At 38.0% G+C, this 525,266-nt stretch overlaps 10 protein-coding genes across 13 annotated transcripts; 7 read left to right on the top strand and 3 right to left on the bottom strand.

Moving 5' to 3' along the window:
* Positions 1–73,622: 73,622 nt before the first annotated feature.
* On the top strand, positions 73,623–106,076 carry LOC145986759 (uncharacterized). The gene is made up of 9 exons (XM_083121188.1): positions 73,623–73,800; positions 86,167–86,337; positions 89,442–89,649; positions 90,923–91,099; positions 92,500–92,629; positions 96,466–96,622; positions 98,526–98,699; positions 102,364–102,445; positions 105,953–106,076. Exons 2-9 carry the CDS (start codon positions 86,206–86,208, stop codon positions 106,033–106,035), a joined length of 1,143 nt encoding a protein of 380 aa, XP_082977314.1. The 5' UTR covers positions 73,623–73,800; positions 86,167–86,205; the 3' UTR covers positions 106,036–106,076.
* Positions 106,077–107,757: 1,681 nt separating this feature from the next.
* On the top strand, positions 107,758–124,238 carry LOC145986698 (luciferin 4-monooxygenase-like). The gene is made up of 4 exons (XM_083121054.1): positions 107,758–107,879; positions 115,149–115,274; positions 122,845–123,010; positions 124,033–124,238. The coding sequence occupies exons 1-4, from the start codon at positions 107,853–107,855 to the stop codon at positions 124,161–124,163; spliced, it is 450 nt and encodes a 149-aa protein (XP_082977180.1). The 5' UTR covers positions 107,758–107,852; the 3' UTR covers positions 124,164–124,238.
* A 6,146-nt stretch (positions 124,239–130,384) lies between these two features.
* LOC145997237 (uncharacterized) lies at positions 130,385–158,731 on the bottom strand. Its single transcript, XM_083134099.1, has 12 exons — positions 158,669–158,731; positions 156,754–156,961; positions 155,610–155,786; positions 153,544–153,676; positions 150,764–150,920; positions 148,483–148,656; positions 147,738–147,813; positions 143,831–143,880; positions 136,356–136,457; positions 135,496–135,618; positions 132,195–132,360; positions 130,385–130,500 (listed from the first exon to the last, which is right to left on the bottom strand). The coding sequence occupies exons 1-12, from the start codon at positions 158,729–158,731 to the stop codon at positions 130,385–130,387; spliced, it is 1,545 nt and encodes a 514-aa protein (XP_082990225.1).
* Positions 158,732–187,821: 29,090 nt separating this feature from the next.
* Positions 187,822–195,231, top strand: LOC145986637 (uncharacterized). Its single transcript, XM_083120933.1, has 2 exons — positions 187,822–187,913; positions 193,758–195,231. Exons 1-2 carry the CDS (start codon positions 187,860–187,862, stop codon positions 195,033–195,035), a joined length of 1,332 nt encoding a protein of 443 aa, XP_082977059.1. The 5' UTR covers positions 187,822–187,859; the 3' UTR covers positions 195,036–195,231.
* A 3,858-nt stretch (positions 195,232–199,089) lies between these two features.
* LOC145986501 (luciferin 4-monooxygenase-like) lies at positions 199,090–219,642 on the top strand. 3 transcript variants are annotated; one of them, XM_083120710.1, is made up of 13 exons: positions 199,090–199,125; positions 201,027–201,168; positions 202,893–203,100; positions 205,280–205,456; positions 209,096–209,222; positions 212,009–212,168; positions 213,480–213,650; positions 215,073–215,196; positions 215,970–216,019; positions 217,512–217,613; positions 218,105–218,230; positions 218,523–218,688; positions 219,407–219,642. In XM_083120710.1, the coding sequence occupies exons 2-13, from the start codon at positions 201,037–201,039 to the stop codon at positions 219,526–219,528; spliced, it is 1,665 nt and encodes a 554-aa protein (XP_082976836.1). In that variant the 5' UTR covers positions 199,090–199,125; positions 201,027–201,036; the 3' UTR covers positions 219,529–219,642. The 3 variants fall into 3 exon arrangements, with proteins under 3 accessions (XP_082976836.1, XP_082976924.1, XP_082976750.1); XM_083120798.1 differs by lacking the exon at positions 199,090–199,125 and adding an exon at positions 199,490–199,558; XM_083120624.1 differs by lacking the exon at positions 199,090–199,125 and adding an exon at positions 199,679–199,792.
* Positions 219,643–232,744: 13,102 nt separating this feature from the next.
* Positions 232,745–268,801, top strand: LOC145997191 (uncharacterized). Its single transcript, XM_083133961.1, has 13 exons — positions 232,745–232,831; positions 246,777–246,911; positions 247,661–247,868; positions 248,353–248,529; positions 251,305–251,437; positions 251,949–252,105; positions 254,055–254,225; positions 258,503–258,602; positions 259,472–259,521; positions 260,543–260,644; positions 262,156–262,281; positions 264,576–264,741; positions 267,629–268,801. The coding sequence occupies exons 1-13, from the start codon at positions 232,745–232,747 to the stop codon at positions 267,748–267,750; spliced, it is 1,734 nt and encodes a 577-aa protein (XP_082990087.1). The 3' UTR covers positions 267,751–268,801.
* An 8,781-nt stretch (positions 268,802–277,582) lies between these two features.
* On the bottom strand, positions 277,583–435,529 carry LOC145986438 (uncharacterized). The gene is made up of 6 exons (XM_083120494.1): positions 434,987–435,529; positions 339,280–339,405; positions 329,841–329,882; positions 297,757–297,824; positions 283,117–283,320; positions 277,583–278,804 (listed from the first exon to the last, which is right to left on the bottom strand). Exons 1-6 carry the CDS (start codon positions 435,429–435,431, stop codon positions 278,715–278,717), a joined length of 975 nt encoding a protein of 324 aa, XP_082976620.1. The 5' UTR covers positions 435,432–435,529; the 3' UTR covers positions 277,583–278,714.
* A 366-nt stretch (positions 435,530–435,895) lies between these two features.
* Positions 435,896–463,101, top strand: CSN5 (COP9 signalosome subunit 5). Of its 2 annotated transcripts, none has more exons than XM_083129451.1 (6): positions 435,896–435,987; positions 436,292–436,458; positions 444,052–444,286; positions 458,266–458,460; positions 461,489–461,686; positions 462,839–463,101. In XM_083129451.1, exons 2-6 carry the CDS (start codon positions 436,301–436,303, stop codon positions 463,076–463,078), a joined length of 1,026 nt encoding a protein of 341 aa, XP_082985577.1. In that variant the 5' UTR covers positions 435,896–435,987; positions 436,292–436,300; the 3' UTR covers positions 463,079–463,101. The 2 variants fall into 2 exon arrangements, with proteins under 2 accessions (XP_082985577.1, XP_082985576.1); XM_083129450.1 differs by having other exon boundaries at positions 435,919–436,049.
* Positions 463,102–468,825: 5,724 nt separating this feature from the next.
* Positions 468,826–491,324, bottom strand: LOC145993558 (dynein axonemal assembly factor 4-like). Its single transcript, XM_083129449.1, has 8 exons — positions 491,010–491,324; positions 489,279–489,510; positions 486,471–486,629; positions 485,012–485,259; positions 479,080–479,180; positions 470,682–470,835; positions 469,012–469,263; positions 468,826–468,979 (listed from the first exon to the last, which is right to left on the bottom strand). The coding sequence occupies exons 1-7, from the start codon at positions 491,130–491,132 to the stop codon at positions 469,021–469,023; spliced, it is 1,260 nt and encodes a 419-aa protein (XP_082985575.1). The 5' UTR covers positions 491,133–491,324; the 3' UTR covers positions 468,826–468,979; positions 469,012–469,020.
* A 795-nt stretch (positions 491,325–492,119) lies between these two features.
* On the top strand, positions 492,120–523,242 carry Uba2 (Ubiquitin-like activating enzyme 2). The gene is made up of 14 exons (XM_083129448.1): positions 492,120–492,297; positions 500,289–500,443; positions 502,187–502,340; positions 505,893–506,026; positions 506,315–506,382; positions 507,437–507,655; positions 510,287–510,405; positions 512,712–512,844; positions 513,789–513,901; positions 516,230–516,334; positions 517,176–517,340; positions 519,179–519,261; positions 520,596–520,717; positions 522,128–523,242. The coding sequence occupies exons 1-14, from the start codon at positions 492,166–492,168 to the stop codon at positions 522,313–522,315; spliced, it is 1,890 nt and encodes a 629-aa protein (XP_082985574.1). The 5' UTR covers positions 492,120–492,165; the 3' UTR covers positions 522,316–523,242.
* Positions 523,243–525,266: the final 2,024 nt, after the last annotated feature.

Genomic DNA, 525,266 nt, shown 5'->3' with positions numbered 1-525,266 from the left:
ACATCGAAGGCTACTTATAGAGCAGATCAATCCGACGACTCTTCTTTGAAAATAGTTATATGATGCTGGGATCCCGGGTTCGAAACCTGGCTTGTACATGAACGTTTGTGATGTCTATTTATCAATTTCATCATATCATCACTCATCCCCATCTTCGCAAATTAGCCAAAAGTGGCTCAAGCGAAGCAAAATCAATCAAATCAAATCAAAAAAAGTTCTATGATGCTGTCATAAAGTGAAGTTTTTCATTTGAATTTGAATTTTTGGGTGCGTCATGGTCATGATCCATGTTATCCACACCTGAATTCCACACGTTTTTTTTAACCCGAAAATAGAGTACATATCCAACAAAACAGTTTCGACAACTGCGCACATCCACATAACCATGGATAGTCGTTATACCACGAAACATTGAAATGTCGGTCATATCCAGCAGACGACTTGGTTTTTAAATCTTTCAAAATAGGCTTTGGCCTCCCTTTCGCCACAATTTCGCTTTTTTCTGCAAAAAAACGAACCGAAAGATTGCTTCAAAATATCTTCTATCGCACGATTACACACACTGTTCAGATAGGATGAACCCGCCATCTCGGAACTCGGAGCAAGTTCCATTAATTAATTGACAATGCCCGAAAACAACATAAAGACGAAAGACACCACTCACAAAACTCGCACTGCACAGTCCCTCCCGCAAACCGTTGTTTACTTTTGTAACACGTGAAACACCCTCCTTGCCCCCTCCCCTCTCAGCATCGGCCCTTCCCCAATATTTCCTTCGGAACCTGCAAGAAGTCCAGTTCTACTACTGTTGCCATCTTAGTTCTTTTGAAACCAGATTTGCCCAAATCGCGCAACTTTTCGTTTCAAATAAGACGTATGTAGAGTAGATGAAGACTTCATCTGTTTCCTAACTACTCCCACTCCCATGTTTCGTTAAATCCACTGAAATTTCATTTCTGACACCACTACTATTTCGTATATTTTACGTCCCTTGCTACCTTTAAGGTTTTCGCTTTATAGGATAATCGTGACGATGAGGACGCATGGTGAATTATTGACATAAAATTATTATTTCTTTGTGTATGTAATTATTAATTTTTATAATTATTTAAGTAAAATAATAACAACAAACATTGAAATAACCATTTCTTGCTGAGGATTCGAACCTGCGACACCTGAAAGTCCAGAGCGTGCTAAGATAACAATCGGGAAATTATGCTTGTAAGTAATGTTTTCACCCAAAAACAGTTCTACCACCTCAAAAACATTGCTTCAATCCGAAATTATGGCATTCCTGCAACAACGTATGTCAATCTCAATCGGCCCTTTCAACAATTATCACAAATTCCTGTAACTGAAATAATATTATATGTGTGAAATATAGAATTTTAGGTTGACATTTTTAGAAGGATGGCGGACTCCTTGACCATACCCATCCCTCTCCTCTCCTTCTCGCCCATGATGTCGAAGAAGGACAAAGAGGATTTTCGTAATCGCTGATATTTAGATTAAATACAAAATATCACTTGGTAGTTTGCTTTTCCCCCAGTGTGATTTGATTTTTTAAATTTTGATTTGGCGATTTAAGTCCACTTCATGCACAGTAATGCTAATCGGGACAGTTTAAAGTGGGATCCGAACCACTTGTGCCTCCACCGGGTATCGAACCCGAGATCCCTTGATTACAAGGGGCGACGCTACCACTGCGCCATCGTTCCCCAGTGTAACTGGACACTTTCAGAGTAAGATAGATCCGATTAGGCGACTTAGCTCTTTTCTGTCAATTGGATATGGCAACACTGATCTGTATCCTGTAAGGATCACCGGCAACTACGGCGGCTAAACAGTCATGGCAATAACCCGCCTCCTCCTCCCGCCGTAGCAGTCTTTGCCGCTACGCGAATCTTCCTTGCGGTGGCTCAGGGCCCTTTCCTCATGTTGCCTGAGGGCAGTCCGCTTCTTCGCTTTTGCAGCTTTACTTCGTTTTTTCTGTCACTTTGGCTAATCGCGAAGAGGTGGATGAGTTATGTGGTGCAATCATAAAAGGACACTCGTAAAGAATACTTATGTCCAGGACTAGACTCGAACGTGGGACCCCAGGTGTCTTAGCGCGCGGTTCTAATCACTACGCCACAGAGGCAGGCGACTCTCGGGTCTTGTTGGAGATTGATAAGCCACAACTTGTTTGTGAACAGGAACGGTTGCAAGAGAAAAAAATATTAAAATCGTAACCATTTATTACACATCTGAAAGTAATATATTAACATTTTCGTGACGACCAAAAAATCCGTGAAAAAGAACAGCATAGGCGTTTTTCGGATCTCTCTTATTGCACAATACTTGAGCAAACTTGTGTTCTGACGTCAGGCGAGGATTCCTTACGTGGTTATGTTAGGCCTGTTAGGTTTGGTTCTATTAGCATAAACACACTGAAAATATGTGATATTATTCCATTAAATAATGGCTTAAGAAAAATACAATGTTGACGCACCCAAAATTTTAAATTCAAATCAAATCAAAATCAAAGAAAAATACAACCTGTGATCAATAAATACGGTGAAAGATTCAATGATTGATTTCATGATTTATTTTCAGGAAATGCAGTACATGTATACAGGAATACAGCTTATTGTCCTTCAAAATGAAAATGCACTTCTGAGAACGAGTGTAGACGTCTCGCATACTTTGGGCGAAGGCAGCCTCTGTGATGCGGTTGAGTTCAGCGTTCACATTCACTTCTGTTCACAAAAAGTGGCACACTCGTTTGAGTTGGTCCAGCTTCGTGGCCGGAAGTACAGCCGAAGTAAATGTTCGGAAAGCAGCAGTGTTGCTTACTATCAATCAATTTAACCATATGCAGGGAATTTTGTGTCTCTCAGACTCAAAGAAAAGGGCTAACGGAAATATTGCAGCGTAAATATTAATTAACTGGTTTTTCCACGATTACAATCAAAGTAATGTAAATGTGAAATATTCCTGAAATTTATTTTAAAAAGAAACGCGTTTTTTATGTTCGTGACGAAGTAGTTATCACAATTCGTCAGAATTCAAGGGGCCCGGGTTCAAATTTGGCCTGAGCTTGGGTGTTCATCGTCGCGAGTAGCCGAAAATGGAAGAAAAACAACACTAAATAACGAAAAGGAAATAAACCGCAATAAGAATAGGCGAGACAGAAATATTGCTGTTGCAATTCCTGAAAATGCATGCAGAAAAAATCTTTCGGAAATAGTGTTATACTAGTCCAGGAGAAGGCGTGAAGAATAAATAAACCCCTTCTCCATACACTTTGGCAAACAGAATCGCAAAGTTGGCACTGAATATGCGATGGAAAAATAATAGAAATCCTAAAGGAAGAAGAGTTGATGTCACAACCAGGGGGCACATGAGAGGAGGTACCCCCCCCCCTCCCACACACATCAGTCATCCAGGTTATTAAAAATATGTCAATGTTTGTCATCTCATTTAACTTTAACAGTAAATGGAATTTTTGTAAAATAAAAATTGTCGGGCTTTACTTGTTTTACACGCGCACGTTGGTTTCGTAATGGAGCACAAAAATAGAATTGTGACTCTCGTAAAATTCTTACCGAATGAATGAATGTCTACGTAGATTCCAGAATAATGACTCTTCATTTTGAAATACATAGTTTAAAATAAAAAAAATTATGTGCCGTTGGTTAATAAAATTCGTCGTCACATAGCAGAATCCGCTATATTGACGGAAACTAGAGAACGGTTATCATTTAGGGTTGCAAACACTAACCTTCCACAAAAGCACGATTTCCCAAAGTCTTCATTAATTTTCATGCACAAGCTTCACTTGTATTTTGTCAGCAATGTGTACAGCATATGAACCATATCTGATGAAGCGTATTGCTTTCAATTTTATGTAATTAGCGAGAAGCGACATCAACAGTTTCGAGCTAGACAGAAGGGGCGGCGCGTGCGTTTCCAGGCAGGCAGGGCATAATCTCTAAGAAGAGTTCCTTGACATAGAGTAAGTAAATTGTTCAAACAATGGGTCACTATTTGGAATGAAATGTAACAAATTCCGATCTAATATCAATAACTAACTAGGAAGATGGTGCACCGTTAAGTTCAGTTACAACACTTTTCATTGTCCATGTACCCCCAAAAAGTTCGTTTATACTTACGAAGATAATCTGCATGTCAAGTTGTCTGGAACACAGACACAACCACACAAATAAATACACACGTACAGTAACTATGTATAAACTATTTCACTCGCGGAAAAGAAAACTAATTATTTCATAAGCGACCAATACGCACACAGATGGAACGTAACGCAAACTCGCACACTAACTCAAATCCAAATCCGTATACAATGGAAATGAAGGAGGATCTTTTTGAAAACACCGAGGGACTAGTTTGGGCAATAAAAAGTGTTGTCAACTTTTCAGGTCGCCGGAACAAGCGCGAAGAAAAGCATTCGAGGGATTTTTTTCTAGCTTATTGCTGCATCTTACTGAGGAAGGTGAAAGTACGAAGGCTGGAAGAACGAATGAAGTGCCTGCCAAGAGTTGGAAACACTGAACGGTGAATGAGGCAAACATAAATGGGCAGGGCACCTCGTTCACTGCCCAGAGACGGCTACGAATTTTGCGCTTTTCCATTGTGAGGGGGTACCGTCCCTTGCCTATGCTGTAAAGCTTTGGATCAGTCAGTGACGTCACGTCTCAGGGCAGAGCTGAGATCTGACTCTCTCCAACAGGACGCAGAACTATATTAGCCTCGCACAGGGTGCACACCCTGTACGTCTGGTTGCAGCAACGTAGGAGTGGAGGGGAAAAAATAGTTATATACCGATCGTCTCTTCAGATGAACTTTTTATGTTAAAATTGTTGTGGGGCAGTGCCCTAGTTAGTTGCCCTTCATCTAGCATCGCCACTGCTAGACAGGAAAAGATGCAATCTTATGGATAAATTACTTGAATAGCTTGGTTTCTTCACCGTGTCTTGTGGCCATGTCTGTTAAAGGCTAGCTTTGTAAGCTGAAATCCTAGGTTCGAGTCCTCGTATCTCCAAAAATATTTTTTCTTACCAAATGGGTGCTACATAATGTATTTTATTCTCGTCACACCCATTGCAGTCTGAAACTTTGTTATTGTTTGCGTGCCAATAAGAAAATATGTATTGAAACTATTACTCATTCAGAGAACGTGACTGTTACTCGAGACTACTTGAAATTGAGTTTTTTTAGTTGCTGCTAAGCCTTGATATTTAAAACAAGTGCTAAAATTGAAAATTGTTGTGTGATTAAACACACCGTTAATATTCTCAACAAGAAAACCACTGAAGTTAAATGAGTAAGTTGTGAGGAACATCAGCAGATGTATTTTAAGATGTTCCATCATTCACGTGTCACTCTCCTCGTTTTATACATAGATAGATATTTACAAGTGACCCACCCGATGAATGCTCGCACCTTAAGAGTAATTTTCAGATGTGAAAGAAAGAAAGAAAGCCTGGTCCAAATTGTAAAGTCAAGACGTGCGCTTATTGTAGATGTTATTATCAGGAACAAACAGAATTAATCAGTAACTACAATCATTTACCTAAACATAACTCGTATGGCACTTAGAATAGAGCTGTAAAATATGTATTTTGGATGATTAGCTGTTTGAGTTATTTCATAGTGCACGGGTAAGTGTTTGGATCAACCCTCTCTTCTAAATCTGTAATTTTGTAGAAGTCAAGGAATATCATTTGATCCGGTTGCAGGAGTTATTACTAAGAATTAGAAAACTACTTTTAACTAAAATTATCGACCAAAATTGCTTTCTAGTAGTGCTTGTTTAAAAGGAAAGCACTTTTTTCGGCGACTATATAATTCATAAGTCCTCCTCCGTAGTCGAGCGGGTTAAGGCGTTCACTCGTCTTGATATCGTTCGCTGCGGGACGGCGTAGGTTCGAATCCGGCTCTGGTCGGAATTCATTCGGCCTACGTATAGGGCCGGTGGCAACCCACCATCGTGAGGAAATTGGGAAGCTCCGAGTGAGTGAGCGTAACCCGGTCAAGAAGACCTACAACAACGGCTGGGGGTTCGTCGGGCTGATCACCCGTCAGCCCAATACTGGTCTAAGACCTCCACGCTATAACAGGTGACGGAGGAACAGTGTGGGAGGGAGACCAGCAGTCGGTAGGTAAGCCAAGGCCCTACAAAGGGCTGTAGCGCTGTGGGTTTAGTTTAGTTTATATAATTCATAAACATGATGGAAAGTTTGTCTCTCTTTTACTAGAAATGTGGATTATTTGATTTTTATGTTGTTGCAAAATGATTAATTTAATTTATTTTTGTTTGGAGAGTTAATTTTATAGCTCTCTATCTTAATATTGAGCTAAATTAGAAATTGATAAATTTTGTGACATAAGAGAGAGGCTTTTGTATATTGTGTTGTCAATTAGTCCCCTTGTAATAGAGTGGCTCTGGGTTCGATAGCAGGTGGCAGGCACACAGTGGTTCAGTTCTCCACTTGTAACTGTGAGTCCCGTCCCGTGTATAATTGAAGTGTGAGTGTGACTTATCCACAGACTTTCGACACGTTTTGAAAAAAATCACTTTGCCACGTGCCGCTGTGAAAATCAAGAGATATTTGAAATGAATGTATAATTTTTCCTTCTCTATGTAACCTCTAAAAGCGCAGAAATATAGATTTCCCGTTCGCACCATATGTTTTCGAAATTACATATTATACATCGATGGCCAAAATAAACCGAAATATCAAAATCTACTTTCGAATCGTGCTACACTTTACTGTTTACCGCGTAAATAAAGAGAAGAAAAACTTCTGATCCTGACAGGGTTCGAACTCGCGACCCTTGCAGTTTGTTAATTTATACCAAAGCAAGATGCTTTTTTCTGCTTCTCGGTCGCAGAGAAGAAACAGCTGGATTGACAGGTTCACTTGACTACGTCACTGGTGCTTACCTTACTTGAACACGGCGAATACTTGACCTTGACAGTCTAAAGCAGCTCCCGCGAAAGCCAACAGACAAGAGGAAGCTTTTATTCAGATAGTTTGTAAGAAGGAAACAAACATTCCATGGAATGTAGGGGAAAGTGGGGGAATTGCGACCACCTAAGGGAGATTTTAAAAATCTGTACGCAGTAAAACAAAAAGAAAATGTGGGCCTGAAAAAGCAATGTTTGTAGTACATCTCTGCGTATTACTTTCCTCCCTGTCGCTAATAGTTATATCTGTAAACGTCAAAAAGTAACAATGTGCGTGTGAGCGCAATTGCCCTATTGGTAGGGTAATAGCACTCAGTATTCATCCTAACAGTAAATCAATGCCATTTTTGTATTATACAGAAACTATATCTTTAAGTACTTATATTTATTAATATGCAGATACAAATTAAATTGAGCACAATTTTGCACAAAAATGCACACATGGGACGCTTATTATGAGAAACGTGTTTGCACCCTTCATGTTCCCATCACAAACAGCGTGAGCGTCATTACCTGATAGGCGTCATATTATGTTATTTGTTTGTCGTCTCATGAAGAACCTCAAATGTTTACTTTATAATAATTAAGAAATAAACAGGAGATACTATTATTATATGTGAAAAATTTTCAAGACTCTAGCTTAAACGTTCCGTCTACTTACCTTGCACTTTTTCCTTCCCAATTTTATAAGAAAATATGACGAATTCGTTTTTCGCACCCTGCTTCTTAAAAGTCAACTCCACATGTGCCGCCTTTTGCTTGGTGCCTCGTAGTACTGGGTTCTATATGTCAGCACAGGTTACTTTTCAATAACACCCTCCGTAACGACTACAGAGGGGTGAGCGCCATTGCCCGCTGAGCGCCATTCCCCCACCTTCCCCTAACGCCGAATTGACTTAAAACCAATGGACATTTCCACTCAATTTTTTTTACAACAATTTTAAAAACTACACCTTGGAAAAATGACCAATGCAAGTTCTCGCGTTTCTCTGCGTCCAGTTTAAGGCAGAAACGAGACTTCCAAAGTTGCGAGGCTAGCGTTGCGCTGAAAACACGCCGCCGCCATGTTACTACGTCACTCCTTAGGGAGAGCTCGTTTGTCGTCTGCTTCGAGCGTCCAGTTCCGGATGGGTAGCCCACGGTGAGCGAACACGTGCAGCAGTTTTACAAATTTGTACCTATTTAAATAATGGAAGAAGGAGCGATAGGAGAAAGGAAAGCTATGCTTTGTAATGATCATTCTTCTATGAAATATCCGTTTTTTGCGAAGAGCTGGACTCTTCCACCGTCTGTAAGGAGGTTTTTAGTTTGTTCTGACTTTTTAATGTGTGGTGTTTGTCTCGTGCAGTCTCTTTACAACCTTGCACTTTTAGTTTTTCCCAAGGGGCTATCTACACCCCTTTTTTAAATCTCAGTCAGAATTTTAGATAAGGGGACATTTCCCCGTATACACAGAAGGGTGCGAAATGGCCTTAAGTGCCGACGCACCCATAAATTTTAACTCAATCAATCAATTCTATGAAATATCCGTGCTGCTCACGTGCAAGATAAATGAAAGGGTTCAGCTGCGTGTGTATTCTCAGGCCATGCGAAAAATATTGCTTATAAACTGAGTGCTGACCAGACACTCAAAAATATTTTCTAAACTTATATTTATCGATATTTACCGTAACCTATGTAGTGCAAAATAGGAATTTTCACATTCTTCACTTTATTTATAAAGCCTATTTAACTTTATTTTCCATAAAGCAATTTCAGTTTGTGTTCCATTTCTGTTGCGCAAATTATGATCAAATATTTTTGTGCAGATAAGAGAAAATACACGGAGAAGATTACATTCGTTGCACAGTACATATCTATACTTAGTTTATGTATAATTATTACAAGGAAATAATGTGTATAACCATGGGCGTATTTAAGGGGGATTCAACGGGTCCAACCCCCCTCTTTTTTTGGTTCACTAAAATTACCAGTTTCCTTGTTCTATCCGCTTGTTCATAAAAAATTCCTTCGGACTTATTTCATTCTCTTAAATTAGAGACGTATAGGACGGGATACGGATGGGAAGGAAATTTTGTAATTCCACACACCAGATGGGACTGCAGACCAATATCTGGAATTTTCTGATAGTTTCGGAATTTCTGCGATAAGAAACTGCATTGAGACTGTCAAATCAGTTATTTTTTCCCCCTCGAATCATATTAAAGAAATTTGGTTCTTAAAAACGTAGTGACACAAGATGAACAGAAAAGTATCAATACTAAGTAGCGTGACTTCCTGACTACAAACACACAACTTTGTCGGGTCCAACATCCCCTCCCCCCATGCTCCCCAACAAGCTTCCGGCCAGCAGTGTCCTGGATTTTCACTTACGAAATAAATCAACCCTAATCATACCAAAAGTTGATCCATCCCTCCCCCCGTGAACTATATATACGTCCATGTGTATAACAATATCCCATACTGACATGGTACGATATAATTATTTTGAATTTTGTACTGCGAAAAAAGCCGCCTCATCTCGTTACTCCGAACTCATTAATTGGTTGGTTCACAACTTCACCACTAAGGATCTTATCGAGACGAGACATGCAGCCTTGGTCTCGTTCTCGTTGAGAGTGGTAAATGTCTGTCTCGTGTTTATTTGTAAATGTCTCATTGACAGTCTCGTCTCAATTTATAAACATCCGTCTCGGTTTGGGAGGGCAATTCTCGTTCTCGTCTCAAGTCTACAAAAATATAGAATTAACAACGTATGCAAAGGCTTATCATTATAAATACAAGAAAAACCTTTTTTTTTGGACTCCTCCTATCGACGGTACAGCCCTCGAAAACTAAATATTATCCTGCTTATATATGCAAATCAAACTGCAGATTCAGAATTACCAGGAATGAACTGGTGTTGTAATTATTATACACAAAATTCATGATTTATCTGAGGAAGTCGCATGTTCCAGGTTTGACTTTCGACCTGGGCATGACTGTAGTAGTTATGTACCCCCGTTGAGTCCGATAAATCAATTGATTGGAAAAGATCGATCAAACATCAATTGATGACGCAGCAGTTTTTTTTATGACGTCATAAAAGGGGCGGGGCTTATTTTGTAAGGATGATTTTGATTGGTTGTGACGTCATAAATGGGCGGGGCTTATCTTGTAAGGAGGATTCTGATTGGTTGGAGGAATTCGGGTTTTTCCCGCGGTAGTTTCCGGTGTCTGAAAACAGATGGCGTTGATGAGTCAGATTGGTTGGAGGAATTCGGGGATTTCCCGATCTGGTTGTTGGGGAGGAGGGGAAGTATTCGGGGTTTTCCCGATGACATTTGGTCGGGAGTGTCCGGTGTCTGAAAACAGATGGCGTTGATGAGTCAGAAATTCGGGAGTTTCCGGCGTCTGAAAACAGATGGCGTTGATGAGTCAGCAATTCTGGGGATTTGAGTACGTGTTTCTTTTGTTTGAAGAGAGATGGCGTTGATGAATCATTCCGGGGAGGATGTGTTTTTTCGCGGGTGTTGATGAGTTTGAAATTCTAGGAGTCATGTGACTGTTTGTGACGTCACAAAATGGAAGTCACGTGACCAGATTATATTATTAAAGTATTACTAATTTAAATATTATTATTATTATTATTATGAATTGTTTTAAGTTCTGTGACGCCATTTTGTTTTTGGTACGTTAGTTTTGGTGTGTGACGTCATATATAAATTGGAGAACGTGTTTCCGGTGTTGGAAAACAGATGGCGTTGATGAGTCTGAAATTCTCGGATAATTATTATTATGAATTGTTTTAATTTCTGTGACGCCATTTTGTTTTTGTTATGTTATTTTGGTGTGTGACGTCATATATAAATTGGAGTACGTGTTTCCGGTGTTTGAAAACAGATGGCGTTGATGAGTCTGAAATTCTCGGATTATTATTATTAGTATTATTATTATGAAATGTTTTAATTTGTGACGCCATTTTGGTTTTGTTACGCTATTTTGGCGTGTGACGTCATATATAAATTGGAGTACGTGTTTCCGGTGTTTGAAAACAGATGGCGTTGATGAGTCTGAAATTCTCGGAAGTGGGTACGTGTATCCGGTGTTTGAGGAGAGATGGCGTTGATGAGTCATTCTGGGAAATTCCCCAGTTTTCGTCCTGTAGTCAAAATGTAAGAATTAAAACGCTTTTCAGGCTCTGAAAAGTATAATAATTCAACATTTTCCTGCAGATCATCCCTGGTTTGCTTTGGGGAGAAAATGAGTTTCAAAAGAGTAGTAGCAGTGAACGCGAATTTTTCGAAAAACCCTGTTTTCGTCCTATAGTCAAAATGTAAGAATTAAAACGCTTTTCAGGCTCTGAAAAGCTTAATAATTCAACATTTTCCTGCAGATCATCCCTGGTTTGCTTTGGGGAGAAAATGAGTCTGAAAAGAGTATTAGCATTGAACGCGATTTTTTCGAAAAAAACAGTTTTCGTCCTATAGTCGAAATGTAAGAATTAAAACGCGAAGCCGCTTTTGGAGTTCTTATTTCGTCGAATCAAATGTAGCATAATACTGATGGACCCCCTGTACATGATGTTTATAAAATGAAAATAACTATTGGTAGTATGAATTGTAAATGAAGTAAAATGTGTAAAATGTTCTGAATTTTCAAGCTCTTATTTCGCCGAATAAAATACAGCATAATACTTATAGAGCCCACTGTACATGGTGTTCTTAAAATGAGAACAAATATGGGTAGTATGTATTGTAAATTGATTAAAATGAGTAAGTTTTTCTGAATTTTGAAGCTCTTATTTCGTCGAAGAAAATACAGCAAAATACTTATGGAGCCCCCTGTACATGGTGTTCTTAAAATGAAAACAAATATGGTGGTATGTATTGTAAATACAGTAAAATGTGTAAGTCTTGTCCAAGTAATAAATAGAGCGGTGTTTACATACAAAAGTAATATTATTATTGCGTTGCACTATACTATGAATAGTGTAAGAAATAATGCTGATTTAGAAGCCGCTTTTAATTTTGAAGCTCTTATTTCGTCGAATAAAATACAGCATAATACTTACGGAGCCCACTGTACATGATGTTCTTAAAATGAAAACAAATATTGGTAGTATGTATTGTAAATAGAGTAAAATGTGTAAGTCGTGTCCAAGTAATAAATACAGTGGTGTGTACATACAAAAGTAATGTTATTATTATTGCGTTGCACTATACTATGAATATTGTAAGAAAGAATGCTGATTTAGAAGCCGCTTTTAATTTTGAGGTTCTTATTTCGTCGAATAAAATGCAGCATAATACTGATGGACCCCACTGTACATGGTGTTTTTAAAATGAAAATAACTATTGGTAGTATGAATTGTAAACGATGATGATTCTGGTAACTTCACAATTCGCTAATCCTTTATATACCACCCTTCCGATCTACGTCATCGATACACATTTATCGCATCCGTTCCCGCAAAGCGTCCAACGCCCACGTGCCTCTCCTATCTTCTTCCTGTCCTGGTACACTATACACAGTCACGTCTTCCGCGAAACCTACTATTTTTGCTCTCTTTAGTTTCTTTACATCTAGATTCTCCGACTTCTTTTTCTCTTTTTGCTTTTCTTCCCCCATTATATGCTAGCAGACTTTTATTCTCCTTTTCTTTAACAGTATGATGATGTCATAACCTCTTCTTTATCACCAGACACATTACCGTTCCACCCATCCCAACAAACACGCCACACATATCACTCACCAATTCCGAGAATTGTAGCTATACACTCACACACCATCTGCTCTCATCCATTAACACCCGGGAAAACCTATCACCACACGGACAAAGACATCACACCAAAGCCGTTCGTAACAAACACCATTTGTTCTTGTCCATTAACAGTCTGCAACCTTGGCTCCATTCCAAGGTCAAGGGTCAAGAAGTATATATTACATACGTATATATTTATTTATAGAACATACTTTTTTCCGCAAAGTATATAACCGATATTATAATATGCACCCTTATTAGTGGAGAATTCAGTGCATAAAACGGATTTTCAACATGAGTTCAATCCGGCACCCGGTAGATCGGACACTTTATACCATGCCCTCGTACATTTCTGTACAGATCAGTTTCGGTGCATAAAACGGATTTCGAATACCAGTTGAACCCGATTGAGTAAAATGTGTAAAATGTTCTGAATTTTCAAGCTCTTATTTCGCCGAATAAAATACAGCAAAATGCTTATGGAGTCCACTGTACATGGTGCTCTTAAAATGAAAACAAATATTGGTAGCATGTATTGTAAAGTAAGGAAAATGTGTAAGTGTTTCTGAATTTTGAAGTTCTTATTCCGTCGAAGAAAATACAGCACAATATTTATGAAGCCTATTGTACATGGTGTTCTTAAAATGAAAACAGATATGGGTAATATGTATTGTAAACTGAGCAGAATGTGTAAGTTTTTCAGAATTTTGAAGTTCTTATTTCGTCGAATAAAATACAGCAAAATACTTATGGAGCCGCTGTACATGGTGCTCTTAAAATGAAAACAAATATTGGTAGCATGTATTGTAAATTAAGTAAAATGTGTAAGTGTTTCTGAATTTTGAAGTTCTTATTCCGTCGAAGAAAATACAGCAAAATATTTATGAAACCTACTGTACATGGTGTTCTTAAAATGAAAACAGATATGGGTAATATGTATTGTAAATTGAGCAAAATGTGTAAGTTTTTCAGAATTTTGAAGTTCTTATTTCGTCGAATAAAATACAGCAAAATACTTATGGAGCCCACTGTACATGGTGCTCTTAAAAATGAAAACAAATATTGGTAGCATGAATTGTAACTTAAGTAAAATGTGTAAGTGTTTCTGAATTTTAAAGTTCTTATTTCGTCGAAGAAAATACAGCAAAATATTTATGAAGCCCACTGTACATGGTGTTCCTAAAAAGAAAACAAATATGGGTAATACGTATTGTAAATTGAGCAGAATGTGTAAGTTTTTCAGAATTTTGAAGTTCTTATTTCGTCGAATAAAATACAGCAAAATACTTATGGAGCCCACTGTACATGGTGCTCTTAAAATGAAAACAAATATTGGTAGCATGTATTGTAAATTAAGTAAAATGTGTAAGTGTTTCTGAATTTTGAAGTTCTTATTCCGTCGAAGAAAATACAGCAAAATATTTATGAAACCCACTGTACATGGTGTTCTTAAATAGAAAACAAATATGGGTAATATGTATTGTAAATTGAGCAGAATGTGTAAGTTTTTCAGAATTTTGAAGTTCTTATTTCGTCGAATAAAATACAGCAAAGTACTTATGGAGCCCGCTGTACATGGTGCTCTTAAAATGAAAACAAATATTGGTAGTATGTATTGCAAATAGAGTTAAATGTGTAAGTCGGGTCCAAGTAATAAATAGAGCGGTGTTTACAGACAAAAGTAATGTTATTATTATTATTGCGTTGCACTATACTATGAATATTGTAAGAAAGAATGCTGATATAGAAGCCACTTTTAATTTTGGGGTTCTTATTTCGTCGAATAAAATGTAGCATAATACTGATAGACCCACTGTACATGGTGTTTTTAAAATGAAAATAACTATTGGTAGTATGAATTGTAAACGATGATGATTCTGGTAACTTCACAATTCGCTAATTCTTTATATACCACCCTTCCGATCTACGTCATCGATACACATTGCTCGCATCCATTCCCGCAAAGCGTCCAACGCCCACGTGTCTCTCCTATCTTCTTCCTGCCCTGGTACACTATACACAGTCACGTCTTCCGCGAAACCTACTCTTTTTGCTCTGTTTATTTTCTTTACATCTAGACTCTGCGACTCCTTTTTCTCTTTTGCTGTTCTCCCTCCATTATATGCTAGCAGACTTTTATTTTCCTTTTCTTTAACAGTATGATGATGTCATAACCGCTTCTTAATCATCAGACATTATTACCATACCACCCATCCCAACAAACACGCCACACATATCACTCACTAATTCCGAGATTTGTAGCTATACAAGTGACGGATTGAACCGATATTGCAAATCTGTTTTATGCACTACGGCTAATCGAAACATAAATATATGAGGGCGTGGTAGAAAATGTGGTATTTTCTTGAAGGTCCGATCGAATGACAGATTGAACGGATGTTTCAAATTTGTTTTATGCACAGAGACTAATCGGAACAGAAATATAGGAGGGCATTGTGAAAATTGATAGTTTTGAGGGGCCGACCGAATAACGGATTGAACTGTTGTTTCAAATCCGTTTTACACACCGAGGCTAAATGTAACAGAAATATACGAGGACATGGTAGAAAATGTGGTACCTTCTAGAGTTATTTTGACCGTAGGCCCGTTCCATATACTCTATAGAAAGGTCTTGATGTGAAGATTCCGAATCTACAATCGCCTTCGCGCTAGTTCAATTAGGGCCGGCTGGACAGCCCTTTAAAGTTTTCCCGACAGGTTTTGCAACTTTTCAAATTTACCTACAACAACGAGCTGACAATAAACATCACCCACGATTACTAAGTAATATTATACAATTAATTGTCATCTCAGCTCGTTATGGCAATGGGGGCCGCCATCTTGGTTTTTGTTATTTTTACCATAGACCACCGTCCATATACTCTATGGAAAGGTCTTGACGTACAGATTCCGAATCTACAATTGCCTTTCACTGTAGTTCAATTAGGGCCGGCTGGAGAGCCCTCTAAAATTTTCCGGACAGGTTTTTCAACTTTTCAAATTTACCTATCTTATGCCTCTCAAAACACTGCTTCGATAAAAGTTGGAAACAACCGCCTACGCACCTAAAACATTCGCTTTCTCTTATCGCCTCGAACGCGTTTCGAGAGGCCTGAGATACAAGCTATTAGCGCTGTTGGGTGTCACCATCGGGTATCGAAGAAGGGACCACCTTGATCATAACGTGACGAAAGTAACATTACCTATACTTATGTTCTTACCACTTTTGGCCTCCCCGATTGCGTAGTGGCAACAGCTTCGTCGTCTTGTAATAAAAGGGTCCCGGTTTCGATACCCGGTGGAAGCACATAGTGGTTCGGATCCCAGTTTAAACTGTAAGGCCAGTCCCAATTAGCCTTACTGTGCATAAAGTGGACTTAAAACACCAAGGCAATCAATCTTTACCACTATTCCTTTACCTTCGCGATAATATAAAAGTGGTAAAACATAGATCACATGACATCACAAACTATACCTTATCTAAAAATTCATATGCGTCCTTTTGCAATTTCTTTCCCAGTATGGCGTGCCGATACTCCATATTTCACCAAATATCACTTAAGTGATAACAAATCCGTCTTGACACATTTTTCAATTACCAATCATCCGATTTGTAACAATATATCACATGACGTGTAGAAACTGTTCAATTTCCAAAAACATAATTCGCCCTGGAACATTTTCGGATAATAATTCATGCTCAATATTATAAAAAGTTTGTTCTCCGATCAAATTCAACACACGCCCATTTCTTACGTCCATTCATTCCCAACTGTTTTCCCTATTCACTATTAAGTCCTCCACATTGTTCCATCGGTTTTTCATATCAAGGTACGAAAAATACATATAAGGGGAATATAAGGTGTCCGTAGGCGAATGTCATCGAGTATCGAACCAGGGATCCCTTTAATATTTTCAAACTTGTAGTCAAAAGTCAGTTTACTGTTCAGTTTTCTGCTAATCAAAGGTTTTGTGTTGTGTTCAATCGCTTTATCGCAGATGTGGCAACAGCTTCGTCGTCTTGTAATAAAAGGGTCCCGGTTTCGATAAACGGTGGAAGCACATAGTGGTTCGGATCCCACTTTAAACTGTAGGTCCAGTCCCAATTAGCCTTACTGTGCATAAAGTGGACTTAAAACACCAAGGCAATCAATCTTTACCACTATTCCTTTACTTTCGCGATAATATAAAAGTGGTAAAACATAGATCACATGACATCACAAACTATACCTTATCTAAAAATTCATATGCGTCCTTTTGCAATTTCTTTCCCAGTATGGCGTGCCAATACTCCATATTTCACCAAATATCACTTAAGTGATAACAAATCTGTCTTGACACATTTTTCAATTACCAATCATCCGATTTGTAACAATATATCACATGACGTGTAGAAACTGTTCAATTTCCAAAAACATAATTCGCCCTGGAACATTTTCGGATAATAATTCATGCTCAATATTATAAAAAGTTTGTTCTCTGATCAAATTCAACACACGCCCATTTCTTACGTCCATTCATTCCCAACTGTTTTCCCTATTCACTATTAAGTCCTCCACATTGTTCCATCGGTTTTTCATATCAAGGTACTAAAAATACATATAAGGGGAATATAAGGTGTCCGTAGGCGAATGTCATCGAGTATCGAACCAGGGATCCCTTTAATATTTTCAAACTTGTAGTCAAAAGTCAGTTTACTGTTCAGTTTTCTGCTAATCAAAGGTTTTGTGTTGTGTTCAATCGCTTTATCGCAGATCTGTGTGAATCGAATGGAAAAGAAAACGCAAAAGTTCAGTAAAAAATATAATCTATTTCATTCTCAACATTTTCCCACTACCACCATTGGCACGTACCTTCACATTTTAATCTGATAGCACATTCCTTACACAATATAAACATTTAAAAGTTTGATGAAATTGATGAATGGACATTCACAAACAACCATGCCCGACCGGGATTCGAACCCTGGACCCTTGACGTCGCAGCGCGATGTGCTAACCACTCGGCCAGCCTCAGTGCATAAAGTTAATTCACTTTCTTTATTTACTATACAAAATACACACATTCACACATCGAACACTCCATATTTACGGCATGCAGTTTCCAGTTCGGTGGAACGAATTATTTTGTCTATCAGATCCTCTACTTTTCTATTATGTTCGCGCCATGAATCACCCCAACGGTACCTACCAGGGAAGCGACTTTCTTCCAGAAAATCCAACTCGTCGTTAAGCATGGGGCTAAAATTAGCAAAGTCTGCAATCTCCTTCACTCTGCACCCATACGTGGCATGAGTGTAATCGCCCACCACTATCTGCACAGCAGTTTTCAATATTTTATTAAATGCTACTAAGGGTATAATATTGTGCAGGGGAACCATGGATAAAATCCGCACCCAGATTTCCAATGGTACCTTCTCCATTTATTAGGCTGCAAGTGTTCAATTTTCTGATGCCTGTGCATCTGTAGCAGGATGTGACAAGGAACATAGTGTGAACCAACTTATGTTTTTTATGGAGACTCTGAGAGGAAGTCTTGCTATCTCAGGCATGCAGACCCAACAAGAAAGTTGCATCTGTTCCGTTAATGACTCAACCCTACACGTATCTAATATGTGCATATGTTCCGACCATCACTGCAGAGTTTTTATTCTTCTGTAATGTCTTTATCAGTACAATACACTGCAAAGATGGAGGGAAAGAATTTGCTAAGTATAGTGCAACGCAATAATAATAACATTACTTTTGTCTGTAAACACCGCTATATTTATTACTTGGACCCGACTTACACATTTAACTCTATTTGGAATACATACTACCAATATTTGTTTTCAATTTTAAGAGCACCATGTACAGCGGGCTCCATAAGTATTTTGCTGTATTTTATTCGACGAAATAAGAACTTCAAAATTCTGAAAAACTTACACATTCTGCTCAATTTACAATACATATTACCCATATCTGTTTTCTTTTTAAGAACACCATGTACAGTGGGATTCATAAATATTTTGCTGTATTTTCTTCGACGGAATAAGAACTTCAAAATTCAGAAACAGTTACACATTTTACTTAATTTATAATACATGCTACCAATATTTGTTTTCATTTTAAGAGCACCATGTACAGTGGGCTCCATAAGTATTTTGCTGTATTTTATTCGACGAAATAAGAACTTCAAAATTCTGAAAAACTTACACATTCTGCTCAATTTACAATACATATTACCCATATTTGTTTTCTTTTTAGGAACACCATGTACAGTAGGCTTCATAAATATTTTGCTGTATTTTCTTCGACGAAATAAGAACTTTAAAATTCAGAAACACTTACACATTTTACTTAAGTTACAATTCATACTACCAATATTTGTTTTCATTTTTAAGAGCACCATGTACAGTGGGCTCCATAAGTATTTTGCTGTATTTTATTCGACGAAATAAGAACTTCAAAATTCTGAAAAACTTACACATTTTGCTCAGTTTACAATACATATTACCCATATCTGTTTTCATTTTAAGAACACCCTGTACAGTAGTTTTCATAAATATTTTGCTGTATTTTCTTCGACGGAATAAGAACTTTAAAATTTCAGAAACACTTACACATTTTACTTAATTTACAATACATGCTACCCATATTTGTTTTCATTTTAAGAGCACCATGTACAGTGGGCTCCATAAGTATTTTGCTGTATTTTATTCGACGAAATAAGAACTTCAAAATTCTGAAAAACTTACACATTCTGCTCAATATACAATACATATTACCCATATTTGTTTTCTTTTTAAGAGCACCATGTACAGCGGGCTCCATAAGTATTTTGCTGTATTTTATTCGACGAAATAAGAACTTCAAAATTCTGAAAAACTTACACATTCTGCTCAATTTACAATACATATTACCCATATCTGTTTTCTTTTTAAGAACACCATGTACAGTGGGCTTCATAAATATTTTGCTGTATTTTCTTCGACGGAATAAGAACTTCAAAATTCAGAAACACTTACACATTTTACTTAATTTATAATACATATTACCCATATTTGTTTTCTTTTTAGGAACACCATGTACAGTAGGCTTCATAAATATTTTGCTGTATTTTCTTCGACGAAATAAGAACTTTAAAATTCAGAAACACTTACACATTTTACTTAAGTTACAATTCATACTACCAATATTTGTTTTCATTTTTAAGAGCACCATGTACAGTGGGCTCCATAAGTATTTTGCTGTATTTTATTCGACGAAATAAGAACTTCAAAATTCTGAAAAACTTACACATTCTGCTCAATTTCAATACATATTACCCATATTTGTTTTCTTTTTAGGAACACCATGTACAGTAGGCTTCATAAATATTTTGCTGTATTTTCTTCGACGAAATAAGAACTTTAAAATTCAGAAACACTTACACATTTTACTTAAGTTACAATTCATACTACCAATATTTGTTTTCATTTTTAAGAGCACCATGTACAGTGGGCTCCATAAGTATTTTGCTGTATTTTATTCGACGAAATAAGAACTTCAAAATTCTGAAAAACTTACACATTTTGCTCAGTTTACAATACATATTACCCATATCTGTTTTCATTTTAAGAACACCCTGTACAGTAGTTTTCATAAATATTTTGCTGTATTTTCTTCGACGGAATAAGAACTTTAAAATTTCAGAAACACTTACACATTTTACTTAATTTACAATACATGCTACCAATATTTGTTTTCATTTTAAGAGCACCATGTACAGTGGGCTCCATAAGTATTTTGCTGTATTTTATTCGACGAAATAAGAACTTCAAAATTCTGAAAAACTTACACATTCTGATCAATATACAATACATATTACCCATATTTGTTTTCTTTTTAAGAGCACAATGTACAGTGGGATTCATAAATATTTTGCTGTATTTTATTCGACGAAATAAGAACTTCAAAATTCAGAAATACTTGCACATTTTGCTCAATTTACAATACATATTACCCATATTTGTTTTCATTTTAAGAACACCATGTACAGTGGGCTTCATAAATATTGTGCTGTATTTTCTTCGACGAAATAAGAACTTCAAAATTCAGTAACACTTACACATTTTACTTAATTTACAATACATGCTACCCATGTTTGTTTTCATTTTAAGAGCACCATGTACAGTGGGCTCCATAAGTATTTTGCTGTATTTTATTCGACGAAATAAGAACTTCAAAATTCTGAAAAACTTACACATTCTGCTCAATATACAATACATATTACCCATATTTGTTTTCTTTTTAAGAGCACCATGTACAGTGGGATTCATAAATGTTTTGCTGTATTTTATTCGACGAAATAAGAACTTCAAAATTCAGAAACACTTGTACATTTTGTTCAATTTACAATACATATTACCCATATTTGTTTTCATTTTAAGAACACCATGTACAGTGGGCTTCATAAATATTGTGCTGTATTTTCTTCGACGAAATAAGAACCTCAAAATTCAGTAACACTTACACATTTTACTTAATTTACAATACATGCTACCCATATTTGTTTTCATTTTAAGAGCACCATGTACAGTGGGCTCCATAAGTATTTTGCTGTATTTTATTCGACGAAATAAGAACTTCAAAATTCTGAAAAACTTACACATTCTGCTCAATATACAATACATATTACCCATATTTGTTTTCTTTTTAAGAGCACCATGTACAGTGGGATTCATAAATATTTTGCTGTATTTTATTCGACGAAATAAGAACTTCAAAATTCAGAAACACTTGCACATTTTGCTCAATTTACAATACATATTACCCATATTTGTTTTCATTTTAAGAACACCATGTACAGTGGGCTTCATAAATATTGTGCTGTATTTTCTTCGACGAAATAAGAACTTTAAAATTCAGAAACACTTACACATTTTACTTAATTTACAATACATGCTACCAATATTTGTTTTCATTTTAAGAGCACCATGTACAGTGGGCTCCATAAGTATTTTGCTGTATTTTATTTGACGAAATAAGAACTTCAAAATTCTGAAAAACTTACACATTCTGCTCAATTTACAATACATATTACCCATATTTGTTTTCTTTTTAGGAACACCATGTACAGTGGGCTTCATAAATATTTTGCTGTATTTTCTTCGACGAAATAAGAACTTTAAAATTCAGAAACACTTACACATTTTACTTAAGTTACAATTCATGCTACCAATATTTGTTTTCATTTTTAAGAGCACCATGTACAGTGGGCTCCATAAGTCTTTTGCTGTATTTTATTCGACGAAATAAGAACTTCAAAATTCTGAAAAACTTACACATTCTGCTCAATTTACAATACATATTACCCATATTTGTTTTCTTTTTAGGAACACCATGTACAGTGGGCTTCATAAATATTTTGCTGTATTTTCTTCGACGAAATAAGAACTTTAAAATTCAGAAACACTTACACATTTTACTTAAGTTACAATTCATACTACCAATATTTGTTTTCATTTTTAAGAGCACCATGAGTAGTGGGTTTGGTGATATTATAAACTCAAGAAAGGAAGAGCTCCCCCCAAGCAGAATTGTCTACACTTAAACCTAGCTCAACATGCCCATATGAGCTTTTTGCTCAAGTGTGGAACCCCCTCTAATCCAAGATTTTTGTAAAAAAGCCCTCATGGATTCCATGAGAAAGGAAGAGCCCCTCAGATTGATGTGACTATACTTACAAAAAGGCACTTCTGTGAGATTGTTGTCCATAAACTTGTCAAAAATATGCCCCTCTTGATGGCCACACTTAAAACTAGGCCAAGACACACACACATACACACTCATACACACACATATTTACTTCTGGTTTAAGTTCAATTGGATACCAGCTTCAATTTGTTTATCTAGTATTAAGATAATGTATTTCTTCTAGAATTGCTCCGTGACTCTCTCATTTCTCACATCATAAACATATGATTTTTCTCCTATGAGAATAACACTACATATGGTGTCATCAGGTAAAGCCTCATGGAATTCACAGACAATTTTAATATTTGTTCTGTCATTCACCACAACTTGTTTCCTTTTTGAAGCATTGATTACAAACATGGGTCTCTGTGCTTTGAATTCATCTGGTGTGTAATACATGTCAGTATTGCCAATTGTAGAAAACAGTAAACAAAATTTGCTTGTTTTAGAGATATTCCAATATTTGATAAGCAACAACAACAGGGGCCACCTATGAGCAAATGTCTGAACTCGGTGAACACTTGGGAACAATCCAACTTTTTTCAATACTACATTATTTTTAACTCTTTTTGTTAGTAATAGGGAATGGTAGTAAGCATTAGACAAAGTACTTTGGAGCCGAATATGCCTTTCTTAAGACGTCGTATATTACTAAAATATCTTTAATTCACATATTTCTCATACCGCCGTATCTTGTTCTATTAGGCCTCTTCAAGAAAATTGCCAATTAGTGAAAATTAATTGAGTACAACAGCAAAGGAGGTACTAATAGGGCAAGCATACAATGATATGGGGATATGTGAATTGTTGGTTTCTTCGATTCAGATAAATGGATCGAATTGAAACTGGGATATTTTGCATTTTTTTGTAATCTATTCATATTTAGAGTCAGGCTTATATCTGTCCAAGTTGTTAAAATCAATACACATGGCATTAGGTCAGTGCCTTCTGGGACATGCATGTTCGTGCTAGGTCAGTGCCTCTGAAGGTTGCTGCTTTCTTCTCAAGACCCGGTTCTCAACCGGCCTGGGAATCAATATATTGATTTGTTCTATTGCCTTCAGCAATTCCATTAGCAGCTCCTCCAGTCTCATTAGTAGTTTTATTGCCAGTTGGAGGAGCAGTTCCTTAAATTCCCGCATGGCGCTGTGAGCATCGGATTGCTGTGAGCATTGGATCAATACATTAGTACCTCGGATTCCCGAGGTATGGGTATGTAGGGGTGGAGGCAGCCTTGATGGATTAGTTCCTGCAAGCGCCAGGGCACGGCGCTGCTGTACTGATTGCATGTACACCCAGCAGAAAAATGGGAGGTACGCACAGGAGAAAATACTCCAGCCATGCAGAGTCCCCCACAAGTGGGGGATAGAACCTGAACAGGCTCCACCAAAGTATAGGAGAATTGAAGCATATAATTTGGCGGAATAACCCAAGTAAGGTCATAGAAACAATATACACTAATACAATAGAAGCCAAATTTTTGGCAGGGGGGCCAAAGTGGTTCCTAAATACAATATCTCAAGAACTAATTGACATAGAGCTATGCAGTTTTTTTGTCTGCACTGAACCCAACTGATCCAGTATAGAGATTAGATTTAAAACCCAGGAAATTTTATATAAATACCAAAGCAAGAAATATTAACACACATATATACACACACACACACACACAGCACAGTGTTGAACCCAACTGATCCAGCATAGAATTTTGAATTGAAACCCAGGAAATATATATAATAAACAAACAACAAAAATGCCGAATCAAAAATATTGTAATCAATGCAATAAGAATATATTTAGCTCTAATTGGGCTAGACACCAAAAGATTTGTAACCCAGACAAATGCAGAGCTCCCACAAAAATTTGCCCCAAATGCCATAGAAAATATAACATGCAATACTTCAAATATACACATAAAAATACTTGTTCTGCACAGTCATCAACATTGCCCCCACAACCATCCACATCTGGTCTGAAAAGAAAGCATGAAGTACCTCTTAATGCCAGAGTAGCAAAGCAGCCATGCTTTGCACCTATCCATAGCAGTTTTAATGCCCAACTTAGGGATTACCGGTTTGTATCAGAGCCAAGATGTGGCATTGAGAATTTCTTGAACAGTGTAAAACCTGATGTACAGGCAATTCTAAATGCACAAAATGGCTCTTATAAGCTCTCCCTCAAATTGTATACTCAATATAAGAAACCAAATGGCACAAAATTTACACAGCCCCACATAACAGAAACTGTACCGGTATATTCAAATGTAAATTCAGATACAATAATAAGCAGTTTGATAGCTCAATTAAATATTGAACACTCTGAATTTGAGGCAAGAGAGTCTGGATGGAGCCTATGCGGCTTTCCGCACAAGTTATATGTTAATATTTCTGAATTCAGCCCATTACAAGGATCTACATATCTGCCATTACCTGATAATATTAAAAACAGAAGAGCCGTGGTTAATATAGAAAATAATGATAATAAATGCTTTTTGTGGTGTATATTAGCTGCTTTGTATCCAGTTTTAAGAAATCCTCAGAGAATAAGTTATTACAAACAACATGAACATCTTTTTGACGATGCAATGAAGGGCTTAGAATATCCAATGTCTGTTCAGAATATTGATAAATTTGAAAAAAGAGCCAGGGATATGAATGGCAAACAATTATCTATTAATGTATATATTTATTCCACTGGCAATTGGCCGATAGCACCTCTCAGAATCAGTACATTTGTTGATGATTCTGCTATTCGAATTGATCTGCTATTAATTGAAGGGGATGACACACACCATTACACTCTGATACATAATCTTCTAGCTTTAGTGAGAACACAACTAGACAAATCTAATAGAATATTCAAGTTGTGCGGAAGATGTTTAACTGTACTTGATGGCAGGAAAATGGTGAATGGGGTTCGGGAAGAGAATACAGAAATTGCTAAGAACAAATTAATTGAGCATCTCAAATACTGTGGGAACCATAAACCTGTTCATATGGTGATGCCCAATCCAAGTGAAAATTGCAAATTTAAAACGTTTGAAGCCTTGTTGGAACACCCAGCATATATTGTCTATGATTTTGAATCGAACCTCAAATCTCTTGCATCCTGCAATCCAGATCCTGAAGAATCCTCAATTACACCATACCAGCTACATGAACCTTCCAGTTTTTGTTATGTGGTTGTACAGGATGGTGTTGTTACTAAAGAATATTCATACATGGGGCCAGATGCCATCAAAATATTTGCACATAGAATAGAAAATGAGTGCCGTGACATAGCATTTAATATATTATTAAAATCAAAACCCATGTTGCCTTTAACAGAGAAACAGATTGAGGATTTCAACAATGCAGAAAAATGCCCACTATGTGATTGTGAATTTTCAGATACAAATATCAAGGTGCATCACCATTCTCATACAGATGGTCGATATAAACAGGCCCTGTGTAATAGCTGTAATATTAAGATCCAGAGACCAAGATTTGTCCCCATATTTTGCCATGGAGCATCCAATTATGATTTCCATCATCTAATCAGGTACGAGGGGTTTGAGAAGCAGAATTTAAATATTTTAGCTGAAAATGATGAGAAATATATATCTATTAGCAAAACAATTAAAGTTAATGGATCTCCTATTCACATGAGATTTCTTGATTCTTGCAGATTTTTACCTGCTAGCCTGGCTACACTGGCCACTCAATTACCTGATGATGAATTCAAAATCACACGTGCAGTGTTTCCAAATCAGAACCTGAAATTAATTAGGCGGAAGGGTGTATATCCATATGATTATGTTACAGATTTTTCTAAATTTGATGAATGTTCCCTGCCTCCACAACATGAGTTTTACAGCAAAATCAGAGGATCTGGAATCACTGATGAGGATTATCACCATGCCCAATTGGTGTGGAACAATTTAGAATGCCAGACATTTGGTGATTATCACATGGCATATTTGAAACTTGATGTGACCATCTTAGCGGATATAATGCAGACATTCAGAAAATCATCAATGCAAAATTATGGACTGGACCCAATATATTTTTACAGTGCCCCGGGCCTAGCATGGTCTGCAATGTTTTTGAACACCAAAAAGCAATTGGATCTGATCCAAGATCAAGATATGTATCTGTTTATGGAGCAAGGTATAAGAGGGGGGATGGTGCAATGTTCTCAGAGATATGCCAGAGCAAATAACAAATATATTCCTGGTTATGATCCAGCACGGCCATCAAATTATATAGTGTATGTAGATGCCAACAGCCTCTATGGTCATGCCATGACACAAAAACTGCCATATGCAGGGCTTGAATGGGTCGAAGATTTCAATATTGAGGATCTTCAGAACTATGATGACAGTAATTATGGCTTATTCTTAGAGGTTGATTTGACAATTCCAGATGATTTGCACAATAAATTTTCTGATCTGCCCCCAATTCCTGAGGTTCAGTGCTCACCTGGCTCTAAACAGAAGAAGCTCATGATGACACTGGAGGCAAAACAGGGTTGTGTCATATATTACAAGAACCTCCAGTTCCTGATGAAACATGGTGTTCAAGTGACCAAACTTAGAAAAGTTTTGAGGTTCAGGCACTCAGAATGGTTGAAACCATATATTAATACAAACACGGAGCTTCGAACATCTGCAAAGAGCGAATTTGATAAGACCTTGTTTAAATTGATGGTAAATTCTGTATATGGCAAAACAATTGAAAATGTCAGAAAACATACCGATGTTAAAATAATTACTGACCCCAGCCTGAGCAAAAAATTGGTTGCAAAGCCTAATTTCAATTACAGAAGAATTTATGATGAGCATATGGCACTTTTCAACATGAAAAAAACAAGGATTAAGTTTGATAAACCTATTTATGTAGGGGCTGCAATATTAGAATTGTCCAAATTACATATGTTAACATTGTATTATGATGTGCTGAAACCTTTTTATGGTGATAATGTAAAATTGATGTACATGGACACGGATAGTTTTATTCTTGATATTAAAACAGAAGATGTTTATCAAGATATTTCCCAGCCTGAATTGTTTCAATACTTTGATACCAGTGAACATAAAGAGATTCAACACCACCACAACAAAAAAGTGCCTGGCAAGTTAAAAGATGAGACACTTGGTGATGTTATTGTGGAATTTGCTGGGTTAAGTGCCAAGATGTATAGTTTTAAAACATGTAATGCTGTTGTCAAAAAAGCCAAGGGCATTGGCAGAGTAGCTGTGGAAAAAGAGCTCCAATTTGAAGATTATAAAAATTGCATCAAATCCCAGAGTTTAATCAGAACATCAGAATCCAGAATTCAGAGTGTGGATCACTTATTGACTTCAAATGTTGTAAGAAAAGTGGCTCTGGACCCACGTGATGATAAGAGATGCATTTTATCATGTGGCATACATACTCTACCATGGGGGCATTGTGATTTGAAAAATGGCAATCAATGCCCAATTACAGAGCATGATTTGAAATAAATAAACATGCCTATGAACTTATTTGGGTTCAAAAAACGGACTGTTATGGACCTGCCAACACCACAACCCTCTCCTGATATACAGTCTAAACTGAGTGGCTTGTTAATTATTCATCTGAACAGCATACTTACAGATGTTGATGATGAAACAGGCAAAATATTGTACATATTTAACAATAATTTAAATTATTACCAATTACCTGTAGGTGGGCAATTGCAATTTATTACAACCCCTGAGGGTGATGTTAAAATTTCAGTAGGGAGAAATATTTACAGAATTAAGTACTCAAACATGGTTTCTGGCACTGTTTATACTGTTTCTGCTGGTGACTGCTTATATATTGAGGTCCCTGGATCATATGACAAGCTTATACCCTTTTTTATAGAATTAAGAATCAGATACTCAATAATAAATAACTACTAAACAAAATGCCTAATGATATTTTTGGGCATACAAGACATGAAGATCACAGTGATGAGATTCTGATGCTTGATGTCAGAGTCAAGAAATTGAGAAGTGATTTACAAGCTTTACAAACTACACTCAATGCCAGTCTTCAATTAGAAATTACAAATTTGCAATCACAATGCATGGACCCTCTTCTTAAAATTGATTCTGAACTTAAATTATTGCTTCAGAAATATACTGACCTGGCGACATTAGATAATTTTCAAAGTTTAGAAGAAGCTGTTGCAGCTCTTCAAGCCAAATTTAAGACCCAGGCTAACAACTCTGAGCAATTGAAACAGCAATTGGAAGAACAAATAAATAATGTCCAGTCACAGCTCCAAACAATTGTCAAAAGCATAAAATCACAAGAAGATTTTGATCTAGTGATTTCCACTCTAAAAGAACAGATTCAGTCACTCCAAATACCTAATCTGGATCCTCTGAACAATGCCATAGCCGAGGTTAAAGAAAAAATTGAGACACTTGAAAATTTTATGAACAATTTGCCATCTTCTGATGCTTTAAATGCAATAACTCGGAGTGTAGCAAATATTAAGCTGCAACTTGAAACATATGAAGATTTTGGAAAAATTCAAAGTTCCATAACTCATCTTGAAGGTACAATAGCAGCAGTGCAAAGTGATTTGGCAAATGTACTAGAATCCAGATTGCCTGGGATTGTAGATACCCTTGTCAGTGTCCAGCAACAAATCACAAAGCTTGAAAACCTCAACACTGAATCTGAACTATCTCATTTTCATCATTTGATCGATGATATCCAAACAAAACTTGAAATTTTACAGCAATCAACACCCTCTCAGGCAGATATAGCCCTGCTCCAAAATGCTATGCAAAATGTGGCTGATGCTTCTGAATTACACAATGTGAAATTGGCACTTGAATCTTTGCAAAATACAGTCTCAAATTTGCCTACATCACAGGAACTTAAAAATATTAAGAGGGCAGTGAATCGCATATTGAAATCAGAAGATATCAAGAATATCCAGGCAGAGATCAAACATCTCACCCAGACAGTGGCCACTCTTCCAACCAATCAACATATTAATGAACTGCATGCCCTGTTTGAGGATATCAGAAGACAGGTCCATGATCTTACAGCTCAAAATTCAAAATTGGCAATTGTTGAAAATTTGCAACAAATTGTAGCTAATATCAAGCAACAGCTAGGGACCATGGAATCCAATCAAGCAAATGCTCTGTCTGTTTTTGCCACCCAGCTTCAAGAAATTGTGCAACAATACAAGAGACTTGCTGTGGACATAAAAATAAAGCCAGGCCATGATGATGTTGTTAGGACTATCAATGAGCACCTTGAATCTGTAACAAGCAGATTGCTCACAGCAGAAAAAGAAATAACAGGCATAATCGAGAATCCAAAACATACAGTAATTCTTGAATTGTACAGCATCCCCAACAAAGAATATGATTCTCCATTTACACCAGGTGGCAAAATATATATGCTGTCCCCTGCACAATTTTATTATCAATTTTTTGTTGGGGGCACATTGAGACCAATCAAGATCAAATATTGGCTACAGCCACAGGCACACCACTACCCTACCTTATCAATAACAAATGCTGATAACAAAGTGAAAATCACCAGTGTAGAATTGGAGGATTTTACAGATCCCAATACATTAGAAACAGCCTATACTGAAGATGATGGCACTTTGGAATTTAAAATACAGATAGGGGACAAATTATATTTAGAAAATCCTGCAGTCTCAGCTGCTGAACACCCCATAGTTGCAATATTCTTGTTTACATATTATGTCTAGACAAATTATTGTTGATGAATTACACAGACAGGCCAGACATAATTTTAAGAGACTCCCAGTAGTCACAAAAGGCATAGATGATTTATGGCAGTGCGACTTGGTTGAGTTAGCAAGTGGACAGTTGAAAAACTTAGACAAAATCAACAAGGGCTACAAATATCTACTCACTGTAATAGACACATTTTCAAAATTTGCCTGGGCCGTGCCACTCAAATCCAAGACTGGAAAATGTGTTACAGAAGCTTTTAGAACAATCATCAATCAGAGTGGAAGATCCCCGCGCTATTTGCAAACAGATAATGGCAAAGAATTTTATAATTCAGTGTTTCAACAATTTATTAAAAGCCAGTCAATAAAACATTATTCGAGTTACAGTGACCTCAAGGCCTCAATTGTAGAGAGATTCAACAGAACCCTAAAAAATCTTATGTATAAACAATTCACACTTCAAGGTAATTATAAATGGATTAATATTCTTCCAGAACTTCTACATAAATATAACAACTCGGTCCATTCCACAATCAACATGAAACCCTCTGAAGTAACGAGCTCATCTGATGAGCAAAAATTGATCAGCACTGTTTATTATCCTAAATATCAGCCAACAATAAGAAAGGCCAAATACAAGGTGGGGGATCAAGTAAGAATCAGTAAATATAAGCACTTATTCAAGAGAGGCTTTACAAGAAACTGGAGCACAGAATTATTTACAGTGGTTCAGGTTAAACCCGGGACCCTTAACACATATATAATAAAAGATCACAGAGGAGAAATTCTCAAAGGCAGGTTCTATGAACAAGAGCTCAGCAAAAATAAACAGCCTGACACATATCTCATAGAAAAAATCATCCGCAGAAAAGGCAACAAGTTATTTGTCAAATGGCTGGGTCATCCGGAAAACAGCTGGATCGATGCAAACAAAATGATAATATGAACACCTGGGATGTTATAAAAAGGCTGCCAGAACCTGAACAGCAGATTAAGAGAAATGGGAAGTTGCTACCTGATAATATTAGGTGTCTTATTGTTGGGCCATCAGCTTGTGGTAAAACTACACTAATGGTTGATAATTTTTTATTGGCACCCAACTGGTTAGACTGGAAAAACAGGCACTTGTATGTCTTCTCTAAGAGTTTGGAACAATTAAAATATCAACAGCTGATGAAGCTTTATGATGGATTGGATATAGCCACTTTTGAACCAGATGTTAAGCCACTTCATGACTGTCTTGATAATTCTGTTGTTGTGTTTGATGACATTATACTGGATAATCAAAACAAGGTTAGAAACTTCTTTACACAGGGCCGGCACAAAAACATTGATTGCTTCTACCTGGCACAGACTTTTTCAAAAATACCCAAGCAGCTGATCCGGGACAATAGCAATTTTATATGTATATTTCATCAAGACCATACCAACCTCAAACACATACATGATGAATATGTAGGTGGGGACCTGAGCTACAATGATTTTTCTAAATTTTGCAGCAAGTGCTGGAACCAGGACAGTTATGGGTTTGTCACAATTGATATGACAAGAACACCCAATACTGGCAAATACAGAAATAAAATCAACAATTTTCTAGACGTAGAGACGTATATAAATAAACATGAAAAGGCCAATCATTGATGATCTTAAGTTAAGAGATTATCTTGTAAAAAGATTTAAGGGATGGAAATCAGAGAACCGAGGAATTTATGAAAAACACAAACAAACAGAACAGCCTGTAATTGATGCTATTAATAATTTAGGTAAGAATATCAAAACTGTTACAGAGCAAAATCAAAATTTGCTCACAGAGCTTGTACCTGTAGCTGCAAGAAACATATTAGATTATCCATTCACTCCACTTTCAAGTATTCATACACCTAGTCCTGTTGCTCCTAGAAGAATTGAGGCTAGTCAGGATCCTATTGAATTGGGTCTTCTTGCTCAAAAATATTTAACAACACCTAAAGACAATAAAGATGAGGTTTTTGGCTTATATGCTGACACAGAGCTTGATGGCAGCATCATTCATAGAATTGGCAATTTCAGAGTAACATTTATGGGAGATGATATAATTGTATATTCAGAATCTCGACTTGGAGAAAAAGGTGTTTTTGTTAAGTACACCGGAACACCTGGATTGTGGGAATTGATGACCAGGAAGAGACCTGGCAGCTATACAGATCAAGATTATGAGGATTACAAAGAAATATTAATAAAATCAGATGCTCTATACCAGAACAATGATCCCACACAAAAAAGAGTCAAGTCTAGCAGTGGGGCAAAATACAACAATTTAATCAAGCCCATATGGTCTCAGATCAAGACTGGCAGTGGAATCAAACAATACAACACCCTGCCTAAAGAATTTGTGTGGGTTGATGATGTCAGGAAACTTGTAGATAGGTTATTGGTGATAGCTGGGGAGGAAAATGCTGGGAACAACAATTTTTACAATGAAAAGGTTGGAATTATGGACATGATAAGCACCAAATTGTCTAATTTTATAGTGAATGACACTAAGGGGATTGGATATCTTATAAAAATTATTAATACTCTACCCCCTAAATTTTGGAATATTTCTGAGGGTCGGGGCCTTGTTAATGACATTATAAACAAGCTGCCATTTGAACTACACATTCCAGGCTATCAGTATTGTGGTCCAGGCACAAAATTGGACCATAGATTAAACAGAGGTGATCCTGGTGTTAATCCCCTAGATGCTGCTTGTAGAGACCATGATATTGCATACAACACACATTCTGATCTTGACAAGAGACATGTTGCAGACAAGAAATTAGAAGAGGCTGCATTTGGCAGATTTGTAAGCAAAGATGCTTCTTTGAGTGAAAAAATAGCAGCATTGGGGACCACCATAGCCATGAGCACCAAACAAAAATTGGGGTGGGGGTTGTGAATATGTATATAATAAACCTACAATGAAGGCCAAGGGTGTTATGTATCAAATACCTTATGCAGGTCTCAAATCTCTTAAAACTATTGACAGTCTTTTGACCAAAAAGCAGCGCAAGAAAAAAAATTCTTGTCTTGCAAAGGGGCATGGTATGAAATTGTTACTTAGTACCCCCCAATTAAAAAAATTACAGCAATCAAGAAAAAAATCACATGTGGGGGGATTTATATTTACCATCCCTGCCATCTTAGCTGCCCTCGGGGCTGTTGGGAGCTTGGCTGGGGGATCAGCCTCCATAGCAAAAACAGTAATAGATGCCAAGAAAAATAGGGCAGAATTAGATGAGCAGAGGCGCCACAACCTGGCAATGGAGAAAAAAGGCAAGGGTGTTAAGAGAGCCATGAATAAGTTAAAAAAAAACAAGAAGCACTTACAAACCAAGATATTGAAACTTTAATCAGGCCCCTGGGCATCAAACATTTTAGAGGTGTGTACATGTCTGATTCTTTACCAGAACAACCACTCAACAAAGAGTGTGGCATTGTTAATTTGGATGAGTACAAAAATCAGGGCACTCACTGGATTTGTTATCTTAAATATTTAAAAGATGAGGCATTTGTGTTTGATTCATTTGGAGGTGTTCCACCTGAAAATTTAATAAAATATTTAAATTCAGCTAATCTTTATTACAATAATGCCCGTGTTCAAAACTTCAAAGATGTTAATTGTGGACATTTGTGTTTATCTGTTCTTAGATACATGTCTCAAATAAATAAACCATCAATTGAAGATTTTCAAAAAGCCTTGTGGTATTTAAAACATCATGGGGGTATTCCATCTCACCAGCCAAAATTCAATATTGAAACTCAAATTACACGATGACATAGTGTATCCCAAAACAATAGCTCTCAGAGCATTTTATGGCATGTACTTGATCCCTAATATTACACACCACAACAATACAATTGCAGTAGGGGATGAAAAAATTGTCATCACTCCAGGGCAATATAATCTATCCACTCTAAATGCTCAATTACCCAGAGGTATAGTATTAAGTCAAAATTCTGTCACTCACAGAGTAGAGATTGTATCTGCTACAGAAACAGTGAATCTGGGTACCATAGGAGAGCTGTTGGGCTTTGAGAACAACACAAAACTTGAACCAGGCATCAAACACACTGCTATGAATATACCTAAATTCTTAGCCATAGAGACTCTGAATATTCACTGTAATGTAGCTGAGGGTATGATCACCAAATCAAATGGCATAGGCTCTCACAAACAAACAGGCATCATTGCAACATTCAAACCTAATTCTGAATTTATGGAGCCCATCATCTACAATCCATCACCAACATTATATTTTCCTGTGTGTCATAACAGAATAGATTATATTGAATTGATGGTCACTAATGAAAAAGAAGAATTAGTTGATTTTGCTGGAGCCACAACAACTGCAATCATAGAGATTAACATTTAAATAAAAATACATACAATGGAAAATATTGAGAGTTATGAGCTACAATCATTCCCCCCAAACAGGAGGACATTTGCAAATTTAAATCAACCCAACACAGAAATTGAGGTTGATCTTGATGTAGGGGATGGATTTATACACCCTCACAGAGCAGATTTATACATCAAATTTGATGTTGTAAAGCTCGATGGTACAGATTATCCGGCAAATTCAAATATAAGATTGGTAGACAATTTTGTGCCACATCTATTCTCTGAAATTGAGATCAGAAAGCATGGCGTTGTTATAAACAGAGTGGATTATCCCGGCATTACCTCCACAGCTTTGGCCACATTAAAATTATCCAAAACCGAGGCTTCTTACTACAGAATAGGAGGATTCGAGGCTGGTGATAAGATATTATCTAAGAACCACACTGTGCTGTTCCCGATGCGCCTGTTGCCAGGATTCTTCTCAGATTACAAAGATATTATGTGGAAGGGTGGGTTAAGAATCACATTTAGAAGAGCTGCAAATGATAACAATGCTTTGATGAGGTACAGTTCAATAAACCCCACAGGGGAAGCTCTGCCCAATACCCTACCAGATGCAGGCAAATGCATTATTCAGACTATGGAGTTAAGAATCCCTGTTGTTGAATACGAGGCCAGTTATGGTCTTAAATACAAAGCAGATATTCTAAAAAATCCACAGATTCCTCTGCAATTTTATACATATCAATGCGTACAGAAGCCCGCAACTGGTACATATTATGAGTTTGATGCTACAAATTCATTCTCCAGCATACAATTTGACATGCCTGATTTTGTGGTGGTATTGTTTCAGACTGGAAGACACAATAATCAGGAAAAAAATTCAAGTAAATTTGATAGCTGCAACATCAAGAACATATATCTTAAAAATGGCAGAAATGAGGTATTTCCTAGAGAAAATTATAATTTAGACATGTCCAAGGATGATTTCCTTAAATTATATGAAGCATTTACATCCTTCAAAAGAGTCACTACTGGCAATACTGACATGTATTACACACCAGATGAATTCAAAGCACAGAGACCCATGTTTGTAATCAATGCTTCAAAAAGGAAACAAGTTGTGGTGAATGACAGAACAAATATTAAAATTGTCTGTGAATTCCATGAGGCTTTACCTGATGACACCATATGTAGTGTTATTCTCATAGGAGAAAAATCATATGTTTATGATGTGAGAAATGAGAGAGTCACGGAGCAATTCTAGAAGAAATACATTATCTTAATACTAGATAAACAAATTGAAGCTGGTATCCAATTGAACTTAAACCAGAAGTAAATATGTGTGTGTATGAGTGTGTATGTGTGTGTGTCTTGGCCTAGTTTTAAGTGTGGCCATCAAGAGGGGCATATTTTTGACAAGTTTATGGACAACAATCTCACAGAAGTGCCTTTTTGTAAGTATAGTCACATCAATCTGAGGGGCTCTTCCTTTCTCATGGAATCCATGAGGGCTTTTTTACAAAAATCTTGGATTAGAGGGGGTTCCACACTTGAGCAAAAAGCTCATATGGGCATGTTGAGCTAGGTTTAAGTGTAGACAATTCTGCTTGGGGGGAGCTCTTCCTTTCTTGAGTTTATAATATCACCAATTACACTACTACCATGTACAGTGGGCTCCATAAGTCTTTTGCTGTATTTTATTCGACGAAATAAGAACTTCAAATTCTGAAAAACTTACACATTTTGCTCAGTTTACAATACATATTACCCATATCTGTTTTCATTTTAAGAACACCATGTACAGTGGGCTTCATAAATATTTTGCTGTATTTTCTTCGACGAAAACCATACTCTCGTATATTTCTATATCTGTCAGCTTTGGTGCATTAACAGGTTCATCCTCGGTGCATAAACCTGGTTTCAAACATCAGTTCAACCCGTCACTCAATCAATACATAGGACAACTTATACCATGCCCTCGTATATTTCTGTACCGATTACCCTAGGTGCATAAACGGTTTTCAGACATCAGTTCAATCCGTTGGACATTTCACATTTTACGTTATATTCATTTAAGACGTATCACTCGTTCCTCGTTGAAGAACTTGAGTCGACACGGAACAAGGAAGTCCTGTGACATTCATCAAGGAACTTCTGCAAAAACCCATCACGGAACTGTTGTGCCTCACACAAAAACGCTGCGATCTCATATCCAGACTTTTAAAGTACGTCGCAAAAATGATTCCAGATGTGCGTCTCTATAAGGAAGTGGATATATGCCTTTCGCACCATTCTTCCTCCCAGTTCATCTCCTCTTCATCTCCACATCGTAATGGACAGAGCTCGAGAATTCTTCCGTATTGTAAGTACCTTTTTGCATTTTACTCTGTAACCTATGTCTTCTGACTGATTTGTAAAAATGGAATAAGTGCTAAATAGACATTCAAATCCAAACCTCTCCGATGGGTGCAGTGGTAGTGTAGTAGTCTTGTAATCAAGGACCCCGGGTTCGATACCCTATGGAGATATAAGCGGTTACGATTCTATTTTAAAGTGTAGGTTCTGTCCCAATTAGCCTTACTGTGCATAAAGTCAGGATGGTATTTGTAGAGCATGGGGGCCTTTGGGTACTGGTACCCCCTACTTTCAAAATTCGTGGTATTTTTCATTAAATTTTAGGGTTTGTATCCTGTGTCTTTGGCATTCTGATACATTATTATTTATATACAAAAACAACATCGTTCTGGACAAAATCTTTTATTAATACACCGAAATTCTATAGAAACATTACACGTTTTCTACATATACAAACAGCTGTTTTATTTCAGCTCACAGGTTATATTTTACACACTTTTGTTACATTTCATGATTTATATCTTCTACAGAAACATCACAGGTTTCATTTTACAACAACGGTTACATACAGATGTCCGTTTATCAACACAGTGAACATCTGTAGAATTATTACAAGATGTAAGGGTCCCGGGTTCGATACCTGATGGAGGCACAAGTGGTCCGGATCCTACTTTAAACTGTAGGTTCAGTCCCGATTAACCTTACTGTGCATAAAATGGATTTAATACACCTAATCAATCAATTGTCACGAGATGTTTTTACATAAATGTCCGCAATATGTCCTACATAAATTTCTATAGATATAACATATTAGTCAGTGTTAGATATTAGTGTATTAGTATGCGTTAGTTACTCGTTAAGTTTCCTTTTCTTCAACATTTCCATCATTCTTTCATGCATATCTTCCTCTGTTTCTCCCATCTTCTTATTTTCACCCTTCTGATTTCTCACACCTTTAAACACCTCCATTAATTCAAAACATATTCTTAACGTAAGATGGGAAGGTACATATTGCGCTTTCTGTACATTTTCTATAAAATCGCCAAACACTGGCGCATCTCGTTTTTTGTCAACAATGTAAGTAAATATTTTGACCAAACAGTCCAGTGATACCTCGATATCTTTACATGTCTCTTCTAATTTAGTCATTAACTCTTCCGCCAGTCCGTTTTCTTCACAGAAATTCACATAATTGCTGATGTGTTTTTCAACCTGTCTTGCATGTGTTTTGCTCCATAAGTTCCTTCGTTCTGTCGGATTTGCTGTCGTCTCCTTGACATCGCCGTACACCAAACTGAATCCCAGGGGAAGTGTCGACATCTGAAAATATATACAGGTTATGTTAGATTTATATTCCACGCACACCGTGATTACAGTTATACATTTTATTTCAGAACCGGAGCCTCGACTTGTACGAGGGGTACGTCAATTATATGGCGAGTTCGGGCATGCAGCAGGAATGTCAGGACCTGCACGCAGCATTCCAGCGCTTTCACCAGACGACTGCGAGGACACGCACCGAGCATGTGACCGCCAACGACCGCATGATGGCTGAGCTTACGGATCGGATGAATGATATGATCCATAGTCTCTTCACGGAGCATAATGAATTTGTCACTCGACAATTTCAAGCGGAACAGGATCTTGTCGCAGAGGTCACCGCAATCATGGAGAGGTGATTATTTTTTCTCGATTTTATCTATTCTGTACTAATTTTGTTGTTTTTCAGATATGTACCATCTATGAAAACCTTTGTACTAATTCCTTTATTTTCAGTCTAATTATATATATATATATACCTATACTATATTATTTTTTCTACATTGTTTTGCAGGTTCCGGCGTGCCTATGACGCCCATACGGCCAATTTTCTGAGGGTGCTGCCGGAACCCCTCCTTACAGCGGTGAGGGAAGGGCGTGTCACACTCTTCCCTCCGGTTCCTGTTCCGCCGACTCCTGCTGCTACACCTCAGCCAGGACCTGCTGCTCCGCCGACCCCTGCTTCCGCAGGCCCTGCCACTCCCCCTGGTACCGCTGCCTCGTCGACTTCTGCTGCCCCTGCTGCCACCGTTCCACCGCCCCCTCCTGTTTCACCTCCCGTCATCGATATCGAGGCGGAAGCCGCTGCTTTGGTTGCAGCTTTTTCACCGGTTCCCGTCATCGATATCGCTGACGAGGAGGAAATAGTAATTGCATAAACACATCATTTAACATCTAAATACAGGTAATATTTTTCTTTTCTCACCTTTTACTCTGCTTCTGACGTATCTGTTTCGGCAAGTATTTGAGGAAACTCCCTGTGGGGACTCCGACTCTCGAATTGGTCCTCTAGCTTACCAATACCTGAAAGAAACAAATATTTCTGTCTGAGTTCCGGATGGCATGAGGGATGGTCGGAAAATTCCTCTATCTCTTTCACATCTAATGCAGAACCTTTTATGTCTAGTGTCTCACCCAATTTATCATACAATCTTATATCGCACCTGAACCACTGTATGATTTCGGTCATCTTCAGCACTGATTCCGTATATGTTTTACGGAATTCGTGCATCAGTGCCGCCACGTCATTGCTTCCGACAACCATATATTTTTTGTGACACCCTACCCGGTACAACTCGGGAATTTCCACGTCCAACAGCTCGTCAAGGTTCTCATATAATAGCAATTCTAAATTCCTTGTGTCCATGCGGTGCCTCTCGTCTGCCATCATAATATACTTTTTAGCCAGACAGTATGGAGACGCATGCAGATGCGTCACATCTACATGTTCGGAATTTAATTCCGATTCCGTCTCCATACACAGACATTCCAGTGGTGCGATTCCCGACGCTACAATGAAAGGTCCTGCACGATATCCGTCTACAGCTATATTACCTGCTACCCTGTTACTCCAAGCACGAAAAGGTAGATGACCGTAAACAGGTGCCCTCTCAAACCGGAAACGTGTCTCGCATAATCCGCTTTTCCGATCGTTGATGCAGTACACGTCGATCGGAAACCCTTGATCATTGCACTGCATCGCACACTCATCAGGCATATTTCTATTATAAAACGTAACCAAAAGGGATTCCCTGTATCTCACAGGGATATCGAATATCAACAATTTAGAATTTATACTCGTCGAAATTCTTTTTTTGTGATCTATTGGTTTTTTCAATGCGGAAATTGTTGCCGGATATGCAAGACACGTTGTCGGGCCGGGAAAGCGCTCCGTATACTTGTACAAAGGATTAATGTCAACTCTGCGTTGCCGTTTCCTCGCACCGCCACCGATATTGTCTATCCCACCATCTTTAATCTCTTCATATTGATGCTTTTCATAGTTTTTAGCTCCCCACCTTGCCCGAACTTGCTGTTCCGTCAGATATTCCGGAACGTTTAGATTCGTTTTACCTTCTCGCGTCTCCTCAGGCGATCCTGACAATATCGGTGATTGCGGAGGTGTCGGTAACGGGCGTCGGTAACTAACTGCTGGCTCCATCTGCGGTGGCTGATCGGAGGACTTCCTACAGATCACGACACTCACCAGTTTCGTCAGCCACGATACCACACCCATACTCACCTTTCAGTTGCTTCACTCGATACCTGCTCGGACAGAAGTGACAGTCTTCTGCGTCGGTACGAATTGCTGCTAGTCTCGATGCAAGGTAAGTCTGCAAACAACGAAGTTCTCTCTTCCAGGTGACAGAAAGGACTGCTGCTTCGACAACTGTGATGATGATTCTGGTAACTTCGCAACTAACTAATCCTTTATATACTTCCCTTCCGATCTACGTCATCGATACACATTGCTCGCATCCGTTCCCGCAAAACATTCAACGCCCACATGTCTCTCCTATCTTCTTCCTGCCCTGGTACACTATACACAGTCACGTCTTCCGCGAAACCTACTCTTTTTGCTCTGTTTATTTTCTTTACATCTAGACTCTGCGACTCCTTTTTCTCTTTTTGCTGTTCTTCCTCCATTATATGCTAGCAGATTTTTATTCTTCTTTTCTTTAACAGCATGATGATATCATAACCTCTTCTTAATCACCAGACACATTACAGTTCCCCACCCCATCCCAACAAACAAACTACACATATCACTCAACAGTTCCAAGAATTCTATAACACTCACACACCATCTGCTCTCATCCATTAACAACCCGGAAATCGTATCACCATCCCCCAGGACGGCATCAAAACCTTTCGGAACAGACAAACACCAGCTGTTCTCGACCGTTAACCGTCTGCAACCTTTGGCTCCTTTCCAACAGACACGCCATATTCTTAATTCCACGAACTCGAAAACAATCTCATCAACGCCATCTGTTTTCCAACAAAGGAAACACGTACTCCAATTTATATATGACGTCACACACCAAACTAACATAACAAAAACAAAATGGCGTCACAGAAATTAAAACAATTCATAATAATAATAATAATAATAATAATAATCCGAGAATTTCAGACTCATGAACGCCATCTGTTTTCATACACCGGAAACACGTACTCCAATTTATATATGACGTCACACACCAAAATAACATAACAAATACAAAATGACGTCACAGAAATTAAAACAATTCATAATAATAATAATAATAATCCGAGAATTTCAGACTCATCAACGCAATCTGTTTTCAAACACCGGAAACACGTACTCCAATTTATATATGACGTCACACACCATTAAAACAATTCATAATAATAATAATAATATTTTAATTAATAATAATTTAATAATATAATCTGGTCACGTGACTTCCATTTTGTGACGTCACAAACAGTCACATGACTCCTAGAATTTCAAACTCATCAACACCCGCGAAAAAACACATCCTCCCCGGAATGATTCATCAACGCCATCTCTCTTCAAACAAAAGAAACACGTACTCAAATTCCTAGAATTTCTGACTCATCAACGCCATCTGTTTTCAGACACCGGAAACTCCCGACCAAATGTCATCGGGAAAACCCCGAATACTTCCCCTCCTCCCCAACAACCAGATCGGGAAAACCCCGAATTCCTCCAACCAATCAGAATCCTCCTTACAAAATAAGCCCCGCCCATTTATGACGTCACAACCAATCAAAATCATCCTTACAAAATAAGCCCCGCCCCTTTTATGACGTCACCCACAAAAAAAAACTGCTGCGTCATCAATTGATCTTTGATCGATCTTTTCCAATCAATTGATTTATCGGACTCAACGGGGGTACATAACTACTACTGTTTCCTTGTGAGTGACATTTCATTGAACTGGAAATTGTTACATCGGAGGATGTTTGCTCGAGACTTTGGGGACAGCTAGGGGGATGCTTCTATTGTTAATGTTAGTGTTGCTCACGAGACGAGGCATGTTCCGTCTCGTCTCATAAAAGGAGATGGGACAAGTGAATGTTTTCGAAATGAGATGGGACACAAGAAAAAGTTCGTCTCCTATCATGGCAGCTTGGGTGATACTTAGATTGTGCAGTTGGTGGTAGTGTGTGTGTGGGGTGGGTGTACTCCAGCACCCCGACTTCGAATACTGCTTGTAGTTATTCATCTTCATTGTAGCGATTAGCCAAAAAATAAATTAACCATGCGTTCTCATCGTTGCGGTTAAACAAAGTGAACGGAAAAGCGACGTAAAAGTAGGTTAAATACAAAAGTTTGCAATATATATATATATATATATATATATATATTAACTGAAGAAAACTGTCATTTACTGCAGGAAATTTAAAAACTCACCGTACCTTTTTATACCGTATCACCTCTTATATTGCAGAAATTGGCGTGTAAACCAGTGTGTAAGTATTAAGTATTATCTTAAAATTTGTGAAGAAAATATTATGACGAAAATAATTGTAATTCCAGAAAAGAGCATTCCTATAACATTAAGTTCTTGCCAGTCAGAACTAACCTATGTATTCGCAATGAACAAGGCTGTTCACGTGTTCAGCCATTGACTGTTACAAGGTTTGCTTTGTCACCCTAATGGGAAAACTCTCTACCGAGTGGCTGAATTATGGTAAATACTACTATACTGCTAGGGCATAATTCATCTCCAAGAAATGGAGCACAGATTTTTGCACTGGAAGTTGTAAGATACTTGTTTTACACAGTAACAAGTGAATTTGCTGTCGATTCCGCGACTCATGCTATGTTGACGGGACGAGCAGAAGCCCCGCCTACACGCATTTCTAATTGATGACGTCAGAGAGCCTCCTGTCTGTGGAGAGGACGTTTTCAAATCCGTGACGTAGTAGGTGAATTTCAGCGGTGTTTGAAGGCGTGTTTCTCGAGAACCGAAACAAATATCGCCGAGATATTTTGCACGTCTCATGTTTGTGTCATTATCTGTAAAATGATTGGATTAAAAACGTTTTTCATGTCAAAGTGGAAATGTCCATTCATACCTCAGACGTTACCTGCGAAGTATAATGTGAATGGAAACGACATATTTGTCCGTTTCATCTCTCTATACTGCAATGGTTGTATTGCTATTAATATTAGATTGCAGTCCAGATTCAGCTGTTTCGCTCAAATTGCACCTCGACAAATTTACAATTCATGATGGGTTATAACAAGGAGATGCATTATCTCCAATGCTCTTTAATTTTGCCTTAGAATATGCTGTTAGGAAGGTAAAAGAAACTAACGAAGGACTAAAATTAAATGGTATGACTCAGTTGTTAGCATATGCAGATGATGTAGACTTATTAGGGGTTGATATAAATACAATTAAAAATAATGCTAAAATATTTTTCAAAACTGCTAAAGAGATAGGTTTGGAAGTTAACAAAGAGAAAACTAAATACATGCTTACAGGCCGAAACCAAGTGTTAGGTAAAAATAAAAATCTAATTATTGATAACAACTCGTTTGAACTAGTTTCCAAATTCAAATACTTAGGAGTAATATTAACAAATGAAAATTATATTAAAGAGGAAATAAAAAGTAGGCTTAATTCAGGAAATGCATATTACTTCTCTCTTCATAAACTTTTGTAAACGAAGATGGAGAGACAACGTTGAGATGGACCTAAAGGAAATCGGTAGAGATGGAAAAGAGTATATAGATCTTGCTCAAGATAGGGACAGATGGAAGGCCTGTGTTGCTGCAGCCATGAACCTTCGGGTTTAAGAAGGCTAGAGAGTTAGTTAGTTAGTTAGAAGTAAACATCCTGGAGTCTAGAGTATACAGTACAAAGGTGGGATGTGCAGTGGGTCACTTGCCACCCACCTCAGAAAATGGAAGGTTACTTACTTCATCACTTTTTGGCTCTGTCCGAAAGGTACAAAGTACAGACTTGAAGTATGGTCTTGACGGAAGTGACGTCACCTAGTACAATTCGCAAGCGCCAAGAACAGCATAACGCAAGTGCACAGCTCGCAGTACAGATGGATGCTGACTAGGTCACGTGATTTTCGCACTCGCTCATTTGTTTAAAATCACGGAGGTAGAAATCCAGCAACACAGGTTAAATATACGTTATATTAAAGTTACATTTCCACACATTAACAGAACTTTATGTGTAAGAACATTTGAAAACGCTATGTGATATCTATTTTGAAAAACAAATATTTAAAACGCGGGGAAAACAACGAGTACTCAGTTTTATCCACTGATCCTATTTGGCGCTGCAGTCGAAGTGCAGTTCGAAAGACTTTCATTTCCGGTCCACGTCTTAAAGTCCGCACTCCACCAAGACCATACTCGGAGGATGCTCGCTTCAAGTACGGTCTTGCAACTTTGGGACACGGCCTACGTAATGTATCGCTTGTCGGTCTGAAAGCTCCCTAAGCGACACGGACATGTTTTCACTGCAGAGCATAAGCTAAGATGGACGATTGGGATGGTTTCCCCGAACAGGCAACAGGGCGTCGGATGAGTAAAAAAAAAAAGTCTAAAAGAGTTTTGAAAACAAAAAACGTTAAGAAAAAATATCTGAAATACTTGTTCGGAGCTTTGATGGTTAATTGATTGATTGAGTAAAAAAAAAGTCCGCTTCGGCACGTATGACCATTTTGTACCCTTCTAAGTAGACGAGCAAAAATACTCTTACCTAAAACCCTTACCTTAAAATTAAGAAAGGGTTGTAACCCTTGAGAAAGGTTACAAGTGCACGCTTGTAAGGCAACTGCACAGGACATACATGACACGTTAAAAAAGGCAACGATAGTCGAAACACTTCCTCAGAATCAGTGTAAAAGACCCGCACTTCTCAAAAAGCTAAAAACTTTTGCTAAAATTCTGAGAAAAGTAATTATATACACGGTCCAGCGGATGCTTATGAATGAAAGTATACGAGACAAAATATTCTTAGTATTAATAATGTCACTTATGAAATGCTTCTTTGTGGTGTTATATTATAGTCAAAAGGTGCATCATTATTTATACTATATTTTTCTAGTAAAAATACTGTATTGGCCTAACCATTTTATGTATGGCGTAATCACTAGCGTACATAGGCTTTTTCTTCGTAGTTATCATTTTTTTTATCTCTGTTTTGTCCCGTGTTCTTTAATTTTAGTTTTTTATTCTCTCAAAATTTCGGAGAGGGTTGTAGCCCACCCCCTCTACCCGTGCACGCTTTTTGCCATAATAATTAAACCCAATATATTTATTATGTAAGTATTGTAAATTATCCAATCGATAGTCTGGCAGCCAAGAGGAGGCATCTAAAAATATGACGTAATTTTTGAGGATTTTGAATTGATCAAGGTAGTACTCAATAAGTTATTTTTCCATATTTGGAAGAAAGTAACAACTTTAAGTAATTTTCTTTGAAAGCAGTGTTTTAATCTTAACAAACAATTTTACAATATTGCTTTGTTGAGTAAATATTTTAGTAAGAACCAGCAACTAGCATAACTTCTAGTTTTAAAATTATAAGTTCTGAAAGTGAATGAATCTTTCTTGGAAATCTCTCTCTCTTAGCCGACGATCAAAACGAAGAAGGTGCATACTCAGTCCTGTGACCAACGTTTATGGTTCCTCCTCCCCCTTCGCTGAAGCTTGAGATATGAACGAATTTCCTTTCCTTGGCCAGTTCAGTGGACGCCTCAGTGCTCAGCTCCAACACCAGTTCGTACTTGGGAGGCAAAGTGACCATGTGCAGGAGACTATCGTTCCGTTGGGAACTGGTGAGTTTAGGATCTTGCACGCTGAGGTCTATCTGAATAGAAGCACCGTTGCATTCGTGACTAATCGGTCGACACGTGTGCTTAAAGTTGAACAAGACGCTACCGGCAAAGCGCTGGTCCTTAAAAGGGACGTCGAACGTTTTGCAGTTCTTCCCCATGCGTTCGCGCAGGTAGCATCTGTTCTGGAAAAAGGTCATGTGGATGAACAGCTTGTAGATGTCCTTCAGAAATTCTGCTGGTTTCACTGATTTCAGTTCAAGATGAGTGTCCCAGTGCAGCACCAAAGCCCTGAGTTGGAATGTCGCCGTGATGTGGCACGAATCCTTCTCCAGGTATGAAATGGTGGAGCTCTTGACGAAGACATTGCAGTTCAACACCTCCACTATATCTCCGACTATGTTACGACGTCGAACTCTTGCCACAAACCTCTCGAAGGCCTCGCCGAATCGTCGGTTCAAGTCGAACAGATAATCCAAAAACATATCCGCGCACCCCTTCCTCTCAGCTATGGATTTGAGGATGTAATAGAACTGATCCAGAATGTCCCAGGCGAAGAAATGACAGATTCCTCTCCTGATGTACCTCCAGCATATCGCCCTAAGGATCTTGTACTCGGACTGGAGAATTTCCAGCAAGATGGATAGTTTAGCCTTCAGTTCTTCAGAGAACCCCGTTTCCGAATGCTGCTGCTTCCTCAAGACTTTAATCTCACGGTCAATGGAGATCTGCAACTGGTTGAAACTGGAATTTAACAAACTGTTGCTAGCTTCTCGGAATCTCTTGCACACGAGACGGCACCTGGAGATTTCCAGGAAAGGAAGATACTGGAAGGAACGTGCTAGAATCTTATTCGGTAAAATCAAAATGTTGGGTTTGACCTCCATTTTGTTCCTACAAGCCTTTCTGCTCTTTAAACTGTTCGAGTTAATCGTCTTCAAGTTTCGTAGCGCATCTAACTACTTCTTATATGCAAACAACTCTTTATGTTTTCGTTACTATGGCAATTTTGAAAAAGAACATTAATGACGCAACAAAATAGACAATTGAAAGTCGTTGAAGAACGTTCGTATAGCAAATCTTGAAACATTTGAACTTGCACACATACAATTTGAGATCAACAAAAAAATATTATAATAAAATAAATTAAATCAATCAACAAAATATATTTTAGGCTTCTTTGTCGAATACGATTTATTATCACACCAAATGCTGTAAAAATACATATTATTCTTTGTTGTATAATTGCGATTAAATAAATACAGACAATGTTCCACTGATCCTCCTTTCTTTTCCCCTGTGTGTTTACTACACTTTCCGCGTCGTCTTCTCTTCCTCTGTACTTTTTTGTTTGATAATGATTTCAATAGCATGTTTTCTGACAGGTCGACAAAACGCTTTATTTAGCATCGTTGCTAATTTGAAATTTTTAGAGTTCAACCACGTGAAGAAACACGACGTGTGCTCTGACGTCACTTCCTTTGTGTGTGGAATTAAATGTGTTGTTCGTGTACCATTTCATCGCGTACGGATAGCTTTAGGACAGTATTCATACAATTGGCTGTCACACACGACGAAGTTTTGTCATTGCTCATTTAGGGAGCTTTAACACCGAAGCGACACCACCCACTGTGCAAATATACCTCTGCGAGATCGAACCCAGGACTCTTGATTACAAGGCGAGAGCGTTACCACTACGCCATCTGTAAGGCCCGAAGAACAACACAGTGAAAGAGATTTACGTAAATTTACATTGATGGAAACGAAGCGGAAACATTTTACAAGGTCATATCTTTCTGATGAAGTAACAATTCTGCTTGAAGAAGTGAATTCTCAAGGTTGCTTCCTCTCTTTAAAAAAACAAACGTGTTAACAGGTAAGAATGTGTAGTATTTCTCGCAAGTTTTATTGGAGTATTAGGAAGTGTTTTAGAATAGCGGGAACCATTGTGTGAAAGTAAGTTTGAAGCTTGGAGAAACCATTTAGCACAGTTAAACGCTTCGGCAAGTGTTATTTACCGGATAATATTTGTTCAGTCGTTCTTGATTCACGGTTCTCACATTCGGATTTTCGCGCGAGGCTCGAAAGGGGTTTCGTGCTCGAGACCGGATCGTACGTGGCGCTGTAAGCATTTGGAGACGCTATTTTAATGCTAAGAGCCCCAAACCTGGCCAGCCTATCCTAACAACGAAAACATTTATATTTAGGGACGTAATGCCCCTTCGCTCCTCACGTCACGTGACGCAGCAGCGGCGATGCCAACCCTAGCAAAATGATGCTAAACCTAGCACAATTTGAACTTCGTTGGCGCCTAGCACCCTGTGTTTCCATAATGGAAAAAATCGACCATAATTTGCAAACTTGCTTCTTTGGGAGGGAGAAATTCACTTCAAAGGAAGATATTTTGAGAAATTAAAAATAAAATTATATCCAAATCTTACTTCCTGTCCAGGGACATGCCTTTCCAACCACACCCTCTTATTTTCATCTTTCCTTTATTCTTCCTAATTTACCTCGCGAGGAGGTAAAGAAGGAGATTGACAAGAAGTCGGTAGAAAGTGGTGGGCGAGAAATAAAACAAATGTTCCACTTTGATGTCAAAGAATCACTTCAAACTTTGTTAAATTCATCTCGGAAAGTAGATGCATAACTTTTTAAATTACAATCATCCCAAAAATAATTACACTAATAAAATTACTTTCATTATCAAAAATAGTAATAATTCATTATTATTTTATTCTCGTAGATCCTAGTACATACAATTTATCTCCATTTAGCTAGCTCTAGTTCTTCCCATTTTTGATTACCGTGACATTGTTTACGGTGTTAATTTAACAAAAAAGAATGCTAAAATTGCACAAAAAGTACAGAATTCTTGAATAAGTTTTGCATTTAGCTTGAAACGAAGGGATCACACACTGCCTTACTTAAATGAAGTTAATTGGCTGAATATGACACGACGCAGAAAACTACATCTGGCCTGCACAATATTAAAAATTCTGCAAACAAAAACACCGACATACTTATACGACAGAATCCAATTTAGACACGACATACACAACAACATGACTCGACACTCTAAGAAACTTCATCTGGACAGATTCTCAAAATCCAAAAAATGCTGCTTCTGCATATTGTTGGAATGCGCTGCCACCAGATGCTACCTCGTGTGCGACATACAACAGCTTTAAAAGGGCAGTAACAAAAGTACTTCTACATGAGCAAGGATAGAGCCTCAGTACACATGACTAGATTCAGCATTCTTACGTAGAAATCAAAACAAAAAATTAGCAGATTCGAACCCAAGATGAACATTTTAATGTGTATGAATGAGTAAAATTGAATGCATAATATAATTCATTCATTATAATTTATAATTACTTTGATGTGTGAGAATGAGTAAAATTGTCTTTATCTTTCTAGAGTGTTAATTACTGAATGCATAATTATAATTCATTCATTTTAATTCTTAATTATTTTGATGTGTGTGAATGAGTAAAATTGTTTTTATCTTTTTAGTGTGTTAATTACTGAAATATTTAGAAGTGAAAATGTAATGAAATTCTTATGTTATAGTAGTAATTGTATTTTGTTTGTTTTATTGTACTAGATTTTGCGTGTTAAGTCGTAGAGCAGCCACAGGCTGAACTTCGCCCATGAATAAAGAGTCGTATCAATCCCTAGGATTGTATGTTTATTTTATTAAGTCTCTCTGAACGCTTCATGTTGACCAGGGCATTCACTTGTTTTTCTCAGCTGTCTCAAGCCTCTTAGGCATGTTTACAATGCATTGTGTTGTGCCATGCAAACCTCCTGAGCATTCAGGAAACAGGTAATACTTCTGGGTTTGGTGTCAGCGGTTTGCATGGTAGCAATTATGATAAACACACGATTCGGCATCGAGGAAGAGCTCGATGGCCAGGGAATATAGAGGTGAGACAAGCTGGGAAGGCACTGGACTTTGGGAATTGAGTTGCTAGAGAGAGGTGGTCAGCAAGGCAGGAGGTCGATAGTGGAAGCACGCTTTGGTCAGCATTAGAGAGAAGCTTACAGAGGACTTCGCTATTTTCATTCATCTAAAGACTTCAGATAGACAGGTAATTATCCTACACCCAGCCATGATACAGGTTCAACGGTTCACAAAATCCAACGAGTGACCATTGTCTTTTCAGTAGTTTAATTCCTTTGTGTAATTTGTACCTTTCGCATGCCAAGCAATAACTCGTCATGTCAATGACGAGTGGTCTCATCAAGAGGATGAATGATGAGTAGTTTACATCACCCCATCAATTAACTGGTTCAGATCCCTTCATTCTATAGAATGACACGTGGTGGAGTGCTTGAGGCCTTTTCATTTTTTCGGAAATGAAAAGAGTTGCAGTTAATTTTTAACCAGTTTAAATTCAACCCCACCCCAAATTTTGACACGTGGTCGAGGTGCTGGGATTTTCATTTATTTTTTCATGAACTAAATGAAAATTGAAAGATTAGTTTTTGTAACCAATTTAGAAATATTTCCCACCCCAAATATTGACACATGGTCAAATCCCACCCCAAAATTTTGCTCATTTATTTAGTTTCTTTAGTATGTCCTTGCCATATTTTATTTTTGAAAATACATAGGGCTTAAAGGTTTTAAAATTAATGGGGGGAGAAGAATTTACTTGTGCCATGATAGATGTTTAGTCTAACATGAGGATGAATTTGATTAAATTTATCGACCTCAAGTCTGGGTCGGTAATCAGCGAAATGTAAGAATGCGGAGGAACTGCGCCCTAGCTCCGTCGCGGTTACCCACGTCCGGCTGGCGCTATGGTATCAGGAGCGTCCGGCATTCCGCGTGGCGGAAGGTTCGATGTCGGATTTTAGGGAGGCCCATTTCATCAAAAATGTGGCCGGCCCAGGGACGTCCGTGGACGATTCCCTATCAATCTGCTCCTGGTAGCTCTGTGGTTCACTCACGAACCCGGTACCATGGCTACGACAAATTCCCACCTGGGAAATTTTTACCATCCAGAATTTTAAATAAGGAATAAGGGAAAGGCATTTAGATTTGAAGAATTCTTGCATTGACAGTGATTTTAGATTTTTTTTATGATCTTGGATACGAAAATTATTACAACGTTGGTTATGAGGATGCAGTAAGCTACAGTAAACAGTAAACGATTTTTATCCTTAACATTTTAATTAATTAACAACGTGGATTAAAAGTGGATTTTAAAGTTATTTATGAATGAGGAAAATAAATTAGTGCCACCGAGTCAGAGTCAATCGGCACTATGGTGCATTTTAACGAGTTATGGCACAGAGTATGCTTGTTTGAGTCAATATATTGTTATTATTATTATTATTAATTGAAATTTCCTTAAACGTTTCATTTAAATTTGGTTTAAAACTGACCGTAACTTGTAAAGGATTTAGAATGCTTGGACTATAACTGCTAAGATTATTGCAACGAGGATATTACATTTTTATACATATATATCACCTCATGAAGGGAGCTTAGATTAAGGAGATAGTCAAGTTTATACGAGATAGTCACTTGCCTTACGTTACCTTAACTTACGCATACATTGCCTGAAAATTTTAATTCATGTTAATATGTAAAGAAACGAAACGTTAATTATATTCCTCGACACGCTGTACAATTATGTCCGCTATTACGCCAAGCGTATATAGTTAGAGTGGCGTACCGTGATTTAGGGTATAAACCGCCCGATTAATTAAAAGTTCTAGTTGAGAAGTAATAGATGTATAATTAGGCTGCAGTGACGAGAGATGTCCGTTCACAGGTAAGCAGTTGTGACGAGAATGAATCCGTACACATATATACATATACTTATATGCTTTAAGCAAAGTTAGGCACAGCCAACTTATTTTGAATAACTAGAAGAGAATTATGAGAGCATTACACGGCGTGGACGAATTCTCACATATTAACGAGATTTTTTTTGTTAGTATATATTTATATTTTTTTTTCCTGTCCGAAACAATGTTTCGTTTGACAGTTGAATATTTATCCTTAGCACGTTGTAGCTTCGAATGTTAAAAACTTTAAAATGCAGATTGTTTTACAATCTTAAATATAAATATTGAAAGTTTGCTCCAAGTTACGGCATTTATTAAAGTGGAACAGATCTAATATTTTAAATCCACTCGCGTGACATAATAATAATTTATAATAAAATAGCACTAATAATATTAAAGATTAAAAGCAGACTTATTATTTAAAAATGTGCTTTAGGCACAAAAGTTTTTTGCAGTATGTAACTATACTAGCTCAGCGAATACATCACTAGAATTTTATAGTTACTCTTCAGAAGAAGGTATATGATTATATTAGCAAAGTTTATTTTTAAGCGCCAGTTATGAGAATATTTATATTATATGAATATGTAGACGTCGACGTCAAGATTTTATTGCGCTCCACTAACAAGTATTTTCCTTCGGATATTGGATAGCTACCGATAATCCTGGAAATCCATTCTGCCATCGCAGAATGATTATGATTAAACCACAACGGTTTTAGTTTAAAGCTTTGCCACAATAATATGCTAAGCATATTTTAGAATGAGTAGAGAGAATTAAAGATTCTTCAAGTTTTAGTGATGTTAGTATTTTAATGCATTTAAAGATCGCATAAATAATAATTATTATTTTATTTCAGGTAGTCAGGAGTAAATCAGACTCAATTTTTCCTTTACCTTGTACCTTAGTACAGTTCGTTTAATTTTAAGTATTTAAACATAACGTTAACACCTGAAATTAAATAAGATAAGTTTGCAGTAAAATTCAAAATAAGATAAGTTAAACAGTGCTAATAAATTTAGAGAATAAATGAATTATATTAAATAAATAAATTACGCAGATAAATTGAGCCTAGAGTCAGAAAATAATTAAGTTGAGTTAAAATATCTACTACTTAGACTAGGCAAGCTTAAAGTACGTATTAGCTTTGAAGAACTGTTTGTTTTGATTGCCTAAGCAACATGAAAATCATTGCGATTTTAGTTATTTTAAACGGATTTCTTCCATACGTAAAAGCTTCTAATTTTATTTATCTGTTGAACAAGTCCTTTGACTATCCTTATAATATAATTACAATTTTATTATTAACAACATTTATTATTAGTATTTTTATAATTTTCATAATCTGTTATTTTCAATGTCACCGCAAGAAATCTATTACTTATGACCATGAGTGTACCAACGAATTACCGTTAAGCAAACTTAATGATTCACCGCCCATTGACCAGATTTACGACGATGTTGCACCGATTGTTGAAGTGGTACCATTAAAAACGAGTCACCCGCCAATTCCCCCGCCCTTTCCTCCAACTGTTCTTATTCCACATATTGTACAAAAAGAAGTTCAAGATGTATCCAGAAATAGTTTAGTCACTAAAGACGACAGTATAGATTTGCCGAAGAATATTTTATCCGTTAAAGATAGAGTTCAGAAATTTGCCGTAAGCAAGGGTCCTAATTTTGTTCAAAACAGTTGCAAAATGGAAAGTGAATTGCCTATTTCACCCTGTGTTCAGCCAGTTGTAAAAAGTAAAGAGTCATTTGCGAATCAGTCACCAGTAAAAGTCGAGAAAGTTTCAAGTGTTACTTTAAAAGCAGAAAGTAAGCCAAATTTTCAGGTTCCCGAACCTGTTGTATCGTTTACAGACCATATTTTCTACGACTTCATGTTCGCCTAGAATTTTATATTCATTACGATTTAAATTTTAAGTATAATTCATTTTTTTTTTTTAGGTTTGAGTATACTTTATGCAAGGGTTTATTAGTCATTTAGTTTGCTAGCAGCTTCCCAACTGTTGTTATTACGAGCACGGAAGTGTTCAAGTAACACACTGTCGCAAGCGCAACGATATATTTTCTCTCTTTCATCCCATTTATTACGTCATTTCAAAGACCTTGACTTTATTTCGAACTCCCGCAGCGCTTACTAGACTTTGTTCGTAGTAAGTTAAAGTTTTGTATACATTCACGCGTCACTTAACGCATCAGCGAATCATCGTCCTTCATTTTCCTCCTCCGCATGTTGGTTTGTCACGTTTGCTTGTTACCCAAAGCAACGATTTTTTCGTTCGCTATCCCGAACGGAACCCGAACGTACCCGAAGTCGCCGATCACGGCAGCGAACTTGCAAGAGCTCTCGTTGTCGCCATAGAGAAATTTTCAGTTGCGTCCAGCGACCACAAATGCAACTTTGCACAATTTAGAATGTCTGGTGTCAGCAAATTCCTTTCTCCGCACGGAAGCTCTCTCCCGAGTACTTTGAACACGCTGGAAGCTAGAAAACACTTACCATAGGCTTTGCATATTTTTTCGCATTAGTGGCGGTCGTCCATTAAAATTTTATGGGAACAGTTTAGTTACGCATATAGCCATCAGAATTTGATTTTTACGATAGAAGTTCATGTAAACAATGTTAGGGATATTTTGTTCTATATAGATAAATTTTTCCGTAAAACGTCGCATTTATGCACTTCAGACTAATCACGACCAATAATTTTACAAAAGGAACAACAAGACGAAATTTTTTTGCGTTTTTCTCGCAAAATTTTCCCGTTTTTCATAGAGATATTTATAGTAAGTAAATTTTTTGGGAAATCGACGTACCGTTGGTTTAAATCAGGATAAAGTCAAACGAAATTTTGATAAAATCAGGGAAATTTCTACGAAAGGGCAATTTTAGCACTTTATGCACTTAGAGTAATCAAAATTTGTCAGCAACATGCCAGGCTAAGCCTCGGTGATTGGCACAGGCATGTGCGGCAAAAGTCGCCATGGCATCGTTAGCCTTTCCAAATTTAAACAGTGTGGTTTACCACAAATGTTGAATTTGAGAAATTATTATTATTATTATTAATATTTATTATTAGGAAATTTAGCTCATTTACCCAATTTGCACCTTATTCGACCATGCAGCAATAAATTCATTACTTCTTACTGATTAACTTCGTGTTAATGTTAGTACAGTAGGTAATAACTATTAATTTGTATTTATATTGTACTATATAGCATAACTATTCTCTATCTATTTTGTTTAAACATACCTAAGGGATTGACACACCATTCTTATATGGGTCAAGTATACTTTTCCGCGGCGGGTCTGTTTACACGGCCAAGTGATTTGAGGTATACGGCGGACTCAAGAAGTTTAGAGTGGTTAAAATTTCTTTTGTTTAAAGAAAATTTGAAATTGAGAAAGTTTTTATTATTTTTATTGTGTTTAAAATTTGAATTTCACTTTTTTTAATTCCCTGATGCTATATTTGTTACCACCTGGAGTTTCAACGAAACTCAGAAGTAGCATTTACTGAATTTTTTGTCTTACATTGCATAATATGAACCACAGCAAATTGCACCGGCCTATCATTTATTAGGAGGCCATTAGAGGCTTGCCAAAGCAACCTTTTAGATATTAACAGCTTGCTTTGCGCAACACAAATTTTATATATTTATTTTAAGGGTTCACAACATAATAATTTTTTTGAATTTCAACAGAATTTAGAACATGCTTGCAACACTTACCTTTGTTTATTAATTCTACATTTTGTAATTTTGAAGTGAAATCTATTACTGACAATAAATTATTTCCGTTTATCAGAACACGCAATGGTATTTTAATATCAGGCTCAGGTCAATTTATTGTTATTCAGAATTTGAATAATAATTTGAACACGCACAGATCAATTCAGCTTAACGAAGGGGAATCTCTATTTTTTAATTATCAGGATTTTTCGCAAATTATTGTGGATCAACAAATTTTACACACAAGAATTTTAGCTTTCGAACAAGTCAAAATGCAGGAAATTGAGTTACTACCTAATATTCCCAAAAATTGATCTGATTTCACTATTCCCCAATGGACTTCGCTTGAACTTGCTTTAAAGCAACTTAATCAATCGATTAGTAAGGGCATCTCATTTCAGGAATTAGTCCTAAACCCTTTGCCCATGTCTATACTAGTTTTTGTTATTTGGAATGTGTTATTAACCGCAACCCTAGGATATTATTTTTATAAGCATCATCAGCTTGCGAAACAGATTCATTTAGAGCAGCGCAGTAATAATTAATAGGTTAAGGCAACACATTAATCATGGACATTAATATTTTAATTACGGTTGGATATTTTATTTAAATTTTCCTTATTTATTTTCAAAGAGTTATGGCAATTATTTTATTTATTTATTTAATTTATTTTATTTTGATGAGACAATTTAATTTGATTTTAAAGAAAAGGCAGTGGAAATTAGTTGGTATTGGGTACTTGCATGAACATGAATTATACATTTCCTATCCTTCATTATTTCCTTTCTTTGTCATAATTTTTCCTTTTAACCTAACCTGTCTATACGGAGCACCATGGACAAGCAATGCCTACACCATCCATGGGCATTTTTCATGACGGACATCCGCAGGCAGTCTACTATTACCAGGCAGAAAGACTTATTACCATTCTACGAGGGAGACATGCAGACATTTTAAGTACTATTTCAAGGAGAGACTCGTCACCACCAATTTGAGGGAGACATGCAGACATTTCTAATTATTACTACACGGAGACTACAGGAAGGATGTAGTCAACCATACATTTCCCAGTATAGCGGACTATACACTATCAACGACACCTAGTGATGGAGCTAGATAAAATTTCCCTCCACACTGTTTGCAGTTCAAACAACAACTTTTCCCCATCTCCCAAGTTCTACGGGTAATTTACCATATTTTTTACATTGCCCCCATGCAGTCAAGACGACAAGCAATCCAGAAAGAAGAAGAAGCATAGAAAACGTACTTTCTACAAACAGCAGTTCCGGTCACAAACAATAATTACAGAATTGTGCTACAGTGTTTCTACACATACACATGCGAGCTCCTATCAAGTGTATCTATTGGGTCATTTAACATGCATTATGGGAAACAGTACTTTTCCATAGCCCTTATACACATTTTTAGTTTTGTGCCATGCATGAGAACCAGTTTTATATGCATTCAAGTTTACATTATACTACAAGGAAGCGACAAGCGCCAGTGGTGTCAATTGACCAGTGCTAGCATCAATTAGTGCATAATATTTTTTTCTAAGATGAAATTTTGCACTTTGAATAAATAAACGGACATGCAAGCAATAAAAAAAAACATAATTACAGCATTTTCGAACATTTTAGAAAGCATGCTTTAGTGCCAATATTTTATGCATATGTTTGTCGCATGCAGTTATTATCGTTATATTTTTTTTTCTTACCAACATGGAATATCGAAAGCGACACATTTGTTCGCAGAACATTTTTTGATATTTATAACTCGAGCACATAGTTTTGACACTTGCAAGATTATTAATTTTTGTGTGCAGTCATACAAAGGTATTCACCAAGCCATATATATGTATACAGTGTACAGTTTAACGTAGAAAACAAAATTGAACGCTATAATTAAGTTTTTACCGGCGACAGTTTTCAGTGTAACTCACTATATGCATTGAATATTGTATAATAATACATTGGAATGTGCAACATAGCCGTGCAAGTTCATATATTCAACGATTTTAGGAGTGCACTGGCTACGTAGTTTGTAACAAATACTACACTTTGATATGATCAGGCTTTCACACAGAAAAAACATTGAGATATATATATTGTATCAATATTTTACATGCCTATTTAGGACGAATGTGACTATTCACATTTTATAGACTTACGTGTGTACCCTTGTCAGGGTTTGGCTCCAATCTTAAGAAACAGTGGGAGCTATGTTTTGTTTTGTACGACGCTCCAGCCATTTCCCTCGCTGACGACACAGAGTAGTTACCGCTTGGCGAGGCATCACAGACTATTGACTAAGTGCTGGCGGATGAGCAATTCTACATAATAAATATTACGTACACACAGTTTTATCGCTTAACGACACGAACTTTTGTGATTTCTAGTCTTATAATATTATATATTATTGTTTTTACATCGTATAAACATACGAATTTGTTAGTATTAAGGGTATTATTCATTATAAAGTTTAGGGAATAAAAATTTTCTTTCCTTCAGGATACGGCAAACAAGAGAAAGTTATGTTTTGGTAGATTTCTTGTGTATATTTGGTTTTTTAAGAAAATATATGGAATTGGCGAACCTGAGTCATGTCAAGCTTTGCGATTTGACTTTTAAATTTTCAAAGGAGAAAATTTTTCCTTGTCGGGGCGAACGTATCAATCCCTAGGATTGTATGTTTATTTTATTAAGTCTCTCTGAACGCTTCATGTTGACCAGGGCATTCACTTGTTTTTCTCAGCTGTCTCAAGCCTCTTAGGCATGTTTACAATGCATTGTGTTGTGCCATGCAAACCTCCTGAGCATTCAGGAAACAGGTAATACTTCTGGGTTTGGTGTCAGCGGTTTGCATGGTAGCAATTATGATAAACACACGATTCGGCATCGAGGAAGAGCTCGATGGCCAGGGAATATAGAGGTGAGACAAGCTGGGAAGGCACTGGACTTTGGGAATTGAGTTGCTAGAGAGAGGTGGTCAGCAAGGCAGGAGGTCGATAGTGGAAGCACGCTTTGGTCAGCATTAGAGAGAAGCTTACAGAGGACTTCGCTATTTTCATTCATCTAAAGACTTCAGATAGACAGGTAATTATCCTACACCCAGCCATGATACAGGTTCAACGGTTCACAAAATCCAACGAGTGACCATTGTCTTTTCAGTAGTTTAATTCCTTTGTGTAATTTGTACCTTTCGCATGCCAAGCAATAACTCGTCATGTCAATGACGAGTGGTCTCATCAAGAGGATGAATGATGAGTAGTTTACATCACCCCATCAATTAACTGGTTCAGATCCCTTCATTCTATAGAATGACACGGAGTTTCTAATTCTAATTCTAATAATTTCACAGGTTAAACGTCAATTTTTTTTCTTACAGGTGGTTGGCAACGCTGAGCGGCAGCACTTCGCCAAGACGAAAGTAAAGGAAGAGCTACTAGCAAACAAATACGCACCATGCTGCAGAAAACACGGAGTAAGTAATCACTAAAGTAGCCTATGTGTGAACAGACATAAATAGAAATTGCACCATGTAAAAAAATGTAGCTTGATTAGTTAGGAATTGTTTTTTTAAAAAAATCCTAATTTATAAGCAACTCCTGACGCTGTAACTTTATAATCAAGGGTTTCTCCCCTGGTTCGATTCCAGGATGTTTTTGCTGTGTGATGGTCAGAAAAGAAAGAGGCCTGGCAGAACAGAAGTCAACATTCTGTAGACTTGCTTCCTGTTATGTGGGTATCCCTTTTCTCGCTGCAATTTCGGCCAACACCTGATAATGACCATCAAGTACGACATACGTGCCATGTAATCAGGGGCGGCCGCTCGTAAGTACTGTACGATAAGAACGCCCCACTGTCATGTGTAACCTCAAGTGAGCAGACATTATTATAGTTTTCACATTGTCTGAATTGCAAATATTTCGTTGCTTGCAGAGCGTCGTATTTTGTTTTTCCTTCCGCGACAATTGTGAAGTTTGCAGGCCACTGTGCGGAAATGCGAAACTTGACCTTTACAGCGAGAGAAGTCTAGCTGTGGCTACAGCTTTATCTACCTAGAAACCTCCTCTTGCGAGGCAGCTGGGGAGAAAAACACGAACGGGAGGACGACAGTTTCGTCATTGCAACCGCTAGCCGAAGCTGGCTTCTCTTCCTGGAGAACAGTAAGCAATGAGAGTTGCCAGAAGCAAGAACGTTAATAAGAAGAGAAAAAAAACATTCTGTATTCCATAATCTTATTCACATATGACAGCCAATACGTAACGTAAATTCCAATTAGGAACAAATAAATTAACAAAAACTGAAGAAATGCACTCGTGTTTTATTTTTGTTATTTAGCCTCGCTTTTCTGCCACTTTTGGCTAATACGAAATCGACCAAGAACAACCATGCCCAGGACGGGATTCCAACCCGTAACAGGTAATGAGTTAATTTTAGAGCGTTTTAATGATTGACACTGCAAACTTTTAAATGTAGTATAACTCGTCTGAATTTTTGAAACCGTGCCCCCCCCCCCAAAGAAAATTTTAATCTCTCTGTTATTTGTGGTTTCCGCATGTTGAAATAACTTCAAAGTATCGTAAAACATCGAAATCTGTAGATTCCCCACCCCCCCCCCAAGTCGAAATTTTCGAGTGTACGGTCGATCACCAGCTCCAATGTCCTTTATTTCATCACATTATAACCGATCCTTATCGTCGCGATTAGCTAAAAAATCGGAAATAAAACGACGCTACAGGGGTAGAACCGTTGATGCTATAGATCTGCTTTGCTTCCTAGAATAGTTATTTGTTTGTGTGTTGATAAGAAATAACAATTCGACAATAAATAACATCTCAAAATATAATTCAAAGTACCATTACCTTCGAGAAAACTATTTGAAATGCTCAAAATGAACTGAAAATTGTGTAAAAATGTCATATTTTAGTTATTCGAAAATAACTAAAAATGAGAAAAAAAAAAGGCTTGATTTAACTACAGATCCTTGAATAACGTAGTGTGGAAAACGACCCAAGAAACTGGTTCCCCAGACGGATGAGAAACATAGGTGGCAGTGCGATCAATCTCGGTGCTAATTTTCTTATGAAAGTAATGCGGCTTTGTTAGTTTTTGGAATATATTATGTAGATTTGTTTGTCTTGAAAGGCGGTACGTGAATTGATGGAAACAGTTATATTTGTGGAGTGATTTGCAGTCACGAAATGCGATTAATTTGGAAAGAAAAGTAAAATAAAATTAATAAATAAATAGCATGCGTAACACAAGAAGAAACATCGCAAAATGATTCCGGACGTCAGGTGTTGGATTGTGTACTTGAGTTTTAGTTTTCTATGTTATTAGAATATAAATAGTATCCTGAGAGATATTTCATACTGAGGCGACAAACCACAAGTCTTGCTTGGAAGCGAGCAGTCCGTAATCAATGCAGCCTTTCGAACCGTAGGGACACAAGCTCTGACTGCACCGTTTCCTCAAGGAGATTTTACACCAAAGCGACACGCGACAAACGATACGAGGATTTCACACCAAAGCGACACCGGTCCTTCGGTCCAAGGCAACTTTCACACCGAAGTGACACATGTTGCTTGGAAACGAGCCAATCAAGAGCAACATTTCACATAGTAGCGGCATGACGGGAAGCACATTCCAGCGTTCGGTTGGTGAAATCCTCAAGCGACAAGTGTCGCGTGCTCCTTGTCGCTTTGGTGCGCAATCTCCCTAAAGCAAGACACTCATTGCATCGCGCATGCGCGAACAACAAACCACGGCAACATGTTGCAAGCTATTGAGGAAATGGCCCAGTTTGAGCGACGCACAAGCGACAAAGCGACACGTGTGACTTATCGTGTCGCCTATCTGTTGTTCGCACAATTAGCAGCGAACGCTTGCCAATAGACTGAAGGCACCATGTCGCTTGTCACTTAGTTGGGAACTCCCCCTGTAGCGCGTCGCTTCGGTCTGAGCACCCTTCCTTTAAGGAGCTTTCCGACCGAAGTAACAAGTAGCACACGAATACGCCATATGAACGTGTCGTTTGCTGTTTGGACCCTCGTGTGCCATGAATGCTATTTTACAGTCTGGAAGTGTGTGTCACTAGTGTGACAGTGTGAACATCCCGTGTCGCTTGTCCCATTGGTTTGAAAGTTTCCTTACACTCGTGTCGATGGCACTAAGAAAGTTTTGTGGGGTTCCCCTTGTCATTTCATGGAATTATCATTATCATCATCGCCGCGATTAGTTTAAAGCGGAAGAAAAGAGACAGTAAATATCCAAAATACAAATGCTTCAGTGTATATATCTTTAAAAGAAATGATGATGATAATAATAATAATAATAATGAACCTAATTCATACACAAAAATTTAGTTCCCAAGAACATTCCACGCGTATTTTTTCTCCCGTATTATTAACGAAAGTATGACGATAACAGGACGTGATCGACTGTCTAGAATGTTCGTTCGCGACCACTGTACCAAATATCATAGCAATTATCACATTCATAGAAATGCTTCATGTAAAAGAATCAGACGTTGCAGCGAACACTCCATTTACTTCCATTATAAGCAGACGAATACCAAGCACCGGGTTCAACACCAGCGCCTCTAGCGGATCATTTTCGAGTGGAACCAGCCAGAGCGCGCAGAACTGTGCCGTTTTCCACACTACCTTATTCAAGGCGCTGTAATTTTAGATCTGTTTTTTGCAAAGTGACAACTATATTGGTTTAATAGGGCGCATCGACGTTTACTTTTTTCTTTGAGTGTGTTTTGCATAGTGACACCTACTTACGCATATGTCCGTGTCCTGGAGCCCACCCAATCATTTTCCTGATAAATTTTATTTTAGTAATGAAGTCCCCGGCCTTAAGAATATAAAATATTTCATCATTACACAGTTAAAGAATTTTCACAACTTCATTACTGACAGGTGTTATCAGAATGCTTAGTAACAATTTGTTATATCTCCAATAATAATCGCACCCTTATTGGGAAAGTAAGGGAGGTTTAGGTGAGGATTGAGGCAGGCAAAAAGCACAGGAACTAAAATTGATGAACATCGATTGGTTTTTCATCATTTTTCCCGCATTAGGCACTCGCAAAGCATGTAGCACCTACGTATATCGGAAATGGCCTCAAACGGATGTTTTCTTACTCAACCTACATTTTTTGAATGGGAAAAAAGTATCTTCAGAATTCACAAAATATCCGTACAACCAGCAAGCAACACGTGCTGCATCCGCCACACACACAAACACGCAACCTCTCTAACGACTGAGGGGTTAGAACTTTGCTCTTTACTTCAGTGAATATGCAAACCGATCAGATGCAATCTGATTAGAAGTTACAAATTTGCAACATTTATGCATTTTTCTCCAACTACAGTGCATTCCGATCGGCTATTACGAACAGATGTACAGTCAACGGCAAAGATAATTGTAGGTAAATTGTCCACCGCTATTTTCACTACTTTTTTATTCTACATCCTGTGTTGTTTTAAGGAATGAAACTATGTTGGTTCGAAGCAGACATTGTTATCTTCTTATTGACGTCTATATTTCAATTCATTGTCATCGCATCGTGTAATTCAGACCGAATGAAATTGGTGGTGGACAATTCGCATACTATTTCTTCTGTGTTTAGCACAGTGCAAAAATTGACGGACATAGTTAAAAGAAAATAAATTCGAAATCTAATCAGAATATATAGATATTACACTGATTTTCATCATTTTCGGCACTCGGAAAGGCAGTTATCTGCGAAATAACCACTTATGGCTAAAATCGTTAAAAATAGCCACTATAAATTTCATGTAATCCTATCAGAAATGGCCTGAAATAGTTTCCAAACGTGCTGACTAAGGAACAAATCCTCAGCATATATTATTGCATAAAATTATAGAACAGATCAACCCACCCAATGTTTTTGTAAAGTTGGCGCCACTGTATGCGTTTTTTCACCTCCTTTCCTCTAGATGCGGCTCTAGCGTGCCAGTAACCTCACTTAACTAGAATCTAGCAACTCACCGGCTACTACTGTTGCACTAGAAGACTGTGACACGATAAGAGAGAGACTCGATGCAAATGAATATTTAAGGCCTCCCGATGGCACAGTGGTAGCGTCGTCGCCTTGTAATCAAGGGGTCCCGGGTTCGATACCCGGTGGAGGCTCATAGTGGTTCGGATCCCACTTTAAACTGTAGGTCCAGTCCCGATTAGCCTTGCTGTGCATAAAGTGGACTTAAAGCACCAATTCAATCAAGCAAATGAATATTTCATCCACAACTTGCATGCGTCTAAATGGAATTCAATCTGCTATAACCAGTTTCGTGTTTTTGACAAGGACGAAAACAAAAAAAGATTGCACGTTCCATGCAACACTCACGGATGAACGAGAGGAAAAAGGGGGGGGGGGGTATTTTACTGCCCGCGATGATGTAATCGGGTCAGTTGAACTTGTTCACGTGGACTGACACACAGCGTTCTTTTAACTCGGAAAGAACACTCGTTTTTATTTGTGTACGACAGTCAATTAGAGCGCCGTACCCAAAGGGGAGGGGCAAAGAGAACATGTCTCCTCCTCCGTCCAACCATGAAATGTTTTGATGTGAACTTACGGAAACCTACGAAAATAACATTGACGGTTCTTTAGGTTTTGTAAGCATTTCGATTTTGTCGTTGCGTAAATGAATTGTTTGTTCGTGAGGGAAGGTAGGATGGGGGCAGGCTCCAAAAGTTTGCAGTCCGTAAGATTTAGTAATTTTAGTTTTATAACTATTGATGAGAGGCTACCAGATGTCCCTATTTAGTCGGGACTGTTCATTCTTTTTAATCTCTGCCCCGACTTTTTAGAACTGATGCGAACATGAAATATTACTTGGAAGAACTTTGAAAAATGTATTTAGAGTTGATTTTTATAATGGATGTGGTCACATATTCTTTAATTACAATAATGCTATCTTCATAACCTAAGCATGTTTCAGAACATAATGAATATTAATAATGTTGTTAATAGGTGTGCATTGATATGTACAATGACATCTTGTTTTATACTTTATGCACAGATAGACTATTCGGGACTGGACCTACAGTTTAAAGGAATCCGAACCTCTATATACAATAAGATTGTTTAAAAGGAAATATATTATTATTATTTAATAAGAATAATTAGTAACTCTTTTACAAATATAATCATTAATATCATACAGTAGCTATTACTATAATTGTCTGACCATTCTGGAAGCTACCAATATGTCAACATATCTTCCACGCTTATAACAGACTAGCTAGGCTCTGGTATGCTGGACCCTTAATCATCTGTGGGACTTGCGTGCTGTCCTTGTGTGTTTGTGGTTGCCCTTTCTTCCATTTTATCTTATCATCATTCGTCCTCAACTTTGCGATTATTCAAGAGTGACAGGAAAGCGAATCAATATAATGCAATCACAGTCAATAAAGCAGGATTTACTGAACACACATGTGCAGCATGAGGTCATAAAGAAAATGCACCTTACCCCACCGGGTTTGGAACCCAATTGCCGCCACTGATAATGATAATAATAAAAATAATACAGAATTAAATGGGTTTATTTATATTAGTTTACAACATATTATTTTATAATATTTATTATTATTGTTATTATTTATACTATTCATGTTTTATAAATTACCTGACCCTCCCCTTCTTCCATCATATAAGCCCTTGCTTACACTACGTATTACAACCATATTATAGCTATTATAACCATGCTTTGCGGGACTTTAACAAAATAATTTAGCGCTCCTTGATATATCAGAAAACGAACTTCAAAAGTGTGCAAGAGATTTCGCTATGAAATACTCAAAAGCGACGTTAGTTCTGATCTTGTGTGCCAAATCCTTACATTCAGACACCATACGAGAATGGAAGATATCACAAAACTGGAGACAATTCGCGGCTTCCCTATTTACATTCTGGAAAATAACTATTGAACTTCTTATCTGGATTTCTTTAATGCTCGTTTGACCTTCCACACTTTACCCTTGACCGTGGCCTCCGCAGAACCAGCACTTTCGAAACTCAAGTTAATAAAAGAAATATTATCTGCGGAATAATACATACTTCCGAACCAGGCACGTGTTTCGGGGAGAAGGGGGTCCGAACCAAGTGTCTCAATAATAATAATAATGTTTAAATTTAAATAATTATATTAAATCAAATTAATACTAATTACAATATGTACAATATGCACTTCTTTCATGTTCTCACATTTCCAAAAACACTTAAAATCCACTTCCGTTGCTCAACGGAAAGGTTCGCAGCCATCTTGTCAATTACTTGTCAATACTGGCAACTGAACTGAAATAAAAGAAAAACAAATGAATGGCAACAAGCACTAATCATGACAGATCCAGATACAACAAGTTCCATCAGGTTATCTGTAATACTTTCTCTGTTATTAACATTCAAATAATGTAAACCCCTTTATGGGACACTGTATATACTTTACAAGGTTTACTGTACACGTATGGAATAATATTTTAATTTTTTTTCAATTTTAAACGCCGTGAACTCGCCATATATGGTGTAACTAGAAGTGCCTATCATACTGTATATTTCATACAATGTAATTTCAACAGATAACCGAAATGTTCCATGAAATGCTTTCGTGTAAAGTATGGGTGTGCGGGACGGAATCTTTTGGAGCGGGACGGGAAATTTTTTAAATCCCGACATTCAAAAATTCGCAACTTTCCGACGAAGTCGGGAAAATTTTCGGGACGGGAAATGTTCGAAATTTCCCGAAGCTCTGAAAATATCTTTAAGTGATTGTTTTTGCATTTCTGGAATAGAAACTAACAATTTCTGATAAGTTCAAGAAACTTACAATGCAGAAAACGTCGAGAATTAACGACTTTTTAAAATGACCATTCGGTATTTCCCGACTGCTCGGGATCCCGAAAAGTCGGGAATTCATTTCCCGAAGTCGGGATCGAGACGGGAAATTTTTTCCCGATCCCGGTCCCGACTTTTCGGGATCCCGCACACCCCTAGTGTAAAGTGCTACCTGCTATAAGTTTATTGGAAGCATTTACATAGCATTTATGCTATTAATAATAGGAAATGCTTTCTTCTAAAGCCGGCTTAATGGGTTCCGTAACGAGACTTGAACTTTTTTTCTCGCACAATTTCAATTCGGTCCAAGTTGCGTATTGTTTCATTTCAATACGGAATTCGGATCCTATTTAAACTGATCGGGGAAAAAAGGATCCTGGACTGTATTTAAATTCAGCCTGAAAAAAGGATCCTGAACTGTATTTAAATTCATCCGAAAAATGGTTCCTGGACCGGATTGGAATTCTTTAGAGATAAAAAGGTTATTTACGACCCAGAAGCCATTTACGCTTGCTGATTTTCTCTCCTGAACCGGAATTGAATTTCTTTAAAATTCCTGGACCTTTAACAACCCTGGTAGCAACTGATTGTGAGTAATGCCTGGATCATACAAGGCTAGATTTCCTGCTAGCTTTGCTGCTTGGACTTGGACTAGTTATGTGGTACTTTCTCTCCTGCTACTTTTCACCTCGCACGATACTCGCTGCCCTACTTGTTCGTATACTTTTGTTCCCACAAGGCATTGCGCAGAGGAGACAAGCTAAAAAGATGGACGGACGACTTGAGGAATAACGTCGTAGGCGAATAACTGTTATTTTCTTTACAATTACCAAAATTAAAGGTTTAATATGAAAAAGAAACGTATGAGCTAGAAATTGGCTCGCAAAATCCAGGTATACTCAACATGCTTTTTAATAAACTCAAGTATGTTTTCATACATGAGATTCATCTCTGGATTCATTTATAAAATAAAAAAAAGATTGTTGTTCAACTAAATATATCAAAAGTTTAATAATAAAGATTCTCATTACTATCGGCTAATCAGATCTGTTGTGTATAGATCTCATTGCTACAGTAAAACTTCTCAATAACGGACAGGCCCGGGGGAAAATTACGTGAGTCGTTCAATATATAAGTTTCCGTATGCTGTAAAAAAAATATTTTTAAGATACATTAGAAAACTATACATACATGTGTAGGAGGATCCTTCCTCACTTCTCCACATAATCCCCATAGAGATTCAGGCATTTGTCCCACCGTTGCATCAATTTGTCCATACCCTTTGCAAGAAAATCAGGGCTCTGGCTATTGAGCACTATTCTCACATTCCGCTTCACTTCTTCATCTGTTTCGAAACGGTAACCTTGCAATTCAGACTTTAACACCGGAAAAAGATGGAAATCACTCGGCGCTAAATCGGGCCTGTATGGAGGGTGGGGCAGCCGTTCCCAGTCCAATTCTTCAATTTTGTGTTGTGTTTGCACTGCTGAGTGGGGGCGAGCGTAATCGTCAAGAAGAATGACACCAGCTGACAGGAGACCTGGTCGCTTATGTCGAATTGCGTTTTTCAGTTTATCCAATGTTTGACAATAACGGTCAGCATTAATTGTTCTCCCTCGTTCCAAAAAGTCAATAAGCAGAACGCCCTTAGCATCCATGCTGACGCGAGCCCGCGTTTTCCGAACAAGCATTTCCTTTTCGCCCTTGAGCGCATGCGCCTTCACGTCTGACAACGAATCGATTGTTGTTCCTTGTAGACGAAGGATGGCGCTTGTCAACCATGTTCTTCTTTTTAATGGCATTGCTTTATACAATATTTTATATCACAGGGAAACTTATATATTGAACGTCCCTAGTAAATGTCCGTTATTGAGAAGTGTCTGCTATTCAGAAAAAAGTGAAGGATGTTACACAATGGGATAAGCATATGACAGTACTACGTACTTTACGAACACAATGTTGTTATTTTTTTCCTACATACAAGGAACAAAATACTGTACTACATACGATGAATTGAAATTTACTAAAGTCCCTACATACATTACAAATTTCAATAAAGAAAATACGTAGCAGAAGTGACACACGCTTCTCAAGATAACCACAAAGAATACTGTCTACTGTCTACACTTTTAAAAAGAAATACGTTCGGTGTAACATGAAACAATCCGCGTTAGTTCGAAATACTGGCCATTGTTGTGTCTAATTCCAGGAATTGCGACCGTTTTCTTTCAGGCTGTCCGTTATTAAGAAGTTTTGTTGTGTTGGCGAGGCCGTTTTCAGTGTCCGCGTCCGTTATTGAGAAGTAATTTTGATGTGGGTTTAATGTGACGTCAGGATTCGCACCGCCGCCATGTTTGCGACAAAGCTGTTTGCAGGGGGGTGCTCGTTCGGCGGCGCAGATCGTATGCGCAGTTGTCCGTGGATGCATTACGTCATGGTCGAAACACTCGGCACGGAAAAGGCTGGTTCCTTATGCAAATATTGAGATATTTGACAACGAATATCTTCTAAAATATAGTAGCAGGGGAAAAGTTACAACTTTTACTGTTAAGATTCATCCTTTCTAATCAATTTATCACAAAGTTGATTCAAATGTGTAAAATGGTTTTCAAGAAATCGTGTTACGAAGGAACCCCTGTTTTGCTCTCTCCAGGCTTCCAATGTAAGGGAGTTTTAACTTGAAAGCGTTGGATTTCTTTTTGCTGTATGTTTTAAAATAATATTATTTTGTTCTTGTCAACTGAATTCATGCCAACATGCTATGGCAAGCTGTGAAAACTATTATCAGATTTACACTAGCAATTTTGAGTAAAGGTTTTGCGTAACCCTAAAAGTACATTTAGAGACTGCAAGGTCAACTCTCGATATTTCAGATATATTAATAATTTTCATCACAACGTCTAGTAATAATTATTTGTTACTTCAATAACCTCCTCGCAAATGTTTCTCGCATATTAAAAATAGATGCCATATGATTGTCATTTTCTGTTTATTTCCTTGTAATGCTGACCTCCGTGGCGAAGTGGTTAGCACAACGCTTTACGATGCCAAGGGCCCACAGGTTCGAATCCCCGCCCGGGCATGGGTCTACTCTCCTTTCTTCAATTTCATCATATCATCACGCATCCTCATCTTTGCGATTAGCCATATGTGACAGATAAGCGAAGTAAAATAAACTAAGTCTATTAATCAATTATTTTTTTAAACTCTTTAATTCTTCTTTAGCATGCCACGTTTTTGTTAAAATTATATTACGATTTGTAAAATGACGAAATTCTAAAGGAGAACACGTAACTTTCTTTGAAGCGCATCGGTCAGAAAGTTTCAAGAATATGGATTTTCCAAATACATTTTTTCACATGTACTTTGCCCCCTTTTAAAAGTAGCGCGTTTTCAATTATGTTACTAATCATTAAAAGGATGCCTCAATACCATCTTGGAGGATGACAATTATTATTTTCCCCCTCCTAAAAGTAATAATATACTTTTGCTCTCTGAATCTCCCATATAAATGCTAGGGGCCGTCTGCTTCAGCCGAGCACATTGCTTCTCCGGCGACGTCAAGCGTTCGTGCAAGATCGGTTGAGCTGTTTGTCGTCTGCAAGGAAAGTCCCACCATGTAGCGTTCGTTACACCTGCGCCAAGAGCACGTTTGTTGTTAGTACTGTGTAAAATGTCGGTAACATTGCTTAAAAATGCAACGAAAAGGCCAACTCTAGTTCACCTGTGTTTATTTACTTGAACCAGCTACATGGAATCAGTTCGTTTTCGTATTTATTAGTGGTTCGGATTATGCTTAAAATATTTACATCCCGTAGGCTAAGTAAAGCCTGAATCACACGGAACTGGATATCCAGTAGGAATGCTCTAGTTGACGCTGGACTGGCTACCCATTTGGTAGTTTTCGCCTCACACGGTACTTGTTATACCGTACTTGTCGATAGTCTTTCGTTCCCATAATGGCAGACGCGCGAGATGTAAACAACGTATCACTTCACACTTTTAAAATACGATAACTATTCAACCGAGAGGAATATCGCTTTGTATTAAATGGTTTTAGGTAGAGAAGAACGGCGCTGATAAAATACATACTTTACAACGTTTACTATACACGTATGGAATAATATTTTAGCTTTATCAATTGTAAACATGCCTTTCGTGCTGTATGCACTCGGAAACCACAGACAAAAAAACGCTACTTTGTAAACTCACAGATTATCTTCACATGGCCTAACTTTGCTGTGATTGGCTGTTCCAGAGAATCTAGTCGAAGAAAGTTAGTAGCAATTAGAACATGTCCTATTCCTCCAAACCAGTCAAGCAGTCAGCCAGGCGGCCATAATTGCTACCTAGAAAGTTAGTTCAGCGCCAACTAGGGCATTCCTACTAGAAATCCAGTTCCGTGTGATAGGGGCTTAACCCATGTTTCTCGCTACGGGGTGGGAGAAAGTGGTCATCAACGACCTTGAGTACAGATTAAAAGAAAATTCCAAGACTCAGCCATTACCTTCTATTCTATGTTTCCTTTCAACGTTTGTTCAAGCGAAGTAATTTGAAATGTTGAGTTGTTAAAAAACAGTAATTTCACTCCTTGCTTTAACACTTTGGGATATCAGGCCTCAGTGACGGAGTGGTTAGCACAACGCACTACGATACTATGGGTTCCAGATACGAATCTAGCATGACTGATCTTAACGACTAGCCAAATATAGCAGAAAAACAAAATAAAATAAACCAAATAAACAATCAATTTGAGATACTTTGATATATCATTAACATGTCTTAACCAAGCAGTGCTTTTTTTTCTGACAGTACGCAAAACCTAATACAGGCACCTTTTCTCATGAATAGGATAACAATTAATAACAGTTTGTGTTAATTAATTAAATATAAATGATCAAGTACAAGCGTTCAATTATCAAGATTAATTTACCTTTGAATGTTATCATTTTTATCGTCAAAATTATCAACACCTCTCTACCAAATAAAACAATAACAAGGAAACGCTACTTGCAAGTATGATAAAAAAAAAAAACTTTTGTACTAAAAGTCGCAGAGAAATGAGATATATGAACTTACCTGAAAGGAAATGTTCACCCCACCGCTCTGTACTGTTTGTTTTGTTCATTAATGTTGGCACGATTTATTCTCGCCATGACAGCGTATTCTAATCAACAATCGGAAAATTCTGCACCTTCTGTTCTTTCTCGGAAAATTCTAGGATAAACGTGAGTGCGTTAGACGTAAACAACTTAATAGCTATTGCACAAATTATCCCACCGTAAGCAAGGTTCAAATCTCCTCCTCGCCCGCTTGAATTCCAAATGTTTATAAGAACCCGCCACAATCATGGCTGCTCGATGCAGCAGTTTGTGACATAGGTGAAACAAACCCCATGTATTTCTGCCGGGAAATTTGAAAATGTCCGTAATTTAGAGGTGTCCGCTATTCAGAGGTGTCCGTTAGGAGTTTTACTGTACATGGATAAATTCCTAAATATTAATGAACAGCTACTTTTTTTGTATCAAGCAACAAACAAAAAATTGCATCATCAGCACTCAAGGAATACAAACAAAAAGCGATTGTTCTTGCCAAACTCACAGATTATCTTCACATGACCAAACGTTCGCTCTGATTGGTTGTTACCACAGCATCGAGCAGATAAGCAACTTACCATCAGAACACGGTCTAGTCGCTAAAAGTCTGACGACGATTATTTCTAGTCTGGTAGCGAGTTCAGCACCAACAAGAGAATTCCAGTACATGTCAGCTCCGTGTAATTTGGCCTTTAGAAGCGCTTCCTGTGTTTGGGAATGTATTCCATTTTCCTTTTCCACCGGGAAAAAGACAGTTCCTGAAATGGGAAATTCCGTCACACTTCCTCAGTTAGCACTTCCCGAGCTGGGACATCACCACGCTCCTATCACAAACGTCTGCCCATGCCAACTATCGTTAACTCGGTAACTATCGGACCTATTATGATAAACTTTGGTAGACTGATGTATTTACTAAGTTACTGAGAGTTAATTGGTTCAAAAAATAACCGAGCTGTCAGGGCCATATATAAGGGTAGTGTTTAACGGGTCCAAATCCCTCCATTGGTTTAATAAACATTTTGCATTAATTGTATAATCGCATCAACATTTGATGAAATCACTATAATGTATGACATCATTTTGATAATGTGATTTATAGTTTAGAGGTGGTCCATAGACACATAACGGTAGAGACGGGGAGAAAGCGAGTGGGTGGATCAGAGCAGTGCGCGCTGCTGTAATCGACTGGTAGCTGGAGCCGCGTTTTCCCCTCCATGCACTCACTTCCCCTATCACACGTTCATTAGTCGAGCCCTCTCGAACCATTACTGGCGCAGAGACTTATTTTCGCTCGCTTGCTCCAGAGATTACCGGAACAGAGTGTACTCCTCTACAAGTAGCCTATACTTATTTTTCATAAAATGGGCGATAGCTTTTTTACATGTATTATGTTGCACGTTTCTTGCTAATGTTATTATAATGAAAGAAAAATAGTTTAATTCTGTTTTTTAAAACAAAATTCGAGACGTAAATATTGAATTAGAATAATTTACGTCCAAATTATTTCACAAAGGGCTAGTTCCCACACTCGCTGCCGTAGTCATAGGTGTAACTCGGCGGGGGCAGGGGGAGACATGCCCCCAAAATTTTTAGGTTTATTAAAATATACAATCTAGGGGACCTTAGGAGCAAAGTAATAAATGATAATATTTCTGATTTCCCAAACATCACAGTTATTTAGCAAATTATCCTGGACGCCATTTTTTATGAGATGGAGAACTTTTCTAGTCTCTCCCCCCACAAAGTTAAGCCCAGGTTGATTGTGCCCCCTCAAAAGTAGGCCACAAATCTGGTTCTGCCTCCTCAAAATTAGGCCCCAAGTCTGCCGCTGCCACCTCAAAATCAGGCCCAAAGTCTGATACCGCCACCTTGAAATTAGGACCAAGTCTGCTTCTGACCCCTTCAAAATTAGGCCCCAAATTTCGCCAATGGCCGTAGTGTTGTTATCACGTATAAGGAAGCTTTGCAAATAAAGCCATAGCAATGCAAGGTGATATTACATAATCCATATCGACGAAAGAAGGAACCGGAGATTGTGACGAAGTCGCGTGTCAGTGAAGCGAGATCCAACATCAAGGACAGATGTCATGTGATCAAGTTGGTGACTTCTTTTTTTTATCGTCTACCGAGTCCAGTGCAGTGTGCACTTGTGAAGTGATACTGCGCGTTCGAACTCGAAATTACGTAGCATTATTTCTGGATTTATCTAGATTGCGTCCATAATCAAGTAAGGTAAATTGGTGAACACGTTGAGGTGCTTGTTTGTCGAGCAGAAGGTGCGCATAAAGGTGAATATACATGTATTATTACTCTCATTTTTATTAGGTTAGCACATAGCGCTCTACGATACCGGGGTTTTGGGTTCGAATCCCAGCCTGGGCATAGGTGTTCTTTCTGAGTGTCCCTTCATCAATTTCACCATATCATCACTCATCCTCATCTTCGGGATTATCCAAAAAGTGGTACAAAAACGAAGTGAACAATGAATCAGTCTATTTTTGTTATTTTACGTCGCCTTTCTGTCTCTTTTGGCTAATCGCGACGATGACTGATTACATTAAATTGATGAAGGGCTGCTCGCTAGTATTATTGTTATTACCGTGTTAACGTTTTGTGACGCTACGTATGTTATCTTTTTTTCAACGTATACAGTCTTGCAATGCGTAGGTTAGGGTGGCTTTTGAACGCAATCGTGGAAGAATGGGGTGTGCAGTGCTGTTGCAGATGTTTTTATAGGAGCGAGTATTTAGTTGACAGACAAAAAAAAAAATTCTGAATGTTAGTGAGAATGGTTCTACTTTAGTATGCAATGTTAATTGGACATTATCCATTGTTGAGTCTAACACCTCTTCTCTCTCTTCTTCAGGTGAACATACTTATTTTTGTCGGTGATGGGCATGGGCGTCCGAAAGGGGGGCAAGGGGGGCCGTGGCCCCCTAAGTCAACCCAAAATTATGTATTTCACACATATAATTTCATTTTAGCCACAATAATATGTATTAATTATTGCATGAACACCATAAATCAAATTTAAGTAATGTTTTTTTAGGAAACAACACACTTTTGGGGGAAAATGTTTGCCCCCCCCCCCCTGGAAAAGATAATACCTTCCTTGTCCCTCCCTGGAAAAAATCCTGCGGACGTCCATGGTGATGGGGATCAAACCTACGATAGACGTGTGATTTTACTAACAAATCCGGTGCTCTAACCGGGTCGCCTTGGACATGGGCGTCGCCAGAAATTTTTGCAGGGGGGGGGGGGTCGGGCAAATTGATAAAAGTTGAATAGGAGAAACAATAACAATGAGTATTATTACAAAGGTTATTAATGTCATTATACAATAATAAATATTATAACCTAATAAAAACAAATTTTATTCGAAATAATAATAATAATTATTGTTATTATATAACTATTTTCCATTATTTATTTTGCATTTTATGAAGATAGTATCTGAAATGCATTTTGATCTTAACTTTCGCACGTCTCGTTCAAGAAAGGGCTTTCAATGATAGAGTTTTTTTTTTTCATAAAGTTTGTTGTGTGACCTCTCACCTACAACTGTAATTATTAGAATTTTGAAAACTGGGCAACCATTTGTTCTTTGGATGAAATGGTATAATATACAACCTTGTTCCTGTAATTTTCACTCAATGTTTCACTTTGATTATTCTGTTCGAATACAAACTGAATGAACTTTATTTCTGTTCTTAACAATAAGAGTAACAAACTTTCGGCTTTCTTGTATCTTTAAATGAACTATGTCAATTTCCAGGGGGTCCACCGACCCTTTCGATCCTTCCTCCGGACACCCATGACCGTGGGGTAGTTCCTTAGAGCACAGGATTTGAAGTAAAATCCCTAGGTTCAATCGCCATCAGTGCCATCACCGGTAAAAAAGAATATATTCACCCGAGCATGGGAGAAGAGGTGCTCTCGAAACGTTGTGTTCGAATAAAAGCACTAGGCAATGGATAATGACCAATTAAAATTGCATACGAAAAAAAAACATAGTAAAAATAATATTTTGGATTGCCAGGAGAAAATAGTTAAATCCGCGAAGTATTATTTCAAACAAACTGCTAGTAGAGTCCAGCGCAGATAATTCTGCCGTGCAATGCGCGACAGAACTAAAGAAGCAGTGTTGCTAATGGAGCAGATAGAAAAATCGCTGCGGTGCGCCGATGCACAGCTGTTACGTACAACAATAAAATTAGAGAATTCAGGTCTATCTAACGTTGAGTTTTAAACGTCATGCATTATACCAGGACTAGGATTAATATGTACTAACAAGTGACTATGTATGTAGCTACATACATATGGACTAAAAATTCGCAAAATATGAACTAACACATAAGTAAAATTACCAAAAATGCTGCAAAGAAGACTTCTTCATACGATTCCTTATTTGAGTGATTTCAAACAAAATAAAAAAATATATATATTATTTTTCATTGCATTAATGCACTGGTGGCGTTCTAACTTTTCACTCCCAAAACCCGTATACACTGGTATGGAACTGCAACGGCAGATAATAACATGCCAACGTGTTAAACCGCTACAATTGCACCATAACACTCCTCCTGAAGCAGTATTATTATTTCCTCTCTGAGATCGGCGACAGTCGGTTGCCTTTGTTGTACATTTACAAAGGATGCCGGCTTCCACAACAATAACAAGTACATATACTGCCACTAGACGATAAGCTGCGCGGCTTTTTCTTTTGTTATGAACCAGGGCCGGCGCTAGTCATTTTGCCTCCCTGGGAGGTGGCGGCTCTATTCGACCCCCCCCCCCCCCGGTCATTACGCAGCAACGGAAAATTGAAAATCAATATATTCCTAACGAAAACATCAAAATATAAAATAAATAATGAGACTTCTTATGCTATTTCAATACTATTCAGCGCAAAAGAATATCTCGCTCGATCACAGTTTTCAATAAGCTTATTTTTTTCTTCTCTTCAAATTTTGCCGCTCTGGGCGATGGGACGGTTCGCCCTCCCCTTCCGCCGGCCCTGCTATGAACTTGGTCACCCATCAAAGCATGGCAATTTTAACACAGAAAACAATATGTATCGCATTAAGCAGCAAAAATGACAGCCTCCTCTATGCAATTTCTACAAGAACACGTGCCGGAGCCAGAGTTGAAATGATGTTGGAGCCACATAATTTATTTATTTTGAATAATTCCAAAATTATGAAATATGAACAATTTGTTGCTGCTGTTCGCTGCTCTCTTGCCAAAATGCTTTATTGGGATGCTAACACCATGACTGGCTTCCTCCTTCATGAACTCGTGCACGTTGCTTAGAATTTCCCGAGCTTGGCTATGCAAGGTTTTTGATTTCAACTTCGACAGAACTGGAGGCATTATGGAATTTAACGTTCATTAGCAAACACACACTTTTACATAAACACACGCAATACACGCACACAACGTCAAACCGGTCAAATACTTAGTATAAAATAAAAATATGGTTCTTCCAATCCAACAAAACTCACCGCCAATTTACCTGCCTTTTCCCCTTCCGTGACAGAAATAGTGCTTCATTATTACAGTTGGCAACACTAGTTACTAGCTAGCCAATGAACATGCACTGCATAAAAGAAGCAAGCACTACGCCGTGCTATATTGCCACATTAGCGTCCCTACCGAACGGTGGGAACCGCGAGCTGGAGCGCTATTCAATTGTTTTCAATGATGTTTGCGCGAGTGTGTCCAGGAATGGAATGACAATGTGGCAACAATAGCGAAGGTTTTCGAGCAGGGTAGAACACATGATGCTAAGAGAGAGGGAGACGAAACGAAAATTCGTTTCTACGCAACGGCAAATTTACGTGTGTGGCACTCTAAAGCCAGAAGATGAAGAGAATGACTTTAGAAAATTTATATTACCTGACTGACACAAAAAGTGCGTCATCATATTGTGAAGATGCACACTGCCTGTCGACCTGATTTTGTCGTCAAAAGTGCATATCGTACGGAAGGTGGGACAGGAGGGTGTCATGCCCCCTCCCCTTGGAAATTTGTATCAACCTGAACGTAAATAATACACACATATGATTTCACTTTAGTCGTAATTTATGTCGGTTATTGTAAGGGCGATGCAAGAACATGATGACTTCATACTGACAGAGTGTTTTTCGAGAAGGCGGAGGAGAATATTCCTGCCCCTGTTTTTGCACTTCTGGAATAAAAACTGTTAATTTCGAGAAATTTCTGGCACTTATTGTGCAGAAAACATCAAGAATTGACCTGTTTTAAATAAGATTCTTTCGAAATTCTCGGCTGTTCAGGATTATGAAAATTCGGGAAATCATTTTCCGAAGTAGGGATCTGGCCTTAATAATTCACACTTCGTCACTTTGAATTATTACTTTTTCTTTACAATACTCTTCGGCATGTAAAAACATAAATCAGAGATACCATGAAAGACAGTAGATTAAGTGGTCTCTAATATCTGTGTATTGTGAAAAAGTACAAAAAGACAAAGAACTGTTCGTGAACAAATGTTTATTGAAAGGAAGAAAGGCGAATCCACTTTCTATCTAAATAGTAAACTCGAGTGTGAACTTGTATAGAACGTCAAAGTATTTTAAATTCAATTTGAATTTTATGATGTGTAAAATAATAATAATAAAAGTTTCCATGACTTAAGGCCAAGATATGAAATATTACTCTACTCCCGCCTGAGAAAAAAATCCTGCGTGCGCCCTTGAACGCCAGTGGCGGCTATTGAGATGAAGTAGTTGCAATGGCACTTTACCACATTATACTAGGGAAACGCTAAGAACTGGTCCCTATTCACAGCGTAGAACGATTCTTTTGACAAAATCCTGTTTCCCTGCTGGCGGCTTCGGGGAGAAGGGATTCTAAGGTTGCCGCTTGTAGCAGTAAGTGCAGAGCTCTAGCTGGGGAAGCGATTTCCATGCACACAAAGATAAACTGCGTTACGTTGGTTGCCATGACAACCGTGACGTCACTGATTGAGCTACGAGCTTCGCCATTACGCGAATGCAGAGCCACGGGCAGGCAAAGCAACGTACTGCACTTGCCTTCGAGAAGTTGAGTTAAGTGTGTCCGTGTCTTTTCCTTTCGTGCAGTTTTAAGATAAATGTGAATCCTGTTTATGGTTTAGTGTGAAATTGAAACCCCATTTTTTCATTAGAAAGACGAGGATGATAAGAATGTTTTACAGTTTCCTCTACACCTAACTTCAGAGCCAAGAGCCGCCGCTGGCACAACACGTGTAGAACTAGACCACAGATAACTTAGTCAACCGCACATCTGCTGTGGTATGAGGCATGCTTTCCGTTCACGATTGTGCAATCACATCCATTGTGTGTACACAAACCGTGATAACACCTGGTTTCGGCCGTCATTCAACTGTTGTTATGTAAACACAGCATTCTGCAACCTCACCAACCACTCCCTGTCGCATTTTCTTGGTTCCCGTTTCAGTCTTGAATCATCGCATTGTCTACACTGACAAGATTCTCCCAAGGGGGGGGGGGGATAAAACGTTTATATTCTTACTTTGCTTCAGCACTTAACCTGACTTAACCTGATTCAATATTTTCAATCCAGCAGCTGCAAACCCACACAACGCACCATTATCGTTAGGTTTAGAATCTTGAATATTAAAAAATGGAAGTTCTGCATCACGCAAAGAAATCAAATAAAGCAATAAGAGTTTAAATATGTTCTAAACAATTTAAAATTCTATTGTGAGGATAAACAATTATAGTCTAGATGAATTGCATTGCTGCATTTTTTGCAAAATGTTAAATAGAACGAAGTATTCTACAGTCTCAATTAGCGTTTGGAAGTTTCTAGTTACTTCTCTAACGCAGTTGTAAATAACAGTTACTTTGTTGATGAATTCTAACTGTAACTAGTTAGCTGTGACATAGTTACTTTTGTAATAGAAGAAACTTTACCAACAGTTAACAGTTACTTTACGACAGTTAAATAGTTAATCAATGATCATTCTTAATTGTAATAATATACGAGCAAAGATAAATAAAACTCATGTTTTAATTTATTTTATTACAATTAATGATCATTGATTATGTGCAATTTGTTTGCAAGAAAATATTCACCAGATAGGAAGTAAGTAATGAAGGGGTCCCGAGTTTGATACCCGGTGGAGGCAGTGGTTCCGATTTCCCCTTTAAACTGTAGGTCCAGACCTGTTTAGCCTTACTGTGCATAAAGTGGACTTAAAACACAAACTCAATCAATCACTCAAGCAGAAAGTAAGTGCAACTCTGTAATGTAAAGGTAAAGTTCCCCGTGCATATACCACCGTGGCATGAATGCACATTTAGGGATGTAGAGGAAGGTCCTCACATATTCTCGATCTCCCGACATTTTGGAGGTGATGTAGTCAGCACCACGCTCCGGCCACGCCTTTCCTGCAACCTCCAGGGTTGCCCCCAGGTACCCATAGATTTGAGGTTGGGTGAGCCCCAGAGCAGCTTTATGCGGGGACACCCCTGGAATCGAACTTGGGTATCAGTCAAACACCCTACCTACTAGACCACCGCGGCTCTACTACTTCAAAAAGGAACTTTCCGAACACTGACCTTAATCTTACAGAAAGCACTCGGGTCGTGATTTGTTTCTCAGATAATAACAATGATAAAATCAAATTAAAAGCTAGTTCAGAATAGCATTGGCTCAATTGCCGACATATTTACTGCTAATTCCTGGAATGCTTTAACCACTTCTGCATTCATAAACATGCTTTTTGCTATAGCTTGTCTTACATTCATCACGATAAAATCCGATTGATAGGTCCCGATAGCGTATTTAGAAACCCTATAGTACTGCAGAACCTCCAGCGATATTTGGCTACTGATTGGCTGCCATTCCGGAAGTTGATGCAGCGTTCCTTCAAGTTAACGCTAGATGGCAGGGTTCAAATTAACAGTGTAGATTTCAGATATCCATCCCAACAAGATAAGAAACCCATTTACACTAAGGTTCAAAATTTAGCAAATTATTTAAATTAATGTTTAAGAAGACAGAAATCAGAACTCTTCTTGAAGTGAATGATTTTTCTATTTAAATTCACATAAGTGCAAACATTGTAACTACCAAATACTATTGAGAAAATTATGCATATCCAACGTATAGCATTTTAAACATTATATTTTATTATATAAACGTATATTTCTTAACATAATTTCGATAATCTGTTTACAAACTTTATTACTATATAATCACAAGTCTAATTTTTCCATACTTTTGCTGTAAATGAAGAAGCAAGGAACAATGGACGCGGAACATAAACACTTCCGGTTCACACAGCCAATAAGAAAGTGTTATTTATATACCTCTGGTTCTGCAGCACTATAGGGTTTGTAAATACGCGTCCCGATAACATCCAGTTTCCTGGCCTTGGAGTCGTTCAAAATCTCCTTTGTAGTGAGTCATTGAGTGTTGATGTGCACACGTGCCTTCATTATATTTGCAATAGATAAAGAGATGAGGAATATTACACAATGCTGCAGTAATGCGATTCTAGGAAGCTTTATCAGAAAGCAATTTTAAAAAATGGCAAACCTATCGTGATCAGTGTGGGTCACTTCCAGACGCGTACATAAGAGGCGAATGGTAATATTAAACGACGTAAATTAATTTAAGAGCGATCCATATTCGATAAGTTGTAATTTGAATCTGTTATCAGAGTTGTTACATATCTCAGATAGGCCTATTGGTAATGCATTTCTAGTGTTCGGGAAAAAGCACTTAGTCAAGTAATGTAGTCAAGTACAGCAAGCAATTGTTTGTTTATTCTTTTAATAACAAATATTACAGACAATATAAATGTTGAATTATCACTGTTTAGAATCTTTACACATGCCCAATATAATATTATACTTATGATATTATCTTTAATTGATTCAGTGTGGCTAAAATGAACGAAACAGAAATTCGTAGTTTGTGACTTACGTGCATTTTCTCGAACACCCTAGATTTCATTCCTTGCATAACAACTACTGCAAATATATAATAGTGACTAGGGAATTAATTATGTGGAACTTACTTGCGTATTATATAAAAAAGATAAAAGTGCTCTCCTGTGCTATGCACCACGCCGTGGAGGCGTATAGGGGGTGTGGGGTTAGGGCCCGACACTTTCTTGATCACGGCCGAAGGTGGTGGTGATGCCATCAGCACCACACCTCTGGCCGCCTTTACTTCCCAGAGTACTCGCTTTATACGTGGGTGGGCGCCGCTTGAACAGGTGGGAAAAATCCCGGTTCTCGCCCGCTGGGGATCGAACCCCGGTCTCTCGCATGGTAGTCAGACGCCCTAACGACTTTTTTTATATATAATATAAAGGAAATACCCCCTACACGGAGGTATCCCCCACCATTAACTCTTTTTCTCACTTTTACACTTTTCAATTCTTACATTTTGCTTTGTTTCTTATCAACTGGACGAACACAAATACCCATGCCTTACCCAGGACTCGAACCCAGAACCCCTGGCGTTGTAGCGCGCTCTGCTAACCACTTCACTACGGAGGTCGACAACGACTGAGCTACTGCGGCATTACTTACTTATGATAAGAATATGTATTAAAGAAACTACTGCGCAATACGATTCTATAAACAGTATTTTATGTCCTAGACGAACTTCGACCGACATTATTCGATTGTTTTTAAGTAGATTTTTCTACTAGGTCGTGTAGTTAGTCTTCAATTCTTGTTAGTGATTTTTCCTAATTCATTTTACTAAACGTTAAAATAAGCGCATCAAAATTGCATTGTATAAATAAATAAAAGTACACAGTAACAGCGCCAACTGTTCGCTACGACGTCGGTGGTCCTATTATATTCGAATCTTGGGTAAAGTATGAATGTGCGTTTCTCAATTCATCCACGTCAGTGGTAAAATAACCAAAGTTGAAATCGAATGTACATTGACACCACGGACACACTTCGTTTCTTCAGCCGAATTCCTTAAAAGCTGTTGTCTTAAATGAATACATTATATTGGTATTTGGTAATAATAATCGAATGATATTCTAATAACAGTGCTACTACTCCGTGGCCGAGTGGTTAGCATAGCGCGCTACGCTCTTTGTGAGTGTCTCCATCAATTTCATCATATCATCACTCATCCAAGTCTTCGCAATTAGCCAAAGGTGGCAGAAAAGCGAAGTAAACTTGCTTGATTGAGAACTTGATTTGTTGTTTGGAATTAATTAGTTTATGAAATTTAAAATTATTATTATTATTATTATGTCTATTATTCAAATTTCTTGTGACGCCTAGGTAATTGACGTGGAAGCCCAAGTGTTCTAAACGTAACGTCATGTTAAAATTTGCGAGCAAAATAAGTATGACGAAAATAATTGTAATTTCAGAAACTAATATCCAGCTATCGTTCTGGTAACATTTTGTTGCCGGTCACAACCTCAATATTTTTTTATTTATCTTATTTTACTTCGCGTTTTGTGCCTCTTGGCTAATTTGCGAAGATGGGGATGAGTGATGAAATGATGAAATTGATGAATGGACATTCACAAACAACCATGCCCGAGCGGGATTCGAACCCGGGACCCTTGGCGTAGCAGCGCGAGGTACCTGAAGTAAAAGCTTTAAAAGTAAGAGAGAAAGTTTAGTCATAAAGTTTATGTTGTTTTACTATTCACATAAAACTTAATTTTTGGAATTTCGAAAGCTGTGGAGCCAGTTATTCTTTGGATTAAATGGTAAAACATAAGCTGCTGTCTGTATTGTAACCTCAATTTTTCGATCTGACGCAGTTTTTCTTTGGTTATTCTGTTGGAATACCAACTAACTGGACTTTATTTCCGTTATTAACAATAAAACTAACAAACATTATGCTATTTTGTAACTTGCCATAAATGATGTCAATTCGGGGAGGACGGGGGGGGGGGGTTCTATGAACCAGTTCGATCCCACTTTCCGATGCTCATAATGTTCCTATGCTTACCAAACAGCATTATATAAAACCACTATGCACTATACAAGTATGTGTTTTATAGGACCACATATGGGTTAAATGTATGTACTATATCGAACCGCTGGATGAAGGATAGTGAATGTAAGGTGCTAGCAAGCTGGATACCCTAGGTTTGAACTCTTATAAATGCGGAATTTAAAAGTTGGGACAATCACAAGGTAATTTTTGAGTCTGATCCAGGAACATCACTGGAAAGAGGACAGCAGAAGTGAAAATGAAGGGGTCGCGGGTGGGCTGCGATTCTGAGAATTAAATCAGTTTCTCTCAAATTTCAGAATTCAAAGTGTTTGAAAATTCTAGCTCGATCATTCCAGGATTGTCTCCCTGTTGTATTTTTGTGAAACGGCGAATGCATTTTTGAAAATATGTTACAAATTTTGGTTTCTGAACTTCCATTAATCCAACATGCCAGAATTTGGGGGGGGGGGGTTGAACCCTAAAAAAACCCTCTAAATACGGCTATGGTGGCGCTATCGTAAAAATTATGCAAAACTTACTGAATTTCCTGGAGTAAACGACAATTTTCTTCAGTTATCTTGCAAATTTATGTATTTTCCTACTTTTACGTCTTTTTTTGCCACTTTGGTTAATCGTTACACAACGATGAGGATGAATGGTTTAGAATTTATCTTATCTTGGGACGGTATTCTTCCAATTTTGCCTATTCGCGACAATGAGAATGAATGGTGATCGGCATTTCTACCATGTCAACCACAGAAGCCCCCCACCCCCCGATTTTCACAAAGGTTCAATCAAACATCTCCCCACATAACAATTTCCACTCCAAGGGCTGATGATAAGATAAAATTAATGAAAGGATATTCACGTGCCCAGGTCAGGAGTCAAATTTGGAAAGATTTGGTGGTGAGTGGGGATGGTACCAAGATGGATGGCTTGTAAAAATCGAGACGAGAGCAAGAACAGATTATTCGAGAGAAACCTTTGCAAACTCGAGGCGAGACTCTCGATCCCGTTCGAGACTTTGGTACGATATTGAAAAAAATTCAAGTGAACCGAATTTTCTTTACGAGGGGACTTCTACAGATATACTAGGGATGTGACGAAGCTGAAAATTTACCGGTGCCGATGTACTCACCGATAATTTTTGGAACCGATTCCGATGCCGATATTTAACCGATTCCGATACATAAGATTATTAAACAGAAATGGAGTGTTATTTTCAGCATGACAAAAATAAATTTGCTATGTACATTTCTATTGCATATCATATGTATATACATATATATTCTCAAGAGATGCGAATGTACATTTGCATCTACAAAATGTTATGTGAATCTTTAAGAAGAACATAGATTCTCAAGAGATTACACATTAGTACACAAGCAGTTCTTTGAAATGCAAAATGAATTCCTGTTCTGCCAGATTCGACTTCAGAAACACGAGATTTGGAAGCACTTCATGAAGTAACTTACTTCTTCTCTTATCTCAAATCTGTTCAGCAACACTGAACACTCAATCACTAAATACTGATGCAGCAGGTATGCCCCAGTATTTTCTCAGGACTTGCTTCAGGTTTGAATATTCATTTTTGAATTTCCAATACAACAGCAGATCCTGGTTCAGCAATGTACTGTTTTATTTCCGATTTATAGTTAGGTTGATCCTCTGAATGAGTTTGCAATAATTTTATTACAAAAACTCTACAATAATGACGAATCATAACCAAATTTTCAATAAATCTTACAAAACTAGAATATAAAACTTATTAGATGTTAAAAACTCTAGTATAATCTGTACCGGTTTAAATATCGGATTTTTGCCGATTCCGATACCGATGCCGTTGTGTCAGTTTCGGCCGATTTTCATACATCTGTAATCGGCTTCGGCACATCCCTAAGATATACCAAACTGATTATTTATGTATAAGTCATGTATTTTGTTTGTCAATCGTGGTAATTGAAATCTGCCGCATGGTTGGCATATACGAGGGCTGTTATATAACCCTCATATAATCAGGTATAGCATCCTATTTTCGAGGGCACGTAACATTGAAACAAGGCATCAATTAACAAAAAAGGTTATTAAGAACCGTTATTTGTCACAATGACTCTAAACGCTACGAAAGCTTGTGTTGTATATGTTGTTCAATCTATATATTCTATATATTTCGAGACTTGAGATCAGATCAAGACAAGAGAAAGACTGATGTTTACAAATTCAGACGACACAGGCATTTGCAACTCGAAATGAGACTGAGAGTGCCAAATATTTTCTCCTCTCATTTCGACACCACCCCTAGTGTTGAGGTTGTGAGCCAACCAACTCACTTAACTGATGAGATGAGGTGGCTATTTCAAAGTACAAAATATATCATACTATTCAGTATGTGATATAATGTTATACACGTTATTTCCTTGCATTGCAATGTAAACATCAAAAAACATTTTCATTTGAATATGTGATCCACCAAAATCTTTGACAGGCACCTAGTAGCCTGTCCACATCAGAAAGTATGGTACTGCCATTGAATAAATATAAAATAATATGAATAGATGAGAAGATTGTAACATACAAAATTAACTTCTTATAAAATCACAAACAACATTCTTTTTTACAAAATTTCTTATTGTAGCCTCCATGGACAATGTACAGATGTTTACAAGCTTTCTTTTCTCTTTTTTTAGATATCCAGACATTGATATAATCAACTATAATCAACGACGATGACAGAGAGCCAAACAGTTGTTACATCCCCACTAACTTGGGAGAAGCCAATTCCACGAGTTCCAGTAACGGAATTGTTGTTTAAGGAACTAAATGAGCATGTTTCAAAAAACAAGGATAAAGATTGGGTTGTAAGTGTTTCAAGTTTTTAACTTCATTTAATTCTGCTCAGTGAGAATGGTAGGCAAACAACATTCCGTAAGGTTTACAAACTTCGTTATTGATCTCAAAATATATTGATCACTGACAATTCATTAGCAGTGGCAGCACTAGAGAGCAGGAATAGGGGGAGGCAAACGCCCCCTGGTTAACTAGTCTGACTCCTACTATTTCCCTAGTAAACATGAAAAACTAGGTAAATAAATGCACTCTTAAGCCCTAATATGCAGTTTGCATAGTGTAGGTGTATACCAAATGTGATTGGCTCACTAGAAAATAGTCTGATCACCCTCCGCACCCAACTATTTTTTATCTGGTATGATCACTTCTCATTAGGCACCCTTCATGGACACCACCAAAAGAGTTAGACTATGGATATGTATAGAATAGCATAAATAATAAGAAGTATTCTTATTAGTATAAGCTAATAATTTTCATAAGGTAATCCCATTTTATTCCATGTATTTTTATTCTACAACCCTTGGGGAGAAACTTCTATTTGATCCACTTGATGAGTGAATATATTCAGCACAACTGTTTTTTCTTATTTTTTACAAACTCTATACAATTAATATACTGAAGTGCATGGTTATTTAATTTTGTTATTAACTTTTACTACTTCACTCAAGAAAAAATATTAGAAAGTTTGGTGATATTTTGTCCTCCTATATAGCCGAGCGGGTTAAGGCATTCACTCGTCTTGAGATCGTTCGCTGCAGGACGGCGTAGGTTCGAATCCGGCTCTGGTCGGAATTTATTCGGGCTACGTATAGGGCCGGTGGCAACCCACCATCGTGAAGTAATCCGGTCCCAGAAACATACTATAACAGCTGGGGATACGCCGGGCTGACCACCCGACTATTCCAATACTGGTTGCAGATCTCCATGCTTAGAGGTGACGAAGGAAAGCGTCGGAGGGAGACCGGCAGTCGGTAGGTAAGCCAAGGCCCTTCAGGGCTGTTGCGCAAAGGATTATTATTGGTGATATTTTAGTCATGAAGTTAGCATTCTATGATCTCGCATGTAAAAATCTCATTTTTCTGGATTCTGTAAACTCATGGAACAATATGTTATTCTATGGATTAAGTTCGTTTGGGATTTGTTTTTAAGTCCACTTTATGCACAGAAGGGCTAATTGGGACTGGGCCTAAGGTTAAAGTGAAATCTGAACTGGATTGTGCCTCCACCAGCTATCAAACCAGAGACCCCTTGGTTACAAGGCAAGGATGTTACCACTAAGCAATCAGGAAAGCTTGAATTTCTGATTTGGTTTCTACATTTTTACATTCATTTCTGCGAACATACTCTTTTTTTCTTTCCCTTGGTAATTCTGCTGAGATACTAATTGATAAAACATTAAAATGCTGACCAAGGCAAAATTTATTGTAATAAAAATAATCACTAAAACATAACGTTTCCACCCTCTAACAGAGCCCTCTTCAGATGAAGTTTCACAATAAGACCCTGTTAGAGGGTGGAAATGTTACGTTTTTAGTGATTATTTTTATTACAATAAATTTTGCCTTGGTCAGCATTTTAATGTTTTACTAACATGGAAACAAGGCTCAACAGTGTTACCATAATTAATTGAGATTTATTATGTTACTGATTGTCAAAATAATAAGCTTTTTGCTTTTTGGCCACGGTGGCTCAGTCAGTAACGTGTCTGACTACCATGCTAAAGGTCCCGGGTTCGATCCCTGGCCGGTTCAAATCCGGGAACTTTTCTAACTTTGGAAGCGACCCCGGCGCCCACCCAGTGTCGAATAACATGGGTACCTGGGGGAAACCCTGGGGGGTAAAGGCGGTCAGGGGCATGATGCTGATCACATCACCCCCACTCACGACCGGATCAAGAAAGTGTGGGTCGTTACCCCCACACCCCCTATACGCCTTCATGGCATGGTGCTAAGCACAGGGGAGCACTTTACCTTTTTTTACCTTCTTATTTGTACTTGTTGCTAAACCCCGTACCAGCTAACTGTAGACCAGGCAAACGAGAACAAGTCTCTGTGCAAGTAGTGACACGAGACAGCACCAATGAACAGTGACAGAAACGGGAATGCATAATGAACGATTGGAGTTACCCGCTTTCTCTCCTTCGCTCTGCAGCATTGCAAACTTTTGAAAACAATAATTTTGTACCCACATGGCAAACGGACAGTATTTTTGTCTCCAGGTCCGTTCGCTTGGTTTAAGAATTTGTTAGGGAAATATTAACGATAAAACAAGCAAGTCGAAATTTTGACAAGCCGTACATTTAGTGTACGGACAAAGGTCTAGACTATACGTCCGTACATGTATGATCAGGGCCCTACGGTTGGCAACACTGCACTTTCACCACTCTATTTTCCTCCTCCTTCTCTGCTGCTATGTGTGGCCCTGCTCCACAGTTAGCTGGGACAGGGTATACTTTGCGCTAATAGTGATGCCAAGGCCTCCTTAATGACATAGTATTAATGTCTGACCTTGTAAAAAAGGGGTCCAAGTTCAACACCTGGTGAAACACACAGTGGTTAGCATCCCACTTTAAACTGTAGATCCAGTCCCGATTAGCCTTTCTGTGCATAAAGTTGACTTATAAAATGGTGTAGGGACACATCAAAAAGAAACAATCATTCATACCCACACCTAGGACTATCAGGAGTGTGTAGTATACATAGACATTGTAATGGATTCAAATATATTCATGGATTGTTTATGGGATTTAGACAATAAATAACTAGCTCTCCATATTGTAGAATGTCTAATCCAATTTCTTTTCACTACGCATTTTGTATAATAAACAATGTACAAACCACTTTCAATGGATTACATTTCGTGCCCCCCCCCCCCCCCCACTCCTAAGAAAAGGAAATTGCCAAATGGTATGGGATACCAGACTGGAATCAAATATAATAGGTTTCAGCCGAATCAGGCTAGTATTTCAATATGTATATGATCATGGACAGTATTCCAGACATACATATAAATTAGTTAAATATTTAATTCATTATAATTAAATATTTAATCTTTTTAGAAATACTTCGTGAGGTGTATTTTTTGAACTGATTTTTATTCTTCTTCTCTATTTCAGACAGATGTTGTGCATGATACAAGGATAAAATTTGGTGAAGTGGAAATAATGTCACGAAAAGTTGCAAGTGCTCTAACCAGGATGGGTTTCCACAAAGGTTCAATCCTGTACTTTACAACAAGAGAAATGGCCCAATTGAATATCTTCATTCTGGGATCTTGGATATGCAATGGAGCTGTAAGAGGATCTTCACCTGACGAAATTCCAGGTCAAATATTTCATTTTAAACTTTTATTTAATTAGGTGACTAAGATTACCTGGTAACATGTTGCAAGTTAATGTCCTCAGGAGCTCAGTCAGGTTAAGTTCTCACGCATATCCAACATTTCAATTACATACAGTGCTCTCATCCTCGCTAATGCAGAATGTTGAAAATAAATACCAATTTAACATGACTGATTTCCGGAGAATATTTGTTTGTACAGTTAAATTAAATTGTGTCAAAAAGTTTGGTTCAATTCCACTTTATGCTCAGATTGGCTAATCGGGACTGGACCTCAATTTCAAATAGGATCCGAACCACTGTGCAATTTACATTATTTTATTGTTAGGAATGCCAATCCAAAGTGAGAGGCTATGATCCCCACCAACCATCCTTGTTCACACCACTGCATTGGGGAGGCTGTTAAGTATTGTTTTATATAAATTTAATTTTGTATAGTTGTTCAAATGAGTTTGCCATAATAGAAACTCTTCAAGATGAAATCCACCTGCCAAATAATGATGATAGTCTTGTGTTTTATTTTATAAACATCTGTTACCTTAATGCAAGAATCATAATCATGTCTATAACTATGAGGAAAAATAGAAGAGCATTTACAGTCTTCCAAGTAAATATTTAAGACAGAAAAATTGTTATCTTTTATCTGTATGCTTTGATAACAGAAAGTAAACTGAAATCCATATACTCAGTTTCAAAATATGACAGAGTAAACTTTGACCACAAATCATTAAGTTCCCCACTAAAGGAATTTTAAATCCTCTTGGACATTCTGTGATCCAATCAAATAATAAGACCTGAGTTATTCACGTGAATAAACATACAGGTTTATACAAAACTTCTTGATTGTAGAAAATGATCTGTGAAAACAGGATAAAATGCAAAATAAATTTTAAAAGATTACATGAATGGCATTTCATTTCCTTGCTAGTATAACTCATTTGTTTACTCAAACATATTCTATAAATGTTATACACATGGTTTCTTATTACATGTGGCAACATTTCACAAAATTCCTGAGAAAAAAAATGGTGCCTCCTGACCCCAATCCCCAAGTTGTTGCCCAGAAATGTACTGGTTTGTTATTTCAGCCTCGTTGAGTCGGATGATAAAAACAAGAATCTCGTGAAACATCACTGATTGTAATAGGAAGGAATGTGCTGTTTATTATATTAAGCAGGGAATATATTTTATTTTCCAATATAAGGTGCGTCATTTTCTACAAACTTTAGAAATGTATTCAAATTCTTTATTATTTCAGAGCGCCAAGCAGAAATTTTGAAGGAATGTGAAGCAGATTTTGCATTATGTGATGTTGAAACTGCTCCCACAATGAAAGAAGCTATTCAGCTGAGTGGATTACAAGTGCAGCTGGTATCTCTTGGGGAAGTAGAAGGTGCAACTTCATTGGAAACGTTATTGGAGGATGATGGAAGTAGTAAGTGCACATTTTTAAAGTTATAATTATTATTAGGGTAAGTTGTTAGTACTTTCAATTGTTAACAATACTGATACTCCTACTGATTTTAGCAGATGTCTGTACTTGAGCTTTAATTTAAACTGATCCATTTTGATGCTAATGTTACCGTTATAAGCTGATATAAATTATTACATGGCGCAACAGCCTTCGAGGCCTATCTATCGACTACCAGCCTCACTCCGACATGCTTCAGCAGAGGTAGGTGATCATTTAATCAGTTACGAGACAGCACAACAAACCCCCAGTTGTAGGTTTCCATGACTGAGTTATGCTATGCGCATTCATGGCCTCCCAATTTCCTCACTATGGTGGGTGGCCACTGGTCCCATATACTGGCTGAAATCTCAGGAGAAAAGCAGTTAGGTTTCCCCCCAAGGAGACCCGAACCAGCACATGTCCCATAGTCTGACCCCGAAGCCTGATGCCTTAGACCACACAACCATGATGCTGGACCTTATAAATTATAGAGGTTCATAAACCAGTCTTCATCAACTTATGTGCACTTGTGAAGGCAAGCAAGCACTCTTATGTCTTGTGAGCTTAACGCCTGTATTCTGCAACTAAGATCAGTAAACAGAAGAGCAATGGGGTAACCACTTGCATTGAGAGGTAAAATTATTTGTGCGAAGCTGCCTCCTTTATCACGGATCCATCTGTTTCTTTTGCCATGATTACAATGCCACATTGCATTGTTACTCACGAATCAGATGATGAGAGGTTTCCAACTGCACAAACATGACTGACGAAGCCTCTGCCTCACTCACCCTTCTTGCAATGCTACAGCTATGCTGCTCACTTTGCAGTCCATACGTGCATACAAGATCTTTATTTCACAAATACTCACTTTGACCATTGTCACCACACAGAAATTCTGTTTTTGTTAGAAATTGTATCTTTCTTTGCAACATGATTCAAACAAGTGTTTTCGGGTTACCAGCAAAGTTAAATTAGGATTAGTGTCCCAACGTTTTGAGCTCATACAATGCTCTCATCATCAGGGAAGGTTGATTAGAAACCAAGGATTAGGTTAAATTGTGTATGCTAAGAGGAAGAGCTTAGACTCTGTCTTGTGATTGGTTCACTCCAGTTCCCGGTGTTTTATTGGCTGATGTCGTGCTTTTATGGAGAAATGGATTCAATATGTGATGTTAATGGCCATTTAATGTGGCTGGTAACCCAAGAACACTTGCTAGGGGAACAAGTTTAAAACAAAGAAGCAACAATTCCTTGCAAACAACTCGCTCACTTCTGTCAAAACAAAATAAAAGCTGTCTTTTTGGATCCATCCCATCCCTACTAATTGTCGTTAGTAATCACTAAAAAAGTGTCATGCTTCTAATTCGCTTTTGTTTTTCCAGAATGCCCTAGAAATACGGATATAGATGTTGAAAATGACGTAATTTTTTTACCAACAACAAGTGGAAGCACTGGAATGCCAAAAGGAACCATGTACACACACCTTTCAATGAATGCTGCCGTAATTCCTACGTATGTTACACTCAATTTCATATATGATGGGCAACAATCGTTCACAACTACTGTTCATTGTAAAAGTAAAAGAAAATGGAAAAAGGAGGGGGGAGGAGGAGGGAGAAAAACCAGGCAATCCTTAGCAGCATACCTCATGATTTCAGGGCCCTCCTGCAGAGAATCTTAAGGGCTTCACTCTTAAATTTCTACAACTTAAATTATGATCACCTTGTCGTTCACCTCACCAATTCTTGATTCTTTTAGAAACATAGCTGATAAAAAAAATTAACACAATATATATACAATTGCAATATAAACTTAGAAGAAAGCTAACTGGTAAAATCACCATATTGAAACTGAACTCCATCTTGCAAATACAAGTATTCTAAATTTTCAGATATTTGTACTGCTTGAGAAAAATATGAACTGCAACCAAGGTACACAAACATTCACACCATACTGCATGTTGACAACCTATCCAAGAATGCCTGAAAAACTACTGGGTTGATGCATAAGTTCGTAGCATTTGTGTTTGATATGGCAACACTGCAGTGTTAGGAGTGTTTTGATAGTTTAATGTTAATCAATGGGAGTGGCATTGTTGTGCTTGTGAACACACATTGAATTTTACAGATTAGAATAAAGAAGGTGTTATTTATGGGCTAAAGAACAATAAGTGTCCAGGGAAGAAATAAAAACATTTCCGACATATTCCTCTATCTCAGTTTAACATAGGGGCAAATGCAACGGAGGCGGCTCAAAACATTTGTCCCTTGTACGGGGAGAATGCCAACGAGGAAAGCAGGGCAAGAAAATGGTTTTATTATTACAAAGAGGGCATTTTTGACTCTCCACGTTCAGAAAGACCATCGAGATTTAATGAAGACAGTTTAAATGCTTTAATCCACGAGGATCCACATCAGTCGACTCGAGAATTAGCAAATGTGATGAACTGTGACCATTCAACCATCGTGTGACATTTGCATTCCATGGGTAAGGTTCAGGATACCACATGCTTTAAATGAAAACAATGAAATCAGTGAGTAGGCCAGGAAGACAGCATCAAGTGATGTGACACGATAATCCACACCCACACTTTACTAACATGACAAAAGCTGCTATCCAGGAGCTTGGATGGGTAGTTACTCCTTACTCCCCCTGATCTTGCGCACTTGGATTGGTACCTTTTCAGATCTTAAATCCATCAATCTTCAAGGAAGCTCCTTTGGTGATGAAAATGCTCTTCAAACTTGGCTTGACGATGCTTTTAACCCAGAATCAGCTGATTTCTTCAGGCATTGAATTGAAAAACTGCCTCAGTATTGGTCGACAGTCATAGACAATGAAGGAATCTCAAATTAATATCAAATAAGAATACTTTTACCACTGAAAAAAATGACACGAACTTATGCATCAACCCAATATATCAACAGGCTTCTTTCATAACCAAACTTCTCTGATAGATCCTAACATTTTATTTTTAGCATTTTTAGAGACTTTCATTTGTTGTTCCAATGCAGCCAAAACTTTACATCGCCAACCTCTGTGGTGGAATGATTAACACAATGCACTCTGATGCTAGGGATCTTGAGTTTGAATCCCACCCCACCCATCAATTTCTTCACTCATCCTCATCATTGCAATTAGCAAAAAGTGTCAGAAAAGTGACGCTAAACAACAATAATAAAATCAAATCAAAATTTTGCCACTTAAAAGGTTGCTTCCCCTCCTTTCTCTTTATTTGTTGACACTGCCAGGTCATTTGAAGTGATTTATGTATTTTGTTATGGACACTTTGTAACCATGCATTTCAGTTTTAAAAATATATATTTGATGTTCTTATGTATATATGTTACTAATTTACCAAATACTGTTTCATAAACGTACCAAAAGAAATAAAATTAGATAGTCTAAACCCATGGCAGTGCAATAAAATATGTTGGGAAATTTTGAAAAAAACTTTTTTTCTTCATTTATGCTTTCATATTTTTCTGGTATCAGTTGCGATCTTCTAAGACACCTGGGCTCCCCTACAGTGTGGGACTGTTGGTTATGGCACTGGAAACCACGTTTAATGTCACAAATAAAAGGACACAGTATCTCTCTAATGTACTTGTAATGAAATATGTTCACACATTATAACTTATCTATATTGAAGACAGTTTAAAGGCATACAATTTGATCGCCCCTTAACCAGATTTTAAAAAATGAAACCAGGATTGTAAATGTTTATATTATATCAACTGTATACATATTATTTGTATTTACTTGCAGTTTATTTTTTTTACCATCGCTTTTCTACCACTTTTGACTAATTACAATGAGAATGAGTGATTGAATTGGTGTTTTAAGTCCACTTTATGCACAGTAAGGCTAATCGGGACTGGACATACAGTTTAAAGTGGGATCCGAACCACTATGCGCCTCCACCGGGTAGCAAACCCAGAACCGCTTCAGCACAACGTGACGACGTTACCACTGTGCTATTGGGGAGGCCCAGGATGAGTGATGATTAGAGTAAAATGATGAAGGGACAGTCGCAAAGAACACCCATGCCCAGACTGTGACTTGAACTTGGGAACTTCTGTGGCAATATCAAAAGTTGACCACTTAATGTGCTTGGTTATTGAGCTAGCACTTGTATCTTAAATGTGTTGTATTTAGAAATTACTAAATCATAGTGTTTTGTATATATGGACCATTTTGTATTTCAATGGTATAGAGATTTAAAGAAAACCTTAAACTATGAAAAGAAATACAAGTACTCGACAAATAATTTTTAGTAAAGAGTATAAAATTTAATGATTGAGACAGAAATTTGATGGCAGAAAACATAAGATAAGGTATAGGGTTTTCCAATAAGAACGATATGATTTTACAATGAAATAAAATAAAAGCTATTTCAGATACAACCAAACTTTTTATATTATTTTGAAGCATAGTTTATTACATTATATTTTGAATAGCACATCATTTAAGTGTCCACCTAGACTTCGTGAACACAAGTGAATTTGATTAACCCAATTTTCGATGACTTTGTGCACTAACTTGGGCTTAATGTCACGAATGCAGCATTTGATGTTCAATCTTAATGCAGCAAGGGTTCGTGGTCTGTTTGCATAGACTATAGATTTCACATAACCCCACAAAAAGCAATCTAAAGGAATTAAATCACAACTTCTTGGAGGCCAACTAACAGTTGCATTTCTTGAAATTATCATTTCACCAAACTGTTCTTGCAATACGTTGATAGTGGCATTAGCAGTGTGACATGTGTCACCGTCTTGTTGGAACCACATGTCCTCCAAATCAATTTCATCTAAATTTGCCCACAAACAATCTGTTAACATCAATCGATACCGCTCACCAGTCACTGTAACTGCATCTCCTACCTCGTTTTAGAAATAAATGGTCCGATGATGCCACCATGCCATAAACCATACCATACAGTGACCTATTGCGGATGCAAGGGCTTCTCATGAATCTCTTGTGGATTGTTTTCACACCAAAAACGACAATTTTGTTTGTTAACATATCCACTTAACCAGAAATGAGCTTCATCGGATTAGATAATTTTTTGTCCAAAATTATGATCCGTTTCAAGTTCAATAGAACGTCTATTTTCATAATTTTTTTTTATAATAACCAAACGTTCTTGAAGCGTGTATTTAGCCATCATAAATTGTCACAGTATGCTAAACACAAATGACAACTAGTGACCGTTATAACATTTGAAGCATAGTTACCAGTTCATTTCAAAATCATATCATTCTTATTGGAAAACCCTATACATATTGGGTGTTATTGTAAAATTCATTACACAATGATTCCTTACACAAATCAATTAATTTCAGCTGCTGTACTCCGCCAACATCAGTACTATTCACATTTTCAAATTTCCATGTTGCTGGTCTCACTCTGTCCTTGCATAACCTCATGAAGGGTATATCATGCTACACTGTGCCTGTGTATACCGTAGAAAACTTTCTTAATGGAATTTCTAAGTATAAGGTAAGTTACAGTTTGCAAGTAAGGATAGGAAGGGTAGGTGGGTGTGAGGGGGGTGGGGTTGCAGAAACTATAACTATAGTTGAGAAAAAACATTTAAAAAGTTTCAATTGACAAAAGTATGGTTAAAATTCACTTCTTACATAAAGAAAGTCATAAATTTTGGCAATTAATTTGAAACAAAGTACGATATGAACACCAAAGACTTGGAATAACAAAGCAAGTGACATCTAGTAAAATCGTTGCCTTGTTTGATACCCGGTGGACGCACATAGTGGTTTTGATCCCATTTTAAATTGGGTCCAGTCTCGATTAGCATAACTGTGCATAAAGTGTACTTTCAACACAAACCAACCAACCAATCTAGTGAATCAAATGTCTGCCATACTTTTTACATAATCCACAGTTTATCAATGTCAATTTATGGTGTATTCTCCATGCTACCATGCTTACCACTGGTAAACCAACTTCTTTCATATATTTTTATGCATTTAGCTTTAATATTTGGTTAATTGATTATTATATATTATGCAAATTATTAAAATAAACTTATAAACCAGAAGTTAAGTAAATTATTTAAAGAACTTAAAATACTAGTTCATGTACACAATTGATCGTTCTCCATCGCACCCTTCTGATGATCATGTTTCCTCCCCGATTGTATGTTGGAAGGGCGAGGGAGCTGAAGCAAGTGGCTATTTAAAAACATGTGATGTCCGAGGGGTCAGTTCCACCCCTGCAAACAGCATTGGTAGAAGAAAACTGCTTGTTCCTTCCTGCTTTCTGTGCTGTACTTGACAGAGGCAGTGTTGCTACGTGAAGGGAAATTTCCTTTGGTGCATAAAAATCTAGGTTCAATTTTAGGTAAAAATGGAAATTTTATGGAAAATATAGAAATTGCCAGTAATTTTGAAGTTGCCAGACTTCTGTTTTTGTTTTACTTTGGTGTTTTATTTCAATTATATCTAATTAATCTAGATGGAGTGCATAATAAATATATACAATAAATCAAATTGATGCGTTAAACCAGGTCATATTTTCAGATTATGCCACTGCAGTTTATAGCTTTATAAACTTTCATTTGCATTTAAAATTATAATTCACAGTTTATGTTAATAACTTTTCAAATGTGGCAAATCAATCATAAAGAAAGATTCTTGTCATCGTAGGTCTACAGTATACATCCATGAAATGGTTCTAATAGTTTCTAAGACACCATTACAGACTATTTACAGAGCGGACAAATAAATAATGTATAAGCTGGTTTAAGGTGATCTTGTAGATTTTAACATATATCATTCTAAGCATATTTCTTTGGAAAAAGCAAGACACAAGTAATGTTTGATACTGATAGCTCAATACACTATAGCATGCAAGTGTTGGACCACACACTATGCACACAACCACACAAAAAGATCACAAGTTTTCTGTTGTGCAACCACAACCAATTGCCCTGAAAATTTCAAATAAAAAGTCAAGGCTAAAAAAGTGAAGTACAAAAAAAAAGGTAAAGTGCTCCCCTGTGCTTAGCACCATGCCTTGAAGGCATTTCTTGATCCGGTCGTGAGTGGGGATGCCCCTGACCCCCAGGGTTTCCCCCAGGTACCCACATCATTTGACGCTGGGTGGGTGCCGGGGTCGCTTCCAATGTTAGAAAAGTTCCTGGATTTGAACCGGCCGGGGATCGAACCCGTGACCTTTAGCATGGTAGTCAGATGCGTTACCGACTGAGCAACCATGGCCATAAAAAAAAAAAGAGTGACGTAGTCAAACCAATTTTTTGTGTGTTGTAATGGAGGTTTTTTTCACTGTACCCTGCTGCTTATATTACATCCTGCATATGCTTTGCTTATTTTTTTATTTAATTTGAATATTACTTTCAGTATTTTTTCTTCATTTTTTGCAGCCACATATTCTTGCTGGCTTTCCTTTTGTAATGAATATTGCCTGCAAGTCTCCTTTAGCAGACAAAGTGGACTTGAGCAGTGTACAGTATGTGTTGTGTGGCGGCTCAGCACTCGGAAAGGCTATGAAGCAGACTCTGAAAGACCGATTTCCAAATCTCAAACGTACATATAACGTAAGTGAAATCAGTATATTTTTTTTTTCCATGCAATATTTTTAAAATGGTTGTAAATCAAATTGTTATTAGAATCATTATGAATGCATTCATAAAAGTTTTACTATACACTGCTGAAAACTTACTCAATCATTTGCAGTGGCGTAGCGTTATAGTACGCCCGGCGTTCCCAGATTTAATATTTAAAAAATGCGTAAATGCTGTAAATATAAAGTAAATCTTGACTAATTTCATATATGCCTGACCTTCATGTCATTATAATAGCTATTTCTCGCGATCCGCTTGCAACGCTCCACTAACAACACTCGTTCTAGCATTTTTTTTTTCAATGCCTTTCCTGGCCGTACGCCGAGCAGGTTCGGCGTACAGGACCCTATATTCCTTGCTGCCTTTCTGGAGGGAAAGCTTGTATCTCTAAAGCACGCGCGTAAATGCTCTCTCTTACGCCCGCGTATGGAGCAGAGGGCTACGTGATTGGTTCACATGACCCTTCCTGCCTTCTGAAGCAGACGACAGCGGTAGAATTTCCACCCGGTTCTTCGCGCTCGTGCCACTCGTGCTGTGTGTTGCTACAATATGCAATATTGACTGACGTAACTTTACCAAACCGAAATATAGCACTTCTTAATGGCCACTGCATTGTATAATTTATCGCACGAACAGCGATGTGCATTAAAAACTAAAAGATCAACACAGTTTTTGTCAAATAAGTTGCTGAAGTCCTCGTGGTAGAAGTTCAGCCTGTGGCTGCTCTACCACTTAATAATAATAAAAAAATAATAGTTTTGCGGGTTATTATTTTTTAGTTATTATGTAACTGCTTAGTATTGTGTCAATGGAAATGTTTAGCATTCATTTGAAAACTCTTAACATCGAATGGTCTCTGGACAAAATTATTTTAAAATGTTTATCAACATTCTCAAGACGTAATAAACAGTGGTCTGAATTACTAATCGGCACTGTTATGTTAGTAGAGTGTACGATAGTTGGATCATCCGCCCACCTCCGTGTCAGAGTGTTTTGCACAGCGCGCCAAGACGACAGAGGCCCGTGATTCGAATCCCGGGGTGAGCACGGGTGTTCTTTGTGAGTGTCCCTTCATCAATATCATCATCACTCATATTCATATTCGCGATTAACCAAAAGTGGGAGAAAAGCGAAGAAAATTAACCAAATCAATCATTAGTTGGATCATTCACAACAATGACGTCTACTGTTGTCCAGAGGCTTGTGATTCAGGTAGGTTTTATAATGATTTGTGTCATGCCGAAAGGTATAAAACACCAGAGTTCAAAACATTTGTTGCATAGTGAGGCATCTAATTTTCTAGCTAAAAACTGCATGGATGATGATGCTTTATTGAAAACCCAGCTGACTTCAGGCAAATAAACAATACCTGTGGTGACTAATTCCATAAGTAAATTATTAACCAAAAAAGGGCTGACCTTTCCTTCGGACTTGGCGTTCCCACCTGAAATGCCCATGCTACGCCACTGATCATTTGTGACCCTTCTGTATATCTTCCACAAACTACACGGGGAGGCAAAAATCACAGGACACCCTTTTATTTCAGGAATGGAATGGAAAGTGAAATATCAGAGTAATCCAGCAAAGAAATGCAACATGGCTGACATATGGAAAACCACCATCTATGATTCAGATCAAGTTTCGCAAATGTGAAGATGGTTATATGATATATCAAATCAGGCCAGTTTTTCCCCAGAAATTCATTGTTTACTGCAATCAGATTTGCCATGCAGTGTGGCACAAAAGTGTGAACAAAAAAGTTGACATGATTTTTGTTTGCTTCATCTAACTGGAGATAGGACTGAGTAAAGAGAAGTGTGCTACACCACAGCTGTAGATTTCAACAACTGACACCCAGATAGACCACCAATTTCACAGAACACTGTTGCATACCTGACATGAAATTTCAAGAAACAAGGGACTGGTGAAGACAAGTCTAATAGTGGTCACCCAAAAATTGCAACTGACGAGAAACTTCAACAATGGGTTTGGCATCATTTGTCAAAAGTCCACAATGCAGCACACGACATAGCACAGCAGATGGTCACATCAGCCAGTCACCCATTGTACAAATTCTGCATATCAGTGGCACCCGTCGACTTCTGTGGCAGAGTGGTTAGAACAGCGTGCTATGATGTCAGGAGTCCTAGGTTTGAATACCAGCCAGGGAATTGGATTTCTTCATCAATTTCATCATATCACCACTCATCCTCATTGTTGCGTCAGAGAAGCTATGCTAAATAACAAAAATCAAATCAAAACAATAACTGGCAACTGTTCAAGGTCCAGATGCAGCAAAAACTAACACATGAAGATCCTGATAGATCTGTTCCTAGGCTTTAGACCTAAATGGTAAGGTTAACTATCAGAATCAGGGCTGGACTGAGACTGCCAAGAGGGGGTGGCAATTTTCCTCACCGGGGTTAAAATTCTGAGTAGTTTGGGAAAAAAAGGGTGCCAGGTGTGTTTTCGGATTAGTACTGAAAGGGCGCACCATGCAAAATCCCGGTGGGCCAGTCTGACCTTGATCACAATCGCAAGTACTGGTCTGACAGCAACCTTACACTGGATGAAACCATCCAAATTCATTAGTGATATTAATTTGATTTGCTTTATTTTACTTTGCATTTCTACCACTTTTGGCTAATCGCAAGGATGAGGATGACTGATGCTATAATGAAGGTTGATTGATTGATTGATTTTATTTATTTTACTTTGCTTTATGTGCCACTCTTGGCTAATTTTGCGAAGATGGGGATGAGTGATGATATGATTAAATTGATGAATGGACACTTACAAACATCCATGCCCAGGCTGGGATTCGAACCCAGGACCCCTGGTGTAGTAGCGCAATGTGCTAGCCACTCTGCCACAGAGGCCAAAATTGATGAAGGGACACACAAGAAGCACCCATGCCCAGGCTGGGATTCGAACCCAGTGCCCCTGGCTTCATAGTGTGGTGTACTAACCACTCTGCCACGGAGGCCGGAATTAGTGATATTAAGGTTATGGTGTAGTGTGGAATATGAAGCAGTAGAGGAACATCCATACCATTGAACCAATATTCATCAACAATATCCTAAATGCTTAGCACTACCTGGAAATGCTACAAGTTGGCAATTTCTTGTTATTTCCAATATGATGGGGCTTCGTCACAATACAGAGTAAATGTTCATGTATAGCTAAATATTCAATTACCTGGTCATTGGATTGACTGGTGTGGTCCTGTGGAATGACCACTCAGATCACCCAACCTCACACCAGTGGTTTTCTATCTGTGGGGTCATCTGAAATCTCTTGTGTATGCCGTGAAGATACATGACAAAGACAACTTACGGCAACACATCCTGGAGGCCTGTAACACCATAAATCAGATGTTCTTGTATGGATGCATGCATAACAACTGGACAAAGTGGGTTCTGCTATGTGCTCATCATAAGGGACAACACACACAACATGGTCCTTTAGAGGTAGTTGTTTCAACTTTTATGTTCTGAAATATTGGTTCCCTTGCCATTTGTTTGCTGGGATGCTCAGATATGTAATTTCTGAAATAAAAAAGGTGTCTTCATACTTTGGACTCACCCTGTATTTCATATAGGTAATTCAGTTAAGTCTAATTTCCTGAATTTTCCAGGTATTTGGTATGACAGAGATTGATTACGTAACCAGCCAATATGGGGAGGAGTTATTGTATGGGGAAGAAGCATTTGATGAAGGTAAGCACATAGTCTAAGGAGTGTTTAAAAAGTTGAGTGTTGCTTACAGGCCCAGGACTAACATCACAGTGAGGCAGAGTGGTCAGTATCAGTGGCGTATGCAAAGGGGGGGTTACCGGGTTTAACCCCACCCCTTGAGCTTTTGAAATATTATGGAAAATGCTGTAGAAAAAATTAAAAGTGGCTAATTTATCATAGTCAAAGATCTGCGACAGTAATAATAATAATAATAATAATAATAATAATAATAGTCTACCAATAATAATAATTTGAATTATTATTCCCATGCCACATGGAGAAAAAACACAACATTCCAAACACAATCTAAGCGGCCGCAAAGTTCAATTTTGCAATTTTTTTTGCAAAAAAGTTGCGCAGTGACTGTCGCGAGAATTGTGAAAATTCCTTGCTTTGTCGAAGGTAAAGGTAATGTAAATTTCCCCATGCCTTGCAGGCACACATAGTAGTGTGGTGGGCCACACACATTCTCGATCTCGGCCATTTTGCAGGGGATGTGATCAGCACCATGCTCCAACAGCCTTTATCCCCAAGGGTTGCTCTCAGGTACCCATTGATATGAGGCTGGGTGCGGAGACAAGGCTGGATAAATTCCAACCAATTCCGGGAATCGAACCCGGATCTCCAACGAGGTTGTCAGACTAGACCACCGCAGCTCCGTGAATGAGTTTCATATTTTGATTATTTCAATAAATTTAATATATTTGCTTGTTTTTATGGATTTTCTCACACTTGTCTCACCTATCATATACAAATAACCGTTGACTAGACAATTATTTCGTAACAAAGAAACAAAAAAATCTAATTTTGTTCTATTGCTTTCATAAATATATTTATGTAGATCTCTACTACTTAATAATAGTAGTGATATAAGTAGTAACAGCAGCTGCATTAGTAATACTATTAGTAGTAATTTAATTAATTAATTATAAGTATTATTAATTACTTAATTATGATTATTGTTAATTAATTAAAGTATAATAAAACAATGATAATGTGAATTTGTAGAAATTTTTCGATATAACCCCCCCCCCCAATCCTGATGAAATCCTGTGTACGCTACTGGTCAGTATAACATGCTATGAAGCCAGAGCTTACCAGTAGCGTACGCAGGATTTCATCAAGGGGGGTGTTATTTCGAAAACTTTCTACAATTTCACATTACCATTGTTTTATTATACTTTAATTTAATTAATTAATAATCATAATTAATAATACTTATAATTAATTAATTAGTTTAATTACTAGTAATAATTACTACTAATGCAGCTGCTTTTACTACTTATATCACTACTATTATTATGTAGTAGATATATATATATATATATATTTATGAAAGCAATAGAACAAAATTACATTTATTTTGTTTCTTTGTTGAAATAATTGTCTAGTCAACAGGTATTTGCATATGATAAGTGAGACATTTTAAGTGTGAAGAAAATCCATAAAAACAAGCAAATATATTAAATTTATTGATATAATCAAAATATGAAACTCATTCAAGGAGCCGCGCTGGCCTAGTCTGACAACCTTGTGGGAGATCTGGGTTCGATTCCCGGAAATGGTTGGAATTTATCCAGGCTTGTCTCCGCACCCAGCCTCATATCAATGGGTACCTGAGAGCAACCCTGAGGGATAAAGGCTGCCGGAGCATGGTGCTGATCACATCACCTGCAAAATGGCGGATATCGAGAATGTGTTGGGCTCACCACACCACTACGTGTGCCTTCATGGCACGGTGCTATATGCACGGGGGAATTTACATTACCTTTACCTATGGAACTCGCCCAGGATGATGATGAAGCGTGAGAATACATGTTGCTAAATTCCACTGAGTCTATGTTTTCGTTGAAAAGTAAGTTTATAGACATTCCAACACATTTATCACTTCTAGGTGATTAACAAAGCACTTCTTCAACATTATTTAATGATGTGGATGTAGAATCAGCATCACTTGAGAGTTCACAAGGGGATGTGAAATCAGTACCGGGAAGAACATTTGCAATAAGGTCGGCACACTGCGACGAAGCAAGGAATTTTCTTAATTCTCGCGAGACTCACAGCACAACTTTTTGCAAAAAAAATTGCAAAATTGAACTTTGTGGCCGCTTAGATTGTCTTTGGAATGTTGTGTTTTTCTTCATGCTGCATGGCAATAATCATTCAAATTATTATTATTATTATTATTATTATTATTATTATTATTATTATTATTATTATTATTATAACTGTCGCATATCTTTGACTGTGATAAATTAGTCAGTTTTAATTTTTTTCTACAGCTTTTTCCATAATATTTCAAAAGCTCAAAGGGGGGGGGGGGTTAAAACCTGCTAACCCCCCCCCCCTTGCATACGCCACTGAAGCTTACAGGTTCACACCCTGGGTGAGACATGCATGTGTCATTATGTTTGTTCCATCATCCATATCATCATATAATCATTCATCCATCTTGTCATGATTAACCCAAGATGTAAAATAATGTAAAGAGAGACTCAGGAACTCATATTTACCAGCCTGCTTGTATTTCCTTGTTTCTGCATGGCTCTGAGATCCACCCAGCCTCGTAAATGGGTATCTGTGGGTTAAAGACAGCTGGCCATGATGCTGATCCCAACATCCCAACTATGGCCGAGCTCAAAGGGCCTCCCTGATGGCATAGTGACTGTGTTGTCGCCTTGTAATCAAGGGGTCCTGGGTTTGAAACCTGGTGTAGGCACATAGTGGTTCGAATCCCACTTTAAACAGTAGGACCAGTCCCAATTAGCCTTACTGTGCATAAAGTGGACTTAAACACCAACTCAATCAATGGCCTAGCTCTAGAATATGTGGTGCTCTGTACCTCCACATCACCCCCACATGCCTTCATGGCATGTGTGCTCACTCACAAGGGTACCTTTACCTTTTACTTGTATTTCCTATTTGTATATGGGCAAATGTCTGTGGTAAGATCAGCCATTTGATTTTTCAGGATAACATTTTGATTTTACATTACTAACCATTCATTACGATTTGGTACACACAGGAGATGTAGTATGTAGAAATTTCAGCGAAAAATGCAGGCTTGACTAGGATTCAAAACCCAGGTCTCTACCATACCATGTCATTTCTAAATGACTGAGCTACCAAGCTGACTGATGGGGCTACAGCCCTTTCTCGATATTTTGAAATAATCAAATTTTTGAAATGAGAGCAGTGGAAAAACCAAAGTGGTAACTGAAAAAATCTCTTAAAATGACTCCTGATCACTATTTTTTGTCTGTGAACAACTTTAAAATGAAGTTTAAAAATGGTATTTATGAAATGTTTTATTGTAATGTAATATCCAGCCCCCTCCACAATAAAATCCTGCATATACTAGTTTAAAATAAGAATCTAAATACACTAAGTAACAATCTGGCATTCCAAAGCCAATTTCCTCTTATTGAGCTGAAGAAATGAAACATTAGGCTCTTTTCTTGTTTGTTTTTTTTTGTTTTTTTTTTTTAGATTCAGCAAGTTGTGGTGTCTTGTATCCAGGAATTCAAGCAATGGCAAGTATTTCTTTTATGGTAACAATAATCAGCAGTTAATTATCTTGCAAATTAAAATAAAAGTGAGCAAACATGATGAAAACCCACAATAAAGATAACCATCTTGACTCTTCCTCTTTCACGTTTTGGAATTTTTGAAGTGAGATGATATTGTGATGCAATGATAACTGGTTGCATGTTACCTAACTACAAATACTTCACACATGAAATTGCATCAGTAAAGCGAAAATGTATCACAAATGCACTCCATGGTGCTATATTTGTCTTCAACTGAAGCAAATGGTGTTTGTTTATAGTTCTTTAACTTCTTAGTTTATATGCACATGCAGCACAGAACTTATTTTTTCACAAAAATATCATTAAAACTGTCATATATGGGACTGCAGTCATCCAAGAATTTTAATAGACTGTACAATGTATAATACCTTAGAGCAGGGATTCCCAACCTTTTACGTTCGGGCACCCTTGGGAATGACATTAAAAATTTGGGGCACCCTTCTTAGAATTTTTTTTTTTTCAATTTTTAATCTTAAATCAAAATGGAATATGTTATGAGGAGCTAGTTAAATTTATTGTCAAATAAATACCTACTCCAGTACCAATATTATTAATTTACTGAAAGATAATACAGGGTGTTCATAAAGTCCCAGTGCCATTACAAAAACATAGCTTGGAAACTACATGAAATAGAACACTGCTGTTGATGGCAAAATGTGTATTATAACCTGCAACAAAAGTAAACAAACAAACAGTTATTATAAGTGTTATAATACTCATTTTGGAATCAACAGCATCCTGTTGGCTTATCTTGCGGCACTTTGGTTAGGAATCACTGCCTTAGAGGATGTATAACTGTTTGTAGTAATTTATTGTGTTTTGTTTATATAATATGGAGTTGGTTAGAAGATTACAGTGGCAAATCAGGTCGAGGAATAAATAAGGTATAATTATGTGGTGCTTGTCATTTGAAAGTGAAGTTGGCACCTGAGGCGACGGTAATTTAGAGGACAGAAAAATTAGTCTTCTTAAAAAAATGGGATAAAGCAGTGAAAACTGAAGCTAAAATAGGTTTTCATGTTACTTCAGAGGTCATTAAAGCAGCATAAGAAGAACGAGAATTCACTTTGGATTGGTGATGTAAGAGATAAAAGAGGGACGGTTTATAGGATGGGAGGTAGCTTTTACCTCCCAGTTGAGGTGGGAGCTGCTCACCAGTGTAGGCCTCACAATCAGCCTGGCCTCGTAACGGCCACTTGGGATCCTTTTTTTTTAGTTATTTTAATATAAGTGTGGATTGTTTTTACGAAGTTTTCAACATGCTGAGATTTTTTTAAGTTGGAGTATGGCAAAGTTTTGTAAGTGTTTTTAAACTTAACCCTTAACCGAATCCTCATTCAACACTTCTTTTACACGGCACTATGCTCGGTGCCTAGAAACATCCATGAAGGAGGCAGTTTGACCTCCGAAACATTGTCCTAATAAGACTCCATACTTACTCACGTAAGTAGCTAAATTAATTAATACTATTTAACATATTTATTTCCTTTAATAGTGAGTAACATGCACAAATCTACAATATGTTATCTGAGTACAATCCACATGTGGTTGGTTGAACAACAAAAACCCAAAAACCATTAGTTTACTAGACTTGGGTATCTTTCATCTCATCTAACCAACCTTTTTCCTTATTTCTAAAGAAAAATAAACGAAATTAAAACCTACTCTAATGAGATGTTATTAAATGTTTATTGCTATGACTGTAATGATTTTACTTCATACAGACTATCGACATCAACACATCAAAACCTTTACCGGTTGGGACCAAAGGCCAGATTCTTCTAAAAGGACCAAGCTTAATGAAAGGATACTTCAAAAAGCCCAAAGTAAGTGAATAATATAACAGAATAAATCACAAGTGAAGATTTTATATAATAAAGCCAAGGCATGTTTAGGGAGTAAAGCGTGACATTCACAGGATAGCACGGAATTTGAATTTGAATTTGAATTTTATTTTTCTTCCGTTGACCCTTGTTTAAAAGGGCATGGAAAACGTCAAGATACATAATGAAATAATAATTAGTTAAGTACATCATAACAAAAAAGAAGAAACATTGCGTAGTACATTACATCACTACACCAAAGTAAAAATGAAAAAAATACACTTCATTACACTACAATAAAAATAAAAAAACACATTATCATTGTTGCATGATTGAAATAAGAATACAATTAAAATACACCTTTTTTAGTACATTGGCCTTGTATTGTCTTGTCCCATGAATTCTCCGATACTGTAGAGAGCTCTATCTGTCAAATATTTTTTTATTGTTTGTATTTGATTATCTTTTGGAGATATCAGTTTTATGTCATGAGGCAGCTGTTGTAGAATATTTTTCCGGCATTCATTGGTGATTGTTTTGAGATATTGAGTCTGTGTTGGTTCTGGTAATAATTATCTTTCCCCCTTGTATTGTGGTTGTGTAATTGGTTATTTTTAGTCATGCTTCCAGTATTTAGAACAAACGTTATAGCCTTATAGATGTATAGGGAGTATATTGTCATTATTTGTTTTTCCCTGAATAACTCTTTGCAAGATTCCCTACAGCCTAGTTTGTACATTATTCTAAGTGCTCTCTTTTGAAGTCTCAGTATTCTGACAGTATTATTATAAAATGATCCACCCCAAGCTATTATGCCATATTCAACATAGGGGTAAATTAGTCCATAATATATGCATTTGTTAATTTCTGTTAAATTATATTCAGCCATTTGTTTTAGCAGGTATAGATTAGATGATAGTTTACTGCAGATGTTGTTAATTTGTTCTTCCCACGTTAATTTTTGATCTAGTGTTATTCCCAAAAACTTTACTGAAGATACAGTTTCTATGAGCACATTGTCTATGCATAGTGTTTGTGACTCAAAATCCATGTTTCGAATTGTGTTGAATATCATAAATTTTGTTTTATTGTTATTTATTATTAATCCATGTGAAGTTAAGTATTGTGCCAGTTGGTTTATGGTGATAAAAGTGTTTATTTCAAGCTTCCTAGGGTCGATACCTCTGGCAAGAACAGTTGTGTCATCGGCATAGGTGACAATTTTTGTGTTTGAGTATTCTGGTACATTGTTTATGTACAAAATAAAGAGCAGGGGCCCCAGGATTGATCCTTGGGGTACCCCCATTAACACTTTCCTACTTTGTGATTTAAAGTTAGTGACTATACCATGCATGTTGTAGCTTATTTGAGTAATTTGTATTCTGTCCTGTAGATAAGATTGTAGAAGTTCATAAGCTATCCCTCTTATTCCTATATTGCTTAGTTTGACCATAAGCAGGTCATGTTTTACCCTATCGAATGCCTTGGAAAGATCTAGACATATAGTGTTTGCAGCTTCGTGTTTCTCTAATGTTTCGGTTACATAATCAATTAACTGTGCTAGAGCTGTGTTTATTGATTTCCCTTTCTGGAATCCATGCTGGTTTCTGTTTATTATGTTATATTTGTTACAAAACTTTATAATATAATTTGATAAAATTTTTTCCAATATCTTTGAAAAAGCAGATGTTAGGGAGATAGGTCTGTAGTTCTCAATGTCTGTTGCAGCTCCTTTTTTGAATATGGGTATCACTGTGCTGCGTTTTAGAACTTTGGGGAATGTACCAAATTTTATTGAATTGTTGACTGCATACAGCAGGGGTTCTAAAATAGATTCTGAGCAGGATTTAATAAGTTCAGCTGACCATTCATCAGGTCCGTGTGATTTTTTGTTTTTTAAACCTTGTATAACTTTTTTTAACTCATTAGCACTTACTTCTGGGATATATATACTGTTTGACCGATATTTCTCGATTGGGATCTCTAGTGTTTTGTCATTATTTTCATTCTCTCTGTTTGTGTTGGTTAAGTTTATAAAATATTCGTTGAATAAGTTACATATGATATTCGGGTCAATTACTTCAGTGTCATCCTTGATGACTTTTATGTTTGCTTTATCATTGTTTGTGTTTGATACACGGTGATTGTTTACTATTTTCCAAATGGCTTTTTGTTTATTAACAGACTTTTTTATTTGTTTACTGAAAATATTTGATTTTTGATTCTTTATGGCTTTCTTGAATAGTTTTTTTACATTTTTGTACTTTTCCTGGTGCTTAGTGTCTTTTGTAATTCTGAATTTTTCATATTCTATTTTCATATTACTTTTCAAAAGTACAATTTCTTCTGTTAGTGGCACTTTCTTCTTATTAGGGTATATTCTTTTTGTTGTTTTGGGACAAGCTACATTTAAATAATATGTTAAGTGGCTTATTAGCAATTCCCAGATATCATTCGTGTCAGTTAGTTGGTAAAGGTCTATCCAATTTTCCTGATGTAAGAGGTATTTAAGATAATCTATATTTTGCTCACATGTATCCCTACATTCTATTGTGTAACTTTTTGAGTATTCTAACCTTTTCCCTTGTATTGTAATTTTTTGAGACGTGTGGTCGGAGATAAGCGTATGTAGGACTTCAGCTTTAATGTGATTTGATTGTATGTTTGTTATTACATGGTCAATCAGGGTTTCTGTACTTTCTGTTATTCGAGTTGGTTCTTGAATTATTTGAGTTAGGTTGTTTGACTTCAAGGTATCCAAATATTGAGCACAGTTTGTGTCTTGTTTTAGAAGATCTATGTTTATATCTCCAACTATTAATAGTTTGTTATGTTTTTTTGTCAAATGGTTTAGCATGTTGTCCAAAGCATTTACAAAGAGATTTATGTCACTGTTTGGTGATCTGTATACTGCTATAATCTTAAATGTATCTAATCCTATATTAAGCTCTACACCACTAACTTCTAGTATATTTTCCATACAGTATTTGTCAAGGTTTAACACTTTTTTGATATTTTGAACACTATTTTTTATGAAGATCGCAGTGCCACCACTTTTTTGAATTGACCTGTGGTAGACTGCATGTAGATTGTAACCTGTAATTGTGCATAATTTATAATTTTCAGACCTGAGACCATGTTCAGTAACTACAAATATATCTGGTGTGCACTCACTTAGCATTATTTCCAGTTGGTCAATTTTGTTGGAAATGCTCTGTACATTGTTATGGAGAACTGTAATCGTTCCTTCTTGGTTTCGCAGGCTGTTTTTATTGAGGATTTGGTTATCATAAGTATGCTTATCACTTACCATAAAAAATCGTTTTTCAGTTTACTAGGTGTACACTTCTTCCGTTGAGATGACCGTACATTTGGAGCATTCACTTTTTCACTACTTTTCACTGCTATCTTCGGTGTCGTGACTGATTGTAGCACAATCCCTGTTTTCAGATTGTACTTCTACCATGGAAGAATGTGTTTCTTCCTCAATTTCACTTTGGTTTATGCCATTCTCCTCACTTTCTTCACTTGATTTCCGCCCTTTCTCTTCCATGAAACCCATATCACTCACAGTTTTCATAGCAATGTCGCTAGCTTCTACACCCACCCTTTCATTTTCCTTGCTGCTCTTGTTGTTTGTCTCAGTCAAAGTGTTCTGTGTTTTTCCCTTGTCGGATTCAACTAGTGCTGCTCCACTTATCCACTTCCTTGTGTCAGTACACTTTTTCCAGCAGAGTGGGATGATTTGATTTTCCTGTGATTTTCTGTTAATAATACCATGGATCATTTGACATACATACTGTTTTCCTTTGTGGTTCAAGTGCTGTCCATGTCTTGTATGATATTCTCTGCTCATTGTGTCAAGGTCGATTATGGTTACATTTTTGAAGTGTTTACAAGTGTTCTTCATCTGTTTATTTATTTTTTGTATTTCGATGTTTACACACGACTGAGGGATGAGATCATATCTGTGGGGTATAGTAGTTACAATTACATTTGTATGAGTCAGTGAACCTAATGAGTCACGTACTGCCATTATTGCATCGCTGCCCTGATTTGTCGCAATATCATTGGAGCCAGTGACTATAATAACATAGTCATTTGAGCTGAACCTTGAACAGTCCTTCCTTGCTGCTTCTAGTACATGTTTTGACTTTGCCCCGGGTTTCACTGAACCATATATATTCATTGCTGGTAGAAAATCTTTCATATTGGTGGCCAGGTGGCGCCCATGGCTGTCGGCGAAGATCACTGCTTTGGGTCTCTTTTCTTTGATTTTCAGTTTTGTAGTACTTTGAACTTTCCCATCTCGAAGTGCATTGGTTGGGTCTGTTGTATGCCTCTTTCTTCTTTCTTGGTATTTAAGCTCCCTACACTGATTGCGTGCTCTTTCGATGTCACCAGGTTCATTGGTCAGTGCTGCAAAAGGGTTGGTATGCTCGAATGAATTATCCAAGCACTTTACTTTTGGGGCATTAGTGGATGGATAGTGCCGATTGAATAGAACTCTCCCATGTTTCACTACTTCACTCCAACTATCATGCTTATTTGTCTCGCACAGATTTTGGGCAATCCTTCTTTCTTCTTCTACATCTCGAAAGTCCGATTTCAGAACGTCGATAATTTTTTCCTTTGACGCTAGTTCCAGTTTCAGTCTCTCACACTCGAGGCGTAATGATTTACAGCTGTCACAATTCGGCATCCTGTTTCTTGACTTTTGTGATTCGTTTGCCACAATTTTTTGCACAGGTTCGATCAATACACCACACTCACGTCAAGGTCGAGAAATAGAACCTACACTGAATTTCTTATACTTTCGTTTTCACTGTACTTCCTCACTCCCGAGTTGGGAAACACGCCTGACAATGGTGTGAATACCTCATATGGTTTATGAATGTGCTTCGTAAACAAATTACTTACTGCCTAATTATTATTATTATTTTTGACTGTTCACTTAAAGGACCCGTTCTTCCGTATGCATGTATGTCTTTCTACTCGTTGTCACTGTTCACTTAAATGATCCGTTCTTCCGTATGCATGCATGTCTTGCGACTCGTTGTCACTGTTCACTTAAAGGACCCGTTCTTCCGTATGCATGTATGTCCTGCGACTCGTTGTCACTGTTCACTTAATGACCCGTTCTTGTGAATCAGGACGAACCAAAACATATCGCTGTCTCTGCGTCTCAGGTGGTGCAGTTTTCGAAGATTCTTGGCAAATTGCTTTTCCCACTGGGATCAATTTACTTGCGATAGGCACTGGTTGGTATCTGAAAACACTACAGGAGACTCATTTGCTTCTACGATCATATTTTCCATTCAGAATATGAATAAAATCGGGAGCACAACTCACTAATTACCGGTTCCATCCGCCATTTTTTTTTTTTTTTTTTACAGGGTGATTCAAAAGTCTCTTGACATTTTCCTTATATCGCTAATGAATGGTTGTCAGGATGGGATAAAAGCCACTGTTGTTTTCCAACAATATGTGTGCCAGATGGGATGATAATCATCACATTCTGCCAGAATCGTTGGGGACTACCTTGCTCAATTGGCCGTGGCTCACCAATACATTGGATGGCTCTCTCTCTCTCTCCAGACCTGATTACCCTAGACTTTTTTGACTGGGGTTTCATCAAGTCTAGAGTGTACCAAATAAAGATCAACACCATAGAGCAACTGACACAGCGAATAGATGCAACAACAGGGGAGATCATGTCAGCTATGTTAGAGCATGTGTTCCAGCCTATGCACTAGAGGTGGGTGTTATGCCTAGACTTACAGAGCCACCACATTGAAATATACTGAGTTTGTCTACTATTCTAGAGTACTTTTCAGCAGTAATTTAAATTTTGTCAATAAAATTATTTTTCATTAAATTGTCAAGAAACTTTTGAATCACCCTATATGTTGAGAGTTGAAGAATTCATTTATAATGTACAGTGCGTTTCGCAGTTGCTTGAGCCTCCTGTCGGCAGCAGGCCAGACGGCAACTCCCGTGCAATATATCTGCTACGGGAAAGAGAGACAGACTAGCATAGGCGTGCACAGATCCTCTGATTAGGGGACAAAAGCCGTGATGAAAGTTCAGTCGGGAAAAAAAACATCATTTTGTGTCACTGTTTTAATTTCATTGCATTGATGCATACCATACCAACTCCCGCCACCCCCTAGCTACAGCTCTAAACTTGACAAGACTGTAAGAAAAGCAAATATTGCGAGCGAAGCAAGCAAGAAAATTTACGAAATGTACTTTTTTTTGTATAAAATTTGATATTGAGGGGGCAATTGCCCCTTTCTGCCCCCTACAGGTGCTCTTGGTATTCTGGAAGAAATAATGCAACAAAGACGTGAAAACTAATTCCATCTTGAGTATCCTTTTTCCTGCATCTCTTAGATTCTACTATATAAAAAAGGAAATTTAAAAATTGAACCTACGTCTGTGAGTATATTGTTCCTAATGTAGAACGACGTTTCAGAGATTGACTATCTGAAACGTCGTTCTACATTAGGAACAATATACTCACAGACGTAAGTACAATTCTTAAATTTCCTTTTTTATATTCTGAATTTGTGAGTAACACGCAACTAACCTACAAAATGCTATAGATTCTACTAGTCTTGCTTTATTTTACCTCAATGTTTTCCCCCTAGAATGTATGTCCATCCACTTGTGGAGGGGCAATGCCACTTCACCCCCTTCTCCAGTAGTTGCTTTGAACTTTAATTGACTTAAAATACTTGATTCTCTTTTAAGAGTATAATATTGTTTAATAACAGCGATAAGATTCCTCTACACTAAATTTCTAGGTGAAAGTATTACAATGTAGGGACATGGACATCTGGAAGGGAGGGGGGGGCAAGGTTGGCCAAACCTCCCCCTTAGAAATCGAATGTCAACCTAAAAGTATATATTTCACATGTATAATTTGATTTGTCATAGTAATTTACATTAATGCGATAATTTCAAATTCAAGTGGTGTTTTTTGAGGGGGCAACACTATTATTGGGGTAATATGCCGCATAGAAAAATACATTGCTTGTCCCTCCGTGAAAAAAAAATCTGTGGACGTCTATGCAGACTATTAAAGATGGCATTAGATGTGATCACACAGCTTGATTGCAAAATATTGGATTAGCATTTCATTTGTGATAAATGTTTACTGTCTCCTACCTCACATATATTTGTTTATCCACCCTTCTGGCACTTTTCCTCATTCTATTCCTGTATTTATATATAATATATAATTCCTAAAATTAAATTTGCTTACAGGAAACAAAGGAAGCAATTGATGAAAATGGTTGGTTGCATTCAGGAGATATTGGCTACGTTGATCATAAAGGAAGATTGTTTGTACAGGATAGAATGAAGGAAATTTTCAAATACCAGGCTCATCACGTAAGTACTCCTTATGTAAGTCCATGTACATACACAGCCAAGTAAATCAAATTTTAGAGCAAACAGATTGTGATAACTTCTCCTGGGCCTTTTGACACTTTGCAGATACTTTCTATCATCATCATCATCATCATATCGAACAATATGACTGAAGAAGACAATGAATTATCCATGATGTTTAAATGTCCAGACAATATACAGTAGAACTATAGTTCTATATTTATGGGACTTTGAAGCCAAAAATACTTAAATTCATCACAAGTAATATTTGGAAATGATAGGAAATTGAGACTAAGAGGATTACATGTAATGTGTGCAGATGAATGTCTATAAATATAAACATTGGCAACCATTGTATATGGCATTTTGTGTGGGTTATTTTCTTAAAATACCATAGATGTAAAAATAGATCTTTTGGCAACTGAGCCCAAGAATCATGACAAACTAAAAATTATCAATCTGTAATTTTTAATGAAACTTATCTCTGATTTGTTAGTTTTATTAAATGATCTCCAGTTGCATGTCCAGGAATTTTGTACTGTTACCAGTAGTTCTTTATGCCATTTTAGATTCGTTATGATGTAGTGGTGTTTCTTGACCCTGAAATAAAGGTGTTGGCAAAGAAGGAAAGTGATAACCCCACCTCTTTCTTTTCTGTGAATAAATGCTTCAAAGTTTCTCAGAGTAGTGACGTAGTGACTCACTGTTATTTTTTTTCAGCGCAGTAATAATGTGATTCAAATCTGTATGCCCTTGATGATTTCAAACATATCTTTTTCAGCGAAAAATACAGGCTCGACCAGGACTCGAACCCAGGTCTCTGGCAAACTGTGATATTTCTCTACCACTGAGCTACCGAGCCAGCCTGGCCGCGCCTGATTTTTCGCCATCGCTGTTTTACCTGCGTGGAATCACCTGTGTGTGCCTAATCTTCAATAACTTTTTCAATTGAAAATAATAAACATTCCCAATAGTAAAATTTATTCACATCACACACGCAAGGCCAGTCTAAATTTCCATGGAGTTCTTTCTCAAAATGTCTCTCAAAACATTTTCCATCACCACTTTATACAAGGGAGAGTCAAATGAAAACTTTAATATTTTTGTTTCTTACTTAGTAGATTTCCGTATGTAGGTTTGCATAAGTTTGCTGCATTTTAGCTCAGACCTATTGCTGATCTACATATATTTTCAACTTTGAGTTAGTGCCTGTATACCTTAAGAAGAATAAGTCTTTGGGGTCCACCTGTAGTCACTTATGAGCCACTGTAAAGGCTTTTCCACTCATCTGCCTGCGAACTAAGCCATTGTGGAACTTTCTCCTCCATTAGTAAACTGGTTGGTGTGGTAAACATTCACAGAGATATTGAATCTTCATGTACCGAGAAATATATGTTAGTTTTAGGTTGACAGAGAGCCCGGAAACCACTCCTCTTCACTGTTGCAAATGTATATAGCAGGTGGCATCTTTAAAATAACAAAAATGGTGTTCTGAAGCTCACTTGATTAGTGTTGCAGTCTTGAGGTCATTTTGTAAATAACAGTTGATACCTCATGTAAATTTGAACTGTGTACAGTCTGTCCTACAGTTTTTATTGGACTTTCAAGGTTTTCATTTGACTTTTGTAATTCTTTCACTTATTGACATTGTGAAATTAGGATGCGGTCGACCATTGTCACTCACTTGCTTCTTCTATATACAGTTGAGCCTGAGTTATAGGTTTGCCAAGGTGAAGAGAAAATAATACATAACTGAGAATTACTTACAAATCAAATTTAGATACCATGTCATATTATTATTAAAATACTGTAATTGTATCTATTTTGAGGAACAAGTTACAGTATAATACAGGTTATTTCTGTCACAAAGTGGTAAAATTAATGAATCTAAAGGTTTGATTCTTAAATACACTAAATTTGCCATTTTGATAGTTTTATGTGAAATAGCATTTATTTCCCGTATAAATTTTACTTTCTGGTCAAATGTATAACTTTCCCCTTTCTATTCTCCATGGCCGACCAATCAGTAGCAACTGAAAACGTCCATTGAAGGAACAGCTGTTCTGTTTTATTTTGGAACACTGCAAACGTCGGCTATTGGCATATTTTTAACATGTGTACTTTCATATCATGATTACATATGAAAGAAAATGTGTCTCGTGTTCTGAACAACTGCAGCAAATCTTTCTCTTCTGATCTCATGCCACCTCTCCTTGCCTTCTCTGAAATGCCTCCCTCATCTTTCTCACACCTAGAGACTGACCGCCTATCCTGTTTCATATTTCATATTGTGTTTTTGTAACAACAAGAAATGGATAATTCTTGAAGTTTTCCTAGCGGCAAATATTGAAGATGTCTTCTTGGGCAATCAGCCAGGTGATTTCCAGATAGACTTCCGAGCTCTTGAGAGCTATCGTCACTCTCACCATCAGAGATTGAAGTGCAGAGATAAGTCAGGGTGAAGGTATATGTATTTGGCGCAGGAGGGGTCTGGTGGAGGTGGCATTTCTCGAATGTCTGCACTCCCAGATGACTATCGCTAACCAGGCTGGGTCCAGTTCGAGTCTCATGTCCCTGTTGAGGTTTTCCTTTCCCTCGTATGGCTATTGCTTCTTTGAGACGGTCCCAGTAATTTGATGATTTATTGATGATGTGGGTGGTTGTGAAGTCAATTCTATGGCCCTCCTGGATGGAATGTTCTGCTAACCCTGATTTTTCGGGATGACAATTCTTGATGTAGCTGACATTATAACAATAAAAGTTGTTTTTGGACTTTTTGTGTTTCAGTTTCGTTTACGCTAGAACATATTTTTGGTTCTACATTTCTAATTTACACTTTAAAGCTGCTTAAGAAAACCCAAGGATTCTTTACTGTTTTTTATTACAAACTTCTCAAATAAACTAGCGGTTAATAAATTTTTAATTTGCCCTGGAAAGCTGGAGGGCTTTGTTTTACATAGTTAAAACTAATACAAAAATTACCTCCGGTTGCCTTAGATTAATCTTAGGTTAGTAACATAGATTAATAAACAGAAAATAAACACTTTAACGTCAATTAAAAGAATATGGTCGATCTACTTACGAAATTTACTCAGCGCTGCGCTTTCACTTTGACTGTAATCAACACTTCCGATATAAAAGTACACGTCTCGAGAGCTCTCGACACTAGGGGGGGAACACTATTGGCAGAAGCTCCTTGATGTCTTCTTTCCGCTGCTTCTTCTTTCCCTCAAAGATCTTCGACGTCTATCCCTCGAAGTAATTCACCGCCGCATTCATAGTTCAAAGGTCGAACTTGATATCAACGTCATCACCTCGATTAGCAATTCTCAGTTCACAACTACACACTTGCAGTGTTCTTTCCAATTCTCGCGCTACAAAATTTGCCACGAGAAAACAGTCTGTATTTAAATAAAATTCCGCGCGCTCTTTTCCCAATCACGCGAATCAATCATTCAAATGTCCGGAACACAGGTCACTGTTAACTGCCCACTAGGCAAACGACATGTACAAAAACAGTCCACGAATATCTAACTGCAACTTGCTGCCGATACCACTATCAAATTCGCGAATTCTCCATACCCAGAGATCTCGACGCCAACTGCTGCATGTAAACTTCTGCAGCCAACGCGCAAAGCAACGCGGCCTTTCACTCAAAGGCTCTACAAACACTGCTCGAAAAACTTCACCGCTTTTTTCTTTGTCCCTTTACACAATGCATAGTAAGGACAGTTCATTTTGCCCGAGGGGTGTTAATCTCTCTATCCTCCTTCTTCTCGGAAGAAATAATCAGTCCTCAAAATAATCTGTTATAACATGTTCTTTGCAACGCTGTTCGATTGTCCTCCCAGTTTATGCAATGTAGGCTTTACTGCAGGAACAGATGATATGGTAAACCCTGGGTGTCCTCTGTCCTAGGTTGTATTTAATGTTTCGAAGTCGGCTTCTGACTTTCGATGGCAGTTTGTGGATCGTCTTGACATTGTGTTTTGAAAGAATGCGGCTTATGACTGCAGTGAGGTTACCAGTGTATGGGATGATGGCTATGTTATGTCTTCTTGGTTATCAGGTTGGTCCGGGTTTGTTCGTTGGTTGTTCTTGTGTGTTACTCTCTTTAGTGTCTTGTTGATAATGCCTTCACTGTATCCATTCTGCCTGAAAGCTGTGCACAGGTGTCTTATTTTCTCTTGAAGGTGCTCTGTGTCGCTGATGGCATTGGCTCGGTGAAACAATGTAGAGAGTATGGTAGATTGCTGCGCTGGATGGTGATAACTCTTGGTGTTGAGGTATAGGTTGGTGTGAGTAGATTTCCTGTACAAGCAGTGTCCTAAGTTCCCATCTGGTTTACGTGTGATGACGACTCCAGGAACAGAAGGCTGCCGTTGGTGTCTGTCTCCATTGGTGAATTGGATGTTTTGGTGCTTGGTGCTGGTCGTTGAGATGATTCAGGAACGTCTGTAGTGCTGATTCACCATGCAGCCAGATGACAAAGGTGTTGTCTATGTATCTGTAACGTGCAGAAGGTTTCTGTGGAGCTGAACGGAGTGCCTCATGTTCGAAGTTCTCTATGAAGAAATTGGCTAATGCTGGTGAGAGCTGGGATCCCGTTGCCAATCCGTCTGTTTGTTTGTATTACCTGCCCTTGTAGCTGAAGTATGTTGAAGTCATGGTATGTTTGAAGAGGCTAATGATTTCTGGTGTGAAATGTTGCTCCAACAGTGTTAAAGAATCTTGAAGCGACACTTTGGTGAAGAGCAATACTTCGTCGAAGCATCCAATTGCACTGACGACAGGTCTTAATGGAACATCAGTCTTGTGTATTTTGGGAAGGCCATAGAATCGTGGTTTTATTTTCCATTGGGCATTAACCGGTCCCTTGTTTCTTTAGGCAATGTGGATTTCTTCAGTAGAACCCTGGTTTTAATCTCTATTGCAGCTGTGGGGTCTCTGAGTAAAGGTCGGTATGTGCCGTCTGTGAGAGTGTCGGTGATTTTGCTGTCGTAGTCTGTGGATTCAAGTATAACTGCGGTGTTTCCTTTGTCTGCTGGTAGAATGATGATGTCCTGGTCTTTTCTCAGTTGTTTGAGCGTGGCTTTCTCTGCTGCTGTGATGTTCGGCTTTGGCAGAGCAGCCCTTTTAAGGGCCACATATACTTGGTTGCTTATACTTAAAAGGGCTGCTCCACCAATGGTGGAAAATACACAATACTGGTGTTGCATTAAGACCTATCGTCAGCGCAATTGGATGCCCTACCTACAGACTCGCCAAATTCCTAACGGTACAACTCCAAGTTGGCAAGTGCCAACACCATGTTAAAACTCATCGGAATTCATCAAGACCCTTCAGAACATCAGAACTTCTCCCGGAGACCTTCTAGTCAGCTTCAACATAGTATTGCTCTTCACCAAAGTGCCGCTTCAAGATTCTTTAACACTGTTGGAGCAACATTTCACACCAGAAATCATTAGCCTCTTCAAACATACCATGACAACATACTTCAGCTACAAGGGCAGGTACTGCAAACAAACAGACGGATTGGCAATGGGATCCCTACTCTCACCAGCATTAGCCAATTTCTTCATGGAACTTCGAACTCGAGGAACTCCGTTCAGCTCCACAGAAACCTTCTGCATTTTACAGATACGTAGTGACACCTTTGTCATCTGGTCACATGGTGAAGCAGCGCTACAGATGTTCATGAATCACCTCAACAGCCAGTACCAAAACATCAAATTCACTAATGGAGACAGAGACCAACAGCAGCCTTCTGTTCCTGGACTTCCTCATCACACGCAAAGCGGACGAGACCTTAGGACATAGTGTATACAGGAAACCTACTCACACTGATCTATACCTCAACGCCAAGAGTTGTCACCATCCAGCACAGCGATCTACCATACTCTCGACATTGTTTCACTGAGCCATCGCCATCAGCGACACAGAGCACCTTCAGTAGAAAATAAGACACCTGCGCACAGCTTTCAGGCATTATCCACAAGAACAACCAACGAACAAACCTGGACCAAACTGATAACCAAGAAGACATAAGATAGCCATCGTCCCATAGACTGGTAACCTCACTGCAGTCATAAGCTGCATTCTTTCAAAACACAATGTCAAGACGATCCACAAACCGCCATCGAAAGTCAGAAGCCGACTTCGAAACCTTAAATACAACCTAGGACAGAGGACACCCAAGGTTTACCATGTCATCTGTTCCTGCAGTAAAGCCCATATTGCACAAACTGGGAGGACAATCGAACAGCGTTGCAAAGAACATATCAGCTACATCAAGAATTGTCATCCAGAAAAATCAGGGTTAGCAGAACAATCCATCCATGAGGGCCATAGAATTAACTTCACAACCACCCACATCATCAATAAATCATCATATTACTGGGACCATCTCAAAGAAGCAATAGCCATACATGAGGAAAAGGAAAACCTCAACAGGGACACGGGACTCGAACTGGACCCAGCCTGGTTAGCGCGGACGTCCAAGAAATGCCACCTACACTGGACCCCTTTTACACCAAATACATATAACTTCACCCTGACTTATCTCTGCACTTCAATCTCTGAAGATGAGAGTGATGTTAGCTCTCGAAAGCTCAGAAGCCAATCCGGAAATCAACTGGCTGATTGTACTAGAAAACCTCTTCAAGATGTGGATACTTCTGTGACATTGTGTAGCTTGGTTACGTACAAATCAACTGTATTTTATGAAAAATTAGTACATATAACACAGAATTACGTATAATGCATTAAATACAAATAAGGTTTAATTAACATGTTCTAAAATTGTATTTGGCTGGGACAAACAGTAATGTATGTATAAAACAGAATTACGCAGAACTGAGTTACATATAAAACAGTCTCAACTGTAAGAAAAGCATCCGTTTATATATTTTTGCACTTTCAGTGGCCATTGTTGTAACACAAGTTTAAATGCCCAACAATCACAGACGGAACAACACAGGCTGAGTGAAAATCAAGGACAAACCAACTGAAAATGAATACAGTGCCTTGAATTGCTTAGCACATTGGTGGGAGACATGGGGTGCATGCCCAGTCTTTGTCGGATAAAACAGTTAAGATGTTGGAATCCCATGCCAACAACATACTTGTCCAATGACTGTACTTTGTTCATATTTGGCTGGTCACTCAAAACATTGAGAATTATAGAAAAGCATTCAATATCCTAATGCTACAGTATATTTATGAAAAGAAGAAACGTTCTTCTTTATTTTAATTTCTTTTGAGCGTTGACATATGACTTACTCAGAGAGAATGCCACTGTCATGATGATTGGCGAATCATGATTATGTAAAATTAATGAAGATACACAAAATTGAACTTGCTGTGGCAAGGCCATCAATTGGTTACATTAAGACAGCTGCAGGACTTTCATGAAGGATATAACTGTAAAACGAGTTGGTGGGTTATTGTATCTTCATTTGCCAGTGATATGTGTAAAATTTTTCACTTATCACCTGTTCTCTTTCTTAGCAAAGCTGTTCCACCTACCCTGCTTGACATGAAATTAAAGTGCCTTTCCCTTTTGCTACAGATCTCTCCGAGTGAAATAGAAGGAGTGATACAGTCTCACCCTGCCGTGACAGCAGCTGGGGTGTTGGGAGTTCCAGATCCTGAATGCACAGCACTTCCCCGTGCGTATGTTGTGAAGAAGCCTGGCCATGAGATCAGTGCAAAGGAACTGGAAAAATATGTTGAAGGTAATTGCTATTTTAAAATTCTAAGCAACTAGAAATATGGGTAAATAATGGGAACGAGTACTTACCTACTGCTGAAAATCCATTTTAATGGTTTTATTTTTGACTTCATTCTCCTGCAGAATAAAATTGTGTTATTTTGTCTGGATATCTTCTGATGCCAGTTTGTTCTAAATTATTTATCATGCATGCAAGTAGGATTTATCATCTACAGTGAAAATAAATAAATATTAATATTCATCTGATTTATTTATATTCATCTGTATAGGAAAATGATAATTAATATGCAAATGATAATTAATATTTTGTATAAAAATATAGAGCACTTCCATAGTAAACAAACTGAAGCAATTTATTTTATATGATACATATAATGAAAAAAATATATATAACCCATATAATATAGTAATGTTTATGAATATACTGAAGACAACTTTTAACTGTTGCAATGTCCAAGCATCAGTATTGATGCCTGTATGAATTAATAAGTGTGTCAGCATCGGTAAGTATATACATTCAGAGTAGTATCAGCTCATCCCTATTTATATTGAATTTCACCCCTTGTTTCTTATTTTCTCAAAATTTGTTGTTCCCAGTGTGAAATATTTTAAAAGACCCCATGTTCTCATTTTCTTTTCATCTGTATTGTGGTATCGGTTTGGCTCCATCCCAGATAGCACAAACACATGTGGCAAGCTTGAGGTAGCTGTTGCAGCTTGTCATGATGCAAGCTTGTACTGGGTAGCCACAAATAAAGTTGCCCTACTCAATCCATTTCTTCAAATGGGCTCCAGAGGTCTCTGAGTAGGGCAACTTTGATTGTGGACACCCAGTAACAAGCATGATGCAAGCTCATCATGTCAAGTTTGCTGCATTTTAATACATGATAACCAGTTGGCTTGATTAAAGTCTCATGCAAACTTGTTCACTTTACGTGAAAAGCTTATTTCAAGCCTGAAGCAAGCTTACTGTGCTATCTGGATAGATTCCCAGTTAAGCTTTATTCATAAATGTTTCTTTTATAGAGAGAGTCTCAGACTTCAAACGTCTCCGAGGAGGAGTGTTCTTTGTTGACAGTCTTCCAATGACAAAGGTTGGAAAGTTGTCCAGAGTTGATTTGCAAAAATATGTAATAAACGAAAGTGGCATAAAATAGGCATATCAAATGCTTGTTACAGTATTCTATTGTATAAAGTATGTACCAATTACAATAATAAATTGATACAATATATGTTTCTTTCATTTGCAAACTTTGATATTCACAAAATTCAACCAAAAAAATAATAATTCAATATGGCGGCCATCTTAACATGTATGGAAAGTTGGTCTCTCTATGTCAGTGCATAGGACCATCCTTGGTTAGTAAAGTCCACTTCAGGTGATTTCTACAAAACTTGCACAGGGGATTCTGGGGTGACATGGAGGTCGAAAAATGCCAATTTTTACATAGTGAAAATTGGTCATTTTTAAATCTTATCACACTGAAACCGGACAAATGCTGCTGATATAAATATCAGGTGAGACGTTCTCAAATCTTCCCTGATAGAATGCAGTGCTGATTTTTGAACTTGAGATTGCCAGAAACTGAATCCATGGCAGGCATGTTTTTTTGTTTTGAAATTTAAGAATGTAATGGCGGTAAAACTGGCATCTTCCAATACTGTTTCCAGAACCTTATCGAATCATTATGTTAGTTTGGCAAAAACTGCAATTTGGCACCAAAAAAAAATAACTTTAGGCAGACATATATTTCTGATAAATGTACATGAAATCTTGTGGTATAATTGCAAAGAAGCTATTTTGTAATTGAGTTGTGTTGAAGAGTGTAACCATTTCTATAAAGTGTCAATTTCTACTGGAAAGGGGGGGGGGGTATAGACTGTGTTACAACACAAAGAATCTGATCTGAAATATATATTTTCTCTAATAAGGGATGGCTGCAACTGTCATTGAATCCCTTGGTTGTATTCTTCAGGATGATATAAGAAGATAGAATTCAAAATTAAACAGGAAGATAGATATGAAAGATTGTCACATGGGAGTTTAAGTCCACTTTATACAAACCTCTATGTACCTCCACCAGGGTATTAAACATGTGAGTGTGTGATGCTTGATACGTAGCGTACCCATGCAATGCTAATAATGTGTATTTTGTATTTTCTTATTTATTTTCTTACTCTGCCACTTTTGGCTAATCACCCCTATGAGGATGGACAGTATTTGTATTTGTTATTTAGCATTGCTTTTCTGTTACTGGTTAATCGCAGTGATGAGTGAAAATTGGATGAAATTCATGAAGGAACACTCACAGAGAAACACACATGATCACACCAGAACTTGAACACGGGCCCAGCAATTAATGTACCTTGCCACCAAGGTTGCTGATCAGAATGTTTAAGTTGCATTTCCTATGTTGGTAGAATATAACCCTATGTCCTGAATGGTATCATTCAGGTATTTCTTAATTACATGCTGTACATATGAGGTAATCTGACATATTTTGTGTTCCTAGTCTTGTATTTCTTGCCATTGTACATCTTTTGTTGCTTCACTTGATTGTATATTTTATGCATTTTATCTTCAGAAAATTGATTACATTACTCTTTTCTGCAGACTTTGGCAGACATGACGGTATGTACAGATCTGTTTATTCCTCACTTCTTCCTGTCACGTTAGTGTTACTGCCAGAAGTGCAACTACCATGCCACAGTGTATCAACCTGTACAGTGGTGCCATCATTGGATATACAGGGTGTTCATAAAGTCCCGGTACCATTACAAAAAAACAACATAGCTCAGAAAATACATGCAATAGAGCAATGCTGTTGATTGAAAAATTAGCTACAACTCTCCACGTTTATATGCTATACACCTCAATGTGCGCCCCTCTAGTTGCTCTCAGAACATCAAGGCAGTAATCCACTTCTGCCCATACATGCCCCAGCATATCACCAGTAACAGTTAGGATACTCTCCGTTATTCTTCTTCGAAGAGTAGCAAAATCTGAAACAGAGTGCGGTAACATATTGACATACTCCCAGAAGAAGAAATCCAAGGGTGTGATATCAGGAGAGCGCGGTGGCCAGGGAATAGGTCCATCACAGCCTTTCCATCTGTCAGGGAAATGCCTATCCAGAAGACCTCGAACATCCTTGGACCAATGAGGCGGTGCCCCATCTTGTTGAAAAATTATGGTTGGCTGGAATTCCTCCAACTGAGGAAGAAGGTACTGTTCAAGCAAGTCGTAGTAAATGTTTTTTTGGTAATGCTACCAGGACTTTATGAACACCCTGTATAATTTATTAGGCCTGATCTCATACCAATGTGTATCTGCACTAGCCAATACCAGTGGTATCAGTATCAGAAAGTACTGGTATTGGTCAGATTTTGTTTACTGGTCAATACTTTTCGCATACTTTGGTTTTTCATGGGTCTGAAAAATGCCACGACAATTTGCAGTCAGATTATCCTGGAAGTTGAAGTTTCAATTTATTTTGCACTAATATTGCGTGTAAAGAACTGTGTTTTGTGATTTATAATGATATTTTAATATTCTTATGTAATTCTTGAATATTTTGAAGCAAAACACTGGTTAATTGATGCATATAATTGGAGTGGAATTCTCACCTAATAATATTAATAAATATTATGAACAACTTTCAACTGTTAAAATTTTCAACATTGATATCTGTAAGAGTATTAGTTCAGCCCTATAGTTCATCATTGTTTTTTTGTTTTTCTGCAATTTGTCTGCCCTTGCATAATTAACACTAAACTCCAATGATATCCTGTTGTATGTACAGTCATGGATACTTCTGGGTTGTAACGATTCCATGAAAGTCAATATGATTGTTACAACCTAGAATTGTACATCTTCAGCACATTTCCACGTGACAGGGTTCAAATGGTGGACAAAATAGATTGGAGTAGTCTCTGTGGATGACAGCCGTTACTATGCTCAATTAGCAGAGCCAATTTAACTGGGAGGTGGGGTAACAGAGGGACTCACCCAATGCTACTGTGCCATGGTGCCTCAGAGCAGACAAATTAAATGTTTGAAGTAAGTATTGAAGCTTTCCTGACAACGAATGATGAAAATATTCTCTCGGGCTATCGACCAGGTGAGTTGTGGAATAGATTCCAAGCTTTCGAGAGCTAACGTCAATCTCATCTTCAGGGTAGAAGTGCAGTCCTGAGCTGAGATGTTCCGGACACATCGGGAAATCCGGACACATCAGGGGACACAGATACACCAGGGAACCGGGACGAAGCTTACATGAAGATAGCCATCCTGCCATACACCGGAAATCTCTCCAGAATTATAAGCCGAATTCCAAGGAAGCACAACATAAAAAACATTCACAAACTACTGTCGAAGATCAGAAGCCTACTACACAACTCCAAGGACGATTTAGGACTTAAAAACACCTGGAGTTTACCGTATTATATGCAAATGCAGTAAAGCAACATTGGGAAGATGGGCAGGACAATAGAACAGCATTGAAAAGAACACCAAAGCTACATCAGGAATTTCCAACCAGAAAGGTCTGAACTAGTGGAATCAACGAGGGACATAGACCAGATTTCAGTAACACAGAAATTGTAGCCAAATCTTCAAACTACTGGGACTGCATCATAAAAGAAGCAATAGCTATTAATGGGGAAAAGGAGAATCTCAATCGCGACATGGGGCTTGAACTGGACTCAGCTTGGTTAGCGATAGTTGCCCAGCAGTGTGGACGTAGCAGACACTGCACCCGATTGGTCCACCATCTACACTGGCAACCCCCTTCCACAAATGTTGATGCTCAGGACTGCACTTCTACCCTGAAGATGAGAGTGACGTTAGCTCTCGAAAGCTTGGAATCTTTTGCACAACTCACCTGGTCGATAACTCGAGAGAATCTTTTCATCAAATTAAATATTTATTAATTACCATGCTGTTTATCAGACTTGGTAACACACCAGGAAAAATTCAATCTAAATGTGTGAATAACATTCGTACAGAGGATACAACTTGAAATCTAGCCAGAAATTCCCAAACTGTTAGAAAGCCCGAAATCTAGCATACCTCCTTGTCACATTTTCCATCCATTTCTGATCAATGCAGAAAACTCATTATCAACCCCAATTAAAAAGCAAGCTCTTATGCTTTCCCACATCACATCAATTACATTTTCCCAAATTGACCATATCCCAAACAAGTGTATCCAGAAATTAAAATGGATTTTTAGAACTTCTCAGTACTGGTACCCTAAATGTTCAAAAGTAGCAGAGCTACAGTTACTCGTTTTAAAAAGAACTCGGGTACTGATACTTGAAAAGTAAATAAGCTTCTTTTATGGTTACTTTCTGTTGAAAATTTTCTTGCAAACTAATTACAAACAAGCAATTAGCATTTATGGTAATAAAATAAATATATGAAGGCTTACATATGTTTTATTTATGTCTCTGGTACATAATATAAGTCTTCATATATTAATATTACTACAACAAAAAATAGGATGGAAAAAACATTGTAGAAATGGCAAATTGTAACGAAATGGTGATGTTCTAAATTTAGCACCCAATTTAGTAGGCAATTTTATGAAAATCCTTTCTTTATCATCAAGAGAAGAAGACACAGTTGTAAACAAGGTTGCCAGATTTAGTTCTTCCCCCACATTAAAAATTTTCAAGTTAACAATTTAAGTGTCATAAAAGCAACTGTTGGTAACATTACTTCTTTTGCAAAAAAGTAACTGTTACAGTTACTTGCTTTTAAAAGTACCATATTTATGCATGGATAATGTGCATATGTGTATAATGCGTGTGCGTGTATAATATGCACCCTGGTTTTTGATGGGAAAAAGTGACAAACAATTATATATCGTATATAATGCGCAGTACAATCTAGTTTCAAGAAATGGCTTTCATAGTTGTAGGTCGTAAAGCTGTTGCTATGCGGATCAAGAGTGAATGACATCATATCTGTTCAATGATTCCATTCACCTTTTCAATGTTGACCATGAGGAGAATATCCTGTTGTGTAAACAATAATGGCACTGCTATTCTTGGTTTCACAGAACGTTACATTATAAAATGAAAAATTGTGGAACATGGCCTTCAAACTTTTATATGTGGTTTTGCTCATTCCTTCTTTACTTTTTCAAAATAAAACTTCAAAATACTTTTTTAGTGACTAACATAACAGTTAGACGAAGCACATTGAGGACCCTTAAAATAGCAGTTAGCAGCAAAAGATTTCTTCCATTAAGGCATTTACGCACTCCACATATATCATATTATTTGGCCAGTAATACATTATAATTACATTACATTTTCCTTATCTTTTCTTTCATTCAAAGTACCATAAAAATCAGAATGTTCCTTCATTTTGTGATGAGGTTATTTCTCAACTGCATTTCACATTAGTGTTGCTATCTTGAATGGAATACTGTTGCCATATTCAGAAACTGCAGGATTTAAGCTTTACAACAATATATAATATGATAGGGTTCCATAAACATGAAAAATCAATACAAGTGTCACAAAATCATGGAATGACCCTGTACGGTTTCATGTTGGCTGGCTGAATTATTCCGTGCATAATACGCACCACAGTTTTTAGGGGCATCATACCCCCATCACATCATACCACTCGCAGTTTTCGACAGGCCTGGTAAACCACATTTTGTTGTTCCGCCTCCAAGGTCAATCTGGACTTGGCAACCCTGCATGTTGAACTTGTACTATCGTTTCACACTCTACTACTACTTCTCTTCTACATGTGAAGATATAGCAGAAATTAAAAATTCTTCCAGTGTTGGGTGAGTGTTTCTTTTTATTTGTTATTTAGCCCTTGTGGCACAAAAAAACTTGTTTCAGTTGTGGCAACACTCACTTATTGGCTTCCTGTTACGCAAGATGCTTGCAACAATCAGCCTTCACAAGTGTATTTATTACACAATTGCGTCTTTTATTCCCCAAAACATGTTTTTTTACTAGCTCGTAAACAGTATAATTCTCTGAAGATGAGTGGTGGCCTGCATTGTCAGTGCTGATATATATGTATAAATTATAAAAATAAAAATCCATAGGTGACATGGAAAGGCAAGCATTTACTTTGAAATAACCAGGTGAGTTTTACTTCATAGCATTTATTAATTACAAACTTTTTATGTAAGCATGTTCTTTATATATATGTATAAGTAGAGCTCCAATGTTACATTTATGGATTTTACACTTTACTGCATTATACATTCAATCTTTATTATTGTCCCTGTAGAGCAAAATGTCATAAAATTTACCCACATTATACATTTTCTAGCATTTTTAGTTTCTTCATGTAGGTCCCATGAAAAACATAAAATTGAGATTTCACTGTGTACAGCTTTTGTTACTGATCCAACAGCAGTTTTAGCTTTGGACGAGATACTTTTCCAGCAGTGGACAAAGGTAACTCATCCAAAAATACAACTCCTCCTCGAAGATGTTTGTAGTAAGGTGTTCTTTCTGAAATGTATATTTGTTTATGAATAACTTAAGACAAAGCTAAAACTATGCAATTAAAGTGATATTTCTTTAACTCTTTCAGTACTTATCCTGAATAAATTTGGGTGTCAAATTCCAGTCTAATATTTTTATCCCATGTTTGTGACCATCTTCATACCATAATGTATTTATCTCTTTCTCAAGACCGCTAAATGTCAATCTCATTTCTACATAGTATACCCTGGTATATTGTCTTGTACAAATAAGTGCATTTTGCAGACTAGGAAGGCTCTGGCATCTGGGTTCACGGCCAGTATAATTCCGTTCCATGCTGTCCTGATTGTCCTACATCCATTTCATCTTATAATCATTCATCTTCATCTTCAAAATTAGCCAAAGTGGCAGAAAAGCGAAGTAAAAATAATCAATCAATTATCATGAAAGAACTCATGTCAGGATTTTGTGTGCTCATATTTTCCTCAATAGATGTCATTTGAAGCATGATAAAGCAGTGCCTCTAGTGCATGTCAGGAAAGCCTTGCGTCCTGCTTGAAATGTGTTGGTTAATCTCTTTTGAAAAAAATGTTGCATTTATCTCTGGGTAACTTTGGAAACAGAGTTTTTGAGTGATTCTGATGACACATTGAGCAGGAAGAAGATTGTAACTTACTGCAAGAATCAGGCAATGACAATTCCATATCTGATGAGGAATTTTCACTTTGACATGACTATTGCCTAATGTTCGCTGTGAATTATTTCTTAGTTGCATGACAAGCTTTCTGTGACTAAAAATAGAACACTGTAAGTTAGAGTAATAGCACTAAATAAAATATTTTTCACCAAACTTGTACAATCCTTGAACAGAAATCCTGATAGTTTTTCTTGTATGTACGCATAAATCCTGATTGCTAAGATTTGTATTTATACTGGAATTAGTAATTTGTATACAGCCAACGATAAATTGAGATAAAAATTCGCACTTTTTTGGCTACTATTTGTGTATATTTTGAGATTTGTGAATGGAATATGTACTTAGGAATTGCTCTTTCCTGGCAACACGATTTGAACAAGTGTTATAAGGTTACCAGTCAGGTTAAGCCAGTGATAGGTAATCGAAGAACACTTGTTCGAAACACGTCCCAAACATGATATACATCGCCAAAATATTGTGATAATATATTGCTGACATGGTATAAATCACCAAAATATCTTGATGATATATCATCTAGTTGATATCACCTGGATGATTTTTTTTTCAATATCGTGATAATATTGCCTGGACTATATATTGCCCAATACCGACTCTGGTAACCCGAGAATACTTGTTGGAATATGAACAATTCTAAATTAAAATAATAAAAATCGATTATCATATGGTTTATTTTACTCTGCATTTCTGCCACTATTGGCGCAAGTGAAAAAAAAGTGATTAGTAAAAAAATGAGTTTTCCCTAGGAAAACCTTAAGGGATCAAAAGGAATGTGTGGGTCATATGACATTATTTTGTGTATGTGTGTGTGTTTTAAATGTGATGAACTAAGGTTGAAAGATAAAAGATGAAACCTAATCTCTGATAGGAAAATGATGCCGGAATCGGAAAACAAAGCATAAGGTATTGAATGAAAAAGAATAGGCCACTACAACACTACCGAACCACGCAAGCTAGAGAAAACTTGACACCTACAGTGATTTGTAAATGATGTATCTGTAATTACCTTCTACATATTTCTGAAGCTGTTTTTCCGTAACATCATAGCCTGGCTTCTTGACGATGTAAGCTCTTGGAAGAGCAGTGCATTCTGGGTCTGGAACTCCAATCACAACTGCAACCATCACTGCTGGATGAGTTTGTAGTAGAAACTCTATTTCACTTGGGGAAATCTACAATTTAGGTAAAATAATATTGAATGTTATTTTGCTTGCTGTTGTAGGCATATAGATTCATCAGTAAAATTTAGTGCAAAATTCTGCCATTTTGTAATAATTTTTAGGGATAATCTCCATACCATACTTTTTTAAAAAGTAAATGTCATAATAAGCAACTTCTTTTGCACTGCAGTCACTTCGAAACACATTTATTAAAGAGATCAATGAACCATTCAGGTTCTCCAAGGACCATTTGGAATTTTACATTGGATCCGTAGAATATTGGTTATTTGTTATCTGTATCAGGAAATTTTATAACTACCTTGTCAGTATTGGTCAAAATTTCCTCTCGGCCCATCCCTAATTTATTGTAAACTGATAAATATATTAAACCCACAATTTTTGTTACTTTGTTAAAGAAAATTTCAGACACAGCACACAGTGACTACTTCACAGTAAAATCTAACAAGCAAATGGAATTAATGCAACATATAAAAATTAGCAGAAGTGAATCCAAGATTGCATAATTTATAGTATTAATGTCATAATCTGATGTACAGGGGATGGACAAAAATATGGAAACACCACGATATTGGAACGGATGATATCGACGCAATTTTTCCACTTGAAATTGGATGCGGGGCGACATTTTTTTGTTTTGTGCCATGAGATAGGACCCTGTCCAACTGGTAGGAGTCGACAGTTACACTGTAGATAGCGAGCAGTGCAGTTGATACTGAATCATGTCGGAGCTGACAGTGTTTCAAAGAGGGCCAATTGTTGTCCTCCTTGCAGGGGCCTCTGTTGCCAAAGTAGGCATGTTATTTGGCATATCGAGAGGGACTCTATCCAAGACCATGATGACATAATAGTGTGTCCGGAAAGACATTATCAGATAAACAGCTGCGTGGAAGAAAATGCACACTGCGTGACAGAGACAGACGGACACTGAGAAGGTTTGTGACCATGTTTTGCATGAAGAATGGTACAAGATCCCATTATCCACCATTCAGGACTTGCATTTGTCCATTCCTCGGAGACTGCAGGCCGTTTTGGAAGCTGAAGGCGGTCCTGCACCTTATTAGCTACAGCATTCCGGCTTTTCTTCGCAGGTGTTTCCATATTTTTGTACATCCCTGTATAACCAAATGAACTCTTGGGAGATGCTGGGAGACCATTTTATTGGAAGGGAACTATACAGAAAAGTGATAATCTTTGATTTTTTAGCCTTGATGTAATGGAGTAGAAAACATTTGTTGTGCATGTAACTACATGCAATTCCTGAATGAGAATTACGGAAAATATTGGCTTTGATAATTTTGTATAAATGTAAATAAAAATCACTCGACCACTGATAAAGAGACTATTGAAGACAGAAAGGAAGAAAGATTACTATTAATTTTTAAATGTTTCATTGAGTGAACACTTTAATTTTAGACAAAAGAAGGGTAAAAGCATCTTAATTTTATATGCTGTGAGAATGGGGCAATCAATGAATTTAAGATAGCAGGGTGTGTGTGATCTCTATGAATGTGATCCCCCCCCCCTTCAAAGATCCTTAATGCTCTAAGTAAAGACTTGGCATTATTTAGTAAAGTCTCGAGTTTTCACTTCTGTTTCCTGCCGACAATGTATTATCATGTAAGAACCAGAGGGATGTAACTCCAATTTAAATAAGGAAATAATGTATTCTTAGGAATATTCCTGAGTCTCAAAAAGACTCTGTAAACTGGAGATATGTGACACCACCTTACTGTTAAGGATTAGAAGTGGAGATATGTCATTCTGCAAATAGAACTCTTCAGAGGTGTTTTAAGCAAAACTGCATTTTAGGAGTTACGTTCCTCTGGTCGTCATACGACGATATGTTCTTGTGTGGCATGCTGCCTTCTCTCCTAACTCATTGACAATGCAGAACACTGCTCAGCTTAAACAATGATACTGTCTATGAGCTAGTAAAAAGACCCTTGCGGAGGCTGATATCTATTGTTGCAAGAACCTTGCATGACAGGAAGCCAATAAGTGAGTGAGTGTTGCCACAACTGAAACAAGCTTTTCCACTCTACAGTGGCTCGAAATTCAGTTGAGATCCCACACAGCTGAAGAGTGGCTCAGAGGACTGGCTCCAGTCAACATTCATTTTGACATAAATCCAAGTTGATTGAGTTGGTGTTTTAAGTCCACTTTATACACAGTAAAGCTAATCGGGACTGAACGAACCCGGGACCCCTTGATTACAAGGTGGCAACACTACCACTGCACCATCGGGGAGGCCCAATAAATTCAAGTGTTGACAAAATAATGCAGAGGTTTTCAAAGGACAAAAGGAGATTTTACTTTCTTCTCTAGATGTAAGGCTGTATTTTTGTTAAGGTCCTGAAATGTTATTTTTAACTTTTACATTTCCTTTTTGTGAGACATAATATATATGTCAATTCTTGTTTTATGGAAATTAAAAATATGACAAACTTTGTTATTAATTGTGGTAATCAAAACAATTAAAAATATATATCTCTCCTCTCAATCCTTCTACTCTCCACTGAATTGCCCTGTGGGTCCACTGTCCCTCTCTGGAAGAGGAGATTGATCACCTTTCTGATCTCCTTCCTTAACCTGCCAATAACAGGCTCTTTTATATAGAATATGTATCAGTAGCTGCAAATTCAAATATATTTTGGAGCACGAGATTAACATAAAGAACATTTTTATATGTGTATCAACTTCTCTTGAGAAATTTTGGACAGAGAAGAAAATGCATTGCAACTCTAAACTAGACACAGTTGACTATGCTATGTAATAATAAATACTGTATAGCTTTTCATCCTTTTATCTGCTATTTCTCTCATGTGAGCCAATCTCTCTTACCAGGATTGCTTTCGAAAGACAGAAGATCCTCTACAGCTTTTGAGCTAAAAAACAGTCAATTTTTTTTATCACAAAACAAAAATTACTTCTGTATCAATTAACAGCATTGACTAAATAGTACTGTATTTTTACTCATCTTTCTTATTGTAAAAAAAATTAACTAAATAACGATCTCTGACACTAGGAAAACCACAAGACTAAAAACTTAAATAAGTATAATTAATTAGTACTTCAAATTTGTGATTCATTAACTAAAAGTAGTTTGTGGATTGTAAAATTACTTACATGATATGCTTGGTATTTGAAAGTCTCCTTAATTCTTCCCTCAATATACAAATGCCCATTGTCGTCAAAGTAGCCAATATCTCCAGTACAGAACCAACCTTCATCAAATGATTCTCGTGTCTCCTGTTAATAAATAGTAGGAACATGTTACTGAAATATTTATTTTATTTCTTTTGTTTTGAATAACCATGCATTGTATTTACTACTAATATTCTTCAATACAAGAAATAAAAATCCGAATTTCCTTGTTTGGAGTATCAACAAGTGTGGAAGATTATACTTGCATATTATACACATGCATACATGCACACACATATACACCGTGTATAAACGATGGTCAAACACGTCTACCAGTAACAGCATGAATAACTATGCAATACATTCTAATACATAGTCGACTCTACCATATCGCTGCAGATTTTAAAATTCAACTAACAGTGCATAAATTTATAAAACACAAAAATTTAAAAAACACATATTGTACTCATTATTTTTTAAAAATAAGGAAAATAAAATATAATTTAAAACTGAATTTGGAAATTCATGTGGCAGTTAAAAATTTTCAGGTGCCATGGAGACCGGGTGCCTTGTATTTTTATAACTCTGCTCTTAGGATTTTTTAGGCACGTTTTTGGCAGCACTTGGGAAACAGTAACAGTGACAGTAACAAAGATCATGTTGCCTCACTGTGCTTACACTTTGCCTGAGTATTTTTAATATAACTAAGTTTAAATGCCCCTCCTCTCCTGAATGAAGAACACAGGGAAAAATTTGAAGATGAATGAAATGTTTACAGAGACAAGGTAAGGAAATATGTTTACAAACAATCTAAATATAACAGGAAACAAGTACGTAGTTACCTCTGGTTTCTTCAGATATCCCTTCATAACACAGGGGCCCTTAACTCTAATCTCCCCTCGTTTTCCCTTTCCGACTGGTGTACGTGTCTCCACATCAACAATCTGAAAAAAGAATGAAAATAGTGTTGAACACACTTATAAATCAAACTATGCTTGTGAGAATTTTGCTGCAAATAAATTGCAATGAGCATTAGACAGTAAAGCATACCACTTAAATATTAACGAAAGGAATGAAATATAAACAAGAAATTATTGTAAACAATAAATATACATAAACACTAACTGTATTACATTAAAAAATGCAGGCTCAACCAGAATTTGAACCCAGTTCTCTGGCATACCATGCCATTGCCCTACCAATTGAGCTACCGAGCTACCCTTTGTGACTTTGCCTGTGTGAAAATTGTCGGTGCTACCACAACAGGATCTGTTGCCTTTGAAACACTTGATGTTGACATTGGCTGGTTTCTCCCAGTGTAGAGATGTAAATTCAGATAAGTAAAATGCAATGACTGTGTGTGTGTGGGGGGGGGGGCGTTGCCCTACACATTTTCCTAGCTTTTGCCCCTGCACTGTGGTTTCTTAATGCTAAGGTCTATCAAGATAAAGCAAACCATCCCTGCCCACAGTTTTGGCAGCCAATTGCTGCCACTGTGCAATGATGATGTTAAAAGGGGGCATAGAAAACCATGCTCCCATCTACAGTTTTTAGAAAAAATATTTTTGACTGTCAATATATGTATAATTGCTTCATATATGATATTCTAATTTTTATGTATCCCAATCTTATTCTCTGCCTCATAGGCATGCGCAAGGGGGGCAATTGCCCCCCCTAATCATGAACATCTGAAGATTTCTTCAACGAAGGGACAAGCAAGGTATTTTTCCATGGGGCACAGTGGGAGCAGTTGGGTTACAAAACTGGGGGGGGGGGGGGGGGGCAACGACAGTTTACTTTCCATTGGTACATAAGGTTTATTATAGTGCGTGGGCAACAGTGGGAAGGGCAACTGCCTCCCATGCCCCTCCTAATCTCCACCACAGATTACCCCGATAATAGCGTTACCCCCTCAAGAAATACCACTTGAATTTGAAATTATCGCATTCCTGCATCCCCATTATCATGAAAGTAAATTACTGTGACTGAAATCAAATTATATGTGTGAAATAGTATATACTTTTAGGTTGACATTCGTTTTCTAAGGGAGAGATGTGGTCTTGCCTCCAGACTTCCATGCCCCTATATTATTATACTTGCATCTAGAAATTTAGATGAATCTTATCGCCGTTATTAAACGATATTATACTCTTTAAAAAAATGGAAGTATTTTCAAGATGAAAGTTCAAAGCAACAGGGGAAGGTAGTGCAGTGCCGTGACCAGGAGGGTAGGGGGCATTGCTCCTCCAAATGTGGACGGCAATCAATTCAAGGGGGGCAAACAAAGAAGTGAAATAAAGCAAAACTAGCAGAATCTATGAGTAGCAAGTCAAAAGGATACTCAAAATGGTATTACTTTTCACTTCTTTCTTGCATTATTTCTTCCAGATGGCCAAGAGCAACTGTAGGGTGGCACAGAGGGGTAATTGCCCCTTTGATTTCAAATTTTATCGGGAGTTGGCACTGAGTGCTGAACGAACTATGTGAAAAAATGAATGAACTAAGTGAAAAAAATTGTAAAAGAGAATATCATGGCGCTCCATGAAATTTTTTGCGCCTATTAAATCAATATTGTTTTCAGTTTGTACAAATTTAGATTTAAAAAACTTTCTTGCTCACAATTTGATTGTTTTCTCTTTCTGTAATGCATTACCAGAGAGAGAACAACAACTAACTACTTCGGACTGTTGCTGCTAATCAGTTTGGCCTTAAATGCATGAACAATTGTTCAGAAGAAAATGAACGTGCACATTTCAGAGACAATTTATTCAATTTTGCTGTTGGTTTGTTATGGGACAATGTACAGTATTTAAATAATATGTTTACATATATATTTACATATATCTGTATATCTACGTATGTCTATGTCTCTATGTATATATATATGTGTATGTATGTATGTGTGTGTGTGTGTGTGTGTGTGTGTGTGTGTGTGTACATTTTGAGACATTGAAGAGAACGAAAGTGCTTTTGCGTTCCTCGTAGTTTGCAGGGTGCTAAGCCGAGTGTCGCCAGGATAGGAGTGTGCCTAGCCATCTGCCGGGCGAGAATCTGGCTCTTTTGTTCGGGCTATTCCAAGACCTCCGGTGTAGCCTCAAGTGCAGGGCTGACAACCTCGAAATGTTTCTACGCATATGGTGCAATAGTGTTGACGTTATTAGTCATCGATGGTGTGGGGAAAAAACCTGGCCCCCCGATGTTAGAACAAGTGGAAATGAGTGAAATTCGTGAACTGTTGAAACAATTGCAGAGCTCCAATGAATCGATCATTAAGGAAGTGAGGTAACTGAACTACAGAGTTACACATTTGTTGGATAGAGTTTCGGTCATGGAGAGCGATGTAAACAAACTCGTGTACGAAATCGGTGAGTTACAAGGTTACTGCAAATGGCTAGAGAATCGTCTTGATGACCAAGAGAACAGGAGTAGGTGCAAGAACCTGGTGTTTTTTGGCATCCCCCAGGAAGATGGCAAGGAAGATTGGGAGACGACGGAGGGGAAAGTGAAAGACCTCATCGAAACGAAATTGCATTTACAGTACATTTAGGTGAGGATGACATTCAACGTTGTCATAGAATAAAAACATGTTCCCCCGATTGTCTGCAGATTTCTTCGCAACAAGAAGAAGGATGAAATTCTAAGAAATAGACACAGATTGAAAAGTTCTAGAGTGTCCGTGGATGAAGATTTCTCATTCAGTGTGAGGAAGGAACGCCAACTGCTGTCCCATTCATAAATGATGCCCGAAGGAAAGGTCATCATTCCCACCTAAGTTTCCGACATCTCGTTGTTGACGGTCGGAAATATATGCTACAAGACCTGCAGGATTGTCCAGGCGCCCAGAATGCTTGCGACAACAACACCCAAGGTCATTCTGCAGCTGGTCAACATCAGAACCCTCCTCTCCCTCTCCCCAGGGATCCCACAGGACAAGGAAGAGTAGGGCCGAGGGCCTGCCAACTTCCTTGAGGACCCTCATGTAACCACGCCCATTGTCTGCAACATCCAGGTAAGCTGATGCCGAGTGTGTCTGTCTCAGAAAGCAATGAGGCCGCGAGATCCCCCTTGATTCAGGAATGGAAGAAAAGCGACCCACTTGCCTGTGACTCAGTAAATTGCAACCCAAAACGAAACACCTTTGCTCAGTTAAACTTTCACAATATGAATAACAATAGCAAACAGTTTAATATTGCATATCAGAACGTACGAGGGCTAAGAACGAAAACAAAACAGTTTTACCTAAGTGTATTATCCAATGATTACGATGCGGTGGAATGTTCCGAGACTTGGTTAACGTCTGCGCATGCTAACGAGGAACTGTTTGACGACAGATACGTCGTATTCAGGACAGACCGTGACCCGATCGCCTCGGGGAAAACCAAAGGCGGAGGTGTCCTGCTGGGAGTTCAACGGAAATTCCAAACCTCCAAAATAGACTGCAGTCTTGAGGACCCTACCGTTGAATGTATAATTGTTAAAGTTAAAATGGATGATGAAACTAACTTGAATATGTGTGTAGTATATGTCCTGCCTGATTCCCCATCTAAAACATACGATACACTGTTTGATCACATAACCTTGCAATGTCCGACTGGGTGTTGATTACTTCACTGTTTGATCACATAACCTCGCAATGTCCGACTGGGTGTCGATTACTTCTGACAGGCGACTTGAATATTCCAGAAATCGTCGGCTCACATTCAGATTTACTAAATTCAGGAAACACGTGTCTACACTGTAACAATGTTTTAAACACTTATGGCAAAACGTTATACTTAATCATAACCAATTTGAACTACATATTTGTTGAAATGAATGAGCTTCCGATAGTACCTGAAGATAAGCACCATCCTGCACTAATGCTGTGTGCTTCTCACCCACAACCACGCAAAATCAAACCCGAGACAAGACAAAAATGATATAATTTCCAAAAGGCTGATTTTTAAAAACTATTCAAAGAAATTCAAATTGTAAACTGGGATGTATTAAGAAATTATAATGATATAAATGATGTGGTCCGTACATTTTATGGCATTTTAAACTCTGTCTTTGATAAATGCATCCCCTACACGAACCTCAAGTCGCAACTATATCCATGCTGGGTCACCTGGGAAAAAATAAAGGATATAGCTCTTAAAACTATGCCTCATCGGAAATACAAAAGACAGATCAGGGATGCCGTCTTTCATGAAACTAAATTTAAAGAATTGCGGAAGAACATTAAAAAACGTGTCTCCAAGGCGTACGATGAATATTTGCTAAACTGTAAATTAGGTGTACAATACGATCCCAAAAGATTTTGGTCCTATGTAAAAAACAAAAGAAAGAAAACACCTACCCATCCCACCACCTACCAAAATAAATCTCTACGAAGCGGAAAAGAGATTGCGGATATATTTGCTTGTCATTTCAAGTCAGTCTATAGCGATGACAAATCAAGCTATGAAACAACATTCCCCCTGGATAACACTAACGAACTGTTGGGCATGCTCCATATTGGTGAAATTTCCTTAAATGACGTGGATGATGCATTAAAATCACTAAAACCAAAAAGATCTGTTGGTTCCAATATGGTCCAAAGGATAAAAGAATGCTCGGAAAGCCTTTAGTACCTGCTACACATCTTATTCAACCTTTCACTCTCCACCTGCATTTTCCCGGAAATATGGAAGCTTTCTGAGGTGTGTCCCATACCAAAGACCTCCGACAAAGCTGATATCAACAACTATAGGCCAGTCGCACTTATTTCAACTCCCGCAAAACTCTTCGAACAAATCTTATGTAAATACATTTCCAGGCACCTTCATCTGATACTGTCCCCTCACCAGCATGGATTCATACCTAAACAGTCCATTGTAACAAATTTATTTGAAATCTCCAACTTTATAACCTTGATGCTGGACAGGAAAGGGCAAGTTGATGTAATTTATACTGATGTTTCAAAGGCGTTCGATCTTGTTGACCATGATACACTTCTCCAAAAGCTTCACCATCTTAACCTCTAGACCGAAAACAGTATGTTAGATATGATAATAGCATGTCTACTGTATTTCAGACCTCCTCGGGTGCAAGGATCGAACCATGAACCACTGCTATTCCTTATGATTGTTAACGATCTCCCAGAATGCCTGCTACATTCCAAGAAACTCCTGTACGCGGATGACCTGAAAATAACGAACGATAATGATACCCTGGAACTGCAAAAAGACATTGATAATCTTGTCGAATGGTGCGTTCAAAACAAACTAAAACTCAATTTTAACAAATGCAAAATTATGACTTTCACTTGAAAGAAACAACCCCACACGCACACTTACACAATCAGTGGCCACACGTTAGACAGTTTCAAGTTACAAAAATATTGGTGTTCAGTTTGAAGAAAATAACAGTTTTCAAAAGCACATCGACCACATTGTAGCAGAAGCGTACCGAAACCTTGGGTTTATAATTAGAATGGGAAACGACATTAAGAAGTCAGAAACATTCCAAATACTCTACAATACCTACGTAAGGTCGAAATTGCAATACGCGTCTATCGTCTGGTCCCCACAAAACCTAAATGAAACCAGCAGAATAGAGAATGTACAAAACAGGTTCCTTCGATCCTTAAGACTGTAAAAAGACTGCGTTTACACCAAATATACTCCTTATCATACACTAAAAAAATACTTCAATATACAATCCCTAGGTGATAGAAGAAACATACATCTCTTACTATTCTTGCATAAACTTTTAAACAACTCATTAGACTCCTCTCAGCTGCTCTCAGAAATCCCTTTTTATGTACCATATAATAAGGTAAGACCACGGAAAGAGCTGTTTCAAGTACCGAGAGCTCAAACAAAGTCAGCCAATGCAGCACCCACTCGGAGAATGTGTAGGTCATAACGAAATTGCAAAGTCATATGATAAGATAGACATCTTCCAAAGTTTTCGAAGGTTCAAAAGGGAAACTGAAACTTTACTTCCAACACCAGACTTAACTTTGTTTAGTAGTTCCGTCTCTTTATGTACAGGCGAAAGAGTCCATCCTATTTTTTTCTTTTTGTGTTATTTACTAATTACTAGCATTACATCTATATATCATCGTTTATATGTAAGGTGAAGCTCATATGTTTTTCCTTGGTTATCATGTGTAAGTTCTAACCTCACCTGTCAGGTTACTACTTTATACGTCTTTTTCATATCTCATCTTATATTAATTTTTATATTACTGTAACATATTATCATAGTATTGTACCTTATGAATTCTGCTGATTGCATATTTTGTGTGCCCGACAGTGTTATAATACAAGACACTGTAAGTGGTAATTTGCCTGTAGTGTCATGTCTTTAAATAAATAAATGTACGCCTTCCCCCCCCCCCCCACACACACACACATCAATGCAATAAAACTAAGCCAATGAGGTAAAATGAGGTTTATCTTTTCCGGCTGAACTTTATTTAAGGCTTTTGCCCCCCCCCCCCTAATCTGAGGGTCTGTGCACTTCTTTCCCTTCTGATTTTTTTACGGCATTGGCCGCGGTGGCTCAGTCGGTAACGCGTCTGACCACCATGCTCAAGGTCCCGGGTTCGATCCCCGGCCGGTTCAAATCCGGGAACTTTTCTAACGGTGAAAGCGGCCCCGGCGCCCACCCAGCGTCGAATAACATGGGCACCTGGGGGAAACCCTGGGGGGTAAAGGTGGTCAGGGGCGTGATGCTGATCACATCACCCCACTCACGACCGGATCAAGAAAGTGTGGGGCGTTACCCACACACCCCCTATACGCCTTCATGGCGTGGTGCTATGCACAGGGGAACACTTTACTTTTACTTACTTTTTTTTTTTGCTATTGGTGTGGTAACTGGTTGATGCAATCTAAATATTGTAAATACGGAGAAACTAGTACTCACTTTATCCACAAAACAGTTTCACAGATAAGTCAGTACTAGTTTCTTCGTATTTATCTACTACTGTGTCTCTCTTCTCCCAATTATGAACTAAATATTGTAAAAATGTTATGTGCCAAAAATATCAATAAAACACAATTATTTTTTACACAAACTCAATGTCATGTTGGCACAGAGTGCAAGTCATATTTTAACTTTATTTAAATAAACAAAAATGCTAGCAGCTCTTGGCATTTGTCGGACACAAATTTAACTGTTTATGCAAACAGTCAAGTGAAGAATTCATCACTACAACACCAAAGATTGTGACAGAAATCTATTCCAAACCAATCAGTCCGATAGATGCTATTTTAACTTGTTTCCTTAATGATTATTTTAGAATTTAAAATTATTATTTCCACTGAGATCAGAGAAACAGTTTTACCTTCACTTTAACAGATGGTAGGATGACACCAGAGCTGACAGTTTTTGAACCTGAAAAAATAAACTCTTTTGTAATATGGGAAGAACGGTTGAAAAAAAAAACTTTAATGGTCCATTACCTGCCATGTGAATAACTTTATAAATGTTTTCATTACTGAAGAAACACTAATTTCAGATAAATACAAATTTTTTGCATGGACTAGAGGTATTGTAGATTACATGGGGTTTGAGTGCATACTGAACTGTTAGCCATTGTATTCCTCCATCAAGTACTCAAAATGGAGGTGGAGAGGAGGATGCTCTCTTTCCAACTTGGAAACTTTATGCAAAGGATCTCTCAGGTGTCACAATGTTACCATGTGAAATATAGGAGCACCCACACTACAGCAGCTTGAATACATAGTGTGGAAAACGGCACTGTTCTGGGCTCTCTGGCAGGTTCCACTCGAATATGATACCCCTAGAGGCACTGGTGTCAGCCCACTACATGATATTCATCTGCTTATAATGGAAGTAAATGGAGTTTTCGCTGCAACGTCTGATTCTTTTACATGAAGCATTTCTATGAGTGTGATAATTGCTATGATATTTGGTACAGTGGTCGTGAAGATTAACGAACATTCTACACAGTCGACCACGTCCTGTTATTGTAACTTTCATTAATAATAGGGCAGAAAATATATGCATGGAATGCTCTTGGTAACTAAATTTATGTGTATGAATTAGGTTCATTATTATTATTATTATTATTATTATTATTATCATCATTTCTTTTAAATATATATACACTGAAGCATTTGTATTTTTTATATTTACTGTCTCTTTTCTTCCGCTTTAAACTAATCGTGACAATGGTGATGATGATTGGATGAAACGACAAAGGGAAACCCACAAACTTCCTTAGTGCCATCGACATGAGTGTTAAGGAAACTTTCAGACCAATGGGACAAGCAACATGGGATGTTCACACTGATGTGACTATTGTCGGGATGCGCTAGCAAGCGGCGTGGGACCACCCACTCTGGTAGCGACGCGCTGTTGCCGGATTGACCTACTTCAGGATTCTCGCGAGCCCACAGAAACATGAGGAAGGCTGAACTACTGCAGCTCCCCAGAAGAAGCGGGACATACGGTGGTCCGTCTCCCGCCTTATCATTGTATGTACAATGCAATCGAACTTATTTGGGCACAGGTCAAAGGGCTGGTAGCACAGAGGAACACTTTGCCACCTTTTACACCATCTAAAATTTTGCAATTGACAGAACAGGCTATCGGGGATGTGACAGCAGATAGGTGGCGTTCGGCTATAGAACACGCAAGGTAGATTATTTCCGAAGCATGGGAAAAGGAGGGAGTTGAAAAGCAGCAAATGGAGGATTTTGTAATTTTACTTGGGCGGGAAGACAGCAGTGACAGTAGTAGCTCAGATGAAGATGTTCCTTTACTAACCAACAATGAAGATGATCTTGGGATAGCGCCACTGCAATGGTAGCCGGTAAGCAAAAACAACTGAATATTTAACTACTACTTCTGTTCTTTCATTCATTTTTTATGTTTTTACATACAGGTAGCCTCAAAGCATTAATAACACATGTACCAAATGTATCATTAATGTTAAGGAAATCGAGCAATTGCCAAGCGTTTCGTTGTAATTTATTGAACTCTGTATTGCCAGAGCCTGTATTCTCATATAGCTCCCAAATTATCTCACTTCACACACCCACCTGTGCCTCCCCGATGGCACAGTGGTAGGGTAAGTGTTGTCGCCTTGTAATCAAGTAGTCCTGGGTTTGATACCTTGTCGAGGCACATAGTGGTTCGGATCCCACTTCCAACTGTAGGTCCATTCCAGATTAGCCGTAGTGTGCATAAAGTGGACTTTAAAACACCAACTCAATCAATCAATTCACACACAATTGATTTGTTCTTGATAAATTCTTCTCCGTAATACAGTAACTCAGTTCTGTAAAATTCTGTTTTGGAGGTGAATTTTTGTAGGTTCCTCAAAATATAATTTAAAAACGTGTTAACGAAACGAAGTTGTACGTAATTTGTTTATACGTAATTTGCCCTAATTTTCAAGAAATACATTTCATTTGTACGTTCTGAAGCTTCAACAATTGCGGCATAACAAAGAAGGCAAAGAGAGGCGGCATGAAATCAAAGGAGAACGATTTGCCACAGTGTTGTTCATAACACAAGATGCATTTTCTTTTGTTGGTAATTGTGATACAATGCAACATAAGTAAAAAGATGCCGGTAGCTGATGCTTGGAATGTACCATAATAAAAACACAACAAAGGTTCTTTCAGTGAAGGTTTTCAGTTGGTGTGTAGTGTAGAGCAGGAAGATAAAATGTTTCATGCTTGCCAGAATGCCCGAGCTTGCCAACAGCTGACTAGCCTGTCCGTGTGTTTGTGCGAACGTGGCAACGTAGAAACCCCCCAGCCACATGGCAACCAACGAGGAGACAGAATTTGGTCACGTTCTGCCGTTCTGCGTTCTGATTGCACGCCGCTTCTTATCGCATCTGTACTTTAGTGACACAGACACTTGCATTCATTCCGCATGAGGGTCCAAACAGCAAACCGCTCAGCAAGTAACATGTTCAGCACATGTTCATATGTCGTATTTGCATGCTACTTGTTACTTCAGTTGGAAAGCTGCTTAAAAGAAGGGTACTCAGACGAAGCGACGTGCCACAGGGGGAGTTTTCAACGAAGTGACAAGCGACATGGTGCCTTCAGTCTATTAGCAAGCATTTGCTGCTTATTGTGCGAACAACAGATCTAGGTGACACGATAAAGCTGCACGTTACAAGAACAGATCTAGGTGACATGATAAACCACACATTACAACAACAGATCTAGGTGACACAGTAAACTGCATGTTACAACAACAGATCTAGGCAACATGATAAGCTGCACATGTCACTCAAACTGTGCCATTTCCTCAATAGCTTGCAACGTGTTGCCATGATTTGTTGTTCACGCATATGCATTGCAATGAGTGTCTTGCTTTATGGAGATTGCGCACCAAAGTGACAAGCGGCGCTTGACTCTTATCACTTCACTTGAGGATTTCACCAACTCAACGCTGGTCTGTGCTGCCCGTCATACCACTACAGTGTCAAATGTTGCTCTTGATTGGCTTGTTTCCAAGCAACACATGTCCCTTGTCACTTAGTCTGAAAGCTGCCTTGCACCAAAGAACCCATGTTGCTTTGGTGTGAAATCCTCATATTGTTTGTCGCATGCCGCTTTGGTATAATATCTCCTTGAGGAAACTGTGCAGTCAGAGCTTGTGTCCCTAAGGTTCGAAAGGCTGCATTGATTACAGACTGCTCGCTTCCAAGCAACACTTGTGGTTTGTAGCCTCGGTATGAAATATCTCTCAGGATACTATTTATATTCCAATAACATAGAAAAATAAACTCTAGTACACAATCCAACACCTGACGTCCGGAATCACATTGCGATGTGTCTCCTTGTATTATGCATGCTATTTATTTATTTCATTTTACTTTTCTTTCCAAATTAATGCAATTTCGTGACGGCAAATCACTCCACAAATATAACTGTTTCCATCAATTCACTTTCCGCCTTTAAAGACAAACAAATCTACACAATATATTCCAAAAACTAATTAAGCCGCATTACTTTCAAAAGAAAATTAGTTGCGAGCAATACTGGTCACACTGCCATTTATGTTGTCATCCGTCTCAGGAACAAGTTTCTTGGGTCGTTTTCCACACTACATTTTCAAGGCATGGTACCCCCACCTTTATACCCAGTAAACACCCCCCCACCCAATCTAACGATTTCCACTTAAATGCTGTTTTTGTCTTTACTTCCATCTACATTTTCCTTAGCTGTTAACCCAAATATTCACATAGTAGCTTTTCTTACCTGGAACCTGAAGAATATTGAAAGTTCTAGCTGCTTTGGAAGATGTCACAAGTGAGAATTCTGTTGCTCCGTAGCCCTAGAAGCAGAAGTATGATAATTTAGTCTAAAGGTACATGTGTGTGACAAGTGCATTTAGTTTCTCAGTTTAGTCCTTATTTGATCATGTAAAATTATACAGTGCAACCACGATTTTACATTCCTCATTCCTGTATTTTACATGTTCCTGCATTAAACGTTCAATTTTGATAGTCCTAATGTAGTAAAATGTCATAAATCTTTCCTTGATTTTACATTTTCCCACATTTTAAGTTTTTCAGCCTGGTACCCTGAAAAACATAAAATCGAGGTTCCACTGTATCTATTCATCTATTCCTAGTGATTGAATGTATATAACATACAGAAATTAATATTCATGATAATCCACTGTTGCACATAATAAAAAATAGCAACTGAAGTAGATACATTGTGAGAGTTTGCTTAACTATCTACACACCATAATATACAGGATTTTGACAGATTTTCATGTCAAATTGGATATTATCTATTATTTAGTGCATTGATACTTCTTCTAACACTGTGTTTCGAGAACGTACTGCTCAAACGTAGTGTTAGAAAAAGTATAATATAAAGCACTAAATAATGAATGTCCAATTAACATTGCTTGCTAATGTAGAACCATTGCCACTAACATTCAGAGAATCATTAGATTTTCACAAACTTTGACAGAGATTAAAACAGGACTTACCATGTCAACTTCTTTGATATGTGGAAACTTAATCTTGAGTTCTTGTATGGTATTTATGTCTATTGCTGCACCTCCAGTGTACATGTATTGAAGGCTTGACAGGTCATTCACAGAGAAGATTGGAGTTTTCAGTAACCACACCAGCACATACGGAAATCCTCCAAACATCTGAGGCTTGGGAAAGGAAGGAAAGATATGATTGGATGAAATGCTATGCCCATTAGGCAATACTTTAATTAGCACAGGATTTCAAATGCTGCAAAAGATGGCAAAATATAGGAATGGCTTGTTACTAAAAACTGTAAACATTACCCATAACTCTCACTTTCGAAAATCCTTGACATACAACTCATCACGATTTCCAGCATTTTTAATATGTTAATATAGTCAGATTATCTGCTCAGTGGACAAGTTGAATTTTAAAAAAATTAAAAAATTAACAGCGTAATTGCATATGCTAACTCTACCTCCATCAGAAATTTTCAGCACAGAGGAGAAGTCTCAAATGTTGATGTCGTACCCCATGTTAAAGCTGCGGTAGCTCAGTCATTAGGGCGTCTGACTACCATGCGACAGGGCCAGGTTCAATCCCTGGTGGGGGAGAACCAGAACTTTTTCAACCTTTTCAAGAGGCTCTGGCACCCACCCAGCATCGTATAAAGTGGGTACCTGGAGGAAACTCTGGGGGGTAAAGGCAGCCAGGTGCATGGTGCTGATCATATCCCCGGCTCAGCCGAGACCAAGAAAGTGTGGGGCCCTAACCCCACACCCCCTATATGCCTTCATGGCATGGTGCAAAGCATAGGGGAGCACTTTACATTTTACTTTACTTTTTACCCCATGTTAAAAATTTATACAAGTTTAATTAAAATCATGCTGCTAGTCCACTGGATGTACATTTACTACTCCATTAAAAGCAAAAATATTTAGTTACTTTTTATCAATTCTTAACATGGAATACTCAAATCAACATTTGAGATATACAGTTCAAAACTTTTGTTATCAGCCACCATGAAACAAGTGTACTGAAAAGGATAATGTAAGTTTTTCAGAATCTTGGCAGCTATCCAACAAGGAAAGTCCAAATTCTATCCATTTGGAGTATCTATCTTTGGTGTATCTAAACAGTCTAACAATGTACATTTTTAGCAAACTGTACTTTGGTATGGCATTTCATCAAGCCTACTGATTCTATGAAAACTGTTCTGTGTATCTAATACTACAAGAAACAAAAATGTTTACTATTATTTTAAACTATCAACAATTGGTATCATAGTTTCACATCTTATTACAAATGATGATAATTCCATAAACCTATATATATCTTCTAGGGATGGCCACAAAATCCAGATATACAAATAATTAGAATATCTGGATAATCAGAATATGCAGATATACACATAATTAGAGTATCTGGATAATCAGAATATGCAGATATACACATAATTAGAGTATCTGGATAATCAGAATATCCAGATAAGTCAGATGTCTGAATATCTGGATAATGCAGAATATCCAGATAATACGGATATTCGGATAATTCAAATATCGGGGTAATTTGGATAATCCAAATATTGGGATAATTTGGATATATGGGTAGATCAGATTTGATTAAATATTTGTAGAAAATCCATACAGTGAAATATGAAAATCATGAATAAAAGAATATGTTGATAGCCCATAAAATGCATAAACGATAAAATTGTCCAGATAATGCACACATTTGGATATCTGGATATTTGGATAATCCAAATAACTGGATAATTCTGATAATCTGAATATCAGATATTCATGTATCAGGATAATCCAGATAATTTGGATATCTGGATAATCCGTATATCAGAATATCCAATACCAGTTTGGCCATCCCTAGCATAAGTAGATATGGACACGAGTGTATGGAGATGACACTTGCAAAATTTTTGTCATGGTACACATTATGAAGTTTAAATTTCCTACTATTTTTGTGCCTACATACACACAAATTGCAACACTTTTGTTTTCTCATGCACTGACACTCGTGATCTTAGTTCAAGAGCTTCTGGGTTTGACTCCTAGCCAAGGCATTTGCGTTTCATTGTGTTGGATCCTTCATCTATTTCTTCTAATTTTCAGTCATCTTCATCATTGCAATTAACCCAAGGAGGGTGAAAGTGAAATTAGTTAACAACCAAAACTAAATTAATTAATATACAACACAAAATTTTATTCCTGAAATCTTGCAAGAGAAGAACAGTTAAATACAACCCAACAACAAAGTAATTTTATCCAAAAGTATTACCTTGTATCGTGCAACAGCATCCAAGATATTCTTCCCAGAGTACACAGGAATGGTATAAGTTTCGAATCCATTTACTAGTTGATACAAACTCATTATCAACCCAGCTGCATGGAAATTCGTAAAGGTAATCATAAAACTACCATCATACAATACATACCTGAAAGGTAAAAATTCAGGTATTCATTCCAAAAAATGCAATGCAACTATGGTAATGTCTCAGATAGTGTAAAATACATGCATAATGTAAAATTCAAACAGGGATGGCAACAGGGGTGGGCACGGGTGGGCAAGCGTCCACCCAAAAATTCCTGTGCCCACCCGATTGCCCACCCAATCAAATTCAATAAGTACATATACTCGGGGATATATGAATGATTAAATATTTAAGTGTAACCCGGTGTTCATAGCATGTATATTTTACTTGTGAAAATTATCTATGCTGGAAATGTTCACATATTATCAACCCATAAAAAGCCACTTGTTCACTATACAGGCAACACCTTACGATTTGATATACACAGGACATGTACCATGTAGACATTTTAACGAAAAATCGGTTGAAGTCAAGGATGGCTAGGTGGCTCAGTTGGTAGAGCCCTGATTTGGGTCCTGGTAGACCTGGTAGACTGGTAGATTTGGGTCCTGCAATTTCCACCTAAAATGTTTACATATGCAACATCTTGCTTTCTCTTCTCGACATTCATAAAATTTTCGGCTGTCTCTTTATGGTAGTTAAGTGCTTGAATGTGTTTCGAACCCAGTAGGCTTAAACAAAAGTATTTTTTATACCATGAAATTCTCGGACTGCATATACGAAATTTAGTTCTGGCAAAACTAAATCATCACTCAAAACTTTGATTTTCAGTTGATCTATGCAGCTTATTTCTGTTTTAATAAACCACTCCAATATCCGGTACTGCTAAAATATTCACTTTGGAGAGAGAGAGAGAGGCCTTGATCCCTTCGGCCCTCAAACCGAACTAGCACTACACTGAGGGCCCGGAAGTTCTGCTGTCGTCAATGTCTTCATTATCGAATCACTATATCTTATAAAGCAACCAGAGGACGCTGACTGATCTGAATACCAATCTACTGTATGAATTGTCACACTTACCTCTGAAATCTCATTAATCGATTCTTTGTACAGATCAACCGAAAAATTGAATTCCCGTATTTATATCCTCATTATATTCTAGAACGTTTCGCAGATAAAACGATTCGTTAATATTGCCAGTAGTTGACTCCTTCTCTCATTCAAGAACATACCCTCTCCCGCCTTCCAGAGATTAGAAATTACAACGAATCGCCCTACGTGTGGCGCTACCTTTGTTGTGCAGCTTCCAAATGCTGACAAGTCTCTACATAGTGCTCAAGTGCGCTGTGACAACACCGAAAGCGCAACAAAAGTTTACATGCAAGATTATGAACAACAGGGTTATAGAACATTCTCCGTCTTGCCTCGATAATTGTCTATCTCCTTAAATCATTGACACATTATTCAAAAAGCCAAAAACCTAATTTTACCTAGTGTAAAATAAAAAATTTCCTGGGGGGCTCGAGCCACCTGAACCCCACCTTGGATACGTGCTATTAACAATAACAGGGTTATAGAACATTCTCCGTCTTGTCTCGATAATTATTTCTCCCAAATTATCACATTATTGAAGAAGCCAAAATCCTAATTTTATCTAGTGTAAACAGAAAAAAATCCTGAAGGGGGGGGCTCGAGCCTCCTGATTCCCACCTTGGATAAGTGCTATTGACAATAATAATGTTATAGAACACTCTCCGTCTTGTTTCGATAATTATTTCTCTCAGATTTATAAATTTATTATCTTCACATTATTCAAGACGCCAAAAATCTAATTTTATCTAGTGTAAATTGAAAAATTTCCTGAATGGGGTGGGGGGGGGGCTCGAGCCACCTCATCCCCACATTGGATACGTGCTATTAACAATAACAGGGATATAAAACATGCTCCATCTTGCCTCGATAATTATTTCTCTCCTTAAATTATTGTCACATTATTTTATTTCACACCACAAGAAACCAAAAACCTCATTTTATCTAGTGTAAACTTAAAACTTTCGGGGGGGGGGGGGCTCGAGCCCCCTAAGCCCCCCCTCTGGATACGTGCCTGCCTGCACTATAATCTTCCCTTGTGGGCACCCCTGAGTCTATGAACCCAATAGAAGATGTGTGGGATAAGAATATTGGTATTTTCTTTTTGCTTTCAGTTGTAACTTACATATGTTAACCGAAATGGTGGATGTTAGATAGCTGTATGTGTCTGATGTGCTCATGATCCTTTATTCATGGAGAATTGTATAAATTTAGAATATGTTTAAATACATGATACTTTTTTGTGACAAAATGTATAATGGAATTTTTTATATTCCGAAGCCTTGTAATCAAGGGGTTCCAGGTTCAATTCCCAGTGGAGGCACATAGTGGTTTGGATCTCACTTTAAACTGTAGGTCCAGTCCCGATTAGCCATACTGTGCATAAAGTGGACATTAAAAAATACCAACTTTATACTCAGGATTTCCCTGTGTAAAGTAAACATTTACGTATGTTAACAGAATTGGTGGAAGTTAGATAGCTGTATGTGTATGATGTGCTATGATCCTTTATTCATGGACATGAAAGTATAAATTTAGAATAAGTTTAAATACATGATATTTTTTTTGTGACAAAATCTATATACATTAATCTAAAAAGTCTACAAAATAGTTTATAAAAATTTTAAATATGATAAAGAAATGACAAATTGGTTACCTCATACTGTATATTGCATTAAGCAAACTATAATGTGTATGTAATGCACCCTTTGGAAGACCAGTGCTGCCACCAGTGGTTGGAATAAAAATTACATCATCCATGGGGTTTACCTGCAACTCATCAGGGAATGCTGAAATGCAGAGGAAGGAAAACATTATCAAAAAGTTACCTTATGTGATAAGCCAATAATTTGCTATGTGTAATAATTAAATTCTATTTCTATTTATGTTACTTTACACTGATTTTCTACATATGTAGGTTATCACAGAAATGAATGACGAACTTGAAAGAGTGATTATATATGGACTTTACAGTGAGCAGCGGTACTGTAGCATTGTAAGGGGGTGGGGTGGAAAGAAGGGAGTGAGAAACTCAGGAGGCTTCATTGGGTGTGTTCATTCACGCAGTTGGAAACCTCTCATCATCTGATTTGTGAGTAATAATGCAGTGTGGCATTTCAGTCATGGCAGAAGAAACAGCTGGTGGTTCCATGTAAAGGAAGGCACATTCCTTGGCAGTATTTTCCTTACCTCTCAATGCAAATGGTTCCCCCCACTCCTGATCTGCTGCTTATTGACCTTGATGTGCAAAGTTCAGATAGGAAGCTCGCACTGCGTAGACTGCTTACTGACCTCCACAAATGCAACAACAACGAGATACTTAAAGAATGAACCAGATGATAGACAAACACACATCTGTGCATTACCCATGACTCAAACCAAGAACTCATGGTTTTACTACAGAGACAGACGACAATTAACATCAAAATAATGTTAAAAATCTCTTAAGTAGATATTATTTCCATTTACAGTTAGGAGAATGGCACATTCAATGCCCATGTCTACTGTAAATATAAAATGGATTGTTTGTATTCTTTTCACAAACAGCATGGTTTAAAGGCTCTTAGAAAAGGTTTAACACTTTCATTGATACTGACTTATATAGGGTCCAGCAGAATGATCTCCCCAATTTGACTTGGCCACCACACACGCAGCATTGGCAGGGGACACTAGAGTCGTATATCCTTGAGCAGAACAGGACATACCATTTTAGTTGAAATCATGGCCTGGAATGGTAAACATTGAGTGTTTGTGCTGGAAATCTATTTTAAAAGAGATGACTGTGATTGTGCTCATCTCATTACATGGTGATATCTCAAACCTTGCTTGGTTACCAGACTTATCCCCTGGAAAGAGAGGAGTGGTGGGGATGCCTGAAGGCTGAAGTCTTTAAACATAGGCTGCAGACAATTGAGGAATTGGAGGATGCCATTCGCAATGCGATCATAGCAATGCCAGCAGCAGCGATTGTGCGAGCAATGCGGAATTTCAGATTGAAGTTTCAGGAGTGTATAGCTCATGCAGGCAAACATTTGTGTAATATAATCTACAAAACAAAGTGATGACAAAATGTGGTGGTAAAATAAAATTTGGAATATGATCTATGTTGTTATTTTTTTTATTGCTGTTTCAAAAAGGGGAGATCATTCTGTCAGACCCTGTATGAAATTTGAAAAAAATATTCTGAATCTCAAGTGTTTCATTCATACAAATTTAATAGGAATAAATCCTAATTCCTTTAAAGATGGATGCTTTAGCAAAGTAAAAGATATTTTACATATCACTCTGTTAGTTCGAGTTTGTATTCGATTCTTTATAAATGATTTTATATTTGATCATACTTAGATTTTTTAGAACGATATTAAATGTACGATTGTTTGATTCTGGGCAAAATAAACTAAAGTCAGCAGTGCTTGGCTAAGAGCTGCCAAGCAACTTTTCATTGAGTATTGTGAGCCTGACATTTGCTCGTGATTGGGTCAACACTAAAATTTGGAAATCCCTCCAGGAACCGAACCCATGCCAAAGACAAGAGTGCTAACTGTTCAGCTATGTGGAAACTCATTTTTGGCATGCCTTATAAATTATAAATTATCACAAGATACAATTGTTCATCACTTTCAAATTAGTCAACATTTAAGTACAAATCTGTGGATATAATGAGAAATATCAAAATTCCCAGATGTATGAATCACTTGTACTTGTTAGATGCTTTTACATTACCTTGTCCATCATCCTTCAGTAAATCCTCTAGTGATGTAGCTCCTTGGACTTCCCCAATGGAGAACAGATGTATATCCCAAGGAATTCTTTCAATTATGTTCTTCACATGATCTGCCGTGTCTTTGTCACATAAAACAAACTTTGCATCAGCCTCTTCCATGAGCTTGTACTCTGCCTCTGAAATTTAGAGGTCAAATAAGAAAAGCTCTCTTTCATAATACACTCCTGACAAATAGGTTGGAATATTGTTATGTCAAACAATAGGTGATAGACACGGTCTTGGTATGTAGCAATACATGGTATCTGTCTGATGGACGTTCTAGTCTCTTTGCCGACATATGCCACCCTACTACCTATCACCTATTGTCTAACATAAAAATATTCCAAACTTGTTATTCCTAATACAAGGTGGCGCAAAAGTCATCACCTGATTTTCTTAGCCTATAGCTTTGGTTTTCAAGAAAACAAAGTAGGTTCTTTTGTGTTAAACTTTTATTGATATTTGTAAGTTTTATGTCCTCAATTTTTTAAGATGGCATCCAATAAATGAGCACCATTCGAATTGATGCAAATTTGGGATCTTTTTATTGCGTTGGTGGTATTGGAAAGAATCTGTGAGGAAATGTTTTCATTGTCCTTTAGTTGATGTAAGGTCTCTGGTGTTCACATAAACCAATGACTTAAAATATCCCCAAAGGAAAAAATCTGGAGCTGTCAAATCGGGGGACCTGGTCGGCCATGGCAAATCACCAAAATGGGCTACTACTCTGCCCGGAAAAGGGCTAATGTTTCGCAGGCTGTATGTTGGGTATACTTATTCATTTTCGCACACAGTAAATTTCGTGAGTATCTTATATTTAACTGACAAAACACTACTGATATAAACAACAAGATGTCAAAAAAAAGGTCAGTTCAAATAGGATGATGACTTTTGAGCCACCTGTAATAACAGTATTCCAAACTTTTTTTTGAGAAGTGTTCATAAAAAATCATGTTAATGAGTAATGTGCTCTGTGTCTATCCCATAAATAAAACTTTCTACTTGGTTCAACAAGTAATATGCAAAAAAGTATTATATGACAATAATTCTATCACAAATCCTGAAGAAGAAATGTTTCAAACTTAATGTGAATTGTGCTTTTACCTTCAGCATTGCTGGGACACCCTCCCTTGACTGCCCCATTGCACCTCCAGGCCCCAAGGATGAAGAGGTCGAGCAGCGCCATCTCGCTGGTGATGAAATACAGAAGCTCCCCCTTGCGGAAGCCTCTCCTCGTGAGGGCGCTCGCCACCTTCCTCGACAGTGGCTCTGCCTCGGAGAACAACACTTGCGTCCCATGGATGGTGTCTGTCTGGAATGGAAGAATGAGTTAGGAAATCTCCCTGCTAATGTCCCAACACCTAGATATAAGTATTTGTGAAGAACCTACTTCCTGCCATACATTTGGAACAAAACATGCTATTGTCAAACCAAAATGCCATCTCTTACATTCTGAACTTTGTAAAGTGTGACAGTGTCATAGTTGCTCTTCCTGTGTCAAGGTCATCCTAAGAAATATGGATGAAGATTTGACAAGCTAAATTGTTGATTGCTGACTAACATTCTCTTTTTATCCCATGCACTTTCACACAAAGCTTTATGCTATCTTTTGGATTGCTAGGATGCTAGTAGTGGTAATACAAACAATTAGGGGAGAGTTGTACAGTACCGGCCATTCTACAGTATCGGCCAATTGCTAGTTCGGACATTTGATGCTACATAGCAGTAGTTCACGGGAGGAGGAGGGAAGGGTATGTATTCATGTGCACTATAGTTTTGGGTCACCCTCTTTCACGCAGTATTGGGAGAGCTGTGCCTGTGTTACTGTGAAGAGCCAAGTGGCTGTGTGAGAGAAGTTATTTCTAGGGCCCTGGTATTCATGTTCGAGGTAAGTGTTTGATTTTATTGTCAGATTCAATTTATCGGTATTCTATAAGCAGGGATCGCATGCAAACTCCAAATCCATTTTCCCTGAGATTTCCCTGAGTTTTCCAGAATCCTCATATTTTTTCCAGAGTATTGAATGCACAGTAAAAGACTACTATAATTTTACAATGGCCTCCTCCATTTCCCCTCATAGCCATACCATCCTCACCTTCTTTATTACTGTTGTTTTCTGATGCAAATAACAAAACTAGTTCAATAATAAAATAAAATTACACTTCTTTGCATGTAATTAAGAACAAAGATGACCAGTTTTCTAGAACTTTAAACAACTCTGAAACAATTTCTAACATATCTGATATAGAACACTGAAATATTTTCACACTTTCATAGATGTTTATAAATAGATACAATATCAATTAATCTGTAATGCGTACAATAATAGTTAAGACAAACAAATTATTGGAATTTTTAAAACATAAAAATGAAGTGACAATTATTAGTACCGATGTAAAAAGGAATAATAAGTTACTGAGACTGAAATATAAAACAAGAAATGTATTTAATAATGTCTGATACAATAAATTAAGAAACTTTACTTCTCAGAAGCTTCAAGTTTTTTTTAATTGTTCTGCAATAGCCTTTGCTTCTTCTTGCATCTTTTGTTGTTTGGCTTGTAAAGCACGGATCTCACTTGCTTTACGTTTAATTTCTTTCATTTTGTCTTCTTCGTGATCACATTTCTTTCTCATCTTTTGCAATGCTTCTTCATATCTAACACGTGCACCTTTAACACTCTGGATCATATCTTTGCTTACTTCTACATTTGACACTCCTCCTACCACTTTCACAGCATCATAAACTTGCCGAATAGCCACAACAGACTCTTCTTTCAAGTTTTCTATTAAAACCTGCTTATTTACAGAAAACCCACTTTCCACATATGCATTGCCATGTGATAAAATCAAAACCAACTTAACAGTGCTCCATAACTCAGAGAAGTCATCCTTGCCCTTCATGACACCTGTAAAAAAAAAGACTCTAGTGCATCAGTTTTGATTGAAAAGTTACAAAACTTCTCTTTCAATTCCTTTTCACTACTGACATTTTGCAACGTCTTAAAGTGGCAAATTACTTTATCACCAGTTACAGCCTTCATTCTCTTTCTCCTGAGAAGTTCCTGTATCAGGTCTTCCATGCTCTGAGCACATCGCACATATTTTACGTCATGTAAAAGATCAAAATCGGTTAATTAAATTTTAAAACGCGCAAAATTTATGAGGGTATACACTTGGTCGCCAGCCCTGGAATCACATTTAAAAACAAGAAACAGACAAACAAATACGCGTAGATATGAGTTCCTTGCTGAAAGAGAAATGCTACAACAGCTTGGATTATCCACAGACAGGAGCATATTATAATCCCTCAGTTTTGCTTCATTGGGAACCATTAATCAATTACAAGATTTTCCCTGAGATTTGTATTTTTTCAAATTCCTTGAGATTTCCAGGTTTTCCAGGTGTGTGGGAACCCTGTATAAGGAAACGAAAACCTGTAAATAGTTTAGCAAATTGATTATAAACAACGTGTAATCGCAACTTTTGTTACCACTTAATGATCGTACAGTATCGGCCAGCGAAGCGTCATCCAGTGTCAGCCACACAGAATTTCGTACGCACCTACTACAGTCCTGCTTGCTTTTATTTTCAGAGTAAGATGGCAGATGAGGAGGGCAACAAAAGGGATAAATGGACTGAAGAGGCCATGAAAGCTGTGGTAAATGATCTAATGACTAACAAAATTAGAGCAAGACAAGCAGCTAGTATATTTTGTTTACCAAGAAGCACGTTAGGAGATAGATTGAGAGCAATTCAACGTGGTATGGATGTGGACCTGACACCTCAGATGGGCAGATTTAAGAAGACGTTCGATGACGAAATGGAATAACAACTACTTTCGTATATGAAAGACTTGGACAATAAGTTTATACCCCTCAGTAAGTAAGACGACAAAGTAGACAACTGCAGAAACTGCACAATGCATAATTTGTCTAGAGTCCTTTGAGGAAGATTGGGTTCACTGTACCGAATGTGGAGTTTTGCACATGTTGAATGCGTAGACCATTAAAATATTTTGTATTTTTGTGACTATTGTAAAAATGTTATTTCAACTCCACTTTAATAGACTTTATTTTCACATTTGTTAACTACCACACCTTTGTACACATACTTTACAGTTTCTTCATAAAACTGAATAATTTATCAATAGTTACCACCACCTAAAATTAAAATATTGACTGGCCGATACTGGATGACAATTTTTCCACTCTTTGAAAATCCAGCTTTTCGTTTTTTGTATATATCGAGTAGTTCTGACAACATTTCAGAGAAATTAAACCCATGTTCCTTAAAGTATGCATTGAGGTATCATATTACTATGTTCCATCAGACTATCTCCTAATCCTTTATCAGTTATAATCAATAAGCTTAAGGTGGCTGGTACTGTACGACTCTCCCCTACTATTCTGATATGCATGTTTACTCTACCATTGTGATGTAAGAATGTATGAATTCCCAAAACAAATCATGGATGTTATTGTTCTTGTGATGCCTCAAATTGGTGACAGAAAATGTAAAACCTTGGCAGTGTGGCACATGCAACCTGCTTTATAAAGTCAGATGCCATCAATTAAAAAAAAAATTCATTACTTTTGTTGCTAAATTATAGTCAACAGCAAAGTTGATTTTTACCTGACTTACAATAGTTCTAAAGCATCAGCATCAGAGCTCGAAATGACCTGGTGTTCCGGTTTATAAATATCTTGAACCTTTCCATTCTGTCTCATTAGAAATGGCTACAGACTGTTCCGGATCATTACTTTTTGAAAATATTTCACTAGATTTTCCTTTTCAGTGTGAACTAAGTTATTGTTACTAATTAATATTGTACTTTATGACAGTCAGATAAGCTTTCCATGTTGATGGAGATGTGTTGTTGGCATGGTTGCCTTCATCCTTTTGTACCCTTAAAGGTTTTGTCTTTCAATATTCTATTCTTTAATTATAATTAATTATCGTGGTTTCAATTATTCTAACAGAGGTATCCTCTTTTGCAAGATCTTTGCACAAATTTGGGTTCCTTCTTATGGTAATTCTTTTATCTCTCACAATTTCGTATTTTATATCTTCCCTGATTAACTTAAACAAATTGTTCTTGCAGCATGCTTTTTATATTTCTCATACTAAGTTAAGCAGACATATTGTTGACATTATGAAAAATGCAAAGAAGATAATAATAAGTTTAGGTTTTAATTGCACAAATTGATCTTTTAGTAAGTACTATTAAGACAAAATATTGAGGATATGTGCATTTAATTCATTTTTTTTTCCGCGGTTGGATGAAATGACAACCATTCAAGATTTCCATCCATTTAAATTTAGAAAAGGGAAGAAAAATTCAGAAGACTTGTGATAAATGTACTTGATATTATGTGAATACAGTAAAACCTCGTTAATCCAGACTAATGGGGGGGATAAGTTGACCGGTTTAACGAAACCGGATTAACTGAAATAACCTAAAAGGACAGTAGAAAGTGAATTAAAGTGCATTTATAGCAACAAAACACGTTTATTATAGTGTATTTAAAGGGCATAGGCCTAAATACACTATACAGTACAGTACAAAGTCTGCGGGAAACAGAATTTCATCAGTGGTTGACTGCCTTTTCTTTGGGAAGTTCTCTTGTTGACTTCTAGCCACATTTAAAACCTTGCATTCTGCTTTTTTTTTCTTTTTTTGCCTTTTGTCTGTCTGGATTAAGCAAAGTCCGGCTTATCAGGGTCCGGATTAACGAGGTTTTACTGTATTTTAATATTAACTATTATTAAATGTTTTACAGTATAGCACGTCATTTAACTATACTCTGTTGGAAATCTCTGGAGCAAGAAAATGAAAGCAAGTCTCTGCGCAAGTAGTGACTCTTTAGGACTCAACTAATGACCATGCACGAGGGAGCAGGATTGAGTGGAGGGAGAAAAGCGACTGCTGGTACGTACCAGCCTTTGCAGTGTGTACTGGTTTGCTCAAGAGATTCCCAGAATAGAGTACAGTTGTTAATCTCCTCGCTGTAGTAATCAGTGACAGAAAAGAACAGAAAGACAACACCATGGTATCAAAAGTAAAGCATTCTTTTTCATGAAAATTTCCATTTCGAGCACTGATTAGCATGCAATGTTAACTGGACATTATCCCTTGCCTAGTGCTTATACCTATACTTATTGTAGCAGTACATTAGCCTCCACGATGGCATAGTAGAAAGGTCTCTTGTACCTGGAACCTCTTGTGTTCCAATTTTAATAACAGGTGAGGCAAATAGTGGTTTAGATCTCACTTTAAACTGTAGGTCCAGTTCCAGTTAGCCAATCTGTGCATAAAGTGGGCTTAAAACAAAAACTCAAACTCGAGCACTACATGAGAGAGTACTTTTCTCATCTTCAGGTGAATAAATTAATTTTGTCATAATGTCTTAATTCTAAAGTATTCCTAGTGAAGATATTTAACATAAAATTCAGCAAAACATAAGAGAAATGTAATGTCTTATATTTCATTGGAGAAACTCTAAAATCTCATTACATGAAAGAAATCATGTGTTCTTTAACAATATTTTGAAACAAATCCTTTCCACAAATCCTTACAAGCATTGCATAGTGATAAAACCATGGATTCAAGTGATCCATAAAATAAATCAACCAATCATTCTTTAAAAAAAATATTTACCCTTCTTGAAAAATAAATTAATTTATTCGTATTTCATCTTTTTAAATATTACACATGTTCAATGACATGAAGGCTACGAAGGATCCTCCTAACTTACCACCCACGCTTTATTCTTGGTCTTAGGCAAGTGTAGTTTCAGTTTGTCAAAGATAAATTCTGTCACAGCAACTTGAGATAATGTCCCCTGAAGATCTTCAGGCAATGGAGAAGTAAAGATCGTCTCCATAATTTTGCTGGAAAGAAGAAAGAAAAAACATTATAAATTATGTTCAAGTATAGCCACTGAGTGATGCATAAGAGACATTGAGTAGTTGGCTCTCAGTCTCACCGCTGAAGTTTCAAGGTCTGAGTCCTAGCCTGGGCGTGAATGTATTCTGCATTAACAAAGATGGTAGAAAATAATTGCACGAAGTAAGAAAAATATGAAAGAGTGTCATGGATCTCATGTGCAGGCATGAAATGAGATGCTTTTATTACATAGCTGTTCGCACATATGCACAACTGCACATAGGTTAGTTGACTAACCCATGCTCGATGGAACATGGAAGATGGAATTTGAAATTTTATCGTATACAGGAAATCAGAATGTTTGACGATAATTTTCTCAGTAATGAATATATTCAGACTGTGAGACCAGGATATACCAAGGAATTATTTAATATATATAAGGCTCTTGTGAAAACTTTTAATGGTATTGTGAAAATTTTGAAGAGGTATGTAAATAGGAGGGGCATATGACTGCAAATTTGTGGGTAACTTGTCAGTGGTTATACTGCTATCTGTTACAGTAATAAACATTGTTTCTTTATGAACCAAGCGGCGATATAACTCGCACCAAAGTTTGTGTAAACCAACTCAAAAAAGTTGCTTTACGGTGGTATACCTGGTAACATGGGAGAACACACCACTACTATTTTCGCAATTAGCCAAAAGTGGCAGAAATGCAAAGTAAAATAAAGCAGATTGATCAAACAATCAAGCCACTGCTCTTCTTTCTGTCAAATTCCATCCAAATTATGGATCTCCCCGAGGGCATAGTGGTAACGCCGTAGCCTTGTAATCTCAGTGAAAAGCTTGGATTCCAGTCCCGATTAGCGTATCTGCACATAAATGAACTTAAAACTAAATTATAACACCATTAAGCCTTGTTTCCATGATTATGAAAAACTAAATATGCTGACCAAGGCAGTAATTTATTTTATTAAAATCATAAACTAAAACGTAACGTTTCAACCTTCCAGCAAGGTCTTCATCAGACTCTGTATCAAGTACAAAAGTAACAAGATACACAAAAAGGGCATTATATATATATAATGAGTGAAGGACTAAATATAGGTTCTAGCCTAAGCCCAGCATTGGCTGAATTGGTTATGAATGAATGGGAAAAGGAGGTGACAAAATAATTATGTTTTGCAGATATGTGGACGATTGATTTGGCATATGGAAGGGAACGAAGAGGCAGCTCGACATTTTTGCCAAAGAAATACAAGATGAAGAAAGAGGGATATTATTGGAACTTCAAATAGAAGAAGAAGACAAATTAAGCTACCTAGATATATTGATGCAAAGGAAGAGAGGACAAGAAATTGAAACCACTTGGCATCAGAAGAAGTGTGCATGGGTATTCTGCCACAAAAGAAGTGATGTAAGTGAGGTGACAAAAATAAATTTTATAAAGAATATGGAGGACAGAATCAAGAAAATATGAATGAAAGAATGTGAAAAAGAAGGCAAAATAAATAGCCTATGGAAACAGCTGGAAAAGAATGGCTATGAGAAGCAGGATAGACTGGACATAAACAGAAGAAGTAAGAAAACGGGCAGGGGAGAATTGGAAGAGGAAGAAAAAGAGGAGAGAAGGTTTGGAATAAAGAGTATGGGGAAGACCACAGAAAAGATATGCAAAGTGCTTAGGAAAGCGGGAATTAAAACTTACAGGAAGGGAGGGAGAAGCATCTTAGGAATAGCGAAGAATGCAAGCAAGAAAAAGGAGAAGAGGAAGAGGAAGGGATTATCTACGAAGTGAAATGTAAAGAATGTCAGAGTGTGTACATAGGAGAAACGAAAAAAAGGCTGAAAGACAGGTTGAAACAACATAGGGATGATGTACGACTTAAGAGAGAGAGAAATGCAATATTCAAACACACGAGAGAAACAGGACATGACATAGAGTGGGATGAGGCTAAGCAGATAGGAAGGGAGAAGAGAATGCTAGTGAGAAATTGGAAGGAAGCCAAGGAAATAGAGAAGAAAGGTGAAGAAGACATAATGAACTGGAATGGGGGACTGAAGTTAAACAAAGAATGGAAGAAGGCGTTAGAAAGAGTGGAAAGGACAAGAGAGAAAGAGGAGAGGAGAAGGGAGAAAAAGGAAGGAAAAAGAGCGTGAGATATTCTATATGAATATCTCTTCATATTCTATATGAAAGTAATTATGTTTAGCCTTTTAGGTTAAAGTACAGTTGGAAAGTGAAAGCCACCTGCTAGAAAGTTCCTAACAACTTTCTAATAGTCTGGAGGGAGTAATGTTTGTATATATAATGCCCTTTTTGTGTATCTTGTTACTTTTGTACTTGATACAGAGTCTGATGAAGACCTTGCTAGATGGTTGAAACGTTACATTTTAGTTTATTATTTTAATAAAATAAATTACTGCCTTGGTCAGCATATTTAGTTTTTCTTAAAACTAAAGCTCGAACCATCCTGATTATTATTTTATTTATTCGCATTCGTTGCATATTAACAGTGTTTTGATTTTTGAACCTCCCTTGATTTTTTTACATGTAAATCAAGCAGTATGACATCTTACGTTCAAAGGGTGTCCAGTAAAAATGGCAACGAAAAAAATGGCCAAGTAAAAATAGCAAACGGTAAAATTGGTTTTGATTTAGTTTATTTTACTTCGCGTTTTGTGCCTCTTGGCTAATTTGCGAAGATGAGGATGAGTGATGAAATGATGAAATTGATGAATGGACATTCACAAACAACGAAGCCCGACCGGGATTCGAACCCGGGACCCTTGGCGTCGCAGCGCGATGTGCTAACCACTCGGCCACAGGGTCGGGCTGTAAAATTGGCAAAAGTAAAAATGGCAAACGGAAAAAATGGCCAAGGTGAAAATTAGAATTCCTCGACACTTGAATTTGTTCCTCCACCCACCTTACCTAGGTATAACATTCTTCAGATCAGACTGTTGTAGAAAGAAGAGCTTCTCTCCAGCTTTCCCAGGTTTAACAATTTTCATTTTAAAAAAGTAAACAAGATCGTCCCCAGGGCTGTGCCCAGGGGGTGCTCGTTGCTATGTGCAGTACGTAAGCATTACGTCATCTGGGAGGATCGGGTTTGACGGGTTTGACATACTTCTAATAACCTTGGGTTTGACGGTGCTCGTTGCTATGTGCAGTACGTTTTGTGCGGGGTACATTCAGCTTCTAACACATCGGAAAAATCGGAACAAGCAAGTTTTTGATTTTGTAGCGTTCGATTTACTTTTATTGTATTTTTGTACTTGTAGACTGCAATCATCTCTAATTGTGCTGTAGCAAGCTATGAAAACTATAACCAGAAAACTAAAGGAACTGACATAAAATATTGCGATAATTGCGTAAGTAAACAGTGGATTCATGCTTGTAGACGAAATGTACAAAATGCAATTGTGAAGAAGACTATGTGCGAGATCTAAAAGCAGAATTTCTGTATTTTCCACCAAAGAACGTGCTGACGCCAACTACAGTGCAATCGCTAAAATTACACCCAATTTAAGAAATTTACCTACTTTAGTACCAAAAAATCGAGGAAGACGTGCCCTAAACAAGCTAAAGACTATGCTGCCAGAAAAGAAAAATATATAGACGAAGGTATATACACAAACTGCAAGCAATGTTTCGTAGTTGGAAAACATATTCGATGGTTTACAAAGGAGGAACACACGTCTGCATTCAGAAGCAAATAAATTAATTAAAGATTACAAACAACCTCTATCAACATGCTTTAACTAAATAAAGAAGTTCAAAATCTAAAACGTAACCTAACCGACAGTACCACAAGAAAAGTCATCAATATCTTGAAAATGTGTTCAACTAGTTCGAAGTACGTAGTGAGCCTAACTGATTTGTTATGTACATTTTATGTAAGTCGGATTTATAATTACTAACAAATTCATTTATTTAACACAAACCTATGTTGATTGTGATTTGTATGTTCACATTATTGTGAAAAACGTTGTCGGAAATGTGCATTTCGAAGATCGCGTACTAACTTCCACGCTATTGGAAATTAAATTCACTTAGTACATCTTCAATTCGAGTTACATAGAGTTGTATGCACGATGGTAAATATTGCATGAGTGAATATTACACCCATCATTGACATTTTTGCAACTTTGTTCAATTTTGGTATTTCACAAATACATTGTGAATAATTTTGTACCCTCGTACTCAATATAAACCAATGGATGTTACATTATTTCTTTGTAGTACATTTCTGTCAAAAAGAGCAAGATCTAAGATTAGTGTAATGCAGGGGCGCCGACTTGTCAAAATTATTGGGGGGGCTCTGATCACTGAAATAAATGAATGAATGACTCACCCTCTCCCTTTTTTAAAAATAAAAATTACGTCTTCGTGTAGCAGTTTTTAAGCAGCTAGTATATTCCTCATGCAAATGAAATGTAACATGAAAAACGTTTAGAAAATGTTTCAAAGTCTCTTCATGTCTTCTGTGTCTGTTCATTTGTTTTTTAGATAACAATTAACATTTTTCTTGAAAAGTATCTATTTACATTAAGAGACCAACCTAACAGTTTTATCCCGGCCTCGGTAGCCGAGCGTGTTGGGTGGTCGACTCGACTCGTTTTGATCCAGAGGTCTCGGGTTCGAATCCCGGAGAGAGCATGGGTGTGTTTTAATGTCCGCAACAGACATGTGATGGGTTGTAAATGACCTTAGTGTTGACGTACCCATAAAATAACGAATATTTACAATATTTAACAGTTTTATTTAATTATTTACATAAATGCTAACACAAATCGCAGGGAAATAGTTTTACTTTTTTGTTCTTGCTACAATATTTTACTTTTTAAATTTAATTTTGCAATAATAGAAAAATAGTATGTACACTAAGATATAAAGTGACATACGCAACAAAAACATGTAAACATGATTTAAAAATAAAGCAAAGTTGCTCTACGCAGTGGGTTATTTTTTTATGAACTCATTAACGAGCGGTCTGAGGTCCAAATTATCAAGCACAGTTTGATGTATGTGGAGTACCGCTAAGCTGCTTAGTCTCTTCTGCCTCATTGTAGATCTCAAATATGTCTTTAGTCGGCGAATAGCACTGAATGACCTTTCGGCTGTGGCTGTCGTCACTGGCACAGCGCGGAGGACCATTATGAATTTGGCAACTTCAGGCAGAAGCTCCTGGAGGATACTGTCTTCCAAAAGAAACTTCCTTATGTCACGCATGGTAGTTAGAAACACTTTCTTCTGTTTGGCGATATCACCAAGCATGGACATGTGTAAAGAGAGCCTATCGGCATCCAAATCTCGCGTTTGCTGAAAGTTTGTTGTGCAACTGTTCACAGTTGAGATGCATTCACTCTCTACGGCTGTTATTTTTTGTAGTCCTGTAGATCCATGTCCTTGTTTAACACATGATTTTGCTGTGTCACACGTTAGTGTATATTGATTTATAATACTATTTTGGAGTGTAGAACTTGTGGTGTTTGGCAGCATCAGGATTTTCAAGTCTCTTAGGGACGTGACGTTGCCGGGGCAGTTCTGGCTCATCAACATTCTGGCTCATCCCAAACAGTCTTTAACAAGTCGTTGGCTAAATTCATTATGGCTGTAATTAATATATGTATAATAGTAAATAATAATTATATACTTAGTATATAGTAATAAGTCATGTGTTTTGCTGTCTCCGGTCATAGCACCCCCAAAGTTGATGGTTTAGCGGTCTCAGCCCCCCAAAGTTGATGGTCTAGAACATTTCAAAAGTGTATTTAAAGTTAAGTTCATGTGCCACAATTCAGAGTAAACTTTACAAGAGAAGAAAAATAATACATTAGATCCTCATAAGCAAAATTATTTGGGGGGCTCTGCCCCCACATCATTAACATTGGGGGGGCTCGAGCCCCCCTAAGCCCCATGGAGTCGGCGCCTATGGTGTAATGCAAGTTACTTCGTTAATGTACAAATGTGTGTCGCATATCACCCTTGAAGTATATTTTCCGGTTATACAACTCAGACACACATGGAGATGGAAATGGAAAATCTGCGGACAAAGTCCTTTAACGAATAATGATTCGTACAGTTGCAGGGTCAATCATTGTGAGTTCATGTAACTTTTCTCCTTTATTGTTTAATTAAACTAAGAACTAAGATATTTTCATCGATATTCTCAAAGCGTTTCATTTACCGTGTGATCATAAATCTATTTCTATAGGCTTGAAGCTAGTAGGTTAAGACATTTAAGTTTGATGTTCCTAGCACTCATCAAGTATTTAGAGTAGGTTAAGTTAGTTAAATTAGTACTTGTACACTTTGGCTCGTCTTCTGCACGCGTTTGTATGTAAAGTTCTTAATACGAAAAAATACTTTTCAGAACTATGACAATGATAACTTGCAGCCAAATTTGAACCAGAGAAATTTAAAATATCTGCAAATTACAAAGTGGAATTGCGTTTTCAAAGTCTGAAACTACTATCTTACAAATTATTTCGTCATTCTTCCTGCACATAAAACTTTCCAAAAAAATTTTGCATGTGGAACTTTGATCCGTAAATTATTGAACAGTAAATAAATATATGAAGAAGGTTGGGGATTCTTTCGAATTCAGAGTAAGTTTCAAATGCAGAGTAAAATTTTATCTAGATTTTATATTGCATTTTTCACTTGATAATTTGAAAACTAAAGTTACATTATGGAGAACGGTGAAGATTGGATTTTAAGTATATCAGTATAATGTTAATACTTTCTGATGTTACGTAAAATTTGAAATGTTCTTGGAAATGATTGCAACGTTCTGAATGAATAAGAAGGAACGATTCAGTCAGAAAACTAAATATTAGGCTTTTGTACTGCGTTGTGTTAAATGTTGTAAATTGATTATACCGGACTGCTATCGGATTAAAAATTACGGATATTCAAGTTTGGACACAATTAAAAGTTAACCAGTAGAACCACAAAAGAACGAGTTACATCAAAATTCAGCTTATTCAATTCTGTGTCAATCTATAGTTATCAGGTTTTTTCCGATTATGCCTTCTATTTTTATGGTCGTGAGAACAAAATAGGATTTTTTTTTAGTTTGGCAAACTACCGCTCTCTTTGAAATTCTATAAATAAAGAACGGGTGTTTTTTATTTATAGATTATATATGATATATATTATTTATTTATTATCCAAACTCTAATATCGATAAATTTTAATCCGATAATACTCCTGTGACGTTCTGTGAGGCACGTAGTACCTCGGAGGCCTCTGTCGATCTCCGTGGGGGAGTTGTTAGAACAGCGCACTACGACGCCAGGGGTCCCGGGTTCCAATCCAATCGGGTAAGACATTGATTTGTCCTTAATGAGAAAATTGAGAATTTAGTAAATGTGATAGTATATGTGGAAACAAAGATTGATTGATTGATTTGCTTTATTTTACTTCCCTTCTTGTGCCACTTCTGGCTAATTTGCGAAGATAGGGTTGAGTGATGAAATTATGCAATTGATGAATGAACACTCACAAACATCCATGCCCAGGCCAGGATTCGAAACCGGACCCCTGGCGTTGAAGCGCGATGTGCTAACCACTACGCCAAGGAGGCCGGCTTGTGGAAACAAAGAAAGAGAACGACGGGGGGGATACCTCTTATGGGTTTTCCTTTCATATTTAAAAATAAACCAAATCTGTCAATCAATTCTTTCTCTGTAACTCTTTCACTATGCAATTCTTCTTTAGCATGCAACGTTTTTTTATTAAAATCATAATACGATTTATGAAATGATGAAATCTGAAATGCTAATGAGAACACGGACAACCTTCTTTGTAATATACCGATCAGGTTTCAGAAACACGAATTTTTACAATATTTTTGCATGCGCAATTTTCTCTCTTTAAAAAGTAGCATGTTTTAATTATGTTACTAATCGTTAAAGGAATACCTCAATACCATCCCTAAGTATGATAATTAATATTTACCCCTCAAAGTAATGAAACACTTTTCCTCTCTTAAACTCGCATAGAAATGATAGCGGCCGTTTGCTTCGGCCAAGCCCCGAACGAACATAACAGAAGGGGCACCGAGCATAACCGATCCTCCCATATGACGTCACGCGCTCGTGCATGATCGGCAATTTTCGGATGGTGCTACCTTATATATTAAGTTACCTTGGATCGTCCCTCTCAGTGACACAAATTAGTGCGAGGGGGTTAGATAAGGGCTGACTTGAAATACTGCTAATAACAAACAAGTGTGATTGGTTATCAGGTGCGCGCAAAGCGTAAACTTGTTTTCAGTCATAGAATGAAAACCCATTCTATGCTGCACTCCCCCCCCCCCCTAAGTTTCATCAATCACACATGCTTCAAATTATTTAGAATGGTTACCTTTTATTAACATGTGATTATATAGCAGCAGTAACTCCTGCCAAAAGTAATAAACGGCATTATAATTGGTTTTGGAAACATAAAATAAAATGTATCCATTCAAAGACAAATTAATGTTAAAAGACACCAAAATTATATTAAATTTTAATTTCAAACTATGAAATGCAAGACACTTAATTTCTCAATTTTCATGTAAAATCGTAATATATTGTATTTGCCATTTTTATTCTTGCCATTTTTTCCCTTTGCCATTTTTCCCGCTGTCATTTTTACCTAAATTCGTTCTGGAAACTACAAAGACAAGTTATTTTGAATTTGAATTAAAATGTTTTGGGTGCATCAGCACTGAGGCTATTTTGCAACCGTCACACTATACGGGGTCCAGCCCCTTATCATAACAAAAATAAAAGCGTGTCTGAAAATCAAAATGTCCTTACCTTGGTTAAAACCTGAGGCTAAAAAGGGCGCCCAGCACAAATAAGGACAAAACACAAGACGACACAGAATTATACTGGCCATGGGGCCAGTCGCCAGAGCCTCGTTACAGACAAATTTTGACAATCGATTTACATAGAAAGACTGTTAACGCCGCCACTGCTCACATGCTGGTAAACAGGCTCGGTCCTAGGGGGGGGGGGGGTTATTCGGGCACTCGCTCGAGGCCCTGCGCTTCTGGAAACCCGGTGGCAGATAAAAATAATTATTTTTGTATGGTTTATAACGAGTTTATAAGACGTTGGTGCTTTCAATTTAAGCAACTAATTTGATTTTTCTTTACTTCATGGATTGTTATTACAAATTTAACTGAAATCGTACTATATCAAACTGTGTTCAAATATTTCAGTCAAAAATAGTTAATACACAATATTCGTGTAATTATAAAATGATATCATGAAGTAATATCATATATTAAACAATGTAAATTCACTAGAATTTTCATATAGGACCTTATGATTGGATATGATTAAAAATCGCTACTTTCATAGATATTGAAAATAACCAGTTTTGTAAATATATCTAAATAAAATGAACGACGCACCAGTGGAAAATTGGAAATGAAAAGAAACACTAATTTATAAACTTTGATTAGCCCCCATAATTCTTGGATTTAACCTTAACATGTTCTGCTTATCGCTCTTAGGTAATAATGCGAAATATATAAATCAATTGTTTATTAATCGTAATAATGTTTAAGGTAAAAATATGGCATCAGGATAGTAATATAACAGCATGTGTTCATTATCTAGCTTACGTAGATAATTTGTATTAAACATACTGCCCTGGCAAGGAAATTAAAGTCAAATACAGGTAGATAAAGAATTTAATACTTATTTAATATCAAAAAAGGATGTAAGATCCAGTTGACAAAATGTAAAGTTCCTGGTAAAATTTTATGCATGTAAAAAAGTAGTAATAAATCTTGCAGGAATCATCTTTGATATTGTCATTCAAAACCATATGATCCCACTCTAATCCTTGCCATCCAATAAGTTTGGTGGATATAAATATAATGTATTTTCATTATATAATTTTAGTTATTTTATCATTTCATTATGGGAGGGGGGTCCGAACCCCCTGACACCCCATAAATACGTCCTTGGTTATAGGTACTCTACCGTACTTGCAACACGTGCATTTGCACGGGGCGGCAAGATGTATAAAAAATGGAAGCTGCATTATTTGAGGCAGTTTGGTCTTCTTGGGGTGGAGAAAATTCAAATTAAATCCATTTGTACAGTGTCTCTCAAACGTTTTAGGACAACGACATTTTAAACTAGGCAACCCAATTTACACAAGGCGTTGGTGGGTTGCGTGTAGAGTTAGGCTCAATTTCAGGGTTGCCACATGCACATTAGATATTTATAAAATACGCGAAAGAAAGATATCCAAATATTATTGCATAAAACTAGAAAAAAAATCAGTATTACATTTGTTGCAATACTCTCAGAAAGAAACAACGTCGATTTTCTAGTATTTCATTGTTGATGAGTCTACACAAAGGAAAAGTGGAGAGAGGAAACGAAAGGGAACAAAGGAGAGGAAAAAGAGAAAGCAAAAGGAGAAGAGGAAAAGTAAAGAAGGGAAGAAAATAGAGGAAAGAGGATGTGGATAGGAGAAGTAATGAGTGGAAAGGAAAAAGATGCGAGGAGAGATGAGGAAAATGGAGCAAAGAGGAGAGAAGAGAGGAAGGAAAGCGAGGTGATAGAAGAGGAGGAAAGGAGTTTGGAGAGGAGAGGAGGAGACGAGAAGAGGGAAGTGGAGAGTAGAGTAAAAGAGAGAAAGAGAGAAGAACGAAAAGATGAGGAGAACAGTGCCGTGGAGTCGGAAATATAAGACAGGAGAGGAGATAAGAGGAGTGGAGAAGAGTGGGATGAAGACAAGTGGGGATAAAGTAGGGAAGGCGGTATGAGATAAAAATAGAGGAGATGGACGGGAGAGAAGAAGGAGAAGGAGAAGTTAAGAACAGAAGGGACTGGAGACGAGAGGAGAGAAGGGGTAGTTGCAGAAAATACGTCTCGGCGTCAAGAACTGATGCATTGATAAAATTATCGACATGAAACATTCATTAACATTTTATAATGTATTGGAGAATGTATTAGATCGGTGCGAAATTCCTTTTGGCCGAGTTCAGAGCAAGATAAAATCTTCCACGTAAGATCTTTGATTTTACCTGCGATTATACCACTAAAATCATGAATGTAATTTTCATATTTATAAGAATTATCCAATTTTTCTCCTCTTCTCGGTTCGTTGAAATTGAAATTTTGTTATTTAACATTTCCCCTCCTCCCATCGTTAATTCCAAACTGAATCATTCCGTTTCATACGGCGTGGACAATGAACGCAATGGGATATGTCTAAAACGTACGAAAAGTTTCTGCCACCGGAGGGGTTTGAACCTACGACCATCAGATTATCAATCCTTAACGGTAACAACTACACCAGAAGCTTTCGCTCCTGAACACAGGTAGAAGGAGCTGGCCAATATGAAATGCAGATCCAACCCCCCTCCTACATGTCATGTGTAAAGAATACTTGTTTGTTACAAAGAAAACGAAGGTAATACGACTCGGCGAAAACATTTAATGGAGAATTGCACATGATGGAAACTTTTCAGTCGATATTTGTGAAGGTATCTTTGCATTGAACTCGAGTGGAAAAAGGGGTAATATTAGTGTGTCCTGAATTGCCACAAATATAAATGGTTATTTCATTAATATTTGTCAATGTCTTTGAAGCAGAACGCAATTATCGTTAGAGTATCATAATTCAAGATCTGATACGTGAAAATATCCCTTTGAACGTGTGTCAATTCATTTATTTGTTTATTTTTTTTTTTAGCAAATTCCAGATATAGAACAATGTAACCACTTACACTACTACTCCAAATAATGTCACCTTGCTCTTGTTTAATAGAAGGAGAATTAAATAGAAGAGAACACCTCGTATGGAGGATCGAACCTGGGACCGCTAGCAGCCCATATCATTTCATTCAATTCTCAATTTCAGGACAGACAATCACAAACATCCATGCCCGAGCCGGGATTCGAGCCCGATACCCCCGGCGTCATAGCGCGATGTGCTAACCACTCCACCACGGGGGCCGACACCACTACACCACGCCCTTACCTTCCGTTGAATCAACAATGTTTAAGTATTCTATTCCTCCAATATTGTAAATGTCCTTGGATATACATGTAGTTGAATTTTACTTTAATTTTGAATTTTTTTTTGTAGTATAACAACTATCTTCGAGAATATATTTTGGAAGTGATGAAGAGAAACAAGAATATTGGTAGTTGTTGTGAAAATACTAGTTACTTCTTCTAACTTATTATGTTGATTGGACATTATTAATAAAAAATATCTTGAGTCTTGAACATTGCAGGGCGATGTTCTCTTCTTGTGATACTGCAACATACGAAATGCTTGTTTTCTGACGCAAGTCTCGTGTCCAGAACAGTCTTATGAAATGTATTTGCTGTTACGTATGGTAACAGGAAATAATTACAGCGGTTGCAAAAACGTTTGCGAACTGCCAAATGTGCGAGACATTATACGTAAACAGGCGGAAAATTGTATTCATAAAATCACATCACATTTGACAGTGTTGGTCAATAGAGAGTCGTGGAACAGTGTGTTAAGGTGTTGGATTAAATCCTTCTTATTTTACTATTTCGAAGAACAACAGTTTTTAAGGTAGAACAACAGTCGTTCCGTTCCGCTCTTTATTTCTTATAAATTCTTACACATTCCTTTAATTGATTTAAAGAATAAATAAAAGTATTGCTTGCTTTTCTGTCATTGGCCTAGACAGTGGAATTATGCGTGAAAAGTTCCTGAAAGCTCAGATTGGTTAAACCGTTTATTGAAAATCGTGAACTTTTCGTTTAATAGATAATATTTGGTTTTATACGACGGGAGAACATTGGTTGAATTTCCTTTCTTGCTCTTTTGAGATAATATATACGCATATACTTCTACAGTAGGAATCGCGTTCGGGAAAGGTTAAAAAAATGACTTGGTATTCAAAGGCAGATAAGCTTGGTAGCCTAGCTTGTTATCGCAAAACATTGTGCGTCTATGCACAGCGTCTACACCCAGCAAATTACAAGTGACCAGAGTCGAATTTTAAAGACAATCTGAAGAATAATAGATTTCATCAGAGGCGGCTAGGTGGGCACTAGCTCAACATGCAATAAGTAATGATTCCTGGCAAACAAAAATGCTTATTGAATGAGTATTCGGATAGTAATACGTGCTTTATCGTGTAACATGTAAGATACTTATTGGGATTACCGCGTAGTAGGGCAACAGATCCATGAAAAACAAAATAAAATTGAATGGTTGGTTTAATATAGATAAATATTTTTTTATTAATTTTTCCTCATTCCCTTGTTTTTCTTATTTTAATAATAACAATAACGCATGGCTCAACAGCCTATCTCCCGACTGCCAGTCTTCCTCCCACAATCCTTCCTAGTGATCTTCAACCAGATGGAGTGACGTGGGGTCAGCACGTCGAACCCTCAACCATTATGGGTTATTCACCTGATGTTTACAATTTCGTTCCTGTTCGGCACGGGCGGGACCCTACTTCTGGTTTTGAAAGAGTAACATGGATTATAAAGATGTAAGGGTAATATCTTGCAGAAAAGACGACAATCATTGCGTGGCTGTTGGTTGCAATATGAGGTCCAGAACGAATAATTTTTCTCAAGTATCTGTGAATCTTTTTTCGATAGACCAGATACGAAAACTCAGTGGATTCAGGCAGTAATGCAAAAAAACTGTGAACCACGACATGAGAAAGTAGGCCCTAGACACGTCACTTCATCGCCGTTAAATAAACCCAATGAAATATTTAAGTGTTTTTAAATTATAATTTTCTAACGCACATATGTTGGCATAAATTTAAAAGATGTAAATTTTTACAACCATGCATGTTTTTATCTGTGGAAGAAAGAACAATTAAGAGAGCTGTGTTCTAGTAGATACACAATGTCGAAAAATTATCCATTCTGATATAATCAGAGTACATTTCAGGTTTTTTTTGTTTTAAGTACACTTTATGCACAGTAAGACTATTCGGGACTCAACCTAGAGTTTAAGCCACATTGTGCCTCCACCAGATATCGAATGAAAAAATGATCTGTGGTTTTATTAATGAGAAATGAAATGTGCACTTTATAACTATTAGGCTAAGCAGAATATTTTTGTTTTTCATGGGTGTATTTAATCTTCCTTTTACCTTTAAGAATTTATTATTATTTACTTATTTTTTAATATAAAAAGTCTGTTACTTAATTTATAAGCGAATCAACTTTCTTGTTTAATGTAACTATATACCAACGACACCATTGGGTTCGATACCCGGTCGAGGCACATAGTGGTTCGGATTCCACTTAAACTGTAGGTCCAGTCCCGATTAGCCTTACTGTGCACAAAGTGGACTAAAACATCAACTCAAAACAAAAAAAAAACGGAACCATTGGTAGAGGATCAACATTGTCTCAGTCAAGATTTCTATTGTTCCATAAATCTTCATCCAATGGCTCCGGGAACTGGTCAATTTCTTCGAGGTATCTTTAATTCTCTGTCACTTAAAAATTTCAAGTGGTCCATTTTGTATCCGCTCCTTTTTAACAAAGTAAGCTCGAAGACAATCTCTGTTCCACTAGCTTATATTGGAAACTTGGTCAAACCGGAAGTTCTTTTATCGCCTTCGATAATAGAATTGTCTGATCGACTATTTTTTGTTTACCCAGGAACATCCCCCATAGGAGATTTACGAGACCGAGTTACGCTACTCACTCGTAGCTCCCCGATTTTCTCACGATGGTGGGTTGCCACCGGTCCTATGCACAGGCCGAGAACCCAGAGACTGAACCCAGGCGGACACGAACACATGCCGTCCCGCAGTCGGAGTCCCAAGCACAGCACCTTAGACCGCACGATCACGGAGGAGGACTTTTCTTATTTTACTTTTAGCTAATCGCGAGGATGAGGATGAATAATGAATATAAAAATAAAAAGATGGTCACGCACAAAGAACAGGACGGGTCTTCAACCTCTTACGTGACGAGTTCAAGCCCTAAATATGAGGATTTCAACCATAGACCTCAATTTTAAAATAATATACAAACAAAATGACTATTTACACTAAACTTCTTATCAAGGCCAAAATAGTTCGCAACTGTGAAACTACCCATTGAATGCAAATTGACAACATTGAGTAAGAATTAAATGTGTAGCACACAATTAACTGTGCCCTGTTTCAGCATGTCTGGAGCAAAGTCGCGCAAATCGGAAGAGAAGGGGAAAGAGGGGAAGGGGGATCGAGTGGACAGAGCGAGGCAGTACACGCTGCTGGAAAGGCTGGTAACTGCAGTGGATCTCCTCCCTCCACGCAATCCCGTTCCTCTCATGTGTTCATCGCTGCTCAGATACTTGTTTTGTTCACCTGCTCCAGAGATAAGTGGGACAGAGTGTAGTTCGCATACATGTAGCAAGTAAGGCAACTTATCTCAGAATGAAAATTCCACAGAGTTTTCAAACGTTTGTTTCAGCAATGATGACTGGACACGGATCACACATAATCCCTTGCCAAAATCTAGTGGTCTAAAATCATTTGAAAACTTGAATGTATCTCTTTACAGATACCAAGTTGTAAGGAACTATTTCGTAGATGTTCATGTAACCGTTATAAAATTACTAATAAAATATATTCACAACCTTAGATATACTAATACGAAGAAAGAAATTCAGAGTAAGATTTCAAATGCATGTGTATAAAGTAATTATAGAAGTACAGAGCAATATGAGAGTATTGATTTTTTTTTCAGGATAACGTTTACAATATTGAGGCGACAGAATAATTAAGGACGTAGTGTATTGGTTAGAGATCTTGAGAGCATTGTAAGCGGTCCTAGGTTCGCTTCTCCTTACGAAGTGTTCTTTCTTTTTCTTTTTCTCCTTCTATTAAAGAAGAGCATGGCAACATTATTTGTAATAATAGTGTTTAGTATCTAGATTATCCTAAAACTGGAATTTACTAAAAAAAATAAACAAATAAATGAATTGACACACGTTCAAAGGGATATTTTCACGTATCAGATCTTGAATTATGATACTCTAACGATAATTGCGTTCTGCTTCAAAGACATTGACAAATATTAATGAAATAACCATTTATATTTGTGGCAATTCAGGACACACTAATATTACCCCTTTTTCCACTCGAGTTCAATGCAAAGATACCTTCACAAATATCGACTGAAAAGTTTCCATCATGTGCAATTCTCCATTAAATGTTTTCGCCGAGTCGTATTACCTTCGTTTTCTTTGTAACAAACAAGTATTCTTTACACATGACATGTAGGAGGGGGGTTGGATCTGCATTTCATATTGGCCAGCTCCTTCTACCTGTGTTCAGGAGCGAAAGCTTCTGGTGTAGTTGTTACCGTTAAGGATTGATAATCTGATGGTCGTAGGTTCAAACCCCTCCGGTGGCAGAAACTTTTCGTACGTTTTAGACATATCCCATTGCGTTCATTGTCCACGCCGTATGAAACGGAATGATTCAGTTTGGAATTAACGATGGGAGGAGGGGAAATGTTAAATAACAAAATTTCAATTTCAACGAACCGAGAAGAGGAGAAAAATTGGATAATTCTTATAAATATGAAAATTACATTCATGATTTTAGTGGTATAATCGCAGGTAAAATCAAAGATCTTACGTGGAAGATTTTATCTTGCTCTGAACTCGGCCAAAAGGAATTTCGCACCGATCTAATACATTCTCCAATACATTATAAAATGTTAATGAATGTTTCATGTCGATAATTTTATCAATGCATCAGTTCTTGACGCCGAGACGTATTTTCTGCAACTACCCCTTCTCTCCTCTCGTCTCCAGTCCCTTCTGTTCTTAACTTCTCCTTCTCCTTCTTCTCTCCCGTCCATCTCCTCTATTTTTATCTCATACCGCCTTCCCTACTTTATCCCCACTTGTCTTCATCCCACTCTTCTCCACTCCTCTTATCTCCTCTCCTGTCTTATATTTCCGACTCCACGGCACTGTTCTCCTCATCTTTTCGTTCTTCTCTCTTTCTCTCTTTTACTCTACTCTCCACTTCCCTCTTCTCGTCTCCTCCTCTCCTCTCCAAACTCCTTTCCTCCTCTTCTATCACCTCGCTTTCCTTCCTCTCTTCTCTCCTCTTTGCTCCATTTTCCTCATCTCTCCTCGCATCTTTTTCCTTTCCACTCATTACTTCTCCTATCCACTTCCTCTTTCCTCTATTTTCTTCCCTTCTTTACTTTTCCTCTTCTCCTTTTGCTTTCTCTTTTTCCTCTCCTTTGTTCCCTTTCGTTTCCTCTCTCCACTTTTCCTTTGTGTAGACTCATCAACAATGAAATACTAGAAAATCGACGTTGTTTCTTTCTGAGAGTATTGCAACAAATGTAATACTGATTTTTTTTCTAGTTTTATGCAATAATATTTGGATATCTTTCTTTCGCGTATTTTATAAATATCTAATGTGCATGTGGCAACCCTGAAATTGAGCCTAACTCTACACGCAACCCACCAACGCCTTGTGTAAATTGGGTTGCCTAGTTTAAAATGTCGTTGTCCTAAAACTTTTGAGAGACACTGTATATGCAGTATAAAGCAGAAACGGATAAGAAAAGCAAAGAGTAACTACGTAAGAAAGCGGTGCTGAAAGTTTATATCAGTTGTCCTCTTACAAAAGCAGCTATTATTGTTTTGTCTGTGAAAATGGTAAGCAACGTTTACTGTGCGTGTGCGATGGCAAGTTACAACGCTATCTATTGTTTGATCGCGCGGCAGTTCGCCAGTCCTCCGCCCCCGCCACTGTTATCGAGGTTTGAGTTAAACTGACGTGTCGCATTCGGTAGTCGGAAATGGAACTGCATTGTTCTTTGACGTGTTGATCGTCAAAGGTGGTGATGATAGGTATTGCCGAATCGCGCAAGACGCAATAGTAAGTACGAATATCCGCTGTTTTTGTCGTTGCTGGTTGCACCTCATTTACGATCTTCACGGTGTAACGATAGTTTTTCGAAACTGAAGCTTAATAAAACTTATTTACGTTCCACATTGGGCGAATCGCAGTTACAAGGACTTGCCATGATCTCAATTGAACATGAAATTGGTCAAAAATTAAACTGTAGTTCTGTTATTCGCGACTTTGTAAATAGAAAAGCTAGAAAAGTGTAACCTTTCAAACTTAAGAGGGGGAAGGTACAAAGAAAATAGTGTAATCATGAAGAAATCATGGTTTATGAGGCATACATAATTGTACATACATAGTTTATTGTAAATAGTGATGAAGTGAAGATATGTTACGTCATGTACAACGTTCTGGAAAATGTACATAATTATGTACAGTATAAATAGTCATGAAGAAATTGTGAAACAAAACAGGAGAGCTGAGAGTTCTGCATGTCGGCAGAAACTATGGTGAGTAAATGCAAATGATATTTTATTATTAACTTCACATTACGTATTCTTTCATTTTATCATGTTAAAAATTGGTTATACCATGTGAAATTGCCACGGATAACAAGCTTAGTTGTTAATACATTACGTTTTCTTTGTACGTATTTTGGGGTGGGGCGGCAAGAAGTAAAATTGCACGGGGCGGCAAAATTCCTAGGGTCGGGGCTGGTTATAGGCCCCGTGTATATTGAATGCTTCACGCCCCGCACACCTGCTCGTAAGCAAAAGGTTAGGAATGTCTCCGAAGCCAACTTGGAAAAGCAATAGCAGAGTGCAATAGCATGAAAATTATTCACTGAAGAAAAATTTATGTCGTTTATGTCAGCATGCAAATCGTGCACTCGGCATTCCTGGCATTCGCAAATATATATGTTCTCTCACGACTCTGCAATCAATTCTCTTACTTCACAGCTCTCTCCATGCGACACACATCCTGGACATAAATTCCACACGTCCTGAGTTCAGCAGTTTCAGTTTCACGAGAGCGTTTTAGTAAAGAGAAAACGTCATCAAATACAGGGACCTTCAGCGCGACTATTTTTTTTAATTTTTTTTTGCTGGCGCAGACACGTTTCGAAGCACACAGAGGAAAAAAACAATCAAATGTCTTTTTTCAGAAGTAAAAAGGTTTCATTCGAGGTGATTTATTTATTTAGCATCGTTAGGATATTGGTTTGTCTTGTTATTTTTATCAGCAACAAGGAGAAGGCCTGTAGATCACCGTGAAGTAGTCCAAATCTGCTAAAGCCCGAATCACACGGAACTGGTTTTTCCCCACAGGAATACCCTAGTTGGCTATGGAGGCTGGACTGGCTACCCATTTGCTAGTTTTCGCCTCACACGATACTTGTTATCGTACTTGTCGATAGACTTTTGTTCCCATAAGACATTGCGCAGAGCAGACAATCTGTAAAGATGGACGAGCAATTTGAAGAATGCTGTAGGAGAATTACTGCTTTGTGCTCTTATTAAAAATTAAAAAAGAAAAGTATGGACTAGAAATTGGTTCGAAAGAAATATGGTAATAATAAAAATGAAAAACAGCCAGCACTCAGAAACCACAGACAAAAACCTCTCCTTTTCAAATTCACAGATTATCTTCACATGGATTAGTGGCGGCTCGTGGTCTGGCTCTATGGGTGTGCACTTCATTCACCCCTGTGAAATACTCGCACCCGTTTTTGCGTACATCATGATGCTTAATATATTGGCAACCCAAGTTTTGATCACCTTTCACTGAAAATGAGGCTATGACAGAGTTATATTTAATGATTTTTTTAACATGGATTTTTCTACAAATTTGAAATATTTCGGAAATTATCCAGCCATTCACGAGAAGATCGACGTTATTGTGCAATATGTAATTCAGCATTCGATAACCTGATAAAATCACTCAAAACATAGAAATACCGATCTACAATATCAATACTATTGTCGATTTGCAAAATATTTCGTAAAGACTTTCTCTCCCGCTCTGCTGATATTAATGAACAAGGAGAATAATAACATTGGCGTACACCAAAGAAGCCGATCCAACTACCACATGGAGGAAAGCAGTTGTAATCCATCTAGCTGTTGTTTATTTCTAATGACAGACTGATCAAATCAAGCGACATCAAGAGAATAATAAATGTTAAAGCAAATAACAGTACTCACTAAGTTCACACTGCCCTGCTTCGTAATTGTACTTCAGAATTTTCCTTCTCTTCCGCCGTATCCATATATTACTGTTGTTGCTACAGGCTTTGTAGCTAACTTCCCTCCAAAAATTCAATAACGTTAAATATTAAGTCTCTGCTTTCGCTATGTACAGTTTCCCTATTCATCATGAAATCAAACACTTTGCACTGAAACAGGAACGACCTTTGACAGCGTTAAACAATTTTGTAACGCAGTAACAGCCACACAATGCAAATCAGCTGACTATTTGATGCTCGCTCCCTCCCCGGGGATTGATAATTCGGCTACTGGCTTTTGGCTAAGATGCACTAAGCAAAGGCATGCTTAAAACACCCGTTTCGGTTTCAGTTGCCCTCCCCCTCTCCTCCTTTTCTTCCCCTGTTATGCTCGGGACAGAATGGGAGGGACAATATACCATCGAAATTTCCCTTTTCGAAAAAAAATCCCTTAATTTGCGATTTGCGCCTCGACTCCGTCACACGATCTCCAATGAAATGGGTTTGCAACACTACATTTGCTCGCACACCGATCGCTGAGTTCCCGGCTTTCCTATGATGCAACTTCCCCTCACACGGCGCTCAAGCCAAAAGACCCAATCAGCGTCCTCTACGCGACTGCTGCAACAGCGTCATAGGGAGCGAAACTAACATTGTGTTCAAGCCCCGATCGCGGCTCGGTCTACGCGGGTGATCGAAGGCTTCTGCACCATCTCTCTTGGTGGAGCAGCGTGGGAACACTTGATGTTTCGAAGGAGATAGAGTTCAATAAAGCGTGGGAACACTTGATGTTTCGAAGGAGATAGAGTTCAATAAATAATAATAATAATAATGATTTGCATTACAGATTTATTTGGGTGTGCACGTGCGAATGTGCGAATAGGCAGAAGCCGCTACTGACATGGACAAACTTTGCTCTGACTGGCTGTTCCACAGAATCCTCCAGTCGAGGAAAGCCAGTAGCAATTAGAACATGTCCTATTCCTCCAAACCAGTCAAGCAGCCAGCCAGGCAGCCATCACATCTGGGCAGGTAGCCAGTTCAGCGCCAACTAACTGGATATCCAGTTCCGTGTGATTCGGCCTCAACTCACATAAAAAACAAACAAAAAACGCAGTGTTGCTATGTACATGAACGGAAATTTTCCTTTTTGCAGGGAAATTCGGACCAAATTTTATCGAAAAATGAAATTCGACAGCCCGGAGACAAATATTTTGGCGCCCTCACTAAAAGCACAGAGATTTTGTGTGTGTCCTTCGGTATTCTCTTCACGTATCTTCTTATGCAATGGTTTGTGACATTTACATCCTGCAAATTTTTAAATGAGGAGAGAAAAAAAAAGATTCGTAATTTGAATTTCTTATTTTTAAACGTTTAGCATATTTCACTTATATCTTAATGTTTGAAGAACGGGATTGTCCCCGCTTTGAACGCCACCGACTAATATTTAACTATGCTTTACCTACTAGCTCTATGCTTTAATTCTGAGACAAATCTGTGATATTATGTTGTTTATTAAGTGTTTAAATTGAGTACAAGAGAGTATTTGTTAGTGTAGATGTGTAAAAAAAAAAAAAAAACTTCATGTCCTATAATTTTATTGTACTCTTCATGGTTAACTTGAGTTCTGTTATTTCAAACAACTATTTTGTAACAATAGTTTGCATTAGACATCGAAGTTACAATGTTTCATATGAGTACCCCATTTTAACCAACTTGTTCAAAACGGGGACACAATGTTTTTCCTGCCTCCCATTTTTTTTTACACACACACACAAACAACCGTGTTTTCTGATAGTCTAGGACCTACTCAGAAAAGAAAAGGTTTGAAACATTTCTTTATTGATAAATTTGCTTTTGGTAGGTCAAAATATGTTAGTCTCCCTATTTTGGACGACTCTCCCCTATTTCTATCAACTGCTGTTCCATTTGAATTTTTGCATTTCGAGTTATTGTATGCAGTCACAGGAAACCTAAGAAGTGTTTTTGAAAGGGAAGCACGGATATGGGGTAACATGCCTTGCTTGCGCGCCTTCCCTCCTTGTAAAAGAAAAACCTGCAAATGTTCATGATTACAAGTCGAGTGTTTCAAACAGTATGTAATATCCTATTCATTGTTGCACGACTGATAACGCACGGAATTCGTCTTACGAAAGAAGCAGCAAGGTCATTTTCCGACAACATTAATCTCTTCCAGGAAACATGCGAGTTTATGTTCACATAAACGGCCTTGCTTAATTTACTATGATTTGTGAGAGGACATAAATGGCATAACGCCATGCATTGTGAATAGAACTAGAATTTCACATCATGCAATTTACATCTACAAAACCTCTAACAGATCAAATAACTTGTGTCGTGAAGGAAGAAAGCCTCATTATGTCTAAGTTTTGACTAATTGGAACGATGAAAGATAGGGACGATTGAATGAAACTGACGAAGAGACACCTTACACTCTGAGACTCGAATCTCGGAAGCTTAAGAGAACGTGGGTCGACCGTCAAAGCTGTCATCAGCATCTTTTTCGTCCAGAGGCCAGCAAAGATAGGGCTGTGCGATGTAACGATAACGTGTCGATAGTTTTTAATGGTGAAGTGGAAGAGAAGGTGTTAACAGCCTTAACATCTCCATGTATAAACAAAGTCGTAAATAAATAATTATTTTTAAAAGATCGGAGCGTCGATTTCGATATTATCTAGATCAACGACGGTCTTCATAAACAGCCTTGCACTTAACTTTTACACCCAGCAGCACTGTGCTGGGGGGGGGGACTCAGTGGCGTATTTCTGATTTCATTACGGGGTAGGTTTCTTTGGTGTGCAAATTTGGGCATGTTACCAGTTAGTAAACTGAACTATTGGCTTACGGTTCTAATCTAGGACATTAAAGCACATTACATTTACATGTAATTTAGAAACAATTGATATATTTATATTCTAAGAAAAACCAAACTCATGCAAAAGCTATCGAACTTGACCGAAATCTTGACCAAATTTCTATTGTCAAGTTCAAAATTAATGTCCTACCTACACGTTTCTTGTGAACACTATAATGCATGTAAAATATCAGCACTGGGCCATGAAAACTTAAGTGAAGAGCAGCCTGCTGGAATGTGATGAACTCTGTTAGCTCGGTGACGTTAATCAGTTTCAGAATGGTGTATTTCTTTATTACAAAAGCTGCATACTTTTTGGCAGGGAAATATTTGATGACTGGACCATTAATGGACACGAATGATTTCTCAATTGTGTTTGTTACACAGTTAAGAAATAGTATACTTCAGTGGCGTATACTGAGTCCAAGATCTGGGCTCTCTCACTATGTCACGTGGTCCTAGACTACGAATAGAACTCCTAAGAAATCAGTTTGCCAACTCATAAGAAACCAGGTTGCCAACTCATAAGAAATCAGGTTGCCAATTCATAAGGAATCAGCTTGCCAACTCGTAAGGAATCAGCTTGCCAACTCATAGAAAATCAGGTTGCCAACTCATAAGAAATCAGGTTGCCAACTCATAGGAAATCAGGTTGCCAACTCATAGGAAATCAGGTTGCCAACTCATAAGAAATCAGGTTGCCAACTCATAAGAAATCAGGTTGCCAACTCGTAGGAAATCAGGTTGCCAACTCATAAGAAAGCAGGTGACCAACTTCAGAATCAGCATCATCATCTCACTGATATGAATAATATTAATTACAATTTCTGATCGATTTTTCTCCTGTATTTTATTCTCTAGACTTCAGGCTTCGCAGAGCCTAACTAGCCTAAGATATACGCTCCTGGTATACTTTATGCTTTTAATTGCAATTTCTGTGAAGGGGATTTTCTATTGCTAGGGCTAATTTTTTTGGGGAGGTCCCCCGGCATACCCCCGATAATTCGCACGCTGCCCAGCACCAAAAGAAACAGTAGGCGAATTGACAATCACCATTTTCATTCAGTCCTTTTTCTACAATGTGATGAATTGAAATTAAAACGCCAATAAGCAAAGGACAACATCTCCTTGGCATCAACGAAAGGCCATGTCTTAAAACAACACAGGATGTGGAATAAAATATAATGAAAATACAGTAATGGCAATTTGCCTACTATTATCTTTGTCGTTGACTGTACATGACGAATTCAACTGCTTAATTTGTTCTCGTTTGCTTTTAGCTCCTCGATAAGTGGAGGGGGCTGGTTAAGAACTTCAGACTACAGAGCAAACGGCTCCATTGTGTTGTGAGACTTCTATTTTCGCTTATTCAACGAGCGAAATAAGAGTAATAAATAGTCATGATCGTGGAAGAAAGTAGTCCGTTCTGGATTACCAGTTTTGTGTAACGAAAACCTATTTATTTTAGTCATGAGCGACTTATTTTGTTCTGTTGTAGTTTGCCTCCCATGTAAATTAGTTACTGATTTTTGTTATTTAACGTCGCTATTCTGCCACTTTGGGCTAATCGCGACGACGAGGATGAGTGGTGATTAATTATATTTATTGATGAGGGAACGCTGACAAATAGCACCCACGCCCAGGCTGCGACTCGAACCCGGGAACTTAGGTGGCGAAATCGACCATTTAATAAGGTACTTAGGAATTTACTTACATTGTTCTTCTTTTTTTAAAAAAAATATATGTTATTGTCAAGGTTTCACATTCTAAACTTCGGTCGTTTTAAATAGTTTTATTATATTAAAATATGATATATTAATCTGATCTGATCCCCTGCGTTCCAGATTCCTCGAGCCACCCTTGCCCTATGTGGGCTCGCGCGCCACCAGCTGGGAACCACTGCTCTATAATGTAATCAAGGCAGTTTCACTCACACGAGCTCATAAATATCTGGAAAGTAAAGGATTGATGTACAGGGATGGAATAACGTTTAGAAGTCATTACACGACAACGACAATAAAGATATTTTTAAAATATACCAAATTGTTACAACCAAACGAGGAAATTACTATTTACACGGAACTCATTTTCTTCCGCAATAAACTTTATAAACTACGATCATGTAGAGCTGTAAAATCAAATCAAAACTTCCTACTTGTGCAGCGATACATGTCGCAGATGATAAAAGTTTGTCCTCTCTCTTCGTCTTAAAGTATGCAACAATTGAAAGTCGTGTCGTGAAGGAAAAGTTGGTGATTTGTATTAACACACTTCCGAGAGGGGTTTATTACGAAGTGATCCCGCAATCTTGTCTCAAAACACAACAGCAGCGCAGAGCGTCCAGTACTAGGAGTGGAACAATTTATCCATGGGGAGTTCAAGGAAACGAATTTTCCCTTCCGGGTCCGGCACCGTGTTGCTGGTAAGTACCATAACATGCCTTGCTTGTTACGTCCTCTGTTCACTGAAACGTGCTCCCACGGGTAATCGAACCCGAAGACCTCGCATTGCTAATGGGAAACAGAAGTGGATAGTACAACCACAGCCAGCTACAACACAACAAAGCATTAAGCTTGTTGCCTCCTATAGCGCGCCGAACAGCGCAGACCAATTACGGTTATTCGTGTACTACTGGGCTTCGAGCGTATACCGCTCGTTTTGCCTGTTCGAGCGTTATTCGCTCCAGCGAAGTAGCTCTCAATTCCGTACGCTATCTAGCGTCGTCCGTGCGAACTGTTTGGCTCTCGAGCGAAATGCTCTCCCTGCAGCACTCTAGTACGATAAACTTTACTCTTTTGGCAATTGTATTACTAACACGTTTGCTGAAATCATATGATTATGACTATCTAAAAGTAACGAGTTTGCCAACAAAATGTTTAAAAACATTATGTTTACTACAAAATGTTACGGTTTACTTATGTGAGCAGGTTTCCTGATCAAACATCATTTCGCCTTTACTGAAATGTATTTTCTTTGATTGATTGATTTGGTTTATTTTACTTCGCTTTTCTGCAATTTTTGGCTAACCGCAAAGATGAGGATGAGTGATGATATGATGAAGGGACACTCTCAAAGAACACCCATTCACAGACCGGGATTCGAACCAGGGACCCCTGGCGTCGTAGCGTCATGTGCGTACCACTCCGCAACAGAAGCTAGCGAAATTTATTTTGCATTCAAACATTTTATCTTACAAAACTTTGTTCATCTCCAACTTGAATTTTTCATTAATTTCGTGGAACTGCAAGTTTGCTTTGATTCTCTTTTGTTTTAAGTACACTCTGTGAACAGATAGATTAATCGGGATTGGACCTACACCTTTATTATTATTATTTATTATTTATTATTATTAAAATAAGGTTTCGCTTAAGCTTACAATTTTCTTTATATTTATTCTGTACAAGATTCCTACATGAATTAATATACAGTTATGCTATTTGTTTATAAGTATACATAAAATGGAATATTATAAATTTATATAATTGAAAAATAGAAGAAAATAAACCATTTTGCAGCTACGTTATATGATGGAGGCAATGAGGTAGATGATGTTAAAGAACCTTTGCCTCAACTGGGTATCGAACCCAGTACACATTGATTACAATGCGACTGCGTTACCACTACGCCATCTGGGAGACAAGTGAAACAAAGTTCACACGAACTTTGCGTCTTCTAGACATTATTTTCAAAGAATCGAAACCTCTACCACACCTTTGGCAAAGTTTAAATCCACTGAGCTACGACAATCGGGACTGGGCCTATAGTTTAAAGTAAAATTCGAACCACTGCACTCTGAAAAGTGTCTCTTCCGCCGAGCATTACATAATATACTTTCAATAGCAGAACCCATAATAATTCTTTGGAGGTGCCAAATGAACGAAACTCGCACATCCCATCCTTCTCCCACATGGTATTCTTACCACTCGTAATATTTTACGAATTACGTCACATAGAAGAGAAATATCCTTTTCGAGTCGTTGACCTGTCGTTTGACCTTTGATTTATTTTATCTTTCGAGCGTACGTGAACACATGCAAGGTGATAAGGTGTGTGTATCTGTTGACAGTATGATGATATTGTCTTAGCTGAAGTTTCACAGAGAGATATGGGGGAAATATACTCGTTTCAACATTGTTATGCTTGTTCCAAGAGATAATAATGGGATAAAAACAACAGTGGAAGCAGAAACATGTAATTCTTATTCCCATTTATCACTGGAACGAAGTCACAGGGGTTTCCACTATGCATTGCATGGTCGCGTTAGTAGTTTTCTACCTATTTAAACTGCTTCCTTCCCCCAGCTGCATTCCAAACACACACGTACAAAACACAAGTACGAATACGGTTTGTTCAGTGATCTACACACCTACAACACCACCGCAAATTGCGCCAACGGCCCGTTAAAATTTCTCATAAAAGACCAGTTGTAACGACATCAAAGGAGTCGACGTCGTTGCTTTGTGAGTGTAACTCAGAAAGGGTTACAAACGGAGTTAGACACTCGCTTTTCTCACATTATAAGACATTTGTTCTTGTACCATTGTATACATTGAGCACTCATAGAGTTAAATGATTGTTTCAATTACGTTTTCTGACTTGGAGCCTAATCAAAGGGGCCATTCTACAGACAAAGTCTACATGAAGTCTACATGCTCGTTACGCAGTTAATAGTCATTTTGGCTCTGAAGTTACCCTTACGCATCCACAAATACGAACTTACACTCCCAGATGGAAAATTTTGGATAAATCCCCTGGTTTTTCATAATCTCGCATCTAATTATGTAATTGTATTGTTTAGGCTCTTATAAAAAACTGTGATGGATATATATATATATATATATATTAAGGAACATCCAACCCGGGAACCGAACCGGTGGCAACAAGATCGTGAGTTGACTGCGGATAACGCTTTCGCCTTGTAATCAAGGGATCCCGGGTTCGATCCCAGCTGGATGCATTGAACAGTGTTTCCGATCCCACTTTAAACTGTAGGTCCAGTCGCTATTAGCCTCTCTGAGTGTAAAGTGGACTTTAAATAAACTTTGACCTTTGACAGCACTCTTCTGTCGTTAAAAAATGCTGAACGCATCTGTCTTCAATTGGAATGTCGGTGTAGAACACACTTCCGGTGTACCTGCTGACCGATATGTTTACGACCTTGATGCATCGTCCTCTCCCTTCCCCCACCTCGTTTTAAGTTACATATTCAAGTTCAACGATGCTAACAAAGAAGAACGGCGGATGTAATGTGGCTTATATACATACATTTGAACACTAATGTGTCGTTTAAAAGCATCTTAATTATCATAGTCTGGCGTAACGAAATGATTCACTGTCCCTCTTCGACGAGCAAACAGTGGCGTATCCTGAAAATTTGACCTTGTTTACCGCAACAATTCTTATTTATTGAATATATTTATTATTCAACCCCCTCCCCCCCAACCAGATGAATTCGATACAATATAAATCAAACGCCAATGCAGTCATACAATTAAAACAAAAACAGTAATCCGACAACTTCACATTTTCCGGCAGTTTCGACATTTCTCATAAAAGTACCCTTTTCACTGATAACTGGGCCTGGATTTCCCACCACCAAGGAAAATTTCCCTCTGCCATGCACGGCGCAGAAACAGAAATGAACAAGCAGATGTTTTTTCAACCAACGCTGGTTGTAGTGGTGGCAGGCCGTGTTTTTATAAATAGCTACTCGTCCACTCTTTCCTCGGCTCCCTCACGGAAACCCTCGTGTGATGAAGAACAAACAATCAGTGGCGTAGATAAACAAGTCCAAGTTCTTTACATAATTTACGTAAATCAGGGTTTAAAAGCTTGATTTAAAAGTTTGCACATTATATAATGAGCAATTTCCCATACAGTGAAGTTAAATGTAAAGAATATACATGAGAAAATTTTGTTTACCGGCGGTAACATGGAGAATACGCCACTGCGAGTAAAGGCTTTTGCTTTGATTGTTTATATTTAGCTTCGCTTTTCTGCCACTTCTGGCTAATCAAAACGCTAAGGATTGGTGATGATATGATGAAACTGATGAAGGGACACTCACAAAAAACACCCATGCTCTGGCAGGGATTCGAACCCGGGAGCCCTGGCGTCGTAGCATGTTGTGATAAGACGAGCAAACACATGTAACTGACTTACCTTTTGAATTTGAATTTGATTTTAAAGTTGTGGGAGCGTCAGCACTTAGGCTATTTTGCTCACGTCACGTTATACGGGGGCCAGCCCCTTATCATTACAAAGAACAACTCTAACGTTAACGTTAAAAATCTTAAAATGTTCTGACTTCTGTTAAAAGCTGAGGCTGTAAACGGGACAAAACAAACAAAATTATACTGGCCATGGGGCCAGTCGCCAGAGCCTAGTTAGTCTTCAGTCCAGGGTGCACTAACGTGGAAGTGAGGTTGACATTTGGGTGTACTACGTGTAAGGTCACCCCTTACACCCCAACTGACTTACCTTCTTGCCTAGTCCTCCGTTACGTCATTTTCTTCTAGTGCTTCTTCAAACCCCATCCCCTCTTCTGTAAATTGGCATCGTTCATTTCAAGTTACAAAGTAAAACGCTTGACATTTTTCTTGTTAATAAGAGAGATAAAGTTCAGTTAGTATCCGAACAGAAGAAACAAAGTAAAAGCTTCGTTAAATCGAACAAATTGAGAGTTAAATACAGGAACCAGGTAATGTTTTCATATCCTTGCATTTAATCCAAAGAACAAATGGTTACACAATTTTCTAAATTCCAAAAAACTAGAATTTTATGTATAGAGGTCATACATTACAAACTTTTTGACTAAAATTACCCCTAACTTTGAAAGATGTTTTCTTGAACGAGATGTTTAAAGTTAATAATAAAATGAAAAATCATGGATTTCAGTACACCAACTGTAAAACAAAATGAAAAACAGTTGTGCTAGACATTCACTCATCTGGTGTAACCAATACAAGAGTCTTCCCAGGGATATAATAATAATAATTTTGAATTAAATTGGTTAATTTTAATTAGTTTTTAATAATTATTGTTATCATTATTCTATTATTCAAATTTTCCCAATGGGCTGAACCCCCAACCCCTGCAAAAATTTCTGGCGACGCGCATTGCCTGGCTGGATAAGGCAATGTTCGTATATTTAATTAACCTACTACATCAACAAGAGCCAATATCTGAAATACAAAGAAGTCAGTGTAATTACATTAAAGTTGTGACTGAGATATTCCAGTGGTGTTCTGCAGTGATAACTCATTCTACTGGAATAATCAAAAGTTATTGGTGCTTTGATTTGGTGAAGTGTAGGTTTTCCGTTAACAATGACCAAGAGATCTAGTAATTAATAGAACCTAAATGACCGAAATGTAACAAGAAATGTAAGGCTGTCATAGCAGTATACTACATTGTTCAAGTTTTACAGAGTGATCACAATGTCCCATTCCATACGTATGTTTTAGCCGTATAACTATTTCTTGTGAGGTATACCAATATAGACAGTAATGCTTCCTGTTTGCGAGGGTACGCCTAAACTTTCGCAGGAGGCCCCAGAAATGCTTGGGTTATAATAACTGCACATACAGCAATTATAATAGTTTCGTCCTATTGAAGGGAACTTTCATTAATGTTGGTATGGTGTAGGGTAGTTGCCCTTTTGTGAAGACGCATAGGGTTGTCTTGTGTCCTTTCCGTAATTATCCTTTCATCAATTTCATCTTATCATCTTTCATCCTCGTCTTCGCAATTGGCCAAAAGTGGCAGAAAAGCGAAAAGAATAAAAATTAATGAAACAATCAAAGCGTTACGTGTGTAATATTCACACATAAAATGTAAGGTTCTAGACAGCGATTGGATTAAAATATTCATAATGAACTGATTTCATATAATTATGAAGTACTTTGTTATGTCTGCTAACAAATGAGAAAAACTTGAATATGATGACACAGCCTGAATGCATGAAACGCATTAACAAAAGTTTGTTATGTGTCAGGTGCTTTAAAACTGCAGCAAAGCTTGACTTCGTTTGTCCGTGAAGCACATAGGCTACAGATGCTAATAATATTTGTTGGTGAAATACGCAAATAATATGCATTCACCAACATTTCAACCTTAATGCAATTAAAAACAATATTAATATCCACGCTGATTTATTTTATTATGTATACGGAGTAGGGCCCCTTTTTTGCACTGTCCCTAATGTAGATTTTCCCATGTGCAATAATGCAAGATGTTAACACTTTTTTCCTATGTCTACTTATAGGCTTTGCATCTTCTCTTCATTGGTTCCTCAATCAACCTATCAGAGAGCAAAAAGCAAGGAGGGAAGTTAGTGGTGCTTTTATCAGACAACAGAGGCCCCTTCTGGACAGCGACGATCAGCGGAATAGGCTTGAAGGAGATCAGGGATCTACTGTCCAGCAGAACCCTGAGGAGCGAAGCGCTCAGCTCCCTGCAAGGGCAGACAGGAGGGGGAGTAAAGGGCAAGATACATCTGGAGAAGTTCGTGGAACGCGGAGAGCAGCAGGCGGAAGAAAGTCGCCAGGTTAGGAGAACGGTGAAGAAACTGCCACCCAGAGAAGAACCAGTAGACGACAGGATTGAACGTGAGGCTCTTGAAGAAGAAGAACAGCTGAAGACATTCGAATCGCCGACCATCGGAGGTGGAGTGACTGCTGAGAAGTTCACGGCGGCCGACGCCCGTTCCTCAAAGTACCAGGATTTCGACGTGCCAAACCAGAGGAGGAAGTTCAAAGTGGAAATGTTCGGAGACCAAGACGAGGCTGTGGCGGCCAGAAGAAGCGAAGAGGAAGAGGCAGAAGGGATGGATCCTCCTCTGAACAACAGAGACATCGCGTCTGGAGGCTTTGGAATTTACGAAATGTCTCCTCTGGGGAGCGACACCCTGCCGCCAAGGTTCCAGAGGTTCCAGTCTCCAGTGGTCGAGAAGGCGGCTATGCAGCTGGAGGAGCTAGCGTCTCAGGAAACCCGCTTCGCAGACGAACGGACCGATCATCAGCAACCTGAACAGCACGAGTACCAGCAGTCGCCAGGAGTGCAGGAATTCGAAAGACGGGTGCTCGTAGATTCCGAGCCGTACAGATCGTACGACGGGTACGACAGGTTCAGACCTGAAGAAGGCCTTCAGTACCCCAACACTTACGCATCCTACGACGACATGGTGGTACCTGAAACCTGGATGGACAGCAGAAGGCACAGAGCGAGAGAGATCGACGGGTATGGCGCCCGCAACCACCACAAGCGACATCACCACCATCTGCACAAAATAATGAAACGCTATCCTGGAGAAGCACCACAGTATTTGTCCTACGGGGGAGCAAAGGACTCTTATCCACTGCAATATTCCCATCACCACCACCAACTTCCCCTTGTCAAGAATTACCCTGTCGCTGTGAATAAAAACCACAAAGTTGTCATACAGGAAAAAGTGGCTGCTGGGCATAAGAATATCCCCAAGGTCCCCAAAACATTTGTTATCCGAGTCCCTAAACCTTATTCCGTATACATTAGAAAATCATAAGAGTCCTCTGCAAGGATTTCATGATTTGTCAAATCCATATGTCACTGTTAATATGCATCTGTATGCGTGTGAGTGTGATTGTAAGATATGTGCGTGTGTGTATTTTAATCAATGACTTTAAATATTTGATGTCCTTATAATTCTATGGGTTTAATTCCTTGTGAGTGTTCATCTAATGTATATAAATAAACAATCTGTGGTCGTTTTTATAGTCGCGTTATTTCCTGATATCTGATAATGATGTATGTAATATACTTTTAACATTCACATGCTTCATCATTTCCATTAGTTGTGTCGTACGTTACAAGAAAGAAAAAGTGATTGTAAATAATATGTCGGCAAAAATTACAGAACAAAAGTCACTGCAAAGGAACGCAAGGGGACAACTGTATAGTCATGGACGTCCGGACCCGTGGAAAATGAACATCCACCTAAAATTTCATCTTAGTCACAGTAATTTATGTTAATTATTATGAGGGTGTTCATGGAACATGAAAATTTCAGACAGAAGCAGTGTTTTTTTTTGTTTTTTTCTTTTTTGAAGGGGCATCACTATTATGGGGGGAAATATGCCTCCTTGGCCCTCCTGGAAAAAAATACCTTGCTTGTCCCTCCATGGAAAAATGCTGCGGACGTCCATGAGTATAGTGCAAAATCAATTTCATGACTTACTTGAATTCCTCTTTGCTTAACGGATTCTTTTTAGTTTTCCTGTGCGGTAATTCAACATATTTGTGGGTTGATTTCATCAATAATAGTGTTAATATTATGCATCCTGTCAGAAATCCAAAAAGTGGGCAATTAACCAATGCTAGGCCCGCTCTATACGGAAGCATTTTCTTTTTGCGGTTAGCATAAATGCTACATAAGTACTTCCAAAGCTCTCATATCCTTTTTATGGCAGACAATGACCAAAATGCTACCGTGTAAATCGTAATATCATGGCATTTCAGGTGCCATGGCATATATCATGCATTTCTCAAATCTCAAGGATAGATAGAACCCGTCCCATTTCCGTAGCATTTTTCGTAGCATAACCAATCAGAAGCGACCTCTAGGTCACGAGTGCAGGTGTAATGGCGGACGCGTGAGATGTAAACAATGTATCACTTCAAATTTTTAAAAGCCGATAACTATTCAACCGAGAGGAATAATGTTTCGTATAAAACGTTATTAGATACAAAACAATGGCGCTGCTTAAATACATACTTTACAACGTTTACTGTACACGTATGGAAGCATATTTTAGTTGTTTCAAATGTAAACACCGTGCACTCAGCGTAGATGGTGTAACTCAACGCGCCTTTCATGCTCTATATGTTTTACATTGTAATCGAAAAAGCTAGCCAAGAAGTTACACGAAATGCTTCGGTGTAAAGGAAGCATTTACATAGTATTTATGTTAAAGGAAATGCTTTCGTCTAAAGCCGGCTTAATGTAACGGGACACCCTGTACTCCCAACATAAGAACAGTACAGTCGACAGCAAAAGTGAGTACCTAATATACTCACGTAAGAGCTAAATTAAAAATTATGGTCGCAAATTGCTACTTGCGACCCCTATTTTCTAACACGCATATACCTAGGTACAACTATGATCAAGGAAATGTTTCAGAACATAGTAGTATAAATTTTTCGAGCCTTCAAAACTCACCTACCTGTTATACGTCCAGCTTCCCCTACAACTCAATAGTAAGGTGAGCCCCCGAAGATTATATTTCGCATATATATCGATAAGTGGCATATCCTGTTTTACCTGACTACCCCGTTTATACCCAGCTCTCTCATCGTAAAAAACACAGTACTAGATAACGGCAGTAGATGAAAGAACAAGAACTATTACAATAAAACATAGAAATAGCTAGAAATGCATTCTAGTGGGAAGAAGGGGGGGAGGGACAGGACATTTTGATGATGAATTGGCCATTGTATCTTTTCACCTTTGACAGGAAACTATGAGTATCTTTATGTTCTTTAGAACTGCATAATTTCTGTAAGTACAAGCTGCACTTGAAGGTAAAAGAGACCTTATCCTACATGCATTTCAACCTTTCGTAATATCCTAGAGGCAGTTAGTGAGTTTCAAGGCTTACATAATTTCCATCTCGATAGCAGAGGTGTGATCAGCACCAAACTCCAACTTAATGTCCCAGAAAAGATTAGGCAAACAAAAAGAAATAAAATTCCAAACCCCAAAGCGAAACTGGCAATCAACATGTGAGTGATTTCAAATTTATATGCTGGTTATATCTACACATTTATCTTTCCAGGTACTCTAGATTTTTTAAAAAATATTTGTTTTAAAGACAGTGCCCAGATAAATGTGAAGACTCATTAAAAACTCGTTTTTTCGAATTTGATGGGATCATGCTAGTTTCGTATAAGCACAATTTGAGACAATCCGGAATATATTAAGAGGTCTGAGGTGGTATCCAAAATGTACGGGACTGGTGCTACCATCTGGTCAAAAACAACTCACCTTGTGCCTATTGGCTACCATAACTATCCAAGTAGTCGCTTCCGCATGGACACAACGGTTTGCTTGCATTTCTGTTTGGATCATTTCAACTGTGTCATACGGTATTTATTTCGCGAAAAAAGTTTTGCGTTACCTAGCGAAGCGGCGAGATTTTGGCGGGATCGAGTGGACACAGGAGGCGCAACATCGGTATTTAAATAACTGCCTCAAAACGTATGAAACTAACATGAACAGGATGAACAGGCGTAGGCCATGTAACGTAAAATTTATAATGCTAGTTTGAAAAGGCAATGAAGATATATTTGTCACGAAAGTATGCTAAAATGAAAACACGAATTATTTGGGGGAAAAAGTTAACACCGATTTTGGAGTGTAAAGTGTAAATCACAAACACTGAGACCTTCTGTAAACAAACGGTCTCACCGATTCGATGTATCACTCCGCGTCAGTTGATTCATGACCGCAATCATCTGCTGTTACACTCATAGTTTGCCGCACCTATTCATTTTATATAAGAGCCTCTGAATGTGAGAACCCGCTCTCATAACATCAGACGAATATGCAGCCGCATACATTGTTAATCTCCCGGTCATTCTCTCTTTCATAACCCTTAAAACTGCACTGGGATACCAACTTAACCACTTCATTTACTGGTTTCTCAGGATACCACTGACAGAACGTTACATAAATATTGAGTAGAATCTGTTTCTCACCCCTTTTCAAAGGCTGTCCATCCTGGCGTTTTGAAAACAAGAACGGAGAACGCATAGACCTTCCCTCACGCATAGAAGTCAGCATGTTATTTTTCTAAGGATAAGTCAGGCAATATTACTAAGTTGCACTACTTCCTTGCTGTTCACATGATTATTTTTAGAAAATAACCAATGTTATAAAATATCATTATGAACACAAATCTCTAAGCTCATTGAAAGTTACAACGCATATTACTACAAAATGTTCACACTTATCTTGCCTTGCCATGTCACCAAGTTATTTTACGAAGTGCACTATACTTGGCGGAACAAAAATCGTTATTAGGATGCTTGTCAAAGTTTCCAACCGCAACAAAATTTACGAACTTTCTTTGTCTTGTTTTGATCATCATCATCAATATATTTATTGGACTTACAGCAATGCATATGGCTGTTTATGCCTATTATATATTTTATTTACATAAGATACAATTTACATAAAATCTACAAACAAATTTCAAATACACTCCTATCTATATCATCCTTAGAAATATACATTACCATGTTATATCATTTTGTCTAAAAAAATGCAAGTAAAATATATTCAATTCGCATGCAAGAAAGAAGCCAAATTTATGGGAAATGATTACTGGTGCAAAGAGTTAACCATAAAGGTGAAGCAATAAGTAAAAAAAGAAAGAGCATTGGGTTTAAAGTGAGACGTCATTTGCGGCAGCGTATCCCATACTACAAATTGGCCATTGTTTTATCTTACGTAATGAATCCTGTAACAACGCTGGATTTTCGTGTGGATTATTTTACTTCTATGAGTTTGCAATGCTTTCTGCATGCAGGTGGTTTTGTTTACCCAAGGTCTCAGGGTTTGTGATTTCAACTTTAGTTCATTCGGCAAACATACGGTGAGCTCTAAACCTCTAGTTACTGTTGCAAAGATATAACAATTTTGAAACACGTTCAATATTGATACACTGTATTGAACACTAGAGTTACATCATAAATTGGGTGTACAATGTTATATCACGTGGAATCGCGTTTGTATGATACTGATTGATTGTAGCCATGTTTTTGCACATGTTTAAATCCAATAGAAATCATTTAGGATAAACCAAGTTTTCAATTTTCGTAGGCTATAAGCGAGTTCTGCACATATTCAAACCAGTCCACCTGTTGTCATGCAATTAATCTGCATGACATAGTAGATAAGCGGAAAATCCAACCGTTTTTGCTCACAGAACACAATTTCGAAAAATAAAATGGGAAATTCCGCGTTGCCGCAGTCCACACAAACTCGTTGACACTTGATCTAAGGAGTGTACAGATAAAAACAATAAGGTATTTTTTTTTATTTTATCTTGACTATCTGCTACTTTTAGAACAAAGTATAGTGGTTATACAAACACGCCTGGGTCTACTTACGACGAAATAAAATACTTCTACCTGGAGATAAGAGTGGTAGTTTTGAAACCACACAAGATATTTCTCTGTTATCACGTTACACATTTTGTTCAACTTGTGTAGTAAACTCTTCGTACCTATTAATCGTCGTGGCAGTTCAGGTTCCAAAAGGTACGAAATGTTGTGTTCTTTTATGTAGGGTTGCCGTGTAACAACAAATATTGTGTTTTCGTGATTATTACAGTAGTGAGTGCTCCGGCTTTCGTACAAATACTTGGGAATTTTTCGAGTAACAGAAAGAGAATAGTTAATTTTTTAAATTAATAGTTATAACTCATTCCAAGAGTAGCGAAATTGTTACTTTTTACTTGTGACGTAACGTTTTCGAGCATAACGGTTTTGATGTGAATTTTCTCGCCTCTGTATTCTCGTAGTGCAATATGAGGTTTATTACAAGTTAATAAAATTAGTCCTAATTTTTAGATGGTTACACTAATAAAAAGTACAATCAACTTGCAGCATGTTCTGCGGCTTGTATCTTATCTAAAATAGTAAATGTTGCTTACCGTTACTTTTTAAAGTGCCGGCAACTGATTTACTTTGTGAACAAAGTAAATACAACTCGGTTACTTTCCATTGATTGATTGATTTTTGTTATTTAGCAACTTTTCTGCCACTTTTGGCCACGTTGCGACGATCAGCATGAGTGATGATATGCTGAAGGGACAAGCAAAGAACACCCATGCTCAGGCTAGGATTCAAACCCGAGACCCCTGTAGTCGTAGCACGCTGTGAAAGCCACTCCACCAGGAGGTCGGCTCAGTTACTTTCCAAACACTCTTTGGCACACAGTCTTTCGAATCTACTAATTGCCAGATACTGTACTACATTCACGCTTGTGTAAGTTGTTCTACCATTCTCTTCTTTGCTCAATCCCAAATTATTTATTACGTTACTAAACAAGATTGTAACCGACTCCTACAAGAGCTGTTTTTTAGAGTAAGATAAGAAATGTGCCAAGAAGACACTTTCTTAGATTATACATAAATTATCAAGTGCGTGCTTGCTTATCACTGAAGAAACACAAATCTTGTTATTAATAAAAATGCATCTGTAGTGGCCATAACATCTTTATTTACTCGACGTTTGTATGCACTACACATGTATCTTTCTCAAGTGACAGAAGATAACTCTTGCTTAATACTGTTGAGAGTTATAACATTGTTTCGGATTGCCTCTTACAAATGACTTAAGATTTCACAGTGTTCTTAGCTTATTAGAGAGCAAAATAGTTAATCACTGCACAAAAATTCCATATTATTATTATTTGGATGATGATTGTTGGTTCACAGACAATGTAAAGAGGCTTAGTTTTCAGAGTTTTAGATTTTTTCTGAAATTTCAGGTGAAGAAAAATGAGTCAAGGAAACATAGTAGTGGCTCAAAAACCTCGCAGTGTCGATGAAATTCCAGTTGTTTCTGCAGCGGAGTTCCTGCTGGAGTCTGTGAGGAAGCACGTGCCTAAGAGCAAGGACCGAGTGTGGGTGGTAAGTGACGACTTCTTGTACTCCCACGTGATGGAAGGCCCATATGTATTAGAACGTAGTTAGTCATTAGTCGAAAAGACTAGGTGCGAGCAATATTAACCAAATAGTTGCTCGACTGAACATGCTGGTGGATAAAGCAGGCTTGAAGTACGGTCTTGTTACCTAGTGCAGTTCGAAAGGGCCAATAAAACGAGCATTCCAGTCCGTAGCATGTAGGCCTTGACAATGCAGTCCTTGTACTTCACTCGTGTGATCTTTATTCACTTGTTTGAAATCATGGAAGTCGAAGGTCAGTTGTTTGTTGTAGTTCTTCTTCGACGTGTGGAAATGATGCAAACGTAAATATACTGTAAGAACTTTTTAAAATGTTATGTGATTTCTATGGTGAAAAACAAATGTTTATAGCGCAGGAAAAAACGCGTTCTTAGCTTTATCTACTGGCCGTATTAGACGCTGCAGTCGAAGTGTAATTCGAAACATTTTCTCATCCAGTCCAAGTCTTCGAGATTGAACTGTAGAGCCATGGCGGTAGAGAAGGGGAGAAAGCAAGTGGGTGGAACGAAGCAGTGCGCTCTGCTACAACGGTTGGCATCTGTAAACTTCTTTCCCCCTCCACGGCCCCACCTTTCCCTCTCGTCGAGCCTACTCGAGTCACAACTTGCGCAGAAGACTCGTTTTCGTTTTCTTGCTCTACAGATTCCTGGGACAGAGTATGGGGTTCAAATCGGGCGATTATGGTGACCGGACGGCCAATTCGTAGGTGTCATCAGCGTAGCGGGGGTGCTCCATCCTGCTCTAACTAGACGGATATCCAAGACCAATCAAATCCAGGTTAGGGATCATCTGGTTGACCAGTATAAAGACAGGTCTTCACCATAACGGTCTTCAAATTGAAGAGAACGAGATCAGAAATGTTCAAGGGGGAGGGAGACTTTCTCTCATGATTCCTTTCTCCCTCCATCGAATCTTTCCATTTCCCAATACGTAACAAATTGTAGTATGTTTCAATCACATGAAAATATAATCATTGTCTGCTCATTATTTAACTATTTCTCTTCCAGAAATAGAAGCGAATATGGGACAACAGATTAGCTAGAAGGCAGAGGTGCTCATTTTTATCAATCTCCCCCACCCTCACGATTCGACTGCACCTCCTCCCTAACTCTCATAAGTGGTACCTCAAGCATAGAAACCTGCGCAGACCCGCGACTCCTGTGCACCGTACTCCCGCGAGGAGGGGAGGGTGAGAGTGGACCATCCTTCCTTATGGCCCGAACTGAACGGAAGATGGGAAAGCTGCGCGGGGACTTTTCGACCGAGGTTCTTTTCCTTATACTTGCCCTTGCTCTCACCCTAATGATCCACCCCCGTCCTCACACTCACACTCACACACCCTCAGGAGTCTGTTCTTATGAAGGTCACCCTCGGATGGTGAACAGCTCTGCTACAATGTCTTGGTAATATTTGGAGCAAAGTCGCGCTAACGGTAGAGAAGGGAAGAAAACGAGAGGGCGGAGCAAAACAATGCGCGCTGCTGCAAATAGCTGGCAGCAGCCACGTTTTCTCCTCCATGCACTCATTTTTCCTCTCACGAGTCCATCGGTCAAACTCTCTCGAGTCACCACTTGCGCCGAGACTTGTTTCCCGTTCGCTTGCTCCACATTCCCGGGACAGAGTATAAAAAGTATCATCAGCATATCTTTAAGGCATTTCCTCTTTTCTAGGGAGATGTCGTGAAGGGGACCTCAGTCAAATTCGGCGAGGTGGAGCCACTGTCCAGGAAGATAGCCAGCGCCCTCATGAGACGAGGATTTGGCAAATCTGAGATCCTCTATTTCTCCACGTACGATATGGCAACGTTCTTCCTAGTTCAATTCTCATGCTGGAGGTGCAACGGTGCCACCAGAGGCTGCTACCAAACCGAGAGAATAGGTACGTAATATTTACATTACACTCAAAACTAGGATTAGTCCTAAACTTCATGCTGGCGAACAGCATTCTCGACTTTACTATTACTTGCTCATCAAAGATTAAAGATGTATCTAGAGCTACTGACGATTTCAAGCGTGACTTACTATCGATAAGAAAGGAACAAAGTTTGATTTGATTTTTGTTATTAAGCGTCACCTTTCTGCCACTTTTGGCTATTCGCGACAATGAGGACGAGTGTTGTTTGTTAAGTTGCTGATCTAAGTCCGCTTTAAGCACACATAGACTAATCGGGACTGGACCAATAGTTTAAAGTGGGATCCGGACCAGCCTCCAGTGCCATATACAACGCGACGACGTAATCGGGGAGGCCCACGAATGATGATTTTATGAAATTGATGATGGGTCACTCACAAACAACACCCGTGCCCAGTCCGGGATTGGAACCCGGATCTCCTGGCATCGTTGGACGCTGTGCTAACCACTCCGCCATGCAGAGCGACGGAAGGAACCATGTGATGGCATCTACAAATTGATTTATAATTCCTAATTCTAATGGGTGGCATCATAATTTCTTGTAACGGGGATCATTGGCAAAATTTAATAGTATATGATACGTAATAATGGAATTAAAATTATCATGATTATAAACTAATAAAAATATTAAACTATTATTTTATTGTCAAATTAATATTTAAAAATCCTTGGAAAGACTCTCCTACTCGATTCACCAAAGGAATGATCATTCACGGGTTTGACACCCAAACGTCAACGTCTCTTCCATCCTGGAATACATTGTTGCAAACTAACGAGGCTCTGGCGTCTGAACTTGCAGCCAGTATAATCCTCTGTGCGATGGCGGCGATTGGAGGGGCATGGGGGGCAATTGCCTTTACTTCTTGCCACTTTTGACCCCGCAATGTGGCCACTTAATGCTAAACCTTGTGTACCAAGAAACATTAACTGTCTTTGTTCCCAGTTTTGGCGCACATTCGCCGCTACTGCCTCTGTGTTGTATTCTGTCCATGTGTGTTTGTGATTGTCTCTTCATCCATTTCACCTTATCACCGTTCATCATCATCCTCGAGATTAGCAGAAAAGCGAGGTAAACTAAGTCAAATCAATCGAAGTGGAAATTCCTAGAGGCGGGATGCTTGGTCGAGTTTGTGAGTGTAGATGGGAATATGCTTGAATGATTCAATATGAAGTTGCTGACGTAAATTATCCTAGCTAAGGGGGAAGGGGGTGGGTGCTTTACACATATTTTATTAACTGATGGTAGCGTAGTCCCCCTTAGAGCATTGTGTTATCTTTTTTCTTCTACAATTCACACAGTTCATATATGCATAGTTAATCTACTTTAGGAATTGTAGATTTCCTGGCGACGTGATTCGGACAAGTGTTCTTGGGTTACCAGCCAGATTAAATCGACGCTAGCGTCCAACGTTTCGATTACATACATTACTCTCATGATCAATATCTTATCAGTTTTGGAATTTTGAAAAATTACGGAACCATTAATGTTTTGCATTAAGTTTAAGAGAAAACTATTAATGTTAATATATGACGATTCTAAACTGGTTCCCGCACAAATTTTTACTTTGATTATTCTGTTGGAACACCAATGAACGTTAGTGCTCATGTAAATTTTGAAATGAAAAACGGCAATTTCCAAACGGCGTTGAAGTGGCTGCCCCCATCCCCCAAAACACACACACCGCGACGCTAATGGTAAAGTTCAACTCCTGATTTGAGCGCCAGTTCGGTTTCTTTGACAGCTCGAGAGGAAGCCGATCGGACGCGTATCTGGTTTCGAGCCAGCACCAGTTTTTCTGAGAAGCACTGCCGTCAATTTTACGTGCAGTGTTTAGACATCCAACACGAACTGCGACGACGTCACACTCCCATGGTCTCCACATTGTACAAACAACACAATAACACAACCTAGTAAAGATAGCCCCAACCCCGCGCTATGAAATCTCTACAGAAACTGAATTGGCAACATCTCATTTATTCCATGTAGACTTGACAAGTACTGTCAGTGCTGCAACGGACGCTATTGGTGGGAAAGTGGACTTGACATATGGTTGCCAGAGGGAAACAGATCTTTCGGAACTTTCTTTTAAGTAAAGTGGCGTTCGAATCAGGACTTGAACTTTACGTGTTCTTCTTCCCTTTGCAGAGGAATTCGTTCGCCAAATGAGAGAGTCAGAGACTCGCTTCGTTCTGTGCGATCCCATGACTGCACCAGCACTGAAGGAGGCCATCGGCCAGTTAGACTGGGACGTCCAGCTATTCTCCATCGGCGAGGTTGACGGGGCGACCACGGTCGAGAAGCTCTTGGAAGACGACGGATCAGGTAAAGGGGCCAATATAACACAACCGTAACTACACAGCAGGGTGCGAAGATATACAATATATACATACTAGATTGTATCAAAAAGTAAGGTGAATTTTCGATTTATTGAAAAAGTGCATAGAAAGAAATATGAAACTAAAATTCGACATAGGAACTACTGCCTTCGTGGACATATCGTGTGAGGTGGGTCAGGGAAATGCCCATTCGATGGTGTTTTTGATCCTCACTTAAATTTTTGGGCACCCAGCGCGCACACACTTTCCTGAAGCCAAGTTGGTCATGGACGATACTCCTCACTGAACCATATGAGATGTTCAATGCATCAGTAATGTCATGCAACCTGACTCTTCTGTCTTCACGAATCATCGCATCCACGTCTCATACATTGCTGTCGGTGATGGACGTTGCTGGTCTGCCACTTCTGTCATCATCTGTCACACTACTCCTACCACTTGCAAATGAGTTACACCACACATACACTTGTATCTGCGACATAACACTCACTCCATAGACCTCCAACAATTCTCGATGAATTTCAGATGGTTTCTTTCCTTTGACCCAAAAAAACAAAAACGAATAACACTGCGCACCTCCTCCTTGGAGTAATGTTCAAGTCGTTGCACCATCTTTGAATTGCTCTAGGTACCAGACCGGTTGACGTAGAAAACTGTAATTGCCGTCAGACTTGCATCACCTTGGTATATGACACATACAAAAAATTTAATTAGCTACACAAAGAACTCTGGGTTTTGCAGACAAATTCACCTTACTTTTTGATACAACCTTGTATATACTGTAAGTCCACATGACTTTCTGCTTATAAAGTGCACACTGGATCCTGTCTTTTCCAACATGTGCTTAGATGCCCTAAACTTATCCAGTAGTTTGTTTACTTCAGCTTGAATGCAATACAGAGAGAATTTGAATTTCTCCACTCACTTTGTTCGTGTTCTGAAACTTTTCGTTTACTTGAACTAGCATATTTCTTCCAGCAAGTGATTATCAGTTTCTCATTCACTTATCTTGAACACATCTGAACACAAGTATGCACCTGATGATTTTTTTAACGATTGTCTGTAAAGTGACGAAGCCTTTCTGAATTATTCCCATCTGTATTATCTGCTACAGGATAGTATCATTGTTTCAGGTTAATCTCCAATGCACCCTTACTCAGTATCAGAAACGTGGAATTACGTGACAAGACTTTCTAACGTTGAAACTTGCTTGCATGATTCATCAGAATATTTACTATGTTTGTGAGAAGGAACTTAAGGAATTCCTGAAGACCCTTGGGAATATAATTGTTGTGATCTATTTCCATAATTGACTGGTACATAGGTACATTGCGTCAACTTTATCTTTCCTGTGCAATTATTGTGTAAAAATTGAATACAAGTCTTTCTTGAGTCCATTTTCTCAAGGCCACCGCAACGTCATTTCCTATACTATTGTACGTTATGCACAATTTCTTACTTTCGACTACAGGGAGTAAATTTGCCTTACAGTCGTCCATCACAACATTCACAATTTCACAACGCTTTGCAATTGGTTTAAATGGACGCTGGAAGGATCTGACTAATTTTCCTGCGTGGCTGAATACAGCATATGGAACTTTTTGTAAGGGTGAACACATAAGGATTTGAAATAAGTGCTCGATCTGAGCTCCAGAAGTTCAGTGTTTTGGGAACAGTTCTCTTGCCGTTTTTTCAGACGCAAATAGGAAAAAAACACTTCATGCTCAATGCTGCACCTATCCAGTATGTTAGCCTTCAGAAAGCCCTTTCATTAGGCACAAGGCACAATCACAATACTATGCAGTCACATATGAAAAAAAACTAGGCAAGGCGAGCAATAAAATTAAGTTTCAAAGCCTTGCTATGAAAACTACTCAATATATCTAAGACGACATGTAACACTAGTTTACATGAATACAATTGAAACGGCTAATAGCTCTATTAGCAGTTACAACTCGAAATTTTCATTGTTGTTCATGTCTTTCGATAAGACTTTATTCATGCAATTCCACTAAAATGTCCTATATTTAAATAATCAAAGTTTCACTAATTTACTAATATGTTGCTCTAAATGTCTTACGACAATCAAAAAATCTAAATATTTTAAACACGGTCTTATTCTAAATACATGTACATTCAATTTCTTGAAATGTGGGTACGTACTTTGACATGATTATTGGTATGGGAAAATAATATCCTTTGCTATAGAAAGTAACACAGAATTACAGTCTTCTTAAACATAAAAAAAGTTAATTTCCTACAGCATTTTAAAATTAATTTTCTATTGAATACAAAGTACTGAACTTTGTAAATTCTTATTGTTGAATTCGTAACAAATGCAGACACCTTTGACAAAACATAGAACAAATTTGTAACGTTATTACTCTTTATTATTTTATATTATTTCTGAAAAATGATATTGCTTGGAAAAACAATTTTGCAATTGGTCAAGAGAAGAATTACTAAGAATATTTATTATTTACAATATTAAGTTATGAATTCAAATATAATAAGAAATAGTTCTTCACACAAATGTAAAGACAAACAGTGAACGGATGCGGGTGTAATTTAGTTTCGTATGTGAACATTTCGTCGCTTAAGAGCGTGGCTAGAAACATGGAAATGGCAATGAACAAATTAGCCATAACAACAGACTTTCTCAGTCGAAAGAGGAATGATGGTAGTTAAAAATATTTTTTTAAAAAATGAGAACAATCTATTTGGGGGTGCTTTGAGCTGTTCAAACTTGCAATTTGAACGGAGCGTTCAAATTGGACTAAGTTTCAGCTATTGATTATCGTAATATTCTACTGTCTTTCGTCTTTACGACGAGCTCAAGAATGCTTCTGTACGTTCATTCATTCCCGAGATATACGCAACCCTCATATAATACGTAATAATCACATTTCAGCAAAATCCTTTCACAGATGTCGGTTTTGGAGCAAAGCTGTGTACCACATACAGTGATGTGCGTCTACGCGTAAACAATGATAGTCTACATTCTACACGTAGACTATTTTATACACGTAGATTACGTAATCTATGTAAACAACATGGCGAAAGGTGAAACCTAGCAAAGGGCGCCGTGGAAGTAAAACATAATTATACTGCGAATCAGTTGCTGATGTGTGAGGAGAACTTTTCATATGCTTCCTTCCAAATTCGAACAATTTCTCACCTAGGAAGAAACCTAATATAGGAAATATTCTAGTGTTTTATGGGAAAAAGCCCACTCTTGCCACACGACTGCCATCTGTTGTTGTTTTTTGCATACTATTTATCTTCTTCCATAGTTGATAATAGAAGAGAAGAGAAATTTTGTTATAAATAGGATTATTTTCATTTCGTTAGGAACCAATACAGTTTAAAATGTCACTTTCCTTTCATGAAACCCATGAATATTAATTTTAATACACTTTAGATTGTCTACGTAAACTACAACCCAATGTAATCTACGCGTAGATTACGTGTAACGCATGTAGACATAAACTTATAGTCTACGGCACATCACTGACCATATATCAACACTACTAAAATTTTGTGTAAAAACGGCTGTTCTACCAAGGAAATTACTGTCAAATTTGTGTATCTGTTGCATATATTTTATTGTTGTTGTTGCTTTCAGCATTTCCGGATGTTATAGATGTCAATCCCAAAGAAGATGTAATTCTAATTACCAACACAAGCGGCAGCACTGGACGTCCTAAAGCCACTATGCTCACTCACTTTAATTTGGTTGCCACACTTGCTATGTAAGTACAATTTTCAATTTTCTCAATATTTTTTATTCAAAATAATGCATTTCTTCTTTCCGAAAAAATAATACATTTCTTCTCTTCCATTTAGCGCTTTTCTGGATTCAATTGCCTTTCTTTCATTTGCAAAACTTAATGTTTTCTTCTACTTGCATCTTTACAAGTAGTGGTCGAAGAGGAAATTCCTAGCTGGGAGGATTGGTTGGTCGAATTTTGGGACGAATGGGAAGTTTCTTGCGTGGATCAATATGGAGAGACTGCAGTTCGCGGGCGGATGGTTACGTTAGCAGTGAGGAAGAGGTGATATATGAAAAAAATCTTAGCTGGGAGGGGATATCATCCTCCCATGTCACTTCACTTCGAGCACAGTTTACAAGTATGAACGGTGTTTTAAGCTTGGGGCGCGTTCTGAAAGTCGCACGAGTTTAACTCGTTAAACGAGCCATGGCCACTGGCCGTTTCACAAGTCCTGTGGTGAAGTTCGTTATATCGTTCCTTAAGTTGATTTTCGTGCGATGCGTGAAGTTCGTTCTCGCACGGAACGGAAGGTTGGTTTGTTAAGTGAAAATCGTCTCTTGCAGACAATGGTAGCTTCAAACTGCACTACTTCGGAAAATACAACTTAATTGGAACAGAGAGAGAGATATGAAGCAAGGTGCACAAAATGAGTATGCCTCAGTTGTTCTTAAAATGTTATTAAAAGTAGTAACAGTGTCCGCAGTAGAGGTTATTTCTGCCAGATGGACATGCCTTCCGCTGGACGCCACGTTGAAACTTTCTATAACAGGGTGGCCACTCTAGGACCATGATAAAATTCAAGTATAATTCCCGGTTTTCAAGGTGAACTTTCCAAAAATTCAAGGGTACAAGCAGATGCGTTCTCTACTTCAACATTACATATTACCGCCTCTCACTCCCCCCCCCCCCCCCCAAGCACATATATATTAACAATACAAAAAGTCTGGGCTATTCCAATGTATCCAAAAATTCTAATTCAATTCAACGGTATACATGTATATTTAATGTAAGGTGCAGGGTTTACATTTGCCATTTCACATATTCAGACTTGAAATACACACACAAATGTTACGGGGTACAGTAATTTACGAAAAATTGTTAATTGCATAAGAATTTCAAATTTACCTAATCAATTTCATGATATTCTATCTTGCAATAATTTTCCATATGTCCAGAGACGCAGCCACGAATTTTTGTTTGGGGAAGGGGGCAAGTACCAGGATAAATTCTCCTCTGGGCTCCTGAAGGTGCCCTTGGCCGTCAATGTTTGCCCACCCTTGACCCCTTGTGGTTGCGCCACTGCGTATGTCAGGTACATTGTTCTGCAAAGGACACTAACAAAGCAAACTGATTGAGAAAATTCTGTTTTATTTTCTACGCAGCTTTTTTTTTTTCATTTCCTTCCTTTCCGCGGTGGCTCAGTCGGTAACGCGTCTGACTACCATGCTCAAGGTCCCGGGTTCGATCCCCGGCCGGTTCAAATCCGGGAACTTTTCTAACGGTGGAAGCGGCCCCGGCGCCCACCCAGCGTCGAATAACATGGGTACCTGGGGGAAACCCTGGGGGGTAAAGGCGGTCAGGGGCGTGATGCTGATCACATCACCCCCACTCACGACCGGATCAAGAAAGTGTGGGGCGTTACCCCCACACCCCCCTATACGCCATCATGGCGTGGTGCTATGCACAGGGGAGCACTTTACCTTTACCTTTTTTTCCTCGACAAAAATAAAAGCTAAACTGCGAAAAACTTGCCTCAGGGCTTTAATAAACATGTAATATATTCAATGAGATTTGGATTAATAAAAGTTGCAATTTTTCACGTCTACGGGGAAAAATCCAAGCACAATTCACGCATAATTCCCGGAGCGATTAATTCACGCGTAATTCCCGGAATTCAAGGAATTCCTGGAGAGTAGCCACCCTGTATAAACAAGACTGCGCCTGCTCCAGGCTGCTTCGTTCAATTCCCAAAAAACTATGAAACCAAGGAAAAAAACAAGTGAAAGTTCGGCCATTTCATTGTAGCTTGTGTATTACCCAGATGTTCCTCTGTGTTTTTGTCAATTACCGTTTGTTCACTATGTATGAGCAACAGGAGACTGTTCAGAAACTATACCTAATGTTATCTCAAGTTACTGTCGAACCGCTCAAATACCTATAAGATGACAACGAAATTGCAGTCACTTTTATGCAATTGCAAAGCAGTGGCACAAGAAACATTTACATGTCTAACCGGTAAAACTAACTAAAAATCGGCACAATTTGTTTTAAGTACCCAACATAGGAAGGACAAAATCTATATTCTTACCTCGATCAAACTGGGGTCCTTTACTTAGAAGACGGATGCAATTGGTTATATGGTCAGCGGCCATAACTCTTGTTCTGAAAGTAAATAAAAATAAGAGTTTTTATTTCTTGATTTAAAAAAGTCTGCTTAGGCTTCGAAAATAATGTGATACTATGTGTTACGCTTTCATTGTAAACTTGTCTATACTCTGTCCCGGAAATCTCTGGAGCTAACGAACGAAAACAAGTCTATTTGCAAGACTCGAGAAGGCTCGACCAATGAGCACTTGAGAGAAAACGGGATTGCGTGAAGGGAGGAAGCGACTGCAGTTATCATGCTTTGAAGTAGCGTATGCAGCTTCGTTCAGGCCACTCGCTTCACTTACGTGCGGCTTTGCTCCTGATAGATTATATAGCTTTAAATGTCTTCATTTCTTGCAAGTAAGAATAATGATAAGTAATCTTCTCCTGCTTTGCAGAAGAAACGATATCACAATGGTCGACTTGCTGAGTGTAGCGAACAACTTTGCAGTAGCAGCTAACGTAGGAACAACGATAGCGCTACACAGAGCTATATCAACCTACAGCGTTCTGCAGTCTAACAAAGATGCGTATTTCGAAGCCGTTGACAAAATTAAGGTAAGTAGGCTGTTACTTTATGCAAAAATTGTATTTTGTTCGGAATTTATTTATTTGTAGTGCTCAACAGGCCGAGCACAATTATAGTGCTCTAATTACATAATATAATTACAATAGATTCACTGCAATATTTCCGCATTTGTTTTTTAAGCTTGTCTAAACCCACATTATCACACACACACACTAAACTCTAAAAATATTAAATGTGGTTTTTATTCTTACCACTGAATTATTATTATTATTATTATTATTATTTATTTATATATATATATATATATATATATATATATATATATATATATATATATATATATATATATATATATATATATATATATATATATATATATATATATATAAAGCTTTGAATGGCGCCCAAGGTCCGAGAGAAGGTGATTACTTCCTTAAGCATGATGCCAGAGGATGAATAGAATTGTATATTAGTAATTTCAGTAACCATTTTGCCTCTCAAAATTTCGCGACGATGAAGGAGAATCAAGATTCAACCATAGGGAAGTATGACTCAGTATGATCCGAGTGTTATCTAAAATAATGGATGAAGTTTTCGCCGGAATAATAAGTGCGCACAGAATATACTTTCGCAATACCTATACAAGTGAACAGTGGCGTAGCAAGGGGTGGGCGACCTCCCGGGGCGTAAACGTTATAATACGTCAAATCAGGGGCGTAATATACAGGGGGCGGACTCTAAGCCTAAGGGGGGCCCGGAAAAAGTAAAAATCATTGTAATATTTCTCATGTGAAACATTTAAGCAAAAATTCACAATAACTTGCGTGGACATTTTTACCCATTTATTCTTTTCTCGAATAAAAAGCCATTTGTCTTGTCCTTTCTTCTTTCTCTCGACCTTGCACTCCGGATTTTAATATGTTAACAATAAAGCACCTCCAACTGCCGCGAAGCAAGTGCGATGCATTTAAACGCTTGAGTTGCTTGCAACTTAAGGCGGGAATGGTTAATATCAGCAGTTCTTCCTTCCTTCCTACAGCTTCAGATTTCAGCTCCCGGAAAACAAAAGAAGACATTTTAGGGTGAGTGAAATTATTAAATATCATTTTCTTCAGTAATTATTATTTAAATATGATAATTTTCTGACGTATCCCTACAGATTTTGAATCGATTCACATTGAGATTTCAAATTTAAAAACGGATGGGGCATCACATTCCAATCTCGCCCAGGGCTTCGCGATATGTTGCTACGCCACTGCAAGTGAATTACTTCTCCAACTGGTTAACTGCAGAAACATCAATCACCTTTAAATAGTAATATTGGTTCATCTCTTTCGCAGCCTTTCTGCCTGGCTATGTACCCATACTTCGCGGCTTGGTTCGTCAGGACCCTCGACTTCCAGAAGACGGACCTGAGTTTCGTGAAAGCTGTCGCATTCGGTGGTTCCGTGTTGGACGCTGCCACAGTGAAGCTTGTTCAATCCAAACTTCCCAGGGTGATCATCATACAGGTGAGGAAAGTGATAACTTCTCCCTTAATGTGATTCTGATCCCAAATTTGGATTGGTTTTTTTGTTATGAAAAAAGTGAGGGAAGATATTCAGCTAATTATCGGGGCGGAGACGATACCACTTTTAACAGTTAACGATACCGATACCGATGCATGAAAATTGTAATAATTAAAAGTTTGGTTCGTTTGGTGTTTTAAGTTCACTTTATGCACAGTAAGGCTAATCGCAACTGAACCTACAGTGGGACCCGAACCACTATGTGCCTCCACCGGGTACCGAACCCGGGAAATAATTAAAAGTTGTTCAAAATATACATTAATATTAGTGTAGGCTATAAGTATTCCACTCTAATTATGAATTTACCAGGATTTTTATTTAAAATATTTGAGAATTTCATCAGAATATTAAATTACATGATATGTTTTATTACAAAAATTACCTTTTTTCACACAAACTGAAAATAAACTTCGCATTTTGCATAATTTCAAGTATAATTAGACTCCGCGAAAGATTCATTTTTGCGGAGTCCGAGAAATACCAAAATATCTACAGGTATTATTGTCACTGGTATCGGCCGATACCGATACATCGGCTCAGCCTTAATAATTATGTATCTATTATCGTAATTTATTTTGATTACATTGAAATTAAAAGATGGCTGTCCTTTGCGCCAATACGTGGACACAGTCTCCAACTAAAGATAATTTGAGTCATCAAAGAAAAAGAAAAAGAAAAAAAACAAGATCTAAACCCAAAATTGCCAAGCGTTTGATCAATGCTACCGAACCAGACTGGTGAAAAAGAACTCAATCTCTCTCCTACAATGCAGCTAAAAGCCACTTTCAAGGAGCTAGGTTTCCGACAACCAACAATCTGTCTACGTTCTGCTTGTAAGTTTAGAAAAATCTTTGCACGTGAGCAGAGATCTTATCCCACATATCTTGCATGACACTTGTGCCATCCTTCGAAATATTCTCAAAATGCCCATGTTTTGTTTAGACTCAAATCCAGAAAGTTCAGAAGCGATCCTATCATGCTACTAAAGTAGGTATTACACGTTTCCTAAAGGGACAGGTCTGGTTCCAAAGAATCTTAAAATAATACTATTAGTTCCGTTATTTTTTTAATACACACTCGTATAAGGGATTTTGAAGTTTCATCCTTTAAGTAAAGATTTAAAGGACAACTATTGCTTCTATAATTTTAATTACAGTGTTGTCGTACATTACAACTAAATTTTAGTATGGATATACATAGAAGGTATTAAACGTATTGTTTCCACACATAGCTATTCGTGGTTTAGGGATTAGTCTTATTTCTGATTCACATATATTACATTTTTTTTCAAGATGTAAGGTAACATCTTGTCAAATGGAGTTCAACACTGTCACGGAGTTATACATCGGAATGTTCTTGTTTCAGAACTATGGGATGTCTGAGAGCTTTGCAATATCGGACTCCTCTTTATTCGACAACAGAAACCCTATAAAAAGTTTACCGAAGATACCAGAGGTCGGGGACAGTGTTAGTGGTGACAGTCAAGAAGGTAGGAATTGGCATCAATGTTCACGTTAACATATTTCTGAATATATCTTATATTTAATTACCTTAATTCAACTTAAAGTGTTTCGCAGCTTTAAATAAGCAGATTTAAACATCTAACTTGCTACAAGAAAATCAATGTTAAAATAAAGACGGAAAATGTCAAGATAGTAAAATGCTACGAACATGGCAGATTCGAAGCCTAAAAATTTCCTAACTGGAAATTTCGAAAGTTGGAAAGATTTGGAAGGTTCGAATCTAAAAAGAGTGCAAATAAGTAATCTCATAAATGTATGTAGTAAAGAATATTTTCAATTTTAATATATGCAATCATTCGGAATCAAGCATATTGCAAATCAGATTCTAGAGTTCACTCCAACTGTTCCAATGGATGTGCTTCCAAATAAACAAAAGGCGCAAGTAAAATAAGTTCTTTAAAAATTAAAGTTGTTTGTGATATATTGAATCGCTGCTGTGTAAACGTTCAAACTTATAATTAGTAACGCATATCTGCCACACTGTATAATCAGTAGCGTGCTCAGGATTTTTGAAATGGAGGAGTTATGTATACTTGTTCTTGGTAGCTAGCCCTCATTTTGCCATATTTTCCTACATTTGACGTTCTTTTTTAGGAATACTGGGCGAAAGAGGGGATTATAACCCCCATCAACCCTTGGGCACGCTACTGCGTATAATAATAGCAATATGTCTATGTAAGGTGTGAATTAGTACAACTTTAGCAAACAATATTATTTCTCATATTTTTTTTCATTTTAGTTCACGAATACCTTCACTCTGGAAAGTTAACCCCATTTGTACAAGCCAAGGTATGTTATCACTATTATCTATGGTTTCATAAATTTACACACTTATATTTCCTACCTAATCAAAGCATAACAGTGATATTTTTATATAAATTTCCTTATTGATTATATTTTATACCATAATATTACTGGTTAATATAATTACGATTTCATAACTTTGATACATTAGTATCATTTGAACGTAAAAGTAGTTTACGAAGTCTACGTAGCACACTTGGCATATACAGTGTTTTTCACCGTCAAGTCGTCCGTGGAGCGGTGGCTAGAGCGCAGGGCAATTGGGGCGCATCTCCTGGCATTTACACTTACAGCTATACGCTGACCATGGCACTGGACGCGTCAGTGCTTCAGTATTCAGATAACTGGTGTCCAGTTTGTACGTGTTTGTGAAGTGTTAAGTTTGTAAGAAGGGTTTTAGATTGTTTTGTTTTAGTTTACGTATTACTGGTGCTTTTCTACAGTGCAATTTAAAACGACGAATTTTTATGTATGAATTCTTGTAGGGAAGTTAGAAGGCATTTTGCAGTAGAATTGTAAGATGTTCGTTTAGGGAAACAGCGTCTGGTCTTGAGAAAAACCGAAGGGTGAAACGGTGTGTGTTTACAGGGAAGAAACTAGACAACGTTGGAGCACGATTGGAACATACGTACACCTCAGAAAACCCTCTGGCTCCTTGCACAAGAACCAGGCATTTTCAGTGCGTCTGCGTGGCAGCTTTTAAACCTGAAGCCATACATTAGAAGAATTGAAAGAAAACATCAGAAGAGAAATTGAAGCAATTTCGGAAAAAGAACTGATACGTGTTAGTAAAAATTTTCATATAAATGTGTGGAAGGAGGAGGACAACATTTCCGACACCTCTTGTATCAAGGTACGTGCTCATTTTAATTGTAACTGTCAATGTAATTGTACGAGCTTATTACATTATATAGCTTGCGGCTCCAGTTACGCAGATGTTTCATCAGTTTGCCGGAAGATGGGCTCCTCACTGCTCGGCGCGCTAGCCGACGCTCCACGGGCGACTTCACCGTGAAAAGCACTGTATATATTTTGTAGAATTAGATCTACTTCATCTGATTTAATATTTAAATTAATATGTGGATGGATCTGTATTTAGAAAAGTATTACAATAAAAAGGAACTAATATGTCTATGAATGACTGGCCTTTGGACTGATACAAGTTCCATGCAATGGGATTATATTCAACACAATTTATTGCGCCACATTTCGGCCAAACAGAAAACATGCCGGGTAAGCATTGTGCGTATGTTTTTTGCCGAAGTGATTCAAGGTGTGATTACCGTGATAATATGAGGAATGTGCACTTTTCCCTTTCCCGAAGCCCTACACAGTGAAAAGTGTGTAAAGTGGTGAAATGGAAACTTTCTCGCTGTAAGAAGGTTTCTCATACGCTTGTCTTAACACAAGTGAATATGTTTGCCCAGAGAACACTGCATAATGACGTCAAAATGAATATCATCCGTTCCTTTTGCAGATTGCCGACGTTGCAACAGGCGAAGCCCTCGGAAGAAACAGAAGAGGTGAAATCCACGTAAAAGCGCCTGCTACGATGAAGGGCTACCTTAAAGAACCAGAGGTGAGTGAATGGTTGAACAAATCGTATTATTTATAACAACATACGTGTATCCAAATGCATTTCAGGTTTCAATTCCCAATGCAATCAAATCATCTTTACCGATGCAGAATAACCAATGCTGTAGTACCAAGAAATTTCACAGGGTACACGCTAAGTTTCGCGAAAGCTTAAATGGAGACACTGTTTCAATTAACTTTGGATTATGTTTCCACTAAATATTTGGATGAAGTCAATCAACTTCTACTAAAAATATTATTCATGCTAGAATACTGACGACGATGTCGGCATTTTTATAATAATAAAAAATGTGAACGCGTATTTTAATGATTGCATTCAAGCATAAAGGCTACAGTACAGAATATATGTATACCGCCGTATGCCATCGACTTCAGCCACGAGAATAACTCTTTAGAGCGTAGAGAGATTATTTAACATAACCTGTAATTAAAGTTGAAATGACTTTTAATAAAAATGTATTTTGTTACTAACAGTTGACGTCCAAGGTCATAGACTCTGAGGGCTGGCTTCATACAGGCGATATAGGTTTCTTTGACGACGAGGACCATCTCTATATCTTGGACAGAAAGACTTCAGTTTTCAAATACTTCATGCATTTTGTAAGTATCACTATTATTCTCTATATCACAGATCAGCTCTTTTAAATTTCTGTACGGTGTACAAAAGCAGGAAATGTATACTGTAACTGTACAACCTTATGACTGGGGAGGGGGAGTTGAATGGGTCAGTCGACGGTCCTAGAAAAGGGCATTGTTCACTTCAAGTTACATAAAATCAGAAAGCTTTTACTTTTGTTGTTGATTACAGAATTAAAGTTCAGCAAGTTTTTCATTCGGACAGAAAAATGAAGTGAAAAATTGAGTGTAAAATACAGGAATGTATTTATTTTAGATATCTCCTGCAGAATTAGAAGGCATTCTCCAGGAGCATCCTGCAGTGTATGTTGCAGGCGTCGTAGGAATCCCTCACCCAGAGTCCACAAATCAAGCCAGAGCTTATGTAGTGAAGCGACCAGGACACAATGTGACAGAGGAGGAGCTGAAGAATTTTGTTGCAGGTACGGTCATAGTGGCATTCTCAGCCAGGTAGCGATTTCTTTATTTTAAAAACTAAGTTTAAAATACATACGCACACGCAAGGTTAGAAAAATACAGGGCGCCTGAAGATTTTCAACTGGCTACTGTTTTTAAATTCAGTTATATATATATAATTTTTTATATATATAATATTTCAAGTTCGATTACAAAAATGTCCATTACTTTTTTAAAATAATGTGTACAGTATGTATTTTTTTTCTGTTTGTGTGTTTCTGTATCACGTTTATAATTAAATTAGACTGACTAATAAACATGCCATTATACTTTTTTGCACTGTTGCCAGCCGAATTTTAAAATTTGCAGCAATATCTTAGAGACGGCCACATATTAGAATATATTGCATAGTTTTTCATGCTGTTATCAGTTGAGCCACTTCCGTCCAATAATTAATTATTTTTAATCCAATCTCGTACTAATAAATAAATTAAATGTTTTAAAGTCACATTCAGTAGCTTATCTTACTTAGATTCACGTTTTTCTTCTTCCGTATTCAAAATTTGGCCCTTCCAAATACATCAGCTGTAGAAAGCTGTCCTGCTTCGAAAATTTACAGTGCAAAATATCACACAATCTCATTGTATTTATTTCATTATAGGTATTTATTTGTGGTATGAATGCGAGTATGGCTAATGAAATATATACCAATCATTTTACTCAAACTTTAATACGTCGTTCCAGAGAGAACTGCTGACTACAAGCACCTGAGAGGGGGAGTTATATTTGTGGATACCTTGACCGATAACCAAGGAGGGAAACTGGACAGAGTGAAACTACGAAAAATGGCGCTTGGACAACTCTAACGAAAGTTTCTGTTATTGGCTATTTATATGTATTACAATGTAAACTCTTCTACAAAAAACATACAATGTAAAGATTAAACTGAAACTAATGCTTCTGCATAAATTACATTTTCAGGCCAGTACACGAGATTTTTCAATGTACGTATTTTTGTACTCCTTTGTCTTTAAGCATCTCACGAGGGTAAAGATGAATGAATTCATGAAATTGATGTAGGAATGCTCATACCAGGGCTGGAATTTTAATAGTGGAAATCCATGGGTAGAATAACAGTAAAACACAAAAGATTTATTATACTTACACTATATCGCGGGAATCTCTGGAGCAAGTGAACGAAGACAAGCTCTACGCAAGTAGTGACTCGAGAAGTCTCGATAAACGCGTGAGAAGAGAATGCATGGAGGGGAAAACGCGGCTGCAGCTACCAGCCATTTGCAACAGCGCGCACCCACCGTTAAATCACGTTAAAATCAAGCGATTGCCGTCCTGAAACGTCTAAAACTACGAGAACGTGCTGAAAAGTGATGTTTCCCATTTTTTATTGGAAAACTGTTAATTTATTTGAATAAAAAAATGCAGGTAACTTTCTAGAACTATATTGTCCATACAGAGGCGACGCGTCCGGTCATCGGGACATGCGGCGATGACCAAGCAAAATATTAAACATTTTAGAGAAGAACTAAAAATAAAAGAAGAAGTCGGGATATTCGCATATTTATGCGAAATAAGCCAAGCGACAGCATGCAACAGCTCGAAATACGCAAGAGATTCGCTAAAGTCTAGCGCATCGAAATGAGAGCCCGGTACTACCCCACGCACCGAACCCTCCCGCCAAGTTTCCTATTGAAGGCAATGGTGCTGGACGGCCCAGCTCATCGCAGGATGGTGCGAATCTCTCTGGTCTCTTCCGGTGCCGAGAACAGTCGAACGCTTCCGTACAGGAAGACCCTACGACATGGTCCAACAACCTCTACTTCCCCCTCACTCTTGAAGGTCTGGGTCATAACAGGCCTTTTTTCAGCCCCCATCTCCATATTTACAGTTACACGGCAGGGTTCTCTTGAGTCATCAAGATCTTCAGAGTGCCCAGTGGCATGCTCTAGGAGGGGATTGTGGGGGTCATAATCCCTGCTTAGGCTCAATATAAAAATAAGATCGCCAAAGGTGGAAAAATATGGCAAAATGAGGAATGATTACTAACAAAAAAGTACACGTAATCCTCCCTTTTGAAAATCCTGGGCACGCCACTGCGAATGTCTGCTATTTCCACTTGTTAAAAGGAAAAGCATATATTGAACGATAATTTAATAATTCTCATCGTATGGGATACAATGATGCAATTTGTAGTCGTAAGATCTGTGGTATGAGCTTTTACATTGAATTGGCAGTGACCTTGGCGTTTATTACAGAGAAATATTGTCAGACACCCCCCCCCCCCCCCGTTGATTTGTTTTGTTTGATTTGATGTTTTAAGTCAACTTTATGCACAGAAAGGTTAATCGGGACTTTACCTACAGTTTAAAATGGGAACCACTATGTGCCTCCAACGGGTATCGAACCGGGACCCCTTGATTACAAGGCAACGACGCTACCACTGCCCCCCCCCCTTGAAAGATCGACCCTGATGTTTGGCAAATCTTGCGATGACTACGTGAAGATGTCACGCTTCGCCACTGCATGTCTACATAAATACTATTCCACAAAATCGCTCTGGCGATCAACACACTTCTGCCAACGAGAAACCATTTCTTAATGCCGTCACTCTACAATTGTTGATCTTGAGGAAGAAGCCACTGCCTCATTTCTGTTTGCACTGCATCATCAGAATCAAAGTGAATTTCTCTCAAGTGCCTTACGTTTTGGAACGCATGACCTTCAAGTTCGTAGTGCTGAAGCAACTGTAAAGGTGCGTATACACGTGCGAACCGAACCGTTCGCGAACCGCTTGTGAACCTCTTGTTCTCATTATTGGGACGTGGTTTTCAGCGCCGGGCGAACTGCTTGTGAACCTCTCGTGGCGATCCATCTTCTGTCGGTTTTCTGACGAACACAAAGGCATTCGCAGTTCACACTGGGACGGCGTCGTGCGTAGTTCGTTGCTAATGGTCTGCTCGCGAACCTCCAAATTTTCTATTGGCTTTTTTGCAGTTTTTGATGTAATTATGGAGTGGTCAGAGGAAAATGCACTAAAGCTTATTGGTATTTATGAAACCAGATCTTTACTCTGGGATCCTAAACATAAGGACAATTTCAAAAAAAATTTAAAATAAGATGCCTGGAGGGAAATAGGTGCAGAGATGAATATTTGTGCGGACAAATGTGACTTCAAATCCATCATAAGCTCCGTACCAGTGCGTTTCTTATACAGGTTTGTGTTTCCTCCTCTTCTTGCACAAACTAGCCATCACTAAAGCCGCACCACTCATTCCCAAAATCACATACTTTTTCTCACGCGAAGACATGATGACAAGATGAACAATGAACAAATGATTGCCTGTAGTTCACGGTTTCCCATGGATCGTTGTAAGTTCGCTGGTAAGAATAATTTCAGCGAACGGTACACAAGCGGCTCGCAAACGTTTCGGTTCACACATGTATACGCACCTTTACTGAAAGCAACTCGAACTACTCGAACTGGCGGCAGGGAAACAGCGAATCAACGATCAGTTGAATTTTCTTCGACTGAGATCGGGCATTTTCGAGTTACAAGGTACCGAACTACAGAGCCTTGAATAATGTAGTGTAGAAAACGACCCAAGAAACTAGTTCCCGAGACGGATGAAAACATAAATAAATGGCAGTGCGATCAGTACGAGTGCTAATTTTCTTGATTTGAAAGTTTCCTTACACTTATGTCGATGGCAGTAAGAAAGTTTTGTGGAGTTCCCCTTGTCGTTTCATGCAATCATCATTATCATCATCGCCGCGATTAGTATAAAGCGCAAGAAAACACAGTAAATATCAAAAATACAAATGATTCAGTGCTATATCTTTAAAATAAATGATGATAATAATGAACCTAATTCATACACAAAAATTTAGTTGCCAAGAGCATGCCACGCGTATTTTTTCTCTCGTATTATTAACGAAAGTATGACGATAACAGGACGTGGTGGACTGTGTAGAATGTTCGCTAATATCTTCGCGACCACTGTACCAAATATCATAGCAATTATCACATTCATGGGAATGCTTCATGTAAAAGAATCAGACGTTGCAGGGAAAACTCCAGTTACTTCCATTATAAGCAGACGAATGCCTAGCACGTGTATCGGCACCAGCGCCTCTAGCGGTATCATTTTCGAGTGGAACCAGCCAGAGATGCGAGAACAGTGCAGTTTTCCACACTACGTTATTCAAGGCGCTGTAACCGAACGTTGTTCGCGGGACGAAACAAATGAGTGTTGGGTCCAGCACATGTTGCCAAACGTACTGTAAAGCGAGAAAGAGTTTGCTCGGTCAGCACCAGAAATCAGCGGGTTCAACTGCACACGTGGTTCTGCACGATGAAGTTTCCGAAAGGACCACCCCCAGGTCGGAATGCAGGCGGACGCACAGTCATATAAAAACAACTGGCAAGAACAGAAGTACGCTTGGCAACGTTGCTTCGGGAGAGGGATGTGATCCCTTCAGTTTTTACTTCGCAACTCAGTTTGTTGACACCCATCGGACCACACGCCGTCGAAAATGATTGGGGAACAGAAAGGGCCAGAATTAGCCTTCAAGGTCAGGCGCCAGTTGAAGTTGTGTTCCAGTCTCTTGTGTTTCGTGTCAGGAGTGAGCTTCCGAGGCACCCATCGTGCACAAACTTCTATGTATCCCAGACCTGCCATTATCGTTCCCGTGATATGCATGATTGAATGTAAGCTCTGCCTGGGTTATGCGACGGTTCTCTCTAACGAGTTCATCGACAGGATTCCGATTGCCTTCATCAGTTGCAGTACGCGGCCTACCACTCCGTTCTTTGTCACACACGTTGAGAGTTCCTCGGCTCATGGTTCATTACGAGCACGTCTTAAGAGTACTGACGTCTACAAATTCATCCCCATAAAAAGCCTTCATCCTACGATGAATGTCAATTGGGGATACATTTTCTGCTGTTAGAAACTCGATCACCGCAGGCTGCTTCAGGCACACCGACGTATTAGGTCAGTCAAAAAGTAAATGCAATCATTTTTTTATTTTTCACAGCAACAATAGAAAACTTACAATGATATCATTTTCGAACATAGTCCCCCTGCACTTCAATACACTTGGTCCAACGTTCCACAAAGTTTCCGATCGGTTACCCTGAGAAAAAAAGGTTTTCGGTTGAGCAGCAAGCCACGCATTCACCGCTTCCTTCACCTGTTGATCTGTGTCGAATCGACGGCCTCTTAAAGCATCTTTAAGTGGACCGAACAGATGGTAATCCGACGGGGCGAGATCGGGACTGTATGCACGATGCTCTAACACCTCGAAGCCCAGATTATGAAGAGTTTGAGCGGTGTTGGCGGCGGTATGGGGACGCGCGTTGTCATGCAACAAAAGAATGCCTTCCGACAATCGACCTCGTCGTTTGCTTCGAATTTCAGACTTCAACTTGTTCGAAAGCATATCACCGTATCGTTCACTGTTTATTGTTGCCCCCTTTTCCACATAATGTTCCATAATTACCTCTCCTGAGTCCCAAAAAAGTGTGAGCATCACTTTTCCTGCAGAGTGTTGACGCTTGACTTCTTTTTCCACTGGAGATTCAGGGTGTTTCCATTCCATGCTCTGGCGTTTGCTCTCAGGTTCGAAGTGATGGATCCATGTTTCATCTCCAGTGATGATTCGTTTCAAAAAGGCTTCACCTTCGTTAGCATGTCTGTCCAATAATTGCTGACAGATTCTCACACGATTTCGCTTGTTCTCGTCAGTGAGTTCTTTAGGGACCCATCTCGCACAGATTTTATGAAAGTTGAGCCTGTTATGGATAATTTCATATGCAGAACTATGACTAACGTGTTGTTATTCAGAACCAGCTCACGGACTTGCTCAATGTTGTCATCAGTAGTGGATGTGGCTGGACGACCTGCACTTGTTCGACCGCTTTTGAACTTTTCAATCCACTGGTAAACACTTCGCAGCGGTAAAACATTGTCACCGTATTGTGCTGAAAGTCTTCTAAGGATTTCAGCTGCTGGTACACCTTCAGACCACAAAAAACGGATTACAGAACGCTGTTCTTCTGTGGTGCACACGGACAGTGGCGCTGCCATGTTTACTTGGCAACACTGCAGAGCGAACTGAAGTGATGACGCTGTAACCTGCCACAGGCGAAGACAACGATACTATCTACTGGCTTGCGAGCGCAGAAAGCTGTACAGCCAACCTACGGAAGAAAAGAAAAACATTTCATTTACTTTTTGACTAACCTAATAGTATGGTTACATGCTGCCATTTCCCTCGCTATAGTTCAGCACCCCTGGCGATAGAACTTTGAAACTTGCAACGGAGAAGCGGGAAAGACTGACGAGCACAATGCATGGTTGCTCAACATCCAAAATTCGTTTACTCCATAACAAAAAAAATAGGAGGCATTACTGTTCAGCATTCCCTCGTAAGTGATTTCAGCTTCGAGACGTCTAAAACTAAGATTGAAAACCTGAGATTTATTGTTTGCCGCTCCGAGAAGTATAAAACTTAGTGATTTTCGCCCTGAGACGTCTAAAACTACTTGATTAACGCCCTGTAAAGGCTGGTTTACATTGGTCGAGTAAACGGGAGAGTTACTGGCACGAGTTACTGACCCTTCTGTGGCGAGTAACTGTTTACACACTTTCTACTAGACTCCAGCAAAGTGGGATAGTGGCTGCAGTTGTTCGGTTTGGTACTATTTTGACAGAATGAACCCATAGACGTCGTTGGCGATTAAAAAAGAAGCTCTGAAACAGTTTACATGCTTTCTTTTGCGAGAAATGAATACTACAATGCACGAGGACATGTCTAGAAATAAAAATAATTTCCTTGATTTTTCTATTTTCAATTGTTCTGGGTTGTACGTAGAACGTTTTTTTTTTTTTTTTTTTCAATTTTACTTATCCTACGCCAAATACACCAAGTTTCATCTCCTGCACTTATGGCCTCATACCCCCGTAGTTTCTTTTGTTTGAACACTCTTGGATCACTCCTATTCATGGTTGACTTTTTAATAATATGAAAACTCCAAAACACTGTGACAGCACAGACTCCATACTCTCCTCAAAAAGCGTTTACATTGATCGAGTGTCCGTCGAGTTTACGCGCGAGTGAAACAAATCGATGGGGGAGGAAGCAACTCGGTCTGTCCTGACTACTGGAACGAGTACTTGCTGGCTCCAGCTATCCCAAGTTGTTTACACGAGGAGAGTAGCTCGCTCTACCCCACTCGGTCCAGCTACTCTCCTGTCTACTCGACCAATGTAAACCGGGTTTTACGTTTAAATTTAGTGTCTTGCGTTCTGAGATGTCTGGTTGCCGCCTTGAGATGTGCATACATAGGGTGACCAGACATACTCTTTTTAAGAGTATTATACTCTTTTAGAGATTCATATACTCTATACTCTTTTCAATTTGAAAAAATCCCCAAATATACTCTTTTCCTTGCTATTTAAATTCATTCATTATTTTACGCGTAAAAATGCCTTAAAATCCACAGAACGGAAAACGTCAAGATGTCAACAAACTGAAGTATTTACTCCTTGACTCAAGAATTTCCTATGAGCAATTTCAAGTGTCATTTTCATATTCCATCAACAAGCAAAACTGCAATAATTAAAATTTGTTCAAAATATTGTTCAATATTGGTGTGTAAATATTCTCCTCCAATTATATGCATCAACATACCAAGAAATTTGCTTGAGAATATTCAAGAATTGCATCAAAATATTAAAATAGATATTATGTAGTCACAAAATATAGTTTTTTGTGCAAAATTAGTTTTAATTTTGCATAATTAGTTTTAATTTTGCATAATTTCCAGGATAATTAGACTGTCAAGAAGTCGCGAGGGATTTTTGCGGACCCCGTGAAAGAGCAAAATGCATGCGCACTTTCAACCTATAGACCATACTCTTTTTGGTCAACAAATATCTGGTCACCCTAGCATACATTTTTTTTTCTGTTGACATGTTCGAAGGGGGTGAATCCATAACGGTGCAAGAGGGAGGGCAGGTGAGATCCTTCGTCAGTGTTGACATAGTGTGAGGGCGGAATTTCCCCTTGCAAGAAACAAAATTACCCCGTTTCACTCAATTTTCTCCATGTGAGGAAATCATATAATAATAATAAGTAACAATATTTTCATTGGTCCATGTTCTCATACATAAATGTTAAACAAATTAATCACTATACATACTCATCCTCCTTGCTTCTCAGCCAGATGTTCCAGGTTCGAACCTTATCGTCGCTGTTAAGATGTAGAAAAGTGACGTAAAAAAACAAAATATACTCTAAAAAGAGTGGAAATATGAATTAACTGGAAAAAAATATGGATATGAAAGTGAAATCTAAAAAAAAATCTGCTCCAATATTGAGTCTGATGTCTTCAAATAGACTAGAATTTTTGTATTTTTTCTTGTATTGTCCTCTTCCCTTAATATTCGGTCCAAAAGGGAAATTTCCCCTCTATACCCCGTGTAAGAAGTAAAGTAAAACCATTTTTTAGTAACTCTAAGCAACTGTGCACGATTACTGTGATGCTGGTGAAGGAATTTGTTTGTCGCGCATGTAAACAAAATCCTTTCTTTTTTTTTTTTGCTTATTCCAAACAAACTGTTTTTTTGTGTAACTAAATCCACGTTAATTATAAGGTATTTATTGAGCAACAATTTTGAAAAAAAAGGTTTTGCTGCAAAAGTGGGAGGAGAGACGGACTGATTGACTGAGGGGCGTACTCATTGACATCAAAATGAAGCTGTAGCACGGGCGGATTCTAAAATTAACGTTGACACTGTGATTACCTTATCATACCGTTTTATGAGCATACTTGTGTTTATCAACAAACAGTAAAACAACTGCGTTCATAGTTTTCCTCATGCTTGGTTGTATTATGTTACCTTCTGCAATATCACGACCTTGACCACGCCTCTTTAGATTTAGTATTCCGACTTCTACGCTATACAACCAACAGCGAGTGACCATGATGAAACGAAGGCAAGGAAAAAAACAAGAGTTTTAAAGACTTAACAAGAGTAGGTTAATCGAAACTACATATGCATCCAGTTACTTTAGTATCAATTTCTGCAAAAATCAGCCAAAGTGACAGAAGAGCTGCTCAAAATTAAGATTTGTTGATTTAATTTATTGTACGTCGCATTTCTGTCATTTTTGACTAATCTGGTCGGTGGGGATAAATGGTGATGAGACGAAAGGGATGAAGAGACAATCACAAACACATAGGGACGATATAACACAAAACGTCAAAGATGATTACATTGACTGTAGGGACAGGCGTCAGAAGTACAGGTAATGGACAAAATAATATGAACACCTTGGTTTGCAAAGGCCTATATACACCGTCGTGGAAAAGAAACAACACTCAGCAGAGATTTCAACCATCTAGTGGCGATGAAAGCAAACATATCAGTCTATCAGAAGTTGGTGTGAGAGTTGCATGCGAGCAGTCAGCTATCCGTCAAATGCAGGTATGTCCGACCTTTCAGACTTCAAAAGAGGCATGATCATAGAAGCCCGCCTGGCTGGAGCATCTGCGACAAAAACAGCTACACTTGTTGGTGTAGCACGGAGCACAGTGTCAACTGTTCTGACAGCCTACAGACAACATGGAAAGACAACGTCTGCAAGGGAGAATAGTGGGCGAAAAACAAAGTTATCCAACAGGGATCGACGTGTGTTGAAGCAAATAGTGACTCGAAAGCACAAGACAACACTGTCCCAGATAACCGCAGATGAACAATCACCTCCAGGACCCTGTATCAACGAAAACCATTCAAAGGGAGCTGCATTCTGTGAACATTCATGGCAGAGTTGTCATCCCCAAACCGTTGGTGACTCCACGTAATGCAGTGACACGAAGAAGGTGGTGCCAAGAGCACAAGAATTGGACACAGCAGCAATGGGAACATGTGATATGGTCAGACGAATCGCCTTTAACATTATTTCAGACCACAGGACGTGTTTATGTGTGGAGAACTCCTGCTGAATAATTTGATAGTGACTGCTTAGTGCCTACCGCGAAACATGGTGGGGGGTCTGTGATGGTTGGGGGGGGGGCTATATCTTGGAATGGTGTTGTCCCACTTGTCGTCCTGCGTGGAAGAATCAACACAGAGAAGTACTGCACCACCAAGGGGGGGGGGGGCAACCCCCTACTAATGCAAGTTTTCTGCAATTGCATTGGTGTTCATATTATTTTGTCCATTACCTGTATGTGGAGGTGAGGTTATCTCATGGAGACGGTGCTTGGAGTCAGACGGAGAAGAAATATGGCTTAGACGATGTTAGGAGTGGGACACAGAAGGAATTTGATTCGGAAGATGCTTGGAGTGAGACTGAGAAGGAATATGACTTAGAAGATAGAGAACTCGGAAGATGCTTAGAGTGAGACGGGAAGGTAGAGGACTCAGAAGATGTTTGGAGTTAGACTGAGAAGGAAGATGACTCAGAAGATGCTTTAAGAAAGATGGGAAGGTAGAGAACTCAGAAGATGCTTTAAGTGAAGACGGGAAGGTAGAGGACTCAGAAGATGCTTTAAGTGAGACGGGAGGACTGTGAAGATTCTTGAAGTGAGACGCGAAGGTAGAGGACTGAGAACATGCTTAGAGAGGGACGGGGAAGAAGAAAAAAGAGTCGGAAGAAGCTAGGAGTGAACCGGAGAAGGAAGAAGGCTGAGAAGATGCTTGGGGTGAGACGGGAGAAGACTCGAGAAAGGAATCAATTAAACAACGAACTTTTGAGTGGGAACATTGAGGATGTTTCTGGGGTCAGAGGATAGAGGATTATCTGAAAATGACGAGCAAGAGGGTAGAATTGGTACATCATGGAGAAGGATAAGGGTGATATAAGGAAATTCATTGAAGCGATAATCAAGAACAGAAATTTAGAGATGCATCTAGCTGTCCCCTGTGTGGAGACCAAACCCTTCTACTCTTCAGAAAGATGGGAAGGTAGAAAATCTATGTAAAGTAAACTAAAATACAAAAATTCATAGACCACTGGGTATAAGTGTAATAGTTTTGTAATCGTTTCTAATCTCAAGGCTTATAGAGACTAGGACAAGTTTTCAAAGTTTGTAGAGGTCAAAAAAATATTCTTGTTATGAGAGTGAACCGTACAAAGGGAATTTACAAAATAATTATGAAGACAATTTTCTTTTGAGATACTATTGTGATATTGCTGTTAAAGTAAAATGCGGTGAACTAGGTGCTTGACGTCCTGTAGAGTTTAACGCCAAAACAGGTAGTCACATCACTTTCCGGTAGTTAAGAAGTCTCACATTTCAACTTCATCTTTGCCAAAACGATTGATTAGTTAATTTTTGTTAATTAACGCAGCTTTTCTGCCACTTTGGCTAATCGCGAAGATGAGGATGAGTTATGAAATTGATGAACGGACACTCACGCGAGACCCCTGATGTCCTGGAGCGCTGTACTAACCGCTATGCCTCGGAGGTCAACTTGCCAAAACGAATCGTCCGCTTCACTTCGTATCTTTTCCTGGTAAGCAAGCTGAGAACAATGTCCCATTTCACAATCCTTATCATAAAATGTGAACCTTTCTTTGCCCTTTGTAATGTCTGAAGGGAGAAGGGGGACAGTTGACATTGACCGTAGATGATGAAAACGCCATTATCACAGCAGACCCGCATCAACCCGCTGTCAATGTCCTAAAATACATCGCCGTCGCTTCGACCGAGTTTTCCTCCAAGACTATTAGAAGTCAATAATCTGTGAATTCCAAATTTTTATGGTAAGTGTTATTTTTTATTACATAATAACTAGCTTTTAAGGACTAAACAAATTGGAATTCCATTTACTGTGTAACCACACAACGATTTATTCTAGTGGCACGTAAACACTAGAATCTGACATGTCGATAAAGGGGGGCACTCGCCCTAGGCCCCGCGCCAGACGATTCCCAAACAGAATAAAAATAAAGCATTTATACTCATCAGCAAATACAATGTTGTGTTTTACATTTGTAATGCGTAAAGGTATGGCTCAAGAAGAATTAGCGAAGCTTTGTAAGGATTTGGATATAACATTGAGCAATGACGAATGTCACGATTTACTGACAGTGATTTATGTTCAGAACTGAAAGTGTTCCATGATATCTTACCTCATGAAATTAAAACAGGAGAACAAGTCCTAGAATACGTACATTCGGCATCTTTCAGAATCCTTTCCAAACATATACATTGCATTGAGAATTTTGCTGGAAATACCTGTTTCTATAGCTATTGCCGAGAGAAGTTTTTCGAAACTTAAACTTATCAAAAATTACTTGAGATCAACTACGCCGCAGCAAAGATTTAATACACTATCAATCCCCTCCATTGAGAAGAAAATTTCCTCGTCTCTAGATTATGGGGAGCTAACAAAAAGCTTTGTATCAAACAAGACAAGAAAAGTTGAATTTTGGCAGAGGAACTAATATATTTCCAATAAATCCAGTTAAAAGTGAAAATGGAAGTTATAAATGATACTAGTTTCGCATTACATAAAACAACATATTTTTATTGTTTAGGGAATAGACTTTCAAAATGAGCACGTGAGAGGGAACGGGATTGCGTGGAATGGGGGAAAGCGACTGCAAGTACCAGTCTTCGCAGTAGCCTGTCCTGCTTCGCTCTGCCCACTCGATCCCCACCTCTTTTCTGCCGCTGCGCGCGGCCTTACTTCAGAGATTCCGAGGACAGAATATAGCTACTTTCAATAGCAAGTAGCTGTAATTGTAACAAACTTATTTAGTTGCAATAGAAGAAACGTCACAAACAGTTACTTTTACAGTTACGACACTTAAAATGTTAACTTGAAAATCTGGTAACACCTAAATTTGGCAACCCTGTTTCCAACTATGTATCTTCTCTGGATGCTAAAGACGCTGGACAATCCAATTTGCATACCTAGAAATAAAAGGCATTAATTTGGCGTAGTTTATTATTTTGATAGATAATAATAGATAGTATTCTAGCTGATTAACACAATAATAAAATGAGTTATCTCGAAAAAGGTAGTGCAAAAACGTAAGAACCATTGTGAAACTACAGTGGTAGCAAAAGGACCTGCCTTCCCTATGTGGGTGTGGGGCATACTACATACACACGGCCTACAACCTACATTTTTCAGGGAACTGAAAAATCAATGTTTCATTCTTTACTCTGAAGTACAGGTCTATGTAATCACGATATAAACATTATCACAATTAATAAACAATTATTTTATATATTTCGTATTGTTACCGAAAAGCAATAAGTAGAACATGAAAACCAGATTTATGACAGGCTGATAAAAGTTTCTAAAATAGTGTTTCTTTTCCTATGTGTCATCAGTGTGACTTTCATTATACGAGGTAATTACAAAACTGAATATGTTGAATATCGAACTATTATATTACCTATCAAAGTGGAAATTTTTAATCGTATCCAATAACGCGCTTTCGCTCTCTCTCTCTCTCTCTCTCTCTCTCTCTCTCTCTCTCTCTCTCTCTCTCTCTCTCTCTCTCTCTCATAATTCCCTTTATGTACATTGTTTCAAAAAATATTTTAACTTAAACGAATGGTGCATGTTAACTATTTCTGGCTGAAATATTTGAACACGATTTTTATTTGTATGTAGTACTCTGTTTGGAATATAACATCAGTATGGATATTTTAAACTTATGTCAAAACAATCCATGAAGTAAGGAAAAAGAAAAATCAAATTAGTCGTCTATATAAATCAGCGTCCTATAAACTCGTAATAAAGCGCACACAATTATATTCATTTTCACTCCTGAGGGGAGGGGCTCGGACCAGTCTCTGAGTTGCGCCCCCCCCCCCCCGCACCCTCTCAGGACGGCTCTGTGCAACAAAAGTCTCATATTTTCAACTCGTGAACAGATACATTCTTTCCAAGAGCATGAACTGCACCAAGGCCTCAGCAGTACTTGTAGATTTTCAAGTCGCATTAACAAAACAATCAGCATGAGAGTAGTGCAAAGGTTATCGCAATAATTATTTTGCTGATCTTAACGTTCTTATGGTTCAAATGTGCAATGGCAAACAAATTTCTTGTGTCAGCAAGGTTTACAGCTCGTCCACACCCTACGTACCTAAGGAACGGCCAGCAGAACAGAGCAACTGTAAGTAATGCAAATTGTATTTATTTACTGCGTATACAAGGTCATCATTACAATCACGAGGACTGGAGCATTTGTTTGTCATTCTGTTGCATTCTGGGACTTACTCCTCAACAAGTTAAGCAGTAATTTAGCCATCTGTGTTAGAGTAACCTTCATTTTTTTTTGTTGTTTGTTTATCATAATATATACGAGTAACCGCTACAATGAACAGCACCAATGTTTGTCGGAGTCACAAAAAAGCACAAAACTGTAACTTCAAATTGTAACATTATTTATTATTTTTAAATTTAAAACAATACAAGCTTGTAACACAAATAACATGTCTTTAAGCCGGCCCCCGTGGGGGAGCGGTTAGCACATCGCATTCGAATATCGGCCTGGGCATGGATGTTTGTGAGTGTCCGTTCATCATTTCATCACTCATCCACATCTTCGCAAATTAGTCAAAAGTTTCACAAAACCGAAATAAAATAAAGCAAATCAATCAATTAAACCTGTTTTCAAAATGTCACTGTTGAGTACAGGGACCTCGCATGGAACATGTGACGTTATATTAAGGGTGACGTGGACAAAAACGTTTAGGAATCCCTGCGCTAGACTATTATTGCTTTAATTATAATGGATGTGTCAACACGTAGGCCATTTTCGGCTTACCAAAAACAGATATACCTAATAAAAATATCCTTCTTCATTAAATCTACCTTCCTCAACAACTAAAAGCAAAACAACTAAAAATAAATGTCGAAAGATGAGGTTGTACAGACAAGAGCACCAGAGGAGCAACCACGAAAGTTTGTCTGAGGGGTCAAGTACCAGGATAAACGTGCCAATAATAATAATAAAAACATCAATAATGACATTTATATATATATAAATGTCATTATTGATGTTTTTATTATTATTATTGGCACGTTTATCCTGGTACTTGACCCCTCAGACAAACTTTCGTGGTTGCTCCTCTGGTGCTCTTGTCTGTACAACCTCATATATATATTATAATGTTAATAATAATAATAATATCTCGTTTAGAGATTAGACCGCGAGAAGACCGTATTCTTCACGATTCCGTACCGCGCAGCAGGCGTGAGTCGAACCCAGGACCACGGGTGTCATAAAACAAAAATCCAACAAAAATTTTAATGGTATTATGCCATTATAGCGTAATGATGCTTTGTTTTGGAACAAGATGAGGCCCGACATTACCAGAATCCAGTGTTTTTTTTTCTAGTTTACTCAGAAATACATTTTTTTTAGAAAAGGCGTTGGTAGTAGTAGTATCAAAGACGTTATTATTCTTTTAAGTTACGTAAAAAGGGGGTAAAAGTCGGTGCTAAAGCATTTGTTTGGAACAAACGATTTGATTTTTTTTTTCAATACCGCCAATTTCACAGTAGCTAATAATGGAAAAAAAGCACACAAACTGTTTTGAATGGCGGAAAATGAGTGATAAATGCATTCCGAAGATAATTCTTCTAATACATATAACATGTATAACTTTCATGTATAACATTTGTTTTACACATATGCAACATGGAGCGACATAAAATAAGAAAACACATATGCAACATGCTAACACTAAATTGTATACGTATTCTAATTTAATTCAATACATATATTATTTAAATACATTACAGAAAACAATCACATTGCGAGCGAAGCGAGCAAGAATATTTTTAGATCCAACTTTTGCAATTGAAAGCAATATTGATTTAATAGGGTGCCAATAATTCACTGGACGCCATGACATTCTAATTTAATTCAATACATATATACAACATATATTATTTACATACATTACAGAAAACAATCATATTGCGAGCGAAGCGAGCAAGAATATTTTTAGATCCAACTTTTGCAAATGAAAGCAATATTTATTTAATAGGGTGCAAATAATTTCACTGGACGCCATGACATTCTCCCTTTGACAACTTCTTTTCATTTAGATCATTCAGCACCCATGGCAGACTCCCACGGTCCCCTAGCTACGGCTCTGAACTTGAGGAAAATTAGAAAAGGAAGGATTGCGAGCGAAGCAAGCAAGAAAATTTTACGAAATGTATTTTTATTTGCATAAAATTTTAAATTAAAGGGGTAATTGCTCCTCAGTGGACCCCCTACAGGTGTCCTTGGCCGTCAATATTTGCCTCCCCTAGAATAGACTTCCGTCGAAGGTTGGGGGGAATGTCCCCTTCCCCCACTGTGGTTGCGCCACTGAAGAACACCATACAAAAAAGGCAATTACACTGGTTAACCTGCAACAATACGACGTGCTGCGACGCCAGGTTAAAACCATGTTCAAGGTCCTGTCCCATTATCCATTCTATCTGTTCATCAAGAATCCTCATCGTCGCGATTAATCCAAGAGGTAAAAAACACGTAATATAATTAAACTTGAAATAGAACAGAGCTAACAGTAACTTAATACATTTCTGGGGAGGGTTACTTCTGGAGCCAACGCTGGGGGGTAAAGGCGGCCGGAGAGTCGTGCTGATCACATCACCTTCAAAAAGGCCGAGAACGAGAATGTATGGGGCCCTACCCCCACATCTCTTTTATGTGCCTCCATGCACTGTGCTATATGCACGGGGAACTCTAGCTTTACCTTGTAACGATTACTTTCTGGACGTCAGAAAACCGGATTTGTACTTTGTTTTCTGTTAATCGTGACGAGTTGTTTGACATTTAAGTCCATTTTATGCCATTTAGGCGGAGTTCAACTGGAACCTTGACAGGATCAAGACGTACGTACACAGATCCTCACGCAGTGGTTACACGTTCAACTAGTTCTCGCTATTTTGCTACCAAGTGATAGTGTAGTGAACAGGTATTGTATAGGAACACATACCGCGTGGTTTAATAGAAGAGTGATACGTATACTTTCACCCGGGTAGCCGACCCGAACGACCATGGACGGGAACGAATCCCCGGACACCGACATGGACACAATAGAACAACCCTCCTCGCCACCCACGACTAACCACATACCACCCTCCCAGATAAGTGCGGACAAAAGCACCAAAAAACGCCACCGGGATGAAATGGAGGAATCGATCCAGCCCGACAAAGTTCCCCGCGAAGACACTATTTCCGAAATTCATCCCACTCTTCCCGAATACTGGTACGACAAAGACATGCCGGGACTATATGTCGTCCTCCTGGACGGCATTGAGAAAAACGCGAAAAGACTTGCCGCAGGTAGCGTCGGAAACATTCTCAGGAAAAAAAAAATGTGACCGTGAACTTGGTAGAACAATGTGGTATCAATCGGGTCCGGGGAACATTCAAAACAGCAAGGGCTGCTAATAATTTCATGCTGCAGACTGCTTTGCATCGGGAAATGCTGGTTCAATTGCGGGTGCCACTTTCATTAGTACAAAGGGAGGGTCTGGTATTTGGTGTCGAACATGATACCTCCGAACAAGACGTATTGGAAGGTATAGAAAGCCCCATCAGGGTTCTCACAGTCAAACGCTTGCCGAAAAAGATCTGGCGAGAAGATGGGACTTTCGACCTCGTTCCAACAAAACTTTTCTGTGTTACCTTCCGCGGGAACCAAATACCTGATAAAATCATCATTAATAGCCAAATACACGAAGTAACACCTCGAACAATACACGAAGTAACACCTCGAACAAGAGCAGTTTTGCAATGTTCCCAATGTTGGCGTTATTCGCACCACCACAAACAGTTACCGTTAGAAACCCGTGTGTGCCAATTGTGCCAAAGATAAACATGAAGACCAGTGCGACAGTTCACCCTCGTGTATTAACTGCAAAGAACCCCATTCCTCTTTATCAAAAAATTGCCCCCGACGTAGACTTGAATCAGCCATACAAAATAAAATGGCTGAAGAAAATATTTCATACCACGAGGCAAAAAACAAACTACAAGGGATTTTTATTCCCAGCCCCACCAGGGAGGAAGTTCTCCGCCCAAGATTCACAGGTGCTAATTTCCCCCCATTACGTCTTCCAAGGTCGGAACGTTCGGTGGACAACACTAGACTTGACTTGCCCCATTCGACACAAACGGTCAATAACTATCAGATATTGAATCATACGCAATAGGTGCTCACAAGGGAAGAACCAGTATCAGAAAATACTTCCCCTACTGATGCCATCAAACCGCCAAGGCGACCCAAAACATCCAAAACAAAAAGAAAAGACGACCATCAACCCCGCAAAACGTACACTAGCAGGAACTGGTATGACGATGATGAAGTGTTAATCATGACCTCCAGTCCCACCTCCGACGCAGAAAGCAATTATTCCAAACCGTGAGGACAGAATGCTCGGCCCGCTGCTTTGAGAAGTAAGAGGGAGATAGATAGAGTGAATCCTGTTCGGCCACCAACAAATGTGTTCTCGAATAACTCAACCCCAGCGCATATACCAATAGAGCACAATCTTATCTACAACTCGATCCTAGACATGATTCCCAATTTATGTGACGCGGTGCGGGAAACAGAAAACAAAAATCGTCGCATTCAACTCATCAAACAAATACAATCTTTAACATCTAATCTCCTGGCTATCATAGAATCCACACATTGACAGAACAAGGTTTCCGATAGATACCGGAAACGGAAACAATAGTACAATGGAATGTTAATAGCTTCTCCGCGAGAAAACTTGAATTATTAGACTTAATTGCCGAATATCAACCCCAAATTCTCTGTTTACAGGAAGTTAAGGTACCAAACGCGAAAAATATCGTATTGCGCATTATAATATATACGGTACACCAACAACTAATAGGGGAACAGTAATATTCGTACACGAAAAGATTCAACATACAGAAGTCTGGATTCCGAATGACATAAGATTAAAACAAGATTTCCAAGCAGAAATAGTAGCTATCCGCGTTTCTATCTTCCTACGAACATTCACAGTCATATCGATATACATCCCTTCCAATACTAACTCCCAAAGCATACGAGCAAGAGACCTTCAAGAAATGGTACAACACGTTCCCGGACCTATTGCCCTTTTAGGTGACTTTAATGGACACCACTCAACGTGGGGGGACAGACATAACGACAGACTAGGTAACGCAATTGACACATGGATCACTGAGAATAACCTCATTCTCTGTAATGATGGCACCCCCACCCATTAACCTCTCAACGGAAATAACCCATCCTGCATAGACCTGACGATAACGTCTCCGGAAATATTCCCTGAGTTCGCGTGGCATAAAGACGCAGACTTACGGGGCGGCGATCACACACCCATTCTCTTAATCAGACGTCGTCACAATCTCAGACCCCCAGGCTTGGCTAACAGCCAGACACCCCCAGTACGGCGATGGAATAAAGCTTCCATTAACTGGGATGCGTTCAAAGCCACGTTCTCATGGATATACATGCAAATTCTATCATTCCGAAATATCACTAGTTTACTCAAATCTCATCGAAATGATTACGGTCGCTATGGACCACAGTGCTCTTCGTACCCGCTTTAGTATCCCGGCCAGATATCCATCCATAAGTTGGTGGACGAGAGATTGCGAAACCATTAAAATCAGAAAACGACAACAACTCCGAAAATATGAACGACACCACCTCCGAGAAAATTTGATTGAACTAAAACGCCTACAAGCGAAAGCAAAAAAAAAAAAAAAAAAAAAAACTTACCTCCTGGCGAAGAGAGCAGCATGGCAAAACTTTTGCAATACATTAGATCGCAGCGATAGCATAAGCTCCAATTGGCACAAATTTAACTCCATTCGCAAACCAACCCAAAGTAAGGTGAAAACGCTAGACCGAACCTGGGAAAACGACTTCCTATCTTTATGTACAGTCATGTTCAAAAAATCTGTCGCGTGGATTTTTTCTAAGTCCAACGTCTTACGAAATTATGTTGGTAGCTCTGAAACAAGGAAGTGTTGTGAAATATACGATCCTCCAATCAGAGTGAAGTTCGATTCTGAGGAGCAGGAGGCGTGCCACACGGTATTGTCCACAGGAAGTTCAACCAATGCAGCATTTCCAAATATGAGATAACGTCCCCATTGGTTAAATATTGTTTCAATAATGCGAATCGGCAGAAATATTGCGCAAAAGTTTACTTTGTCGTTTTAATGCTTTTAATCGTTTCAAATTAGTATTAAATTGTCCCAATTATAGTTCATGAGCTTAATATAATGCATTCATGTATGTGTTTGACAATCATATATCACTCATTAGAACAATTTTCACATTGTTTCCACTACGTGAGATGGCATTTCATTTACATTTACGATAAAATAGTGGTTTGGGTGTAATAACAGTTTTCATTAATTAATTTAGAGATGCATTTTTATTTGTTCAGTTAATGATTAGGTTAATTCGTTATTTCTCGCGAAAAGAGGGAACCATAGCTGAAAGAAAATACACAACTTGTATTATTGAGGTCAAGAGTTCGTTTTAACATCACTTTTTGCACACATAGGCTAATCACGACTCGGGATACATTTAAATTGGAATCTGAAACATTATGCGACCTGACTGGAACTCGGATTACAAGACGTCGATACATTACCACTTGGTCTGGCGAACGCCAATAATAATGAGGGGTTGTGGGAGTGGGAGAGGGGTGACGGAAAGTAGAAAATAAATAGTATTTTGGGGGGTATTTAATGTTATATTTATACACATACAAACCTAAGAAAATATTTATTTTGATACATGTGTGTGGGGGGTGGGGAAGGGGGAAAAGAGAGGGACAGAAAGATATTGGGAGAGATGGGACGAAGAGGTGATTGTGGAAAATGTTTTATTTGACGTTCAGTAATAAAAACAATCAAATCAATGATGATCTTATAAATACCATATTTAATGTAAATTTGTTTTAAAAATGGGAGCGGGGAGCTGTTTGTTTTACGTTCAGTGCAGGATAACAAGTGGAGACACATAGTGGTTCGTATCTCAATTTAAACTGTAGGTCCAGGCCCCATTAGCCTATCTGTGTATAACGTGGATTTAGAATTCAGTAGAAAATAACGTCGATCTAGTATTTTGGATTTTAGATGCGTTGAGACCACTAAAATTTCCAATTCTTATAATAAGAAACCTGTCCTCATATTACCATTTTGAAAGAAAGAGAGTTAGCCTAATTGTATAATCTTTAGTTCTTAGTTTCAAAGAAGACTAATTCAAATAGTAACAATGGGAACGAATGAAGCTTACGAAAATTTTTTGCCACCGTGCGGATTTGAACCTACGACCATTAGAGTGACAACCCAGTGCGATAACCACTACCCCACGAGTTCGTTCCTTCTTACGGCATGATTATGGTTTAAGACCAATTCGTTCAATATGCATTAGAAATATAATCCCCACCCGCCTCTTTATAAACAACACACCCAAACGCACCTTTGTAGCAAATGAAATAAAGGTGGTATAAATGTCACAAAACATTTAAGCAAAATCTACTATATTTACGACGCAATCGTTTTACATGGAGAGGCTACAGCTTCGAGAATTGAGGTTGTGGTTTGACTGTAATTGTAGGATACCCCATATCGATAAGCCAAGGCTCTACTGTGCACTAGATTGGTTCATTTGTAGTGACGTGCTCAGGAATTTGTAAAGAGGTATGTGAATATAAAAATGTGTTAATGCTAATTTTTTAAACAGTGAACTCATAATTTAATATTTCTCTGTCCATCTCATTATCCTACTTAGGAACTAATTAGTATTGCAGGAGTCATACTGAAAAGAAATCTCACGTGACAATGACGAGAAATTAGATTTACGGAAGGAATAGTTTTCATATTTTATAACCTCGAAGGGCCATGGGCTATCTCCCGACTGTCAGTCTCCCTTCCACAATCCTACCTAGAGTTATCTTCAACTGGCAACGAGGTGACGTTGGTCAGCACGTCGAACCCTCAGCCGTTATAGAAGATATCTGAAACCAGGTTACACCAGTCACTCGTAGCTCTCCAATTTCCTCACGATGGTGGGTTGCCACCGGTCCTATACAGATAACAGGCCGAGAACCCAGGACGACTCGAATCCATGCCGTCCCGCTGCAGTCGGAATCCAAAGCACAGAGTCTTAGACCTCACCGTTACAGAGGAGAGTTTTCATATTTTGTTTCTTATAAATGTCGACAATACATTAAATATATTACGCACCAAAAATTAGTGTAAAAAAATAGCCGGTTCTATAAGAGATTCGAACCTTCGATCTTCACTCAACTAGGCCGCTATTTTTAACAATTTCCCATTTTCTCACTCAATAACCTTCGTTGAACGTTGTCTTAAGAGTCGTTAGCAACCTTGTAAACCTTATTAACCTATCTGCTGTCTATCACAAATGTATTTTACAACCTGGAGTACATTTTGATGTCTGCAATTTAGAACTTGACTTTCGTGGTAAGTAATTCTCTACCGTCTACTATAATAAATAAATCAAAGTCTACATATCTCATATTTTGTAAATGCGAAATGTCATTGTTAAATGTTACAAACTATTTCTTATTCCACTGTTAGTTCCACATTTAGCCAAAGCATTCTGGAAACCAGCGTGAAACGTGTTTCCCACACTTCCAAGGTCAGGTGAGTGAACCCTTATCAGTTGCATTGGATGCCTGTGAACATGTTACTTCATACGTCATGGTACTGTGGTGGATTTCTTCACCTTTTTACCTTGAACGGAAGTTATCCCCGACTGGGCACGACGAATCAATCACAGAAAAGCAGACTATCTAGTACATAGCATGCAGTGGCGGATTACCAAATAGGCCCACTAGGCACGTGCCTAGGGGCGGCAAATCTTTTTTCCAGAATATCAAGAAATATAAAAAGTGTCTTACGTACGCAGTGACAATTTAGACCTATGAAACCAATGTTTCAAATCAACGGGTTGCAACACTTTCGCTTCATACGAAAGAAACCTTGATGTATCGGATTTGTGTGTTATCAAGAAATATTTCGTCTGCTCTGCCTCCTTCAGGCGCCAATCAATTTGTTTTTAACCCGTGCTGTGGCTTTTATCACTTACAATGGCAATGCAAGCCTCCCCCTGCAAGCCGCCCCCAGCCTTTGTTGGTTTGTTCTTGTAAATACATACCCCTCGATCTTCCACTAAGCGGTTGTTAATGGCCAGGCAGGAAAGAAGACCGATTGTTTGAAACTCGCATCTGTAACAATGCCAGTCTTAAAAAAAAATAAACACATAAACACTGCTGATGAGTGAGTGAGTGTAGCTTTCGCGTGGACCGCAACTAGTTTTTGTCTTACTGTCTGGTGCATTCAGTTTGTTGCTAGTGCGTTTGCGATTTGGTGTACAAACAAAGTTAAGCCCCTATCACACGGAACTGGATTTCTAGTTGGAATGCCCTAGTTGGCGATGAACTGACTTTCTAGGTAGAAATTATGGCCGCCTGGCTGACTGCTTGACTGGTTTTGAGGAATAGGACATGTTCTAATTGCTACTAACTTCTTCGACTAGATTCTGTGGAACAGCCAATCAGAGCAAAGTTTGGCCATGTGAAGATAATCTGTGACTTTGCAAAGTAGCCTTTTTTGTCTGTGGTTTCCGAGTGCATACAGCACGAAAGGCATGTTTACAATTGAAAAAGCTAAAATATTCTTCCATACGTGTATAGTAAACGTTGTAAAGTATGTATTTTATCAGCGCCGTTCTTCTCTACCTAAAACCATTTAATACGAAGCGATATTCCTCTCGGTTGAATAGTTATCGTATTTTAAAAGTGTGAAGTGATACGTTGTTTACATCTCGCGCGGCCGCCATTATGGGAACGAAAGTCTTTCGACAAGTACGGTGTAACAAGTACAGTGGGATCCATGAGTATTACCGTGTAAATTGTCCACCACCATGTTCGTGCACTTTATTTGACCCAATAAGAGCTTAAGAAATTAAAAGAAAACTCAAAACAAGCTGTTGACAACTTCTGCACCAGCATACATAAAAATCCATCTTTTAAAACACATAGGATGTAAGAGAAAAATTAATGAAAATAGTCATGGACAATTTGCACGGTAATACTCATGGATCCCACTGTACCGTGTGAGGCGAAAACTAGCAAATGGGTAGCCAGTCCAGCGTCAACTAGAGCGTTCCTACTAGAAATCCAGTTCCGTGTGATAGGGGCATTTAGTGGGGCGGCTTATCGTAAACTTGCAAACGAAAAGCGTGAAAGAGAAGCAACCTTACAGAAAAAGCTTGGTACAGTGGACACGTTTTTTAGGCGAAAGGAACAAGTGATTTCAGAAAGCAGTTCAAAAATTGAAGTGGAAGCGGTTACATCGCGTGAACTCTGTGAAACGCAAAATGTCGAAAATATTGTGGGTTTAGTGGAGAAAGAAAGTGCACCTGAGGTTGTGTCCCCTCAGTTCGTAGGAGTTCCTGATTGTGACAGTGAAGATTTAGTTAGTGACGATCCTGCCGAGTGGTGTCTGATTGAGTCTACAATTGACATTCTTCTAAGACGTGGAATTAATCAGAATGCTGAAAACAATTTTTCTAAATCGAAAGACTCATAGCATGTAAGACAAGATTTTTAAATAATAGCGTTTTTTTTCGTAAACTTGTAAATGGCGAATCAATTTTGCGGAATTATTTGGTATATTCGTGCAGCAATGGTGCCGTTTATTGTGCATCACGCAGGTTGTTCAGGGGCAAGACAAACATCGCAACTCACGGCATTTCAGACTGGAAAAACATTTCAAATATTCTAGCATCGCACGAAAATTCTGAAGAACACAAAAACTGCGAGTTGGCACTCCTAACAAGGCAGAAATCTGTTGGGACCTTGGAGAACCATTTTCAATCACATATTCAGACGGAACTTATGTACTGGCCAGTGTCTTGAGAAGAGTTTTTGCTGTCGTAAAGAAGTTGACAAGTCGCGGGCTTCCCTTATGTAGTCACGAAGAAAAATTCCATTCTCTGCACAACGGGTAATACATGATGCCAAGTTTGATCCATTTCTTGCAGAACACATTGAACAGTATGGAAATCCGGGGAAAGGTCATACAAGCTACTTGTCTTCTACAATTTGACTGGTGAGTGGTGAATTTAATTTCTCAATACATTACATAATTTTAGGTATAGCACATACAGAAAATCAATTGTTTGTTATTAATTTTTATCCTTTGTTTTTATTTCAGTATGTTCACTAATTTTTATATTAGCCTGTAAAAATACTGCATAATATACTACTTTTCTTTTGAGAAGGGCGCACATTAAGTTTGTGCCTAGGGGCGGCGAGGAAGCTTAATCCGCCACTGATAGCATGCCATGTATTATTTTGAGCTCCTAGGTTTTGGAAAGTGAAATAAAAAAAAGTATGTAACATTAATTCATAATGGTTGACTTCTTTGGGTATTACTCCAATGAAACTTTTGTCTACTGTTTTCAGTAGATCAATAGGTGTTTTGAAACATCTATGTTAAGATTTTTTAAATTTGATTTACAATTTGTGTGCCTGAAAACTTAGGGTATTTTACACCCGTCACGCTATACGGGGTCCAGCCCCTTATCATGACAAAAATAAAAGCGTGTCTGAAAACTAAAATATCCTTACCTGGGTTAAAAGCTGAGCCTGTGAAGCGACAGACAGTGAGCACAAACAAGGACAACACACACGCAGTCCTACAAAGATTATACTAACAGTAGGTCCAGTCACCAGAGCCTCGTTAGTCTGCAAAATGCAGTTCAGGGTGTACTACATGGAAGTGAGGTTGGTTTAAATTTTAAATAGATATAAAACAAATTGTTAGTGAGTTAGTTGCACACGAACTTCCTGTCAATGCGGAGAACCCAGCCAAACAATAACTCATCTGTTTTTCCAATGCCCCTTACGACAAGCCCATCGGGAACAGTTGTATCAAACCCTACTTCGACTAGCTGTTCCATTTCCTGTGTCAATCCCAACCCTGATAAGTCAGCCTCGAGCTCCCATTATGTGGACGCTATATAGCTTTATAGCTTCGCACGAAAACACAGCATCTCAATGTAAACAAAAACAATAAGGAAGATCACAGTGTAACATACCCAACAGGATACCCTCCCATAGTGAAAGTGAAAGTGTATTGTGCAGGTGCCATAGTGTATTGTGCAGGTGCCATAAGGAATAACGACAGGAGACAAGAAGAAGTCGGATCAAATAAAGCAGTCCCGATGGCTAGAAATTGCAAAGGATAGGCGGTGTGAGCCACGATTAAGCAAGCAAGCACATTTAGGCTAATCAGGACTGAAGGTACATTTTTAAAGTGCGTTTGGAACCCCTATGTACCTCCACCGAGACCCCTTGATTACAATGCAACGACGTTACTACTACGCCATCGAGGGGACGGCTCGATGATTTGGATGATGACGTCTAAGTGGAATTGGAGGTTCCGAGGAAGCAAGAGAAAAGACAAATACAGAAAAATTTCTCAAAATACAGGAAATATATTTTAGAAAAGATACAAAATTCTTGGGTACGCCACTGATTCTATGCATAATTTAGTGGCCTTTCCAACGTGATTTCACATATATGATTTTTGTTACGCCAATAGAATATGGACAATTTATTCAGCTGCCTTCCTCTACCCAGTACGAGCAAACCGAACTACACTTGCGTACTTCCCTCTCATCTTGAAGAACTAAGATGTTACCGATGTCACACCACGATTAAACGTAATGGCGCAAATCTAGAAAATGCATTAAAATCACGCAGGGACTTCAATTTAGGACAATGGGATGTACACACCTTCGCTTGTACGATGAATGAGAAGGGGTTTGTTTTCAAGTCTTTTTATGCAGAAAGACGAGCCTCCCTATCCTCCCAGCGGAGGCTCAAGAGACAAGATATATGTTCAGTCGGGCAAGGTGGACTTTTGGCGACCTCCTGCCTAATGAAAGAAATTTTCTGCTGTGCCACCCCTTAACTTTCCACCACCCATCAATAAAAAATATGACCGTGTTGTGTATTTATGGTTTTAACGAGGAAAAACATTAACATTATTTCTTAAATACCTTAAGTGTTACTGTTAAAGAGCACGTTCATGTATTTATTTAATACCTACATGATGTTATCAAAATAACAGTAATGTCTTAGCTTAAATTGCTACACAATCTTGCAATACACTTACTATGTCATGCAGCAATAACTTTAATTAATTTTTATCTATTCAAGGGAAAACCTCAGTTTGGCACCCCCGAGGGTGTTGCCCCCGCCGGTCGCCCAGCCCTTAAGGCGCCCTGACTGAACCTACAGTTGAAAGTGAAATCTGATGTGTGCCTTCATCAGGTATTGAACCGATGAATATAGCAAGGAATAAGCCTCCGTGATCCAGTGTGTGAAGCGAGGCATCCTGAATTCAAATCCATATTATGAAGTACTTTGTGGTGTCTGCTAACTGGACTTCCACGATTTTAGCAGATGACGGGTGCTTAGTTAGTAAATGCTCTGGAAGAACTGAACTGCTTATATACTTAATTGACTGGTTTTATATATGTAGTTCCAGAATTAACAATATTGTGAGAGGTCTCAGCCCACATACTGAATTCAGTTATATAATTTAGGTTCAATTATGTCAGATGGTTATTTATATTGTTTGTATGTATTTGTACCACATTTCAAATATTTCATTTTGTGGCCCCCTTTCGTTATTTTTTCTCCAGTGTAGGGCTCGAGGCTGTAGCCCTCCATAAATCCAGGCCTGTTATTTCCCTTTGATATTCTCTTTCTAAAAAAATTAATAATATATGAAAAACCAGGTAAATGTTTAGCATTGACAAAGAAAAAACTATTCTATTCATTAAATCATTACTCATTTAAGAATTAGCATAAAGAGGCAGGAAAGCAATGTAAAATAAGAACTCGGTCAAAGTAATTTTCCAATAATCAAGCAGAAAAGACACTCTTAAATGGATTAGATTGGGGGAAAACGTTCTTATTCTAATAACGCTATGATAATGTGCATTTGGTATTTTTTCATCTTTCAGGCGAATATGGAAGACATCATCATCAAATCACCTGTGCACGTAGATCCAAGCAAAATACCCAAGATGCCAGTGCAGGAATTCTTGTTTCAGAAAATTAGAGAACATCTTCCAGTCAATGGAAACAAGCCATGGGTGGTAAGAGATACTTGAAGTATATTTAATGCATGTTTATAAGGTTACTACATTAGCATCAGCATGGGTGTTGAACCGGCCCTTCGACTAGTCCCCTGCAAACTGGAATTGCTCATTTAAAGTTACAAAAAAGTAGAAAACCTGTTGTTTCTTTCTTTAATAACAGAAGTAAATATAAGTTAGAATTTTAGCAGCATAATCACAGTAAAAACTCCATTAGATTGAAAAATTGAATATAAAATATAGGGGCCAGGTTATGTTTTCATATTCTACCATTTGAGCGAAAGAATTGTTCTCAAATTTGCAAAATTTAGAATTTTGTATGAGGTGTCACACTTATGAGTAAAATTTTCCCATTACTTTTTTAAAGTTTCTTCTTGAACAAGGTGTGTAAAGCTTTTATGTAGTTATTGAAACTTCCAGTACAGTACAAGGAATTTTAAACCAGAAAGAAACAACAGTAAAACAATACACTAAGATTAAAAACATACAAAAAAGAATAACATAAAATAAACAAGCCAAAACAGTACCAAGGTAAGCAGACCAGTTTCACAAGAGCATTACTTATTTACAATTTTTTTTTATGTTGGTGATAAAAGATGAAGTGTTTATCTTTGCAATTTGCAATCAGAATTTATGTTCCTTCCACTAACAAAACCAATGAACTTATTTTTTCACTACCCTTTATATAATAATTATTATATAATCTATATAAGCAAAAATGTGAAATTCACATTCTATTTCCATTTCAGACTGATGTAGTAACTGGAAAATCCATTACATTTTCCGAAGTGGAATCAATGTCCAGAAAAATTGCAGGTGCTCTGTGGAGTAGAGGTTTCAGAAAAGGTGATATCTTGTTCTTCAACACTTATGACACTACAACTCTTAATTTGGTGTTCTTTGGGGTATGGATTTGCAATGGAGCTGTCATGGGTTCATGTCCTGATGATGGAGCAAGTAAGAATTTTATTATTCTCACTTTGTGATTATACATAATATGTTGAAATATGATATACAGTATTGCATGTGATCAGATGTACTGCACTAATTAAATCATGAACAGTGCTCAAACTCAAGGGGGATCATAACCCCCCCCCCCCCAACCGAGCTAGCAAAATTGTCTCATTGCCACCATGTTAAAACATGGACATATTGGAAGGTAATTATTTGTAAAAGAATAAACTGAAAAACCAAAGAAGAAAGATACTGTAACAAAATATATTGTTCACGTACTATATCACATAGTAATGCATAAAAAAAACACTGTCCTGATACAAAATACAGATTGCAAGAAAATTTACTTTCTCAAATGAATTCCATTTCCACATGTAACATTGCTTATAGTGTATTTGTTTCTCTGAACAAAAAATATGAGCCAAAAAAATATACATTCATTACTTACAATGCAGCACCATGTTCACAATTTACTTTCTTTTTCTAGGCGAGTTACTTCATCTAATACATGAAACAAGGCCAAAGTTTATGATGTGTGATGCTAAAACTGAAGAAAAAATGACAAGCATAGTGAAAATGCTAAATTGGGATGTTTGCTTATTTTCAATAGATAAGGCAGATGGTGTGACGTCCATTGGAGAAGTATTACTAGAAGGAACATGTGGTTAGTCATCCATTATCAGTTATCATGGAAAATATCTAAACAAAATGCAATGTTATATTAAATAGTTCAATGGTTATAGTTATAGCTTGAAATCAGGTGTTCCACAAGTTCAGTACCTGGTAGGTGTGTAAATATACAATTAAAATGGAACAGTTAAACGAAAACAGGTTAAATAGGAAAACCTCATCTTCATGTGCACAAATGGTAAGGCATAGTTTGATGATAAAGTAATGTATCTTTATATCAACAATGCCAGAAAGATTGTGGTCAATGTAATCAGTCATCAGGAAAACTGTAATGATCCGACAGGGGAAGCATTTCTGTCCATGACTATACAGCCAGCACAATATTGCTGTTGTAATTGAATTATTAAAACTGCTCTAAAATTCGTATTTTTCCTTTTTGGTAAACAAGGAAATAATGGTAAATCGAGGCAATAACTGCTTAAAGGACATTTGTCAGGATAGAGAAGTTATCAAAATATCAGCATGTTGCTCAATAAGTTCCTAACAATGATAATTTTTTTATTGTTGATTTGCATTAGCTGCCTTAATGGCCAAGTGTGTTATGGGTGTTGCTCAGCCTTACCACAAAAGGTTCTGCATTCAAGTTGTGTCCTCAGCATGGAACCTTTTGCACTTAGGATCCAAGCAACTGAACCACCTGACTACAAAATGATAGTTTAACCACAAAATTACAGAGGCGTATTCTGAAAATTTGACCTGGCTTATTGCAAAAATTCTTATTTATTGTATATATTTATTATGCACCTCATCTACATTAATTAGATATAATACAGAGCATTCCCTACGAGACTCAGCAGCAAGCGGCCCGGCGTCAGAGTATGTCTTTCCCGGCGGACGGGGTCTGTGACAGTCGCACGCTAACAGTCTGTTTTTTTTCGCCTCCATGCCTTTGCTCTCTTTCCCTTTCTGTTGACGTTGTAGAATGACGCCAGTATAATCCTCCCTTGGAAGTTGTGTTGTAGATTGTGGCTTAATATGGCACCACAAAAGTTTACATTACAACAAAGGATTTATCTTGTCGAGTGTTACTTTGGAAAGAGGAATTGTGGAGAAGTACGGCATCGTTTTGCAATGAAATTTCCTGGTGTTCCCATTTCACATAGGATCACTATATTAAACCTCGTAAAAAAGTTGAGAGTAACAGAGTCAGTTCTGAATAAATAAAATAAAAGTGGAAAGAAAAATGGGGAAATCTTAAAAGAGAGTATTGTACGAGAAATCGGGAGAATTACAGTAGATGAACTTGCACGTGTAAATGCCAATTTCCTTCGGAGATGCCAGGAATGTGTTGCAGCAGAGGGACATCATTTTCAACACCTTCTGTAGTCAAGGTTAGTACACAATATGAAAACTGTAATTTTAACAGCCGACTCTAATGACCGGGAAAGACAAGTGCTGATGCCGGGCTGCTTTCCGCCGAGTAGCGAATGTCAGGGAATGCTCTGTAGAAATAAAACAGCAATGCAGGCATGCAAGTAAAACAAAAACAGAAGTCTAACAACTTAAAATTTTCCAGCAATTTCTATATTTTTCATACATTTTCCCATTGAACCTAAAATTAGACCTGGATCCTCCTTCACCAAGGGAATCTTCCTTCATGTAGCAACACTGCCTCTGCCAAGCATGACACACCCAAGTAACCAAAATGGTTGGCCCAATGTAAAAACATACCATTGGGCAACAGTAATTTTGGCTGTGGTTCCAACATTGGCCCAACGTGTGGTTCTTACGATGGCCCAATGTACAGAAAACTTTAGAATGGATAGGTTTGTGTTCTGATATATAAATAATGTATTGTGAGGCCAAATTTAAACAATAGTACAAATTATTTGTGAAAATAAAAATAATATACAGCACTTTCTCAGTCACATAGTATCATTATTTTCAATAGCTTCTACTTTAATTAAAAATATATTTTATTTTAAATGTGGAGTAACTGAAATATTCGAAAAGGAACACTGTTACATAGTATATTACTTATTTTACATTCTAGAATTTACAGCATACTCCTGGAAGTTGTCTTAGCATAAAAAAGATGCTTTTAAAACTGATTTCGACTCACTTTTCCATAGTTGGACAAACGTTGGCCCAACATCAATTTGCGAACCAATGTAAAGCCAACATTCCCACGTAAAAACTGACATTGGCCCAGTGGTTGTGGTTACTTGGGACAGAAAGCAGGAAGGAACAAGTCACAGATTGTTCTCCCACCAAAGCTGCTTGGAGCGGTATAACTGACCACACAGACCATTTTCTTTAAATAGCCACTCATCCACTGTCTCTTCGGCTCCCTTTCTCCCTGCCTACAATCGGGGAGAAACCCCTGTTGTCAGAAGGGTACGGTGGAGAACATACATAAATCAGTCTTTTAAGTTTTTCAAATAATTTACTTAAATTCTGGTTTAGAAGCTTGTTTTAATAGTTTGCATAATATATAATAATCAATTAACCAAATATTAAAGTTAAATGTATAAAAATATATGAAAAAAGTTGGATTAACAGCGGTCAACATGGAGAATGTGCCAATGCAAAATTACTTAGAAAACTCGCACAACTCAGAAAACACAGCTTCCTTAAAAATTTATTGTAGACAAACACGAAAAACTATCCTTGTAATGAAAATTATGTGGATTTTGTTGATGGCTGGATTTAGTTAACAATTGCTTCTTTACTGCATGCATATATCATAGATACTCATATTTTTCAGTGCATCATCTTTCACATGGCTTTCAATTTCATATTTTTTTAGAAGTCCCTGAAGACAAGTCAATAAATTATGAAGAGCACATAATTTTCCTTCCAAATACAAGTGGCAGTACTGGAATTCCAAAATCTGCTATTCATACACATTCATCACTTCTAGCTGCTATTTGGATTGGAGAGTAAGTAGAAGTCATTTTTATTTTAAAAGAACGACTATAACATCATTCATCAGGTTCACAGACTATTGCTCAAAAATTGGAAAATAAAATAATCCATTTTAACTAATGTGACCATGAGCACATGATAATAAAAACAAGTGACTTTATCAATTTGCTTGAATGCTAATAATTGGCAAAAACATTTTAGAAAAAAAACATTCTTGCATATTTTACATGTCTCAAAATATACAGGGTGCCCCAAAAGTTGCATAATCATTATAATCAAACATAACTCATGACATAGACATGCTTGATTGAGTTTAGTTATAGGTGGAAGATTCTTGTGCCTACATGGGGGAGGTGTTTAATTAAATTTTACTGAATGGATATATAGCATATCATCCATGTTCCCCATTTCAAGCACTGATATAACTGACATTTTGATGGATATGTGTGTGTGTGTGTGTGTGACATTACAAAGAAAATCATAAATTCCATTTTATCTAAATAGCTATTTTTTTTCTATTTTCAGGTATGGATGGCCAGTGACATCTATGCTTCATCTCTTTAGTAATTTCCATGTAGTGAGTGTGATTGTGGCTTGTGTATTTCTGAAAATTGGGCAATCTGTATATAATATGTCCAAATATTCATTTCAGAGATATCTACAAGGAATTGAAGAGTACAAGGTATGACTTCTCGTTGCTTAATGTAAAAATTATAATATATATTATTATTGTTCTACATGGTTAGGCACTATTTCAATAATTAAGAAAAATTATTTAATGTACAAATTCTTTATACTTATGGTCCAATTTTGATTTACGTCTGTTAACACATACTGTGTAGTTTTAGATTACGTAAGATCTTGATCAATATATGCTTTCGTAGTTAGGTTAGGTAGGTTGTTTGATTCTCTTAGCATTAAAAAGATGTCCATGCATTCTACCAAGGTTCCGATTTACTTCTACATTCATTCCCACTAGTCTACGATACTTACTGCCACTTGTCAACGGAGAACACCTTGTCTATGGGAAATGCGCATGCTTTTTTTCTTTTCAACATAAACAACTTTTGGTAACAGTTTCATACATCGGAGACACATTTCTTCAATTTTACACAAGAAACTACTTACGGAAATGAGTTTCTCCAAGGTTTACAACGTTCGTCGAGGTATTTTCTTTCATCATGGAATATATTTGACCAGGAAATCATGTATTTTTAACGAGAAATATTTCGCCGACGCACAATTGCCATTGCTTTCATTTGCTTGCCCTACGGCAACTGGATGCTGCGTCCGTTTGATGAAGTAAGCTCCTGTCATTTATTTTAGAAGGACCACTTTTCATGGAATGTCCCAAATGCTGACACCAGTAGTGCAATTGGTGCCAAAACTGCAGGTGGGTGGGGAGAGGTTGCAAGAACAGTTTGCTTTCTCTTGGTAGCTTAGCATTTATAGACCATAGCTCAGGGTCAAAATTAAGGAGGGGGAGGACAACTGCCCACTGCCTAATCGCTGCCAGTGATCAACACTTAGGTGAAAATGTTAGCCATGAAGCTTACTTGTGTTTATCTCTCATATGAAGTTCTAATTTTTTAAATTTGGAAAATTCGTGGAACCATCTATATTTTGGGTTAAGTGCTAGGGTAAGAAAACACGAAGTTTTGATCTGGTCCATGCATTTTACACTAAATATTTTTTTTTAATTTTTTTTTTTTTGTTGAACTGAAATACTAAATACGTAACTGTAAACTTATTGACTGTCAAAATTTTAGCTTTTAAAAAAAGGAAATGAAAGATGCTCTCAACTGGGAGGGACTGCTGACTGTCCCCCCTTCCCCCCTTTGTGACACCCATGCATAGAAGTACACAGCTACTGAAGTTTCTAGCCAACTAAAAACAAGAATATTAAACACACACAAATGACAAATAGTTATTTAATTGTCTAATTATAATTAGAGTATAATTGGTTTCATATAATTTGTTACTTGCCTTCGACATGAAATTCACTAAATTTTCTTTATCTTTATTCTTCATCATCATCATACATTGGCTGATGGATTTAATTTACAGACCAGATTTTTTAAGTTTCTGATCCCATATTAATGAAGTTTTAACACTTTTTACCAACTTACACACACTAAAAACCTTTCACTACAGAACAGCTATAATAGCAAGTCTATTGCGCTTCTATTTTTGACATCATCCATGAAAATATTCATTCCACAGCTGCATTTGTAGGGGTAGGGTTCCATACATTATTGGTCTCAGCCATTTTGTAGGTAGTGTCATCAGCACTACATTCTGTCTGTCTTATCCCCGCCAGGTACCCATTTATTTGAGGCTGGGTGAACCCCGGAGCTGCCTTATGCTGGGAGAAGGCTAGAAAAATGCAACCTTAGATCACCCACACCAGGGTTGATCCTGAGTCTCCCACCTAGTAGTCAGACACACTACCGACTAGACCAGCATATAAGCATTTGCTATTATAATTGCAGCATCCTTTCATCTATTCACAGTCTTATTATTCTCTTCTCTTCATCTTCATTGTTCCAATTATGCTCACAACTGCAAAAGTTATGTAAAATAAGCAATATAAAAATGCAAATGCATAAAGCACAAGAATTTATTTTCTAGCCAGAAGCATTGGGAATCTTTCCTTTCATTATTGTTCAGATGAGTACCAACCACGAAGTAAGAGAGTTTGATATCAGCAGCATTAAATTGGTATTCTCAACTGGAAGCATTTTGACACACAGAGTGAAGGAAAAATTTAAGGATAAATATCCAGATATTGAAATTTCACATGTAAGTATTATTTTCATAAATTTTAGTACATTGAAGTTGTATTCTTTTAAGGGAAAATTCAGACTGAAACGACAAGCAACACGTGACATTTGTTACTTTGAAATAAGCCAGTCAACAGAATCGTTTCACACCATAGCAGCATGACACGCTGCACAAGGCTGTGTTGGAATGGTGAAATCCTCAAGTGGCACGTGTCACCAGTCGCTTCAGTGTGAATTCTCCCTGAAACATTTCAGAAATGGGAGACTTTTCTCATTCAATTAATTACACAGTGCAACAAATTTAAACTTTGTGTCTTGCCGCAAGATGAAAGAAGGTGTTCTTTACTAATTCAAATACACTGATTACGAAAATGAAATCAGAAATGTCCCATCACGTACCATTTTTTCTGGAGAAGATATGCCACATGTACCACTTTGCCTATATTTCCTGTAAAAAAAAGGTAAAGTGCTCCCCTGTGCATAGCACCACGCCATGAAGGTGTATAGGGGGTGTGGGAGTAACGCCCCACACTTTCTTGATCCGGTCGTGAGTGGGGGTGATGTGATCAGCATCATGCCCCTGACCACCTTTACCCTGCAGGGTTTCCCCCCAGGTACCCATGTTATTCGACACTGGGTGGGCGCCGGGGCCGCTTCCAACGTTAGAAAAGTTCCCGTATTTGAACCAGCCGGGGATCAAACTCGGGACCTTTAACATGGTAGTCAGACGCGTTACCGACTGAGCCACTGTGGCCAACCTATAATTCCTGTAGTTAGCAATATATTGTAATTCATCGAAAAACAAAGTAGCAACTTTCCAGACACTTGGAAACTACTCCATTACAGTACAAGAGGATCCTGTAGCTGGATTAAATACAGATCATGGAACAAAATTAATTGTTTGTATTACAAAACATAAAAAAAGGTACGAGAAAGCTGCAAAAAGCTTGAAATGTACCTACAAATTAGAAACGTGTCCTGGAAACGTTCCGTTTGTTGGTGGATGGTGAAACTTCTTGTAGGAGTGTCCAGCACTAATCTGCCAAATGGTTTGGTGTCCATCTTCTCATATATCGTCTTTCCATGTCAGCGATATCTTGGTGAAACCGCTCACCATGTTGGTCACTCACATCTCCGAGATTAGGCGGGAAAGAATTCAAATGAGAATGCAGGAAATGTACGTATTTTCAAAGACATGTTGCACCCCATAGCCTTGTAACAGTCCAGCATGTGTTCCCTCAGTTCACTGTAATTGTCAGACCTGACGTTTCCCACGAATTTGTGCATACATCTTTGAAGACAAGACAAGCTGCCTTCTCAGTATCTGTCAGCAACTCTTCAAAGGTTATGTCTTTCATCAAGCCAGGAATATGAGGCCCAATGAAAATACCTTATTTAATTTTTGCAGTACTAATTGCAGGAAATTTGGACAGTAAAAATTGAAAACCCCTGCCATGTTTGTCCATTGCTTTCACAAAATTCTTCATGAAGCCCAATTTCAGATGGAGCACACTGTTTTTGTCAACAAGGGGTTCATGCGACACATTTTTTTCACCTTGATTGAAGCTTTCTCTCAATGGCCACTGTTTCACTACGTAATGGTCTTTCCTTGCCCTACTGTCCCAGTGACACAAGAAACAGCAATATTTTGTGTAACCAGTCTGCATTCCCAGCACAAGCCCCAGAACTTTGTGATCACCACAGATTTTCCATTTGCGGTTCGAATAGCCAATATACTTCAGAAGTAGTCTCATGTTCTCGTAGGTTTCTTTTAACTGAACGGAATGGGCCGCTGGTATCGAAGGTTTCTCGTCTCCGTTATGCAAGAGAACAACTTTGAGACTAGTTTTTGAGGAATCTATGAATAGGCGCAATTTTTCCGGATTTTGAATCATTCCAAATTCTGTAAACAGCCCATTTATGTCATTACAATATACCAGACTCTCTGCCATTGAGAAAAAAGTGGAAAGACTAAGCTGTCGTGTACGGAATGATATACTAGTGTTTGGTTGTAGCAGGTTTTTTTCTTGAAGACGAGACCCACGTAATTCTGCTTGACTTTTTGAAAGATTCCGATCTCTTACAAGATCGTTCAATTCTGCCTGTGACTATGACTGTGGTTGGGGGTGTGATGTAGATGGCATGTAATCAAGATCTTCATGATCACTACCATCGTCTGTTTCATCTTCCAGTGTCCATTCCACTGATGGTTTTGGAACTGGGAGAGAATCAGAATGCAGAACTGGGCGCATTGCAGATTCCAAATTTGGATATGAAACTTTGTTTTGATTTACTTGAGATGCCTGTTACTTTTGTTAAACAAAACTAGCAATCTGTTATGTGGTGTCTAGGTTTCTGCCACAACTGTGGTCGGCAAATGGCATAGATGGGTGGGTTCCATGCAACCAACATATTAAATAGCGGGAGCAACGTGAGCAACAGTTCTGTGGTGCCCAACACTTACCCTCATCTATCTACCTTTGATTCAAAATACAACTCGTATGCCTTTTTGACGAGCAGAGAAATGGGATGTCTTTGCGACTTCATCGTAAACTCACCACACACATAACAGAAAAGGTTTGGTGAATTAACACACATCCTAGACATCGCTGAACACAAGAAACACATACAAACAGTATTCTTCATGTTAGGGGATTTGCACGACACACACTGCAGGAAGACACTGCTTGATCCCACTAGCAACTAACTGATGCTGTGACAACAATAACATGCAGTCGTGCGCTGATAAAATTGTGTTTCCAGAGAAAAGTTTAGGTGATAGTGAGAAACGGTTTTCACTATCGTCATCAGGGCACTGAACTCCATAGGAATCACATGTTTTTGTTCTGCGGCAATTTTCATTGTCGCACAGTGTTATCATGTATAAAATAGTAGATAAACTAAATAATTTATAATCTTAGTAATTTAAAATTAGGTTTCTTATTCCCTCTTCAAAATTTACTGACAAGAGAAGGTAGCAAAATGACTTCCTAATATAAGGGTGGCCCTTGAGCATATTATTCAAGATAATGAAAGAAGAAAACTCTGTAATGGTAGAATTTGGAACTTTACAGAAGAACATAATGGTTTTTCTTGTATGTACGCATTGCTTGCATTGTAGAATTATTTTCCTGTAGTTTACAGTTATTACAAGCATTAGAAAACAGTTTTTTGTTGTGACGTTTCACGAGAACACATGCTCCCTTCATCAAAAAACAAGTGGAGAGAAAACTAAAGGAAAAGAGAAATGCAGGCAAAGATGAAAAATCTGTTGAAAAGAAATTTGTGTGCATTCCATTCTACAAGGGATTCTCACATAAAATTGCCAAATTTTTTAGAAGATTTAATTTCAAAATTGTTTTTAGATCACCAAGAAGTTTGGAATGTACATTTAATGAATTCAAAATGAGAAACTCTCTACCAGATGTGGAAACCACAGGAATATATAATATAAGTTGTTCATGTTCAAAGGATTATGTAGGACAAACAGCAAGGAAAATGGCAATACGATGGCACGAACACGATTTGGGCATTCTAAATCTAAACCCAAGAACAGGTTTGTCAGCTCACATCATCGAAGAGAAGCATTTGATTAAAAAGAGAAGGGTTTTAAAAAGATTGACGGGAAACATAGATTTGAATGTCTGGGAGGCTTCGTTCATTGCAGAAGAACACTGGAATAAATTAAATAATGAAAATGGTAACATAGATCCAGTATGGAGTTTTCTTTTTCACAAAAAGAGTAAGCCACCATCTTTAAAATTTAAAGTAACAAAAAACATCAAGAGACTTTGTGAAAACAATGATGACTTTGAATTACCTGATGATATTTGGGATTCATAATTTTAAATAAAAAATAATGTGATCAAATTTTTTTTATCTGAAATAAAAATAAAACAGACTGCTTCTTTTCACAGTTAAGTTGCTATATTACAACAATGTAACATTGACAACATCCATTATATAACGGATTCTTTTTTTTTTGTTTAAAAAATTGCTAACCATTGTTATAACTGTATCTTTAGTCAAAATGAAAATAAATGTGATGAAGGGAGTGTGTGTTCTCCTGAAACGTCACAACGAAAAACTGTTTTCTTATGCTTGTAATAACCGTAAACTACGGGAAAATAATAGAACATTAATGATCGATTCATTCCTAGCTGATAAATATTAGAATCAAAATGAATAAATTGTCTGTGTCTCTGTGTTTGAGATGTCCATTTAGATTAGACGATTGTTTTAACAGCCATACTGAATTGCACATGCCAATATTATTCTTGTATCTATTTTCTTCAGGGATACGGAATGACAGAAATGTTCCTTGCTACAAGTACACTATTAAGCAAAAAATACAAGAATTGTAATTTCGAAGTTGCTTCAAGTACAAAAATAGAAGGTATTTATTTACTTCAATCAATGAAAGAACACAAAAAAACTATTAAATATGCAATTGTAAAAACGTCAATAGTTACTAATGATAGTGGATAATTTACATATGCAGACAGATATATTGTTGCATTAAGTTATAATTTTGATTCAGTAATATTACATAACTTTTTCTTTTCACTGTCTTCTTCATGGTACATTCTGAAAAATTTTACATTCATTGTTCTTAAAAGATAAAATTAAATGGATTTAGATATTGCTCTGGAGAACTTTCTTGCCTTTTTTATGGTCTGGTTTTATTCTAAGGATTTAATTTTAGAAATGTTGAATATAGCTTTTATAAATTTGTTAATATTTAGATTGTACATATTTACCACTATTTGTACTACATTTTTGGCACAACAGTTGTGTGTAGTGTAATGGTACAGTGGGATCCATGAGTATTACCATGCAAATTCTCCATCACCATGTTTGTGCACTTATTTGACACAATAAGAGCTTGGAGAATTACAAGAAAACTCAAAACAAGCTGTTGATAACTTCTGTATAAAAATCAATCGATTAAAAACACACAGCATGTAAGAGAATTATTAATGAAAATAGTCATGGACAAAATTTGAGAAATACTAGTGAATCCCACTGTACTCTTGGAATGTTCACTTGGTATTACATAATTATGGCTAAAATTAATTATGGCCAAAACTGTAATTATCACACAAAACATATAAAATTATTAAACGTAAATTTCTGATATTTGATGAAAAATTACTTTAACAGTGTTTATATAGTACTTAGATCTGCTCGTATTGTAATTTTTGCAATTACTTCACCATATTAAGATGTAACTTTGACGTTGTAACAATATATCTATATTTACAGATGGAACATCTTTGTCCACTGGGCAACTAATGCCTCTTACAGTTGCAAAGGTTAGTATTGTAACAACATTTTTCACATAATATGTGCAATTATTGCTGAGTCACAACACTTTGAACAGTAACAGTTCCGTATATCGGAAACACATTTCTTCATTTTTACAGAAGAAACTACTTACGGAAATGAGTTTCTGCAAGCTTTCCAACGTTTGTCGAGGTATTTTCTTTCATTGTGGAATCTATTTGACTGGGAAATCACGTACTTTTCAAAAGAAATAACTCGGCGACGCACAATTGCCATTGCTTTCGCTATATGAACTGCATGCTGCACACGTTTGATGACGTAAGCCCCTGTCAGTGTTTCCAACCCCTTATTTTTCACTATGCTTGCCTAACTGAACCTAACCTAATCTTATCGGGAAATGGTTCGTGGGGCTATCCGTCAGCTACCGTGCATAATGGTTCATGGGGCTATCTGTGAATGGTTCATGGGGCTATCCATCAGCTACCCATGCATAATGTACAATTTCCACCAATGACGAACACGATAGTAGGTATTTTTCGGTAAAGAGTGTTGGAAACACTGCATAACCACAACGTGAGTCAAGAAGTGGCCGCCATATTGTGTGTTAAGGAAGCGAAGAAAGGAATCAAAAAAAATCACTCTGTATGTGAGAAATTGTGTTTGTTTTCGTGTAAAAAGCATAATGACACTTTGAACTATGTTCCGCAATACACGGAACCATGGGAAACACAAAATATTTGATTTTAACGTGTTTCCGATATACAGAACTGTTACCCTTTGAACCAGTACAAATACTTTTATCAAGTTCTGCAGATGCAGATACTTGAATGTTATTTATTTATGTATGTTACATGTCTATATTTAGTTCTAAAATTATCTGGATATTTACCACATTGTAGATCTTTAACACACATACTGAGCTTGTATCTTATCACACACACACATTTAAAATACTCTAATTTTTTAATAGTTTCAATATTATAAAAACACATTTTCAGCAGATTTCTAATTTGTGCAAAATAATAGCTCTCCTCCCTTATGTTATTTCAGGTTGTGGATCTAGATACAGGCAAGGTTCTTGGGAGGAATTGCCTTGGGGAATTACATTTTAAATCTCATCACAGCATGAGAGGGTACTTCAAGAGACCAAAAGTGAGTATTTATAAAGAAATTCATGAAATGATGAGACTGAAAAGAACATCAATGCATTTTTTTTAACATTAACCTTTTCTTATTATAATTCTGAAAGAGAAATAAATTAGTCTTGGTTCATATTAAGCAGTGGCAGATTGCAATTTGAGGTTCTTTTGATTGTTAGTTTGTTAACATGATTTATATCAGTTCCTAAGTTAAAATAGTGTTCATGGTGTTTAAATGTATTCACTTCATCAGCAAGTCTTGTTTGATAGTAATCAGGCATAAGAATAATAAATCCCCTGGATATTGGGCGACATTAATAAAAATCAGGTCCTCCTGAGCCAGAGTGCTTGTACTGTACACATGCAATTTCACAATCATCAAGGTGTAACCCTTTCTAAAGACACCCAAATGTCGTCAACCTCCCTTCTATGTAGCACACCCTTGACTGCATTTGCAGGCTAGTGAGGCTCTGGCATCTGAACGCATACACAGTATGGTGTGGGGCTCAGGTTGTGTTATCCCTGTGTGTTTGCGACTGTCCCTTCATCAAACTCATCACCATTCATCTTCACGATTAGCCAAAGGTGGCAGAATAACACAGTAAAATGAACGAAACAATCAAAACAAGTCATCAAATTCTGTCCAAATATTCTAAACATGCAAATAACCTGCCAATGTGTTGCAAACATATAGATTAATTGATTGATTGAATTGAAATTGTTGGGAATGTCAGCACATATGGCCATTTTGCACCCTTCAATGTATGCGGGGAAATATCCCCTTATGTAAAATTCTTACTTAAAAGTTTAAAACAAGGGGTGTATAAAGCCTCTTGGGAAAAGTTAAAAAGTGCAATTTTGTAAAGAGACCTGCTCAAAACAAACACAACACATTACAAATTAAGAATAAATTAAAGATGGTGCTCCCTTTCACCTACTTGGGTTAAATGAACAATCCCCATTTAGCTAAATGATATTACATGCAAACATCTACTTGGTGCTTAGATCTGCAGGTACAATTTGGGTTTTGTAAACACAATTAAGATACTGCCATCTACATATACATTGCATTAGTATTAAGTTTTCAATACTAATTCAAATTTTCATTTAATTGTATCTACAATTTGAATTAGTATTCAAAACTGAATACTAATGCAATGAATATATAGATGGCAGTATCTTAAATCTTCCATTTTATGAGCTCTCAATTATGTGATACTATTGAAATCATGGTGCATGTGCATAGGTAAGTCTGCCTCTAGATATGAACATGCTCATATGGTTCAAGTTAGAATAGAATAGAAAGGTCTTTTTATTTACTACAGAGCGAGATTCAGCCGGCTGCTCTATAACCTAATCCCATTCTAGCAATTCAATATACGTAGTTGTTGTAATGATGCAATGATGGATATTGTGGTTTAGGGACTTTACGGGCAAAATAATTCCCCTGCTACTTTAAATTGATTCACTGTATTGGAGAAAGATTTCAAATGCATATTCTAAATTTGAAAATTTATTTTTCAGGAAACTGCCGAGGTTATTGACAGTTCTGGTTGGATTAGAAGTGGTGATGTTGGATATTTTGATGAGGATGGTCACCTGTATGTAGAAGACAGGATAAAAGAAGTATTTGAATACAAATTTCACCATGTGTGTGCTAATTACATTAATGAATTAATCAGTTTATGCAATCTAGTTCCAATTTTGTTATCATTTTAGTACAACATTGGTATAGTTCAAATACTGTGGTTTTGTCAAGTAAATTTCAAAATACAGGGTAATTATAAATGATTCATTGGGTTTGAAAGAGCTGCATTAAAAAATATATAACACATACAATAAAGAATGATACATGAAAATAAACAGAAACTGTCCAAGTTTCAGACATACTTTCACAAATGTTCAATGTGGCTTCTTTTCATCACACATCTATGCCCATATAGTCTAGTTTGCTCCACATGCGCTCAAGCATATCCACCCTACTAATGCAGCTCTAATGCAATCTTGCAGCTCAACCAAAGTTGTTGGTAGTGGTGGCACATATACTGTCTCTTTTACATGTCCCCAAAGTAAAAAAAAATCACAAACCTTTAGGTCGGGAGATCTAGGAGTAGTTTTTTCTAACATAAAGGCTTAAATAATGTCTAGTTGGTAAATGAACCATTCATTCAAGATCATCACAGAACATTTGCCACTTAATATCACATTGGTTATCGGTATGTGTACATTACTACGCTGTGAGTATATAAAAAATAGTGGAGAGTGTTAGGAGAAGAGGACAAGATTGGAACACCATGGATAGAGAGGAGTGGTGGAAGACCAGGAAAAAGTGGAGAGGCTTGACTTCTATGCCGACCCAGCCAGAGACAGGAAATGATTAAAATATATATATATACACGTGTATGTATATTATTTAAACAACAAAATATATAATATAGGAAAGCCAGAAATATATTAACACACTATTAAATTGGTAGAGAAGTAATAACAGTAAAACTAGAGGCGTTTGAACAGAGTTAGACTAAGACTCCCAGTGTTCAAAATTAGTGGTTGCAAGTCTTAAAATTGAAAGTAGAACTTTTTTGTTTTGTGCTATGTAGATTTTGAACTTGCCAATTTTGGCAACTAGGCAACAGCTATGTTCTGGGGACTGAGTAGCTCAAGCAACATACAAATTTATTTCTCCACTCATAAGAAAAGGGTGTTGTTAGAGTGTTGTTTTGCATAAAAACATCTTCAAATGAAAAAGCAGAAATTGCTTGACGATTATTTCAGTGGAGGACCAAAATGAATGAACAGATATTTCAACTGAGGAAAAAGTAAAATTGTGTTGCTGATGTGTCTCCGAGACCATGTTAGCTGTCCTGACTTGCAATAGCAGTCATGTGGTTAGACAGCCTGTCAGGAAACGTTACTGTACTATTTATTTCTGGTGCTGATATATATCAACTTAAAGGGCTGAGAAATTTGTTGAATATACTGCATTTTTATACATAAAAAACTGTAATAAACTACAAATGCTACTGATTTTATTTAGAAAATGTATTAATTACTGCAAAAGTAGAAAAATAATGTAGACATTTTAGTGAAAAATGAAGGCTCTACCAGGATTCAAAATCCGGTCTTTAGCATACAGTACTCTACCACCTGAACTACCGAGCCAGCCCTGGGTTTTTAGTTTGTTTGTTTTTCTGATTTTTTGCTGTGTGTGGATTTGTCTCTGTCCATGCTACCATGGTGGAATCTGTTGCACTTGAAGCACTGATGATGTTGACTGGGCCTAATTTTTCTCAAGAGTAGAGCTGGACGGCATATTTAACACAGATTTAAACAGCAACAGCGAAAAACCAGGTAAAAACAGGGCTGACCAGGTAGCTCACTTGGTAGAGAAATAGCATGTTATGCCAGAGACATTGGTTCTGGTCCTGGTCGAGCCTGTATTTTTTGCTGAAACTTCTACACAGTACATCTCCTGTGTGTGTCAAATTGTAAGGTGGACAAAAATAATGTGAAAATTTGACACACAGTAGGAAGTGTACATTGTAGAACTTTCAGCGAAAAATGCAGGCTCAAGCAGGACTCAAACCCAGGTCTCTGGCATACCATGCCACTGTTCTATCACCTGTGTGTGCCAAATCTTCATGTAATTTATGTCTCTACGCTGGAAGGAACCAGGCAACGTCAATGCCTACAGTGTTTCAAAGGGAACAGATCCTGCTACCATAGCACTACCATAACAGCGACAGCGAAAAATCATCTCCATAGCTCAGGTGGAAAAAAAAATGTTTTATATTTTTCATACATTGTGATTTGATAATTATTAATTTGAGTTATACTCTTGTGCTCTTTACACTTTAATTTGTATAAGCAGAATTATACTGAAAACTAGATCATTTCCAAAGTACCTGTTAAGACAGACACGTGTCTTTTTTACGTACTTACAGATATCTCCTTCCGAGCTTGAAAATCTCATTCTGCAGCATCCTGCTGTCCTAGGAGCTGGTGTTGTGGGAGTTCCTGACATGGAAGCCGATTGTCTTCCACGAGCATACATTGTCAAGAGGCCAGGCTGCAAAGTAACTGAGGAAGAGATAATTAACTTTGTGGCAGGTTAGTAGAATCAAAAAAAATTGTGCCAATATTACTTCTTCAAAGTTCTTGATATCGTGCATTAGGCTCTCTCAATCGGAAATGGGGAATCACATAAGTAGTCATTGAAAGATCAAGCAAACCGATTCATTTTTCCCAGATATTCCTTGATTAGTCTTCATACAGGTAAATAAATAAATCATCTTGTTTCAAATATAGAAGTTTGGAATGAATTTATAAATGGGGGAATCAAAAAGTTAACTGCACTTACCCACCACATTTTCTCCAGAAGAGATATTTTCATGAATGTGGTTGGTAACACTGTTTACAGTTTCCTTGAAAAGGTGGACTAAAGTTGAGCTATGGCTATCAGGATCAGATGTTATCAATGGTGAAAATATCATGTCAGTTGGAAGTGCCATCCAAAATGGAAGGAAGCACAGGGACTAGTTTTCCATGGGCAACAAGGTGTAATCCTATCGAGATTCATCGCCAACTGCATGAAGTGCACAGTGATACAGCAATTACGTGCCACGTGATTACAAAATGGTGTGTGTTGTTCAAGAATGGGTGTAAAGCTTTTGAGAAAAATTATCAAGCAGAAGGTTGTCAACTGCAACAACGACGGACAGTGTTGAATATGTTAATGAACCGATTCACAGTTCAGACCTCAACCTGCAATTTTCATGTTGGGCCTATGGAAGAACTTGTGAAGCAGCAATATCATTCCGATGAGGAAGTTAAAACTGCGACGCAAGGATGGTTATCGGAAGCTGGATGGGAACTCTTCAAACAAAGTATAGAGAAATTTATGTCACGCTATGACAATTGTTGCAACAGACGAGGATGATTATGTAGAAGAGTAGATTTGGTAGTGTACTTTCATGCAAATACAAGAATTGACCTCCACATTCCATAAGCTATTTCTATGCTAGTGCAACTAACTTTTAGAACACCCTAGTATATTAGAGCTGCAGTAGACCCAGTCATTAAGGCATCTGACTGCCGAGCAGGAGACATAGGTTCAATTCCCAAGGTGGACGATTTCAAGTGGGAATTTTCCCAGGAATGTCTCAACATGGAGTGACCTAGGGATTCATTCTGCCTCTAATAAAATGGGTACCTGGAGGTGAAGCTAGGAGGTAAGTTGGCCAGAACATGGTGCTAATTGTATCACTTTTATTAATGGCCAAGACTGTGAATGTTTTTTGATTGATTGGCTTGGTTTATTTTATTTCTCTTTTCTGCCACTTTTGGCTAATCACAAAGATGAGGATGGGCGATGATTTGATGAAGGGACACTTACAAAGAACACCCATGCACAGGCTGGGATTTGAACCCAGGATCTGGGACTCGTCGATGGCGCAGTGGTAGTGTTGTTGCCTTGCAATCAAGGGGTCACAGATTCGATTCCTGGAGGCACACAATGTGGACTTAAAACAACAAATCAATCAACCAAACAGAACCTCTGCCTTCAGCAAAATGCACCATGCATTGATGTTCAGTTTGGCATGTTATTATTTGCTCTGAACATATTAGTCCTGTAAGTTTCTGACTTGTCTTCACTGCACATGTGGCTGTGTGTGCATGTATACATATTGTATTAGTGATGTTCCACATTTCCACATTGCAAATTTTCCCAATTAATTTAGAAGAAAAACTGTCTTCATTACCAAAGGTTTCAGTATCTGGGATGGGAATGATAGTTCATCGCTTAGGGAAAAAAAAATAAAAAATAAAATAAAATCTCAACATAGAAATATGAAACATCACCTACAGAATATAAAAACTGCATTTACTGCACCCACAATGAATACACAGGGCGATGATTGGGTTCCAAAACTAAGGAGGCAAAGTGCCAAAACTGGGGGGAAGGGGGGGGGGGGGGGGCAAAGATAATTTTCTCTTCCCTCGTAGGTAAGGTTTAGCATAGTGCGGGGGCAAAAATAGCAAAAAAAAAGTGGGGGGGCAATTGCCCCCTCACCCCCCTTAATTGCCGCCACTGTGCATATATGTTACATATTGTTTGCTTTCTTCCCTTACTTGAAGCCTTTGTATGTATAATATTATGGAGCCCAGATTTATAAGCGAACTGCATATTCTTTTCCAGACTTCTAAAGGTAAGAAGAAAGGTTATACTTCGTATTACATACCTTGATGAGCTATTTAACTAAGGTTGAAAATGCTTATAAATGCTTATTTCTTCAGGAAACAGTTATGCTTGCTTATTTTATGATTTTGGTTTAAAATAGCTTATTTTACCCAAATCTGTCATATTTCAATCCTATTTCAATCACACAACTGCATCGGGATGACGAGAGCAATGCTTCTAAATAGCCGCACGAGAGAAACGGCATCCAAGAAAAGATACAGTACATCCATAATAATTTTTCCAAATTACCTGATATTATAACACAGTTGAAAGCTCGAAATAATACATTGCAACATTCGCTTTCTCTTATTGATGAAATTTCAGTAAAACTGTGTCCGACAAGCTCAGTCAGGAATTACTGAAAAATCCCGGTTAGAAAACACTGTCAAATTTATAAAAATATTTCTGGTGAAGAAACAGACATTGAAGAGGAATTCAATGAACAAGAACTGTGGTGTTTTTCACATGCACCTGTGATGTCATGCTACGTGGAAAGAACATTTTCACTTTACAAATCCTTCTTCACTGACAAGATGCAGGAGCTTCACACAAGAAAATCTCAGGATGACCTTCCTTACATACTGTAACAGCTTTGAATAAGGTAAGAGTTCTAATAAACAAATATTTTTTCAGATTTTCCTGTATTTGTTTATGCTTATTTTGGTGCTTATTAACTTGCTTATTTTACTGTTTGATTGTGCTTATAAATCCGGGCTCTAATTATGATATACTTATACACAACCATTGTTGTTTCAGAAAATGCTGCCTTTTACAAACATCTGCGAGGTGGAGTTGTATTCATCAATGAACTTCCAGTAAGTCGCAATGGGAAACTTCGAAGGAATGTCCTAAAACAAATGGCTGCAAGTAGCAAATAGAACAAGAGTCAAGAGTGTTAACATTTTACCTGAAAAGAATGTTGTAAGGTTACAATTACTTAGTAGATAATTTTCTTTTATATAATACACATACATATATGTATATTTAAATTAAAATATGCAGAAAATATATGTTTTAAGCCTAATAAATCTGATAAATGAAGATAATTTATCCTGAAGATTTAAGAAATTTTCACTACAGATATTTGTAAAGCTGAATTTCTTCAAGAATTTTAAGTTGGAATGAATCACTGTAAAGTGAGTGCTAGAGTATTAGGATACATTACAAGTGAGCTAGGAAAAAAAACTATGTAGCTCTTGTGTATTATTTTTAATCTTAAAATGGCAAAAAGCCACACAACCATATAAACAATAGTATAAAGTTTTTCTTAAAGAAATTTACATACAATTTACAGGAAAGATAAACAAATACACTCTGCTAGTAAAGCATACAAATAAATCTCTTACAAAGAGAAAAAAAAACCTTCAGTGATCTTTACAGAACTTTGGTAACAAACTACCTCAGGAATACATTGTCAAGCATGTTATTTACTACTGTTAAGTACATCGAGTGAGGGCAACAACAAAATAGAAAAATTGTTTTTGACATAAGAATTAATTATGTATCTACATTAGCAGATTGCAAAACTTTGTTATAATATTTTATTATAGAAAACTTTTGTGTGCATACAGAAAAACATATGGTACAAAAACATTAGGGTAGCATGTCTTCTCTTTTTTCCTATACAAGCATGCACAATTTGATATTACATTGCATAAACTTAACTCCAAATGTATGTGAATCTAGTGTGTTAAAGACAAATAAAATAAAATGTCGAGAGAAAGTGGTGGAATGTGATAATACAGGTCTTTATTTATTTGGTACACATCAAGAAAAAAATGGGTATAAAGTCTTCCACAAATACATAAAAACATCTACAAATATTTTCATAAGACTTGATAGTAACATTTAATAGGGTAGTTATATTGTATTAGTGCATAAAATTGCTGTCTCCCTATTTCCCTATTACCTTAAGATCTGCTACACTAGAAATTAGGGGGAGGGGCAGTGAACAGATTCTGATCCTTTAAAAATCAGAAAGATCGAGAAAGAACCGATTCAAAAATTACTCTGCCACATAATATAAAATCACATAGTTTTCAAACAGTTGCTCTTATTCATACAGCTATTTCTACAAAATTTTCCAGAAAAATAAAGAGAAACGATACAGTCAAGGCAAGAATAGTTGATTATGTATATATCAATGGACCAATTAATCCATGATGCAACAGCCCTCGAGGGCCTGTGCCGATTTATTGACCACCGGTCTCACTCCCACATGCCTCAGAAGAGGTGAGCGATCATCCAACCAATTATGGTGTGGCCTGGACAACCCACAGCCGTCGTCGTAGGTTTCCATCACCAGGTTGGGTTATGCTACTCATCCATAATTTTCTCACAATGGTGGGTGACCACCAGCCCAATACACTTGTTGAAATCTCAGGAGAAATGTTATGCCCCCCCCCCCCCGTACCCTGCCCAAGAGACTTGAATGAGAACACATTCCGTATTCCATACCCTGAGCCCAAAGCCTAATGCCTTAAACTGCATGGCCATGGTGCAGGACAACCAGTCCAATCCATATTAAAAATATTGGAAATTTTGTCACAGCAATCATTTAACAAACTAAACACACTAAATTCACACACTTAATTGTTTTGCAATATTTCAAATTTTTACAGAATACTACGTATTCATTCATTAAAAACAAACAGGTGTTATACAGTTGCTACATTGGTCCCAACTGTCTAACAATGATACATTTCAACTTCCCCCCCCCCACACACATAGTCTATTACATATTTACTTCTATAATATATGCAAAACAAAAACATCTTTATTGTTCACTACTTTAATGTTACAGTTGAACACACATGTGGATAATACCTAGAGTAATAACAAATGGACCTATGACTATTGTATTATAAATTTTGAATGCACACAACACACATAGTGATGATTTATTTATGTAAACAAGGTTATCAATGTGTAACAAGTAGTTAACGTTCAGAAAAGCCTTTAACAGCAGTTAGAAAAATAAAATTAGACACAGAATCCACGTTGAAATTTCAATATATCTTAACATCATCTAATCTACATTAATTCTTTCTTTATCAAGTTAGTCTAAGGTATGCTTCCTAAGAAGCAGAAGTCTACAGTACTATTTTACTCATGATACAACAAAATGCACTATATTTAGAAATAAGAGCCTATGTAACGTTAGTTCAATCAAAGTGTATGTTGAAATTTACGTCCATTATGTGCATGGAAGCCATTTACCACAAATATATGAGCCACTAATTTCAACTTTCATCAACATAATACTGGTCCAAATACATTGTATCGAAGAGTATGTTGGAGTATCTTCTTTCAGTATATATTCAAGTTAGAGGTCCCTCTCTTTCAAGTGCTGAAAAGGGCTCTCCTGTCAAAGTTGCATATTTGCTTGCTTGGCACCCTCCCTGATAATACAGGGTGATCCATTTGAGATGTCAGAAAAGTAAACCAGATACAAGAGGTTAATGTATGTATCTCTGAGAAATTTATTGTAATGTAACCAGAAAAGATGCAAGCTTTGAGTGAGTGGAGATTTACAGACTTTAGCTGTGTGGTGGTGCTAGTATGCATGGTAGTCTCATACAGTGTGTGAAATTTTCGAGTGTTACATGCACACTAGCACCGCCACATGGCTGAAGTCTTAAACCTCCACTCACTCGAAACTTACATCCTTTCTGGTTATATTACAACAAACTGTTCTGAGATATGCAGATTGTATGTATGCACCTCTTCTATAAATAATTTACTTCTCTGACATCAAAATGGATCATACTGTATAAACCCCTATTGAAGAAATAATTTTTTCTCATCTTGTGTAACATGCTGTATTTGCTTCCACTTGATTGGTATTTTTTAAGAAAAACACCACACTACATGCCACATCAGGATTAAAGTTCTGTTAATGCCATGTCTTGACACTGATACCAGTGCTTGACTATGAATTAATACATAAACAGCAAGAAATAATACTTGCCAGTCATTATGCACTTTCAATGTACAAAGAATACTAAATTCATATAAACTGTAAACCATTAGGGTAGGTGGAAGTCATCTATTATATTTTCAGCATTGTAGTATATCACTGCAAAATGTTAGTGTCAAAGCTGTTAGGGATAATAACATGTTTTAAAGCCCATGAGATTGTAACTTATCTTAAATTTTGTTTCAGTGTTTTATATTTAACAAATAAACACAACTTTTTCCAAGAAAAACACATTTTTCAAACAAACGTAAGACTGGAATTCTACACAGATATCATTATATGCACATACACAATTATATTTTTGTTACTCTTGTATATCATCATCAGGTATTAGTGAAGATGCATCATGTAGCTAAAAATCTCAAAATCTGGAGTGAGGTTACATTTATAGCTACTTCTCTAGCTTCTATAATGTTAGGGAGAAATATGGTATACATTTCTTTCTGCACATGTGTGGATTTTCTATACAAAGTGAGCACATTTTCAATGTATTTATTTACTACCTCGTCTGTCATTTCCAAAATATGAATAAAATAGTAATATTTCAGCAAGTGGCACTAGACAGTGTTTATTAACGTAACAACATTAAATCAACACATCAAATGAATCCAGCCATTTGTTCAGTCTTCACTAAAACTTGCTATTGCAAAATAATACTAATAAAAATAATAATAAATAAAACTAATTCGTCATGAGAGAACCAGAGGGATGTAACTCCAATTTATCAAATTTACAGGAGGGAGGAAACACTGTATTTGTAGGAATGTGTCTTGAAGGAAACACTGCATTTGTAGGAATTAGTCTTGACTCTTAAAAAAGAGTCAGTAATTTGGAAAAGTGGGACTATCTTTCAGTTAAGGATTATATCTTGTCCCAGCTAACTGTGGAGCATGGTCGCGCATAGCAGCGAAGAAGGAGGAGGGAAATCGAGTGGTGGGAGTGCAGCGTTGCCAACCGTAGGGCCCTGATCGTACATGTACGGATGTACGGTGCAGACCTTTGTCCGTACGCTAAATGTACAGCTTGTCAAAATTTCCACTTGCTGATTTATCGCTAATATTTCCATAACAAATTCTTAAACCAAGCGAACGGACCTCGAGACAAAAGTACGGTCAGTTTGCCATGTGGGTACTATATTATTGTTTTCAAAAGTTTGCAACGCTGCAGAACAACGGAGAGAAAGCGGGTAACTCCAGTCGTCCATTACGCAATCCCGTTTCTGTCACTCTTCATTGGTGGAGCAGACTTGCGTCACTACTTGCTCAGAGACTTGTTCTCGTTGCCTGGTTTACAGTTAGCTGGTACAGGGTTTAGAAGTGGAGATATGTCGATCTGACTACAACTAGAGCTCTTATTTAATTATTAACACATCATTAATTATTTAAACAAAACTAAAAACTGCTTTTTTAAGTAGCATTCCTCTGGATCTCATACGAAGAATTACAAATGTGGATTAATTTTAAATATGCAAATCTGACATTAATAACTTGATATTTATTCAACATACACATTATTTACATGCAGTACTTAGATCAAACCCTTGAAGCATATTATGTATAAGTCATGGGACAAGAGACAAGGCAAATGACTACATTCCCCCAGTGCCCATGTACCTGATCTCATTTATGTACTGTAGGCCTTTAATGGATTCTGGCCAAAATATTGCAATTGCAAAATATTATTCACAATGGTTGGTGGTGAATGAGGGGAAGAGCTGACAAATATTACAAGATGCAGAACAGTGAATTACACAAGTCAAGGTTCTGTGCAACACTTCCATGTAACATGACTAGAAACACAAATTTAATTTTTAGCTGCACTAAACTGCAATAAAAACTTAATTAAAAATAATTTACAAGGGAAAAATAATACATTTGAATTTCCTTTAATGATTAACATTTCAGATTTGATTTACACACTTGAAAATCCAAAAATATCAGGGCACTGCAGATATTAAATCACGCACTGGAAGGGAGTTACAATATACTGGTTTTCAATAAAGCTGACATAGAATGCTACCTAGAGAATTCAAAATATTATGTACAGTGTGTTCACAAATGATAGGCACACAACTTAATTTGTAATACAGTTGTTACCAACGTACATCTGTGGTAGCTGGAACCGACATAGGGAAAAGTTCCAGTAACAGGTTTCTTTACTTACCATTAAAATTTGATTCTCGGAAAACAACAGCATTTTAAGTGGTGTAGCACAATACTACATGAAATTGTACCTTATATCTCGTCTCATTTCATCTTTACCAAAATAATTTTTTACATGTAAAAGTTTCAAAATCTTTGTAACTTCTCAAATTACCTTCACTTTGCTTCATCAATTAGCAGAAGCTATTAGAAACTTGTCCTAACTGCAAGACTGTTTGACACAAATAACGAACCTGTAGTTAATGAGGAAGCAAGCAAAATCACTGTCAAAACTATAATTTGGAAGGACTAGTGTGCTGTGAAGGACCAATTAGGGAGACTTCACACTGAAATGATAGGCGACACGTGACACATGTCGATTGAGAATTTCACCAATTGAACAAGGGCTCTGCACCCTGCAATGCCGCTATGGTGTGAAACATTGCTGTTGATTGGCTCATTTCCAAGCGACATGTGTTGAGTGCAGCTTGTCACTTCAGACTGAAATTTTCCTTAGTTTAATCTCTGGTTGCTCCAAAATGAACATAAGTTGAAACATATCCTCTATGTACCATAAGCTACTTTAACATAAATTTTCGTTGAAATAACCAGGTCTCCCTCACATGTCATGGCACTCAACTCAATAACAAGATTACTTTGATTTATTCTCCAGATTTCTTATAAAACACTTCAACATATGTATTACACACACACACATGCACACAAATAGTATACTTTATAGTTCATGTGATAAATCTGGTGCTAGCTATAGAGAGACAAGAGAGATAAACATGAACAACAAGAATTACCAACTGTACTTTCCTTTTAACAGAAACAAATGGAGTTCTCCACATACTCTGAGCTTAATTATTTTACAACACACCTTAATTACTTAAAATTTAGTCAAATGTCAAACATCGTATAACAGTTGAAAGTTACTTAGCCATTATTGTCTCAATTATGCACATGCAATTTTGCAGCACACATACGTACATTAGCAATGTTAAAATTTCATAACACCCTTAATCTTTAAGTATCTCTTTTAACAATTTCCACATTGAATATCAGAACAGTTGAAAATGATTTGTTTATAGGTAAAAAAAAAAAAAAAAAAAAAAACATGTTCGAGTTCTTGTTTATAAAGTCCACTTCTTGCACATATGGGCTAATTGGGACTGGACTTAACAGTTTAAAGTGGGGATCCAAACAACTATGTGACTCCACAAGGTATCGATTCTGGGACCCCTAGATTACAAGGTGACAACATTACCACTACACCATTGGGGAAGCTCCCAGTAAACAAGAAAAACTAGATAAATAAATACTCTTTTAGCTCAAATATGAATTCTTTCTATAGTATTTAGACATATACTAAATGTGTCCGACTCCCCAGAAAATACAGTGGAACTCGATGTTATGTTTTTCAGGGGACCAATGTGAAAAGAACTTAAAATACAGGAAAATGTAAAACAATGAACATTTTATAGCATTTGGCTCTATTGGAACCACAAAGATTAAATGTATAATGTGGGAAAATGTAAAACCAGGGAATGTAAAATCGGCATTTCACTTTATCTCAACGCCCCCATTCTGCCAACAGACTTACTTTTTATTTTCTGATGCCACCACTGAATAAAATTTACATTAAAAATAGGGAACTGAGCTCTTGAAATCAAATAAAATATAATTTCAGAATATAAAGTAAGCAAGTCCTGTGCACCACACTTCCAATGTAATTTATCAAATTTTATTTCACAAAAAAATTTGGATGAAAAAAAATAATTCAATATTTTGATATAATGCTTAACAAATGATTTAAATATTTAAATCTGTCAGCAATAACATTAACTTCCATGTACATATTTGTAAGTTTTTATACAGTGCGATCATTTTATCGTGCACAATGGGATCACACCATTTGTGTTAAGCACATTGACAATGAGTGACCAAGGTTTTGTTTCGTTTTTGTATGTTTTAAAAGGTAGTTGATGCTTGTCTATGTTGGCTACGTAGTTAGCTAACCTAACGTTAGGTGGTACAATACAGTGTGCTCTCTTTAATTCGAACTTGGATAATTCGTACCAAAGCACATTCCCTTTGAAAACCCTATCTTAAACAATGTTAAAAATGACTACTTGATTCGAATTCTGAAGGTTAAATTTGGATAATTCGAAGTTAGGTTTCCAATAATTTAACATAAATCTTTCCAAGAAAGACCAAAGTGGTTGTTGCTCCATAAGAAATTCCAACAGATGACTCGTCCCCCTTTTCTTCTTGAAAAGGTTGTTTTTATGGTTAACAGTGTGCTGACGGCAGATAAGAGAGGGCAGCGGGAATCCCCAGAGCTTTTGTTTGTAGGAATGTGACCTTCACCCTCTCAGAAACAAGTTGAGAGGGGAGCGGATAGCCGGACAAAAGGGGTCATTTGTCTGTGTGTTTTAGTGAAGTCACAATGTCGAAAAGTTGTGCATACAGTAGCTTAACATTACATAAGAAAGTTGAAGTGCATAGAGGGGTAGAAAGAGGAATGAAAAAGAATGAAAAACAATCACGTGATGAAAATATTCCAATAAGTGTACTGTTCCTGGATGGTGATATGGATAAAACATAGCAGTTGTAAGGTAAGGTGTACTGTTTGCGTATTAATGCAGTTTTATGTTTAATACAGTGTGTTATTTCATTGGTGTATTCTTTTGTATTATATTCTGGTTAATTCTAATATTGGATAATTTGAATTTTTTTGTAGCCCCTTGGGGTTCGAATTAAAAAGAGTCCACTGTACTCGTTTTTTCGCGTACAGAACACATGGTCTGATTACAGAACGTGCGGTGTGGTGTGGTGTGGCGTGTTCCTTGTGAATAATCATGCAGTTTTCAATAGCACAGCGGGTGTTTATTGTCGAGGTGTACTTCGAAAGCAAGTCACATAACTATGTTAAAGAACAATTTCATGTTAGATTTCCACGTGCACCTGTGCCAAACAAGTCAACAGTAACGCGAATCATCAGTCCCTTTCGAGAAACTGGAAGTGTTGCTGACAAGAAGAAGAATAGGCATGCTTCAGTATTGACAGAAGGAAAAATGGAAGAGGTACGTATAGTACTTGAATGGTCTCCAAGGAAAAGTTTGCATAAATTAGCATCGCAGACAGGAATAGCATTCGGGAGTGCACAAAAGGCCACAAAGAAATTAGGTATGCATGCATACCGCATACACTGCGTACACGAACTGAAACCTCCAGACACTGTTAAAAGAATAAGGTACTGCCAGTGGTTTATCAACCAGGTGGAAAATAATGGGATGCACTTCCTGGATAATGTGTTTTTTAATGATGAGTCATATTTTCACCTTAGCGGTTACATCAATTGTCAGAACAACAGATATTGGTCAACACACAATCCACACATCTTACATGATCGCCACTGCACTCGCCGAAGGTAGGGGTTTGGTGTGAGATTTCTAGATGATGAATAATGGGCCAGATTTTTTCTTATGAAACCCTTGACAGTCGGGCATACCAGGATATCATTATGCAATTTGTCGCTCATATCCAGCATGATGAACGCTATTGTTACCTGCAACAAGACGGGTAGCAATAGGTAGGACTATAGGTCCTTCAAGGATGGAAGTCCAGAAAGAAACAAGTTGATCATAGGACTTTAATATCCATCCATCCTTTTACAATGATTAGGATTTTTTTACTGGGATAAGTTCGAGAGGGAATTTATACTGAAAAAAAAAAAAAAAAATATTGCCTCTTGTACATTGCACCATGCCATGAAGGCACATAGGAGTGTAACTGTGGTGTGATGTAGTGGCATAAACACAGTTAAAATTCACTTATTTCTAAATGTAACAATGCCATATTGGTATCAAATTAATAACTGGTCTTTTGGCAAGTAATATGAAATTGTCACTTTCTTTACAAGTATGCGAGGAAAGGAAATTAATTCTATTTTATGTTAACTCACTACATCTCTGTTCCCATTTGTGGAGTATATTCCCATGGGATGCATGCACTTTCCAACAAAATACACCAACACACATGTGTCTGATATTTTGATTGGTTCTTTAATTATAGATAACATTTTTACCAAGAGAGAGTACCAACATATAATAAATCATTGCAAATGAATATTAGCTATTAGGGGCACAAAAATATAAACAATAATTTCTTAAAGTAAACCAAGGCCCTGAAAATCTGAGTTCAGAAGAACCATATCTTCGTTGGCATAGATATAATAGCTCACTAATGAGTTATCTTGATTTCAGTAAACCTGGTATAGATGCATAAGTTATTTCCAGCTCAACAGTGAAGAGATGGTTTTATAAATATTAAATCTGCCATTTGATTCAATTAAATAAAACATTCGATTCTTGTTAAATCTAACAAAAGACAAATAAAAAAAACAACTGTCTGAAAAATAAAAACAGCCAAAACATACAACTGATTATAAATCTCATAAAAACAAAACATACAACTTATTCTAGAGTTTGATTCTTGTTTCCTTATATAGTAATGGCTTATGTTTAGTTACCTCTGACATTTTTCTTTCAGATAGTGAAAAAACTCAAAATATATTTTTTTAATATTCATGTCAACAATGAATGCAAGAGAAATTAAATAAATTTGAAAAGTAGAAGAGTATTTCTCTAGATTCATATGTAATGGAACATACAATAGTACTTACATTCTATTCCTTAATAAGCTTTAATTTAAATCTTTTTTTGTCCTAAAACCCTGCAGGAAGAAAAATTTATGCAAACATTCTTCCAGCTTCCCATTACCACCAATTTATGGAAACATAGGAACAGCCCCCCATCTAGCCCATAAGCTTGAGCCCTCTGACTCCATCTGACAATTTTCACTTACTGCCCTACACAATACTAATTCAGATTCGAAGTGAAGGATTATCATTTTGTATCTCCTTATAAGAGAGATGTAATCTTTAAGCAAACTATACAAACTTATTACGAACTTGCAGGATCAAAATCTACTTGATGAGCTAAAAGGTTTTATCTTTTACCACATCACATACATTTTTATGCTATTTAATCTACTCCCACACACGTAAATTACTTTTTGAAAATTCTGCTATGATAATGGGCATCTGTGGTATTGTACTTGTACGAAGAACTGCACAATCGAAATTATGGAATGTTGGAGTGATAGAAAAAGGCAGAAAATGCTATCCATGAATTTAGAGTAAAGTATTACAATGAATATGATATTTCAAAAACAGGTACGCTTCAAACCAAGTATTATATACCAGAAAACAAGAACAACTCAGACCCCACTTTTTCCTTCCCGTGATCATGCCTTCAACAAACGTATGATTATTTCAATACACACAAAGATCATGATAATACACACACACATGCTGGACCAACAAACTGTGATTCACTACTTTAAAAACCACTTTCAAAATGTTTATACAAAATAGAGTGTCTGACACTGAAAAAACACAACATCTACTATCTTAAGAAAATTGCTGTTTACTTACAGGATTATAAGATTCTTGAAGTATTGCTAAGCAGTGAATGTGAAACTATCGTTATGGAAAATATCTTTCGCTTCTTTGGTTATTCTGTCCCTAATATGTCCATACAGTATTCACACCTATGTACAAATTATGTACAAGTATATTACAGGAAAAATTACTAGAAATATAGTATTGTTAATAATATTAACACGTGAATTATCACCGTCTATTGTTAACTGCTCAAGTGTTCTCCTCTTCTTTCCTCCCTGGCAGAAACAGCAAAGGAAACATGCCTAGCAAGCATCCTATAGTGACACCTAGAGCTCTCCCCTGAAAACAGAAAATACAGATATGTTCACCATGGAAGGAAAGATTCTGATTTTTCATTCTATTTTATTTCAGTGTGCAAACAGTAAAATTTTAGATAAACATTTTGGTTTCGAATTATGGTATTCAAGTAGAAAAAAAAATTGAAAGGATTTAAATACAGTGGTGCCTTGCACAATGAATGTCCTACATTATGAATCACACGTGATTAACATATTATTAACCCATCAGTAGGCACACTTCATTATCTTATACGAACAGGCATGCAGGGTACAGTATTTTATACACAAGCAGAAACCTGACAATTCATAAAAATAATAATAATAATAATAATACCTAAGCAGCAACCTGACTACAATTTGTTTACAAAAAAAGATGCACTAAAAGAAAGACTGACCAAAGCGCTGAAAGCCAAAATAAAATGAACAAGAGGAGAGACTGTATGCACATACATACTTTTTTATAACTGTATTGTAAGTACTGTATTTCTAATATTTTATAAATTAGTAAATTCCTAGCATTTCCAACATTGGTGGTGTTTTTCATATTCCCTGCAATTATTTTACAATGTTTCGTAATTTTAGACTGGAATCGGGAATGGATTAAATTTATCCCCATAGTAACCTTGTTAGAAAGTTTATCGGCTATATTATCATCCAGTGCTAAATCTGAGATATATATTTTTTGGACCGTGAAAGCATAGCAGTTTGTATTAACTTTCCACATTATTTTTCAAGCAAATCCCAAACAGCATCCTGAATAACCAACAATATCGTGGAATGGATCGTGCTTTTAATGTTACGCACCACTATGTATTGAATAAAAAAAGGGGAGAGAGATATCCTTTTTGGATATTTTAGATTACTTTTGTACTTCTTGGGTTCATCTGGATGATAAAGATCGATGATAAATAAGTGAGACAAACATAGTGATACATCCATGCCTTGAGACTAGAATTTGAACCTGTGACCACTGATTTAAGAGTGAATTATTGATTGATTTGCTTTATTTTACTTTGAGCAATGATATGATGAAATTGATGAACGGACACTTGCAAACATCCATGCCCAAGCCAGGATTCGAACCTGGGACCCCTGGCATCGTAGCACAATGAGCTAACCATTCCGCCACGAGCAAATTATAGTAACCATTCTGCTACAGAACCTACGGTTTAACGTTATCCACTCATAAGTCAGGTCTGGTCCAACATTAATATTCTTCTGTTCCACTGTTAAGTCGGATCTCATCCGATTGTACTAAATGTCTCTAAAGCTTGTTCTTCACATTGAGTCCACATTCAGGATACTCAACATTCTATTAGTACTCAGTGAAACTAAATCCACATTTGGCAGCATTGAATATCATTATCACCTACGTCAGGGATTCCCAAATTTCTTCGTTTTACGATACCCTTAGTGTTTCAAGATTTTTCTGCATCGGCAAAGTCAGAACGTAGGCCTATCTAACACTTGCAACACTCAGTTAGTGTGGTTACATTGCTTTCCTTAAGTTAAAAAATAAACATATATTTCAAATTCAGACACATTTTACATGTAAAAAGTACTAAATAAGCACATATTTGGAAGTAAGTGTCATTTCAGTGAAAATATTGGAACATTTTGCAGCGACCCTGTAAGTCAGACACTGCATCCCAGGGTGCCACTGCACACAGTTTGGGAACCACTGACCTATGTTAATATGTATTGATTTCATTAGTTCTGTTGATGCTTTAAACTAATTGGTGTGAAAAAGAAGAACTGTGCCATTTGCAGTAATGGAAGAATGACCGACCAATGTAGAAAGCCACTCTGTTTTTGTAAAAGGTGTTAAAAAAATCCTAGACTACATCCTACTGATGTTCTGAAAGACAGCATACCATGTTAAAAATACAAAATATACCGAAGGTAAAAAAAATGTATGTTTATTCATCCAAACTCTTGAAGTTAAAATCTATTTGTATTCACCAAAACTCTTTAGAATAAAGACATATTCAAGTTAAGGTCATTTTTTTATTATTTTTCCAAACTACATGCTGGCCAATCATTTAAATTTAAGACTTGTAAACCAAACAATAATTGATATTTATTAAAACCTAAAAGATGCAGAAAAACATTCAGCTGGAGGTAGGTAGATAGGAGGTGGGTGGGTGGTGTGTGTGTGTGTGTGTGTGTGTGTGTCATATATATATATATATATATATACAGGTGTGGCCAAAAGTCAGGACCGGGCTAAATATTTTACAAACTGAGTACGGGTTTGATCTAAAGTCAAATGGTATCAATGTTGTGGGGAGGGGGAAACGTTATGACATGGTTGTAGTCGTCATCTGCCATCTTGGTGGTGGCCATATTGGATCCAACTTTGTTATTTCAAAGGGCAACATGGTCATGTGAAATATCAAGTTACACCCTCCTTCAACGAGGAATCTAATGGTGCAGGTCATTTTACGATAACTGTAATGGTGTTGCACTTATGAAAGATATTAGGGTCAGTTTTGAACTCTGCGAGCTGTTCCATACACACCGTGTAACACCACAACAAACACATGCATAGCGAGGGAGAACAGCTGTGAACCACAAAACAACAGAAAATCACCATCACAGAACATGGTCCACGTGGCCACCATTCTCTTCTAAGCACTTCCGCAAACGTTTAACCCAATGGTCGTGCACCCCACAAAACACGTCAGGTGATACTTGTGCACATACCTCCAGTGATTCTCCTTTTCAGGTGGGCAATACCATTAATTTTACACTGGTACACAATATCCTTCATACCCTAATAGCAAAAGTATGAGGGCCATCCGGAAAGTAGTACCCATTCGGCCCTGTGGAGCACTAGTGACGCGAGTAGTCGCCGCTCAAGGTCAAAAGACTTCAGTTGACTGTCAGCTCAGTGTATGCGAAGTTTCGTAGTGCTGTTATTCTAGTTATTGTTTCTGTGAGTGTTTACAATGTTCAAAAAAAATTGAAAATGCTGCCACTTGTGAAGTTAGGGCTGTGATCAGATTTCTCAGTGCCAGAAATGTGTGACCATGTGATATTCATTGTCATTTAAAGGAGGTTTATGGAGACAATGTTATTGATGAGTCGTCTGTTCGGCACTGGTGTCGAAACTCGGAGAGGAAGAACGTCAATGATGACAAACGTTTCGGGCACCCATCTGTCATTACTAGAGGCACATATTTTTGGTAAATAAAAAAGCAAAATTTCGGTATAAAAACTGAGTCAATTTCGGGTTCAAAAGCGGTAAATAAAATAAAATATCGGTGTTATAGCGGTGAAAAATTGGATCAAAAGTGGTATATAAAAATACATTTTGGTTTTAAAATTGTGAATATAATTCTAAATTTGATTTAAAAACTACACTTATTCCACAGAATTAACATTTCACTTCTAATAGTCCATTTATGTAGTTATCAGAGTATTAAGTTTATTTCTGTGTAAAGGAGTCAATTTTTGTTTCTCCAATATAAACAGCAGAATTAATAAATTTTCCGGGAATTGCATAACTCTCAGGATAATTCAGACCTCAGAAGGTGCTGCGTCGGTGAATAAACCCTAAATTTCGTGTTTAAGAGTTAATTTCGCTTTTTGCAGTTCATTTCGCATTATTTCGTGACAAAACATGGTCACAAAATGCATCTCACAGCTTTCAAAAACATGAAACATTAACACTACAATGTGTTTTTTTCAAATTTCGTTTTTTCGTCAAAAACGAAATATGCATGTCCCTAGTCATTACGGACGAACTGCTGAGTGCAGTTCACGAAAGCATCAAGAACGATTGGCGCATTACACTGGATGAAATCAGTGAACAGTTCCCTGATGTTTCACGAACAATTCTTCATTAATTTGTCAAAGATCATCTGATGTATGAGAAAATTTGTGAAAGGTGGGTCGCTTCCTTGCTCAATGGACTGGCGGCAGAGGAATATGAAGCTGGGTTACAAAAACTTGTCACACGGTATGACAAATGCTTAAATGTGCATGGTGACTATGTAGAGAAGTAGTTTAAAGTTTATTGTTAACAATTACAAAGTTTTGTCAAAAAATATTTGATAGTTTTTTTCTAAATTCAAAAACTGGTACTACTTTCCGGATGCCCCTCGTAATATGCAATCAAGACATATGTTATTTATGAATTGTCATTATTCAATGTACTCCTATTGTAACTGGAGACAGAGCTCTGTTATAGATGATAAATAAATACATAAATAAATAAATACAAGAATGCCATGCATGTATTACTTCAAAGTGATGACTACAATTATCACTCTGACAAACCTAAAAGGCAGAAATATAAAACATCTTACTAGATTTGCTGCCCATCTTGAGGATCTCATTTCTAGCTGGATTGGAGACATGCCCGGTGGTTTCATACCTACTCGCTGGGCAACGCTCTCCACGTACCAGGCCGATCCGATCCCTGCCACATCAGATATGGTGTTTCCAAGTGCAGCCGCTGCCATAGTTGAAATACCCAAGGCTGTTCCTATTGTGAGGTCAATATAGTCACCCTATAAGAGAAAGAACAATATTTTACTGACATATTTATTCCCTTTTAAATGAAGATGGGATGCTTTTGAAGCAATGACATGGTTACAATACTTAAACATTATTTTTACCCACATTAAGAAATAATAATTTCTCATTTCATATGGTAACATTTCGTGCTAGAATCCACAGATTCCAAATTTTCCTTGTTAATGCTACCCTTTAAAAGAATTAATGAACAGTCAACTCCACTTACAATTAACCCCTACAGATTCACGTAATTATCATCCCTTAATCTGAATTGAGGTTATTAGGGACAGAAGAATAAAAGACCTATGGTATTTGTAGTTTTGTTACAGAATGTACATGGGTCAGTCAAAAAATAAGTTGCACCTACCCATAAGATTTAGTCTGAAAGAGACATTTTGATGAACGTGGCTGGGAACACTGCTCACAGTTCCCTTGAAAAGGTGGAATAACAGTTGCAGCGAGGCTGTTAGGGATCAAACGTTATCAGTGGTGAAAATTTCATGTCAGTTGGAAGTGCATTCAGTACAGGGTGTGAAATCCTGGGGGGAAGGAGAATATTTCCCCCACCAAAAATATTGGCCTCAACCCCCGACCAAAAATTTCCAGTGGGGGAGAGTTTTCGTTATAACAAGAGATAAGCAATTAGTTTTGAATTCAAATATACTTTCCTAAGGATAATATTTCATTCAAGTAGGGTGACCATACATCCCATTTTGACAGCCCCGTTTTATACAAATCTAGGAATTATCTCGAAAACTAAGTCAAAATTTGAGAGACATTTCATGTTAAAAAGCATGCATTGTTTTGTGTGTGTTCCGTTATTTGTAGAGCAGTGAATAAGCATGCAGTTTCTTTAAAGAACAGTAATAATTTAAAATTCCTGAGTCTTGACACAAACTCACAAGAAAAATCTAGATATGTGTGTCTGATATGTGGGGTAAGGTTTTCGGGGAGATTTATAAACGATTGGTTAAGGATAAAGCTGCTCTCAAGAAGATTGGTTCTTCTGCTAAATACTTCTGGCATTACTCAACTTCAGCATGGAACTAACATCATAGGGTGATCAGAAAGGACGAGAAAATACCAAGATTATAATAATGTTGAATAATACTGAAGAAATAACTTTTTGACATCATTTATTGTTTAAGCGATTCATCCTTGAATAAATCATAACAATCTGTTAATAATAGTAAAAATTTTATAATGAGGCCTAACCGATTTCTCAGAAAGGGGGGGGGGGGGTAGTAAACTGATCTTCTTGGGATGTCCCGTTTTTGGGTCAAAATATTATGGTCACCCTGCTTTCAAGAGATCATGAACAGATCTACAGCAATAGCGATATATATATATATACTATATGTACAATAAAAGTAAAACGAGAATGCAAGACGACAAATGTAAGTATGAACTCTAATTGCTTTATATTAATAGCAATTATTTTCTCCCTTTGAGGGAGGATTCATTTTCAAATGAACAGGTTTCAGAATTTATCAACTGACGACATACATAAATAACTTCTGCAAAAGAATCGATCAGTATACCCTATCTCCTCAAGAAAATAGATCCCTACTTAAGCCTACGTTTGAGCTTGTTGTAGGAGCATAAAGTTTATATATATAACAAAACTTAATAACAACTCTGGCACACATCTGCTTCCCGGTGGAGTAGTGGTAATGCTGTCGCCTTGGAATCAATGGGTTCTGGGTTCGATACCCGCTGGAGCCACATTGCACAGTGGTTCGGATCCCACTTTAAACTGCAAGTCCAGTCGCGATAGCCTATCTGTGAATAAATTGGACTTAAAACAACAATTCAATCAATTCTGGCACACCTATTAAGCTGACGATAGCATTAGATACTCCCAGTTTTTATGGGTTGAAGTCAGTGGCATATGCGGGAGGAGCTGAAGGGAGCTACAGCCCCTCCCGAAATTGAGAAAAATAAAATTTTCAAATAAACTCGATGAAACAAAATGTGTAAATACAAACCACCCTTAAAATAAACCTCGCTTGTTATTTTTGTCTTCGAGCATAATTTTAATATAGTGAAAAGCTACAAATACAAGAAATGTTTTTATGTGAATCCCACCCCACCCCCTCCCCACCAGAACGAAGCTACGAACTATCCATGTTTACAATTCCAGCCCCTTGCGAAAGAAATATCCTTCATACGCGAGTACAAGAGGTAAGTTAAGTAAGTACCTTTAAAATCTACAAACGTACAATTATACGTCTCGCTGCAATGCATGCCAGTTTGCATAAATAAACTGGATTTTTTAATGTTCTGCAGTGCAAGAAGCACTCACTACATTAAGGTAGTTGGAAGCTAGAATTTTACATGGGTGCTTACAGAATCATTACCTTTTTTCTACAGCAGACATACGGAAAGGCAAAAAAGGTTGAAGAAAATAACATCAGAAATGTTGAGAGTGAGTTTCAAGTTGTCGTTTTTTTCCCATAAGAAATACAAGAGAGTAACCTTTAGATTACCAAGCCCATTTTTTCATGTAAACACGCTGGGACCGGGCCATTTTTTAGCAAAATGCAGAGTTTCATTTAGATGACTGTAGGTCGGAGGCTAATTGCCCTAGACGGACCAATGAAGTACCGTTATACGCGGAATTAACCATAGATTCGGAATACATACATTTTATGCACATTGGGTGTATATATGGATGCGGGGGGAGGAGAGGAACCGGAAAATTCCAAAATTTCTGGGAAAAAACAACAAAGTACAGGACATTGTCAAAATACACATAGAAATGATCGCAAGCATGTTTGGAACAATAAAATAATTGCACTTTTATCATATGAGCAATAGAACACAACTCGTCCCCCCAAACGACATGTCTGTACACCACTGAAACTTGTCAATGCACAGCAACGCACTACGATGGTCACTATTTATATTTTGAGCCTTGGCAACACTGATTGAAGTTAGGCGCGATTTGACGTTTGCACGGAATCGTCTGGCATTATTGACCATAACGTACTTCAAATGTTTTGTCAATAGCTTCATTTGTGTTGTTTATGTTGCCTTGGAGATTGCGCCACAACAATAAAATGGAATTAACTCGTGAACATTTTCGTGCGATGATTTTTTACGATTTTCGACGTGGATTATCAAGACAAGAGTGCAACGATCAACTTACTTCCACATTTGGCGATGAAGCCCCATCCTTTGCCACTGTGAAACGCTGGTATAACGAATTTAATCTTGGCCGCCATTCGCTCACCGACGAGATTTGCGAAGGTCGTCCAAAATCAGTTGTTGTTCAAGAAAACATTGATGCTGTGCAAAACCTAATACTGCAAGATCGTCATGTGACATACTGTGAGATTGAGGCAACCATAGACATTAGTTCAACCAGCATATATAAAATATTACATGATCATTTAGCTGTGAGAAAGGTATGTTCTCGTTGGATCCCACACAATTTGACAAAAACTCAAAAAGACGCTCGCGTCAATTGGTGAAAACAAATGCTCAATAAATACAATCGTGGTGCTTCAAAAGACGTATATAAGATTGTAACAGGTGACGAATCATGGATATATGCGTATGAGCCGGAACGTAAACAGCAGTCGACTGTATGGGTGTTTCAAGATGAACCCAATCCAACAAAAGTTGTTCGCGCTCGAAGCACATCGAAACAAATGGTCGCCTGTTTTTTCGGGAAAACTGGTCATGTGGCAACTGTGCCTTTAGAGGAACCTAGAACGGTCAACTCTGAATGGTACACAACAATTTGTTTGCCAGAGGTCTTCGGTCAAATACAGAAAACAAACAAACGCCGTCGGATCATTCTTCATCAAGACAATGCCAGCTGTCACACATCTTGTCTAACAACCGACTTTATGAACAGTCAAAATATCGAATTGATGGGTCATCCGCCGTACAGTCCTGATTTGGCACCCAATGACTACTTCTTGTTCCCGAATGTCAAGAATAAATTGCGTGGACAACGATTTTCGTCGGCGGAAGACGCCGTTGATTCGTTCAAAAACCATATTATGGAGGTGTCTCAAGAAGATTGGAAAAACTGCTTTGACAAATGCAAAAGTGTATTGACCATAAAGGAGAATACTTCGAAAAACAATAAAGCAGTTTTCAATGCCAAATTCCTGTTTTTTCATTTTTAGGCTCAAAATATAAATAGTGACCCTCGTATTGGGGGAAAATATTACCCCCACTGGATCTAATCCTCAAGTGCTAATGTCTAAATGTACAGACATATTTGGGAAAAATCAAGGTTTTCAAACTTTGTGCCAAATTGCACGTGTTGTGGAAGGAAAAGTAGAGGAAGAGGAAGCTTTGGAAAACTTCAGCGTTAGGGCATTTCTTGCTTCAAATATGCAAGAATTGTTTCTTGAGACGTGGAGCGATCTTTCTCGCAATATAAGATGCTTTGTAGAGATAATAGTCACAGATTTACAATGGAGAATTTGGAAAAAACTATGGTGATCCACTGCAACTCTTCCAAAAAATAGCTCACTAAGAGGCAAGCATTTAGAAACTGATTTCAGGTGTTTAAAATGCATGTAATATTTTGTTTTTGTTACCAAATGTTTTTTTTATTATTTTTGTCACATATTTTCCTGTTTTTATCACATATTTTCAACATTTATGACACATAAAAAAATATTTCTAATTCTTTTAGCACATAAAGTTCCGTTCCCTAGTTATCAGTCTTTTTTTGGACGGTGCCGGTGACATTGCAGTCACGTGACGAACACCTGTACTCGAATATAAGGATTCCTCTTTCCGCCTGCGCTTTGATCGTTTCCTCCTTTTTTGCCGAAACTGAAAGTACTTGGCAACCTCCTGCTACCGACCAGCAAACTATTCCCAAATCGAAGTTCAACTGCATTATTGTAGTGGAAAAAAAATTCAGGCCTTTGATAGGCACAATGCCTTTTTTCTTCAGAGGAAGCCGACAAAAGAAGCTGCCAATTTCCCGCCTTTCTTTATTGGAACACCAAGACATACAAGAGTCCTTACGGTGCAATATATGTGTTAACAATAATAAAAAAGAAGAAAATCGCAATTCCAGCGAATAATAGCGACATTATGACGTAAAAACGACTAACATGTCAACATATCTCGATCGAGATATTTGGATCCCGAGGGTTTTCAGGTAAATATCTCGATCGAGATATTTGGTTAACAGGAGGAAACAGATTTCTTGTTATTTGTAACTGTTACTTGTACTGCGTTAAAAGTAGCAAGTTGCTTCCAAACACTCATCTCATCTGCAATCTTGGCGGTTTACTTTACATATTGAACTTTCTGGAAGATTTGTTGCCATGCTTTTTTATTTCTTAATTCGGACTTTTATCTTGTCTTAGTCTTATCTTCATATTTTTTGGCACATATATCCTATTCATTTTGCACAACTGTCGTGCAAAGTGAGCACATGCCAGTGTAAATATGGTGTTTACTTGTATGCTAAATTTGGCTACAATAGCTACCTAGACCTGATCTATTTCTTTTCTTCTATTTTTTCTTTTTAGAGAGAGAGATGGTCACCATGATGCTGCTCAATTTTTGTTGCTTAATTTGCTTGTTCTCCTTATTTTTAAAATTACTATTCCTGGTTCCTTTTAATGACTGACTGACTCTATGCACACACCCAAACACTAATTTCATTCACTTAGTGACTTCTGTCACAACAAAAGTTCATGCCTCTCTAACTATGACATGTCTGTCCTCCTCCGCATATTAAAATGTTTGTCAAACTCATTTTCAAACATATCCAACCGTGTAGATTTCAATTGCATCCTATTTTCGAACCAATTACCCTGGGTCTATCTACGTCACTGCCTCAAGGGCGTGCAAATATTTGTCATGTCCGGTATTCAGTTGCAATGAACCGGGTTAACTCAACAATGTAACAGTTCCGGAGCTAAATCAAGGTAGATGACGTACGTTGATAGTGTGATGTAAAATAATCTCGCGACGTCTGACTTCCATCTCTCCTTTCAACAGCTCCGTGTTTCTTTAGACGTTGACGTCATGTGAATTAAACTTCGAGGTTGTTAAAAAGCATGGAAATACGCATGCATTTGGTCGGGATGGTATGAAGCAATCTATTTCGCCCAAGTTCCTAGGTGCGAGTGCTGACATGGACATGTGTGTCCCTTCATCAATTTAATCTACTTACCACTCATCCTCATCGTCACGATTAGCCAAAAAGTGAAAAAAAAAGCGGCGCTAAATAATAAAACTGCGAAGACGCAATCTAAGAAACTACTGTGTAGTACGCGGTTACCAACGAAAAAAGGACAAAATACCAGCCATTTACACTCATTAAATTTTTAACGAGTAGCGTGTATCAAACAAGGAATCATATGCAGGGTGTTCCAGGGTATATCCATTTCAATGAAAACCATAATTGAAAAATACCATTATACATACACACACCAAAACTCATAACTGACAATACATAATGCGGCCGGCCCTCGTGATGGAGTTGTTAGCACATCGCGCTACGACGCCAGGGGTTCCGTGTTCGAATCCCTGAATGAGCATGGGTGTTTGTGAGTGTCCGTTCAATCAATTTCATCATATCATCACTCATCCCCATCTTCGCAATTAGCCAAAAGTGTCAGAAAAGCGAAGTAAAATAAACTAAAAAAAAAACAAAAAACGTGCATACCGCAGTCAAGCGTAACTACACTCGGTTTCGGAAATCTGTGGAGCAGTGCTGCGCATTATAGTAGAAAAGGGGAGAAGGCGAATGGGCGGAGCAAAGCACTGCACGGTGCTGCAAACTGCTAGTAGCAGCAGCCGCGTTTTCCTCTCCATGCACTCACTTCCCCTCTCACGCGTCTATTGGTCGAACTCTCTCGGGTCCTACTTACCTGCTCCAGAGATTCCAGGGACAGATTGTACAAATGTCTAAATCTGCGCATAACCTCCGGCCATGTGAAAATACCCACTTCGCCGTTCGTTGGTGGCGCGAAACGTAGAGTAAGTTTGCTGCTACGATCCGAATATGTAACTCCATTTGGCCACTGACCTTACGTTTGTAAACCTTGCATTTGATAATCCCTATGGCTATTCGAAGAAAGTGCCACGAATAAATTAATCGGCAGGTTTAAGAAGGGAACGAAGACCAAAAAAATGGCAAAATGACCTTTTGTATTCGACATCATCGGAAACCGTCGCTCTACACATGAGTGTGAAGAAAGATATAAAAACAGTCCCTAGAGGAAGATACAGAACCCTGAAATCAACGTAAGGTGTAAGAAGGAAATGAATCCCGAACCTTATACAGCTCTTTTTTCTTTATTTCCCACAAATTTACTTTTTGGACTTATTCCCTTTTTAAACCTGCAGATTCAAATATGGACCGGGCGTTATCGTACGATACTACGAAGACACACACAATCAGTGGTCAACACAGTTTACTACACACACGATGTTACATCAAAGAGAAGACAAAAAAAGATTCTTGGGCACCCTGTATATCTTAGAACTCCCCTTCTACAGGGTGAGTCAAAAGTCACTGACCACCCCTTATAAAATGAAAGGGAGTGTAGATTCCAGCAATTGGTCATGGTAGTAATATGCTAGGCCTAGGGGGAAACTTTTTTGTGCATGTCATCACAACGTCCGCCATCTTGGATCCAACTTCACTTTTTTAAAATGGGAAGGGGGGCATGTGGGGTACGGTTTTGGGCTAGAATTTCACCAGGAATTCAGTGCTGGTCAGATTTTTGTCAATAAAAGTGATGAAATCGTATATAAGTTGGTTTGTTGATTTAGTGTTTTAAGTCCACTTTATGCACAGTAAGACTAATCGGGACTGGACCTACAGTTTAAAGTGGAATCCGAACCACTATGTGCCTCCACCGGGTATCGAACCCGGGAAATCGTATAAGTAAATGATTCGCATTCTTGCAGGCTAACGAGGAAATGACACCTGTGTCCACATGCAGCATAATCGTGTGTGGAGATGTGTGTTGTGTTGATCACGTGTGTTTGTCATTGTATTCTCATCCATCTAACCATCCCCACCGTCGCAATCAGCAAAACGTGGCAGAAAAGCGACGTAAATTAAATCAACAAACCTGTTTCATCCCTTCTCGGTTCAAATATTTTTATGAAGATTTTTTTAATAACTCTCAATTGAAGTTACTCTTTTAGTGCAAGCGACCACGTTTCAAATCCATACAACAAAACTGCATACATAATTATTGTCTTCGATTCTTTGATATTTGTAGTATACTTGATAAATTTTGGGTAATTGAAATCTTGACTAATGAATCCAGAACTACATGCAGGAAGTATCCTGAATATGGAACGGGGAATTGGCCGCTATGAACATGTTGACCAAAGATTTGTGTAATCTCATCTGCACCGTTCAAGCTAAATTGATTCCAATTTATCACAAAATTTAATGCTCGCGCTCTGTGAGCAACTGTTTGCTTAGAGTAACGGACATGCAAATCTCCAATTTGAAACTACGGGTATGTGTGTTCGGCAGTTTGTACTTGTCGAGCATTGCAAAGCGTGTTTACTCAGTGCTGGAGCAAGAAGAAACGGAACCTGGACTAATAAGGAAAAGATAAACACCGCCAAAGCGGGAAAGCGAATTAGAGAGTAGTAGCCAAAAAAACAATGGTGGCATCGTGGAGGAGAGGGTGCTTGTGTTCGTTTCAGCGCCTCCAGTCTTCATCTCAATAGTAATAATGACAAGAGTAATAAATGAGTACGTATGTGTGTACACAGTGCCTTCATTAGGCTATTGTGCCGCTAGAATGCAGCCCGCGTAGCGGCTAGAATCACAGCGCTTGCAGGCGAAATTGGTTACACGTAGCCCCTCAACTTGCTAGCTTTCCAAGTCAAGGCTTCGTTAAATGATATGACAGCTTCTTATCGAGAAATCCAGTTTTCCTAAATTCAATAACATGATGACGTCAAGTATTTCTGTGTGAAGTCTCTTAAAAATTGCCTCCTATTTCTGCACTAGTTTGAGTTCATTTGACGTTTGATTTAACTCTATCGTTACAACACTACCAACACTGTGTTTCAATAGAAATGTAACTAGTGATAGAGGCTGTGTGAAATATATCTCGCATTTTTTATATTAAAAAAAAACTTTTGGCAAACTTAGGGAAGGGTGGGTGCGTCACTATCGTTCTTCCCTCTCTACAGTGACTATTAAAATTGCTTCCCATTATAGCACATGCGTCATAAGAGCTACCGGGGGACTAGTCTTGAACTGTGCAGTCGTTAACGAATTACATCCCGTGACGTGTTTATCAAGAAAGGCTCACGAATGACATTTGCGCCTCGTAAGAGGAAACTAAAACGACTGGAGTCCAGTCACACGCAGGATACCTGCCGAGTTCGCCTAAAGCGGGAATGTAGGCGATTCATTTTCAAGATGGAAGCTGCATATGTGTATCTGCTGCTGCGAGAAGAGGAATATTACAAAGAAAGAACGTTTCAATCACCGACAATCTGCATGGGAACTTATCGACTTAAAAGAACGCATTAGGCGAAAGTGTCAGTCTCAGTGTTTTGTTTGTTTATAGAAAGTTCCCACGTGGCGTCCAGCAGGAGACAAGTCCTTCTGGCAGAAATAAACTCGCCTGCACACATTGATGCTCATTGTTCTTTTGCTTACTGGCCTTGAAGTGAAGTGCACATGCTGAGCGCTCGGTGGCCTTCATAAGTGCAAGCGAGTTGCCCAAGCCTGAACAAACCAGGAACCTATGAAGCGCGTGGAACACTATACTAAAATAGATGCCAATTCAAACTGCTCGCAGTTTACGAATGAACTGCCCGTCAAAACGTAGTCCAAGGCAGTGGTCCTTACAAGATCATAAAGTACTACTACCCCTGACCATAAAGATTAATATTTGTGCCGTGTGAAAGAGCGCACACGGAGAGGTGACGCGTCCACGAAAACATCAATGAGAATCCCAAAATCCTCCCAAATCCACTTTTCCTCTTCGCGTGATGACGCTAAAGGAAGAAAAACAAGCGGGGGAGGAGGCACCGAGTCCTCCAACGCCTGCCACGGAATATTTCCATTACAGATACAAATCCTCTTACCCTTGGGCAAATCTCCTCATGCAGGTCCGACGGAGGGGAAAAACCCGAGCGCAAAGTTTACAAACACAACAACCCAAAACCTGCAGAGAACGTCTCTCTCATATTTCTCGCCGAAAGGGGTTCTGGCAGATTTATTGGAATTCCAGTGAGAGGGACTGCAATATCAACGGAGTTGGGTTTCATTGCAGGTCTACTCTCGTCTACCTCCCACTTCACTCACTCACGTCATCATCAGAAAAAAAATCCAATACGACGATTGCTTCTTCATCCTCACGCTTCTAGATAGCTGCACGTTGCATCCGAAGAAACGCATGTGGAACAGCATGTGAAGTTTTCAGAGAAATGTCAACCGAGTTCAATGTACTGAACGAAGCCACTACACTGCCATGTCTACTTGTTCAATTTAATTTCAGTCACACTTTTTGAGTTTATCGTTTGAATCAGTTTCCAAATTCAAGTACTTTGGAGTAATACTAACAAACGAAAATGATATAATTCTTGATATTAAATGACATTAAAGAGGAAATAAAAAGCAAACTTAATTCAGGAAATGTGTTACTTTTCTCTTCACAAACTTTTATGTTCTCGTATAATATCTAAGAAATTAAACACAAACAGCAATTTTGCCTGTAGCATTATATGGATGTGAAACTTGATCCATTACATTAAAAGAGGCACATAAATTAAGAGTATTAGAAAATAATTTGGACCTAAAAGTAAAAGGGATGAGGAGACAGATGATTGGAGAAGGTTACATAATTTAGAGCTTCACAATTTGAATTCCTGTCCAGATATTATTAGAATAATTAAATCAAGTCGACTTAGGTGGGCAGGCTGTGTGGCACGAATGGAAGAAGAAAGAAAAGTTTACAGGATTCTTGTGGGGAAACCTGACGGTAAGAGATCTGTAGGGAGGCCAAGGCAAAGATGGAAAAGATGGGGTTGATCTTCCCCAGGATAGGGACACAAAAAAGACTTGTGTTGCTACAGCAATAAACTTTCGGGTTTAAGAAGGCTTAGAGTGTTGGTTAGCGTTATTTGCTCGAGCAAAATGATCTTCCTGCAGCACTCTACACTCTGTCCCTGGAATTTGTGGAACATGGCCGGGCATAACTGTAAAGAAGGGAGAAAGAGAGTGGGTGGAGAAAAGCAGTAACCGCTGCGGCATATGGCTGGTAGCTGCAGCCGCATTTCCCGTCCATGTATTCACTTCCTCTCTCTCTCACGTTCATTGGTCGAGCCCTCTCGAGTCATTACTTGCGCAGACACTTGCTTCTCGTTCGCTTGCTACATAGATTCCCGGGACAGAGTATAGGATGCATCATGCAGAGAAAACCTGCTTGGCAAACCTTTACGTTCAGACAAGCTAACAAGACATCAATTATTTAAAGTGGGATCTATTCATTGCGCAATGTCCCTTATTATTATTTGAGTCCCTCGTTGATGGTCTACGTCACAGTTATACATCCAGGGACTCTAAGGATTACAAGGCAACAGCGCTGCCAGTATGGCACCTGAAAGGCCCTTGTACTACGGAGTTTAGTAAGGTCGTATTGAAATTTTAAGTACACGGGTCCATATTATATTGATAACTATCATTAGGACGCTGCATTTTTTTTTAAAAAAATATATAAGCAGCACCTTGACCAAGTTAATGTGCTATAGAATGCCAGCAAAGCAATGGTAGACAGAGACCTGCAAGAGAGCTGTCCACAAGGAGTCGCGCCTACAATAATATGCAACACGCACGTCAAGCCAGGTGCGCAACAAGAATGCACAGGCCTCGATGCCTACCAGGTCTTTCTCTTACCCAGGTACTAGATCGTCACGTGAGAGTCGATATAGTTCCTTCAGTCAGACGCGAGCACCACTGTCAATGTTGCCAACGGCCATTATATTTCACTACGCATGGAGACATTAGAATTTATGCTAGTCGCATGGGCCTTGAGGTTGTATAACTGTTAGATTTTGTAACCTATCAAATTGGTTTCTTTATTATGTCAAAACGACTACTACATATTTCCCAAATTTGTTTTGAAGGTCTTGAAATAAGTTTGTGTGTTTTGTTCATTTTATATCACTTTTCTGGTCCTGAAATCGTATATCTTCTCTCAGTTTCATTTTTTCGTCGTGTTTGTTTGTTTGTTGAAATGTGTAAATAGCATTGCCTGCTATTTGCACCCGTCTGAAGATACAAGCTAACAATTACACGTATTTTGCATCGTGTTACTATCAATGTGGTCTGTAGAACTCGCAAGAACGTGAGCGAACGACGATTTCTTGAAAAAAATGGCAATATGCAAAAACTTTTTGTAATGTAGATTATTATTTCATGTTTTATTTTATGGACCACCGTGATTTAGCGTTCATCATCACGTGATATCAGAAATGTAATGGTTGAAAAAGTACTACATTATATACATTGGGTATAAAATTCCCTTCAGAATGTAATTTACGAAAACAAAAGAAGCTATTTTTGTGCCGTACAGAGGATAATAACTAGAGCCCGGATTTATAACCGAAATGCATATTCTATTCCAGACTTCTAAAGGTAAGAAGAAAGGTTATACTTCGTATTACATACCTTGATTAGCTATTTAACTAAGGTTGAAAGTGCTTATAAATGCTTATTTCTGCAGGAAACGGTTATGCTTGCTTATTTTATGATTTTGGTTTAAAATAGCATATTTTACCCAAATTTGCCATATTTCAATCCTATTTCAATCACACGATGGCATCAGGATGACGAGATCAATGCTTCTAAATAGCCGCACGGGAGAAACGGCATCCAAGAAAAGGTACAGTACATCCATAATCATTTTACCAAATTACCTGATATTGAAAGCTCGAAATAATGATTGCAACATTCACTTTCTCTGATTGATGACATTTCAGTAACATTGTTTTCAGAAACTCAGTGTTGCTAAAATTGCGTCCGACAAGATCAGTCTGGTATTACGAAAAATTCCGGTTACAAAACACTGTCAAATTTATAAAAAGATTTCTGGGGAAGAAACCGACATTGAAGAGGAATTCACCGAAGAAGAAACTGTGGTGTTTTTCACATGCGCCTGTGATGTCATGCGATGTGGAAAGAACATTATCACAGTACAAATCATTCTTCACTGTCAGACGCAGGAGATTCACACAAGAAAATCTCAGGATGACCTTCCTTACATACTGTAACAGCTTTGAATAAAGTAATAGATCTAATAAACAAATATATTTTAGATTTTCCTGTATTTTTTATGCTTATTTTTTTAATTTTTTGTGCTTATTAACTTGCTTACTTTACTGTTTAATTGTGCTTATAAATCCGGGCTCTAATAATAATATTAAGCAAGTCACGAACAGTATAACTTTTCAAAAAGGAGGGGGCAACTAATTCGGATATTGAATTGGCAAAAGTACACCAGAGATAAAATCTTTAGCAACAGTTTTCAAATTTCTTCGAATAATAGTTTAACTGATTGATTGATTTGGTATTTTAAATTCACTTTATGCACAGTAAGGCTAATCGGGACTGGACTTATAGTATAAAGTAGGATCCGAACCACCATGTGCATCCATCGGGTATCGAACCCTGGACCCCTTGATTACAAGACGATGACGCTACCACTGCGCCATCGGGGAGCCCCCCCCTCCCAAATTAATGTACAACAACCACCAGTCACACAATGTTCCAAAATATTTAAGATGGCACTTTTTGCTAAACTTGGTTCGTACTCATTTACAGGTGCCCGACCCTGGGGCCGAGTGGTTATCACATCGCGCTGCGACGCCAAGGGTCCCGGGTTCAAATCCCGGTCGGGCTTGGTTGTTTGTGAATGTCCATTGATCAATTTCATCATTTCATCACTCATCCCCATCTTCGCAAATTAGCCAAGAGGCACAAAACGCGAAGTAAAATAAACTAGATCAATCAATCAATCATTTACAGGTGTCAGCAGTGACAGGGATTGGGAAGGGGGGAGGTGAGAGTGGGCAGTTGCCTCCCCACTTTGCAGGGATAATGCAGTTTACCAGAGGCTCTATGAGAAAAGCATAACTCTGGGACGCTCGCTACGCTGGAAAATTAAGTTTCAGCAACCGATGTAATTATGCGCACAGCTGTGGAAGTTAGGCAAGGTACTACGCTTCATTTTCAGCAAACCCCAACGAAACTACCAAAACGTTCAGCTCAGAGCGCTCCGCAGATAACCGCATAAACGATTTCTACCGCAATATATACGCCGAGCAAGTTATTGAGGTTAACTCCCAGAGAGGGAGATTTCCAGAAGTTCAAGCCACTACAAGTTTGCAGACAGTCAAGTGAATGTGGAAATGCCAATAGGATTTCAATTAGTTTTCCAGCTACTCACCGCCACGATCATAATTAAGTTGTCCAGGAAGCCGAAGCCGATGAACGGAAGAGCGTTGTGCAGCGCCACTGAAATGAGAATAAACAAACAACTCTCAATTAAATGCCACTTTGCACAAATACCTTCCAAATGAATTTCTCATTAAGCCTAAAAAAAAGCAGTATCATAAGAAAGAAGACTGAGATCGTCAACTAAACCTGGCGGTTTTTTATTACAAATAAAAACAAAACTCCTTCATGCAACTAAGTCCATTTAATACGAGATGTTGTACTACATCTCAAAGCATTTTTGGAAAATAGCATGAGTGGTAGTTTCATGCAATTTATTGCCAATGATAGTTCATTTTTTGAATGGCACGGCAACTGAATCTGACGGTTTTTAAATCAACACTAAACGGAAGTTGCTCGAGGTAACGACATTGAGCTGTTCGTTATCTCAAAGCATGCCAGTCCGAATGGAGCAGTGGTTGGCACAACAATGTGCTTTTGTGGTTGAGACAATTTTCGTAACACCATGGAACGAGTATGGGTGTCTGGTTTGAAGAGTCATTAAAAAATGAACTGTCCTTGTCAAGAAATTGCATGAAACTGCCACTCATGCTATTTTCGAAAAATGCTTCAAGATTAGTACAACATGTATTAAAAATTGACTTAGTTCCATGAAACAGTTTTGCTTTTATTTGCAATTAAAAACCGCCAGGTTCAGTTGCCGGACCATGTATATACTACAGTTTTTTTTCCTTTAAAACATTAAAAAAATACCTCAGAATGTTAAAATATAGTTTTTTAACATAAAATTGGTGCAAAATCAATGGAAACCTCGAATTATGCACAACTTCCAGGATAACTAGACTCCTCGAAAGTGGTACGTGGCATTTTTGTGTACACTGAAACGCAAATCCAACCAATACTTTCCGATACCGCTACATCGGCATCGGTATACCGGCTCAAGCAGGTTACACAGGTAAACAAATACATGCACATGATTGATATGTAATGGTTACAGTGACAGTACATGTTCAATATGCGTACCATCTTGAATGCATGCTTTAATTCGAAAGCTCCCAGTTCCGTGAGACGTCTGCTGGTGTGGTGATTAGGGAGGTGGCGCCTGTGATCCTTTCTCTCAGAGGAGGTCGAAGCTCTTACTTAGCGTACACGATGAGCCTTTCCGTGCCCTCAAGTTCATGGGTGTTAGGTCCGTCCACAGTGGTGGCCACTCACCTATGTAACCTGACGACTTTTGTCTCACCCTGTAGAGACCCAGTCCCAAACACCAAGCCTGTGCATACAGTACAGCTAAAACTTGTAGAATCCATGCTAATCACGGTATAATTCCCAGAATTGAAGAAATTATCGGGTCTGCGGACACTGACTCGTCAGAGAAGAGTAAAAAAGAATTAACAAACATATTTCCCCCCATATAACCCTTGTTAGTTTCCACTCGTTGCTCTTTTCGAGTAATGCACCGTGAAATTAGATTAGTGATTAAATGCAAACAGGTGACCTGCGAGCTCGGTTTACGCATTACCTCGTACGCAATTTCGACTTGCTATTGATCTGTTTTCACAGTCTCAGCATCCATTAGTGCTTGACGGTTGTGCAGTAATAGGTCACGCATATAAATTTATGAAAAACAGTTAAAGGAGGATTGATTAGGCTAACAATCACATTGCGAATTAACGTAAGACATTTTTCTGCTGTCTTGATCGGGATATAGACAAGTAGAGATTGCTATCACGGAAAATTGCGTGACAATGGTATATACTGCAAGACACACTGCCTCAAATAACTACTATTGTCTTATGCCTATGTCACAATAGGTTAGATTTGTTGCTGGATTTTCCAGTTGGACTTTGGCTAGTTGTGTGGTACTTACTCATCTGCTGGTTCTCATCTCACCCGATACTCGTTGACGTATTTGTTGGTAGACTTTGTTCCACAAGGCATTGCGCGGACGAGCGACTTGAGGAAGAACGTTGTAGAAGAATTTGAATTTGAATTAAAATTCTTTGGGTGCGTCAGCACTAAGGTTATTTTGCACCCGTCACACTAAAAGGGGTCCAGCCCCTTATAACAAAAATAAAAGTGTGTCTGAAACCTAAAATTTCCTTACCTTGGCTAAAAGATGAGACCGGAAAGGGCGCTCAGCACAAATAACGAAAAAACACAGGACGACACAGAATTATACTGGCCATGGGGCCAGTCGCCAGATCCTCGTTAGTCTGCAGTCCAGGGTGTACTACGTGGAAGTGAGGTTGACAATTGGGTGCACTACGTGGAAGGAGCACCCCTTACATCCCCGTTGTAGAAGAATACCGGTTCTGCTGCTACTTTTCTTACAATTGACAAAATTAAAAGTAAAATAGAAAATATGGTGTACTCAACAGGCTTTTAATAAACTCGGGTACGTATTCATACATGAGGTTCGCAGGATTCACAGAAAAAAATATATTTCGTTCAACAAAATATGTCAAACCTTTAATACAGTCCTAATAATAAGGATTTTCATTATCGGCTACTCACATCTGTCGTGAACAAATTGCGTTGCTATGTATAAAAAAAAGGTGAAGTGCTCCCCTGTGTTTAGCACCACGCCATGAAGGCGTATAGGGGCTGTGAGGGTAACGTCCCACACTTTCTTGATCCGGTCATGAGTGGAGGTGATGTGATCAGCATCATTCCCATGACCGCCTTTAACCTTCAGGGTTTCCCCCAGGTACCCATGTCATTCGACGCTGGGTGGGCTCCGGGGCCGCTTCCAACGTTAGAAAAGTTCCCGGATTTGAACCGGCCGGGGATCGAACCCGGGACCTTGAGCATGGTAGTCAGACGCGTTACAATAATGCTATGTATAGATTCCTAAATATTAATGAACACGAATGAACCTTATTTCTTTTACTTTCTTTTTTTAAATCGAGCAGCGAACGAAAACAATCAACTCTCGGAAAGCACGGACAAAAAACCCATCTCGTCACTAAACTCACAGATTGTTTTTAAATGACCAAACTTTCGCTCTGATTGGCTTTTATCATAGCATCTAGCAGAGAAGACAGTTGCAATTCGAACAGTCTATTCGCCAAAACCAGTATAGCAGCCATCATTTCCAGCCAGATAGCCAGTACAGCGCCAACTGGAAATCCAGTTCGTGTGATTCAGCCTTTATTTTACGTTGCTGTAAGTTAATTTCGACAATGAGGATGAATGATGATTAAATGATATTGCTGAAGGTTAACTCACAAAGGGTGACTCGAAATGGAAACTAAGATTGACGAGATCGAAAGTCGACTAATTAAGCACTCGGCCACCGAGCCGGTGTATACTTTGTTGATTGACCGATTTATTTGGTCTATTGTACATCGCATTTTTGCCACTTTTGGCTTATGAGGATGAGTGATGAAATTGATGAAGCGTCACTCAGAACACCCATGCCCAGGTCGGAATTTGAACCCGATCCTCAACTAGAATCAATTCTAACCTACACTTGCACTGTTTTATATGGTACTGTAAACAGGAACCAAGCTAACTTCCATATTATATAGGTCATTGTTTTGAAAAAATAGGATTTCGTGGATAGAATATATGGTAATTATTATTGTATGTCGTTATCATAATTCCTTCCATTGTTACGGTAAACTTAACGATAAGGAGTAAAAGTGAATAAACAAAGAGAACAAAAACCTATTATCAAGGGTTCTCGGGCCCAATCACCTTTGGAGAAATTTTGCACAGTGGTTCCAATCGAAATTTAAACTGTATGTCCATTTCTGATGTCTATCATGAGCATAACTTGGACTTCAATGAAACTTTAAAAAATGTTCTCAAGATTGTTAAACAAAAGACTCAAAATTTGAGTCTTGAAAAATATTTGGCATAATAATATATCCAAACACATGGCAGTTGGAAGGGGCGATCGCCCCTATTGCCCTCCCCGTGGATCCGCGCCTGGCTGTGTGTCCAGGCACCAGAGCCTCGTTAGATTATAATAATGCAGTCCAGGGTGGAATACGCGGAATAGAGTTTCGCATTTGGGTATAGGGTCACCCCTTACAAGCCGACAAGGAAAGTGTCAACAAAACTTAAATTTAATTAGAACTATTTACGAGTATCCCGATATTATCATTATTAATTATATATTTACAAATATTCTTACATGAATTTAAAATAAAATATACTTTTATAAGAATTTATTTTCTGAACCACTAAAATGTCTCCCATCGAGAGACGAATCCGGGGCCTCATGACAAGCGTTAGCCGCTACGCTATCGTGCAGAACCTTCTTTTCAAAGCTATTATTGAAAATACCTTTTATGTACTCTCTCTAGTTGTCACAGTTCTTTGAGATGCCGAAACTTCTATGATATTCCGACGCGGGTAAAGTTGCACGTTTTGTTTTATAATCCGTTGAAGTTACACGAGGGGACTCAGACGGTAGGATGCACTTCCCAAGTATCTCCACGTAAGAACTATTCCACGCCTTCTACACGAAATTATGCAAATCACCCTCCAAGCACCAAACCGTGTAACCCCATTAACGGAACGCCGCCTGGCAATCTCCTCGACAAACAAACAAACATAAGTAAGAGTGTTCTTTAACAGTAACGTAGACGTAAGCTGCGTCGAGCTTTCCGAAGGAATGGGTACAGGGTTCGATTCCATTTTAATGCATGGATATTCGCTTGTGTCACATCACCCTCCTTCACCATGTGAGCGTAGATTCACGAGTTCCCAAGTTCTAGCCCTTCGGGATCCACTTGTAGTTGTATTTTTCTTCTCTTACGTTGCTTTTCTTCCACTTTCGGCTAATCGCGACCATGAATAATGATTATGTGAAATTGATGAAGGGGAATTCACATACTCAGAATCAAGATTAACCTAGAGAGATAGAAAATATTAATATTTTAAATTAATGTATTGGCCCCTAAAACTACCAAGTAAGATTGATTGAGAATTAATTGTTGTTTCAAGTCCACTTTATGCACAGTAAGGGTATTCGGGACTGGACCTACAACTTCTTAAAGTGGGATCCGAACAACTATGTGCCTCCACCGGGTATCGAACCCGGAACCCCTTGATTACAAGGCGACGACGCTACCACTGCGCCATCGGGGAGGCTACCATGTGAGAGTTTGCTTTCTAGTTAACTTTAGGCACCGATTCGTTGGTCGAGCTCAACTATAATTTAAACCAGGAACCGACCAATGAAATGCGCCTGCACGTGGAATCCAATCCAGAAACCCTCATTACACGCCAGTGGGGATAATCGAGAAAGCTTTCACATCGAAACAACACGCAACTTTCACACCAAAGTGACACGCGACACTAGTCCCATCTATATGTAGCATTCACTGCGCATGCGTCACAGACAGAATGAGGCATCGATGCACGATAATGAGAAAACGGCAAAATCCGAAAAAAAACTGCACGTGCAGTTCGTTGCGTCATTTCGGTACGAACGATTGCATTTGTTTCTGAAGGTTCGTTTCCAACTACATGTGTCGCTTGTCGCTTCAGTCTGAAAGCTCCCTTAGCTTCATGAAGCAACATGAATCGGAAAGGCGATAAATTTAGGGAGTTTATAGACCGACGCGACAAGCGACACGGGCCGCATCCAGTATGTAGAAAAGTATTAATTGCGCATGCGTCGCGTCCCGGTCTCTTCGCGTAGGCTACCATTACTTTGGGGGATTGGTCTCTTATGTGTTTTGTCTTTTTGGCTCCATTTTTTTGTGTTCGGTTTTTCCGTGTATGGTCTTGGCGTGCAAGGAGGTGACCTCTCAAGGTTCTCAATTGTCAATCTTCCTTTCGGCAGATAATGCACCCGCTACTGTATTTTGCAAGCTAACAAGGCTGGCGCCTGAATAATCCAGTATAATCCTCAGTTAGGCTTGTGTTGGTTTGGTTTATTCTTCTTCCACTTTTTGCTAATCGCGAGGATGAGGATGAGTGATATGATGAAAATGATGAAGGGACACTCACAAAGAACACCCATGCCCAGGCCGGGATTCGAACCCGGAATCCCTGGCGTTGTAGCGCACAAAGCTAACCACTCAGCGGCAGAGGCCGGCAAGGCTTGTGTTGGTCTCTTCCCTTCTATTTTATCACCATTAATTCTAATCTTCCTGATTAGCTAAAACTGGCAGAAAAGTAAAATAAATCGATCGATTGATTTAGTTCGTTTTACGTAGTTTTTCGGCCAATTTTGGCACATGAGGATGAATGTTGATAAGGTGAAATAGATGAAGAGAAATCACAGACACAAAGGGACAACACAGTGCCATAGAGGATTATACTGGTAATGGGTTCAGACGCCAGAGCCTCGTTAGTCTGCAAGATGCAGTCCAGGGTATACTACGTGCAAGTGACGTTGACAATCGAGTGTGTTGAGAAAGCGCCATCCGTTACACCCCATAAATCAAATTAAATTAATCATGTTCGGTTTTTACGTCTCTCTTGTCTTTCGGTGTGTCCGTCTTTGAGATAATATTTTGCAGTCACTTAAAAACTAAATAAGAAAGCCAATAAAGATAACTGAGGTCTATTCGAGCTCGACAAGTACATTCGAAAAATACATTAATACAATGGTTGTGTGTGTGTGGGGGGGGGGGGGTCCTACACCATTTCTGGTACGACATTCATAAACAACAGAACATCACATTCAAGAAAATACAGTTAAACATTGAAGAAAAGAACTGCATGACCTGTCGTTACTTATAAACGCCACCGGTCAGAGATGTCGCATTTTGAATGTTGAAATCTCTCGCGTGAGAGGAAGACCTGGTCGCCCGCCTGTGAACTCTCTAAACTGGGAAAGTGCAGCGTCAATTGCTCGATAGGAACGCAGGTGTTGCCCTACATGAACAACGCGACGCGAAAGTTTCCCGAGCACGCACCGTCGGAATTCTCCCCTTTTTCCCCAGCAGAAATCACGGATCCTCCTGCAACTGTTGCCAACAATTCATTTCAACCCAAAAGAGGACCATCACGCGCTCCAAATGGGGTAGAGTGCATCAGCAAGCATGAAATGCTTATCTGGCTGTCTTCTTCTTCTTTTTTTAGCTCATATACTGAATAATTCAAGTTAGATATACAGGGTGGTTCAGTAAAATCGTACAAAAAGAAAACAAAATAGGTAGTGCAGCAGTGCATAATTGGAGATAGGGAGTCTAGTGCCGGAGAAGCCAGCGTACAGAGATTATGAGCTGAAGCTATACTACATTTCTCGAGCAAGGTCGCGCATAAAGGCAGAGAAGGGGAGAAAGCTAGAGGGAGGAGAGAAGCAGAACACGCTCCTGCAAATGGCTGCGGTCATTTTTCCCCTCCACTTAATCCGTTCCCTCTCACGCGTTAATTGTACGAGTCCTCTCGAGTCACTACTTGCGCAGAAACCTGTTTTCGCTCCAGATATTCCCGAGACAGAGTATAGCTATACTAGCTGCGAGTCCAGACGTCAGAACCTCCTTAGCCTACAAAATGCAGTACAGAGTGGATTACGCGGAAGTGAGGTTGACATTTGGTGTCTTCAGAAAGGGTCATCCCTTACATCCCAGATTAGACTTTATAAATATCTGCAAATCAATATTCGCAGCCAAGAACAACAACCAACCTGTCTTTTCTCCACATTTTTTAATATTGCTACGCGAAAAGCACAAAGGGGAAAGAAAGTCAAGAGTCATTCCATATGAAATCAACACAGCCCACAACCTGACCATCTCCGATTTTCGTGAAATTTGGGGATTTGAAACTATGCATGGAACTTAGTAACTTTGAAAATGTTGACTCTCGTGCGTCTTGTAATTGTTAAATTATTCAAGGTCAAAGTTCGCATAAATTGCCCTTTTTGAGCCCGCCTATCTATACTAAATGTGCTGTAACTCCGCCCCGATTTTGCTTAGGAAGCTCAAATAAAGCTTATTGTACAGGGAATTGAACAAGCTTTCCAGTGATATGTAACAAGACTACCTTTGGATAAAAATATAATTTTGTCAGGTGACCTTGACCTTTGACCTTGAATATCTCAAAACATGTCATCGCCAAAAATCGTGAAAAAAATATATTTGGTCCCTCATGCCATACTCTAAAACATATAAAAAAAACTCATTCTGGGACTGCAATGGGATCAGAAGATACAAAATAATATGTGTACTATGTGACTGATAAAACCTCATTACATGAACTATGGTGAGTCAAATGTCCCTTAAGACTCCCTACAAAAGGTAAAGGAGTTATCCTGGTCATGAAAGAAATAGGTTAGGTACAGGGAGATCCCTAGCTGTGTGTGAGACGCAGGTCCGGCAGATTGTTGACAGCCATATTGAATTCAATGCAAACTTTCAAAGGAAAGGGAGTTATGTGATATATCAAATCAGGGAAGATTTTCACGAGAAATGAAGTTACACATATTATTTTGTATCTTCTGATCACATTGTCCCAGAATGATTTTTTGATATGTTTTGGAGTATGGCATGAGGGACCAAATATATTTTTTTCACGATGTTTTGAGATATTGAAGGTCACCTGACAAAATTATATTTTTATCCAAAGGTAGGCCTGTTATATATCACTTGTTCAATTCCCTGTACAATAAGCTTTATTTGAGCTTCCTAGGCGAAATAGGGGCGGAGTTACAGCACATTTAGTATAGCTAAGCGGCCTCAAAAAGGGCAATTTAAGAGAAATTTGACCTTTAATAGTTTAACAATTACAAGACGCACGAGACTCAAAATTTTCATAGTTACCAAGTTCCATGCATAGTTTCAACTCCCCAAATTTCATGAAAATCGAGATGGTCAGGTTGGAAATTGCACATATCTGTGTTGATTTGGCATGGAATGACTCTGAAGCTACATGAGAAACACACATTTTTTTTCAGAAGACCTTCGTGGCGGAATGGTCGGCGTAAGGTAGGGCAATGACAGGAGATCCCAGGTTCGAATTCTGGTCAGGCATGGACGTACCATTATGTATACCAATCATCATTTCATCAGACCGGCCTCCTAAGTGATTAGCACAGCGCGCTATACCGCCAGAGATTCCGTGTTCGAATCCCGGTCTGGGCTTCCTTTGTTGAGCGTCCCTTTACCAATTTCATTTCAATTTCATTCTCATGGCCGCAATTAGCGAAAAGTGTAAGAAAAGGGACGCTAAATAACAAAACAAAACAAATTCATAGTCATCGTCGCGATTAACCCAATAGATAGAAACACAACTTAAAGTAACGAAAATTGAAACATCTTTGTCCATGTCATTAAACAGAATGAATTTTGATCAGTCGTATCCCCTTCCTGCTCTTTTTAGCATCGTTCGTTCTTTTGTTTGTTTGTTTGTAAATATGATCAACGAACGCAGTTGATGGGAATCACAATATGAAGGAAACTGTCGGTGAATAGGAAGAGCTGCTGGTCAACGTTTCGCATCAAACTCATCAAAGCAAACATCCGTGAAATGGCTACACAATTGAATGCGGCTACTCGTTGCAAATAATTAATGCTAAGAACCGTCTCTCAGGGGGCACCTCGCTTCGGGTTTCCCTGGAAACCGAAGAGTACGAAGGCAACACTGAAATAGCCGAACCGAGATTGCTTGAGTTGGCTTGCCTTCAAAAATATATATACATAACCAAGAAGTGGACCTAAAAACCCAGTAAAGGGAATGAGATAGTAAACAGGTCATTCTATTTCTACTTTCATTCAATCTTCAAGTAATTTAACGTCTAGTACAGTGGTTCCCAAAATGTGGGCGGCGTTCCAATATTTTCACTGAAATTATATGATTGTTCCAAATATGTAAACTTTTTCTGAATTTGAAATATATTTAACTTAAGACAAGCAACCTAACAACACTAACTGAGCGTTGCAAGTGTTAGATAGGCCCACATTCTGACTTGGGCGCCGAGGAAAAATCTTGAAACACTAAGGGTGGAGTGAAACGAAAAAGTTCTGGAACCCCTGGTCTAGTTTCAGTATCCTGCCTGAAAGCAAAGGATAAATGCTTCCAAAAATCTTACAGCATTTTCTTATATCAGACAATATTTTTGCGATGCGAAGCGTGTCGAGAACATTACATAATATATACAGCACGAAAAGCTTACGAGATGAGCCAGTGCCTGGTGTTTACAATTGAAATAACTAATTTTCTCTTCCATGCTTGTATATACGCTATAAAGTATGTATTTAAGCAGCGCCACTGATTTGTACCTAATATATTTTTGTAGGAAACGTTTTTACTCTCGGTTGAATGAGCTTTTAAAAATGTTGACTGATTGATTGATTTGGTGTTCTAAGTGCACTTTATGCACAGTAAGGCTAATCGGGACTGGACCTACGGTTTAAAGTGGGATCCGAACCACTTTGTGTCTCCGCCGGGTATCGAACCCGGCTTTTAAATAATGTGAAGTGGTACATCTCACTCGGCCGCCATTACATCTGCACTCGTAAATAGGAATTGTAGCTTTCTTGGTAACTCGAGAACACTTTTGTTCGAATCTGCACTCGTGTCCTACAGGTCGCATCTGATTGGTTGTTTCGAAAAATACTACGGAAATAGGAGCGATTCTATCCTTGAAAAATGCCATGGTATCTGAAATGCAATAAGATTTTTCACTTTAAACGGTAGCATTTTGGTCATGACAAAAATGTTAAGAAATGCCGAGGAAAATGCCTTCGTCAAAAGCGGGCCTATATGTAAAGCCTGCTTTTCTCACAAGTGCCATCAATAATTCCAGCCATTATTTCTCTTAGTAATGTGTCACACCTCTAATCACAGTGCCGCAACAGCCCTTTCAGAGGTGTAAGGCATGACCTTTTCAAATGTCAACCTCACTTCCACATGGTACGATCCTAGACTGCATTCTTGCAGACTAACGAAGCTCTGGCGTCTGGACTCTCAGCCAGTATAATTTTCTGTGAGGCCTGTGTTGTATCCAGTCGTTTGCTTGCGATTGTTCTTTCATCTTATCAACATTCATCATCATCTTTGAGATTGCCAAAACTGGTAGAACAAATGCGAATGAAAAATGAAACAATCACACAAGCAACAGCCTTTTGAGGTTCAGGGCTTGCAAGGTTGCTTTTCATTGGGTGATGCGTATATGTTATTGAACTTCAGTATACTTCATATATCTGAATAGTCAACATACTTTCATGGGTTAAAAACTGATATTTGCATTCCTTCGACAGCATCAGAGTAGGAAACTCTTGTCGCTTCCTCACAGTTGGCGTCATGTTCCGGGCTCTTCACACGGAACATGCTTATATGGTAAACCTGGAAATATATATGCATCCCAAAGCATGTATATGCGCTCACATCTGGCTACCATGTATGCGATAAGAAAGTTCTATCCCCGGTTATCCATGATATATCAAAACTACTAACGTAATAGTGCGTACGTGACTTACACTCACAATCAGCAGCAGAAACTAATCTGAATCGTTATCATTATGGCGATTCTTTGGTGAGTAGCACTATGGCTCAGGATGGTCAGAAGCCAATCCAGAATACTCAGCGATCGGTCGGCAATGCGTGATATCATGATCATGCGTGGAGAACTTCACATAAATTAATTGTATAACGCATTCCTTTAGTATTTGAAAACCCAGACCATAAGAATTGACAGGTACTTAAAAAGCACTCATGGCAGTTTTCAAAAATGCTCTTCAGATGCTCTTGCCAATTCGATTTCACAGTAATGACTGTACGAACTGCTGCATGCGAGCCTATCTTCTTGCTTTTTAACTATCCAACTCCCATTAATTCCTGGAGACTATTACAGCACGCTAACAGAATTTTTCACTTTAAACATCAGTAATGGGCACAAATGGGGAAAATGGAAAAGATGGTGTGTGTGCTGGGGCAATAAAGTAATTGAAGAGGGGTGGGAAAACAAGTGTTGTGGCCAAAAAAAAGGAAGAAAATATATAAAGGCAGGAACAATGAAGGCTTAACGGATAGCATATACAAATCACCACTGCTTGGTTTATTGGGGTTCAATTTATGCATAAATAGGCTAATCGGACTGGACCTACAGTTTAAAGTGGAAAGCAAACCACTATGTGCCGCACAAGGTATCGAACCCGGGAGCACTTAATTACAAGGCGACTACGTTACCACTACGCCATCTGAGAGGCCCCGCTAGGTTTATTGATATTGATTGTGGTTGAGTCAGCAATTAGACTATTTAGGGCTACTATAAATGATTCATTCGATTTCAAAACACTGTATTTTCCAAAGTATTTAAGACCACTTTGTTATGTAAACGGGTCTTTCAAGATGTTGTGTACACTAACGAACTCTAGGGTTAAATATAAGAAGTAGAGATGACGTCAGGCGTGATCTGATTGGTGCTGCACAAGACGAGCTCGAGTGTTCAAGAGCTACCAGGAAGGCTGAGGCACTCGAGTTCTGGGTAGCACGCCGATCTGATACACTGCACGTACACTAGCGTTGTTCATGTAAGGTAGAGTTCGTTAAGTCTAATTGGTATTTGGTATGTGTCTTTAATTTAACTTAGATGAATTAATGAAACGATAGAATGGTTCCAAAAGATTTTGTTAACCTTATTATATTTTTCAATTTGGTTTCAATACGTGCAATAAAACTCATGTTAATATATAACTTCATCTGGTTTCTTTGAAACATGCTGGTTTTAATTGTAACATCTGTATTTTTCAATGAACATTCTCGAGACGCATAGGACTATCTATAGCATGCTCCACTGCGCGGTCACATCAGCCTCGTTTCCTCACGGGAGTTTGGTTTTCTCGAAGGAACCGAGGGTGGTGATATATTTCACATACAGATATGAATGATACATGAAAATAACTGTAAACTCACGATGCAAACTTCACCTACAGCCCTAGAGATCTTTCCCGCAGGGACCTTCCATAGGGAAAAAGATCGCTTTGAAAAGGCACAGAAATGAAAAAAAAATCAATTAGATATTTGAAATGTGGCATAAATACAAAAATAAATAAATAAAGATTAAACATGTCACATAACTTGACCTAAAAACAGGGCAGATAAAAATCATGATATTTATTTAATTATCATTTTTGATGTTTTTTTATATTTAAATCAATATATTTCATTTTTTAAAAAAAAAACGAGCTTAAAATTGTCTGTATGGTTTTAGCACCATATATGATATTTTAAAGAAAGGCTTTTTCTGGTAAACGGCCCTGTAAAATATTTGGGCAGTTTGATTAAAGCAAATTAAAAATAAATGTAAATATACATTATCCTGTTTCTGATACTGTATATATGAACCAAATATGTAACTGTTTGTTGAGTGTGTTAATGAAACTATAATAATTTCAGTGACTTTTATTCCAACGAAAATAAAACATTCAGAATGTACTATATACTTGTAACTTAAAATATTTTTTATAGTGTATAGTGAATTTTGACAATTTTTTTAATGATACTTTACAAAATATCAGCTTACAGTTTAATGATAATGACACTATTTACGGTTTAACATGATTAGTATTTTGTATATTATTCTACACAAAAGGTTTGCTATTTTTCTTATAAAAATTATTGAATTTTAAAACAAGAGAAAGTTAAATGTGTTTACAGTTTACATTTCCTTTCGCATGAGCTTCACCCCATCAGTACATATATTTTGTTCCTTTTCCTTTCTTAGAGCCTAATAAATACCATTAAATGATTACGAGATTAAAGTACTTTCACCAAATGTGATTCTCATATCTGCAAAATATCCTTATGTAGCCTACATTATTGTTTAAATTATTTCTTTAAAGTGATTTAAATAACAAAAAAAAAACAATTCACCTTGCCTAATAAAAGTATCAACTGCTGTATATATTATATATATATATATATATATATATATATATGTATGTATGTATGTATGTATGTATGTATGCATGTCTAGGAGAGGTCACGACATTCACATCTGGATCTGGTTTACCATGTACAGGGTGGCTCAATAAGTCACTTAACACCCCCAGTACAAGGCCACTGCGGCATGGGACGTGAAAATGGCGATGACCAATCGTTGCCTGGCCAAGGGGGAACCACATTGACGTCACCCGCATGGTCGGCAGCCATCTTGATGCCCGCCATCTTGAATTCAACTTCAGAAATTTAAATGGGAAGGGAGTCGTGCGACATATCAAAATGGGCTAGAATTTCACCAGGAAAACAACTGTGACATTTGTTTTCACCTAACTTTAATTGTTGCAGAGTTAACAATACCACAAAGTTATGGCTCAATAAGTCACTTAACACCCCAAGTACAACGCCACTGCGGCATGGAACGTGAAAATGGCGATGACCAATCGTTGCCTGGCCAAGGGGGAACCACACTGACGTCACCCGTATGGTCCGCAGCCATCTTGATGTCCGCCATCTTGAATTCAACTTCATAAATTTAAATGGGAAGGGGGTCGTGCGACATATCAAAATGGGCTAGAATTTCACCAGGAAAACAACTGTGACATTTGTTTTCACCTAACTTTAATTGTTGCAGAGTTAACAATACCACAAAGTTATAACAAATGATCAATATGACGTCCCTCTTGCGCAACACACACGTGTAATCGTCTCTTCCATGACCTTACCACATTCTGAAGAACCTCAGGAGTTATTGCAGTACAGGCATCCACAATGCGTGTGCGCAAGTGGGCCAGATCCCTGATTTTCGTAGCATACACCATGGCGTTCAGGTGTCCCCAGAGGTAAAAGTCCAATGGTGTCAGGTCAGGTGAGCGTGCAGGCCATTCCACAGTCCCTCGGCGACCAATCCAGTGGTGAGGGAATTGTTGATCCAGGTACTGACGGACTATCATCCCATAGTGCGGTGGAGCACAATCTTGCTGGAACCATTCAGGATAGCTTCCATCCTCGGACAGTAAGGATGGTAAGATCTGCTCCCGTAGCAGAAGCAAGTAGCCCTCTGCATTTAAGTTGCCCTCAATGAAAAATGGACCAACAAGTCGGGAACCCCAAGTACCACACCACACCATTAGCTTCCCGCCTCCCGTCACCTTGCTGGGATCTGTCCAATGTGGATTTTCGGGTGACCAGTACCGCAGATTTTGCTTATTCACCTCTCCCGACACATAAAAATTAGCCTCATCACTGAACAGAATCTTGCTACCGACGGCAGGGTCACGTTGCAGTTGTGCTATAGCCCACTCACAAAACTGCAAACGCCTGTCTGGATCGTCCTCACTAAGGTGCTGCTGCAGCTGTATCTTATACGGATGCCAGTGGTGGTCATGTACAATCCTTTGAATTGAACCCCTGCTGACACCGCTTTCCAGCGCCAGTCTCCGTGTGCTACGGGTTGGGGACTTTGCAAATGATGCCAACACCGCTACAGCAGTACCCTCATCCGTGACTGTTTTCGGACGTCCATGTCGCGGCTTGTCATCCACAGATCCAGTATCTTGGAACTTTGCCAGCAACTGGCTGACGGCCACATGTGACACCGGTTGTCTTGCAGGATTGCGGTTATTGAAGTCTGCGGCAATGTCACGCGTACTTCTCTCCCCTGACATCAATATGATGGGAATCCGTTCCTCACGTGTTAGTGGTATTTTCGTTCAGATCAGTGAAAAAGGAAATATGCTACTCTTGACACGATCAATTCACATCATCACTCTTTTAAACTTTTATGTAAAGACAAAACACAATCGTAATTCCCATGCCAACCAATACTACAAGATATGTACATACCGGTAAGTCAATATCCGGACATTTTCAGTGATTGGTCTAACAATAAATACCACATAATCACATACTAACGATTATTTGAACAATAAACATTTAAGCAAAAAGGAAAGGAAGTGTCACTCTCCTATGCGGAAATCGCCCTTAAATTTAAAGTTAGGTGAAAACAAATGTCACAGTTGTTTTCCTGGTGAAATTCTAGCCCATTCTGATATGTCGCACGACTCCCTTCCCATTTAAATTTATGAAGTTGAATTCAAGATGGCGGACATCAAGATGGCTGCCGACCATGCGGGTGACGTCAGTGTGGTTCCCCCTTGGCCAGGCAACGATTGGTCATCGCCATTTTCACGTTCCATGCCGCAGCGGCCTTGTACTGTGGGTGTTAAGTGACTTATTGAGCCATAACTTTGTGGTATTGTTAACTCTGCAACAATTAAAGTTAGGTGAAAACAAATGTCACAGTTGTTTTCCTGGTGAAATTCTAGCCCATTTTGATATGTCGCACGACTCCCTTCCCATTTAAATTTCTGAAGTTGAATTCAAGATGGCGGGCATCAAGATGGCTGCCGACCATACGGGTGACGTCAGTGTGGTTCCCCCTTGGCCAGGCAACGATTGGTCATCGCCATTTTCACGTTCCATGCCGCATTGGCGTTGTACTGGGGGTGTTAAGTGACTTATTTGACCACCCTGTAGTATTCCAAATGGAAAATCATGTGATTGTGTTAGTGAGGGTGCCCCCTATTGTATTTGTTACTAGGGTCCCAATTTTGATGTGGGTTGGAGTGCATGAAGAGTATATACCCAACCCACATCCATCAGAGTACCAAAGAAGGAAATGTAGATTGAAAATGCACAAGTCCTCATATCGATCAGTGAAGATCAGTATATGGGAGGAAAGGGACAAAATGTCGAGGGGATTCTCAACGACTCCGTAGGGGTGGGGGGAGTAGGGAAAAGCCTGGAAGAAAAGAGCGTCGTGTGGAATTTCGATTTCGATTCGAAGTTACTTATGCAAACGTCAAGAGCGTCGGCATGCCTCGGGGAACAACCATCTATTCTGAATGTTTCTTCTTCCCTTTCTTGCACTACCCCAGCACCCCCCAAGGAAGTGATATTCTGACGCTCTTTATTTAATAAAACAGTCATAGCAGGCTCGAACAAAATATTTACATAAATGCTAGACCGTCAACGACAAAGTCGCATTACAAAGGCATTAGCTTCATACTAGCTTACTCCTGGTGTGAAGGTAATCTGATCGGGATTCGAACCCATACAAACAGGGGCTCATAGTGCGCCATACCAATTGCACCGAGAAATCGACTGATTGACTGGTTTGGTTTATTTCCTTTCATCAATTTCATCTGATCGCCTTCATCCTCATCTTCGCGATTAGCAAAAAGTGGCAGTCTGAAGTAAACCACAGCAAATCAATCAAACATTCCTCGAAGTGATGACGCACACCATGGAGTCAGGTACTGGTTGACGATTCCAGGGATGATCAATACGTTAGTACATTAAAACTAATAAACCATCATATATAGCCTATATGTAATTATCACTCTATACTGACCAGTTCCATAACTGGCAGAAAATACTACTTTTAAAAGACAGTTGAAATATTTTTCGTAAAACGTAAATATATCGTGTTCCAAAATGTGAACATATCAACTCAATCCTAGGATAAGATAATTTTGGTTTAGGAAAATTCCTTAGAACATCAGAACATTTTGTATTTCGGTTATTTAACGCCGCATTTCTCCGCAACTGTTTTAATCACGACGATGAGGATGAATGAGGATTACATGGAATAAGTGAGTAGTAGGGACTCGAACGAAAAATATTAGGCCACACTGTGAATCGAGCGCTCAACGTGCTCGGAAATGAGACGGCTATAACATCCCTATAATGTTGCAATTCGATCTGCAATGCAAATTCCTTGTGTATACTCTTTTTGCACGACAACAAACGTTATCCTTCTTGAATTCTAAGCAGGATTTTTACTATAACGCCGACAGAGCATGACGACAAACAACTAACCTGCTGCTGTTCTGAAGTGCCATCTGGTACTCGACGGTACTTTGTGTAAAACAAAGAGACCTTTGCTCCAATTTCAATTTTTACGGCACGCAGGGTCACATATCTTCTTCCTTTATGGGTCGTTATTTTGCTGCGGCACACGTTGGCCAAACGACTGCCGGTATCATTTCTCATTCGCGTTCGTAAGTCGATGACCATAAAAAAAGCTCCAGACGGGAAGTGAATTAATGTAAAATGCCAGAGCAAAATGATGACGTAGTATTTGCATTGTGACGAGACCAAATTACCTAGCTTTATGTTAATACAGTAGACAAAATAAGTGATTATGGTAGGGGAACATCCTAATGGTTATGCAGCCCGAAATACACGTAAGTTAACAGCATTGCATACTACGCAAGGGCTTAGCATTAATTCGTGCGATCTTACCAGAGATTTTTTTCAGCATAATACCAAACAGTGCAAATATCAACACAAATATTCTAAAACAAAATACTATTAAATTCAGAAATAACGAGGCTTAGAAAGTTTTTTAATAGAATGGGTATAATTCAATTAAGTTGGAGAAATATGCGTACTTTTCTATGCCAAAATATTCTAGTAAACATGCACAAAAAAGCTCATTCCAACCAAATACTGAAGTTGCGCCATGGATATAATCTATAGCCTACCTTATGTCCTACCACAAACTTTGAACTTTAAAAAGTGAGTTGGTGAGAGTTATCATTTAGATCAAAGCTGTATAAATTGTAATTTTTTAAGCTATTACCAAAGATCTTGTAAATACACAAGATCAATTTAATGCTGAACGACCCCGAATGAACGAACAACTGAACATCTAGCGTGAAAAATAACCGGATGAACAAACAATCGAGCATGCAGGAAGAAAATAACCCGAATGAACGGACTGAACATTTAGCCTGATAAATAAGCCGGATGAACAAACAATTGAACATTAACTTGAAAAATAATTCTGATGAACGAACAAATGAACATCTAACGTGAAAAATAATCTGGATGAACGAAAAAGTTAATATTTAACTTGAACCTAAGCCGGATGAACGAACAATTGAACATCTGAGGTGAAAAATACCCCGGATGAACGAAAAATTGATCATCCAGCGTGAAAAACATTTTCAATTATCCATAAATGACAATTAATATATCCATCAATATAATTAAAAAATGGATAATCGAACTGAAATTGTATTTATTTATGAAGTTTTTCTTTCTGTTGTTTAATGCGGTGGGGTCTGTGTCTTTCCTTCCCCCTCTTTAGTTGCTTTCACGACTCCAAACAAACTTCACCAAACCTTGTTCCAGATAAATAGAAACACGGATTTATGGTACTTAACGGTACTTTTCCTAGGTTTTTGTACTTTGGAGTTCACGAAAAATACTTTCCAGTGACCAAAAATTTCTTTCAACAGACGAAAAAGAAATGACTGTTCGCCAAAACAAAAGCAACCAATTTTTTTTGTCAACGACGTGTTTTGTTAATAAAAAAATTCCTGTGATAACAATCCAATATCTAACAATGCCCATCGAGATTGAACTGTAAATCCGCACGAACTCTGCAAACTCGAGAGAAAACTTTTCGGATGACGTCTACCCAGAAACCCAAGATTAATCAGGTTTTCTGTCCCGACGCTGGAGACGACGTGAGAAAGATTAATAAGCTCCGCAATAGAATTATCACGGCGACGAAGATGAAGAGGAAAAACGGCGTGTCAAGCGAGAAACGTGTCGGGGTGACGGATTGCTTCTCTCCGGGAGCATTTAACACGGAACCGCAATAAAAGCGCAATTACAGACAGGTGGGAATATCTGCTGGTGTCTCCACCAAGTAGAGACGAACACCATTTAGAACATTAAAGACTGAAAATTTGCAGGAATCGATCCGTTTATACAAATGCGTGCAGTATCTCTTAATTTTAAAAACTGTAAGATTGTATATCGATTTCAACACCAATTAATCGTACTAACAGATTAGGTACGAGAGAGAAAACTCCTATATCCTGTCTCGGAGCAAGGCCGCGAATAGCGCAAAGAAGGGGCGGGGGAATCGAGTGGGCAGAGCAAAGCAGTACACGCTGCTCGAAGGCTAGTAACTGCATTCGGTTTCCACCCTCCACGCTTCCATAAATTTACCAGTATCCACCTACAGGTTATACAAGTGGTGGAAGCCTAGCACACAGTTTGGCCTCCAAAATACTAGACAGATATTCAAGGCCAGATGCGATGTTCCACTTCATCCTCGTGCTCATCGAACCATGCTTTGACGCACCGAGCAGTGAGAATGGGGCAGTTTTGGAATACATGTCGTTCCCAAATGCTGCGATATTCCTCTGCTGCAACCCTCCCATGGAGGACTGCAAGTGATTCAAGACCACATCAAGATATCGCACCCACTTCCATGCTTGACAGTAGGAAAGAGGCAGTCAACATGAAAGGCTTCTGCAGGCGTTCTCCACACCCAAATACGTCCGGTGGTTTGGAATAATGTGAATGCAGATTCCCCAGACCAGATGACCTGTCCCCACTCTGTTGTGTCCAGCCTCAATGCTCTCGGCACCATTTTCGAGGCTTCACAGTATTACGTGGTATCACCAATGGATTTGGAATAGCCGGTCTGCCATGAATGTTCGTTGAATAGTTTTGGTTGATATAGGGTCTTGAAGATAGGAGTTCATCAGGGAGGTTATCTGGACAGCGTCATCTTGTGCTTACGGGCCACTATCAGCATCCACACCCATCTATTCCTGTCAGTGAGCTTCGACTTTCGCCCACTGCTCAGTTTCAAAGATGACGTCTTACCTTCATTACTGTAGGTTGTCATTATAGTTGACATCGTGCTCCTTGCAACACCCACAAGGTTGACTGTTTTCGTCACTGAGGCTCCAGCTAGGTGCACTCCAATGATCACGCCTCCTTGGAATTCTGAGAGGTCGGACATAAAGGCGTTTGACTGGTAGAACAATGTCCACATACAACCCGTACGACTGATGCTCATAAGCTGATAACTCCGCCTTCACGGTCACTAGGTAGCAGACTTCTGTACCAGGTGGCATGGCTGTATTGCAAGAAAGAATTTTCATAAAGGTGCTCACATTAATTTGCCAACTTCATCACCTGCATGCTGTTGTAACTGAGAATGAGTTTTCACTCTTGTGTACAGTTGTCAAAGTAAAGTTGGTTCAGTCTATTTTACGTTCGGGTAAGCTAATCGGGGCAGTTGAAAGTGGCGCCAAACATAACACAGCGTGTAGCCTGAACTGAAAGGGATCTCTTTTCGATTAGGATATTCTCTGATCGTTGAAATGAAACTGTCAACAGATGAAACTAACACAGATAGTCATATTGTCCGAGATTACGGCGAAACTCCTGGAGTTTTACACCAGTTATTCAAAGCGTTGCCACGTATAGATCTGATAGGGCATCGAGAGAAGCTAAAGACGTGTTATGCGCACAGAATGAAACTGCAACATCTAATCTTTCTCAGCAACGGCGAAAATCCGGACACCCGCTACATCAACCTCAAGGAACTTCTGGGTATTGTCTTTTTCCCATCCGAAATGATGGATCTCTCATCGTTCCTGAACTTTCACCAAGAACTTTATGTACAGTGTCTCTCAAAAGTCTTAGGACAACGACATTTTTAACTAGGCAACCCAATTTACACAAGGCATCGGTGGGTCACGTGTAGAGTTAGGCTCAATTTCAGGGTTGCCTATATATATATATATTTCACAATGACGAAAGCAGTTTTCACTGAAAATTCAGTATCTTCTAGCAAGAACACTACAAAAAAAAAAATTGTCTCCACACAAGAAAGAAATGGTATGCAAATTTCTTAATAGTGCTTTATACTTAATTTAGGTCACACAAAAATGTAAAGGTTCTAACCACATAGAATTAAAATTCTGTAATTCGCAGTAATACGAGGGTCACTATTTATATTTTGAGCCTAACAATGAAAAAACAGGAATTTGACATTGAAAACTGCTTTATTGTTTTTCGAAGTATTCTCCTTTATGGTCAATACACTTTTGCACTCGTTCGAACCATTTGTCAAAGCAGTTTTTCCAATCTTCTTGAGACACCTCCATAATATGGTTTTTGAACGCATCAACGGCGTCTTCCGCCGACGAAAATCGTTGTCCACGCAATTTATTCTTGACATTCCGGAACAAGAAGAAGTCATTGGGTGCCAAATCAAGACTGTACGGCGGATGACCCATCAATTCGATTTTTTGACTGCTCATAAAGTCGGTTGTTAGACGAGATGTGTGATAGCTGGCATTGTCTTCATGAAGAATGATCCGACGGCGTTTGTTTGTTTTCCGTATTTGACCGAAGACCTCTGGCAAACAAATTGTTGTGTACCATTCAGAGTTGACCGTTCTACGTTCCTCTAAAGGCACAGTTGCCACATGACCAGTTTTCCCGAAAAAACAGGCGACCATTTGTTTCGATGTGCTTCGAGCGCGAACAACTTTTGTTGGATTGGGTTCATCTTGAAACACCCATACAGTCGACTGCTGTTTACGTTCCGGCTCATATGCATATATACATGATTCGTCACCTGTTACAATCTTATATACGTCTTTTGAAGCACCACGATTGTATTTATTGAGCATTTGTTTGCACCAATTGACGCGAGCGTCTTTTTGAGATTTTGTCAAATTGTGTGGGATCCAACGAGAACATACCTGTCTCACAGCTAAATGATCATGTAATATTTTATATATGCTGGTGGAACTAATGCCTATGGTTGTCTCAATCTCACAGTATGTCACATGACGATCTTGCAGTATTAGGTTTTGCACAGCATCAATGTTTTCTTGAACAACAACTGATTTTGGACGACCTTCGCGAATCTCGTCGGTGAGCGAATGGCGGCCACGATTAAATTCGTTATACCAGCGTTTCACAGTGGCAAAGGATGGGGCTTCATCGCCAAATGTGGAAGTAAGTTGATCGATGCTCTCTTGTCTTGATAATCCACGTCGAAAATCGTAAAAAAACCGCACGAAAACGTTCACGAGTTAATTCCATTTTATTGTTGTGGCGCAATCTCCAAGGCAACATAAACAACACAAATCAAGCTATTGGCAAAACATTTGAAGTACGTTATGGTCAATAATGCCAGACGATTCCGTGCAAACGTCAAATCGCGCCTAACTTCAATCAGTGTTGCCAAGGCTCAAAATATAAATAGTGGCCCTCGTACACTTATGTAAATAACAATGTAATCCCACAACTTGTATATCAGAATAAGACAAATAATAATAATAAAAACTTAGTGGTTCGAGTTCTTGATCGAGCTGCTGTTAGCGGTCCCAGGTTCGATCCTCCTTACGACGTGACACTTTTTTTCAATTCTCCTTTTATTAATGAAGAGCATGGTGATATTATTTGTAGTAGCAGAGTGAAGTGGTTACATTGTTTTGCATCTGGAATTATATATATATATACACACATCACTGAATTGCCACATGTTCAAAGGGATATTTTCATGTATAAGATCATGAATTATGATACTTTAACGATAATTGTGTCCTGCTTCAAAGACATTGACAAATATTAATGAAATAACTATTTATATTTGTGACATTTCAGGACATACCAATTTTACCCATATTCCCACTCGAGTTCAATGTAAAGATACCTCCACAAATATCGACTGAAAAGTTTTCATCATGTGCAATTCTCCATTAAATGTTTTCGCCGATTCGTACTACCTTCGTTTTCTTTGTTACAAACAAATATTCTTTGCACATTACATGTAGAAGGACAGCTGCATCTACATTTCACATTGGTCAGCTGCTTGTACCTGCTTTCAGGAGCGAAAGCTTGTAGGGTAGTGGTTACAATTATGGATTGTCAACCTGATGGTCGTAGGTTCAAACCCCTCCCGTGGCAGAAAATTATCATTTCAGTTTGGAATTAACGATGGGGGGAGGGGAAATATTGAATTACAAAATCTCCATTTCAACGAACCGAGAAAAATTGGATAATTCGTATAAATATTAAAATTACTTTCATGTTTTTAGTGATATAATCGAAGGTAAAATCAAAGATCTTAAGAAGAAGATTTTATCTTGTTCTGTACTCAGACAAAATGCATTTCGCACCGATCTAATACATTTCAAAATGTTATTAAATGTTTCATGTCGATAATTTGATAAATTCATCAATTCTTGACGCCGAGACAATATTTTATGCAACTACCTCTTCTCTCCTCACGTCTCCAGTTCCTTCTGTTCTTCTCTTCTCTTACTTCTCTCCAATCCTTCTCCTCTGCTTTTATCTCATATCGCCTTCCCTACTCTTCTCGCATCTTGTCTCCGTCCAACTCTTCTCCACTCCTCTTATCTCCTCTCCTGTCTTCGATTTACGACCCCACTGCACTCTTCTCCTCTTCTTTTCGTTCTTCTCTTTTTCTCTCTATTACTCTACCATCCACTCCCCTCTTCTCGTCCCCTCTCCTCTTGTTTTCCTCCTCTCTTCTCTTCTTTGCTCCAATTTCCTCATCTCTCCTCGAATCTTTTTCCTTTCTCCTCATTACCTCTACTGTCCTCTATTTTCTTACCTCCTTTACTCTTCCTCTTCCCCTTTCTCTCTCTTTCTCCGTTTTGTCACCTTCCGTTTTCTCTCTCCTCTTTTATTTGTATAGACTCCTCAGCAATGAAGTACTAGAAAATCTATTTTCTTTATTTCATAATGTATTTCTCCTTTGCGACAAATATAATGCTGATATGTTTTCTATTTTTATACATTAATACTTAGATTTATTTGTTTCGTGTATTTCATAAATATCTATTGTGCATGTGGCAACCCTGAAATTGAGCCTAACTCAGCACGCAACCCACCAACGCCTTGTGTAAATTGGGTTGCCTAGTTTAAAATGTTGTTGACATAAAACGTCTGAGAGATACTGTACAGGATAAGTTCAACAAAACCCAGGGAACAGTTCGCAAACTTCAGAGACTACAGTATTAAAGATGCAAAATTTCAACAGGTAGAGCTAAGTAACACGATCAATAAGAAGGTAGAAATCATAGAATACTGTATGGTTACAAAGTTGATTAGCATAACCAGGAAATGAGAACATAAATAGGGTGGTGAAAGCTTCTTGACTAAAATACCCAGCTTCCCTACAAATAAATAAACTAAAACCAAGGGGTTATACTGAAGAATTCGTTGTCTCAGAACTCTATATGAATTTGTGAAGATATTGTATATCTAAAATAGTTAACTTAAACTGTCAATTATTATTATTATCAAATCAATCACGTGTTATTGTTTGCTCACATCTTTCAGGGCTTAATTATAGTGCATAAAAAACTCTGGAATAACCAGCGCCTTCTAACTTTAAACCACTTTTGTAAGAAACAAAAAATCATCGCTCTGTGCTGCCATCTATAAATGTAAAATATATACAAGCTTGACATTTTTAGAGCGTACATCTGTTGTCAGTAGAGTGGATGGTTAGATTTGGTTTACTTGGTTCATTTTACTTCGCCTTTCGCCACTTTTGGCTAATTGCGAAGATGATGATGAATGGCGATAGGATGAAATAGATGCAGGGACAATCACAAGTCCCATAGATGATTATACTGGCCATGGGTCAAGACGCCAGAGCCTTGTTAGCCTGCAAGACTGCAGTTAGAGGGGCGTACTACGTGGAAGTGATGTTGAGTTTCGGGTGCCTTCTCAAAAGGTCACTCCTTACACCCCTGGATTGATGTATTGTAGATGAATATAATAGTACAGACAATATCAGGCTGTTCTTGTACAGTGGATAGTATTTGTCCAGTTTTTACCCCGTGTCCCTTTCCTGTCCTGTCCTGAACAGGAAGAGATGTACTGTGGGATGCATAAGTATAATCAAGCTAATTGTCCATCGCCATGTTTCTTCTATTTGTTTTAAACTATAAGAGCTTCAAGAACTACAACGAAACGGATACACACTGCACCAGCTTGCGTAAAAACCCATTTCTTAAAAACACGTAAGATGCAAGAGAAAAGCTAATAAAAATAGTCATTGGCAATTTGCCCAGCAGTTACTTGTGCATCCAGCTGTACACATCAAGCATTGCGGCATACACAGAAAACAAAACGTTGCTGCAAAGAGAAAAGAGAGCAATCTCTACGTTGAAAGCTTGCAAACGTAATCCCCTCTTTGTTGAATTTCCATCACCCACTCTGTCTTCCTCACTCTTGCGTCTTGAGCTATCCTGTTAAAACACACACTTGCTTTGGTTTACATATCCACTTCTAAGTGTGCCCCTCTTTGCTTTTAACAAGTCTCAACCACTCAATACATCTCGCTAAGCCTTTCCCTTTGCGTACATACATTAGCATATAATTATTTTCAATGACGTTGTAATCTTCCGTCGTAATTCCACACGGCATTTCAAGATAAGGAACCAACATGACGGAATGCAAAGATAAGCGGAACACCGTGAATATTAAACAGAATGCGAGAAAATATTTTAAAACGGCGGCAGAGTGAAGATGCTGAGTTAGTTGGTCAACAAGATTGTTCCCAGGATTCTTTTTCACACAGGAGGAAGGAAGGCATCTTCCCCCAACAAAAATAACTGTATACTCCAACTTCTATCCAAGCGTCGCTTGGATTTGAAATTCTAGCGTTCTTACATGAACATATCTGTTCCTGTAATAATCAATTCAGTGTACTGATATTGAAATGGAATTACATTTATGAATTGACATCTATATTCCAGGGGTGGCGTCTTCCACTCTTCGCCATGGCAGTATATATACAGATATAATGGGTAGGCTTCAACGTACATAAACCCTTATTTCACAGTAACAATTTAATTGTTACTGTATATTATGAATACTAACATTTAAATTATAACCAATAGAATTTTCCCTACACAATCTGGATGCATATACTGGCTTCATGTACATATAACCATGTTATTTTTATATTTGACTTTCTCATCTTCAACACACTTACTTTGTGTGTGATTATATTAATACATTTCAAAACCTATCAACCAAACTGGTGTCTTGACCAATTTTGAGATTTATTTGATGACACAATTAGTGCAAAATGTTTACTGAACCAACGGGAAGGGATTGAACCCGTTAAACCCTACCCTATAGGACCCCGTTCTTCGACCCTCTCTCAGCTCGTACACTCATAATGGCCGTTTCTAAGGGTTTGAAAACCTTGCGGTGTGGGCATTATGTCACACACTTAAATTAATTTAAAAAAAAAAAAAAACATCTGAAGCAGTATCACCTTTATACTGATAAGAGTACGCACATTGTTTTATTATCGGTATCTTTCCTACTACACCTAACAAATAATCTCAAGGACGGACATTATGTACGATTCTTTTTGGGATTCGTATATTCGGTTGGTTGTTCTTTAGACGTGACGATTAGCTCGTATCATTACATTGCAGGACTTATATCATGCAGCGATCACAAGCGAATGCACGTCCTCATCCTCGCCGTTAACCAAAGGAGTGTTGGTATCTTGCTGGATGAATGATGAAATGTTTAAGGAAATGCCAACAGACGTAATAAAGGTTGGGATATTACAATGGTCGTATGAATAAATGTGAATAAACTTGAAGACCTACTCATGCCATCAACCAGAGTGCCGCAAGGAGAGGATTTCGCTCGTCGCATGGACGACGCTGGATAGCGTACGCAATTGAGAGCTTCTTAGCCATATTAGAATGATATTCCATTGTGTACACTCGAGGGTGGAAGACGAGAGCGAAAGTGGTCCCATGCAGAACCCTAATTAGCATATAGTGTGAAACACTGTTATTAGCAGGAAAAAAAGTTAAGATAGATAGACGGTTATAGCTGCCGCCAATGCTCTCTTCTACTATCCGTAACAGATACGCTAATTGGGACTCGACCTATAGTATAAAGTGGGATCCGTACCACTGTGCGTCTCCATATGGGTATCGAACCCTGGACCCCTTAATTACAAGGCGACGGAGTTACCCTACGCCATCGGCGAGGCTCTTTTGTTTATAGAAATAATAAACACTACACTACAGAAATACGTTTTCTTAACCCATCTTGCGGAAACCTCTCTGTATTGCAATTCCAGAAAAATATCAACCTTGAAGATCAAAATTATATCATATATCAGTGAAGAGCAATGGGCTGTACATTACTTTACAGTAAAGGAGAACATCTTTAGATTGCGAATATACAATACATGTGTCTCTATAAGCTAAAATCACTTCAAATACTATCCCACTAAGATTTATTCAGAAAATCCAGATTCACAGGTTGCCGATTGTGTCAGTCTGTTACTTTCGAACTTATTTTTATATAGTGCTGGCAAAATACAATTCAAGAAACTTTGCTATACAAGAAGAAAGACTGTTACTTGTAAATTTCCTGGGTTATATTATCTTCATTATATGTTTCATGAATCATATGTAAAGAAACAAAATATAAATACAACTGCTTCTAAAGTCTCAAGTCTATTACCCTTGCAATTGCTCTATATTATTTTTCCTAATGATGGGTATTTTCTTATAGCAATGCCATTATGATCAACGAACGAATCGAATAGTGTCTGGACTAATCTGTATGCAGTTCTTACCGCATCTGCAAGAAAGGGTCTGGAATATAGCGCAAAAGCCCACAGCATGCATAGATAATACCGACCCTAGTTCTTTCCGAATATGCTCATTTTTGCACGTGACGACACCAGCACATAAAAATATGACTGCTGCTTCAGCAAAATTCCCCAACGCCTCTCAGAAAGTACCCAATCAATATGCGAACACGACCATCGAGTCGACCGCATTCACCGGAAACAAGGCGGCAATAGACGTAGCGGAAAAGCAACACGAAATTCAAATTCCAGACTCCTGTATGGCATGAATTGGCATTTTCTTTTATTCTTGGGAAGATGATGGCTTTGTGAAGAATGCTTGCGTTGAAAAAGTGTCTGCCACACAGATTCGAATTTGATTACCCATTGTTACACGACGGTCTTTCAATAAATCGAATTTGTGATTCTAAACAGTCAATAGTCCTGGATTCAAATCCGGAGAGGGAGGGGGGGGGGGGTCGGTTCCTCCACTGAGTTCATAATCTTTTCACTCCCATGGGTAAGCTAACTGCAAATAATACGTGACTAAAATAATTCAATTATATTGGCGAAGTTGCTTCAAATTTAGTTTCTAATAGACTTAAATTTCATTATATACCTACAATTTTATGTGAAATCAGAACTACAGATTATGTATGCTAAACCAGGGCTCAAACCTTTATATCATTACCACAACGTGTAACTATGATCACTGAGAGTTATCTTGCAGGCCTAACAATACGTACATTACATGAGCAAAATGAAATGACCGACAGAAGCAGAAGTACCGAACAGTCTCACCTCGACCGTAAATGAAAGTGATATACCAAGAAGAAACGTTATAAGGGTGTTTGGCTCCTGTACCTGGATTAATCCCCCCTCCCCAAAAGTAAAATACACACACACATAACACAACCTTTCATATAATCGCTAGGATGAGAACGATTGATTAAGTGAAACTGAATTCAAGGCAAAGATTATGTCCAAGACTAGACTCGAATGCAGAACCATTGATTGTGAGAGCGTGAGTATAGTCGTCAAACTGCTGCGTTCACCGAAGAGACGGTGTATTATTGTTCAGAGAAAAAAAAAATAGCTGTACGACCATCACCTCCTCGCTACGAATTTACTTCAAAAATACAGCCGGCGTTATTCCCGGCCTCCAATAAGGTAAGAGCGCGGGCACATTTGAAGAACATGATCGTCTGATTGGTTGATTCGAGAGCTTACCGTGACACGTAAGAAAGGCAACCCAGCAAGTGACCAATCACGTCTCCTACTTTCCCCAGTGACGCAACAACCCAAGTGAAAGGGGGGAAACTACAACGGCTCTGGTAGTTACGAGGATGAGACAAGATGGAGACACGTCGGGGCCAGAATCCAGATCGATATATCTACTCATATATTTCCATAACGACCTCAGATACTAATAAAATTTATGGAGAGACACTCATAAAAGTAAGAAATGCAGGATGTTTCATTCCTTGGCCTTCCAGCTTACGAGATTTTTGCAAAATGAGGTTGCATACTGACTTATAAAAATTTAAGTACCTCTGTAAATAAGAAATCGAGTTTGGTATAATTTTAAAGATCTTGGAAGGAAATTCCATTTGATGTTTCAACTTCATCTGAAACATGAAATTTGACCATGAATAGCAGAAAACACGAACCTTTCAATTTCAATGAAATTTTCACCTCGTCAGGACATGTGGAGTTAGGTTAATTTCAAAAAGTATATGGATAAGTGGTTCAGCCCAGACAGCGAACCTACTGACCGTGAAGAGCGTTGGCGGGAAAGCAAGAGATTGGTGCCCTTTGTAGATGACGTCAGAGTATTACTTTGCAGGCGCGATTCAATTGGAGGCTCGACGTAGTGAAACTCGCTCTAGCAAAGAAGCCAGAGACTTGGCGATATAAATTGTACCCTATCCTCGTGAAGAAGAGAGGTGAAACAAGTAGCAAAATAATACAAAGTTTGTTCACACATCTGTAGAACACAGAGATCGTTCCTCTTCTGTTATGGCCAATAATGGCGGCGAAGGCAAGTCCTTTGAACACGATACGAAGCATCCGCTCTTTTTAATTAACTACAGCACACATTCACACCAAAGGCCGACAAAGAGGGAGCCTCATAAATGGTTCATATTGCAAAGCTAATGAGTAAATATGGTCCCTTGAAAGGGCGCGACAGGGGATATACGAGCAGACTCGGGGTACCCTTTCCATTTCATCCCCCAGGGCAGCCTGGAAAAACGCCTTTCAATTACCCCGCTTTGCTCGGGAGCGACTCGTTTAAACTTGGAACATCATGTTAAGAGAGCCATCCCATTCCCCCCTACGGATGGCTAACTCAATAATGCGGACGTTGCATTTCACGCTTGGAATTCTATTAGCGGACGTCGACGTCAGAAGGAGCTTCCATCACCTAGCCTCACCTTCTCCTTCGGAGATTAAGACGGCCTAATTGAAGGATCAAGATTGACGTCATCACTCTCCCGCGGATGCTGTCGCTCCTGGAGATCCAAGATGGCCTCTTCGCAAGCAGAGACTCTCAAAGCGTTTTTGGCACAATGTGGCGGCAGTGCTTGAAGTGGGTTCAGTCAATAGTCGGAACGTCAACCACGCATGAACACACACTGCTACTACTACTAATAATAATAATAATACCGTATTCATCATTATTATTATTATCAGTGCTTTTTTACGGCGGGAAGAAAGATTTCTGTACTCTTCAAGTTTGTTTGATATTGTTATTATTTGTCGTTAACTACTCTAAATAGTGTGGTGTTCATAAATTCTAGTGTATCCATGTACACACACACACACGCACACACAAACACACATACATTGTTTTCGTTCGATTGATTGATTTGCTTTATTTTACTTCGCTTTTTGTGCCGCTTTTGGCTAATTTGCGAAGATGGAAATGAGTGATGATATGATGAAATTGATGAATCGTAGCGCGATGTGCTAACAACTACACCACGGGAGCCGACACATCGTTTTCGTTAAAATAATAAAATAAATATTTTTAGTTTCATTCTCACACACAAAAAGGTGCTGGTATGGCGTACCGTTGCGTATCGCCAGAAAAAAAACACATCCAAAGTAAATATATAATCTGATTGAAATTCCTTCTGGAACATTCACATGAATCGTCAAGTGGTTTGCTTATACTGTTGTCTAGTTATTCTCAATGGTTTCGCGGTTACCTAAGTCTATTAAACCATAGATAATATCTAGGCAACAGCAAAAGCAATGCACATGAAGATTCACGTGAATGCTTTAGATATAATTCTAAGCAGATGTATTTTTTCAAATTTTGGAATATCATAGCGGTTTTTTTGAAACAAGATGAATATTCGAAAATAGCTGCCCTATCGTCGGCCAAAGGTGCAGCTGAACCTTAAAGTGACTACGAGATCTAAAGCGAAAGAGAAATTAGTTTTCTATGGGAAAACATAAAATATCCAACTTCATCGGATACAGGAATATTTATCAGAAGCACATGGAACATTTAACAAAATAGTAATACTGTTGTATATAACACTCATCATTACTAATTACACATTCGTGAGAGTATGAGTATGGAACCATGATAGATCTAACACCAGCAAACATACATTTCATAAGAATTTAAACATATAGTAATCAACTTCCACTGGGAATAATATTTACTTACATAGAGGAGACTCAAAATGCAAATTTAAAAAAGGAGAGATTATTTGTTGCATACTTACCATCACGAAGATCCTTGGCAGTTGGAATAGGTACAGTGTCCGCTGAAAAAAAAAACTATGTTAAGGTTATCCCAAAAAGTAATATTTTTAATTTATATATATATATATATATATATATATATATATATATATATTAATATATAAATATATAAAAATTAAATGTGTGATTTCAAAATAACTGACTTTAAGTGATATTATTTTAAGCTTTACTGAAATATGATTTTTTATTTCTATATTTCTAATTATTTATGATTTTTAGAAGGATATAGAAAAACTGTTTATTTAAATAGCATTCAGTTACATCCAATGTATTTTTACAAAAGATATTAGCAATAAAAACATTATCAGAAGAAAGGAATGTAATTCAACAAAAATGTAAAATAAACATTTAAAATTAATTTCGGTTTCCCTCAAATAATTATATCTTCCTTTTCACCACACAATACTTAGGAAATGATACTATAGTTAATAACCTGCCTAGTAGTTATGTGTCAATAGTTTTAATATTTTGCACAGAACAGAACACACAATTCAAAAGTACCACTCCACTACATATTGACAACACAGGCATGAAGTGACTAAGGATATGAAACGACAAAATTTAACTCAAAACATCAGAGAGAAGGTGGTATTTAAAATTCCAGAAGACACACTTGTAAACACACACTTACATTATCTATAATTGTGCAACACTACATGCAAATTGCCATGCTCACATCTGGATAGATTACCGTGGGGAAGAGAGACAGCGAGAGAGAATTCACTACAGCACATTTATGTAGGACAATGCTTAACAGAAACGAATATAGACTTGAAAGATGGAAGGATACATTAAAGAAGCTCTCTGTGCTGAGGAAAGGTCAAGCACTAGGACTGTAGAAAACCAGGGTTGAGTAGTTAGCAAATATTACAAGGTCCCAATAATGGTCAAGTTTTAAGTGGAACATTTCCATTTCTCTAAAATGAAGATGCAGATACTGTGTGATAACTCATTGATGCTTTTTATCATGGAAAGCGATGAAATAGCAACAAAAATAAAAAAGAAACGTACAGTATACTTTACGGTAGGCTACTCCAATCATGCTCAGGAAGATGTGTTGGAATTAGTTTATATAGAATTGGACTAGAAAGCTCTACATTAAACAGTAAGGAAAATATGTGAAAAAATTAGTCTGAAATAATTTGAGAATAGGAGGTAATAGAAGAAACTAGATAGTCAGGCAGAAAAGTATACCGATGATGATGTTTAGGCACGTAGAGAGAATACGAGAAGATTGGATGCTCAAGAGAATATTATGAGAAAAACTATATCGAAGAAAAGGAAGACCTAGGCTAAGATAGGTGAATTATGATGTCTTGAGTTCAGTACTGAGTTGAGTTGAAGAACTGAAAATAAGGAGAGCTGAATCCTGATACAAAGGAGGCTAAAGCTAGCCACGACCTTAGTGTCGGAGACAAACAGAGAAAAAGAAGAGAAAGAGATAGCTTTATGGTACAAACATCTCAAGCAACCACTCTGCAATTGTAATGCAGATGGAATTATATTCATCTGAAGCAGCGTATTTTTCATAAACCTTTAGATGTTTTCCAATGTCTCGTTTGTACTTCATACTCGACTCAGGAAGACAAGGACTGTATGAATGTGTCGTTGCAAGGGAACCTGAACCTGCGATTCATGGCATTAGCACAGAGAGTTTCTGGAATTCAAGCGAACAGCTGTCCACCTATCAAGGGAAAAACAACAAGTTTAAGCAAGTCAAACCAGATCTTGCGTTGCAGAAGAGCAAGTGGTGGTGCATCCGAATCTGCAGGATGAGTGAAGAAGCATGCAGTGGAAATAGGTCGGTCATCCTCTGACACTCCCCGTCTGCAGAGGCGCTGTGGAAGAGGAGGCGAGATAAAGCAAACAGAAGGCATTACGCATGTTAAGTTGCAGAGGAATGGTCAGCTATTAACGGTATGATGGTAGATATTTGTCAAAATTTCCTGCCTCTTCAAATATCCTTAAACTAACGGCCACTGGCTGCTCGGAAGTTAGATATTTTGGTTACTTTACTTCTCCCTCTTAATACCGCATGCTAGGAACAATGGAAAATGAATGGAAATCGGGAAGTCTAAACAAAAACCTTTTTTGTATATAATATGATCGTGCAGAAAAATTAGTTTCTGAAAGAAATTAACATTCCGCCGGCTGAATGGTGTTTTGTCGTATCTCAACCTTTCGTCAGAAATAAGTTCATATTATAGTGTTCCGTACATGTCAATGCGTCACGTTCCGAAGCGATGTATCTGGATGTCATGTGGTGTGAATTATCAGCATTAATAAAATGTTTGCGCAAATCTTGTAGTGTATTCAAAATCCACATATGTCAATAAGCTCTTCTGAAAAGTTAGTACAGATGGACAAATGACAAAATAATATTCAGCCAGTGATTTGTTTCCTTTCTTTCGAATTTAGAATTTTTAATTCTCTATTGCTAAGCAGCAACTAGCGTTGCTACAAAATGTTACGACCTAAGCAATTTCTCTCCAGAAATCGGAATTAAAGAAAAAAAACTATTATCTTATAGTAAATATGGCAAACAATTATTCATTAGAATTCACAAACATGAAATTTTTCTGAACTTTTCATGAACTTTACACAAATTAAAAATATTATTATGGCGTTTCGCAATCCTTTATTTTTTTCCGAATTCAAACAACTTTAACGTCATATTTAGAGACTTGCAAAACGTTGTTAAACAATCATCATTTACTGCACTCGACTTTGCAACATTTCGTGCGAAATCAATTACTCGACTCTTCGTTAGGTACCTATTGTTAGAGAAAGACGTATACATGGTCTCATCACCTCACGATATCTTTCAAAAATATCGTTGCATAGCAAAATCGTGTCGGAATCAAACAGATATCGTGCAGCACACTGTAGTCAAAAGGCTATCTTTTTGTCAGAGAGGCAGTCATTTTACAAACATCTACCTAGTACCACGAAACATTCCTCTGTATCACAAAAAAACTCGTGGAACGGGACTATTTGCGTTATATTAGCATCGTGCGAGTTTTGCAAAAGGGATATACGAGAAGGGGGGGTATGTGTAGCGTGACACAACACCAGAAACAAGTGAAATATTAGTGGAAATATGTAAAAATGCAGTGAAAAAGAAACTGGAGGTTTGACTTACACCCTGAATGATTAAACAAGACCCAAAATCTTAATAAAATACCATATCCTTTATGAACACTATAACTATGTAAATTTTACAGGTTACTGTACACACATTCGAAATGCTGTCAAAATCCAGAAAGCACAAACTTACTTGTCGCAGGCAGTAGGGACTAGGGAAATTATCCTGTTCTAGTTATTCCCTTTCCAACCTCAGATTATAGATGGGTTTCATCTACGCCACAAACCATTGCATTGTGGGAGTTAGTGCCAATTCTAGTAATCCAAAAATCAAACACTCCAGTAACTACTTCTTACAGGCTAACGAGGCTCTGGAACCTGAATCCGCGTCAGGATAGTATTCAGTGGAATCGTGTTGTCCTGCGTTTGTCCTTATGGGCTTGTTGAGTGTGCCTTTAGACCTTCGGATTTTAGCTATGGTATGGAGATATTATCCTTAGAGACAGTATAGTTTAGTTGTTGTTAGTAGTCTAATACCGACAGTATTAGTTTTACCAATTGATTTGGGAACTTTATCAAACACATTATCTTTTCTTGTTGGGACCCTGTGCTCAGTTAGATAAGGGCTTATCCCCGTATTGTGAGACGTGCAAAAATAACCTGTGCTGATGTGCGCATAGTATCAAAATCAATCATAGCCTCATGAAATATACAGAGAGAGAATGTTAGTTTGCACTCCAAAATCCTACGACAGGGTGTCTACCAAAATAACAATCCATAAATTCCTGACCATTTTTCGTTTATTTTTAACTATTTATTCGACCCCCTACTTAGGTAAAGTTGAAATTAGTAATTAAGATTTTTTCTTTAAAATGAAAAATCCCTACCAAAGGCCGGGTAATATGAAAACTGAAGCTGCACTTTTAACAAGAGAATCAGACTTGCTTCATCTATTAATGCATGTAATAATTAATGATTCCATCCATGTAGTTCATTCACTCTGGACTGCATTTTGCAGACTAGCGAGGCTATGACGTCTGGACTCGCAGCCTATATAACCTACTGTGGGCTCGTGTTTTGGTACCTATATGTTTGTAATTGTCCTTTCATCCATCTCATCTTACCACCATTCATCCTCATCGTCGCGATTAGCCAAAAGGGGCAGAAGAGCGAAGTAAAATAAACTATCTACGACGACGCCTCTTTAGTCAGGCAATCAATCACTATGACAGTAAAAATTCTTGACCACAAGTATAATTTCTTGAACTACTTATTGATTCACGACTTCCTGACTGGTACGAGGCGCATCCAGAAAGTAAGTTTCCCTATTTTTTTCCCCTTAAAAAGTAAACATAATGAGCCGTGTAAATTGCGCATGCGCAGCAGAGCTAAGACGTATCAATCATATGCCAGGCGGACAGATCCCGCCCGGCGCCAGTAACGAGGCAGCAGTGGTCCGAAGTGGAAGCTCGTATTCCTTCTCCCGCCGCATGCCAGTAGCGAGGCAGCAGTGGTCCGAAATGGAAGCTCGTATTCATCGTCAGCTCTGTGAGGTCTATGGGCCGAACATTATGAGTAAGCAGATGGTGCGTCGCTGGTGTCGGCAGTTTTCGGAAGGTCGTCAAAGTGTCCATGATGAAGAGCGCAGTGGGCGTCCGTCCCTCATCACTGATGATCTGGTTGAGCTGGTGCGGCAGCGCATCGTAGAGAACCGTCGCTTCACGATTACGGAGTTGAGTAGCCTTTTTCCGCAGATATCGCGATCCGTGTTGCATAAGATTGTCACGCAACGCCTGCTGTTCAAAAAATTGTGTGCCAGGCGGGTGCCGAAAAACCTGACACCCGAACACAAAATGAAACGTTCAGGAGCAGCACTGACATTCCTGCAACGGTACCATGATGACGGCGATGATTTCCTCGACAGGATCGTCACGGGCGATGAGACGTGGATTTCGCACTTCACCCCGGAAACCAAGCAGCAGTCAATGCATTGGCGGCATAGTCGATCTCCGGTCAAGAAGAAATTCAAACAGACGCTGTCGGTACAGACAGTGATATGCATCGTGTATTGGGACAGGAAGGGCATTTTGCTCATTGACTTCCTCCCCAGAGGTGAAACAGTGAACGCTGACCATTACTGTGAAACACTAAGGAAATTGCGACGTGCCATTCAAAACAAGAGGCGTGGGATGCTTACTGCAGGTGTTGTGCTCTTCCATGACAATGCTCGTCTACATACGGCTCGGCGCACAGCAGCTGTTTTGACGGAATTTGGCTGGGAGTTGTTTGATCATCCACCTTACAGTCCTGATCTGGCTCCCAGCGATTTTCACGTTTTCTTGCACCTCAAGAAATTCCTGTCCTCCGGTGAGCGTTTTGGCAACGACGAAGAGCTGAAGACGTCTGTCACACGCTGGTTCCATTCACAGGCGGCAGAGTTCTACGACAGTGGGATCCAAAAGTTTATACCACGATACGACAAGTGTCTCAATTCTGGTGGTTGCTATGTTGAAAAATAGCTGAACCTTTGCTGTACCTGTTGCCAATAAATGGTTTCCTGAAACTGTGTTGTTGTTTTTTTTTTAAAAAATAGGGAAACTTACTTTCTGGATGCGCCTCGTAGATACCCTGTATGATTATCGCAATGCAAGAAACTAAACCTCTATGCATGTACAGTAACCTGAGAAAAATTTACACACAGTTGCTCAAAATAAAAATAATCACATTTTGCTTTAACTGTTATTTAGAAAAGCATATGCAGGGTGACAATAAGTCAAACACTCCAGTTCCACGCCTCCAGAAAGTGCAATTGAAGAAGACAGTGAGTAACGACGAAACCTTCTTACTTGGTTCCTCTGATGATGGCCAATGGGAAAGCGTGGGGGAATAAAAACGTAATAGTTAGTCAACTTGAAACCTTGCGTTTAAAGCAAGCAATGCATTGCTGCTGTTTTTCATTAAGCACACAGAAAAAGCAACGAACTACTGGAAATGAGATTGTGGAAACCTGTAATTTGAAAAAAATGGGGGTTATTACCTTAATACTTGGTGCACATAGAACATATACTATTTGGAAATTTCAGCGAAAAAATGCACGGTGGGGCAGGGTTCGTATCCTGGTCAAGCGTGCACTTTTCCCTAAAATTTCTAAAGGAAAATTATGCTAGGTATGTAGCCAGACAAATGTGTTGTATAAATTGACTCACAACTAACCAAAGAAATACAACTACTAAGTACAATCTGTTCCGACTTGCAACCTTTCACACCTTTAAATGTTGACGGTAGAAATGACCGTCAATTTCCGGTGCCATGCAAGTATCGTAAAGAAAAATGACCGTGACAGTTTCTAAAGTATTAACGGCAATATATTGTTAAACTAATTAATGCAATATTAATGGTTCAGATTTTAAAATATATTGATAGTGCATGTAACTGCAATTATTATCTACTGTATCTTTATGTATGATTGAGACATTCAAATTTTAATGTTATCTGAACATTAACAGACAGACTTAAATTACAACGATAACTTGTAACATTAACGTAAAATGGAATGAATTTTAAATATTCTTTTAAGAATTCTTATTTTTGGAAAACAAAATAATTTGAAGTGGTACTGCAAAATCTGAAGGTATATTACGCAATGACGTGAGATTTTGCAATCCTCTCTGTAACATCAATCTTCACCATCTCTAAAATTTTCCTTCGGGTGTACGATATTTTCCTGAATATTTAATTTGAACGGAACTTTTAAAAAACCAAGAAAGCGTAATTTTTGCCGTGGTGAGAGTATATATGGTAAATGTCAACGGAAAATCCCTTTTGTAAACCATAAATTTCACATGAATATTCAAGCTCAGAATAGGAGCATTTTGAGGAAGGAGAATTTAAAAAAGGAATGTTTTATTCACAAGCTACGCAGGTAGTTCTGCATGATTAAAAACCTTTGTTCAGGATACTCACCATCAACTTCTCTTCAAGCTTCCCTGAGATAAATTATGAAGCAAGATCGAAAAGTGCTGGCACTGTGATTCTCAAGGTTATAATTAATACAGACCCTGTTTTCCCAAAATATCGCACATGAAGCAATAACAGTATAACGCAACCTAACATATACATGGATTAATTATGGGCCTCCCCGATTGCGTGGTAACGTCGTCGCCTTGTAATCAAGGGGTTCCGGGTTCGATACTCGGTGGAGGCACAATGCCCAGTGGTTGGGATCCCTCCATGACTCCGTGACTTGTACCACGGGGGTGTGCAAACGTAGGGTTCGACACATTATCAATCTCGGCCATACTGGACGTGATATGATCAGCACCTGGGTCCAACCGACTTTACTCCTCCGGGTTCTCCTCAGGCAATTCATTACAGGATGGGTGAGCTCCAGAGCAGTTTTGTGTAGGTATATTGCCTGGAAAAGTCTTCGTCACGAGATAATCCAGCCGCGATTCTCTCGTGCCATTCTCGTACGTGCCATAGTGGCTCATTTTTTGAACCAGATAAGCTTATTAATATTAATTAATAATTAAAAATCTATTTTTAACACTACAATTCAGAGAGAATAGATATGCTATTTTTTATGAATTTAACAACACACTGTTACAGAAGTTCCAAGATGAAAAAAATCAGGTAGTGACATCATCTAACACGTACGAGTTTGATCATACTGTCCATCTGTTAATAAAAAAATCTTAACCACATTCCCCAATTTCAAGATTTGTCTGGCTACATGTCGCATTGTGATTTGTTCTGCTCCCTAGGAAGCATCACTACAAATGGTGAGCTACAAAACAGATGAAGGTATTAGTTTGGGTTAATCTGGAAGTGAAATAAGTTTCGAACCTTGTTTGTTAGTATAATTTACAAACTTAAAAATTACTGTTAGTATCCTTTCTCACGCACTGCATCAGCACACCAATCACACTTCTTAACCTTTGGCAAAGGCTACCGAAAGCGTTTAGCATGTCCACAAGCCAAAACAGAAGCCAATACCACAATATGAGTAATACGTACAAAACACACATTCATTTCCATTAATCTTCACTGAAGGAAATATGCTAATAAGTTCTTCTTTAAATTTGTAAATTTGCATTAAAAGCTAAAAAAATTACGAGTAAAAATATATTATTCACTTCACTTCAGAAGTAGTTTTCATAATAAGAATATTCCCAATGTAGAGATAGAAAGCCTATTCTCCATGAACTGAATTAACCATGTTGGAGGGAAACAAATTAACGTTTAAAGTTGTAATTTCTACTTGCAGACGCCAGAAATCCCGGGTTCGAATCTCGGCCTGGGCATGAGTGTTCTTTGTTAAGTACCCCTTCATCAATTTCATCATATCATCATTAATCCTCAGCTTCGCGATTAGCCAAAAGTGGCAGAATAGCGAAGCAAAATAAACCAAATCAATCAATCAGTTCTACTTGCAGACTGGATTCTATACGTAGTCCACACACAGCTTTAGATCTCGCCACTGGAGGGCTTTTCACCTTTTGATAAAAACTTTTTTTTACTAGTAAGTAACTAGGGCTTAGTTATTGAAATAAAATAAATTATGCATCATGAGTTACTCTTCACATTTGCAAATTTAAATTAGAAGAGAAAATGGTAGAGTAAATATATTTTTATTTACTTCATTTTCTTTAATTTCTCTGTCCCCTTCTTTCGTACTACGAGGTTAGTGGACGATTAAATAATTAGTTAAGAAGTACATGTTTCTAAGTTTATTACTGAGGAACATAATGGTTCTTTTATTTGGTTGATTTGGTTTATTTTACTTCGCTTTTGTGCCACATTAGGCTGATCGCGAAGATGAGGATGAGCGATGATATGATGAAAGGACAATAACAAAGAACACCCTACCCAGGCCAAGATTCGAACCCGGGACCCCTGGTTGGTTCTTTGAATTGAACGTTTGGAATACTAGGAATAATCTGTGCTATCATAGCAATTGATCCTGTTAAAAATTCTTGTTAAAATTTAGAAGAAATAAAATAAGAATTACAACTTTTACTGATACGATATCACTGATTCATGAAAAGTAAAATCTACACTAGTTGCAAGTGAATTGGAAATGTATGTTTCTCGTGAATGATACAAGTCCTCCTTCTAAACTTAAAAACAACTTGTGTACAGATCATCTTTTGAAACATTACTGAAATTGTTAAGCGCTAAACCGTACATTGGTTTAATGGATATGCTTGTTGCAGAAAAGTCGAAATTTTACATGGAAGCATTTGCCGCAGGTAGAAATGTTCCACCAATCACACGCACACTCACTCCGAATGTCACACATGCATCATGTCATACCCAACTTCTGCTTCAGCCAATCCTCTGGTATAGTACAGTACGTGCCGGTGGGGTCCACGTCGCCAATGCTCGGTAGCTTGCTTGGCCTTCCAAATTTCGACCTCCAACGAAACCCGGCCAGTTTTCCTGTGGCACAACAGAGACAAATTAATTACAGATTTCACAGAAAACAAAACTGTTCATGCAACATCTTTGGTTAAAGCGGATGAGTTCAGTATTCCACCTGTTTGCTTGCACTGTTGAAAGAAAAACAGTAAAAATCATATACAAATATAAACCTTACACAAAGACAAATTATATAAATACAGGGCAGGGCGTCCACAAGTGATTAGTACCATTTCTGGCTGCTATGAATTTGCAGCTTGGGAGCGAGTCACCAATCAACAAGCGAGCCGCTGACGTCACCTCAACCTAGCACCAATTGTTCACACTGTACGCTGTTCGTAGTCTCGCTAGCTAGATTGGGATGTTCCGAAAGTAACCGGACTCGAATCAGATTATTTCTGCGCGGTGTTGTTTCAAGCATTCACCGCCAGGAGCACTGTTGCAACCGCTCAATTCAAATCGACATATCTGATGGAGAAGGGCATTGTTGTGCACCGTTCGTAGGAACAAAAATGTTCTTCTCATCAATCTCTTTTGTTGTAGTTAAATTGTAAATTACTTTGCATGTGTTCGCTATTTTAATCTTGACTATCGCTTGGCAGAAATAGATTTTGTGAAATACCACAAAACATAATTTTGCCCTTGTAACAGGAATGCAAATTTAAATTGAATGCCCATTACAGCGATCCTAGCAGAAAATCTGTCACATTGTACAGAACAACAGAAATTCTATATGTGTACAAAAGTAATTTTAACATTCCGATGAACGGGAGATTTCACATTAACACATGTAACTGTTTTGTTTTCACGACAATTCCTTGTAGACACCCTGTATAAACACACTACGAACTAAAAATAAATACAAAATGCTCCAGGTCAGCACAAAAAATATTAGTACATATACTTAGTTTTTTTTATATAATTTTAGTTTTAATTCCTCCTGCTACAAGTACACATAAAAATCTAGTTTTATTCTACACTTACCTCTTGGGTGAATATTCTGGTTAGTTTTATGCTATAGGTACGTTGGGTAAGATTTTCAAGCAGTATAACGATTGGATGTATCCCATTTTCTCATTTTTTTATTAAATTAGTCTATCATTCTTATTTGTGCAGTCAATTAATTATATAATTCAGTTTATAATGCATGAAAATGAATGAAATATTGCTCTGTTGCAAGTACCTCAAATACATCATTGCTTGACTATTGACGCGCACACAGTAAATAAAATGCTCCTGTGTTCAGAATTTCGACTGGAGGATCAAAACTACTATTTTTTTTCTTTTGGTTTACCACATTTTCATTTTCTGTATTTTGATTCAGTCTTGCAATGTAGTCCTTTCTCCTAACACAGCCTCCATTTCATTATTAACACCGTGCTCAGGGACAAAGAACAGTGCGATAACGTTCCACGCACACAATAGACTTCCCCTCTTTAATCTGGCTCTTTTTAAAAACAACGATAAATGCATTCCTCTCACGTCCTCTGCCTTTATTTGAGCGAGGCACTCGAGAACAAGATGGCCACACTGTAAGCACCCAGTGTGCACATCGCATGCAACATATACACCTTTTGCATTCACAATACAATTAAATTTAATCGAATGTACCGTTTGATAATATGGTCATTCCCTGATTTCAAACCTTTATTATGCTCACCCTATATATCAAAAGCCATAAGTAAATGCATAGAAACAGCCTCGAAAATAATAAACGTGGTAATGTTAGTTTGTCTTCCCTATTACGTTGTTACCCACATAGCAAATTCTCTTCAATGACTAGGATGCATCAACCCATTAAACTCGAAACTTGTGAATAAAGCTGGTATAATTCCATTTTGCGTACGAGGCCTTGCATATCCCGTTTATAAGTGAGAGCAATGTTACATTTAGGATACGTACATACAACGGACCACAAAGTTAAATACCTCAATGCGGGATTCCGTGCTTTCGAAAAGTCATTGAAAATTTTATGGCCTTTTAAATTATATACGAGTACAGTACAACCGTAATAGGCACTCAGTTGACAGTTGAATTTTCTTGAAGTTTTTCTTGTAGAAGCATCGTTTCCTTGACTCCCATCTGTTTTTAAAGTTGTGGTAGTGGCGTAGTATGATGATCTGACTTCTGTTACCTCTGCAACTGTCGCTCGAGGTTCGGTCGGTAGTGGCAGTTCTATTACGAACTGAGTGTTTTGGTCCTCAAAAGGGCCGAAAATTTTGGTCCTCAAAAGGGCCGAAATTTATCTTAGTTTTTGGTCCTAAAAGGGCCGTTTTGCTATGACATTTCGCATTGTATCTGAGTTGTTGATGGCTGTCTGTTTAGAATATTTCTGTGACGAACTCGACGAGTGCTTGCAGAGCTGCGACGGTTCTATCTGATTCGTTCTTTGTCTTTTCTATCTTGTCTTTCGCCGTTCTGATGAGCGTTCTTATTTTCTTGTCTTGCAATTTTTCCAGTAACCATTTCATGATTTCGTTTGTCTCTTCTTGGTCTTCAGTTGGAGTCTGAAGTGTCTGGCTATAGTTCATGGTGGTCGTTGGTGTAGTCTTCGCACGTGGCTTTTCTTGTGATAAGCTGAATGGTGGTTGTTTCTGTTGTTCCTTCCCATCGTCTGGCTTGGGTTTCGGTTTCATCTGATGTATTGATTGGAACATTTTACAGCCCCTGTAGTTGGCCGGATGGTTTCCTCCACAATTGCAGCATCTTGCAGGGAGTTTTCGATCTTTCTTTTGGCATTCTGCTGTGAAATGATTGTTTGCACATTTCACACATCTTGGTTGAGCCTTGCATTGGCTCTGGGAATGCCCTATCCTCTGGCATCTGTGGCATTGCAGTATACCTGGAGAGCGGTATGGTTCCACTTTCATCTCGTAGTTCAGGAGGTGATCTTGGCTGTATATATTTCTTGTTGTCTCGCCTTTGTTCAATGTAACCAGGTACAGTGGCATCGGTGTTTTGATGAAGGTTTTCGGATCTCTTCTCTTCATCTGTTGGACTTGTTGTACTTGGTAGTGCTGCGCTGCTAGCTCTGTCTGTATTTCTTTTGGTGGTAGGTCGATTGGCAGATGTCGGAGTACTACTTTGACAGGCCTCTCTCGGCGTGGTTTATCGGTGGCGTAGCTGAGCGAGTGCTCTTTGCAGTGGTTAATGAGCTTGTTGTATGCTGATCTGGTGTTGGCTTGTATCTTCATTCCATCGTGTAGAATTCGGATCGTGGCTTGTTTGTCATCTATTACCTTTGTCACCGAAGTGACAAATTGATGGCTTCTATCTGCGTTGTAGATGTAGACTGCTGGTAACTTGGCTGTCAGTCGCTCGATTGTCTCTTCATCGTGATCTGAGAACGTTTGATACGTGTTTGTTGTGTCAATTGGCTTGACTATCGGTGGTGATCTAGCTCGTACTGGCTTCTTAGGATGAATGAATGGCTCGTCCATGTCTTCTTCTACTTCAGAAGAATCGCAGGGGTATTCCCTTTTCTTGGTTTGCATCTCGCGTGGAGTGTCTGGCTTTGGTTGTTCTTCCTTGGACTTTGGCGTGAAGTTTTCTTCATTCCCTCTGGTAGGCTGGCCCTGTTTTGATGTTGATTGTGCCTGTTCTCGCTCTTCTTCTTCTCTCCTCCTCGCCTCCTCCTTCTCTCGGTCTCTCACTTTCTTCCTTTCCTGCTTCCAGAGTTCATGGGCTTCTCTATGTTCATTGGTCAATGGCTTCCTTGAATTCCGTGGTCGGACGAATGGCGGTCCGCCTCCTCGGCGTTGCTCGTAAACGTTTCTCTGCATCTGGTCTCCTCTCTTCTTGCTGCCCTGGGCAAACAATACGTCTGTCAGGATCGAAATCCCAAAGAAGAATCTAGCGTATATTTTACAAATTGGAATATTTGCGATGGAAATGCGAATTAAAAGAACCTTCTAAATTAGTAATACAGTAGCTGTGTATCGGTCTGGGCATTGATGTTCGTTTGTGAATGTTCCTTGATCAATTTAATCTAATCATGCATTCATCCTCATCGTCGCGAATAGCTGAAAATGGCAAAAGGCGACGCAAAACAAGAAACACAACACAAATATACAAACGGTTTATTCATAACGTCATTGTCCTTCTCGTGGGAAGAGTTGAGTAGCAAGAGTTCTCAAAAGCGAATTAAATTCCAAATACTGTTCAGCGACAGACAAGCCAAAAATAACAAGAAAAAGCCTCTTCACGGTAGTCACAAAAGAAGTCCGTCAAAAGAACTCCGTGGTCGGAATAATTTCGTTGCGAGCTAAGCCAGAAGACATCAAACAATTCGCTTACATTCCAGTCCTAAATCGACTTTGTCGTTGCTAGGTGAGAGAGGCTGAGGAAAAACACATTCGATTCAAGAAAAACACGCAAGGAATCCACTCCATTTGGAGCGTCCAAGTCCTTTCCGGAATCTATTCAGGACCGTCGAATGGAAGGAAATACGTAAAATGAAATGGCTTGGGAATTTCCAAGGAAAGGATAGAAACGAGAGGTAAACATCTACGCAAGCTTGTGATGCTTCGTCTGACCACACGAGCTTCCAAACCTTCCACGAGGGCGACTTTTCCGATATTTTGTAGTCGTAGAAATTTGTAAGAGAAATATCCCCGCAACAAATATCTAACCCAAGATAAAGTTGTTCCAGCGGATTGCCGAGCCGCTTTACTCAGGGACATTTTCGGCAAAATTCATCTCCCAAGGTCACCCATTCCAGGAATCCAACCCGGGTCTCCCACTAGGCTGACGTTTTTCTTCATTTTCATACAAGTTTTATAGCTGATCAATAGTCAGAAATATCTGTCCCACAACCTTTCAAAGCTCTCGATGAAAGCAAAATAAAATTATGATGATATCTGCCCAGATTCTTACAAAGACAATGAAAATTATACAGGGTGTTCCAAAATGATGTTTACAACATTGATCACGTATATTACAGAAATGGGGATTGGTAGAAAGGTGCGGTTAGCGGCAGAATGTTCACACACACCTAAAGTTTTAGTAGCCGTTTAACAGAGTTCGATGTGTGTGACATCTGTGTGTATCTAAGCGATATTCCAGTTCCACCCATGTCCGACCTAGCATGTCCTCATTAACGTGTGCAATTGCTGCTTTGATGCGAGCTTGCAGTTCCTGCAGGTCCCGCACCGGGGTTCGGTAGACAGTATCCTTAACAAAGCCCCAAAGAAAAAATCTAATGGGGTTATGTCTGGAGACCTTGGAGGCCAGGGAATGGGTCCTTCTCTGCCAATCCAGCGACCTGGAAATGTGTCGTCCAAAGCCTGCCTAACGATCAAGGTCCAGAGAGGAGGGGCACCATCCTGCTGCAGCATGATGTAAGGTTGCAGTTCTTCGACCTGTGGAAATACAAACTGTTCCAACATGTCCAGATACACAGTCGAGGTTCTTGACGACTCAGCAAAGAAAAACGGTCCCACCACACGTTGACCTTTGGGCTGTCGCGTACAATTCACACGCTAAAGTGGGGGTTCTCAGAGCCCCAGATCCTTACATTGTGTCGGTTTACCTTCCCGGACATATGAAAGCAAGCTTCGTCCGTGAACATCACCTTTTTCAGAAAGGCTGGGTCATCGTCGATGCGACGATGACTATCAATGACTAACCTGCAAAAACAAATCAAAACAAAACTTTACGTGTGTGTGAACATTCTGCCGCAAACCGCACCTTTCTACCAATCCCCATTTCTGAAATATACGTGATCAAAGTTGTAAAGATCATTTTGGAACACCCTGTACATTTAGCACGGAAAACTCTTAGTGAATTAACTTTTCTCTAAAGTTGCATGCACGTTTCCTTTCTTAATTAATTATGAGAAGTGAAAAGTATCAAATAAACAATGTCAAGAGTGACTCTGTATTTGTATAAAAAAAGAGAGACAAATGACATTCTGCTAATCCACACCTAGCAAGACCTCACGAGAGCAACCTGTGTGTCATTCGATCATTCTGCGGACAGGCAAAAAAATAATAATAATATTAAAAAAATAATAAAAATGCCTTACTCCGCAACATAAGGACTTCATTATTCAATATGGCGCTTGCTACCTCTATTTGTGCAAGGTACATAAATCTTAATATTAAACCACGGCTAATATATCTTCGGGGTAGGTTCTTTTTTTTTCAAAACGAAACCAAACACGATGCCTTCCAATGGAGACGTTTAAACGATTATATATTCTATATTTATGGTTGTTATGAGAAAATGGTGATCCGTTTAATGGATAATACATCATAATTGGAATTTAGAGTTTCCTGTAATACAAATTACTGTAGATGATAGCGTGCATGAAGGGCTGATTTTTTAGTAGTGGCAAGTGTTTATTTTCTAGACACATAGCATACATACATGGTTCAAAGTTTTACAGGCCTTCGATGTAGTCCCGATTGTTGCGTACAACGTTGCCAGCGATGTGGAAGCCGTCTGATGCCGTTGCCACTGTCTAATCTGTTGATAGTGTGAAGAGAGCGAACTACTGCCAGAAGAATGTCTCGAACTTAGGAAGCGAATCCCACGAAGTGGTTCCTTCATCTTAGGGATTAAACCTGTTGCAGTTCATGGTGACACTTTCGTGCTGTGCGACCTCTAGCACATTCAATTTTTAACCAGCTCCGCTGTTCCTGCTTCGTAAACAACGCGACTACAGTCCGCGGCCATTTGATCACAACTGCTTTGTTCTTGTCACTGCGCACGGGCATGGAATGGAAAGAGTGAGTAGCACATTCAATTTTTAACCAGCTCCGCTGTTCCTGCTTCGTAAACAACGCGACTACAGTCCGCGGCCATTTGATCACAACTGCTTTGTTCTTGTCACTGCGCACGGGCATGGAATGGAAAGAGTGAGTGCATTTGCTCTGAGGGAGGGTACGCACGTAACTAACCTTTGGTATAAACGACATTGCTTGGCTCCGTTGCACGGCGTCGCTATAGCATAGTTGCCACTACTAAAAAATCAGCCCATGTAGATTGGATTTATGAAATAAAGTGATTGAACTGGTAAAATATTTTAAGAGGTGGGGTAGCATTTGTTTGTAGTTAGCTGCCTTGTGAGTTGTATTTAACTCATGCTAGTTTTACGCCCGGGGCCTCGTGAAGCATATTTAACTCACACGTCTCTTTACCTTGGGGGTCTCGTGGTGCACAGCCAACTCACGCTACAATGCTATAACATGCAACGTCAAGAGTGGCTTCGTGGCCAAAATTTGGCAGATGTTTCGTGAAAATCTTATTTAGTGATGCTGTTACTGTTACAATTAATACAAACAATATAAAAAGAGTGGATCAAATTAATAGATGTGCATTAACTACTTTTCAATTTATTTTTGCCTTTAAATTTCACTTAAATATGACAAGTAAAACAAAAAACGTATATCACTCATGAACAGTTTTCAAGTTTTTTTCCGATTGTGCGTTTGGCTTTGAATTATGCTTGGCCAGTCCCTCGAACGATATCGACACAATAGTATACGGCAGAGTCATGTTAAAAATACAAAAGACTAACGCTCAGAAAAAAAAGCAATAACAATACTCAGAAAAATAATAATGCTTGAAAAAAAAAAACAATAAATATGCTGAGAGTCAAATATAACACGGGGTGGGCAACGTAATAATTGATTCTACCGCCGCGTGGGTTGGATATGACTCACGCCCATAAAATTAAAAATAACAATTTTTCATCAAATCATCAAGAAACATATTGCTTTCAACGTTTTATTATATTCTTGTAATAAAACATCGTGGCCCCAGGAAATTTTTTTTCTATTGTGGCAGTCAACGTGTTAAGTGTGCAAGTAGTTTACTTACTTTTTTTCATTTCTTAATTTTTAAAACTTTATTTTATTTATTTATTATTTTTTCCCGCTGGAACCAGCAGTAGCTAGTTTACCGGAAGAGCCTCGACACGGAAAGGTATATTCCCAGAATTACATCCACGTGTTTGCCGGATACATGCAATCAACTGAATCTTCCACCAGCGATATGATCATTGTCTCTCATATAGCGGCGCGCACAATCTCTGATAGATTTACCTTACATAAAACAAAGAATAACTTTTATTACTATATTGTATTGCACACTCATTCTCTGTCATATGTCGATACAGAAGCAAGAACGAAGCAGCATCTCGCCAGACTGCGGAGATTGGCCGCACATGTAATTCTCTACTAAGTCCATAAGCTCGTAACAGTCTTCGGGTTCCGTCGGCGGGGACCTTCAAGCTAATCAAACCGAAGAGGGATAACACTGGAGCTTGGGAAGATTTTTAATAAACCAGACGTTCAGCCATACGCAATGCGGAAGAAGCGACATAAAACAGGAAGAACGTTCAGCTTGTTCCTTCATATGAGTAAAGTGTACGTGGCTCATTTTTTAATGAAGAATCGACGTCATCGGCTATTCCACTGGAAATGTCTATGGGGTAGTGTTGCCAAATTAATGGAAATTTCCCTGAAGGGAAACGTGGACCGAATTTTAAGCGATGGAAAAAAACGGAAGATGCCAGAAAATATTAGTACAACATCAGGTTGGAATTTCATATCCATATTTTTTTCTACTGTTACTTCTTATCTCCACTCTTTTGAATATACGCCTCTATGGTCATTTACATTTCTATTCTGTTTATTTTTCGTACATTTTCAGCATCTTCGGTTAATATCGACGATGAGAATGAATGGTGAACTTATGGAATGGGAGGCGATGGATTTGAGTTTTTAACTCAAACAGATAGGCTAACCGAGATTGGATTTAGTTTAAGGTGGGATCTGAACCACTATATGACTCCACAGGGTATCGAACCCTGAGTCCCTTGATTACAAGGCAACAATGCCATTGGGAAGATCCGATGGGGGCAGGATGATGGAACGAACACACTTGTATACTCATACCTGACCAGGATTCGAACTTTGGACATCTGGCACTGAGGAGACGAGGTTGGCTGTAAGCATGAATGTGATTAATTTGTTTCATACTTTTCATACCGGTACATACGGACATGGACCAACGACAAAACTACTACTACCACAACTACTAATTTGGATGAAGGGTAAAGTTGTAGGAAAATGGAAGATTTTGCCCGTTGGAAAAAGAATCTGTGCCCTAGAATAGGAGCCCCTGGGTTCCTGAGTTCTTTGAACAGCGAACAAGAAAAAACCGCGTATTCGTTCTGAATAACTAAATAACCCAGTCCCTGCGCTAACATATGGAATATTACACCTTCATCATCCACATAACCTTTATCAGTACTGTTCCATGTTTAAAAAAAAAACATTCAACTCACTAGCTAATGATCCTTGGTCTTGTCAAAGTAGTCCCCCCTCCGCTATCTACACAGCTGCCAGTGTTTCTCGATGTCTGGGAAGCAAGCAGAGAAAGACTCTTCATAGAATGCTTCTCGGTACATCTGTGACACCCTTTTGGATTGCTCGAACATCTTGACGTCAGAGGTATTTCCACACGGATAAGCATATCGGGCGAGTATAGAGGATGTAGAAGAGCAGTGGCCAGATATTCCTGAACCGATATGGGGCCTTGCATTATCATGCAAGAGGAGCCACTTTCCAGATGTCCACAAGTCAGGTCGGCATGATGACATTCGTATCCCTATTCAAATTCAGTACTACTGGTTTCATACGAACAGTACCACGAAGGTCTTTTCGAAGGAAGTCCGGCAGGCCTGAAATCCTATGCTCTTTTTAATACTTGGTCACCACAGGCTTGCTATATAATGACCTGGTGTGTTTCCATAGGCGTTTTTCCTAGCTTAACACAGCTTAACTCTCTGCTGCAACTCCGCATCCCTCAAGTCACTTGCGTAACTCCAACTAAATGAGCCCAGTGTGTTGCTAGGCGCAACCCTGCCGATGGTGGTGGTTACATAGAACCACTTCCAACGGCAAGGATATTCACAACACATATCACATGATAAAATAACACGTTTCAATATCACAGTTTGAGAGAGAGTTAAAAAACCAATCCTGGAATTTTTCTGATTGATTGAATTAAAAAAATTTGAGTGCATCGGCACATTAGGCTATTTTGCACCCTTCAGTGAATGCGGGGAAGATCCCCTTACCTAAAATGATTATCTCTAAAATTTTTTTAAAAAAGGTGTAAAAAGCCCCTTTTAAAAGGTTTAAAATGTAGGTTGTAAATGGACCTGCATAGGACAAACACAACACATTAAAAAAGGTACGGATAGTTTCATACTGCCCCAGAAACAGTGGGAAAGACCTGCTCTTCTCAAAAATCTAAAAACATTGGCTAAAACACTGTCATAGTCTTCCAACATAGAAGAGGAATCGTTGAGCAAGTTAGAACCCTGTCTGAAGTAATTAAAATCGGCACATTCGAGATGAATGTCTCGAACACTTAAAACAACCTTGCAAGTACGGCACAACGGAGGGTCAAGTGCTTTCAGAAAATGACGATGTGTGAGACGGCTGTGTCTGATTCGGAGTCGCGTTAAGATGACTTCTTCTCGGCGGGAAGGACGGGACGAGGAACGCCAAGTAGCAGTGATGGGCTTCGTACCTCGAAACTTGTTCCCCCATATCTCATCTCACTCTGCCTGCAACGTTTCAAGAACGACAAAGGTTTTATTAGTACAAGAGCTACTCAGAAATCAACATCAGATTAGCATCTTAAAGCAAAAAATATGTACAAAGTATTTATTATATAAAAATCTGGGCAAACCTTAGATTTTATTCCTGGTAAAGATCTGAAACTCAACAGTTGCAAAGTTCTCGAAACGCATGATTTAGGGTTCTTTCAATATTAAAGTAAAATTTTCTCCACGATGCGGAAACTTTGGGGAACCACGTGAGAGTTTCGGTTGGCCAGTGTCCCCGCTTCCCCTTAACGACGTCTCTCCCTAAGCATACATACCAATCTCCTCCGTCCTGTTTACTTTCCTACCTGTACTTTGTGACGCGAGCTTCTCTTTACAACCTCTCGGGAATCGATAAATAGACTTCATTCATCTTGTCACCGAAAAGTCAGGTGGATGCTTTCACTCCGAAGAAAGAGAGCTCCACCTCCCTGGGAAGCGACCTGCACGACGGGAGGTTTCTTTCCTCTCTTGCGGTTAGAGAAGAAGCTGTTATCAAATTTCCCGATTCCTCCAGCTTCCCCAGGATGCAAGGATTTCCTTGATGCTTAGAAAATCGAAGTTTGTTTCCTACATGGTTAGATTTTCTACTAAAACGTCCTTCTGACTGATAAAGTAGATATGATTGATTGATTTGGTTTACTTAACTTCGCCTTTCTGCCACCCTCGGCTAATAGCTAAGATGAGTATGAGTGATGATATGGTGAAATCGATGAAGGGACACTAACACCTAGGGCGGGATTCGAAGTTGTCTCGGTTCTTGCTCTCTCAAGAGAGAGAGATAAGGTAAGAAGGGAGGGAGAGAGAGAGAGAGAGAGAGAGAGAGGGAGAGAGAGAGAGAGAGAGAGAGAGAGAGAGAGAGAGAGAGAGAGAACACCATTCCTCCCTCCTTTTCCCCCATGAAAAAGAGACTTATTTTTCTCACCCTACCTCTCCCCCTCTCTCATTCCTCTCATTTTTCTAGAGAGATAGAGAGAGAGGTTTGCTCTATTTCTTCCTTTACTTCCCACCCCCTCTCTCTCTCATCCTTTGTACCTTTTAAGTAGCTACTTGTCCCCTTTTCTAGGGGGGAGAGAGTGGAGAAAACGAGCTCTCTCTCTCATTTTCCATCCAAATCATATTGCATTTTGCGAACTGTGTATTTTGAAGCACACATGTACCCACATTGTCTGCAATTTTCACACACACACAAAAGAACAGCCTCCCAGTACCGTGCGAGAACAAATTTAGGGACGCCATAACGAACTTCACAATCTTCACGAAAGCACTTAAGGAACGGCCAACTGCCGTAACTGGAGCTCTTGTTACTTTCCGAATGCGCCATAATAAATCTCCTCAGGGTCAAAACACCTGTGGATTAGTGTCGGAGCTGGTTTTGATTTCATTTCATTTTTGTTATTTAGCGTCGGTTTTCTTCAACTTTTGGCTAATCGTGACGATGAGGATGGGTGATGATATGATGAAATTAATTAAGGGACCCTCACAAAAAAACAATCGGTCCTCGGTTCGACACCCGGTTTTCGGGGGGTTCACTCATAATTGATCCCATGTGCGTCGCAAGAAATTTGAATAACAGAAATAATAACAATAATTATTATTAAATAATAACAATTACAATTTCATAATAAACTAATTTATTCCAAATGTATTATTATTATCATCATTATTGCTGTCCTAATATCCTTAAGAAGACTTTTCTACTCTATCCATCAGAAGTGTGAATATCCAGCACAACTGTTTTTATTATTATTATTATTGTACCTTTCATGCAGTGTATACTGAAATGCATAGTTATTATATTTTATTAAATTTTAGATACCTTCAGGAAAAGGTTTTTAAAGTAAGTGAATTTTTAGTCATAAAGTATATGTTGTTTGACCATTCACAAAACTTAATTTTTGGAATTTTGAAAACTGTGGAACCGGTAATTCTTTGGATTAAATGGTAAAACATAACTTGGTGCTTGTATTGTAACCTCAATTTTTCGACCTAATGCTGTTTCTTTTGGTTATTCTGTTCGAATACTAACTAACTGGACTTTATTTCCGTTATTAACAATAAAACTAACAAACGTTCTGCTATTTTGTAACTTGCAATAAACGATATCAATTCGGGGGATGGGGAGGGGGGGGGTTCTATGGACCAGTTCGATCCCACTTTCCGACCCTCATATTATTCCTATGCTTACCAAACAGCATTATATAAAACCACTATGCACTATGTGTTTTATAGGACCGCATATGGGTTAAATGTATGTATTATATCGACCGCTGGGTGAAGGATAGTGAACGCGCTTCGAAGCTCGATATCCTAATTTTGAACTCTTATCAAGGGGGATTTAAACCCATATCGAACACGGAATTAAAAAGTTGGAACGGGAATTTTGGTAAAAAATAAAACATTAAAATGCCGACAAAGGTAAATTTATTGTATAAAAAATACACTAAAAACGTAACGTTTCCACCCTCTAACAATGTCTTCTTCAGACAAAAATTCCCAATACATTGAAAGAGATCTTTGTTTAGTTTATACTTTTTTGTACAATAAATTTGCTTTGGTCAGCATTTGAATGTCTTATTAACATGGAAACAAGTCTTAACAGTGTTATCACAAGGGAATTTTCAGTCTGATCCAGGAATATGACTGGAAAGAGGACAGCAGAAGTGAAAATGAAGGGGTTGCAGGTGAGCTGCAAGAATAAAAACCCATTTCCCTCAAATTTCATAATTCAAAATCCTAGCTCGATCTAGCTCCTGTTGAATTCTTGTGAAACTGCGAATAAATTTTTGAAAATGGGTTACAAATTTTGGTTTCTGAACTTACATTAATCCAACATCACAGAAGTTTCGTGGGGGGGGGGGGGGGTTGAACCCTAAAAAAAAAACCTCTAATACGGCCATGCCCTGTGGAGGCACATTGCTTCGGATTCCACCTTAAGGGGGAGAGGGACAATTTCCCCAGGTCTTTCTTGCTGGGGCAGCTGCCGATCACTGTTGCCAACTTCACTCTTTTAGAGCCACATCTGGCTCTTTCGTGCACTCGTTTGGCTGTGAACTGTGGCACCGGTCCTCTGCCCCACTATGATGCCACCACTGGCTCCGGCCCATAAAGACCAACTTTTGTCATGAGTGTACATTTTGCACGTGACGTGATATTCATATATAGGCTGCGTCACCCACCCCCTCTTTCCTCCCCAGCTATTTTTATATATTGCGCCGTGCATTAGGTGAAGATGACAATATTGTTATTCGGGAATCCTTTATTTTCGATTTCATATGAGCATCATTGGATCATTGAGATGGGTGATGTCGCCAAATCTACGCGGTGAAAACTAAGAATAAATTGCCATCACTTTAAAGCTAACGGTAATAGCAGCGCCCCAGCCCCTCTTAGACACCTAAAATTACCATAGGAGGCACTTTATGCAGCCCTCGTTAATCTAGCTCCTTGAAAGTCATCTTTAGCTCTATTAATAGCGTAATGTAGCTCTTTTATACACATCAGGTTTGGCAACACTGCCGGGATGGCCGTAGGAGGCAAGGAGAAATGCATTAGGTTTATGGGACCATTATTTTATTCGTTCTCTCGGGAATATCAAACATCCAATGTCGTCAAAAAGTACATGGACGGAAAAACACCGGTGCGTACACCTTCATTATGTAGTATGTGTGGTTTGGGATCAAGAAGGAACCATCGATAACTGACGGAGACCGACACCTCTGGAATTTGATCCACTTGTCCCGATTTCTCCCACACCACTTGCGAGATCTGATTGATAGGGTCATTCAACAAAACGCATTCTTCGCCCATCCTGAAAATCTCCTGCTGGCTTTAATAACCGACCAAAACCCAGAAATAAGAAGTCTTGGTTGGCAAAGAATTAAGAAAGCAAGAGGATTGAAAAAAGGTAAAAGAATTCGCACTTTTGTTTTACCAACCATCGATTTTAATGCAGACCAATACTATGACATGGTTGATTGGGCTTCATGCTCCCTCCACGAGCCTCCGTTGACCAATAATATTATAAATGAAGAAGTAGATGACTACATTAAAAACAAAAAAATAGCGGAAATTCAAGACTTCCCCTGCCACACCCAAGGAGTGGAGCGACTTGTGAAAATTATCACAGAGGCTGCTTCTTCCGTTTTCGGCGCCAGTGCACGTGATGGCTCCATCAAAGCGAAATTGGAATCTAGAGAACATATGCCAACATTTCGAACAAAAAGTGACTGTAAAGTTCAAGGAGAAAACTAGAAGAAAATCTTGGCCTGCCCCTTAGTAAAATTACGTTTGCCAACATGGGTGGAGTTCGCAGTCCTACCACCTCCTCGTGGTGAGCTCTGGGTTATTTTCAAAGCATAATAAGCTATGAAAATAAGCGAAGCGCTGGACAGTAATTGAGGAACTGTTAGCAATTAGAAAGCCAAAATATTTTATTTAGTCTTTTCTATCGGAAAACTTTCGAATAAAACACAAAGTCGAATCCAATTGGAAACCATCAATAGAAAAATTGGAATTTTTAGCCTCAAATTGACAATTTTTGACCTAAAGCATACGTAAACAGCATAGGAAACCACCCCTAAGGCACGAATGTAACATATTTGCCATAAACAAAACAATAAATGACCATAATGCAGAAAAAATACATGAAATGGCCAAATAATGACATTTTTGTGAAATTGTTGTGCGTGTTGCATAACCAAATTACTATCAAAACTTCAAGGTCGATGCGCGCCACCTAAACGACCTCCAAAAAATCTGAAAAAACAAAAACAGACGTGTTTTTGGTCACAAACGGCCACTTTTCCGCACTAGCAACCTTAACATTTCGAAAAAAAGTTTTTTTCGATACACCCTACTCTACAACGAGTTCCTTCATTCTTTTCAACGCCCGAGCATATGGGGCTGTACACCGACGTGTACAGCCCCATATAACTTCTGCCACCCGCCTAATTTCATGGCCGTGCGTTTAAAAGCAAACATGTGTGTGTGATATGTTCTCCCTGTGGAAACCTAACAGGTTTTACAGCCACATGCATCTGTGCTTTACTACCACTTCGCGGTGAAGTGTGACGAGTAAGGGGCAATTTCCTGGTACGTTTCCAGCACCATAAATTATTTCGTTATGAGATTATGGGACGATTGTGTTCTGCTGTTGGCTCCCTCAACGCACCAACACAATAATATTTCAGTGATCTGCGCCCAGGAGCAATCACGTTCATTGCAGACGCTATAATTGAGTTAACGTCCGGTTTATTAACAAAGCATGATCACAATATAGCACCAATCACATCGCATATAACTGTAAAATTTACAATATTCTACCGTTAACAGGGCCTCCCCGATGTCGGGGCGGTAGTCTTGTGATCCGAGGGGTCACGAGTTCGATATCCCGGTGAAGGTATACGAGCATGGTTGGTTTTATTGCAAATACAACCCATGTATACAAAAGGTCTATTTGGATTGAATTTCTAAAGAATTCTTTACTGGAAGTGACGAAATTTCTCTTCAATCGAAAGTTGAAGGAACGGCATGTTAGAACATCGGTTGACTTACCTGGTAGAATACTACAGGCTCGTTCTAGACTTCGATATGTTCGCAACATTATTTGAACGTTGGCTAACGATCCTGTGCTTTTGTGGATAGGTTCATTCACAATAAAATATCAGTGTCTGTTTTGGATAATATTAATGTATACCTTCTTGACTGACCATGTTTACCGGGAGTCCACATGCGCAATCAGCTCGAATTTTAAACTATATTTTCGAGCGGAAGGGGGGTTTGTGTGTGTCAAAGATACGTTCCAATCTCTCGATAAACTTTCGGATAGCATTTTATAACGGTATATTTCACTATAGTACAAAGTATTTCGTGTACCCTACAAAATCTTCACAGTAACACATATTCATAATATGCATAAAAATACTATAGAATTACCTTAAGCAGTTTAATGTTACTAGAAAAGTTTTAGAGTGACTTGTGAACAATTTCAAAATTGAAATAACTGCAGGTTAGATTGCCAACCAGTATAAGTCGTGGTCGAACAGTATGAACAGAGTAGAGTTTCTTCTTAAATCAATTATATATTTTCGGAAATGCAAACATGAAATAATTACCTTTACAATATGCAATGATATCAGCGATAATGTGAGGAACAATATGGTGCAGGATTATGGAATACCATGTCAACAATGGTATGAAATGCATGCTCAAATAAATTAAATCGACCACTGATTTTGGTTTAGCCGTAATTAATGGTGTTCCTTCATTCGAAAAACATTACACTAAAAATAAATCGATTCTGGAAATATGCAATCATGTTTCTCACGCTTGATTAATCAATACGCAGGATACCTGTAGCGTGAATGTGTTTAATTAGAAGAATATATAACTGTTGTAACCCACGACGCCAGAAACTTATGTAGGGGTGTTAGGTCTGCAAAAAATTCAAAAGTAGAAGTAATTTTAAAATACTTATGATTGGTATTACAATACCAACTTATAAACCAATTAAAACAAATTTTATTCCAAATTATTATTATTATCAGTATTACTATTATACATTTTAGGACGACACTCCACAGATGAGAGAAGAAATAATCTGAAATGCCTCTCAATATTTTTCTTTTATTAACACATTTCACAGAGTTAGTGTACTGAAACGCATAGTTATTCTATTTTGTTATTAACTTTTACACACCTCGTTCAAGAAAATTATTTGAAACTTAGGGAAATCTTTCTTCAAAGTTCATGTTGTGTAATCTCTGACATGAAAACCTAATTTTTAGAATTGTGGAAACTGTGGAACCATTTATTCTTTGGAGTTACTGGTAGAATACGAAAATGTAACCTGATCTTGTATTTTAAACTCAATTTTTTTCCGATCTCAGTTTTTTCTTTGGATATTCTGTTGGAATACTAAGTCCATAGAGGATTATACTGGTCATGGGTCCAGTCTCCAGAGCCTTGTCTATTTGTAAAATGCAGTCCAGGATGTACTACGTGGAAGTCAGGTTGACATTTGGGTGTCTTGAGAAACTATCACCCCTAGACAATGAGTTTGTGTTGTCTCTTCGCTAAAAAACAATGAGTGCAAGTATAAGGTGTAATGGATTTTCGAAATGATATAAAGACTACGAGGTACGCCAGACTAAGATTTGAAACTGAAGTACAAGGGCAAATAAACGGACGGTCTCCCATAATAACTTGGCCTATACGAAGCGTAACTTCTGTAATTTGCATCATTGTGTATACGGCTGTTCCAGAACTGTATGCTGATTAATTCTAGGACAACGAGAAACTTTGTATCTAGTTTGATCTTGGCTGTGGATAGAATATGAGAAGGATCAGAGCAACCCAGCATGTCAGCACTGAGTCCCAGAACAACAAGCGTTTATTAAAAATTATAATGGGTGAGCCAGAAAATTTTCAATCTAATCTTGGAGACTCCAGCAAAACAAACGACGGCAAAGAGAGCAATTTCTCACCCTAATGTTTTCACTTAGAAATTTTGTGTCGAGGGGTCTTATCAACGTTGTACTCTTAAAAAAATGAAACTTTTTCAAGTCGATGGAAGTTCTAAGCAGCGAGGAGATTACGTAATTGGGTGTATCAGTGACAAAGTGGAGGTGTTTAAAACTTATGCACCAGATGAACGAAGGCTAATATTGCAGGCAATGCTATTTTCCTAAGTGTTTCACTATACTAGACTTGAAAACGTAAAAAAAATAGGTAAAGTTCCCGGTTCAGTTTGCACCATTGCATGAGGCATACATGGGGGTTGTGAGAGGGTAGGGCCCCACACACACTTCGATCTCGGCCATTTTGGAGGTGATCAGCACCACGCTCCGACCACCATTACCCTCCCGGATTGTTCACAGGTACCAATTTATTTGAGGCTGGGTGAGCCTCAGAGCTACTTTATGCGGGAACTAGGTCGGATAAATTCATGCCTATTAATTTGTAATTTGTATTCAATTCGCGTCTGTGGTGTAATTTTAGTTTTAGTTTAAGAAGACCGTGAATTTTGTTTCCATTCGGTTTTCCTTTAGTTGAAGTAAAAATCAGTTCCATTTCCGGATTACCCACATACTTCAGGGAATTCCTGCCGAGTGGATAGTACAGCGCGCGACGACCGCATGGGTTGCGGGTTCGAATACCGAACTGGGCACTGGCGTTCTTTTTTAGCGTCCCTTCATCATATAATAGCTCATCTTTGCGATTAGCCAAAAATGTGCTAGAAAACCGAAGTAAAATCAAACAATTCAGGGAATTCCTGATCAGCAGACAAGAAAACTGGAAGGAAAGGGGATTGATTCACTGTGTATCAATTGTTTTTTGATTGATTGATTTAGTTAATTTTACTTCGCATTTTTGCCACTTTTGGATAATTCGAAGATGAATAGAGGAAGGCACAAACATATGTAAACAGCACACAAAATCAAGTTAACAGAGGATTACTCTGGCCATCGGTCTAGACGCCAGAGCCTACTTTGCCTGCAAACCTGCAGTAACCGGGGTGTACTACGTGTACAGGAAGTGAATTTGTTTTTTGGGTGCCTCTCAGGTGGTCACCCCTTACCGCCCTCACTGTGTATCAAGTGGTTCAGAATATTGAAATAACCTCACGCCGGTGCATATTAGTACCATTTCCATCACGATGGAATACCCAAGTGTGATGAGGTTTGGTTTCTTTTTTTTTTTTTTTTTTTTACCTTCCGCTCCTACCAGTCGAAAGTATGAACTTCTGAAAATAAGTGCACAACACGTTCGCCTCCCGTATCGATCCTAGAAATTCCAGTTGGGTGTTTGGAATGCGGTTCCAATGAAGTTCCTACAATGCCCTTGACAGATCGAAAACTTCCATCAGAGTGGCGTGAGGCCGGGGGTTTGAGCTCGTTACAATGCATGAACTTAACCGCATTTGCAAAAGTTTTAAAACATTCCTAAGCAATGATTGGCATGAAAATAGTCTCGCATAATCAAGATGTGTGCTATAATACAAGGTATTGGAAATTATTGTCGAGATTTCCGCAGTTGATAACTCTCAAACCAGAAACAATGGAAGTAAACTACCCAGAGAATATGACATGGCGGCTTAAAAATCTTACTTCACAATGCTACACTAGCTGCATTGATGTCTGAAAGTTAAGATGTTATATTTTCAAAATGACACAATCTCCATAAATTAACTATCTTCCAATTTAAGAAACGAAATCGATATTACTTTTCCGTTCGTTTTAGAATTCTTTAAAATGATTTTCGATTTTTACCAGTGCAGTTTGTTTTGGTATTTTGTATTTGTGGAAAGTATGTTTTGTTTTTTATATAGCGTAGATTGTCTGCTACTTTTGGCTAATCGCAATGGCGAGGATGGGTGATTAGATGAAATTGATCAAGTATACTAAAAAAACATGTCTAGGCCGGGATGCGAACCCGAAAATTTAGATGGCGAAATCGAAAGTCGACCACTTAAAGTTCGGCTGGACCTATGGCGGATTCAGCGAAGATGTTTTCAAATTTTTTCTCTCCTTTCAAAAAACTTCTATGACATTACACATTCTGAAAAATTGCATCTGCTTACAATCCCTGCATATCTGCAAGTTTCGTGGTTCCGTAAAGACATAGAACTATTGCGAATTGTAGACAACAGCGAAAGCAAACCACACGAAGATTCACATGAATGTTCCAAAAAGGATTGTAGGCAAATATGATTTTTCAGATTGAGTAATATCACAGCGGTTTCTTAAAGGAGACGAAATTTGGAAAGGTTCAGTCTCGGTCACCGAGATGGCGGCAGTTGTCGAAAAAGCGTGATGTGAAGTGAGCAATGCTTCTTGTTTGTGTTGTGAATTTACCAAAACGAGCGTGAATATTTTCAGCCGTATGAAAAAAGCTGTAAGTTATAGCAAGTATTTTACTAAAACATGCGTCACCGAGAATTCTGAGAGGAGGGGGGTGACCGTTGGGGGGGGGGGGGGTATAATTTTTTACTCTCACTTGACGAACCCAATGCCCCTTTCCGGTTAGGAAAACGATAAATTGACGATGACATTTTGTCAAACCTCTCCTTCGACTCGAAGATGCCAGTGTACTATGTTTAATGTATTAGACATCGCTTCCCCACTGTTATCATCATATATTTTCTCACTGCGTAGGAATTGGAAGGGTTGAAAACGTGGAAAGCTCCATTTCCATTTTGAACACGTACACAATAGTGTGAAATCCAATATCAGTAGTCCACAGCGACGGTGTAACTTATTAACAGAAAGATAAATCGGGACATCTGGAAAATGAAGAAGCAATAATTAGAATTCTGATGTACGTAGATGAAGAAGGATGATAAAAAAAAAAACTCTGGAGAATTCTGCTCATCCAATCAGTGCTCCTACACACCACACATTAAATTAGAAGATCAATACTCATCAACTCCCACGCACTTTAGAACTGCAACTTCACCTATATTTGCAAAGAACATGGAAGGCTATATGTCTCAATGCAATTATTTTATTTTGGTCAGGTTGGCTTGTCACATAACAACAGTGTTCGAACTCAAGGTTTGAGGGGGTGTAACGAATGACCTTTTTGTGAAGGTAATACGATGGCAATCTCTCTTCCACGCTGCAATGGCGATGTAAAGGATAATCACAAACACGCATGAACAGGACAACACAAGTCCCAGAGAGAATTACACAGGCTGAAAGTCCAGGCGCCAGAACATCGTTAGTCTGTAAAATATAGTTTAGAGTGTATTATGCGGAAGAGAGGTTGACATTTGAGTGTTTACAGGGAAGTTGTCCCTTACACCCTTGCATTACCCTTTGCGGGAATTTCTGTTGCATCTTGCCCACATGTGTTTGTGAATGTATCTTCAACCATCTCATCACCATTCATTCGCATCGTCGCGATTAGCCAAGATTTGTAGGACCCCCCCCCCGAGAATATACGTATATTCTAATTCCGTTGTTCCTTAATGGTACGTAGTATTAGAACAATTACTACGAAACGGGGTTATTCTTCACAGAAGTTTTATAAATAAACGAAGTTGTACCACAGATAAAGATATACCGGGTGGTCCAAAAGTCCCTGAACGGTCACATATCGTGAGAAATACACATCGAATCGGAAAAGGAAAAAATACGTGTTTAATAAGTGAAAGAAAGCTATTCAATTGATATCACACTTGATTCCTCACCCCCGCACCCTGGGGGTGGGGCTGGAGGCAAATGTGAAATTTTAAATGGAAACCCCCATTTTGTATTGTAGAATCGGAAAGAGGACTTCATTCCGAGTCCAACGAGCTATCAACCATCCTTCTAGCTCAATGAGGAACGGAGATATGGCGGTTTTAAATTTTCGTAGACTATCCCTTCCATATACTCTATTGAAAGTCTTGACGTGCAGATTCCGAATCTGCGATCGCTTTCACTCTAGCTCAATTAGGGGCAGAGATACGTCTCTTTGAAAATGTTTTGGGTTTTATGAAATTTTCAGTTTTTTTTGCGAAAATTTAAAATCGCCATATCTCCGTTCCTGATTGAGCTAGGAGGATGGTTGTTAGCTCGTTGGACTCGGAATGAAGTCCTCTTTCTGATTCTACAATACAATATGGGGGTTTCCATTTAAAATTTCACAGTTGCCCCTCATCCCACCCCCAGGGTGGGGGGGAATCAAGTGTGATATCATTGAATAGCTTTCTTTCACTTATTTAACACGTATTTTTCCCTTTTCCGATTCGATATGTATTTCTCACGATATGTGACCGTCCCGGGACTTTTGGACCACCCGGTATATATCTGTGGTTGTAGTACAAGTTTGTAATTAAATTGATTTCTATTAAGTTGTTGGCAAATCTTTAAAAAATTATGGAAACATATTGAAAAAGAGAGTTATGAAATATCCCCCGATGTATTTTTACTTCATTCAAAATAAAACGTTTGCTCAGAGTAATCGGGACTGGACCTACATAGCTTAAAGTTGGACTGGAACCACTGTGGCACGTACCTCCACCGGGGTTCGAACCCGGGATCTCTTGATTGCAAGACGACAACCCTAACCACTGCAATATCGGGGAGGCCCTATTTACTTTTTTTCGAACACTGAACATGAACAATTTTCCAAAGGTAAAACCACATTGAACAGTTAGTCCACATACTTCCACGAGTACAGAGAGGAAGCAAAGAACACAAACTACCTAATTGAATTTATTCATAATAGAGGTGGGAAGAACAAAAGATCTGGAATGGGATTTTTTGGAGAAACAGGGAGAGGGAGGAGAAGGACGCAAGAGAGCCACAAAGCAATCAAGTGGAAAGCGTACATTTGACAGAACTGAAGCAATACAAATAGGTTGTTCAAAATCCAGCGGATTGTTATAATCCCGGGATTTGAACTAATTAAGGATTTCTCTCTAATTCCATTCAACTGCTGGCACAGAAAAATGGAAGGAAGCTGGATTAAAAACACATTCAAATCTATGCACTCGCACATTAGTCTCGTGTGTGGAGTTGTGTCTCGTTCTCGGTCTCGTATCGGTACCTCGGAGGTATTGTCTCGAGAGTTGACATTAATGCACAAATTTTTGAACTAACATGAATATTATACGTAACTGGTCTGTAAAATATTCAGGTACCTATCCGCTTCGTACCGAAGTCAAACGTCACACATTCTCGATCAACAGAGACTCGAATGAGACGAAAGTCTCGGGACACCAAGTCTCATCTAGTCTCGAAGAGATTGGTCTACATTTTTTAAAGGATGTTACGGTCTCGTCTTGCTATGACTCCTAACTGATTATACCTAGCGACTGCCATGATCCGTCAATTAGTCATTCATCGAATTTTAGTTGAATAACCAAAATAATTGTTAGTTACGTGGGGGTATCCAAATATAACCGGAATTGCAACGTAGTTCGTGCACGGTTTGTAGTTACGGATCGTGTCGCTAGGCATTGTTAGCTTGGAGTTTACCGCGCCAGGATTCTGAGTGGTGCCATTCTCTGTGGTGTAGTTGCTCCTTGGTGTTCCTTTGTGTTGCGTGTTCCTACCAGCAACAACCAGCGATTACTGTGTTGGGTGTCCCCAAGGGCGGCAAGTCTTAAAGACCTACCACGACTTAGCCGTCCTTCAATGAGCAGAAATAAGGAAGAAATCGAAAAACTTCGACACGTTTTAATGAAGATCGAAAGACTATTGAGCAAGTTTTGAAAAAGAATGTTCGATGGTAACGACCAGAATTGTGGACAAGTGGAGATTGGTTACTTCATGCCACTGCCCAAACGGTTGTGTCCAACAGTTCTTGGCGAAAAACAACATGGTACTTGTGTCCCACCCACCCTACTCGCCCGATCTGGCTCCGTGCGACTTTCTTTTATTGCCGGGGATGAAGAAAATCTGGAAGGGAAGCGAATCAGTGACGTGGATGAGATGGAACAAAATTCGCTGACGGCTGTATTCAGAGTTTAAACATTCTTTCCAGTAGTGCCAAAAACGAAGTGCACTGACATGGAAAATACTTTTAAGGCGAGGAGAATTAGGAGAATATACTTAAGGGGACTAAAATATTTAAGTGTAAAGTGCAACAGAAGCGCCTAACAAAATTTCCGGTTATCTTGGAATGTCCCCTCGCATATATATGTGTCTGTGCGCGCGCTCGTTTTGTTAGAAAGTAACAAGCACGTGTTTCTCGTTCGAAGTCTCCACGAAAAAAATGTTTCAATTAAAACGGAATTATATGGGTGTGGTTGTAGCTGCGTGACATTCTGTCCGGTGCTAATGAATGTTTTTATTCATCGTTTGAAAACGAGGAAGGATGTGAACGTTATGTTGACCGGATCGCTACAAATCTGTCGTTTTCCTCCATAATTCATTTTATCCGCTGTGGATTGGTGTGGTTATTCCGCTGCCTCCTCCCTAAACGAACGCTGTAAATGGCGTTCATTTGCAGGTGTAAATTTTTACTTTTCTCAGGAAATTATTATTTATAATTATTTTTACACCTACATTTTTCAAGTGTGTGTATTTTTTTTATATATTGATGACTGATTGATTTGCTTTATTTTACTTCGCTTTTTGTGCCACTTTTGATGAAATTGATGATTGGACACTCACGAACATCCATGCTGTGATTTGAACCCGGGACCCCTGGCGTCGTAGCATATATATACACACCGAATAAGTTTCATTTTGTTGTAGGCTAAATCTCCATTCTTTTCTCACCTCACATATCTGGTTAATCTAATGGTAAAATAACTAACTTTATCCTAAGGGGTAGTCAAAAAGTTATCGGTCTCGAATTTGCAGCAGCAGTCCTGGGTTCGATTCCCGTTGGGATTCCCGAAAATTTTGATGCTGCACAAGAATCCTGAGGATAATTAGGGAGCCACTCGAAAGGAGCAAATTCGGGTCTCTAAAACCAGAAAACAGCGGTAATGGGACTCGATGCACTGACCACGCGTCATGCAATGGAAAAGTCCCTGCGCCCCCTCGAAGGCCTGTTGCGTCATGGAGTTTGAGTTCATTTCTAACGAATCAGCCTCTGCATTCAGTGTCTTTCATTACATAACATTTCGATGCGACTTTCCTTATTTTAAAGACCGGCCAAATGATTTATATAATACCGGCATATCAGAATAGGGTATTCTTGCATGTTACACAATATGGAGATAAGCCCTTAACAGAACCCTGACAAGAAAATGTCTGTTAAAAACTTCCAAACTCAATTTTTTAAAACTGATCACTCATTAACTACTTAACAAAAACTACAACTGTGCTATCTTCGAGGACAAAAATCTCCTTACCTAGTTAAAAGACGAGATTGTAAAGGGACACTCAGCGCACACGAGGACAAACACAGGACCCCACAGAGGAGGGCCAAGGCGCCAGAGCCTCGTTGACCTGCAACATTGCAGTACCCGGGGTGCACTATACGGGGAAGTGAGGTTGACATTTGGGTGTCTTACGCCCTCTATGTTTTTTTAAACTTACTGATAACGTCAACATATTTACTGTAGTAGTTGCTGGAAGCAAATATTCCAAAGGTTATTAAAAGCAGATCAGATAAGCCGGAGCGAATTCTCATCACGCACACGAATGAATACGTAGACTTCAGTGGTAGTGAACGGAGCACTAATGAAGCATTCATGCCATCCCAGCCTTCGCTACAACTCGAGGTATCATGTATCCTCATCTGCTCCTTTTCATTCCCTACAACCAAAAAAGAAAAAGAAAACGGCAACAAGGTGCGAGAGATTATTGAATTCCGACTATCTGTCAGGAATATGGAGTCATAATTGGCTCGGACGACGGAAAGGGAGTCCATCGACAGCCTTCATTTAGGAGGGATGTTCTGGATATCGAATTTCAAGAGACGTGACGTGCTCTAATACTGCTAACACTGCTGTCGGTCTCCTCCCACGCCCCTCTTCACTTCCCAGCAACATTCGACATGGATTGTCATCAGCAATTTCATGAACATTGAAATTAGCACGGCGAACATCGATAAATTTCCAACGTGCTTTAACTGACAATCGACTTGAATTTTCAGGCTGAGGAAGGGTCGAATAATGCTGAAAAATGCTTTAGTAAGCAACATCAAATATGAAATATGGGGTCCTCGAGTTTTGTGAGTGTCCAAAATCTACATTAATTGATTGATTGATTGATTAAATTAAAAACATTGGGTGCGTCAGCAATTTAGGCCATTTTGCGCCCTTCAATGTATACGGGGAAATATCCCCTTATCCAATTTCAAAAAGAGGGTGTAAAAAACACTTGGGAAAAATTAAAAGTGCAAAATTGTAAAGAGACCTGGACAAGACAAACTCAACACATTAAAAAGTAAGAACATACTAAATGCGTCCTCACAGACGTGGAAGAGACCAGCTCTTCTCAAAAAGCTAAAAACCTTTGATAAAACACTGTTGTCATGATGAATGGACACTCGCAAGCATGGTCAGGCTGGGATTCGAATCCGGGCCCATGCAGCCGTAGCGCGCTGTGTTAGCAACTCCGCCACAGAGGTCGGCACTTGATGAGAGAGAACGTATTCTGGAAGTCCTATGATTTCATGTTGAACACTAAAAAATTGAATCGTTCAATGGCATACATGCAATCTTCCACACTCTTATTAGTGTGAGAAAATGACATACACATGCAACTTTTCCTGCAACATTACATGAAATGTAGTAGTTTCTTTTCTTCATTTGTACTTTTGGGCACATGCTTGTCAGCGTGGAATGGCCTAAAGAGTAACAGCCAAGGCAAACATTAATGGACATACCATGTGAGGGCTCTCATCAGCATCCATGGCCACATGCCGCGTTGCAAGAGGCAATTGACGTTGACGAGCAGCGGAAGTTGTCAGAGTGTCAGGTCACATCTCCTAGTGCAGAGACAGCCATACATCACCTAATTCAGGCACCTGAACATATGCACGTTCCGAATTCTCTCCCAGCCTCGATGCAAAAACAAATTAAATATTTAATAATACTTCAAAAACGAAACAGTGGAGTCTATGCTGACGACAACAGTTGGAACGATTCTTTCTAAATATATTAACCCACGCATGAAAGCAAACTGTAGTAACCATTTACTAGATCTCGATTGGATAATTCAATAAAATATAATTTATATTAAAGCGATATTTATTCAGTTCAGCTGTTCAATGCAGATTACACTTCAAAATGTAGTTTATTTTACTTCGCTTGGCTAATCACGAAGATGAGGATGAGTGATGATATGATGGAATTCAAGGAACACCCACCAAGAACACCCATGGCCATGCTGGGATTCGTACCTAGGACCCCTAGCATTGTAGGCCGCTGTGATAACCACTCCAGCACGGAGGTCGGTTTCAAAATTTGGATTTTCATCATTGTTTGTTAAAAGTTATAATAGCCATATCAGCACAGAAGTTATTGGTCTCCATATCCTAATATGAGGATATATGACATGTATGAGGATATATACATAACTAATATAGTCGGTGGACTGAAAGAGTGAATATTTTGAATATAGCATTTCGTTATCAAGAACAAATTAAAACATCCAAGACAGAAAATCGCCACGCCAGTGACAAAAGCTTGTGCTGGAAAGTGACACTTAGCCCACAAATAAGATACGAGGAAAGGAAACACACAGTCCCACAGAGCAACATACTTGCTCTGGGGTAGGCCCAGGCGCAAGAGGCCGTTGGCCTGCAAGTATGTAGTTTCCACGGTGTACAACGTAGAAGGGAGATTGACATTTCACTGTCTTCCTAGAGGATCACCTCTTGGACGTAGTAGTCCTGTTCAGAAAGGTGGCATCCTGGACAGAATCATTTTATCTAAGCAGGATGAATGAATGAGTTATTTTTTTTAGTGTATCGGCACGGCTTCCTTGCACCAAAACATGAGGAAAATTCCCCTTATCTAAAAAAGTGCAAGGTTGTTAAGGGACCTGCACAGTATAGCCTGTGTAAGATTTTGGTTTCTCTCCCTCCGAATGAAATAAAGGTATGGTTAAGGTATCAGCCAATAGATGGCACTGATCACATGTTGCGTCACTCAATTTTTGGGTTGGAGGTAAGAATCCTGAACCGAACCGAGACGCTCCACTTCTAGCTGGCACACGTTCAAAATCATAATCCAACAGGCCACTCGACGTGACGGGAGAGGTCAACAGGGAACTTAGACGCATGTAGTGGTGATGGTTTAATTTCTTTTCTTTCGTAGAGTTAGTTTAATATTATTTTATTTAATTTTGTAGAGATGTTCGTAGTATTATATTAATTTGCTTGTTGATCTTTACCGAGTGATCGTCATTACAGAATATTAGAAAAAGGCGAAAATTTAACATAGAAATATTCTTTTAGGCAATCAGATATAACATGGATGAATAAAAAAAAAAAAAAGGTAAAGTGTTCCCCTGTGCATAGCACCACGCCATGAAGGCGTATAGGGGGTGTGGGGGTAACGCCCCACACTTTCTTGATCCGGTCGTGAGTGGGGGTGATGTGATCAGCATCACGCCCCTGACCGCCTTTACCCCCCAGGGTTTCCCCCAGGTACCCATGTTATTCGACGCTGGGTGGGCGCCGGGGCCGCTTCCGACGTTAGAAAAGTTCCCGGATTTGAACCGGCCGGGGATCGAACCCGGGACCTTGAGCATGGTAGTCAGACGCGTTACCGACTGAGCCACCGCATGATACCAATTAAATAGCCAACAAAAGGAGAGAAAATCAATTATTATTTAAGGATAACTATTGAAAATTATCGTTATATATATATAATAATAATATATATATATATATATATATATATATTAATGTTATTGTGGAGGTCATAATTGTTAACGACAGTTTATGTATATAATATTATTATTGTAATACCAAATTTAAATTTTGTTAAATTAACTGTCACCTATTCCTATTCAATGAAAATTACATTGTAGTAATTAATTAAAATACTTGATGTAGGGTGTACCACGTACCTATGGGGGTCCAGTATGCCGATCATAGCTAACTTTCTTTGGTTAAACGGAAGGGTATTTTTAATCCCAATTAAAAACAAATAATCTTAAATCCGAACCAGAGCAAGAAAGAAAAGGCTATAACAGGACATACACATCAGGCTACAAAGGTAAGGATAGACTAAAACCTTCCCAGAAATAGTGTTGAGGCCAGCTCTTCTCAAGAAGCTGATAACATTTGATAAAGCACTCTCGTCATCTCCCAACATAGATGATAAGACGTTAGCGATGTTGAAAGTTTTTCTGAGGACAGTAAAATTGTTTCATTCGATAAGAATATGCCGAACACTTAAAATAGCATTACAAACACGACATATCAGCGGTTCGAACCCTTGCAGTAAATGATCATGGGTGAGACGGCTGTGTCCAATCCGAAGTCGGAATTAAAATTACCTCGACGGGAGGGACGACATGAGGAACGCTAAGCGCCAATGGTGAGCTTGGTGGTGCTAATTTGTTTTCCGTCATCTCATTTCACTCTTTCTGCCAGGTGTCCGAAAGAAAGGAATGAAACACACCCTGAAGGTCCTCGGTTGGTAGAAGGTGGACGGACTAACATCACCTGCTTCATAGTGATCCATCCAATGCCGAGATATGGAATGTGCGCGCCTTTACATCCACGTCCATAGTTACTTCACGTCTGCCCCTCTGTCTCGCAACAATAAAAATCGAACAGAAACGTAAATGTGATAGTAGGAAAATTTTGGTGCTGGTGTTTTCGTGCGTGAAACATGGGAGTTTTGCTGTAGTGTGTTGGCAACAATGAAGTTTGAACTGATTCGTTATTGTTAAAATGGCGTTTACGAACCAGCAACAGGCTAAATGTGTGGGGACAAATTGCTTGGCCCCCAACTCCTCAGATTTAACCCCTCATCTTCTTCGTCACTGTCTATTTAAAGAAACCCACAGGCATTGATGACTTGAAACTCAAAATCACACAGGCTTTCGACATAATCACCCCAGAGATGTAACACCAGACGTGGAATGAATTGAATCACAGTTATGAGTTGTGCAGAGTTCGCAATGGAGGGCATGTAGAAAACTGAAAACTGTACCAAACTGTTAGTAGTATATAAAAATAAAAAATCCCACCTTTCAGTCTTTTGTATACAATATTTCAGGTAATTACATTTGACCAAAAAAAAAATTCACATCCATTTTATTTTATCCATACCCAAACGGATCACCCTGTATATGGAAATAAGCGAACAGAGATGTCGACGTTAATTAAGAATACCTCGTACGCTATGGTAGACCATTCAAGTTAACCGATACAGTCACGTATGGAGCACACAATTCCTACAGAAGAATATCCTGGATGCAGGTACAGTAGCCAGAGCCTGGTTAGTCTGCAAAATGCAGTCCAGGGTGTACTCCGTAGAAGACACTAACTTGAATAGCTTGTAATTGGAGAAGAAACCACGAATATCTCTAAATTCTCACACACAGACACAAAATTGAAATGAAAATATTTTCAGAAAAACAAAGAAATCGACGCAATTGTTTACTTTAAAACAGGGCGGAATGCGTCTCTTTAACGTGTAAGATCTGTTTGTGGCAACAGAGATTTAAACAACTCTCCTGTACCGTTACCATGGAAACATGACGTTTTCCACGACACCTTTGTCGTTATGAGCTCCTATCACATCTTGTCGACGAAAACGACGTGTGATTTGATGATACAATAATATTTTTTGTTTGTTTATGGTTTGGTTTGGCATTAGATAACGTTATCGTAGTTCAGTGTGTCCCGCTTAGATGTTCCATATTTCAACCACCACGATGGAAGGAGGAATAGCTCAAATAATATTATTCGCCATCACTACATTTCTTTCTTCCTTTCCATGGGAAATTATAAGAAAAGAAGATTGACGAACAGTAAATACGTGAATACAAATCGTGCAGTACTATTTTCAATGTTATCCCATGAGGTGGTTTTGTTCTAGGAATGTAACGAAGGGTAGATTCTGCAGTTCTAAAGGTTTTTGTTTCAATTCTATAACTAAGTATCGCACAAAACCCAATAACTACACAGTTTGAGAGCACATATCTTTCAACGTGTCGGTAGCACTCATTGGATTTAGTTCGAGAGGCAAAATTAAAGATCTTGTTATCTGAATACTTGAACTCTCGACTTTCCAATCAAGCATCAGACCACTATCAGATATGACGAAGTACATTGGTTTGAAATATTTTCAACAATTACCTCAATCCGAAGTAAATTTTATCTCATTGTTACCAGTGGCGTAGCGTTATAGTACGCCCGTACGCCCGGCGTTCCCAGATTTAAAATTTCAAAAATGCTAAAATGCTGTGATTATAAAGTAAAACGTGACTAATTTAAAATATGTTTGACCTTCATGGCATTATAATAGCTATTTTTCGCGATCCGCTTGCAACGCTCCACTCTCAACACTCGTTCTAGCATCTCTTTTCAATTTCTTTCCCGGCCGGACGCCGAGCAGGTTCGGCGTACAGGACTCCTATATTCCTTGCTGTCTTTATGGAGGGAAAGCTTCCATTTCTACAGCACGCGCGTAAATAGGCTCTCTTACGCTGGCGTAGGAGAGGTCTACCGTGATTGGTTCATGTGACCCTTCCTGCCTTCTGAAGCAGATGACAGCGGTAGCATTCCTACCCCGCTCTTCGCGCTCATGCAACTCGTGGTATGTGATGCTACAAAACGCAATATTGACTGACGTAACTTTACCAATCTCAAATATACTGCTTCTTAATGGCCACTGCATTGTATGATTTATCACACTGTAATCAAGGGGTCCCGGGTTCGATACCCGGTGGAGGCACAAGTGGTTCGGATCCCACTTTAAACTGTAGGTCCCGTCCCGATTAGCCTTTCTGTGCATAAAGTGGACTTAAAACAACATATCAATCAATCAATCAATCAATGATTTATCACACGAACAGCGATGTGCATTAGAAACTAAAACACAGTTTTTGTGAAGTAAGTTGGTGAAGTCCTCGTGGTAGAAATTCAGCCTGTTGCTGCTCTACCACTTAACCCGCAAAACTATTAATTTTTTTATTGCATTTTTTCGTTATTATCTAACTGCTTAATATTGTGTCAATGGAAATGTTTAGAATTCATTTGAAAACTCTTAACATCGAATGGTCTCTGGACAAAATTATTTTAAAATGTTTATCAGCATTCTCAAGATGTAATAAACAGTGGTCTGAATTACTAATCGGCACTGTTACGTCAGTAGAGTGTACGATATTTGGATCATCCACTCTGCTTTGCACAGTGCGCCAAGACGACAGAGGTCCCTGGTTCGAATCCCGGCGTGAGCACGGGTGTTCTTTGTCAGTGTCCCTTCATCAATATCATCACTCATATTCATATTCGCGATTAACCAAAAGTGGTAGAAAGGCGAAGTAAAATAAACCAAATCAATGAGTAGTTGGATCAACCACAACAATGACGTCTGCTGTTGTTCAAAGGCGCTTGTGATTCAGGTAGGTTTTCTAATGACTTGCGTCATGCAGAAAGGTATAAAACACCAGAGTTCAAAACATTTGTGGCATAGTGAGGCATCTAATTGTCTAGCTAAAACATGCATGGATGATGTTTTATTAAAAACCCAGCTGACTTCAGGCAAATAAACAATACCTGTGGCGACTAATACCATAAGTACGTTATTAAGCAAGAAAGGGCCGACCCTTCCTTCGGACTTGGCGTTCCCACCCGAAATGTCCATGCTACGCCACTGATTGTTACATTAAATTCAAGAGCCGCGGTGGTCTGGTCGGTTGGCGTCCGACTGGCACGCAGGAGACCAGGTTTCGATTTCTGGGTTGTATTTCGAATGTTTCTGCCCTTGTCTGGGGTTCATCCAGACTCAAATACATGGCTACCTCGGGGTAGAGACGACCCGAGCAGGGTTATGATTACGTCACCTTAAAAAAAATTGTCCGAGATCGAGAGTGTGTCGGGGCTTTACTTCCACATCCCCATATACGAGTATTGGGGCACAAGTTTTATTTTCGCGAGAATGGCACGAAAATCCGAAAATATAGAAATGAAAGGAGGCAGTGTTTGGTACTGTGGAATGTATGAACAATGCAGATGTGTTCCAGGTGTAGGACAGGGAAGCGAGCGAACATCCTTGAATATAGCGAAGATTAGCATTACAGAAACAAAAGAGGTGTCCAATTCCCCACGGTTTCCACTATGCTTTTGAACATTTACTCCCACCTCCCAACGTAAAGCTCTTCCGTGCGGAAAACCAGCTAGAAGCAAACAAACCTTCCATGGCGCCCACGTTTTCTAAATTGAGCCACGCCGTGCTAGTATCAGTCACACATGGGCCGTGTCCGAACGGGCAATGTAAATTCGCGTATTACATTTCAAGGAATTGCTGAGTAATAAAAATCCCTTCGTGTGGAACGACTTGTGCTCCAAGGCGCTTTTCGCCGTAGATTGAATCAAGACTCCATTTGACACCCTTTGCTCAGACTGGCGACTATTTGAGACGTCCCTCTTGGCATCCTGGTTTCTAAGGACGGAATTTCCCAATCTAAAACTTCTTTGAAGAAAAACATGAGGCCAGCTAGATTGTATAGAGTCTGGACTACGTCGAAGAAAAGACTGCCAATCTTTCTGAAAGCAGACCCCACTTTCGCATCTTTCCTTTATAGAATTACACAGGCAGTGTGAGGCGAAAGACAGATTTCAGCTATTATAGAACAAACGACTATAGTATTCCTTGTTCAATAAGTAAGTTTACACAACATCCACGCTTTTATATTGCAAGAAATGCAGTTGTGTTGAGGATATTGTATTAAAGACTTTTAAAAGAAAAAGACAAAAGTACTTTTCCAAGATGAACACTGTAAATAAGTGTGCTAAATTCTCCGAACAAAACAGTAAGGCCAATTGAACAACAGACTACTACTCCACAAGAACTCAATATATCATCGCTAAGATGTGGATTAATTGTTTCCTACGAACCCTTAACAAAACTTAAATGTTTTATGATGAGGATCGACAGGCACTAAAAACTCTCAAAATAATAAGGCAAAAAGGGCAACGAAAAATACATAAACAAAATAGGCAATGAAACTGATGGAAATCAATTATGAAATCAAGAGATTTTCCATAATTTTCTCATATTAGGTGACAACATTGAACTTTAGCTTTGGGGAAGTCTCTATGCATGAAATTCCGACATTAGCTAAAATGCACGATTAGTAGACTTGGGCCGCTTACATTAGAGCCCTAACATGTATTTAGATATATGTGGTTTGATTCTGTTATTTAGTGTCGCATTTCTGCCCTTTTGGCTAATCGCGGCGACAAAAATGAGTTATGATATGATTAAATTGATGAAGGAACACTTACAAAGATCATCCATGCCCAATACTGAATTCGCACCCGGGATCTCTGGCGTCGTAACGCTCTGTACTAACCACTCCGTCACGGAGGTCGGCGTTATGCACAATCGACTTCTGTACATATTATATGGCCTTGGATTCAGATTCCACCCGAAAACAAAACTGTACTTTCCCATCGCAAAACTGACTGAAAATTGAGCATTAAATTCGTATATACGAGGGTCACTATTTATAATTTGAGCCTTGGCAACACTGATTGAAGTTAGGCGCGATTTGCCGGAATCGTCTGGCATTATTGACCATAACGTACTTCAAATGTTTTGTCAATAGCTTCATTTGTGTTGTTTATGTTGCCTTGGAGATTGCGCGACAACAATAAAATGGAATGAACTCGTGAACATTTTCGTGCGATGATCTTTTACGATTTTCGACGTGGATTATCAAGACAAGAGTGCATCGATCAACTTACTTCCACATTTGGCGATGAAGCCCCATCCTTTGCCACTGTGAAACGCTGGTATAACGAATTTAATCGTGGCCGCCATTCGCTCACCGACGAGATTCGCGAAGGTCGTCCAAAATCAGTTCTTGTTCAAGAAAACATTGATGCTGTGCAAAACCTAATACTGCAAGATCGTCATTTGACATACTGTGAAATTGAGGCAACCATAGGCATTAGTTCCACCAGCATATATAAAATATTACATGATCATTTAGCTGTGAGAAAGGTATGTTCTCGTTGGATCCCACACAATTTGACAAAAACTCAAAAAGACGCTCGCGTCAATTGGTGCAAACAAATGCTCAATAAATACAATCGTGGTCCTTCAAAAGACGTATATAAGATTGTAACAGGTGACGAATGAATCATGGATATATGCATGTGAGCCGGAACGTAAACAGCAGTCGACTGTATGGGTGTTTCAAGATGAACCCAATCCAACAAAAGTTGTTCGCGCTCGAAGCACATCGAAACAAATGGTCGTCTGTTTTTTCGGGAAAACTGGTCATGTAGCAACTGTGCCTTTAGAGGAACGTAGAACGGTCAACTCTGAATGGTACACAACAATTTGTTTGCCAGAGGTCTTCGGTCAAATACGGAAAACAAACAAACGCCGTCGGATCATTCTTCATCAAGACAATGCCAGCTGTCACACATCTCGTCTAACAACCGACTTTATGAACAGTCAAAAAATCGAATTGATGGGTCATCCGCCGTACAGTCCTCATTTGGCACCCAATGACTTCTTCTTGTTCCCGAATGTCAAGAATAAATTGCGTGGACAACGATTTTCGTCGGCGGAAGACGCCGTTGATGCGTTCAAAAACCATATTATGGAGGTGTCTGAAGAAGACTGCTTTGACAAATGGTTCGAACGAATGCAAAAGTGTATTGACCATAAAGGAGAATACTTCGAAAAACAATAAAGCAGTTTTCAATGCCAAATTCCTGTTTTTTCATTGTTAGGCTCAAAATATAAATAGTGACCCTCGTATATATATACGAATGAAATCACAATCTTCGGTATTACCTTATTTAAAAGAGCGACACCCCTTCGAATACCAGTAAGCTACGTGCATACCGATTTGCAGTTTAATATCACAACCAGAGTTGGGTTTGATTAAAGTTCACCAGCGCTTTCAGAGCAACGGCGCCTTGTTTAAATCATTTCAATTTTTTTTCCGGTGAAAACGTTTCCTCTTCCAAGCTTCCATCGAATCCATTTCCGCTTTTGTAATGCAAAGTAAATTGGAATTCTCCATCCAGATTAGGTCGCTTAGCTCTTCCCAATCGTTCAGCCGGAGGTACGGCTAATTATCTCTAATTTCTCTCATTGCTGTGTACAGTACATGTAGGTCACCACGCTATCAGAAGAATTTTACTGAAAATATTTCGCGTGCCTTTAAGCATGGGAACTTTGACAGTTTCAGTACATAAGATGCGGCGGCAAAAGGACACCAATCAAGGAATTCGAGTAAAATATGACTGATTTCTCTGAGGTGTCGACCTTCCGGGGTTAAATGAAGGACTCGAGGGTAAAACATGGTGACATTCTGGTCATTATTGAGTTTATTAAGCAGAAAGGTTATTAGAAGCTATACTGTAGATAAATTGTTTTCGTGTTTACCAATTTCAGAAGCGTCCAATGAATCCAAAGCAAATTAAATTACAAGAGAAAATTTAACTTGCAAACTAAAAATGACCGAAATCAAGTGAGAGCGTAGTTGTTTAAATACACAGAGCTCTGTGCTTGCACCAGCACTTGGCGTTTTATGTCAGGAGACAAGCAGTTATCGTCCGGAAGTTTTAGTGTGATGTGTGCACATGCTGAAGCAAGTTGACCACGTACGGTCCTGACACGAATTGACCTCAAAATTATTTAATTCTTGATGGCAGAAGGTGCTAGTGAAGCTGACATTTATGAAAGATGTGTATTGGGATGAGTGCGTCACGATGTACAGTGTACAAATAAGGTACTGGCAAGAGGGTGTCAAGATTTGCTGATCCCTTCCGCTGGGAGGTCCTCAATCACACCCTCCCTTTAGCCCTGACCTGTCGCCCTGCGACTACCATATCTTCGGACCACTAAAAATAAACTCTAGACGGCGACCGGTTCGCTAATGATGCTGAGGTCTCAGGTCTGGGACGCCGTTCAAGACTGGTTCTGCAATCAACCATGGACGTTCTTCGCTCAGCGTATCCAGTGACGCGCTGGGATACTTAATTGAACCAACAAGTAGTGGATATGTAACCCGTGTATCACTATTACTTCCTGCACGTTCACATGTTCCAACCAATAAACCCTTGTAAATTTATTTCTGTGGCGCAACCACGGCCTATTAAGCGGTTCCTCCTTGGGTGCCAGAACATCGAGTCCTACCGTAGCTGTTAGGTACGATACAGAGACCACAGCTGAAGAATAGAGACGGTCCCGTCGCCATCTGCCAAAAGCAACAACGACGCAAAATAATAATAATAATAATAAAAGAAAATAGAACGAGATATGATTCCCAGTTCGCAAATTCTAGAAATCTGTAACATTCTTAGCCTTAACGTACCTAAATTGCTTACATATCTTGCGAAACATTGATCAATGTGTAACATGTAACTTCTTGAAGCATTCTATATCTGACAGTGCACATAATAGAAAAATTATAGGTGTTTCCATGGTGATACATGAGCCTTCATTATGTTCGTTGATTGCCACGAAGTTGGGATAAGAGTTTTCAATTTACCGGCAAATCGCTGAACATGGGACACATTTTATGCATTTCTTTCCTTGTGGCGGTAAAGTTACCTGATTGTGCGGCTTGATAAGCACGGAATGTGCGTAGGAAATGCATTCCAAGCTTTGTGGGCAGAAGAGCAGAGAGGTGCGGTCGATATATGGTGGTCGAGGGCTGATGTGAGACAAAACTGCTGGAGGTGTGAAATATGCATGACTAAAAATCAATTTCTTTATTTATACTTCTTGTTCGTGTTCTGCGGTTTATTTTCTCAGTGCGGCGCGGATAATATACTGGCCCCTTACTGGAAATGTACAGTGATTCTGAATGACGAAGAAAACAGTAAAAATATGGAACTCGCTAATTGATCCCTAAGTTCATACAAATGTGTAAGATTAGCAATTTTAAGGGGAAAAAATGAACACTTTGGTTTTGACGTGATTTGATTTTTGTTATTTTGCGTCGCTTTTCTACCACTTTTGGTTGATCGCGACTCAGAGGATGAGATATGATGAAGGGACACCCATGAATACGAAGCCGGGACCCCTGGCTTTGTAGCGCGCTGTGCTAACCACTCCGCCACGGAAATCCGGAAATGAACACTTTCGATACGCAGAATTGATGCGAGGTCGATTACTTAGGTTTATAAACAAAAAGTATATTTTTTCACCTATTTCAATAAACAATTGGAAGCACAGTAATACTAAACAAGACACTTGAAGACTGAAATGCATTTCCAGAAATATATTAAATAATAATAGTATTGACAATAACGATAATAATAGTGAAAAGCATCGTAAAAATTCATCCATGCACAATAAATGTTTAACGCCAGGAATGCAAAGACTTTCTACAAAACCACTTTCAAGATAAATTAATGTCTTTAAGGCATTAAGCCCGCTTGGAAGACACAAATATGGTTCTTCCTAGGCCTAACCTGTTTCTATCATGAGCATTTGTCCCCAGCCTAATTCCATTGCATTTTACAGAGGGTGTTAATGTACTTTTGGATGACTGTATAAATTCCAATGAAGATTACTTTCCCGATGAAAATATGAGCATATTTTTCATTAATAATCATTTTCTTTCTCTGTACACCCAATAGATATCGCTTCAGAAATCAAGTGGATTGATTTTGTGAATAAACAACCCTTATTAGGTCATGCATATTTCTCTTCCAACAACGTTGTCGAGAAAGTTCCAACAGCATTTCAGAGTACTCGTGTTCCCAAATCACTGTAATAAATACAGTCTTAGATTAGCGTGACAGATAGCGTGAGTTGAAGTTCTAGAAAGGAAATTAATTTTAAGATAACGATACGTGCGCCCAGGCGTTATGTACACACACACACACACTCACCAACACACATATATATATTCGCACACATTACCACGCACGCACCTCATGAACCTGTTGCCTGCACATCACAGCTTTTGCCTTCGATAATACTTGCATGGCTTTCTGTTTATGAATATCGTCCCTTTTTCACGACGACGAACAACGTTCACTGATATTCATTTGAACCATAAACTGCAAGAAGTAGCATTGTGTCATGCAAACTTTTGGTTGAAAAGAAATCTAGAAAGTTTACATTTGTTTCATTGTACGTCGCTTTTCTGCAACTTTTGGTAATTGCAACGATGAAGGTCAATGATGATTTCATGAAACTGATGAAGGGACGTTCACAAAGACCATGCATGGGCAGGCCGGGATTCAAACCCGGGACTCCTGGCGTCGTAGCGTTAATGATTATATTTGAAAAGGGTTACTTACTTTTAACATCATTAAATAGTGTACAATTAATCAATAAAATGATTTTTAAATATGTGCTAATTTTCACTTTTTGACACTACATACATAATTATTGCCAATTACAGATTTTTTTCCGTAAGAAATTCTGAGTTGTGCTTAGGTCATGAAGAAAATAACATTATTTTTAATTGAATAATATGCGAGTATCCACCTAGTACACCTTGGACTGCATTTTGCAGACTAACGAGGCTCTGGCGCGTAAATAATACCCTGTGGAACCCATGTTGTGCTGTCCCGGCATGTTTCTCCATTTCCTCATGTCACCATTCATCCTAATCTTCGCGATTAGTCAAACATGGAAGAAAAGAGAAATAAAATAAAACAAATCAAATAAATAATTGTTCATTTGCTTACGTAATTAATGGGAAACGTTTGCTGAACTGATGGGAGAGGATTAGTCCCGTTACAGCTTCGCCTTATATACGACCATGATCAACCTCATGTATTCATCTTCATCGTTGCAATTAAGACAAGGTGCAAAATAGCCAACATGGAAAGTAATTTGGGACCAAGGCAGCCTCTTTTACAACACTACTTTTCTGATTTTATCTGGGGGAAAAGAAAACGTTTTGCCTGTTCGTAATACGTTCGTACTGGTTCATTAAGCGCAGGAAGCTGGGACGTTTAATCTTGTCTTCACGTGCGGTGCATAAAAAGCAGCTCCTCTTCCCGATACAGAGACACAAAAGGCAAATTCCGTCCGACAAAACGCTCAGATTCATTCATAATTAACGTTCGTCGTGCAAACCTGTGGTTGTCTCTCATAGATTATTTGTAAAATGACGTTTCTTTCAGTGGATGTAACATGTTTCTCTCTTCATATTCGCTGGAATTTCTCTACTCCTGCCTACCGTGGGTCAGACGCGCGTTTCTTCATTCTCGTGGCTGAAGCCGATGTATAATTCAACATGTTTCGCTGCAGTTGCAAGCAACTGAACACAAAACATAACATCCTCGTGTAGTGAAGGACCATGCACAAAGGCATAAATGAAACCCGCAGAGCTGTAGTTCTAGAAACACAGAGACTGTAAAAGAGAATTACGTGCACATGTTGCTCCTTCCGAAAGAACGATATTGCGGTAACAATGCGAGAGGCTGTGCCACTGAAATGCTAACACCCAAACAACCCACCGCTCTCACAGAAACTTCAGTGGTTAACGTGGCGATCATATGATGGACGTTAAAAACTACTAAAAAAAAGGTGAATAGTTTATTACGTTGTGACGTGAATGTCCAGAACCAAGTAAACATGCACATTTGTTTCGAAATACACGGTGATTCAAAAGTCTCTTGCCATGTTCCTTATATTTATGAGAATTTTTTTTTGTCTTATTTATTTTTTGAAGGTTCATTAGTCCTAATGAATGGTTTTCAGGATGGGATAAAAGACACTGTTCCTTCCAGCAAGGTGGTGCACTAACCCATTTCGCCAGAATCGTTCGGGACTACATCGCTGATACCTTTCGAAATAGGTGGATAAGCTGTGGCTCACCAAGACTTTTGACGGCTCGCTCTCCAGACCTGACTCCCCTATAACTTTTTGCCTGTGGTTTCATTAAGTCTAGGGTGTATCGTACCAAGTAAAGATCAACTGACACAGGGAGTAGCTCCAGCAACAGGGGAGATCACGCCAGCTCTGTTGGGGCATATGTTCCGATCTCCGTAAAGTGTTGTTGGCTATGCCTAGACTTACAGGGCCACCACATGGAAATGTACTGAGTTTGTCTTCTATTCTAGAGTACATACTTTTCAGCAGCAATGTCAATTTGTCAATAACATTGGATTTGATTAAAATGTCGAGATACTTCCTTAATCACCATGTATTTAATAGGTTTTATGATGTGCCCTAGAAGTAATCAAAGTAACTTTCTCGAATAAGACATGCCATGAAGGCGCATATGCGGGGGGGGGGGGGGAGGGGTACGGCCACACACATTCTCGATCTCCGCCATTTTTGGAGGTGATGTCATCAGCACCACGCTCTGGTCGCCATTAACCTTCTCCCCAAAAGGGTACCCATTTATTTGAAGCTGGGTGAAGCCTAGAGCCGCTTCTTGCAGAGATAATGTCCGGAAATTTCCGACCTTAAATAAATAATAATAATTTCAATAATACTACAAATAAAACCAAACACTTCTGCCTAATCTCCTCATCTGAACGCAGCAGCTAGCACCGGACATATTTTAGGATTGTTGATTAATCGTGTTTAATCTAGTAATAGATTCCATTAAAATGTTACGTGAGGTGCAGCGAACGTAATTGCTCTGTGAATCCTGCACACGGCAAAATCTGTTTACCATTTGGAGAGGTAGATTCTTCAGCTATGATTGACAGGTCATTATCGTGAACTAGTCATCAGTGCCAATTGCTACCTGTCGTGTGACATACATCAATAAAAAAATGTGTGTTTTTTTATAGTGTATGGATTATTAGGAAAAAATACTATATTGTGTTATCTATATAAAAATAACATTTAAAAGTCTATTAGTTGGTTTCTCTTCAAGTTATGAACACTGTTTTAAGATCGATTAAAATTCGATTCATCGACTAAATGTATCCGGTTAAACTATTAAATTTTTATTCGATCAACAACGCTACATCACAATAGTACATTAAATTACAATGCGACCCCTAAACGTACCAATAGTCTCGTGCGAGATGGATGCACATAAATATTCACGATCTCATCTTCCAATCTCACTGTGTAATTTTAACTGGCTAATCAAAATCTGTTGAAACCAATGGTACTGTCCTTGTTTGGGTTTTTTGGGTTTGTTTTTTCATATAGACCGCCCCAATGGGCTCTGTACAGTATCATGATTTTAGTAAGTCCCTTCTAAGTAGGGCTAGGATTTTCATGCAAATGATCTTGATATGGGAGCCATTTGGCAAGAAAAATTAGCTTTCTTATTACTTCTATAAAAGGCAATTACATACATTTTTTTTTATGGCAATGGAAATTAAACTTTGTTATCTTCAAACAAGTAGTGCATCTTCTCAATTTCAAATAAAATTCTAAATTCTGTAAAAAAGATCAAGATATGAACTCATTTCTACCACAGTAAAACATTCACAAACAATAAAGAAAAATGATAGAAAAATACTCATAAGTCCAGAGCCATCTATTGTTCACCATAGCAAAACATATTTCAACATAGTAGCGATTCTTTTTAAAGTTATTTAAATTATTCAATAATAAGATAAAATCACACAATATTGTAAAAAAAAACTATTCAAATTTGTTAATGTAAAACTTCGTAAAATTTATGTCAGCCTGTATTGATTCTGGAAAGAAAATATCAATAAAGAACGAGGTGAAAATGTTTTTATCACCACCATTATCACCATTACTGAAATAAGATGGCTGAAGCCTGAAATCAAAAAAAATTGAGTAATTTCTTATTTCTTTATCCCGGGTTGCGTTTGTTTTACCGAAGCAATGAGACGTGTAATATTTGTATATTACTCCTAGAGTGCTTGAAAAACGTCATAATTGCATAAGTAGATAGGAACGTGTTTTACACGTAAGTGAATAAAGTGGGATGCCTTTGTTAGGGCATTTCTTTTTGCATTTTTTGAGCCTTTTTTGGAGTATAGGTCTTTAAACTTTTTTAACTGTTTAAGTCATTTTTCGGCCTTTAAGAGTCATATTATGCATTTTTCTACATTTTGGTGAAAGAAGGGACATTTTACATGCAAATTAACCCTTTTAAGGGGAGAGGTTCCCGACTCTCGTCTCATTGTCTTCAGCGCAGTTGTGAACGACTGTTTGAAGAAACAAAGAAATTCTGTGCAGTATTGTTGTATAACAATTCAGCTCAAACCATGTGATTTTCCACTCTATCAATAAATACATTGTCGCAAGACGGATTATTATTGAAAAACGAGGAGTACAAAGTTTTGTGCTCTGTATCGGACATTTTGTCAGGGAAGAAATTTGCACTCCATGGAATTGAAAGTGACTTAACAGCAAGTGATATTGTTCATTTCAAGTACGGTCCTCTTGTGTCTGTGGAAGTCGACAGAAGTTCTTCCATTTACAAGGCTCTCTTGTCCGACAACCGACAATCATTCACTTTTGAAAATTTGCATATGATTTTCATTGTGTACTGCAACTCAGTACTTAAAGTGTAAAAGATGACAAAAAGTGAACTTTCTTACTTGTACTACCATACGCAATCAACATGTGATAGATACTGTAACGTTAATTTGTAATTTGAATTTCTCTTGGTAGTTTATACATTCGATTTACAAATCTTTCAGAATTTTTACGTCATTTTTCTACGTTTATAGAGCATTTTCTTGGATGTATTAGGTCATAAATGCATTTTTTTAAAGGTAATTTTTTCACAATTTTAAGGTCATCAAAATCCTAGCCCTCCTTATAAGCGTGCTACATACTGTACAATACCCAGTGTACTTATTGGATGATAATTTAACCATGGTGTGTACTGAAAGTGGGACTTGGGTGATTCTAAAGCACATAGGGCATATTTTTACCAACCCTAACATCAGAGAACATCCTTCCACCATTAACCTCTCGCACCATTTCGTCGTCTCGCCCAAATCTCGAATCAGCAATGTCAACGTTTGTCGCCACGTATTTATATACTCATCTCCTTGTACTTAACTCCTGATTGAATGTTGCTGATTGAGTGCAGGTGTCCCTGTACTCGAAGTAGTGTAAATCTGATTATATCTGAGTATCACTGTACTTTTTATTTATCTCATTCTTAGCATCCATCAAACACTTTAATTATCAATAAGCGAGATAATATAATTTCCAAACGCTTCAATTATCATCTTTGAATTTCTTCCCGGATTCTAGTGATTACAGCGTGTTCCGTTCAAACCTCCCACATTTCAATTCATCATTGCTAAAATGTTATGAAACATAATGGAATAAGAGTGGTACTAGACGAAAGAGAAACTCAAACAATTTTATTGCATGACCTCGATGTTCACTGTTCTCTCACTATGCAGCGCCACAATCGCATAAAGCACAATGGCGACTCCGCGACAGCACGCACAATCTGTATTCTGGCATGAAGAGACCAAGTCAATCATTACAGTGCAAAGAAATTACCGGAGAGAGAATATGGAGGTGAAGTGCTGTGTTGGACTCTACGAAAACACACTTTAAACAAAAAAAGTAATATATAAACGTAATCAAATGAAAAAAAATGAAGGCTTACATAAAGCCTAAACAAATTTGCATAGCAAGCTTCTGATACCAGACAAGATCAATATTATCACGTCCAAGTTTGGCAGGCAACCCGTAATTGATGGAAGACTCGGCCGAGAGTTTGGAGCATGGGAATACAGTCGCTTTGTATCTCATCGACCTGAAAGGATGCTCGAAACCTATATATTGTCTTGAGACGTCCGAAGCAGCTGCTACTTTACATGAAACCAATGTAAAAATTCATTCACAATTTCCTCCCTTAATATGACCGGAACAATTCCATGGTAACCTTTCACTCTCTTAAGAAAAATACAAGGAAGGATACATACAGTAGGCATCATACACATAAATTAAGGATCATGGCACATCTGACACATACAGCTATCTAACGTGCATTAATTTGGTTTACATATGTGAGGTACAACCTGAAAACAATAAGAAAACACAAGAAACCAACAATCGCGGTGGAAATCAATTGTGAAAATGAAAAAAAACAACAAATGTACGGTGATTGGTACGTCCTCGCACAAAAGAAAATTTGAATGCTCCACAGAAATGTTAATAGAGAATATGGTGTCCCCTGACAGCAATGCGTGCCATACAACGATATGGTGTATTGAGGGTAAGAGTATTGAGCTGATCTTGAGAAATGGCGTCCCATTTCTACAAGCTGTACGCAGTGCATTACCTGAGCATATCCCGCATATGTTCTATTGCGTTCTGCTCGGGGGAACTCGCCGGCCAGATTATGAGCCGGATATTATCTTATTCCAGGGACTCGCTGACAAGATCAGCTCTATGGGTACGTGCGTTATCGTCCATAAACAGGAAAGCAAGTCCCATTGCACCCCTGAACAGACGGACGTATTGCTAGATAATTACACCCTGGTATATCTAGCCACTGACGGAACGCCTAGCAAAGAGGTGTACGAAATCCCATCATAATGGTAGCCCACACAAGGATCAGTATCTTCAAAATGATCACGTTCAACGATATTCTCCTGCTTATATCGACACCATGAGGTGTGTGTAGATATGGTGGACACGTGGAATTTCATGAACATTCTTGGTTTTGAAAGTTAAAAGAGCCAAGGGACAAATGGAAAAAAATATATAGAAATTTACAGTTATTATTTTTTTTCCATGCCTCCACTTTCAGTAGATATTCAGGAATTAACTGAAGTTCCGATGTTAGGATACCCTTGCGCCTTGTCATATTCCATGCTGGATTCTAGATAAGCGTTCACCCGTAACTTGAAAGCTTGGGAAGTTTAAACAACCTCGGACTTCCCACGGGATCTTGCGCAACACGTCCCAGTTTCCCCGGCAACCGAGAATAATCGCATGCTCCCCGTGGAGACACGCTTAGATTCTAACGAGTAGATAATTAAGCTACCTAAGCACCTCGATGCTCGGGTGATTTCCTTAAACAAAAAAGGCGTTGGTTCAAAGGGCCTCCCTTTCATGCCCAAGGATTTAAGACAAAGAGGAGTGACGTTAATGTTTTGTTATTTTTCTTCTTACATGGCACAATGTGTGTGTTCAAAAATGTATGACTGCCTCGGTTAATTTGAGTGGTCGACTCACGATTCTGAAGATTTTGTGTTTGTTTCCCGGCCAGACTAAGAATGTTCCAGCATGTGCGTTCTTGTCAAGGTGCAGAAAAAGAAGATCCCCTTTTCCATATCCAATTCTTTTGTAATACCAAAGCATTATTTGTTTGAGTTTTTGCTTTAAGCCCACTTTACACACAGGAAGGCTAATCGGGACTCTACCTACAGTTTAAAGTGGGATCCGAGCCACTATGTGCCTCCACCGGATATCTTATAGGGACCCCTTATTTACAAAGGCAACGATGTTACCGTTAAGCCATCTGGGGGACCCACCAAAGCATTGTGACTGTATTGTTCGTATCTTACGTGGCTCTCTCTGTGTGTTCATCGCTAGAACTGAAAATTAAGACAAACTGATGAAATAGATGCCACAGGAGCGAAGGAACATCCGCCTGATGCTTGGGCCACACAGAGCGCTAACCACACTACGTACGCTATGCCAAGCGGAAATATCTCCCTTTATTGACAATACGACTGACCACACAGAGTTGCGTATGCTATGTTCGCTATCCTAGCTGCGTTCAGGAATGTTCGATTATTTTTTAAAACATTCCCGTGGACCAGTATGGACTCACGCTCAGATGTTCACTACGTGACACGTAGGCAGGCCCCAGTACTTTCCTTCAGTAGCAGCTACAAAGTGTGGTTGATGAAATCCAACGATGCAAAGAGTTACGTTTCCTGAGTAGTTAACTGAAGTGAAAAAGTATCCAGGCTTGTAATAAAAGATGATCAATCTGACTCCTATTCATTTGAAAATAGTCTTCAAATTTTACTTCATCTTCACGAAACTGGTTTATCAAATGATGAAATTCGCCAAACTTGGATCTTTTCCAAATCACACTGTGCACCCACTTTCATTGTGTCAATTGTATACAATGAAAGTGAGGAGTCAGGGAAAACAAAACAGAAAAGTCACACTTTTCTGTTTTTACAAGAGAACAAATTCAAACTTCCAAGACTCGCTACTCTTCCCTGCATATAATTTTTAAACTTTCGCATTTCTCAGAACTTGGCGAGTTTTTCGTCTGTACAGTTACACCATACAAAACTACAACAGCAAATTGATAAAATTAGACTTATCAGGTTTTCCCCCTGTACTGTTCAAGTAACAAAACCAAGTCATCGTCAGAATCATCGCTATTCTCCCAATTACACGATAACAGAACAGAACTGACGAGTTCCGTACAAAACATAGCTTCCTGGTGGCCATCCGGTGTAGGGAACATAGCATACAAAGCGCAAAAAATATATGAAACTTTTTATTTATTTATTTATTTATTTCAGAAATTGAAAGCAACAGGTATATTACCCATTAATGGCGTTCATTATACAATAATTTGTGATAACATTATTGAAATATTGCACAGATGAATGTAGTATATAGACAGAAAACATTTAACAAACATATAAATCTTAGGTTCTATCGTAATTTATGTAATTTTAGTATATTCCTTTTCAAAATTGCGGTCGGGCAAAATAAGTCCACACTGTTTTCAGTTTTCATGGTATCATTCAGGGCGACACACGAGACGAGAACCCATTCCTAGGTTAGAAATGTTAGCCACCACTTTCGGTAGCATGAATTTTGTTTGTACAGTCACGGACACTGCTGGGTTGTAATGATTCCGTTGAAAGCTAATGTATTCACTAGAACCCAGAAGGTCCGTGACTGGGTAGCTCTCATGCCACTTGTAACTAATCGCGATGACGAGGATGAGTGATGATTACATTAACTCGATGAAACCCAAAGAACAACCATGCCCAGACTGGGACTCAAAACATGGGAACTTCGGTGGCATAATACATTTGCTGTGTATTTTTGCTAAGGGAACCAAACCTAACAACCTACGCATTCCGCTTCTGACGTCAGAACACGAAGTTGGTCTCGCGATGTGCAATAATGGAGATGCACCACTTACCGCGCCCGATTACCGCTACTCTTGATAGTGTGAAACACACTTATATTGGATGCAAACTTATTGATGGATGGTTGAACAGGTTGTAAGTCTTTCCTGTTTTCAAACATTTATTACACAAAAAGTACGTTACGTAGAGACATGTAATTTTTGGAAATGGCTCCAAAACTCGAAAGGTTTTATGATAGGCACAGACACAATTGTGTTTTTTAAATGTCCCCCAAAATCACAAGTTAGTTGTTTTATTCATAAACATCAACATTTGTTGCACGGAGAATGTATATTTTCGTTGAATAAAAAAATCAATAGTAGCGGTAAATGATAGGAAAATACTTCTCTCTTTCTTTACCTCTTAAGAGTTCATGGAAAACGTGAACAAACAATGAAACAAACATGAAATCTACGTGATCTCCTCATATTCAATATTTACACAGATGCTCTTAGCTCGAAGGATCGATTGTTTGACAAGTTGCGTCAGCTGCGCCCTCTTGGTTTTTGCCCCACGATAAAAAACATCGGGCGGGAAGAAAGGATGAAATTCATTTAAGAAGATGTTCCGGTCTGACCTCCGACGGCATTAAAACGAAAAGTTGGTAGTGAATAGAAAACGTCTTGAAAACCTCTGATTGTTACATCAAACTCTCGTCGCATTCAGTTTTATTTCAATAGGAAATCAAGCGTTAGATTTTACCAAGAAAATCAGCCAATGTGGGAAACAATAGTCAAAGCACGAGTGCATTATGTAATCTTACTCCAAAGTTGACGACTATACCCATGCTGGGGATCTTCGTGGTGTAGTGGTTAGAGTTCGTAGCCTGTTCTCTATTCCATTTTATGACTTTTACTTCTTAAATTCGTGAGATTGTATCTGCACTAGAGTTTGAGTTCACTGTATGTACTAGATTTCCTTATGGAACCACTTATCTCGCTCCTAATACCTTAGGTCACCCACTAGGAGCGTGCCGCATTCGTAGTGGAATGATTGGCAGGTGTTACCACAACGAGTTAGATCGTCCCGTATTACAGAACCTAATAGGAAGGAAACTACTACAATTCTAAATAATAAGTCAGTATGTTACTATGCAAGAACCAAATATGAATATGCAATATATACAGGCCGATATGTAAAAATGGAACTTCTGCATACACACGTTGACATAGTACGTACCTAAGCAATTCAAAATATCGCAGCACAGTGCAACAACATTGTTCAAAAAAGAAAAGGATAATAGTATTCTGTAAAATAATAGGACAACCACAATCGAACGTCATTTTAATGTGACAATAACCGTAGATAAAATGTTCGCCTAGGTAGTTTCAGCCAACAATCATCTATTTCATTTTCATGTGGCACTGTGTATTGATAAAATAACAGCCACGTTCACTTAAGTTTCAGTTTCACTCCGTCATTCACTTCTCAATCCATACTTGATGGCCACTACCACAGACAAAGGACGGTTGTACGTACGTGCACTACATGGCTTCAAGCGTATGTCGATCATTTTATCTGGTCGAGAGTTATTCTCTCATGACGTCATGCCGAGCGAAGAGCTCTCAATTCCGTGCGTTATCCACTCAAACTATTGGGCGCTCGGTTTCGATTTCGGTTCAGGACTATAATATGCACATGAAGGCTAATTAGGACTCGATCTACAGTTTAAATCGAGATCCTAACCACTACGTGCCTTCACTGGGTACCGAACCATTGATTACAAGGCGAAAACGACAACTGTAACACTACTCCATCGTGGAGGCTCTTCATAATAATTGCTTACGACCACAGTCGTTCCATATCGCTATAAACTTTGCATAGTACTAGAAGGTTTTGAAATATCACTCCGTTGTATTACAATATATAGCAGTACGATTTGATTTGTTGATTTGATTTGTTGTTTTTTTAAGTCCACTTTATGCACAGTAAGGCTAATCGGGACTGGACCTACAGTTTAAAGTGGGATCCGAACCACTTGTGCCTCCACCGGGTATCGAACCCGGGACCCCTCGATTACAAGGCAATGACGCTACCACTGAGCCATGGGGGAGGCCCTATATAGCAGTACGAGTTTTAGAACCACTTTTAAGTGGAATACGAATCTCTATGTACCTCCAACGGGTATCGAACGCGGAATCCTTGATTACAAGGCGATGACGCAGTTCTCTTGTGTGCTTGTTCATAAATATCCGTTAATTATCATTTATTCTAATCATCGTGATTAGCCTAATGAGGAAGAAACGCAACGAAAAAATAACAAAATATACTAACAGCGACCTTAGAGAAAATAAAAAAAACAGTGCATAACTAAGATTTTTCTAAGGAGTATTTAAGAGTTCACTTTATATTCTCCTTGTTACCTTAAATATAAAATGATGTTAAGAAGCGAACAAAAGTAACAAAAATACTAAGATGCTGTAATTCTCTTTATGGCCGGAAACTTTCTCTCGCGTGCGAACGCTCTCATTCTCCATACGATGTATGAAGACATTTTGCGCAGAGAAATCTTCAATATATAAGTTTTCAGAGGGGCGCTAGCAACCGAAGAGTCTGCTGCGTCTACGGATGCTCGCTTCGACGTGCAAATATTGCCACTCAGCGCCGCATCCCGTTCGACGGGCCGTCATCCACCCATTCGCCGGGATTTTTGCGTCAAATCTCCACAGAGTTTGGACGGATGCTGGAGCTGAAATCATTCGGCATCCGAGTCACGCCCGAAAACACCTTCCCCGACCACGTTTGCTTATCGTAACCTAACAGAGTGCTTTATTGTCCCCTTTTTCTCTTTTAGTTTCCCTTCCACACTCGTTCCGAATGACAAATCCCAGCAGCCATAAATTTCTCATCTTCCTGGCAACAGAGTAAGGTAACCAAGCAGAAAATGTTGATGTCCGTCTGGTTATGTGCTGAAATAAACCACGTAGCACGACTGACGGGTAGAATCCAGAATACGAGAAATCTGCCGTTAAGGTTCGTAAATTGATGACCTGAAAATTTCCTTTCAATGAACACAAAATGACCTTTAAATTATCTTTAAAAGAACTACAATTTTTACAATTTGAGACTTTCTTTTCATAAAACACAACAGTGCCATGTACAGCTATGATCAATAAAAATGGGACACCTACACAGAAAAAACTGATTTCAATTGACAAAACACGCTGGGCAAATCCTGACCATAAACTATAAAATGGTAGCAGTTACTAAATTTGATGATTTAGACCAGTGGTTTCCAACTTCAAAAGGTCTGAGGGCCAAAATCATATCCAGCAGTTGATTGGCGGGCCGCATTTTTTTTTGGGGGGGGGGGGGAATTAAAAATTACAAAGATTGTAAGTACTGAACAGAAAATTGAGGCTGATCTGCTTCTTTCATTAAATCCACTTCAATTTCTGTATTTGAAAGTCTCAGAAGGTGAAGCAGTGAAGAAACTGCCAGTCGGCTTCTGTAGCGGTTCTTGATGAACATCATTTGAAAAAAAAAAACACTTTCACACGTGTATGTACTGCCGAACATCGATGTCATTATTTGCCCAAAACAACGAAGGTTTGGAAAGCGTTCCTTTGAAAGGTATTCGAAAAACTCGGGCCCCTTTCTTGCCTAGTTTGAAGGAAATCGCCTTGCAAATCACACAATTAAAGTAGGAGAGAAAAGCTTCTTGTTCTTCGATATTAACGCCAAGAGGATTGCTAAATAGCTGGATGCTGCTTTTAAGTTCTTCAAAATCTTTAAATCTGGAGTAAAACTCGTCCATTATTTCTTTAAAATTTGAACTGAATTCAGAAAAGTCCAGTGTTTCTTCATCTTCTGCTAGCCGCCGACACCTTGGAAAATGGACCAGGTTATTCCTCTCCAAACTAACGTTGAAAATCATCAGTTTATTACGATTCCCGCAATTCCGCATAGCGAAGAGGTGGGAAGCGGGCAAGTTCATTCCGCATAGCGAAGGGGTTGAATGCATGGTGTGAAGAGAACGTTACGTCACTTTAGATTCTTCTGATGATCACTATTGACTGCAAAATCAATTCTACCTGTGATACTGTCTTTCTTCACAGAGCTTCCGTTCATTTAACAGCAAAAATAGAACGTATTTTAATAAAATTACATGAAATTAATGTATTTTGCAAACAGGCTTCGCGAGCCGCGAAAAAAGGCATCGCGGACCGCATGCGGCCCGCCAGTTGGAAACCCCTGATTTAGACTAAGTCATTTGGTAACTAAATCAAACAAATGTGCACGATTACTTAAAATAATTTAAATCTGGTGAACAACCAGGGTAAGGAACATCTCCAAGCCAGGCAACGCAACACCAGTTCTGAACCTGCGATAAAATTAGATCTGCAAATCCGCTGATCACCTGGACAGAAACCTCTAGAAGCTTGTGTAGGTAATTAGCCTACCCTTAGGACCCCTGCCAACAAGCTCTTTGTATATTTATGTATGAAGACACCCTGTAAAATTATTCATTAATATATAATATATATATATATATATATACCTAATATATATAGCGTATAATTACAATTGCCGCTTCACTGACTCGCCACACAGCGAGGGCAGAAAGAAGTGAAATCCAAGTACTAAGGATAAGCCCCACTGAGCTCCCATAGGAACACTCCCTGAACAGACAAGTCTTAGTCCGTAACGTTATAACACGAGGGGAGAGCTATCCCTTAGTTGTATCCTGCAACCTGAAGCTGAGCCCTGACTAACAACCAGATGCTTAATGTAAATTGTTACTAATAAACAACATTTCCGAATGGGTGAAGGTTTATTGTTCTACTAATGCAAATTACTTACTCCAAAGAAAAAGGGGGAACACAGCTAGAGGAAGGATGTGTATTGCATATCGCGCAGAATTCCTGTTATCTCCCCTCACTTCCAGTGAAGCAGATCGGTATAAAATTATCCAAACGTGTTGGTCGTTCAGATGCCGTGGAGAAACCTTGATCCTACCCACATTTAGCTTGATGAATCGATATCATTCGAAAAGCTCAACTTTGGTCATTCAGCGCCACCTCCTCCTCAACAATCCTTCGGAACTTCTTTCTTCGACCCGAAGCATTTCGTCATCAGCGCTTGTCGATCGTTACTCTCCTAATCCTTGCTCGACGTCACAGTAATCCACAAACAAGTACCTTTAGATTCGTCTCCAGCTAACGATTTTCTGCTCTAATTACGAGCACACATACATGCAATTTACAAATATACTAGAGTCACTACTCAAAATAGTCCTAAATTATTTGGTACAGCTTAGCCAAGATAAGACTGCTCCCTGTAAACTTGCGAATTAAGTTCACTGCTATTTGTTTTCCCTTTTGCTTCCCCTTCTCTCGTGCCTTTTGACAGTGCTGCTTGTCAACGCAGAAACACTGGAACAATGCAAGCCAGCTGATTGCATCACCCACGCTCGCTTACGGTTGAAAATTCGACTACAGCGCCATAGGGGCATTCTTATATTGGTCAAGCTGTAAGCAAACATTTCTTTAGTCAAACCAAAATATTTTCAAAGTACTAATCGTCTATAAAAAGCACTCATATGCACCAGTTGGAGACTGTGTCCAGAAACTACTAGACCTACAAAAATGGCGAACTCAGACATTCTCTAAACAGTATGTAGCTACTTGCATCGTAAATTATCTCCGAGTGACTGTGACTGGCAGCGATCGTCAGTCCCAAGAGGGTCTGGTATCTCAGTAACTGATATATCTAAAAAGATAAACTCTAGTGAACTTTTATGAACCAATAAATACTAGTATAATGCCACATAAACTATCTCAATTGGTCCGTGTGTTTCTCTGTGTGAGCCAACAAAGGATGTATTTTAACGACAGACCAACTATTCAGGCTATAAACTTGAAATAAGGTAAGGTGAAAAAGCTGCAGCATACCAACTTCATGCATTATACAATTTTCCATTAGTACTTCTATAAAATAACAATCAAAATGAAACGATACACAGTGTGTCTACAATTTCGTAAAAGCAAAATTTCCGGATTTCTCCAGGTTGTCCAGACAAAGAACCAAAATTTTGCAGATCAAATCATTAGGGCAATTAATGTACATGAACAAAGTAATTATATTTCAGGTAAACGCTCACACATAGAATCCTACATAGTCAATTCTTAGAACATTTATTTCATAATAATGAGAAGAGCACGGAACATTGATTGAGTGGTTTAGGTTATTTACTGCCGCTTTCCTACCACTTTTGGCTAATCGCGACGATGAGGATGAGTGATGATATGAAGAAACAGATGAAGGGACACTCACAAAGAAACCCATACCGGAATTCGAAACCGGGACATCGCAGAGCTTTGTGCTATCCACTCGACCAGAGAGATCGGCGAGAACGGAACAGTTATTGACTTTGGGGTAGGGTAGGGAAACAAGTGAGAGTAAGGCTTTTATGCTGCACAATGACTAGTGATGCACAAATAATTATTTTCTTTTTATAAAAATTAACAACCATAGCATAAATAATACACATGTATTATACTCTAGTTTTATAGGTATTAATCCTAATAACTATCCAGAAAACAACTAACAAAAACTAACAAAGAAAGAAGTAAATTCGAATAGCCACTTATTGTAGTATATTTCTACATGAAAATAGTTCAAAACATGGCCAGCCCCTTTTCGTAGAGTATATAAAATTTTTACTTTGATTCTCAGTTTATCAAACTGAAGTATAGATTGTCCAGAACAAATTAAAAATGTCTTGTTTCTATTATCTTTGATTATTCAAAAACCTACTTTAGTACACTACTACAAAAAAAAAACTGATTTTTCCAGAAAAATAGTAAATTTCCCTGACATTTCCAAAAAAGTAAATTCTCTGACTTTTCCAAGATTTGCAGGTCTCCTAGAACTGGAGGACACAGTGTAGACATTAATAAGAAACTGCTAAAGATTGAAATACATAATTTGGTGGATGAAAGAACTACCTAATACAACCAAAAATCGATATTTGTCTAACCTTCGATATATCACAAGCACCAAAAAGATACACAAAATACTAACTTCATCCTTCAAGCCTGTATCCTCCCCCTCAGTTCGCTGCCAAAGTATACGTCGCCACTGAAGTTAGAGGAAATTCAGGAAAAAATAAGTTTCTCGGAATTAAATGAGACAAGTAAACAAAGAAGTTTAAGGAAATGAACTTTTGTTTACGTGTCGCTGAAGAATTTCCCTCAGTTGTGAGAGGAAAAGTTTACCAAAATTGCATAATAGCTCCGTCAACTGCATCAAGGGTTGGAACATTACCAAGGTCCTTTTCTGGAAGCGATAAAGTGAAAAGAAAAAGACGTGACATTCGGAGGAGAAAATGTCCTGAGATGTGAACGTCACGTCTGGAGAACTGCGTTTCTGGTATTGTGCAAGTTCTGAATATAGCAGGGAGATAATTTGATGCAGGGTGCGAATATGCATTATGCCTAATGAAAACTGACCATCCCTCTCAACCGTCATTGTCTGGAAAGTAAATGCGGAGGTGGATCCAGTTTTCCTCCTCTGAAACTTCAGTAGATTCGAACTGGCGCGCAGTCCGACCTACGCTCTGTCTCAGTGACTCCTTTCCGTAACGTCTCTCGTTCAGATGTAGCAGGTAAAGGAAACGCAACAGGAGATTACACTTTCTCGATAAAACCTTCATGTGAATGAGAACTCCCAGTTTTTAACAGGAACTCGATTGGGCAGAGTGTTGCTGCGAAAGTTGGTAACTGTGGTCGCTTTCCCCACTCCACGAAAACCCGTTCTCTCTCGCGTGTTCATTGGCGGAGCCGTCTTGTGTCACTACTTGCGCAGAGACTTGTTTTCGTTCGCTTGCTCCAGAGATAACAGGGAGAGAGTATAGATCCATTCACGATTAATCTATCTACTCATACGGCGGAACCGTCTCAAATGGGACTTCAGGTTGTTAAAGGTCCAGGAACCCATAAATTCTAATGGGTTGTATTGAGTTCTGCTGCAGGACCGGAACCTTTTTTCTCTCACAATTTAAATTCGGTCCAAGTTGCGTATTGTTTCATTGAAAATTATGTTCCTGGACCGTATTTTAATTGAACCCGAGAAAAGGTTGCTGGTCCGTTATTAAATTGATGCGGAAAAAATGTTCCTGGACCGAATTTTAATTCATCCGAAGAAAAAAAAGGTTCCTGGACGGAATTAAAATTGATCCTGGAAAAAGATTCCTGGACCGAATTGAAATTCATCCGGAAAAAAAAGTTCCTGGACCGAATTTAAATTTATCCTGGAAAAAGGTTCCCGGACCGTATTAAAATTCATCCGGAAAAAAGAATCCTGGACCAAATTGAAATGATTTAAATATGAAAAGGTTGTATACTGTCTAGAACTCATTTACGTTTGCTGTTTTTCTGCCCCAGTTCGGGATTGAGGACCAGGGTTGACAAATTAAAAGTTACCTGCTAAAAAGGTCCGCGAGTACGTTTTACATTGGAATGTCACACTGTGGTTGTAGAAAACTTAGCGCAGGGAATAAATCATACCGCTGTTGTTTTCTCGTGGGCGACGTTCAAAAACCTCCCTTGTCGAAGTGTTACATAACGCAACGGACTATAGTAGTGTGACGTCACATTGAGTTCAAACAAACCCGTCGCGTGTTGCCCCGGCATCCGATACAGGAACCGCATCCAATAGGAGCCGTCGGGATGAGATAACGTGAAGCTACTGTACTCCCAGCAGCTATCACAACAGGGACGGGCAGTGTTGCCACATCAAGGGAATTTGTCCTTTATGCAAGGAAATTCGGAGCAAATGGGGCTGTTCATTGCCAAACCTTTCCGGTACCGGCGTCACCCCTGTCGTGTCTTAAATAATTTCGTTTGTCACTTGGTTTCCCTAAGCATTACATTGCAGCGCGATGGGATGGCTATTCAAACGTTCTTTTCAACGAAGTAACAAGCAAGCGAACGAAAACAAGGCTGCGCAAGTAGTGCCTCGAGAGGTCTCAACCCAAGGAATATAGGTCTCAACCAAGGGAACCAACGCGCAACGCTCGCTAGAGAGAATGAGGCTACATGGATAGGGGTAACATAATTGCAGCGTTTGCGTTTCGCCCATTTCTACAGTTATGCACGGCCTTGTTCCTTAGATTCTCGAGACAGCCAGCACCTGGATTAGTCTTTCATGCTCACAAGTGGATAGCTGTTTTTCGTCAGGTCCTATAATGAAGAGCAGGGTTGTTGAAGGTCCAAGAACCCATATATTCTATTGGGTTCTTCAAAAGGACAGGAACCTTTCCTCTCGCACAATTTTAAATTCAATCCAAGTCGCGTATTGTTTCATTTCAATACGGAACTTGAACACTATTTAAACTGATTCGGAAAAAAAGGTTCCTGGACCGTATTTAAACTGATCCTGGGGAAAGGGTTCCTGGTCCGAATTTAAATTCAGCCGGAAAAAAGGTTCCTGGACCGAACTGAAATACCTTACAGATAAGGTTCTTTACGGTCCAGAAGCCATTTACGCTTGCTGATTTTCTCTTCTAGATCGGAATTGAATGTATTTAAAATTCGTGGACCAAAACACTACTACACATAATTGCATGTATCCTTGGTCTTATACAACCCAACACACGGTTGTGTTTGGTTGGTTGCAAAAGCATCAGGACATTTAGAACTTTCGAACGTTACAAGAAGGCAGCAGAGACATTCGTGCTACCTAAATGTAAGGTTGAACCACAGATAAGGATATATCCTTATCTGTGGTATTACCTTTGTCTGTGGTTGAACCACAGGCAAAATAACCTGCTGAGAACGCGTGTCCTGTGCATCGTAATCGTCCTGTGCGCATCGGAGGAGGAGGGGTAGAGTGGAGCACACTTCCTTATGGAGGGGAAGATGCGTGAAGGTTTTTGACAGAAGGTTTGTGGCGGCTCTATAGTGATATAACCATGAGGTTATTACGAGCCAAGTCATAGAATATGGTGCCTTATAGGAAGCAGACCTGGGACAGCAGTTTCTATTGGCATTTTGGTGAACAACGTTGGTTGACTAGTTCAAAATGCAAAATTACGTCATTTAACAATACTCGTATGTAATAAGCTGAACATCTGCGAGTAGATTACTGGTCAAAGTATCGACTTTGATCAAGAGAAAAATGAGAACAGTTCCTTGAATAAATAAACAATGAGTTTTGATTTCGAAAAAGTCTTCATTGTTTTCGATGATGAGATCAGATATAATAATCGGGACATGCTGTACACTTTAAAAGTGGGATTTGAAATATTGAACTGTGGAACCAAAGGGAATCGAACCCGGGTCTCCCGCGTGGAAGTCAGACACCATACCGACTAGACTGCCGCGGCTCCATGTATGGATAAGAATACTGAAAAAGAAATGAACGAATAATAAAGAATTACGAAGTTCATAGAAAAAAATGATAAGAAAATAAACTTAATGTAAACACTAACATCTAGGTAGAACAGAAATACACAAATCTTCTAATTCGGTTGACTGGCTTTTATGAACAAGCCGGCACTTGTTTGTGTCCGTCACACAATACAGGGATAAGCCCATTAACTTAAAAAAATACTGATGACCGGCCTTAATAAGAAGTAAAAATAAAGATGATAAAATCTCAATACCGTAGTTAAAAACTGAGGCTTTAAAGGTGCAGCCCGCACACATGAGAACACAGGACTACATGACCACACAGAGGACTATAATGGCAAGATTGCAGTTATCAGAATGTACTGCGTGGAAATGAAGTTGACTCCTGGGCAAGGGGGGTGTAAGGGGTGCTCCTTCCACGTAGTGCAGTCAACCTCACTTCCACGTACTACACCCTGGACTGCAGACTAACGAGGCTCTGGCGACTGGCCCCATGGCCAGTATAATTTTGTTTGTGCTGTCCTGTGTTTTGTCCTTATTTGTGCTGAGAGCTCCTTTAGAGCCTCAGCTTTTAACGAAAGTCAGAAGATTTTATGATTAGTTATGCAACGTTAGAGTTGTTATGTGTAACGATAAGGGACTGGACCCCGTATAATGTGACGGGTGGAAAATAGCCTTAGTGCTGACGCACCCAAAATTTTAAATTCAAATTCAAATTCAAAATTCAAAATCCTGGGCAAAGTAGATTGATTTAAATCGCAATTTAAATCAGGTAATTTTTTTTTTTAAAAAAACTGATTTAAACAAAATATATGTACTGATGATGAGAAGCTCCAACGAAAGAAAATGTAATATGTAAACTGTAAACACACTAATATTTCTCATGATTTAAAATTCAATATCCTTATAGGCAAAAATAGCAAAACTTTTGTGTAGAATAAATACTAATCATTTTCAACCGTAAATATTGCCATTATCATTAAACTGTAAATAAACATGGCAGCTTCTATTTTGCAAACTATCATTAAAAAAAACTGCCAAAATTCAGCTACAAAGAATATAAAAATATTTTAAGTTACAATTACAGAGTACATCCAGAATGTCTTATTTTCACTGGAAGAAAAGTTACTGAAGTTATTATAGTTTCATTAACACACTCAACAAACATTTCCTGTATATACAGTATCAGAGAAAAATGTATATTGACACACATTTTTTACTTGCTTTAATCAAACTGTTCAAATATTTTACAGGACCGTTTACTAGAAAAAGCCTTTCTGTAAAAACATATATCTATATGTAAGTGCCAAAAACTATACAAGCAATTTTAAGCGTGTTTTTTAAAATCATCAAAAATGATAAAAATAATGATTTTTATCCACCGTTTATGGGCGGCTTCTCAGAAGGGCTCCATTCTAACTCGGCCCTAAGAAGCCGATATTTACCTTAACATCTAGCTTTTTTATGAGTAGACTACTAAATATAACTCTTGATTAGAACCGAATAAACTTAACAGCTACGTCATCAGGGAGGCCCTTTCGATCTCATGAACCAAGAAGCAAATGCTGTTGTGAAACATTTTTAATCTGATGTACCTGCTTCAGATCAAGCGATGACAATGGATAATCGATACGCCCCCGAGGCAGACGACGCCCAAGGCCCTTTCATCGCACCGACCTGAAGCAATTAACGACCCTGCAACAACACCCACAATGGCCTTGATTGAAATACGATAATTGAAGCAATCCACTGTCTCCAGTTGCTAAACACCCATAAAACTTCCCAGCCACATTAACGCACAGGTAATAAACGACGGCGCACTCCATGTCGCGAAGTGTTCGCTCGCTTCGCCGCTTTAAAATCGACAAGAGCGAATAGGCACGTTCGGAATGAGATTTTCATCGCCGGTCGTTTCATTTTCCCGCCGCGGGACACACCGCATAGACTCTTTGACATGGAAATAGAGCACGCAATTCGATTTCCCGCCGATACTTCGTAATAAATCCGATGATGGACAGATTAAAAAAATAGAAGAAAAGTCAGCAACAGTCGCGTTGACTCATCTCGCTAAAAATTCAAGGCACGCGACGTGAAACAAATTTAAGGACGTGAATAATGCGCAAATGATTGACAACTTGTTAATGTCGCGTTTCGGGGTAAACAACATTCTTTATGAGGGTAATGCAAACTTTGCACATAATATGCATTTTGTGTGGACCCAAAGCAAAGCTACCTGCGGAATTTTCAGGTGGTTAAACTGATGAGCATGTAGACGTTCCCAATAGGTAACTTTTTGAATATTTATTTGGATCTCTTTCCTGCCTCTATTGGAAAGGCAAGAAATTTTCTATTCTATTTCATATTTCGGTTATTGTGCGTTTCTTTTCTGCTTATAAGCGCGGCAATGCAGACGACTGACACATATGCTTTGCTCAGGATTCGAACCTTTGGCCTCTGGATTCGTAACCTGAAATTCGGTTCTCTTCAGTTATCTCATGAAACTGTTTATCGTTTATTTTTAAAAAAAATTAGGAAACTGAAATCATTCTTTTTTTAAATCAGGAAACTGAAAATCATTTTTCATAATCCGGAAACTGAATATCGGTTCTTTTGAAATCTGGAAACTGAAAATCGTTTATTTTCTTAAAATCAGGAAACTGAATCATTTTTCATAATCAAGAAAGTGAAAAATTGTTTATTTTTTAAAACCAGGAAACCGAAAATCATATTTTATAATCCTGATACTGAATTCAATTTATTGAAAATCGAAATAAAAAAATAGGTTTTTTGAAAACCGAAAACCGGTTTTATGGAATGTCACTTTTATTTTATTACTTTTTCATTTAACTGTTTGGACAACGCTAGTATAAACATGTAGTAGTCGGCATTGATTTCAGATAACCGTTTCATTGGTAGTAATCAAATGTGAGTACAAGAAGAAACCAAGATCTGTCAGCACGGAAGTGCTTCAAGGCTTTTCCGGATTCTCACAGTTCCGATAGAAAATTCCCCAAAGCAATGTGGAATCAATCTAAATAGGAAGGAGGAAACGGCGGACGCAGCACTCACACTCAGATCTCCATTTCGCTGGACGTGCGAAATGAAATTCGAATCGACAGTCAGTAATTCTCCAAGCCACAAAATACGCTCTGGAACGTGATGTTTCCAATCTACGAAGATTGCTGACGGATCGACGAAAACGATGTTAAGGCCCCATCTCGATTCCCAGTTGTCTCGGATCCCTGACGGAAATGACATGCTCCATGCTCATACTCGTAAGTGCAAGTTGCTACCCACTTCCCCTTTTGTGATTGGATTCGTCCATTCAAGTTAGGCACGTCTTGGTCGACCGATAGGGATCCACCGGGAAAGATATCACCGTTAAACAAAATCGAGACGAAAACGAGAGCAACTTCTTGTCAAGAGTACTCTACGATTTAGTGACTGTTTCCTAAATTCTTGTCTCATTCGAACGAAAATGATACAATCATATAAATACGAGGGCTGTGACATAAGTCATGGCAACTATATTTTTTCTCAAAGTTAAACGGTGGTACCACAATATGATCGTATGTCCCGGAGAACGTGGCACCTGTAGTATGTAAACACATGGCAGTGTGATGAGGTGTTCACACAGACGGCGGTGGTAATTCATTGTTGAGTCAACCGCCGTGCCACGGTGCGAACAACGTTCGCGTATCGAAATACCCGTTCTTCGGGAAAGAAACGCCAGAGAATGCCACAGGTACCTGGTGGAAACTGTGGGGAAGTTTCCTGCAGTATTATGCATCTCTTTTGTTCCTGTAATGCTCCCATGCTTTCAGACTTGTGAACACATGTGTTACGATGCTATCTTTAATGTTTTGCTCGCTTCCCTATCCTACACCTGGTACACATGATCTACAGTATTCATGTATTCCACATTATGATACACTGTCCCCAACCATTTGTATATTTCGGATTTTCGTGCCGATCCCGCGTTTGCAGAAAAAAAGTAGTTGCCCCAAGCCTCGTACATGAAAATTTCAATTAAGTCAAATTTGGTTCAATATGCGAATTATTTATACAAGCTACTGGTTGATTGTTTGTAGACATGATGTATGCATTTTTAATGTGCATTTTTTAAAAATATATTTGTTTTAACAGTATTGTTCTGACATTTGATTCGAGACGAGATCGAACCGCGAACGAGACTGCGCCAAGTCTCGTCTTGTGACAGATAAATCTACCACTTTGAAATGACGCCAAAAATGACTTAATATCTGCAATACTACCAGAGTTACATGGGATTTTAGTCGTTCACTTGGGATTTTAGTTGTTTCCCTAACTTTGATAATGCATAGCTTAATAACTAAAGCTTCTAACAATGAAAACATTTTCATGTACTACTTTCCTATCGGTTAGTATAAATGTTATTAAAAATCAGGGATGATCAGGTCAATTTTAGCCCCTTACGCGATTTGCTCCTCGAACAGAAACTTACCTTTCCTGGTCGATGTTACTGTCATAAAACCAGCAGCATAATTGTACTCGTCCAGGCTGAAAATGTATTCAAGAAGAATTTACATCTTTAATTTCGCGTGTCGAGATCAAGGGACTGACTTCACGCGTGGCGGAGGGAAGAGAACTACGATTACCAACATGCGAAATCGCACTGTATCGGGAGCGACTTGTGACAAGGTGACTAAATGCTTTGCGCTGATAACAAAGCTCTTAGTAATGCAAATACCACCGCCAATATGGATGTAAGCGATACGACACACCAAAGATCGGCAAAGTTTGTATTAAGTCCAATTTATGCACAACAAGGCTAATCGGGACAGCACCGTCAGTTTAAAGTTGTATCCGAAGCAGTATGCGCCTCCAATGGGTATCGAACCTGGGATCCCTTGATTACAAGGCGACGACGTTACCGCAGCGCCATCGGGGGCTAATTGGAATCGGGCCTACATGGTTTAATCAGGAACTCGATCCAGTGTGCAATGTGCCACCACCGGGAATATAACCCGAAACGCCTTCATTGCAAATCGACAACGTTAACCATTACGCTAGCGGGGAAGCTCAACAAACGAGACTAGTAGAAAGACAAAAATTATCCTGCACTTCTGTCTAGCCACAACAAACTGACGATGCCTGTCCTAATACAAAGTATTTGGGCTTTTGTATATTTTTTCCTCTTTTTGCGTACGAGTCAAACCCTTGGCCGTTCCACGAAAATAAACCGAAGATTCGATAACAAGTTCGGTTAATATTCTTTAGGCCTACGATGTCTCTTTTTCGTTTTCATTCAAGTACGTTCAAGTATACCCTCGTATCATGCAGTTGCACCTGGACATTAGAAAAGTCTGAAAAAACTAGGCCCTTCAGCGTGTCAAACACAAATTAGGATTTCTCAATGCATGACTGTTTTCACACTATCATTTCCACGACTTATTTGTTCTATTTTTCTGATTTCGTTAATTGCACATATTTTAGGCACATTTCACGAAAAGTGAAACAACTTTCCTGTAAGTTAGAATCCGTCTCTGGAATCTGTGGAGTAAAGCATATTGGTAGAGGGGGGGGGGGGGAGAAAGCGAGTGGACGGAGCAAAGCTGTGCGCGCTTCTGTAAACGGCTGGTATTTGTAGCCGAGTTTTTCCCTTCATGCGTTCACTTCCCCTCTCGTGCGTTCATTACTCGAACCATCTGGAGTCCTACTTGCGCAGATGACTTCTTTTCGATCGCTTGCTCCAGAGATGAGATGAGAGAGAGAGAGTGAGACTGAGAGAGTGAGAGTGAGTGTGTGTAGTAGTTTCATGTCAAGAGTCAGAATAAAGTGATGTGTAATCAAAAACGCCAGCAGGACACCTTCGATGGACAGATAGTGCCACGTCGAGACTCAGCCGAGGAAACGCGAAGGAAACCAGGTACAGTGGTGACACTTTGGGTTTATCATTATCAGTGTTTAGATATCTTGCTGGCTAGTGCGTGATCTTCCTCCCTCTCTTGCGCGGATTCAATTAAATATTGGTAAACGGCAATGAGCGTAATTTATTCCATTCCTCATACACACATCCTCTTGCAGCCAAGCAGTTTAAGCCGGCGAACGGCCTAAACGTAACATGGTGGAGGCGCCGGGCAGTCAGAGAGAGACTAGTTTTACGTACCTTTCTACCTATCAAGCTTAATCGCGACGGAAACTAGGAATGCTGAATTGATTAAAAGAACGAGGCCAGTTCGTTAATCAAACTACTCCCATACTGAGATCAGCTAGCGACGACAAGTATCGTGATGGAAAACATAGCACTGTAAAATGTGAGGCAAGGATTTCTAAACTTCAAGTCTTCCAGTATGTTCAAGCGTTTCCTCAGTATAGCTTCAAGCAAACGTGGAAAATTGGATTACCTTGACTAGAAAAAAATAAAAGCAACTGCATGAGTAATCCGGTCATCCGGTCTTAAAGTGGTTTCACTCTTTCCGAATCTGTTTTTCCCCCATTCCAACAAGCAGCCGACACGGTTGAGCCACCCTCCCAGTCGTTTGTTTCCTGGGAAACCACCAGAGCCAATTACCGCTTCCATTAGAAGTCGTTAGAACCGAGGAAGGAAAAGTTGGAAGAGAATGCGAAACTGCTCCTCTGACTTATATCACTCATTAGCCTTGGGAGGAAGCTGGCAAGAATCTGATGAAATAAGAAATGATATATATATATATATATATATATATATATATATATATATATATATATATATCTTTGTAGGAAGAGGGTTGGGAAACTTCTTGATTTTGAGGAGGATCGTTTGGCTGCTTGAAAATAATTTAGAAAGAGCCACAAGAACCTCACAGGTAACAGTGTTTCTACCTTGCCCACTGATTGCAGAAATCTTTTTCTAAAACAAAATTTGACAAGGCGATTTTTTTAAACACAAAACATTGTACAGACATTATTCAAATTTTCAGGTTATTATTGTATTGCCACTTACGTGACTATAAAAAACACGTAGACGCGGAAATGGGCATGTTAACTTATATATTGTTCAGTCCTACGTCTTCATGAGTTGCCAGTACGTTCGCTTCTCGCGACTACAGTTTGATTGTCTGCATTTGTACACTGTAAAAAATAATTATTGTTAAAGGAACATGGCAAACGTTTAACCTCAGTGGTATTAAATCGGCTTGTGAGTTGTTGCTTGCCAGTTTGGTTAAAATGTAAGCTATGGCATATAGATGTATGGCTTTATCACGAGCTCTATATTCCTACGCGCAACCATCATCGACATTAACTAATAGAATTTCCTACAAATCACGCAATTTGTTTACATTGATTTCATTCTTACAATGGACAGAGTATAGCCAGATTTTCTTAAAAGGAAGGACATAAAATAATATGGGGCTCTCTCCGACGGCGTAGTGGGGTCAAGGGTCCAGAGTTTGATATACGGTGGAGGCACATAGTGGTTCGGATCCTACTTTAAACTGTAGGTCCAGTCTCGATTAGCGTGTCTCTGCACAAAGTGGACTTAAAATAACAAATGAAATAAAATAATATGTGACGTCCGTAGGGCGAACAATTACCGACATACCATTGCAGTTGCAGCTGCCTTGGCGATTTGTACTTCTTTCTCGCGAAGTTATTGTACCACGGTCGACTTTCATATATGATATTTCACACGTGTTAGGTGACCAGTATCATATTTTGGGAAAATTCTCTGGATCTCGCAAGGCATTTGTATTGTAATTTTACGTACTACTTCTCCCACTTTTAGCTAATCGCGACGATGAGGATAAATTACCATTAGATGGAATTGATTATGGATGTACTTTCAAAAGAACTCCCATAACAGGGCCGGGACTCGAACCTGAGAACTACGGTGGCGAGATCAAAAGTCTATCACTTAAGGTGGTCGAAAAAGGTCGAAAGAAAGAGAGAAAAGGAGATACAATAGTTCAGAAAGAGAAAGAACGCAAGGGAGGGAGATAGACGTTTTTAAAAAAGAGGGAAAAGCATAAGAAATAAGTTGAGAGAGAGTAGAAAAGAAAGAGCGAAAAAGTAGAGAAGGAAATCATGGGAGAGAAAGAAAGAGAGAGAGAGAGAGGTTTAAAGAAAGAAGGAATACGAATAGAAATAAGTTGAGGTAGAGAGGTGTAAGAGCGAGAAAATAGACAAAAGAAAGCACGAGAGAGGGAGAGAGAAAAAGAGGAAAAGGGAATAGGAGAAATAATTCGAAAGAGATAGAAAGAAAGTACGAGAGGGGGGAAGAGAGAGGTGTGTAAAGAGGATGAAAAACTTCCAACCAACAACAGCCTCAGACCTCCCTGGAAATCAGAATAAATCCTTAACGGCAGGACTGATTTAAAGTGCGGGGGCAGTGACGGCTCATGCATCATGCTCACCGTGTATTATCCGCCAGAGCAGAGATCAATATATGGTTGCTGTTTCTCTACTGTTGTTACCTGATTTCGCAATACTTCACTAAGCAGAGAGGGATTACTGTTCATTTCATTGATCGCCTTATGTTGCCCCTGGTTCAATACGAGCACAACCTGTTACTAGCTCAGACAAAGGATGCGTGATGCAATGACAACATCCGTCAATGGATGCGTGCGTGGCTACAATGTGTATTGGCGTGCTCAGGGGGAGGATAGGTGCCGGGGGGGCATAACACCTTCATTTGACCAATTCTTTTTTAAATATATAAAGAAAGCTTGGCAAAATTTGTTCTCAAGTTCACTTTGCGCTCTGATATGAGTCCACTTAGTAGGGCAGAGACCTGGGTTGGATTCCCGGAGTGGGTGATTTCAGGCCTTAAGTGGGTATCCGCGGGAAACCTCAAGGTGATCGGAGCGCGGTGCTAATCGCATCACTTCTACTATGAACCAGACAGAGGGGAAGGGGCCTACCTCCACACCACTATATTCCGTCCCAAGAATCTGTGGAGCAACGCCGCGCATAACGGTGGAGAAAGCGAGTGGCGCTACTGCAGTCGCGCTGCCTCCCCACTCAATCCCTTCCCCTCTCACGCGGTTATTGCTTGACCAGAGGACTTGTTTCCTGGGACAAAATAAATGTGGCTTCAACCTAGCATTAAGCATGGCCCTTGATTTTTACCTTCGCCTGGCTTGTTTGCCAAAAAGGAATATGCAATAATAATAAAGGAATTTTAAGGTGCGTTTTAGTGATCCATAACAACGCAGATTTTTTCCTAGCTACACAGAAAAGCACGTACTCCATCTAACTTCACGAAATTCACGGATACGCTCTGACAACGCATAATCTATCTCTTGGAAACGCTATATTTTCAACTTTCAAATAACGGCAAAATTTAATTTAGCTTGATACCTGATTCACTTATCCAGTAATAATAGTAGGCAAATTATTGTGTGGGATCAAGCCCCACGGGCCCATATAAGTTAGTTAGTGCCAATGTCAAATACCAAAAATTACATTATCTGGGTCTTCAGGGTGCGTAGGTAACCAAAGCACAGAAAGTTGGAAAAAATCTCCCGTGTGACTTTTAACTCCACTTCATGCCTTACTCGACGTAATAAATATCGGAAAATGACCCAAGAAACGACAAGCAAAAGTTCTCTCTTGTGTTTCCATGCACAAATATACAAGGTAATATTCCGCTGCTGGTTTTCCAGGTGATGTCACCTGTTTATGATACGGAGAACGCAGAAAGCATCTTCCCTCGCCTGTGATCTTCATGGAGGAAAATTGCTCCCAACGGAAGGAACGGAAACGAGGTCATATCCTCCGCATTTTCATCTCTACCAGAGGTTTAGGTCACAGAAGATATATTGGACCCGCTAACAGTCTTCAAGGATGGTAGATGACTGCAGGGTATACGCGTAACGGAGCTTCCATGGGGTATGTATGGCGTGCAGACATGTACGGAAAAGGTCTAACGTTACGACAGCAGCGTGTTCTGAAAATTCAACGTGATTTACCGAAACAACTCTTATTTATTATATACAGTATATTTATTATACACCGCATCTAGGGTGTAAGTAAAAAAAAGAGAAGTCCGATAAATTTTCGGGCAATTTCTATATTTTTGTAAAATTTCCATTTTTACCTAAAATTGGACATGGATTCTCCTTCACCAAGGGAACTTCCCTTCATGCAGTAACACTACCTCCGCCAAGCGCGGTACAGAAAGCAGGAAGCACAAGCAGTTTTTCTTCCGCCAACGTTGTTTGCAGCGGTGAAACTGATTGATTTAGCTTATTTTATTTCGCTTTTCTGCCAGTTTTGGCTAATCGCGAAGATGAGGATGCATGGTGATACGATGAAACGGATGAAAGGACAATCACATATGGACAACACACGACAAAGGTCCATAGAGGATTATACTGGCCACGGGTCCAGACGCCAGAGCTTCGCTAGTCTACAGAATACAGTGCAGGGTGGAAGTAAGTTTGACACTTGGGTGTCTTCGAAAAGTCTCACCCCTAAGCCTTACACCCCCAGCGGTTGCACGCTGGCACGCTGATTTTAATAGTAACCCCATAATTTTTTCTTCGGCTCCCTTGCCCTCCCCGAGTGCAATCGGAGAGAAAACCCGGTCGTCAGAAGGGTCTGATGGAGAACGATTAGATAAACCAGTCATTAAGATCCTTCAAATTACTTAAATTCTGGTTTACATGCTTGTTTTAATAGTTTGCATGATATATAATGAGCAATCACGCATATAGTAAAGCAAAACTTATAAAAAAAAACATTTAAAAAATGGTTTACCAGCGGCAAACGCGTTACTATCCGTCCCAGTAACGATTTCCAATATGTTCCATTTCTATTTTTGAGAACAATGTTGGTATATGCATGCAGGTAGCATGTGTTGTGGTGCGGGGGTTGCATGTTGTCGATGGTGGTGAAATATTTATTCATAGTGATTTACGTATGACGTAATCGCCCACGCAATGGACGGCTACATTTAACAAATCCTGCACCTTGAGAAATAGAGGCTGTTCTATACTTGTAGAAACATCACATGAATACACTTTCGGCTTCTCACTCTGGTGACGAGACAAATTAAACTATAATATTTCCAAGAAAAATCGTTCAAATATAAAAACAATATCGTCCCTAAATTGTAGAATAGGCCTATCTATTGTAAAAAAATCAAAGCGATATTCCAACCGGCACAAAGTCGTAAATAAAACTTACATCTCTTAATATTCAATTAAAACTACAAGTTTTGAAAAATAAAATGCACATGATATAATGACATACGTGTCATAGATGATGTCATTTACTGCGAGTTTCTTGACAGTGACAAATACATTCTCATAGCAAGAGATAAGAGTCTTTGACACGTGACCATCATCTCTGTTTTCTATACTAAAGTCCACTGCTTTTTCTTTTCATTTAGCTTCATAGTTGTCCTCATGGTTCTGGGTCAAAACAACAACAACTCAAAATAATCTAAAGTTCGCACCGGGAATCAAAAATGGAACCGTTTACACCAAAGGCAAGAGCGTTAACCATCGGCCAATTGGACTAATTAACGACAATCTACAACGTAAACTATTGCACTTTATAATAGCGAAAGATTCATAGGTAAGTTGCTGACCAAAGAAATTTTCATCTCTTTCTCTCTCATTCTCACTCTCACTGACAGTCCCTATGTGGGACTTTGCATTCATTTATATATGACAGATGTCTCCGGGTATTTTAATGGTTAAGTGTTTCTTCGTTGCTGAAGAAAATAATTCGATTTTTTTTTTGTTGATACACATCCAAAAAGTGTTGAGAAGTAGAATTCAGGTCTAGAAAGAGAGAGAGAAGTAAGAACGTGAGTGGCTAAGCGGACTACACCTTCCTCGAACTCCTACTCTCCCCTCGTCGAATGCTGTTGTATCAGGGCTTTAGCAAATGTTTGTTCGTCGTTTCAACAGACACAAATGCAAATGGCAAACTGAAATAGAACTGAACGTAGAACGTTTATATACGGCATCAAGAACAAGAGGTTTTATTACTAGCTGGTAGTCTAACCACTAATCCATTTGGGTGGTTCCATTAAGTTTGTTTTATATAAATCTTACAAGCATGCCTGGCTTTGAGGTCTCATGACTATGTTTGAAAGGAGCCAGCCTCCACTGAGAAGAAGAAATTGTAGCAAGAAAATTAAAGGAGCAGCAAAATGAAAGTGGGAAAGAGAACGACAATAGTGTGATCAAAAATATACGCAGCAACAACCAAGCATAAGGCGAAGAGTGACAGGGGTGCAATTATTTCAATATCAATCCGCCTGCCAATCAAATCTTTAACCTGTCCTCTTTCCGTCCATGTGTTTTTCTACGCCACCAGAAGTTTGGTATTCCCAAGAGAACAAGTACAAAAAATACTCCCATAAGCGTAATGATAATTGTTCTCCTCCAACTACGACCATCCAGCACGCACAGATCTCTCTTTTCCCAGCTCACCGCCGGGAAAGGTCGTTGGAGGAGGAGCAGTTTAGGGTCCTCGCATCTGGCTGGACACAAACTGTTCCTCCTGCCATTAAACACAAACAACAGTTCAAACAAGGGATATGAAATATGTGTACATCACATTGGAGAAGAAAGATTGTGCACATTATGTTAGAAGACTTAAATGTCCAATGTCATTAGTTCGAGATGGAAATATATGTGAACAAGACAAAGGCAATGGTTATTGGGAAGAAACCAAGGAAAATTAACATGAATTGTTTACAGTTTAAAGTACCCCACCCGGTATCGAACCCGGGACCCCTTTATTACAAGGCGACGACGCTATCATTGCGCCATCGGGGAGGGACTGAAAATTAACATGAGAATTCGAAGTCATAGACAGCTTCAGATAATTGGGAAGTATCATGCAGTGACATGAGCTGCAGTCAGGAAGTCAAAATGAGAATGGCAATGGCACAGAAGTATTTAATAGAGTGTGATTTGTGGACGTTTGAACAAACAACTAAGAGACTAATGGAGCGTTTTATGTGGAGTGTAGAGTTGAATGGCGCATAAAACTGGACGCTACGAAGAGGCGAGGAAAAGCGACTAGAAACTCTTGAAATATGGCTATGGCGAAGAATGAAGAGTGCGAAATGCACACGGTAGGAAATAACACACTGTTAAAAAGAGTTGGTGAAAAAAGAACAATGATGGAAGTGAAAGAAAACAAATAGAAAGAAGTCGCAATAGAAGGAATGATTAACGGGGAAAGGAGCTGGTGATGATACATTATATTAAATTAAGTGGAACCTATGCTGACATGAAGCGTAAGGCATTAGGTTGGGAAGCCTGGAGGTTGCAGTGGAAAACCTGCCTATTAAAGCAGAGAACGATGAATGGATGAATCTGTCTACGCCATTGTGCGACATGCAAGAGATAAATACGGGCTTACTTTAAAAAATCACTAGTATGAAGTACAAAGATTTCATGCTTATAGTTACAAGTGCTAGTCCAAGTTACGTCCGATGGTGTCACTACCTCAAACTACGGATGGCCAAATCCGGACAAAATTGTATTCAGATATAGGATAATTTTCTAGTCGGATTTAAAATATTATCAAGTCCAGATATACGGATTATGCGAAATGTCCGGATATGAGAATGCGTGAATTATATTCGCCATGTTCATATTTCACTGTACAATAATCCCTCATTTTGGCTGCACTATCCGGATATCCGAAATATCGGGGTATTCTGATTATCCGGATTGTCACGTGCCTAGTCAGCGGCGCACAATCGGTTAGAGAACGCGACGACAGATGGCAGCGCGAAGAAAAGCTGGAAGATATGTTGATTGACGAAATAGGATACTGAATAAATAGTATGATATTGATTTAAACAAATGAGAAATAAGTGAATATTGATTATAAAATTACATATAAAGTATAAGAAACATAAATGTAAATAAAAATTACGATAATTAAGGATATACTCATATGTTAGACGTACAGCAAAGTTAAGAAGTTTGAGATGCTAGTTCAAAACTGTATTAATTCGATCGATACCTCTGGCGAGGAGTATATCGTCAGATTTGGGTTGTTTGGTCCTTGATGGCGATATAGTTAAGTTTAAACGTTCCAAAGCACTACGGCTGCACTTTTCTTTAGACTCATTGGGATACAGGTAGCGCTTTTCTTTAGCGATCTTGGGCTGTCCCTTTTTGGTTTGGCATAGGAGGTGGCGCTATATCCATATTTATGGCCCCTGAATCCATTGGAGCTTTGGTTCAGTTCTCGATGCCTGTGAAAAGAGGGTAAATAGAAGAAAATATATGACGATACATTCTTCCAAGATAGAAGAAATATATGGTTGATTCTAAATAGAAGAAATAAGAAAATACAAGATCTAATCTTCAAAGATAGAAGAAATAAATGATCCATGATTTCCATGAGGGAAAGGAGAAATCCAAATAAGATTTATCTAGAGGAAAGAAGAAGAAGCCTATCCTTTTTTCACAGAAGAAATTCATATTCTTAGAAGAAAGAAGAAGAAGGCCAGGTTCATAGAAGAAGAAGGAAGAAGAAATACAAATAAGATTTATCTAGAGGAAAGAAGAAGGCCAGGGTTATAGAAAAAGAAGAAATCCAAATAAGAGGAAAGAAGAATAATTCTATCCTTTACCCACAGAATAAATTCATATTATGTAGAGGAAAGAAGGAGGAGGCCAGGATCCTAGAAGAAGAAAGCCAGGATCATAAAAGAAGAAATAAGAAGAAGCCAAATCTCATTCATTCAAGAAGAATATAATATATGTACAAATATTACCGTGAAAGTATAATCTCTGAAACATATGATCTCTGTAAACTGTGAAGATTTTCAGAATATAGACTCGCATTTTTCTCATATTCTTTGGCTATTTCTGCTTTCTGATTGGCTTTCTTAAAATAAGAACCCATTACCCTGAAGATTTTGTAGCCGTGGTATACTAATTTAAGTTGTGCACCCCAGGGGCGAAGCAGGATATCCACATTATCCGTTGCATCCGAAACGGATAATAAATAATTTGAAATCCGGATATTGTGGCCATCCTAGGGATGGCCAAATCCGGATAAAAGTTTTCCTAGATATCGGATAACTTCTATCCGGATTTCGGATATTCTGATATACGGATTATTCATATCAAAATTGTCCAAATAACGGAATGTGTGCATTATCCGGACAGTTTTTTCGTTTAGCCGTTTTACGGTCTATCCAAAAATCATTTTACTCGTCATTTTCGTATTTCACTGTACAGATTTTCTACAAATCCTTCATTAAATCTGTACTATCCAGGTATCCGGATTATCCGTTGCATGCGAAACGAATATCGGATAATTTGAAATCCGGACATCCATTATCCGGATTTTGTGGCCATCCCTAGCTCAAACTACAACCAATCGTCAGGCAAGAACAACCAATATGAATGATCCCACACAGCTGCAGTCGACAGGTACTGTAACCTGTAAAATGGATAAAGGCCATCGCTATAAAGGTATAAATACGACAATTTAATGGCTAATTTGTGGCACTTCGGCTCTCTGTGCAAATTCAATCAACGTCGCGTGCAACGCTTTTCACAAAGGCACGTGGAGTTTGTTTAGTTGTGTTGAACAGGACGCCGAGAGCAGAACGAAAGTGCCGGACAGAGAGATACAGTGGTTTGTACGTGTTTCGAGCGGACGTGCCAGAGTTTCCGTTGGAACTCATTTCGGGTCGATAATTACCGTTTGGAACGTACCACACTGAGGCGAACACAGAATGCGTGTGCCCTTTGGGGGTCACAGCATGTCCACAGCAGGAAAGCCCTTTTCGTTGGATGATACACGGTCGTCTCTATAACTTCAATATTTTTGTTTTAAGTCCACCTCATGCACATATAGACTTATCGGGACTGGACGTACAGTTTACAGTGGGATTCAACCTAGGGATTGCCAAATCCGGATAAAATTATCCGGATATTCGATTATCCGTTGCATCCGGAACGGATATCGAACAATTAGAAATCCCGATATTCGTTATTCGAATTTTATGGCCATTCCTAATCCAAACCACTATGACGCTCCACCGGGTATGGAAACCAGGACCCTCTGATTACAAAGCGACGACGTTATAACTATCGGGGAGGCACGAAGTTATATTTCCCTGGCTTAGGTGCACACGTTAAGGCGCACCAAAATGTTCTTGCACATATGTAACTGCATATCTACCACGTGCAGTATTGACTTATAGTCGCCAGAACCTTATTTCAATAACTGTGGCACTTCAATGCTCTCAGGAAAAGAAACTAACTCATTATGCTTAGCCGAACGTTACGCTAACAAATAGTTACCACTTTAACTGCCAGGCCGAGCTATTTTGATGGTGTGTATAATTATTATGCAATGGCCTGTGTAATGAACTTTTATAACAATACACCCTATAGTAACAGTACATACACACATTTGTTTTCAAAGGTGCTGTGTATAAGAACTATACGCGCTTCCTGCAAGTTGTGTATCAATCTGATATACGAGGACTGGGACTGTGTATCCACTATAATTACACAGCAATTATTATTGGTATGTTAAGACTAGAGAACGGATTTCTAGGTCCATACTTTTTTTTCTACGTCCTAGACGTATGCTATTTAGAGATCTTTGCGTTTCATGTACACAGCACCTCTCTACTGAAATTCTATAGAACCTAACAATACCTAAATAAACTATAAATTCCTATAAATGTCTAAAAGCCCATATTGACTTGAAAAATGCCTCTTAAACCATTCGCTTAACTTTAAAAAGTAATTTTATTAAAAAAGACTCTCAGTTTCACCACAAAGGTTTGAGACCTTGGACGAATCTAAGCCGCAAAAGAAGCAACGCAACAGCAAGGGGTATCAACGTCTGTGCAAATTCCTGCCATCTTCGAGCTTGCATCACAAAATTAAAAAAATTTGGAGTGGATGAGGCATTCTCCGTTGTTGAACGTTGTACTTCCCAGGAAAATAAACAAAAATGCGGGCTGTTTTGGGACGGAAACCTAGCTACAAAATCGTTCAGTTATTAAAACAGAGCGCGGGAAGATTCCAAGAATACCTCCATCTGATTGGTTGTTTCGAGTGCCTCTTGTCACGAGTAGGTAAGGCAACCCTGCAAGTGACACCAATGACGTTGCCTATTTCCCCCTTTCATAAAACATTCTAGGTGAAAGGGGAGGGTTCGCGACCGAAACTACAGCTTCCCTAGTATATAGGCTGTTCATCAAGGAGAGAGAAGACCACTGCGAACCTGCTTGCGGTTTGAGTTCGAGGTTGAGTTCTTTTGGCACACATTATGCACATATAGACTAATCGGGACTTCAAACAAGTGTTCTCGGGTTACCAGGCAGGTTAAATTGGAATTGACTTCCAACGTTTCGAGGGCATACATTGCGTTCATCTTCAGGGAAGATTTTATTGTTTCCTGTAGATGTGAGCAATGTATGCCCTCGAAACGTTGGAAGTCAACCCCAATTTAACCTGGCTGGTACCCCAAGAACACTTGTTCGAATCACGTCGCCAGGAAAGCTACAATTCCTATAATAGGGACTTGCCCTACAATTTAAAGTGGGATCCGAACCACGATGTGCCTCCAACGGACATCGAACCTACAACCAGGGTTGTTAAAAGTCCAGGAACCCATAAATTCTAATGGGTTCCGCTGCAGGACCGAGACCATTTTTCTCGCACAATTTAAATTCGGTACAAGTTGCGTATTGTTCAGTGAAAAATGTTCCTGGACCGTATTTCAATTGATCCGGAAAAAAAAAATGTTCCTTGACCGTATTCAAATTGATCCGGAGAAAAGGTTCCTGGAGCGTATTTAAATTGATCCGAAAAAATGTTCCTGGACCGTATTTAAATTGATGAGGAAAAAAGTTTCTGGACCGTATTTAATTCAGCCAGAAAAAAAGGTTCCCGGACTGAATTCATACACTTAAACATAAAACGGTTCTTTACGGACTAGAACCCATCTACACTTGAAGTTGTTCTCTCCCGGACAGGAATTGAATGTATTTAAAATTCCTGGGTCTATAACACTGGGATTTTTAAAGATTCAGAAACCCGTACATTTAATGGGTTCTATTGCGTTCCGTAACAGGATCGGAACTCTTTTTCACGCACAATTTAAATTCGGTCCAAGTTGCATATTGTTTCATTTCAATACGGAACTTGGACCCTATTCAAATTGATCCGGAAAAAAGGTTTCTGGACCGCATTTAAATTCACCCGGAAAGAAGGTTCCTGGACTGTATTTAAACTGATGTGGAAAGAAAAGGTTCCTGGACCGAATTGAAATACTTTACAGATAAAAAGGTTCACAACCCATTTATCCTTGCAGATTTTCCCTCCTGGAGCGGAATTGAATTTATTTAAAATTCCTGTACCTTAACAACCAAATACCTGGACCTTTAACAATTTTGCCTACGACCTCCTGGTTACAAGGCGACGATGTTACCACTACGCCTCGGAAAGAAACAAATCTGCCTTGGAAATCAGGAGCAGTTGCATTTATGAAGGTTGCACCAAAAACTTCTTGCGGCGTACAGAGAAGGTTCTACATTGACACTTCTAGGTTGTAAGGATCACATTGAAAGTTAATAGGATTGTTACAGAAGTGTCCGTGACTGTACAAGCGCGCACTCACAACCGAGCGGAAGAACTTCACCAAGGAGAACATTCAAAATCATATGGTGGTACAGTGATTCAAAATATGATAACTTTTTTATGCTGGAAAAATTGTATATTTTTATAAACAATTGCACTAAAAATAGTAACTTTTGTATACAAATTTTATCTAAAACCAGTTATTTCACAATATTATTATTAATTGATAATTATGCCTATTAATTTAATATAAGCACCTAAAGTCCTAAATTCCTCTTCTTGAGCTCCTAAAAATCAGTTCTCTAGTTATGACCTACACGGGCTTAATACGGAGATGGGGGGGGGGGCAACTTAGAAGATTCATTACTAAATAGAAGACAATCCATCAAACATGTTGTATTGTGAAATATCACATGTAGAGTCACCGGCAAAAAAAAAAAATGAGACACCTGTATCCTGAAAAACTCGCTTCCCTGCATGGCGTTGTGTGTTTTGTCGAACTATACGGGGATGAGTATATTTTAATAGCAAATTTTCAATGACAAATTCAGACACCTCCGTAGAGTTACGCAACACACATATCACCATGTAGGAAAGCGAGTATTTCAGGATACCATCTTTATTGCCGGTGACTGTACGTATAGAAATACACGTGGTCTCCAAGAAATCCTATTGGTTAATCCAATGGTAGCTTACACTGCTTGCAATGCTCAAATGAAAGTCACGCACCATGCTCTGGTTGGCCAAACTTGGGATGTTACTCTTAATTGAAAACCCGCCCGTTGAGAGAGCCATACAGTCTCTTGGAGAGGACCCATCTCCCTTTAACAATCGTTCTACGATTTCTGGAAAGTTGCCAGGGGAAGATGCATTTGGCAACGATCGTCCGGGGTTGTCCTGGAGGAACGGATCTCCCCAAATCGCAACCCGACTGCGACCCTGAAAACAACTGGCCTGGCTATTCCTCCATTCTGGACACGCTTCTCGGCCAAAATGCTCTTATGCGACTGGGAGAAAAACGAGTTAATATCGCTTAAGAAAAAGCAAAAGGGATGCTGCCACGTTTAAGAATTGCTGAGCCGTGATCTGTAGTCTAAGGTGGTATCGCTCAACATCCAAGCACAACGAAACAGTAGGGGTGTCCAGCAGGGCGTGCTGAGTCGAAGTGTTCCCCGCAAATCCAACTGTTTGTATATTCTGCTCGGGAAGACACAGAAGTCACAAACGACGGTCTTTTGTTGGTTTCATCAAAGTCACACAGAATCAATGAAAATAACGGGTGTTCAAAAATTATTGGTCGATTTTGTATGACTATATCTTCACCAATAATGAACAAAAATACATGATGTTAGCACCATTTGAAGTTTCACACACGCCTTAAATCCTTAAATGCATTCAATGTGTGCCCAACTATCGCCTTAAATCCTTAAATGCATTCAATGTGTGCCCAACTATGTGGTAGGACAGATGCCCTAGCGTAACTCCCATTCTCGCCAAACCTTCTGCGTCGTTTCCCTAGTCACCGGACCTCACAGTGTGCGATTTCTGCCTGTTGGGTTTCATCAAAGTCAAAATTTTGGTTCCTCCACTTCCACAGATAATGCCGGAACTGCGAAGGCGCATAAACATTGCCATCGGAAATTCACACAGGACATGCTCGAGATGGTGTGGCGAGAATGGGAGTACGGCCTGGGCATCTGTCTGCCACACGTGGAGCATGCATTCAAGGTCTGTGTGAAACTTCAAACATTCCTCTTTCAAATTGTGCGAATATCATGTATTTCTGTTCATTATTGGTGAAGATATAGTCTTACAAAATCGACCATGAGCACGATGTATTATAAGTATAATTTTGTATTGGGCATGTAAAAATATTCTAAACAGTAATGATCCAATATGTATATCAAGTCTGTAATGTATCTATTACGCGTAAAATAATCTATTACGCGTAAAATAAACATTAAAAAAACTGTGTGATGTAAAATTGCAATTTTTGACTTACGTGCTTCTTCCGAACAGCACAGATTTCTCCTTTGCACAAGACAGTCGTAGGCACTGGAATATACACAGTTTGTTTTGCTTGTCAGTTTAACGTAGCATATTTAGACCATTAAGTTAATCACACCGATAAAGAAGATGAGAACTGATTGACTGATTGGTTGGTTTGTTTGTTTGTTTTATTTTACTCTGCTTTTCTGCCATTAATCGCCAAAATTAGAATGAATGGTGATAAGATGGGATGGCTGAATCAATCACAAACAGATGTATGGACGACACAACAAGAGCTCCACAAAGGATTATACTGACTGTAAGCCCAGACGCCAAAATCTCGTTAAGTCTACAAAATATCTGGAAGAAAGGTTGAAGTACAAATTGAAATTCGAACCCAGAAAAGACAAAAAATTAAGGAAAAAAGCGGGCTCGACCAGGACTCGAACCCGTGTCACTGCCATGCCATTGCTCAGCCAACAATACTATCAGCCAGCCCTGGTTTGTCGAATTTCTTTGCACCCACTGCTTTACCTGATCGGAAGCTACAAGAGCGAAAAATCGGGCGAAAGCGGGGCTCGGTATCTCAGTTGGCAGAGCAATGGCGAACCACGAGTTTGAGTCTTCGTCGAGCCAGCATTTTCCCTTAAATTTCTACCTTGAACATCTCGTGCGTGTGCCTCAACGTGAAACCAGAAAGCACAGTTTCCCAAAGGTGCACGTTTCTGTACCACCATCACGTGTTATGTATTTTGTGCAAAAAATATTACGAACTTGTGATTTTGAAACATTTTTCATCGACAACATTCACGTTTTAAAAATGTATTTCCCTGTTATTACTTTCATCTCCCCAGGATTAAAAAATGTAAAATACGGTGCCCCTTCTCCATCTCCCGTCACGAGATCAACGGTTCAATTCCCAGCTGGACCAAACCGTTATAATCTGACAAAGCGTGGTATTTAATCCGATCCATTGCAGGGCGCCACGTTGTGGTCACTTCGTATTAACCTTTGTTTGACAACCAATTTGCTGGTTAAACAAATGGGATGCAATTCATGACACAAAAGCATGTGTGGGGGAGAGTCAATGTGAGCGATAGCGACGTTCACTGGTTTATGTAACTCAATGAAGAAGCCGACAAAGTGCACCAAACGAGGCGTGACTGGTGGTGAATCCCTGGAGAGCACGGGGTTATACTTGAAGCGGCTCTGAGGCCCATACCTCCCGTAGGAGTCAACCACATCGATTCAAGATCTACACTACCGTACATCACGCAAACGTATTAATGTCAATCCATGACCTTTCTGATGGCACTGCACAGTGGTAACTAGGGTTGGCCAGAAAAATGTGCATACCGGATATCCGGATATTCCAAATATCCGTATATCCAGATAAAAGAGATTTGATGAAGGATTTGTAGTAAATCCGTACGATGAAATACGAAAATGACGAATGAAAGAATATGTTGTAGCCCTAAACCGGCTAAACGATAAAACTATCTGAATAATGCACACATTCGGATATCCGGACATTTCGGATAATCTGAACAATTCGGATATCCAGATCCACATATCAGGATATCCGATATCCAGAAATTTTAAATCCGTATAGAAGATTATCCTATATCCGGATAAAATTTTATGCGGATTTATCCATCCCTATAGTAACATCGTCGCCTTGTAATCAATGGAGCCACAGGTTCGATACCCGGTTGAGGCACATAGGGAATGTGGAGGTATGACTCCACACATTCACAATCCGGTCGCTTTTAACCGCCCCGTGTTCATTTATAAGAGGTTGTGTCCATGCAGGAACACTGCTTGAAAAATTTCCACCTCAAGTCACCCACAACCGGGTATAGAACCCAGGTGTCCCGCGTGGCAGCAGACGCCCAACCGACATTTTTTTCTTTTTACATGTGAGCATATTTTAAATTCTTGTCTATATGTTCGTGGTATTGTTTCCAAACCAAGGCAGCTAAATAAAACTTCCCAAGAAATATGGAAAATTACTCGAAAAGTTTTAATTGGTGTCTCGATTCGATTTCGAACATAGCCCACATATTGCTTTGCCTAAAGGAGTCGCCATTTTGAAGTATGACATCATACTCTCTCAGACACCCATGCGGCAAGTACAGCATTTCCTAATAAACATTCTGAGGTACAGCCACCGTCAATACAAATTGGACACCTAGATCTTGAAATATTCGCTTCCCTGCAAAGCGTTATGTGTGTTGTCTAACTCTGCGGCGTTGGTACAAGTTTCCATTGAAAATTTGCTGTTAACATCCACTTATCGCCGTACAGTTAAGCAACCCACACAAACAAGTATTTCAGGATATAGATGTTCCATTTTTATTGTCTGTGACTGTACATTTCCACATTCTGTAGCCAGCTTGATTTTATTCTCTCTTGAGGCACCTTACAGTTACGAGTCACCTATTTCATTAATGTTACATCACAAGTGTCAAGCATCAAATTTCTGGATGTTACGTACAAATCTAAACTTTACTCATAAATGTTCATACGATTTCCTTGGCATGCAGATTTTGGAAAAGCATCCTCGTCTACGAAAGCAAATAAGGTGACAGAAACAGGTTGAAACTCTGACAGAACAAATAAGGTCATTGAACACGCTGTGCAAGAGTAATATTCCCTTTGACGGGACCAATATGAAAAAGACAGAAAGCGCCCAACCAGCAAGAAGGCACTTTTAACATTCCGTTCGTATTTGCCTATGAACCCACATAAAGGACGACTGAAAATACGAGAAATCCAGCCTTTAAAATTATATTCAAACACAATATTGTGATGTCAAACGGAAATTTCAAAATGCCCAGAATTCAAAGTTGGTTCCCATGACTATTTCGCAATTCCCTATGTATCATAAAATTAATTAAGTACAGTTTTTATGATGTTTGAAAGTACTACATAAAACGATACCAATATTTTCGAAAACAAGTTTACAAATATTATAATATTGCATGGCTTTATTAATCCCCTTTTCTTTCACTTTATTATGAGAAAATGATAACTTCCCATCCGCTCCCTTAGGGAAAAAGATACCTCTTCACACTGCAGTATTCCGCCAAACATCTGACGCTCATTAGACTCGAAATACCTTTTCGAGCAGTTCTAATCTCCAAGAGGGTATCAACACGGGGCAAGCCCCGGCACCTACCGACCTGTTTGGGTGAGAATGAGTCAAGGCAAGAACTTTAAACACCTTTTCCTGCACCCCCAAAAATAGGCAATAGCTAGGCTGGAGAGTTCAATGAACTAACCGATCTCTAACTATATCCTGTCCCAGCTAACTGTAGAGTAGGGCCGCGCATAGTGGCAGAGGAGGAGGGAAATCGAGCGGTGAAAGCGCATCGTTGCCAACCGGACGGTCCTGACCGTACATGTACAGCAATTTCATGGCATGTCCGGACGTACGGTCCAGACCCTAGTCTGTACGCTAAATTTACGGCTTGTCAAAATTTGCAGTTGCTGTTTTATCCCTAATATTTCCCTAAGAAATTCTAAAACCAAGCGAACGGACTTGGAGACAAAAGTACGTTCCATTTGCCATGTGCGTACGGTTTTATAGTTTTCAAAAGTTTGCAACGCTGACAGAGTGAAGCAGGGAAAGCTGGTAAATCCAGTCGTCCATTACGCAATCCCGTTTCTCTCACTGTTCATTGGTGGAGACGTCTTGCGTCACTACTTGCGCAGAGACTTGATCTTGTTCGTCTGGTCTACAGTTAGCTGGTACGGGGTTTACGCACTGGTAATGGTTAGGCTGGAGAGTACATATGAGCCAATTCAGTTTTTATCTAAGGCCCTTGCTCCGTTTGGTCTGTTGGCCAGCGACACACCCGCCTATCCCAACAGCCAAGAATTGGAAAGAAAAAGAAAGCCATTACAGAAATACACAGATATATAATTTATAACATAAAAGAATCACAATATTTCTGGCAACGCAGATAGTCGTGAGTTAAAAAAGAACTTGCTAGCAATTCATGGATAAAATATGTTATAAACAATTTAATAGAGCAACTTAGCTACATTTAAAAGTTACGGTAACTAAAACTGAGTTACTTTTTAGACAGAATAATTGTCATTGTAACTCAGTAACTTCTAAACATTACACAGAATCGACGTTGACTTTCGTACTCATTTTTGTCGGATGCAGTAATATCGTTATTTTCTTTAATAATCCACGTACGACAGGCAAATCTGATTTCAAAAAATGATAGAAGAAATGCCCGAACTCTTTTCCTTTTCTAAGGGAAATGGATAGAGGTGCAAATAGAAGCTGATTGAAAGTAAACGAGGAGAGAAATATAGGGATGTTTTACGAGTGCTGTGTTTGCCGAAGAGAGATTCAATTTGCGGTTGTGCTCAGAGAGGTTATTTACGATGGTTCTGGAGAAAAGCACCAGAAACTGGGAAATCGACTAATCGCCGGAAGGATAATAAAACCGATCGTCTCTGAGAAAAACAGGAAGGAGTCAAAGTGGCGCTGTTGGGCAATGCTGAAAATTCCTGATCCCTAAAACTCTTCCACGTTGCATACGTCTATTCTTAATACAGGGTGTCCTTAAGTAGCGTTACTATTACAATCAAACATAACTCTGAAACTACATGGCATAGAGCGGTTGTTTTTTTGTTTTTTTTTAAAAAAAATGTTGTATTTGTTGCTGTTGTTGTCGTTTGTATTCATTTGTTATCATTAGTTCACTTTTGTTCTGCAGATTGAAAAATGACTACACCCACGGAGAAGACCCAATGTGTGATTTTAACCTCTGGGGGTACGTCAAGGATTGTGTATACCAGTGGTTCTCAAACTGTGGTTCGCGTACCCCCAGGGGTACATGAACGACTTGAAGGGGGTATGATAAGCTCTGAAGAAACATGTTGAGAATACCCACAAGACAACATTTTTCTTTGCTGCAGGTGTATAGAGCAGACTTCATTGCTTTAACGGTCAACAGGAAAATAAGTCTGTTTATGTCACTGACACTCTTCGTTTCATATGTTTTGAAATAAATACTCGTTCGAAATCTCTACCCATTTCATTCTTCAACTCAAAAACCCACAAACATTTGTTAAAGTGTAAAAACGTCACGAGTACGACAGGGATTAGTACCAAAATTGATTAAATATAGAGACGAACCTCCGCTTGAAAGTTTCAAGTGCGCAATCAGACAAAGAAATTGTCAGGCCATGCAGGCACATCCTTCTCACCAGAAACTCGGAGGATTTACAACAAAACTCCAAAATTGTGCTTGACAGTTTGTATACAAACTTTTATTTGTTCTTATTTTTTCTTAATAACTTTGGGAAAATATATGAAAATTGAAGTTTTTCTAATTTCTTAGCATACGTTTCACATTTCAATTTTTGTAACTAAGCATAAAGATTATTAATGTAGGAACACCCAATAAAAAAAATAAACGTAAGATTCTAATGTTTAACTGTTTACTACCATCTTGTTCTATTGCAGATACATGTTTCCAACATATCAAATCAACAACTCCCCACCAATCAGGCAGCCAAAAAATTCCCCAAAACCCACTATGCGGATAAAACAATTGAGGGGGGGGGGGGGGTACATTAGACGTTTAGTTACGACTAAAGGGTGCAATGAGAAAAATGTGAGAATCGCTGGTGTATACGAAACCCCTGTTCCAGATCTTGTTACACATCGCAGAAGGATCATTACAGCTGTGCAAACAGTTGCAGCGTGTATGGGTAGACGTGGAATATTTCTTGACGTCCTGAGGGCAACCAAAGGGGCACACTTTGAGGTGCACTGACGTCCAAAAATAATATTTTTGAGCTGCAGAACATTTTGCAAAAAAATAAGAGAATGTAATCCCGGGATTCAACTTCCTTTCTGCGGTCACGAAATCCCAGAATTACAACAGAGATGATTTGAATTACACATTCCAAACATATTTCCCGTCTACATTGATTGTTTTAAGTCGCCAGTTTTGGCTACCAGCGAAGATGGTAATGAATGGTGATATGATAAAATTGATGAAGGGACACTCACAAAGAACAACCATGCCAGGCCGCATTTCGAACCCTGGATCCCTGGCGTCGTTATGCGCTGTTCTAACCACTCCGCCACGGACGTCGGCTCTTCTTTTGCCAGTGCAAGACAAGCTGGCCACAACGTGCGCTTTAAATAAATAGTCTAGACCAGGGGTTCCCAAACTTATTCGTTTCACGGGGCACTTAATTTTTGAAAATTCTTCCGCGGCGCCCAAGTCACAATGTAGGCCTATCTAACACTTGCAACGATCAGTTAGTGTGGTTAGATCGCTTGCCTTAAGTAAAAGTTAAAAAATAAACACATTTCAAATTCAGAAACATTTTGTATGTAAAAAGTACTAATTAAGCACATATATTTGGAACAATCATATTTCAGTGAAAATATTTTAATATTTCGAGGCGTTCCCGTAACCCCGGGCGCACACTTTGGGAACCGCAGGTCTAGACCTATTTTCGAGGAATTGGTTGGCAGGGTACATAATGCATTTCCCGATTATTGTTTACTACAATTAGTTTTATAATTCCAATAACGAAAAAGGGAAGAAGGCACAATATATATATATATATATATATATATATATATATATATATATATATATATATATATATATATATACAGGGTGTCTCGAAAGTAATAGCGCAAACTGACACAGGTAAGAGTACACGATAATAGAAGAAAAAAAAAGACCCTCAGTAAACATGGGTCTGCAAAAGAGCCGTTTTCGAGATAATCACGAATGTGTGACTACAAGCCGCCACCGACTTCATTGTTTTTAACCGTCGTCCTAGTTGGTAAAATGCTAATAATGTGTGCGAATGTGTGGTTACAAGCCGTCAGTGACTGCTTTTTGTAAACACCGGGACCTTTACTCCTTGCGCGTTCCGAAGTGTGCTCTTTGTTTACAAAAGAGAACATTTCCGAGAGGTGGCGTAGTAATCCAACAGGATGGATACAATCAGTAAGTAGAATGTTCACCAAAAGCAATGAGATCTCCAGTGACTTTTCTTACTGTATTATTAGTATTTTACCAACTAGGACGACGTTTACAAACAATGAATTCAGTGGCGGCTTGCAATCGCACATTCGCGATTATCTCGAAAACGGCTCGTTTGCGGGCCCATGTTTACTGAGACTTTCTTGCATCTATTATCGTGTACTTTCACGTGTGTCAGTTTACGCTATTACTTATGACACAGCCTGTGTGTATATACAAGGTTGTATGTGTGTGTGTGTGTGTGTGTGTGTGTATATATATATATATATATATATATATATATATATATATATTTGTTGCAGTATGATTATTATTGCAAATTAGGTAGTGAGACTGTCAACCCTCTACAGAACTTGCTTTTTTTTTTTCTTTCTTTCCATTACGTTTTATGGCCGCCTTATATACTCTATGTGATCAAAAGTATCCGGACACACCGCGAAACGTGTGTTTATCATAGAGGGCGACACAGTACTGCCATCTACCGCGTGGAACACATAGTCAGCGAACTCAGTAGTCTGCAGACAGTGTGAGACAGCAGTATAGACTTTCAACGTGGTCAGTTGGTTGGATGCCACTTGTGTAGGACGTCTGTGTGTGAGATTTCCACCCTCCTAAACATCCCTCTGTCCACTGTTTCCAATGTTATAGTGAAGGGATGTGTACAACCCAAAATATTGCAGGCCAACCTCCCATGTTGACCTCCACAGACCATGGAGTGTTGATGAGGGTTCTACAGCAGTATCGTCAATCAACCATCGCCACCATCATACAGGAATTCGGAACTGCATCAGGATCTACTCCAAGCACCATTACTGTTTGGCGCAAGGTGCTGCAACTTGGTTTCCATAGCAGAGAAGCTGCCCATAAGTCAAACATCACACAGACAAATGCCAAACGCTGCCTCGTGTGGTACAAGGAGCGTTGAAACTGGACCATAGAACAGTGAAAAATCGTTGTGTGGAGTGATGCATCACAGTACACAATGTGGCGATCCGATGGTAGGGTGTGGGTGTGGCGAATACCTGGTGAACGACATCTACCAGCCTGTATAGTGCCGACAGTAAAATTCGGAGGTGGTGAGGTTACAGTGTGGTCATGTTTCTCCTGGAGGGGGCTTGGCCCCCTTGTTGCTTTACGTGGCAACGTCACGGCACAAGCTTACGTTGACATTTTAACAGCTTTCATGCTGCCTACCGTCTAAGTCCAGTTCGGGGATGACCATTGTGTCTTTAAACACGACCGAGCAGCCGTCCACACTGCAGGGCTTGTGGGGGAGTGGTTTGACGACAACAACGTTCCACTAATGGACTGGCCTGCGCAGAGTACTGATTTGAATCCCATAGAACATCTCTGCCAAGTTTTGGAATGCCAACTTCATGCTAAACCACACCGATCCACATCAATACCTCTTCTCATTTTGGCGCTCTGCGAGGAATGGGCTGCCATTCCTCAGGAAACCTTCCTGCACTTGATTGAAAGTATGCCTGTGAGAGTGAACGCCGTCATCAAGGCTAAGGGTGGGCCAACACCGTATTGACTGCCAGTGTTCCCGATGGAGGGTTGCCCAAACTTGTACTTTATTTTCAGGTGGGTGTCCGGATAATTCTGATCACATAGAGTACATTTGCTATGCATTGCAATTTTCTCTTAGTTTTTTAAATTATGTTTTATGGCTGCATACACATCCGTTATGCATTGCCGCTTTCGGCACGTATAAACCCTATTTCGCAGCTGTGTGGTATGATCGAAAGGAAAGGACAATCAAAGATCGGGAACCTGGGATTACCGGTAGAGTCCCTAGTCCCGAAAGTCCCTACGCAGAAAGTATGAATGCGTTTCAGTTTATTCTGTCGCGAGATGTCAAAAGGAATTCAATATTTACTTTTCCACTCAATTACATTTTCTTAAGTGTTCATCATCGTTAAACTTAAATATCAATGGCAGTATGATAGTTTAATCGAGAGTGTGCGTAACTGAGTAACTTTCGTGTGTCGAAGGTTGGAAAGTCAGCGCAAAATTTCCATATACAGGTCGTTCAGAATTGCTTTTTTTCTTAACCACCTAGCCTTTTATGATAGTCCTACGCTGAAGTTGAGTAATGCCAGTAACAGAAGAACCAATCTTGAGGGCAGGTTTATTCTTCATCAAGCGTTTATATAGGTATACCTTCCCGAAAACCTTATCCCACATATCAGCCACACAACTCTAGAATTTTCTTTTGAGTTTGTGTGTTTAAATTCTTGTTGCAATTCCGTAAAAAACTGCATGCTTATTCACTCCTCTACAAATAACGGAACACACACAAAGCAATACAGCATGTCTTCCAAGACTCCTAGTCTTTTATGAAACGGGACAAATAGTGGCTTTTGAATAAAATGGACGGGACAAAAGGGACACGCCTCTGAAACGGGACGTACGGTCTAACACGACATCACCATTGAGTGAATTATCAGCATAGCTCCAATACCTTCCATAATGAGAGAAAAACGCTGTTTATAAATCTCCAATGACTATCGAATTAGCTGGACTTCAAGTACACGTTAACGCAAGGACAGGATTTTCACACCAAACATGATTCCTCGCTTAATTTTTCTATCGTGCTCCATTAGTGCACACAATAGCACAATTCATCGGAACGAATTCTGAACGCGAATATTTTCCGCGATAACGCCACTTTCGATGCAGCAAAATTCAGTCGTGCTGAATTCTACGGCTTCCTGCAACGAACTGCTTTTCCTTTTCTTCTAAGGATAAAAACAGGATGTGAAATCCTGGAGGCAGGCGAACTTTCCCCCATAAAAATGTTGTTTAAGAAAAGCAATTAGTCTTGCTTCAAATATACTTTACTAAAGATAATATGCAGACCTAGTACTGTGTTCGTAGTGTTGCATTATTTTCCTTCCTCCATCTCTCTCTCAAGAGATCATTAACCGATCTACACCAATAACAATATTTGCCCAATGAAAGCAAAACAAGAATGAAGACAAATATAATTATGAAATCTAATTGATTTATATTAATAGAAACCAAAAACTAAAACACTTATAGTAATAAAACTATGCAATTTATTGACTTCTTCAACAAGTTAGTAGTAAAGGAACCAGTTTGCTACTTTATAAATAATCTTATATATAGGGGCATGCATATTTCGTTTTTGACGGAAACACGAAATGTGAAATAACGCATGTTTCTGAAAGGTGTGAGGTGCATTTTCCTACCGTTTTGTCACGAAATGAACTGCAAAATGCGAAATAGACTCTTATACACGAAATTTACAGCTTATTTACCGATGCGACACTTTCTGAAATTTGAATTATCCTGGAAGTTATGCAATGCACGGAAAATTGATTAATTCCGCTGTAAATATTTGAGAAGCAAGAATGGACCCCTTTATACAGTCCTGTATTAAGTTTATTCCTGAATAAACTTAATACTCTGGTAACTACATAAATGTGCTATTATAAGGGTTATGTTTATCATTGTAATAAGTGCAGTTTCTAAATCAAATTTTGAACTATGTTCACAATTTTAAAACCAAAATGTAATTTTATATACTGCTTTTTTCATCGCTATAACACCGAAATTTTATTTTATTTGCAGCTCTTGAACCCGAAATTGACTCTGTTTTTGTACCGAAATTTTGCTTTTTTATTTACCAAAAATATGTGCCTCTACTTATATAACTATAAAAGTAACAATTAATCTCTTCGAGTGTATTTAATAATAATGTATTTTTAAATAATCTAGTACTTAATTGACTTTATTTATATAAATATCATAATGTGTAAGTATGTATGATTCCCAGTGGGAATCTGTTAAGAGTATAGGTATCGGTTCAGATCTATTCTTTTCATTTCTTCTTTTGAACATGAATGTCCACCACAAGGCATGCTATACGAATGGAACGACTACAATAATATAAACATCGTGTCCAGAAAAAGGGAGAGGAAACCATTCGCCGAACCGCAAACTGTGCACAAGAACGAAGGAAAGAGACAATTTCGAGGGCGACCTTCTGCTTTTAATACCATCACCCGAACAAGTTCACCGACGCCGAAAGATCTATATCCCAGCATGAGAACTATTTTGATCACGCGACAGGTGCGAGCAAAGCTTTTCTTCTTGAGTGGGTGGGGGGGGGGGAGACGACCCCACTCCTCCCTTCAAGCACCCCTCGTTCCTGCAATGATCACGCCATCTCGTGAGCCATAAGCAAATCCTATCTCGAGAAGGAAACCGGTTGAGATGGAAAATGCGAATCTCGTTACCTGGCTCCCAAGTGCACCCCACCGAGCATTAAAAAGAAATGTTATTTTAAAAAAAAACTCGAGATTTCCAACTCGGCCATACTGCAAAATTCATCTAGCTAGCTTATTTTCGGAATATCTATGACTATTAAGTGCGGAGCTCCAGGGCGAATCTTTACAAAACTTAATTATTTTTTTTTAAAAAAAATAGCAACTGCGTGGTGTGACTAACTCCAACACCCGCGTTTCTGGCATGACACATTGGTCCTTCTGGGTGCTAGATAGCTGGGAAAGAAAGTGTATGTAGCATAGTGCATTAAGGGGGCTTTCACACAGAAGCGCAAGCCCATACCCATGGATGCCCCCTCGACCTATGAAATATTTAAATGTGAATTATAAAAAAGCTACAAAAATAACAGCGATGATTTTTAAAATTTGTAAAAAAATTAAATTTTGACATTGCATAAATTAATGTGTTTGTCGTGTAGAGAGTATTGGGTAGTTTTAGTTTTATAACCATTGATGCAAGACTACCAGACTTCCCGATTTACTGATTTAGTGGAGACCATGCATTCGTTTTAATTCCTGTCCCGACCTTTTTCAAACTGCGGTCGTGATATGAAAACGTCTTTTTTTTTTTGTAAACTCACATTTAGACATGCTCTTTCTGTAATAGTAATTGCTAACACGTGTCATTTAATTTATAAATATATTATTTTCTAACTCGTAGAACTATCATGACTAGAGCCCGGATTTATAAACGAAATGCATATTCTTTTCCAGACTTCTAATGGTAAGAAGGAAGGTTATACTTCATATTACATACCTTGATGAGCTATTTAACGAAGAATGAAAGTGCTTATAAATGCTTATTTCTGCAGGAAACGGTTATGCTTGCTTATTTTATGATTTTGGTTTAAAATAGCATATTTTACCCAAATCTGCCATATTTCAATCCTATTTCAATCACACGACTGCATCGGAATGACGAGATCAATGCTTCTAAATAGCCGCATGAGAGAAACGGCATCCAAGAAAAGACACAGTACATCCATAATAATTGTTCCAAATTACCTGATATTATAACACAGTTGAAAGCTCGAAATAATACATTGCAACATTCGCTTTCTCTTATTGATGAAAATTAAGTAACGTTGTCTTCAGAAATTCACGGTGTTGGTAAAATTGTGTTCGACAAGCTCAGTCAGGAATTACTGAAAAATCCCGGTTACAAAACACTGTGTCAAATTTATAAATAGATTTCTAGTGAAGAAACAGACATTGAAGAGGATCAGAGAATAAGCACTGAAAAAAAAGGGTGGGGGTGTACGGGAGTTGAATTTTTCCCCATTACTTTGGACCATAATTTTGCAAGTGTATGTCTAGCTCTAGCTGCAATACTACCATATAACATTGGTGGTCAGATCAAATACTCCAACAGCATTTCGTAGACCACTGTGGTGGAGTGGTGAGCACAGCATGCTAGGATGCCAGTGGTTCCGGGTTCGAATTCCAGCCTGGACAACAACCTCACAGCGCTTCTGATCTTCCTTTGTTCCTTATATTCGGATCTACCCACTCCCCTTCAAAAAATCATAGGTACTGTATTTCTCTACCACCCATCCATATGCATACCACACACACACACAAAATAACACCTTCGTATCTGGCCCATCCCTAAAAAAAAATATTCTTGGCTGCTGGACTGCCAAAGTGACAAGCGACAAGAGCCCACTCAGTCTAAAGGAGATTTCAGAACAAAGCGACAAGCTGCACGGAATACATGTCACTTGGGAACGAGTCAATCAACAGCAATGTTATACATGGTAGCAGCATGGGAGGCCACACAAGTCTACATTTGATTGATGAAATCCTCAAGCAACACGTGTCTCACATCGCTTCAGTCTGAAACCTCTCTAAGGATTGATTGAGTTGGTGTTTTAAGTTCACTTTATGCACAGTAAGGCTAATCGGGACTGGACCTACAGTTTAAAGTGGGATCCGAACCCGGGACCCCTTGAATACAAGGCAACGACTCTACCACTGCACCCACCTCTCTAAGGAGTTTCCTGCTTTAAGAACTCTAAAGATCGAGTCCTGAGCATTTAATAATGATATTTTCAAAAACATTAATTCATTGTTGTAAAGTTTGAACCTACTTCCAAGTTTACATTTTTGTTTGGTTTTGCATATTTTATTTGGACACAAGTTGTATCTAGTACAAGTATCACACTCATTGGGCCTTCTTTATCTTTGCAATTATGCAATACAGATTCATTGTTGCCACTGATATTTACTTTTTCGGTTGGAAAGCAGTTAAATCTTTAGCATGCTGTGTAGAGCCTATGTAACCAAAGAAGTAAGGTGTGTTTATTTGCACGTGAATAGTTAGTGATACATGAATAATTTGGGGCAGCCCTTGAAGTGGAAATTCTTAGGTGGGGCCATATTTGGACCAGGTTGGGGGATGCATATATGATTAAACATGGGAACACTGATACAGGTGAGTGATGTTTAAGTAAATTTTCCTAACATTGCAACTTGACATACGTAGCATCTCTCTTAGCAATGCGAGAGAGTCGTTATTTTGATAATGCACTGCAGCTGTCAGTAAGTTTGACAGAAAAGAAAATAACAGAAACAGCTTTGAACTTCTGTATCATGGTTGGATTAGGCTTACCAGACATCCTACTTTTCCTGGACATGGCCTACATTTTAGCCTTATGTCCGGTAGCCAGGAGCTGAAAAAATCTTAAATGTCGTACACTTTGATCATCGCATAATTTCAACTAAGAAAATGCATGTTTCACTTGAACAAAGAGAAATCACAGAAAAGCATTATGCTAGTTACTAGTATATGGACTGCATTCCCAAACTAAATAGTAAATTTATTTTGATTCAGACATTGCAAAAATAAAGTGTGTTGAGCTAGAACAAAACTAATCAAAGATTAACCTAAGAAAATGGAGGGTTTTTAAAGATTGTATTTTAAGTTTACTTTACACATAGCAAGGCCAATCGGGACTGGACCTACAGTTTAAAGTGAGATACAAACCACTATGTGACTCCTCTGGGATAATTGCTGAATATTCTGTTTGCCATTCCAGGTCATAATGCAATTGTTGAGAGAGTATTTTCATTAATGTCAGCACAATGACTGATGAGAGAAATACTGTAAATTTCTTCTATAGTCTGTAAATGATTTGGTACTGGTTCAGTTTAATTTCAAAGAGTTTAACTGTTACAGTTTAGTGATTATATTTAATTAAACTTGAAATGTGGGAAAAATTAGCTCCTCTGAAAAGTAGGACTGAGTAGTATTAGAAACAAGTGTATTCTTTGGTACTGCTTACAAGTTTGTGAATTTTGTATTTAAGAAATCATTCTTTTTTTTTATTGAAAATATGCCAATTTAACATTGTCAAAATTCTACAGTAATTAGTCTTCCAGCTAGGAGAATATGAATATATCATAAAACAATCATACATCATTTTTCTTTTAACTAATACTTATAGATGTTTTTGACTGTTAATTAGTATCTCCAAGCTTCGAACTTACTCCCATGATTGTTTTCAGTATTCTAAAGCACTTCCTAATACCCTATAAACGAACCATTAGCAAAATTTCTAACTAGCTTTATCAGCCAAGACAAGATATTTTCATAAAAATAATCCACTTGAAGATCATGTATCAAATTGCTAACAATACAATTCTGTTAGCTGACTTCTAATGTATATGCATTAGAATTCAGAAGAAATTCAGTTCAAGTGTGCTGTTTTTTCCAAAGATTTTCTAAATCACAAGAAATGTGGTGTCAAGAATTAAACTACCTATGCTTTGAGTCAATAACTGAATTTATAACATTGATTGTACAATATATACAAACTTACAATTGAATACAATTCACCAATTGGAAATTGTTTTGATTTTCCAATTGGTTTCAGTTGAGATTCCGATTGAAATCAAGACATTCCGATACCTACAGTAGGCATCCGATAGAATCCGATTCACTCCAATTGAAATTTCAATTGGAACCAATAGAAAATTCCAGCTGGGTCATGTATCAAATTGCGGTAAGAATTTACAATATAAAGAAAGTCTCCAATTTCGTTAATTTTCGGTATACTAACTAATTTTGGCCTCCTAATCACTAATCTGTTGTAAAAAATAGGGGGTCACATCTGGAAATTGTACATTTTGATGAAAAAATGTTCGTTAGCGCCAAAAACCATCCACGGGTTGCCCCACAAACCATTGACATTAGCCCCAGAAACCATCCACGGGTAGCCCCACAAACCATTGACGTTAGCCCCAAAAACAATCCACGGGTAGCCCCACGAACCATTCACATGAGGTTAGGTTAGGCCTGTTAGGTTGGGTTCCAATAGCACTCATTTCAACCCTAAATTCATCAAAAAAAAAAAAAAAAATAGGGATCGTACTAGAATTGAACATCATACATCATTTTCGTGTAAAACAACGGCGTGGTTGGACACAATGACAGGAGATTACATTTTTGTTCGTAAAACTACGCATATACACCTATATATATAAAAAATTCAATCGGCTTTTTTTCAAATTTTCAGACGTGACCCCCGGTTTTTTTAAACAGCTTCGTGATTAGGAGGTCAACATTAGTTAGTATACCGAAAATTAACAAAATTGGAGACTTTCTCTATATTGTAAATTCGCTCCCCAAATTGCTAACAATACAATTCTTTTAGCTGACTTTATAATTAATATCATCATTTGTGATTGTACAAAAGTTTTGGATTTAATTCAACAGCACCCTAACTTTGTTAATCACAGGTATTGTATACTTCAATGGATGACACAAAAATCAATCTAATGAGTTACATTTAATTCAATATCACTTTCATAAAATATGTCATGCGAGTTGCAGATTGGGAAACCACAAGTCTGATCACAAACATAGATTTGGTGAGAAATCCCCGAATGAAAGGTTCTCATTCTGCCACTGGTAACATCTCACCCTCTACTTTTCGTACAAGGATACGTAAACTACAACTGATATTTCAAAACAGAAGAATTTTCAGTTTTAAATTCATCTATTTTCTAAAAATGCGCCTGTATGGTGACAGTGAGAAACAAAACGAAGCGACGTTGCTGACCTGGAGTTCTTTAATTATCTATGTAAACATTGAAAACAGCACTTTACCTTGATACTCTTGTCGTAGTTCTTCCGACTGGTACTCTTGTAATGCTGCGAACAGCGCATTTCTCTCTTCTTCCGTCAGTCTCAGAACAAGATCTTGGGCTTGATTTTTAGTTAGAGGAGGCTTGAATGAAGGTTTCCCACTTTCCGTAACAGAATGCATCATTGCCACACATTGATACTGATATGCCCTGACCACGGAGAGTTCAGAAATTGCACATGCTTTGTTCAACAAACTACGTTCGCGGTTCCTTGACTTCAGAAAACTTTTATCAATATATTGACTTAGTGTAGTGCAAGGCATATTAAATAAAGTACGATGAGACATGTGACAATCAAAAGTGGACGAGCTAAACAAACGACACGTTACTGTACGAAATCTGTATTGCGAGCCACACGATGACTTTATGAAATTAAAGACAACTGATAAACAAGACCTAGTATTCATGTTTATGCAGTGAACCAACGTACTTAGACACGCCCCTTACACAAAATTGTACTGAACGTAACGTACCTTTCGCACACAGCACCCGACTGCCGTGCTACACGCTTCTTGCTTGTCATTTTAATGCTTTTGTTGATGTCTACAATTTCTCAACAGATGGCGGGTCAAGTAATGGTAGACAGTATTACCAACTAACGTTTAGAAACAATTCTAGAATTATGTTTAGATCACCTGAGCAGGCTATACCCAGTGTTTATATGTTGCATGGGAAATTCAGCTTACAATATATGTAAACAAATAGGTGGTCTGCACAATGTGAACAGTTTACAACTGCTGTGAAAACATTCAAGGTAGGCTGACGATATATATTTTATAGCAAGTAACACTGTGAAGTATATAGTTAAGTTTACGCTATCCGCCAGATATTTGTGGATCACGCACTCGCAAGCTCCCCCAAAACTGCAGGCTCTGTTCGGAAACTGTGCAGTAGAATGTCGGTCGCAAAATTGTCCGGCCAATAGTACCCCCTTTATTTTGTTTCGCATTTCTTCACACGAAAGTGGGTAAACCAATACATATAAGAAGGGTAATGCGTTTGTGATAAATTAAGATATTGATAAGGTAATGATTACACAGATACTAATTGTATTCAGATATAATTGTTATGAAGTGATGCATCTTAAGTAATGTAAATCAGTCGCTCAAATATAACTGTTTTTATTAAGTCGTCAAAGCCGCATTGAAAATTGAAAACGTTCAATTAGTTATATGTAAATATAAATCTTCCGTTTGTATGTTGTATGATTCAGCAACGTGATTTTTAAAACGTTTGACATATGCTTTATTCTTTCCTTTTTATGTAGTGATTGAAAATGGCTTCTGGAAGTTCCACAGACAGCCAAGCAAGCATTGCACAGAAGACATGGGAGATGACTAACAGCATAGAAACAATTAGTAGTATCGATGAAATCTATAGATATGACAGAAAACAACAACAGGATATTCTAGCAGCAAAACCATGGGAAAAAGAGTAAGTCCTCTTAATTTTAATATTAAAGTATGTTTGTGCTAACTTGTTCTCCTGCACACACACTTTCCTTTGACCTTTCACTAGATATGAGTCAGTCCTACATTCGAGGAAAGACTGAGAATAGGAGTGCAGCACCCTAACCACTGCTATGTAAACTATGGTAACACTTTACTATACCGGAGACAGATTTCTTCACATTTACAGGAGAAAGTACTTACGCAAATCATTTTCTGTAGCGTTGTTGATGTTCGGGAATGTAGTTTTGATCCATTTTAATGCGAATGAATGTGGTTTTATACGAAAATCTATTTCCGACGTGCTATTGCTGCTGCCGCCATTTGCTTTCTGCTCGAGAGCACAATACGCTCTCGTATTGTCCGTATATGCTAAATTGAACGAAATGAGTGCTAATGGAACCTAACCTAACCTAGTAGGCATACCTCGTCCCCGTGATGGTTCGTGGGGCTATCGTGAATTTTTGGGCTAACGTCAATGGTTTTTGGGGCTACCCGTGGATGGTTTGTTGGAAATAAGTACTCGTTAATGTAAGAAATATACATTATTTTCGTTAGAAATTCATTATTTCACCTAAAGAAATGTTCCGCAATGCAGAATAGCACGTTAGGAACGTAAAAAATTGCGAAATAAATCATTGATAGGTGTCTCCGGTATAGTAAAGTAGTACCTAAACTATTTAAATCTGAACTCCTTCACATAAAAGGACTAAAAAAAAAACAAGGGCCAAAGTTCCTTTTGTTTTATTGTGATTTCATCATGCTACAAATGCAATTTTTACTTGGTTCGATTTTGATTGATGTCTGTTAACACATACTGTGAAGTTTTAGCGATTATTTAAGATTTTGTTTAATATATGAATATATGCTTTCATGGTTGGGTTAGGCAGGTTAGGTCAACATAAATAACTTTTTTTCGAATCCCAACAGGGTAAAAATTTACTATCCGTCGGACACCTATAACTTCTTCGTTTCGTCAATTTTTGACATTCATACTTACCTATCTGCTTCGCGGAAGATTCCTTAAGGTGTATTGACGTTTTTTTGATCAAAGTAATTGCAATTTTTCACATTACGAGTACTTCTTTCTCGTAGTCTTTTCGCTTGCCCGAGACACAATATGGCGCGTACACCTTCCTACATAACCGCGCGTCGTGCTTGTGTTTCGTCGATTTTCATTCGTTATGCAGTGTTCAACCTTCGGAACCCAAGAAATTCCCGTGAACAAAGCTCATCTGATCTAATGTTTTTTTTTAATTTTTTCGCATTGTTTTACGAAGAAAATTGTAATGTTTCGTGGTGCTATCCGTGAATGGTTTTTGGGGCTATCCGTCCCGGAATCGGTGGGAAATTTAAACTAAAAAAATATTTTCGTTTGAAATTTTTGAGTCCAAAGTTTCCACCGATTCCGGGCTCCGCCTCTGGGATAATTGACCTACTGCGGCCCGCCTCCGCTCCGGCTACCCGGCTTTCTCTATAGAGTCCCTGTTAAAGGCATGTTAGAAATTGGCCAGAGTCACCTGCCCTCAAATGAGCCCCAAACTTTTAAATTTGAAGAAATCCGTTTCCAGGGTATGGAAAACTTACCTGAATTTCACCACGCATCCACGACACGTCATATTAGGCATATACCCACAGCCCATTCCTTCTAGTAGCTTACATTCACTGCCACATTTTTGACATTCCTTTCCTTTCTTCACAATCCCATGTTCAATTAAATTAAAAAATCCACTGGATCTTCCACACCCGGTATGAATTTCACCACGTATCCACGACACGTCATGTTTCTAACTTTCGTTGCAAACAGACAGTTCGAAACACTGGATACCCAATGAACATGAACAAAACACAATCACGACGCGTGATGATGTACGAAGGTGTATGTGTCAAAGGCTATTGTCCGTCAGAGAATTAATTTTCAACAAAGAACTTGAATTTCCGCTATGAAACATCACACAAAACACATTCCAGATGTTAGACAATGCTACAGGAAGTTATTACCGTAAGTAGTTTCTTGTGTAAAAATGAATAAATCTGTCCGATGTATAGTAAATTAGTACCCCAAACGGTGCTCATTACTTTAAGGAAGGTTCAAATTTCGTGTGGCAATGATTTACAAAATTTTATGATAATTAGTCATTCTACTAGAGTCGAAGAGCTATATGAAAGTGGCTGACCTTGAACAAGTCTCGATGCGCAGTAGCAAAAGAAGGAAGTACAGACTGCCGTGGAAAACGCGCAATGTCGTTCTTTTGTTTTTCGAGCGGCAAGAATCGGTTTGGTTTTCGTTGTGACTGTTTGTGTTTCTTCAGTGTGATCACAAAAATTTGTCAATATACGTGTGCAAGATGGCTACAGAAACACCTAAGCATCGTGTTTTACACAAACAAGCACGAGATAATTGTACAAAGTGTATCAGTTCTTCCAAAGTGAATCTCGCAGTGCTGACAGTGCCTCGTGTTCGTCAGGGAGCAGTGTTGCCAAATGTCAGGGGCGTACAGCGGCTGCATGTGGGATAGATCTGCGTACAGTTCAGACGATTGCGAAGTAAGCCAGGTCGTCGATTGGTGATACAGGGTCGGTTTCTTTTCGCTCGCCTGGCAAACGTCGTAATTGACGAAAGAATGTTACGCACTTGGACGATTTTGATAAGGGGGTATTGCGTAATATTATATTTGATATGTACGCAAATGGCGAATTTCCTACTGCAGTGAAACTTAGGGCCTGAAGGAAGCTATCGGGTTTGCAGGCAGTACATGGTCAGTGTTAAAAATTTTGAAAAACATGGGGTTCAGATATAGGAAAGGCAACGACGGGAGGAAATTTTTAATGGAGAGGGGTGATGTTGTAGCTGCGAGAGCAGGAAAGCTGGTACAGCAAATATATACTATTTAGATGAAACCTGGGTCAACCAGAATCGCACGAAGACGAGCTGCTGGAGAATGAGTGATGGTTCTGGTGGGTTAAAGGTGCCATTAGGAAAAGGTGCTCGTCTTATAGTGTGTCATGCTGGTTCAGCTGCTACAGGCTTTGTGCCCCAAAGTAAATTGGTTTTCCGCTCCAAAACAAACAGTACTGACTATCATTCAGAAATGACGTTTGCCGTGTTTCGAAAGTGGTTTTGCGAGCAGTTCTTGCCGTTTCTCGCTCCCGAATCCGTGATTGTAATGGACAACGCGAGCATACATTCCTTGCAAGTGGATAAAACGCCTTGTTCGAACACAAGGAAGGTGGATATTATGGCATGGCTCTGTAACAAGAACATTCCCCACACAAGCATGCAAACCCGAGCAGAATTGTTGCAGTTGGTGAAACATCTTACACCAATTCACAAAAGTTACGAAATCGATATAATAGCAAGAGAATATGGTCACAGAGTTGTTCGTCTCCCCCCCTTATCATTGTCAGTACAACCCGATTGAAATGATTTGGGCCCAGGTGAAGGGGTACGTAGCCGACAAGAACAAGAATTTCAAAATTGCCGACGTACAGAAACTGACTCACAAAGCAATAGACAGAATAGGTGTTTCCGAGTGGGCAGATTGTGTGGCTCAAGAACAGAAAATACAAGAAGATGACTTCCAGCATGAAATAGTCAGAGACGATGTCATCGAGAAGGTCATTATAAATTTGCAAGACACTGATTCCGAAGAACTTGAATCAAGTGACGAAGTTGACAGCAGTACGGAATGAGCGTTAAGTAAATGTCATTTTAATTTTTCTTTTCAGTACATGTTATGCATGCCAGACATTTGTTTTGTTATTGCGAGTGCTACAAGACCGGTGCATGGTATCTGCGGCAAACGAAGTTGCCTTTGTCGTGCCGCGAAAGAATGAATCAAGTTCTTCTCTCGTTTTCTCAGTAACCAAATAACATATCGCTGTAAATATTATACGAACTTAAAGTTTCTTTCTCACTGGAAGTTATTTCAAATCTAATTTAATAAAAATCGGCTCGCAAGAGAACTTTTTCATATACAATAATGGTCAATAAAATATTTAATTTCTTTCACTTACTTTCAAGATTCTACACGTTTAATTTACAGCACAATACGATACTCTAGGAGAATTTGAAAAAAAAATAACGATTTGGTTCTCATCCTTTTACAGTCTGGGACCCACCTTGAAGGATATTGCACTTAATGGGACCCATAAGCATGTGCACCAGCAGAATTACTTGTAGAGGTGTGAACCCAGTTTATAATCACTAACATTGAGTACTTTAAGAAGCCCTCGCTTATGCTTGCTTAAACAAATTACACATACTTCATTTAATTTAGAAAAGTTAATATGTAATTTAAAAGACTAATTTACTCTAGTCTAACATGTAAATAAACACACATGCTGAAATTTATTATTTTTTTTAATGGGACTGAATTCCTGTGACGGTTCATTACTTTTAGTCTTCTTCTTCATGTTCCAGTTCAGATTCACTGTTATTGCTTTCAGAAAATAACAAGTGCAACTCAGCTCCCTATGGCAAGTGATAACATTGTCACCTTGTAATCATGGGATCCCACTTCAATCTGTAGGTCCAGTCCAGATTAGCCTATATCCCAATAATGTAGACTTAAAACTTCAAACAAGTAACACTGTTGAGCCTTGTTTCCATGTTAATAAAACATTAAAAAGCTGACCAAGCCAAAATTGATTGTAATAAAAATTGTCGCTAAAAACATAATGCTTCCACCCTCTAACAGGGTCTTCTTCAGACGAAGATTCACGTTAATTTCACAAAGAAACAATATATTTTGCCTTGGTCAGCATTTTAATGTTTTATTCAAACAAGTGCATTATGCAAATTTGGTTTAACCATATTTCGGTTTTCAATTATGTACAATAGCAGACAACTTTAGTTACATCTAACTTACATTCTCTTCCTCTTCTGGTACTGGTTTTGTTTTTACTACAGTGACTGAAGTTAAAGATGCTATTAAAAGGCTAGAGATTAACAAAGCACCTGGCATTGATTTAATACCAGCTGAGTTAATTAAATGTGGTGGAAATTCGTTAATATGTCAAATTCATAAATTAATTTGTTTAATATGGAATAAAGAAGAAATCCCTCAACAGTGGAAAGAATCCATAATTGTTCCTGTGTTTAAAACATGTGATAAAATGAACTGCAATAATTACCATGGAATTTCTCTACTCTCAACAACATATAAAATATTATCTAACATTCTCTTAACAAGACTAACCCCATATGCTAATGAAATTATAGGTGATTACACTGTTCAACACTGAATTTCTTTCCTGGAAAGTACTAATAGGTGATTATGAAAGGTTTTTTTTCTGCTGAAGTCGAAAATGATATTTGTTTTCCCGTATCAGGTCTCAATCTTTGAAAAACCGAAAAGTGAATTGAAGTTGACTAATTTTCTGGAACTAGCTTGGAAAAATATTAAAAAATATTTTTAAAAAAATGGTAATGTTAGTTATAATTTTGCATACACTTCAATATATTAAACACAAACGTTTATTAATATAAAATAAACTACCCCCCTGCCCCCTCCCATCACAGATGAGAGGTTCAGAAACCTATGCGGGGAAAAAGGGAAACGTGATTGTCAGAGGGAAATTTACCTACCCACACTTGGCAACACCGGACGATGCTGGGCCTCCCCGATGGCACAGTGGTGGAGGCACAAGTGGTTCGGATCCCACTTTAAACTGTAGGTCCAGTTATGATGATAAATGTGATGAAAAGAGAAGAAAGTGAGACTAAATATCGAGAAGACAATTCAGTCTAATCTATCTCACTAATCAATCACTTTGATAAATGTCCTCGGTTAAATATGAAGTCTTGATTGGCACATCATTTTATGTATATACCTGTCAAAAATTCAAATCAATGTTATAGCTCAGTAGGAAGCTACGGATATATGTTGAAAAGGAATACCAGCTTACATATGCTGATGAATAGTGTTTATGTTCAAACAATAATAAATATTTTCATAATTATTATATTGATAAAAAACTAGAAATAACAAAAGTTACAAGAGCATCAAATTATGCATTTGTTTACAAGAACATTTATAACATATAAATGTTATTTATATAAAGAAAATATTTCTTTATTATCTCCTTGTGAGGTAGAGTAAGTCTTTTTCTTAATATTTTGGCATGCATCAGTTCTACATCTGAGTATTCTCAATATGTCAATTTCTTCAACCAGGTTTACAAGATGGCTTCCATTCTTCAATTTTTAAAACTCCACATATGGTTAATTCACATCCAAAATGCAGAAGATATTTCTCTCACTTTGTCTTATTTCTCAAAACATTCATTTGAGGTAATGCATTATTCATCTACTAGCTTGATAATGCAGATGCAAGCAGATAATAATTTCCTGCTTCCAATTTTTAAACTTGGCACTTTTCACAAGTTCCAAATCTTTTTTAAAGATTATACCATTATAAAAGCATTTTCAAGATTCTGTTATGAACAAAATGTCTCTATATAGTTTAAACAAACTATTAAAGATTAACTTGCAAAGTATAATCTTTCAAAATATCAAGATTTATACAAATATCAATCCTTCACCAATAGCCACATTTTTACTTATCTTCCGTCCATCATCAGATCATTATCAAAGTCACAGACAACTAGTATCAGAATAACTAGTTCAAGCCCGATTTTTTAGTATGTGTTATCTTCAATTGTTTTTGTTTTATATTTTTGTCAATAAGTGCTTAACAGCTTGAATGTTTGTGTAGTAAATGCACATATTTGCTCTGTTACAGCTATTTTACAATGTATATCACAATATACTTATCTAATGATTACAATTACCATTTTTTGAATGTTGATACAAAATACCAAGAATGACATCATATTATACATTGAATAATTTTAAAGAATTGACCTTTGTATATAAATCTTGATGCCAATGCAAATGTACACAATTTCAATAAATTTAATTATAAATTTGAATGTAACTTATCTTGCTTGTCTGAAAGAACACATATGATTGAAGATATTTGTTTTTCATATTGTCAGTCAAAAGTAACTGTTATGAATATGAAATCAGAATATTGCACAATTTGATAATTTTGTCATGATAAACAAATTGGCTTTTTTAAACATCATATTTAATGAAATTAGTTTAAATAGTAATTTCAGACATTTAATTGCATTATTATATGAATAAATTTTGATCAATCATATAACTAAATTATTATAAATATTGCACAAATGTGGAACTCTGAACTTAGCCTAATCATTTTCAAATGTTGTTATGACAATGTATTAATTTTATTGTCATACAGTCCCGATTAGCCTTACTGTGCATAAAGTAGACTTAAAACACCAACTCAAACCAATCAAACCATTTTCAGGTATATACAGGTTTCCTTCGTATAGAGGTTCCGGGATATGCAGTTTTTACAGTATTTAATAATGAATCCCTTATTTTCGTACTTCTGATTTGTTATTAGAAAATTTTCAGCTCAAAATAATTCTGTAATGTTTGCTATAAGATTGAAGAAGCTTACAAAGCAAATTGTTGACCAAAGAAAAAATCAGTTCTGACTGGTTTTCATTCTACGTGTGCTGATTCGGTCTTTTCTTTTTTCAGCCCACATTTCTTCAAAGACATAAAGATATCGGCACTAGCCTTGTTGAAAATGGTAATGCACGCGAGATCAGGTGGTACATTAGAAGTGATGGGGCTGCTCTTGGGTAAAGTTGATGCCAACACCATGATTGTAATGGATTCGTTTGCCCTGCCTGTGGAGGGAACTGAAACGAGAGTGAACGCTCAAGCTCAGGCGTATGAGTACATGACGGCTTATATTGAGGCTGCCAAGCAAGTAAGTATTCTTAAATGTTCATGGCTTATGTTTAATTGGATCTTTGTCATGTGCCAGAAACATATTTTTGAACAATATCTGCCATTTTTTGTCCCCGTACTGTGGCCGTGCGGTCTAAGGCATCATGCTTTTGGTGGTATATGGGATGCGAGCAGGTTCCAGTCCCCCAGGGGGGAAGCATAACAACCTTTCTCCTGAGATTTCGACCTGTGTATGGGACCAGTGGCCACCCACCATCGTGAGGAAATTGGGGAGCTATGAATGAGTAAAAATAACCCGGTCATGGAAACCTTCAACAAGGACTGAAGGTTTGTCATGTTGACCACACATCACCCTGTAACTGGTTGGTTGATCTACCACCTTGCTAGCTGGAAGTGAGGCCAGAAGTCGGTAGGTAGGTAGACAGACCCTGGCCCTCACAGGCTGATGTGCCACGGTTTATTATTATCTCCCATTTTAACCTTAAACAGATAAGTGGTAGATACATATAGGGTGACCAACTGTCCCGTGTTAGAGCTAATCATTTTGGATCCTCCCGGCTCTCATATTGACATTCTATTTCTCCAGTATATTTAATTAACAATCAAGATCGTGAAATTGCATTGGGATTTCCACAAGAGAATTAAAAAAGCTTGGTTCCGCAGCATCAGTGGACAAATTCATATAGCTTAGGTCTTAGAAACATGAAAGTTTGTAAACTTTTATTCTGTATTGTGACCTGTATATTACATAAAATGTAAACTAATTACAGTGTAACCTTGATTTGACTTTTTCAGGGGACCAAGGTGAAAAAAACTTAAAATGTGGGAAAATCTAAAATTGAGGGAAATTGTATAACATTTTTCTATGTTGGGACCATCAAGATCGAATATTTAATATGGGAAATGTAAAATTGGGGTTCCACTGTAGTTTGTTTAGTATTATCTGTATGATAATCATGTGTTTATTTTAACTTTGAAATGTCACATCAAGAACACAGCACTTGATAGCAACATGAATTTGTTTTCTTTATGCGCACGCCAGTAAGAACGTTGCGCCAGTCAGGCGAGAGCTCGTGAACAGTGTGGCTGTACTGACGTTTTATACAAAAGCAGCTCCGGTGTGCATTGCGATACTTAACCACAATATTTGTTATTTGTAGTACTCGTGTTAGTGAATAAAACATCAAAAAACACAAACATATGGTCCTCCGTCGAGCCGCATAGTGATACGAATCAGTGCACAAACATTATCACGCGTACGTACAAGTTGATTGTGCAACTATCATTCAGCAGACTTCAGTGGCTTCAGCGATTCCACAGTTTCATCCAGCAGCGTTGCCGCATCGACCACCAGCGATGCCCGGAAAGCATCGCTTCACACAGCATCATAGAGCGCCGCAGAAAACACTTCAGCGACTTGGCAACAAGCAGGTCAGTTGCATGCTCATTGTTTATGTCTGGCTCTTTTTACGTCAACTTCAATTCCTTGTTTTCCTTGTATCCCGTAATAAACAAGCACAACAATGGAAGAATTACAAACGTTGGTAAAGCAAAGGGGAACTCAAAAGGGACAGATGACAAGAATGCAAACATTTGTACGTGCCTTTGACATTGAACATGGTAACGTAGAGGAAATATGCACCCGTTTACAGCACTTAGAAACAATATGGAATAAGATTCAAGACGTGCAGCAAGAGATAGACATCGTGTCTACTGATCCTTGTCAGGAAGAGGTATGGGTGGAAATAGAACAGCTGTATTTTTCGCTTAAGTCAACAATGAGAACAATCATTAAAGATCACGAACTTGATAACACAGCAAAGCTGCAAAACAATGGGAAGTCGGCTTCGAGTTCACACTTGAAACTTCCAACCGTGCATTTACCTACTTTTGAGGGGGATTATAAGCATTGGCTGGAGTATGAAGACACGTTTCGTTCGCTTGTTCACGACAACAAAGACAAAAAATCGTATGTTAATGCAAAGCAAGACAAATTCACAAGAACATACGTCACTACGTCGTCTCCAACGTGTCCATTTTGTAAACTGTCACATGCCATTTACAAATGTAAAGACTTCATTAATGCAAATCAAGTGCAGAAATATCAATGTTTGCGAGACAACAATATCTGTACTAATTGTTTAAAGACAGGACATTTTTCAAGCGCATGTAAATCAAGCTCATGTAGAAAATGCCGAAAGAACCACAACACCTTATTGCACGTAGATCGCGCAACAGAAGCGTCAAGAAGATCGCAACAATCAGATACTCGTTCTGATAACTCAGAGCCTTCTAACACAAGTCAGTACAGTCAGAATGAATTTTCTTCACCGCAAGCTTCGTATTGCACAATAAAGGGAAAACCTCAGTCACAAGTTTTGCTAACAACTGTGTTAGTTAAACTGAAAGATCGAACAGGAAGATGGATAAAATGTAGAGGGTTATTAGACAGTCCTCTCAATCGAATTTCGTAACTTCAGATATGGTTCAACAACTGGGGCTTGCGAAAGAAAGAAGGGTCGTTCCAATAAGAGGAATAAATGGTGCCACATCAGAAACCAGATCAAGTGTTGAAGTTTGTTTGCAATCCATAATAAACGATTATTCTACAACCATAGAATGTGCAGTGTTGCCAACCATCACTGGCAATTTACCTACAGAAAAGGTTCCGTATGAAGAATGGAACATTCCAAAAAATATCGCATTAGCAGATCCTACATTTCCTATTCCAGGCAAAATACAGTTATTGTTAGGTGCAGATGTTTTCTTTCAAATATTGAAGCCAGAACATATGACTCACCCAAAGAACTTCCCAGTACTTCAAGACACGCAATTGGGCTTCATTCTATCAGGACGCATCCCACAACAATGTAACTCCAGCACATCGATTACTTCATGTTTCACAATGACAGATGACAATCTAAATAGGCAGATAAGAGCTTTTTGGGAGCTTGAAGAATTAGGAACATCGGTGACAACAAGAGAAGAAATGGCATGCGAGCAGCACTTTGTAAACCACACCACTCGTGACCATACAGGGCGTTTCACGGTACATTTGCCATTCAAGGAGTCTAAAGAAACATTAGGACAATCATACAACCTAGCTTCAATCAGGTTTCATCAACTTGAAGCAAAATTGCAACGTGAACCAGAATTACGTGAAGATTACGTAAAATTTATGCATGAATATGAAGAACTTGGACACATGAAACAAGTTGAAGAGAAACGTCACACCTCAGAAGGAATCACGTATTACATGCCTCATCACGCTGTAGTAAAACCTAGCAATTCTACAACAAGGCTACGTGTTGTATTTAACGCTTCAGCCAAGACAGACAACGGAAAATCATTGAATGATATTCTTATGATTGGACCCACCATTCAACCTGATTTGATGTCCATAGTCTTAAGATTTAGAACACATCCAATCGCTTTCACGGCAGACATCGAAAAAATGTATCGAATGATTCAGGTACATCAAGTTGATACTCCGTTACAGAGAATCTTATGGAGAGACATGTCAAACGAAGAGATCAAAATATATGAATTGCAGACTCTCATGTATGGGACAGCGCCAGCATCATTTTTAGCAACACTCTGTACGCAGCAGCTAGCACAAGAAGAAAGTTGTAATTATCCTCAAGCAACGAACATTTTAGCAGAGAGCTTTTATCTTGACAATTTAGCTAGTGGGTCTCAAAACGTACAACAAGCGGCACAATTGCAAGCCGAACTCATCGAGTTACTAGCTAAAGGAGAATTTGTATTACGCAAATGTGTTGTAATAACGCTGAGTTATTAAGATCAATTCCACCAGAATACAGAGAAGATAACTTTCCAGTCCGATTACATTCGCAAAAAGGAGTAAACACACTAGGAATTCCTTGGATTCCTGTAGAAGACAAATTCATCGTTAGCAGTAAATTCACCTCTAGTTCTACAACAGTCAGCATTTCCACTAAGCGTCAAATAACAGGCGTAATTTCATCCATTTTCGATCCATTAGGGCTTGTAAGTCCAATAGTCATCAAATACAAAATGTTTCTTCAACATCTTTGCCAGAATTAATTACCGAATGGCAGAAACTGCAAGTGCAACTTCCACTTATCAATATTGGATTCCACGTGGCAAACAGGTAGTTAAGAAAATACTACATAAATGCATAATCTGTTTTAAGCTAAAAAGCACAACTTCGTCGCAATTGATGGGACAATTACCTGCAGCTCGCGTTCAACCATCAAGACCATTTACCAATGTGGCTGTAGATTACGCCGGTCCAATACATGTCAAAACAGGAACCGTAAGAAGCAAAACAGTTACCAAATGCTACGTCGCCGTATTCATTTGTTTATCAACAAGAGCGATACATTTAGAAGCAGTCAACAATCTCACCTCCGAGGCTTTTATTGCTACACTTAGACGTTTCACATCACGAAGAGGAAAGAGTAGTAAAATATACAGTGACAATGGAACCAACTTTGTTGGCGCGAACAAAGAGTTACAAGAACTTTTACAACTATTTCAATCAGAAGCATTTAATAAGAAATTACAGGACTACTTATCACTAGAAGGTCTACTACAATGGCACTTCATGCCACCTGGATCACCACATTTTTCAGGACTCGCTGAGGCAGCAGTTAAATCGATGAAACATCATTTAGTAAGAATAATAGGCAAGTCATCGATAACATTTGAAGACTTGACAACATTATTGTGTCAGATAGAAGCATGTTTAAATTCAAGACCCATTTCTGTAATCTCACAAGATCCAACAGATCCAACCCCACTTACACCTGGTCACTTCCTCATAGGTCATCCTTTATCCTCGTTACCCGAGCCAGACATCTCCGAATTACCAGTCAACAGACTGACAAGATGGCAGAGAATTCAGCAGTTTCACCAACAATTATGGCATCGTTGGTCGAGAGAATATCTACATGGATTACAACAGAGATCCAAGTGGACTCGTCAGCAGAAGATTCAAGCAGATACCGTTGTGATTCTGAAGGATGAAAGACTTCCTCCCCTTGTTTGGGATCTCGGCATCATTGAAGCAGTATATCCTGGTAAGGGTGGACTTGTTCGAGTCGTCGACGTCAAGACTAAAGGAGGTGTATACAGGAGACCAGTCGTCAAGATTGTACCACTTCCCATTGAAGATGATTTTGAACAATAGTTTAGTGTTTAGTGCAGTTTAGTGTCAATATAACAATTTGCTGTTATAAGGTGATTAAGTGTAATCACGTCAGAGAAGTACAGTATATTATTTTGGTCTATTGTACGACCAAGAGGGGGGAGAATGTATGATAATCATGTGTTTATTTTAACTTTGAAATGTCACATCAAGAACACAGCGCTTTGCGCGCATAGCAACATGCATTTGTTTTCTTTATACGCACGCCAGTAAGAACGTTGCGCCAGTCAGGCGAGAGCTCGCGAACAGTGTGGCTGCTCTGACGTTTTATACAAAAGCAGCTCCGGTGTGCATTGCGATACTTAACCACAATATTTGTTATTTGTGGTACTCGTGTTAGTGAATAAAACATCAAAAACACAAACATTATCCATTCCATGAACATTTACTACATTAAGGTCGTGTCCCTAAAAGTTTGCAAAATTTATCATAAATCTCCCTTAAATTCATGGCCAAAAGTTTATCACCCAAGGTTTACCACCTCCACGTGATAGCAATTAACATGTCATTTCTTCAAAACTACACATGATATTTTACTTCTGTCTTTTTTGTTCATTTGCATATGTATGAAGGTTTTACTTACTTGAATTACAAAACAATATATCCATTGTTACAGCATGTCACTGCCCACTTCTGCAGAATGCCAGACAGCTAACACCTAAGCTAACACCTATGAAGCAGTTTGTTTTTAATCAAGCGACTTTTATCCTTTTTTCCTTCCACTTTTAATTTGCTTACCTTTTTAATGCAAATTTATTGGAGCCCCCTGAAGATGCTGAAATGTCGGTTTTAGAAAGAACCTCATAAGCTGTACTCAAGTAAAGACTGTATTTTACTTCTAATAACACTGATAAACAATGAAATACTCCTTTAAATAAAACTAAGTGATCTTTATGTATTCAGATGTGCTGATAACGAATATCGCATCCGTTTTCCTGTATCACCTAAAGTTTTTGCAGAACACCAAATTTTATAGTTTTATGGTTTCAGGTCTCTGCACCCTGCTCCGCTTCCGGCTTAACGTTTGGTTCCTAGCAAATGGATAAGAACTTTTCAGCGACCTTGTGTTTATGACTGGCACTTAATATATAGTGGAGGAAACATCTGGCAGTAGAGAAATTTCCTGTTTCTCTGTTAAAATTTGTTCTTTTGTGAGTTAGTCGAGTCTTAACTTCCTTTCCGATAACTTCGCGAGTAGCCTTCGCAAGTAGCCGTATTTCATGTTTGTGTATGTTCGTGAAATTGTGAATGTAATATTGTATAGTGAAGTGAAGTGTAAGTTGTATTTTAACAAAACGATAAGAGCATTCACAATTGTTTTTTTAAAGAAATATATTATAAGTCAATTAATGAGTTCGCCATGTCACGCAAATGTGTGAATAACCCGAACTTGTTTTGTTAAGTTTGCGGGGAATTTACTGCGAAGTCACAGAGAAATACTATCACTCCTATAGTGAAAAAAGCATATGAGTTGTATTTTGGAAGTAAAGTAGACGAGGGAAAAAGCTGGGCACCAGGTACAATTTGTTGTAATTGTTCGAGAACTTTACGTGGTTGGCTTAATGGCACTCACAAATCAATGCCCTTCGGAAACCCTGTAATATGGACAGAACAGAAAGATCATACTACGGATTGTTACTTCTGTTTAACAAACATAGTGGATATAGTTCTAAATCAAAACATTCTATATTTTATCCTGATGTTCCTTCAGCCAAGAAACCTACGAGTCATGATTTTATACCAATTCCTAAGCCTCCTAAAGAATGGACAGTGGATGAAACAGAACCAAGCAGTGCTTCTCCAGATGATGAACCCGGACCCTCATATTCAAACACAGAACCCGGACCCTCATATTCAAACACCGATCCAAATTTTCCTGATCCAAATATACCTCACTTTATTTCCCAATCCGAACTAAATGATCTAGTCAGAGACCTCAACCTTTCTAAAATTCAAGCATAATTATTAGGTTCTCGTCTCAGAGGGTGGAATTTATTACAAGATGGTATTAAGGTGTCATATCGGAAACGCCAACAATCACGGACACATTTTTTTTCTGTTAGTAATGAGTTAACTTACTGCAATGATGTAGAAGGCCTTCCGCAAGAACTTGGTAGGAGTCACAAAACAAACGAGTGGAGACTATATTTAGATTCATCTAAGAATAGTTTAAAAGTAGTATTGTTGCATAATGGGAATATATACCCATCAGTACCCCTTGCCTATTCTTTCACCATGAAGGAAACATATGAAAGTATGGATACAATATTAAAAGTGATAAATTATGAAAAATATGGTTGGCAGATATGCGGAGACCTCAAAATGATTGGTATACTGTTAGGCATGCAATCTGGGTTTACAAAATTTTGTTGCTTTCTTTGCGAATGGGACAGCCCAGCAGAAGATAAACATTACAACATTGTGGATTGGCCCATACGAAAAAACTTAAGTCCTAGAGAGAAGAGTGTTAGGAATCACCCTCTACTTGAGAAAGACCAGATTTTGTTACCACCGTTGCATATAAAGTTAGGGCTGATGAAAAATTTTGTTAAGGCTTTGGATAAACACTGTGAGGGTTTTGGGTACTTAAGAAAAACATTTCCTAAACTCAGTAATAGTAAGTTAAAGAAGGCATATTTATTGGGCCGCAAATCCGTGAGATCATTCATGATGACAACTTTGTGGAATTATTTTCCTGTAGTTTACGGTTATTACAAGCATAAGAAAACAGTTTTTCTTTGTGACGTTTCAGGAGAACACACGCTCCTTTCATCAGACATTTATTTTCATTTTGATTAAAGATACAGTTATAACAATGGTTAGTAATTTTTTAAACAAAAATAATCTGTTATATAATGGATGTTGTCAATGTTACATTGTTGTAATATAGCAACTTAACTGTGAAAAAAGCAGTCTGTTTTATTTTTATTTCAGATTTAAAAAAAAAAAAAAAAAAAAATTATGAATCCAAAATATCATCAGGTAATTCAAATTCATCATTGATTTCACAAAGTCTCTTGATGTTTTCTGTTACATTAAATTTTAAAGATGGTGGCTTACTCCATTTGTGAAAAAGAAAACTCCATACTGGATCTATGTTACCATTTTCATTATTTAATTTATTCCAGTGTTCTTCTGCAATGAACGAAGCTTCCCAGACATTCAACTCTGTGTTTCCCGTTAATCTTTTTAAAACCCTTCTCTTTTTAATCAAATGCTTCTCTTCGATGATATGACTTGACAAACCTGTTCTTGGGTTTAGATTTATAATGTCCAAATCGTGTTCGTGCCATCTTATTGCCATTTTCCTTGCTGTTTGTCCCACATAATCTTTTGAACATGAACAACTTATATTATATATTCCTGTGGTTTCCACATCTGGTAGAGAGTTTCTCATTTTGAATTCATTAAATGTACATTCCAAACTTCTTGGTGATCTAAAAACAATTTTGAAATTAAAACTTCTAAAAATTTTTGCAATTTTATGTGAGAATCCCTTGTGGAATGGAATGCACACAAATTTCTTTTCAACAGATTTTTCATCTTTGTCTGTATTTCTCTTTTCCTTTAGTTTTCTTGCAACTTGTTTTTTGATTTGGTTTATTCTGTTAGTGTGAAAACCATTTTCTTTTGCTATATTAAAGAGCCTTTCTTCTTCATTTTTGATATCCTCATTATTAGAACATAGTCTTTGTGCTCTCAGGAAAAAATTAAAAAATATGTTATCCATTGTTATACGCGAATGTTCTGATTTGGCATGGATGTATTTTTCCCCCGCTAATTTTTTCCTATGGACTGATGTTTGAATTGTTGAGTTAGTTGTCTTAATTTGCAGATCAAGGAAAGAAATTACATTGTTATTCATGGGTTCACAAGTGAATTTTATGCGACGATGTGATTCATTTAACAATTTAAATACGTCCATGATGGTGTTCTCATTTTTAGCGATAATTAGCACATCATCCACATATCTGATGTAGAGTTTGATATCCGCACCTATGGCATTAACAATTGGAGATTCTATGTAATGAAGGAAAATGCTGGAGATGATTCCGGATACTGGGTTTCCCATTGATAGACCATTACTTTGCTGATATATTTTGCCATCAAATATAAAGTAATTGTAATTTGCACATACAGTAAACCATCGAACCATTTCCCATGATTCTACTGGGTTAACCTTCATCTCAATAAGCCATCTGTGTAATGCATCTGTGGCACCTTCTATTGGGACACTAGGATATAAATTTTCAACATCAAAACTTGCAATACGATACTCATTATTCCAAACAATATTTTTTAGTTTCTGTTTCACTTCAAATGCATTTTTAACACTGAATGGTGTTTGTTGTTTAATTATAGCAAGTCTTTCAACTAAATATTTGGATAGTTTGTATGCAGGATGTGTGAAAGTTGCAATGATGGGTCGTATTGGAGTTCCCGGTTTGTGAGTTTTTGGTAGTCCAAAGGCAATCGGCAGGGTTGAATTTTTGACAATGAGTTTTTTCTTCATTTCTCTTGGTATCGTGATACTGGTTTCAATTACTTTCTTTACCTCATTTATTATTTTAGTTATAGGGTTTCGAGAGGTTTCTGTGAAATTGTTTACTTTGAAACATTCTTCCATTTTTTCTTTATAGTCCTTAATTCGGATAAGGACAGGTTTATTTTCCTTGTCCGATTTTATTAAGAAAATGTCGTTTTCTTTCAACCAGATCTTGAAACCATGAACTTTTTTCCCCAACCTTATATGCTCTTTCTCCCGTTCCGTGTATTTTGGACCTCTGTTATGTCTTCTGTTGTATTCAAAACTTAACCGTTCATCAAGAGCATCATGTGTGAGACTTCGTAATTTTCTCTTTTCCTCCTCATCATCTAAGAAATTCAGTGCTTTCTCTATTGAAATCACAAAATCTTCCTTGTGTATATAAGCACTACCAACTGAAAATTTCATTCCGAATTGAAAAATTTCTATATACTCATCAGGTACCTCAATATCCGTAAGATTTATAAATAATCTGTTGTCAATGTTCTTAGTTTCTATTTTACCAGTGACATTAACTGCTTCCCTTCTTTCATTGTTGTTGTATATAACTTGTTCTTCTTGAATTAGCTGGTAGAATTTCCTATCAAGTCTCCTTTCTGAAAGCTTGATGTAGTGTTCTACGACTTGTTGTGTAGCTCTGTTTACTTTATCCCATATGAGTGGATGCAAGGAATTTGATAATGTTATGTGGAGATCATATGTCTTACGAGAAAGGCTGTCCAATTCTGAGTACGAGTCCCTGATTAGTCGTCCTATCATTAACATTTGTAGCATTTTTGTAGCATAAAAGCTACAAATGTTAATGATAGGACGACTAATCAGGGACTCGTACTCAGAATTGGACAGCCTTTCTCGTAAGACATATGATCTCCACATAACATTATCAAATTCCTTGCATCCACTCATATGGGATAAAGTAAACAGAGCTACACAACAAGTCGTAGAACACTACATCAAGCTTTCAGAAAGGAGACTTGATAGGAAATTCTACCAGCTAATTCAAGAAGAACAAGTTATATACAACAACAATGAAAGAAGGGAAGCAGTTAATGTCACTGGTAAAATAGAAACTAAGAACATTGACAACAGATTATTTATAAATCTTACGGATATTGAGGTACCTGATGAGTATATAGAAATTTTTCAATTCGGAATGAAATTTTCAGTTGGTAGTGCTTATATACACAAGGAAGATTTTGTGATTTCAATAGAGAAAGCACTGAATTTCTTAGATGATGAGGAGGAAAAGAGAAAATTACGAAGTCTCACACATGATGCTCTTGATGAACGGTTAAGTTTTGAATACAACAGAAGACATAACAGAGGTCCAAAATACACGGAACGGGAGAAAGAGCATATAAGGTTGGGGAAAAAAGTTCATGGTTTCAAGATCTGGTTGAAAGAAAACGACATTTTCTTAATAAAATCGGACAAGGAAAATAAACCTGTCCTTATCCGAATTAAGGACTATAAAGAAAAAATGGAAGAATGTTTCAAAGTAAACAATTTCACAGAAACCTCTCGAAACCCTATAACTAAAATAATAAATGAGGTAAAGAAAGTAATTGAAACCAGTATCACGATACCAAGAGAAATGAAGAAAAAACTCATTGTCAAAAATTCAACCCTGCCGATTGCCTTTGGACTACCAAAAACTCACAAACCGGGAACTCCAATACGACCCATCATTGCAACTTTCACACATCCTGCATACAAACTATCCAAATATTTAGTTGAAAGACTTGCTATAATTAAACAACAAACACCATTCAGTGTTAAAAATGCATTTGAAGTGAAACAGAAACTAAAAAATATTGTTTGGAATAATGAGTATCGTATTGCAAGTTTTGATGTTGAAAATTTATATCCTAGTGTCCCAATAGAAGGTGCCACAGATGCATTACACAGATGGCTTATTGAGATGAAGGTTAACCCAGTAGAATCATGGGAAATGGTTCGATGGTTTACTGTATGTGCAAATTACAATTACTTTATATTTGATGGCAAAATATATCAGCAAAGTAATGGTCTATCAATGGGAAACCCAGTATCCGGAATCATCTCCAGCATTTTCCTTCATTACATAGAATCTCCAATTGTTAATGCCATAGGTGCGGATATCAAACTCTACATCAGATATGTGGATGATGTGCTAATTATCGCTAAAAATGAGAACACCATCATGGACGTATTTAAATTGTTAAATGAATCACATCGTCGCATAAAATTCACTTGTGAACCCATGAATAACAATGTAATTTCTTTCCTTGATCTGCAAATTAAGACAACTAACTCAACAATTCAAACATCAGTCCATAGGAAAAAATTAGCGGGGGAAAAATACATCCATGCCAAATCAGAACATTCGCGTATAACAATGGATAACATATTTTTTAATTTTTTCCTGAGAGCACAAAGACTATGTTCTAATAATGAGGATATCAAAAATGAAGAAGAAAGGCTCTTTAATATAGCAAAAGAAAATGGTTTTCACACTAACAGAATAAACCAAATCAAAAAACAAGTTGCAAGAAAACTAAAGGAAAAGAGAAATACAGACAAAGATGAAAAATCTGTTGAAAAGAAATTTGTGTGCATTCCATTCCACAAGGGATTCTCACATAAAATTGCAAAAATTTTTAGAAGTTTTAATTTCAAAATTGTTTTTAGATCACCAAGAAGTTTGGAATGTACATTTAATGAATTCAAAATGAGAAACTCTCTACCAGATGTGGAAACCACAGGAATATATAATATAAGTTGTTCATGTTCAAAAGATTATGTGGGACAAACAGCAAGGAAAATGGCAATAAGATGGCACGAACACGATTTGGACATTATAAATCTAAACCCAAGAACAGGTTTGTCAAGTCATATCATCGAAGAGAAGCATTTGATTAAAAAGAGAAGGGTTTTAAAAAGATTAACGGGAAACACAGAGTTGAATGTCTGGGAAGCTTCGTTCATTGCAGAAGAACACTGGAATAAATTAAATAATGAAAATGGTAACATAGATCCAGTATGGAGTTTTCTTTTTCACAAATGGAGTAAGCCACCATCTTTAAAATTTAATGTAACAGAAAACATCAAGAGACTTTGTGAAATCAATGATGAATTTGAATTACCTGATGATATTTTGGATTCATAATTTTTTTTTTTTTTTTTTTTTTTTTAAATCTGAAATAAAAATAAAACAGACTGCTTTTTTCACAGTTAAGTTGCTATATTACAACAATGTAACATTGACAACATCCATTATATAACAGATTATTTTTGTTTAAAAAATTACTAACCATTGTTATAACTGTATCTTTAATCAAAATGAAAATAAATGTCTGATGAAAGGAGCGTGTGTTCTCCTGAAACGTCACAAAGAAAAACTGTTTTCTTATGCTTGTAATAACCGTAAACTACAGGAAAATAATTCTATAATGCAAGCAATGCGTACATACAACAAAAACTATTTGTGGAATTGCTAACAGAAAAAGAGAAATGCGCATGGTTAGCTTTCAGACAAGTATGCTGTAATTTTCTTGGAAATGTGAAAGCTGACAACTACAAGGAACTTGTTGAAGTGTTATCAGCGCATGTGGTGCAATATGTCCTTGAAAATTCAACTTTTTACATTCGCATTTGGACTTTTCCCCCCTTAACTTGGACGCGGTTAGTGACGAATGCGGCGAGAGATTTCACCAGGATATTTTTGTCTTGGAGAAACGATATGCAGGAAAATCGGTACAGACCATATTAGCAGACTATAGTTGGAACCTCAAGGAAGAGGTTTCTGGTGGCAGTTACAAACGGCAGAGTTCAAGAAAGAAATTTTGAAAATGCGAGTAAAAATGTGTTTTTTTTTCCTTTTTTTTGCATGAAATTTCTTCATTGAAAAGTCAAAATCGGTCCTATATATATTTTTTAATTTTTTTATATTTCATAGTTATTCACTTCAATATTTAAATCTTATTTCATGAGCAAACAAACAAAAATAATTTCAAATTTCGATGTATTATTACAAAGGGAATTAAATTTTTATTAAAAACAAAAAATGAAAATCCAGGGAAAACTATACGTGATACAGCATTTCTACTTTCAGATTTGGATTCAGCGGGGTCGAATTATAAATAATCACCTATTTTCGTTCAAAGGAGCAAAAAAAAGTTTGAATTTGTTCATCAGTGTAATTAGCAGTTGTGGTTATGTGAACATCTAAGAAATTACTTGAAAAATTGTATCAACTGTTTCTTTGGATTTCTTTTAGGTGGGTCGACTGGAGAATGCAATTGGCTGGTATCACAGTCATCCAGGGTATGGCTGCTGGTTATCAGGGATAGACGTTTCAACTCAGATGCTGAACCAGAATTTTCAGGAGCCCTTTGTGGCTATTGTTGTTGATCCCGTCCGAACTATTTCAGCTGGAAAAGTGTGTTTAGGTGCCTTCAGAACCTATCCAAAAGTAAGTATCTTTCATGTATTAATTTCTCTGAGATAAACATGTTGGTAGGTCATTTTGAAATGTGATGTTTGCTTTGGCATTACGACAACTGTGATTTGAATGTTACTTTTCACATTAAATATCTTATTTAACACTAAGTACAGTTTGGTTCTTAATTGTACAGGATGGCCACAAAGTCCTGTTACCCCTATAGTAAAGAGAGAAAAGTTAATGACTAATTTGTAGTAGTATTTATTCTTAAATTGAATTTTAGATACTCTTCTGTGATACAGATCATTAATTACCCCCCAAAGGCTCAGTGTTCTCATTGTCATGACATAGGATAATTATGCTGAGTTCTATGGGACATTTTTTGTAGCATTGTTTTCCTCTGCAAAAATGTTTGTTTCAGAGGATGATCCAGCTGAAAATGCTGCAGCTCATGCACCTGTCTGCATGAACTGATCAACGCAACTAGTAATAATACAGGGTCCGTTCTGAAAGCAAACAATTTATTGATGACAATTACAGCTGCTGTCAATATTCTTCAATGTAGGCACCTTCAGCCTCAATACAGCGAGTATAGCGACTTTTCTACTGTTCACAGCAGTCCTGGAAGTCCTTGACTTACACCCTCTTTAATGCTGTGGTCGTGGCAGCTTGAACCTCTTCAGTTGATGCAAAACGCTTCCCCTTGAGCACCCTTTTGACCTTGGGAAACAAAAAGAAGTTGGCTGGTGCCAAGTCCGGGCTGTAAGGGGGATGAGTCAGTGTTGCCATGCGTACGTTGGCCAAAAAATCACCTACCAACAGCGCGTTGTCGTGGTGAAGCACCCACCTGTCGGCGATGTCAGACCGGATGCGCTGGACCCTCTGTCGGAGACGCTGAAGCACTGTTTTGTAGTAAGCTGCATTCACGTGGTCCCAGCAGGTACAAACTCTTTGTACACGACCCCCTTCGCGTCGAAAAAGACATGGAGCATTGTCTTCACCTTTGATTTTGACATCCGGGCCTTCTTTTGACGAGGGGACATGGGGGTGTGCCATTCTGAACTTTGTCTCTTGCTTTTAAGGTCATACTCGAATAGCCAGGTTTCATCCCCGGTTATCACCTGGTCGAGAAACATTTCGTCACCATCCACACGTTCCACAATGTCGCGGGCAATTCGCACACGACACTGCATTTGATCGTCTGTCAAAATCTTCGGAACCATTTTCGCACAGATTTTGCGCATGTTCAAGTTATGGGTAACAATTTCAAAATCTTGCATTTTCCCCAGTCCCACCTCCTCTCCAATCATCTGGAGACTTAAACGCCTGTCTTTGACTAACAGAGCTTTCACACGGGCCACATTTTCCTCCGTTTTTGACGTGGAGGGCCTCCCTGAGCGTTGTTCGTCCTCGACCACCTTCCGTCCTGTAAACTTGCATGCGGGACATCACTTCCTCGCCGTATCCTCTCGTAGTATGGTTAAAGTCTCCGTAAAGTTTTTTTTCAATTTAACACAAAATTTCTCAACGTAGCGCTGTTCCAAAGTGCACTCCATTTTCACCAAATCCACCAACTACAACTTCTCGACGCGACGTTTTTTCAGTGTACACAACATGAGCGATTGCACCTCAACTACTGCTCGCAAGCAACTGAGCGAGGCCTTGTTTTGAAGGTTAAGGTTCCCACTGCCACCTGGTGCAGCTTACCCGAACCCTCGACCGCTTCTCGCGCCACGCTGTGGACAGTTCGGATACTTTCAGAACGGACCCTGTATGTTGTAGATGTAGTGCAGTTAGATGTATCAGCCATACTTTAGTTTGTATGATCTTATTTAAGTAGGGGTACAGGACTTTGTGCCACCCTTTGTGCCCACAATTTTTCTCCTGAGATTTCAGCCTGTGTATGCGACCAGTGGCCACCCACCATCGAGAAGAAATTGGGGAGCTGGAAATGAGTAGCATAACCCTGTCATAGAAAACCTACAACTGGGGGTTTGTTGTGCTGACCACACGTCACCCTGTAACTGTTTGGATGATCTCTCACCTCTGGGAGGCTGGCGGTCAGCAGGTAGGCCCTGACCCTCACAGGCTGTTACACCGTGGGTGTATACATAATGTATAGGGTTTAGCCAATACACTTAGAACCGAGATCTGTACCAATGCCGGTATTTTTTCAGATTGTCCCCAATACCGATATCAATGTTAAAAGTGTAATAGTCAAAGGTTGTTCAAAATATTAATATTAGTGTGTAAGCGTTCCACTACAATTATATGGTCTAATTTACTGACTTGTTTTAAAATATTCCAGAGTTACATGAAAATATTAACATACATGTTATAAAATTGCTAGAACCATATACATGTTTATGGTGAATAAAAGATCAAGATTTCATTACAAAAACTGGAGTTAGATTTAAAAACTACACTTATTATACAGAATAAACTTTTCTCTTCTAATAACACATTTATGTAGTATGGAGAGTATTAAGTGTATTCCTGCGTAAAGGAATCCATTTTTGCTTGTCAAATATTTACAGCAGAATTAATCCTTATTCCATGATTTGCATAACTCCCAGGATAATTCAGACTTCAGAAAGTGTCACATCAGTAAATAAACTCTCAAGTTCGTGCTTAAGAGTTAATTTCGCATCATTTTGTGACAAAAGAAGGTAGGAAAATGCACCTTTTTTCAAAACTTGATAATGAACATTAGAATGTGTTATTTCACATTTTGTGTTCCCATCAAAAACAAAATATGCATGCCTCTAGTAATTACAAAATACAGGTTTTTTTGCACAAGTGGTGCAAAATACAAAGGCACTTTGAATTTTGCATAATTTCCGGGATGATTAGACATCCCTTAAGGTGTTGCATAGCATTTTTTGGGGCTCCATGAAATCCTAAATTGCCAAAAAAAACTTATCAACTCAGCCCTAATAATGTGCAGAATTAATTACCCCTGGCCACCCAAAGGTTAATGAAGTAGGAAGTTTTCTAATTCCTCTTTACAATGTCGTAATTTAAACATTAAAGCACGGCTTGTTTTTCTTATTTATAGGGTTATAAGCCACCAAATGAGGAGCCATCAGAGTACCAAATAATTCCGCTAAATAAGATTGAAGATTTTGGCGTTCACTGCAAACAATATTACTCCTTGGAAGTTTCGTACTTTAAATCATCCTTGGACAGGAGACTGTTGGATTCGTTGTGGAATAAATACTGGGTGAATACTTTAAGTTCATCAAGCCTTTTGACAGTAAGTATAACATTTTGTGTTCTTAAATTAAGATCATGGTTACAATATTGCTGTATGTTAAAGGAAATATTGTTCATCATAGATTCTTGCTTATCAACGAAGTCTGAATTGTATCAAATTTGTAAAAAAGAAATGTTATTGATTTCAAGCATGGTACTTTATCATATTTCATATTGCTGAAACTGGGAATGAAAAAACCTTTATGGGATAACATGAAAGTGTGTGAAAGAAGTTTAGAAAATTACTTTTACACTCAGTGGAAACTTGTTCAGTTATTCTCTTAATGTTAAACAATTTTTATTTGAAATACAAGAAAATGTTGTTAACTCAGAGGTTCAAAGTATCAAAGATGTTAAGTTTGAATTGAACAATTTTGATAGAATATGTTACCATGAATTCCTAAAAAGGTCACCAATTTTTTTTTTAAAAAAAAGCAAAGTGAAGTAATTAAAAAAGGTAAAGTGTTCCCCTATGCTTAGCACCGCTCTATGAAGGCATATAGGGGGTGTGGGGATAACGCCCCACACTTTCTTGATCCGGTCATGAGTGGGGGGTGATGTGATCAGCATCACGCCCCTGACCACCTTTACCCCCCCAAGGTTTCCCCCAGGTACCCATGTCATTCGATGATGGGTGGGCACCGGGGCCGCTTCCAACGTTAGGAAAGTTCCCGGATTTGAACCGGCCGGTGATAGAACCCGGGACCTTGAGCATGGTAGTCAGATGCGTTACCGACTGAGCCACCGTGGCAACCCAAAAAAGTGAAGTAAGTAAATTGCCAAATTTTCTTTAAGAAAAATTGTGTAAATCGGTATTTTTACATGGCATAAGCCCTTTCCCCTTTTATGAACTGTGCCTCTAAGAGATTTGTAAATAAGCTTGATATGCACTGGAACATCAAAAAAATTAGAGTTTAATTAATAATGTTATAAACACAAGTTTGGCATTATTCTGTCATGTTGAAATCAACTGAAAGTACTAAAAGAGGAAAGAGAAGTCTGATAATTTGGAAGTGAAAAGGGGGGAGGGGGGAATTAGCTTGACAGTGGTCTTACCTTAGAGACCTAGGGTCCTAGACTGCATATACATTATTTCATTTTTCTTAAGAGTCCATTGTGTTGTGTTTCTGTACAAGTGTTCTTATTTTTTCAGAATGCAGATTATACGACGGGGCAGATTTTTGATTTGTCCGACAAGCTGGAGCAGTCAGAGGCTGCCCTTGGAAGAGGCGGCTTCATGCTGGGAGTCGATCCTCACGAGAAACGCACAGAAGACAAACTTTCCAAGGCCACTAAGGACAGCTGCAAGACGACAATAGAAATCATTCATGGTCTGATGGCACAGATGATAAAGGATCGATTATTTAATCACATTAAGAATCCAAATATATAAATCAAGTTTTCAGCAAGCTTTTTTTTTTTGGTATAATTTATTCTCCACATCCAAAAAAGATGTTCGTATACTACAAGGAAATTGAAAATTAAGCCATTGTGCGATCACGTTTGGTAAAACCTAACTTAAACCAATGCTTATATTTTATGCTACTTATTATGTCAGAACCTAAAGAACAACTTCTGTTTAACTTCACTTTAAATTTACCTTTTAAATCACCTGTATCTTGATGAAAATTTATTCAAATAAAATTAAAGTAAAAAAAAACTGATATTGTTTTATTTGCATGAATGTATGCAAATTGAAGTGCTATACGTTAAAAAGTTTGTTCAGTACAGAAAAAACAAGGTGAAAGGACTTCTTAAAAAAATGAAATACATGTATGGAGAAATCTTTATCTTACTAGAGTGCACCAAATGAAAATTGTGTCAAATTCTGCTGAGATCAACCGTTGCATTCGTACAGTAGGTAAACATTGCTTAAGAATGGTGTCATTTTTGAGCTTTGTGGTGTTTGTTATATATATAATCCTGGTGTCCTGGTGGGGAATATTCTAGTTCTTCAAATCCTGACACTGTAAGTCAAGTTGTGAGTAACTTACAACAGACTACATTCAAAATTCCAAATTATTATAGTAATAATAACTCGTGGTGCAACAGCCCAAAAGAGCCAGGGTCTGCCAGCTTCACTACCACCTGCCAAGGTAGGAGATCATCCAACAAGTTATGGGGTGACGTGTGGTCGGCACGACGAACCCCAAGTTGTCGTCGTAGATTTCCATTCGTAGCTCCCAAATTTCCTCATGATCGTGGGTGGCTACCGGTCCCATTCACAGGCGAAAATCTGAGGAGGAAAGTTGTTATGCTTCGCCCAGGAGACTCAAACTAGCGTACATCCCATAGCCGGAGCCTAAAGCATGATGTCTTACGCCGCACGGACACAGTGTGGGACTAAATCATTATAATGCACATCTTATTTACAATATGAGGGCTATTCTGAAAATAAAAAGTTCTCATAGGTTTGAAAAAAAAAAAATGATGTAAATTTATTATCCTTATATTTACTACAGAGCATTCCCTGACATTTGCTACGAGACTCGGCGGCAAGCGGCCCGGCGTCAGCGCTTGTCTTTCCTGGTGAACGGGGTTCGCGACAGTCGCTAGAGTCGGCTATTAAAATTACAGTTTTCATATTGTGTACTAACCTTGACTTCAGAAGGTGTTGAAAATGATGTCCCTCTGCTGCAACACATTCCTGGTATCTCCGAAGGAAATTGGCATTTACACGTGCAAGTTCGTCTATTGTGATTCTCCTGATTTCTCGTACAATACTCTCTTTTAACTCACGGATGGTGTGCGGATTGTCTTTGTATACTTTATTTTTTAGATTTCCCCATAAATAAAAATCACACGTTGACAAATCGGGGGACCTAGAGGGTTTTTGAAGCGCCTGTTTCTTGAGAGAGGCAACAGATAAATTTCTGAGGAGACTGTTCTAACCTTTGTCCTATCTGATCGAGTTTTTCCTCAGTAAGTACACATGGGTTTTTCTTTTCACTTTTATTCCGAACTGACCCTGTTACTCTAAACATTTTTACGAGGTTTAATATAGTGGTCCTATGTGGAACGGGAATAACAGGAAATTTTGTTGCAAAACATCATCGCACTTCTCCACAATTCCTCTTTCTAAAGTAACACTCGACAAGATAATTCCTTTGTTGTAATGTAAACTTTTGTGGTGCCATATTAAGCCACAATCTTCAACACACGGACACGACACAGCCCAACTTCCGAGGGAGGATTATACTGGCGTCAGTCTGCAACAGCACAGGAAAGAGAGTGAAGGCAGGGAGAGGAAAAAAAAAACAACACTGTAGCGTGGAACTGTCGTGGACTCCGTTCACGAGGAATGACAAGCGCTGACGCTGGGCCGCTTACCGCAGTGTCTCATAGCAAATGTCAGGGAATGCTCTGTAGTTGTTGGCATAGTTGTCACCCTTGTTAAGGCACTTGTCAAAAGTTATTGTAGAATAATGTCAAATGTTGGCTGCCTGATTATTTGTCACAAGTACAAATTTCTATTACTTCTGTCCCTGAACATAGTGGTGTCAACATTCATTCTTAGGAAGCTTGAAGACTTCACTAGTAACTATTCGTCAATTTGTATTTAGGGTTTTTCTTATGGTTTGCTGAGTGTTAAGATAAATGCTTATGGAAAGATCATGTGAAAATTGTGGCTCAACCACAAATCACACCTGTGTCTTTGACATATTGCATCCTTGGGTATAAGCCATTTTCTGTTGGTAGTTCAGTTAAATTTGGTGATTTTCTAGCTGACCCAAGCGATATTCTAACTAGATGGAAGAACTACTTTAATGACCTTTTAAATGTCCATGTAGGAGATAAATCAGAAGTAAATGAAATACACACAGCTGAACCTTTAGTTCCAGAACCTAACTTGACTGAAGTTAAAGATGCTATTAAAAGGCTAAAGAATAACAAAGCACCTGGCATTGATTTAATACCAGCTGAGTTAATTAAATATGGTGGAAATTCATTAATATGTCAAATTCATCAATTAATTTGTTTAATATGGAATAAAGAAGAAATCCCTGAACAGTGGAAAGAATCCATAATTGTTCCTGTGTTTAAAAAAGGTGATAAAATGAACTGCAGTAATTACCGTGGAATTTCTCTAATCTCAACAACATACAAAATATTGTCTAACATTCTTTTAACAAGACTAACCCCATATGCTAATGAAATTATAGGTGATTATCAATGTGGATTTAAACGTTAGTAGAGTTTGGAATACCTAAGAAGCTTGTTAGTATGATAAAAATATGCACCAGTGAAACAGACAGTAAAATTCGTGTGGGTAATAATATGTCTGACAGATTTACAATTCATGATGGGTTAAAACAAGGAGATGCATTATCTCCATTGCTCTTTAATTTTGCCTTAGAATATGCTGTAAGGAAGGTAAGAGAAACTAAAGAAGGACTAAAATTAAATGGTGTGACTCAGTTGTTAGCATATGCAGATGATGTAGACTTACTGGGGGATGATGTGAATACAATTAAGAATAATGCTAAAATATTGTTCAAAACTGCTAAAGAGATAGGTTTGGAAGTTAACAAAGAGAAAACTAAATATATGCTTACAGGCCGAAACCAAGTGTTAGGTAATAATCAAAATCTAATTATTGATAACAACTCGTTTGAACCAGTTTCCAAATTCAAATACTTAGGAGTAATATTAACAAATGAAAATTATATTAAAGAGGAAATAAAAAGTAGGCTTAATTCAGGAAATGCATGTTACTTCTCTCTTCATAAACTTTTGTCTTCTCGTTTAATATCTAAGAAGAACTAAAAGTTAAAATATACAAAACCATAATTTTGCCTGTAGTATTATATGGATGTGAAACTTGGTCCCTTACATTGAAAGAGGAACATAAATTGAGAGTATTTGAAAATAAGATCCTTAGGAAAATCTTTGGACCTAAAAGGGATGAGGAGACAGGTGAGTGGAGAAGGTTACATAATTTAGAACTACATAATTTGTACTCATGTCCAGATATTATTAGAATAATTAAATCAAGAAGACTTAGGTGGGCAGGCCATGTGGCACGAATGGGAGAGGAAAGAGGAGTTTACAGGATTCTTGTTGGGAAACCAGATAGTAAGAGACCTGTAGGAAGGCCAAGACAAAGATTGAGGGACAACGTTGAGATGGACCTAAAGGAAATCGGTAGGGATGGGAAAGAGTATATAGATCTTGCTCAAGATAGGGACAGATGGAAGGCCTGTGTTGCTGCAGCCATGAACCTTCGGGTTTAAGAACGCTAGAGAGTTAGTTAGTTAGTTGGTAGATAGTATTAGTGTTTCATGTGTCCAAAAGTTTCCCAACAGTGAGAAGACATTGCAGTATGGCTGAGATGTGGAAATTGTGGGTACGCTGGTGCTGCTTTGTATATTGGTGACAAAGCATTGGCATGGAATATCAAAAGATCTAGGTTTGATCCTTAGTTGAGCCACAGCTTTTACACATAACTTTTTAATCTCATAATTAGGGTTGGGCTGGTAACACTTTGAGTCAATAATAACAATTAGGGATGTGCCGAAGCCGGTTACAGATGTATGAAAATCGGCCGAAATTGACACATCGGCATCGGTATCGGAATCGGCAAAAATCCGATATTTAAACCGGTACAGATTATACTAGAGTTTTTACCTTCTAATAAGTTTTATATTCTACTTGTAGCTTTGTAAGATTTATTGAAAATTTGGTTATGATTCGTCATTATTGTAGAGTTTTTGTAATAAAATTATTGCAAACTCATTCAGAGGATCAACCTAACTATAAATCTGAAATAAAACAGTACATTGCTGAACCAGGATCTGCTGTTGTATTGGAAATTCAAAACTGAGTATTCAAACCTGAAGCAAGTGCTGAGAAAATACTTGGGCATACCTACTGCATCAGTATTCAGTGATTGAGTGTTCAGTGTTGCTGAACAGATTTGAGATAAGAGAAGAAGTAGGTTACTTCCTGAAGTGCTTCCAAAACTCGTGTTTCTGCAGTTGAATCTGGCAGAACAGGAATTCATTTTGCATTTCAAAGAACTGCTTGTGTACTAATGTTTAATCTCTTGAGAATCCATGTTCTTCCTAAAGGTTCACATAACATTTTGTAGATGCAAATGTACATTCGCATCTGTTGAGAATATATATGTACGTATATACATATGACATGCAATAGAAATGTACATAGCAAATTTATTTTTGTCATGCTGAAAATAACATCCCATTTCTGTTAAATAATCTTATGTATCGGAATCGGTTAAATATCGGCATCTGTACCGGTTCCAAAAATTATCGGTGAGTACATCGGCATCGCTAAATTTTCAGCTTCGACACATCCCTAATAACAATAATAATAATCCATTGCGCAACAGCCCATGAAGGGCCTAGGCATACCTACCGACTGCTGGTCTCCCTCCCACGCTTTCCTTCGTCACCTCTAAGCGTGGAGATCTTCAACCAGTATTGGAATAGTCGGGGGAACAGCCCAACGTATCCCCAGCCATTATAGTAGGTCTCCGTGACCAGATTACGCTCACACACTCGGAGCTCCCCAATTTCCTCACGATGGTGGGTTGCCACCGGCCCTATACGTAGGCCGAATAAATTCCGACCAGAGCCGGATTCGAACTTACGCCGTCCCGCAGCGAACGATCTCAAGACGAGCGAACGCCTTAACCCGCTCGGCTACGGAGGAGGACATTTGAGCCAATAATCTTACAAATTCCCAACAATACTGATACAATACACTTTAACATTGTAACAACTGAAAGTTACACTGTAATATTTCATCGGAACTGTACAATATCAATCTTCCAAAGGTGCATTGTTTAAATTTCTTAATTTCACATGTGATATAATCAAAATATTAAAATTCTTGTTACTTAACACAAAGAAACATTTTATCACACAACACTAGTGTAACATTGAACAAAAAATTCAGTTTGTATAATGTAGAGGTTATTTGAACTCCATGAAAGTCAAGTGACTTTTGTGGATTCTACAAGATATCCAAACTATGGAACAGTATCAGCGTATTGCTTCTTTCTCTCTCTCTTTTTTTCTCTTTGTTTGGGGTTCCTTGGTTCGAATCAAAGAAAACAACAACAAAAATGGCCATTACATTTTAATAAATACCAATACAACTGTACCTACTTATTATCTATCCTCTGTGCACCATAAGCTAGTTCGTGTAGCTTGTTCAGATGATGACTATCACAAAAAAGTGTAAACAAGTTAGTTGCATTATTTACTAAGTAGCTAAAACTCTCCTTCAAACACTGGTGTTTTGATGTGAAATACATACATACAGATAGGTACATACATATGTGTACATACATACAGATAGATACATTCTTCAGTCAAGTAGATCTAGTTCCTCATCTGAGCAGCTGTCAGGCATCTGTTCAACCATCTTTTCTGCTCTCTGAAGATCCATCTTCAAGGATTCATCATTTGGATGGAGTCGAACGGCTTCTTGGAGATCAGCCAGGCCCTCCTTTGGAGCCCCCAAACTGCAAAGAGCAGCTCCGCGTCTAGCGTAACATCTAGCTCGAGATGTTGCATTCAACGAGACGCATGGTGTCATTAACTCCAAAGCCTACGAGGAAAACATATTAAATTAAAAGGGAAACGTGATTATGTGTGGCATTCAGATTTGCTAACTATGGTTTCGTCATTATGATACAAATTTGCTGAATTTGCATGTTGTTCTGCAGACTACTGTATGAACAATAGGGCTCAGCTAATACTGATGTCAATGTATTAAAAAGTATAGGTTGGGTTTTATTTACCAATGCCTAATGCCAGCTAATACATTTTTGGTATTTTGCAGTGTGACACTTTTGCAGAGTCCAGTTATCTTGCAAGTTACATAAAATGCAAGGATTCCATTTATGGTATTTTGCATGAAGATTGTGTGGAAAACTGTATTTTATGATTACATAACCGATATTTTCATATTCTGAAATAATTCCTGAATATTTTGAAGCAAAGCTCTGGTAAATTGACACATATAATTAGAGTGAAATTTGCACCCACTAACATTAATCAATATCTTCAACAACTTTAAATTTACAAGTTTCAAGCATTGGTATTGGTTCAAAGTGCAGCCCTAATAAACACTACATAAGGAAAATAATCAATTAAAAGATTGGAGCTATGATACTCTTCCTGACATCTAGAAAATAACTAAGTTTTTTTATTGTATTTTATTTTTTAATATTCACGTAAAGGTTCCCTTCACTGTTATTTACATGATTGAGTCGTTGAATGAGAATTTTATATGCTAGCTCTGGTGTACCCAATGTCAAAATCCATAAAATTTTGATAAGAAAATTTATGTAAAATTGGGCTACATTCAGTACTAAAATTCAGATACTAATTCTGGAGCAAAATCAAAAGATGATTAAATTATCATATTTGCCAACATATAAGATGCACTTTTTACCTTTAAAAATAGGTCTGAAAAACAGGGTGCATCTTATACTCCAATACTCATTGTCTCTAAAGATATCTGTTTGGCGGTTACGCAGAGATAGGTAATTTACGCTGATAAGCTTACTTTTCAGTGTTTCATGCATATTTTCTTCGCGATCGATTCACCTGAGAGTACATGCCTGACGAAGCTACCAGACGGGTGGCGAAATTGATCGCGAAGAAAATTTGTGGGGAAAATGAAAAGTAAGCCAATACTCAGTTTTTGATTACATTCATTTCTGGAAATTTTATCTGTTCTGAGTTAGACAATTTCCTTGCAGTGCGTGACAAAGAAGATTGAAATATATTCTTTCTTAATTAGATTAGGTAAGTTATTTGTTGAAAGTAGACCTATGTATTACTTTATATTTCAAATACTGTAAGTTACTTATAAATTCAGTGATAAAGATTTTTCCTGGAAAATGTGTGCATTCATCTTATATGCCGGCAAATATAGTATTTTATTTTTGCAACTAACAATTCTTCTTGCGTAAGTGAATTCTAACTGTCTTTATGCCACGAATGTAAATGAGAACTTGCCTGTGAACAATCTCCTATAGCTTTGTGTAAGTTCCCCAAAGCCATATGTGCAGCAGCTCTGTTGGCATACAAAGAAGCCATTTTCTCACTAAGCTTAATACCATATGAATAAGCACTCACTGCTCCGAGGTAGTTGCCAACCTTAAAGAAGGAACTGAAAAAACAAAATTACAGTTTGTGAAAGCAAAATATTCACTGAACAGCTGGTTAATATTATTCCTATGTTGTTTCAGTTTGTAACAACACACTTGAACTTAGAAATAATGCAAAACTATTGAATGTAATCCAAATTACAGTCAGTTGCCTATGTGTTTTTGCATGTAATCACCATTCATCCTCAAACGCATGATTAAGAATAAACAGTGGTGGCAATTAAGGGAGGAACTTTTGCTCGCGCACTATGCTAAACCTTATCTACAAGGGAAAGTAAACTGTCCTTGTTCCCCCAGTTTTGGAATCCCAATCACCGCCACTGAGAATAAGTGATAGAAAAGCAATGTTAAATAACCAAAAATAAAATACAGTAAAACCTCGTTAATCTGGACTAATGGGGGATAAGTTGACTGGTTTAACAAAAGTCAGATTAACTGAAATAACCTTAAAGAACAGTAGAAAGTGCAATAAAACTCAGTTTATAGCAATAGAACATGTTTATTATGGTGTACGAGGGTCACTATTTATATTTTGAGCCTTGGCAACACTGATTGAAGTTAGGCGCGATTTGACGTTTGCACGGAATCGTCTGGCATTATTGACCATAACGTACTTCAAATGTTTTGTCAATAGCTTCATTTGTGTTGTTTATGTTGCCTTGGAGATTGCGCGACAACAATAAAATGGAATTAACTCGTGAACATTTTCGTGCGATGATTTTTTACGATTTTCGACGTGGATTATCAAGACAAGAGTGCATCGATCAACTTACTTCCACATTTGGCGATGAAGCCCCATTCTTTGCCACTGTGAAACGCTGGTATAACGAATTTAATCGTGGCCGCCATTCGCTCACCAACGAGATTCGCGAAGGTCGTCCAAAATCAGTTGTTGTTCAAGAAAACATTGATGCTGTGCAAAACCTAATACTGCAAGATCGTCATGTGACATACTGTGAGATTGAGGCAACCATAGGCATTAGTTCCACCAGCATATATAAAATATTACATGATCATTTAGCTGTGAGAAAGGTATGTTCTCGTTGAATCCCACACAATTTGACAAAAACTCAAAAAGACGCTCGCGTCAATTGGTGCAAACAAATGCTTAATAAATACAATCGTGGTGCTTCAAAAGATGTATATAAGATTGTAACAGTTGATGAATCATGGATATATGCATATGAGCCAGAACGTAAACAGCAGTCGACTGTATGGGTGTTTCAAGATGAACCCAATCCAACAAAAGTTGTTCGCGCTCGAAGCACATCGTAACAAATGGTCGCCTGTTTTTTTGGGAAAACTGGTCATGTGGCAACTGTGCCTTTAGAGGAACGTAGAACGGTCAACTCTGAATGGTACACAACAATTTGTTTGCCAGACCAAATACGGAAAACAAACAAACGCCGTCGGATCATTCTTCATCAAGACAATGCCAGCTGTCACACATCTCGTCTAACAACCGACTTTATGAACAGTCAAAAAATCGAATTGATGGGTCATCCGCCGTACAGTCCTGATTTGGCACCCAATGACTTCTTCTTGTTCCCGAATGTCAAGAATAAATTGGGTGGACAACAATTTTCGTCGGCGGAAGACACCGTTGATGCGTTCAAAAACCATATTATGGAGGTGTCTCAAGAAGATTGGAAAAACTGCTTTGACAAATGGTTCGAACGAATGCAAAAGTGTATTGACCATAAAGGAGAATACTTCGAAAAACAATAAAGCAGTTTTCAATGCCAAATTCCTGTTTTTTCATTGTTAGGCTCAAAATATAAATAGTGACCCTCGTATTTAAAAGGCATAGGCCTAAATACACTATACAGCAGGGGACGTCTGTGCTTTTTACAGCAAGGGAAGCACATGTCATAAGAAGTGAAAATGCAGTAATAATAATAATAATAATAATAATAACTTACAATTTCCGGTATTATTTGAAAGTTAATTCCATCCACCTCTCCTTCTTTATAAATTCTTCTATCACTTAAGTGTAAAATTCCTCTTCATTTTCCATGCATTTTAGTTTCAACAGCTTCTTCCCAATGACAAGCAATAACAAGTTTGAGAGTCTTTTCTGCACTCCCATCGAGAGGTATTCATCTGACGAATAAGCCACACAAAGTTCACTTCTAAGATGAGCGAAGTAAAAATGTTGACCATAACTTAGTTTCAAGGAACGAAAAGCATCTACAGGAAAACTATTTTTTGTTTTCTTTATGTCAAGTAATTTTAAGAATTTTATCTTCTCCAGTGCCTGGAACCGAACTTCAATTTGGTTGTATATATTGTCATAGATCTCAAAATAAAGGTGGTGGTACGTCGTATTTATGTCGCACTCTTCATTTTGACATTGCCATTTCCTTGGTAGCTTGCAGCTCTCTCTACATTTGTTCCACAATATTTCAAATTCACTTCTCTTTTTCTGAAAGGTGACTTTGGTTTCATTTACTTTGGCAGTTAATAATTTACGTCCAATGCTTTTGTTTGGAGAATTTAAAAGAGTGAATCGGTTAAGCAAAATATGTCACTGAAAATTAAAGAATGAAATTGAACTGAAACTCTGAGAGAAAACTGTTAAAACATCGAGCTTCATGGTAAGTGTAATTATCCCATTGGTTTGGATTATCAAGGATGTTCTCAAACAAGTGAACTAGTTCTTCCTTATATTCACGAACAGTATCAACAAGTCTTCCGTTGTAATTCCAAGGCGTTGGACACACTTTAGGAAATCTTTTTTTCACTTCTGTGTCTAATGCAGTAGTTCTTTTCGTAGAATTTGTAAAAAAAGAAGGCAGACTGCTCAAGGTCATGAAGAAGATTTTGCATTCTTTTATATTTTAAGTTGTCTGTGAAAGTACAAGATTCAGTCGGTGAGCAAAGCAATGTATGAACAAAGCATCCGGATATTTGTCTTTCACTTTTTTCTGCAAACCACCGAATTCTCCTGACATCACTGCTGCTCCATCATAACACTGTGGGAATAATTTAGAACCACAGTTGTACTTCTCTGTTACGTTAAACACATATTCTGCCAAAGCACTGGAGCTGCAATCCGAACTCATGTCAGTAAATCCAAGAAATCGCTCTTATATTCCTCCATTAGGAGATGTGTAACTAATAACAGTTAAAAGTTGAGAATGTGCAGAAATATCAGTGGGTTTGTCAATAATAACAGCCACGAAAGGAGACTGTAATATTTCTTTTTTTATCTCATTCAATTAGATCATTTTGTGTGTGATGTGACAGGCCTGTTAACACCGTTGCTTTCTGCAAATGATTTGCCAGTGTGTTATCGTACTTACTCAACAGTGTAATCATTTCAATATAAATTCCACGGTTTATTGAATCCTGGTCTTCTGCGTGACCTCTGAAAGGGAGTTCTTGCTTTGCCAGATACACAACAACATCAACCAGGCGTTTGCTAACCTTCCTGTTACTTTTTACTAATTCATTGTGCTTTATTATGTACAATTTTCGTTGTTGATTTAGCTGCAAGTCTAGTCGCATAGTTCCAAATGTGGTCAGTAGAATTTCAGCGTGGATGTGAGTTTGTGTTTGTTGGTGACATTGTGATGCTTTAAGGAAATTGTTCATGTCATCGAAACCTGAACTGTTCCGCACACCCTTTTCATTTGAAAATAGGACGCAAGGCCAACAGTACAGTTTTAATGCTATTCTGCAACCACATAACCATTGCATTTTTTCATATTGGTCCGGATTAAAATGACGGACACAACACTTTGAGTTTTTACACCTGGTAAATCAAGCATTGGTCTGCCACCAGAAATCATCTCTTTTTTCTCTTCAAAACTTCTAGAGGTCAAGCCCTGAACGAAGAGAGTTTCCAGCATGCACCCACACTCTCCCCTGCTCCCCTCCCTCGCACCACTAGCTGCCATGCTCCTCTCAACTCACTGGAATGAGTTCCGCAGATTCATTCCCTTCGAGTCATTGAGCCACGTTATTTTGGTCAACTGTCAGCATGATTTCTACACATACCTGTTTGACAGAAATTCCTCGGATAACACAAATGAAATTTACAGGGATAGATCACAACACAAAATTAATTCGAAACAAAAAAAAAATCTAATGTAAATCTTTTTTATGCAGTTTTCGCCCGAAAGAAACCATGGGCTGGAATGAATAGTGGAGATGTGTTCCCTTTGCCGAAAATCTACGAAGCCCACCGAGGCGTGGGCACAGGCCACAAAGTGTCTCAAAATTTGCCGAATTTACTGAAGTCGTCTGCTGGCTACTAGAACTAGAACCAAACCGGGAGGACAGAGGCACACCTCCCACTGCTTTTATAACAGCACAACACACTGAGCCTTTACAAGACAAGCAACTGCATAGTATAGTTTGAAAAAAACTGTAAAAATATATTGACCGCATAAACATAGTTCTTAACTAAGTAGTGGGTGTTCTATTTTGTAAGGGAATCACTCATTCCCTTCATTAAACGGAATATCCGCCCATGCTATACAGTACAGTACAAAGTCTGCGGGAAACAGAATTTCATCAGTGGTTGACTGCCTTTTCTCTGGCAAGTTCTCTTGTTGACTTCTAGCCACAATTAAAACCTTGCATTCTGCTTCCTTTTCTTTTTCTTTTTGCCTGTCCGGATTAAGCAAAGTCCAGCTTATCGGGGTCTGTATTAACGAGGTTTTACTGTAGTACAAAACACAAACCAATCATTTACCAAAAATAGACCGAGATTTGTAAATAAGAAACTACTCAAGGTAGCTGTAATGACTGTTCATTTTCTTTAAAAAAAGTTTACACTGGCTATTTATAGACGAATAAGGTTGATGAAGTGAATTAATTATTTTACTTTGCTTTTCTGCCACTTTTGGCTACTCTCGAAGATGAGGATGAATGGTGATCGACATGAAATGCATGAAAAGAACAATCACAAACACACATAAACAAAATACAACACAAGCCCACAGAATATTATATTGGCTGTGAGCCCAGGTATGAGAGGGTCAATAGTCTCCAAAACAGCAGTCCAGGGGGTACTACGTGGAAGAGAGTTTGAATTTTGGTGCTTTCTGAAAGAGTCACCTCTTGCACTCCTATAGACAATTGAAAGGCTCAGAAGTAAAACAGGGTAAGTGACATTTTGGTCAAAAGGAGCCATCCTTCAATTTTCGTGTGTAATTGCCAGTAATGCAATTTGCATTGGACTCATTGAACACCTCAAACTGGTAAACACAACTCAAAAACAATTTATTGAACACCTGAAACTGGTAAACACAACACAAAAACAATTTATCTACAGTATAGCTTCTAATAACCTTTTTTCTTAATGAATTCAATAATGACCAAACTGTCACTTATCATGTTTTACTCCCAAGCCCTTCAAATAAGAACACAAAGTGAGCCCGTGATATAAAAATCACATGTAATAAATCTATGAAAAGTTACTGTACACAGAATCAAGAAACACCCCCACAGAGACAAGGTTGGTAAAGTTCAGGACCTTCAGTCTTGAGAATATGTAAACTGAGATGTGTACACAACTTAAAAATTTAAACGAATGTTCCATGGAGCAGGTGAGTTGATTCTAAACAAAATTTCCAACTGGTTACTTCAATGATGCCATGCAGTCCAAGGTGCAAGCTTTGGACTCAGGCTACAGGATGTGCCCAGGTTTGGGTCTCCTGGAGAAGGCGTAACAACTTTCTCTGAGATTTCAGCTTGTGTATAGGACCAGTGGACATCCACCATCATGAGGAAATTGGGAAGCTATGAATGAGTAGCATAACCTGGTTAAGGAAACCTACAACAACGACTGGAGGTTCGTCGTGCTGATCACATGTCACTCCATAGTTGGTTGGATGATTTCCCACCTCTGGTAGGAGTAAAGCCAGCATTCGGTAGGTAGGCACTGGGCTTCATAGGCTGTTGCATCACGGGTTATTATATTATAGTCTTACTTCAATGGCTTATGACACTGTGACACAAATGTGGTACCACTGAAACTATAATTTTTACCATTAAACTAATACACCACTATGCCTCTAATAGACGATACCAAAAAAGTACAGATTAATCCATCCCATGAACAGCCAACTTTCACATTGGTACTTTATCAATATCAATACAAATTTGTATTGGTCTATTCTTAATTTATAATACATATTGTGAAGTTTAGAGGGTTTCATTCATGAGTATGAATGAAACTTTTCATTAATACTATCCAATGTTCGGAAAGACTTTCTAAATATAACCAAGTTACAGTTACTTGGTTAAAAAATTACCGAGTTACAGTTACAAATACTCATTTTAAAAAGTAACTCAGTTACTGGTACTTGAAAAGTGAGTTACATTTGCAGTTACTTTCTGCTTCAAATTTTGTTGCAAACAAATTACACACAATTATCATTAACTGTAATAAAATATACATATGAAAACTTACGTGTACTTAATGTTCCTGGCACATAATATGTCTTCATATATTTATATTTATACTACAAATAAAAAAATATGGAACAAGGAGTCAGCTTTACCAGAATGATTTTAATTCAAAATATCGTTTGTATGTCAGCCATGGTACTTTACATGCGACTCCATTAATTCCACTTGCACCTGTTTCTTTCTCTTGCATTCGGAGACAGAGCCAGGGGGTGCTTGCGCTCCCCATAATTTTCTTCAGCACCCCCTACGTTCAACTGAAAACACTAACATTAATATGTAATCTTATGTCATGTTGTCATATTGAGCACTGAATGATAGGTACTGAAGTAAGAACATTATTATTGTATGCAACAGGCAAGCACTGAAAGAGGTGCTGATACTTTTCTGTACTGGCGGCAGCCTCTGTAAAGATCAGCAGGCGTTTTTTTCTTTCGTCAGCATTGTTGTTATGTATTTTTTCATCTTTTGTTTATTCAAGTGGTTTGTTCGTGTTTTTTGACAATTGCCTACAGCTTAATTTGAGTTGTTTTTTTCTCTTTTGGATTGTTGATAAACGGTTTATTTTCCGCCTGCTTGTTCTTCCTTACACTGGAGCAAAATTTTCAGCTGCTTGGTATCACCAGGTCGTGCTCAGGAAATTATTTAATGTGAGTTGTAACATGAAGGGTAGTTCTCTTCTTAATACTTTTGTTATTTATTCCACGTAACATGTCTAGTAAATGTACATTTCAAGCTTTTTCAAAAACTGTTAGGAAGAGGCCCAATGTTCACGAAAAAATTTTACAGTTCATTGTTGGGGATAGTGCGGCAGAAGGGATTTTAAAGATGACACAGTTGCTGTGCTCTTCGTGTTTTGTCTTGTGGCAGACTATGTATTTTGTGCCTTCATTGGTTACATTGGAAAGGTTCAAAAATTGTGTTTTTAAGGGCAGGCCAGGATGATTTTCTTTTGTATTTCACTACATAGTTCAATAAAACTGCAACATGTATCTTAATATTTACACTGTTTGACCACTTTCTTGGAGTATAAGACTTAATACATATCATCATGGACGTCCAGGAGAGGGCAAGTGGGGGAGGGGGCAGCATCCATGGAAAAGGAATGTCAATCTAAAGTTATATATTTCACACATATATTTGAATTTCAGTCAGTAATTTATGTTAATCAGTGGCGGCGATTAGGGATGCAGTTGCCCCCTGCTTTTTGCTATTTTTGTCCCCGCACTAGGCTAAACCTTATCTACCAAGATAATGTAAACTATCTTTGACCCCCTCCCCCCCAGTTTTGGCACCTTGCTGCTCAGTTTTGAAAGGTTGCATGCATGTTTCATGTTTTCCTTATTTTCAGAATCGCACCCCCTAAATTTCTTTCCACCCCCCCTCAGCACCCCTAGATGAATATCCTGGTGCCACCGCTGCTTCCATTCCAAGCCAAAATTCACTCCCTCAGCAATTTCTTCTGTCTAGCTCAACTTTTGACTACGGCATTTGAAATAAATACAGCTATCCACCCAAAAAATTGAAGTCTTTGCATGCAATTAGAAACGACAAATTGGAATAAAGTGTGGATGTTCTAAATTTAGCATACAAATCCTTTCCATGAAAATCCTTTCACCTTACCATCCAGAGAAGGCATGTAATTGGAAACAGTTGCCAAATTTAGCTCTTCCCCCACATTACAAATTTTCAAGTTAAGAATTTAGTGTTTTAAAGTAACTGTTGATTATTAATAGTCCTTTTGCAAAAAAAGTAACTGTGACTTCCAAACACTGTTATCATCTCACTTTGCTTCTTTAAGAAGTCCACTTTCAATGTATACTTACTCCCCCTTCTCCTTGAGCCACTGTGGGTCTTGTTCCTCTGGAGTCAAATCTTCTTCAACAAATCCAATTCTTCGCCTGGCTTCAGCCTGCTTTTTCAGCCACTGTGTGAAAAAAACAACACTGAATAAAATCATCCTGCATTCCTGCATTACATGTTCGAATATATGCTTCATGATTCTGTTCAACAAGTCTTGTACCCAAGAACAGGATATATCTCGCATCACAGAATAAAGGACAAAAAAAAACATTACAATTTTAAAATCAAATACCTAATACAGAGTGCTCTATTTGAATAGACTAATTTCAGTTGATTGGAAAACATGCACTTTTCCCAGGTTGCAGAGAGAAACTAAAGACATTACAGTAAAATTCACTGTACATCAATGTGTTAAGAAACCCTGATTTTCAGTTACCAAATTTTACATTTTCCCATCTTATACATTCAATCTTGATGGTCCCAATGTAGCAAAATGTTATAAAATTTTACTCGATCTTATATTATTCCATATTTTAAGTTTTTTTTTAAACTTGGCCCATGTGAAAAACGTAAAATCAAGATTCTGCTGAACTTTAATTAAAATGGGATCTTCAATTTTTAAGAATTGTATCCTCTCCTAATGAGAATTAAACATATGCAATTTACTTATTTTAACAGCAGCAGCCACAAAAATGCTAAATTATCACCAATTATAAGGAAAGCAAGAAATGAAAATACACACTTTCCTCATCATTTGATTATATGATACCTAATTTTGATTTACAACACCATTGCTTCATGTTTGCACAAGTATTACAGCTAAAAAATAGCTACAGAAATATATAGTGGATGAAAGAATAAAGCTGATTTCAAGGTACAATGAAAGTAGCAAGTTGGTGCAGAGCAGGCCAGTAGCCAGGCTCAGCCCCCCCCCCCCCCCTTCCACCCCGGAACTGCCATTAGCCCCCTTGACATTAGGTAAAACAATTTTGTATAATTTGTTTGCAGTGAAGAGTGAAAATGTAGACAGTTCACAACTTTAAGGATAAATCCACAGAACATGAACAACAGCTATTACATTCGCTCGTCTTGCTTATGAGCTGAAACCTAAGTATTTAGAAGATTCTCTACACTTCGTAAGTTCTTTCATATGGGAGCTTCCTTATCTGTACCTTCACTGTCCCTGTTGCGGCCTCCCGTTTAGACAGAAATCTGTGACTGTCATCACGCAAATTCCCTTCGCATCTGCATCAAAGGTCAACTGCTCCAAAGTTTTGGGAATGAAGGGGAGTTTCATTGCTTCGGCCGGGGGTGGAATGTACTGTAGGCACTGTGATTTAATATTGTGCATTTTTTTTTTGTGTGTGATATAAATATCTGTATCATATAAAGTAGAATGGACCATGATATTTCAGTATCAGAGATGTTTTAAAAGATGTAGAAAAAATATAGTATTTATATAATATTTTCATAACTTAACCCCCCCCCCCACACACACACATAATTAACTTACCTTCATTTAATACTGTTAATTTTTTTAAAAAATGGACTTGGTTTACAAAGCAACACCTGATAACCCGTAAGCCCCCCGGAGATCAATTCTAGCTACGGGCCTGATGCAGAGGACATTACAGATCAATATAGCATGTATAAACTTTACGGAAGTATTAATGAGATCAAGTTTTCACATGATAAATTAGCAGTGCTGTGCGGTGACATTTAGACTAGGGTACACAACATTGGCGAAGGGACGGAGGTTATGGGGGCTAGACTGCCCCCCTCACCTTCTGCCATCATGTTATTCAGAAAATTACTTCTTTCCACAATTTTATAATGGGAAAATTCTCATCCTTGTATCATTATTCAAAAGTACCGAGGTAAAATATATGTATGATATTTCATATTTGCAAATATATTCTGATAGTAGCTATGCAGAGTCCAACAATTCAACTTCAATTAATTCCTTCATGCAGCGCGATGAACATTGAACAGGAACGAAATGGCACAATCATTTTTCATGCTTTTAAATAGCATGTGATAAATCTCAGTATGCTCCACTATTTCACACAGAGGCGAAGATATAGTACAAGCAATGCAAGCACTGCTTGCATAATTCGAATATCATTTAATGTACTTAATGTTCTAACCGTATTTAGTTTCCATCGCACTCGATTTCGCGAAAAAATGCGGCCGCAAACTCCCCCAGCAGCTCTGTAGCAAGCACCAGCCTCAATGCTTGCAGCCGTTCTGCGGGAAAATAAGGCCTCCGAAGGAGTCACATGGCGAAGCGTGAAATTCTGGTGGAACCCGTCCACAAAGCTTCTACAAAAAGCTGTGCTTTCCGAGCTTGCGTGATTCCCGAAAATAGCCGAGTTCAACCGAAAGCAGAAGGATTCATCTATGGGTACGTTGCCAGCAAAAACTAGTAACGAATATTTGTCTTCATGAACACGTAAACAAGATCGCAAATATAATAATAATTGTTAGTCATAAAATAACTAAAAGAAGTTATTATCACTGTTCTAAATTCCATATATATCATATTATATTACAAATTATTTTAGATTTCGCGAAATGTAAAACGCGTAAAAAAAGTTGACATTGGGAGTTGGGGCAGTGGAATTTCTGCAGCCCTGTGAAGAGTTTTCTCAGGGAGGGAGGGAAGATTGGACGGACCTTGGTCCTGCACCCTGCTTCCTGGTCGGTCCAGCTTAAATTACGCCAGAAGTGTTGACCGCTACCAGTGTTTGCAACTGCCAAATTATTTACGCAGTAATTCAAGTGAGCTCTTTCACAAATTTTACAATCAATAAATTGACTGCTTTTGAATAAAACTTGGGGTGAAAATAAAGCTATCTGAGAAAGAACTATCTACTGATATTTGTACATGGCATAGAAGTAAATCGTATACATTCTGCATATTATGAGCACAAGAATATGTTTTAATGATTGATTTGTTGTTTTAAGTGCACTTTATGCACAGTAAGGCTAATCGGGACTGGACCTACAGTTTAAAATGGGATCTGAAACACTTGTGCCTCCACCGGGTATCGAACCCGGAACCCCTTGATTACAAGGTGACGACACTACCACTGCGCCATCGGCGAGGCCCGAATATGTTTTAAGTTCTATTATTATGATGCAAGTGGTGTTCCCAGGGTATTTTTACGGTCCCCATTTTGTCATCTTTTCCTTCCTTTGACGTTTTTTCTTAGATATACTGGGCCAAAAGGGGGTTATGTCTACCATCCACCCCCCCCCCCCTTCGTCCCGGGCACGCCATTGAATGACACTTTATTACTTAAATATTAATGTACATACTCGTTCTGCTGAAATGATTCTGATTCCTCCACGTAATTTTTATCTCCAAACTGATATATCTTTCCTTTGAGACGGATAAAATTAAGGAAATAGGTTGGTATCACTTTCTGTTGTTTCAGAGATTTTCAAAGTGATCTTGTGTGGATGCTTGCATTTGCAGTTGTGGAAAGCGCGTGGGATAGTGTGAGTGTTTGTTGCTTCGTGTTTTGTGCTGTGAATTTATCGGAATGAACGTGTATATAGGAACGATTGATGTGAAGTGCGGGTGTATTATTGAGCAATTGAAAATTGCTTCGTTTAGCTCGAGAGAGATAAGTGTTAAAATGAAAATCGTGGAAGGGGGTCGACCAACACCAAGAGTTTGAAATTTATTGTGGTGAGTACATAGTCTATGCATGTGTTTCTTTGCTTTGAAATGAATTTTTTATTGTTTGTGTTTAACTTTTTATTTAGTGTTTAAGTTACTCCAATGCGGTTTTTAGGGTGCCCAAAAATACTAAATTACATCATGCAGCATAAAATAAACAAAGGTTTCCAATTTTTTTTATCTAAATCGGTTTGGTCACCGTTTGACCATATTAAATAATAATGAACAAATAAAGGTACTAATAAGTAGTCGTATGCGGAAAGTTCGCATATGCAAAACGTTTAATATCATATGAATAACGTTACCTGGATTTTTTTAAAAAAGTAAATGTGACGTTTGCGGATCATATGGTTTATTTTTAGTACAGTCACTTTATTACGATATTTTGACAAATCCAGCGACTTCGTAAATGAGGCTATAAACCTTGAATCTTTCCCCTCGGCATGTCGTTGTACTACATGTTTTGTTGTACTGAAACATTGCTTGCCTCCTTCGTAAGACTACGCTTCGCTACTGATTTCACAACACCTTCCTCAGAGAAAACCCCAGGTTCGATACCTGGTGGAGGCACAAGTGGTTCGGATCCCACTTTAAACTGTAGGTCCAGTCCCGATTAGCCTTACTATGCATAAAGTGGACTTAAAACACCAACTCAATCAATCAATCAGAGAAAACCAATGAACAAGACCAACAATAAAGTTTCACGGTTTTTCTACTGTCAGCCGCTCTGCAGAGAGTTTTTTTTTTCTGAAAATGACTAACATACTGCTTAACATCCTTCATAACTCCTGCCTGAAACAAGTCCTCCAAATCAGGCACAGACCTTCCTTTCGGATTGTTTGCACTTTTCCGTAAATGTTGAAAATCCCTTCTCCAGAATGTCATCAATAACTCCCGGTCCCCCCTATTCTATCACTTCACTGCACCGACAAACAATACAGATCCTGCAATGCAAATAATATGAACGAAACACTCACTGCAAATTGCACACGACAGAAGAAAGCAACAGTCAAACTCCCACGGCTATCCCCGAAAACCGCACGTTCTTGTGGACGAATGAACCAGAGTTGCCAGTCCACAAAATATTTTGTACAATGGAGATAATTAAGCACACGTGGAAAATACGTCAGCATACATCCCAGAACACTTGAAAAGCTCAAATAAATTATGTTAAGCACAATATAACATCCAATTAAATCACTTTGCAATGTCTGGGGAGAGGGAGGGGGCTCATTCGAATCCCATTGTAAGCATTGTGTTTACTTATGTTTTTTTTCACTAAAGGCTGAAATACAATGGAACACATATAAAATGGGGACTCCCTGATGGTGCAGTGGTATCGTCATTGCCTTGTAATCAAGGGGTCCTGAGTTCGATACTCAGTGGAGGCACATAGTTGTTCAGATCCCACTTTAAATTGTAGGTCCAGTCTCAATTAGCCTTACTGTGCATAAAGTGGACTTGAAACAAGAATTCAATCAAATAAAATGTTGATCCCGAAAGGAGATAAACAGATATTCTCGACTTTGAGAATTGAGTGAAACTTGTAAATTGTTCACACATTTTCCCCAAGACACAGCGACGACGTCAAAATGGGGGACTGCTAAATAGTAAGCTAAACATTCAGAAAAAAAATATGTTGACTGCTGCCAACACTGCAAACGCTGCCGAAATCTTTGGTACCCTCGATGCTTAGAATTTGGGAAAGAAGAGAGGGAGGGGGTTGATCTGAGACAATGGGGTTTCCCTTCCGAATTTCTAGGATACGAAACAGAATAAACAGCATTTCTGATGGATCGGGTGGGTGCAAACAGACCCGAAGTCACAATCGGGATGATTCGGGACTGCCTTCAGGAAGGCCAGGCAGCAGCATGTTCATGCGGAAATCGGAATTTCTTGCAGTGGAAATGCTTTCGGAGCGATAATTGTTGAATTTCCATGTTCGGGGAAGACGAAAAAAATGTTGAATTTTTTCTTACTGTGTTGTGGGTAAGCATTGCATACCTTGCATACCCCGAATGCATGCTGCTGTAAATTAGTGTGATTTCACTTGCAATGTCTATCAAACATTTTCATTCCTCAATAAAACATATGAACTTATTTAAGAATTAAAAGCAAGAAAGGTAATTCTCATTCTGCTCTTCATGCATATGGTAAAATATCATCTACAACAAAGATTGTAAAGTTGAGATATCAACCATTACAATTTCTCTGTTACAAAATGCTGTACATGTTCTAATCAAAACATATCAGAGTGTCACACTAACTTCTTGCTCTTCTTCGTGTTTTGATTCTCGACTTGGTGTTGGAAACATTCTCGGTGTGAATGTAACATGGATGTTGCCAGATTCCCTTGGGGAAGGTAGATCTTCGCTCAGTGCATCCTTTTCAACAAACTTTCTGGTATGGGAGTGAAAAATCTGTTTCATAAGATGTCTGGGGACAGTTTTCTTTTGCTTCTCGTTCAAAGTCTCTTTCTTGGGTTGAAGTATATCTTGCTTCCATAGGTTAGACTCTGCAAATAATGGAATAGAGTCAAGCAATGTTTTAGCTGTCGTAAGGCAACCCTTCAGATATATTTGATAGTGATGAGTCACAGCATGGGCTCAGCTGGATGTTGGCCCTATCTCACTAAAAACTCTTTTCTTTTTCAAAATATTTATTTTATAGAAAAAAACACTGATATCTTCAAAACTGAAGAATGAAATGTTTATAATTTGGACCGAAACTAATATTGATGTTTAAACATTATAACAATATATTTTTTTTTAAACATTTATAAACTTCAACACATGAATACTTCAATGAAATCATACCATATCAATCTACCAGAGCTGTATTTTCAAATATTTATTATTTATCAGAATATTAAAATATAGTGGATATTGACTCACAAAATCCATTTTTCAACACAATGTGGGTGCAAAATTTATGAAAATTACACATTTTGCATAATTCTCAGGATAGTTAGATTCCACAAAAGTGGAAGTACTTGCACTCTGGTAAAGTATTGACCACAATTGGTCACTAAATTCTAACTGCTTCTTTCCAGCATGATACTTCATCATTGACTCAGAACTATTTAGAATTGCTCCTAAAGCACTCTCAAGAGTCCTTGATTGAATTGAATTCATTGTTTTCTGAATATTTGTAATAATATAGATGGATTCTAGCGATACTGATAACCACTAATACTGTAGACTTGTTATCCTGGTGGAGGCACATAGTGGTTCAGATCCCACTTTACACTGTAGGTCCAGTCCATATTAGCCTATTTGTGCACAGAGTGAACTTAAAACAACTTCTGATAACCGATATTAAACCTACTGATGTAAAATTGCAAATGATCCATGAAAAACCTGATTAGTTAATTCTTCCTCTTATGTAATGAATATCACCATTCAACTAAAATGTATTTTTCTTTGGGAAAAGAACTTAGGAACTTGAATTAAGAAAAAAAGGATTTGGGAAAAGTATTTACATAAGAAATGTGAATGCTTACCTGATGATTGTAAAGTACAATTTGTGTTGAGGTACCTCAGGCAATGAAGGTTGCAAATCCTTCAAATTAATGGGTTCAAACCTAAAGAAACACACATCATGGATACGTTGATTTTTGTGAATATTTAATCATATCACCACTTTCAACTAGGGCTAAGACTGAAAACTCTTCACTGTGCACAGGGAAGGAACTGGATTTTTTTTTTTTTATTTCTCATTAAATACCTGAAACCTTTTGTTCTGGTTGAGATGACTTCCATTCTTCCAAGTCTTTCATTGCTACATGGCGTTCATGATTTCTTACTCCCTCAATAATTTCACGTTCCTTTGAATCTAAATCAATTTGTTCTTTAACTGCTTCACGGCGTATCTTGCTTTTCTTTTCTGGGGGAAAAAAATGCTGATGAATGATCAATATTTTCATGACACACTATGCTAAAGTGACACACACATGATAAAATGTTGACTGTCAGTTATACAGGGAATAACAGAACTGGTGGCAGGAATGTAATGAATGTTATCAATTATCAGTTTACTAGATGCCACTACTATCAAGAATGAGGAAGAATGATGAATTTGCTATGTAAAGGATCACATGTACAATATGTTTAGGGTTACCAGACATCGTATTTTTTACAAACATGTCCTACATTGTTTAATTGGCTAGAGTCTAGTTTATGTCCTTCTTGCCCACTCCTTCTTACCCGTTTATGTCTTTCTTGCGCACTCCTTCTTGCCCGTTTACAAAACCGTGCTAGCAGACAGCCGGAGCTCTGGTATCCGTAGAGTAAGTAAGTTTTTCTTTTTACACTTTCTGTCACTAACCATTCACGGGAACGAGGTATGCCTACGAGGTTAGGTTAGGTTCCATTAGCACTCATTTCACCCCTAAATATGTGCTTCATCATCGAAAAATGTCCTCAGTACGTTCAATCCCGCATATCTGGACAACATCGGTTTTTCTCGATTTTCACCTCCAGGAAATTTTTCCTCGGCTTGGGATTTACTTTGTTCAATTCCTTATAAAATAACCTTTCCAACTATATATGACACGTATTCCTTAGGAAAAGGACGTAAACTAGACTCTTACTGTTTAATTTTAACCCGTGGAAAAACGGCTGTGAATGAATGAATGAAATAAAGTTGTTGAGTGCGTCGACACATTGGGCCATTTTGCACCCTTCAATGTATATGGGGAAATGCCTCCTTATCTAAAATTCTTAATTTAAAATTTAAAATAAGGAGAGTTAAAAGCCCCTTGAGAAAAGTTAAACCTGGAAGGTTGTAAACGCACTTGTACAAGACAAAGAAAACATATTAAAATGTAAGAATAAACTAAAAGCTTCCTCACAAACAGTGGAAGAGACCAGCTCTTCTCATAACGATAAAAATGCTTGATAAAACACAGTTGTCATCACCCAACAAGGAAGACAAACAGCTGGGACGATTAAAAGTCTGCCAGAGGAAAGCAAAATATACACATTCAACAAGAATATGCCGAATACTTAAAGCAACATTACAAACACGACACAGCCTGTGAGAGCCAGTGCCTACCTAGTGACATAAGTGTATTGAAAATGCCCAATTCTTAGTTTTCTGAACATTTCATTCCAGAAATTGCCAAAACAATCACTTCAGGAAGAAATAACAAGCAGAATTCAAGATTTCTCCCACTGTCTGAAAATCTTGAATATTTTGCATTCCAAAACTTCCCAATGTTGGACATAGTGAACATTTCACGGCCCAACCAGAAACATTCCATCCTGCACACTTACTAGTTGAAACAAAAAATGTACTGCTATTAACAGATTGGGGTCTCACGACAGGCATAGCTCGCAGTGCACTTAAAGTCAATGTAGACGAACGATGGGCATAGCCCATCCTGTGGTATGCAATCGCTTTGCCGATTGAATGACGGGCTATGCTCGTACTTCATCTTCATCTCATGTGGTGTTCATTGCAGCCCTCTGTTGAAATTCTGACCACTAGGTGAATCATGTGATATTTTTATCTCGCACCTGCTACTGTTTGTTGTCGGGTTGATGTACTGTGCATTGTTTAGAATGGCGTCGTTAGATCCAGACTGCATAGCGGAAATTCTGCATGAGGATTTTTGAAGTTAGCAACTATTTTGATGATGCAGATGAATTTGAAGATTTGGAAGGTAATAATAATTAATTGTTGACAATATAAACAGTGTTGAAAACTCTAGTATTTTATGAATGAAATGAGAAGATGTATTTTTTTTAGTTCTATTCATCTTGCTTCTTGCTTGATTCTCCTACATGCACTGATGTATTTTTAGTTTTTCCATTTATTATTTTGTATAGTGTATGTCAAATGAAAATTTACTTTATTTATTTAGTTCATTTATTTATTTATTTAATTTTTACAGATGATGCAGAACCAACTGATATATTGTCTGGTTCCGTCCTGCAGCCACTTTTTCATACAAAAGCTAACTACCTGTAATTTGTAATTATTTTTTGTTATGTGCACATAAGAAGTATTCTTATGCAACATTCAAAAGATGTATTGATAGTTTATGTAGTTAATTATTGAAATTTCCAGATTACGAACTTAAAATATCTCTATATTAACATTTGTTACAATGTTGTACTTTTTTTTCACAAAACATTGCTGAAAAAAATATTCAAAAATGTCTGAAAATGAAAAAAATTTGACAAATTTTTGTTCATTGAAAAGAGGAAGTTTTGTAGATTTAAGAAATGTGGTAAATAAAAACAAATTAAAAAAAAATGTATGATTTTTTTGAAAAACAACCAAAAACTGCAGTCCAGAGGTAAAAAATGCTGTATTATAAGGCCAGACACGAATGTGTTAATTAGAATCTGGGCATTTTGTACTCAGGTATTCATTTAAAAAGTAATTTTTGTACTGAAAATTTGTCATTTCCACATCATTTGCTCATATTTTCTAGTAATATATTATGTATACTGTAAGTACTACTGTGTCCTGTGTCACTTCATGGCCCACATTCTTGGTTCATAGTACTATAAAATTTCAACAAACCTGCTTTCCTCTGTCTTTCTTCTTTAGCATGGAAATGAGCCTTCTCAACAAATTCCTGGCGTAACTTTTTCTTTTGTTCTCGATTCAAGTCTGTCTCAAGTTTCTCCCATGACTCTGGCTGTACTTTCACCAATTCAAATACAATATCCTCTTCTGTGAATGTACATTTACTCTGACTATTATCTACTCTAGAGTGAAGGAATACTTCAAATAAGAAAGGTGGATAACTTGCCTGCAAAAGAATACACACTACATTCATAGGCATGTTATTGTACAAGATGGCATATGTCCAAGATCTTTCATTAAGTGAACTAAATATTTAAAAAATCTAACACAGTTTAATATTACAAATACTGTTCAAGAGGTATCGGTTCTAATTGTTTTATGATTTTTTTCAAATTCTCCTAGCAGGAAGACAAATTATCATAGAAGTTTGGCATCATTGTCACACGAAATTTCAACCTTCCTTAAAGTAATGAGCGCTGTTTGGATTAAAAAAAAAAGGTACTAATGATGAAAAAAAGCTTAAAAATTACCTTCTGCAAGCATGTGCGCTTCCCATGGTCAATGTATTTTCCATTGACAAGCGACTATAAGTATCGTAGACTAGTACGAATTAATGTAGAAGTAAATCGTAACCTTAGTAGAATGCATTTAGGGACTTTATGTTAATACTAAGAGAACCAACTGGCCCGCTTAAGCTAACTACGAAAGCATATATTGAACAAAATCTTAATAATCACTAAAACTCTGCAGTATGTGTTAACAGAAGTAAATCGAAATTGAACTTATTTATTGTCTTTTACAAATCATGGCAAGTAGAAAATCCACTTGATTTTTCTTGGCTTTTCCAGGTTTTAAGGATGTATTTTCACTCATAGTTTGGTTTTTCTGGATTTTCCAGGTCAGTGGGAACCCTGTGACAGGTTCCTTTTTTTCTTCTTTACTTCTTTGAGGTAAATAAATATGTATTTACATATTGTGTCACCTTCCCACCTCCCTGACATGATATTCTAATCTAGTTCTTATTTTATAAAGTCGGTTAATTTGATTCAATAATATTAAACAGCAAATGATCTTCCTGAGTTGGGAAGGAGCTGGAGGAGGAGGGGAATGGCAAGGAAAATGTACACAAAATATCCCCCAACTTGGTCACAACTTTAAGCATAGTGGCAACCCCTTCCCCTTAAACTATTCCAATGACCCTACAATAAACATCTTCTTCTTCTGTTTATTTGTTTGGCCACAAACAGCATCTCTCTGCCTACAAATTTTCACTTCAAGTGCTATTGTTGGTGTTGGATTTCAGGTTGCATGTGAATGGATTTACTTTGTACATGATTTTTCCTGTAATATTTTCTTGGCATGTAGTGACTCAACTAGCATATATTGTATAAATGGGTAAAACACCTTATACCAGTTGTTTGGTTATTCTATTATTATTTTTCACTTCCCACTCTTGTGCGTGTACACGTTATTTATGAGACATAAAAATGACTTCCTAAAACTGTCGGTAAATAGATCAGTAACTCTCCTAAAGCCCCTTGATAATTTCAATTTCACACCAGTTTCCTCGTCTTCCTGTATAACATTTAAAAAGTTACAGAATATACAGATACAGTAGTTTCTTCTACAGACTAATTAAGCTGAAGAATAAACTCTGAATTACAATAAGGAAAACTGCCTAGAATTTGAAATTACTTTTCCAATATATTCAGCAAGAATGCAAACCTTAATATAGTTCTCAACAGTGAATATGTCAACTTTTGAACAATGAATTCCATTTAAGGGAACACGAATTATAAGTCTATCATCCGTTTGTCTCCATGAATAGTCTTTAATCAATATAGGCATTGTAAATCACCAAGTAACTGTCACGTGAAATGCTGTTGTCAAACTGTTTCTGTTTCTCGGTATTTCTTAAATTCCTTACATGTTCCTGGTTGACTATGATTTATAAATATCCTACATCCAAAAAAATATATTGGTTAAGATGTGGATCAATACCAGATTGACATTCTAAAAACAAGCCATTCTGTGAAGGAAAAAAAAACACGTTCCCAAAAGACTTATTTATATTTACATCCGTATCTAGGGGCAACCATTATCTTGCGCAATGAACATGAATAGAGTTCGCAGGTTAAGTAGAAAATATATACAGAAAGAAGCACCATAGAGAGTATAGACGAATACTATTAATGAGTTTTAAGCTTATGTTTTTAAAATCTGACGAGGGGAACTTTTAATCTGCATTTAAATAATAAAATATATTGCTATATCTACGGTCAAGTATAGATTGTATAAGCTGGCATTTAAATACTATTTTTATTTTAGCACAATTTTATACAGCATATGGTCGTTTTTATTATAATGTTCCAAACCAAGGAATACCAACCAAAACTCTTCTTCAAATCTCATCCGTCATCTGTGAAAAATTTTGCAAATAATAAACAGATTTTTCGTACGCCAAGAACTTAGTCCTTAACGGTTTGCTCATTTAGGGAAATTTCAAATGATCGTTTTCAAAAAAGGTTAATTCTAGATGTTTTCAGCAAAGCAACATTAGGTGTAAAACGTCTTGGGGTGACAGTTTGTATATTTTGTACTATATAAAAAAAAGAAAACACGTGAGAAAATTTCCCTGTACCGACCAAAGGGAAAAAAAATCATGCTGTCCCGCACGCCCCTAGATTACTTACAACAGCTATTATTTACATATTTGCGGACATCAATCTCAATGATTATAATCGGACGTGTAAATTTGAAATATTATTTATTTTGAAAATTTTAAATTCGTTTTTTAATAGTTTGTTTACACCACTACATCCGTAATATTTGCGTAAATCTATCTGGCACCCATGATCCCTGGCGTGTACAAGAATTGAAAATGGCTGGTGCTTTCGAAGACAACTTCAAATCTGCAGTGGATACTTCAAAAGTCCTGGTTGTTGGAGCCGGGGGCATTGGTTGTGAACTATTAAAAAATCTTGTATTATCAGGATTTAAGGATATAGAGATAGTAAGTAATACAATATGAAGGAGAGTTTTCTCCTGAAAAGTATGGTCGTGAAAACGATTCCACATGTGACAGTATCTATTTGCTTAAAATGACAAGTAGCATGAAATATATGTACAAATATGTGTTGCCTTTACTGCTTGAATATCACTGTAATAATAGTTATCTCGTAGAATATAAATCATCATTACTTGCAGTGACCAATGCTTACCGGTGTTTTGCCATACTTGGTAACAGTTTCATACATCGGAAACACATTTCTTCAATTTTACACAAGAAACTACTTACGGAAATCAGTTTCTCCAAGGTTTTCAACGTTCGTCGAGGTATTTTCTTTCATCGTGGAATATATTTGACTGGAAAATCATGTATTTTTCAAGGGAAATATCTCGCCGACGCAAAATTGCCATTGCTGTAATTTGCTTGCCCTAGGGCAACGGGATACTGCATACGTTTAATGACGTGGATACGAGTTTACAATACCGGACCACTCTCCAATTTCTATGAAATTTCGCCTACTCACTAATTGTGAACTCCTAATCACGAATCTGCATGTAATAATTGGCGGTCAAGTATGGAAATCGAGAAAAAAATGAAATAAACTACGTTTTCTTAACATAACGTAACCCTACCATAAGAACAATAGCTCCACGGAAGACGCCATTTTCCCAACATGAAGAAATCAACAGGCAAGATGAGGTATAGTTCTCTTAGCTAAAATATTAATTTTTCTTTGTATTTATGCTAATGGAACCTAACCTAACAGGCCTAACCTAACCTCGTAGGCATTCCTCGTCTGTCGTCAACAAGATTGTTGTGCGTAAAGGAAGACCATTAGCTAATTAATTGCGAAAGAAAGATGGTTCCGAATTGCTGTGTATGGACAATCACCGTGGTAAATCGCAAGGTTATTTTACAAGTTGTACACGTAAATGTACAATTTTAACAAGTGACCGCCAAATATGAACTACAGATACGTCATCAGGACACCAAAATTAGTAAGTAGGCGAAATTTTATAGAAATTGGAGAGTGGTCCGGTATTGTAAACTCATGCCAATGACGTAAGCCCCTGTCAGTGGTTCAACCCCCCTCCTTTTTTTACTATGCTTGCCTAAAGTAACCAAACCTAGCCTAACCTTATCGGAAATGGTTCATGGGGCTATCCGTCAGCTATTCGGGCTATATGTCAGCTACCCGTGCATAATGTATAATTTCGGTAAATATGCGATATCGCCCGGACGGATTTCTTCAAATTTACAGGATAAAGTACTTACTGAAATGAGTTTGTTTAGCATTCTGGACGTTCTTTCACGGAAAGTAAAAAGTTCGTAGTTTAATGTTGCCGAACAAGGATTAATCACTTTTTACGTAAGAAATTGGCATTGTCTGCCACATTATGACATTGTTTCCATTGTGTGCGTGCAGATGGCGAGACCGTTGAAAGTCACGCGATCTCTGCAGTGTTTCCAAACGTGTCTTCCTTTTACGAAAATTTCCATTTTTAACTGTTCGCCGCGCTTTCTTTTTTCGATGAATTTAGAGGTGAAATGAGTGCCAATGGAACCTAACCTAACCTTGTGTGAATGGTTTGTGGGGCTATCCATGGATGGGTTTTGGGGCTAACGTCAATGGTTTGTGGGGCTACCTATGGATGGTTTTTGGAGCTAACGTCAATGGTTTGTGGGGCTACCTGTGGATGGTTTTTGGGGCTAAGTGCATGGTTTGTGGAGGTAAACATGAAAAAAAAAATCGAAATAGTACATAATTTTCCCTCATGAAGGTTTGAAACACTGCTTGCGCACTGAAAATCGACAAAACACAAGCTGGCGCGTCATGACGCTCTATGATCCATTACGAGTGCACGCCATATTGTCTATTACAGAAGCGGAACAAGTAAGACAAATAATCAATCGTAATATGAAAAGTTGACAGTATTTTATGGAAAAAGGCATAACTTCACCTTAAAGAATGTTCCGCAAGGCAAAATAGGTAAGTACCAGTGGTAAAATTAAGGAAATAAATGAGTGAAAGATGTCCGGGCGTTATCACATATTTACCATAATTTCCACCGGTGACGAACATGATAGGTATTTTTCGGTGCAGAAGGTTGAAACACTGCATACCCACAACATGAGTCAAGATGTGGGCATTTTTCAAGGGAAATATCTCGCCGATGCAGAATTGCCATTGCTTTCATTTGCTTGCCCTACGACAACCAGATGCTGCACACGTTTGATGACGTAAGCCCCTGTCAGTGTTTCAATCCCCCTTTTTTTACTATGCTTGCCTAAATTAACCAAACATAACCTAACCTTATCGGAAATGGTTCGTGGGGCTATCCGGGCTATATGTCAGCTATTGTATAATTTCCACCGGTGACTAACACGATAGTAGGTATTTTTCGGTGCAGAAGGTTGAACCACTGCATACCCACAATGTGAGTCAAGATGTGGGCAAATGTCTTATATCAGACAAACAGATTTCTTCAAATTTACAGGAGAAATTACTTACTGAATGCAGTTTCTTTATAGTTGTGGAAGTTTGGGGAAGTGTTTTCTCGCAGCGTTCATTGAATTTTGCCGGTAAATCATGTATTTTTCGATATAAATGTGTGACCGATGCACGAAAGCTCTTGCATCCATTTCCTTCCAGCCAGATGTTGCCTGTGTGTGATGACGTAATCCAGGTCAATCCCGGTCAGTGTTTCCAAACACGTGTTTTTTGTAACTGAAGAAGGTACGTTTCTGCAAATGATTTTTGGGTCTATGCGAGAATGGTGTGTGGGGCTACACATACTTTTTTCTAAACCAATTTTAAACTATTGTAACCTAAAGGTGACCTAACGTAACCTTACCGGAAATGGTTCGTGAGGCTATGTGTCAATGATTTGTGGGGTTACGTAGGTATTTTTGGGTGCAGTGGGGTGGAAACACTGCATGCCGAGTACGGTGCTGAAACTGTAACCACCATTTTGCATGTTCCCAAAGGCAAAAAGAAACTAAGAAAACTTACTCGATATGTTGCAAATATGCCACCTTCAGCAATGTGTCTCAATGCAGAATACGTAAGTAGGAATATTCAAATTAAATGAACTAGCAAATTTCAGCCGTTTGTCGGATGTAAGAAATTTACCAAGATGGGCCCCGCCATATTGTGTGTTCCGGAAGTGAAGAAAGGAATAAAAAAAGCACTCAGAATGTGAAAAATTGCATTTTGTTTTCGTGTAAAAAGCATAATGTCTCCTTGAACTATGTTCCGCAATACACAATTGGTAAGTACAAACCATGCAAAACACAAAATATCCAATTTTAATGTGTCTCCGAGCTTTGAAACTGGTACCCCATTCTGCTCTACACATCCGGCCATGGGGTTATAATTTATCACCAGGTGGTGAAGCTAGCTTTTGAAATATTTTCACCAGATTTTAAACTGCATGTGCATGATCTACAACTTGGTCTGGCCTGTTACACAGATGTGCGTATCCTTTAGTTGATGTATGAAGCTTACGTTGTTGTACATTTAATTTCGTGCAGGAGACAATTACTTTTTGGTAACAGTATGGTATAGGGAAAACACATTTCTTCAAATTTACGGGAGAAACTACTTACGGAACTGAGTTTCTGTAAACTTTTGAAAGCTCGTGGAATTGTTTTCTTCCTTTGTTCAACTTATTTGGCCAGTAAATCATGTATTTTTCGACATTAATGTCTCTCCGATGCACAAAAGCTCTTGCCTCCATTACGTTCGACTACGTGAACCAAATGTTCCGTGCGTTCAATGACGTAACCCCTGGTCAGTGTTTCCAAACTCACCATTGTTGTGCCAGAACATGACAATTTTAACTATGTTTGCTTAACCTCACAGAACCTTAACCTAACCTTGCGTGCATGGTTCGTGGGGCTACACGTGCATGGTTTGTGGGGTTTTCGAACCTGGAAAAAAATACAAAATGAGTAACACGAAAGTAGGTATTTTTCGGTGAAGAAGGTTGCAACACTGCAAACCCAATGATCGTCGACAACGCTAGTCAAGATTTCTCCGCCATATTGTGTGTGCAAAATTGAAGCTATTTTCGTGAAAAAAGCGAAATCCCACCTTCAACAATGTTTTGCAATGCATAATAGGTAAGTACGAATGTAAAAAATGACTAAATGAACAAGTGAAATGTGTTTTTTCTGTATGTCATGGAGTTTGAAAAATACTGCACGGTGTTCTGATATGGACCCCTGCTGCTAATATGTCACATGAGAATGAAGGGCTATTACGTTCCTCAATGCTTCCATTGTTAGGTTAGGCAGTTCAGGTTTAGGGCAATTAGAATTAAGATTACTTTGGTAAATACTTCCCAACACCTGATCATGTAATGTGTGGTCTTCAGCACTTTCTACTATTCTCACTACTTAGTGACTAGTAGGCACACCCATTTTTAATTTAAAACAACAGCAGTAAATTCAACAACACTGCCAATGAATATAATAAAATGAGATAAAAGGCAATGTTATGGTATGACTCAGGTAATTATTTTGCTGGTTAAAATACGTCACATACGGTGTTCTCAGCACCTGATGAAAATAGCTCCACATGGTATTTTAACCACCTGGTGAAAATCGTCGCGGCCATAATTTATGATTGTATTAATAGCAGTACAAGTACTCCCATACATAACCAAACTGCTTTCTTACAGGTATAATAGGTAAGGTTGAAAGTATTAAATTTCGAGGAGGTTGGTATTAGTCATACAAAAAATGCTCGTTTTGAACAGTTGTAGTAGTGAGGTGAGGGCCGTTTACCCACCGTACCCCTTGGGAATTCCGTTGAAATTTATATTAATCGACAGAAATGTTTTGCATAATATAATATTAATTCCAGCACACGGAAAACACAAATAACTGAGATATTCGATCACAAAGTATGACCAGCATAAGCAAAAACCTGCCATTTCGGAGTACTTTCTCCGCATTTTATTATTAAAGCCTTTTTGTATGCACACTTAAATAGTGAAAGAACACGTTGATTATAACTATTGGTACCAAACCTAACAATCCTAACATAACTACGTAAAATTATAGTTGCTGTTGTAGAATGTTGTTTTGTGTGGTAGATTCACTTCCGCAAAGCCTTCGGGCTTTTCGTCACTGTAAAGTAACATGCTAATATAACAGATGTACTTTATTTCACAATAACACATTTCCACGTGCTAAACTCAACTGAAAACGTTCATAAACAACAAAATATTCATATACCATGCAAAACATTTCGCTTTGTCTAGGGGGTACAGAGGGTCAAGGGAACCGCGAGCTGTACCGTAGTCAACTTGCTGATAAGAATCCCTTATACCTACGAAAATTTCCCTTGGCTTTATGCAGTCATGCTCCTGGCCCAGAGGGAAATTTCCCTGTTGTATGCCAAAAAATTCCCATTTCGAATTTGAAATTTCCTATTTGTATCAAAACAAGAAACACCAAAGTTGGAACAGAAAATAAATGGTCACCAGGTGCAGGGTTTATCCAGATGGGATAGTGTAAGTACTATTTTTAGGGAATGTAAAGGCAAAATTATCACCAAAATAGGTCTTTATGAATAATTTGATGGATGTGTGCCGTGAAAAATACACATTTGCTATGATCATCAGTCTGGGAATAGTTCCAAATGTTTAAAGCAAGTTTTATTAAAGTCTTGTAGAATACTAGAAATGATTCTGAAAGTAAATTTGGAGCTTCGAGAAAGTAATTAGTGTAGTTTTTTTTGCTAAGCAGTACTTATAAGAGGAAATATCCATGCTTCCTACCGAGCAGCCATACCTTGTTTAATGGCTAGGATTTTTATGACTTAGCATATTTTTTTTGGTAAGAGTGATGTGTTCCCCAAACATATAGAAATTCATATTATGAAGAAATTAATTAGGTTAAGGTGCTTCTTAAGGGCATATTTGGCTATTTTTGTGTTATAGCATATTTTGAATGATTTTCGGTCATATTCAGCATATTTTTGCATTTTCAAGAAAAATAGGTCTACAGTTATTTTTGAAGTCTATTCGTTCTTAATCCCATGTTTAATAAAAAAAATTTTTATTACTGTAGCAAAATCTTTTTCATTTTAAGATTTAGAGAAAGTATTCATTGTGCATTGCAACTCAGAGCCCATAAAGTGAACTAAAAATAGTACTATGTGAAAATATCTGAGCATTTTGATATTAATGTTTGAAACAGTCCAGTTATAAGGGCATATTTTGTAAAATTTTTGGTCATAAGGGCATATTTTATTTTGCATATTTTGGTGATTTTTAGGTCATAATAATCCCAGCCCTAGTCATCTCTAACATGGACTACCACTATATTTTCATGTGATGCTGGAAGGGGTGTTGTACTTGGGACCAGATACCATGTGGTCAACTGTTGAAAGCATTAGGGACTATTTTAATGCTAAGAGCCTTGAACCTGACCCACCTAACTCAACAATGAAAGCACTTAGGATATTATTTTAATTCTAAAATCTCTCTCAACCTGTTTAACGTAACAATAAAAACATTTAAATGTGTGGGTTGGATATTTAATAGTGGCAACTATTTATTTACAAATGATACAAAAGAGTTACCTCAGTCGACAGCATTGTGTACAACCCGTTGCCAGTGATGTGGAAGTCCTAGTATACCTGTAGCAGTTCCTGTTCTGTTGATGGTTTGAATGGAGCCATCTATTGCCTGAAGAATCTCTGGAACAGTACAGAAGCGAATGCCCTTCATCTTAAGGATCACTTCAAACACACATATCCTTAAGTTCGATGTGTAGGGAGCCGGGGGGGGGGGGGGGTAGAGCACCAGCCAGGCCCATAGAGCTAACCAGCTACAGGTTTCACTACATGCCCCTAGCATTGTGCTGCAAAATGATGGGAGGATTCAGCAGAAAGTGTTTTCCAGTAGACCGTGCGTACACTCAATCTGTATCCAACTCTGCTGTTCCTGCTTCGAAAACATTGTTGTGACTACACAACTTTAGACCACAAACTCCAACAATACTCTATTCCTCTAGTCACTACACATGAGCCTAGGTGTTGGAAGGAAGAGTTCATTTACTGGGAAGTAGGTTAGGTATCAAACTAACGTGTGGTATAAGCAAGAAGCACCGGTTCCGTTTCATGGCGTAGTGTTGCCACTATTATATCTCCAACCCACGTATGTCACTTCAATGCACAAGTGAAGTAGATCGCAGGAGCAGTCTGTATCCAAGATAACAGTAAACAAAAGGCTGTTCTAAACAACCAAATATACATATAGGAGTATGAATAATAGAATGAATTTTTCTTTTGTCTTCATAATGAGGCAGCTGTTTGTATTTGAACTTTTGCCCCTTCAGACTAATCGTTATGGTGACAATTAGTGATAATTATACAAAATCCGTGAACGAAGGACTCCCAGGCCGAGACTCAAACCCAGAAACTTCAGTAATGAGATTGAAAGTCAACCACTGAGCTGACACCAGCTATTTTTTGTCAGATTTAATATTTTTCCTGTTCACAACATCACACCCTCCTGACCATAAGCTCAAAAAACAGCACCCAGTGACCCAGTATGCTGGTACAATATATTCTTCAACTTTCAACTCCACTTGGCCAGTATTTCTGGAAAATACCTGTCAACATTTGTTCTTTAACAAGAAAATATTAAAAGATCTATAAGTCAAGAGGGAATAGATGTATCACAGGACCATAAAGTACATTGTCACATCAACTGTTCATCTTTTTTAAGTACATGATGCTATCCAATGCCACTCATGTAATTTGGCAGTACAGTTTAATCAAAATGTGTGTACACACGCTCACACATTTCTTTCACAACCTTGGTTAATACTTAATCTGGCTCATCACAATTGCATGTAGTGCAATGTGCCATGCACCTAAAAATTGAAGATGATGCACAACTTTTGAAAGTCATCTTTGTATGCCGTTTGTGATGCAGGTATAGTTTTGTGAAATAATTTTTTTCTCTTTTTCTCAGATTGATTTGGATACAATTGATGTGAGCAACTTAAATCGACAGTTTCTCTTCCAAAAGCAGCATGTGGGAAAATCAAAGTCTAAAGTTGCAAGGGAAAGTGCTTTGCTTTTTAATCCAAATGTCAACATTGTCGCCCACCATGGAAGCATTACAGAGTAAGCTGGGGAAAAAAATATAATTTTACACTACAAATATGTTGTTAGAACTGAAAAGTTTTTTATAAATATTTTTAGGAATGCAACAGATTAATCTGTTCTCTGTTAGCATCAGTTGATCAATAAAATTACCATGTATAAAAATCATTTTATTAGCCTTTTTGTATAAAGGAAAATGTATATATATCTTGGTTTTGTAAATTAACTAGAGCTGAGCCAATGCCATTTTCAACCGACACTGATACTCTTACCAATTCCCACTGATACCGATGCCAATACTTGAGATTTGCAATAATTAAAATTTGTTCAAAATACTGATCAGTAGAGCCCGGAAGTTCAGGCATTTATTTTCGTTAAAATAGGCAGGCAAAAAGGCATTTATAATGTGGAAAATAGGCACTAAAAATGAAAAAAAGGCAAAATAAACAAAAAAAGGCACATTTGGAAGTCGCTTACTTTTATCTATAATTTCTGGCAAAATGTTAAAATCTACATTGGGAAGAGCATTTCAATTTTCACCAAATTCACGCACGTAACCATGTAACTTACCACTTAATGGCACACTAAATTTCGGCATGATGACAAATACACGATCGTTTCCCTCCAAAGTGCAGAACTAAACTAAAGATAGAGAACTTGATTTTGGAGTCCATGCAAAGGCCCTTGGGCATTAGTGCTGTTTCTTGTCAATAACGTCCTGACACGGACGCTGGACGTGATGACGTAATTGTGCAGATGTTCTGCAACAGGTTTCAGCAGTCAATCATGCACAAGGAAATGTTAACCGAAAGCCAATATCCTAACTCAGCATGAAATACTTTTCTCTCACACTTTTCTCCTTCAGCAATGTTGAAACATGCGTGAGTTCAATATTACTTAAATAAAGCGAAAATTATTCACATAATAAACGGAAGAAAAATAAATGCCAACAACGTTTTTTGGGAGAAAAATAATTTATATACACACTTTTTTTAAAAAAAATGGTCCAATTTCATTGAAAAAGGAAAAAAAGGCATTATAATTAAAAATAGGCAGTGGGGTCCCAAATAGGCAAAATAGGCAAAATGAAAAGGCTTCTAAAACATTCGAAACAAAATAAAAAAACTTATATCCTGAAAAAGTTTTATCAATATATCCAGTAGATAAAAAGAGGCATTTTGCCAAACTTCCGGGCTCTACTGATCAATATTTGTGTGTAAATATTGTTCTCCAATGATATGCATCAATTTACCAAGAAATTTGCTTTAGAACATTCAAGAAATTCATTAGAATATGAAAATGGATATGTAATCACAAAATATAGCTTTTCGTGCTAAATAAAAAGAATGTTTGAATTTTGCATGATTTCCAGGAAAAGTAGACTCGTTGAAAGTGCCACATGTCATTTTTGTGGCACCCATGAAAGATCAATATGTTGGAAAAGTATCGGCTGTTGTCGGTAGCTGAATTCAACCGATACTTTCCAGTACCGATAGCGCTAGTATTGGCCAATACCGATGCATCATTATTGGCTCAGCCCTAAAATTAAATATCCAAATGTACGGTTATATTTTTCAAAACCTATGGTATCATTATCAATACATTTTATATTACTGGTATCTGCAAAAATTAAAGGATCTCTCTAATATTATGAGTGCAAGGTATAAGAATTGCCAAAGTGAAATATAATGCATTTACTTTATACGGTACATTGTCTTTCAGTGTATTCAAATTGAATTTATCTAACCTTGATTCTTGTTCCAGACCAGAATATGGAGTTACCTATTTTAAGAAGTTTAATTTAGTGATGAATGCTTTGGACAACAGGGCAGCTAGGAATCATGTTAATAGAATGTGTCTTGCTGCAGACATTCCTCTCATAGAAAGTGGCACAGCAGGATATACAGGACAAGTTGAGGTACTTTTAATGCAAACTTTATAACTTGAGGAATATATTGAGGATTAGTAAATCAGGGTGGCTACTCCGGGAATTATGCATGATTTTTTATTAGTAGACTTGAAAAATGCCAACTTTTATTAATCCAAATCCCATTGAATTTATTTTTATAAATGCCCTGAGGCAACTTTTTCATGAAAAGAGAGGGGTGTGGAAAATAAAACAGAATTCTCTCAGCCTGTTTACTTTGTTATTCTTCTTTGCAGAACAATTTTGTCTGACAGACGGAAGATTATTGCAAGATAAGATATCTTGAAGTTGATTAGGTAAATTAGAGTTTGAAATTCTTAGACAATTAACATTTTTTTGTAGATTAATATATCCCGTAACATTTGTGACTTATGTGTGTAGAGTTGAGGGTAGTGGAGAGCTTCAAATATCTAGGAAGCATAATTGAGAGAAGTGGAAAAATAGATGAGGTAAACAGAAGAGGACAAGTGGGTGGTGGACTGTATCAAAGTGTTTGAAGATTAATATGGAACAGGGATGTACCTATCAAATGCAAGAAGGTAATATATAACACATACTATGTGCCGATAATTATGTATGGAACAGACACTTGGACAATGACAGAGAGTGACAAAAGGAAGATGCAGTCAGTGGAGATTAAATTTTTAAGGAGTCTTTTGAGGAAGACTAGAAGAGATAGAATAAGAAATGAGGAGATCCGACAGACAGTGGGTGTAGTGAAGCTTCAGGACAGGATAGATCAGGCACGGATGAGATGAAAAATGGAGAGGCTTTACTAATATGCCGACCCAGCCAGAGGCAGGAAACGGCAATGGATGATGATGAGGTGCAGATGTATTTTGAGTTTAGGTGTGTGTAATGGCAAATGTAAACTCCACACCTTAAATTAAATATTTTAAATACAGTGAAACCTCGATTTTACGTTTTTCAGGGGACCAAGCTGAAAAAGCTTAAAATACGGGAAAATTTTCTTAACATTTTACTATGTTGAGACTATCAAAATTGAATGTATACGGTAAATCAAAAAGTAGAGGCAATTTTCACAGAACGTCTTTATTTCCACACAAGAAGAAGAATTACACATGTCACTTTTCCACATATACCCTCTGCACGGCAATGCACTTTCGGTATTGTGCAATCAGCTTCTGTATCCCGTCCGCAAAGAAGGTTTTTGTTTGCTCACGAAGCCACGTCTGCACCGCCTGCTGGGCCTCGTCATCTAACCTGAACCGACGAACAAACTTTTTGGTACGCTAATTCGCTATTGCATATGCTGATCTGAAACTTATGTCGAAGAGTTCCGCCACTTGTGCTGTTGTGATTTTTCGATCGCCCCTGATAATGGTATCCACCCATTGGACGTTTTCTTCTGGGCGTCCACTTCGACTTTCGTCAGTTACAGTTGTGCGTCCCGCTTTAAAGAGGTCCACCCACTCATACACCTTTTGTGGACTCATGGTGCTTGCTCCATACTGTGCTAACAGCCGAAGGTGGATGTCGGCCGGTTTGGCTCCCTCCGATCACAGAAAATGCAATGCGTCACACTGTTCCTTGATGGTGCATTTGTGGAGTGGTGCATCCATACGTGTGACCTTTTTGCTCCGCGACACTTGACTGAATGGGGCAGTGATGGTTACTCCTACTTCCACGTCACTCCAAGTATACACGTGGTGACGTCTGACACACCCAGTCTTCGTTTATTCCTGAGAGAAATTAAAATTGCCTTTAGTTTTTGATTTACCCTAATATAATGTGGGAAAATGTAATATCCGGGAACGTAAAATCGGGGTTCCACTGTATATGTACTAAGTCTACATATATTTAAAATATTGAATTGAATTAATCTTTTTGGATACATTGGAATCTCACAGATCCTGTATATTGTTATTATACTATATTTGTATGTTTGAGAGTGGCGAGAGGTGGAAGTAAGTGATATTGAAATAGAGATAACATCTGCTTGTAGCCTTGAATTTTTGGAAAGTTCCCTTGAAAACTGGTAATTGTACTTGAATTTATCATGGTCCTAGAGTGGTCATCCTGTAAATTCTTTTTTCTTTTGTAGAATAGGAGAGGTAATAAAAGTAGTAGTGGGTTTTAATAATCAATCAGTACAAGTTTTTGTGCAATTATGATAAACCCAGAGGTTCCAAATGTGTCCAAGACATACATAGTAACTACATTTAAGGATTACTTTGTGGGTATTTAAATAACAATATGCAATTATTTCATATTAAAATGCACATTTAATTGTTTAAAATGAATTTCACCATGAAATGCATTACACATCTAAAGAATATTCCTCATTATGACATATTAGTTGTGAATACATTCTAATTGCAGTAAAAATGTAGCCATCTACAATCCTCTGATGTGCAAAATTTCATACAAATCTTTGCTGTATATAGCCTGAGTTTTTTCATTATGCTCTGTGATGCAAAATGCTCCAATAGAAGTTGACAAACCTTCGGAAACATCCATTTACACGTGGTTTTATTTACCTGTCTGTATTGTTCCATATATAACATGTAGTATAGTTTTCATTTTGGATAAAATGTTGGAAAATATGCACATTATACTTGCAGAAATTTGGTACATTTTGTTTTTTAAACTCTAAAACTAAAAAAATGTTGGATATTTGGGAAATTTTTTGTTGTTTAAATGTGTTGAAATTTACTAAAAAGGCCACAATTTGCATTGTTTTGCCATTTCAAATGGGTGAAAAATGTGTTCAGAACATGCCACTGTATGCTCAACTAGTAACATTTTTCGGTGCTATCACATTTGTGAAAATTCAAGGTCCCTATTCATTGTGCATGTTTTCACGTCCTCACTTGAAGGATTTCTCCCACCATACTGTATGGAAATGAATCAGCTTCACGGGCTTCTACTAGTTTCTGGTGCACACACTCCTTTGCAGTACGGCCCCTCACAGTTTCAATTTTCAGCTGAACGCACAGCCATGAAAACAGGTGGCTAGGCAAAATTGCGCTGGTGCTACATACGGGAAAAGCAAAGCAAGAGCAGGACAAACGTTGCTAGTTCCCATGCACTGTTTGGCCTAGTTCAAGCATCAGACCGACCTCTCCCTGGAAAATGTTTGTTATCGCTGTCCTTTTGAGCAAATACTGTCAGTTTGTATCTCATGAATTACAAATACAAACTCTCTTAAACTTCCAAACACATGGAGTTGTGCTCCGATTTGGCAGCAGTGCTAACTTCTGCCATCCGCTTGATTTCTTGGCCGTGCATTTAGGAATTCTGAATCCAACCTGGAAACCTATTATGCCAGTGACCATCTGCTGTGTTCAGAGTGCATAACATTACTGTGAGCATGCATCATCAGTCATCACACATGGTAGAGCTATACCCATGACACTGTGGGGAGGAAAAGTTACGGCCTTGTATGTGCCAACACATTGTGGAACTTTTTTTTTTTTTTAATAAAATGCTATTCTAGTTAAATGCCCAGTCTTTTTTTAAAAAATGTAATTGTAATCTAATGTTTGTGGTGCTTAACTTAAGCTAGTTTCTTCTTAATAGATTATCAAGAAAGGCATGTCAGAGTGCTACGAATGCGTACCGAAGCCACCAGCAAAAACATATCCAGGATGCACCATTAGGAACACTCCATCGGAACCTATCCACTGCATTGTTTGGGCCAAACATCTTTATAAGTAAGTGGTATAAAGTATTTGGTATCCATTATGTATATTATGGCAGTATGAAGGCAAAATGATATAATGTGATGTGTAAAATTTGACACTTTTCCAGGCAAGTTGATCTAAAAGAAATTTAGTGCATTTAACATGTTGCTTATTTTTTTAAATGTTTGTCACTTGTTTCATGCTGAAAAATGCTACCGAAGTTTCAGCCACCCGTTGGTGTAATTTTTTATTACAAGTACTGAAAATATAAAAGTGTGATAACATAAACAAATTTTGATTGTGTTCTGTTTTCCACAGCCAGCTCTTTGGGGAAGAAGATCCAGACGAAGATGTTTCGCCAGATACAGCAGATCCTGAAGCAGCAGGTAAGTGTTATTTGAAATAGTAAACATTTTTTACTAAAGATATTTTACTAAATGTTGTCAACTGTAATTTTGGAGCGGTATATGAATTATCATTTTTTTTCTCAAGCATGATAAATGTATACCAAAGCACATTTAGCATTGAGAGAAAATTTTATTATTATTATTATTTCTAAATATTCTATCAACTTTAAATTGTTTGTATTCAACTAACAGTATTGATGAGAATGAATAACATGTAAGAATTTGAAGAAATTGATTTCCAGGTTATAAATATCATTGTAATTGTCCCCCCCCCCAAAAAAAAATTCCAATACTCAGTTTCACATATGTGAAAGTTTAATAAAAGAGGGCACATTGTTCATATTTAATACAATGCAATGTTACTGTAGAATCTGAATTTAACTTTTTTGGGAATGGGAAAACTTAAAATGAGGGACAATGTATAATCGACAATAATTTTGTTATTTTGTAGTATTGGAACCATGAAAATTGAATGAGTAATATATGAAAATGTAAAATCAAGGTTCCATTGTACATTGTTGTACCGTAAGGAAAATTCTAAAAGTTAAGGGTTGTTTTCTTGCAATGATTTCAAATCTTGCTCATCAATTTATTCCTTTTTCATACACAAGACACTTGATATTTCTGAGGATAAGTGGAACTTTGATTTTATATTTTTTAGAGAACCAAGCTGAAAAAAATTAAAATGTGGGAAAATGTGAAATCTAGGAAAATTTCATAACATTTTACTATGTTGGGACCATCAAGAATGTGTAATGCCAGAAAATGTGAAATCCAGGAACGTAAAGTCAGGATTCCACTGTGTTTATAATATACAACCTGGAATTTTGTTAATGTTTATATTGGAAATGACTGTCTTTTTGTTTTAAAAATGTTAGAATGGGTACCTGATGTTGACTTACTAAGAACCACTGTACAGATGTTGTTATAAAATAAACTGTCAAATAAGCAACATTTGACGAAATTGATAATTTGAACTTAACAGCTTTCCATCTGTATGAGAGTAAATAATGCAAGAGCTCTATTTTTGCAGGTGACGCAGGTGAACAGGCTTTGAAGGAAAAATCCAACAATCTGGGCAATGTGGAACGTGTTTCTACCCGTGTGTGGGCACAGCAGTGTGATTATGATCCTGAGAAACTGTTTCAAAAATTTTTCCATGATGACATTGTGTATTTACTCTCCATGGACAAGTTGTGGAGAACCCGAAGACCACCAACCCCTTTGAACTGGGGAAATCTACCTGATGCTGGTAAGTATTCATGATTTTATCAATATATCTGTTAGCAATGGAAAAGTGTGAAATTTTTTGCCAATAACCTTGAATGAAGGCCATATATTTATGGTGAATAAAGGACCTAAGATTTTCGTACAAAAATTGGGCACATTTCGGGAATAAATGCTGTACATTGTAACTAGTTAGGTGGGCGCTCAATTAAATAGCAAAAAATGGGAGAAGACGCGCAAAGAGGCCGTGGACACAAATTACACGTGCCCAACCTAACGGTTACAAATGTCGTTGTTTGAGGTTAACGACACGTATTTTGTACGGTCACCTCAGTCTCGAGTGAGAACCAATTAAATCGGGACAATGCGACGTGTTAAACAAGCGGTTTCTTCGTACTGACGTCAAATACTTGCCCCCTTCCTTCTCTTTTTATGATCACGTAAACCTTAAATTAGAATGTAAGTTTTGCCACGATTCCATATTCGAACAACCACAACCTCATTTTTGTACAATTTATAATCTAAGGTACAGTTTCTGATATGGCAAACAAACACGTACTACAAGAAATAGTTTGTGACGCGTGGTCAATTTTATTATATTAACCGCGCAACGGAGAATGGTTAATATTTTTTCTCATTCAAATAACAAATACATCCATATAACTACAACAATTCTTTCTTGATGAATTCAATAAATGTTCAAAAGTTTAACATTCCCCTGTAACAATATAATAAATTAGTTAAACGAATAACATATGTATATAAATGTATGACGTATACAAAATACCGTTAAAAGTTATAACATCAATTCTTGGCTTTTGTATGACCACAACATTTCTTGGGAAAAAGGACCCCCAACTTTTGATGCTCTTATTCTTTTCGTCAAAAATACATAAAGTGATTACTTGTGCGCTAGAGAGCCAACGGAAATTAGTTAATTGTATTCCCCTCCTTTTTTATATCCCCAATTAATTACGGTCAGTGCTTGCCTTGCGAATAAAAGGGAATGAAACAAAGTCACGTCACGTCCTTATCAGTACAATCGCGACGACGCAGTGCAAGTTGGGGAGAAAACCTCGATAAAACTTTCCATTTAATTTTTCCTTTTTTGACTTCCCGGCTGCTATTGCAACTCGTGGTTTGTTGGTGAGTGACACGTACATTTATCGGGAGACACTTCACTGTTCACTACGTTATGGTTTCAAAAGTACATACCTCAAAAAATGGAACAATCAGGCTGCGTGGCACATCAATGGTGGCAACTAGAGAACCGACTGAGGCCTTCCAATATTCCTGTCCACGTACATCCACAGTATCCTATCCTGCTGCCTCTATACTTCCTTCTTGAGATTGCCCAATCACGTCTTCATAGCTTCCGGTTCCGTTTCAAACACAAGAGAACGACGATCAAAACGGCCAATTGTCAAAACTGTTTCACATGGTCGTCTCCTCTGCTTACTGTAGTTCCTCCAAAAAAACCAACTGGAAACTCCACGTATTGCTCCTCACTCAAATACGAAACAGGGGCAGCTTCACGCCGTGTTTGAACGAAATAGCATGGTCCCCTTCTACCGAAGATCATCGAAGCAAAGATGAGGTATGTCTAGCCATACGAGTTCCTGCTCACCCCCACAAGTCGAGGTCGTGTCTTCCTACTCCTCTGCAACTGACGAACTGATTTTTTTTTTCGATCGTGATCGCACAAAAAAAAAAAAGGAATTTACCACTGAGGGCCTCTAGCGGTCAATCGACCAACTAGCCGCCAAATAACAGACTGACGCACGGCGTACCGAAGAATGAGGGAATGTGGGGCTTTTTCACGCGATAAATTAACGTAATACTTTTTTATTACAGTTTTGCGTGGGAAAACGTCACAACATAAAGTTCATTTCAGTGTTAAAAGTGGTGAATATAATTTTAAATTTCATATAAAAATTATACTACTACTCAAAATAAGCATTTCCTTTCTAATAGTACATCTATGTAGTTGAGTGAATTTACTTCATTTTTTTTGCCTTTCACTAATCGTGAAGATGAGGATAAGTAATGATGAAATTGATGAAGGGACACTCACAAAGAACACCATACCTGGCTGGGATTCAAACCTGGGACCCCTTGTGACATTTATGTAGTTAGAGTAGAGGTTTGAAATTTTGGCCAATACCAATAAAGTACTGATATTTTACCGATCTGACATAAAATTCCAAATAGTCCTTGAAGAACCTGAATTAATCAGTGACCGTAATAAATGTGTGTTTCGAGGTGACTGCAGTGCAAAAGAAGTTGCATATTTAGACATTTACTTTTTAGAAAGTAGGGTATGGAAATTATCCATAAAAATTATAACAAAATGGCAGAATTTTGCACTAAATTATAAGATATTTATAGATATATCGGATTGGTTAAATAATCTAATTTTACCGATAAACCAATTAACCGATGTGTCTATATTGGTCGATACCGATAGAGTACCGATTAATCTGCCCCATCCATAAGTAAGAGTATTAAGGTTATTCCTCTGTAAAGGTGTCAATTTTTGCTTCTCAAACATTTACAACAGAATTAATCAATTTTCCATGATTTTGCATGATTCACCAGATAATTCAGACTTTAGAAAATGTTTTCTCTGTTTCATTGTGATTTTTTTTTCTTTTAGTGCCAGGGAGCAGCACAACTGAGACTGACAGTGAATTAGAGGATCAGAGGCACTGGAGTATAGCTGAGTGTGCGAAGATATTTGCAGATAGCTGTCAAACACTGAAGAAGAGTTGGAAGGTAAGTATAGGTCCAAGCACAGAGAATGTTTGCAACAAGAATTCTTTGTTGAATTTTTTTTCTTTTTAAGGTAGGAACTGACGAACCTAAAATGAACAGATATTTGGTAAGTTTTGCCAAATCATGGTGGAATAGCTGCTTGTCATAATCAAATCTTTTATGTAATATGGTACCATGTTTACATTCCACTAGACATAACCCAACGACTTACCTACACCTTTATGATGGATTCAGTAAACATGGTTTTAGTTAGAGATACAGTACCAATATAAAATTTATCGATAACCAATATTCTACTGATCTGATGTAAAATTCCAAATGGTCTTTGAAGAACCTGAATAGTTCATTGACCTCCTTAATAACTGTTTGCTTCGAGGTGACTGCAGTGCAAAAAAATTGCATATTATTTAGGCATTTCCTTTTTTTAAAAGTAGGGCATGTACATTATCCATAAATATTATAAGAAAATGACAGAATTTTGCACTAAATTATAAAATATTTGTAGATATATCGGATCGGTAAAATAATCCGTAATTTTACCAATAAACCGATACGCCTTTATCGGCTGATACTGGTAAGAGTACCAATTATTTTGTCCCATTCCTAGTTTTAGTATTGTACAGGTGATGTCCACGTATTTCATCCAGTCAGGCTCCAGCAAAAGGCCTTGTTAAGTAATAGTACGTTCACTCTAACTCCCGTTTCCTGCATTATACGTTTTCCAAGCCATGACCATGTCTTAAAATTTGGCAGCAACCTGTTCTGTTGACCACGCGACTTCTGCCTTTTCCTCCTTGTTTTCCCCCTTGTTTTCCCCCTTGTTTTCCCCCTTGTTTTCCCCCTTGTTTTCCCCCTTGTTTTCCCCCTTGTTTTCCCCCTTGTTTTCCCCCTTGTTTTCCCCCTTGCTTTCCCCCTTGCTTTCCCCCTTGCTTTCCCCCTTGCTTTCCCCCTTGCTTTCCCCCTTGCTTTCCCCCTTGCTTTCCTAGCTGTTTCATTCACCACGTGACCTTGAATTTCCAGATGTTAGGTTTTTATTCGAGAGGAGGGAGCGAAGAGGCATGGTTCAGTGGAAGGAGGAGAGGCAGGGCACAACTTGCATTTGTCCCACCTTCCTTGACGGACAGGAAGGCTTTTTTCCCCTTAGAAATTCAAAACCATACTTCTTTACCGTTGTGGAGTTATTTTTGACACAATATACCCTCTAAAAGTTAATTGTGAAGTCATTTCTTACTGACACTTGAGTTTCACCCCTCCCACTTTCCCACATTTTAAGTTTTTTATTTACAGGCTCCTGAAAAACGTAAAATTGGGGTTCCACTGTATTTTCAAAGGACCACTGCTTTCATTAATATAGGTTACGACATCTAGGGTGGCGATAGTAGTGCATCATTGCTTTGTTTGTTCCCAGATGACAATGGTTCCAATTTTTCACATGTGAAGGCACAGGAACAGACTAAGCACACCTGAATTGACACCCCATAGTTCACAAAATCCTAGACTTCAAGAACAAATATGGACCTCCCTTAAAACTCCCTATCAACTACCCAAGGACATAAAACCATGCTCTGCTAAACAGCACAACAAACAAGCAAACAAAGCCATGATGCATTTCCGTCTCCATCCCAGACACCGTAACTTTTGTTATTGAAGGCAGTGATCCTAAAAAAAATCATTAAAAAAACAAACGATATTTGCAATGTGGAAATATGGAATGTCAGCTGTACAATTACCTACACCTGTTTAACAACATACCATTTTCATTCCAATGAATGCAATACAATTGGTAAAATGTAGACTTAAACAAATATAGGGTTATTCTGAACTAGATGCTATGAAATATTTGCCTTCTCAAGTTTAGATGTAATAAATATAGAAATATTCTGAACAATTTTAATTTTATGTACTGTTAGGCATCAATATCAGTGTTGGCAAGAAATGCTAATATTGTCACCACCATTAACACCTCAACCATAATGTACATTGAATTGAAGTCTAAACAACTGCAATGCATACTAAAAAAAATGAAAATGATGCAGTCACGACATTAGGTTGTATTTATCACTTCACTTGAAATCGTGCAAAAATTGCTTCCCATTGTGAAATATGTTGGTTGTGCTATATTCTGGGCCTCACCTTTGGAATAGAATTACAGTCACCTTGTAATCAAGGGGTCCTAGATTTGATCCCAGGGGAGGTTCGAAGCAAACTTTTCCCTGTTGGTCCAATCCTGATTAGCATATCGGTGCATAAAGTGAACTTAAAAACAAACTTGGACGAAACTGATATTTTCCATAATTGTTTTGTAGGTATTGCAGGCAGAAGGTCGACACCTTGTTTGGGACAAAGATGATAGACCATCGATGATGTTTGTAGCAGCATGTGCAAACATAAGGTCCCACATTTTTGGACTTCAACAAAAGACTTGCTTTGATATTAAATGTATGTATAATTATTTAATTTCTGTTTTATTCAGATACTCTGTATTTCCATGCCTTTTGTAAATTAAATTTTGATACTGCGGATGCAGTTCTATAAAACATCAGTGAGTGTAAAATATCAATACTAATACCATTTGTATTTCTGATTAATGACCGGGGGGGGGGGGGAAATACAGTTAGAGCAGATTTTTAACAATGGTTAACTTTCATGAATCAAGCAAATGAATCACATGGAACAAATAAGCAAGCTACTTCTATTATTCAGCTCATGTGATTGTAAATTTGTTTCATGTCAGTTATTGGAAACAAGTGCATTTTTCTATGTTTGACCGAGGTTCCTGAATTATAACAATACTGGTCTCCATGACAGAGTGGTTTGCACATTGCGTTATTCTGCATGGTGGTTCTTTGTGAGAGTCCGTTCATCAATTTTATCGTATCATCCCTCATCCTCATCTTTGCAATTATCCAAAAGTGGCAGAAAAGCATAGTAAAATAAAGCAAATCAATAAACTACAACAATGTTTGTAATGTGCATATTGGTATAGATCAGTGAGAGACTACAGCCTGGTAAATTCTTTTTTAAAAAGTCTATGCCCCAAACCCAACAATTTTACTCGTAAATACCTTTATAATTTTGCCCTTGTTTAAATATCAATCAAGAAATTATGGTATAATCATAAAGAGTAATAGTTCAATATTGTCCAGGCTTGTTGGAAAATATGAATATATTTGTTAATGAAAATTTCTACGCAAACTAAAATGACAATTTCCGTAACCTCTTGTGGCCTAGTAAAATGGATGCCAGTGCCCATACCAGGCAGCAGTCTGGCGGTTGAGAGACAATGGTATAAATAGTGCCAAGAACTTTTCCACTCTATTCAATAATTTTTGTTTATTGCATGCGAAGGATGATACAATAAACATTTCCATTTCTTTTTCCAGCTATGGCAGGTAACATAATTCCAGCAATAGCAACTACAAATGCTGTAATTGCAGGCATCATTGTACTTCATGCATTCAAAATCTTATTGGGCAATATAAAGGATTGCACAACGGTAAGTAATTGAGTTCATGTTTGGTTGTAGGTGTTGGAATCTGAGGTGTTATCATTAGAGCCACATATTTATGGTAAATTGGTACAAAATCAGTATATAAATTGATATTTTGGTGTTAAAATGGTGAAAATAACCCTACATTTGATTTTTAAAACTACACTTATTATGCAAGATGTACATTTCCCTTCTAATAGCACATTTATGTAGTTATCAGAATATTAAGTTTATTCCTGTGTAAAGGAGTTTTTTTGCTTCTGAAATACTTACAGCACAATTAATCCATTTTCAGTGAATTGCATAACTTGCAGGATAAGTCAGACTTCAGAAAGTATCATGTTGGTTAATAATCTCTAAATTTCATGTTTAAGAGTTTATTTTGCATAATTTTATGACAATATATGGTTGGAAAATGCACCTCGCATCTTTCAGAAACATGAACATTAGAACATGTTATTTCATGTTTCCACCCAAAACAAAATATGCATGTCTCTAAGCCCCGCGACAGGTTGTTTGCAGCAGGTTTTATGTATTAATTCACGCGAGAACGATGCTCAGCACCTCCCGTGCAAGTCTTGCCTCAAACACCGAACAGTTCAATCACATACAGTGAGAAAATCCGCAGTATTGCAGCGGAACTATATTCTGCTTGCATGTTTGGCGTCTACTACATGCGAAAAATTGCTGCAAACTTAACCTGTCGTGGAGCTTAGTTATCATGAAATAAAAAAAAGTTGGCGGTAAAAATGCTTTCTAATCCTTTTCATGACATTTTGCACAAAGCTCCCATACAGTTTTTCAAGTTGTTGCTTTCAAAGTCAGCACAGGAATAAGTAGTCTGTCTTGTCATAGGTTTCATTTGAAAACAGTGGTGATTTGTACTTTTATTTGAACTGAATAATTTTAACTGCTCATGTACCAGCTAACTGTAGACTGGCGAACAAGAACAAGTCTCTGACGCAAGACTGCTCAACCAATGAACAGTGAGAGAAACAGGATTGTGTAATGGGCGATGGGAGTACCTGATTTCCTCGTGAAAATCTGTAAGCATTGCAAACTTTTGAAAAGGATAATCCGAACACACATGACAAACTGACCGTATTTTTGTCTCCAGGTCCGTATGATTCGTTCTTAGGGAAATATTGGGGAAAATACTGAAAGAGCAAATTTTGACAAGCCGTGTATTTATCGTATGGACTAAGGTCTGGACCATACGTCCGTACATGCATGTTCAGGACTGTACAGTTTGCCACGTCCTCTCACGTGAGCATCTGCCAGCTTAGCACAGGGTAGAAACAATGAGATACCTCTGCGCACAGATCAGGGTGACTAACACCACGAATATATGGAAAGAAACAATAGATTTAACCCACTACGGAGGGTAGAATTCGTAATATATTCTTGAAAAATCATGTACAAATATTAGATAACTTTGGAAAATCTTTTCATACAAAATTTTCTTCTATTTTTATTTCTTATTAATTGTAGCCAATCTTCTTCTTTGGGCTTCTTGTTGTAATTGCTGAGGCTTCTTCTTCTTGTAATTGCTGAGGCTTATTCTTCTTGCAATTATTACATATTGTGTACTTTTTCTTCTTTCTTTCCTTTATCCTTCTTATCCAAATAAAAACCATCTCCCAGACAACAAAGAGAAAGGGGTTAGTTAAAGATCGCCGCCTGGCCGGCGCTAACCTTAACTTGGAACTGCAATAAATGTGCCTACCAAAAGTGCTTGGGTGCCTGCCGTGAAATGGAGCTACACCTGGAAAAAAAAAAAACAACCAAAAGCTGCACGAAACTCTCAGTTCGTGGGAACCGAAATAGACTCAGAATCGTAATTACAATTCGACTTCTTTACTTTTATATAATGATCACTTATGCTATTACTGAATATTAATTACCCTTTCCACCTTATTAATATCCTGTTATTGTATTAAGTTCATTTATTTCTTTCATTATAATTAGTATTAATATCTACAATCATTATTTCACCACATCAGCGCTTTCCTTTTTCTCTATTTACAATTGTATAAGTTTTCTTGGGTGCTGCCATCTCTGGCCCATTTTCTAAACTGCTTTATGCATCATCAAATATAAACGTCGTTCTTTTTGCATGCTGCCATCTATGATCCTATACCTCAAAGAACAACAATGCAGTTTGTGTACGTGACAAGTTGGCAACGCTGTGCTTTCACCACTTGATTTTCCTTCTCTGCTGATATGCGTGGCCCTGCTCTACAGTTAGCTGGAACAGGGTATACATTGAAAATAAGAGCTTGCTAAACATACTAAAGAGGGAAATGTAATGCTGTAGAATGTGCTTTATTTCAGGTATATCTGTCAGTAAAACCAAATGCTCGGAACCTTTTAATTGTACCAGAAAAGAGCCTCATAAAACCAAATGAAAATTGCATAGTTTGTGCAGAAAAGCCTCAGGTAAGATCCTTAGATGTAAAAAGTAGTGTTGGTATTGCTTATGTTCTGTGATATTGGAAAGTGTAATCTTAATTGTAATTCGCAATACCAGCTCATATTTTCCAGAGTTTGGCATACTTCATGACACTCATACAAATTGCTGATTGTTGCTTTTCGATAGTTCAAATGTTCTTGGAGTTATGCAAATTGAACAATTGTAATAAATTAAATGGATGGTACAGATTAATTGGTACTCTATTGGCCGATATAGGCATATTGGTGTGTCGGTAAAATTGTCGATTATTTTACCGATCCGATATATCTGTAAATATGTTATAATTTAGTGCAAAATTTTGCCATTTTGTTATAATCTCCATGCCCTACTTTTTTAAAAAGTAAATGTCGAAATATGCAACTTCTTTTGCACTGCAGTCACCTGGGAACAAACCTTTATTAAGGAGGTCAATGAACTATGCAGGTTCTTCAAGGACCATTTGGAATTTTATATTGTGTGTAGAATATTGGTTATCAGTAGTGGTAAATTTTATATCTGTACTTTATCAGTATCAGAGCCCATCCCTAATAAACTATATGGCAAGATGAGTATTAAAAATTATCTGTTAGCTCTAATTTTAAGTGAAAAAGTCGTATTATTCCATGTATTCATGTTGTTAGCACTGGTAGCTTCTTATGTATGTGAAGACCGTACGCAGTTTAACTTAAACTCCTTGTGACCATGGCTTGTGTGTCAATTTTGGTAGGGAGCTCTTAATATTTCGTTCCTGTGGAGAACCATAAAGAGATTCTGAACTTTCTTTCATGAAGTAATGTCATCAGTTGAACAACTATTATTTTTCTGCAGGTGACACTTTTTGTCGACCGAAACAAAATGACTGTGAAATCCTTTGCGGAAGATGTCCTTAAGAACCACCTTCATTTTGTGGCCCCTGAGGCCACATTGGGAACAAAAATAATCCTTTCATGTGAAGAAGAAGACAATGAAGGCATCTATGATGAAACACTTGCTGTAAGTTTTTTCTTCCTTTTCCATCTTTTTCTTATTTGGTTCAGCATGTATGTAACATGTACAGTAGGGCCTCGATTTTATGTTTTAAGGTGAAAGAACTTAAAATGCAGGAAAATGTAAAATCGAGGAAAATATTATAACATTTTGCTTTATTGGGACCATGAAGATTGAATGTATGGTGCAGGAAAATTTAAAACTGAAGAATGTAAAATCAGGTTCCACTGTAGTAATCTTGAGTGAATTGTCAAGAGGTAAGAATAAACATAAATGTTTGAAAATTTCATTGACGTTTGTTTTAACACTGCAGGTGCAAATCTTGGAGAAGCCTAATTTCCCAGGAGTTGTAATCCTTTGTGTTAGAAGTTTCTACGTTCCCCTTGAAACAGTTAGGGCAGCAGCAAACTAGATCCAACACGATGGGACGAAACTCCACTCGACAAGTCACAATGCAACACAACACAATGCCAGAAGAGTCAATTTCTTGGCTAAAATCTGAAAGCAGATTTCGTCCATGTACGCAGTAGGCCTAGGTCTGTCTTTTGTAATTTGGGAAGTGGCTAATGATACATTATATGTATAACAACAGTGTACAGTAGAATCAGTGTATATAGAATTAATGTATCAGTTTATATGTTGTGAATTGAATATATTTCTAGCAAATAAATGGTTAAAAAATACGATATTAACCATTTATGCAAGATTCAATTACTGTATTTAATTGCTGGCTTCAAGTTGCCCCCGTTTCCGGTCTGTGCCCGAAAGAAATGGATTGGTGCGTGCGCAAATCGTTTTATCTCAAGCCAAATTTCACGAGCCTTCATTATTTTATCGCAACCTGTCTGTCACAAGGTGACTCAAGTAAAATGTTTTGCGTGGTGTGCTGTCGCTCATAAGAGAGTAATGTTAAACTTTCCCTGAGATGGTTTGCGACAAGAATGACTCATCTCATCATGTTGTGTCAGATCTGGTATACTACTGACCTTACTGTAACGTGTTGCTTCTGTTGTCAGCAGCACAGACTTCTCCTAGGTCTGCTGTGACACCATCTCCAGATCATGGAAATTCTAACACAGCGATACCAGTTCAAACAGTTTATTGTAGGAAAACAGCTTCACTTGGACACTGGAGTAAAACTCGTGAGTAAATCTGCGAAGGAATACCTTAGCCAGGAAAAACATTCCAAACTGGAAGAAATTCTAAAGTTCAAATCCTCTGAAACTAAGTACTCCTGGCGAACCCATGGAAAGATTTCCCTCAAGAAGATCAGTGGATAAGATAAGATGCCAAGGAAATTATTATACTTCTCTCCTGTGTCGAAATTTTGGAGTTTTTATACTTGAAGTTTTACCCTCTAACCCCTTTGTTCTCCAAATTATTACATCATATGTAAGTTACATTAACATAAATTATTTGATCAAATGTTCAGTGAATATTACAAATTTTAAAGATTGAGATTTACATTTCTTTCTGTTTGTTTCTTTTATAAAGTAGAAAAATAAATTTACAATTTGCAGCCATTAGTGAGTTACATGCAGGTTAGTCAATATGTAACAATTTAACATAGTTTCCTTTGAAACATGAAAATTCCCAAATAACAAGTTAAATATTTTAACAGGGACATAACAATGTTATTCCTATGAATTTCAGTTTTTGTTCATAGCTCTATTTTTTAATGGAAGTTACGTGAATTGCAGAAATGCATTGTAGTAATTTCATTTTTGAAGGAATCTTGACACCAAAGAAATATGCGAACGCTTCATATCATTTATCCAAATATGTCTGAGTTTCTTGCTTCATACAAATACATGTGTTAAAAACAAGGAAATTTTTATTTACAGCAACTTGGTGTAAAAGATGGCTCCATTTTAGTATGTGATGACTTTGATCTGAACTACAAACTGGAAATAACAGTGATTCAAAAGTAAGTACGGAGAAAAAATTGAATTTTCATTAATTTTACATCAGCATCGTGGGGTGTGAAGAAATGTGTTTAATGCACAAATTGTGCCAATTTTATTATTTTCATAAAATCACGTACAAATATTTGAAATAAACTTTTGTTAAGTATACTAAGCGATGGGCTGATATGAAATTTTGCCCAATACTGATAAATTACCAATATGTGTGTATCTTACCAAATGACTGTAATGTCAAAGAAGTGTGTGAATCGAGATTGTGTGTTTATATCCATATAAATATAACAAAATTTATATGTTATGAATATTGCACTAGATTATAAAATATTTATAAGTAGCTTGATATGATTATCAGTAGTTTTACCAGTACACCAATATGCTTATACACAGTGCTTATACATATTGGCTGATACCAATAGTCACTTTAAATCTTTATAATTTTTCAAGTGTTGGCATTAGTAAGAGTAGCACATCACTTCAAAGTGTCTTCTGCTCATTCATAGTTAGAACTTTACATGCACAATAAAATTATGTTTTTGTTTGTGTGATACACAATGCATTATTGCTAAAGGCACATGGTATATAAAATGGCATTTTGGTTTTAAAATTGTGTACATAATCCAAAATTTGATTTAAAAACTGCACTTATTACAAAATAAACATAACCTTTCTAATAGCACATTTATGTAGTTACCAGAGTATTATGTTTATTCCTGTATAAACGGTCCATTCTTGATTCTCAGAGATTTACAACAGAAGTAATCAATTTTCTGTGAATTGCATAACTCGCAGGATAATTGAAACTTCAGAAGTGTATGAATTTCATGTTTAAGTCTATTTCGCATTTTGCAGTTCATTGCGCATCATTTCGTGACAAAACAGGGTAGGAAAATGCACCTTACACCTTTCAGAAACCTTAAAAATTAACAGAATGTGTTATTTCACATTTCGTGTTTTCGTCAAAAACGAAATTTGCATGCCCCTAATTATTGCACTAGTTGATGTATTCATTAATTGTATTTTCCATACATTTCATTGTAAATCTATACTAAATTTTTTTTTTTAAAAAAAAAATCTGTTCTTAAATATCTGTTAAGTGTACTATTATTCAGTCATTGTAATTTTGCTGATTTGCGAGTTTCTTATTATTGGAAGTACACAGAGGCTTGATTAAAGAATAATATAGCTTTCCCACTTCTTGTGCTAGTCACAAAGATGACTATGAATGGGGCTTTATACAGTGTTTGAACTTCAAACCTCTGGCTTTGTAGCACATTACGCTGAAAACTCCAGCACAGAAACTGGTGATAAAACTCTTATTGTATATTGTATATTGCAGAGAATTCCCAGATGATGCCACTGAGAAATTTGAAGCTGTTGCAGATCCCGAACAATTGAAGCAAATGCAACAAAAGGCCGAGGCTGCTACGAACGGCACGAGTGAAAATGGAGCTCAGAATGGTACAGTACTATATTTCTATCTGTACGAGTTCCTGTGGTTTCCAATGCTATACCTTCAGTCTGTTTTACTTCCATTTTAATTCGGGTGTCTTAAAGTTTTTCACTTTGAAATCTGTATGGTGTTTGCATTGAAGTTGCTTCATTTTTTTATCAGTTCTTTTTAACTTTCTTTGCCGATGTACAAAATCTTCGGAACTCTTGATCATATTTTAAACTTGGTACCAGGTAAATTTGCTTCTCTTCACAAATATGCTAGTGTATTTACATTTTTCCGAAAATGACATGACCTGAACAATTGTGTATCGTGATAGTTAAAAAATCAACTGCACAGCTTTCAAAATGAATGAACATTTTGAAAAAAAATTTAGTGCTTTTCCTGCAAAATTGTTAGAACTCAATCCAAAGTTCTGCTATACCAGGTTTACTTAACATCATAAAATTCAGGGGAAGAGCAGCAAATTTGTGTGAGCATTCACGCGATGTTGTTTACAATGCAAATTATAATAGAACTCCAACTTCACATTTTTCTTTCTGCCCCAATAAAGCAAAATGTTGCAATAAATGTTTTGGGCCACAATTCTCTCAAATCGTCATTTCTATGGCAATTATTAGGGCCAGGAATATTATGTAATTATACATACTTTTTTTTTGTATGTAAACAAACTAAAACTACAAATGTCAGTGCATTACGATGTTAGGAATGATGTGTGAATTTCATGTTACGTATTTTTACATATTTTTACTTAAAATGTGGTATTTTGGCCATCTTTCGGATTTTTCATTGAGTAAGGAGCTATAATTGTGGGCCAAACATTCAAACTTCAATTTATCCAAAAGTCAAAAACAAAAATTTTTAAAAAAATATCTCAAAATGTATTTAGTTGTTCATTGTGCATCACATTAACATGGTATGTACTGAAACTGAAGCACTATTTATTTAAGAAATAATGTATTGTTACATTAAATGTACATTTAATTTTTTGCCTGACAAACTATTCAATGAGAATATTCTTCTATATTGTAGAAATTTGAATGCATCTCTCACAGTGAAAAATATCTGGTCACACTGTATTTAAAATTGTTGTTATTTCATGTTATCAGATTATGAATTTTCCAATGTAATTTAGCACATTACAATTTTATTATTTCAGAAACTTGTTAAAATATAGACCTAATAATATTGACAAATTAATTTAATATAATTGCATATGTGCCAGGAACCTCAACAACACAGAAATGAGAAAAATATGCACACTAGATATTTTTATATTTTTACGTCAGCATTTTTACATATTTTAGTGATTTTTTCTACATAACTGAAGTACATATTTTGCATGGTTGGCCTACATAAAAATCCGGGCCTTAGTAATCATATTATCAATATACACAAATTTGTAATATTTATTTCAGATAACGCTGTTAAAGATGGTGACGTTAGAGAAGGTGGTGATGAAGATGATGATCTGATGTGTGTTGATGACATCTGTGAAGAGAGTGAAGTTGCAGTGAAGCGGAAAGCATCAGATTCAGAAGATGACCGTAGAAAGAGACTTAAAGTTGATGATGCTGCAGACGATGATGTCACAATCGTTAATTAAACATTTTGATTAATAATGTCAAAAGGGCCAAGCATTTATCAGATATTTTGTAAGAAAATATTAAGACTGAAGTGAAATGTGTGCGACAAATATGATGGTCATATATATATATGAGAAATAGAACAAATAGGAAAACAGTATTAACATTTCACGAGACAAAGATTTGTTTTAGTTCAGTCGGATCCAGAAAAGTGTTTGTGAGCAGTGTATATTATATAGTGTGTTTGTAAAATGAAGATATTTTCTTCCAGAACTACGTAAAGTAACGTAATACAGGTAGAGCTGTTGCATGCTGATAAATGTACATTTTTCCAACCGATATTGGAAAAACATGTTCTGTGAAAACCTTGACATATAGTATTTACTTGAACACACAGTCTTGATAAGTTTTATCCTTTCTGTTTTGATAAAAGATGTGGTCGGAAGTTAGTCATTGAACAATACTTTTTGGGACATCTGTTGAGCAAAATAATTGTAAGTGCTGTGCATTGTGAGAGGTAAATAAGAACTCGTATATCGGTATACTCCAACATACACATGACCAAAGCATAAATGTTCATTTAAGAGTACAAAATGTTCTGATTCAATTTGTCAATGTTATCGCAATAGGCAGAAACAAATTATAATGGATGTTTACTAGAGCTGAACCAATACCAATAAGAATCCTTGAAAATTGTAGCAATTGACAGTTGTTCAATATGTTGTTTAATATTACTGGGTAAAATGCCTGTTGTGCAATCCAAATTACAGTTTTTTCACACAATATTGGTGCAAGATACATGAAAACATCGTATTTTGCCTAACTTGGAGAGTAATTAGACTCTGAAAAAAGTTCCAAATACCAAAATGCCAGAAAAGCATTGGCCTGTATTGGTAAACAAAATCCAACCAATACAGTGGAACGCCGATTTTACGTTCCGGGATTTTACATTTTCCTGTATTCTATATTCAATCTTGATGGTCGCAATATAGTAAAATGGCCTAAAATTTTCCTCGATTTTACACTAAGTTTTTTCATCTTGATCACCTGAAAAACGTAAAATTGAGGTTCCACTGTCATTTCCTATACCACTGGTATCAGTTGTTCAGTCCTAATATATATTTTAGGGATGGGACCGATTAATCGGTACTCTATTGGTATCGGCCGATATAGGCATATCGGTGTATCGGTAAAATTACCGATTATTTTACCGATCCAATATATCGATAAATATCTGATAGTTTAGTGCAAAATTCTGTCATTTTGGTGTAATTTTTATGGATAATCTCCATGACCTACTTTTTTAAAAAGTAAATCTAAATATGCAATTTCTCTTCCACTGCAGTCACTTTGAAACACACATTTTTTAAGGAGGTCAATGAACCTTTCAGGTACTTCCAGGACCATTTCTAATTTTATATCAGATCGGTTATCGGTATCGGTAAATTTTATATCGGTATCGGCCAAAATTTCATATCATCCCATCCCTAATATATTTTCATGACAATAAATATAGTGTGCAATGTGTACTTTGACATCTTGGACAGACTAACCAGTTCTACCAACACTTTCTTGGTTTATAACTTCACATTAATACCTATAATCTTGTGAGGTTTTATGCATGCACACACGCGGTGCTATTTTTCGGAATATATGTAATGCCCCTTGCACTTATGGCATATATTTATTGAAAAAAAATTGATTTTTTACTGCCTTCAAAAAATGAGCATAATTCTATTTACATTCCCTCCACATGCTTGTGGATACAGTAAATAAGCATACATGGGTTTATGTATATGATCATGAGATAAACTCATCTAGGGTGCATTTCTATGTATTTATAATGCACATACATTTTCCCACCAAATACACAAGAGTATTCAAGTAAGTACTATATTTACTTTTTCGTTAAGTTATTTTTCCTACTGTACTTCCTCTTTCGAAATTTTGTTACTTATTTGAACTTTCTAATAAAAGAATGAAGATTTTGCCCATTTATTGCATGAAACTTATCATTATTGAGCATAATATATTCACATTTTACTTGATAGGTAGTAGTTCAATTTAATACCATGTGATGGCACTGGAGGAGAAAGTCCATCATTTGCATTTCAAGTACAGTGGACTCTGTAATTCAAACTTTGATAATTCCAATGTATATGGTAATTTGAACAGAAGTTTATTCACCTTGAAATTCCAATTGAAACCAATGTTAAAAATTAATATATAATTCGGATTTTTGAACCTTTTATTTGTATAATTCGAAGGCAGCTATCCAGAGACAGCCTTAGGTTAGGGAACAAAGTTTCTGGTCCTATGCAGGTATTCCTTCTCAAACCCCCACTAATGAATGATTTGTGAAAGTATTCTTATCTGCCCTCAGTTGATTCATCAGGGTAATTGTTCCAATGTTAAAGTAAGGTGTGTATATATTAGCTTAATAGAGGGAAAAGTAGAAGTTCTAAGACAAGTGAAGAAAGGTGACATCGCTAAGAGTATAGGATACTGCCAAACACATTATCAACATACATAAAAAAAAAAATTGGAGCTACAGTCTACAAGGTGGAGGAAACTGGGAGGTTAAGCCTGAATCACACGGAACTGGATTCCCTACTTGGCACTGGACTGGCTACCCATTTGCTAGTTTTAGCTTCACACTACTTGTTACCATACTTGTTGATAGTCTTTTGTTCCCATAAGACATTGCGCAGAGCCGAAATCTCTGTAAAGATGGACGAGCAATTTGAAGAATGTTGTAGGAGAATTACTGCTTTGTGCGTTTTTTAAAAATTAAAAAAGAAAAGTATGGACTAGAGATTGGCTCGAAAAAAATATGGTAATCAATGCGAACAAGCATTTTAATTAACTCTGGTATGCATATTCATACATGAGATTCGCAGGATTCATTCACAAATTTAAAAAAATAAAATTTAATGCACTTGTAATAATAAGGATTTTAATTTTTGCTAAT

This window comes from Lepisma saccharinum, chromosome 1 (assembly GCF_977018435.1).
Source record: "Lepisma saccharinum chromosome 1, izLepSacc3.1, whole genome shotgun sequence".
Classification (NCBI taxonomy): domain Eukaryota; kingdom Metazoa; phylum Arthropoda; class Insecta; order Zygentoma; family Lepismatidae; genus Lepisma; species Lepisma saccharinum.
The sequence above is the reverse complement of the archived record's forward strand: the minus strand, read 5'-3'. Positions and strand labels throughout refer to the sequence as shown.

Excerpts from the sequence above, each read along its gene's own strand:
- LOC145993558 (XM_083129449.1), bottom strand. The coding sequence starts at position 491,132 with ATGCCTATATTGATTAAAGACTATTCATGGAGACAAACGGATGATAGA. Across the intron at positions 470,836-479,079 it reads TGGCTCAAGGAGAAGGGGGA|TTCCTTCTTTAAGGTTGGCA; the intron begins GTAAGTATACAT and ends TTGTTTTTTCAG. Across the intron at positions 469,264-470,681 it reads CTATAGGAGATTGTTCACAG|GCTTTGGAGTTAATGACACC; the intron begins GCAAGTTCTCAT and ends TTTTCCTCGTAG.
- LOC145986438 (XM_083120494.1), bottom strand. The coding sequence starts at position 435,431 with ATGAATACTAGGTCTTGTTTATCAGTTGTCTTTAATTTCATAAAGTCA. Across the intron at positions 329,883-339,279 it reads TTGGCTGAAGCAGAAGTTGG|CGGACACTGTACCTATTCCA; the intron begins GTATGACATGAT and ends TTTTTTTTTCAG. Across the intron at positions 283,321-297,756 it reads ACTTAATTATGATCGTGGCG|GGTGACTATATTGACCTCAC; the intron begins GTGAGTAGCTGG and ends TTTCTCTTATAG.
- LOC145997191 (XM_083133961.1), top strand. The coding sequence starts at position 232,745 with ATGGCAAACAAATTTCTTGTGTCAGCAAGGTTTACAGCTCGTCCACAC. Across the intron at positions 252,106-254,054 it reads AAGGAATTGAAGAGTACAAG|CCAGAAGCATTGGGAATCTT; the intron begins GTATGACTTCTC and ends TTTATTTTCTAG. Across the intron at positions 260,645-262,155 it reads GGTACTTCAAGAGACCAAAA|GAAACTGCCGAGGTTATTGA; the intron begins GTGAGTATTTAT and ends TTTATTTTTCAG.
- LOC145986501 (XM_083120710.1), top strand. The coding sequence starts at position 201,037 with ATGAGTCAAGGAAACATAGTAGTGGCTCAAAAACCTCGCAGTGTCGAT. Across the intron at positions 216,020-217,511 it reads CCCCATTTGTACAAGCCAAG|ATTGCCGACGTTGCAACAGG; the intron begins GTATGTTATCAC and ends TTCCTTTTGCAG. Across the intron at positions 218,689-219,406 it reads GCTGAAGAATTTTGTTGCAG|AGAGAACTGCTGACTACAAG; the intron begins GTACGGTCATAG and ends ACGTCGTTCCAG.
- LOC145986637 (XM_083120933.1), top strand. The coding sequence starts at position 187,860 with ATGGGGAGTTCAAGGAAACGAATTTTCCCTTCCGGGTCCGGCACCGTG. Across the intron at positions 187,914-193,757 it reads GGTCCGGCACCGTGTTGCTG|GCTTTGCATCTTCTCTTCAT; the intron begins GTAAGTACCATA and ends GTCTACTTATAG.
- LOC145986759 (XM_083121188.1), top strand. The coding sequence starts at position 86,206 with ATGACAGAGAGCCAAACAGTTGTTACATCCCCACTAACTTGGGAGAAG. Across the intron at positions 86,338-89,441 it reads ACAAGGATAAAGATTGGGTT|ACAGATGTTGTGCATGATAC; the intron begins GTAAGTGTTTCA and ends TCTCTATTTCAG. Across the intron at positions 96,623-98,525 it reads ATGGAATTTCTAAGTATAAG|CCACATATTCTTGCTGGCTT; the intron begins GTAAGTTACAGT and ends CATTTTTTGCAG.
- CSN5 (XM_083129451.1), top strand. The coding sequence starts at position 436,301 with ATGGCTTCTGGAAGTTCCACAGACAGCCAAGCAAGCATTGCACAGAAG. Across the intron at positions 444,287-458,265 it reads ATATTGAGGCTGCCAAGCAA|GTGGGTCGACTGGAGAATGC; the intron begins GTAAGTATTCTT and ends GATTTCTTTTAG. Across the intron at positions 458,461-461,488 it reads CCTTCAGAACCTATCCAAAA|GGTTATAAGCCACCAAATGA; the intron begins GTAAGTATCTTT and ends TCTTATTTATAG.
- LOC145997237 (XM_083134099.1), bottom strand. The coding sequence starts at position 158,731 with ATGGAAGACCTGATACAGGAACTTCTCAGGAGAAAGAGAATGAAGGCT. Across the intron at positions 153,677-155,609 it reads ACTGAAGGATGATGGACAAG|CATTCCCTGATGAGTTGCAG; the intron begins GTAATGTAAAAG and ends TCTGCATTTCAG. Across the intron at positions 132,361-135,495 it reads TCAAATACCAAGCATATCAT|ATTTCCCCAAGTGAAATAGA; the intron begins GTAAGTAATTTT and ends CCTAAATTGTAG.
- LOC145986698 (XM_083121054.1), top strand. The coding sequence starts at position 107,853 with ATGAAAGGATACTTCAAAAAGCCCAAA. Across the intron at positions 115,275-122,844 it reads TCAAATACCAGGCTCATCAC|ATCTCTCCGAGTGAAATAGA; the intron begins GTAAGTACTCCT and ends CTTTTGCTACAG. Across the intron at positions 123,011-124,032 it reads ACTGGAAAAATATGTTGAAG|AGAGAGTCTCAGACTTCAAA; the intron begins GTAATTGCTATT and ends TTTCTTTTATAG.
- Uba2 (XM_083129448.1), top strand. The coding sequence starts at position 492,166 with ATGGCTGGTGCTTTCGAAGACAACTTCAAATCTGCAGTGGATACTTCA. Across the intron at positions 507,656-510,286 it reads GGGAAATCTACCTGATGCTG|TGCCAGGGAGCAGCACAACT; the intron begins GTAAGTATTCAT and ends TTTTTCTTTTAG. Across the intron at positions 510,406-512,711 it reads CACTGAAGAAGAGTTGGAAG|GTATTGCAGGCAGAAGGTCG; the intron begins GTAAGTATAGGT and ends ATTGTTTTGTAG.